The 473,624-nt window shown below is 32.3% G+C and overlaps 9 protein-coding genes and 1 long non-coding RNA gene across 11 annotated transcripts; 6 read left to right on the top strand and 4 right to left on the bottom strand.

The window, feature by feature from the left end:
- Positions 1 to 2,383: 2,383 nt before the first annotated feature.
- On the bottom strand, positions 2,384 to 22,007 carry LOC143062604 (uncharacterized). The gene is made up of 12 exons (XM_076234269.1): positions 21,964 to 22,007; positions 17,685 to 17,850; positions 10,505 to 10,743; positions 9,626 to 9,889; positions 8,312 to 8,374; positions 7,997 to 8,023; positions 7,252 to 7,275; positions 6,990 to 7,016; positions 6,143 to 6,166; positions 5,831 to 5,857; positions 5,150 to 5,173; positions 2,384 to 2,700 (listed from the first exon to the last, which is right to left on the bottom strand). The coding sequence occupies exons 1-12, from the start codon at positions 21,983 to 21,985 to the stop codon at positions 2,384 to 2,386; spliced, it is 1,224 nt and encodes a 407-aa protein (XP_076090384.1). The 5' UTR covers positions 21,986 to 22,007.
- An 11,205-nt stretch (positions 22,008 to 33,212) lies between these two features.
- On the bottom strand, positions 33,213 to 141,696 carry LOC143065348 (uncharacterized). Its single transcript, XM_076238877.1, has 79 exons — positions 141,449 to 141,696; positions 135,665 to 135,828; positions 133,611 to 133,787; positions 132,554 to 132,806; positions 131,580 to 131,743; positions 130,599 to 130,769; positions 129,756 to 130,011; positions 129,021 to 129,190; positions 128,160 to 128,327; positions 127,565 to 127,768; positions 127,093 to 127,135; positions 126,376 to 126,539; positions 125,247 to 125,423; positions 124,520 to 124,726; positions 124,062 to 124,104; positions 123,233 to 123,393; positions 121,566 to 121,628; positions 121,087 to 121,293; positions 120,634 to 120,844; positions 120,310 to 120,412; positions 119,494 to 119,647; positions 118,745 to 118,971; positions 117,343 to 117,499; positions 113,912 to 114,140; positions 109,677 to 109,902; positions 108,976 to 109,173; positions 108,221 to 108,530; positions 107,443 to 107,859; positions 105,600 to 105,726; positions 104,179 to 104,273; positions 103,365 to 103,550; positions 100,135 to 100,315; positions 97,621 to 97,787; positions 96,984 to 97,111; positions 96,218 to 96,470; positions 95,797 to 95,968; positions 94,173 to 94,416; positions 90,969 to 91,086; positions 90,528 to 90,706; positions 87,186 to 87,345; positions 86,696 to 86,893; positions 86,166 to 86,405; positions 84,661 to 84,820; positions 84,085 to 84,326; positions 83,645 to 83,775; positions 83,126 to 83,279; positions 80,557 to 80,778; positions 80,253 to 80,346; positions 78,744 to 78,861; positions 78,232 to 78,380; positions 77,989 to 78,122; positions 77,533 to 77,805; positions 76,528 to 76,818; positions 75,290 to 75,438; positions 73,585 to 73,726; positions 72,865 to 72,968; positions 72,376 to 72,579; positions 68,285 to 68,459; positions 66,766 to 67,040; positions 65,097 to 65,252; positions 62,921 to 63,098; positions 61,440 to 61,588; positions 59,082 to 59,574; positions 58,471 to 58,679; positions 57,898 to 58,084; positions 56,195 to 56,365; positions 54,911 to 55,309; positions 54,391 to 54,541; positions 53,729 to 53,862; positions 49,958 to 50,046; positions 49,403 to 49,586; positions 47,586 to 47,697; positions 43,384 to 43,591; positions 42,758 to 42,952; positions 42,349 to 42,571; positions 40,413 to 40,716; positions 38,224 to 38,261; positions 34,327 to 34,391; positions 33,213 to 33,998 (listed from the first exon to the last, which is right to left on the bottom strand). Exons 1-79 carry the CDS (start codon positions 141,688 to 141,690, stop codon positions 33,525 to 33,527), a joined length of 14,850 nt encoding a protein of 4,949 aa, XP_076094992.1. The 5' UTR covers positions 141,691 to 141,696; the 3' UTR covers positions 33,213 to 33,524.
- Positions 141,697 to 142,621: 925 nt separating this feature from the next.
- LOC143062603 (uncharacterized) lies at positions 142,622 to 285,117 on the bottom strand. Its single transcript, XM_076234267.1, has 95 exons — positions 284,983 to 285,117; positions 283,879 to 283,975; positions 282,359 to 282,392; positions 280,971 to 281,103; positions 273,566 to 273,620; positions 272,950 to 273,056; positions 270,501 to 270,583; positions 269,622 to 269,680; positions 268,753 to 268,874; positions 266,505 to 266,598; positions 265,992 to 266,103; positions 264,975 to 265,149; positions 263,978 to 264,167; positions 262,703 to 262,911; positions 261,526 to 261,644; positions 259,213 to 259,418; positions 257,513 to 257,658; positions 257,071 to 257,250; positions 256,143 to 256,301; positions 255,400 to 255,542; positions 254,970 to 255,040; positions 254,100 to 254,257; positions 252,040 to 252,206; positions 250,912 to 251,098; positions 249,960 to 250,124; positions 248,850 to 249,023; positions 247,985 to 248,132; positions 245,725 to 245,796; positions 237,971 to 238,122; positions 237,447 to 237,585; positions 235,364 to 235,573; positions 234,786 to 234,852; positions 232,958 to 233,121; positions 231,620 to 232,204; positions 230,900 to 231,036; positions 225,684 to 225,825; positions 222,229 to 222,480; positions 221,789 to 221,831; positions 221,373 to 221,524; positions 218,905 to 218,993; positions 217,747 to 217,792; positions 217,322 to 217,570; positions 205,436 to 205,490; positions 204,963 to 205,132; positions 204,007 to 204,582; positions 203,052 to 203,231; positions 202,317 to 202,529; positions 201,494 to 201,539; positions 200,820 to 200,977; positions 192,177 to 192,350; positions 190,893 to 191,099; positions 189,178 to 189,220; positions 188,791 to 188,951; positions 188,100 to 188,270; positions 187,540 to 187,749; positions 187,203 to 187,245; positions 186,466 to 186,632; positions 185,931 to 186,101; positions 184,926 to 185,184; positions 183,224 to 183,387; positions 182,718 to 182,891; positions 179,180 to 179,251; positions 177,938 to 178,075; positions 177,714 to 177,756; positions 176,953 to 177,104; positions 176,393 to 176,560; positions 175,813 to 176,022; positions 175,144 to 175,186; positions 174,290 to 174,444; positions 172,548 to 172,721; positions 171,896 to 172,108; positions 171,065 to 171,107; positions 169,845 to 170,008; positions 168,917 to 169,087; positions 168,421 to 168,630; positions 167,845 to 167,887; positions 167,368 to 167,531; positions 164,614 to 164,778; positions 164,039 to 164,291; positions 163,721 to 163,890; positions 163,161 to 163,340; positions 162,571 to 162,829; positions 162,121 to 162,284; positions 160,942 to 161,112; positions 160,074 to 160,326; positions 154,961 to 155,124; positions 154,137 to 154,319; positions 153,685 to 153,937; positions 151,202 to 151,365; positions 149,675 to 149,854; positions 148,881 to 149,136; positions 146,112 to 146,275; positions 144,383 to 144,958; positions 143,472 to 143,710; positions 142,622 to 142,666 (listed from the first exon to the last, which is right to left on the bottom strand). The coding sequence occupies exons 4-95, from the start codon at positions 281,067 to 281,069 to the stop codon at positions 142,622 to 142,624; spliced, it is 15,171 nt and encodes a 5,056-aa protein (XP_076090382.1). The 5' UTR covers positions 281,070 to 281,103; positions 282,359 to 282,392; positions 283,879 to 283,975; positions 284,983 to 285,117.
- Positions 206,256 to 213,123, top strand: LOC143061960 (uncharacterized). The gene is made up of 10 exons (XM_076233817.1): positions 206,256 to 206,976; positions 207,846 to 208,283; positions 208,713 to 208,872; positions 209,354 to 209,446; positions 209,808 to 209,945; positions 210,228 to 210,661; positions 210,970 to 211,221; positions 211,643 to 211,741; positions 212,208 to 212,264; positions 213,100 to 213,123. The coding sequence occupies exons 1-10, from the start codon at positions 206,437 to 206,439 to the stop codon at positions 213,121 to 213,123; spliced, it is 2,235 nt and encodes a 744-aa protein (XP_076089932.1). The 5' UTR covers positions 206,256 to 206,436.
- On the bottom strand, positions 212,900 to 216,211 carry LOC143065347 (ATP-dependent DNA helicase RecQ-like). Its single transcript, XM_076238875.1, has 2 exons — positions 215,622 to 216,211; positions 212,900 to 214,361 (listed from the first exon to the last, which is right to left on the bottom strand). The coding sequence occupies exons 1-2, from the start codon at positions 216,140 to 216,142 to the stop codon at positions 213,248 to 213,250; spliced, it is 1,635 nt and encodes a 544-aa protein (XP_076094990.1). The 5' UTR covers positions 216,143 to 216,211; the 3' UTR covers positions 212,900 to 213,247.
- A 23,354-nt stretch (positions 285,118 to 308,471) lies between the features above and the next one.
- Positions 308,472 to 353,182, top strand: LOC143065345 (uncharacterized). The gene is made up of 6 exons (XM_076238874.1): positions 308,472 to 308,559; positions 313,017 to 313,087; positions 316,329 to 316,397; positions 330,058 to 330,119; positions 331,159 to 331,332; positions 352,939 to 353,182. Exons 2-6 carry the CDS (start codon positions 313,026 to 313,028, stop codon positions 353,094 to 353,096), a joined length of 525 nt encoding a protein of 174 aa, XP_076094989.1. The 5' UTR covers positions 308,472 to 308,559; positions 313,017 to 313,025; the 3' UTR covers positions 353,097 to 353,182.
- Positions 341,948 to 352,050, top strand: LOC143065346 (uncharacterized). Its single transcript, XR_012975451.1, has 4 exons — positions 341,948 to 342,017; positions 344,161 to 344,222; positions 345,631 to 345,804; positions 351,457 to 352,050. It is a non-coding gene; the product is annotated as an uncharacterized LOC143065346 (long non-coding RNA).
- Positions 353,183 to 354,816: 1,634 nt separating the features above from the next.
- On the top strand, positions 354,817 to 408,863 carry LOC143062602 (uncharacterized). Its single transcript, XM_076234266.1, has 51 exons — positions 354,817 to 354,930; positions 355,325 to 355,438; positions 356,073 to 356,363; positions 356,851 to 356,992; positions 357,669 to 357,882; positions 358,424 to 358,579; positions 362,842 to 363,021; positions 363,993 to 364,161; positions 365,385 to 365,679; positions 365,896 to 366,022; positions 366,609 to 366,833; positions 367,134 to 367,334; positions 367,816 to 368,090; positions 369,835 to 369,958; positions 370,420 to 370,638; positions 370,966 to 371,122; positions 372,363 to 372,640; positions 374,608 to 374,808; positions 375,099 to 375,228; positions 375,730 to 375,764; positions 376,641 to 376,782; positions 376,932 to 377,146; positions 379,283 to 379,447; positions 380,088 to 380,289; positions 381,375 to 381,614; positions 383,331 to 383,551; positions 384,136 to 384,241; positions 384,715 to 384,831; positions 385,490 to 385,625; positions 386,944 to 387,039; positions 388,445 to 388,625; positions 389,509 to 389,776; positions 390,426 to 390,612; positions 392,078 to 392,283; positions 392,638 to 392,870; positions 393,949 to 394,102; positions 395,091 to 395,269; positions 395,543 to 395,686; positions 396,668 to 396,836; positions 397,484 to 397,619; positions 398,225 to 398,346; positions 399,290 to 399,429; positions 399,785 to 399,932; positions 400,247 to 400,450; positions 402,587 to 402,790; positions 403,122 to 403,883; positions 404,413 to 404,625; positions 405,538 to 405,633; positions 406,704 to 407,032; positions 407,237 to 407,438; positions 408,362 to 408,863. Exons 1-51 carry the CDS (start codon positions 354,915 to 354,917, stop codon positions 408,634 to 408,636), a joined length of 9,741 nt encoding a protein of 3,246 aa, XP_076090381.1. The 5' UTR covers positions 354,817 to 354,914; the 3' UTR covers positions 408,637 to 408,863.
- Positions 408,864 to 422,672: 13,809 nt separating this feature from the next.
- On the top strand, positions 422,673 to 454,195 carry LOC143065351 (uncharacterized). 2 transcript variants are annotated; one of them, XM_076238879.1, is made up of 22 exons: positions 422,673 to 422,808; positions 429,323 to 429,391; positions 430,215 to 430,312; positions 431,697 to 431,792; positions 433,434 to 433,625; positions 434,396 to 434,692; positions 436,310 to 436,433; positions 439,861 to 440,086; positions 440,994 to 441,862; positions 442,410 to 442,527; positions 444,949 to 445,143; positions 445,965 to 446,001; positions 446,918 to 447,208; positions 447,628 to 447,669; positions 447,946 to 448,109; positions 448,575 to 448,779; positions 449,146 to 449,262; positions 449,810 to 449,964; positions 451,167 to 451,283; positions 451,607 to 451,721; positions 452,207 to 452,300; positions 452,786 to 454,194. In XM_076238879.1, exons 1-22 carry the CDS (start codon positions 422,726 to 422,728, stop codon positions 452,913 to 452,915), a joined length of 3,834 nt encoding a protein of 1,277 aa, XP_076094994.1. In that variant the 5' UTR covers positions 422,673 to 422,725; the 3' UTR covers positions 452,916 to 454,194. The 2 variants fall into 2 exon arrangements, with proteins under 2 accessions (XP_076094994.1, XP_076094995.1); XM_076238880.1 differs by lacking the exon at positions 447,628 to 447,669 and having other exon boundaries at positions 452,786 to 454,195.
- Positions 454,196 to 455,736: 1,541 nt separating this feature from the next.
- LOC143065344 (uncharacterized) lies at positions 455,737 to 472,793 on the top strand. Its single transcript, XM_076238873.1, has 5 exons — positions 455,737 to 455,865; positions 457,461 to 457,561; positions 458,952 to 459,177; positions 471,143 to 471,331; positions 472,323 to 472,793. The coding sequence occupies exons 1-5, from the start codon at positions 455,824 to 455,826 to the stop codon at positions 472,467 to 472,469; spliced, it is 705 nt and encodes a 234-aa protein (XP_076094988.1). The 5' UTR covers positions 455,737 to 455,823; the 3' UTR covers positions 472,470 to 472,793.
- Positions 472,794 to 473,624: the final 831 nt, after the last annotated feature.

Genomic DNA, 473,624 nt, shown 5'->3' with positions numbered 1-473,624 from the left:
AATCATTATGTATCCTGAGCATTGAGCTGATTTTATGTTTGCTATATGGAAAAAAAAAAACAAACAATATTTCTAGATCATGCAGAGTGAATTATACATACAGAATAAATGACCAGACTTCAATCATCATGCCTGTTTCTTCAACCATTGCTGGAAATTTTCATTGTAATTGTAAAGTTTATAGGAGTTTAAGGAAGCACAATACAAAGATTTTTTACTCCTGAAATTTCAAGACAACACTATTTAAAGTTATTAACAAACAAAGAATTAGAAGATGGAAATAAAGCTGTTATATTTTATTCGCGTTCATTTGATATTCTCAATGAAACAGAAAGAAACATATTAATAGAATGATTTGTCAAAATGAACAATTTATAAACTTGTCCCTTTTGTATACTTGTATGTGTGAATGAGTTTTGTGTATGTGAGCTTACTCTATTCAGGTTCTTTTATTCATCATTACATGCTGAATCTTGAATTAATTTAGTATGTTTGTGTGTGAAGGAGTGTTGTGTAGTCGAGCTTTCCTTTTTTTATCATTACATGCTGAAACTTGAACTTACTAGTGTAGTTTTGCAATTGTTTTATTTCTATGACTTTTTATGATTTGTTATTAAACCTTAAAAGTCTTCTTATTTTCAAAAATGTGAAAAATAAACGATGATAAAAATCAATGATGTTTTGTAATTACAAAAATTGTGAGGCTATTAAATTGTATATATGAACAGGATGAAACACTTGATCAGGCAACTGAGAAGTAATATTGCAGTCTATGTATGAAAGGTGCTATTTCATTTTGTTTCATTTCAATGTAATTCTGTGTACGTAGTAAACTTTTTTTTGTTCAACATAATTCTATACCATCTGTTTAAGGATAAATACATCTTATTACATTTTGTTTAATAAATATTATTTTTTATGTTTTCTTACTACCTTCTATAAAATAAGGAGATTTAGAGTTAGATACACGTAAAGCAAATAAAAGTTTTAATACCATTAAGTGTTTTGTCATAAAATGTTTAAGGCTTGTACAACAAGACAAAACGAATGATTGATAAAAGCATCACCTCACTGGGTCGATACCTCTGCTGGTGGACTATCAGTCCCCGAGGGTATCATCAGCTCAGTAGTCAGTGCTTCGGTACTGACATGATTTAACAAACTTTACTAAAATTGTCTGTTTATAAATTTTGAAATTATTACGAAACTAAGGTTTCAACTCCCTCAGGCAAAGTTGGCTTTAGATGAATTTGGCTATTTATTTTAGGTATTTTTGACATAAAGCTCTTCAACGATTTTCGGTACTTATACATCTTCGGATTTCAAATGTTTGGCTTTGAGCGTTCCTGATGAAGGTAAATCCAGAAAAGCGCTTCGGACGCAATAAATTATAAAACGTGTTGTTTTCCATTTTTTACATCACTGGGTCGATACCTCTGCTGGTGGACTATCAGTCCCCGAGGGTATCATCAGCTCAGTAGTCAGTGATTCGGTACTGACATGATTTAACAAACTTTACTAAAATTGTCTGTTTATAAATTTTGAAATTATTACGAAACTAGGGTTCCAACTCCCTCAGGCAAAGTTGGCTTTAGATGAATTTGGCTATTTATTTTAAGTATTTTTGACATAAAGCTCTTCAACGATTTTCGGTACTTATACATCTTCGGATTTCAAATGTTTGGCTTTGAGCGTTCCTGATGAAGTTAAATCCAGAAAAGCGCTTCGGACGCAATAAATTATAAAACGTGTTGTTTTCCATTTTTTGAAACATAGACATATATCATGTATATAACAGATAAACAGCCTATACATAAGCCACCATGAAAAGAATTATGAGAGACTGATTAAAAGCACATATACATTAAACCTAATATATAGAAAAGCCAATGATGGCTATTATATCTGTGATTAAACTAATATGTAAATAAGCCTTTAACTTATGTGTTGCCTAGACATATATATATATATTAAAGGTAAACAAATTAGTACAACAAAAATTTGAACTCAAAAGGAAGTCCATAAAAACTGACATAATCAAACATTAGATTTTATCAACCAATGAACCAAATAGAATAAAACTGTCATATTATATAACTTGGTACAGGTATTTTTTCAGAAGAAAGTGGTGGGTTAAATCTGGTTTTATAGTTAGCTGAACCTATAGACAAAAAAATTTAGTGAGCAACCTGAACAGAACTTGATAAGGTTAATGTATCAATAAATGGGGTCCGGGCAAAACTGTTTTAAAATATATCACAGACAAACAAATAGAACCAATGTTCCATAGAAAAGTAGGTCGCGGTGTATTCATCATTCATGTAATTCATTGACATTTGAAAATTCATCATGTAAATTGCTTCATTTGTCTTCTACATTTATTTTAAGTCATTTTGTCTGACTTCCTTTTGAAGGCAAGCTTTTTAAAATAAGATACAAGAGTGTACATGTCGCCAGCTGTTACCGATATGACTAAGATTGCTAACACAATTCCACCAACCGCACCCATTGCTCTGGATGACGATCTAGAATCATTGGCACTGATTAACCGTCTAGTGAATGAGGAAAGCTGTTTCTTATCTAAAGTCAATGTGTTTGTTATGTTTTTAATCCATTCATTAATATCACTTCTATTCAATGGTGTATGTTCACTTAATGTATTGCTGCATGGACATTCACACGATGTCTGATTACTGAACACTACAATGAAAAAAATAAACATAGTAAATTAGTTCATCGAAAGAACGTTTTTGCAAAATATCATTTTATTGATGAACTGATGTTTCACGCCGATAAACTAATATTACTCTCATTAGTGACACTAACGTGCTCATCTGATAGTTCTAGTTTACATGGCTTAGGGCAAGATCAACTTGCTAGGCGAACCAGAAACATGAGTACGAGCCGATTAGCATGTTGTTACCCCTATTTAATGCTAATTAAAAGAGGAGCAGCAAATACTAATTTAAAAGTTTTTGGCTAGTTTAACCTGGTATCGAGCACTTGTCCTGTCGCAACTGAAGCAAATAAGATACCACGAAACAACCAAGGCAATACCGAACTCCAAGGAAACATCAAAACGGAAACTTGTCGAAAGGCAAAATCAAAGCACGAAAACATCAACGATGGAAAACAACTGTCATTTTCCTAACTTCGTACATGCATTTACTTGTGTAGAAAATGGAGGGTTATAACCTGGTGTTGTAGCTGTTAAATTATTGATGGGTAGATCTTGTTTTATACTGGCTTTTTATGAGTATATCTTGCGATAACTATATTATATTGACAACAATGTGTGAAAAAAACAAGAATTTTTATTAACGAATGTTGAATGTTGAAAACGAAAGTTAAATGTTGTATGACAGACGTATAACATTTCATTATATTGCCAACAATTTGTAAAGAAAAACATTTGTGAACAAAACAATCGGACATAATAGGTCAAAATTTTCAATTCTAGGGGTGCAGTGGTAAACATTGAGAATTAAACTCAATTACTATAAAAACAAACAAATTGAAAAGAAAAACAAAATGGCATATAGACAAAGCACATAAGTAAAAATGAGATACAATACTTTAAAAATAGACCATAGCATAATAAGACAATGACAGGATGTATAAGCAGCGAGCCACGCCCTCAAAGGGATATTACCAAAAATGGACTAAATGGGCAGTAAATGCAATAATTCACAAAGACAAAAAGAAACACTATAACACGTAATTAAGAGGTTAAACAACATCAGTCCATATAGTCTTATTTATACTTCAAGACCATTATGTATTATTTGTGAAGTTGATGTTCGAAATATCTATCAATAAAGTATTCCGATAGAAAAAGAAAACAAAAGTTCTTTGACATAACTCTCGTTCATCATTTTTTTTAAATGTCCTGTACCAAGTCGTTTCTATGTATGTTGCATTGACGTTTGTTACACTTCAGTGTTCTGTTGTTTTCCTCTTATAGTTGACGTGTTTCCCTCGGTTTTATTTTTTAAACCGAATTTGTTTTCTCTAAATCGATTTATGGCTTCTGAACAGCGGTATACTACTGTTGCATTTATTCATCAACTTTTGCTAAGATTTTTTTGGTGACGTTTTCTAAAGTATGAGTCGCAGATGCAATCCCTTGAATACGGAACGAGTTGGGAAATGTAAATCCCATATGCAGGTGAAGTTGGTATATTGCTACTAAGGTGAATGTGATGTAAACAGTGCGAATGTGGTTCTTTGATTTTGATAATATAAATATGAATTATTAATCAAACACGTCAATTTAAAAGTTAGACCATGTGTTTTTTTTTACGATTGCTTGTTTTTTTTAAAACTTCAACGTAAGAAATTTATATTACTTGCAATAGAGAAACCAGGCTTATAATTTTGTTATGTCAGACTGGCGTTTCGTCTTGACGAGAATCACAAGTGACACTCGAATAAAAATAGGTTGAGGTCAAAGCAACTACAAAGTTGAAGAGCATCGAGGACCTAATTATTCTATCATTTGTTAGAAGGCAATCAATGCTTAGGGTACAACATTCTATAATATTTCGAATAATTATAAACAGTTTAATAGAAAAAAATAAACAATCAATGATGTATGACAACACAGAAGCTCTGACTACTGGGATGGTGATATTGAGAAAGTGGTTAGGTCATGTAGTTAGTTTAAACATATTTTATTGTTCAAAACAAATAGTCTTGTAGTTTAATCATTAGTTTACAGTGTAATGTTGTGGGGTAAATGTTTGCCCTTTCCTCATTTTTCATCATGGCGTCACCTACTTTCAATCCATCATTTATTTGTCGCTCTGGTAATGTGATATTTTCTACATTCCAAAGCACTGGCTATATCGGTTAGATGGTTCATCCGACGAATGTTAGCTTGTCATCAACTGTACTTGCCAAGTGATAGTCATGTAAACAAATAATACTTAATTGGGAATAGGACAGGTGATTTTCGGAGGATAACTTTAATACCACCTAGGTCTACTTATTCCCGGGAAATTGCAACTTTAATGTAAGTATAAGTACATTACTCATAATTACCAGTATATACTAATATACACTACTGGACGTGCGATGCCGATGAAACTGACCGTAAACGTTTTTTGGAATTCATAGCCGCTAATATCTAGTTCATTGACATACTTACTTTCGGTTGTTACTGTAGTTACACCTGAAAATATTGTATTTAAGTTAAAATATAAGTATTTTTATATTTACAGACTTATGCGTTATGTAGACGAAACGCGCGTCTGGCGTACTAAATTATAATCCTGGTACCTTTGATAACTATTTACACCACTGGGTCGATGCCACTGCTGGTGGACGTTTCGTCCCCGAGGGTATCACCAGCCCAGTAGTCAACATTTCGGTGTTGTACATGGATATCAATAATTTGGTCATTTTTATAAATTTCCTGTTAACAAAACTTTGAATTTTTCGTAAAACTAAGGATTTTCTTATCCCAGGCATAGATTACCTTAGTCGTATTTGGCACAACTTTTTGGAATTTTGGATCCTCAATGCTCTTCAACTTTGTACTCGTTTGGCTGTATAAATATTTTGATATGAGCGTCACTGATGAGTCTTATGTAAACCTGTTCATATATATCTCTGTACTAACTGAAGTATTTCTTTACCTGTGTGCCTCCGCGTATGTAAAAGTCGTCATGAGCATTTTATGTTCACTTACATGGGTGTGTAAATCGTCCTACGTTCATTATATGTTCACGATACATGTGTTAATGAATCGTCATATATTTATTATGTTTATCATACCTATGTGTTAAAATAACTGAACTTAAAATATGTTTTAAGTCACAATACGTACCATCTGTTGTTGTTTCTGTTGGTAAACCTACAAGAATTTAATTTGTATTTATTACTTGTTTTCTTATTTTTGTAAAAATTGATTACATGTATATTTTTTCTTGCAATGATGTCTTAATGTAAACTCATAGTGTATGCTTATTACTTGACATGCGAAGTCGGGAAATTGCAACTTTAATGTAAGTATAAGTACATTACTCATAATTACCAGTATATACTAATATACACTACTGGACGTGCGATGCCGATGAAACTAACCGTAAACGTTTTTTGAACTCATAGTCGATAATATCTAGTTCATTGATATACTCACTTTTGGTTGTTGCTGTAGTTACTCCTGAAAATATTGTTATTAAGAAGTTAATGTTAAAATTACTTTGGAAATACTATTCAAATAGTTGTTAATGTTAAATAATTACACAAATATACCGAATTAGACTATTTACCGGATTTGGTATCTCATAAGCAACACGACAGGTGCCACATGTGAAGCAGGATCTGCATACCCTTCCGGAGCACCTGATATCACCCTTAGTTTTTGGTATGTTCGTGTTGACGATATTCTGTAGTTTTCTATGTTGTGTCGTGTTTGCTATTGCTTGTCTGTTTGTCCTTTTCAGTTTTAGCCATGGCGTTGTCAGTTTATTTTAGATTTACGAGTTTGACTGTCCCTCTGGTATCTTTCGTCCCTCTTTTAGTACCTTTTGCTGTTGGGAACATATGTACTCGTAAGTATAAGTGTTTATAACTTTACAGACTTAATGAGCGTAGCCTTAACCTGTTTGTGTATATCTCCAAACTCACTGAAGTATGTCTTAACATGTCTGTGTGCCTCTGTGCACGTGTATGTATTATTAGTCGTCATGAGCGTTTCTTGTTCACTGTACTTGTGTGTATAAATTTTCATACGCACATACTTGTTCATTGTGTCTGTTTGTATTTAAATATATCGTCATACGCATTACAGGTTCAATATATTGGTGCATAAATCAGCATACGAAGTATATGTTCACCATACATGGCCGAATAAATCGTCATATGCATCATATTTTCACCATACATGTGTTCATCAATCGTCGTACGTATATTATAGGTTCATACGTATATTATGTTTACCATACTTATGTGTCTTAATATACGTGTTCTTTCATTATACTTACCGTCTGTTGTTATATCTGTTGGTAAACCTACAAGAATTTAAGTTGTATTTATTAAATGTTTTCTTTTTTGTAAAAATTGATTACATGTATATTTTAGAACCGTTTACTTTTTTTCTTGCATTGATTTGTTAACGTAAACTCACAGTGTATATTTACTCTTAGACATGCAATGTCGATGAAAGAGGGACGAAAAGATATGAAACTGACCGTAAACGTTTTAGGAATTCATAGCCGATAATATCTAGTTCATTGATATACTTACTTTTGGTTGTAACTGTAGTTACTCCTGAAAATGTTGTAATTAAGAAGTAAATGTTTAAATTAATTTGGTAGTACTATTCAAATAGTTGATTTTGTTGAATAATTACGCAAATGTACATATTAGTACCTGTTACTATTGTAAACATATGTACTTTAAAGCATAAGTATTTATAAATTTACAGACTTACTGAGCTTTGCTTCAACCTGTTTGTGCATATCTCCGTACTTGCTGTAGTACATTTGTATGTCATAAACTGTCTGTGTACCTCCGTGCACGTGTATGTATAAGTCGTCATGAGCATATTATGTTCACTGTTCGCGAACTTCTGTGTATAAATCGTCATTCGCATCATACGTTCTCAATATCAGAGTGTATAAATACATACATACTTGTTCATTGTGCCTGTTTGTATTTATATATATCGTTATACGCATTATAGGTTCAATCCACCGTACTGATTTTCTACATTCGAAGATGTCTGTGTCAAGTCAGGAATGAGGGATCATTACAACTAATGTACACAAAAATCTTTAAATTCAGTTCTTCGATGTGTTTTATCATTTGACTTTGCAATTTGATAAGGGACTTTCCGTTTTGAATTTTCCTCAGAGTTCAGTATTTTTGTGATTTTACTTTTCACCATACATGTGTTCATCAATCGTCATTCGTTTATTGTATGTTCATACGTATATTATGTTTACCATACTTATGTATCTAAATGTATGTGTTCTTTCATAACACTAACCGTCCGTTGTTGTCTCTGTTGGTATACCTACAATAAGTTAAGTTGTATTTATCAAATGTTTTCTTTTTTTGTTGTAAAAATTGATTATAAATACATTTTAGAACCATTCACTTTTTTTTGCATTGATTTGATCTCGTGCAAGCTTGTTATCATATATAGATACAATGTATCGTACGCATACTTCCAATGTGAGGAGAAGTAAGTGGATTTAAGAGTAAAACTCAACTGAAAATAATGATGAGTATTGAAACCTAGACATTAAGACTTAATTTTATGCTTTCTCAGAAGTTACATGATATAAATAAGAACTCTTACAGCTAAACACTGTTGATGTCTCGTTCGATCTACTGTTTGCTATCTGTAATATCTCCAGAAATGCTACAAATAAATAAAAAATATTTTAGAATGCGTTTCTGTATAAATGTCGTTCGAAGCACTTTTTTGCATATACCTTCATCGGGAACGCATGCGCATAAAAGCGAACATTTTAAAGCCAGGGATTTATAAGAATCTAAGCAAATTAAGAGCTCTGTAAAAAAAAACATAAAAAAATTGCCAAGTTCAAATATCAACTTTTATGTTGAAGCCTTAGTTAATTTTATTTCTTAATTTGTTAACGAACAATTTTTGAAGATTTATTATAAATCCAGTCAGTCTACTCTGAACCAAGAATACTGACATGACTTGATTACGGGAATAGGATTTGGAAGTAATTGGTCAGCAATGAGACGACAAACCATTGACCAAAATATAACAAAATACATCTTAAGGGCAAATATTTATACAGTATCCAACAACAGTCAAATGTTCCTTATAATATTTATCAACCATTAAATCTCTCCGTTTGTCTATAGTAGTGAATACATTAAACAGAAATCAAAGATATGTCGCAAACAATGACCAAAAAACATAGAAAAGGCAAAATTTGTCATCAACATCAACCGAATAGCCATACAAAATCAGTTTCCAGATTTGATTACTCAGGCATAAAATAATATAATTGTTTCATTTCTATTATTTTCATTTTTAATATAAAACATTCTCCGTTGTAACATTCTGCTCAAATAATTCATGTGCGTTTTGTCATCGTAAGACATTTTAAAATGTCAATTTTTTTTAAGATTGGAGAGCACAATTACAAAGACCCATACCATATAGTTGGCAATAAAAGACCGCGACATAACAAAATATATAAAACAATAGAATTGAGAAAACCAAAGGCCTAGTTTTTGACAAAACAATTTACTACAACTTAATATGACAGACATGAACAAACGACAATCACTGTACTATAGGTACCTAACATATCCGCAGACGACTGTTGTAAGTATTACACCGAATTCAAAAATTGAAGATGTTACTTGAACAATGGCTACTTGTAAGAGTTATAACAGGTAAACTTCCAGTTTTTGTTACTCTGCAAGCGGAGCAAATATGCTAAGAAAATGTATTTATGATTCAACTAAATTAAACGTTGATATTTAGATTACTTTTTGTTTGGATTACTGATATTAAGTAATATTCAAACATATAAACTATATCCATAGCTATATATATAGGTATATAATGTGTTTAACTAATTTACTTCTCTGTGAAATGTTTAAAAAAAATCAAAATAGACATACATACCTCGCTTGCCAGATTTGACTTCAAAGAAATTGAATGAATCTGGATCGTCATATACGTTAAAAACTGGTAGGGCATCAAAGTTTTCCGAACTATCTATTATTTTTTGACAGCTATTGTTCTGTAAGTTAAACAAGAAACCTACACATCGGTACCAATATTGACATTGCTTGTCACACTCTGTTTCGTCAGGTAAATCAACAGTCTCAAAATAGGTGGCGCTGTTAAACAACAACGAAACATTGTTATATCTCACAGCTGAACTGACTACAAAACAAAATACATGTTTTCGTTAAGTTTACACGGATTGTATCTAAGTTTAAGGCCTTGGTAAACCACATCTTCGTAAAAATTATAAGATTGATATAGTTCACCTCGGTTATTGCATCTTAACTGTAGATTAATTCTTAAAAACTAAATTGTAAAGAGGAAAATGAGCACAGTTAAGTCAAACAATAACAATGTACCTGGTTCTCTCATAATATCAGAAAGTGTAAGAATACGAATGTACCTATTTCCTTTGATAACATATCTAAGAATAAATATGTACCCTTTTCTCTTTGATAACATACGTAAGAATAAGAATGTACCTATTTTTCTTTGATAACATACGTAAGAATAAGACTGTACCTATTTTTCTTTGATAACATACGTAAGAATAAGTATTACCTGTTTTCTTTGATAACATAAATAAGATTAAGAAAAAAGATTACTTAGTTCTCTTTGATAACATAAGAAAGAGTAAGAATAAAAATGTACCTGATTCTCTTTGTATAATAAAAGTAAGAATAACAATGTTTCTGATTCTCTTTGATATCAGAAAGTGTCAGATAAGAATGTACCTGTTTCTCCTTGATAACATAAGTAATAATAAGAATTTACCTGATTTTTTGTGATAACATAAGTACGGATGTTTGTTGTGACAATCATCGATTCCAAACACTCCAGAGGAATACGTGGGAAATGATGTGTTAAGTACAATACATTTTGTCTGACCCTCTATTCCTGCTATCTGATTAACAATAGACGTCAGAGACAGGTCTTCCTTACATTTATTAGATTTATATACTTTATCGTCTCTTTCCTTTATACGACCTATCCATACAAGCTGGTCTGTTAGCCTTTAAAACACCAATAATTTGATTAAAACCTTTACACGTCCTTATCGGTAAGCTTATAAATCACAAAAAAAAAATAACAAAACTTTACAAGTCATATCCATATTAAAAAAGAGGGACGAAAGATATTAGAGAGACAGTCTAACTCTCAGACTGAAAATAAAAAGACAAACAGACAAATGAAAGTACAGAAGGCAAAACTTAGAAAACTAAAGACTAAGCAACACGAACCCAACCAAAAACTGGGGGATTTCAGGTGCTCCGGAAGGGTAAAGCAGATCCTGCTTCATATGTGGCACCCGCCTAATAGTCTTACTCGGTAGGTCATAATAGTAACGAGAACTATCTTTAAAAAAGATATCCGACGTATTTAAATTTGAGTATATGTTTAAAACTATCATTTCGATAACATCAGAAGCACAAAGATACCATTTAAATAACGTTTTCTCTGTTTCTGTTCAGTATTCTCGGTCCTCGTATCTTTCTTCTTACATTCACCAAAACCCCGCGGAAATCTCACATGCGTAGGTGCGTTCTAAAAGTCATGTACGTTCGTACAACAAAGTTTACATTAAAAATTATATAATTGTCCCGAACAAATAGCTGTCACGGATGCAAAGAGCTATTAGAGAAACAATTATTTTAATAAAAATATAAATCTTTGTAAGATCTAGTTCAAATATTTATAGTTTTTCACTTGATTTCCATCACGATATAATTAACAAGACGTTTTTTTCAAACACAACCAAATCACCCACCATGACAGCGTTTTGTCCAATCACAGAAAGGATTTTCGAGCATGCGTATTCTGTTGCCATAGTTAAGCGTCCTTAAGTTCAAAGGGCACAAACCGAAACTTTACCGACTACGTCGGAAAAAGGGAAGAGTGTTGTTGTAACGACATAAGGAACATATCCGATATCTCTGTGAAACGGTTATTCCAAAAATTATCGTTTAACCTATGAAACACCAATACATTAGTATGAAGTCAGAACTTCACACGTCCTATTCATATTAAATTATCACTAAGCCTATGAAATACCAATAATTTTATGTTACCTTAATACGCCCGACTCATATAAGTTCATCGACAGGTCTATAAGACATCAAAAATTCAATAACCTTTACACGTCCTATCCATATTTAATCATTAGTTAACCTATACTACACCAAACATTTTATATATCCTCTTCACGTCCTATCCATTTTTAATAATCGGTTAACCTATACTTCACCAATAATTTTATATAACCTTTTCACTTCCTATCCATATTTAAAGTCATATGAAACCTCAAATTAAAATAAATATGCATAAGTTTTTTATAACAAAATGGATAGTTGTAATTAATAAATTTATGTACATATACTTGTTTTCTGAAGAATTTTCTTTAATTTGTCCACATTTAGAGGACGTTTACCAAGAAGCAATTTCACTGACATATTTTCCGTATTCAAATTGACCTTAGCTTGACCCTTCTCGTAAAAATCCAGTGATCGCAATACGCATGGATCTGTCATTTAAATAAACTATTATCTGATTATTTATGGTATACACGTGCTAAATATCCATGCTTCTTTGTTGATTATTTGAAAAAAAGTTAGCAATCGATAAACTACGACTTCAAAACACGACAAATAAGAGCGGCCATATTTTTTAATTCATAACAGACACAGAGAGAAAAAAATTACGATTAATCGATTTTTTTGCGTAAAAAAATGATAAAATCGTGCACAGAAGACAAAGTTTATGATATATACATGCATTGGTTCAAAAATTAAATAAACATTGTTTTTCACCATTCATTCGTTTTATATGACTTCAATCATCGGTAAACTTATACTACACCAATTATTTTATATAACCTTTGCACGTCCTATCCATATTTAATCATCGGTTAATCTATGATTTTACAGCAATGATTAAACCTTTACATGTCCGATCAATATCAAATTATCTTAACACCTATAATACACCAATAATTTAATATAACATTCCCAAATAGTATCCGTATTAAATCATCGTTTATTCTATAATACACCAATAATTTATTATAACCGTTACAAATCCTATCCAAATTAAATCATCGGTTAATAAAGGCAACAGTAGTTTACCACTGTTCGAAAGTCATAAATCGTTTGAGAGAAAACTAATCTGGGTTACAAACTAACACTGAGGTAAACACATCACCTATAAGAAGAAAACTACGAAACAACAGAAACAACAGAAACATTGAAGTGCAACAAAAAAAAACGACAATGCAACACACACAGGAACGAACTATATGATAACTGCCATTTTCCTGACTTGGTACAGGACATTTAAAGAAAAAATGGTGGGTTGATATAAAAAGGAAGATGTGGTATGATTGCCAATGAGACAACTCTCCATAAGAGATGCACCTGGTTTTGTGGCTACCCTATAATACACTAATGATTTATAACCTTTACACGTTCTATCTATACTTAAACAATGCTGGAGTTAATATAGTTAGCTCTTGTACATTGTACCACTACTGGCAAACACCATGTTTATTACTAGCAAATTAAAACTGCGTATGCAAATTTTAAATAGAGAAGAAAAGAGTTGGACGGAGGAACACAACTGAGTCAGCAAAAAAAACGAAAAGAAAGATGGAGGATGGTGTCTACAAATTATAAAGAGTAAAGAATTATATAGAGTATGGAGGAACATCAATTATTTTGCTTTTTAAAAAGTCTCAGTCTGTCACTAGTCGAATGTTGATCCGAATCTTTATTTGATACCAGTCGATTTGTGCAGAATTTCAGCAAAATTGCTTAGATTGTGGTTAAAGCATGAGTTTGGTCATAATAGTACTATAGGTCATGGATATCATTGTGAAGCCATGAACCCACTTTGAAAGTAGAAATTTGCAGGAAGGATTGCGGACAAAATGATTTGATTTCTATAGTAGACTTTTAAAATTCATGAACATTATTTAAGTAAAAATATTGACACGAAACCTGATAAAAAGAGTGACTATATTTGAAACGTTTCCCTCAGTTATAGTTTGTAACCCGGATTTGTTTTTTTCTCTATAGATTTATGAATTTTGAAAAGCTGTATACTACTGTTGCCTTTATTTATGTTTATACCAATTGGCATAATGAACAGCATTTTGAAAAACTGTTAACCATATTGAAAGGCAACCATATTGAAAAAACCTTGAAGTTCAAAGTAAGCCAAAATAGTTAGATCTCCAAATTCAGGAATAACAATAAATTAAACCATTAGTTGATATTGTTTATCTGAAAACAACTTTTAAAAGATCTCCATGGCAGACATGATAAAGTAAATTATTTCAAATGTTCTCAATTGACATTAACATAATGAATGAGTTGTACAACTTGTCAAACCACATGATAGCAGTCTTTCTTTATTGTATCCTCTCTGATCTGCCTCCAAATTTACACAGAGTTGTAAAACTTAGTACTACCTTTACACGTTTGCATCGTCATCTGCAACGGTTTAACATCTTACATTCACATTTATTAATTTAGCACAGGACTATAACGCTCTCTGCAGCAATTTCCAGAACGAATCCCATATAGCCAAATCGTGTTGTGAACCAATCATTGAGATGGTGGTTAAAGTCGTAAATTTGCAGAGCTTCGGTTAGTGAGTCAAAGAAACAATTTAAAGTTATGAACACACTGAAAAGATGTCAGAAAATCATAAATGTTCTACATTTGGCGGCATTTAGAATTGGCGCCTGATAAAAGAGATTTAAAAAATGTGAAAAATTAATGGCATTATCAATTTTGTTAACACATGGTATATGCCTCCAAATTAGCAAGGACTATCATTTACACACTTCGTGTATTGAAATACGAATCACCATCCTGAATGCGGATCATTTTGAAAACAAGAAATTTTCAATAAATCATTATTCGTTATTTTATTAATTTGGAATTTTCATTTATACTTATGTTTGTATTGATTTAAAACTATTTTTTTTCAAACTCATTGTTTAATGACTACAGCTATGTGTATTAGATATTCACTGCGTGTATTCACAGATGTGGTCTTATGTGAAAAAAATAGAGATATCTGATTCAAATCTTATTTTACTTTCAGGTTTACCAAAGCAACTCTTTACCACGGACATGGATATTTAATATAATTTAATTGTCGAAAAGGATCAAAACTGAAGATATCAAAAATACTGGAGCTTAAAAGCATAATGAACAAAATGACTGGAAGGAATGTGTGAAACGTGAAGAGAGGACACGTGCACGTTAACAATGCCAAGCAGATACAAAAAGAACAGACATACACATTAAAGCTGGTTGTCAGTCCTATGATCCTAGCATACAAAGATGTTGCTGATTGAATTGGTTCCTCCCATTGCTCAATTTGGAAAAGTTTAATGAAGGCTGTGGTACTGCATGCAGAAACACTCCAGAATCACCAAGCAAAATGGCACAAATCAGGTCGAAACTTATTTTATATTATCTTAATATATTACATCAGGCAAACGATAACATACTTCTGAAGTAGAAACACTCCAGAATCACCAAGCAAAATGGCACAAATCAGGTCGAAACTTATTTTATATTATCTTAATATATTACATCAGGAAAACGATAACATACTTCTGAAGTTAGAGATTACTCCCTGAATAATAAAAACAACAGTAAAATAACCAGATACAGTAAAGTTATGCAGTATTAACAATAACGATGACTGCAGTGTATTTTTTTCTGTGATGATGTTTTAGACAATGCATCGTCATTTATAATTGACAAAAAAAATCCATGACTATGCACTTGCACCACAAAACACTGTGCTCCTAACCAAACGTAGTACTGGACATGTAAAATCACAGGAGGCCAAGTATCCTGTTTAAATTTTTATAAAACTTGACAACATGGCAAATTCCAGGAATCCAAAGACACAAGAAAGGGGGATCTGTTATCAAGAAATTCATGGGTCAAAGTTCAAGATTAAAACATTGATAGTACTAGTAGATATAATTTTTTGAAGTGCTTCATAAAGATATTTTTAATTCTATTTAATACGTGTAGACATGACAATACTACTTATAGACTTTCCCAAATATAATAGAATACTTCGACGGCACACGGTCCAGAACAGATATTGTTTTTAAATTTCAAGATCGCTTGCTGCGCTGAATTGTAGAGTTAACGCCTTAAATAACTTGGACTTATCATGGAAGGAAGAGTTGATAAAATGCATCTCAAAAATTTAAAACTAGCTACTATTCAAGATCCGAAAGCACACATGCTTGATAGACGTTCTCCTGATTTTGAACGTCGGTGTTGGTGAAGCCCGGGAACGGGCTTTATCCTAAATTCGAGGAAATGAAGACATCATCATAGCCAAAGAAGTTGAAATAGTTGATGAGAACATGAATCAGTTCCGCAGATATTAGTTTCCTTTGTAAGAATGATTCTGCAAGTTCTAGGTGGGTCAAACGACCAATGATATCATAGGAGGCAGGGAGAACTAACAATTTAGCAGTTATAACAGTTCAATTTAGTAGCTGTTCGTCCAAAGGATCTGATTCATGTCGAAAGCCTTCATCAAGTGTGACTTTAAACCTATTCTTAGTCTCATGCATGTCTGTTCGAAATATTCTAACTATGTGATGGCTATGATATGGCTTTCATCGGATAGACTGTACGATATGGTTGGTTTCAGAACGTCCCCAATATATTTGTTGAAAATCAGGAGTCCGACGCTACCCTTCAAATGTTCTTTCATATCTTCTATGACAACTAGTATCCAATTTTTCAGAAGCACTGTATGTTTCATTCCTTCCATGACAACTCCAATTTGCTCAAGCGTTTACTGTACAATTAAGCTATATCAGCAAGTACAAATATTGGGACAATTATAGTTCCAGACTGTGAGCCGTCATTATATTCAATAATTGCGGCAAGCACAGTTCAATGGATAACCTAGTCCTTTCTTTCTGTGTCCTCGGATTCTGTCGTATTGCCTTGTTGCGCAGTCTTAAAACAATTTAGGATAATATCGCGGTTCCGTTGATTTGAAATCTCCAGCACTTAGTTTGAGTCAGAGAACAATGGCTTGTAGTTCAAGTGCTCAGTCATGCACATACTCTTTTGTCGATCATAATTATAAATGTCGATAATTCGTGACGATCGTCGGATACATCACCGCAAAAATATCTTGCAGTTATTGTTCTTGTTGATTCACCACAACTATGTCTATGTTTATTTTACTGGTATTTTCCAGCGGTGACTCATCTTCAACTTTAGAAATATGTTTTTTTTTTTTAATTTATAGAAATACTGTAAGGTCTAAAAACTTATCTTTGCAGGAGTTGTATCATTTTACCATGTGATACTGGAGTGTTTCTGTAATTCCATGGTTTTCATTCAATTGTTCTTAGTGGAGTGATGCAAGAAAGTGATTCAATGCGCAACAGCATTATATGATTGCATCAAAGGACTGATAACAAGTTTCAATGTTTTTGTCTTTTATTTCAGTATCTGCCGGGAATAGGTTAAACTCCTCACGTTTCCTCTATTGGCGTTTCGCATATTTTTGTCTTTATATTTTTTTAGGTCAAGTGACTTCAATATTTATAAATTTTATCCTGTTTGATATAGGGTGGTCAAATTTCTATTTATTTTATGACTGCTATTTAAAAATGTCTGCATATATCAGCCATTTTGGTTTTCTGAATTGGGTCCAAAGCTATGAATGTTAACTATGACATTAACTAAAACTCGTCAAAGTATGATGCCTTTACCACAATCTAATCAATTGTTTCACATATCGACTGGTCTCCATTGAGGGAATTTGCATGATTGTCCTAAAGTATAATCTTCATGAGATAATGTCCTTTTAGGTTTTTTTGTTAAACTTGGTATTTTGATTGATTGCCGTCCTAATCAGTTTTGATAATATTTTGAGATGTATTTGCACTTACCAATTCAAACGATCAAGTTTCAGGGCTGTGTATACAGAACAATCGTATCCACACATGGAAAAATCACTCCCGGATATCTCGCTCTGACATGCTTCCTTCGCTGTATACCACGTGACACTGTCATCGACAATGTGCAAAGTTAAATTATGGCCAAAGCCTACGCCAGCTATAAAGTAAATAGTAGAATCAGGATTCCACTGTAAAACATCTTAAGACATAGGAAAAGAGGTTCTAAAAATGATTGAGCCAATGTTTACTAAAATAAGTCTTCTTGATTTTCCAGATAAATTGATGTAGATATTAAAAGCGGATAAATTGTACGGCGAATATATTTTTACTATACTGGAATTAGTCAGTAGTGTTTGCTATCAAGGTTTCTTTGCTTCGAGGGTACCGATATATATCCGGTGTTGATGCTACTCAATCATAAAGGAGTCATGTATCATAGTCAAATGATAGCCATGTAATACCGATGATGAATTTAACATTTTTTTCATACGTTTCTACTTACTCATCAAAATTTGTCTAACAGTTAAATGATTTGGTGTATTTATTTTTTCTTTGAAATCAATTAACACTATTAACCTTTCCGTTCATTTACATTTTTCTGAGAATATCATAATATTTTAGCTTTTTTCAATATCACTACTGTATTAACCCGAAACACCAATATAATGCCGAGAGCTCTGACTTTTAAGGAATGTTATAAGCCAACGCTTTAATTTCAATTATAAATAATACTTTGTTTACGTATATCAGCTGTGATTACGAAGTATTTGTAATGGAAATAACTAATCAGTAAATCTCATATTTGTCTCTTTATACTGGACTGACATTAGAATTAACTTTTAAATATTCAATTCCCAATCCTGTCTTTTAATAATTAACTACTATCAATTATAAATGACAAAGTGAATGAACTTGTAACGTCAACAAATAAATATTCGGAATCAAAGTGCTATGGTTATACTATATCGGATATTTTAGTAGAAAGTGATAGAATTTTCTTGAAAATCAATTAATGAAAATGACAAAAAAATATTGTTAAGATACCAAGGGGGAATACTATATCTGATATATAAGTAGAAGTTGATAGACTTTTCTTGAAAATGCATTATTGAAAATGTAAAAAAGAGATTGTAAAGATACTAAGGGGGAATACAAACATAATGGCAGGTAAAACAAACAATACAATTGACAAAAGAACAAATAGAAAAGCTGAGGAGAACACTGTCACCAAAAATACTTTAAAGAAAACTTAAGATGCGCAGATTGCGCAAACATAATGGCGGGTAAAACAAACAATACAATTGACAGAAGAACAAATAGAAAAGCTGAGGAGAACACTGTCACCAAAAATACTTTAAAGAAAACTTAAGATACGCAAATTGCTAATGAGCTCAATGTAAATGGTTAAATTACGTCAATATTGATGATTAATGAGGTCAATATAGATCGTTAATAAGGTCAATGTTGATGGTTAATTTGGTAAATGATAGATGTTGAACGGGATACATTAAGATGGTTATAAAGGTTCTTGTAGATGGATAAGGAGGTACGTGAAGAAAATTAATATGGTTTATTATATGGTAAACTGCATGAATAGAGCCATCAGGCTTACATTACTCGGAGAAATTGATAAAAAGTGTTAAAGAACTAAACACAAATATTCTAGTTATTGCCCATGAAAGGATGAAGCATAAATGCAGGGAAATTGGAACAATGTTCTTTATCTAAATGTGAAGTTATGGCTACCGTGCGTGTATCTTTGCTAATTTTGAAACTTTATATATCTCTCCTACCTCATCATAATTTGAATCATTAGTGATAACTATAAATAAAAAAATGCACAAAGAACACATTTTACTTTATAGAACGTTCCTGTTAGTTTTCTTGCAGTATCTGAAATACCGATACAAGTTATGACTAGGATAGAAATTTGTTTCATTGGCACTCATACCTCTTCTTATATCTATGTTCATTTACATTCATTTTATTAATAGTTAAGTGTTGTTTTATATCGACTCTGCGCTAATTCACAACTTGTCCAGACTATGAACTTGGAATTCGATGGGTGCTCGTTTGTCATTTGTCATTAAAGATGACACATTACATACGATCCAAATTTCAGATAACATCCTCTTTTCCAAATCCTGGATCTGAATTGCCTGTTTTTTTTTTTTTTACTTTAACTCAGCACATCCTTTTGTTCCTAACTTACAGTAATAAGATACTCTTTCAAAGCAACGGAAGATTTTATGCAAAATCAATATCCCATTATTTGTTATATATACCTGGCAAAGGAAATTGCTTTTACAAAGATTCTGTAATGTTTTCAAGTACTAGTACATCATTGATTTTAACTTTAACAAACACTTTAAACGATGAACTAAATGATCACACAGACTATACAGTAGATCATCAAACGAACATTCAAAACTGCAAACAAAACTAAATTAAGGGTTAAACTATCTTTGTAATGCGTTACTGAGTGAATAAGAATGTGAGGGTCGTACTTGTGTTGCACAAGATGCTGGTACGAGTATTTTGCTGTAAATGAACATTAAAAGCAATGCATAAAATGGTGAGCTCAATAAAGTACATTGTAATGTGATATTGGTTGAATTAGGCGTCTAAGGTTTAAAAATAAAGAAACACTAGAATTTAAATTTAAAATACCAAACATTATAACACTTGTTTACCACATTTTCACACAGAAAATTCATGTCCAACGTTTCAATTGTGTGTGCAAATGATCGGAATGTTATGTCTTGATGTCGTATTTTTCTCAGATTATTGTACAATTCGATAAGACTTTCGCTTTTGTTTGACTAGTAGTTGTTGGCATGTTGCAGCAAAAAAGGATTGTTTGGAAACGATCTGAGACATGTCCAAGTATAAGCAAAGTAAGCTTACATCGGGCTTGTGCATTATATCGTGAAATCGGTAAGGCTAAGAGTGAAAGGGATAACATTTATACTACATAAATTACATTTCCTGTATCCCGTTGAAAAATGATGGAAATAAAAATGAGAGAAAACTGGGAGAAATTCTTTAAAAAAAATACAGAACTGAAGTAGGAAACAATCCGAAATCCTATAAATGTAATCATTCATTAAAGATTATCAAATATAAGCTACTACACACTTTAAACGATCTTTAGAACAACTTTAAAATCATCTTTTTAATAGGGAACGTCGTGTAAGATAACTCTGTGTAAGCAACAGAATCAAATACACAAGCTAGATTTAGTCTTCCTTGATAACGTAGTGGGAGGAAAACATATTAGTTTTGATAGCACGGCGTAAAAGACAAAGACAAATAAAACCATGCTAATTAACACTGCACACAAAAAAAAACTTGTAGATCATGAAAGAAAGTTCGTTACCTACTGGTATAGTATGTCAATAATTTGTTCTTATATCGAATGCACTAAGTCTTTGAGCTTTACCCTATATCGCAACTTTTTGAAATTTTGTAATGGGACATGACCGAGACTAAGTGTTATGAACAAAGCCTGGAAACACAAAATATAAATTAAAAAATGTAAATCAATGAACATTTTAATCTTGTTTCAAACTATGAAAAACCCGGTTGACACCAATCACCAAAAAATTTTTCATCAACAATAGTTTGAAATAAGAGAGTCGGAAGACACATTGAGGTCATTCAAACTAACCGTGCACGTCATGGCAAGAAAAACAAAAGACGACGAAAATAACTAAAAAATACTTCATAGAAAAATACAAGCAACCACCTTTACGAATCAGTTTCTTAAGTTAAAATAGAAGAAATATTGGTTCATTTAATGAATTTATTTCTCAGATTATATTATACGTCAATTTTTCGACAATCGTCCGGGTTTTCTGGCTGTTTCCTTGTGTTACCCCCTTCGTGTTATAATTATAATTGAGGTCTTTAATTATAATAGCACATACATTTCATTAGCTATGTACAGAAAAATGAATATAACCTTATGTAAACGTGACGGATGATCCACAGATTCTTTTTATTACAAAATGGTAGATGGGTTTTTACAAAAAAACCCAGCATGAATGCTTTTAAATGTCAATGACCATGGCACATTGTCTTTTCTCCAACGAGTTGTGCGCCGACGAGTGTTTGCAAATGAACATTATAAGGTAGAGCTAAATCTAATGTATCAACAACTGAAATTTAAACTAAAGATAACACGTGCGGATCATTCTTTTTAGGAGGTGATGATATTGCCGTAGACCTGCAGTGTAACTGTGCAATTACTAACACGTGAAGTTCTTACCTGTTATATTTATAATTTCCATTTGTTGACTTGTTTTCAATTGCAGCGCTAGAAACGAAAACAATATTGAGTTAACAGAAAGTAATTTTTAAAGCCGTCTACATCAATTTTCTTTAAAACACATTTGTTAGGAGAAAAAGAAGGCAAAAAGTTCAAACCTTTAAAGTAAAAAAAATTAAAGAACAGGATGCATCTCCCTATATTCGTACTTCATCAAAACACAAAGATATTCTCTGAATACACTAGATATAATCAACACTCCGATAGAACATTCGTTTTGTGTTTCGTGTTAATCTGATGAATCAAGCAATTCACAACTGAATTTTATAGTTTGTTAGAGGCAGGTTAAGCCCATTAGCATGTAAAACCACAGCCCATGCTATATATGCATGTCCAAAGTCAGGAGCCTGTAGTTCAGTCGTTGTCGTTGTTTCAGGTCTGTCATACTTGTTTTCAGTTTATTAGTTTGTTATAAATAAGAAAGGTTTTATTGTGACATTTTTTTTTTAAATATATTTGTATTCTTAATATCCATTTTAGTTTTTTCAACTTGAAATATATTTTAAGAATAATTAATTTTCTGCTTTCTGACGCCACAGTTAATATAATATTCTAACATGACGTCCTTCAAACGCTTTTAGTACACACCCGTGGTAAAATATGAATATATTGTGAGGGCTGTTCCGATTGTTCTCCCACGTCATATGTTTTTTTTTATTTTTTTTTATGAATGAGCTATCCGACGTCATAATACAATGACGTCAGAATATAAGCAATTTACGGGAAAATACACGCTTGGGAAACGGAAAATCATCACAACAAGGAAACGTAAACAAATGATGCTAAAATGAGTTATATTTGCCATTTTTGTATACATATGAGACAAATAAGTACAATAATCATTAGATTCATCTAAACTTATCTAAATATGTTATTGTAAATAGTTTAAGCATCATCATTTATTCAGTTTGCTCCGTTATTTTATGTCAATTTAATAGTGCGTTTAGTTACGGGAACGGCAACAAAAGCCATCACCTAGAGCGCTTCGATCCAAAATAATTGCCGTATTTGTCCTATTAGAATCGAAATAATTCATGGGGGCTTGAATATATCTAGATTTTACCACGGGTTGTCCCTTTATGCCGATATTTTACCCCTCGCTATCGCTCAGGGTAAAATATTTGTCATAAAGGGCCAACCCGTGGTAAAATCACGATATATTCAAGCCCCCATGAATTATTTCTTAAGTATAAAGAAGCGTTGCGAAAATTGTCTCTTTTGAATTTTGGCTACGAGTGTATATTTACTTTCTCCTCTATTTAGTCTGACACAACAACTTATTAATTAAGAAATAATTCATGGGGGCTTGAATATATCGTGATTTTACCACGGGTTGGCCCTTTATGACAAATATTTTACCCTGAGCGATAGCGAGGGGTAAAATATCGGCATAAAGGGACAACCCGTGGTAAAATCTAGATATATTCAAGCCCCCATGAATTATTTCGATTCTAATAGGACAAATACGGCAATTATTTTGGATCGAAGCGCTCTAGGTGATGGCTTTTGTTGCCGTTCCCGTAACTAAACGCACTATTAAATTGACATAAAATAACGGAGCAAACTGAATAAATGATGATGCTTAAACTATTTACAATAACATATTTAGATAAGTTTAGATGAATCTAATGATTATTGTACTTATTTGTCTCATATGTATACAAAAATGGCAAATATAACTCATTTTAGCATCATTTGTTTACGTTTCCTTGTTGTGATGATTTTCCGTTTCACAAGCGTGTATTTTCCCGTAAATTGCTTATATTCTGACGTCATTGTATTATGACGTCGGATAGCTCATTCATAAAAAAAAATTAAAAAAAACATATGACGTGGGAGAACAATCGGAACAGCCCTCACAATATATTCATATTTTACCACGGGTGTGTACTAAAAGCGTTTGAAGGACGTCATGTTAGAATGTCTAAATCTGTACTCACCTGAATGAAATAAAATATAAAAAGACAATTTTATCTGACATTCCATTAGACACTCTTCCTGTAATGTTACATAACAAAACAATTCTCGGGAAAAGAAATTTTAATGAACAAAATAATCCCAACAATATAAAACGAAGTGTTTTAATGTCATTTGCGTAATCGCTCTTTTGTCATATTATTGAATTTAAACATTTATCAAATGATGAAAGCTTTATTCCTTAACGATAGATAAATGAACCAATCTATCTCGTCCAATCCAATAAAAGACAAAGTATCTTTTGTCGTTTAAAGCCTCATCATTAACAGATTTCAAAGCAAATCGTTATTCGATATAGATTTTTTTTCGTTACATATATTCCCTTTAGCGCGTTTTAACATCCGTTCTTTTCAGCTTGACATCAGATTTAAAGTTTTTTCAAAAGTCGGACATTTATATCTCATGTTACAAATATAAATGCGGCTATTTTATTTGTAATTTGGAATTGTATTAGATTATGATAAAGTCATCCTCATTATTAAACTAACAGTATTAAATTGACAAATACCTCAGAGATTTCACGTTATTGTTTGATATTGATATCATGTGTATATATAAAATGTCGGTCATCAAATTTTTAGTTTAAAACCTTTAATCAAACTGTTAAAACAAGATGGGTAGAACCGAAACCAGATATGCTGTCGTTTTTCTTATTGCTTCAAACTTGACCGATGACCTCTTGAAAGTAAAGCTATATAAGGTCTGCGAAGACTAATGGAACTAAACTGATTGTAAAAGATCTAATGAATGAACCACAAGAAGACTAAAGAAAATGAGGCCAGGCTCTTCGAAAACTTTTTAAAAAGGAACCAATATAAAAGTTCTGTGAAAACTGTAAAGGAACTAGGCAACAGTCAATTTTTACCCTAAAGCAATCAGAAAAGAGGCTCGATGAAAACTGTTCAGAAATTAACTTTGAATAAATACACAGCAATAATTGTCTTTTAAAACAGTATAAATAAAAGATAGAACTCTGGTTTCGTTATACTCCATACATAAGAGTATAACAAAATCAGAGTTTTATATTTCAATTAGACTGCTATTTAAACATTTTGATACAAACTCATGAAGATACTAGGATTAAAAAAAAAAAAACCCGCCATACGCGTGTCACATGTACAAAAGTTACAAGTGAAAATAAAAAGTAAAAAAGCCCAAAATATCGTTCAAAGACATTTCAGTTCTCCACGATAATCTCAATTTAAATCAAAGGAGGCGTCTTTTCCTTTCTTATTGGTATTCTTATCTGACAATTATGATCATTTGGCCCCTTCCGAACCAACAATATCTAAACTAAAAAGCTAAAGACCTCAAAAAAGGTTGCAATGCTACCCCCCCCCCCAAAAAAAAGCCCCATGAAGACAGCATAAAAGGAAAAGAAAAAGACCTTATGAAGACAGTAAAGAAGCTCTAGTTATTCCTCCCCAAGAATGTTATGTAACTAGAGAAAATGCTCTGAATAAGTATAGAAAAGGATGTTTTATAAAAACTGTACAGGGACTAGGTAAGGCTCCATGAATAATGTAAAGGAACCAAAGAAAATGCTCTGTATAGACCGTAAAAAACTAGAAAAAAGGTTAAATGAAGACAGCAAGTGCATTAGATATGCGGTTCACTGTAGGAATGACACGAACTTGAGAAAAAGAATATATGAGCAATATCAGGGGTCTAGATAAAATGTATGGAAAAACTGTTAAGTTACTACCTGAGAGGCTCCGTTGATTACGTAAATGCATCGAAGAAGAGGTCCCAATATATGAGATAAAGGAGCTGGCGAAAAAGTGCCAATCAATAATATAGAACTAGAGAAAAAAAACTCATTGATGACCGTAAAGGAGGAACCACTGAAGATACCAAATTGTATTGTGTAGCGGAACTAGAAAAGAAGCCCCATGACAGATCTAAAAAGAGAGAGAAAATGCTTCAGCTAATAAACCTTAAAGGAACGTGAGAAGAGTTGCCATTAAGACTGTCAATGATCTAGAGAAGATGCTCTATAAAATGTCCAAAACTAGTGAAGAGGTCACATTAAGACTGTTAAAAAATAAAAAAAAAAAAAGACCTTAAAAAGATTGTAAAAGGATTCGTAATATAAAAAGCCAATATTTTCTTTTATAAGAGTTGAGTATTAACTAATCATAGATGCCAGGATAACAAAAAATACGCGAGATGCGCATTTCGTCTACAAAAGACTCATCAGTCATTAGAACAAAATTAAAGACTCCATGAAAACTGCAAAGGAACTACCGAAAAAGACGGCATGAAATCTGTAAATGAACAAGAGAAAGGGCTACAGGAAAACTGCAAATGAACTATCGACAAAAGCCGCATTATGACTGTAAATGATGAATATCAATACTAAATGGGCCTAAACATACTCAAAACCATCGGAAAAATCTAGATTGAAGGAATTGTAATCTGCGTTAGTAACTAAATTATATATCATTTGCAATTTAAATCATACTTTCATGATGGCAATTGGGAAGCACTAGCTACTAGAAGGAAATGTGGGGCCGGGTTGTACCTTCCCTGTGATAGTATGTACCAAGATATAAAAGCCATGATAGCTATCTATTATAAATATGGTATTTATGATAGCAATTTCAATGTGAACAACATAGGTCTATGGATAATATCTCATTACATCCGCTGGTAAACGGTTGCAAGAAAGTAAAATAGTAAATATAAAATGATGGTAAGCAATAAGCACAAATAGGTCTAAACAGAACATTCGACAATCTATATGGAGTTGCATCCGTGCGTAATTTTAGAAACGGACAATTAACTGTAAAAAGTAGTGATGGCAACATGTTACAAGCTTTTTGTCAAAACAATTAGCAATACGCAAATTCGATTCTATCTTATCATATATCATCATATTGTCCCTTTCTTGTTCACAGATTACAATGGGTATTTCCAATTGTCTGTTTTTCTTTTTTAGCCATGTCGTTGTCACTTTATTTTCGACTTGTGAGTTTGAATGTTCCTTTAGTATCTTTTGTCTCTCGTTTATATAGTTTATAACGAAAACAATTGGATATGACTGTACTTTAAGACTTGTGTTTGTTCAGACGGAGTTTATAACTAAACATCATGTTAATTCAAAGGGACTGGCAGCAAGTGGATTTTAGCTCTTAGAACTGAGTCAACAAATAGCGGTTCGGACCTTGTAATAGCAAGAGAGACAAGATACCAAGGGGGGACATTCAAAAGTCGAAAGAAAATTGCATAGCAAAATTAAAATCAAAATGTACAAATGTATAAACAAATACCGTCTACAAACGGATTACTGAGCACCTATACCTATATATACCGACCACTTCACATTATACATTTTGGGAAGGACATTTTACGAACAATGTTTTTCTTTTAATAAAATGTCCTGTACCAAGTCAGGAATATAGCAGTTGTAATCAAATAATTAGTTTCTATGTATGTTGCGTTAGCGTTTGTTTTGTTGCACTTCAGTGGGTTTTTTTTTGTGTTCCTTTGTTTTCCTCGGTTTAAGTTTGTAACCTGGATTTATTTTATCTCAATCGATTTATGACTTTTTAACAGCGGTATACTATTGTTGCCTTTATATGATCAATTAGTATTGATACTTAAGGATTAAACACATTTGTACACAGATTAAAATTGATGTGTAAATTGGGCCAATAAACTCAAACTGAATAAAAGTCCGCAGGGCGAGAACTTTTTTATGTACAGTTTATGAGTCAGTGTCCCAGTTTACACTCTAATTACATCCAGAAGATTTGGTCAAATCTTTGTAATTATCAACCGAAACACTTCTATTTTTTGTCGTACAATTTCAGCTTTTTTGTCTCAAACAACAAAGGGCTTCACTCTCCGTAATTTTTATTTAGAAAACGACTTTCCACTCGAACCTGATTTAAATCTGGGGCAACAACCGAAAAACCTTAAAACGTGATAAAAACTAGAGGCTCTCAAGAGCCTGTGTCGCTCACCTGTTACTGTATTTACTGATGTCGGTCATCTTGGTTGGTAGGCGGGGTCATTAGACACTTTTTTAAATAGATACTCTAGTAATTATTGTGGCCAAGTTTGGTTAAATTTGGCCCATAGTTATAGAAAAGAAGATTTTTGTACAAGTTACAAAAATGACAAAAAGTTGTTCAATATTGACTATAAAGGGCAATAACTCCTTAAGGGGTCCTCTAACAATTTTGATCATTGTGACTTATTTGTAGATCTTACTTTGCTGAACATTATTGCTGTTTACAGTTTATCTCTATCTATAATAGTATTCAAGATAATAAACAAAAACTGCAAAATTTCCTTAAAATTACCAATTTTAGGGCAGCAACCCAACAACGGGTTGTCGGATTCCTCTGAAATTTTGAGAGGGGATAGATCTTATTCTGATGGACATTTAAGATTTGCCCTAAATGTCTTAGTTTCAAAGATATAAAGCAAAAACTGCATTTTACCACTATGTTCTAATTTTAGCCATGTCGGCCATTTTGTTTGGAAGACGGGGTCATGGGACACATTTTTAAACAATATACCACAATGATAATTGTGGCCAAGTTTGGTTAAATTTGGCCCAGTAGTTTCAGAGGAGAAGATTTTTGTACATGTTACAAAAAATGACGAAAAGTTGTTAAAAATTGACTATAAAGGGCAATAACTCCTGAAGGGGTTGACTGACTATTTTGGTCATGTTGACTTATTTGTAGGTCTTACTTTGCTGAACATTATTGCTGTTTACAGTTTATCTCTATCTATAATAGTATTCAAGATAATAAACAAAAACTGCAAAATTTCCTTAAAATTACCAATTTTAGGGCAGCAACCCAACAACGGGTTGTCGAATTCATCTAAAATTTTGAGAGGGGATAGATCTTATTCTGATGGACATTTAAGATTTGCCCTAAATGTCTTAGTTTCAAAGATATAAAGCAAAAACTGCATTTTACCACTATGTTCTAATTTTAGCCATGTCGGCCATTTTGTTTGGAAGACGGGGTCATGGGACACATTTTTTAAACAATATACCACAATGATAATTGTGGCCAAGTTTGGTTAAATTTGGCCCAGTAGTTTTAGAGGAGAAGATTTTTTTACATGTTACAAAAAATGACGAAAAGTTGTTAAAAATTGACTATAAAGGGCAATAACTCCTGAAGGGGTTGACTGACTATTTTGGTCATGTTGACTTATTTGTAGGTCTTACTTTGCTGAACATTATTGCTGTTTACAGTTTATCTCTATCTATAATAGTATTCAAGATAATAAACAAAAACTGCAAAATTTCCTTAAAATAACCAATTCAGGGGCAGCAACCCCACAACAGGTTGTCCGATTCGTTTGAAAATTTCAGGGCAGATAGATCTTGACCTGATCAACAATTTTACCCCATGTCAGATTTGCTCTAAATGCTTTGGTTTCAAAGATATAAGCCAAAATATACATTTTACCCCTGTGTTCTATTTTTAGCCATGGCGGCCATCTTGGTTGGATGGCCAGGTCATCGGACACATTCTTTAAACAAAATACCCCAAGGATGATTGTGGCCAAATTTGGTTAAATTTTGCCCCGTAGTTTCAGAGGAGAAGATTTTTGTAAAAGTTTACCGGACGACGGACGCCAAGTGATGAGAAAAGCTCACTTGACCTTTCAGGTCAGGTGAGCTAACTAGAAAGGAAATATAGTTATCTACCTCTGGTCTGGGACACGCTCTCCGATTACAAAAGAAGGACAAAACATCCGATTAAAATTCCACTATGGCATGGCAATACAAATTATAGAAGATCAGTGTAAAAGAGATATAAATATTGTTAACCAAAAGCAGCATGCTGAAATAAAATTTAGAGATTGTCCATTACTAACTTTATCAAACTATAACAAATATAGACATAAGAAACCAGACAAACAAAGTAAAGGATTCCATAGGAGTTCAATTATAAAAGATGTATTTCAAACTGAACAGTAAAATCTACAAACCAATTAGTAAAATAAGTAAATATTATATTAAAAATAAATAAATACTGAACTCCGAGGAAATTTCAAAACGGAAAGTCCCTAATGAAATGGCAAAATCTAAGGATAAACAAATCAAACGAATAGACAACTGTCATATTCCTGACTTATTACATGCATTTTTAAATGTAGAAAATGGTGGACACAGATACGTAAATCAGTTAACCTGTCAATTATAGCAAGGTAATTTTACGTTATGTTCGCCTACTAAGCCTTGGCATTCCTAAAAGCTAAAATCACAAAAATATTGAACTCCGAGGAAAATTCAAAACGGAAAATGGTGGATTAAACCTGATTTTAAAGCTGGTTAAACTTCTCTTTTGTATGACAGTCGCATCAAACTCAATATATTGACAACAATGTGTGAACAAAACAAACAGAATAATAGGTAACAAGAGTGTACATGCAGAAATGTCTCGCCTTCTTTCCTAATCATTGATATTATGTTGATAGTCCTAAATATAAAGCTTTATTACAACTGTCACATAAACTCAACATTAACCAAGAAAACTAAACATTGATCAATGAACCATGAAAAAGAGGTCAAAGTCAGATGAACCATGCCAGGCAGACATGTACAGCTAACAATTCTTCCATACAACAAATATAGCGGACCTATTGCTTATAAATTAAGAAAAACAGACCAAAACACAAATACCTAACACTAAGCAATAAAACATGAACATGAGGTCAAGGTCAAATAAAACCTGCGCGACTGTCATATAGGTCATAACATATTTCCATACACCAAATATAGTTGACCTATTGCATATAGTAATAGAAAAATAGACCAAAACTCAAAAACTTAACTTTGACCACTGAACCGTGAAAATGAGGTCAAGGTCTCATGACACCTGTCAGCTAGACATGTACACCTTACAATCATTCCATACACTAAATATAGTAGACCTATTGCATATAGTATAAGAAAAACAGACCAAAACACAAAAACTTAACTATAACTGCTGAACCATGAAAATGAGGTCAAGGTCAGATGACATCTGCTAGTTGGACTAAACACCTTACAATCCTTCAACACACCAAATATACTAACCCTATTGCTTGTAGTATCTGAGATATGGACTTTTATTACCACCAAAACTTAACCTTTTTCACTGATCCATGAAATGAGGTCAAGGTGAAGTGAAAACTGTCTGACGGGCAAGAGGACCTTGCAAGGTACGCACATACCAAATATAGTTATCCCATTATTCATAATAAGAGTTAACATTACAAATAATCTAAACTGAAGTAGTCACTTAACCATGAAAATGAGGTCAAGGACATTGGACACGTGATTGATGGAAAGTTCGTAGCATGAGGCATCTATATACAAGGTATGAAGCATCCAGGTCTTCCACCTTCTAATAGTTATCAAAGGTACCAGGATTATAATTTAATACGCCTACGCGCGTTTCGTCTACATAAGACTCATCAGTGACGTTCAGATCAAAATAAGTTATAAGCCAAACAAGTTCAAAGTTGAAGAGCATTGAGGACCTAAAACTCTAAAATATAAAGATGGTAGTTAACGCCGCCGCCGCCACTACAAATATAGTCCCTAGTGTTGACAGTGGGTTACTTGCCAATACTTTTCATACCCCTTCCAAATTTATTTCTCCATGTTTTATGCCTCAAATGGCAAGCTGGGGGATAAAATTACACTAAAAAAATGTGGGTCCAGAATTTTAAAGGAAAGTAGTGATTTGGTCCAGTTGAAATAGGTTAAAAACTAGCACTTCGGAAGCTGTCAAAAGATTCAAGACGCCCTAAACATAAAATTGTCCATATTTTGAGTTAGAGCCGATGAGGTTTTCTATAATTTTGATATAATTTGTCCCAAAAGTAGTACAACACACTTAAAATTTCATTGCGAAAGCACAGGTGGGAATTTTTTAATTTTCATTTATGTTCTAAAAGAAATGCACTACGAAATAATTGTGGTCTCGGACCAAAACATTGTTTCAAAAATTCAAGTATGGAACATATATTACATTATTGCAAGCTTCGACATTACGAATTTTAACCAATTCAATAATGGCAGGCGCAGTATAGTAGAAGCATCAATCCCTAGATCAAGCATTAAAACCCCATTACTTAACTCAATGCCTTCAAGTACAAACTTACAAATCACGACACCATCAACACTCCAACGAAACTACATGTAAGCCAACCAGCAAAATAAAAGAAGTTTAAAAAATGGAACATTCATTTTCAAAGTCTAAGAAAAAAGGATAAAACGATTGCAGTAATTATTGATAAAACTGAATTAGTTACAATGGGCACAACATATATAGAATCCAACATTACAGCTATAAACTGCTAACTGCCAGACTTAAAAATGTCTTCATGATCAACTCAGAAGCAAAAAAAAATGAAGGTGTTTTCTAACGACAACAGACGACTCTTAACCAGAAAAAAATTAAAGACGAAATAAATAACATCAGAGTAAACATCAAAATGATTTATTCCTTAATAGTGGTGACTCCAACAAACAACCCATTACCTGGATCGAAAAGCCATCCTTTATACTGAAAAGCAGCAGTACACCAACTTGCTCCTATACAAAAATATTTTTATGATTCTTCTCCTTTTCATGCCAAGGAAAATGTCTCAGTGGATTGTACACCTCTTTAGTGAGGTTATTGAGAGTTCACTTTAATAATTAATTTACAATAAAAAGTCATTCATGTATAGCATTTTACAGTGAATTGAAAGCCATGTACTATGAAAATTAGAAGGGGAAAAAACTGACTTTTCACTGGACGAGAAGTTGGGAGTATGTTCTTATCCAACTTTCTTCTTGAAAGGTCAACAGAGGTTTTAACTACCATGTCATTTTTACTTTTATACAAAGAAGAATATTGACAAATTTGAACATTTATCTCTAAATATGCAATTTTCTAAATTTCATATTTGAGATATCTGGGTCAATTTACATTTATTTTTCATCCACTGGACTATAAAACTTATTTGACTTAACTGAAGTAGTCTCATCAGAGCCAGAGGTTTGAATGCTTTGATAAAACATGATTTTTGCCTTGACCAAGCAATTACTTTGACTCGTCACATTCTCCGACAGAGTTCCACTGTATGCCTCTTCCATGTACAAATTAAGTAGAGGGACTTTTCTACAATTTATTTTTATTTGTATTTACATTAGGATGCTGAAATTTACTCACTATGATAGGCTTTCAATGAAAAATCAGTCAATGCAAGTAAATTTTATTATAAATTAAAGAGATAAGTAATTATAAGATACATATATAGTTTTCCTACAGACAGTCAGATCCTGATGACTAAGTATTATGTATAATCATTCATTATTAATATTAATTGACTTTAGTTTAGCAATTCAGTTATGAACTCCTAACAGAACTCTTAAATGCTATGGATTGATTTGATCAATTTTGGAAACAGAAGTAGGTTATATAATAGAATATAGAACAAAAGATTGAAAGAAAAATAGAAAAATAATCTTGTAATCACAGTTCTTTTTCATTTTACAAATGTCCTTCCTCTCAAGCAGATGTTTCTTCATTCAAACTATCCACTACAAATGAGATTAGGTTCTCATCCAGACTAGTTGTCTGTGTAACTGCTGGGGCCTCCTGTTTACACACATCTGATGGGAACATGTTGGACTCTATGGACAGCAAAGAAGACTCTCTGAAGCATCCACCCTCATCAACTATAGGCAGTTCCACTTTATCGCCTACTGAAGAAACTGTTCTGGAAACGTCAGGATCATTCATCAACTCAAGATTGAAGACAGGCTTCTTTTGACCTAATGTACTGGTAACAGGCATCTCTTTGACATGTGGTAATGGTTTCCATGGTGTAACATGACTTGGTTGGCTTGTTAATTTTCCAGGACACTTGTTCAATTGTCTTGGAGGTGGGACATGATTTTCAAATTGAAATTTATTTTTTGTTTTCATTTGGAATGACACTGTTTGTCTTTGATACCTTGGTACCTCTGGTAATACTGGCTTCTGTCAAAATAAAAGTATACTAGAATGTATTCATTATCACATACAATGTCTGCTGCAAGTAATATTGTGTTCACACTATGAAATCTAACCTAGGATAATTATTCAAAATAAATCACAATTCACACTTATCAGTTTTAATCTTCACATCACCCTTACTTTGAAGAAAGTCATACATTGAAATCTACATTAAACAAGTTCAAATTTCAGTTAAAAATTAGGCAAAAAAAAGGGCACCCTGTCCTGGTATTTCTTATCGTGCAGAAAAATATTCATCTCCAGTTACAAATTATCAAAGTTTGTTAATGAACTTGAATAAACAAAAACTTACCTCATTTTCACTTTCACTAGACAGCTCCTCTTCATCAATGTCATCATCAAAAAGTGATTTTCCAGCTGCAATTAAATGAAAATATAGCAAGAATAAATAAGCAAAAGAAAGATACTTTCAATGCTTTTATACAATTTTCTTTTTTTGATGCATTGTATTTGATGAAATCTTTCAAGCATGGAAATATTGGTCTGAAGATTTTTAGTATTAATTTAAGGGGTGTATACAGGTGATGCTCCAAGAATTTATTCTCATAAATAGAGACATCAAGCTACTTTTTATAATACAGGTAAAGATGGGTAACAACAGTACTTACAAAAAGATTAAACAAACATTTTACCACTGTGTTTTAATAAAGAAGGATGTAAAGAGGGTAGTTAAGGGCATACGATACAGTTACAGGGAATGTAAGGACGTTGCTAACGTAAAATGTTATTTTCGCGACGTCAAACTCTGACATATCGGGAAAAGATGCATTTTCGACTGATTTTTAATCATTCAAACTGATTTAATTTGAAAACGAGTGCATGGACCCCTATTTTTTAAAACAGCAATTTGTTTCATTTTGCAAGGAGATTATGTGACCCAAATTTAAAAAAAACTGTAAATAGCGCAATTTTTAAAATTTTGATAAACATGCAGCAAAAAATGACGTTTTTTCCTCTATTCATGAACATTTGATAAATATAGAGTTATTTCGGAATAAAAATTGCATAATTTTTAATGATACTTATAAAATACAGAAATTACCGATTATTTAACAAAAACCATTTTGTGTTTATCTTTTAAAACAAAAAAGTTATGTCTTTCTTTCGAAAAAGAAAATACGGACACAAATCTGAGTTTTGAGCAAATATACAAAATTTCGAACTCATTTTACTCAAAAAGTAGCACATGAAGGTATATTTTTTATTACATATTTGATTTAATGAGGTAAAAAATAGCCTATATGCAAATTTTCATCAACTTGTAAATACAGGTTCAATACTGTATCGTATGCCCTTAAGGCCAGGAAGGAGATTTAATGAACTGTATTACATGCATTAAAGATGTAATCAAAGAGCAGAATGCTCTGAGGGATACGATTGCCATATAGTTTTTATTGACACATGTATAGCAGTTTTGCCAAATTTTCATTAAGCAAATTGGTGAGATTTGGCCAAAATTGAAAAGATCAAAGAGGAAAAAATAGATCCAAGGATACTGCTGCAAAAAAAACATGAACATGCGTGAGTCTCACTGCCCGTCGTAACAGTAACGCATTTTTGGCAGCCCTGGCCTTGAAGGCATAAAATTTTGCTCAGTGCTTGGAGCACAAACATCATGCTCGAAAAACAATAAAGCTTTCATTGGTTGATTTTCGAGTATGAGTACAAAAAACTGACTCGAAAGTTTTCTGACCGCAAGTCCTGGTACAGCTGGATAGTATTATTTCAGTCAAAACTAATTCAACTGCACATGCAAATGCATAGGCGGATCCAAGGGGCCTGGCGGCCCCCCCTTTCGTGGGAAAAAATTGGTTGATTATATAGGGAATCATTGATGCATGACTGGAGCGGGCCCCTTAGGCAAAGTTCTGGATCCGCCACTGAAATGTAATAATCTGAATAGTCACTCAACTTTAAAAATAGCCAATCTCGTATACAAGTGTGTGAGCAATGTACTTATTGTGTTTTATTTGTGTACTATCAATTCCAAGTTTACTTTCCACAGCAGTCACTGAGAGCTCAGACTGAGAGTTAGTCCGAGATTACTCTGACGTCCAACGGCTGTTTTGCCGGGACGGCCCCAGCTTGTCTGGCAAAACAGCCGTTGGACGTCAGAGTAATCTCGGACTAACTGAGAGTGAGAGAAGGTATTTCACTTCGTATCTTATCACCGTTAATTCTAGGAGGAACCCCATTTCTGAGGGGGGATAGGACCTTTATCGGGATTCCGGGATCGGTTGTTTTTAAGCTCGGGATTTCGGGATTGACCCTCTCAGGATCCGGGAATTCTTTATTCGAATTTCGGAACCTCGGGATTTTGTTATTTTAAGCCCGGGATTTCGGGATTTCGTGTTTTTAAGCCCGAGATTTCGGGATCAGGACCCCTCCTATCCCCCCTCATTTCTAAGTCTTTAAATATTAATTTCCTTTGGGTCAGTGGGCATGACTCCTTTCAGTACACACTCCTCTGTTAAAATTGAGATCGCTCTTAATATAATACGACGTTTATCGACATCCAACGAGTTAATTTTTCTTGACGAGTCACATTGTATTTTGATTTTGACGGGAAATATTTCCGGAAGGGAGACAACTCGAAACGATAATATGGAAGATTTCATTTCGGCTGAAGGGGTGTTATAGGTAAAACTACATTGATTTTAATTTAAATGATGCATATGATTTTAAATTATGCAACAACAATATTAAACCCTCAATAGCAGACAGACATAGAAAGAATCCCATGAGTTTCAAATTAATTTATAAGCGGGGAATCCAGAGCAACCACTCAATCTGATACCCCTTGAGATTTAGAACAAGAACGTTTATTAAATGATATGATGAATGGGTCTCCATTTCTTTATGAGAGTACAGTATCAGTTTCATAACGGTAAAATATAGAAAAACTCCACTTCAGTTCTTATATCACAGAAATAGAATTATCGGAATTCAGAGAACTCTCGCATTTATCAAAACTGAGGAATTCCCTCTGACGTGTTTCTAAATTTATAAAAACACTAAATATAAATACTGATTAATTCTGATTTTCCGTGTTGTTAAAAACACGCATATAAGTCAAGGGAAATATCAAACATGAAGGTTATGAGAAGAACATTACAGGAAAGTTGTTTATGCTCAATCCGTTTGCTTGTTTTTACCTTTTAAAGCAAGACAATCCTAAGAATCTGAGATGTTGCTGAAGTTTAGAATAAAATGGCTGACGTGAGGGAATGAGCCCTGAGTCAATGGTAAAAGTCTACAGATTGCTTGAAAGCAATCGTATCCCCAAAACTGACTTACAGGTTTTGGAGAATATTACTAATAGTAATATTAATGAATGATTGGAAATGTTATTAAAATTTTCTTTGAATATTTTTTTACGTGACAAAATAAAAGGAAAAACATTTCTTGAACATTTCCAAGATATCTTAAACCAATAACTATCTATGTTAATTATTTTTTGTCAAACAAATGAATTAGTAGTGGGATGTAAAGTTCCCATCCTGCATTTGATTAAGATGGCTCAGGTCTCTTCCTTCATCTTGGATTTTGAAGAAGCAGATACCTTTGGTCTAGACATTTGATGAAATGTGCAAATTTTGAGAGTTGTATGTAATTTATGTAAAAGACATTTGATATAAATATGGAAAATTGTGTGTTTTATCATAATTACAGCTGTAATTTCTCAAAAAACACCTTGTTTGTGTTTGATTAGATTGTTTGCCAAATAAGGGGAGATAACTAAGATAAGTAATTTTTATAATAGAAAGTGTTATGAATTTACCTATTTTGATATGTAGCAAGAAAACAAGTTCGGTGACCCCATTTTTTTTAATTTTAATTTTTTTTTATCTGAAAGCATGTTATAAGTGCAATCTTCTCACATTTTATCTTCAAGTTCTGATTGTAAGTTTTCTTTTTATCACACAAAACATTTTCCATGCATAATCTATACAAAATCTGACAATTTTGCACAACCTGTAGTGTGAAAAAAAGTCCAATGACCCATTCTTTTAATATATTTTTGTAAAAAGCATTAAGAAAACTTCATTTTGACAAGTTATCAAAAAATTCTATAAATTTTAATTAAGACTCCCTAGCTACCTTAAGCAGAGTAGTTTTTAGGCTAAACAATTTCAAGAATTGTTTTGAAAAGCTGATTGATAACAGGTATCATCATTATTATACTTACAGTGACCTCCATGTGATGGATACACCCATCTGTTATGTCTGCAATAAAATAAAAAACAATTAAAACTATATATATTATAATGTCTAAAGCTGGGGTCACACATTCACGAATTTTACTGCCGTCCTTGACAGGACCATTCCCGATTAAAATTTGTCAAAAGTCTGATCAAGATCCTGTGAATCGTGGATGGAAATTTAAACTTTAATTAAAAGTTGTAAAACAAATAATTTAATCATGACAACAATCAGATATTGTTCAGGAAGCGATGATATTCAACCGTTTCAAAGCGAACTTATCCCGATAATCCCGTTCTCAATCCGCTTCTAATCCAATTTGTATCTTTCGCCAGGTAAATTTTGACAAAGTCTGTTACGACTGCGTCCCGATTCTACCGAATGTAATCTGACAGAGATCAGACAGTGAACCGACGCTGATGGAAGTTATCCGGTCGAAAACTGTTGGCATAATCGGGATCAGCAGGTACTGTCGGAACATAATCCTATCACGTTCCGCTCTATCGCATAGCAAACGGCTTTGTCTGGTCTCAGTCGTATTGTATTCTGTAATGGTCGGGACTCTGTCGTGTGTATTATTGACGACTTTCGTATTAATAACGGGACTGTTCCGGAACGGTTTCGGCAAAAATGGTTCGCAATCGACAAGATCTGGATGCAATCTGGACTCAAACGGCAGAAAAACAGCAATGACAAATTTCTCCAGATCATTCCCGTTCCACAGGACACCGTCCAGAATACACAGAACATTGTTAGGATTGTGATCCGATACAGCAGAATCTGTCACGACATAGGCACGATTGTAATCCGACTATACTAAATCGGCTGAGTTTCCCCGAATGTTACGGGACGCACCTAACTGTCAGGGTCCTTCGCCGAACTATTCGAACCCTTCCTGATCCGTAGGAATCTGATACAAACTTAAACGACTGCGATCAGACAATAATAGGACATTCCAGATAATTGAGGATAGTAATCCGACTTTTTCACTTTTCTTTTCGTATCGCTGTCTGATCTCAAACGGGAGCAATAATCGGCAATGAGTGAACCCCGCATTAGTGTAAGTTATTTCAGCACTTGTGTAGGGAACACTTTTGATTGAAAACTTTACATTAAGAATTCATTTAATTTATATGTTACAACTAAACCTACTTTAATACTATGTTAATATGAGGCTTGCTCATTGTAGAAAGCCTGAAATTAAGCCCACCAATAAAAGATATGTAAACCAGCATTAAATTTCTTTTTTTGTACTTCCCTCAGTGAGACTGGAACACCTTTTTAAAAGTGTGGAATCATGTCAATAAAGCATAAGTGTTAAGTTTGTCTGATGAAATGCAAGATTTCAGATAAAACCTGAATGGTGTAAAACCTGTACAATGAGCCAATTTTACCCATGATTTCCTATTGTATTTCTATTGATAGCAAACGTTCACAATGAAGGAGGTTTTTTGTAGAACCACAATATTTGTCTAGTATTCAATTTAATCAGTGGCACATCTAGCGGGTGTACAAGGGGTTTGACCTTTTTTTGTTTGACAACTAATTAATGGCGACATAAATGTATGGTTGAAACCCCCTTTCGAAAAAGTCTTCATCAACACATATGTATCACATCTTAAGTATTTGAAAAAAGACTTTAACATTTTTTTTCTCATCTGTGTAGTATTGCCTATTCTAGATGATACCAATAAAATTGGCTTGTTCATTGTTTTTATATATTTCTGGAATGCATTTAAAGCAAAAATATTAGTAAGTTGGAGTCAACTATAGTTTTTCTGGTTATTTAACTTGTATATGAAATAAAGAAATATTATTATTATTATGTACACAGTAATTTGAAAAGGAAAAGATGATTGACATTGATGATACATGGTGACAGTTTTTGGTGGGGTTTGTGATGCTTAGTCTTTGGTTTTCTATGTTGTGTCTTGTGTTTTTTTATTTGTCTGTTTGTCTATTTCCTTGTTAGCCATGGTGTTGTCAGTTTATTTTCAACCTATGAGTTTGACTGTCTCTCTGTATCTTTCGTCCCTCTCTGAAGATAAAACAGACAAACCAGGTATCATATCTACCATTTTGGTAGCACAATAAATTTTATTGACAAAGTCATTACAGTAATACAAGGTTTATTCAAATTATGTTTAAATAAACTCTAAAGTAAAATATCATTACCTTAGTTTCTTCCTCAGACAGAAAACTGCAATGGCAGCGGAGATGAGGATAACAATGATACAGATTACAATGACGGCTATCATCCACGGCTGTATTCCACAGTCAGGACAGGTACAGATGTAACTACCAATGGTATTGATACAGGTGTAAGATTCTGGACACGGTGATGGAGTCTGTAGACATTCATTTACATCCTCCTCACAATGCTGACCGGTGTAACCTGAGCTACATACACAGTCATAATACTGGTCAAAACTCTCAGCTCTATGTGTATCCTCACAGGGATAGTTACTTGTGTTCTTGGCTAAAATTAAACAACAGAATAAAATGATTCAGCTAAAATAATAATGTTATTCGGAAAAGAGACACTACTATGAGTTGGTCTCCTGCTTAAAATGGCAGTACCATAATGTCAAAACTACATTCATGTGAACCAGTTTTCAAGACTACAAACTATATTTTTCAAATTTTTTAAAAGAAACCTTGAAAAAAAGATCCTAAACCACAGGACATACAAACAGGATCAAATAACATATGAAAGAATGTTTATATATAGTTACTGAAATAAACCAATGTTTATTGAACTTATTCTACAGATGTTTTCAGTGAAGAAACATAAGTTGCTGCATTAGTTCTTTTAAATATTTCAACTTACAATATTAAACATACATGTCAAGTGACATGATATTCGCGTGTAATACACGCTTTTTCAACGATTTACACGCGAGGATTTTGTCACATGGCGTGTACACGCTTTTCACCACTTTACACGCAATTACACACTTTTTCGTTCTTTTCATTTTTTGGTCGTTAGTGATATCGCTATTCTCGGGTTTTTTCCTTATTCGGCGATAAATACCGAAAAATTCGAAGTAATTAGCTGCCATATTGTTTATTTTTCTATATGGACAAACAGTAAAAAGTAAGTAGTTTGTGATTAGTTTTAACGATTTTGTGACTTTCTTTCAAATTCACTTTATAGGGGAAATGTGCACAGAAAGAGGTCACTTTCAGGGCCTGTACTGTCGTCTAAAGTGCCGATTGTTGATGTGTACGGCAAGGTTCAAGATTTATAAATTATATTTTGGAGTTGAGTTTAAATGATCGAGTGACAAGTAACGCATAATTTGTGCATTCTATGTTGCAATGATAAAAACAATACATGTGAGAGGAGAAATACAATGTAGCTATTTGAATAAGCATTTAACACGTTTATCTAATGGAAATCAAATTTATAAAACATTTTTCTTTTTCAATTTCAGTTTCAAATTTAGCCAACACGGCAACAGATTTCTACAGGCCATGGGGATAAAAATATCACAGAACTGTTGGATCAGCTCTCATAGTACCAGCTTTCTTCTGATGAACTACCCAGTTTTAACCAGACAATAGCTATGGGATCAATGGCAGAGATAATAGATGACATTTTACATTACCAAAAAAACCAAAACATTATGACATTCTTTCAAATCTTGAAGAAGCTAATTCAGTCAAATATTAATTCCTACTGTGGGAGAGCCTTTTCAATTATAAAGAAATTGACACTAAATCTTGATCAGAACTTGACTATGTTACATTTGTATTGTGTGCTGTTATCAAATAAATGTAACTAAACTTGAAACTGGCAGTTGTTTTGAATATGTGCCCAGTGGTGGTGCTTTAAAAGCAACATAACAAACCACTGTTTAATACAATAAAAGTTCACAGTAGAATATATATTGTTTTTTTATATTCATAAATTTGTATGAATTTATGAACATTACTACATTTATATTAACAAGTCCTAATCTACATCACGCGTTTTCACACGCTTTTTGACATGTCATGACATGTCATGACATGATTTCCCATTGTCAGAGGTTGACATGTATGATATTAAACCCATGATCACTATTCTGTTGGTGTCTCAAATGTAAACTTTACTCTTAAAACTCACCTTGACATTGGCCATTGTTCTGACAAGGGGACTCCATTATAGCAAACTCTACTGTTAAAATTTCAGATGAAGAATTGTTGTTGTCCATGACATACATCTTCAACCTATCATATCCAAAGTAACCAACAGGTTGAATATAGGTCACAGTGACATAGATCCAGGACATCTTTGTTTCATTGTATGGTAAAAGCTGACTGAAGTTTCCACATGGAATTGTATCCATCTGAAATAAATACAAAAGTTATAGTTTTAATCTTCTGATAAATTTTTTGATTTTATTATTTTCCTTTTGAAAAAAAATGTTTCAACTAAATCAAGTTTTACAGCAAGAACATATGGATGTCTTCCATTTCTGTAGAAAGAGCAGTCATTATTTTAATAATGCAGTTCTGTATCCATGATAACTTACCAACAACTGATCGTTGCATGTATCTATCCTTAGTAATATTGTTTCTTCACTAGATACTGTTAAGTTTCCATGGTTTGGATATGATATAAACATAGACAGGTTATCTTCTTTCTCCACATCATAACCGCCAATCACTGCTGTAAACTGATCTGACCAGATGTTCTCATTATAATCCTGCATCTGCTCTAAATAAACCTATAAAATATTGTATAAAAGTAAAATATAAAGGCTGTACTCATTATAACCCTGCATTTGCTCTAAATACACCTCGAAAACATTATATTGGAAAAAAATATAAAGGCTTAATTACCCTTATCTTTGATAAAAACAAGCAAAAAGGTTTAAAACCATTAAAAACACTAATATTTGCTATCAATAGAATAAAAACCATTATTCTGATCATCCATGGGAAAACTGACTTAGTTTGGGGTTTTGAAAACATTAGCAATTACCCACCAAACATGTGTGTTGCCAAACAGAATTATCAGACACATTGTTGAAACTAGATAATCCCAAGAATGATTGTGGCAAAGTTTGGTTCCACTTGGCCTGCAATCTAGCCCCCCCCCCCCCCCCCCAAAAAAAAAATAATGTCTGTATCCATATATCAAAGGTGTAATACTTACAATAACAGGTTCAGATGGGTCTTGGTGTAACATGGATTGCCCATATTGTGTAATGAATATTTCCGGGTGATCATTTTGACTGGTAATTGTGATGGTCAGTGTTACAGGTAGACTTGCCACAGGTATGTCAGGGTCTGTTTGATTTTCTGATAATATGATTCTAATCGTCTCTGTTCCTGAACAATCAACACATGGTGTATATAATAATCTGAAATAAAAAGAAGGCATCATCAGAAAAGTATTTTGCATGTAGTTATATATGTATGATATGATATATGGTGGTTTAATTTGAAGCTGAGACATTTATACAGATTGGCTTAAATTATATGGTACTAAAAAGAGAAGTTAAATTGTTAAAACATTGGGAAACCTTGAAAGATCCATGTGATACTACTTCAGCCAGTAAAAAGTCCTTATTTTACACACAGATAAGTTCTCAGTAAACTCAGTTCTTTACAAATGTTTAACCAGGTGCTCCGCAGGGCGCAGCTTTATACGACCGCAGAGGTCGAACCCTGAACAGTTGGGGCAAGTATGGACAAAACATTCAAGCGTGATACAGCTCTGAATTTGGATTGTGATCAAATTTTTGACATTACATGGGTTTTTTAACACAAAACAAATGTCAAGATTTTACAAATCAATTAAAGATTTCTTCTTATTTAAATCTAAAATTAAATAGTTGACACAGCATAGGTTTCTGACACAGAATGAATGTGGTCTAATGAACTTAAAAGTTTTTTTTTGCCTTTGAGCAATTCACTATGCTGTTGAATATTAATCCTCTCAAAAAAATGTTTGAAGAAATTTTCTTTTTATTTATGAAATCTGAAATGAGAAAAATTTAACCCCCCCCCCCCTTTTTTCACATCCCCGTTTCCCTTTTTCCAAAACTGATATCAATTCAAATTTCTAATGGAGTTTGCAACAATAACTACTCTTTTAAATACATCATAAAATATTAAAATGTAAAATAAAGTGCTTGTTATCACTGAATGGTAAAGATTGGTTGGTAGTAAAAGTGAATATACATTGTTTATTGTATAAAACAATAAAAAAAACTTCATCAGCAACATTTTATATTGGCAAATTTCCAATGAAGTTATTTACATAAAGTTATTGGCAAATAAAAATAGAAAATGACATCATAGTCATGTCTGGCAAATTTCCAACATACATTATCTAAAACATTTTAGATAAGATAAGGAAAAAAAGCTTCATCAGCAACATTTTATATTGGCAAATTTCCAATGAAGTTATTTACATAAAGTTATTGGCAAATAAAAATAGAAAATGACATCATAGTCATGTCTGGCAAATTTCCAACATATATTATCAACTACTATTCTATACAAAGAAAGATAACTCCAATTGAAAATTAATTGCTATTGCACAATATTGTGCAATTAGATATTTCTTGCTATTGTGCAATACTGTGCAATTGAAAATTTCTTGCTATTGCACAATACTTGATATGGAATCCTGATTTGGACCAACTTGAAAACTGGGCCCATAATCAAAAATCAAAGTACATATTTAGATAAAGCATATCAAATAAGCCCAAGAATTTAATTTTTGTTAAAATCAAACTTAGTTTAATTTTGGACCCTTTGGACCTTAATGTAGACCAATTTGAAAACTGGACGAAAAATTAAGAATCTACATACACAGTTAGATTTGGCATATCAAAGAACCCATTTATTCAATTTTTGAAGAAATCAAACAAAGTTTAATTTTGGATCCCCATTTGGACCAACTTGAAAACTAGGCCAATAATTAAAAATCTAAGTACATTTTTAAATTCAGCATATCAAAGAACCCCAAGGATTCAATTTTTGTTCAAATCAAACTAAGTTTAATTTTGGACCCTTTGGACCTTAATGTAGACCAATTTGAAAACGGGACCAAAAATTAAGAATCTACATACATAGTTAGATTCGGCATATCAAAGAACCCCAATTATTCAATTTTTGATGAAATCACACAAAGTTCAATTTTGGACCCTTTGGGCCCCTTATTCCTAAACTGTTAGGACCAAAACTCCCAAAATCAAACCCAACCTTCCTTTTATGGTCATAAACCTTGTGTTTAAATTTCATAGATTTCTATTTACTTATACTAAAGTTATGGTGCAAAAACCAAAAATAATGCTTAATAGGGCCCCTTTTTGGCCCCTAATTCATAAACTGTTGTGACCTCAACTCCAAAAATCAATCCCAACCTTCCTTTTGTGGTCATAAACCTTGTGCTAAAATTTCATTGATTTCTATTTACTTATACTAAAGTTATTGTGCGAAAACCAAGAATAATGCTTATTTGGGCCCTTTTTTGGCCCTTAATTCCTAAACTGTTGGAACCAAAACCCCCAAAATCAATCCCAACCTTCCTTTTGTGGTCATAAACCTTGTGTCAAAATTTCATAGATTTCTATTCACTTAAACTAAAGTTATAGTGCGAAAACCAAGAAAATGCTTATTTGGGCCCTTTTTGGCCCCTAATTCCTAAAATGTTGGGACCAAAACTCCCAAAATCAATACCAACCTTCCTTTTGTGGTCATAAACCTTGTGTTAAAATTTCATAGATTTCCATTCACTTTTACTAAAGTTAGAGTGCGAAAACTAAAAGTATTCGCACGCCGGACGACGACGACGACGACGACGACGACGCCAACGTGATAGCAATATACGACGAAAAATTTTTCAAATTTTGCGGTCGTATAATAACTCCGACATTTTTACATCTTTATTGTAGTGTTCTGCTCTAGATCTTCAAAAAAGAACAAAAGCTCAATTAATAAAAGTACTGGGTACCTTTATGTCCAATATCATTGCATACAGTTTTTTAAATTTCTATTTATAGTTTGAGTTCCACAATGTAAGGCACATTATATAGGAATATTGACCCAAATATTAAATATTATAATTACTGAACAGACAAAGAAGCTTTGTGCACAAGTAAAACTGTAACCCCACCCTTTTTTGTGCCTTTACCAAGTCATGTTATTGTTGGTATTTGATTGTACATGTCTATATTCTAGGATGAGTCAGGTTTTGGTGTGAACCTTTTAATGTATTATTTCTTCTTTTTATGAAAATGCAGCATCATAAGCTTTCTCTATTATGACCAGATTCATAGTAAGGAGAGGGGAAGTAACTTACATTAACTACACAGACAATACTCTCCCCTCTATATAAAGTTACTAACTTGTGATATATCAAATAATCATAATAATGACTTTACATTGTTTAAAGTTAATTTAACAAAATAAACAATACTTTCCCCTCTATATAAAGTTAATAACTTGTGATATATTAAATAATCATAATAATGACTTTACATTGTTTAAAGTTAATTTAACAAAATAAACAATACTTTCCCCTCTATATAAAGTTAATAACTTGTGATATATTAAATAATCATAATAATGACTTTTCACTGTTTAAAGTTAATTTAACAAAATAAACAATACTTTCCCCTCTATATAAAGTTAATAACTTGTGATATATTAAATAATCATAATAATGACTTTACATTGTTTAAAGTTAATTTAACAAAATAAACAATACTTTCCCCTCTATATAAAGTTAATAACTTGTGATATATTAAATAATCATAATAATGACTTTTCACTGTTTAAAGTTAATTTAACAAAATAAACAATACTTTCCCCTCTATATAAAGTTAATAACTTGTGATATATTAAATAATCATAATAATGACTTTACATTGTTTAAAGTTAATTTAACAAAATAAACAATACTTTCCCCTCTATATAAAGTTAATAACTTGTGATATATTAAATAATCATAATAATGACTTTACATTGTTTAAAGTTAATTTAACAAAATAAACAATACTTTCCCCTCTATATAAAGTTAATAACTTGTGATATATTAAATAATCATAATAATGACTTTACATTGTTTAAAGTTAATTTAACAAAATAAACAATACTTTCCCCTCTATATAAAGTTAATAACTTGTGATATATTAAATAATCATAATAATGACTTTACATTGTTTAAAGTTAATTTAACAAAATAAACAATACTTTCCCCTCTATATAAAGTTAATAACTTGTGATATATTAAATAATCATAATAATGACTTTACATTGTTTCAAGTTAATTTAACAAAATAAACAATACTTTTACCTCTATATAAAGATACTTATTTGTCATATATATATAAAATATCTTACAGTCCATTTGTATGCAGTATGGGTTCTCCCATTATACATGTAGTATTGTCCAGGTAAAATACAATGGAATCTCCTTCATCATCAACAGCCTCTAATAAATACTGTAGTGTTCCTAAAACATAAAAAGTCATTTTGGAATAAAATGTTGTAGCTTTAAACCTTGAAACAAATTTTCGATAAAAGCATTATAATTTTGCAGTAAGAGTATATTAAAGAATTGGCCAAATGTTTACTAGCCTGACCACTAGGACATAATTATAATTGATATATTTGATGTAAAATAGAACATGAATAAAAGTCTCTTTATAAATAATTCAAGTTGTCAGCTGAAGAGGTTCACAAATTTTTATCAAGATGAATCAAGCAAGGGAAACTAATAGAAAAGTAAGGATATGGGTATCCATCAATGACACAAAATAAGTACATGCACACCAAAAATACACAAAAATACTGTTCTTCATATCAAATATCAAATTCTCAACAGGGAAACTCAGGCTACAAACCAGAAATCAATTCCCAATTTTTAGAAATAGTGACCTTGGCCTTTAAACTTAAAATCATTTTGCTTCTTTGTTTCTTATCTCTCTATCTGTACAAATATAAAAAAGAAGATGTGGTATGATTGCCAATGAGACAACTATCCACAAAAGACCAAAATGACACAGACATTAACAACTATAGGTCACCATACGGCCTTCAACAATGAGCAAAAGTTCATTTCAATAAAACATTTGAAAGTCAAGTAACCAGTCAGAAAATCATTTAAGGTGCCATGGATCATCTGTATAATTTTCCTTAGATAAAATTTTCTCATACTTTGCCAAAATGAAGATTTTACTATGCTTTTTCAAAAATATAATAAAAAGTATGGGTCACCGTGCTATTTTTCAAGCTACAAGGTTAGATTGTTGATGAAAAAACAAGTTTTTTGTGAATAAAAAGAAATCTATGAGATAGAATTTAAAATAAAATATGAGATAATAGGTTTTATTAAATGCTTTAGGCAAACAAAAGAAACTAGATGTGTCAAAGCTACACGAATGGCCCTGTCTCAAAAATTTGAAAAATCTGCTACTTCAATAACACATATGGACACAAACATGATGGTAGTCTCACATATCAAAAATCAGCTCAAAATCTGGAGGCGTATAGAAAAAAAGTCTGTATAACTGTGATTTCCAACAATTTTTAAAGTTGTAAACCCTTAATTTTGGTAAAAATTAGCAGAGCGGAACAAAACTTAATCTTAATCAGTATCTCATCATGGTTAGCTCACATACCAAAAATCAGCCCAATATCTAAAAGAGTTTAGAAAAAAGGTCTGTATAACTGTGATTTTCAAATATTTATAAAAGTCCAAAGCCCCAAATTACAGCAAAATTTAGCCAAGCGGAATAAAACTTAAACTTGATCTGTAACTCATCATGGATAACTCACATACCAAATATCAGCCCAATATCTGAAGGCATTTAGAAAAAAAGTCTGTATAACTGTGATTTTCAACATTTTATCAAAGTCCAAAGCAAAGTTCACTATAATTCCAGAAAAAAAATTGAATTTTGAGAGTTATCTCCCAATAAAAGGGCAAGTTGCAATATTGATTATAAAAAGACAAATGTGGGGTTTTGTTTTAAACATTTATAAAGAATACAATAAATCTATTATTTTTCTTTAAATAAATAAACATTTTTATACATACATTGCAAATCTGTCTCAAAATTTGCAGATTTGAGCAAAGAACTAGACCAATTAAGTACTGCAATCCAAGATGGGGGTATACAATGAATCTATCTTTAAGAAAGTGTTTAGATATTTACCTTCATCCTCAACCATAGTAACAGTATTCGGACTGACCAATCTAGGAGGTGTATTGTACACTGAAGTTGTGACTGCAGACAACGAGAACTGGGATTCTGATGACAAGTAGTTAGGATCTGCTGTAGACCTCTTCCTTCGACGGTCATCATTTTGGTTCCTATTAGAACTACTAGTACTGCAAACCTAAATAGAGAATGTGATTAATGAGCTACCTTAAAGAACAAACTTAAATAATCTCAATAACATATTTTTTTTACTGTACATTCATAATTGTAAGATAGAAAATACAACTTCACAAGGCCGCCCTGGTAATAATTGCATTGATTTTGTTCCATTAACCATATTTGTTAGCCATGTATATTTATAAAAAAAAATCCTGTTCTACACACCATAACTGTTACAGTTCTATTTCCTTTGTAATATTATATTCTACTATAAACCATAATTATAACTGTCCTATTGGAAAGTTCAATTTCACTGATCATAACTGTAACTGTAACTATTATCTAAATGTTAACAGTACAATTAGAATTTGGTAATTATGTAACACTTACCATAACTGTTACTGTTCCATTTGCATTGGTAACCTCTGTTCCATCTTGGTCACCACAGGTTTTACCTGACAATTCCCACTGCTGCAGCTCTGAATTAAATAAAAAAAAAAATGTTCCAAAGGCAGTAAGTAACCTATTGGCATGTCTTTATAAATAAGTTATTCCTGTTTACTGTTTTATTCAAAACTAAAGTCACAACTAAAGTCATCAGCCCATCCAGTGAGTTACAATGGTGTGTTGTCTCTATCAGTAACTGAATCTACCTGAATTCCAGTGAGTTAACACCAGGGTGTTGTCTCTATCAGTAACTGAATCTTTACCTGGATTTAAGTGAGTTAACACCAGTGTGTTGTTTCTATCAGTAAATGAATCTTTACCTAGATTTCAGTGAGTTAACACCAGAGTGCTATCTCTATCAGTCACTGAATCTTTACCTGGATTCCAGTGAGTTAACACCAGTGTGTTGTCTCTATCAGTAACTGAATCTTTACCTGGATCCCAGTGGGTTAACACCAGTGAGTTGTCTATCAGTAACTGAATCTTTACCGGGATTTCAGTAAGGTAACACAGGTGTTTGTCTCTATCAGTAACTGAATCTACCTGGATTCCAGTGAGTTTACACCTGTGTTTTGTCTATATCAGTAACTGAATCTTTACCTGGATTCCAGTGAGTTAACACCAGTGTGTTGTCTCTATCAGTGACTGAATCCATACCTGAATTCCAGTGGGTTAACACCCTTGTGTTGTCTCTATCAGTAACTGAATCTTTACCTGGATTCCAGTGGGTTAACACCAGTGAGTTGTCTTTTAGTAACTGAATCTTTATCTGGATTCCAGTGAGTTAACACCAGTGTTTTGTCTCTATTAGTAACTAAATCTTTACCTGGATTCCAGTGAGTTAAAATTAGAGTTTTGTCTCTATCAGTAATTGAATCTTTACCTGAATTCCAGTGAGTCTACACCTGTGTTTTGTCTATTTCAGTAACTGAATCTACCTGGATTCCAGTGAGTTTACACCCGTTTGTTGTCTCTATCAGTCACTGAATCTTTACCTAGATTCCAGTGAGTTAACACCAGAGTTTTGTCTCTATCAGTCACTGAATCTTTACTTGGATTCCAGTGGGTTTACACCAGAGTTTTGTCTCTATCAGTAACTGAATCTTTACATGGATTCCAGTGAGTTTACACCTGTGTTTTGTCTATATCAGTAACTGAATCTTTACCTGGATTTCAGTGAGTTAACACCAGTGTGTTGTCTCTATCAGTAACTGAATCTTTACCTGGATTCCAATGAGTTAACACAAGTGTGTTTTCTCTATCAGTAACTGAATCTTTACCTGAATTCCAGTGGGTTAACACCCGTGTGTTGTCTCTATCAGTAAATGAATCTTTACCTGGATTCCAGTGGGTTAACACCAGTGAGTTGTCTATCAGTAACTGAATCTTTACCTGAATTCCAGTGAGTTAATACCAGTGTTTTGTCTCTATCAGTAACTAAATCTTTACCTGGATTCCAGTGAGTTAACACCAGTTAGTTGTCTATCAGTAACTGAATCTTAACCTGGATTCCAGTGAGTGAACACCAGTGTAATGTCTCCATCAGTAACTGAATCTTTACCTGAATTCCAGTGAGTTAACACCAGTTAGTTGTCTATCAGTAACTGAATCTTTATCTGGATTCCAGTGAGTTAACACCAGAGTTTTGTCTTGATCCTTAAATGAATCTTTACCTGGATTCCAGTGAGTTTACACCAGTGTTTTGTCTCTATAAGAAATGCATCTTTATCTGGATTCCAGTGAGTTAAAACCAGAGTTTTGTCTCTATTGGTAACTGAATCTTTACCTGGATTCCAGTGGGTTAACACCAGTGAGTTGTCTATCAGTAACTGAAACTATACCTAGATTCCAGTGCTTTAACACTCGAGTTTTGTCTCTATCAGTAACTGAATCTTTACCTGAATTCCAGTGGGTTTACACCTGTGTGTTGTCTCAATCAGTCACTGAATCTTTACCCGGATTCCAGTGAGTTAAAACTCGAAATTTTGTCTCTATCAGTAACTGAATCTTTACCTGAATTCCAGTGAGTTTACACCTGTGTGTTGTTTCAATCAGTCACTGAATCTTTACCCGGATTCCAGTGAGTTAAAACTCGAAATTTTGTCTCTGTCAGTAACTGAATCTTTACCTGAATTCCAGTGAGTTAACAACTGTGTGTTGTCTCTATCAGTCACTGAATCTTTATCTGAATTTCAGTGAGTTAACACTCGAGTTTTGTCTCTATCAGTCACTTAATCTTTATCTGAATTCCAGTGAGTTAACACTCGAGTTTTGTCTCTATCAGTCACTGCATCTTTACCTGGACTCCTACCAGAGTTTTGTCTCTATCAGTAAATATATCTTTACCTGGATTCCAGTGAGTTAACACCAGAGTTTTGTCTCTATCAGTCACTGAATCCTTACCTGAATTCCAGTGAGTTAACACCATAGTTTTGTCTCTATCAGTCACTGAATCTTCACCTTGATTCCAGTGAGTTAACACCAGAGTTTTGTCTCTATCAGTCAATGAATCCTTACCTGGATTCCAGTGAGTTAACACCATAGTTTTGTCTCTATCAGTCACTGAATCTTTTCCTGGATTTCAGTGAGTTAACACCAGAGTTTTGTCTCTATCAGTCACTGAATCCTTACCTGGATTCCAGTGGGTTAACACCAGAGTTTTGTCTCTATCAATAACTGAATCTTTACCTGGATTCCAGTGAGTTAACACTCGAGTTTTGTCTCTATCAGTCACTGAATCCTTACCTGGATTCCAGTGGGTTAACACCAGAGTTTTGTCTCTATCAGTAACTGAATCTTTACCTGGATTCCAGTGAGTTAACACTCGAGTTTTGTCTCTATCAGTCACTGAATCTTTTCCTGGATTTCAGTGAGTTAACACCAGAGTTTTGTCTCTATCAGTCACTGAATCCTTACCTGGATTCCAGTGGGTTTACACCAGAGTTTTGTCTCTATCAGTCACTGAATCTTTACCTGGATTCCAGTGAGTTAACATCAGAGTTTTGTCTCTATCAGTCACTGAATCTTTACCTGGATTCCAGTGAGTTAACACAAGAGTTTTGTCTCTATCAGTCACTGAATCTTTACCTGGAGTCCAGTGGGTTAACACCAGAGTTTTGTCTCTATCAGTCACTGAATCTTTACCTGGATTCCAGTGAGTTAACACCATAGTTTTGTCTCTATCAGTCACTGAATCCTTACCTGGATTCCAGTGGGTTAACACCAGAGTTTTGTCTCTATCAGTAACTGAATCTTTACCTGGATTCCAGTGAGTTAACACCAGAGTTTTGTCTCTATCAGTCACTGAATCTTTACCTGGATTCCAGTGAGTTAACACCAGAGTTTTGTCTCTATCAGTAACTGAATCTTTACCTGGATTCCAGTGAGTTAACACCAGAGTTTTGTCTCTATCAGTCACTGAATCCTTACCTGGATTCCAGTGGGTTAACACCAGAGTTTTGTCTCTATCAGTAACCGAATCTTTACCTGGATTCCAGTGAGTTAACACCAGAGTTTTGTCTCTATCAGTAACTGAATCTTTACCTGGATTCCAGTGAGTTAACACCAGAGTTTTGTCTCTATCAGTCACTGAATCCTTACCTGGATTCCAGTGGGTTAACACCAGAGTTTTGTCTCTATCAGTAACTGAATCTTTACCTGGATTCCAGTGAGTTAACACCAGAGTTTTGTCTCTATCAGTAACTGAATCTTTACCTGGATTCCAGTGAGTTAACACCAGAGTTTTGTCTCTATCAGTAACAGTATCCTGGTATGTGATCTGTAATGGTCCAGGCATTGACAGATGGCCAACAGGAATCACAGCAAAAGAAAACTGACTTTCATGTAACCTATAACATTTATACATATATTAGGTTTTGTGTTGAATTTTTATCTTATAACAGATTTTATATATTGAAAAGTTTTAGTTGATGTGCTATGACAGAGGGCTAAGGACTTATTACTTTTCTTGGAAATGATATGGGCTATCTCATATAAATTCCTACCTAACATCATTGACCTGATCAAATTTTGGTAGTTCCTCCTTAAACTGTTCTATTAATAACTTTAACAAGTATTGATGCAAAGTTACCTTGGAATGAACCTGAATATATATCTTCACTGTAAAAGATGAAGACACATGGAATGACAGTTATAGTGTATGACTCTTTCACTTTTGTGGTATGAGCATAAAAAATGCATAAATTCTAAAAATACATGAAACCAATTTCCTAGAATGATTATTTTACTTGAAAACTTATAAATACCTGCTGATGAGAATCAAGAAGAGGTTAAAACTTTTGTTTCATTTATACTAAAAAATAAAAACTGTCCGAGAATGACAATATTGAGTCAAACATTAATAAATATAAACCAACCTTTTATAGAGTATTCTATCCACCATATCTGATGTGTCATCAGGGTTAACTATGTAGGATCGGAACTGAGGAGACGAGTCTGAAGAATAACTAGTTGTCAGATCTGTGCCATCTAAAGGTTGTAGTACTATACTCTGTCCAGCTTCAAGTCCTTTGGTAAAGAATAAAGTTATGTATTTAGCTATTATAATTCAATATTAAACTGATAATTACCATAAATGAAGAGTTGCTATTATATTAAATCCTAAAGTTAAAACCATAATATCCCTGATCGGATATTTTGTAGCCAAATACTCTACGTTTTACTGATATCTTGTATCTAAAATAGAGTTTTGATGGCCAAAGATTATATTCCTTTATGATTTACTAACAGGATAATTCCTAGATCTGTGGGGAGGTTATAACATTTTTCTCTTTTTTCATTAGAAATTATTTTTATATTTTCAGGCATGTATCATCAATAACAATTAACACTTGCTTCTTTTTCAAATGTTTTCAAATAAATAAATAAGCATATTACCATCTGGTGATGTGATGAAAAGACTGTCCGCCACATTAACATTTCTCTTCTTTCTCTTAGATTTTATATCATGCTCCATCTCTATAGGTTCTCCACTGACTGAGGTCTTTAGTACTGCTTTATCATCCATCATGGTTACTGATCCCAATGATTTATTGTTACACAGGAAGGCATCATTACACGCACGTAGTGTAACAAACAATGTCCTTCCTGGTTCCATATGGAAAGCATTAGTAGTAATGTTAACCTGGTCCCTCCTCAATTCAGACAGCTTGTATAGTTCGTACTGGTTCATATACAAGGAACCATTTTTAATGACCACAGTACCAGATATATTAATGCTGACCCAGGTGCAGGGGAATATGTCATCGTTGTCCACTGATGATCCCATACATATATCTGATGAATATAAATTATAAAAGCATCGCTAATAATGTATAGTCTAACAGAAAAATCAAAAACATTTATCTGTTGAATAAAAATTATTAAAGCATTAATATACTGGTGTATGGTCAAGTAAAAAGTTCACAAACATACATCTGTTGAATGTAAAAACTTGATTTACTACATACTAATGTATGTCTAAGTATGATATCCCAAAATATACTTGTTGAATACACTATATTTGATGAAATATTAAATATTCTGGGGTGAGGTCAAATACCATTTCTTAAATTTTTACCAAATTCCCATTAAATATCAGTTCTTTCTTTATTGGTCAAAATTCTATTATGAGGTTAAGTTTTCTTACTTTAATTTCCTCTAATTTTTTTATTGTGACGTCACTAAAAAGGTGACCATACCTGATGACATCACATAGAAAGAACACATCTTTTTGCAGATCATTTGCAAATAAGGATTGAAATTGTTTATGTATCATGGTCTATAAATCATTAAAGAAACAAATTTCAATCACAAATATCATGGAATACAATATTTCTCAACTCTCAGTAGTTATATTTCAACTATGTAAAGAGCTTAGCAAGCTTGCGTTTTTAATATTTAAAAGTTTAACTGTCTGGTATGGAACAATTAAAGCAATTCCTCATTGATATGGTATACTATAATATAAACCTACCATATTTTGTAACAGACTCATCCTCACTCAGGGTAAATGTAAACCCGACACTAGTTGTATCAGTGCCACGTTTAGTGTACTGGATTCTATAATATAAAACTACCATATTTTGTAACAGACTCATCCTCACTCAAGGTAAATGTAAACCCGACACTAGTTGTATCAGTGCCACGTTTAGTGTACTGGATTCTATAATATAAACCTACCATATTTTGTAACAGACTCGTCCTCACTCAGGGTAAATGTAAACCCTACACTCGTTGGATCAGTGCCACGTTTAGCATCAGCTGGTGCAACAGGATGGTCGAAATCTTCTGCTCCAATAACGGTTGTGTTGATCAAATTAACATTGGGAGGTACTAACAAAGCAACCACACCTGTGGAAATAATCAATTTTACATAAAAAGGTACAAAGTTAGCAATTATGCCGGTATAAATAATCAAATTTACATAGACAGGTACTAAATTAGAAACCACTAGAAGTTCTGCAACTTCAACATTGGCCGCTCACTAACATTGGAGTCTAAAATTAATTCATGACTTCAATGGTTTTTTTTCTTTATTCACCAAAAGCTTTTTACAAAAAATGCAAAAATAAAAATCTTGAAGTCCATTAAAGGTTGCATTTCGGTAAATATAGACAATGCAATTTCCCATAGGAACTCCCTTTGAGGTTAAAACTGTGACACGTTTACTATGAATGTTGTGGAAATTATATCCTAGAATAGAAAGTTGATTTGCACTACTATTTTATTCAAAGGTCAAAAGATAGGGCTGTGCAGCATATTTTCAACATTTATATGCCCTGAACTTGTTAGAGTTTAAACTAATGCTTAATTTGTGTACTACCCATACCTTTACTTTTTTGCATACTTCAGAATTCATTTTTCACCGCAATAGGATGTTTTTTAATACTGGTTACAGTTTCAAGTTATGTTTCTATGAGATGAAACATAGAGATCATATTTGAGAACCAGTATGTCAACAAATCAAATTATCTATTAATATTATATATCTCCCCAAAAGAGGTGTGGTTTGGGAAACAGCTGTATTTTCAAAGTGCAACCTGTAGGGCAATAACATCTATAAAGAGTTGATTGACAATTTTGGTAACATTGAAATATAGTAGATTTTGGCCTGTTGATCAATCATAGCTTTCAAGAGAAAACTAAAATGCAAACAATTTGTATATACAGCTGTAATGTCATATAAGGGCAATAACTCCAATAAGGAGTTGACTAACTATTTGGCCCACATTGACATATATGTATATCTTATCTTGCTGATCAATTTTTCTGTTTAATTACTATCTATGTATTATGGAATTGGATTTCAAGATAAAACACAAACTATTAAGGTGGTACCCAACACTTTCACTAAAATTAATTTGGCTCGTTTAATTTTCATAAAATTTTGACAATGTATTTACTTTGACCCTTTAATAAAAATTTCAAAAATTTTGAACCAACCGTTTTGTTAGAAAAATTACACTGGTTATATAGCAGTTCGACAAACACCAATTTTGATCATTGAGAAGCTTAATATTCCCTTTACAAAACAACGTAATCAAAACATTTAGCTGACTTTACAGAGTTATCTCCCTGTAGCGTTAGGTACCACCTTAAGTATAGTTTTAAAAGTATTTGCAAGTTATCCAATTTTTTTTTTTTTTTTTTTTTTAGAAAAATTGACATCAAAGGGCAATTTATTTTAAAAATCTTATAAGGAATCAACTAAAATTTTTTAATGTACAAAATAATAGGTAGATATTATCATTTTAAAAATTTCTCCTCCAGTCAGATTTTCTCTATCCAAAGTGATTTTTAAATTAAATTATTCTTGTTCTTGTCAAAACTACTTAATTTTGGTGATAAACAATATTAGCGTGACAAGACTTTGTTTTATATACCTATATGGTCATTCCATTCAGCCATTTGTCCCCCACCATTCACACACCTGATGGATGCATAGTATGTATGGTTAGTCTTCAGAACACCTTCCAATGAACTGTTTATACCTAACTGTTTAATACCAACAGATATATATGGCTGGATATCTTCACCTCCAATTGATGTTCCTATAGCCCACATATTCTCCTTCAAATAATATCGTATGATTATTTTAATCATTGAGTTTAATTTTTCTTTGTATCAAATTTGACTAGCTAACTTAATAGATTATTTTATTTATTTATCAATAAAACAATTTCAATATTTTACCAATGTAAGGTCCAACCATTTCCTTTTATCATATGTCCAGTCTTCACCAAAATCTATACCAATAACTAGTCCAAAGATCCATATTACAACATTTTTCTTATGTGTCTTAACAAAGTTTTGCAAATATTGTCCAGGATAATAATTCTTTATTTAAAGAGGGTTACACAGTTAGCTATGAAGCAAATCTTCCCTGAGGCCCTCATGAAATACATGAGGATAGCCTCAAATTATCATTAAAGTTCCCTATAAGTTTACTACTGTACCTTAATCATACTCTGTTCATCATAACAATACCAAAAAGCTTTAATGGTGTCATTAGAGGCCTGATATTTGACAGGAGTGAACTCCCCTTGGGTGACATCAATGTAGATCTGGTTCATAATGTCTGAATCAAACTGTGGAGGGGTTAGATCTACATAGAAACCATCAGATGAAGCTCCAGCTGTTAGTCCTGATCCAAGGACAGCTCTCACTGTAATTCAAATAAAAAAAAATTCCAAACCAAAACCATAATATACAATATAAAATACAATTTATCAATAGAATAGATCATAACAGAAATTAATTCCTGATTAAACCTTAAAAAACTATTTTTTTCATGGCTCATATATTTGGTAAGACCCATTGTGGACTTCTGCTGTTTTCTGCTCTTTGATTGGGTTATTGTCTGTCTGACACATTCCCCATTTCAGTTCTCAATTTGAGTATAATCATTACCTTTGACAATATAGATGAATATGTTTGAAGAATTTTAAAACTATCTTTGAGAATCAAATACTGGTTCAACACACTGTACAAGCCTTATATTGTATAAGTAATTAACAGTATCCTTAGTATAGTTTTTAATTACATTTGCACTTATAGTAACAATTACCTGTTAGATAATAAGCTGCAGTCTTATTATACTCATGACCTGTATTGTTTTGATCCACTATATAGGGTTGTAGGTAAAGGTTGGTCAAGTTAAAGGTCACTTTTAAATGTTCCTCTGGATCACAATTAGAGTCACAGTTATATTTAGAACATTGATTATAACATGGTATACAAGGTCTATAGACCTCACTGAAGTCAGATATATCTGTGGTCAGTTGGTCTGTTCCTATTGCAGCCTCATATTTTATAACTGGGTTTGTACCTCCTCTAAATGGGTTTCCATAACGACACAATGATCCAACCTTAGGAGGCATGACCAAGTTTTTAAAGTATGCCTTAGTGGAGAAGACATTAAATAAGTCTGTTATTTCTGGAACATAGTTGTTACGGTTCCAAACGTGTAGTACAAGTTTAGTAGATATACTTGGTGGTTCTATACCACATATCTCTGTTAATTCACCATCATCCACAAACACAGTTATACACCAGTTAATCTATAATTATATAATGCAGTTACTGTAATTTCTATCTGTACAAAAGTATATAAAAAGTAACAAGCATTTTTCAAAACTTTGACAACCTTATTCTGTAACAGATCTTACTTGAACATGATCAATGTATGCTCTTAAGGGAATGATAATTGAATGATCTGTATGATTGACTTTTGTATTCTGAAATATTTCAATGGATTAAAGTAAACTAGAGGCTCTAAAGAGCATGTGTCGCTCACCTTGGTCTATGTGAATATTAAACAAAGGACACAGATGGATTCAAGACAAAATTGTGTTTAGGTGATGGTGATGTGTTTGTAGATCTTACTTTACAGAACATTTTTGCTGCTTACAATTATCTCTATCTATAATGAACTTGGCCCAGTAGTTACAGTGGAAAATGATAGTAAAATTTACAAATTTTATAAAAATTGTTAAAAATTTACTATAAAGGGCAATAACTCCTTAGGGGGTAAATTGACCACTTTGGTCATGTTGACTTATTTTTGGGTCTTACTTTGTTGTACATTATTGCAGTATACAGTTTATCTCTATCTATAATAATATTCAAGATAATAACCAAAAAAGTCAAAATTTCCTTAAAATGACCAATTCAGGGGCAGCAACCTAACAACTGTTGCCCGATTGGTCTGAAAATTTCAGGGTAGATAGATCTTGACCTGATAAACAATTTAATCTATGTCAGATTTGCTCTAACTGCTTTTTTTTGGAGATAGAAGCCAAAAACTGCATTTCATCCCTATGTTCTATTTTTAGCCATGGCAGCCATCTTGGTTGGTTGGCTGGGTCACTGGAGCATTTTTAAACTAGATACCCCAATGATGATTGAGGCCAAGTTTGGTAAAATTTGGCCTAGTAGTTTCAGAGGACAAGATTTTTGTAAAAGATAACAACGACGGACGATACCGATGCCGGACGCCAAGTGATGGGAAAAGCTAAAAGCAAAATTGATACTTACAATTACTTGTAGATTTATTCCATTTCACTGTTAATCCGTAAGTATAAACTATGAATGTGTAATTTACATTTAAACAAATTCACACTTACGACTGGTCATGTATACTAACATATTTTATTTTACACAGTATTTATTTCTTCTTAAAATAGGCGCATTCGATTGGTTTTATTGAGTGGTAAATATCCATTGATTTGATTCTTAAAATTTATATGTAATTTATTTTTATATCTTCATGCTAAAATAATATTTGGTTAAAGTCAGATTTATGTAATGTTCATACATGTGTATATTTATGTATATATACTAAATTGAAAAACTTGTGTCTAATCTATTTGTCATTGTTGAACAATAAAATATGTTTAAACTAAATTCAGAAATGATTGCATGCATTCATTATTGCGATTTTGTCATTTTAGCCTTAAACCCTATTCTAATTTTTACAATTTTGAGAAAAATCCCGTTTAATTTATATAAAATATTTCAAAATGTGAATTTAAATTATTGTGTTTACAACTCTGTTGCATTTTTCGCAATAATTTCTGAATTTACAGTATAGTGATTATATAATTTATACAATTTTGCATAATCATATAAAAATTTAAACATGGACATTTTCATTTAAACTCTATATATTTTGCCTTATTCTTTTAATTTGTATACTGTAAAAAAGAAAATTGACAAGAATCATTTCTATGGCTAAAAGTTCTTTTTTATGTTTAAAAAGCAAGCATCTTGAATGGTGGTGAATGTCATATATGAAAATTAATTTTTTTTTTTATAGATGTAGGAAGATCTGGTGTGAGTGCAAATGAGACAACTATCCATCCAAATGTTATGTCCGCATGATGAGAGAATTATTATATTGATAAAATGATGATTAAAAACATACACTGATCTCATCATATTTCTGGGGAGTAACCATAAATTTGTAGTTGTGATATTCTGTAGTAGGGTCAAAGTTCAAGTCCATCTTTGTTTTCATCAATCTTTGGGTGTCATTATAAGATCTACACCATGTTACAATATGAGGGGTTGAACCTAAAAACAATAAATACAATTAATTCATCAACTCACAATTTAAAACACTGTTAGAACTGATTTGATTTGATCTAAGCACTAGTACTGTATACAAGGATGCTCTTTGGTTGATAGTTTTTTAAGCCTCAATTATACCAAATCCAAAACTGGTCAATCAAGTCATATCCTTTGGTGTGAGTGAGCTAGCTTTTCTGATTTCTAGTGGAAGGGGTGTGCTAGGATGTAAAATTTTGCCCTGCATTATTATTTTTTAGCTGTTATCTCTGGCCTGCCTTTTTATTTTTCACTCTATTCAGTTCTGCCTTTTTTTGTTAATCCTGACTTTTTGTTCATAAAATGTCATCCAGCCTTTTTTGCCAAATTGCTTATTGTCCTTTTTTTTTATTGAACACATTTCATCCTATCCCCCTCCCCCCACCTGTTGTAGATATTAAAGGACCTTCCAGTGTATATGATAAAGGTTTGTCATAATATTGAAACTAAAACATGACTCTGTTTACAAAGCAAAACTTTTAAAAGCATCATATCAATATACAGGGTGGTTCCCCTCTTATCTTATGTTCTAATTACTCCAAAGCAAAAATAATATTCAATTAAGGAACCTTAGTAGGCAGGCTCACATACCCCACGTCACTACATTGTCACTGGACAAATAAAATAACTGTAAGAAAGAAATAATTGAATCATAATTTGTCGATATGCACATCTACATAGTATGTCCTTTATTATCTACAAAGTTTCATGAAATTCTGTTGTGTGGTTTGAGAGGAGTTGTGATGACAAACTGTTTGAGTAGTATATTGAGGCTCATAAGTTTAAAGGGGCATAACTCCTAGAAAAAAAATGAATTTCCTGTCGATATGCACATCTACATATTATGTCCTTATTATCTAAAAAGGTTTCATGAAATTCTGATGTGTGGTTTCAGAGGAGTTGTAATGACAAGAACAGGACTGACAGATGTACTGACGGACGGCCTAACAGACTGAAAGATGGGTCAAAAACATTATACCCTCCGCAACTTTGTTGTGTGGGGTCTATATATAGGAAAGAATCTTGATATCAATAAATGAAAAATATTCTTTTCTGTTAAAAACAAGAAAAAGGCCTGCACACATCATATGCCTTTCCATATATATAGAATCGAAAAGAAGGAGCATGTTACCTCAAATAACTGTTTTATAATTTACTACACAAGGTAAAATTGTTGGTTTATCCTTATTTAGTTTCTAAGAAATAAGCTTACATATAACCCCTTATAACATCACAAAGAGAAACATGCATATTATGACCTACTAACTTGTGACAGATTCATAGATAAGACATAATTACCAGAATAGATCTGTATTCCACAGGATGTCTGCGCTGTAGGACGTGTGGTGTCTATAGGAGAGGTGACCTCAGACCCATCGGCATTGTTTACTATATCATATGGTGGTTGTGTTACAAGAGAGGTAATTGTTGTTGATTCTGTATTGTTGTACTCTGAACAGTTACACATCGAACAACCCTGTAATTATTTCAAACTTGCTATACAACCATTGCAACATATTCTTGCAAATCTTGTGACAAAAATATATTTCTTTATGCATGACAAAATCATATTGATTAATTTCAACTCACATGAAAATTAAAAGAATTAAAATCTGGATGATGTCATTATTATTATTCAGTCAAAACTGTTCTAAAGGTCACCAACTTCTTTCATGAAAATCATAAATACTGCCATTATATTGCACACTTAACTTTAGGATAAAATTTCCACAAAGAAATATGAAACACAGTTGAAATGTTTTTACTGTAAATATAAAAAAACCAACCTACAAGATTATCTTTGTACAGCCAAATTTTTAGAAAAATAAAGGTTATTCAAGAGGGCAACTGAATAAAAACAAATATTGGTTCTTCAAAAAATAATAATTTTTGTCCATAAACAAATTCATTTCCATGTACTTGAAGAAGCTTTTATATACTGAGCGACAAAAGAAAGGATACACTTTTATTTTGTTAATATTTTTAGAAAAAAGTAAAGATATAAAAATGAAACTTGATACACGCATTAATTAGGTAAATTTACATCCCATACATATTGATTTTTTACCTGTACAACAATTGAGTTCTTCACAGTTTTTAAATTCTAATTTTGGGAAATTTGCACGTGCAGGGAAATCTGTTAGTAAAATTCGACTTAATTTGATGTTGTTCAACACCTGTTTCTGTATCCAGTCGTAAGTTCACAAAATTTCAAGAAAATATTTCAAAATGACCCGTCTTACAGGAACGTGCAATTGGCATGATTCAAGCTGGCATGGGTATGACTGAAGTGTCAAGAGCAATTGGCTGTAAACGTTTGACATTTATAATATCAGCTACAGCAGAGATTCCAAGGGACTGGATCTACGGCGGATCAACCTCGGTCTGGGCGGCCATGGGTAACAACAGTTATTGACTACAGATTTATTTGTATACGGCATTTGTGGGATAGGTTTATGCCTCCTCGGGGATGGACTGGTGATGTACAGGGCAGACGTATCAGTGCACAAACAGTCTATAGAAGACTCTTGTCTTTAAATCTTCGTCCTAGACATGCTTTTAGGGGACACAACGACACAGACAAGAGCGTTAAGATGGTGTCAAGCTCATTTACGATGGAGACTCAATAATGAATGGAGCAATATTTGTTTTCTGATGAGTTCAGATTCACTCTCCAGCATTCAGATGGTCGAGCAAGAGTTTATAGACGATCAGGTGAACGATTTGCAAATTGTTGTGTCCAACAGCATGACAGATTTGGTGGTGGTAGTGTCATGGTTTGGGGTGGCATATCTACACGCAACCGGACTAATCTCGTGATAGTCAATGGAACACTTAAAATGTCCAACACTATAGAGATGAAATTCTGTCAACGGAAGTGGTTAATTTCATTAACAGATATGGACCTGGAATAATATTGCAGCACGACAATGGCCGTACCAACACTGCTTGTGTTTCAAATGCCTACTTGCAGCAACAAAACATTAATGTGTTGCCATGGCCATCACATCTCCTGACATGAATCTCATCGAGCAAATATGGGATGAACTGAACCGCAGAGTTAGCTCAAGGCAACGCCAACCTGTTACACTACAAGAATTGTCTCAAGCATTACAACAGGAGTGGAACAACATGCCTCAGGCTACAATTTCCAAAATTGTCTCGTCTATGCGACGAAGGCTTCAAGGCTTCAAGCAGTAATAAATGCCAATGGTGGACACACGAGATATTGACTTTTCAAACTGTAAGCATCGGATGAAACATACTGTTATTTGAGATTTTTGATCTCATCTGTTGTTTTTGGAATTGTGCCAAAACTGTTACTCCACTGTACTTTATTTTTTAGTATGCATAATTCATTGTCAGTTATTCATACATTTGATATTGTTAATTTTATTGTAAAACCTATTTCTTGAAAAATTGATAATAAATAAGTGTATCTTTTCTTTTGTCACTCAGTATATAATAATCAAACCTGAGGTACAGGATTCTGTAAACAGCAGTCACATATACTTTGTGTCCAGTCCTCCTCCTCCAGGTAGTCATATGTAGCTATTTCTTCCTCTGGACCATCCCATAACATTATACCTGTTACTGCAATACCTTCCCCGTCAGCAGCCTTCACTGATATCTGTAATAAACAGTCAGAGCTATCATCTAAGTGATTTTTTTTAAATTTTACAGTTTGTTCTTATGTAATATGTGTTGTTACATCACTGTTCCAGGTTAGCCTAGGAGAAGGGGAGAGCTCAAACATGTTAAACCCTGAACCCTTCTTTACGTACATGTCCCAAGCCAGGATCCAGCAATCCATTGGTTGTTGTTGGTTGCTGTCTATTATTTGAAGTCTATTTTCTTTGTATAGAACTTCAATAACTTATGGTAGACCAACTGACACTAAGCGTTATTACAAGGGATGGCAACAAGTAATCCAGTACTTGGGTACTCACTTGGAAGGCTGAGTACTCGAGTTTAATTTAGGTACTCGGATACAAGTTCGTTTGTCATTTATAAATATTGAGATATATCTCCTTACATTTCCCCACACATTTGTTCTCTATGAAATATCCGTTGTAATACTAGTAAAAATAATATATTTATAGATACGTTTATCCTCAGACTTCTATGTGTTATAACTTAGTCACTGACTCAGGTTTATCTATAATAGCAAAACATGTTTTAGCAGTACTAGCATAGTCTGTTCTTTCTGAGAATTTTTTTTTGTGTGAATGACTTGTATCAAAATTTAGAAACAGACTTTCATCGGCAGTCATGGCAGTTGTGCGTCAGATCATATTTCTGAATAAGTAAAAAATCAAAGTACCCTGTGGTGAACCCTACGCAACTAATTAGAGACATATGTAATTTGACCCAAAGTTGGTCATCAGGAGCAAAAAGCGTCAATTTTTCTGATTTTTCGTCCTTTCTCTTGACCCAGAAGACCCAGGGATGCTGGTAAAGGTATCCAGCTGTAGCCTGCGTGTAGAGTGGACCCTAGTTAATGAATTGACCCCAACAGTTGTTAGGTCAGAGTGAATCTGATCTTGGTTCTGCAGTCTACAGAAGGTCATTTGGACCCAAAATACTGAATTTCACGATTTTTGCTGATTTCTGACTGGACCCAAAACCGGAAGTAGTTGTTTCCTATGCGTATTTCAATAATAATAATGATCAGTAGTTATATGGCCGTGGGTTTGCACTATTTTTGCAAGTTGTGTGCCTCTGAACTTCCTGTGTAAGATACAGATGTGAAGCCGACCCCTCCAGAAAAACGAGTTTTAGCCAATTTTAATTTTCCAAGTCCGTATTTGCGCTCAAAATGCTACTTATACATGAGAAACGTGAATATGGATAGTCTCAGGTTGACTGAACATGCATAACTTTTAAAATAAGTATCATAAAGTGGACTTCTAAAAGTATGGAACGCCATTGGAGCCAAATAACGGCTTTAAAGATTTATCCGAGTACCCGAGTATCAAATTACCGATCCTTTGAAATCCCTACTTATTAAAAAACTTCAAAAGCTTGTCTTAAATAATAACATATTTGTTTGCCATTAGCCAAATCATTTGGATTAAGTAAATATATAATTGATTTGACATCATCAACTATAATTCATCTATAATCAAATATTGCGTGATTACCTGGTAAGTACCACCATTCTCAAAATCAGCTGTTCTATAATAAGATCCAGAAAACATCCGTTCTTTCTTTACATCTCGTGCTAACTTTATAGACACTGCATCATCATATACTAAACTTCTTACATTCTCCTCTCTGTGTAGGAGTGACCAGGGCTGACCATTAGGATCTTTTAAACCAATCTGCTTTAGTATTTTCCATCCTGGATCATTGACCATTGATATTGACTGAGTTGGACATGGTAGACCCTTTGGTGTAGCAAGATGAATAATTGATCCTAGAAAATGATAAATAGTACTGTAAAGGTAGTACTTACTACTTTTACATAGGTCCCTGGTTTTAATATATGTGATAACATTCCCTGAAATGAACTTAATGAACACTGTACAACCAGTGGCGTAGTTAGACTTATAATGATCTGCAAGCAGAAGTTGGTGAGGGTAGCAAGGCCAAAAAATGTTTTTTGGACCTTTTTTTTCAATATAAGAAGTGAAGTATGACACAATTGAGTGTTTTGCTATATATAAAATCAAAGATCTAAAACTGACTAGAAAAAATCTAAAATATTTGCAATGCTGAGACGCCAATTTATTATGTTTCAGAGAAAGAAAGGGCTAGAGAACTGGATATCTCATGACATATATGTTAACATACGAAAACAAAGCAATTCCAGCAATCATTTTTTAATTTTGTAATTTATGAATATGACGTTCGTATGTAAGCCTGAAGTTAACAACAGAGGTCCTTTATTAGAGTAACATTTTCGTTTGTCTAGCATTCATTTTTAAACATGTCAATAACTACTTTACTCTGTAATTATCACTCATGAATTTCAGTTGGATAATCAAGATATATAATACCAAAAACTCCTAGAATGTAAATGCTTGCTCTAACATTTAGACTTATTTACAAATAAAATTTTCAGACTATTAAGGTGGCTCGGGCCTATTCATATAGTTTCTATCTGAATTGTCGTATTTTTTGTTATTTTATTCTTTACAAAAAGTGAATCAAATTGGTCGAATAAAAATAGGGGGTCACGTACCATTTAAGCTAAAAATTTTACTTTAAAACAGGTATAAAAAAGGGACTATCAGTTTTCAATGAAATGATAGGGAAAATAGAGGTGTTGACATATTTTTATCGGAATATCAAAGAAACGTTCTATGACACTTGGTCCAAAGCTGTAATATAAAAATAAAAAACCTAGGTCACCGATAAGGAAAAAAAATATTTTGCTTAAAACCCAAATTTTGGCGGGAAAATGGTGAAAATAGGAGAAATGTCATTTTGAGCCTTTGCACAGATACACATAATAACGATAATATTCTTTTAGTGACATAACTACAATGATTTAACATTTCTAATCAATCAAAATATTAAAAAAAATAATATCAAATTTACAACACATACTTTTCATGTGCATTGTAATTTGTGTGTGAAATTATGCGCAGTCTATTCCCTTTTTTTCACTTGTAATATGACTTCTGCCAGTTTCATAATAATTGTCTGCTAATTTACCTGTTATAGTTGTTGATGAACTAAACCATACTCTATCTTTTAAAAAGTCAGATCCATCAACAACTTTTCCTGCTGTGGGGGTTGACAAATCATATAAAATTGGTGAAGATTCTTCATTAATAGACAGTCCAGCAAGGTTACTCACTCTGAATTTTACAATGTATGGGATATTTTGCTGCAATAAGAAAAAAAGTTAAATGATTTACAAAAGAATGAATGGAGGTGTGGAATATGCCTCAATGGCACAACAACTGAAAGTGGTCCACATACAAATAAGCCAACTTACTAGGTAATTTATTTGACTAACAGAAAAAGTGAAAATAAGCCAAGTCAGGATGATATATATTGATTGTGACATAAAATTGTAAGGTATTGTCATTTGGGAGATATATTCTAGATTTTTAACAAAAATTCCCAAATATTTAAGGATCAATGCACAAGTGGAACTTAATCAATTTTTCTTTGCCAGTGAACAAATTAAATAAAATACATTTCCTCTGTGAATATCTTTTGGGTGATAGTTGTGTTCTACATATTTTATAATCATGCACAAGTCAAAAAGTAAAGATTGTTAAGTTTTGTAATTTTACTGAATTCACTATAGTACTAAGGCTGCAGTAATCAGTATAAACAAGAACTGTAATGTTTTATTGCGAACCCTATGATGGTTTTCCATAGATTCACCTGCAAGTTACATGTCGATTTAAACTTTTGGCAGTTCTATTGTCCCATCTAACAAATACAACAGGTATTGTTCTCTGTGTAGTTTTTTTGATGGGACCTTTAAATTTCTTCTAGGAGAAATATATCACTCATTGATTAATTTACCTGACCAAAAAATTATCTTCTTTTTTATTGAAATACTTCTATAAACTCACATAAACTGTATGCAATATTATATTTGTTCAATATATCATTAATATATTTTCAATCTGTTCAATATATAAAATCTGGTTTAATAATAAAAAGTTTATTTCAGACACATTTTTTAGTATTTTCCAATGAATTTGCATGTTTTTGTTGTTTTTCATTTAAAGACTTATGTTTATGAAGACCTTAATTTAAAAATAATAATATTGAAATTTTAATTTTTCAAACACACAAAAAAAGTGAATATTTGATCAGAAATCAACTTTTAATTTTTGAATCAGTATTAATATTGAACACATTAAAAACGAGTTATTGGTATTGAATAAATACAACACCACATGCAGTTTTGTGAGTCCTTACTTAGTATTGGTTAAAGTATTTTTTCAGCATTGACAGTTCAATTTTTTGTTCAGGTAAATTAATCAATGAGTGATATATTTCGGTGTGTTCCCATTTCGCCTTAGTTGTGAATTCCAGGTAAAAAAGGTAAAAAAAATACTAAGGCGAGATGGGAATTGTACTAAGGCGAAATGTGAATTTAGATGAAAAAATTAAATAAACAAATTAAAGCTCTATGTTTTTATAACAATATAAACATTAAGTAATTAGGGATTTGTGTCTCTTGGATTATTATTTTAACATTTATTTATAAAAAGACACTTTATGATTTAAAAAAAATGTGATTTTAGAAGGGAAAAAAATCTATAATTAAACATTCAAAAGTATCAATTGTATGAATTTCCCACTGTCTTATTTAAATATATTACAGAAATTTTAAATAAAATAAATAAAATAATATATATTGTTTTTAAAATTGTTTTAATTATATATAATAAAGATAATGCATGGTACTCTTTGACTTCTTTAAGCTTGGTCCAAATATTAATTTACCAATGATCAATTCATTAGTTAGCTTTGTCTACATAATTACTGAATCAAACTCAGCAATTGGCTTGGGATAACTCTCATTTGTCACTTCACAATCTATGGCTTGCACATTTCTTTATTATTAATAATGATAATTGAGAACTATTCACATTCTTCCATTAAGTATAAAAAAGTGAGTGTACCCACTTAAGGTATATCTGCTTAATTAACACTACTCACTTTTTGGACAAATCATCATGGAAATACCCGATGACTTGAGCGCTTTGTTAGCTGCCATGAAGTTGACTGGAAAAGAACCTGCCTGGAAGTTCTCGGCAAGTTCTGACCAGGTGTCAGTACAACTGACGTGGACCAAGGCTAAGGAACCAGAGGCATCCTCTAGTAAATCCAAGCCGGCCCTGAAGAGCAAGCCACCCTCCACCAGGAGAAGAGACGCAAAGCGCTTTGACCAGTGGAAGGCAACAAAAACAGCCGTGATACCTGCTGAGCAAGTCCAACAAACTACCAACACACAAACAGAGGCAAGAGACAGCGTAGTTGGACACGTACTAACACCAACTAAGTACAAAGGGGAACCAGTTGGGGTTGAAGTCAATAGGGATATTGTCACCAGTCCCTACAACCCCAACAAGGCCTGCCACCGCCTTGTGTATTACACCTCCACCAATGACAGAGGCAAGCGCACTAGGATCGACTATGAAGATGGGTTTGACATCGACCACCCAGACCTACTGCGCACACCACCGCACACATCGCCAGTCTACAACGAACAATCCAAAGAGGCAATACAATCAGCCATAAAAGCATCACGTCCTGATACTCCGTACCAGCAAGACCAACGCAATCGGAGTAAAATGAAGGCAAAAAGACCGACAGACTCCAGTCTATAGAATAGGTAGATACAGTCCGCGATATCCAGACAGGATAGTCGGACTCTAAACACCCACACATCATCTTAAGGTATATCAGTTTTCAATTGACCATGGCAGGAGCAATGCTACATGTGCATGTAAAGAAAAAAAAGAAAAAAAAAAAAAAAAAAAAAAAAAAAAAAAAAGGAGCAATGCTACATGTTGAGTTCCTAGAGACCATAAAGATGTCCCAGATGTCAACAAACTCGTCCGTCGTGCAGCAGCTTTACCATTACTGCCCTTAGATCGTGTGGAAGACTACTGGTTACATGCCTTGGAAAATGCACCACAGTCAGATGCTTGCACCAAATTAACAGACTATATAGTTCTGACATGGCTAGAGGGCAGATACCCACAACCAACCTGGAACCACCACCAAACAGAAGGACCCAGAACAAATAACCATTTAGAGGGCTGGCATAACAAGTTAAAAAAGAGAGTAAAAACTGCACATCCAAATATATTCGAAATCATCAATGTGTTAAAGAAAGAGCAAACTTTGAAGGAATCACTACACAATGGTACGAAAGACTATATTCAGTATGGTGATGCAGCATCATACATCCTCAAACTTGGAAATTAGATGAACTTTGAACATTCAAATGTGTAAATTTGTGTCTTGTATTTCACAATATGAACTTTATGGAAATACTCATGTTTTATGTATTAGTGCTATTTCTTATGCTATTATAATAACATAGTGCTTTGAATTCAGTGCTGATTGAAATAAAATATTTGTTATGATAGTTTGATATTTGTCTTTATTTTTTCATTAAAATATGAAATATCCTTATCCAATTTGTCATCTTTTTGTTTAAAAATATTATACATGAGTAAAAAAAAATACAATTTCAGAAAAAGAAGACCAACTAAAAATAACACATTTTTAAAAAGTGGGACACAAAATAGTAAACAAAAAAAAAAAAAAATATATCTTCTTTTAAATAGTATTTCATGGTAATATTTGACATCAAAATAACAAATATCAACTAATTGCAATACAAACAAAACATAACTTAATTACAATGTTTACAGAAGCTCCCATTTCGCCTTAGTTAATTCTTGTTTACCTGAAAATTTGTACTAAGGCAAACTGGGATTAATTTTATATATAAATTTTGACAGCTAAGGCGAAATGAGAATAAGCCATATATTTCTCTTGGAAGAAATTTAAAGGTCCCAGTGAATAAACTACACAGAGAACAATACCTGTTGTATTTGTTAGATGGGACAATAGAACTGCCAAAAGTTTAAATGGACAGGTAACTTGCAGGTGAATCTATGTAAAACTATCATAGGGTTCGCAATAAATAAAAGTACATATTTTCAACAATTGATCTGGAAATCAGTGACAATTTAAAACACCTTAGATTTTACATTGTATTTCTTACTTGGTTATACCTTCCCTTTTGAGAAACTAACCTTTAATTCCAGCTCTGTAAAAGTAAACTGTGAATAATTAGATGACAGTTCTATCCAGTCTACCAGTAAGGACTGTGAATTATCATCAGAACAGGAAGAGTTAAACCACAGCGATATGTCATAGGATTTAATGTCAGATTCTGGATCCCTGTAATTCTCCCAAGATACAGTTAGACTGGTACTCTCTGGTGTGTAAGTAACTGCCTACAAATCAAATATGTTCTTATACATAAAAAATCTCTACAAAATAAGGAATTTTCAAGCCATACATGTAATGTAGCCACAGAGTGTGTGTTATATCTGTTAAGACCGTCTTTAATAATCTTCTTACCCCTATTCAAAATTACTATAAATTGTTAGATCTCATGCCTTGTCTTTTGCTCACCATAATTAATAACTGTTAGCAAGCTAGCTGTAGCTCCAAATAATTTTTCGAGACAACTCCTTATTCTAACATTGAAAGATGCTCGACTATTTTAAATGACATACCATGTTATAGTCAGGACCACAAGCTAGTTCTCCAGATACAGGATAAGTGGTATCCACGATGATTTCACGACTGGTCATACTACATTCCCCAGACTTGTCTGTACCTAAAAAACAAAAGAAGGTATGTAGTTTTAATTGCAGAATTTAATCAGTTGTCTTTTTATTTACAAGTGATATAAATCATTTACCGTTAAATTTCAAAATATTTTAGACTTTCTCAACTCAAAAGGAGGTCAAGACTGACTATATTACTTGCAAGAAAAAATTCCCTCAATTAGGGTTTTTTTTCCAATGCAGTAGTAATGACATTTTATTTACTTGTTTTAAAATCAATATAGATCTTTAACTTAAATGCAAATAGTAATTGAAGGTACAAATCAAAATTGCAAGCTTATATGGGAGTTCCTTGATAGTAGATGTTTCAAGGTTAAAGTTTAAAAGATATTTTTCTTGACTAAAATCACCTAACTGGTATGTGTAAAAAAGAATATCCTATCTCAGAAGTTCTGCATAATGAAACTGTGACCTCAACTGTTTGAAAGAAACCTGTTAATGTTTGTAAAGGTCTGACTTAATGGTTCGAAATTTTTTTTAGAAAATGAAAGATGATACCTAACTTCACAAACAATATTTACCATGTTGTTATAAGGTGAACTAAACAAAAATCATACCTGGAAGAAATAGTTTGACATAAGGCAGATGTAGAATAGATTTACTTACCCATTACCCATATGAAATAGTTGTTAGCCAGTTGTAGGTTGAGAGGTTGTATTCTGTAGAATGTATTCTGGTTTATATTTGTTACAGGGTAGACATTAAACATGGCTGCCTTCTCTTCATCTGTTGCTTTACCACCATCAATCTACAATTATAAAATATATAATAGACTTCAAATAAGTAAGATGTGCATTTATGTTCTTTCTTTTAATGGAGGGTTCTCTCTACTTTACAGGCATAAATACAGACTAGTGTTAGGATCTGTCTTCTCCACATTTAGTTAATTAATACTGCACCATCTAGTGACAAATAAAAGTCACGCCAATCTGACCACATCATTCCTAACTAGTGAGGGTATTTGTACTATTTTTATTTCAGATTTGTAAATTATGGCAGTTTCCATTGATTACAAGTTTTGTAACACAAAAACTCCAAATATACATCCCATCAGACTTTAAAGTGTATAATGGACTGACAAAAGTAAACCAGTATAATCCTTCCTTTAGTAGAAAGGATGGTTAATGTCCAGAGGCAAATTATTTTGCATATTCAGGATAAGAAAATGTTAATGTAACATGAATATTAACCCAGATTTGTACTAGTTGACATGCAGAGTCAGATCTCATACTTGTCAACTGACCCGTATTCTGCGGGTGTGACCCGAGAGTTCACAATTCTGAGGGATCACCCGGAACAGCCGCCGGGTCATTGAAATAACCCGGGACTTCCGAAAATGACCGGATTTCACCCGTATTTCTTAGCCTTGAGATTGATTTCTTAAGTAATATTCCTTTGAAATACCGGAAAATTCGTAATTCTTCCATGAACAGGAAGTTAATCTAGCTATGTAAACTGTCAAATTAAGTGACCCATTAAGTGCATGGCTTCACTTGACAGCTTTGGTGTCAAACACACTGTTAATTACCTTAGCTTTAGGTCGTAAATAAATTGCACCATAGGTTTACAAACTGAATTAGAGTTACTTCCCCTTATTTGTCACCATTCAAAATTATTCCTTATATTTACGTTTTATGGGTGAAAAAGATTAAATCATAAAAATATAAAATTCAAATACATATTGAAAAATAACTTTTCATTATTTTTATAAATTTATACAATTTTTTTTTAAAAGTTGAAAATTATTTTTTACATTTATACTACCTTTAACTGTATTACTATATTTTATCATAGTCTAATTTCCTTGATAAATGAAAAATATTATAGTTAAAGGCTACATCGTCAATAGTCTCAAACAGTTCAGAATTACATTAAAATCTAGTGTAGTATTTTTTCTCAAAAAGTAAAGCACATAAGACTGAGTTACACAAATATATAAAAATCTTTAAAAAGTGCAATGAAATAATATTTAATAAGATTTAAAATGACTTAACAAAGTGAACATGCGTTGATGTTTTGGTATCTTTGATCATGTTGATATACGTTATAAGAAAATGTACCATAAATACTGAAATTCAGCTCGAAAAAGTTCGTACGCGTTATGACCTGAGATTTGATTCTTCAATGCAGGTCATGACCTGCATTTTCATTGTCACAGGTTGACAGGTATGAGATCTTAACGTGTTTGTTCACAATGCTCCACAAGAAAGACATGTCACCTTACCCGAACACATTATTCTGACTGCCAGCCGACCAGTCTTTGCTATTACTCCTTAATGAATAAAACACAGAGTATGAAAAGAAAACTTACATATTGTTTACAGTCAGAACCAGTAAAATTTCTATAATCAGACACAGCTACATAGTACATCAGTATGTCTAGCTTTGAGTAGAACCCTTCAAACTGTACATCAACATATTTATCTGTATTGATATAGTCCTCTACGTTGATCATCCCCACTGAAATATAATCACACTGTAATTACTACATAGTCCTCTACACTCAGTTATAACCATCAGAAATAAAATAGCTAATTACTAGGCTTATTCCTGTTGATCAAGATGACTTTTTAACTTACGGAGACCATTTTAGAGCATTGATAAGACATTTTAGCAAAACAAATTGGACATGTTAAAGCCAAGTATAATACATTATAGCACAAGATTTTTCACCAATTTTACTAAAAAGTTAAAGGAGAAAGGGCAATAAGGCCCAAATGTTACTTCAAATTAAAAAGTCATTATAGATAACTCAACTAAGGTACCAGGTATTCAGAAAATTAAAAAAAATGTCACGTTTAACAAGTTATCATGGCAACAAACCATGATGAAATTTGTATATTGTGAAAACTTCTTGATTTTCCTTGTTCTTCATCAAATTTTAAGTACATTTTAGATTGGCAAAGTATGTGCGCATACAAGTTACTACTTTATATTTGGTATGATTATGTCAGTAGTTATATTAAAGCTTCTCTGAAATTATTTTGTTGTTTCTTGGCTGCACACAATGTTTCTATAATGGAAAGAAGATGGAAAACTGCACAAATTCTGTATTTTTCATCGTTTTCATGAAAACGGTGCATATTATGACGTAGTTGTGACATCATCAGATATCTTATATTTTTCATTTATATTTCTTGATATTGCCCCTACTCCTTTCTAATGCCCAATTAAGCCAAGATTTTGTACCCATTTCAACAAAAAATAAAATTATCAATGACAATTAAATTTAGCAACAAAAAATCTAAATATTGAAAAATGAATTTCAATAGAATCAAGACTGCACAATATAAATAATAAGATGTTCATTAAAATATCTAAAGCTAATCTCATCTGTGTATGTATTGAGATGTAAAACTCTCTCTTCCAAATGTATAATGCCAACAAAGTGCAAAACAATGTATTGTGGTATACAATGTAAAACTAAGTGTAAAACAAGGGAAAAAAGGAAATTAAAGAAAATTGATATGACTTATAAAACAATGGTAAATATCTGATTCCATTTATGAAGTATGAATTATGTTGGTAAAAATAGTAATTGTTACTCACCACTAACTCCACCATCATATCCAACACGGAATCCATTTGATGTGACCATGGCAACAGAATAAGAGGCACTGTATGCTTTAACGGTAAAGTAATACATTCCCCTACTGGGAACCAGTTCTAGGTCGTAGAAGGTGACAGATGTATTTTTAGCCACATTAGTGAATGGTACAATATTGTCTCTGGTTTTAGGGAACCTTCTGTCAGTACCTAATGCTACTTCATAATAGACAACATCTTGATTTTTATCTTGATAATCAATGTTCTCTTGATTCACATGGACACCTGGGTTACCTGTTATAAAGGAAAATATGCTGAACTGATAAATAATGTAATGTTAAAATGTCCACCCTTATAGCTGCTGTCTGAGAGGATAAATTTCTGTTTTAGTACCAGACCATTATGAACAACTATTTAGTATTCTGTCTAGAACAAAATGTCCTTAGATGAAATACAAGTGGAGCACACGTCCCAAACACCTATGGGTTAGGGGACTATCATAATCTTGCGGATATTATATGAGATGTATTTACTCAAAAGTTCATTAGAATTTCGGTGGTAATAACATTTTGGCTGACAGGATACTCTAGATTCTACTTATTCTTTAACTTCACTGTGGTGAACTCAGAATGACTATGATGACTTCAATACTATAAAAGAAAATACACAATACATTCAAAAATATGAATATTTATAGACTATATCATGATAAAATAATAAAATTGAGAATGGAAATGGGGAATGTGTCAAAGAGACAACAACCGGACTATGGAACAGACAACAGCAGAAGGTCACCAACAGGTTTTCAATGTAGCTAGAAATTCCTTCACTCCGACGCATCCTTCAGCTGGCCCCTAAACAAATATATACAAGTTCAAAGATAATGAACGCCATACTAAACTCCAAATTGTACACAAGAAACTAAAAAAGGCCAGAGGCTCCTGACTTGGGACAGGCGCATGAAATATCATGAGCATGTTAAAGACACCACAAATATGACAGACTTACCAGATATGACGTCTACTTGTACTTGTGTGTTGACAGGTAAACCAAATCCATCCCAGTTAGCCGTCACCATAGCTTTAGATCTGAGGAAGTTCAGATCGTACCCATCGACATCCCCATCAAATACTTTACCAGGCATTAGTGGATCTTGTTTGATGGTCACACCGTTAGATCTCAGTATATAGGTATAGTCTAAAGCATTTGTCACTCTTAACAAGGAGTAATACAATTCTCCATTCAACATTTGTAATTCATCATTCATCCCAGAGGTTTTAACTGAAAGTGTAGAAGCGAAGTATGACAAGGATTGAAGGCTGATCAAAAATAAAATTCCCCAAAATACAATTTATTTTAATTCTACCCAATTTTTATCCAAGTTTCATTATTTAAAAGACCTTAAAATTTGTCTCAATATAAGAAACTTCTATTTTTACATAAATGTATACAAGCAAAACGTACTTCCCATATCTAGCCATGGCATGACAACTTTCCCATCCAGCCTCTGTATCTGCCATTCATATTTAACAACAGGACATGGATCACCTGACATATCCCATGATGCTCTGTACGTGTCATAGCTTTCCTGGAAGTCCCTGTCAAATATAATAAATCATAAACGTTTCCTCTTTTACTTGTTCTATTATATTCTTTCATACTGCAGATTGTATATAAAATGATAATATAAATAAATACTATACTTACACGTCTCCATGTGAGTTCTGTAGAACATCATATACTCCAACATGTGACAATGGTGGCAGTCCTTGACTAAGATATGACATGTAAACACCATTAGATGTACCCACACTGGATAAACCTGCTCCATTAGTCCCTCTCACTGACACATAGATCTACAAAAGGGTCAAATGTTTTTTAATATAAACCTAAGAAACCAAATTCATTAATCACCTTCACAATAGATTTATTAAGACACATTTAATAATAAGAACTTACCCATATACTTTTTAACTAAACATGTTTTAACTGATCGAAATTAATAATCATGGAAATGTAATTTTGTTTAAATGACAGTACACTGGTAGCAAGTTAGCAACCTCTGTAAGATTAAGCTTTGATAAAGGGCATTGGTGGCAATCTCTAAAAACACTTAGTTCTAAAAATAAATGAGTTTTGCAAAAAAATAATATATATGAACTGAAAATGGCTTTTTTTTTGTATATCTTTTTGTATATTTGAAACCAAATATTTCCTACCTTTTTGAGTCCATGTAAGTTGAGACCATTAACTGTGTACTGTAATGTATCTACTGGTACCCTAACGAATGGCTTGATCTGTCCTCCACCAGGGGTTATACCAATGGCTACTTCATATCTATCAAGTAAGTAAAACATTTAAAACAAGAATGTGTCCACAGTACACGGATGCCCCACTCGCACTATCATTTTCTATGTTTAAAGGACTGTGAAATTGGAATAAATTCTCTAATTTGGCATTAAAATTAGAATGATCTTATCAAAGGGAACATGTATACTAAGTTTCAAGTTGATTGGACTTCTACTTTATCAAAAACTACCTTGACCAAAAACTTTAACCTGAAATTTGCACTATCATTTTCTATGTTCAGTGAACCGTAAAATTGGGGTCAAAACTCTAATTTGGCATTTAAATTAGAAAGATCATATCATAGGGCACATGTATACTAAGTTTCAAGTTGATTGGACTTCAACTTCATCAAAAACTACCTTGACCAAAAACTTTAACCTGAAATTTGCACTATCATTTTCTATGTTCAGTGAACCGTAAAATTGGGGTCAAAACTCTAATTTGGCATTTTAATTAGAAAGATCATATCATAGGGCACATGTATACTAAGTTTCAAGTTGATTGGACTTCAACTTCATCAAAAACTACCTTGACCAAAAACTTTAACCTGAAGCCAAAAACTTTAACCTGAAATTTGCACTATCATTTTCTATGTTCAGTGAACCGTAAAATTGGGGTCAAAACTCTAATTTGGCATTTAAATTAGAAAGATCATATCATAGGGCACATGTATACAAAGTTTCAAGTTGATTGGACTTCAACTTCATCAAAAACTACCTTGACCAAAAACTTTAACCTGAAGCCAAAAACTTTAACCTGAAATTTGCACTATCATTTTCTATGTTCAGTGAACCGTAAAATTGGGGTCAAAACTCTAATTTGGCATTTAAATTAGAAAGATCATATCATAGGGCACATGTATACACAGTTTCAAGTTGATTGGACTTCAACTTCATCAAAAACTACCTTGACCAAAAACTTTAACCTGAAGCGGGACAGACGGATGGACGGACGGACGGACGGACGGACGAACGAACGGACGCACAGACCAGAAAACATAATGCCCCTCTACTATCGTAGGTGGGGCATAACAACTGTTAACAATATAGTAATTAACGTTATTTGGGAGGAACTAATTAAAGTGTTAAGTAGTCCACTCTCTCACCAACTGAATAATGATACAACAGTCCTTAAAGAATGCAACTGAATACCAAATATCAGGAATGTCCAGTTAGTACTTATACACCTAAACAATAAATTTAAGGAGTTGGCAATACAGTCTGTGCCATATCTCTAGTGTAACATATCACCCTAACATGTCTTGGTTTGTTTCAGGTAGGTTACTCAACACTAAAAATATTCTACAACTATAGGCAGCTTCAAAGAACCATTTGGATTTTTTAATGTAATAGTAAGTGAGAAGTAAACTGCCAACTTACTGTTTAATTCCTGACTGTTCATCAGTAAATGGTTGCCATGCCAATGACACAGAGGTCAAAGATTCTGAACAAGTGGCATCTAAAGCATCACATTCTGTAATGAAAAAAAATGATACATGGATATGAATCTGAAAAAAAACATATTCTTCCATTCCTCCCGTTCCCCATTCCTAACTTTTTTTACTTGTAAAAGAAAAGAAGTTTTAATATACATCATTAATATTGTGCTGCATTCATTGTCCTTTCCTCCTTTAAAATAATCAAAGTGATAAATGTTATAACTTTTTAAAACTGTCATACATACCTTGGTCAGTTGAACAAGTTCTGGAGTTCATTAAAACTGTTGCAGTATTATTACTGACATCCATTCTGTAGGTCGTATGAAGGTCAATAACTTTACCATTCTGTGGAGGGGTAGTGTCTATGGCTATAGGACCAGAGAAAGCATATGACATTAGATGGACAGAGTTGACAGCAGTTACTGTTAAATAATAGGTTTGTCCATGGGTCATCAGGGAACCAGCATCTGCAATATATTATATGAGACTTAACCATGCATTTTAAAGTTAGAACCTTGATTACATATTTCCCAAGGTTATAACCACTTTTAAAGGAGCTACAAAGAGGCTTTGTTTCCTGACTAACCAGGAAATAAAACTAGAGGCTCTAAAGAGCCTGTGTCGCTCACCTTGGTCTATGTGCATATTAAACAAAGGACACAAATGGATTCATGAAAAAATTGTATTTTGGTGATGGTGATGTGTTTGAAGTTCTTACTTTATTGAACGATTTTGCTTCTTACAATTATATCTATAATGAACTTTGCCCATTAGTAACAGAGAACTATATTTGGTAAAAATTTACATAAATTTACCAAATTAATGAAAATTGTTAAAAATTGACTATAAAGGGCAATAACTCCTTAAGGGGTCAATTGACCATTTAGGTCATGTTTACTTATTTGTAGATCTTACTTTGCTGAACATTATTGCTGTTTACAGTTTATCGCTATCTATAATAGTATTCAAGATAACAAAAAACGGCAAAATTTCTTTAAAAATTACCAATTGGAGGGCAGCAAACCAACAACCAGTTGTCTAATTTATCTGAAAAATTCAGGGCAGATAGATATTGACTTGATTAACAATTTAACTCCTTGTCAGATTTGCTCTAAATGCTTTGGTTTCATAGTTATAAGCCAAAAACTGCATTTTACCCCTATGTTCTATTTTTAGCCATGGCGGCCATCTTGGTTGAATGGCCAGGTCATCAGACACATTTTTCAAACTAGATACCCCAAAGATGATTGTGGCCTAGTAGTTTCAGTGGAGATTTTTGTAAAAGATTACTTAGATTTATGAAAAATGGTTAAAAATTGACTATAAAGGGCAATAACTCCTAAAGGGGTCAACTGACCATTTCGGTCATGTTGACTTATTTGTTGATCTTACTTTGCTGAACATTATTGATGTTTACAGTTTATCTTTATCTATAATAATATTCAAGATAATAACCAAAAACAGCAAAATTTCCTCAAAATTACCAATTCAGGGGCAGCAACCCAACAACAGATAGACCTGATAAACATTTTTATCCCATGTCAGATTTCCTCAAAATGCTTTGGTTTTTGAGGTATAAGCCAAAAACTGCATTTTACCCCTATGTTCTATTTTTAGCGGTGGCGGCCATCTTGGTTGGTTGACCAGGTCACACCACACATTTAAAAAAAAACTAGGTACCCCAAAGATGATTGTGGCCAAGTTTGGATTAATTTGGCCCAGTAGTTTCAGAGGAGAAGATTTTTGTAAAAGATTACTTTAATTTATGAAAAATGGTTAAAAATTGACTATAAAGGGCAATAACTCCTAAACAGGTCAACTGATCATTTTGGTCATGTAAACTTATTTGTTGATCTTACTTTGCTGAACATTATTGCTGTTTACAGTTTATCTCTATCTATAATAATATTCAAGATAATAACCAAAAACAGAAAAATTTCCTCAAAATTACCAATTCAGGGGCAGCAACCCAACAACCGATTGGCCAATTCATCTGAAAATTTCAGGGCAGATAGATCTTGACCTGATAAACATTTTTACCTCTGTCAGATTTGCTCTAAATGCTTTGGTTTTTGAGTTATAAGCCAAAAACTGCATTTTACCCCTATGTTCTATTTTTAGCCGTGGCGGCCATCTTGGTTGGTTGACCGGATCACGCCACACATTTTTTAAACTAAATACCCCAATGATGATTTTGGCCAAGTTTGGTTAAATTTGGCCCAGTAGTTTCAGAGGAGAAAATTTTTGTAAAAGTTAACGACGACGGACGACGACGACGGACGACGCTGGACGCCAAGTGATGAGAAAAGCTCACTTGGCCCTTTGGGCCAGGTGAGCTAAAAACAGAAACTATACTGGATACTCTATAACTCATTCAGTCCAAGTTTGGCTGAAATTGATTCAGCAGTTTCAAAGAAGATTTTTTACAGTAAGCAAACTAGATAAACTTATTGTGAAAAATTGTCTTTAAAGGGCAATAACTCATTAAGGGATAAAAAAACTACCTCGACCAAAAACTTTAAAATGAAGCAGGACAGAGGAACGAACAGACGAATGGACGCACAGACCAGAAAACATGATGCCCATAAATGGTGCATAAAAAACTGAAAAATGCCCTTATAATTACCAATTTATAGGCAGCAACCACACAATAGGTTGTTAAATTCATCTGACAACTTTATTTATTTGTCACATGTCTGTACAAAAGTTCCTGGGTGTCTCCCACTAGCAAAATACATGTAAAACTAAAGTTGTATGCAAATAATTTTACTCTTATATTTGTTTGCTTTAGGGATTATAATAGTTTATACTCACCATCAATAGAGAAGCTGGATGTGAACCCACTAACTTCTTTGTCTACAAATATATCAGTAAGTCCTTCTTCTGATCCAAGAGAGATAAGAAACCTTTGTATTGGACTTTCTCTGTCCTGAAATCCTGACCAGGAACATTTAACTGGTACCTTGGCCTGTAAGATAAATACATGTATTAATTAAAAAGAGAAACTTAAAATTGATTCATAGTAAAGACCACATTTTACATAAAATCATAAACACATTCTCAATAGTTTTAATGAACCTTAATTTGTCTTAACAGCCATCCAAATGGTATTAACATTATCTATACACATTCTAAAATAGTTGTAAAGGTGTCAAAACTTGTTTCAATAGTCTCCACATTTCTCTTTTTTGTCTCAACACTTTTACAAGTTTACTTACTTAATTTTACAAAGGTCTTACAGTACAGTTTAAAACCAAATAATCCCACACATCTTAATACTGCTCCATAAAGAGTACAAAAACTTGACATCAATGTGGCCTTGTTTATACTTACACCAACAAATTTAGGACATGTAACAACACCTTGACTTGGAGGAGTTGTGTCAATGATTACAGAACCAGATGTCAATTTATTGATGGTACCAGCATTGTTCTCTGCCCAGATAGATATTATGTTTGGTTTGCCTAAAAATATATTTTGATAAAAATTAGATGATTAGAAAAAGTTTTCCAATTTCTTGATGATTTATACTTCTCTTGAAACAGTTGATACATTTTTTAATTTAATGTTTGGTTCAAATGAAGCCTTTATATCATTTGCATGAATTTAAGAACAAAGAACACTTTATTCATCTACAAATTAAATCGGATGGTATTTTTTTACAAATAGAATGATAAATAATAAAGTTTAGAACAAAAAAGAGACACACAGAGGTGCTCATAGCTTATTGTTGTGGACTTTTGGGCAGATGAGATAACAATAAAGAATTATACCTGTAGTATCCGGTATTACAGATGCTAATGGTAATACACTGTGAAGGCCAGATGACACCTCTACCTCAGTAATAGGTGAAACATCCTCAGCAAAGGGGTAGGTTCCAACAGAATACCAGGCTCTCCTGATACTACTCTCTGTATCATTGTAATGCCAGGAGGCAAACAAAGTGTCTGCAGATTTCTCATATAAAGTGGATCCTGCTCCAATATTAGTATCAGTGGAACTTTTGTCTGTTAATCTAAACAGTAAATATTTCAATTATAAAAAAATCATCTCAAATCTTTGTTGTAATTAATTAAATTCAGAAAATAACATATGTACCTAAACTAGTATAAATGCCTTAAAATTAAACATACTGTGTGTCCTGCAATCTTTTATGATAAGTCTTTTTTTTTTACACTACAGAGAAATATTTTAACATGTGAAGTTTTTGAATATCAATTAGTTGCATCAACTCAAATGCAAATAAGATACCTTTCTCATAGATAAAACTATTTTAAAATATGCCTTGTCAGATCTGAGTTTACAGTAAAACCATCTGACATATAACATGTTCTACATAAAGAATTTACCTGTCTAGTGATATGGTAGGTGGTGATGTATCTACAGTAAAACCATCTGACACTGATTCCAGGACACTGCCAACATTAGTAATAGCTCTCACAGTGGAATAGTATGTAACACCAGACTTAAGATCTAGATTAGCTTGGGCATACCCTGAACTTGTTATACCTATCAAAATATATTAGTTCCAATTTTATCTTATTCAATCTCTTACAGTAGTGTCATCATTTAATTTATATGAGCTGAAATAAACGATAAACAAACCAATCCCTACATAATATATTCTATAAAAGTAAATCACAATGCTTTGTTCAAATCACAAGAATAATGTATGTACTATAATATTACAAGAAAAGGTTTTAAGCAATGACATCAAAGTTATTATAAATGGTAAGGGTTCTGCAGAACCTGGTATCTCGCCTACTTTTGCTGTTAATCAAAGGCTCACCAAAAATAAGGTTAAAAAATTATAAAAAGTTTGGTAAAAATCCCGGATATTTTATGAATCTAATAAATGTTTAGAAAACTTCAACTTCAGACTGTAAGTAATGTAGCTGGAAGAAAATCTAAGTCCATTTGTAAATTAAATATGGAAAAAAAGAACAAAACTTTAACTAAATTTCTTTCTATATACTAGCTTTTGGTCATAAACAAGCTTCTGTCCAAGTTTGGTACAAATCAAGGATAGTTTAAGAAAGTTGTTAAAATTTCAAAACTTTAACCCCAGAGTGAATGTAATGTTTCCTAGCATAAAAACTAAGTTCATCTTTAAGTAAAATACTGAATAAATGGATTTTTTTTTACAAAATTTTCTTCTGGATACTATCTTATGATCATAAACAAGTGTCTGTCCAAGTTTGGTACAAATCTAGGATATTTTAAGAAAGTGATTAAAATTTAAAAAAAACTTTAACCACAGAGAGAATGTCATTCTTCCTGGCAGAAAAACTAAGTCCAATTATAAGTGAAATTCTGAAAAAGCAGACTTTTTTTTTACAAAATTTTCTTTTGGATACAATTTTTTTATCATAAACAAGCATCTGTCCAAGTTTGGTAGAAATTCAGGATAGTTTAAGAAAGATATTAAAATTTCAAAAACTTTAACCAGAGTGAATATTTGTGGACGTCTCCGATACCAGAATGTAGGATCGCTATGTCTAACTTTTTCGACAAAAGTCAAAGGCTCGACAAAAATATATATGATAATAAGACAGGATTTCAGAACTGTGTGGTTCATTGTTATCATATGAATAAAATTCTGCGGTTTGTGAGTTCAAACTCCGCTCTTACAGGTGCTCTCGACTCCAATCTTACTCGACTGGGATTGTCTGTTTTGCTAGTGTAGGTCAGTGGTTATCTTCAGGCACTTCGGCTTCCTCCCCCCATCAATACAAGCCGCCACAAAATAGCCCAAAAAGCTGTGCTTAATAGTGGCGTTAACACAGGATAAATAAAATAAAATCTTCCATTTCTGGTGCAATCCTACAGCCTATTTCTACAAAGATAGACTTACCATTTCCCTTGACACTGACTTCCTCACTATGAATAAGACCATATGGTATGAAGGACATGACATCCTCCCCTCCTGGTGTGGTACCTACAGCCCATTTATACTCCATAACGCCATGTAAATGGCTCTCAAACCCATCAAACTGTACAGTGACTACAGTTGGATGTAACTGATAATCTGTATCATCATCAAGGATCAGTAGGGCAAGGTTATCTGTTCCTTCAGCTCCATCAATCACAATTCCTGTTTATAGAAATCGAACAAGTCATTAGCTTACTCCTTCATGCTTGCATGGACACAAACTTTTAAAGAAGAAATTATAATCAGATTCATTATTTGTTCCCTCAACTAAAATCTTTTTCTAATATTAAAATAGCAAAATATATATCCATCCTTCCCTTTTTCTACTTTTTCTAATAATCAAAGGAATCAAAGAATTAGTATTTTGATCACTGAAAACCTCATCCATATTTTAACAGAATTCCTGGAATATGAGGGAGCAATAAAAACTTTATCTTTTCTATGAAGTTTACCTGGTTTGTCTTCATTTACTACAACTATAGGAGTGGATGTTATGATAGCACTCTCTTGTCCTGCACCATTATCTCCAATCAGACTGACATAATATACGGGAGACTTTGTCACAATATCAGTCAGAGGCAGGGACAGATCAGATATGTAAACATCAGTATCAGATTTATACTGGGTCCAGTCCATGACATCACTGCCACCTACAAGTTGTTAATAGGAGGTAATAAAAGTATTGTTTGATCTTAAACACAAATGAGGTTTTGAAAATAAATGAGAATTGTTTATCTAGATTGTAATTTAATTCAAAATTTGGAACTCATATAATAAACTGTGGATTCATTATTTTCCCTGGATTTCCTGGATATAAGTCAATGTTCAACGAAGTGTAAATTTTCTAAAGGCTTGTTGGCAAAATTAAGCAAAACTATTGGGTTACTGTCTTGCTGATGTTGCTCTCACGTTTTTCTCACAATTTATATTTTTTGTTAATACCTTTTGTCGTCCCTACTGCTAATCTATAGCCCACAATTCCTGATTGGTGATCATCAGCATCCCAAGCTACTTTGATCCCTGATGTATCAGCTTGCCACACAAATCCATCTACTTTCTTCTCCATTCCAGATGCTAGGGTCCCAACATGTAACCAATGGATCTACAGCATAAAAATAAATCAATCATTCAAATGGCTGAGTTGTGCAAAATTTTCCTTACAATGCAAGAGTGCTCAATACTGAACATTTAAATGTACAGAGTTATAAAATGGTAAATTGTTATTATTTTTTCAGAATTGTACTAAAGAAATGTCAAAGTTCCAAAGTTTGGAAAAAATGGAAAAATTTCCAAATCAATTCCATAAAAGCAGTGCATTAATGTAGCACCTGTCGACCCAATGTCAATAAATGTAGATGATGTCATTTATCAATCAGCTGTTACTATGATGAAACAAGAATGTGTCCAAAGTACACGGATGCCCCACTCACAATATCATTTTCTATGATCAATGGACCTTGAATGGGGGTAAAAAGTCTAATTTGGATTTAAAATTAGAAAGATCATATCATAGGAAACATGTGTAAAAAGTTTCAAGTTGATTGGACTTCAACTTCATCAAATAAAATTGAGAATGGAAATGGGGAATGTGTCAAAGAGACAACAACCCGACCAAATGAAAAACAACAGCAGAGGGTCACCAACAGGTCTTCAATGTAGCGAGAAATTCCCGCACCCGGAGGCGTCCTTCAGCTGGCCCCTAAACAAATATATACTAGTCCAGTGATAATGAGGGTGGTAAAGGGTTATTTTCGTGCAACCTGATTGCCGTTTTATATTTGACGTTCAACGTGTTTTTACTTTTTTATTTGACGTTCAGTCGTGCAAGACGGGTGCCTCGTTCAATGTGTTCTGCTTATTTAATTTAACGTGCATCGTGATTTTCAAAGTCTTATTTTGCGTGCTCGGTATTTTCAAATAAAATTCAAACACTTGGCAGGGATCGTCAAGAAATACTTTTTTAAAAGCTATAAACCAATTAAATCATAAATGTGTATACTAAATCGGGAATATCAAGTAAAACAAAGAGTTAATATATACAAAAAGACAGCGATTCAGTCACAAAAGGTTCACAGAAAAGTATTTATTTTTCGTGCAACGTTCATTACAGAAATTATTTCACGTTCAACGTGAAATTATGTCTTATTTCACGTTTTTTTCGTGCAAGCACCCCCCCTTTACCACCCTCGATAATGAACGCCATACTAATTTCCAAATTGTACACAAGAAACTAAAATTAAAATAATACAAGACTAACAAAGGCCAGAGGCTCCTGACTTAAGACAGGCGCAAAAATGCGGCGGGGTTAAACATGTTTGTGAGATCTCAACCCTCCCCCTATACCTCTAACCAATGTAGAAAAGTAAACGCATAACAATACGCACATTAAAATTCAGTTCAAGAAGAGTCCGAGTCTGATGTCAGAAGATGTAACCAAAGAAAATAAATAAAATGACAATAATACATAAATAACAACAGACTACTAGCAGTTAACTGACATGCCAGCTCCAGACTTCAATTAAACTGACTGAAAGATTATGATTTCATCATATGAACATCAGGCACAATCCTTCCCGTTAGGGGTTTAGTATCATACCATCATAACATATATGAGAAGAACATAACCCGTGTCATGCCAACAACTGTTTTTAGAATAAATGTGTTTAGTTCCAATGCAAAGACCTTATCAGTGACTCAATATTAACGCCAAAATATGCAATCTTTAATGACTTGACAACAGTATCGTAATTATATCCCTTCTTAATAAGTCTATTCAAAGGTTTTGTAAGTTTCTGAGGTGAATACTGACACCTTTGTGCTTTATAAAGAATATTTCCATAAAAAATTGGATGTGAAATACCTGAACGTGATAGAAGTCTGCATGTTGAGCTATATTTACGAATGATGTCTTTATACCGATGATAAAATTTAGTAAATGTTTTGACTAGTTTGTGATATCGAAAACCCTGGTGTAATAATTTTTCAGTAATACATAAATTTCTCTCGTTAAAATCTAAAACATTGTTACATACACGAGCGAATCGTACAAGTTGAGATATATAAACACCGTAAGATGGTGACAAGGGAACGTCACCATCTAAAAACGGATAATTAACGATAGGAAATGAAAAATCATCCCTTTTATCATAAATTTTAGTATTCAGCTTTCCATTAGTGATATAGATATCAAGATCGAGAAAAGGGCAGTGGTCATTGTTAGTATTAGCTTTATTTAAAGTAAGTTCAACAGGATAAATTTCATTAATATACATACTGAAGTCGTCATTATTGAGAGCCAAAATATCATCCAAATATCTAAAAGTATTATTAAATTTGTTTATCAGATGTTGTTTCGATGGGTCTTTGCTTATTTTTGTCATAAATTGTAACTCATAACAATACAAAAACAGGTCCGCAATAAGTGGTGCACAGTTAGTCCCCATTGGAATTCCGATAATCTGACGATATACGGAATCCCCAAAGCGAACAAAAATGTTATCTAGTAAAAATTCAAGCGCATATATAGTATCAAAGCATGTCCAATTAACATAGTTTTTTTGTTTATTGCTACTTAAAAATGACCTAAAAGAGTTTGAACATATATATTCACATTCTGATTTTTTGAATGCCCATTTAATTAGGTGTGTGAATTTTTTCTTAATGAGAATGTGAGGCAATGTGGTATACAGGGTAGAAAAATCAAAACTTTGAACAGATTCAAAATCACCAATATAAGCATGCAATTCATCAAGTACTTCCAACTTCATCAAAATCTACATTGACCAAAAACTTTAACCTGAAACTCACACTATCATTTCCTAAGTGCAGTGGACCATGAAATTTGGGTCAAAAGTCTAATTTGGCTTTAAATAAGAACGATCATATCATAAGGAACATGTGTACTAAGTTTCAAGTTGATTGGATTTCAACTTCATCAAAAACTACCTTGACCAAAAACTTTAACCTAAATCGGGACAGATGGACGAATGAATGGACAAACGAACGGTACAATGAACCAACGGAAACACAGACCAGAAAACATAATGCCCCTCTACTATCGTATCTGAATGTAGTATATTACTTTATTCTCAAGTTCCAAAAATTTGGAATTTTTTTTGTAAGGTCTAATAAAACTCGGATGTCTTCTTTTGCAACTTTGGTTACTTTCCATACTTAATCTAACCCAACAAACAAGATATTTCTCAATCTTTACATTTAGATCAAGCACCATAAGATTCCTGCTGAAGGAATAATAGATCTGCCATGTAACATAAATATATTTACAATTGGTGGTGTGGTGTCTACTATAACACCATCCGTCTCAAATGCTGCAACAAATCCTGCTTTATTAACAGCTCCTACTCTGGTACTGTAGAGCGCCCCCTGGTGTAATGTTAGTCCTTCTAGTGTGTAACTTGTCATAGTTATATTATTACCAATATCCATCCAGTCACCATGTATATCTAAGATTAGAAAATTATGTGTGGTTAAAATGACTGATGCTGGTCAACATTGTCTGTTTACACATTAGAAAGTGCACAACATATCTGACATTGGAAATTTTCAAACTTTAAGAAATTGTGAATATTGCCATGTCTTGACAAGATGATGTCTTTAAATCATAAAAGAGATGTTTCAGCTACTTCAACAAGTTCTGTATTTATCTAACAAGCCTATTTAAGATAATACACTATTCACTTTAATAGAAATAAAATGTACTCTCACCTGGTATAATTTGTGACCTGATTCCATCTCGAAGTTGATAAATTTGTATCTTAAAATGATCTAATCCAGATTCTTCATCAATGAACTGGAAAGCACTGGACAGGGAGGAAACACTAGACTACAAAAACAAACACATGGCTTGAGTATAAAAGTCAGTCTATGTTTATATCTAAAAACATATGTTAAAATATATGTTTAATAACAAGCATAATGAAACACCTAAGATTTTTTATATGAGAGTCTGAGTACTGTTATTAGCATTGGCACTCATACCACATCTTCTTATTTATATATTCTTACTTACAATATGAGAACGTTTTCAGGAGTTTATTACTTTGATTAATTGACGATGTATAGTTCCAGCCAAATTCAAAGTATAGGTTACAATATACAAGTACTGTAAAGCAAACCAAAGAAAAGTGATAAATTAATACCACATTTGACAACTTACTGGTTGTTTTGACATCACTCTTACATTACCAGCAGTTAATAAAGAGCTATGCCAAGAGCTCATAATTAGCACATTGCTTTTCCAATGAATGAAGTTTTATGAGGCCTCAATGTCATATCAGAAAGGAGTAGGGGCATTTTCCTTGTTTTTCTTCAAATTTTTAAGTGTATTTTAGATTGAAAAAGTATGTGCGCACCCAAGAAACAACTTCATATTTGGTTAAATTTTGTCAATAGTTATAATAAAGCTTCTGTTATATTATTTAGTTGTTTCTTGGCTGCGCTCGATGTTTCCACAACAGAAATAAAGTTATATCTAACTGCATAAATTCTGTATTTTTCATTGTTTTAGTGAAAACAGTACATATAATGACGTAATTGTGACGTCATCAAATCAAAATCTTAATGTTTTTAATTTATATTTCTTGACCCTATGCATTTCTAAACATTATGTGCCAACTTGAAAAATTTATTAAATATTTTATTATCTTTGGCCAAAACCAAGCCTTATTAAATTATGCCCCTATTCCTTTGAAAAAAAAATAAAGGGAGGTAATTCTAATAGAAATAAATAATTCAGCATAGTTTCATGAAAACTGCTGAAAGCATTTTTAATTATTGTCTGATTCCCCCTTTTTTTAATGAATAAAACTTCATATAATTTGGAAACAAAAAATCTACAATTCAAAAAATAGAATGGGAGATTAGGTCAATAGATTTAAATCAAAGTGCTTGTAAGCACTGAATGGTAAAGATGGCTTTAATTGATATTTGGGAAGTAAAGTTAAATATTTTATACTGCAACTAGTTGTGTATATTTCCAAAATATAGTAAAATTGCTGTATTTTGTATAATGTTAATTTCATCATGGAACACTTTCTCCACAATCAGAGGTCCATTAAGGGATGAAAATAAATTTAACATTTGTGTTACGATTTAAAAAGCTTTCAGTGTATTAATTTAAGTTGCAGTATAAAAATAATATTAGGTCAATGTCATAAAAATATAAACATTTTTGTACTCGGCGCAAAACTGGGGAAGGGCTAGGTAGATTCTCGCCCTTACCCAGTTTCTCAGCCTCATACATAAAAGCTTATATTTTCCTGACATTGACCTAATATTGAATATGTATTGTATAAAGCATTGCAACTACATTTCTGGGCTAAGAGAGATAACTCCAATTTTTAAAGATGACTTTATCAATGACATCATTTATATTTTCATACCAACAGATATTAGATTCTTGCAACTTGCAAAAGTTCTGTAATTTTCTTGACAGGTGTAACATCATTTTGTGACTTGAATATCTGAGCATACAATACATTGATAAATTTCGGGAAATGTTCATGGATGGGATGTATAGAATTTTATGATCAATGCACTTTATTTTGTGTATCAAAAAGGTACTGATAATATAAAAAAGAAGATGTGGTATGATTTCCAATGAGACAACTGTCCACAAGAGACCAAAATGACACAGACATTAACAACTATATGTACGACCTACAACAATGAGCAAAGCCCATACCGCATAGTCAGCTATAAAAGGCCCCAATAAGACAATGTAAAACAATTCAAACAAGAAAACTAACGGCCTTATTTATATAAAAAAAATGAAGGAAAAAACAAATATGTAGCACTAACACATAAACAAACAACAACCACTGAATTACAGGCTCCTGACTTGGGACAGGCACATACATAAATAATGTGGCGGGGTTAAACATGTTAGCGGGATCCCAACCCTTCCCCTAACCTGGGACAGTGGTATAACAGTACAACATAAGAACGAACTATAACAAGAGGCTGTCACAACGACAGCAAACCGGATTTATTAACATTTATTTGTGTCCTGGCAATATCACAAGAACCATTACTGATGAATGGTGAAAGTGAAAATCGTCAATATCAAATTTGACCTCCATTTCGTCATCAGTATCAACATATTAAAATTTGAAAAGCTTAGATTAAATGGTTCATGAGTAAATGCAATAAAGTGAATGGAAACGCCATTTTACGATCTTTCAAGAACCATAACTCCTGAACGGTAAAAGTCAAAATCGTCATTATTAAACTTGACCTCCATTTTGTCATCAGTAACAACATATTAAAATTTGGGAAGCTTTGGTAGAACAGTTCATGTGTAAATACACAGACACGACTGGAAACTCCATTTTTCAATCTTTCAAGAACCATAACTCCTGAACGGTAAAAGTCAAAATCGTCATTATTGAACTTGACCTCCATTTTGTCATCAGTAACAACATATTAAAATTTGGGAAGCTTTGGTTGAACGGTTCATGAGTTAATGCATGGACAACATTTGATTGCCGCCCGGCCGCCCGCCGTACATCCCCAAATCAATAACCGACATTTTTGTCACAAAAATCCGGTTAAAAATCAGTTGAAAAAGGCTTAACTCATCAGATGGACAAACATACAAGTGGACGTGGCCGGGTACTTCATCCCGACACAAAAAGACACAATGAACAGATCTGAGAGTTAACTCGCAGTTATCTGACAGCTAGTTCAAAGCCACTAACAACTAATAAAAAAATCATGCATCATGTCAAGCCTTAAAGAATTAGACATTAATTCAGTAACATAGGGTTTTGTTTGCATTTCATGCAAGCATTACCCAAATATCCCTGTTGTTTCATACAAATTTGATTTTTTTTCTGACATGTTGATGAATGACAATGGTATACCATAATACGTCCTGTAAACCACCTAGTTTGAGCACATCTAATTTACCTGGTAAGTTTGGTCCTGATGTAGCATAGTGCCATCTCCCAGACTGAGTAAAACAGGTGGTGTTAGATCAACAACAAATCCATCAGTATCAGATGTAATAGAGTTTAGAGCACCATTGGTTGTTTTCAGCTGTATCTTGACGTGATCTTTGTGGTGTAGATGAAAATTCACCCATTCTACCTCCTGTGTGTCATTAGAGAATGCTACCCAGTCCCTTATAACCTCAAAATCATTTGTATTATTACTGAAAAGGGAAACAATAACATTGTTTTTTAAGATGTGAATACCTATTGAAAAAGGCCTGCTGCTTTGTTGTTTACCCAGTTTGAACTATATTGGTGCAAAACATTACAGTAGAAAGTTTTACTTATCATTTGATAGGACCTTTTTACCAGAAATTAGCTGTTATTTATCAAATTGTGCTTTTATGGTATGTGCTCCTCTGACATACTCCCACATCTCTGTTTCCTCTTATAAAAAAAAAGAAATGCAATTATTTGGATGATTTCTTGTTTAAACGATTAACATAATCATATCTTAGTAAGGGCAGCCAATTTTTTTTCACAAAAATAAAATTCACTGATTCCAAAATTTTATTGATGATGGGAGATAACTATATCTAATATGGTGTACAGTCAAACCTGTATTACACATTTACTTGTGGGAAGTATAAAAAAAAATCTGATTAAGAGAGGTGCAATTTAAAAGAGGTCCAGAAAACATCTGATTTGCATAAAAATTACATTAATGACCCTAACATAATGTAACATGGATGTTAAGCTAGGTTCACACTGCTGATCAGATCAACTCAATGATCCTGATTGTCCAAATTTTCACGACCAAGCATACAAAATTTTTGATTGGGCCTGTTTACGTTTTCTACCCAACTGCTATGCAACTGTACACGAACTTAACTCGACCATTCACAACTCCTTTATGTCTCCATCAGGACTCCAATCCAACCACTAATTGAATACATATTCGATAATTCTGACCAATCCACGATCTCTTCGCGATCTTAACTTGACTAGCTAGACCAAATCAACTATACTCGATCTCAGCCTGATCTCTGCCAGACCTGATCGACTTGATCGTATAGGGGGTCATAGGGATAGTTGGGCATTGGTAGGGTATGTGCAATTTCAGTATAAAAACGTCTGAATTTTTTTATATTACCTGCTGCAGCATCCGTAATATGTATACCTATGTCCCAACAGTCAGTTTCCGTTCTCTCATTTTATTTTGCCTCAACCAAATTTAGGAAACATGTACACAATGCTTAAAACACTGCTACTCAACTAATTCTCAGTCTCTTCTGGAGGAACTGGCTTCTTGATCCTTACTTAAATGTTTTTGACTTGTCAAAAGCTCTAAGGTAGAATGTCAGATCGATGACAACCACAGTATAGACCACCTTGAACATTCTTGTCGATTGAGTCAGACCAGTCTCTCAATGGCTTAATTAGTCTTGATTGAGATTGATCCAGTTGTCTAATCAGCAGTGTGAACCTAGCTTTAACAACATTAAAATCTCTGAAAAAAAATATTTTAGTTCATCTTTTTTATTTAAATGTATTCTTAGAAAGTCAAGGACATGCTTTCAAAAACTTAAATAATTACTGACCTTGCAACCTGAACCTGGATTTCATACTGATTTATATCAGATTCTGGGTCTGAGTAATCTTTCCACTGAGCTCCTAATTTAGCAGGGTTAGGAGAAAACTGTAGGTCACTAAAGTTCTCTTCTACTCCATCAATTACCTCCCCTGAAACTGGTTCTGTCAAATCTACTGTAACTGTATCAAAGATAAAACATAGTAGTCATTTTAGTTATTTTTAGCTACTTTAAAAGTTATTTTAAAGACTGGTTAAGGAATATGTTTGTCAAGTTTGGTTTATTTTACTCAGTAAAAAACAAAGATAATAATCTAGAACATTTACTAATTAATTGAAATAACGCATATGATCTTCTTCAAGATAGGGGACAGAAAAGTGTATCTGTTCATTTGATTAACAGATTGATTTTAAATGTTTTAAACCCATACCTCCATTAGATATACTGACAACTTTCTGTTGTTTAATAGCTCCATTATAAGCCCAGACGATAGTGTAATATGTTTTCTGATGTTCCAATGCATGCTCAGGATCTATATCTACACATGTTTTGTGCTGTTTACTACTGATCTCTGTCAGGTTAGCCATGTCAGTGATGTTGACATTATATTCTGAGGTCACTCCTAACATGTATGTAGATATCCCAGACTCAGGATCATAGAAGTGTTGCCAATTAGAACACAGCTGAAATAAAAGCCAATCAGAAATATGATAATAGAGGTACAAAAATGTATATGTCTCACATTCTAATACACAATAAAATATAAAATCTTAAAAGGAAGATTAAACCATTGTAAAGAGCAAGATAAGATATTTCTCCACTGGAAAATGGTAAATGTTAACCAATCTCATTTTTTTTTTTAAATAATGTAAATTCAGAAATTATAGCATGCATTTAAAAATTATTGTGATTTTAATAATTCCCTTTTGGTCATATGGCACCTGAATACTTGAAAATTCTCAGCTTTCAAATTATTGGTTTTCAACTTTACTGATTGAGGTTAATTAAATCCAAAAAAGAGTTTATACAAAAATTAGTTTGAATCTATTTCTTCTTATTTTTTTGGTTCGTGTATGTATGTAAATGCTTCTGATTAAATTTGATAAGTATTTTGTACTCTTGGTATGGAACAGATTAATGTGTTATTATGGAAGATTTGTTTATACCTTCTATATTCTAACTTGTAATTAACTTACAGAATCAAAGTGTTTAGTGTACATGAGATCAACACCTCCCAATGGTCCATCTAATACCTCTCCAGCTATTGGAGGAGATTTGTCTACAATAATAGGCTGGTCAGCTACACCAATACTTCTCAAATCAACTACAAATTAACAAAGCTTAATATTATTACTTTATTTCAAATCTTCTGTGCTATTTCTCATAATCAACATGTATACTCACTGTGGAGAGTTGTCTCATTGGCAATCATACCACATCTCGTTATTTACATTGTAACCGGAGAGCATGATTCTTCTTGCAAAATCGCATGTCTCCACCGGGACCTCTATGTAACAAGGCAGTGTGTTACCCGTCTGACTAAGTATCCACTAAATATTCAAAGGGAAGTGATCCCGTCACAACATATTAACTTTTAAAATTTTTGTGACAACAACTTCATAGAAAGCTACCTTCATCAAAAACTTTAAACTGATAATGTACTTATTCTACACTATCACAACTCTATGTTTGGATCAAAACCATAATTTGAACAAAACAATTATAAAGAATCCCTATTATCTCTTTTTCATTATAAAAATGTTACTTCTGTTAACAACTTTGATTTTGTCTGAATATACTTCTCTAAATAATTCTAATTTTGTCTGACTTTACCTCTGTTAACAACTTTAATTTTAATCCATACAGGAATACCATCAGTTAACTCTATGACATATTCTATACTGAGATTATGATCCAGTCTCGTCCAATCCATCTCATCACAATCTCTCCTTGAATGTCCTAGACAAAGGTCATTATACTCTATTCCAGAGTCAGGGTCACTGTAAAGAAAGTAGAACAAAACTTTCATCATTAATAATAACATATACTTTTAATCTGTGTGTTTTTGACTTATAATTAGTGGTTCACTTTAAACTGACTGAATCACAACCTTTAACATGTTAACTTAGCAAAAGTTTCAAAGTCAATTAACTACGATGAGGCCAAATAATCATGAATTGCTGGTTTTGGAAACAAGCAAAATCTTATGTCATGATCTGCAACTTGGTAGAGAGGTGATTAAACTGTACTGTTAATTGCCAAAAAAAACCAAACAATCCAACTTTGTCAATTCATGCATAAAAAAAGAAAATTAACAAGAAATTAACAAGTTGCCCAAGAAACTATTCAATATTTGAACATAAAATTTTGTATTCTTCCAAACTTTTTATTTCAAACTTCGACACATTTATTATTTATTTATTTATGTTCATTTCCTTTGAAGGAACAAAATAATATATAAAAGTTAACTGAGATTTCATATCATCCATGTTTGACTCATGACAGTTATAAATGCATTGAAACAACAAGAGGCTCTCAAGAGCCTGAATCACTCACCTGTATTTGAGAAGAAGATTTTTAAATGTTAGCAAACTTGATGAACAAATTATGTAAAATTGTCTTTAAAGGGCAATAACTCATTAAGGGGTCAATTGACAATTTTAGTCATATTAACTTTTTTGTAGATCTTATTTTGCTGAACATTATTGCTGCTTACAGTTTATTTCTATCTATAATAGTATTCAAGATAATAACAAACCAGATGCTCCGCAGGGCGCAGCTTTATACGACCTCAGAGGTTGAACCCTGAACAGTTGGGGCAAGTATGGACACAACATTCAAGCTTGATACAGCTCTGAATTTGGATTGTGATTAAATAGTTGACACAACATAGGTTTCTGACACAGAATGAATGTGGTCTAAGAACTTAAACTTAAAAACTTAAAAATTTTAAATTGAACATTTACCTATTATGGTCCAATATCCAAAATCTAAATACATGGTTAGATTCAGCATATCATAGAACTTCAAGAATTCAATTTTTAAAGAAACCAAATAATGTTCAATTTTAGACCCTTTAGACCTCAATGTGGACCAATTTGATAACCAGGCCCAAATATTAAAGATCTAAATACATGGTTAGATTCAGAATATTGAAGAATCCCATATATTCAATTTTTGACCCCGATTTGGACCAACTTGAAAACTGGGCCCATAATCAAAAATCTAAGTACATGTTTAGATTCAGCATATCAATTTTTGACCCTTTGGACCTTAATGTAAAACAATTTGAAAACAGGACCAAAAATTAAGACTCTAAATACACGGTGAGATTTGGCATATCAAAGAACCCCAATAATTCATTTTATGATGAAATCAAACAAAGTTTAATTTTGGACCCTTTTGGACAAAAAAAATCAATCCCAACCTTCCTTTTGTGGTCATAAACCTTGTGTTAAAATTTCACAGATTTCTGTTGACTTATACTAAAGTTATTGTGTGCGATGCTTATTTGGGCCCTTTTTAGTCCCTTATTCCTAAACTGTTAGGACCAAAACTCCCAAAATCAGTCCCAACCTTCCTTTTATGGTCATGAACCTTATGTTTAAATTTTATAGATTTATATTTACTTATATTAAAGTTATAGTGCGAAAAAGCAAATGTGTTTGGACGACAACGACGCTGACGCAGCCAACGTCATACCAATATACGACCAAAAAATGTTCAATTTTTGCAGTCGTATAAAAACTGCAAAATTTCCTTAAAACTACCAGTTAATTGGCAGCAACCCAGCAATGGGTTGTTCGACTCATCTGAAAATTTAAGGGCTGATAGATCTTGACCAATTGAACAATTTAAGCCCATGTCAGATTTGCTCTAAAAGCTTTTGTTTTTGAGGTTTAAGCCAAAAACTGCATTTGACCCCTGTTCTATTTTTAGCCATGGGGGCCATGTTTGTCGATGATTCAAAACTTCGGATACAATTTATAAACTAGATACCCTAAGGAACATTTAGTTAAAGTTTGAATGTATTTTGCCAAGTAGTTTCAGAGGAGAAAATTTTTAAATAGTTTACCAAGACAGATGACGACGATGGACGTCAAGAGATGGCATAAGCTCACATGGGGCCCTTTATCATAGATTTTGACAGAAACCAGCTTGACACATATAGGTTTAACTGCATATAGTACTATATAGTACATATATAGAGTTGTGTATTGCCTTTAGTAGATATAAGTCTTCATCATATGATACACCATAAATACCTGTCATTATTGGTCTAGAATTGTCTACAGTATAAGGCACTGTATGACACATAGAGGTTTAACTGTATATAGTGGTACATACCTAGAGTTGTGTATTGCCTTTAGTAGATACAAGTCTTCATCATATGATACACCATAGATATCTGTCATTATTGGTCTAGAATTGTCTACAGTATAAGGGACTGTATGACAGACTGTTGCTGCTAATGGTCCTCCATACTTTACATCATTCAATGCTCTTACAGTAATAAAGTACTCGTCATCTACAAAAATATATATATTTTTCTGTCTTCCATAGTTCACATAATTTAATGAACTGTTTTATTTACTGATTATCTTCAAATACTACTAAAAAAAATATGTTAATGCTAATAGTTTCAAAACCTTTATATTAATCAGTGATTGATTGATTTTTGGTTGCTAAACCTCCAGTGGCAAATGTTTCATGCATGTTAATAGGACAATATAAATCAGTGAAGTACTGATAATCTGTCAAATGAAGAACAAATAATAACACTTGATTCTTAGAAATTGTTGTTGCTATTTGCCTGCCATACTTTATATCAATCATTCAGCACTCTAACATTGATCAACTGAGATCTGTCACAAAGTCAAAACTCATATGTACTATGTACAATAAAGGTATACATTTGAAATCTTTGATTTTATTGTCACAAATTCAAGGATGTAAATTTTAAGATCAACAACAGCAATGCGATTGGAGAAAAATCCTTGTTAAATGAATTATGACAAAGGGAAATGGGATATGTGTTTTGTGAAACATCCAGCACCTAAATTGAATTTTATGAACCCAATAAAATATATAATGTAAAAGATTTGTTGTTGTTTGACTTTCAACATTTTATGTGTTTTATCATAACGACCCTGCATACCCGAGGTACTGTACTACAGATTTACCAGGTGTTGATTCACTTTTGTTTATAATCAATAAAATGTCAAAATTAAAGAACCTTAGTGAGCACACTCACATACCCCATGTCCCCACATTGTCATTGGAGAAATTAAATAAGTATAAGAAAAAAAATTGTATAAGAAAAAATATTGAATAATAATTTCCTGTCAATAAACATAGTATGTCCTTATTATCTACAAAATTTCATGAAATTCTGTTGTGTGTTTTCAGAGGAAATGAGATGACAAACTGTTGCAGAAGTACATTGAAGCAAATAAGTTCAAAGGGGCATAACTCCTAGAAAAAAAATTGAACCGTAATTTCCTGTCGATATGCACATCTACATAGTATGTCCTTATTATCTGAAAAGGTTTCGTGAAATTCTGTTGTGTGGTTTGAGAGGAGTTGCGATGACAAACTGTTGCAGTAGTACATTAAAGTAAATAAGTTCAAAGGGGCGTAACTCCTAGAAAAAAAATTGAATCACAATTTCCCGTCGATATGCACAACTACATAGTATGTCCTTATTATCTGAAAAGGTTTCGTGAAATTCTGTTGTGTGGTTTGAGAGGAGTTGCGATGACAAACTGTTGCAGTAGTACATTAAAGTAAATAAGTTCAAAGGGGCGTAACTCCTAGAAAAAAAATTGAATCGCAATTTCCCGTCGATATGAACAACTACATAGTATGTCCTTATTATCTGAAAAGGTTTCGTGAAATTCTGTTGTGTGGTTTGAGAGGAGTTGCGATGACAAACTGTTGCAGTAGTACATTAAAGTAAATAAGTTCAAAGGGGCGTAACTCCTAGAAAAAAAATTGAATCGCAATTTCCAGTCGATATGCACAACTACATAGTATGTCCTTATTATCTGAAAAGGTTTCGTGAAATTCTGTTGTGTTGTTTGAGAGGAGTTGCGATGACAAACTGTTGCAGTAGTACATTAAAGTAAATAAGTTCAAAGGGGCGTAACTCCTAGAAAAAAAATTGAATCACAATTTCCCGTCGATATGCACAACTACATAGTATGTCCTTATTATTTGAAAAGGTTTCGTGAAATTCTGTTGTGTGGTTAGAGAGGAGTTGCGATGACAAACTGTTGCAGAAGTACATTAAAGTAAATAAGTTCAAAGGGGCGTAACTCCTAGAAAAAAAATTGAATCCCAATTTCCTGTCGATATGCACAACTACATAGTATGTCCTTATTATCTGAAAAGGTTTCGTGAAATTATGTTGTGTGGTTTGAGAGGAGTTGCGATGACAAACTGTTGCAGTAGTACATTAAAGTAAATAAGTTCAAAGTGGCGTTACTCCTAGAAAAAAAATTGAATCGCAATTTCCCGTTGATATGCACAACTACATAGTATGTCCTTATTATCTGAAAAGGTTTCGTGAAATTCTGTTGTGTGGTTTGAGAGGAGTTGCGATGACAAGAAACAGGACTGACGGACTGACGGACGGATGGACTGACGGACGGACTGACGGACGGACGGACGGGTCAAAAACATTATACCCTCCGCAACTTCGTTGCATGGGGTATAAAAATATGAAGTCAAAAAGGCAAATTGCACCAGAATACTAATTAAGAATATATATATGCTTCTCTACATTTGATTATGATTGATATTTCTACACATTCAAGCCAAGGTTGTCTCATTATGTTGTAACACAGCTGGTTACTCAGTTCTTACTATACACATTCAAGCCAAGGTTGTCTCATTATGTTGTAACACAGCTGGTTACTCAGTTCTTACTATACACATTCAAGCCAAGGTTGTCTCATTATGTTGTAACACAGCTGGTTACTCAGTTCTTACTATACACAATCAAGCCAAGGTTGTCTCATTATGTTGTAACACAGCTGGTTACTCAGTTCTTACTATACACATTCAAGCCAAGGTTGTCTCATTATGTTGTAACACAGCTGGTTACTCAGTTCTTACTATACACATTCAAGCCAAGGTTGTCTCATTATGTTGTAACACAGCTGGTTACTCAGTTCTTTCTACCAAACTATCTTTTTGATCACTTGTGTGTTAATATCATGTTGTTGTTTGTTGCTGTGTTACATTTTTTTTTTTTTCATTATTTTGTACTTTAGGCTGTAAGTTATCTCGTTAGAATTGTTTTACATTTGTCATTTTAGGCACTTTTATAGCTGACTATGCGGTATGACTATGGGGTATGAGCTCTGCTCATTGTTGAAGGCTATAGAGTGACCTATATAAATTTTGGTGTCATTTGGTCTCTTATGGGGAGTTATCTAAATGGCAAATGGCCATATCTTCATATTAATATTGTATTATGGAAGATATATATAATCTTTAATGAATTTGATTAGATAAATAATTCATTCTAAAAACTTTTCAAACATTCAGCTGCAACTAAGAATACCTCGTACCTGGAAGAATATTATATGGTGCCTGTATTGGGCTGATCATAGCACTGTGTGTCCACTGAGATTTATCAAACAAATGTTTTTGTGGATCATGGTGTATATGTATCAAATCTTCACACTCCTGATGACCAACCCAGATTGTGTATCCCAACATACCAGCCTCTCTGTCCACAAAACCATCCCAGTTAGCTGAAAGTATTTCAATATAATAGTAGAGGAATTGTGGTGATTAACAGTAACGTAGTAACTTTGGTTGATACTATTTGATATAAGTATAAGTTTGTATGGTAAAGGTTGTTTCTGAAAATAAGGGGATGAAATATTCTTGAAATTGGGACAATTACATTGGGGAAATAAAACAGCTCCATAGTTTCTTCCGAGTCCAAAGCCCATGTATCTTGAGCAAGGGTTTTTAAGAGGGAGCAGGGAGCTCTTAAAATGGAGCCGAATGCTTACTTGATTTTTAAAGTATTATTCAGTAATTTGATGCAATGAGCAAATGTTAATCAATTAGAAACAAGGTAATCAAATGTAACCAACAAAAAAATCTTTTTTTTATGAAACAAAGTTCAGTCAAATGTATCATCACCACATAGTGCACTGTAACAAGACCTGAAGTTAGGCGTAAACTAGGAAAAGGACAATCATACTTTTTACCTGTTAGCTCTTGTGTACTGTGAATTGTAAATTGAAACTGTGCCATACATATATATTTATAACCTTTTATGCACCACAAATTATACTTTTGAACAGGAATATATCTAAACATTTATTAGCTCTAGTGCACTGCATATTGTAAATTAGAGCAGGACTGTACCTGATATATATCTATTAGCTCTGGTGTACCGCACATTGGACATTGGAACAGGACCATTAAACACTGCGTCTGACCCGTCACCATCTACTATAAGTCTGCAAGTAACAAATTTATCATATTAATAGTTATCTTTCTCTTATCGTTGTGGCCTGTTATCATGGTTATCTATTTCTTGCATGAATAGATATTGCTTGTATCATGCTGCAATGAGTGCGATAAGAAAAATGTGATATGAAAATCTGCGTTTATTTGATTTGCTTATCCAGCATCACAAGACAAAGTTACATCAATTCCAAAGGGCTAAGTCAACATTTCTCAGAATTTTTAATAAAAGAAATATGTTTTACAACTTGTGAGAATTGAATATCTCGTTATTTAATTTTTAAAATAATAACTCGCCAAAGGTTTGTTTGTTATTATATTGAAATTAAATAACTCAAGTTGATATCAAGCAATATCCCATTCTCACAAATTATGAAACCTTATAATTTCCTTTAATTGTGGATGTAACATGTCTTCTGAGTGGCTGACATTGTTTTGTTTATTAGCTCATAGACATAATTTTGTCATGTGACCCTGATGTCATCAACATTTTTTCATGGTTTACTATGGTTTAAAATGGATTTTAGAACTAAATTATAAAAAATGACTAATATTTTTTCTGACTATTCGAAATCACATACAAAATATGGTGCACACATTAAAAAAAACGCTTCACAGTTTATTCAGTGAGCACTTCATTTTTGATGTTATTTCTTCATACACAGAAAAAATATTATGGTCATTCCTTAAATAACTTACATAATTATTTAAAAAACAACATGATAATTTAAAATATTATTATAAAAAGACATAGATATATTAATCATTCACTTTAAAGAGGGTGGTAAAGGGGGGGTGCTTGCACGAAAAAAACGTGAAATAAGACATAATTTCACGTTGAACGTGAAATAATTTCTGTAATGAACGTTTCACGAAAAATAAATACTTTTATTTGAACCTTTTGTGACTGAGTCACTGTCTTCTTGTATATATTAACTCTTTGTTTTACTTGATATTCCCGATTTAGTACACACATTTATGATATAATTGGTTTACGGCTTTTAAAAAAGTATTTCTTGACGATCCCTGTCAATTGTTTGAATTTTATTTGAAAAATACCGAGCACGCAAAATAAGACTTTGAAAATCACGATGCACCTAAAATTAAATAAGCAGAACACGTTGAACGAGGCACCTGTCTTGCACGACTGAACGTCAAATAAAAAAGTAAAAACACGTTGAACGTGAAATAAAAAACGGCGATCACGTTGCACGAAAATAACCCTTTACCACCCTCTTTAAACAAACTTTTACATAGATAATTTATATGGGAGAGGACAAGGTCTGTTACCATTGATGACTTATTTCATTGGAACAAACCTGTGATTCTGTATTTTAGGATTTACACCTCTACACCATATCTGCCAGTCTGGTCTGTCATGTTCAGGAATCAAATCCATACAAGGAATTATTTCATGATAATCTGTAGTTTTATTTCTAATAATTCCTACAAAAACATAATATTGTATAGAAATGAAAATTTTTAAAAAAATATACCAAACGAGCAAAAAGAAAAAAACTGTATGTTTGAAATGTCAACTTAAACATATAAAATTTGAGGAATTATTTTTTATAACTGCATTGCACTTATGTAATATTTCCACAAGGCATATTAAGCCAGGTGAGCTAAAAAGTCCATCAACCCCTATTTTAGAACTTGGCCATGATATTGTTGATATCAACCTATAGTATCCTCGTCTCATGGGTTTTCGTACGATTAAGAATGTACTGTGACATCACATTTCCATTAAAAAAGCACGAATTGTACAAATTCATATGATGTACTTAAATATTTGATCTGACCATATAAGTTTTATAAAAATCTGGCAAGAATTGAACTCTTAAGAGAGTTAACACGACCACACAAATGGACGGACGGAATTTACATGTCCCCACCAATGTGTTGTGCGGGGGACAACAATACAAACTTCTTTAAACTTTTTATCTCTGATTTATAGAGTGAATATTATTGCTATATACATATGCATGTTCATGGCTCTACAACCTGTCGATCCTGTATCTTTCCATTGGACAAGGTCATGTTTTTCTCTGTTTATGACTTCTTTGTAAGAAATACATTGGATGTTGGATGTGTACTGATTGATAATTTAGTCTAAGATGAATGATTTTTATTTTATTAGTTGTTATTGGCTTTGAACTAGCTGTATTTCTATTTGTATCCATCTGATGAGTTTAGCCTTCTTCAACTGATTTTTAAAGTTTGTTCTTATGTTGTACATGTACTGTTAAGCCACTGTCCCAGGTTAAGGGAGGGTAGGGCGCCCAATTACATGTTTAACCATGCCACATTCTGTATGCCCTGTCAAAAGTCAGGAGACTAATTCAGTGGTTGTCGTTTCTTGCTGGGTTACATATTTGCTTTTAATTCAATCTTTTGTAGATTGTATGTTTAAATTGTTTTACATTTGTCATTTTAGGTCCTCTCATAGTTAACTATGTGGTATTGGCTTTGGTCATTGTTGAAGGCTGCCTTATCTATATTTATTAGTTTTTGTGTCATTAGGTCTCTTGATAAGAGTTGTCTCATTTACAATCTACAATCATACCACATCTTTGTATATCCTCATTTTTAACCTTTATACATTTGAATAACATATCTTATAGAAATAGGACACTTCATTTTGATAAATACCATTTCACTAAGTCAATTAAAATTTACATAATAATAATTAAAATATAACATTTGACATAACTTGTCTTAACTAACCATATTAACTTTGGTTTTCTTTGTCTATTAATATATAGTCCCTAGTGTGAACAGTGTATAACTTCCAATTTTCATTCACTTTCTCAATTTACTTTGTGATTTCTCATGCTTAAAATATTAAGAAAGGGGATGAAATTACATGCTTTAATACAAAATTTGGGTGCTGAATCTTCATGTTTTAAAAGTAGTGATTTGGTCCAGTTTAAAAAGGTCAAGAATTAGTATGTCTGTAGCTGTTAACAAAGAATTGTCAATATTTCTATATTATTTTCCAATAGTATTACACTATATTTTAAAATTCTTATTGAGACAGAGCAGGTGCAATTTTTTTAATATGAATTTATTGTCTAAAAGAAATGCACTATGAAATAACTGTGTTCCCAGACCATAAGCACTGTGGTAGTTTATTTTTAATTTTCTTAATCACCAACAAACCTGTTTCTGGTGTAGTAATATCAACAAGAACTCCTTCACTAGTTAATATACTTTCATATCCTAAAACATTTACAATCCTGAAGTTGAAATAATGCACTTTGTTATGGAGGAGATTCATATTTTCATATATGAATCGTTTGGACTTTCCGATTCCAAGTCTTTCATAGTGTTCAAACAATCTGGACCTAGACTTTGTATAGTGATGTCCCTCTATGGCTTCCATAAGTTCACATTCAGCCGTGCCAAAGTCATAATTAAAGCTCATACATTTACTGAGTGGGAGGTCTGCACAAGCTCTGGCACAATCTCCAGGAGAATATTTAATGGTGTTCTTTGCAGCTTTAGGTCCAATCAGTCTGCCAGTAACTGGTCCAGTAAACATTTCTGTCAACACCTTTCGATTGAAGGGATCATCACCTGTAATCAATTACAACCTACAATTTAACTATCGGAAAAAAATCAGTGCTGAAAATGTGCAGGATTTGGTACATTTAAAACTTAAAAAGTGACACAATTAAATATCCTTGCCTGAAATTGGAAAGAAGTTGGCTTTTTAGCATGAACCTTTTGTTTTTTGTGCTCTAGCATTTGTTATTTTTTAGGTTTTCAAATTGAAGAATTTATTACTGTTAGACCACTTTTTGAGCAGACAAAAAACCATATCAATATGAAACAATACTTAAAGACTTATTTCAACCCGATGATATTAACACCTTAATATATTGTTAAAGGTGAGAAACCTGCCATGAATTGAGATAATTTAGTAGCTGATACATACCTAAGTTGTCATTAATATCATGATCATCTAAATCAACATCATTCCACGCTACAGTCTGGTCTCCATAAATATCTTTTCCATAGCCAACTCCAACTAGAGCTTGTGTTACCTCTGAATCTTCATAAACAGTAACATAAGCTCGTAGTTCATCAGGGTTACTGGTTGACATGAATTCCTCCAGGAATCTTCCACCGGGAACAGTTACATCGTATGTAGACAGGGAACAGTAGGCCTCAGATTTCTGACCAGAGTTATTCTCAGCAATCATTGTAAAATATATAGGAACTCCAGTACCTTCATTCTTCAATTTCTAAACAAATTTTCAATTAGTTGACTTTAAAATGTCAGAACCACTTAATAATTAAAAAGAAGATTTTGAGTTTTTCTAAATTTAAATTCAGATAAGATAGCATCCCTAAAATAGATGTCTTCAAAACAGCCCTAAAATAGATGTCTCCAAAACAGCTTGATGCTTTTAACTCAATAAGAATTCAGCAGAAACTAAAATAACGCAAAAAGTACTGCATCAGTAAATGTTTTTCCTAGTTTATTTTTCGCAAATAGTATTTATTATCTAATAATTGCAAATAACAATAGAATAGTTTTAGAAGGCTTCAGCATTTTCCTGTCTCTTATTTTTTTTTTCCAAACGTCCAGTAATATGAGTAGTTAAAATGTTGATAGGAAAAGAAGACTTGGTACATTTATTTACAATTAGGCAAATCTGTATGTGTTTCTTATTATTATAAACTGACCTCTTTTACAATAGTAGATGGACCTCCAAGCTCAAATCTGTGTAATACATCTGATGTCCAGAGAACTGTCCCTATATTGAGATAGAGACGAACTTGACATCTATCATCCTCAGCCCGTATAGAGATCTGGAACTCTGATTCTGTGTAGTCTAGGAATGGTGTTTGTGACACTGTACAGGATGGTGTTGATCTCTTGGCCTGTAAATAAAAGATGAAAGTTGTTGACATTCTTTAGTTATAAAATTTCCTAGACTAATATCTGATACAAAGTAAATGAATGAATTTTTCAATGTTTTTTTTTCAATTAATACAGCTGCATTTAAATATTATTATCTTCATAGCAAGAACTTTTCGTAGATTCCTAGCAGAGAAAGAGCAGTTTAGCACACATAAACACTTATAAGAAAAGATCTTTTTTTTTCGGCAAGAGTATACATCATTTCATATAGCTATCAGTATACACACACACACACACACATGTAAGATTTAAAAGTTTCTCCCAAACTGGACTAATTATAAAACATAACTGGAACCTGCTTCAATCAATGATACACCATAATATAAACTTAAATCATGAGTGGCTCCACTTTAATGCGCTGTTCTTGCTTATGTCAGAATTTTTTTTATAAAAGAAAACAAAAAAAGTCTTTACTTCTTACTTACTATAATGTGAATGAATCTCTACATAAATGTAAACTAACCATGTTATCAGGATCATCTGTGAAAGATGAGACTTCTGGTGCTGTGGCATCTGGTTGACCAGAACGATTATCAAATATCTTTTTACGTATCATAGCAGATCTATATCTCCAAAGTACTGCTCTAAACAGTGTCTTGGTAAAACTAGTAAACTTTAAATCAATCTCCAAGGTGACCCTGCCAGACAGCTGAAGTTGAAGTGGTATAAGTTCCAAATACATGGATAACCTACACAATAAAATATATTAATACAGCATTAATTGGGAAGGGTTTGTCAATTCACAATACCACATCAGTTTGAAGATAGGTATTGAAAATGGGTTTTTCTCATTATTGAAAGACATTTTATGGGCTATAATTGCTTACTACCACTTCATATTAACTCAAATGCATAGTTGTCTCATTGGCAACCAAGCTCACCTACTCATTCTTATGTTGTAATTGTGAACTAGATATGTCGAAACAACACGAATGGCCCGTCTCAAAAAGTTGAATAATCTTCAATTTCAATAACACATGTGGACACAAACTTGATGGTAGTCTCACATATCAAAAACAAGAGGCTGTCACAACAACAGCAAACCGGATTTATTAATATTTATTTGTGTCCTGGCAATATCACAAGAGCATTACTGATGAATGGTGAAAGTGAAAATTGTCAATATCAAATTTGACCTCCATTTTGTCATCAGTATCAACATATTAAAATTTGAAAAGTTTAGATTGAATGGTTCATGAGTAAATGCAACAACGTGAATGGAAACGCCATTTTACAATCTTTCAAGAACCATAACGCCTGAACGGTAAAAGTCAAAATCGTCATTATTGAACTTGACCTCTATTTTGTCATCAGTAACAACATATAAAAATTTCAAAAGCTTTGGTTGAATGGTTCATGAGAAAATGCACGGACACGACTGGAAACACCATTTTTCAATCTTTCAAGAACCATAACTCCTGAACGGTAAAAGTCAAAATCGTCATTATTTAACTTGACCTCTATTTTGTCATCAGTTACAACATATTAAAATTTGGGAAGCTTTGGTAGAACAGTTCATGCGTAAATGCACGGACACAACTGGAAACTCCATTTTTCAATCTTTCAAGAACCATAACTCCTGAACGGTACAGGTCAAAATCGTCATTATTTAATTTGACCTCCATTTTGTCATCAGTAACAACATATTAAAATTTGGGAAGCTTTGATAGAACAGTTCATGCGTAAATGCACGGACACGACTGAAAACTCCATTTTTCAATCTTTCAAGAACCATAACTCCTGAACGGTAAAAGTCAAAATCGCCATTATTGAAATTGACCTTCATTTAGTTGTCAGTAACAACATATTAAAATTTTAAAAGCTTTGGCTGAACGGTTCATGAGTTAATGCACGGACATCATTTGATTGCCGCCCGCCCGGCCCCCCGACTGCCCGGCCGCCCGACCGCCGTACATCCCCAAATCAATAACCGACATTTTGGTCATCACAACTGGAAACTCCATTTTTCAATCTTTCAAGAACCATAACTCCTGAACGGTAAAGGTCAAAATCGTCATTATTTAACTTGACCTCCATTTTGTCATCAGTAACAACATATTAAAATTTGGGAAGCTTTGATAGAACAGTTCATGCGTAAATGCACGGACACGACTGAAAACTCCATTTTTCAATCTTTCAAGAACCATAACTCCTGAACGGTAAAAGTCAAAATCGCCATTATTGAACTTGACCTTCATTTAGTTGTCAGTAACAACATATTAAAATTTTAAAAGCTTTGGCTGAACGGTTCATGAGTTAATGCACGGACAACATTTGATTGCCGCCCTCCCGACCGCCGGACTGCCCCGCCCCCGACTGCCATACATCCCCAAATCAATAACCGACATTTTTGTCACAAAAATCTGGTTAACCAGCTCAAAATCTGAAGGCGTATAGAAAAAAGTCTGCATAACTGTGATTTTAAACAATTTGCAAAGTAGTAAACCTTTAATTTTGGCAAAAAACAGCGGAGCCGAATTTAACTTAAACTTGATCTGTAACTTATCGTGATTAACTCACATACCAAAAACCAGCTCAAATCTGAAGGCGTATAGAATAAAGTCTGTATAACTGTGATTTTCAACAATTTGCAAAAACCTTTAATTTTGGCAAAAAACAGCAGAGCCGAATTAAACTTAAACTTGATCTGTAACTTATCGTGGTTAACTTACATACCAAAAATCAGCCCAATATCTAAAGGTGTTTAGAAAGAAAGTCCGTATAACTGTGACTTCCAACAATTTATCAAAGTCCAAAGCCAGTAATTTCGGTATAAAATTAGCCAAGCAGAACAAAGCTTGAACTTGATCTGTAACTCATTATGGGTAACCGACATACCAAAAAATCAGTCCAATATCTGAAGGCGTTTAGAAAAAAAACTCTGTTTCATTGCGGGGCCATAAATAAAAAATCATTTTCAGAAAATTCAAAACCTAGATGAATTCATTTTTTTAATAGATTTTCAGTTGAAGTTCAATGTGTCAAAGTTGTATGCAAAATTTAATTAAAATTTTGTGGCATCTTTATTTACTGTTCCTTAACCTTAATTGAATTTCAAAAGTAACTTGAGGCTCTCAAGAGCCTGTTTCACTCACCATTGTCTATGGACATTTCAAACAAAGGACACTCTCCAACATTGAAGACGAGAAGAGACCATGACAAAACTCTTTATTTTGCTGAAGATTACAAAAATTGTCAAAATAATTGTCAAAAACTGGCTACAATTGGCAATTACTCCTAAAGGGGTCAATTGACCATTTTGGTCATGTTTGACTTATTTGTAGATCTTACTTTGCTGAACAATTTTGCTGTTTACGGTTTATCTCTATCTATTGTAATATTCAAGATAATAACCAAAAACTGTAAAATTTCAATTAAATTACCAATTTTGGGGCAGCAACCCATCAACAGGTTGTCTGATGCATCTAAAAATTTCAGGGCTGTTAGGTTTTGAAAAATGAACATTTGCCCTAAATGCTTTAGATTTAGAGCTATAAGCCAAAAACTGCATTTTACCCCCATGTTCTACTTTTTGTTCTATTTTTAGCCATGGTAGTCATCTTGGTTGATGGGTGGGTCATTTTTTAAACTAGATACCCTAAGGATGATTTAGGCCAAGTTTGGTTTCATTTGGCCCAGTAGTTTCAGAGGAGAATATTTTTGTAAAAGTTAACGGACCAAGACGACGACGATTGACAATGGATGCCAAATGATGAGAAAAGCTCACTTGGCCCGTTTTGGGTCAGGTGAGCTAAAAAGCCAGATCATTATGTATTGTAATATACAGGAAAATGTTCGACAAAATAGGGGCTTGACAAGAAAACCTGCACATTTAGAAATCAAATGTAAAATGGACAGTAAAATGCCTGTTCTTTAATTATTAGGTGAATGGGCCATAATCCTAACTTTTCCTTTATTAAAATTTATAGATAAAAGCTAAAAACTTTGTAACTAGATTTGTTTTTAAATTTTAGTAGTGCATAGTACTAGCAGACGCCGGGTGTACTTATATTAAATTCCAGCGGTAAACAGGTTTACAATATAATTCCTATAAACTATTCTTTTACAGGTATAAACAATGAAGCATTAATAAAATTATTAATGCAATGACTTATTTCTTACTCTTAAAGACTACTTTAGAGATTTAGGTATATAACGACAACAACAAAAATATTTCCTTCTGCGGTCATGTGATCAGACTTAAATATTTCCTTACTTAGCCACTTTCAGGACATATAATAGGTTGAAATATAATTTCAGGTATATGCATATTTGTGCCAGACACCTGACAACTTTCTTCTGTTGGCATAGTAAATTCCAGGTTGTAAAAATTATTAAATGGTATTTGTTCCAGTTATTACAATATGTATAAACAAGTAGAAAGGGATTTTAACTTCGTTACGTGGGGTATAATTAATAGAAAATTAAGAAGATGTGATATGATGGCAAGAGACCAATAGACATGGCTGTAAGCAACTATAGGTTACTGTATGGTTTTCTGCAATAAGGTAAAAATAAAGCTGCAAAATGGACAGATGTATTTTGTTTGCTGTCTTATAGATTAATGCAGTTCTAAGCTATAGAGTCAAGCTTGTTGTTTTCTATATGTTGCATTGGAAATCATACCACAAGTCCTTATTTAAATATCTTTATATTAAAAAACAATACTGTTAACTTTTATAATTCATACATACTAACCCAACATCTAATGGAAATTTGCTGAATCCTACTTCAGCTGTTGTAGGGAACCTAAGTTCCATCACATAACCATCTAGTCTAAGCTCTCCACATAAAGGACCAAAACAGATACCAATTGACCCCCAAGCATGCACACCACCATATGGTGTTATACCAGCAAATGCTTTCATTGCCATAATCTTGGCACCAACTTCAAATTTCATCCCATAGTATGCACCACATCCAAATTCTGTAAATTAATTACCAGATAACTCATTGAAATACATTGTAAAAATAAAATAAAAGAAATGTTGCAAAAAGAAAAAAACAATATGTTTTTAGGATGTTTTCACTTTGTAGTCTCAAATATATTAAATCATCATGGAATTCACAGAAATAACATATCATTTTTCATAGTACTTTAAATGATTTCCAAATTTCAACATTGACCCAAATAACCTCTGTTAGCACTCGTATTAACATTTATCTAATATCATGTTGATCAATTTTGAAGAGATGACTTCAAACTGCACCTTGAAACAAAATTCAATCTCCAGTCTTTCGCATAAATACAGTAACAATGACCAGATTAAGTTTCTGTAATTTACCATAGGCTGCATCATGTATTAGATAAGATACATGGTCTGTATTTTGATATGTGCCATAGCTACAAAATTTGTAAATCAAAGCGCTGTAAGCGCTGAGGGCAGTTAACCAAAAACCAAGGCAAACATAATTATGAAAACTCTGGCAATGTTGCTTCAATTTTTTTTCAAATTTAAAAGAACAAACATTAAACATTCATATATTGTACAATTAATTATTAAGGCAAATAATTTATATGTTATCAAGGTTTCCAAAGCAACGCATATATCAATGTAAATTTTTAATGGTGAGTCTGCAGTGGTACAAGTTCGCAATGATTGCAGTTGTTCTAGTTGGTAGTTAACTTTGGTATTAGTTGACTGTTAGTAGTACAAGTTGACTTAGTACGAGCTTGTAATAGTATGAATGGACTTGCTTCCCTGGCAAGAAAACTGAGTTTGTGTTCTATAGTACAAAAGTTATGAGACACAAATCAGACAAATGTTCACTACCACAGGGATTTTTCATCAGATTTATTATATTGTCCCATACTTGAATATATATGGTTTAGGGGAGGGAATTCATCTGTTTCCAAGTTATCAAACAGGAGGGGGTAGGGTGACCACAGGGACTCTCCCTATATTTCATTTGATTTGTTATATAGTCCCATACATGAGTATGTATGGTTTAGGGGTGGGGTTTACGACCATTTCCAAGTTCTCAAACAGGAGGAGGTGGTGTGACCCCAGGGACTCCCCCTATATCTCGTTTGATTAGTTATATTGTCCCATACATGAATAAATATATTTAAGGGGTTGGGATCTCATCCATTTTCAAATTATCAAACAGGAGGGGTAGGGTGACCACAGGGACTTCCCCTATATTTCATTTGATTTGTTACATAGTTCCATACAGGAGTATATATGGTTTAGGGGTGGGGATCCCGACCGTTTCAAAGTTCTCAAACAGGACAATGTACAGTGACACCAGAAACTCCCCCTATATTTCATTTGATTTGTTATATTGTCCCATACATGAATATATATGGTTTAGGGGTGGGATGTCAACCATTTTCACATTCTCAAACAGGAGTGGTGGGGTGACCCCCAGGGACTCCCCCTGTATTTCATTTGATTAGTTATATTGTCCCATACATGTATAAATATGGTTTAGGGTTGGGGATCTTAACTGTTTCCAAGTTCTCAAACAGGAGGGGTGGGGTGACCCTAGGGAGTTCCCCTATATTTCATTTGATTAGTTATATAGTCCCATACATGAATATATATGGTTTAGGGGTGGGGATATCATCCGTTTCAAAGTTATCAAACAGGAGGGGGTAGAGTGACCCAAAGGACTCCATCTATATATCATATGATTTGCTTACATTCAGGTATCATATAATCTAGTTGCACTATTTGTGAAAATAAAGTAAGAAACTTCCAGCTATTCTAACTGACCCTTCAAAATTGAGGGAAAAAAACCCTTGAAATTGCAGTAATTTGTTTACATCTTACATGCATTATCAACATTCATCACTAATAAAGAAAATTTATACTGTCACCAGGAACATATATATTGTTAAATATACTGTTACCAGCTGTCACATTGTATTGGATTTTGACATTAAAACTTGTCAAAAAGTTATTTTGAGTTTCTGTAAAAAATATTTTCTGTTTTTTTTTCTTTTACATATATCTTTTGGTTTACAATTCTAGTGTTTATATTTATTTACCATGCCAGGGACTTTCTATACTAACAGAAAGTCCCTGACCATGCATAGATGTATTTTGTCACCTGTCTGAATTTTTTTTTGTAGCTGATCGCCAAAACCCGGAATTACCCTTATCCGCTTCCAGAATCGGACCTGATATAGTAATTGTCTTCACAGCATCCATTGTTTTCCAATGTTGTTTTTGTCAGTCAGATAAGATTTATCAAAATTTACACATTACTTGTTGGTGATTTTCTGTATAAAGCTAGTGGTTGAACAAAATGAACATCGGCTGTCATGAATAATAAAGATGAAAATAAGTTTTATTTGGAGACTTCAGATGGTGAAAAGGTTTGCAAAGTTATTTCTTATTTTCTTTCAAGTGGAAGATCCGTTAGGCGTAGCCAGTAACCAAGTAAAAAGTCTGATTGCAAAAGTGGAAGGTCGCGGACCTCAGACCACCGCTAATTTGAACCCCTGCCTGAGCCTCCAAATTGAAATGATACGAAAATTTCGTCAAGTTCTAATTTGAAATTGCCACCAACACGGCAACAGCATGAACAGTTGAGCTTATTAATAGACTATTGACAAAGTTTACTACGTATTGATGACAAACAATATTCCTACGACTTTTGCCATTTTGGAAATCTAAACTACTTGTCTTTGGAGATTTTCAGCGATTAAATATTTTCTACAATTGTCCTTTGACATCTTAGCCATAAGCACAGGGGATAATAAACTACATAAGGATTCCTAATGTGCTCTACTTCCTATGTGCAACTTCAAAACTTTTGGGTGATTCGACGATCATTTAAGGTTTTTCTGGTCATATTTTTTGTATTCTAGAATAAAAAGTATGATAAAAGTGTTCAATTAGTTATAAATAACATAATAGCCAGCCAGATAATAACAGTGGCACATTTTTCAGCATTTATTGGGTAGAACCTAAATCTAGGGTGCTCGCATAAAGCAGCTTAACTGCTTAACAAAGTTGATGGATGGGTAAATAGTTTTTCAACACTAACCATGCTTTTAATTAAATTTGCAATACTCCTAAAGATTATCATTCTTACTTTAACTGTTCACAATTTATCAATCGTGAAATTTGTCCACTTTTCCTCAGTTACATTTTTAAGGTTACATATATCTAACTTACTAAGCACAAGGACCAATGGTCCAACAGGAATTGGTACAATATACTGGAAGAATTTAACATTCATTCTTGGGAATGATACATCTCCTTTTACTACAAAGTCTTCAGATTTAAACATATTACTTGGATCAGATAAAACCTTGCTGACAAATTCAGACAACTGAAAAATAAAAACAGCATGAAGTATAGAACATTAATTAATAAAAAATAAGTAGTTGGATTTAATTTCCAACAAGTTCTAGTTTTAGAGTTTAAAACTTGAAAGCAAACTCTGATTGGGTTGATATAACAACTTGACCTAAGAGCAGAAAACAGCCAAAGGCTACCAATGGGTCTTCAACACAGGGAGAAAAGCCAATCTAATTTAGGTTATGAAAGATAAACCTTAGTTGTCTAATTAATAAGCTATCTAATTGAGATTGCTAAGTAGCTTATTACAGTATATGATCCATTTCCATGCCTGATGTATTTCATAGTTCTTTGATATCTTCTGCTTGCTGATTACTTCAACGAACAGATGTTGGTTCATGCAAAATATTCCACTTAGATGATGAAAGAATAAAATTGAGGATGGAAATGGGGAATGTGCCAAAGAGACAACAACCCGACCATAGAAAAAAACAACAGCAGAAGGTCACCAACAGGTCTTCAATGTAGCGAGAAATTCCCGCACCCAGAGGCGTCCTTCAGCTGGCCCCTAAACAAATATATACTATCCTTGTTTTCAAAATTCCAATAGGGAACATACCTTTTATAATTGTATAAATAAACCAATTGTTCAAGACGTTTCGGCCATTGGCCTTCTTCAGTTGTTTATTATTCCTCTAAACTACATGGCTGACATTTCTTTTTTCAATCATTGAAAAGATGTTATATATCTATAACATCTTTTCAATGATTGAAAAAAGAAATGTCAGCCATGTAGTTTAGAGGAATAATAAACAACTGAAGAAGGCCAATGGCCGAAACGTCTTGAACAATTGGTTTATTTATACAATTATAAAATATATACTAGTTTAGTGATAATGAACGCCATACTAATTTCCAAATTGTACACAAGAAACTAAAATTAAAATAATACAAGACTAACAAAGGCCAGAGGCTCCTGACTTGGGACAGGCGCAAAAATGCGACGGGTTAAACATGTTTGTGAGATCTCAACCCTCCCCCTATACCTCTAGCCAATGCAAAGCTGTCTTAAACTTACATTAAGACTAGATTTTTTACTCCATGTTGAAAACCTCAGTTACTTTGAGATGGAGAACAGCAATGAAAGCATTGTTCTTTCACTTGTTTATGTTTATTTAATATGTGTGTAGAGGTTTTGTGTCATTAATTGATACACCATGCCCTTTTCTTGGATTATATATATGCAATGACATAAATCGACAGGTTATATGCTCACCAAAGCTATTGCCAAATCTTTTATCTGTCCAATAAGTTTAGCTACAACCAGAGGGTCCATATTTTTCAAATCTAGCATGGCTTTGATGTCTCCTATTGTCATGTTTGCCAGCTTCTGTCCAAGTAATTCTACGCCAGCATTAGAAAGTCCTTTACCAACAACAAATGCCTGGTCAGCACGTCCTACGATATCTGTTGCTGTGGACAGCATACTAACAACACCTTTACCTACAATGTTTTCAATTTATGTAGTTGATGTTACAGCATTCTTCAGGGAATTCAGTACAACAGGTAAAATTTCCACAATGAAGGGTAGCAACAAAAACCTCACATCAAGGTAAAATAATCTGGTCTTTTCTGACCATTGATAACGATATGTCTAAATAAAATTTCCGACATTAAATTATGCTCTGAACTCACATGAAATAAATGTTTTCATCCTAACCTCTGTAACTAATATTTCAGTAATTCTCCCTTCTGTCCATCAATTTCAGAGAATTGGGGTAAAATCAACAACAATTTAGGTCCATCATTCAAATTTTTTAATGAAAAAAAGATATGTCCACATATGGGAGAAAAGATATCCCAGTGAAATATTCAATTGATTATGTTTTCCATCATGATTTACAATGGCTCTTTTAAATTGGGAAGTTGAAATCAACATTACCACTTATCATAATGATTATTGTTAGACTATAGCATAGCCAATGTGGTAGGATTACCTTGATCTTTATATATAGCAATAATTACCTCCCTTCACCTCGACCCCTTTGTCATTAGACCACAGTACAGACAGTGTAGAAGGATTATCTTGTCCCAAGGCTTTCATAGTAGACTGTATTCCGGTAGTGGTATCTTTAACATCTAGGTTCTTTACTTGGAGGTTTTTCATTATTTCTTCAGTCTACAAGGAATTAAATCAAATTAATCATTCTATCAAAGTTTCATAATGCCTTAACATGACTTCATCTTGTCTAGGGGCTAGCAAGAATATAATGAACAGAACACAAAAAAATTTGTCCATAGTACACGGATACCCCACTTGCACTATCATTTTTCATGTTCAGTGGACCGTGAAGTTGGGGTAAAAAACCTAAATTTGGCATTAAAATAAGAAAGATCATATCACAGGGAACATGTGTACTCAGTTTCAAGTTGATTGGACTTCAACTTCATCAAAAACCACCTAGAGCAAAAACTATAACCAAAAACTTTGACCTGAACTTTGCATTATCATTTTCTATGTTCAGTGGACCGTGAAATTGGGGTCAAAACTTTAATTTGGTAATAAAATTAAAAAGATCATATCATGGAGAACATGTGTACAAAGTTTCAAGTTGATTGGATTTCTTAAATACTCTATTCTTAACAAACAACATTTAAAAATTTTGACAACTTGACATCATTTTATAAATTGGACCATTTTTAAAATCAGGAAACTTTCAAAAGCATGTACACAGAAAGTACAATTTTATAATCATCATAAAAATGTTAATTCACAGCTAATTTCATAGTTTCACACTTTTCCTAATGAAACATCATCTATAATTTATCTTAAGAACTTACTTCCAAATTTTTAACATCTGACATGTAGTCTTTGATTTCAGCTGATGATGCTCCTCTTTCCATTAGATTTCTTAGTCCAGTCTTTAGATCAGCAATATTTACTCTAATGCAAAAGACATGATGATTATTACATGTTCTCTTTACCAAACTCTGTTAATTTAAATTGTATGATGCCTACTACTTGGATCTAAATGTAGCACTTGAATTGAACTGGCCAACTTATAATGTAAATCAAGATGGTCACATGTTTAAAAGAAATATTTTCATCTGGTACTGTTTATTTTCTTTGATATAACTACACATTGTGATATAAACTGATCTTACCCATCAGCACTCCTCCTCTTCCTCCTCTTACCACTAGTACATGTAGGTCTAACTAAGGTTACTTCCTCTGCTAGAGTTAAGGTCTGACAGCCAATGTCCTTTATATAACAAGTCTTCAAGGACATAGTGACCTTGTACAGAGATGATGAGGATTCTATGACATCAACCATTAAATCAAATACATCATTTACTTTCTCTGATACAGAAGATCCTGAAGAAAAGAATATTTGTAGTTACAAACTGGGATTTATACACTGAATACTTAAAAAATTACTTTCAAATATTCAATGTCATTTTTATGTCTAGAAATTTGAAAGAGATTTTTCCTTTAAAGCTTATTTTTTACTTACCGGTATAATTTATGCTCTTTGTGAGTTTTCTTGAATAAATAATTTGAATTTGAATATATAGTCATGTCTTTACTATTAAAACATGTTTTTGGTATATAAATACCTGTTAAAGAATCAAGTCCACTTTTTGTCCATGACTTTCGTTCTATGTTCCCATCTATCACATCACACTGGGATATTTTCAGCATTGTTTCTACATTCCTGGCCCCTGAGATGAAGTTTGTGTCTACACAACACTCAATCCCTTGGCAATCACTGCTCATATGACATCCTGACAATGAAGTGATTGGTGACGGTACACTGCTACAACCTGATGTAAGATAAAAAGTAACGATCATAAAATCATATTGTAATATAAAACTAGAAGTCCTGCCAGAAAAGCTCACACCAAGTCATTGCAAAGTCCATGGATTTTACTGAAAGAAAACCACAAAAATTATTCTGAGCACTTTGGCAATCATACAAAACATCTAAATTTCATATATGCAGGTTTTAGACTTCCAATCCAGCTCAAAACCTGCAAGCTTACCGAGATATAGAATTTTCCTTACACATGTTTATTTAAATAATTAAGGTACTTACCATTCAGAAAGTCTCCAGTGTAAGGGGTACAATAAGATGGTTTCCAGAAATCAAATGCAAGACCTGTAAGCAAAAATTTAGTCATGTGCTAAGACTAAAGATATTAATTTACATGTTGAAACTCATAAGTTCAAATGGGCAATTGGGAACAGTATTTAGCTCTTCAGATATGTGAGACCCAAATTATAAAACTTAATATATGAAAATGAGACATTATAACAACCAATTAAATATTTTAAAATGGTTATGCCAGAATGACCAAAGTTATCTCCCTTTTATATCAAAGTTTTACAAATCTACTCAACACTTTGATGAAAACTTGTACATTTTAACTGATCTCTCTGATTCAGTGTAATCACATATATACAGTAAAGTTGTCCAGTACAGTTGTTTATGATTGTTGTGAACATAAGACAGGAGGTCTATATACAAATAAGTGAAGGATTAGACAATTTTTGAGAATGCCAGTGAATTTTTCACTGAATCAAATAGCCATAGCCTTCTCATTCACATACTGAAGCATTATGGGATAACCGATAAAACAAATCAGTGGATAGACAACTTCCTCAGTGATAGAATACAGTCAGTAGTTGTGGAGGGTGAAACATCGACCTACATACCTGTAGAGTCTGGCGTACCACAAGGATCCGTCCTTGGAACTAGCCTATTTTTGTTTTATATAAATGAAAATGCCCAAGGGGATTCAATCAACCGTATGACTGTTTGCTTATCTCATAATCTCATCCAGATGCCGCAAACTTACAAAAGGACCTTGACTGACTGGCTGTATGGGAAACAACATGGCTTATGAAGTTCCATCCAGACAAATGTAATCATAATGTAATCACCATCTCCAAGAAGCAAACTCCATCAAAGTACAATTACACACTTCATGGCCATAACCTTGAACATGTAACATCAGCAAAATACCTGGAATGCACTACTTCATCAGATCTTAAATGGAAAAAACCTATAAGCTCCATCTGCTCCAAAGCCAACAACACCATTAGCTTCTTAAAAAGGAATGTTAACATCTCAAACAAGTCAATTAAAGAAAAAGCATATATGTCCCTTGTCAGGCCTACTTTATAATATGCTAGTGCAGTATGGGACCCATACCAACAAAACGACATCCACAGATTGGACATGGTGCAAAGAATGGCAGCAAGGTATGTTACTAACATATATCACAACACCTCATCTGTTAGTAGCATGCTTAAATGGTCTACCCTACAAGAACGAAGGAAACATAGCCACTTAATAATGATGTATAAGCTACAAAACAACTTTGTCAAAGTCGATACATCCAGTAAGCTAATATCGAATGAACGCCCTTCCAGAAATAACAACGAACAGGCATTAAGAATACCATCATGTAAAACAACTGAACGGAAGGAGTCGTTCTATCCAAGAACAATCAGAGAGTGGAACACCTTGCCCAACTCTACTGTCTCGGCTCGGAGTCCTGAATCTTTCAAGGCTCAGCTTCGTCATTAGATTTAAATGACATGTTTTTAAATTGCACCCATTCTTTTTGTTTATTAAATTTCAAAATTATTGTATGTGCTCACTCCTAAATGTGGCAGAATAGTCAACCAGTTGACGATGGCCGCTTAACTGAAGAAGAAGAACACCATATGAATGTAGACATCATTTTAAGTACTTACCACCCAGAGGTTGAGTCTGATTGCAGACCTCATACTTCAGATGAACATTATTTAATATAGAGTATTCTGTAAGACATGTATTGTTGTTTGCCTCAAAACATAGTTTTATCTCAGCATCAACAGAGAATTTACTCTCAGATGGGATGTTGTAGATAGTAAAACTGAAATAAAAGCACAGAACATTTATTAAAATCTCCTTCCAAAATGCTGATCATCATGAATATTGAAATTGTTGATTAATATTTTTATTATATTTTTTTACTCAAACATATCCAGCTTCTGCACAATGATGCAATTACCTCCTGATTTATTCTCAAAGGGTCTTCTGGTAAGACTTTTGGGAACCACTATGTCAACTATAATGTCAGTAGCTATCATCATATGTATTACCTTGTATACATTATTATACAGCAAGGTTTAATTTTGTTTGTCATAAAGAAAGCTTGAAAAAATATCAAAGATAAAACAAGAACTATAAGTGAAACCATGGCATGGCAAATTTGACTATCTTCAATTTAAAATGTTAGATCATGATTGTAATTCTGTATGCTCATTCAATGGTAGTAATTCATAATAATTCATTTTAGATCAACTCAAGACTACACCTTTTAAATATACCTGGAAAGGGAAAAAAACTCCCTAATCTTCACTCTACAAAGTTACTTTATAAAAAAAGAAAAAGAGTGAGATGCATAAAACTTCCCAGAAACTGACAGTGTAAAGAACAAGAATACTTGTGACAAGTACATCAGCCTAAATTTCTCTTGATTCAAAGGCATTATTGTCATATGATAGTTTTAAAGTTCCAATGTATTTTTTTACAATTTACCTTAATGAGAACACACCATGAAGTCTTACATTCTGTATTTTTCCTGTAAAGAAAATAATTACTTCAATTTGAATGTAATCAAATACCAACATATAAGTTAAGTCATTTGGTTAAGAGGTTTATAGTAAATGCACTCCTACATGTATATATAGCTTAGAGTATCTTGTTTGCTAGCACCATTTAAATTTCTGAGTCAACGTGTTATTCTAGAGTTAAGCAGATCTAGAGTACATTCCTATCTCATTAACATTTTATTGTCTTAGCTATACATGAAATATCACCCATAACACATTTTGAACAATGAAAAAGTGATTAAAATTTGAATCTAACATTTAAATACTTCATTCTTAAATCTATCATGATTCAGGTGAGATTTAATTCTGATCGGTTTCTAATGATACTTTTTAAATTCTTTGTGGATGGTGGTTAAAATTCCTTCAATACTATATATATCTTACCCCACTGATAGTTAAGCATTTGGAATTCGTAATGCCAATCTTCTATAGACACCTTGAGCATGTATGAGCAAGTATCCAGATGTATGGTTGATTTTAACGATCGACGGAGAATATTGTTATATACACAGCAGGAGAACTGTGAACAGGATGACATGTGACATGCAATATCTCCTGATAAAGATGGTAAGGTGATCACACTAGGACATTCTGAAAATAAATATTGAAACATCACTAGCAATGTATTTTACTCTATACTTTATGTGAGCTGTAGCCATAAAGCAAAATCAGTACTTTAAGTATTAATTAGGATCTATCCCTCTTTTTTCCCTCTAGATTTTGTAAGAGTTAATTCCCTTTAAAAAACACAATTGTTTTCTCAAATGAATAGCTGAAGTTAAAATTTCATAACACAAATCAAAATTTCAAAAAAATAGCCATAAATAATAATTCAATAGTTACAATTTGCAACTTGCAACAAATTATAATTGGTATATTCTGATAAACGCACAAACAATAGTTCATCACTTGAAGCATTGGCATTGTTTTTGCAATCACCATCAGGCCCGTAGCAAGGAATTTCCAAGGGGGGGGGGGGGGGGGGGGGGGGGGGAGGGGGGGGGGTTCGTTGGACTCACAAACTCGACAGGTATGACCAGTTCATTACAATAAAGAGTTAGTGGATTTCTTATTCCTTATATGTGAACAATTGCCAATTTATATAATTTACCATTAATCCAACCATTTACTGCATCTTTGTAAGGTGACACTGTAAGACTACAGCTATCAGAATATCCCATATAGTCTGACAAACCAAGCTCTGTAATCAATCTATCTGATGTGATATCTGTTATAACCGAGTTTACAGTCAAACCTCTATCACTTAACCAGTTAGTCAGTGAGAAATCTGAAAAAAAAAGTTTACAGTCAAACCTCTATTACTCAATCATTTAGGTCAGAGGGAAATCTGAAAATACAATGCCATCAGTTATAATTGAGTTTACAGTCAAATCTCTATCACTCAACCAGTAAGTCAAAGTGAAATCTAAAAATACAATGCCATCACTCAACACACGATGGGAAAGGGGGAGTTTGTTTTTTTTATCTCTGCCTATATGAAGGTATATAAATATGTGCCACTGAAATGGGTCCCTTTTTTGACATATCAAATATATCAATGGGTTATAATTTCACCAAGGTAATATGTTAAAGGGTCAATAATTTTCATCTTTCGATTAGATTTTTGTATAAATCATTTGTAAATGCTGTTTTATCGTTTTTTAAAAACCAAGTCAAGATGTAAAAAGATTAATATGGTTTAACTAAGAAATATATGAATGGGTTGTGATTTTGCCATGAAATATGTTTATGGGTCAGGATTTCACAAGACTACAATATATGAATTGGGGTGTTTTTGAAATCCCAGCTGCACATCTGTAACCAAAAAAAAAACATATTGAGACCACCAGTGACTCAACCATTTAGTCAGTAAAAAATCCTAAAATACAATGCCATCTGTCATTACTGAAATAATCGTGAAAAACCTCTATAACAAAACCAGTTAGTGATTGCTAAATCTAAAAGTACAGTGCAGTGATATCACTACTATATCAAATGGATTTTCAACTGTGGAATAAGCAATTGTTTTGACTTTAATTTGCATGTGGGATTTACTTTGAATTGAATAATTGTGGGATTCGAACCTTAGCTTTTAGATTATTTGATTATACAATAACTTATAAAGTATCAATGGTTCACTGACATTATAATGATGCAGGAGTCCAGGACTATGAGGTAAAACTTAACATGACCAGTTCTCATACTAGTTACACCATACTGAAGACAAACAGTTTACTTACCAGGATTCAAGAAACCAGCAGATATGTCACATGATCCAAAGCTGATCATGTTACTGGTCAGTAATGAGACTTGATAATCACATGGGGTTTTATCAGTGTAACAGACAGACAGACTCAAATCTACTAGATAGTGGTGATCATCTTCTACTTTTTGTACTGAATACCTATCAATTAAAGCATAAAAATGTTACTTTCATATAAAAAAATATTTGAAGAAACCTTTTTGACATATTAAAACATATTAAGGCACAAAACTAGTTGGTAAGCCACATGTGGTGTACAATTAGAAAATACAACAATCTTACATTGTAGACATATGAGTATCATTTTCAAATTTATTAATCAGTCAATAACCTTTTCTGCAACATTTAAAAACAAAATTTAAAAAAATATGTTTTTATGACCTGTTATTTCTTTTTTGCTTTTATGAAATGTCAAAATGTTAACTTTAAAATATAAAACTGTATTGTATTTCTATAACATTAAGTAACCTAAAATAAAAGAGTACCTGAAAGATATCTCATTTTTTACAGGTTTTTGATTCTTTCTGACTGAAATGATTTCTAAATGTTTGTGGAGTATGGTTTGTGTTTTCTTATATACACAGAAAAGTGGAATGAAATCAAACTAGGTTGGTAAGAAAAAAACAGCCACTACTTCAGAAAAACATGAGTGTATAACTATATATCAAACATCAATTCTAACTGTAGTACTTACATCATATTTATTATCCCAGAAAGTGAGAAAGTATCTCTGTTTCCTGAAAAAGAACACAATTCTACAGTTAGTTAAACTGTCCTAAACTTGCAGTGAGGTGAGAGTTTTTTGTTTGCTCAATGTTGAAGGCCTCAATGTGACTTTGAGATGAGGAACAGTGATACAAACACTGTTCCATCCCTTTTGTGGTTTTTTTTTTTTTTTTAAATAAAATCTTAACCTGACACTGAACTAACAAAAGGAAACACAGACCAGAAAACATAATGGCCATACATTATTGTAAGGTGTCATAAAAATTCTGAGTCAAAGAAAAAGAAAACTAAAAACTGTAAAATCTAATCATTACACATAAAATTACTAAGATATTTATTTCTTTTTTAGGAGTTTTGACGATTTGAACAGTTCTTAAAACCTACAAATAACTGATCATTTCACAAACAAATGGTAATTTATATATTCTAACAAATACTACCATAATTGAGATCTGTTAGTTTTGTTTTTGTTTGGAGATTTCCTATCTGTAGATGCATTGTATTCCTACAGTCTTCTATCTGTAATGCCACTGGTATTGTTTTATTGACCTTTGGTAAAGTAACACAACATATCACACCATCACAAGCTGAAGTCACAGAACAAATCATCCAGCTTGGTAAAACTGGCAGAACCAAACTACAACCTACAAAAAATATTATCTCAAGGATACACATACAAACAATTATTAAATTCATTTGTTAAACATGCAATTTTTGGCAGCCAAAGGTTTTGATAATCACAATGAACAAAGGGGTTGAAAACAACAGTAGGAACAAAGTCTGTCAAAAAAATATTGACACTTTTCTTCTTTTCAAGGTGTTTTAAGAAACTTTATCACAACTTGTCCTAAAAAAATTATTTGTTTGACTGACATAGAACATGAAATAGCTCTACTTGAAAGTATAGCCCTGGATTACCTTAACACAATGCACTGTCCTATTCTAAGGTGTATGTCATGAAGGTATTACCTTAAACAACTGATGTACAACAACAAAAAACTTGAATCAACCAGCCAAATCATAAAATAGTTTTACCTGCTTTGTGGTCAATATCAAAATCTGAGAAAATTTCAGAACAAGTTTGGTCTGTGACAAATTTTCTAATTCCCCACTCCTGCAATAAATATTCAACAGACCACTGTGGTAGTAGGTCCATGTTCACTGGTAGACTGTTGCTAGATAGCCATGATTCAAACTCAAATCCTGTAAGGTAAAAAAAATATCATTCTAGATGTACAGGATCCATACATGTACAGTAGTTGTTGTTTGTTTATGTGGTTCATAAGTGTTTCTCGTTTCTCATTTTTTATATAGATAAGAACGTTGGTTTTCACATTTGAATGGTTTTACACTAGTAATTTTTGGGACCCTTTATAGCTTGCCTATGCTCTGTGTTGAAGACTGTACATTGACCTATAAGGGTTTACTTTTATAAATTGTGGCTTGGATGGAGAGTTGTCTAATTGGTACTCATACCACTTCTTCCTATATCTATATGAAATGCACAATATCAAATATACAATATAAACATCAGTTTGTATATTTACAATTTAACACTGAAGATTTTTTTTTTTATCTAATTAGGGATCAGGAATAGAGTAACTTAGCTGTATTTGGCAAACTTTAATGAATTGTTGGTCCTCAATGCTCTTCAACTTGATTCTTAATTATTTGACCTTTTAAACATTTTTTTATCTAACATTCCTGATGTCTTTTGTAGATGAAATACTCCTCTGGCACAAATATATAATATCAATCCTGGTATCTAAGATGAGTTTATTCAGAATATTTTTTATAAGGAGAAAACCATTACCACCCCCTTTTGAAGTTGGTCATTCCATTATTCATGTTAATTATATTACTAAAAGTTAAGCTATCCTTGTGTGCATTAATTACCTGGAACTGGGAAATCACGTTTCCATTCACATGCAGATTTTGGAAGTTTATGACCTTTGAAAATCTGTACCGAATGATAACATGGTACAGAAACATCAGCATCTAAACAAACACTCATTGTCATATCTATCATGATGTTACCCTCTGTCTCTAGATCATACAAGGTCAATCTGAAATAGATACAATGTAAACACTATCTATCATGATGTTACCCTCTGTCTCTAGATCATACAAGGTCAATCTGAAATAGATACAATGTAAACACTATCTATCATGATGTTACCCTCTGTCTCTAGATCATACAATGTCAATCTGAAATAGATACAATGTAAACACTATCTATCATGATGTTACCCTCTGTCTCTAGATCATACAAGGTCAATCTGAAATAGATACAATGTAAACACTATCTATCATGACGTTACCCTCTGTCTCTAGATCATCCAATGTCAATCTGAAAAAATTACAATGTAAACACTATCTATCATGATGCTACCCTCTGTCTCTAGATCATACAATGTCAATTTAAAATAAACAAAAATTACTGTTGACACATAAATATGTTTTGTTCTTTTTTTTTTTTTTTTTTAGTTTTATGCAAAAAATACCCTCATTTTTGTTTTGGCATAAAGAGAAACTAAAGTATCTGTTCAATTATCTCACCGGACTCTACTGGTACCCCTGACTTTTGTTTTGGTAAAAAGAGTAATTATAATATCAAAGTAATAATCTTACCCGACTCTAACTAGTCCAAACAGCCACATCTCTACTGGTGTGTCCCACTGGATGTTTAACAGGTCTTTGTTTAACTCAAGTTTTTCTATCCTGACATTTAGCTTGAACAAGCACAGATCAATACTGACTCCTGCTTCATACGACTGACCTATCTTGTCCACGCTCGTACAACATTGTACTGTGTTACAGTTGTCAGTTATATAACATGCTGTGTTACCAGGTAGTGAGGGAAGGCTGGTAGTCATTGGGTTACAACCTTCAAAATAGGATAGTAGCTTTAAAAATTGAATAACTAGGTGCACTTTCAATTCTGTAGAAAATCTATGCAATGTTATAGGAATTCTGCCTAGCTGTTTCTCAGGTAGAAATCATAGCAGATTATCCCCTGGTAGAGTGCTTATAAATAAAAATAATTACCAGGCTTCATTATCTTTATTGCTTCTATTATTCTTATTAATTCTAATACATCAAAATTGGTTTAAATTTAACCATTCAGTTGTATCATTCATTCATACATACAGAATATTAACAGTGGCGGATCCAGAACTTTACCTAAGGGGGGCCCGCTGAGTGACCTAAGGAGGGGGGGGCCCGCTCCAGTCATGTTTCCTTTCCTATATAATCAACCAAATTTGTCCCAACAAGGGGGCCTGGCTCCCCCTCCCCCAGTGCCCCCTGGATCCCCCTATTATTAATGATCTGAAGGTGGGATCACCTTTTTGCATAAAAAATGTTTTCTTTCATCTGATTTTAATTGAAAAAAATAATACAACTTTTATATTTCTACATAATAAATGCAATTGCAATATGATCATTGTCAAATCATATAAAGCATATATATACCATTATTCCAGCCTGTTCCAGTGTATGGTAGGTCAGACATTAAACACTTTTTATCCATTAAGAATTCAGTTATGCCTAAAACATCGCCTAATTTCTTCCTCTGGTAATCACTTAAGACAGCTCCATTACTGAGTCCAAAGGAATCTTTTATGTATTTATTAAATGAAAATTCTGGAAAGAAATAATTAGAAACGAATATACAAATGTTCTTTTTTTTCTTCATTTAAGCTACTTAATAAAATGCAAGTTTGCCTCTTCGGAAGTCAGTTAGTTACCCAACAATAGGTTGATAACTCCCGAGAAACCGGAAGCATTACATTGGCGTTTCCTAAATACTGGACCAGGACGGAAAAGTAATGATAAAAATCCGCGTTTTACAAAATTGAACGTCGATGATTGGGAATCCGTAACTATTCGACTTTGACCGTAATAGCGTAGTTTTTATCGCAAAATCGGAAAAACTACGGAAAAATCGTAATGGTTGGCATCTATGAGTACCACAGCATTGACAAATAGGTTCACAATGGCATTTTATCATGAAGATTTTGAAATAGTTTCAATATATGATTAGGGGTTTAGAAGAAGCAGACACAAATCATAATGTATACTACAGTGTGAGGATATGACAAAGTTAACACCAAAAATCATTTTACAAAAGAATTGAAAATAATTCACAAAAGTCTGTTTGGCAGTTCAGAATATTTAGCAAATACAAAAGTTGGATAAAGAGTAATTATTTCATCAATTTGTATTACCCACTAAAAACATACCATGGTTACTACATACTATAAGAATATATTAAAACAATGACTTTATAAAAGTCAGGAATATGACAGTTGTTATATATTCATTTGATGTGTTTGAGCTTTTGATTTTGCCATATGATTAGTGACTTTCCATTTTATATTTTCCTCAGAGTTCAGTATTTTTTGTGATTTTACTTTTAAAATGTGTGATAAGTAAATGAATTAATGCCTTTACCTGGATCAATGAAGTTGTTTTCCCATTCGCATACAGATTTAGGTAGTATGGCATTCTCTAGAACAGGAACAGTTATCATACAGGGTCCACTGGACTCCAAACAAATACTCAACTCAAGGTTAACTAAGAACTGTCTTTTATACTTCAAGTCTTCTATGTCATAACTGAAGAAATAAGCCATAAACTTCAACAATCAAATGTGTTGTCCAATAGATTAATTGTATTTTACTATAGAAAATGAACATCTATTCAAATTATTTGTCAACATTAAAAAGAAGTCAGGGAATTTTAGATGGCTGTGTAAATGAGGATTACAGAAAATCCCTAGTCAGGTTGACCTGATGGAGTAATGTGTACTCAATCTTGAACTTAAACTTCATACTTTATTTGACCTTTTTAACCTTTTTTATTCAAGCATCACTGATGAGTCTTTTGTAGACAACATGCATGTCTGGCGTAAATACAAAATTTTAATTCTGATATCTATGATGAGTTTATTGAATGTTCCAATTAGATTACTGTAATACACTTATTTTCACTCTGGGTGTAATTGTCACCAAATCATGGTACGTCACTTCCGGTTGTATATGCGGTAAAACATTTCTGTTTCATCAACATATGTCTTGGTATTTCAAATCACTATTATTTTTTTATTTGGGGTTTCTGTAGAATATTTTGTAAACTTGAGGTTACATGGTTCCTAAACCTTGTACACAGGTTAAATAAGGGGAGAAATTTGATTGGTTAACTCCTAGTGATGATTATTTTCTTGTATGTAATGAAATATTATTTGAAATTTTTTTCTATAGTACATTACTCATGCCAAGTATTTCTTTATTTAAAACAAAGATAAATTCTGCACATTTTTTTTAAAAGTGCAAATTTAACAAAGACTAATAGGGGAAAATCAATGGTGGTATAACTCCTCAAATAGTTCAAGTGATTGTCCTTTAACGTGTTTACTTATTACTTACTCAAGACGAATAACTCCAAAGAGATAGACGTGATCTTTCTTTCCAAATTGATAATCCACCAGACTAATGTTGACTATTAGTTTCTCTATTTGTACCTCTAGTGTATACTGACAAGGGTCAATCCTGACAGAGGTTGTAATAGATCTACCAATCAGATCTACATCAGTACAACATGTTACACCAGTACAATAGTCTCCAACATGACATCTGGTTGAGGCAGGGAGACTGGGAAGGACAATCTCATGTGGACAGTCTATGAAGGAAAAGAACATTGACAGCAATTATCCATATATATATGACTTACCCAAAATTTCTATAATATCTTTGTCCTTATAATGGAAATGAATTTAAAAAGTTTGCATTTGTATTTTAAAAACCAGGAGTTGGTTTCACAAAAAAAAACCTTATGACTAAGATTGATCTTAAATCATGAACGATTCAGTATACTTACGACCAAAGTTTTTTTGTGAAACTGACTCCAGGTCCTTTAAGTTATACTGCCTACTGGGATTATAAACATCACAAATTACGAATGATCTTCTTTACATTACAAAAATAAAAGAGTTGTAGAAACAAAATAATATACAAAAGGGATGAAATATTGGTACAAATATTCCTCTCGATACTATCTTTTGATTTTAAGAGGCTTCTGTCAAAGCTTGGTAAAAATCCAGGATAGTTTATGAATCTAATAAATGTTTTAAAAACTTTTAACTTCAGACTGTATGTAATGTTAACTGGAAGAAAAACTAAGTCTATTTATATGTTAAATACAGATAAACAGGTACAAAATTTTAACAAAATTTCCTTCTAGATACTAGCTTTAAATCATAAACAAGCTTCAGTCCAAGTTTAGTACAAATCCAGGATAGTATAAGATTTAAAAACTTTAACCTCAGAGTGAATATTTGTGGATGCCTACAACGACGGATTGTAGGATCGGTGTGTCTTGCTTTTTCAACTAAAGTCAAAGGCTCAACAATAATATGAAACCTTTTTGACATAGATGAATTCTGCTTTTTTTGTTTTTTTAAGATATCTATCATGATGGTCTTACCATTATTCCATCCATTAATATTAGGTAGGAATGATGAATCTTGTAGGTCACACTGATTCTCTAATAGGAACGGTGATAATCCAAGAGTTTCTAACAATTTCTTGGTGATTTCTGATGACAAAGAACTCACAGAAGTACTCAACCCACTGTTCACAAGAAAGTTTTCAAGGGAAAAACCTATAAGATAAAATATTCAATATCATTCCAAATAAACTGCTTATTAATAATATTAACCTTTCATTTATACTTTTAACTGTGTAAAAATTTTGTCAAGTGTTTCGAAAGTGTTGTTCATTAAAGATTCAAAATGGCAATCTACTGGTTTTCTGGCAATGACTTTCATAATCTTGAACCATCTTTACAATTAATTGCTTTCAATCATGCAAATTCTTTTCATGTCAAATGTTGATTGATTTAACCCTTTCCTCCATGGATTTTTTTTTAAATACTTGACTTGCATAGGATATTTCAATAAATAAAAATCATCAGGTTTAAAGTATTAAAATGCATTGTGAAAACGAATATTTCATCAATAAAATTCCAGTCAGATAATCTCATGAATATCCTTTTTATATTAGATAAAATTCTTATCAAGTCTAATAAAAAAGTTTTTTCGTAGGCAAGACGTTTCAACTGAAGTACTACACAGACATCAAGAGGCGTCATTATGGAGTAAAGGGGGTGGCATCAAAAGGCATCATTATGAAGGAAAGGGTTCAAGATCAACATATTAGAGGAATTCATCTAACCTTTTTCCCATACATTATCACAAAATTAAGCATAAATTTAGAACAAATTTAGCATATCCATAACGAATGTGTTTCAATGCAATGCGACTCCAACTTAATGTTAAATTACCCTTGTCCATATCTGAAGATTTATATAAAGGCTCAAGACCATAATTAATGATCCTGCTTTTTTTGTCCACGAATATAGTTTGTTTTAATTAGAGTATATTTTTTCTTAATTTTGTTTCTTTCCCTTCCTCCTTCATTTCTTAGTTTTTTTTGGGGTGGAAATGATAGAAGACAGGTGAAATAAACTTTTGGATGTTGTATCTTAACTGATTTTGATATGGAATGAGTGATTAGACCAGGTACAAAAAGGTAATATTTACAGTTTTCTGAACATCTCTTGACTTGGCAATAGGGGTATGGATGTGTATTGGCTAACTTTGTAAGAGTGATTGCTTCAATCTTTCCAAAGGAGAAGGTCCAGTAAGACCCCTTTTTAGCCCTAAAATATAGCAGTTTTACAAAATTTTGAAAATGTAATCTTTTAGCTATTTTCTTGAAAGTAGAATGGTTCTGCTAAATAAATATGGGCAGTTTTTTACAATACAATGCACATATATCGGGTACTAGCATCATTAAGTCATGCTAAATTACTAAAATCTTCACAATTATAGCACTTTAGTTGAATTTTAGACGGTTTCCATCTTAAATGAAAGTGGCCGCATTCGTGTTCATTCAAAATATTGAAACATAAGTTGTATTTGATGATAATACATAATATATATAAAGGTTGAGGATGAACAAGGATGCAGCCACTTTCATTTTTGACAAAAAACATTCGAAAAGTGATGTTTTTTTGCATATTTCAGCTTGAATCGGAGCGTGTTTAAGGACTAAATCAGTTAAAATCTTTCACATAAACTAATTGGATCAATTGAAATAGACACTTAAGTGTTTAAAAAGTGTCCAAAATCTTTCGTTAGATGAACCGGAAATTTGAGGCCAAAATCTGCCCTTACCGGACCTACTCCTTTTGAATATATATTTGGACTAGTACTATACATGATTATTCACTTAGAATGGTTTGACAAAAAGGTATGGTGCAATTGTTTTAATGAAACAAAACGTTATAAAGAACTAATAGAGGAACTTAATTTTTGTCTGTGGCCTAAGACATCAAATAGCTGAGTTTTATTTTTTAGAGTCCCTTAAATTTTTCAGCTAATCACCATTGCTTATAACAGCCTTGAAATGAAAGTTTATGAACAATAATTCATTTTTTCTTTAAGCCAAAAATGTTCCTAGATATACAAATTTTACCTTTAACAATGAAATCACTTGTCCAATTACACGCAGGTTTAGGAAGTGTAGTATTCTGTAAGAGTTGAACTAGTACTTCACAAGGTCCTGACCTTTCCATACATACAGATACATCCATATTAACCAATAAAACACCATCATCAGCCAAGTTCTCTATTGTAAACCTTAGAAATAAAATAAAACATCATCATCAGCCAAGTTCTCTATTGTAAACCTTTCAAATAAAATAAAACATCATCATCAGCCAAGTTCTCTATTGTAAACCTTTCAAATAAAATAAAACACCATCATCAGCCAAGTTCTCTATTGTAAACCTTTCAAATAAAATAAAACATCATCATCAGCCAAGTTCTCTATTGTAAACCTTAGAAATAAAATAAAACATCATCATCAGCCAAGTTCTCTATTGTAAACCTTTCAAATAAAATAAAACACCATCATCAGCCAAGTTCTCTATTGTAAACCTTTCAAATAAAATAAAACATCATCATCAGCCAAGTTCTCTATTGTAAACCTTTCAAATAAAATAAAACATCATCATCAGCCAAGTTCTCTATGTAAACCTTTCAAATAAAATAAAACATCATCATCAGCCAAGTTCTCTATTGTAAACCTTAGAAATAAAATAAAACATCATCATCAGCCAAGTTCTCTATTGTAAACCTTAGAAATAAAATAAAACACCATCATCAGCCAAGTTCTCTATGTAAACCTTTCAAATAAAATAAAACATCATCATCAGCCAAGTTCTCTATTGTAAACCTTTCAAATAAAATAAAACATCATCATCAGCCAAGTTCTCTATTGTAAACCTTAGAAATAAAATAAAACATCATCATCAGCCAAGTTCTCTATTGTAAACCTTAGAAATAAAATAAAACACTGTCATCAGCCAAGTTCTCTATTGTAAACCTTTCAAATAAAATAAAACACCATCATCAGCCAAGTTCTCTATTGTAAACCTTAGAAATAAAATAAAACACCATCATCAGCCAAGTTCTCTATTGTAAACCTTTCAAATAAAATAAAACATCATCATCAGCCAAGTTCTCTATTGTAAACCTTAGAAATAAAATAAAACACCATCATCAGTCAAGTTCTCTATTGTAAACCTTAGAAATAAAATAAAACATCATCATCAGCCAAGTTCTCTATTGTAAACCTTTCAAATAAAATAAAACACCATCATCAGCCAAGTTCTCTATTGTAAACCTTTCAAATAAAATAAAACACCATCATCAGCCAAGTTCTCTATTGTAAACCTTAGAAATAAAATAAAACATCATCATCAGCCAAGTTCTCTATTGTAAACCTTTCAAATAAAATAAAACACCATCATCAGCCAAGTTCTCTATTGTAAACCTTTCAAATAAAATAAAACACCATCATCAGCCAAGTTCTCTATTGTAAACCTTAGAAATAAAATAAAACACCATCATCAGCCAAGTTCTCTATTGTAAACCTTTCAAATAAAATAAAACACCATCATCAGCCAAGTTCTCTATTGTAAACCTTAGAAATAAAATAAAACATCATCATCAGCCAAGTTCTCTATTGTAAACCTTTCAAATAAAATAAAACACCATCATCAGCCAAGTTCTCTATTGTAAACCTTTCAAATAAAATAAAACACCATCATCAGCCAAGTTCTCTATTGTAAACCTTAGAAATAAAATAAAACACCATCATCAGCCAAGTTCTCTATTGTAAACCTTAGAAATAAAATAAAACACCATCATCAGCCAAGTTCTCTATTGTAAACCTTTCAAATAAAATAAAACACCATCATCAGCCAAGTTCTTCATCAGCCAAGTTCTCTATTGTAAACCTTTCAAATAAAATAAAACACCATCATCAGCCAAGTTCTCTATTGTAAACCTTAGAAATAAAATAAAACACCATCATCAGCCAAGTTCTCTATTGTAAACCTTTCAAATAAAATAAAACATCATCATCAGCCAAGTTCTCTATTGTAAACCTTTCAAATAAAATAAAACACCATCATCAGCCAAGTTCTCTATTGTAAACCTTAGAAATAAAATAAAACACCATCATCAGCCAAGTTCTCTATTGCAAACCTTAGAAATAAAATAAAACATCATCATCAGTCAAGTTCTCTATTGTTAACCTTTCAAATAAAATAAAACACCATCATCAGCCAAGTTCTCTATTGTAAACCTTAGAAATAAAATAAAACATCATCATCAGCCAAGTTCTCTATTGTAAACCTTAGAAATAAAATAAAACACCATCATCAGCTAAGTTCTCTATTGTAAATCTTAGAAATAAAATAAAACACCATCATCAGCCAAGTTCTCTATTGTAAACCTTTCAAATAAAATAAAACACCATCATCAGCCAAGTTCTCTATTGTAAACCTTAGAAATAAAATAAAACATCATCATCAGCCAAGTTCTCTATTGTAACGTGACGGTACCCAAATTGCACCTATTTTGACAGGTTTTTTATCTACGTTTTTTTATGATGAAGACAAAAATGTCCATTCTGTGTTTATTTTGTAGCCGTATCCTTCTTTATTATAAAGGTACACTAGTTTGATTTTTATTCCATATGGAATCATAGAAAAATTGGTCTAAACTGACCTCCAAACCATCAATGATTCTGAAATGAGGAGTACCCAAATTGCATCCATGCTTAAATTCACATCGTCAAAAGTCTAATAACAGAGCTTTTGTTTAATTTCTTCAAATATTTTGAACAATTGGATATTAGTCCATGCTTACTCTTCATTATTTTTTAAATGGATACTTGTAACATATTGTATTTGCTCATTTTAAAAAGATGACGTTTTGATGACGTCGCATGGCGACGTTTCAGTACATTTTGCTTTTTCAGTAAATATTTCATCTGTTGATAAATACTGTGAACGTTTTGTACATATCTAAATAGTTTTACCTATGTTGACAGATGTGCTTAGTATCAAATCATAAAAATACAAATTGTTTAGTCTCTATGAAATCTTGTAAGATTTTCGCTGCTAGTTTTGCTAAATAGGTGCAATTTGGGTACTCGGTGCAATTTGGGTATTGTTACGTTAAACCTTAGAAATAAAATAAAACACCATCATCAGCCAAGTTCTCTATTGTAAACCTTAGAAATAAAATAAAACATCATCATCAGCCAAGTTCTCTATGTAAACCTTTCAAATAAAATAAAACACCATCATCAGCCAAGTTCTCTATTGTAAACCTTAGAAATAAAATAAAACACCATCATCAGCCAAGTTCTCTATTGTAAACCTTAGAAATAAAATAAAACACCATCATCAGCCAAGTTCTCTATGTAAACCTTTCAAATAAAATAAAACATCATCATCAGCCAAGTTCTCTATTGTAAACCTTAGAAATAAAATAAAACACCATCATCAGCCAAGTTCTCTATTGTAAATCTTAGAAATAAAATAAAACACTATCATCAGCCAAGTTCTCTATTGTAAACCTTTCAAATAAAATAAAACACCATCATCAGCCAAGTTCTCTATTGTAAACCTTAGAAATAAAATAAAACATCATCATCAGCCAAGTTCTCTATTGTAAACCTTAGAAATAAAATAAAACACCATCATCAGCCAAGTTCTCTATTGTAAACCTTAGAAATAAAATAAAACATCATCATCAGCCAAGTTCTCTATTGTAAACCTTAGAAATAAAATAAAACACCATCATCAGCCAAGTTCTCTATTGTAAACCTTAGAAATAAAATAAAACATCATCATCAGCCAAGTTCTCTATTGTAAACCTTTCAAATAAAATAAAACACCATCATCAGCCAAGTTCTCTATTGTAAACCTTAGAAATAAAATAAAACACCATCATCAGCCAAGTTCTCTATTGCAAACCTTAGAAATAAAATAAAACACCATCATCAGCCAAGTTCTCTATTGTAAACCTTTCAAATAAAATAAAACATCATCATCAGCCAAGTTCTCTATTGTAAACCTTTGAAATAAAATAAAACATCATCATCAGCCAAGTTCTCTATTGTTAACCTTTCAAATAAAATATAACACCATCAACTTCCAAGTTCTCTATTGTAAACCTTAGAAATAAAATAAAACACCATCATCAGTCAAGTTTTCTATTGTAAACCTTAGAAATAAAATAAAACACCATCATCAGCCAAGTTGTCTATTGTAAACCTTTCAAATAAAATAAAACATCATCATCAGCCAAGTTCTCTATTGTAAACCTTAGAAATAAAATAAAACACCATCATCAGCCAAGTTCTCTATTGTAAACCTTTCAAATAAAATAAAACATCATCATCAGCCAAGTTCTCTATTGTAAACCTTAGAAATAAAATAAAACACCATCATCAGCCAAGTTCTCTATTGTAAACCTTTCAAATAAAATAAAACATCATCATCAGCCAAGTTCTCTATTGTAAACCTTTCAAATAAAATAAAACACCATCATCAGCCAAGTTCTCTATTGTAAACCTTAGAAATAAAATAAAACATCATCATCAGTCAAGTTCTCTATTGTAAACCTTTCAAATAAAATATAACACCATCAACTTCCAAGTTCTCTATTGTAAACCTTAGAAATAAAATAAAACACCATCATCAGTCAAGTTCTCTATTGTAAACCTTAGAAATAAAATAAAACATCATCATCAGTCAAGTTCTCTATTGTAAACCTTTCAAATAAAATATAACACCATCAACTTCCAAGTTCTCTATTGTAAACCTTAGAAATAAAATAAAACATCATCATCAGCCAAGTTCTCTATTGTAAACCTTTCAAATAAAATATAACACCATCAACTTCCAAGTTCTCTATTGTAAACCTTAGAAATAAAATAAAACACCATCATCAGTCAAGTTCTCTATTGTAAACCTTTCAAATAAAATAAAACACCATCATCAGCCAAGTTCTCTATTGTAAACCTTAGAAATAAAATAAAACACCATCATCAGCCAAGTTCTCTATTGTAAACCTTAGAAATAAAATAAAACACCATCATCAGCCAAGTTCTCTATTGTAAACCTTTCAAATAAAATAAAACACCATCATCAGCCAAGTTCTCTATTGTAAACCTTAGAAATAAAATAAAACACCATCATCAGTCAAGTTCTCTATTGTAAACCTTTCAAATAAAATAAAACATCATCATCAGTCAAGTTCTCTATTGTAAACCTTTCAAATAAAATAAAACACCATCATCAGCCAAGTTCTCTATTGTAAACCTTAGAAATAAAATAAAACACCATCATCAGCCAAGTTCTCTATTGTAAACCTTTCAAATAAAATAAAACATCATCATCAGCCAAGTTCTCTATTGTAAACCTTAGAAATAAAATAAAACACCATCATCAGCCAAGTTCTCTATTGTAAACCTTTCAAATAAAATAAAACACCATCAACTTCCAAGTTCTCTATTGTAAACCTTTCAAATAAAATAAAACATCATCACCATTTCCATAGTTCTATACTGTAAACTTAAAATAAAATATACATTTAAAGACACCTGTTTATCATTGAAGTCAGAAAGTTGACCCCTTAGATTTTATGTGTCATTGGGTATCTGTCTCATTGACTTATATTTTGGTCTCTTGTGGACAGTTGTCTCATTGGCAATCATACCACATCTTCTTTTTAATATTATACCATAAATCACACTGTCCTCATATTGAAAGACAAAGTTTCTGCTGCTATCCAACATTTATACCTTATTTTTCAGTGGCAATACAAATTCCTCCCCTTTTTTCCCTTCATTTGTTTTAACGCCATGACCAAAAAGCCATAAGAGAATTTAACTTACTGTAAATTGAGCAATCCAAACAGTGAGTATTTTTCTTTCTTTCCCCATTGATAGTCAACCAAGGAGTATTCCAGATATAGTTTCTCTATCATCACGGTCAGTTTATAATTACATGTATCTATATCTACGTAGGTATGAAATTGTCTCTTTATTCTGTTTACTTCAATACAGCAGTCTAGAGCTGTACATGTGTCTGGTATATAGCATGATGCATGAGAAGATATATCATTAAATGCAGGCATTGATGGGCATGCTGAAATAAATAACACATTCATTAATTATTACTTGTAATGAAGAACATTTATATAAGATCTAAGTTGTTAATCTCTTATGTGTTTCAGTTCCAAAAACAATTAATACATTTTGTGGCAAATTTGAAAATAAAAAGACTAACTAGTTTAGAGCCTGTGTCGCTCACCTTGGTCTATGTGAATATTAAACAAAGGAAGCAGATGGATTCATGACAAAATTGTGTTTTGGTGATGGTGATGTGTTTGTACATCTTACTTTGCTGAACATTCTTGCTGCTTACAATTATCTCTATCTATAATGAACTTGGCTCAGTAGTTTCAGCGGAAAATGTTAGTTAAAATTTACAAATTTTATGAAAATTGTTAAAAACTGACTATAAAGGACAATAACTCCTTAGAGGGTCAATTGACCATTTTGCTCATGTTGACTTAATTTTAGGTCTTACTTTGCTGTACATTATTGCTGATTACAGTTTATCTCTATCTATAAAAATATTCAAGATAATAACAAAAACAGCAAAATTTCCTTAAAATTACCAATTCAGGGGCAGCAACCCAACAACAGGTTGTCCGATTCATTTGAAAATTTCAGGGCAGATAGATGTTGACCTGATAAACAATTTACAATTATCCCAGTCAAATTTGCTCTAAATGCTTTGGTTTTTGAGTTATAAGCCAAAAACTGCCTTTTACCCCTATGTTCTATTTTTAGCCATGGCGGCCATCTTGGTTGGTTGGCCGGGTCACCGGACACATTTTTTAAACTAGATACCCCAATAATGAATTTGGCCAAGTTTGGTTTAATTTGGCCCAGTAGTTTCAGAGGAGAAGATTTTTGTAAAAGTTAATAGACGACGAAGACGACGACGGACGCAAAGTGATGAGAAAAGCTAAAAAGGAGAGATTTATCCTTTTTTTCATTTCAAGAATCCAAGATTCCAAGACTAGCAGCAATGTCTCTCACATTCTGTAATTCAAATGATTATACAACAAGTATGAGGTCAATATCTTCATCTGTTATATTGAAAACATAAAACACATAAATTTAATATATTTGTACAATTACAGGACTATACATTTCATAAGAGCTTGACAAATTGTGAACTTGTTCCCAAACTATTACCCATCATAATAATTGATTGATGTCAAGTGGCAAATATATTTAATGCACATTCCAGATCAGAACCATTAAACAATGAATCAGCAATGTTGGTACAGTAGAGCTTGTTGGCGTAGAATAAGGACCAGAAATTGGAAAGAAGTTGGAATGATGGGTAGTTGCAACAATTTTGCATACCAGTGGGTTCTCTGCCTAATTATTGAAAGGCCTTTTTTTCATATGCAGAAAGAAAAACAAGATATCATTCTGACCAGATGTGGTTGCATTTTTATACGTCCTTATTTGTGAAAAGGATCTTTCAACTCTGGAGGCATGTATATTACCAGGAAATAAACAACTTTCCATTATTCCAGCCGGTCTCTAAGGTGCCTGTGTCCTGTCACAATCTTGTAGGTATTCAGATACAACTTACATTTATGCCAGCCATTTGTAGCTGGTACGTATGGAGTCTGTGTACTGTCACAACCTTGTAGGTATTCAGATACAACTTACCATTATTTCAGCCATTTGTAGCTGGTACTTATGGAGTCTGTGTCTTGTCACAACCTTGTAGGTATTCAGATATAACTTACCATTGTTCCAGCCATTTGTAGCTGGTACGTATGGAGTCTGTGTCCTGTCACAACCTTGTAGGTATTCAGATACAACTTACCATTATTCCAGCCATTTGTAGCTGGTATGTATGGAGTCTGTGTCCTGTCACAACCTTGTAGGTATTCAGATACAACTTACCATTATTCCAGCCATTTGTAGCTGGTATGTATGGAGTCTGTGTCCTGTCACAACCCTGTAGGTATTCAGATACACCAAGATGTTCCAGTAGCTGAGATATACTGAACTCTGCAAGACCAAGCAATCCACTGTCATCTAAAAACTTGTCCAGGGAAAAATCTGTATTAAAAAAAAAATAGTATACATGAGTGTATCCAAGACTTATATAAGACAATACAAAAACTGCTTTGTCGTGGATAATCAAAATTAGATTTCAAACATCATACATTTTAGCATGTGGTCTCACAAAATTTAATACCAAACTTCAGGAATCTATCACTCCTCAGAGAAGAATGCCACACGATTTCAGTCATAGCCATCACAGGTAAATAAATACAGCCTATAACAGGTATTCAGTTGAGAGGAAGTTGATAATTAATGGATGTGAAAAAATTATACAGGTAAGGCATGGTGTCACATTAAGGCTGACACCAAATTTCAGAAACCTCTAGAGTGTATAAAATGTGTATTGCATGAAAAAGAGATGTTGAATTTGTTATATACAAGATATTTATGTAAACTTTATTGAAGAACCTCTGCATGTATTTATTTGTGTCATTGGGTTACTGCATAATTACATAAACAGACAAAAGCAAGAATAACTGTCATTATAATAGAGGTTTGAATAATGTAGAGCTGAGATCAAGTGAACAACATGTTGATTGAACAAAGAATGAATTAAACAAAGAATGAACATCTTGTAGAAAATATGACTCTAAAAACCATCCATTTCCTCAACAGAAGTAGAAATAATCACTTTTGACTTTAATCAGTTATGTAAAGACTGTATACCTGCACTACAGTCTACTGAGTGTGAAACCAGAGTAGGTAAGGTGGTATTCAGTTCACTGTATGCAGTATTAATGAAATACTCTGGTTTATAGGCCACCTTCTCCAATAGATCTACATCAATGCCTGTGCCTATCCCTACAGATATAATTCTGACACCTTTACTGCTGCATAATTCTGCTTGTTGTACAGCCTTGATGGAGTCTGACTTCCCATCAGTCAATAGAACTAAGTAATTCACAGCCTCTGACCGATCTCCTTGACTAGTTACAAACATCTGATTACATGTGTAACTAAAGGCATCAGCAATATCAGTATACATTCCATTCTTGTATACAGTTTTGGACAAGATCTCTTTAATTTGTGTCTTATCTTGCCCATCTTTTATGTTTAATATTGTTCTTGATGTTCCCTGACCTTCAAACAAGGTCATTCCTACATTGATAAGGTCATCACGGATCACTAGACTGTTTACGGTATCAATAATGGCCTCCACAGTATCGTCAAAATGTTTCTGTCCTACACTGCCAGATTCATCAACGACAAATACAATGTCAGCTGGCATCACAGATTTACATCCTTAAATGAAATAAATTCATATTATATATGATATATTAAATCATTTGAGTTACTATAATAAATATAATGTCAGCAGACAGAACAGATTTACATCGATATCCTTAAAATAAAATAAATGTACATTATATGATATATTAAATCATTTCAATTACCATAATACATACAATCGGATACTGATACACCAAGGTGATAATGAGAAGTAAAACTCCAAGATATTCCTGAACAATTTACAAACAAGTGAAACTGCGAGCTACTGCTCACTGATGATACCCCCGCCGCAAGTGGATAATATTAATAGTGTAAAAATATGCAAGTGTTCGGTAAACAGGAAGTTGTCGAGTGATGAATCTGAAAACGCATCACACGGTATAGCTGACTTATAAAAATCCTGAAACCAAATTTCAGAAATCCTTGTATTGTAGTTCCTGAGAAAAATGTGACGAAAATTTTTAACTTGGTTATCATGTGTAAAATCATACAAGTGTTCGGTAAACAGGAAGTAGTCGAGTGATGAATCTGAAAACGCGTCACACAGTATAGCTGACTTATACAAATCCTGAAACCAAATTTCAGAAATCCTTGTATTGTAGTTTCTGAGAAAAATGTGACGAAAATTTTCAACTTGGCTATCATGTGTAAAATCATACAAGTGTTCGGTAAACAGGAAGTTGTCGATTGATGAATCTGAAAACGCATCACACGGTATAGCTGACTTATATAAATCCTTAAACCAAATTTCAGAAATCCTTGTATTGTAGTTCCTGAGAAAAATGTGACGAAAATTTTCAACTTGGCTATCATGTGTAAAATCAGACAAGTGTTCGGTAAACAGGAAGTTGTCAAGTGATGAATCTGAAAACGCATCACACGGTATGGCTGACATATATAAATGTTGATACCAAATTACAGAAAGGGTGGATGTGTAGTTCCTGAGAAAAATGTGACGAAAGTTTCATGGGACGGACTGACTGACGGACTGACGGACGGACTGACAGACAGAGGTAAAACAGTATATCCCCCCCATTTTTAAAGCGGGGGTATAATTATACAGCAAACTTTTAATATATTCCTTAACATTTATCCAAATATACAGTAAGCCTACCAATGTACTAGGTATTTCGTATTGTTTATTCTGATTACACAGTAAACTTACCTGGTATGTTGTATGGTTTATTCCAGTTACACAAGGGTTTAGGTAACAAAGCATTATTAAGTATAACATGTTGTTGACAGTTTGATCCATCGGATTCCCAGCATACTCCCAGTGTCAATGATACAAGATACAAACCATCCTCTTGTAAGTTATCTATCATATACCTGAAAAATATACATTTGTATTTACTATTAAGATAGATATATAAATATATATATAGGAACTGGTAAGTATACAAAAAACTGAGAATTTAAATGATTTGAAAAAGAAAATGTGTAATCAAAGAAGAAAGCAATATATCAGATTTAGTTTTCTTACCAGATAGTGACATATCATAAAGGATAATCATACTTGACAGTGACATATCAAATACACTAATCCTACTTAACAGTGACATATCATATACAGTAAGCATATCTGACAATGACATATCATATACAGTAAGACTACCTGACAGTGACATATCAAATGCAATATTCATACCTGACATAGACCTATCAAATGCACTAATCCTACTTAACAGTGACATATCATAAACAGTATTGTTATTTGGACTGAGAGTTGTCTCATTGGCACTCACACCACAGCTTCCTATATCTATCTACTGACAGTGACACATATGCAGTATTCATACTTAGCAGTAAAATATGAAAATAGTATTCATATTTGACAATAACTGATCATATGCAGTATTCATACCTGATAGTGACACATCAAATACAGTTTTCATACCTGACATTGGCATATCATAGGCAGTATTCATACATGACAGTGAAACATCATTTAGAGTACCCGACAGTGAAATATCAAATGCAGTATTCATACCCAACAGTGACATATCAATTGCAGTATTCATACCCGACAGTGACATATAAAATGCAGTATTCATACCCAACAGTGACATATCAAATGCAGTATTCATACCCGACAGTGACATATCAAATGCAGTATTCATACCCGACAGTGACATATCAAATGCAGTATTCATACCTGACAGTGACATATCAAATGCAGTATTCATAGCTGATAGTGACACATCAAATGCAGTATTCATACCTGATAGTGACGTATCAAATGCAGTATTCATACCCGACAGTGACACATCAAATGCAGTATTCATACCCGACTGACATATCAAATGCAGTATTCATAGCTGATAGTGACATATCAAATGCAGTATTCATACCTGAAAGTGTGATGCATCAAATGCAGTATTCATACCTGGTAGTGACACATCAAATGCAGTATGCATACCTGGTAGTGACGCATCAAATGCAGTATTCATACCTGATAGTGACGCATCAAATGCAGTATTCATACCCGACAGTGACGTATCAAATGCAGTATTCATACCCGACAGTGACGTATCAAATGCAGTATTCATACCCGACAGTGACGTATCAAATGCAGTATTCATACCCGACAGTGACGTATCAAATGCAGTATTCATACCCGACAGTGATGTATCAAATGCAGTATTCATACCCGACAGTGACGTATCAAATGCAGTATTCATACCCGACAGTGACGTATCAAATGCTGTATTCATACCCGACAGTGACGTATCAAATGCTGTATTCATAGCTGATAGTGACGTATCAAATGCAGTATTCATACGTGATAGTGACATATCAAATGCAGTATTCATACCCGACAGTGACATATCAAATGCAGTATTCATACCCGACAGTGACGTATCAAATGCAGTATTCATACCCGACAGTGACGTATCAAATGCTGTATTCATACCCGACAGTGACGTATCAAATGCTGTATTCATAGCTGATAGTGACGTATCAAATGCAGTATTCATACCTGATAGTGACATATCAAATGCAGTATTCATACCCAACAGTGACATATCAAATACAGTTCTCATACCCGACAGTGACATAACATATGCAGTGTTCATAACTGAGTGACATATCAAATTCAGTATTCATACCTGATAGTGACACATCAAATGCAGTATTCATACATGACAGAGTCATATTATCAGTAGTATTCATACCTGTCAATGACAGCAGTTACTGTATTCTTAACTAAAAATGACATATCATGCAATACCTGACAGCGACATAGCTTTGCAGTATGCATACCTGACAGTGACATATCATATACAATTACTAATAGTGACATATCAAATGCAGTATGCATACCTGGTAGTGACATATCATATAAAATTACTAATAGTGACATATCAAATGCAGTATTCATACCTGATAGTGGCATATCAAATGCAGTATTCATACCTGATAGTGACGTATCAAATGCAGTATTCATACCTGATAGTGACACATCAAATGCAGTATTCATACCTGATAGTGACATATCAAATGCAGTATTCATACCTGATAGTGACACATCAAATGCAGTATTCATACCTGATAGTGACGTATCAAATGCAGTATGCATACCTGATAGTGACACATTAAATGCAGTATTCATACCTGATAGTGACACATCAAATGCAGTATTCATACCTGATAGTGACATATCAAATGCAGTATTCATACCTGATAGTGACACATCAAATGCAGTATTCATACCTGATAGTGACGTATCAAATGCAGTATTCATACCCGACAGTGACACATCAAATGCAGTATTCATACCTGATAGTGACATATCAAATGCAGTATTCATTCCTGACAGTGACACATCAAATACAGTATTCATACCCGTCATTGAAATATCATATGCAATTACTGACAGTGACTTGTCAAAAACAGTAATCCTACCAGACAGTGACATATACAGTAATCATACCTGACAGAGATAACCCCAAAGAGGTCAAACTGATTCCATTCACCATATGTTACATCGTCCAAAGTAACATCAAATTTGAGTTTCTCTATACCAAAACTAATCACATAGTTACAGGTATCAACTGTGAAGAAACTGTGGAAACTTCTTTTGATAAAACCAACATTTACACAACACTGTATCCCTGTACAGGATTCATCAAGGTAACAGTTCAGATCTTCCATTAGGGGAGGTAATCTAACAACGCTATCTTGGCAACCTACAAAGAAAAAAAATAAAGGCTTTGGCAAAATCTATAAAGAAAATATATGCAACTACAAACATTTGGTAATCTTTTTGAATACTTTTCAAATTAAAGTTGCTATGGAATATGTACTGAACTTATAATCTACTTGGTAAAACATTAGGTTGGATTTGTCTCAAATATGGTGGCATCTAATCTTGTAACATATTGATTGTTCTAACACTAACACATCTACCCCGAAAGCTTTTAATTCACAGATTCTAAGCTCTGTGTTTGAAGCTTAAATTTGGTTGAAAGATAAGGATATTTTTAAATTTCACCAAAATCCTTATTTTGGGCCTAATTGGATGAAACTGTCAACATTTAAATAGATAAGTTAGACCTATTCTATCACCATCTCACATATTTACTTATCTACTTTTCGTCTGCAAATAATTGGTTTGACATTGGAGACAATTAGGCCCTTTTTGCACCTATTGCTTTGTAAATTGTAGTCAATAAATTATACAAAAACATTTTTCTATAAAAGCATAATGAAGAAGCAACTGCTTACCTAAACTCCAACCTTGATAAGATGTAGCAAACACAGAGCCTGGATCAGACGAGTCACATGGTTTGTCCAGTAAAAACGAAGTCAGTGCTAAATCCTTCATCAGCTGTAGTATACCTTCATCTGGCAGTGTTAGGTTTGGACTGAAATTCTTCAAGGAAAACCAGTCAGACAATGACCAATCTATAAAAAAAAAAAACAGTAACACTAAAACATCAGTAAGGTGGCTATCAAACTGGAACAAATTAACTGCTTTAGATTATCAATGGAACAATGTTCAAAACTTTATTTTAGAGCTAAAACCAGTCAAAAATATAATAAAACTGTAATGCAAATATTGAGACATTAAAGATCAAAGTATGATAGTTCAATAATCTTCTAATACAATTTATGTTATTCATTGCTTTTGTTAAGACAAAAGTGAGGTATAAACTAGGGATGACAACAAGTACTCGAGTACTCGGGTACTTGATCGGAAGACAGAGTACTCGAGTACAGTTTTAGTACTCATATTCGTTTGCCTGTTATACATCTTGAGATATGTTCTCTTCACATTTCCACTCACTTTAGTTCCGTTGAAATATCACATTCGAAATACTAAATAAAACCAATAAAGAGCATAAATATGTTTATCATGAGGCTTCTGTTTGTTATAGTACATGTAGTACCAGCAAAGTTCTTTTCTTCCAAGGGAATGTTTTCATGTTCACTACTTGTAACAACAAAAGGAAATCAAACAGTCTTTCGTCTGAAATTGTTGACCATATCATATTTCTAAACAAGAACAAAATCAGAGTGACAAGCGGTAAACCATACACAACTGATTGGAGACATTTTTAATGGTGTTTGTACACAGATCAACACTTTCATGGATTAATAATTAACTCATTACACAAGCCGTAAAACTTATCTTTGTTTGTTAATCAAGACTTCTATGTAAACATGATTGGTATGAGATGTACATTTAAATTAATTTAAATACACAGTAGTTAAAATTTAACTATAATTGTTTAATTTACAATTAAAAGATAGGCAAAATTAGGAGAGCGACATTCAAACTCAAAAGTTGAAAATAAACTGACAACGTCATTGCTAAAAAAAAAAAACAATCAGACAAACGATGGTGCCAAATAAAACCAAACAACACATAACAAGTAAGACTGAGCAGCACGAAAAAGCACAAGTAATTTGAAGTCCAATATTCTTGTTGACAAATTAATGGACGTATCATAAAAAATACCAACTTCTCAGGAACAGATGATACATATATTGTCTACTGTATCAGACTTTAAGTAGTACGTTTGACTTATGTTTATGAAAGGTAATAACAAAAACACTGCATTCCACCTTAAATCTAAACTTTTCAATAGAAGTTTAAGATTCATCCGAGTACTCACGAATACTCGAGTATCTTGACCGAGTATTCGAGTATTAAATTTCAGATCTTTTGACATCCCTAGTATGAAGTAATGAAATATATACATGATATAATTGAGTAAAACTGTAGGTAAAACTGTAGGTAAAACTTACCTGACTTTAAGAATCCTTTCTGCCAGCTACACTGAAGTTTGGGGAGTTTAGTGTTAGAAAATATAGTTGCTTCAATTGTACAAGGTCCCCTATCATTAAAACACACCTTGACATCAAGGTCAAGGTAATATACATTTTCTCCTGGTATATCTGTTATCTTGTAGCTATAATAAGGAAGTAAATCATTAAAACACACCTTGACATCAAGGTCAAGGTAATATACATTTTCTCCTGGTATATCTGTTATCTTGTAACTATAAGAAAGAAGTCAATCATTCACTGAATTATATATATCTATGTTTATAATAATATGCAGATTTCAAGAGAAAGATTGAGGTATTAAACCAAGTAACAGAACTGTTTGAACTAAAGTGCGTGGAAAAAACAGACGCAGTAACAATGTTGGATATACATTTAAACATTATCTAAAAACATTTCTCCAAGGAGTATCTGTGTGTGGTTTTTATAGATACTGGACTAATCTTTTACTTTCCATGATCAATTAGATGAGTGCCACAATAGAAGAAAGAACTTCTTACTCTTTCAAAGCATCTAATTTTAACACTGTTTTATACTGTTTATTCAATCTGCAGTTTTAAGTGTAGTATCAAAAATTTCAGCAAAAAAATAAACATTTGTTTTTTCATTATAAATTTTATCTATTTTATTATTAGTTATTACTTTATGAAATGGTATAAAAATCAACCCAAAAAATTGGATTTGGTTTGGCCCCAGAAGACTTTTTAAATGTTTAAATCATTGAAAAAGCTCCAAATTATCTCCCTTTGGTTCAAAAATGTCATTTTTTGGCATTAAGGAGGCTCGCGGGCATAAGATTTTCCTCAAAAAATCAAACTTTAATTTTTCATTACAAATTTTATTTATTACCTTTAGTAGTTGTTACTTTATCATATGATCCAAAAAATCATTCCAAAAATCAATTCGTGTTGGCCCCAGGTGACTTTTAAAATGTTGATATCATTGCAAAAGCTCCAAATTATCTCCCTTTGGTACAAAAATGCCATTTTTTGGCATTAAAATTGAAATATCTTTTTTAACTCATCTGTGACCTATATTTTTTATTGTTGTTTTCGAATAAGCTGTACATAAACTAAATAATTTTAAAATTTAAGCGATTTCTGTAATTTAGTTCTTTTTTTATTTCGATATTAGATATTTCTCCTATTAGTTCAACAGAAAACAAGGACATCAACAAAAATGTACGCTTCTTTCGAAGGAAGATTGTGAGCGTAAATGAATGGTGACCCCATTTTTTTATTTCATTTTTCTATTAAGTATAAGATAAAGTTCGTTTATAAAAAAATAAAGAGAAACCCTATATTAAATAAAAAATTTGATTTAAACCCGCGAGCCCCCTTAAAATTGAAATAGAATGAAATTCAAAACAGTGTGGCTGTGGCCATTGATTGACACATTAAATTCATCCATTGACTGGGACAATTTACATGAACGTTTGTCTGTAACGACCACTGTTCACGACGTACCTACGATAGACATTTAAACTGTGGGGTCACCAAAGGTTTCTTAACGCCTTTAATTATAAAATAATTCAAAAATTAATCAGGAATAACCTTTATGTTTTTGAATTATATAATTGATATAAATCAAAACATCGTGTTATTTCTGATTAGTTTTTCGAATTACTTTATTAAGGTGTTGAGAACCTTTGGTGACCCCATAGTTTAAGTGTCTTTAAAAAGTACATAGTGAGCAGTGGTCGTTACATACAAACGTTCACCTAAATTGTCCCAGTCAATGGATGAATTTAATGTGTCAATCAATGGCGACAGCCACACTGTTTTGAAATTTCATTCTATCTTTTTAAACTCATAGGTGACCTATATTTTTTTATTAATGTTCAAATAAGCTGTACATAAACTAACAATTGTAAAATTTAAGCAATTCCTGCAATTTAGTTCTTTTTGTATTTCGATATTACCTCTATTTCTCCTATTAGTTCAACAGAAAAAAAAGACATTAACAAAAATGTATGCTTTTTTTCGGAGACAGATTCTCACCCTAAATGAAGGGTGACTCCATTTTTTTATTTCATTTTTCTATTAAGTATATGATAAAATTCATTTATAAAAAAATATAGCGAAATCCTATATTAAACAAAAAAATGATTTAGACCCGCGAGCCCCCTTAAGCAATGTTGTTTCTGTCTTTCTTTTATCATGGTTTTGATTAGAATCTTGATGTCTTTTCCATTTATTATCATCCCTTAACCTTCAACCTCTGGATATCATTACCTAGATGTAATTCACATAAGAGCCAGATACATGGCTCACAGAAATTGTATTAAGGGTCCCAAGTTGTCCAGTACGTTATTAACACATGCACAAAGTGGTAATTTCAAAGGACGTGACATTGTATATAATCAAGATCAAGATTTGAATTTGAAATAAAACCACTAATTCTACTCTCTTTCTTCGTAAATCTTTAAACAATGTTTAACTCACTTAATATTTATTATTCTTTCCACATTGAATTGTTTCTGTACGTTGAAATCTGTTTCATATAAAGAGAACTCAAACTGATATTCCTCTATTCCAAGTTTGAAGACTGAATTACATGGATCAATGGTCAGGTAGAAGTTGATGTTTCTGTTAATCAGTCCAACAGGTGTGCAACAGGTAACAGAGGTACAGGTAGAATCCAGGTGACAAATCATACCACCAGGTAAGTCTGGTAACATTAGGATTCCATCACATTCTACAAAAATAACAAAACAGACCTTAACTACAGTGTTGTCTTGTTGCATTTCAAAAAGATTGATATCAATTTATAATCCCTATTTAGAAATTTTAGTTTAAGTATTAAATAAAAAAAACAAAGGCATACTGTACCCAATAAAAAGAAGCTAAGTTTCAGCAATATCCTATTTTTTTAAAAATCATAATAATAAACATACCTGTGTTCCACCCATGACTATTAGCAGTACTGTATAGAGGATTAGATGTCAGATCACATCCTGGCTGCTGTAAATATTCGGCTATACCTAAATGTTCTAACAATTTGGATGTCATCAATTCTGACAGCTGTGTAACATTTGAAGGTAACTGCTGCTCTGTCAACCAGTCACTTAACTTGAAATCTAAAAGTAAACAATTTCATCATGCTTTAAAGACTCTTTTCTTTTTTATATATGAAACTCTCTCAAACATGTTCATCCTCTAACCTAGGCTGCTTTGCCTTCATGGGTCCATTTCGATCAAATGTGTCATTTAAATCCCATATGACATAAACAACCATATCCAACCTCATTTCCTTTAAATATCTTCATTTATATAAATATGTGTGTGTTAAAGTTACCTCCCTTTAAAAATTCATAAAGTCAATAACTGTAGCATATTTCTTTATAAATAAATACTCTAATCAGTGGTGGATCCTAGGGGAGGGTTCAGAATTTTTTTCGGCAGTCAATGCATTTGAATGGGGACATATAGTTGGAACACCCCTCTGTTGAAAAATGATTGATCCTCCCCTGCTTATAGAAAAAAATAAAATGCTATTATAAGCAAGTGAATTTATAGGATAATAATTCATATTTTTTTCTTAATAATTCAATTTTGGATGTGACGTTATATAAAGCATATAAAATTTACAATCATCCAAAACAATGACCTCCAAAAATACTTATTTCAACAATGAAATAGTTCTTGAAATCAAAATAGCTTAGAAAATAACAGATAAACACAAGTATGAGCAATGCTGTAAAATACTCAGATTCCTTACTTGGAATAGGAAATCCTTCATTCCAGTCACAAGGTTGTTTGGAAATCTTTGTATCTTTGAACACATCATAGCTGTATATACAGTCTCCTTTGGTCTCAAAACATATCTCAAGCTTTAAACTGAATAAAATCTTCTCTTCAGCTTGTAAATCCACTATCTTGTAACTGTAGAAAGAAAAACTTTTGTAATCAACATTGGGTGAGTGAGCACAGACAAGATTATTTTTACACAGAACTCAATAATCAGCTAGTCTTGTACATAAATCAGGCTGTTAGTTTTCTTGTATAAAGTGTATTACATTTGTCATTTTGAGACCTTTTATAGCTGACTCTGCAGTATGTGCCTTGCTCATTGTTGAAGGCCATGACTTATAGTTCTTAATTTCGTGTCATTTAGTCTCTTGTGAAGAGTTGTCTCAATGGCAGTCATATCACATCTTCTTTTTTTATAATTAGATAAAAGAGAAAAATTTATGAATATATGATAAAAACAAATATTTCTTACATTAATCTTAAGTAAGTTTGTCTTCAACATGTCAGTTTCTAGTCGTATCAGTTTTAGAAAATGTACCAATATTCTTTTGAACTTAAAACCAGAAATAAACTGCTAGCGTGCCTTATTACCTGCATGAAGTTTTTCTAGGTCATTGTGACTTCACCCGTTTACCCAAAAGAGAGAAGAATAAGTATGGGACCACTATTAAAAAAATGTTTGTTGGTAATTTGCCTACCCTACCCTTTAAGAGATGGGTAGGTAGGCATTTTTTAAATTTTTTTTTTGATAAACTTCTATTCATGTAATAATGTATTTGTGCTATATTTGTCGGCAGGTATGTGTCTTATTCTTTCTTTTATATAGGATCTTGTATATTTTCTGCTGTTTAATGTTTGCTTACCGGTATATATTTCATATAATTTAATACAGTATTTTCCCCAGGATTTTTTTTATAGTACTGTGGTAAGCAAAAAGTAAAATCACAAAAATACTGAACTTAGAGGAAAATCAATTCGGAAAGTCCATAATAACATGGCAAAATCAAAAAACAAAACGCATCAAAAACGATTGGACAAGAACTGTCATATTCCTGACTTGGTACAGGCATTTTCAAATGTAGAAAATGGTGGATATTAGAATTATTCACCTTTCGTGTTTGTGACATAATCATACATTTACTTACAAGTCATGTTGGTTATATTATATTAAATAGAAAAAGACATGCATTTTAATATACAGGACATATGCATTATTACAAATGAAAATAAGTTACATTTTTATTAAATTAAGCTTTGAATTAAAATGCCTAGATACTTTTAATAATTTGAATTCATTACTATCCTTCTCCATCTTTTCTGATAAGAGTGATTATGTACAATGTTATACAGTAGGTTTACCTTTTCTCTTCCTTTTAGTTGTTTAACTTAAGTTATGTATTTTTATTAACAGGTTCATAATTAACTGACACTAGTTTAAAAAGTTCCCAATGGTTAAATTGGAATTTTCATCAGCATTTACATTTTTCAAATTAAAAATTCACAACTAAAATAAGTTTTTTTATTTCATATCAAAGAAAAAGTGGATTACCCTTTGTATAAGTTATTAAATATTAATGCAGACATGTTTAAATAAAAGCTAACATATTCCCAAGATGCATCTAAACCTAATTTTTGTTTTATGACTTTTGTTTGTTTTTCAAAGGTGGGTTAGAACGAAATATTATATTTGCTAATTCAAACATAAATACCAACTTTAAATGTTGTGTTTGATAAGTTTTTTTAATGTTTGAATCATTGCACCAAAAATTATTTGAAAAGATTTGACAGTACATGTACTTGTTTTAGTACTTTTCCCGCCTAAATTGTCTCTCTTCTACAACTCTCACTTTGTGTTTACACTTTGACCGAATAGATGTTTCTATTTTATCATTAAATGCCATTTCATATCCAAGTAATCCCCTGTTAATTTCAATTCTAAAATAACATTAAATTGACATTCATTGATAATTGGAAGGCATAACACAATAATCTATAATCATTTACAAGATTTTGTTTCGTTTTGTCCTCTATTTGATTTGGGGGGAAAATGATGCAAGGACAAGAAATCTTAAAAATACGGAATTCTAATGAATCCCTTGACAATGGGAATACCTCCTGTAAAGCCATTAAGGTTCACCAGTTTAGTTGAAACCACTAAACAGTAATAAAATATCCGTAAATGATTGAAAAATAGAAAAGGACCATGCATGTTGTCAGAGAAAGGGTAAACCTTTCCTTAAATGCTTTAGGAATGATTTATTGAGCACTATCCACCAATCTCAGAAAGTGTATGCACCTTTTTATTCTTAAAAGTGAAAACACTGGGAAATAACTAGGTCTTTTTGACAGTTCGAGATCTACCAAAGACGCCATAATGTTCTTTCATTGAACTGATCCCTCCCATATTTGACTCTTAAAGGTTAATCATTGATCTCAGGCAAATCAACCAGTTAATCATGTGATCGAAATTGTACAGTTAAAACCCTGAAGTTTGAAATTGCTGATATTTCATCGGATAAATCAATGTAGTATCAAAGCTTTTATTTAAACTACAATGGGGGCAAACGTTTTAAAGACACAGATTTTTAAACTGCTGAATTACAGAGGTCGGAAACCTGGACACGCGATGTCAGACTCGAAAATAAAAAAATAAAAAAAATAAACTAGAGGCTCTCAAGAGCCTGTATCGCTCACCTGATTCTACTTGGGTTTTTGAAATCATATAAAAAAATATAAAATTTGGCTAAAAGTGACAACACAACCTCATTTATAAGAAAAGGAACATGTTTAATTTCATTCAAAAGTCCCCCACTGGCGGCCATCTTGGATGACGGATCGGCTACAAAGTAACAACACTTGGTCAGCACCTCATAAGGAACATTCATGCCATGTTTGGTTTTATTCCATTCAGTGGTTCTCTAAAAGAAGTCATTTGTATGCATTTCCCATAGGGTCCTATGTTAAACTAAGTCCCCTGCTGGCGGCCATCTTGGATGATGGATCGGCTACAAAGTAACAACACTTGGTCAGCACCTCATAAGGAACATTCATGCAATGTTTGGTTTTATTCCATTCAGTGGTTCTCTAAAAGAAGTCATTTGTATGCATTTCCCATAGGGTCCTATGTTAAACTAAGTCCCCTGCTGGCGGCAATCTTGGATAATGGATCGGCTACAAAGTAACAACACTTGGTCAGCACCACATTAGGAACATTCATGCCATGTTTGATTTCATTCCATTCAGTGGTTCTCTAAAAGAAGTCATTTGTATGCATTTCCCATAGGGTCCTATGTTAAACTAAGTCCCACGCTGGCGGCCATCTTGGATGATGGATCGGCTACAAAGTAACAACACTTGGTCAGCACCACATAAGGAACATTCATGCCATGTTTGGTTTCATTCCATTCAGTGGTTCACTGGAAGAAGTGATTTGTATGCATTTCCCATATGGTCCTATGTTTAACTAAGTCCCCCGCTGGTGGCCATCTTGGATAATGGATCAGCTACAAAGTAACAACACTTGGTCAGCACCCCATAAGGAACATTCATGCTATGTTTGGTTTAATTCCATTTAGTGGTTCTCTAGAAGAAGTCATTTGTATGCATTTCCCATAGGGTCCTATGTTAAACTAAGTCCCCCGTTGGCGGCCATCTTGGATGATGGATCGGCTACAAAGTAACAACACTTGGTCAGCACCCCATAAGGAACATTCATGCTATGTTTGGTTTTATTCCATTCAGTGGTTCTCTAAAAGAAGTCATTTGTATGCATTTCCCATAGGGTCCTATGTTAAACTAAGTCCCCTGCTGGTGGCCATCTTGGATGATGGATCAGCAACAAAGTAACAACAATTGGTCAGCACCTCATAAGGAACATTCATGCCATGTTTGGTTTCATTCCATTCAGTGGTTCTCTAAAAGAAGTCATTTGTATGCATTTCCCATAGGGTCCTATGTTAAACTAAGTCCCCTGCTGGGGGCCATCTTTGATGATGGATCTGCTACAAAGTAACAACACTTGGTCAGCACCACATAAGGAACATTCATGCCATGTTTGGTTTCATTCCATTCAGTGGTTCACTAGAAGAAGTCATTTGTATGCATTTCCCATAGGGTCCTATGTTAAACTAAGTCCCCGCTGGCGGCCATCTTGGATAATGGATCGGCTACAAAGTAACAACAATTAGTCAGCACTCCATAAGGAACATTCATGCAATGTTTGGTTTCATTCCATTTAGTGGTTCTCTAGAAAAAGTCATTTGTATGCATTTCCCATAGGGTCCTATGTTAAACTAAGTCCCCCGCTGGCGGCCATCTTGGATGATGGATCGGCTACAAAGTAACAACACTTGGTCAGCACCCCATAAGGATAATTCATGCTATGTTTGGTTTTATTCCATTCAGTGGTTCTCTAAAAGAAGTCATTTGTATGCATTTCCCATAGGGTCCTATGTTAAACTAAGTCCCCGGCTGGCGGCCATCTTGGATGATGGATCGGCAACAAAGTAACAACACTTGGTCAGCACCTCATAAGGAACATTCATGCCATGTTTGGTTTCATTCCATTCAGTGGTTCTCTAAAAGAAGTCATGTGTATGCATTTCCCATAGCGTCCTATGTTAAACTAAGTCCCCCGCTGGCGGCCATCTTGGATGATGGATTGGCTACAAAGTAACAACACTTGGTCAGCACCTCATAAGGAACATTCATGCCATGTTTGGTTTCATTCCATTCAGTGGTTCTCTAGAAGAAGTTCAAAATGTAAAAAGTTAACGACGACGACGACGACGGACGACGACGGACGACGACGACGGACGACGGACGACGGACGCCAAGTGGTGAGAAAAGCTCACTTGGCCCTTCGGGCCAGGTGAGCTAAAAATTGGTTGAAAATAATTATTGAGTTGGCACCACTTTTAGTGGGTCGATCGGCAAACGCCCAACAAGCTATATTTTTATTTTGGCCTAGTCAGTGCAGGTTTTCTTTTACCTTCAATCAATTAAAGTCTATTAGTAAATCTGATGATAACATAAGGCTTTTAATTCCTTACTGAACAAACAAGACAGATATCTATACTTACTTTAATCTCACCATATTTCCAAGGGAGACAATTTTCTCTGTATTAAAATTGTAATCAGTCAAGGATTCATTGATGACCATATTCTCCAATCCAATACTGAGTCTTAGATCACATATATCCAGCAGAAGATGTGCTTCTACATACATATCTAGGACAGGGATATACACACAGCACTGTATCCCAGTACAATAATCTGGTAACCTACAGGCAAGATTCTTAGGGAGGGTAGGTAATGACAAGTCGACTCCACACACTATAAAATGTCAAACAATTCACTTATTTAAGTAACAGAGCTTCACATTTAAACTTCTAAAAACAAGAATGTGTCCCCAGTACACGGATGCCCCACTCGCACTATCATTTTCTATGTTCAGTGGACCGTGAAATTGGGGTCAGAACTCTAATTTGACATTAAAATTAGAAAGATCATATAATAAGGAACATATATACTAAGTTTCAAGTTGATTGGACTTCAACTTCATCAAAAACTACCTCGACCAAAAATTTAACCTGAAGCGGGACGAACGAACGAACGAACGAACGAACGAACGGAGCCACAGACCAGAAAACATAATGCCCCTCTACTATCGTAGGTGGGGCATAAAAATATTTTACAAAAAATGTTTTATTTAAATCTGTTTGAGCAAAATATCAATTTATTTTTTTTAATTGATAGAAAAAATTCCTCTGTCATAAAATATCACAGATGTGCTAGTAGGCATTATTGAGATTAAGTTTTTTGCACTCTCATTTGTCCTGGGCCTTGAGAAGAAAAATACATATGAAATAATAAAAAAAAAAAAAAAACAGGTATCTTATAGAGATGATTGTTATTAGGCCACACAGATATAAAAATGTCTGTACTTACGACCTAGGTCCCATCTGTCTGTATTTAACTGGTAGTCTGAGAATTGACATTGAGTACTCTGTAAATACCCAGCTATTCCTAGTTCTTCCATCAGTAAGTCTCTGGCATACGATTGTAACTGTACTGTCATATCTATCTTATTCTTATCTAACCAAGAAGACAGGGAAAAATCTACAGGAAAAAAGTTAAAACTTTTAACTTATATATTTTCAATTTTGTTGTTTTTTTTGGAAAAAAATAGGCAGATGAGTTTTTTTTATACAAAAACATTCAAATCATAGCATGTGTATGTCTATTGTATATATACTTCTCATATTTTTCTTATTTTTTTCTATTTAGTGGATAAATCACTAGCAAAAATGCCACACCTGTGACACATGCGTTTTTAGGTACATGCGTGACACTGTTGCAGCATTTTTGCCCTAGTATGACACAGTGACATCACATATGAAATTATTTAGTTAAGTTATACATCAAATATTTAAGATAAACAATAGATTCTCCCAAAAAAGATATTTTAAAGGCTTAAAGATGGTTCTTTTCATAGGTTCTTATTGTTACAAATTCTCTTGATAAACATTGAAACTATCTTTAAATAGACTTATACCTGGTATAGTGAATCCTTGATTGAAGTAAACTATCTTTAAATAGACCTATACCTGGTATAGTGAATCCTTGATTGAAGTAAACTATCTTTAAATAGACTTATACCTGGTATAGTGAATCCTTGATTGAAGTAAACTATCTTTAAATAGACCTATACCTGGTATAGCGAATCCTTGATTGAAGTAAACTATCTTTAAATAGACTTATACCTGGTATAGTGAATCCTTGATTGAAGGAAACTATCTTTAAATAGACTTATACCTGGTATAGTGAATCCTTGATTGAAGTAAACTATCTTTAAATAGACTTATACCTGGTATAGCGAATCCTTGATTGAAGTAAACTATCTTTAAATAGACTTATACCTGGTATAGTGAATCCTTGATTGAAGTAAACTATCTTTAAATAGACTTATACCTGGTATAGCGAATCCTTGATTGAAGTAAACTATCTTTAAATAGACTTATACCTGGTATAGTGAATCCTTGATTGAAGTAAACTATCTTTAAATAGACTTATACCTGGTATAGCGAATCCTTGATTGAAGTAAACTATCTTTAAATAGACTTATACCTGGTATAGTGAATCCTTGATTGAAGTTACATAAAGGTTTTGGAAGTTTGACATTATCCAGCACTTGTATATCCAGTTCACAAGGACCATTAGATTCTAAACATACACTAGCTGTCATACTAACTATGAACATCCCCTCGTTGTATAACTCTTCTATCTTATAACTGGAAAACAAAAACAATTCAAATCCTTTTTTTCCCTGTTTAATTGAAAAAAATAATAGATCACCTTGGAGAATGACACATAATTAAACCATAAACTTGTATGAAAGTAAGATTTACTTTGGATTAAAAATTTCCTAATAAAAAGATATTTCTTTGTTTCTATTTGTAAAGTTAAACTGGCTCAAACATTGATAAGGCATCATTTGATAAACATTGTCACTCAATATCACTACTAGCTTTCAATCTATAAAACTAAAAAAAAACAATTATAATAAAAAAAGCTTACTTTATGTTTACAAATCCAAACATGGAGAAAGAGTGTATAGTACCATACTCTATTTCCAGAATAGATATCTTGTGGATGAATTTCTCTATTCCAATGGTAAATGTATAATGACATGTATCCAGGTCTAAGTACACAGTAATTGCTCGTCCTAGCAGGGGTATCTGTATACAGCAGTGTATACCTGTACAGGTGTCCGACAAATAACAGGACGTATCAGACGGGAGCTTCCCTAACATCACTGGTTTATCAGACATACATTCTGGAGACAAAATATTTAAGTTTTGACTATTGATTGTTTTACATATTTAAGTTTTACTTCTTAATAAGAGTATATATACCCTTACTGCAATGAAAACACAATATGCAGCTAATGTGAATTCCATAAACCTTAAAAAAAAAAAAAAAAAAAACAACTGCAAAAACCATGAAAACAAATGATAAGTTTCAAATCTACTTTCTATATAACAAAACAAAATTTAAAAAAACGAACTGTACACATTTGTTTATATTTGTAATACAGTTAATAAAGGATTTACATTCTATAAGAAGATTTTCAACACAACATAATATGCCTGATCAGAAATACATACTATCTGAATTCCATCCCTGACTGTCTGTAGGTATATATGGTGTAGATTGTACATCACAGGGAGATGGCATCATATACTGGTCTACACCAAGTTCTCTCAGAAGTTGTACCACAAAGATATCCTTTAAAGTCCCCGTGTTCACTATACTGTTCTCTGTTAGCCAGTTGGTAAAGGAGAAATCTAAAACAAAATACCAAAAATTCAGTAAATCATTTAAAGATAGGCATAAAAGAAAACATTATGTTGATGTTTATGAATTGTTAACCTACTTGTATTTATCCTTGGTTAAAGAGTTCAAAATTAACATTGTGACTGGGATATGCAACATTTTTCTGTTATAGGACAGTTATTGTCAAAGTTAATAATTCTGAAAGTTTACATGTTTTGTGTACATTTTATTTTTTTACAATAAAGTAACTTGAATAGTTGCTTGATTAGTTTAACAATTTCAAAACAAAAACTCCTCTATAGTCAAGACAGTGTTATATTTGTAAAGTATAACAGATCTTCCACACAAACTTACAAGACAGTGTTATTACAGTTCTTCAGTAGAAACTTACCGTCCTGTATGAATCCCATGTCCAAGTTACATAGAGGTTTGGGAAGTTTAGCATTCTTCAGAATAGTAACATTGAAAACACAGCTATTGGGATCACTCTGTTCCAAACAGATATGTAAACTCAGATCTATCATAAACATCTTCTCACTTTGTAAGTTGTATATAGTATACCTACATGAAAAGAAGATTTAAATTTACATAAAAAGCACTGAAATAAGAAAATAAAAACCTGAAGGACATAATATTTTAAGTTTATCTTTATGACAATTAATACAATTCAACTTTTTAACCTAATTTGAGGAATATTTTATAAACTTACTTGAGAACTATTCCACCTTGTAGTGAAAATTGTTCTTCCTTTCCCCATGTGTATTTCAGTAGAGATAGTTGTACTTGTAGCTTTTCTATACTTATACTGATGGTGTAATTACAGGGATCTATTGCTATGTTTGTACTGAGAGTACGGCTGATTAACTTTATGTGTGCACAACAGGTTAAGGCTGAACAGTCAGTTGTCACTACACAGGATACTGATGATGGTAAAGTTAGTGACAAATCACTACTTGGGCAATCTAAAAAAAGATCAAATCAATGATTAATTCCAAATGTGTACATTAAGAAAAAGTCTTTAATCACATCAAAATCCAAAAGAGACAAAGAATAAAGTCATTTACAAATATAGGGGTTCAACAAAATTTTATATCTCTGTAAGAAAGTATTCTAAAGCTAGAAATAACTATAAAATTGAAACAATGTTCTGTAAAGTTTGGATTACAAAAGCTTGGTACAATTAAGAAGCTGTAATTTTTTTATTTAATATGAACATGAACATTTTCACATACCATTTTAAATAAATATTGACTTTTTGACTTACATATTGACTCTTTGACTTACCATTTCTCCAGCCAGTAAGGAAAGGATCCTTAGTTCTGTCACACTGGTTATCCAGGAAGAATTCAGTTAAACCAAGTTTATCCAATAAAGTCTGGGTTACAGATGCTGATAACTGGTCTGATAGTTCTTCTTTCTGTTCCTCTAAGAACTTTGTAAGTGAAAACTCTGAAAGGAAAATTGATATCAAGTTAAGTTTTCTGACTAGCAGTATACTAGTAATGAGTTTTTAAACAATATTAGGCTTGTTCTTCTTAAAAAAAAACTTACACTGTCTGCTCCATAAGATATACATAAGACCAAGGGTCCGGAAACGGTCATATATGCCAGACATGACTGATTCGGAAACTCAAAAGTCCTAAATCATTTATTGGGATTTAGGTCAAATTTTATTATTCAACAGAAATAACTTCAGTCATTTTGTTGAGATCGAGTTTTAAAACTGCCATTATGAATATATTTTTGTTTGGTTATCGATTTTATGGAATTAAACTGCCACTCCAGTAAAGTGTAATAATCCTGAGGGCCCTCCTAATAACTATATTAATGCCTCATGGAGCTATTGGCTAATGATCGCTAATCTCTTTACCTGGCTTCTAATCACAAGCTCTAAACTAATATTATAAAAAAATTAAAATTCCATACCAACTGTCATTATTTAATTACTTTTCAGTTAAGACAATTGTCAGTCTATAATTATGATGCAAATTGAATTAAAACTTGATTTAATTAAAACTTGATTTAATTTACGTAGAAAAAAGATTTTTTTCACTACTTACACACGTGCTGTGTTAACTATGTAAAAGAGGGATGAAAGATACCAAAGGGAAAGTCAAACTCATAAATCGAAAATAAACTGACAACGCCATGGCTTAAAATAAAAAAGGCAAACAGACAAACAATAGTACACATGACACAACATAGAAAACTAAAGAATAAACAACACGAACCCCACTCAAAACTAGGGGTGATCTCAGGTGCTCCGGAAGGGTAAGCAGATCCTGCTCCACATTTGGCACCCGTCGTGTTGCTTATGTGATAACAAATCCGATAAATATTCTAATTTTGTAGGTCACATTCATAAAAGGGAAGGGGATTGTAGTTACGACGTAAGGAACATATCCGATATCATTTGTGAAATGGTTATTCCATAACGGTCAACAAACTCGTGATGGCATCCGTAAAATTTACGAAGAGATGATTTCAACTTCACCATTTGGAACTCTTGTTGTAATAGCTTCCTTGTGAGCAGCAACCCTCTATCAAGAAAATCATGATAGGAAATGCAAGCACTGGAATATTGTATCAATTGGGAGATATATACCCCTTATGCAGGTGCTGCTGGAATACACATGCCTGAAATTCTCTTCAGCAGATTTGACACTAAATCGTAAATTTAAAATGATTTCATGCTAAATAAAACAAGTGCAACTATTTTCATTAATATTCTTACACTAATAAAGGTAAAATATTAAAAAGCCGATGTTTTCCTGTGAATTTGATAAACAAAACTAATCCCAGAAATGAGTCTGGAATTGTTCTTTTTAGTAGTGGCGCATTACATCCAGATTGAATTTTGACTTCAGAATTTAAAGAAACGTAAGCGATGACTGAGAAAATTACCATTTTGAGTTATTAAAATCATTTATTTTTAAACTGTTGCCTTCCTTTAATTGCTCTTGATTGATTTTAGGAAAATGGTAGGATAAATCATGAAGTAAATGTGATGCAACAGTGAAACAAGTTTGTTGATGCTACGAGTATGAGCATACTCATGAAGTAATGAGATTTTGACAATCTTTTTTTGAAAAGGGTCACCAACTTTTAAGTTATATGAAAATGACCGAAATTAGGTGAAAAATTTCCGGATCCTTGCATAAGACCTTGTGAAGGTACATCAATCTCAAGTATGGGTCAGTGTTTTTGGACAGTGGGAGTATTTATTTTCTCAAATTTTTGTGCTATTTTCACATTTCCTGACCGGTGTGAGAAAAATATTTCTCCACTAGTGAAAAATCTGTTCTCGACAAATGATTGGTTGAAATTTAATTGTGACGTTAAATTTTCTTCTTTTCTTTTGAATTTTCTTATTGTAACGTCATGAAAAAAGGCGACCATGTCTGATGCCATCACATCACAAGTACACAACTTTCCTCAAATCTTTGAAAAGGAAGGATAAAAATCATTAGAGAAACAGATTCCACCACTGTAACTTGTGTATTACCATATATCTCCACTCTCAACAGTCAAAGTTGTTAAAATTGTTCAAAAAGCTTGGCAAGCCTCACGCTTTAAATATTAAAATTTAACTCTCTCGAGTGGAGAAATATCGTAATACACTTGTTGCAGTTGTGGAATCTATATGTTAAGAATCATTACAAATGTAAATTCTTACAAAAACAAAATAACATATCATTTATTGAAATCAAGCAATTGAAAATATATGTTTCCATAACAATTTACACAGACTTTTACAAATTTTCATTATACTTGACTTTTAGAACTATAATGCATGAAATGTATGCCATGTTGCATATTTGTCTTAAACATAAAGTATTGTTGTTGTTGTTTAAGAGAAATCTTCAAATTTCCTCTTTAGATGGTTTTCAAAGTGCTTTCTCAGGGTATGGTGTATTTTCAAATATGGAACTTTACTGATGTAAAGAAAACATGTATTGTAATCTTGTGTCGTAGAATTTCAAGTGACATTACTGAAAATTCTCCTTCTTTTTTGGTAACTAGTATTATTGGACTTACCAGGAATTTCAAATCCTGTTCCCCAATTACAGAAAACTTTTGGAAGTTTATAATGATCAAACACCTTCATACTTAAATAGCAGGTCTTCTTTGATTCAAAACAGATACTTATATTAAGGCTTATCTGGTATTCAGATGTAACTGTCAAATCATCTATAACATATCTGTAACAAACAATAACAAACATGTACAGCTAACAGTTGATTCTAAAACAGCACAATAATTGAAAACTATAATTAAATGTTTATTATTAAAAAGTGTTTGAACACTTATATTTTATGTGAAAACAGCAAAATGTGAATTATCCTGTAGAATAATAGATTTAATCATTTTCAGTCTATTACAGGAGTATAATAATCTAAATCAAACTTAAAATGCATTAAACAGTATCATTGTATCGTAGCACCTGGATCTCAAATATATCAAAAGCAGACTTAAGAGCACTCAAGAATCCTACAACAAAATGTCAATACTCACTCAAGTCTGACAACATTCATAAGATATCTTTTCTCAATTGTACCTGGATAAGAAGAAAAACAAACACAATGATAAATGATTGTTCTTAGATATTGTCATATTGAAAAGCTCTATGTTGCAAACAAACTTTTCTGCAACTACAATAATTCTTTAATGTTTCAGTAGTTTGATTATTTCTTAACCTAATAAAATCTTATCACTTTTTGCACATGTGAATCACTGTGTTAAATTCTGACATAAGACTCCTTATAGTAATTGTCTGTCATTGATTGCTTTATATTCAGAGGTAAGGAATGTTAATTTGAATATGCAATGCATGTTCTGTCATAAGTTTACACATCTACATATGCGGCGATATGCCATTTGATTCTTTTTGGACTTAGTAATTCATATCTGAATACTTCGTAACATTTATTTTGGTATTCAAAAGATTTGTGTCTCAGTAGTCTAAAACCATTGTCAAAGAATCTCTTGAAAACTTACACCTTGACTACATACATTATACCAAAAGGATTTTACTTGACAAAAAAACAACTTATGCAACAAACTGTAAACAACATATTTCTAAGATCTCACCCCACTTGTAGTCTAGAATATTTATTTCCTGTTTTAACTTTTCAATACTGAATCTTATTTTCTGTTGACAAGCATCCATTTCAATATTGGTAAAAAACGATCTTTTCAGGAAATCCACATTGACACAACAGCTGATATTAGTGCAAGTGTCATGCAGACTACAAACTGTAGAACTGGGTAAAGCTGGCAGAGATAAATCCTGTCTACATTCTGAAAAAACATAATTTTGATTGTCAAAAACTTCCTAATCAACAAACTTCAAACAAGTTTCTTGTTTAAATGTATAATTTTTAATACCACTGGCAACTGCAACATTATAAAAAATGTTCAATCAATGAATATAAAAAAAAAAGAAGTATTGTTTAAATTCTGCAATAAACTTGCAGAAACAATAATGTTGATTTACCTTCCAAATCCCAAAGTTCCAAAAATATTAAGTACATAATTGATAACTGATTTTTAAGATATAGCTGTACATAAGGCAACACAACCTTACCAGATTTCCAACCATTTAGATTAGGTGTAAAGGCATCTGATGTAAGGGAGCACGAATCTTCTCTTAGGTAACCAGCTATTCCAAGATCTTCATATAACTTCTCCTTGAATGAATCTGTCAAGTTACTCACTAATTCTCCAGCCATGGCAGTGTACTTCTCCAAAGAAAAGTCTACAAAGGTTAAATATAGAATTAACATAGTAGCCAATTATCTAAATAAGCGCAACATTTCAACGCAAATTTTCTTTAAAACCTGTTTCACAAATTTTTGCTTTTAATATTCTCTTTTTTTCTTTTCATTTGTCACTAATGTCTTTTACCAAGCTTTTACCCAAGAATTTTCATAATTGTTAATATATTTTTTTTAAACATAAATAAATTGCATCTAGCGTGTTATAATTCAATTCTTTCTGGGTAACAGTTCATTTTAGGGTCCTCTTCGCGGTCCGAGTTTCAACTGTGTCAATTTCTTTAATAAATCAGAGGCAATGATTTGGATTTAAACAACTAATGCTCAAGTAATGCACATAAATTTGCTTTGTTGGAAATATAAAATGTATCTGAACTCCCTGAAAAACAGGAGAAAAGCTCAGCCAGTCTTGCTTTTCTTCTTGTTTCTAAAGCTTGTACCAATAAATTTATATTTTCCAATAATGTACACATATTTTATGCTTATTCTACATGGTTTTTATTTCATTTCCTGTCTATGAAAATTCTAGAGGCACTTTTGTCAACTGAAAAGTTTTAAATACAAATGCCTATGAAGAAAAGGAGATATGTGTCAATGAGACCAGAAATAACCAAAATATACCTAGCAGTCAAGGTCCTTAATAAGACAGTGGTAATTACATCCTAAACATGTGCCTCTCCACTATTGTAGACAAGCAAGGCAAACAGATCTCAAGCAGATTATAAATCATATCCTTACCTGGTATAGAAAAACCTGCTTCCCAGTCACACATAATCTTTGGAATTATGGTATCTTTGAACAATACTGCATCGTATAAACAAGGTCCAACAGATTCAATACAAATGCTGAGGTTCACATTGACCTTATACTTTCTCTGGGACTGTAAATCTTCTATATTGTAACTGAGAAAAAAGATAAATATGTCTTATTATAAAAACACTCTATAACTTTGTAACATACACAACAATGTATAAGAAACAATGTCAATATAACTTGGCTGCATCTTTATAAAAAGTAAAATCACAAAAATACTGAACTCAGAGGAAAATCAATTCTGAAAGTCCATAATCACATGGCAAAATCAAATAACAAAACGCATCAAAAATGAATGGACAAGAACTGTCATATTCCTGACTTGGTACAGGCATTTTCAAATGTAGAAAATGGTGGATTGAACCTGGTTTTATAGCTAGCTAAACCTCTCACTTGTATGACAGTCGCATCAAATTCCATTATATTGTAACCGATGCGTGAACAAAACAAACAGACACAATAGGTAAAAATGTCAAAAATAGGGGTACAGCAGTCAACATTGTGTTATCATCTTAATCACTATAAAAACAACAAATGTAACGAAGCACAAAAAGGCATACATCAAATTAACATCCTCATTTTGATTATATTATACGATTTTATATGTCTATGTAAAATGCACCCATCAAGGAAGGAGGGTTTTGAGTACTGGTGAAAATTGCGCGTTTGAAATTCGCACAGGTAGACATGAAATAATTTTGTCATTCAAAGTATGACGGGATGCATAAATACAGTCACGCAAAATAGATATAACAAAAACTGGCTTAACAGTTAAAGTAATAATAATAAACCTTTGAAACAACTTTTTTTACAAATGGACCTAACTATAAAACCAATCAATAAACCATAAATTTCCAAGTCATTTGAGTTTGATTCAAAGGTCCTAATGTTTGCTTGAATACAAGATGCATGTTTGGTAATATAACAGCACACTAAATATAAATGATGAACTGTGTTGTATTTATTAGACTTACCTTAACAAAAGCATTTCACGTAACAAAAAAACATGTTTGAACATAACACTTTAGGCTTTACAAAGCAAAAATTTTATTCGTTATTGTCATCAATTTATCAGGATAATATTTCCTTCTTTAATTATAAAAAAATTTTAAAGTGAAATTTTCTGACATAATTCTCAAACTCACCCTACTCTTACAAATCCCTTTAGATTAAAGTTCTTTGTAGTACCTGTCAAGTGAAAATAAAATGCAACAAGTAATACATGTGATATATGTACAAGGAATGTTAAAGATGTTTATGTATTCGCTTGTTGCAATTGCCAAAATAGTAATGCACAGCACAAAGTCTGGTGGGACATTTCAAGTGACAATTTTCCAGTGCAGCTTTACTGTAAATTAAGCATGTATGACGACGAAATCCTTTCAAATGTTACTCAGTCGAAAACCACTGACAATTTTTTCAAGCATAGATGAATCGGTTCAATTTCTGAAGCTGTGTCAAGCACATGTCATCCAGTGTGCAGCAGAATATAGTCGATCTCTTAGACAGTGTTATTAGATGTGACAATACATGATGTGTCACTGCATCAGTATTTTAAATATTGCTTTATCTTTTGTGTATTTACTTTATATCTTGCTCTTATACTAATATTTTGTGTGTAATTATGTTGTGTGATGTTTACTTATATTCATGTATTGTATGTTCATTGAATCTCATTTATGAGGAATTAAAGATATGAATGAATGAATGAATGAATGAATGAATGAATGTACTTTTTATTTTGTAAACCACACACTTAAACAAATAAAAAATTCTCATTAAGAAATATCTTTAAATTTAATTGCACCATTGTCATACTAATATGCAATACATGAGGAATTGTAAGAAACTGGAATAGTATGAAATACTGGAAAATTGATAAAAAATATATGATGTCCCAATATTGGTGGTTTCATTGATATTTCAGTATAAATTAACAAACCTCTCCTTATCATGGAGATTAAGATTATGCTTACCAAATTCATAGTTAATAAGACTGACAGGATCTATTTTTAGCTTCTCTATTCCAACAGTAAACATATTGTCACATGTGTTTATGTCAATATAGGCATGGAATGATCTGTGAAGAAAGTCTACCTCTATACAGCAATCAATGCCAGTACAATGGTCTGGTATTCTACAGGTCGCTGGTATAGACAGTGGTTTTAATGGTACACCAAGCGGACAGTCTACAATATACAACAATATGTGTTAGCAGCAAACATGCAAATCAACACCACAAGTAATGAGTACAGTGGTAAAGTATAATGGTAAATCTATAGGACATTCAACAATACAATAACTTACTAAACCATTACAGTACCATGGGGTTATAGAAGATTATATATAGCATGGTGTTGTCAGTTTGTTTTTGATTTATGAGTTTGATTTTCTTTTTGGTAGCTTCTGTCTCTCTTTTACACTATATAGTGCTATATCATAGAATATTGAGTGCTAACTTTTTGATATATTCTGTGGGAAATATTTCTATCTAGAAAAAAAACAACAGTTTTTAATCTAATTCATGGATTCAACATGCTTGTAAGGAAAGCAGAAACTATCCCTTTTTCATGCATTCAATTTGAGGGAAGGATAAATCATCATCAAAAGTTAAGATCAATAACATACCTTTCTTCCAGCCTTTCACAGATGGACTATATATAGAACTAGACCTCTCACATGGATTCTCTTCCAGTAAATGTCCTATACCCATTTCCTCTAACAATTTCTGCCCCATTAGTTTTGTTATGTCCTCTTTTGATGGGAGAGATACTGTCTGAAGGAATGACTGCAGAGAAAAATCTGAAAGATGACAGAAAAATGATAAATCCTCATTTCATACAGGTTTTTTTGGTCCAAGACTGCATAATTCAAGTTTTATATACCGCGGATTCAATTTTATTCCATGGATACCTATTTTTGTAGTTTTTTCTTAAGTACAAGTAAACAAAATGTTCAAATGTTTAATGAATCACAAGTGCTCTCTAGGCAGGGTTTCCGCTGGCGGTCGCCATTTTCGCAATTTGGGAAAAAATAATAATTGTGGCAATTAAAATTCGTCATTGGTGAAAGAATTTGGCAAAAGAAATATATAACGATTTATTTTCAGTCATCCTGTTTATTTACTTTTTTTGGGTTTCTCTGACTTTATCTGATCAGACAATACTCCGAATTCACCTTGAACTCGTTTAGATTTTGACAGAAAATCAATAATCAGCTGATTGAATAGGTATCGACATCAAAGGACTAATTAATAAAGGTGTTGATTGTATTGTATCATATGACAAAATGATATGGATAAATGGCGTCTGTCACATGTCACAAAAGGGAATTACTAACCACTTTGCGATGCACGTGTTTGAAAAGAAAACTGTTGTTATGACGAAAAATGTTGAAAAGCAAGAAAGGTCTCTGATTTAAAACTTTACCATTTAACTTTGATATAGATAATTGATTAGAGTGGGTACTTTCAAGTCGTTTCATTGACACACGTGTTTCAAGTATTATCATAGTTTTACTTATTTACGATGGTCTAGACTAGAAAAGAAAACTGTTGTTATGAAGAAATCTATTCAAAAGGTTGGCATGAGAGTAACCCTTCAATGTAATGACTACACCTTACACGAGTGATCAATTTCAAGTGATAAAATGTTTTGTTTTGTTGTAAAAACCGGCTTCATATTTAGGAGGAGGGGGCTGAAAAAAAGACAAATTTTAAAAGAAAAATATATTTGTGTTACTTGGCGAAAAAAATAATGAAGTGGCGAAAAATATATTGTTTTGCGAAAGAGGTGGCAAAAAAAATAATTGACCCAGGGGAAACCCTGTCTATAGGCTTTGTTAGCCTTCTTACCACATAGGTTAATTAAAAAATTCTTTAAACTATAATTTTCTATCCTGCCTTCATTTATACTAATAACAATCATTCACCTACAAGTATGGATTTATTCACCAGTTGAAAGGATTGAAGTCACTTTATGGAGCAGGATCATCTGACCCTTCTCAACTACCTGCCATCACCCCAGACTTTTAGTCTTTCTTATGAAGAGTTTTGTAGACTGTTTCTTTTGTTTCTTATCATTATTTGCATCTCTATCTTAAACTAATGAGTTTTATTTCTCCCTTTGGTGTCTGCATTTATTTTTCAAATTTTTTTTATTGGTGACCAATTTATAATATAAATGGGCAAGCCTTTTAGATATTCAAAAGAAACAACTATTTCAATATATATACTAACTAGATGTGTAAAGATGAGATTAAAACCTTTGCTGGCAGACAGCCAACTATGAACTTAAGAATTCTGTGAAAATTAAGTTATCTGGATTGAGTTTACAGGCCAAAATAGAAGCTACAACCACAATAATTGTTACCTGGTATATAGAATCCAGTATTCCAATCACATGGTATTTTTAGAATCATTGTGTCGTGTAATAGTTGAGAATGGTATAGAATGGTATCATCGTCCAGTTTGACTGTCAAGTTCAGGTTTACTCTGACTTCATCTTCAGTACTATCTATTGTGTAGCTGATAAAGAGGAAACAAGATACTCAAAAACTCTAGCATTTTTTTAATACAACCCACTGCATATGGACATATTGCACCAAATTTTCTTTGTTAATAAGATATTCAAAGTTATTGCAAAATTTACAAACAACATCAAATTTAGCTGAGTGAATTTGAGAGCAGATTTCAAGCTACGCATACATTCTATTTAAGTAAGCAGATAAAATTCATCCCATAGTATATAGCTAGAGGCAGATGATGACTTCAATAATTTTTTTAATTTTTTTTTTAACTTTTAATTTTTTTTATTTTCAACAATTACAACATATACATGAAATTCATATAATATAATACATATAAGATATACATAATGTCATTATTATAATATATGACTTTGATATTGTTATTATCATCAATAAGTTGAAATCAAAGGCAGATTTTATGAATATATTTAGATTGAAAATCAAAAATGATATTGCCATTATTGGACCAAAATATCAGGCCAAAATAAATGTGAAATAGGTAATACCCTTAAATTTAAATGAATTGGTGTCTTTTAACTGAAAATAAAAATGACGAATGAAAATGAATAACTGATGGAGTGAAAAAGCATTGTTCGCTGAGGTATATTTATACATATCATTAACAATAAAAAAAAATCTGGTACTTATAATAGAAATAAAGAAAAAATATCTAGTTTTGCTTCCTGTTATAACTTACTCTAGTGTAACAAAACTCAGAAGTTTCAGCTGTCCATCAAAATCTGAAAAGACAATAAACATGTGAATGCTTGAAATCTAAACAGTTCACCAAAATGATTTCTGAGACCAATTTCCTTTAATATCAATGGATATATAATATTTGTTGTAATCTTTCAAAATTTATTGAAGAACAAGAATGTGTCCCAAGTACAGGGATGCCCCATCCGCACTATCATTTTTTATGTTCAGTGGACCGTGAAAATGGGATAAAATCTCTTACTTGGCATTAAAATTACAAAGATCATATCATAGGAAAAATGTTTACTAAATTTCAAGTTGATCAGACTTCAATTTCATCCCAAACTACCTCAACCAAAAACTTTAACCAAAACTTAAACCTGAAACGGGACAAACGGACGAACTGACGGACAAACAGAGGAACGAACGAACAGACAGACGTTCACATAGACCAGAAAACATAATGCACATAAATGGGGCATAAAATGTAAAAGAAAATTGATTATGTTGGTCAGTAGATGATAAACATGAGGTCCACTTTCATAATGATCATAGGCCAGTGTGACCTGTAATTGTCACCAGTTAATCTCTTAACAATATAGTTAACTACCCTTCTACTTCCAACTAACAGTAACAAAGACACAACAAAGATTTATATAATAATAGTTACCCAGTTTGCTGTCAAAGACTAATGCTTTCTTTAGTTTCTCTACAGTATAAGAAATCTTTCTGGAGCAAATATCTAAATCCATGGATAAATGAACATTCCTTCTAAGAAATTTGACATATACACAGCATTGAACAGACGAACAGTTTGGATACATAACACAGTTAAAGTCAGGTGGTAGGTCTGGTAGTGTCATATTAGGATTGCCACACTCTGAAATAAAAAAAATATTACCTCCATGATGAAGTCCATATGCTTTTAATTTCTAGCGATCCATATCAAATAGTTTGCCTAGCACTGAGTTTTAACAAAATTTAATTGTGTGAAAAGTTTGTTTTTTTTTCACCTATTAAAAAAGTAAAATGAGATTTCACTTATTTGCATAAGACTTTATCTCATGGTACCTTTAGATTGAACTGCAGCTTCAGTACAAGCCATCATACCAACTTTTTTTTATGGACAAGGGAATTAAAGAAAATGTTATTATTACCACCAAAATGAAATGTTGTAAGCAAAATGACACAGTTGTGCATTAAGATCTATAAAATAGATCTTTATTTTGAGTATAATAATGAGAACATACGATTGTTCCATCCACTACTGTCCGTATTATAGGTTTGTCTGTCACATTGAGGATCCTGTAGGTAGTCTGTGATTCCCATCTTTTCCATCACCTGTGATAGGAGCACCTCTGGTAAGTTGTCAGCTATTGTCACTCCACTGTCTTGTAATAACTTAGATGGGGAAAACTCTGAAATATATTAACATTAAAATACATTTTTTTCTATTACACTAAAAAGTTATTACTACCACACATTAATATAGGAATAACTGTCACATAGACTCATATACCAATCTTTTGATGACAAAAACATTAAGCAGGCTTCAATTGCCTCAAATTGTATGCCCTTGCAGTAGATCTTGATTGTTTAATCATATATTGTCTTTTTTCCTTTGCAAATACCATCAAATCCATGTAATCATTTTAATAATGATGTTAGCTATTTTTCAGTGAGCTATCACTATAGATATATTTTTGTGATTTTACTTTTTATATTCCTATAGATCTTTAAGGTATTTACTATCTATTCATGTGTTTTCTTTAGATGTAAGACAATTAACCCCAATGGACAAACTATTTACCTGAAAAGTCCATATTCCAGTTACAACCCAACTTGGGTAGGTATGAGTTCCTCAGAATTTCCAATGACATGATACATGGTCCTGAAGGTTCTAAACAAACTTTTATACTCATGTTCACTACATATTTCTTCTCTAAGTCACTGATTGAGTACCTACAAATACCAGGAGAAAAACAAATATGATACAATTATCTCCCCTTGAAATGCTCATATTTACTACACATCTCTTCTCAAAGTCACTAATGAAACACCAGGAGAGAAAAAAATCTAATACAATTATCTCCCCTTGAAACATCAAAGTGTTAATTACACAAGAGCGCAAACGTCCTTTGTAACATATATTGTAACATATATTGTAACAATTGTGGCAAAATTGTCTGAATGTGACATTATATTCTAATGAAATAATTTAAGCATGAAAAACAATGTAAACAAAATAAACTGGGAAATATTTGATATCAAGATACATGTATAACCAATGCAATCTACAGTTAAATTATGTGGGAAATCAGAAAACCTCAAATTTGTCTAGAAATCTACCAATTAAATCTATAACTCATTATAATCCAAAAGACAAAATGTTTTCATAAAAATGTTTCAAGTTTATTGTATAATATACAGTGTAATGCAATAAGTATTCTTAACCTGCATTACAAACTATGCGTTGAAAGACTCAGAATCACCATTGGGTATTTTTTTAGGGCTCATAATTTTACTGAAAAGGGAAACAAAGACTTATTCTTATATTTTAAAGCTACTTACTTTAATGTAAGGAGTTTACTAAGCTGAACTGTCTGTTCTGTATCTAGAAATACAAATGAATGTTAATATGTCTAAAAGCAGGTTTTAATCAAAAACCTTAATATGATACAACTTTTCCCATTCTTTGAAAAACGACTAAGTTTAGCAATTAAGAGAATTAAATAAAAGTAACTTACATGTAATTGTAAGTAAAGCATCACCTTAAAAACATTAATAATACATACCAAACTCAAAATCGAAGTATGCCTTATGTACAGCTAAATTTTCTATACCAATATCCATCCTGTGGTTACAACCATCCAGTAAAACATATACATGGAATGTCTGTCTGATCTGTGATATCTCTACACAACAATCTATACCTGTACAGTAGTCTGTGAGGTAACAATTCATATTATCACCCAGGTCAGGCAGAGGTATGTTGCCTGGGCAAGCTGAAAGTAAAACATAAACATGGAATTTCTGTCTGATCTGTGGTATCTCTACACAACAATTTTTACCTATACAGTAGTTTGTGAGGTAACAATTCATATTATCACCCAAGTCAGGCAGGGGTATGTTGCCTGGGCAAGCTGAAAGTAAAACATAAACATGGAATGTCTGTCTGATCTGTGATATCTCTACACAACAATTTATACCTGTACAATAGTCTGTGAGGTAACAATTCATATTACCACCCAGGTCAGGCAGAGGTATGTTGCCTGGGCAAGCTGAAAGTAAAACATAAACATGGAATGTCTGTCTGATCTGTGGTATCTCTACACAACAATCTATACCTGTACAGTAGTTTGTGAGGTAACAATTCATATTACCACCCAGGTCAGGCAGAGGTATGTTGCCTGGGCAAGCTGAAAGTAAAACATAAACATGGAATGTCTGTCTGATCTGTGGTATCTCTACACAACAATCTATACCTGTACAATAGTCTGTGAGGTAACAATTCATATTATCACCCAGGTCAGGCAGAGGTATGTTGCCTGGGCAAGCTGAAAGTAAAACATAAACATGGAATGTCTGTCTGATCTGTGGTATCTCTACACAACAATTTATACCTGTACAGTAGTTTGTGAGGTAACAATTCATATTATCACCCAGGTCAGGCAGGAGTATGTTGCCTGGGCAAGCTGAAAGTAAAACATAAACACGGAATGTCTGTCTGATCTGTGATATCTCTACACAACAATTTATACCTGTACAATAGTCTTTGAGGTAACAATTCATATTATCACCCAGGTCAGGCAGAGGTATGTTGCCTGGGCAAGCTGAAAGTAAAACATAAACATGGAATGTCTGTCTGATCTGTGGTATCTCTACACAACAATATATACCTGTACAGTAGTTTGTGAGGTAACAATTCATATTACCACCCAGGTCAGGCAGAGGTATGTTGCCTGGGCAAGCTGAAAGTAAAACATAAACATGGAATGTCTGTCTGATCTGTGATATCTCTACACAACAATCTATACCTGTACAGTAGTTTGTGAGGTAACAATTCATATTATCACCCAGGTCAGGTAAAGATATGTTGCCTGGCCAAGCTGAAAGTAAAACATAAACATGGAATGTTTGTTGGATCTGTGGTATCTCTACACAACAATCTATACCTGTACAGTAGTCTGTGAGGTAACAATTCATATTATCACCCAGGTCAGGCAGATGTATGTTGCCTGGGCAAGCTGAAAGTAAAAAATATACATGGAATGTCTGTCTGATCTGTGATATCTCTACACAATAATCTATACCTGTACAGTAGTTTGTGAGGTAACAATTCATATTATCACTTAGGTCAGGCAAAGGTGTGTTGCCTGGGCAAGCTGAAAGTAAAACATATACATGAAATGTCTGTCGGATCTGTGGTATATCTACACAAACAATCTATACCTGTACAGTAGTTTGTGAGGTAACAATTCATATTATCACCAAGGTCAGGTAAAGGTATGTTGCCTGGGCAAGCTGAAAGTAAAACATATACATGGAATGTCTGTCTGATCTGTGGTATCTCTACACAACAATCTATACCTGTACAGTAGTCTGTGAGGTAACAATTCATATTATCACCCAGGTCAGGTAGATGTATGTTGCCTGGGCAAGCTGAAACTAATTTTAAATGATACAGTACAAAAAGTGTAAAAATGTCAGACAATTTTATTATAAAGGCAAAATTCTAAAGTGCATTGGATTAATTCATTTTCCTGGGTACACATTTTTGTAGTTTGAGAACAAGTCATATTTTATGGATCTCTCATTTCAAGGTTTTACCAAAGTCTATAACAGCCTGTTGAAGAATAGATCTTCATCATAAATTAAAATATGTGGTTCATCTTTACCCAAAAAATCCACCAAAAATTGCATTCAACAAATAATAATACCATAGAAAGACTTGTATAGTCTGTGGTTTTATTCTCCAAAATCGGAACTTCCAGAGGGGGTGCGGACTATAGAGTACAATAAGCAAGAAATAAGAGAACAAGTTTAATTTAGCGAGCGAGGTGGTTTGTTTATGTTCCGCCATCTTTGTTATTGATATTGTAGAGGGCGCTCTCAGCATTTTTCAAACTACATGTAATAATTTTAACTCATTCATATTAATAAGTTATTTCTATTCAATATCAAATTAATACTGATAAATATAAAAACTAAACCTTTCATTACAAATTTCTCGTTTCTTTTCAATGCATTGGTTGAAATAAACTGGTATCTGCTTGATTGAAACGATCCAAACATAGTAAAAAAGACAACCGTAAACCAGCTTAGAATTTGTAAACTACAAAACGTAATCGGTTATTGTTCATTCCGTTTTGGTGTTTCATACTGACTAATATGGTTTGTATTAGCTTAAGACCCTTCAAACATTAATGCAATAGGTATATCAAATATAAAAAAGAAGATGTGGTATGATTGCCAATGAGACAACTATCCACAATAGACCAAAATGACACAGACATTAACAACTATAGGTCACCGTACGGCCTTCAAAAATGAGCAAAGCCCATACTACATAGTCAGCTATAATAGGCCCCGATAAGACAATGTAAAACAATTCAAACGAGAAAAACTCAAAGACTGTTTTACAAAAGGATGGAAAGACTTTTTTATAAAAGGATGGAACTGTTTTACTTTCAAAGTCGTATTATAGTGATGTCTGTCATGTACAGATTTCGACTCTCACCGGTTAATTTCTTCTTTTACACATGCTTTTAAGGTGGCACGATAGTATTTCCCGGCCCATAAGGGATAATGGTAGCCTTTTTAGAATTTTCACCACTTTCTAACACTGCAAAAAATTCTACATTCACAGTTAACTGAAGTACTTTCATTTTACTATTCAGAAATGAATTTGAATGTGTATCATGACCGTTTACTTATTTTGCTATTTTTAAAAACCTAAGGCCACTAGTGCTTTTAGGTCTTTTATCATGCAGTGAATACAAAATTTCAAAAAATTCCCAAAAATTCATTTTCACCTGTATGTAATATTACTTCATATTTTTCTACACCTGATTCATCCCTCAGTTTGGGAAAGTATGTTCAGTTGATACTGTATTTTTAGTCCAATCACACTGTTCAGATACATTGACTTAGGTAGGGTACACAAAAGAGCAACCTAAATTCTGAAATGTAAATACTAACGTGCCACCTTAAAACTTCCTTTTTAAACTGTAGAGAGTCTTATAACAACAACACTTTAGGGACTGCTGCAGAAATTTATTGATCGACATGTTTTGGTGCCTAGGGCACCGTCATCAGGATAAAAACAATACATAAAATCATGCTGAAGTACAAAATAAGGTTGTTAAAATTTAAACGTCACAATGTTACAATGGTAAGTAACGTTATTAATAGCAACTGAAAGTGAAAGTGAAAGTTTATTGTAAGTATGGAAGTAAACTATAAAAAGAAATTCAAATAAAATGTTTTTGTTGTGAAAATGTTTGTTAAAATTATTCTGCCAACATGTGTTTGTCCTCTTGCATCGTGGAAAGAATAATACAATAAGTTGTCAGGCTGTGTATAGACTGTATATAGGTTGTGTGGTCTGAATGTTTATAGACTGTATATAGGTTGTGTGGTCTGAAAGTTAACAGAACATTCAGACCACACAACCTATATACAGTCTATACATAGCCTGACAACTTATTGTATTATTCTTTCCACGATGCAAGATCCTAGAGGACAAACACATGTTGGCAGAATAATTTTAACAAACATTTTCACAACAAAAACATTTTGTTTGAATTTCTTTTTATAGTTTATTTGCATACTTACAATAAACTTTCACTTTCACTTTCAGTTGCTATTAATAACGTTACCTACCATTGTAACATTGTGACGTTTAAATTTTAACAACCTGATTTTGTACTTCAGCATGATTTTATGTATTGTTTTTATCCAGAAGACGGCACGGAAACATGTCGATCAATAAATTTCTGCAGCAGTCCCTAAAGTGTTGTTGTTATAAGACTCTCTACATTTTATGTTTTTTATCATAACGACCCTGCATACCCTCGGGTATCCACTTTATGGACTCTACCGTACTACAGACTCACCAGGCATTGGTTCACTTTCGTATGTAATTGATTCCTTTTTAAACATACACAAGTTTCTAAATTGTTTTTTAAGTGATTGAAACTTATTTTAACAATCATAAAGCGTTCTAGAATCATTTACAAGCAGTTTCAGCTTCTGTTTGATGATGGAAAATAGGTTTTTCCCAAGAAAATACCTCAAACGATTGCACAGGATTTGAAATTACTGGAGTTTCATTAGACTTTTTCTGACAGTTACAAAAAGTTTTTTTCCCTTAAATTTTGTGGGGAGAAGGGGGTGTGGACTATGTACCAGTGTGAACTATACAAGCCTTTCTACGGTAAATCAACAGTATCAACAATTTTGCTTTGACAGCATGAAATGGTTCAATTTCTTCTCATTTCAGGTTATCTGGTTGTTCAATATATTTTGTTCTCAAGTTAACTAGTGATACAGTTTATTTGTAAGAGTACAAACCATTTTTCCATCCACTGTGACTAGGGGTATACAATGATGAAGATCTATTACATGATGGAGTCTGTAAGTATTCTGATATACCAAGTTTTTCCAGTAATAAATCTTTGGCAAATGATGGAAGTTGCTCTGATATGTCCAACTTCAAGTTTTCTGCCAACTCTTTCAGGGAAATATCTGAAAGGCAAGTACAATATATATTTACAAGTGTAGGAATGTTAGAAATAAGATAATGTGAAATTAATGGATTGACCTTAAAAAGGCAATATCCACAGTTATAGTACAAATGTCATGTATTTCAATTTTTTATTTCTTTTCACAATAAATTTTTTTGTCAATATTTGTTTTTTCATTGGTACAACAAAAACTTCTCTGAAACCCCACTCATATTTATAAGACTTAATAAATAAATGTGCAGACATACACAGTTCTGATAAATAATAATATGTTTTTACCATAATAGCATTGAAGGACTATGTGTATAAAAGAAACAAAATAGTAGTTCATACCTCCAAATGTCAAAGTAGAGCTAAGATCACACACAGGTTTTGGTAACCTAGCATTCCTTAAGATATTAGATGTAAACACACAGGGACCTTTAGCTTCAAAACAAACACTTAAGTCCATGTTAATAAGGAACTGCTTTTCCATGGACAAGTCTTGAATCACAAATCTGTAAAAGAAAGGACCATCTTAAAATATCCTAATTGTACATTATATTTTCTTATCAAAAATTAGTGTCAAATAATTTATACATTTTTTAATGTTAAATAGAAAATTTTGTAAGTTTTCTATTTCTTTTCTGAAGGCCTGTATTTGCATTCTTGGGTGCTATCCCTTACCTTAGATCTGACTACTTCCAATGTATCATACTTCATACTTGCTGATATAGAAATAAACTATTAAAGACTATTCAAGAAATAAATGTATGGGGTGGTCGTAAGACACATTTTAACCCCATCATGCATAAAATTTGAAATAACAAGTGAAACTGCGAGCTACTGCTCACTGATGATACCCCCGCCGCAAGTGGATAATATTAATAGTGTAAAAATATGCAAGTGTTCGGTAAACAGGAAGTTGTCGAGTGATGAATCTGAAAACGCATCACACGGTATAGCTGACTTATTAAAATCCTGAAACCAAATTTCAGAAATCCTTGTATTGTAGTTCCTGAGAAAAATGTGACGAAAATTTTTAACTTGGTTATCATGTGTAAAATCATACAAGTGTTCGGTAAACAGGAAGTTGTCGAGTGATGAATCTGAAAACGCATCACACGGTATAGCTGACTTATATAAATCCTGAAACCAAATTTCAGAAATCCTTGTATTGTAGTTCCTGAGAAAAATGTGACGAAAATTTTTAACTTGGTTATCATGTGTAAAATCATACAAGTGTTCGATAAACAGGAAGTTGTCGAGTGATGAATCTGAAAACGCATCACACGGTATAGCTGACTTATATAAATCCTGAAACCAAATTTCAGAAATCCTTGTATTGTAGTTCCTGAGAAAAATGTGACGAAAATTTTCAACTTGGTTATCATGTGTAAAATCATACAAGTGTTCGGTAAACAGGAAGTTGTCGAGTGATGAATCTGAAAATGCATCACACGGTATAGCTGACTTATATAAATCCTGAAACCAAATTTCAGAAATCCTTGTATTGTAGTTCCTGAGAAAAATGTGACGAAAATTTTCAACTTGGCTATCATGTGTAAAATCAGACAAGTGTTCGGTAAACAGGAAGTTGTCAAGTGATGAATCTGAAAACGCATCACACGGTATGGCTGACATATATAAATGTTGATACCAAATTACAGAAAGGGTGGATGTGTAGTTCCTGAGAAAAATGTGACGAAAGTTTCATGGGACGGACTGCCTGACTGACGGACGGACTGATGGACGGACGGACGGACTGACAGACAGAGGTAAAACAGTATACCCCCCTTTTTTAAAGCGGGGGTATAATTATTTTATACAATTGTTTTTGAAAGGCTAACTGTCTAAAACAACTAAAACCCATTAAATTGGAATATGAGTTGCATTCTGACACCCTGTCTTCTTTCAATTGTTTCTTGAAAAGCCCCATGATCAATGGAGAAAAAACAAGTCAAATTACATGGAGAAGGAAAGAGCTATTTTATTAAAACAACACCAATCTATATAAAATGATTATATTTTTCTCTTTATATATATAACAACTTACTCTATTCTGATAACATTCTTCAATGTAAACATTTCTTTCTGACCAAACTTGTAATTGATGAGAGATTTGTTGAAGGTCAGTTTTTCTATTCCCCCAGACAGGTGATAATTACAGGTATCCAGATTGAGGAACAGATTGAGTGACCTGCTGATTTCCTTCACGTCTATACAACAGTCCATACCTGTACAGGTATCATATACATGGCAGCTCACTGAGCTAGGTAAAGATGGCAATGAAAAAGGTAATCCATTTTTACATCCTGAATAAAAAAAACACACTCACAAATATATCATCACATCACTTTTAACTATTGTAGACACTTGAAGTCTGCAGAACCCTGTTTCTTTGTGTATTATGTCAATAGATATAGGAAGATGTGGTGTGAGTGCCAATGAGACAACTCTCCATCCAAATAACAATTTAAAAAAGTAAACCATTATAGTTCAATGTACAGCCTTCAACACGGAGCCTTGGCTCATACCGAACAACAAGCTATAAAGGGCCCCAAAATTACTAGTGTAAAACCATTCAAACGGGAAAACCAACGGTCTAATTACTTCAAATAGCATTAACAACTGGCTTGTTCAGAGCTTGTTTACTAAAAGGAACATATCTATCCAAGTGTAAAGACCTGATTGAGTTTTTATTTTTTTTTATTTCTTTTATGTTACATCATTCAGCAAGTAGGATGACCTCATACAATAAGTTCAGATGTCCAACTAATTCACATATTAAAGCCAATTCAGAAAATGAAAAGTTAATAAACAGGCTCATTCTCAAATAGTTTCTTAAACTTCTTGTTTCAAAACTGAATTACAGCAACCGTCAAGATGAAGAACAGTATTAAATTACTGTCTTTGTGCCATATACATGATTTCCTATCATTTTATTGGTTTTTTTTCATGTAAATCAAACCTATAACAAGGTAAAGGGAAACTGATAAAAGTTACATAACAAAATTCACATAGAAGTAAAATATGGATACTTGAACTACGTTAAGATTACCATTATTCCAACCAGTAGATAGGACTGGACTATACGGTGCTGTTCTTCTGTCACATGGTACATCCTTTAGATCCAGTGAGATCCCTAACATATCCAGTAACTTGTACAAAACTAGTCCTTTAGCTAAACCTACAGCATTATTATCTACTAGGAACTGCTTCAAAGAAAAGTCTGAAAGACAATTATACATTAACTTATTATCTATCTCAGTTATTTACCAGAAAATCAGAAATAATCTTTTCACTTGTTTCCCTGCATGATCTAAATTTTCTTTTATTTGTTTCCTGCTTTACAACTTTTAAATAACCTCCTGTTTAATCAAGATCAAAATAATTTAAAAACTATTGATTTTGTGGCAGAAAAAAAGAATGCCCATCTTCAAAGACTTTAAAAGATTTCATAAGTCACACTGTATTGCCTTTTTTTTTTTAATCTTTACTGAAATATCAAACTGAATCATTGAAACTTTTAAACATGCAATATTTTAAAATATCAATAGTTTTCAACTTTTCTGTTAACCAACAAGGTCACTTACCATTAACATTAAAAGTATTATCCGACCAGTCACAACCTATCTTTGGAAGTTTGGTGTTGTGGAAGACAGTCTTGGTAAATATACATTGTGCTTGTTTTTGTAGGCAGACATTTATCTTCAGATTTAACATGAATTTCTTTTCTCCTTTTAGGTCATGAATTGAATATCTAAAATAAATAAAAATAATAAATAAAAAAAATCCCTAAAAAATCATAAAAATAGGATACCTGTCAAAATGGCTGCTTTTCAATATATTCCGATGATACAAACACAGCTAGAAATTTGAAAAGACACCTATTTATAAATAAACAGGGAGCTATGCAGTTAAAATGTTGACTGCCATTGTAATAGCACCTAAAATATATAACTATAACAACTACTAATATTTAATTGCATGAATGCATTATTTCCCCCTAATGCTTGAACATATTTTTTTTTACCAAAAGTACTGTTTGAATGGATTTGCTATCAACATGGCTTTTTTTAAATAAAATATCTTCATTGTTTAGATCTCGTATACACAACATTGTATTTTCATACTGGTTTTACTTGTTTTTTATCATGTGACCAAATATTCAATTTTTGTTTATGCAAACAGGTTTTTACCTATAATAAGAAACTACTATTTGCTAAAAAGTTGATAAGTTTACATACAGTATTCAGAAAATAAATGTTGATTAAAATTGTTCATGGAAATATGCATGTTTTTTATGTACTGTAGGAGAGTATATACTTACTCTATCTGAACTGCTTCCATCAATGTCAACATTTTTGTTTCACCTAGAGAAAAAGAAAACAAGAAACATATATTTATTTAGTATACAACGTATTTGCAACAAGGACACATAAAAGAACTTTTTTACATAGGCATTTAGCATGGTTTAAATAAAGTTTGTCTTATGAATCAGGTGGCAACAAGAGGCATCACTTTCACAGTTGACAAACACAGTTACTGTTTTTGAAATATATCTATTGACTAATGCAATAAAAGTCCTCTACAAATATATCTGAGTCCATTGTTTACAAACCTGATGATAGTGCTGTGAGTTAATTCTACCTCATTAATTGACCTACCCCATGTATATTCTCTGAGAGATATCTCTATTTTTCGCCTTTCTATACCAACAGTTAACCTCCAGTTACAACCATCTAACAATGCATAGGCATTAAAAGTTTTGCCTATTTGGTCTATCTCTATACAACAGTTGATTCCAGTACAGTAATCAGGTATATAACAGCTGACTGAGGAGTCAATTGGGGGGAGATCTAACTCTACTGGACAATCTGAAAACACAAATCCTTCACTATCAACATAAAATAAAAGTGAGGCTTCAAAACAATTCAACTTGTAATTTCAAAGATTTCAATCTACCAAAATCAAAGTATGCACCTGGTAGCCATTAAAAATTTGATTACAACCAAAAGAAACACCTTCAAAGCATCATTCCTACAAAGTTGTTTTTTCTTAATTGGCCCTTTATTTTGCATGTAATTTTTATTATCTAGATTCTATAATGAATGTATACAAATGTAGTTGATGTACTCCTAAAATAAATGTAGTTGTAGTACATAATCTGAGAAGGATAAATTACAAGATAAAATATGAGCATAACATAGAAGCATGTTTATATCACCTTTTGTATTCCATCCTTTTTCTGTAAACATTCCACTGTATCTGTCACATGGCTCTGAACTCATGAAGTTTGTTAACCCAAGATCATCTAACAGTTTATTTGCTACTGCAGTCGATAAGGTGTTACCGATTTCCTCTCCATTTGCTGTTAGCCAGGCATCCAAAGATATATCTATAAAAAGAACAGTGTGTGTATGCAATGTTCCTTATAAATCCCTACATTACATCTGCATGAATATCTAATGTTTAAAAAAGAAATCAATAACAAATTATGACCCTCAAGTCCATTTTATACATCAGCATCATATTACACTCAATTCAAGTCAAAACACTTGTCAGCAACAAGGATTTAAAATTGCATTCATTATGGAATTGGAATATTTAGTTTAAACAAAATTTAATTCAAATAAATTGAATTGGATTGGGCAACAGGCCAAGTCTACGTTTGTCCTCTACTCTATTTCTGCAACTTATGTAAAAGTATGGTAATACACATCTTTTTGTTTCTTAAAAATCTGAATCTGAAGACCTGGGCTTCACACATGTACAAGACCCTTTGAATGTGTATCTAATGTTTATATATAAATTACCCTCGTATTTATAATATGCATTAAACTTATTTGTGAATCTGAGGTTAATAGCAAGTCATTTATATCAAAATTTTACCAGAAAAGTTTGAAGGTTAAACTTACTTAACAGTTGACCTTTCATCTCCATATCACAAAGAGGTTGAGGGATCAGTTGTTTATCAAACAACTTAAATGAAGTTCCACATACACTGCCCTCTAAACAAATCTTAAACTCCACATCTACAATGAGTTTTTTCTGTTCCTCCAATCTGTCAATCTTGTATCTGAACAATAAAAAGTCATGTTTTATTTTCAGAGTCAATAAATAGTATTTACAGGTAAATTAATTTACACATTTTTTTAACAACTACCATATAATTTGCAAAAAATAACATGTACTCGCCAAATCCTGATAACTTCTGTGTGACATTACTTGCCAAATATCAATAATTTCTGTATTCGATACATGTACTCTTCAAATCCTTATAATTTCTGTTTAATAATACTCACCGAATCCTAATAACTTCAACTAATCTTTCTTCTTTCACTTCACCTGTAGAAATATATATATATCCTTTATTCATTTTCTACCCAGGATTTTTAACCCTTTGTCATGTTGTGTCGACGAATTATTCTATTTATTTTCTCCCTCTGATCTATTTTTCTAATTCTATGATTTCACTATTTTTTGTTTTCTTTTTTGAACAAACATCTATATAAAAAAAGTCAACTAAACTAGAGGCCCCCAGTAGCCTAACTGAATGGTGCACATAATGCAACTGGCACATTTGGCCATGTGAGTTTTTCAGAAATCAAATCCCAACAAAAGGTTATTAAATAAAAAAGTTAGGAAAACAAAAAAGAATTTATGTTTCGAGAAACAACCAGATGCTCCGCGGGGCGTAGCTTTATACGACCGCAGAGTTCGAACCATGAACAGTTGGGGCAAGTATGGACACAACATTCAAGCTTGATACAGCTCTGAATTTGGATTGTGATTAAATAGTTGACACAACATAGGTTTCTGACACAGAATGAATTTGGTCTAAGAACTTAAACTTAAAAACTTAAAAATTTTAAATTGGACATTTACCTATTATGGTCCAGTATCCAAAATCTAAATACATGGTTAGATTTTACATATCAAAGAACCCCAAGAATTCAATTTTTGATGAAATCAAATAAAGTTCAATTTTGGACCCTTTAGACCTCAATGTGGACCAATTTGATAACCGGACAATATATCAAAAATCTAAATACATGGTTAGATTCAGCATATATATCAAAGGATCCCATATATTCAATTTTTGTTGAAATCAAACAAAGTTTAATTTTGGACCCTGATTTGGACCAACTTGAAAACTGGATCCATAATCAAAAATCTAAGTACATGTTTAGATTCATCATATCAAAGAACCCCAAGAATTCCATTTTTGTTAAAATCAAACAAAGTTTAATTTTGGACACTTTGGACATTAATGTAGACCAATTTGAAAACGGGACCAAAAATTAAGAATGTACATACACAGTTAGAATCTGCATATCAAAGAACCCCAATAGAACCCCAATTATTCAATTTTTGATGAAATCAAACAAAGTTTAATTTTGGAAACTGTTAAGACCAAAACTCCCAAAATCAATCTCAACCTTCCTTTTATGGTCATAAACCTTGTGTTTAAATTTCATAGATTTCTATTTACTTATACTAAAGTTATGGTGTGAAAACCAAGAAAAATGCTTATTTGGGCCCCTTTTTGGCCCCTAATTCCTAAACTGTTGGGACCAAAATTCCCAAAATAAATCCCAACCTTTCTTTTGTGTTCATAAACCTTGTGTTTAAATTTCATAGATTTCTATTTACTTATACTAAAGTTATTGTACGAAAACCAAGAAAAATGCTTATTTGGACCCTTTTTGGCCCCTAATTCCTAAACTGTCTGGACCCAAACTCCCAAAATCAATCCTTACCTTCCTTTTGTGGTCATAAACCTGGTGTTAAAATTTCATAGATTTCTATTTACTTCAACTAAAGTTATAGTGCGAAAACCAATGTGTCTTGGGACGACAATGAGGACGACGACGACGACAACGACAACGACTTCATATCAATATACGAAATTTTTGCGGTTGTATAAAAAAAAAAACATAATTTTCCATACAATACTTTGGAGATCAAACTTGCAACTTATTTTTCCTGTCTTGTAAATATATTATATAATTCTTACCCCAGTTGTAATCAAACAGAGATATTTCAAATGTTAGGGATTCTATTCCAGCTCTGATGACATAATTACAGGTATCAATATACAGGTAAAAGTTCAGGTGTAAATCCAGGTAATCAAAGTCAAAACAGCAATCTACACCTGTACAATAATCAGGTATGTAACAGGAAGCTGGTACTGTGATGGGGGAAGGTGTCATGATTGGACAATCTGAAACATAAGAATTGACACCTGTACAATATTCATCTAGGTTAAAATGGATATATTCATTTTTTGGTAATTTACATGTACCACACCTGAAAAGCCATTTGTTCACCAGCCCAGTAGTCAGCACTTCAGTGTTGACATGAACATCAATTATGTGGTCATTTTTATAAATTTACTGTTTACAAAACTTTGAATTTTTCGAAAAACTAAGGATTTTCTTATCCTAGGAATAGATTACCTTTGCCGTATTTGGCTCAACTTTTTAGAATTTTGGATCCTCAATGCTCTTCAACCTAGTACTTGTTTGGCTTTATAAATAATTTGATATGAGCGTCACTGATGAGTCTTATGTAGACGAAACGCGCGTCTGGCGTACTAAATTATAATCCTGGTACCTTTGATAACTATTTACACCACTGGGTCGATGCCACTGCTGGTGGACGTTTCGTTCGAGGGTATCACCAGCCCAGTAGTCAGCACATCGGTGTTGACATGAATATCAATTATGTGGTCATTTTTATAAATTTACAGTTTACAAAACTTTGAATTTTTCGAAAAACTAAGGATTTTCTTATCCAAGGAATAGATTACCTTAGCCGTTTTTGGCACAACTTTTTTGAATTTTTGATCCTCAATGCTCTTCAACTTCGCACTTGTTTGGCTTTATAAATATTTTGATATGAGCGTCACTGATGAGTCTTATGTAGACGAAACACGTGTCTGGCGTACTAAATTATAATCCTGGTACCTTTGATAACTATTGAGATATGAAATTTTGAGCAAAATATCCCTTTTCCCACAAAATATCCCTTTTCCCACAAAATCACTTTTTTGAGAATTAAGGCCTTTGCATACATCTAATAATTCCATAGTTTTTCCACCTTTTTACTATGATCCTCTGCTCGCTATATTGATACAAATGCTCAGTTACTTTCCAAAAATTGAAAAATGTCCAATATCACTGCACAGAGATTTTTTAAGTTGCCGCCTATTCTTGGATACCTTAATTTGAGGTGCATTAGGATATTGACCCATATGTAAACTTTGAAATATGTGTTACTGTCAGACTACTAGACTTACCATTTTTCCATCCATTTGTTGCTGGACTGTAAGTTGTGTTGCTTCTGTTACAACTTGGTTTCTTCAGTAATATATCCAACCCCAGCTGTTCTATCAATAGTTGTTTGAACTGTGAATTAAGCTGTTGTCCAATGTCTGTTCCAACTCTATCAGCCCAATCAGTCAAAGAAAAATCTGAATAAAAAAGAATGTGTCCATAGTACACGGATGCCCCACTCGCACTAAAATTTTCCATGTTCAGTGGACCGTGAAATTGGGGTCAAAACTTTAATTTGGAATTAAAATTAGAAAGATCATATCATAGGGAACATGTGTACTAAGTTTCAAGTAGATGTGACTTTAACTTCATCAAAAACTACCTTGACCAAAAACTTTAACCTGAACTTCGCACTTTCATTTTCTATGTTCAGTTGACCATGAAATTGGGGTCAAAACTATAATTTGGCATTAAAATTAGAAAGATCATATCATGGGGAACATGTGTACTAAGTTTCAAGTGAATTGGACTTCAACTTCATCAAAAACTACCTTGACCAAAAACTTTAACCTGAAGTGGGACGAACGAACAGACGAACGAACGGACGGACGAACGAACGGACGAACGAACGGAGGCACAGACCAGAAAACATAATGCCCCTCTACTATCGTAGGTGGGGCATAAAAATGAAGAATATTTACTCTACATTCAGACTTGGATCATGGCAAATTCTTTAATGTTTTCAATTGTTATCTTTTGCCAGGAGCAAAATAAACTAGAGGCTCTCAAGAGCCTGTGTCGCTCACCTGTTACTGTATTTACTGATGTCGGCCATATTGGTTGGTAGGCGGGGTCATTAGACACTTTTTTTAAATAGATACCCTAGTAATGATTGTGGCCAAGTTTGGTTAAATTTTGCCCATAGTTTTAGAAAAGAAGATTTTTGTACAAGTTACAAAAATGACGAAAAGTTGTTCAATATTGACTATAAAGGACAATAACTCCTTAAGGGGTTCTCTGATAATTTTGGTTATGTTGACTTATTTGTAGATCTTACTATGCTGAACATTATTGCTGTTACAGTTTATCCCTATCTATTATAGTATTCAAGATAATAACCAAAAACTGCAAAATTTCTTTAAAATTACAAATTTTAGGGCAGCAACCCAACATTGGGTTGTAGGATTCATCTGAAAATTTGTGAGGGGATAGATCTTGTTCTGATGGACATTTAAATTTGAAAGATTTGCCCTAAATGTCTTAGTTTCAAAGATATAAAGCAAAAACTGCGTTTTACCACAATGTTCTAATTTTAGCCATGTCGGCCATTTTGTTTGGTAGGTGGGGTCATCAGACACATTTTTTAAACTATTTACCACAATTATGATTGTGGCCAAGTTAATTTAAATTTGGCCCAGTAGTTTTAGAGAAGAAGATTTTTGTACAAGTTACAAAAAATGACGAAAAAGTTGTTAAAATTGACTATAAAGGGCAATAACTCCTTAAGGGGTTGACTGACAATTTTGGTCATGTTAACTTATTTGTAGGTCTTATTTTGCTGAAAATTATTGCTGTTTACAGTTTATCTCTGCAATAGTATTCAAGATAATAACCAAAAACTGCAAAATTTTCTTAAAATTACCAATTCAGGGGCAGCAACCCAAAAAAAGGTTGTCCGATTCGTCTGAAAATTTCAGGGCAGATAGATCTTGACCTGATCAACAGTTTTACTCCATGTCAGATTTGCTCTAAATGCTTTGGTTTTAAAGATATAAGCCAAAATATACATTTTACCCCTGTGTTCTATTTTTAGCCATAGCGGTCATCTTGATTTGATGGCCAGGTCGTCGGACACATTTTATAAACTAGATACTCCAAGAATGATTGTGGCCAAGGTTTGGTTAAATTTGGCTCAGTAGTTTCAGAGGAGAAGATTTTTGTAAAAGTTTACGGACGACAGACGACGGACGCAGGACGCCGGATGACGGAAGATGGACGCCAAGTGATGAGAAAAGCTCACTTGACCTTTCAGGTCAGGTGAGCTAAAAATGGCAGATTCTGACGCTGTCAATTTGAAGAAATCATTCAAAATATGTTAAAATTTATGGAGATATATTAAAGTTGTTGATACAGTTTTCAATGGAAACTGAAAGGAGTTGAACACTTCTCCTATAGGTGTAATACCACTAAATCATGGTACGTCACATCAGGTTGCATATGAAAGTAGGCCTAAAAAAATATTCCCTTGAATTTGACAGTTGTATAAAATTAACCCTGCATTTCAATGCACTTAAATTTTTCTGAGTCGTAAATATGTATGTTGGATGTCTGAAAGCATCATTCTTTTTTTATTTGATGGTCTTATAAAATATTTTGGAACGTTAAGGTTACATAGTTACCAAAACAGGTAACCAGTAAATAACAGTGTAAAAATGTTCCTTCATCCAAGCATATCTTGGATGTGCAGGATGAAGGTCATTCTTAGAATATGAGCCTGAGGCTCGAAAGTAATGAATTAGCTTTACTTCTCTATGAGGGGTGAAGCTTACATATAATATCTCTGTTTAAAGAAACAAACTATATAACCACCTATAGCTGGCCAGTGACCTTGACCCTAGTATATAAGCACCTGTTCCATAATAACTTGTCATAATTTAAAGCAAGTTTGTGTCGACCAAATATAAAACCCAGTGGAAAAGGGTGGGTCTGACTGATAATCCCTAGGGTGGGAATTAATTACTTTCGAGCCTCAGGCTCATATTCTAAGAATGACCTTCATCCTGCACATCCAAGATATGCTTGGATGAAGGAACATTCTTATTCATATTTCGCCTTCGGTCTCAAGTAATGAATTAGCTTGTTTAAAGTGTAGACACAAACTAAAAACAATTTTTATATAAATGCCAACATTTAATAAAGGATAAAAATCACAAGATCATCCAGTAACTACAACTGAAGAAAAGTGTTTTAGTACTGATATTATTTACTTTCCTGTTATAGAACTTGTAAAAAGTTTTACCATATGTCCAGACAAAACTGTTGCCATAATGTCCTTAATAGAACATCCTGAAGCTAAATGCACTTATGAAGAGGTTCCTCCAAATGAGTTAACCTTAAAACCTCGGATAAAATTAGAACTCTCTCTAACTATCTAAACTTTACGAAAAGACTTAGATGAATTCTCTCACCTATTTTGTACACAAAACATGATAAATCATTGTCTTAATCAACACAAAGTTTTGGTTTATCAAAACCTTTGATCACCTCATTAGGTAAACTAACTAACAGATCTAGTATTTTTCAAAAACTCATGTATATGAAAAAATAAAGTGCCATGTCTCTGAATGAAAGACATAGAATGTAAATCTACAGCTGATAAAGATAGTACTTCAAGGCAGATGTAGTCAAGGCAAATAAAGACACAAGTATAAAAGACAGTTTCAATGTTAAATACTCCAATGAATATTAAGAACTTAAAAAAGATAGCGCTAAATTCATCTCCCAAGTGAAAGAGTATCTAACTCTTCAATTGCAGATTCAGGTTTAAGCAACCTTCCACAAATACATGTAGTAAACAAACAAATTCAGTAAAATCTATTTCTTAAAGGATAAAGTCTGTTTCAACATAGACCAAGAAAAATTCACATTAAACATGCTGAATATGAAAAGCTTGTGTTTTACAAAAATTTCAATAATCCGTGACTAACATCCTTTTTAGATGGTGATAAGGAATTGGTTCTCTAATTGAACACACCAAATAATGAAATTTCTCAAAAAAATATTGATAATGCTTGATTATAGATGCATGGTCTCCAAGATGAAGTGTAAATATATTTTACAAATGATTCTGAAATCTCCTGTTTATATTAAAGTGATTTCTGAGTATAATACACACGTTTTTACCCTACTGCACAATCAACCCTTCAGGTGTTGGTTCACTTTAATTTTTTACAATATACAGTTAAATTAAGTCTCTTCCTGACGGAAAGACATTATCTTCAGTATGTAACATTGTTACTAATTTTTATGCTTAACAGTTTAACTGGCAAATAAATTAAAATTGGTCTTAGCAAAGAAAACCAACTCTGAGCAAGCCAAAAAGGATAATCAAAAGAGCCTTCTGAACTTTATCACTAATAATTTTCTTTATAAATATCCCCAACAATGAAAAAGATGGGAAAATATAAGGTCATAATTCTGATCATGAAAATAAAAACATCTCTGAAAGGAGCTTGTTGGTCAAAAGACAACGAAGTAATTATCTACAGATTGAAAATGAAAACGTAATAACAACAAAACAAATATATCTTCTTTCAATTGACATCCTTTTGAATCTGTAAATTTTTTAGACATATGATAAGCATCAAAAATTTTCTTACCAGGAATATAAAGAGCTGTGATAAAAATGTTCTTTCTTGAACACCAAGCCCAAATAATGAAATATTTGTAGTAAGCATGTTAAGTGACAAAGAGGTTACACCTCCTATTGCATAATAAAAGCTACTGAAATTGTATCTTCTGATTGTATAACTCTCTGTGACTAAAACTTTTTCTCCAGAAGAATATTATAGCCAACAATACTATGAAATCTATATGAAATGAGTGCATACTCTTAAAGAAGCTCCGTCTACCAACAGAAACATTTTCTTCAAATTTGGATCCCAAATCCTTATGTCAAAGGAATCTGGTACAACCCAAAAACTTATTTGGATGGGTCTATAAATCAAATTTTTAATTTCTGATTTTAAATTGTTAAAAAATTTCACCTATTGATGATAATAAACACTGTAACAACTATACAGTGTTTCAACATTATTTCTCGCCATGTTTCTGCAATGTAACATTCCCATGCATGCCACAGATACTGCATTAAAAGCATTCATCACAAGACCAATAAATAATGTAAAACACCTATAATACCGTTACACAATTCTATTTAAAAAGAATTTCCCAAGGGAGATAATTTTACCATTTCTCATCTGTCAGAAAAAACTTAAATAGCTCAGTATCAATAATGAGACAAAGGAAAACAATGTGCTTCCAAGGAATGAGTACCAACTTCTCAAAATTTTTCTGAAGCACAGCTTATCAAGCATTTGCACCACTTCTTCTGTATTCACAATACAATCATCTAAACTCTGATCCATAATAAAATAATCATCAATGTATAAACTATAGCATGTATATACTTCAAGTGACATTATTTCATAAATACATAGACAGGTTTTAAAACCTTAGTAAAAACTCTTGATGCAGAAGCCAATCCAAAACAAAAAAAAAAAAAAAAAACATAAATATCATATCAATGTCTTTTCCACATAAATCAGGAAATTGTGATATAAACATAAATGATACTTAAATATGCATCTGTGAGATCTATAGATGTTAGCTCTATATATATATATATATATATATATATAGATAATTATTCTAAAGAATTACATCTAAACAAAAGATAAATGGTCCTGCTCCAAATGCTGATAAGCCACAAACTTAGTTTGTTTTAATTTTTCAAATAGATACAGGCCTTGAAGACCAATCTTTCTTAGGAACCAAGAAAATATAGGAAATAAACTGATTTTCCATTGATCGATCAACCTTTTAAATAGCTCTCTTAGCTATCAATTTTTGGACTTCTGAAATTAATTCATCCTTATGAAAGGTGAAATGTATTTAATTCAAAAAGGATAAACCTTGTGGTACATCATTAAAAATAATTTTATAACCATTTCTTAATAAATCTAATATCAATAGATCATTAGTAACATTTTCCAAATCATAATATTTAAGTTATCTACTGTATATATAGCAACTGGTTGAGAAATGTGACCTCTTTGAGATTCTCTGTTCCCTTTTTGGAAACGTCTCCCTCTCAATGAAGGGAATTGCCTACTACATGTAGTATAGTCGCCCTGTTGACCAACAGAGCCTCTGCAGTTAAAAAACTGATATTGCCTTTCCCATAACAGCTGGTAGTAAATTAATTGCTAGACCTGGAACCTCTTCCAAGGAATCTATAATTTGCTAAGAATCTTTGTATAAACACTAAGTTTGCTTTTTGCAATCATAACTAGAAATGTGATAAAGCAACTATCACAACAGAATTACAAATAAGTTTTATCATCTAAATATTTCTGAGCATCTCCTATGGGTTTAACCAGAAAACCATGGTAAAACAAACAAATATAATTTTACAATAAAATCCTTGTATTATCAAGATCCAATGGCTCATTCCTACAACAAGAAATAGCAAACTCAACAATAGGGGTGATGATCAACCCCTTAATAAAGTATCTCTGGGTTTCCTGCATCTTTGAAACCACAGAGTGGGCCTGTCTAGGCATTGCCATTTCGATTTTTTAATTATCCTAGACACACTAGGATTGTCACAGTTCTCACAGTGTGATAGTATTGATCAGTATTTCCTCTAAGAACTTTATATATTCCTGATTTTATCAAAATCATGATTAAACTGTTCAACAAACAGGATGAGATAATGGACCATTAATCTCACTAAAAGAAGCCTTAAAGGCTTCTGAAAACCTTAATGCAGGATCAAAAGACGTATCAAATTCAACTCCGGCTGGACTATCATCAGCCATGGCACATACTCCAAAAGGAGGTACATACACCGTATCAATTCAGTAGATAAGATCAAAATTTAGAACTAAATCTTCATTAAAGTAAGCCTCTAATGGCAAAAATTCAAATATAGCAGCAGGTTTCTCTACAAACTCTGCTAGAGTTGAAGGCAGTGAAACTGTCTCAAACCTCATGATTCATACAGGTTCTTTAATACATTAATAATAAATAGTAAATGTATCAATATACATGCCTATCTAAATCTCAACAGCACTTTCGTTAGAAACAATCACAAATCAAGTAGATTTTGAAGTTATACAAGTAACACTAGATTTTAAAACTTACTTTTTACAGGTTCTGTTGCTTTGTCAATTATTTCCAATTGCCATGCCATTATGATCTATTATAAAACTACTAGGTTTATAACTATTTAAGAAGAGGATTTATTCAAAATACCTCTTGTATTCCTATTAAATTTATCATTCTAAACATCTTGCAAAAACAATACATTTGCATAAACAAATTCAGCCATTGTAATACAAAAATGTGTACCTGTGCAGGTAAAACACGTGTAAATTGTGAAAAGTACTCACGACCTTCAGATGAATAGAAATACTTTTAAATATCTACCTGTTTAACAAACAGGAGTATGAATTAAGTAACAAATGTGCTATTAGGCAAAAACTTAATGAATATATAAAATTGTCATACATCGTAGACAATAAAATATTTAATTAATTTCCATGAACACTTGTCATACATCGTAGACAAGAAATTTTTAAATTCATTTCCATCAACAATTGTCATACATCGTAGACAATTGAGGAATTATTATTTGTAAATAACAAAATAACATTAGAACTTGTCGTACATCGTAGACAAGTTAATGTAACTTTAATAACTTTCTGCCAAATTTAAGATAAAAATAAAATAACTAAAAAGAACTTATGTGAAGTGTTCACTTCAACCCTCTAGAAAAATAATGACAAGTTATTATGGAACAGGTGCTTATATACTAGGGTCAAGGTCACTGGCCAGCTATAGGTGGTTATATAGTTTGTTTCTTTAAACAGAGATATTATATGTAAGCTTCACCCCTCATAGAGAAGTAAAGCTAATTCATTACTTGAGACCGAAGGCGAAATATGAATAAGAATTGGGTTGTTTACTTCCGGCGGTGGTTACTTTCTTATATGCAATGAAATGTAGTGTGAAATTTTCACTGTATCACTGGAAAGGATTGAACTTTACACATGCAAAGTATTTCTTTGGTTGAAATAAAGGTAAATACTGTACAATTTTTTTAAAAGTGCCAATTTAACAAAGACTAATAGGGAAAAATCAATGGTGGTATTACACCTATAGCATGATCTCGGTTGGAAGTTCTGATTCACATTACGAATCTGATACAGAAATCATATATTATAAATTTTTCATCATACTTATATTGGTAGTAAAAACATTATAATGGTGCCCTCCAAAAAGAGTTGAATTATATATACAGTCAAAGATTTTGGAGGGTCTGAAAGAGACTGTTTGAGGCAAGTAACTGCTGAAACGAGGTGATCATTGAAGTAGGTTTGACTGTAAATTAAACATCTTGAATGCTAATAACAGAAAATTACTTTTCTTAAAGATTTCAACTTGACCCTTGTCTTGATGACCTTATTATCTTTAATTTATGCCATATATGTTTTTGGCACATAATCAATTAAAAACTTAATCAATTCCATGTAAAATTTGTTACACAGTGCTTTTTTCTGCCTTTTAGTAGCTTATAGATATTCTGTGTACTGCTTTGAAAAGTGACATAAGAAGCTATGCAATTGTAAATACTGTAAATTCAGAAATTATTGCGTGCATTAATTATTGCGATTTTGTCAGTTTAGACTAAAACCTGATTTTGATTTTAAGATTTTGAGAAAAATCCTGTTAAATTCATATAAAATATTTCAAAATGCGAGCTTAAATTATTGCGTTTACATCTTTGTCGCATTTTTTGCAATAATAAAAACCTCGCAATAGTTTTTGAATTTACATGAATAAATTTGTCACACAAAATAGTATACATCAAATATACTTACTTTTCAAGTTAAAGTTTGCATTCATGTCACAAACAGGCTGAGGTATTTCTGTGCCATCAAAAATCTTCACATTAGGTATACAAGATGATTTGAAGCAAGCCTTTGCTGTCATATCTACAATAAATTTCTTCATCTCTGCTGGTTTCTTTATTGTAAGTCTACAAAACAATTACAATCTTACTTTAAGTTAACAAGTCCAAATAAGTATTGTTTTTTAATAACAACTAGAGATACTGTTAGCAAAGCTAGCTTAATGAGACTGTCTCCCCTTGTCTGTGTCTCAATATACAAATTATTGACCTTGACCTTGCACACACCCAATTCCAACCTTAATTCAAGCATCTTTTACTACATTACAGACATTCAAAATTCTAAATTAGACATAACAATGTATATTTCACTATTGAAATGTAAAATTGAAATATGGCAAAGGTTTCATACTATTTTTTATTTGAAATGAGTTTACATCTTCAACCATAGTGCCATATGGCAAATGAATCAATTTTGTCTGTTACTTCAAAGCTATGCATTATATTATCATTATCAAATACATAAATAAGGTCTAATCAATATTTTGCTTCATTTTGAAAAATCACTTTTGCTATTCTCAAGAATACCACATGAACAAGTTTACCCTGAACCATTTTCATGGAAAAATAATTAAAATTGCTTACTCCAACTGGATAATGCCATTGGCAAGAGATATCTTTTCTGTCTTTCCTGTAAAAATAAATAAATAATTCACATGGTGTTTTATGTCTTGGACAAGCAACTTGTTTATGATTGGTTTATGTAGTTTTATGTAAAAATATATCAATAACAGCTGTTACAAATCTTTTATTTACTAATTATTCACATCTTTTCACAAATATTTTAAAGTTGTAATACAAAACTGATTCAAAAATATCCGGGGCCCCATGCTTCTTTTCATTCATGAACAAGTTATGCTATCAATTGCTGTCACATCTACATTTACAGTATGGGCTTTGCTCATTGTTGAATGCTTTGGGTGGCCTATAGTTGTCTCATTGCCAATCATACCACATCTTCTTTTTTATATTTCACAACAGAAGTTTTACTTTAGATATATATTATACTTACCCCATTCATAATTAATAAGTTTGATAGTTTTGTTGATGGTTTACTTTAGATATATATTATACTTACCCCATTCATAATTAATAAGTTTGATAGTTTTGTTGATGGTTTACTTTAGATATATATTATACTTACCCCATTCATAATTAATAAGTTTGATAGTTTTGTTGATGGTTTACTTTAGATATATATTATACTTACCCCATTCATAATTAATAAGTTTGATAGTTTTGTTGATGGTTTACTTTAGATATATATTATACTTACCCCATTCATAATTAATAAGTTTGATAGTTTTGTTGATGGTTTACTTTAGATATATATTATACTTACCCCATTCATAATTAATAAGTTTGATAGTTTTGTTGATGGTTTACTTTAGATATATATTATACTTACCCCATTCATAATTAATAAGTTTGATAGATTTGTTGATGGTGTTGATGCCATAATTAATAGTGTATTCACAAGGGTCGATAAAGATGAATGGGTGTAAGGTCAGGTCAAGATCTGGAATGGTTACACAACATTCTATACCAGTACATGTGCTTGTGTAATGACATGACATCTGATCAGGTAAAGCAGGCATACCTAGACTACCTTTTGGACATTCTGAAAACAAAACAAAACAAATTTAACTTAAAAGAAACTACTTCACATGTTACTTATTAACACAAAGGGATTAAAAACAAGTGTTGAAATGAGGCAAGGAAATTGCAAAGTTGTAAAGCAAAGACAGAATTACAGTATGACTCCTTGAAACTTTTCAGTGAAACAGCCAGCTTAGAAATAGGCATAGTTGCAAAATTAGGATTACTCATAACACAATATGTGTCTTTAGCATGATTGATTGATTATTTGTTGGTGTTTTAACAACCACTTTTCAGCACCACCTTTTGGGCTATTTTCTAGGCTGCCAATTTTTTTGGTAGTGGAAGCCTGAGTGCCTGGAGAAAACCACTGACCTTCGAACTCCTATTCTGTGTTGACTTAGCTTACTAGTGATTACAGTAATAGAACTACTTAGACTACTTGGTCACTGAGGCCATGTCTTTCACATGAAATATTTGCCACTGGACATAAGGCAAACAAAAAATTCATTGCATATCTTTAAGTACAGTATTAATAACATACCATTATTCCATCCCTGGACATTTGGACTGTATGGTTTTTTAAGATGATCACATTTAGGACCATTGAAAAATTCCTCCAGTCCTAGCCTCTTCAATATTAATAGTTTTCCTCCTTCTTTTATCTCTTCAAGTACACTAAGGCCTGTGTCTTTCAACCAACCAGAAATAAATGATGGTAAATCTGAAAATACATTTTTAAAAGATTACTGTTAAAATTCATTGTAACTGCAATTTACGTGTTACCATGTTTGCAAATGACCATCGGTTTATTATTGTTTATACAGTAAGATTTTTTTCAATATGCACCTTTATAAGAATATGTGTCATGTGAATATCGATAAAAATTACCACAATTATATATTTGTACACTTTAATTTAAACTGTAATTGTACTGCTCCTTTTGGCGTCTTGATTAACAAATAATTATATTAGATGTATGTTTCATTATAATATTTTATTCTGATTGGCTAACTGCACATCACGTGTTATTCCATAAGCAGTTGCATTGCTCAATACAACTTTTCACTCATGATAACACGTGCTCCAACAATAAAGTGCACAGGTGAATTAAATAATAAAATATATAAAATTTGTGTTTTCATGATGATTGCTAAAAAATGTAATTATAAGTATTGAATGCTTCTTTTTGTAACTTTATAGGGTTGTAAAAGCGTTGACCGTGTGTACATTTTTAGAATGAAGCGCTTCTGCGCTTCATACAAAATGTTCTTTGGTCAACGCTTTTACACCCCAATAAATTTACAAAAAGAAGCATTCAATTCTTAAATAAAAATTGTTGTTGTTGTTGTTGTGAATAAATAACAAATCCACAGTAGTTATAACCGAAATGTAAGACCAGTTCTGATCATCCTCCTCAGACATTTTCTCTTGTTCATGAAGATGTTAAAATAGCAAACATCCTATAATAGTTTATAGTTTTCTACAAATTATATTACCAGCACTGCAGTCAATAGAAGTAGACACCAGGTCTGGTAAAGCCTCTGATAGTTTTGTGTAGGTAGTATTGAAGTAGTATTTCTGTTTAGAGACTATATCTCTTAATTCTGTCTCACTGATACCATCTCCTATCCCTACAGCTATAATTGTTATGTTCCTGTCACTACATGTAGCTGCTCCTGCTGCTGTATCTCCTCGATTTGATTTCCCATCAGTCAACAGTACAACATAATCTCGAGCATCGTGCCGATCACCTTTCCCAGAAACAAACATTTCCTCACAGGCATACCTCAGTGCATCACCTATGTTTGTATAGCTTCTTTTAATGTAAGATGTTTTCATTATAACAGTAGATATTTCTGTTTTATTGTAACTAAAATTCAGGTCAAAGCGAGTCCTTGATGTATCAGTTCCACCAAACAAGGACATTCCAACACGGATCATATCTTTCCTGATGGCAAGTTTATCAATGGTCTTAGACAAAGCTACCATGGTATCATCAAAATGTTCCTGACCAACACTCCCAGACTCGTCCACCACAAATATTACATCTGATGGCAACACTGATTTACAATCTGTAAAATACAAACATCTTATAAGTTATTAAAGCTTTTCAGCATTTTAGGAGATAATATAAAACTCCATTTACATATTTTAATAGGGTATAACCCTTTCTTGCTTTCTAAAAGAATGGAATCTGTTCTAATACTTCTGAAATAGTACTGTCCAATTTTCCCTTTCTATTCTTTTTTATTTTATATTCTAAATTTACACGTAAAATAAGTCCTGTATAACTGTTCTAAATTTACTTTCTGGATTCTCATATGTAATACATTTGTAAAATTTACATGGTCTCAAATAAAATAAACATTAGAACTTTTTAATTCATTAAAATAAAACCTTTCCTACATAAATTATATATATTCCCAACATTACTTTAATTAACTCAATTTACCTTTCATCCAGTCTAAAAAGTCATCAGAACAAAGGGGAACTTTTTGCTGTTGTAGAAGATGAATTCCATTTTGTGGTATACAGTGCTGATCACTGTCAATTGGTAGACAAATCTTGATCAAAACATCCACAATGAATCCTTTACCATCCGTCATCTTGTCTATAGAATACCTGTAAGCAATATATGAAAACATAAAGGATCTATTCTGTATTTTGTCTAATAAGAGCTTTTCTACGCTGGAGTCATGTTAACCAAACACCATTCAATCAATCAATTTAAAAAGACTTAAGGGGCATCGCAGGTCTAAATCAAGAAAGCAAGAAAGGGTTATACCCTAGTAAAATATGTAAATGGAGTTTTATATTATCTCCTAAAATGCTGAAAAGGTTTAATAACTTATAAGATGTTTGTATTTTACAGATTGTAAATCAGTAAACCGTCAGTGAAGGTTTATATCAGCTTTAACAGCTTACTCAATTTGAACTGGTGCACTTGCTCCTTTCCCAATAGAGATCACATTCTTTTCACCTGTAATAATAAAATAAATTGTTTATAACTATTCTGAGTGAAAAGATTTCAGCAAATAACTATGATTAGAGTAAATATTCCTTCAAACAAGAATGGAATAATAAGACAAGAAATGAGGCTTAGGTACAAGGAGACGCAATGCATTTGTTCTCAGTCTATAAGATTTCCGATATACATGTGCATGTCAAAAGATAAAATCAAAATATTAGGCAATATTAATTATAAACATTAATGTGTCCATAGTACATGGATGCCCCAATCCCTCTTTCATTTTCTATGATCAGTGGACTGTGAAACTGGGGTCAAAAATCTAATTTGGCATTGAAATTAGAAAGATCATATCATAAGAAACATGTGTACTAAGTTCAAGTTGATTAGACTACAACTTCATCAAAACCTACCTTCACCAAAAACTTTTAACATGAAGCTGGACAGACGAACAGACGAACGGAAAAATGGACCCATAGACCAGAAACCATAATGCCCCTCTACTATGAGGGCGGGTTGGAGGGGTCCTGATCCCAAAATACCAGGGTGAAACATGAAATCCCGAGGTCCCTTATTTAAAGAAAGGAGTAGTGGTAATAAGGCCCTTACTTGGCCCAAAAATTACTGCAAATTACAAAGTTATCATACATACCCTTAAATTAATGAAAACTTGACTAAGGTTTTCAGAAAAACAAAACAAATTTGGCATTGAACAAGTTACCATGGCAACAAATCATGACTTAATTTGCATATTTTGTAAAATTCTTAAATTTCCTTAACCCGAATAATCCAGTCGTTATATTACGATCACTTCGATCACTCCATTAACGCCTGAATGCATCCACGATAAAAATGCGTCAACCGGAAATTTAAAAAACGAACTGCATCATGGGATCAATATATTTTGACATATGGCGCGAAATAGAGGAGGAGTTAAAATTGTTTGTAAACATGTACAATGGAGCAAGAGACGTGTTTTCATTGTACACACGTGTTTGATCCGAAAAATTTATCAAAGGAATGTAGAAGGAATATTCATAAAATTCACGGTGAGATCAATATATTAGAAACTTTAAAGTCAGTTTACGGTGGTGTTGAACTGCATGATTTTAGTGATTTTGAACAAGACTGTTTTGTTTGCAGTAAGTGCTATAATGTTATACAGGGTATATATAGGAGTCAGAGGAAACTTTCTACTTTGACAGACTCTTTGAAAAGTGTAGCATCTACAAAATTTTCATCGCTGAATCCAGAAAACACAACTGTAGTTTATACGCCATGCCCACTTGCAGAGGAAAAACGATCTCCGACCAAGAAAAGATCGAGGGAATGTTTGACTCCAGTGAAGTCGGGATACACACCTCATGGAAAGAAACCATTGCCAGCATCATGTCAAACTCCAAAAGCAAGAAGGAAGAAATTAAATTTCAACAAAACTCCACGTCAGACCCCTAAATCTACTACAAAATCTCCTGTCAGTCCAGGTCCAAAAGTGAAGGTTAGTCATTTATAATAATTCTATATGGTATTAAAGTTAATGTGTTATAAAATGTGTACTTTTTAAGTTTAATACAGTGCTAATTTTTTTTGGCACATGTATGTAATATAGACATAATGATACAGACTGAGAAATATATATATGTATACTCAAGGATTTGTTTAGTGAGACAATTTTGTAACATAATTATATTGCTACTGAATCATTTTATCCATTTGTCAACTGAACATGAAACTAATCACAGCTGGAATTGTCTTCTTTAACCAACTGTTAATTAATCCCATCTTCTTTATCTGTGATTTTGTCAACTTATCTGTGAGTGTTTAAATATTGACACCTACATGTATGTGTAATATGTCTCTTTGATCCATTAATGTAAACTGCATGTACAAATGTATGTTAATAGGAATAGTATGATTATTTTATTGTTTTTAAATTTGAAAAAATCAAAAAATTATAAAATGTTAAATCTTTTGACCAGGAAAATAATAACCATCTAAATCTGTTTTTTAATTAAGAAAATATATTTTTATATATAAATATAAATTGTTACGAGTCAAGACTGTTTGTATTAATTTATGAAATCTTTTATGTGTCTTCATTCAACTTTTTTTTATCATAACCAACAACATTTATTTTTACTTGATTAATGTTGGAATGTATGTATCTCTTTTCCATTTTATTATTTATTACCACTAACACTTGCATATATACATTTGTATATTTAAAGAAACATATAATTTTGGCTTCATGGTCAGGTGCCCCAAATTCATCAAGCTTCTGGATTTGTCCCTGTGCAGGTACAAATGTACATGCAAATTACTCCCTTGTTTGTTCTCATGTTGGTACATTGTATATTGTCTTCACAGGTACATCTGGGATTTAAAGGAAGTTCAAGACAAACTACATTGAAAGGTTCAAGTAAACTGGCTTGCAGAGCAATTGTGCTGAAGCAGTACAAAACAGCAAATAACCATTTACTCCAGATTGAGGATTTAAAGAAGGACATTTTTCAAATAACCAAAAAAAAGATGAGCCAGGAGCTGCAACAAATATGTCAAGCAAAGGATAGCGTGTTAAGAACAAAGAATCTAGAGAAATTTTCATGGAAGAAAGCTTACGATGAACTGAAACAAACATGTCCATTGGTAACAGAGTTGATGTTGTTGATTGCTGGAAATAAGAATAAACATATACCAAGAATTGTTTCCAGCATAGCCATATTGCTTTTCAACAGAAACTCACAGATGGGTGCAATACAAGCTATTAATAGTATTCTGATGTTCAGAGGTCACATTCGCACCAAGGTAACTATATCTTTTCATGGTAGCATATATCATGCATGTACAAAAAATATACAATCTGCAATGTAGAAAGTGTTGAACAGCTAACGTTTTGTGTTTAACAGATCTGGCTGAGGTTTGTCAAACAAAAAAATATTTTCAAAAGGAACATGTTGATTAATTAAAAAGTTGTGGTATGGTTGCTAATGAGACAGCTTCTCCACAAGACCAAATGTCATAGGAGTTAAAAACTATATATGTCATGATATAAGTTACCCTATGAGCTTCAACAATAAGCAAATTCAAACTTCAAAGTTTTTTAAAAGAGAAACTTGTATATATACATGTAATATACATGTATATGTAAAGTTAAATGAGTTTCTATCAATCAGTATTTGTACTGCTATCGTTGAATTGTTTCAATTTGAATATTTTATATGTTTTGTTTTTCAGGTTTACACTACATTTAACCATGCAGGTTTGAGCAGCTCATACAAATCATCCATCAGACATGTAGACCAGATATGCCAAAACTTTGACCAGCCGGTTCGGAATTGGGCTAATAGAGTAGCCAGTCATTACACCAAGAAATTAAGAGAAAGTGCTCATTCAGGTAATTAAAACTTCTTTAAATTCTTGAACTTTATATAATTAGTTGAAATGCACTATTTATTTAATAGAAATTCATTTATGTATATAAAAAGGTAGATGTGGTATGATTGCCAATGAGATGTACATTTTAACTCATCACAAGAGAAAAAATGGCACAGAGCAGCACTCTGATATTAATATTCTTTGATGATTTAAACTTATTTTTGAGTACTGTCAAATCAGAATATATTACATGCATTTATTATTGCAATTTAATCAATTTAGAATATTTAGCGATATTGATACAATTTAAATCCTATTTAATTCATATTAAAAATTCCAAAATGAGGTTTTTAACTTTGAATTATAATTGTGATAATAACCCTGTTGCAATTTTCACAATAATAAAAACATCTTAATAATTTCTGAATTTAGTAAGAAATGCATGTTGATGGATTCATATTTAAGACTCAAGATGAACATCTTATTTTTATTTTCTGCAGATGAACATAACTATGCATTGTCATCAGTGGAAGAACTCACTTCATGTAATACTACATTGCCAGTGTTGGAAACACCAGCAAAAGGACATACAGGTAATTTCACTTCAATAATGTATATTTCATGATTGAAAACTTAGTAATTAATACATGTACATGTATATGTTATTGCAAGCAGATTGAATATAATGTTAAATGTACTTTGCTGTTTGGAATTTCTTGACAAGTCTAAATCCATGGTTGCACATGTACAGTAATATGAATAAACAGAAAAAAGTGTAAAAGTGCTATATTTTGACATTAAACTATTAATTAGCTAGCTTTGACATTATCAGTACAAATACCTTCCACTGAGAGTTGTGAGAATTTGTAATTAATTATTCATTCTACTTAAATGTTTCAATATATTTTACACCAGTACATAAATATATTTATATGGTTCATATTTATTTTATAGGTACCAATCCAGTCAAATTATTCTGTGAGTCACCATTTGAATGTTCAACTCCCGAAAGTGAATCACCTACATACATGTATACAGCAGTACCAGTTTCACCCCTATCAGAGACACCTAGGACTTCACATTCATCTAATGGTATGTTGATTTTATTTTGGTTTTGTGTCTGGCAAACAATTTATAAGTAAATTGTGATATACATGTATATGCTTACTGAATATTTTTTTCCTTACCCGTACATGTATGTATGGTAAGAGCATGAATTGGTTGTCATAAAATTATGGTAAATGAAATTATTTTTTTATTTATCAATCATAACAAAAAAAGTAAAATTGAAAGGTCATTTATTTTTATTGATTCAACCACGAGTCTAGATATGAAATAAAAGTAATTTATTTGTTTACATTTTGATTTTAACAGATCTAGATACACCTGATCGTACATCAGCAGAAGTCTTTACAGAGTCTCCTTACACCACCATTATGGCGACAGAAACAGATGAAATACCTTCCTTCCAAATCGTTATGGACAACTTAAACATGATGACTAAAGCTAGACACAAAACAGAAGACACGTCTAACAAAATGCATAATCTTGTCCATGCTTTAGCTGTTCAAGACAGAGTTTCGGCAGATGACCTGGAGGACTGTGTACCTCAGGCTGATATACTAACTATACCAAATGAAGCTTTCCTACCCAGCAAAGAAGACTTCACTCAACTGAACCAGGAGTACAACATTTTAATTCAAAGGGTTCTTGTTGAGAACATAATACAGTTGAAAGAATGCAAGGAATTTGTAATTTATCATATACCACATCAATTTTCAAAAGAATCCAGGAAAAAAAGTTGTGTGGTAAGTTCCAAGTGTAAAGTACTTTAAACCAATTTTAATTCGAACAGATGTTCAGTTTATCAGCATTAGAAAACTGAGCTACTACTTAGAATTTTCCATATTTAACAGGGAAAATTAAAGTTGTTGCTGCTTATGCGTGTTATATTTAATATTATATAAGATGATTTAAAGATAAATAAGCTAAATGGTTACAATCAATTCAAATTTAATTTAAACACATGTATTAAACAGGACAAACATTAAAAAAAGTTCAACACATGCTGTTATTATGTGTACTTTTATTGATAATCAATGATAATATTTTTCAGATACCACTTGGCATTTTGGAGAAAGATGAAAATAAAACAGAAGAAATGATAGAAATTATAGAACATCTACAACAGTATACACCTAAAGCACACGATAAGATGATGCCACTTTTGATGGGAGGGGATGGACTCTCTGTTGAAAGAGGAGAAGGAGCACAGAGAGCCAGAGCTGATGGGATTTCACAAGAAGATCGCCTAGAAGGTTTTATTTGGAAAAGCGAAGACTGGCATGCCCATGTCATATCATTGCAGGTGTGAATTAGTATTGAGGTTTTATTTTTATAAAAGCATTTAAACTTATAGCAACTTGCACTTATTTTAACAATCCAATTCAAAGTATTTCATTGTTCAAATATCAGAACTATTATTTTTCATTATATAGATACAGATTGTCATGTTGTTTATATGACTACCAAAGTATAAATAAACAGTTTTTTTCCCATATAAACTTTAACCATCTGAGTACCTGTAAAGTGTTGTACATTTCTTGTTTAACTTGTTCAATAGTATTTGTTATCACCTGACCAATACATTGGAAAATTAATTTATAAATGGTACCCAAAAAAAAAATGTGCCGGACCCTCCATCATTCTGATTTAATTAAAGTTATATTGTTATAAATCTTTTCAAAGATACTTTTTATTCCACTAACTGTTCACATTTTTATCTGTAGGACACATTCAACCAGCTGTTTAAAGGAACTTCCTCACCAGAAAAGGGAACATTATTTCAGTTACGAAACCTTTTTGAACATAGAGGTGTTAAGTCTGAGGTATGTATTAGTATTTGTATATAGATAAGGATACATCACAGACACTTCATATGTCAGCACTTCCAACTTTAAATTTGACAATTAAAAGTATCAAACTAGAGTTCACTTTTGATCGTTCTGAAAGTTTGAAGCCACATTGAAAACAAGAGTTGGGATTACCAAACATAATTATACTGTTTTTGCACAGAAATAAACATTTTTTGTGAGAAAAAAATATGAAAAATTTAAAGAATTGAACTACATGTATACTTGATATAAAGGTTAAGGGAATCCATCTGTGATACAAAATTAGAACATGCACAGCCCAGAAAACACTTTTATTGCTGTTCTTAATCTCAAAATTATATATATATTTCTAACTTTGACCCCAGTTGATGAGCGAAGGACTAGTATTGTGTACATCGCACTGTTATGGGATTTAGATTTTTTTTTCTTGATTTTCATATGTACCATTATTGTATTGCAGGTAAAAGATGCTGTAAATAGTTGTCGGGACTTCCTGCGTTTTGTGACACAAGGATATGTCAAAACCAAAAACCTTGTTATCCAATTCCTGAGCTTGTCTTTTAGTGGTTGCTTTCTCTCATATCATTCATGTCATTTGTTGTTGTTTCTTATAATTGATGAATCAACTTTTACGCATTAATTTAACTAATTGTTGGAGGCTGTACAGCAGGCCATAACATTGGCTTATGGTTGCATATATTCATGCCCAGAGACAAGACTGAGACATTAGAAACAAGAGATAAAAAAATCGCAATAGGACAGAATAAAATAATGTATATATATATATATGAACCTGTTAAACCATGACACGTGTATGCCTTACATGTACATGTATGTACTTGTAACTTGTACCAAGTCAGGAGCTTGAAAAATCAGAGTGGTTTGTAGTTACATGTATTTCTTGTTTGGATTGTTTTACAATGTTACATATGCCTCTGAATGTCTTTATAAGTCTGCTTGTTTTGCTCATTGTGGAAGGCCTAGCAGTTGCTAATTACTTTTGTGTCATGTTCTCTGGTACCCGAAAGAATGTATTCTCATTGGCAATCATACAACATCAGATTTGTAAACAAGCATACAACAAAAAGAATTTAAGATACTGGACAAGTCAAAGCTTGGTGTACTTTGAAATGGAAAAATTGTAGAAATACTAGAACAAAAATTGGTTGATCAGAAAAGTTAGTCTGCATTTTTAATTGCAATTATGAAGTTTCGGAAAATTGAAGGACTACATGTATTCAATAATTTGGATCAAGGAAAATCTTTTACAAACTGTGCTTTACAAAATTTATAAATGATATTTGTTATTGTTACAAAACTGAAACTATTGCAATTACCAAATTTATATTTAGAAGTTACTGTACTACATGTACTAGTATGCAGTTAAATTTACATGTCTATATAGAACAAGGCATCAATTTGTCAAAGAGTTTACTGGTATATATTTCAGTCTTGTGTATCATATACATGTAACAACTTTAATCTAAAATTATAGTAAAGTTAATCTTTAACTTCTGCAATGAGTTCAAGAATATCTCCTGCCAGGTTATGATCTATAAGTCCAAGAGACACAATGTCGTCTTCGCTGAATATGAAGTCTGCATTTTCTACAATGGTTTCAATCATAGAACTATTAAAAAGAAGATGACGTCCTTTTTGTTCTTCATCAAGGAACTCGTAAAAATCAAGTAAGTTTTCCCTCACTGCTTCATTAAGAAAACCACAAAATTGTCCAAGCAAGAAGTCGTCTTCTCTTGAGAATAAGTCATTGGAACTGTTTTCATCATGAAAGCTGAAGCAGTTTCCACATTCACAATTGACTTTACAGTTACTGCAGCAGCGACACAATGATGTTGGTTGGCTTGATCTTGTCCCTGATGATGGTGATGCAATGTCGTCTAATTTAAAATGAGATGTCAGCTGCATACGCAAGCATTTTGTGGTTGTACAGAAGTCACGCACTGATTCCTTGCAGCGATTTTTAGCTATGTCATAACCGGAATAATATACACACGAGACTGATTCTCTACCGTCTCTACCAGCTCTCCCACTTTCCTGAGAATATTGTTCCAGACCTCGAGGTGCACCCCAGTGTATAACACGTTCAATATCAGGAATGTCCACACCCATACCAAATGCGATTGTAGCAAATATAACTCGCAAATTAGTGTCATAACTTGGGAATTGGGACAAAACATGGGTCTTGTTTGTGTCTGCGGTTGAGCGGTGAAACATTGCAACCATTCTTTTCTCAAGATCATTGCCTTGTTCTATTTCATTACAGAAATGTTCATATAAATCAGCACAAGACATTATGTTTCTGCAGTAAACAATTGTTTTTTTGGAACTTTTACCATTTGTCTTTAAATCATTAAGAAGCCAATTTAGTTCTTCTTTCTTCTTGTTGGATTTCTGCATATGATATATCACATTTGGTCTGTCAGGGAGAAGTGATACTGTGCGTGTGTCATTTCGTATCATTTGGAGTTTTTTCATTATTTCTGTTCTCATAGTTTGTGTTGCTGTTGCAGTAAGCGCCACAAAAGCTGTTTTTTCAGGAAAAACTGATCTCAGTTCATTTAGTCGGTCATATTCTTTTCTAAATTCACCACCCCTGAAATAAAGAGTACATCTAAACTTAAAATATGTCAAGTTAATAAACTACTGGTAATGTTATCTATTTTAAAATAATCAATTCAACATAATTTAAAACTCAGGATATTGTTTTTTTAAGCAACTGACATGTGGCATGGGCTTTGCTCATTGTTGAAGGCTGTACGGTGACCTATAGTTGTAACTTGTTAATGTCTGTGTCATTTTGGTCTCTTGTGGACAGTTGTCTTATTGGCTATCATACCACATCTCCTTTTTTATAAATACATGTACATGTATGGCATTATATCTTTTAACTTTTATTAATTTTATTCAATAGCCAAAAGCATATTGATTATAGTTAATTTATACATTTTATCAAGGAATTGTATATACAAATATTATTCCTTGATTTTATGCTGGAAAAAATCAATCTTTTTGAATGAAATAAATCAATTAATGATTATACATTTATATAAGGTCTATAAAATCATTGTGTACATCTTTAAATTCAGAAATTCTTGCAAGATTTTTATTATTTATTGGCATAATGTGACTACATGCATGTACTCCATACTTAAGACTGAAATATAAATAAGCACTTTCATTCTGAAACCCAAATCATATATATTTACTGCAGCTTTCCTCCAAATCGCATTAATTAAACTATTTAAATTTAACAGTTCTTCAAAATTACAGTAATGAATACATGTAAAAATAAATTTACAGTATAGTATTATCATGTGCATATTCGATATTATAATTTATATATAAAACAATAACTATTAGTTTAAAATTAATTAAAAGAAAAATAATTATTTTTGAAAAGATATTTTTTCATAATGTCACTGTATTTATAGGACTGATCCTATCATGTCCAAAAGTTTAAAGAGGAACCCAACAATATGTCCTCATAGTCACATTTGTAATAAAAAAAAAAGGGGGTTCAACTAACAAGACCCCCCCCCCCTTTTTACCCTTGAGGCGATGATAATAGTGAATGTACAGAAACTTATAACCTAGTCCTAGTAGCAGCTAGCTATAAACAACATGATACATCGTAAATATTCGGTCAAATTGTAGACCGACTTCAACACATTCAATTATATACACACAACGCAACACTTATACTAAAAAATAAAACCAGGGCGAACGGACTCGGGGCGAACAGAAACTAGGGCGAACCAGAATCAGGGCGGACGGACCCGGATTCCCCCTTTTACCCTTGAGGCGATGATAACTTCTATAAAACAATTAATAAGAGATTGTATATAAGACTTACCATTCAGTTATACAATGTGCTTCATCAATGATAACTGCCTTTACACGATCATGGAAAACACCTGAGGTCAGACTCTTCCTCCACATACCAGATGTCAATGCAGCCTCTGGCGAGGAAAATACGATTGAGAATTGTCCTTCAGATATTTTCTGACCAACACCTTTATCTTTCTGAATTTCACCAACCACAACAGATGTTATTGACAGTTTTTCCAGCTTTTGAACTTGATCCAGCATCAATGCTTGTAGTGGTGAAATGACAACAATAGACGATTTCTCTCCAGTCAAGGCCTCAAATATCTCGGGCAGATAAAAATAAACACTGGACTTTCCGTAACCCGTCGGCAGAGTAACGAATGTATCATTCAATTGGACAATTGCTTTTATAGATTCTTCCTGTTTATCTTTAAACTTGAAGTCATATTTATCTTCAATCATTCGAAGGCTTTGGTCGACGTCCATTTTGAAATTTGTAAACAAGCGGTATTTACTACGGAAGTGATCATTGCGCATACTCGCCATGGGATAGACTCTGATTGGTCTGTACAATTTGTGCAGGGCTGACGCGACCAATGATCAATCTGCCTTCAAGCCCTCGAGAAAAGTAGTGGATAGAGGGCGCTGAATTATTCGAGTTAAAATTTCCTTGTTTTTTCATCAAATTTTAAGTATATTTTAGATTGAAAAAGTATGTACACACCAGAGAAACAACTTTATATTTTAGGTGATAATGTCAATAGTTATAATAAAACTTCAGTTAAATTATTTTGTTGTTTCTTGGCTGCGCACCATGTTTCCACAACCAAATTAAAGATAGAAAACTGCATAAGTTCTGTATTTTTTATCGTTTTTGTGAAAACAGTATATGACGTAATTGTGACGTCATCAGATAAAAATCTTGATGATTTTCATTTATATTTCTTGACCCTATGCATTTCTCAACATTATGTGCCAATTTGAAACATTTATCAAACATTTAATTTTCTTGGGCCAAAACCTACTCCTTTAAATCCCGACATCCCAAAATTCGAAAAAAAAATTCTCTGATCCCGAAAGGGTCAATACCAAAATCCTGAGCTTAAACACACACAATCCCGAAAGGTCCTCCCCCTTCTACTATCAAAGGTGGGGCATAAATAGAAGAGGATGTATGATTGTCAATGAGACAACTCTTCACAGTCACTGTATGGCCTTGAACAATGAGCAAAGCCTATACTGCATGTTCTATACCTAAATCGATGAGACACTTATCAAAATGAAGCACTCTGTCCCAAAAAATGCAGACTAATAATATATCTAGAAAGAGAGAGAGAGAGAGGACAGATAAGTTAAATACAATTTATATGTAACCTAAAATATTCTTAGTGTTAAAAATTAATTAGTCAGAGATACATTTTTTATATTGCTTTTTTTTTCTTTCTTCTGTATTTACCCTTTGTTACCATTGTCAGGTGGTAGTGTAATTGGTTGTGTAAAATCCTGACTATTGAAAAACAAATAAAAGATAAAAAAAAATCTTATATATATATATATATATATATATATATATATACTTTTATCATATGTTCAATAAATAAGAACGTATTCATATCCTTATTTCTTTTCAATTTTGAATATGAGAAATTCTTATAAAAATAATTGTCTCAACCTATCAGATTTGTAATCATTGTGACAAAATCATGAAAAATAGATTTAACCTACCCCAATCATAGTTTAAGATATATCTCTTGTATCTAAATCCTCCAAACGCAATATCCACTTCAAATTGGCAAGGATCAAACTTAACCCAGAATGGTATATTGAAGGTCACCATTCTATCTCCTAGTGGAAGTTTGAAGGTCAGATCCAAACAACAATGTAGACCTAGACAATTGTCTGTCATCTGACACTGGACCATGGTTCTGATACTGGCTGGCAAGTATTTCTGGGGGTTAATCATCACTGGACAATCTGATAAATATACAATGTTATTTGTTACACAAGTACATTCCTTAATTCAAATCAAAAACAGCAGAGAATATTGTTTATAAATTAAGAGGCTTTGCATGTAATGTTCTACCAAATAATACAGTATATAAATTATAAAGTATATACCGGGTAAAAAGAAATAATAAATAATTTCCTACCTACAGGTCCTTTTGGTACATCACATGATCCAGAGGTAAAATATTTCTGAAACAATAAATTATAAACTTTATGTTAATATCCTAAAAACAATACAGAAAGCAATTGCAGCTAAATGATGGACTAAAGTGATCCAAATCAATCAGAATAAATTCATAAAATCAGTGCTGTTGCTTTGATGTCACACCTAAATCTCCAAAGAAGACCCTATTATATCAGGGCATGGAAGTATTATATTGGCATTATACTTTTGTACTGTTTTTTGTTCTTAGGTTCTGCTGTTAATGTTAAAATTGCTCCAGTTAGATCGTTTCAATCATCCACAAATTAAAAAAAAAATTTCAGCGCATTAAAGGAATAGGTTCAGTAAGACCCCTTTTTGGCCCCAAAATATAGCAGTTTTACAAAGTTGTTAAAATGTAAACTTTTAGTTATCTATTGGACAGTAGAATGCTTCTGCTACATAAATATGGGCTGTTTTTGACATAACAATGCACATATATCGGGTACTAGCACCATAAAGTCATGCTAATTTACTGAAATCTTCACAATTCTAGCATTTTAGTTAAATTTTAGACAGTTTTCAGGTAAAACGAAAGTGGCCGCATTCGTTTTCATCCTTAATATTGAAATGTAAGTTGTATTTTATGATAATACATAATATATATAAAGTTTGAGGATGAACACGGATGCGGCCACTTTCGTTTTTGACAAAAACCATCTGAAAAGTGACATTTTTCGGCATATTTGGTAGATTTTTTATATATGAGCTTGAATCGGATCGTTTTTAATTACTAAATCAGTTAAAATCTTTCACATAAACTAATTGATTCAAATGAAATAGACACTTAAGTGTTTAAAAATTGGTCAAAATCTTTCGTCAGATGAACCTGAAATTTGAGGCCAAAATCGGTCCTTACCGGACCTACTCCTTTGTAGAAATGGAGTTCAATTTGAATAAGATTGCCCAATGATATAAATTTGATTCACTATCTGAAACTCACCATTTTATTAAAAAAAGATTCATGTTAGTTTTGAGCTTGAAATATATTATACACACTTGGATGACTTTCTTGTTTAATGTGTTCATGGATAAGCTGTTCAATTGACTCATCATCTCCTCTTATTTTTATATCTCTTTCCCTTTTAAAACTACTTACATCTAAACCCAAATGTCGTAAGACAATGTCAAATGCTTCCTCTGTCATTTTACCACCAATAGCTGTGATCAGATCAGATATGGAATCTCCTGAAAAATGTGTATTATAAAGATAAACTGCTCATAATATACACCATAATATACAAATTACTGCACATAATATAAACCATAATATACAAATTAAATTACTATACATAATATAGACTACTGCAAAAAATATACATATAACTGCAGGAGAGTAGTTGCAAGTTTTACAAATTCTGTTGCTTTCAGCAGTTTATATTTTGTTAGAAGTTTTTAATCTCTTTTACAATAATTTAACATGATAGGAAAGAAAGGAACTTATAAGTTGCCAAATTAGATCATAAAGATTGAGTGTGTTTTTCAATAATAAAAAATAAATAAAATCTAGCTTGTTATCGATCTACAAGTACTATATATACCATGGTTCTTACGAGTTAACATATTTAAACAAACGAATACGAAGGATGAGTTTGTTTAATTATGTTAATGAGTAAGACACATGGTATATAAAATTTGCAATATAAATAAAATGATTGACAGCTTCAAGACCTTGAACTAATATTGGAAATTGATCACGTTACAGTTTTATCCAATGAAATGGAAGCTTGAGCAAGTCACTTTTGCGTCTTGGGTATGATCTTCTGTGTATTTCATGTAATAAAAACCCCGATTTTTAAGAAAGTCAAGAAAATGTCGGATTTTCCCTATTTTAGTTTTGTGCCCCGTGTATGATCGTATGGTCAGGTAATTTTATTATGTCATCAGAAAGTAAATAAAAATGTCGGATTCCAGCGACAAGGATTAAATTATTATTCTAATGACGGTAAGATTATTATTTTTTGTTGGGTTTCAAGGTATCATAAAATTAATCATATTTTACAGGTTGTTCATCTAATTGAAAAATGCATATTTATACATGTATAGTTTTTGTACAAACTGCTTTTCTTCCGTTATTTTATTAATTCGATTATTAGATTATTTATTAAAACACAATTTTAATGATAAAACACTGTATTTAAACAGTGTCGGATCAAGGGAGCGTAGTTAGTGTACATCCCCCTAATTGACCGCCCAAAAAAAATCATGTTCTTCACAGATTTTTGTTGCCGATATTTATTCCTTTTTCTATAGTTACCCCCTTTTTGAATCGTAATTTAATTGAATTTTCGCAAAGGAAATGATAGTATTAAATTTAGATTTTTTTTCAAAAGTGAAAGAAGAAACATTTAGTAATTTTTCCAAAATTAAAGTCATATGAAACGAGTGAGTGGTGAAAAATAATGTTTGTCCAATTCTTGAACCAATGCATGTATACATCATAAACTTAGTCATCTGTGCACGATTTTATCATTATTTTCGCAAATATATCATATAATCGTCAATTTTTTTTCTCTCTGTTTGTTATGATTTAACAAATATGGCTGCTCATTAAATGCCGTGTTTTGAAGCCGAGTTTTACCGATTGTCACCTTATAGTAAACAAATCACAAAAAGCATGGGTATTGAGCACGTGTTTAACATGTATAATCAGATATTTGTTTATTTCAATGACAGATCCATGCGTATTGTGGTCACCGGATTTTTACGAGGAGGGTTACGCTCGGGTCACTATGCATACGGAAAATATGTCGGCGAATTGCTTGCTGGAAGCAAGCAATTAAATATAAGTAAACTTCTTCTAAATGTGGACTAATTAAAGAATTTTCATCAGAAAAAAGTATATGTACATAAGTTGTATAATGAAAACTATCCATTTAGTTATAAAAAACATATGCATATTTTTTTTTAATTTGAGGTTTCTTATGACTTTAAGGGAACTCGTAACAATTCTATATAGTTTGAAAAAAGTTTCTTGAGATGTGGTACACATGATTTATTGCTTTTTGTTATAAAGTGAAAACAAATGAAGATCTTGACCTTTTAGTACATTTTTCAGTTTCCTAAATATTTCAGAGGCGGACACCTTTCAAAAAAAGGTGGAGCTTCAGCCATGGAATAACATGGAAATGAATATGTTGTACCATAGCTAAGCTCTGCCTCCTTTCCTTTGGATTCTAGTTGAGTTGCATATTTAATTAGCAAAGTATGGTACAACATCAATTGGCATATAATATACCATGGTTTTCCCTCACCACACTTTTTAGGCAAATTATTTCATTAAAACATCAAAGGAAAAAATCCAATTTATGTTACAAGTTGTGAAATATTAAGAATTACCTGAGGAAGTGAAGTTTTCATTACATATTGGTATAGGTATTTCATGGTTCTCCTTACCTGAGAAAGTGAAGTTTTCATTACATATTGGTAAAGGTATTTCATAGTTCTCCTTACCTGAGAAAGTGAAGTTTTCATTACATATTGGTATAGGTATTTCATGGTACTCCTTACCTGAGAAAGTGAAGTTTTCATTACATATTGGTATAGGTATTTTATGGTTCTCCTTACCTGAGAAAGTGAAGTTTTCATTACATATTGGTATAGGTATTTCATGGTTCTCCAAGAACATCTGATCTATAATACAACTACCCTGGAAACACAGCTTTAGACCAAAGTCAATCTCAAACACTTTCTTGTCATCATTTTTGTCAATAACAAAGCTGAAAGGATGAATAAATCAGTAAGTGACTCCAAACACATTATGTGCCTGTACCAAGACAGGCCCTATGAACCATGTGTTGTTTGTTGTGTTTGATTTTGTTTTTACATTTATTTTCTTGTGGGAGTCCAGAGTTGGTGGTTTTTGTGATTTGTTGTACGTTCTAATGTGTTCAGTAATTAATTATTGTATTTCTTACAAAATAGACTGTATAATTCTCATATGACATTTAACTAAATAACAAATATAGATATCAGTGACTTACATTACTTGCACATCCTTTGTTATAGTTAGAGTCTCTGTCTTTCCTAGAAAATAAATAACCACATTTGTCACATTTGTGCTGTTAACATATTCATCATTACTAGAGCAGACAGCTATATCTTAGATTCAATTATTATCTTATATCCTATTAACAGTAAATGGAAGTTTATTTAAAAAGTTATACAGACACATCTACATGTTTTTTTTTTTATCTTAAAGATTTGAAAAAAAGATAATCAAATGAAAAGTGCAAATAATTAATAATATTTCTGTTTCTACTTCTCATAACAATGTTTACATATTCATATTTTCAACAATATTGAGGTGAAAAAAAATAATTTCAACAAAATTATTATCCACATCAATTAAAATTGACATGAATATAAGGTGACTTCCCATAAGTATAATATTTGAGTCAATGTAACATCCAATTAATTTTACCCCATTGATAACTGATCAGGATCAAGGATCTTATTCTTCCTTCAAATCCAAACTTCAGAATATATTTACAGAAGTCCAGCTCTACAAACGCCCTGAACGATTTGGCATGATTAAAATCAGCAATGCTCAGTGATATATCTGTACAGGCATCTAACCGTAGACAGTCATTGGATACATAGTAATACAGATGGTCGTTAAGCCAACTATTAGAGATATCTGGCAATGATAGTTCTCTCCCCATTGTTTCACATCCTACAATTTATAACATATTTATATTAAACGAAACAGTAAACATATATTACGCCTTTGAGGTAGATGCATTTGGCACATAGGATATGAAATGGTTTAGATTGTGGGTACAAAATGGTAATTTTGGGTACAAAAAGGCAGAGGTACCTAAAGGTCAAAGTAAATCAAAGTGATGGAAATCACTCATGGAAAGATTAGAAGAGTAGTTTGAATAATTTCATATTATATTAAGGTATGGTGGGGGAAAATGAAATTGGTATGGTGGGGGAAAATGAAATTGTTATTTGGATGGAGAGTTGTCTCATTGGCACTCACACCACATCTTCCTATATCTATTAATAAAGCACTTTTGCTGAAAATTGCATTAACAGCAGGTATTTAGAAGGAAAAGTGCTTTTCCAGTATGAGGAAAAAATGAGCTCAATTAAATAATATGGGTCTCTTAATTTGCGCAATTTTATTTAAACTGCAGTTTATATCTTATCCAAATAATGTTGCCTGTTCTGTACATGTTGCAAAAAAAACCAAAAAATTGCAAATCAAAAATTCTTCTACTACAATGTAAGTAAATGTTACCAACTATCCTTGTAAGACATAAAATCTAGACCAACAGCTTAGAACGTTAAAGTGTCAACAAAAATAATCTAAAAATGTTGTTTTGGGCATTTTGTAAGTTGAAACATAGGTTATATGACATTGAAGATTAAAAGTTGTAGAGTGCATTTTGATCAATTTTTTAAGTATTTTTCAACACAGGGTATTGAAAATGTACTTTTTCAACGTAAACAAATTAAAAAACTTATTTTATTGAAATGTGGATTCTTTCTTGATTGCAAAAATATATATTCACTTCTAATAAAAATTCAAATGACTAAAATAGCATTTTAATTGATTGGGAATAAACTAATGAACAATGGTTTGTTATAATTAAAAGTTTTAAAATTTTAAAACTGTTTCAAGCCAAATCCTGATAAAAAAGTGAACTAATCTAAATTGTTGATTAATTACAAATGATTATTGGAAATTAATTAAGTAAATTATAGGCCTTACTTGAATACCTTTTATATATTCATATTTATATTCATATTTCATTTTTTTTTAAAGATCTTGCAATTGTTAATCCATTAATCATTTATCTTTCAGACATAATTTACAGAATCACTTTATGTAATGTAGATCAAAAGAAACAGGCAATAAATAAATCTATCACCCTTATATATATCAAACATCTAATATATATATTTGTGCATTCAATTATGAGGTCAAATATTTGTATATTGAATTGTATATTGAAGGATCTATATAATTATGTTAGACAGAGGTTGAAAGGTAATGTGGTCAATTTGATTGACAGTTTAGGAGGTGGGGCATTGTAGTTAAAGGTCTACCTTGTCTCTGATTGTTTGTTGATAATGACAGTTGTCAATCATACTATTGTATCAATACTCAATTATCTAATGGCTAATCAAAATGTTTTAAAAAAAGCCTGCACATCAACGCACCTTAATGACATACATTCTTAAATGAACTGCTCCAAAAATATACCCATTTTTTTCAGTTTATATGTGTATTATGTGCACATACATGAGAACTATAGGGAACTATATTTCAGTGTGAATACATTTAGTAATAGTAGCTAACCTGTCGTGTAGTTAGGGAGGCCAGTGCCTAAGTAAAGATTTAGAACAAGTTCTAATCTTTCCAAAAATGACTTGCTTCCAAATATGCAATGTTTTGTTTTATTTGCAATTGAATGGAGATAAACAAATTGTATTTTACATTAATCCTACATGAAACTTTTTTTGTTTAAAATTACTCATTTGGAAAAATGGCTTCAAACAATGCTTATTTGTAAGTTCACCTCATATGAAGGTAATAATTGTATATTGTCTAAAGTTACATGAGGTATTGGATAAAAGAAGATGTGGTACTGTTTAGGGTAACGGGCAGAATCAATTTGCGCCAATTGCAGTTTTGAAAAGGTATTAATTGCGCCACTCTCTTTTATTTTGATGGTATTAATTGCGCCAATAAATGAAATGAAATTGCGCCACATTTACCTGTTAATATGTTTTACCTATATCATACCTGTACATGTTTTACCTATATCAAGACAAGACTAATACTTTATTAAAGTCTCGCCACTTGTTACATATAAAATATACAGCTTTTTAAAACACAAGTTAACAACAAGAGCCACTCTATAAAGAGTTTTGAGAGACTATAAAACAATTTTTCTTAAAATTATAATGCAAATACAAGTCAACTGTCACGAGTATAAAATACATTTTCGCATTATTAAAATTTCATAGCAGATTTTGGCAGTATAAAATACCATATTTTCATTTGTAAAAAGAAATATAATTTTTTCATTATCAGTGTCCAGAATTAGAACGTCAAATTTTGAGAACTGCGTGTAAAAGAAAAGCAACCAATGTGTTGTCAGAGCGACCTTCAAAAATAATAAATTCAGAGATCTTCAAAATTGAAGAAGAAAATTTAGAAAAGAAAGATTTAAAATATGTGTGTCAGTCTATGTATAGGGAGAGAAGAAAACTGCGTCCGGCTTAATCTAAAAATCGAGCAGACAGAATTTCACAGAATATTGGATGATATTGGTGTTGTTACAAACAAAGATGATGACTTTGTATTGTGTAACGATCCAGAAAGCGGTATAATTTTATTAGGATGCGAGGCTAATTTGAAATTTCAGTGTACAATGTCAGAGGAATTTTTTGCTGTTGGTACCTAGTCAATCATTAAGTTGTTATATATAAATAAAAATATATAAAATTGGCGCAATTAGATAATTATTTTATTGGCGCAAATGATACCTATAGTTTTGAAAATTAGGTGGCGCAAAAGAGGTATTGGCGCAATTAAGTTGTGGCGCAAATGAGTTACTTTTTGGCGCAAAAAGATATCGCCCAGGGTAATAACGTAACAACTAGTACTTGCAAAGGACTTGATGATAAAACTGGATAGCTGTCTTTCCATAATCATGAATATTATGAACATTTTCAGACAACATACAACAAAATAAGGCTGGTTTTCCAAAAAATTTCAAATTTATGTAAAAATACAAAAAAGTAAATTTTAAATACAGAAAACATTGGCCCAATATTTTCACATGAAATGTGTTTTCTTAAGAATGTTGAAAAGATATAATAAAACCTAAGCTTCAATAGACAGATAGTTATACATACTTCTATCATCAGCCTTCAACCTTTCAGCAAGTTCCTGATTGGAGCCAGTGGTATTTAGACCTCTATCAGTTAAAGTGTTTGTAAGTTGAAATGATGACATCTTATCTGGTCGTAAACATGGTCCTGTTGACTGCAAGATATCCTAAAATAATAGTTGAATAATGAGTTATAGGAAGTTGGAATCACTTTATCAAAACATAGCACTCAAAATAAACAATCTCAACAAATCTCTTTATCAAAACATAGCAAGGCACTCAAAATAAACAATCTCAACAAATCTCTTTATCAAAACATAGCAAGGCACTCAAAATAAACAATCTCAACAAATCTCTTTATCAAAACATAGCAAGGCACTCAAAATAAACAATCTCAACAAATCACTTTATCAAAACATAGCAAGGCACTCAAAATAAACAATCTCAACAAATTTCTTTATCAAAACTTAGCAAGGCACTCAAAATAAACAATCTCAACAAATCACTTTATCAAAACATAGCAAGCACTCAAAATAATCAATCTGAACAAATCACTTTATCAAAACATAGCAAGGCACTCAAAATAAACAATCTCAACAAATCTCTTTATCAAAACATAGCAAGGCACTCAAAATAAACAATCTCAACAAATCACTTTATCAAAACATAGCAAGGCACTCAAAATAAACAATCTCAACAAATTTCTTTATCAAAACTTAGCAAGGCACTCAAAATAAACAATCTCAACAAATCACTTTATCAAAACATAGCAAGCACTCAAAATAATCAATCTGAACAAATCACTTTATCAAAACATAGCAAGGCACTCAAAATAAACAATCTCAACAAATCACTTTATCAAAACATAGCAAGGCACTCAAAATAAACAATCTCAACAAATCTCTTTATCAAAACATAGCAAGGCACTCAAAATAAACAATCTCAACAAATCACTTTATCAAAACTTAGCAAGGCACTCAAAATAAACAATCTCAACAAATCAATTTATCAAAACATAGCAAGGCACTCAAAATAAACAATCTCAACGAATCACTTTATCAAAACATAGCAAGGCACTCAAAATAAACAATCTCAACAAATCACTTTATCAAAACATAGCAAGGCACTCAAAATAAACAATCTCAACAAATCACTTTATCAAAACATAGCAAGGCACTCAAAATAAACAATCTCAACAAATCTCTTTATCAAAACATAGCAAGGCACTCAAAATAAACAATCTCAACAAATCTCTTTATCAAAACATAGCAAGGCACTCAAAATAAACAATCTCAACAAATCACTTTATCAAAACATAGCAAGGTACTCAAAATAAACAATCTCAACCAATCACTTTATCAAAACATAGCAAGGCACTCAACATAATCAATCTCAACAAATCACTTTATCAAAACATAGCAAGGCACTCAAAATAATCAATCTCAACAAATCTCTTTATCAAAACATAGCAAGGCACTCAAAATAAACAATCTCAACAAATCACTTTATCAAAACATAGCAAGGCACTCAAAATAAACAATCTCAACAAATCACTTTATCAAAACATAGCAAGGCACTCAAAATAAACAATCTCAACAAATCACTTTATCAAAACATAGCAAGGAACAATCTCAACAAATCACTTTATCAAAACATAGCAAGGCACTCAAAATAAACAATCTCAACAAATCACTTTATCAAAACATAGCAAGGCACTCAAAATAAACAATCTCAACAAATCACTTTATCAAAACATAGCAAGGCACTCAAAATAAACAATCTCAACAAATCACTTTATCAAAACATAGCAAGGCACTCAACATAATCAATCTCAACCAATCACTTTATCAAAACATAGCAAGGCACTCAAAATAATCAATCTCAACAAATCTCTTTATCAAAACATAGCAAGGCACTCAAAATAAACAATCTCAACAAATCACTTTATCAAAACATAGCAAGGCACTCAAAATAAACAATCTCAACAAATCACTTTATCAAAACATAGCAAGGCACTCAAAACATAGCAAGGCACTCAAAATAAACAATCTCAACAAATCACTTTATCAAAACATAGCAAGGCACTCAAAATAAACAATCTCAACAAATCACTGTATCAAAACATAGCAAGGCACTCAAATAAACAATCTCAACAAATCACTTTATCAAAACATAGCAAGGCACTCAAAATAAACAATCTCAACAAATCTCTTTATCAAAACATAGCAAGGCACTCAAAATAAACAATCTCAACAAATCACTTTATCAAAACATAGCAAGGCACTCAAAATAAACAATCTCAACGAATCTCTTTATCAAAACATAGCAAGGCACTCAAAATAAACAATCTCAACAAATCACTTGATCAAAACATAGCAAGGCACTCAAAATAATCAATCTCAACAAATCTCTTTATCAAAACATAGCAAGGCACTCAAAATAAACAATCTCAACAAATCACTTTATCAAAACATAGCAAGGCACTCAAAATAAACAATCTTAACAAATCTCTTGATCAAAACATAGCAAGGCACTCAAAATAAACAATCTCAACAAATCACTTGATCAAAACATAGCAAGGCACTCAAAATAAACAATCTCAACAAATCACTTTATCAAAACATAGCAAGGCACTCAAAATAAACAATCTCAACAAATCTCTTTATCAAAACATAGCAAGGCACTCAAAATAAACAATCTCAACAAATCACTTTATCAAAACATAGCAAGGTACTCAAAATAAACAATCTCAACAAATCTCTTTATCAAAACATAGCAAGGCACTCAAAATAAACAATCTCAACAAATCACTTTATCAAAACATAGCAAGGCACTCAAAATAAACAATCTCAACAAATCTCTTTATCAAAACATAGCAAGGCACTCAAAATAAACAATCTCAACAAATCACTTTATCAAAACATAGCAAGGCACTCAAAATAATCAATCTCAACAAATCTCTTTATCAAAACATAGCAAGGCACTCAAAATAAACAATCTCAACAAATCACTTTATCAAAACATAGCAAGGCACTCAAAATAAACAATCTCAACAAATCACTTTATTAAACATAGCAAGGCACTCAGAACATAGCAAGGCACTCAAAATAAACAATCTCAACAAATCACTTTATCAAAACATAGCAAGGCACTCAAAATAAACAATCTCAACAAATCACTTTATCAAAACATAGCAAGGCACTCAAAACATAGCAAGGCACTCAAAATAAACAATCTCAACAAATCACTTTATCAAAACATAGCAAGGCACTCAAAATAAACAATCTCAACAAATCACTTTATCAAAACATAGCAAGGCACTCAAAATAAACAATCTCAACAAATCACTTTATCAAAACATAGCAAGGCACTCAAAATAAACAATCTCAACAAATCACTTTATCAAAACATAGCAAGGCACTCAAAACATAGCAAGGCACTCAAAATAAACAATCTCAACAAATCTCTGTATCAAAACATAGCAAGGCACTCAAAATAAACAATCTCAACAAATCACTTTATCAAAACATAGCAAGGCACTCAAAATAAACAATCTCAACAAATCACTTTATCAAAACATAGCAAGGCACTCAAAATAAACAATCTCAACAAATCACTTTATCAAAACATAGCAAGGCACTCAAAATAAACAATCTCAACAAATCACTTTATCAAAACATAGCAAGGCACTCAAAATAAACAATCTCAACAAATCTCTGTATCAAAACATAGCAAGGCACTCAAAATAAACAATCTCAACAAATCTCTTTATCAAAACATAGCAAGGCACTCAAAATAAACAATCTCAACAAATCACTTTATCAAAACATAGCAAGGCACTCAAAATAAACATTCTCAACAAATCTCTTTATCAAAACATAGCAAGACACTCAAAATAAACAATCTCAACAAATCACTTTATCAAAACATAGCAAGGCACTCAAAATAAACAATCTTAACAAATCACTTTATCAAAACATAGCAAGGCACTCAAAATAAACAATATCAACATAATTTATCATTTAATTATCTAGATTAAAAAGTAAAATAAGGTATTTTTTCTCAAAGGAAGATCATTGAGAGCACTGGTATCATGTAGGAGGTGAATTGTTAAATCAAAATCTTAATGTAACTATAACCAGAATTGTCAAATAATGATAACAATGATATATTGTGATATTGTTTTAGGAGGGTATAAGTACATGGACGTACCTATACTCATACAGAAATGATGGGAAAGTGACTGCAACCAAACTACCCTAATTTTCCATTGATCACCACAATAGAGCTTTTAATAAACAGCTGCGCTATGAGCGCATAATACGCCCGACGTCTTGTGTGGAAGCAATAACCATATATTGTTTTTGAGACACGGCGGGATATGTGAAACCCCCAACCCTGTTTTTTTTTTTTACAAAAAACTAAATATCACTAAAATAAAATTTTGAATCAAAACCAAAAAGTATACAGATCTTAAGATTAATATAACAAAGAAGTGTGTAAAGTTTAAAGCAATAATCATAAATTATTTTTGAGATACGGCGCGACATGTAAAAAAAACCTCCCCTGTTTAACAAAATACTCAATAACTCCAAAATAAAGTTTTGAATCATCACCAAAAAGTATACAGATCATTAGATTAATATAACAAAGAAGTGTGTAAAGTTTTAAGCAATAATCATAAATTGTTTTTGAGATACGGCACAACATGTAAAAAAAACCTCCCCCTTTTTTACAAAATACTCAATAACTCAAAAATGAAATTTTGAATCATCACCAAAAAGTATACAGATCTTAAGATTAATATAACAAAGAAGTGTTTAAAGTTTTAAGCCATAATCAAGAATTGTTTTTGAGATACAGTGCGACATGTGAAAAAAAACACACCCCTGTTTTAGTTACAAAGTGCCGTAACTCAAAAAGTTTTAATCTTATTTTCACCAAAAAGTATACAGATCATTTGACCATCATAAGAAACAACTATGTTAAGTTTCATGAAATTTGGATAAGTTGTTCTCAAGTTACAGTACGACATGTTTACGCCGGACAGATGGACAGACAGACGGACGGACGGACGGACGGACGGACGGACGGACAGACGGACGGACACAGGACATTTGTATACCATAATACGTCCCGTCAAAATTTTGACGGGCGTATAAAAATTGGCAAGTGTTCAAATAAGAAGATAAAGATACATCCAGTTTAGTACATTCTGACATATTTTCTCAAGCAAAATACCTCAGGTAATCCAAGAGCTTCTAACAGTTTCCCCTTTAGTAGCTGTTTTCCTTCTTCTAGTTTCTTTATTGCTGCTTCTTTAATTGTACTTTTTATTGAGTCAAGGCTTAGATATGCCTTATAATCAATGTTCCAAGCTGAAATCAAATACTATAATTAAATCCAGTGAATGGGATTATACAATAAAATCATTTCCATATCAGCAGCCATTACATAAAAACCCACAAGTACATTTCTCAATCCTACCTAACTGTTCATCAAAACTATCAAATACTGCAAGCATTTTTTATTTACCTTCATAAGAAGACTTAAAGAAAACATTTGTTTATGGAAAGTATTGTTATAACATTTCTATAATAAATGTTACATTCAGTCACAAGTTCTTCATAGAACTTTTGCATTTATATGATCAAGAGACTTATACAAATTCAGGTACCTGTTGTTCAGTGGTTGTCATTTGTTAATGTGCTGCATAAGTGTTCTTCATTTTTTACATAGATTAGATCATTGGTTTTCCTGTTTGAATAGATTTACACTAGTCACTGTGGGGCCCTTTATAGCTTGCTGTTTGGTGTGAGCCAAGTCTCTGAGTTGAAGGCCAGACTTTGACATATAATGGTTTACTTTTACAACTTGTGACTTGGATGGAGAGTTGTCTTATTGGCACTCAAACCACACCTTCTTATTTCTATATAAAACTATATTTCAATGAGAACTTACAAAAACTACAATCCAATGTCTGTATAACAAGCTGTGGTAAAGTTTTATGTAGATCATCATATATTGTATGTAGGTAATAGTTTGGTAGAGAGTATGATATATCCTTCAGTAACTGTTCATCTATGCCAGATCCAATACCTACAGTAACTATTCTTATGTTGGCATTTTTACACTTTGCAGCTTCTGTCACTACTGGATTAGCTCCCTTGTTATTTTTACCATCTGTTAAGAGTACAAGGTAATTCTGTGCATCGAAGCGATCACCCTTATTACTAACAAACATCTCCTCACATGCATATCTGAAAGCATCAGCTATATCTGTATAGGAGCCTTTCTTGTAAACAGCACTGGAAAATGTCTCCTTAATTGATGTACTGCTGTACTGGGTGTTTAGATCTAATAGTGATCTGGAAGTACCTGTCCCAGCAAAAAGCGTGACACCAATCCGGACTAAATCTTCACCAATAGCAAGTTTATCCACAGTGTTTGATAAAGCTGTCATGGTGGACTTGAAATTACTTTCTCCAACACTTCCAGATTCATCAACTACAAATACCACATCTACAGGGACAACTGTCTTGCAGTCTGAAATACATCAAAATTTATACAACAGAGGAGAAATTTACAGAATAAAAAAGATTTGAAGATGTGTCAATGAGTGATTCCTTCAAATTTAGCATTTTCTATATTCAAAAAGTGTAAGGGGTTTATATAATTTGAGGAAAATAACTATAAGGCCTGTTTAGATAGCAATAACAAAGAGTTGAAAACTTGACAGTGTTTTACCAGGTATTTTGAGTAATAAATAGTTTACATACATGGACTTAAAATATGAAATTAAGCTCTGCAATGCAAGCCCATACATGACATAGTCTAAATTGAGGCCCTTACTTTTCTGTAGCTCTTGAAATATTTTCATTAAAAGTTTACTTTACACAATTGGTTTTTGAACCAAACCTGTATCCTTTACAAAAACAAGTAAAATATGACCTGACTATGACCTTTATAAACATGAGTGCCGCACTGATCTATAGCTTTTTACCTTTTTCTTTTAAGCTAGAGAATACATTTTTTGCGATGCATTTTCTATGAGGTAACTAAGCATTATTGCACAGTTGATTACAGCAATACATCAGTGTTAAAAATTCCATGGCAGATTTCACTACGTGTGTGTTGTTTTATTCTGGCATATAGTGCCCGTGACACTAAAAGTATTAGGTAATTGCAGGCAAATTCTAATATTTATCTTTGGTAAGTTTTATTTTAAATATAAACAAAACAATTGTGTATTGTATATGGTACATTATAGAAGAGCAATGAGGTTAATGATTGTTCTACCTTGTGGCCATGTAATAGATCCATCAGTTTTACATATAGGCAGAGGTAATACAGCATTGGCTAACAAACTAAATTCTGCCAAACAATTACTAGCATCCTCACGCTGACATAATCCCAGTGTAACAGATGCCAATAATCCAGTATCTGTCTTCTGTATATCATATCTACGTAAATAACAAGAGAATAACATATGTAGTTTTCTCCTTCATGCTATATTATAAGCATATAAATCAGAGTGCTTTAAAAATGATTCTGCATTCAATAATAAAATAAATTACTATTTTTCTATTCCAAACAGTACTTCAATCTTTAAAACATATTTATAAAATCAAAAAATGTCCCCCATATTTCATGGGTCATTCATTCTCCGGTCAAGTGTTTTAAAATTATAGTTTAAATAATTGGAGAATTATGTCCTTGCTTGCATATAACAATATAAATGGGACATTTCTCCAGAACAGTAAAGGTGGCACCACCAAAATTTGAACTTGATCTTTCTTGTGGTACAATGTATAAATAAACATTCTGTTTAATTTCACAACATTTTGGATGAGGCAAACTTAAGATAGAGAACAAAAACAAAAAATTCAGCTATTCTTCCATCTGTAAAGGAGCATAGCTCTTAAACGGTGGATTTCAACTATGATCTGGGTTTTTCTTTTGTGATTTTAACTTATTCCAACCTTTGTGGAGTGTTCTAGAATTATTAACAAACTATTTCAACTTCTATCTGACAATGGAAAAAAAAATTTCCATAAAAAATACCGCAAACGTTTACCAACGATTTGAAATTACAGGAGTATAATTAGATGTTTTTGAACAGTTACAAAAAATTTTACTTGATTTCTTATGGTGAAAAAGGGATGAGGAATGTACCAATGTGAACTATATACAAGGCTGATAATGATATGTATTTCTAATTTAATAATTAACTTTTCAATATTAACTTGAAACAGATGTACTTTAATAAATTATTCCAAAACAAGAATGTGTCCAAAGTACACGGATGCCCCACTCGCAGTATCCTTTTCCATGTTCCATGGACCATGAAATTGGGTAATAATCTAATTTTGCATTAAAATTAGAAAGATTATACTATAGAGAACATATGTAATAAGTTTCAAGTTGATTGGACTTCAATTTCATCAAAAACTACCTTGACCAAAAACTTTAACCAGAAACTCCCATTTTCATTTTCTATGTTCAGTGGACCGTGAAATTGGGGTCAAAAGTCTAATTTGGCTTTAAAATTAGAAAGATCATATCATAAGCAACAAGTGTAGTAAGTTTCAAGTTGATTGGACTTCAGCCTCATCAAAAACTACCTTGACTAAAAACTTTAACCTGAACAGACACACAGATGGACGAACGGTACGACTGACGAATGGATGGATGGATGGACAGACATACGAACAGAAGCACAGACCAGAAAACATAATGCCCCTCTACTATTGTAGGTGGGGCATAAAAATAAATAGTCATTCTAATGCAACATTGCTTGTAAGGTTCAATTTGATTGGATAACATCATGAATTTTCATGGCATCAATAGAAAATTGATGCTATCAAAATGTACGCACAAGCGCAGACACCTTATAGCAGATTTTAAATGTATGATTTGAGGTTGTTTTCTATCAGTTTCATAAGAATGGAGATAACAATATTGTATTTTAATCTAAAACAGCATCAATTGATGATTTGAGGGTCACAAATACCTATTTACTTGCTCTGCTAACATGCCCCAGTAAACTTAATTTTCGACCATCAAATCACCTATTGGACAATAAAATATTACAGTTATCTATTAATTATAATACTACTTTACTTACTTTAATACTCCATCTATTCCTCCCATGATGTCAAATTTTAAACCTGTATGTATTTCATCTGACAAACCTGTATAATATAGAAATTTGTATGTATTTAATCTTACAAACCTGTATAAAATAGAAACCTGTATGTATTTAATTTGACAAACCTGTATAAAATAAATAAGTTATTACATTCAAGTTTATTGTTTTATATTTTTGTTCAACACATGATAAAATGACCATCATTACAATACTAGGAAAAATTCTTTTTATTAAATGAGAATTATTCAAAATTTGCATATTTAACATTAAACTTTATCTAAAATATTTATAAACTCTTTACTTCTTTTCAGGGGAGATAAATCAGAGATAAAAAAATGAAATATTTTTTAAATCATATTTTACTTTTCATGGGAGATAAGTGAGGTACAAAAAAAAAAGAATATTTCCAGACAATCTGGTTGCAGTCTTTTAATGGACAACTCCAGCATACATGAAATGTAATGAAACAATGACAATGTCATCTAGGATCTTTATTGTATTGTCAGCTTCAAACTATATATTCCTAGGTGTAGTAAATTAAGATATACAATTACCATCATATCCCATATCAAACTTGAGTGTGTAGTTATGCTCTCCTATCCCAAAACTAAACTGGTAATGACAAGGATCATATCTGGCGTAGGCTTTAATGGTGTACAGGAACATAAGAAACTTAACATTCATACAACACTCCAGACCTAGACACATGGAGTCATAGGTACAGTACATATTATCTGGTGTAGTAATATACATCCATGGACACCCTGTAATATACAATACATACATGGTTTTAGATGGTACAGTGAATTTTCTGGATATTTGCATAATCAGATGAAATTATGCTATTTAGGGTATGCTTATATCTGAATAGAAAAATTACAAGGTTGAACAAGATAGATATTAACAAGAATGTGTCCATAGTACACGGATGCCCCACCAGGCGCGTAGCTCCCTATACGCTAACATGCAGTTGCATGCACATCGATTCGGCATGCAAAAACAATAATGGCAAAATAAAAATTTATAAATTGAATGTTAAAGGAAACACCTATGTTGTCACTTTTTTAATTGATGAAATATCATTAAATAACGGCATTTGGTTTCAAAATTAGTTTTATTGGAGATGATGGCAAAATTGGACAGTAACTTGTATCTTTTACAAGATTTGAATGTGTAATACTCAGTCTAAGAAATGTAGTTTTGGAGCACATATTACAGTGTACAGTTCATCAGTTTGGAATGAGATGTACCAATCCGCATTAGATTTATCAGAACCCTTCGATATCATTGAAAATATGCCGAGGCGATGTGGTTGACAAACTACCGGAGTCAATCACCCTGCCAACACGTCAAAACAGTATTGGAAAGTCTCATTATTTTTTGCGTTCATAGACCATATGATAAGGGAACTGGAAAATCGCTTCTTTGCGCTGTATCTGCTTCATCGTGTTGTAGGAAATATAACAAACGAACAAATCTCAACATTGTCTGAGACATACGAAACTGACCTGGCAAGTAATTTTGACGAATTAAATTGGGAGGTCGCTCGATGCCGAACAGGTACGCTGGTTTATAACATCTCGCGAGTGCTACCATGGAGATCTATCAGTGTACTACGTATGTTGAAAACAAATGTATGATCAACAATGAACAATGAGATGCAGTTACTAGCATTACTGCATATTCATTGATATTTCAGTGTGAATATTGACAAAGTAATAGAGAAGATTGTTTCTGCCTAGACCCAAAGAGCAGATTTTGGACAATTTTGAGTAAATTCTGTATCACAAATATGGGTTGTTATGTATTACTCTGTTCAGAAGATTTATTAATAGTTTTATAATCATAATTTTTTTATAAGTCCTGACTACATATAGCTCCTCTTTAAACTGTCCTATGTCCGAAAATTGAAAAAAAAACATTTTCTGCATAAAAGGGTCCCACAAAATTGTTTGCACATCATTTTATTCTAGCTACACCCCTGTCCACTCCCACTATCATTTTCTGTGTTTAGTGGACCGTGAAATTTGGGTAAAAACTCTAATTTGGCATTTAAATTAGAAAGATCATATCACAGGGAACATGTATACTTAGTTTCAAGTTGATTGGACTTCAACTTCATCAAAAACTACCTTGACCAAAAACTTTAACCTGAAATTTGCACTATCATTTTCTATGTTCAGTGAACTGTGAAATTGGGGTCAAAACACTAATTTGGCATTAAAATTTGAAAGATCATATCATAGGCACATGTGTACTGAGTTTCAAGTTGATTGGACTTCAACTTCATCAAAATCGAACTTGACCAAAAACTTTAACCTAAAGCGGGACGAACAGACAGAAGGATAGACAGAAGTACAGACGGAAGGACAAACAGACGTACAAACCAGAAAACATAATGCCCCTCTACTATCATAGTTGGGGCATAATAAAAAAAATCCCCTAAAAAAGAAAAAGAGCTATGATCCATACACTGTTTCATTGACCTTGATAGTTTCATTTTCTGCAAAGATTAAATGAATATTGTCATGAAGTATCAATTGGAGGGTAAATAAACAGTTTTTTATGCATAATAATATTTGATACCATATGTAAGTCAAATTTTGAAGAAGAAAAAAGTTTTGAGAATGATATTACTTTTGTCAGGTGTTGTGAGTCTGGTGATCATCTGTTCTCTCGATCCATCACTTGATTTTCCACGCTCCAACAGTTCTTGTTTAAGCTGATCATCTGTTGCCTGTGCTGGATTTAGACATGGTTTGTTATCTATCAGTTTCTGAAAGTAATCAAGTATCTTTGAAATATACTCTTAACCAACTTCAAATCGTGAGAGATTTATTTTCACACATGGAAAAATAATGTAAATATAAATCGTCGTGAACATGCAAAAGTTAGATATTTCCATATCAAGTAAATTTTGAAATCATGAAATGGGCTATAAAGGACTCAAAGAGAAAGAAAGAATCTGTGAAAATAAGTTGTCCTTCATATATAAAGCTGATGGTAAAACAAATACTTATTTCAATATTAGTATTTGAAATAATTTCATCATGAAATCATAGAGTTTAAGAGCAAATTTTATTGAAAAACAATTTTTCATATAAGAATATACATTTTCTATGCTTTAAGCATGGTAAGCTAATTTTACTTTGAAAATTTACCTTTATAGACTTGAGAACATCAGCTAACTTTTGTTTACTGTCTGTCATGCCAAGTTTATCCAGAAATTCTATAATATCTCCTAACTTTAATTTTTTCAATGAAAATCTTTTCATGAAACTGTCAGCTTTCTTTAGAAGTGTAGAAAACATATCTATAAAAAAATAACAATATTTTATTTTGAAATAAACAATAACTTGATCTTCTCTAGAGCAATGTTATCTTGCAAGAACAATCTTCCTATTTTTTAATCATCTTCTTTAAATTTTGGGTTCAAATGAAAGTACTGTTACATCTTTATTATTAAGCTAATTATGACCAGGGGTCGAAATTAGCGCTAGTCCAGTAGTCTGGGACTAGTAAAATTTGCATCGGACCAGTAGATTTTGTCAGCTGGTGGTCAGGCGGACCAGTAGAAATTTGTCGATAAAAATCACTGATTGCATCGCAATCTCCGTTTGTTTACAAAACAATTTACCTGTGAAATCAATTACACGGTACTGGGGGGTATTACAATATTATTGATCAAGTTAATTAATATCTCGGTGAGCGTCCTTCACAACAATATAAAATGTGTAAATTTTTGGAAGGAGTTAAACCGTCGGACAAAAAAATTAAGATAACTGAAAATCAAAAGGAAGATCGAAATAAAGTATACGAAAGTGACAAAAGGAAACGCAAATACCAAAAATCATGAGAAAAAGATCGTGAATGGTTGCATTATATAGTAGATCGGAATTTAATGAACTGTACAATATGTGAAAATTTGCAGTGACAGACCTAGATAGGAAATGTATTTTCGTAACTGGATCATCAAATTTCAGATTGGATTCTGTACATGCTCATGAGCAATCAGAACAGCACAAAAAATCTACGGCAATAAAAGACAGAATAAAGACTATTCCTTTGTCTAACTTATGTAAACGAAAGCAGCAAAATAAAATTAAACATCTATCATTTATATTAGTGTTTGTCAAATGAATGTCATTTTTGCAGGACCAGTAGATTTGGAGCCGGACTAGTAGAGTTTTCAGGTCACTGGTCCGGCTGGCCAGTACACAAAAAAGCTTAAATTCCACCCCTGATTATGACATACACTTAATGCAAAAATAAATACCTCAGATAGTGTAAACAGAACAAAGTATGAACATATATCATACTAATGAAACTTATATACTAGTTTTGTAGTATAATGTATTGTAAGTTATTGCTCAATAATGACCACTACAAGTGTTAGTTTAACTGGCAGTTGATGAGCAAAAGATGTATATAAGTTATAAATGGCAAAGCATTCTCACATAAAGCTTGAAACTTAAATTCAGGATGCTCTGATTTTAAGTTACTGACAGAAGGAAGGAGGGATAAAAAACACATGGGGTAAAACAGTTTACTTCTTACTTAGAAAGTCAGGTACACTAATTTCGCAATTACCGGTACTTATAATGATTTTTTTTAATTGTATCTTTAGTTAAATTAATGTTCCGGATCATATGAGTATTTGGACCACATGCGTATGGTCATGACCGTATGGGTATATACTCATATGGTCTGACCGTACGCGTATGGTCGGGGTAATAATTATTAATAAATTTACAGTTAATAAAACTCTTCATAAAGTATGGCTCTTCCAGTTGTCACGTCATTAAAAAGATGATACCAAAGGTAATTTTATTATATTATGAATATAAAAAGATTTTAACTAAATAAAATAAGCAGTATCACATATTATTAGTTACATAGTGTGCTAGTGACCTAATACGGTATATATGGGGTCAGTAAATTCCATATGCAGTAAGTCTACCTACTATCTTAACGTGTGAAATTTAGACCTAACAATGAGCTTGTCTTCAATACTGTTAGCAATAAGAAACTACTCCATTGATCTTACAAAAACAGATACCAACAATAACAACTTGTTAGGTTGAAATGTGTTGTATGAATTTATTTCAATCTTAAACATCAATTTTTTCGTCTGTTGAAACCTTTACGATTTTTTCTGAGTACCGTTTTGTTTTTATAAAGGGACGTAACACCACTACTAACTGTGTATGAAATAAGTTGGAGTAGTTTCTTAATGCAAACAGTATTGAAGACAAGCTCATTGTTAGGTCTAAATTTCACACGTTAAGATAGTAGGTAAGATAAATTTGTTACATAGTGTGCTAGTGACCTAATACGGTATATATGGGGTCAGTTAATTCCATATGCAGTGAGTGCGAATGAAATAAGCCCTGCCTCCCTACTACCTTATATGGAATATAAAGGGACGTAACACCACTACTAACCGTGGATGAGATAAGCCCCGCCTCCCTACTAACCTAATATGAACTTTACACGGTCTCCACGAGGGCGCTTTTAATCAATCACATTCCTAGAAATGTATAGAAGGTAAGATAATTGATTTTACACATTTTATACCTATTATCGATTTGTAATTACCCTTTTAATCAAAGCCTTAAAGGCTGTAAAAGCAATTGCTGTCATGTTAATGTTTGGGGACTTTTATTTTTCATCCACATATATATAATAATTAAACCTGACATGAGTGTTGTCTAGTTAGAAGTAAGAAGGTTTTAACTTTATATAAATAAAAGACTTTAGCAGAAAGTCATTTTTAATATGTTTTATATTTCACAAGGAGACAACACGTTTACCAGGCTAAAGTTGGGGTCAAATATACATGTGCTGAAACATATAACTCAAAAAGAAATCATCATGGATTATCCCCTGGTAGTGTTTGTAACTGGGCAATAATTTCCTTTATTGATTTAATTTTCACAATTTTCATTATTAATTTATATTTAACCATTAACACAAATGATTAAGTTAAAACATTTCAACTTTCCAGACGCAAATGTTAAAAAACGGGAAAGAAATAAAATATCTTACAAGACATAAACATGTAAAGAATAAATATATATTTCAGCTTAATAAAAATATTTTCATAATGGTACTTTGGGCCAACTAAAATTAATTAGTAGATTTTCATCCAAATTTTTGAAAAAAATGGGGCGGGTGGGAGGATTTTATTTTTTAAATTTTATTTCATATGAAACCTTCTTTTCACGTGTTATTCGATCATATATGCAAGTGTAATAATAAGATTATATCATGTAACTACATCATTAGGTATCGTGTATAAGACAATAACAATCAAAACCAAGGAGTAACCAAAGACTCATAAAACAAAAAAACATTTGCACCAACAGTTACAAATAATAAGTAGGAAACAACACAAACTCCACAAAAAACCAGGAATGAAATCAGGTGCTCCGGAAAGGTACGCATTTCCTGTACCGTATACGGCACCTGTCATGTTATTTGTTTGTTCTGTTCAGTAATGATGGAAGGTTGTTATGACTGAGCAAGAATATCACTGAGATATAATTTCTGACACACTTTTGTCATAATGGCCAATCAGCTCATGATGGCAACCATACTTGAGTGATGACCTTAATTTGATGATTCATAGCCCTGTCTTAGCAACTTTTGAGAAAGCAGTATTCCTCGTTCAACAAAATCAGCGTACATGTACTTTGAGCTAGCTCTAGAGTAACGTATCAATATTGAGACACATTTACTCCATATGCTGGTGCCGCTTTTTCTAATTCGTATTCAAGTATATATCTCTGATTGGCCACCACTGTTCTACATGTAATTGCCGCTTTAGAAACCTATTTTATAGTAAACAGCAGAAATGTGAGGAAATGCTCTCTTCAGTTGGACTACCTACATGAAATATATTTTGCTTTCTAAGCTATGTTTTGTTGTCCGAATAAAAATCCATTGGTATGCAACACGAGTACGATAAGTACAGAATAAAATGAAAACTCAAACAGTGTTGAAATAATAGGGTTGGTCCTTAATATGCAAGATGCAAATATAATTACAATGTAGAACATAGTTGTTTAATGACTCTATCGTGGGTATTGGGACAGAGGATGTTTGCTGGGTTTTTTTTTTTACAAAAAAACGAAAGGCATGGATAAATTTATTTCTAAGAGCTTGCTGTAAATTAATAAATTAAAAATGCGTATGTTTGTCGATTTTTTGAACTCAATATACGGTCATTAATCTAAAAAGTTCATGCTTGTGTCAATTTCTTTATTCCAGTCAAATGTGTTTCACGATTCTGACGCTTTTGGGTTTCCTTCACAGTCCAAATTTCTTGACACAAAGTCATTGTATAAATAAAATAAATCCAAGGTGTTTTACTCGCAAACATTTGTCATTTGTGACATAGTGTACGGCGATTTGCGTTCTTGGACACAGCGAATATTTCACGCCCTTCTCATAATCAATCTTTTAATTTATTCTCGGTAAATGATGTTGTCATCATAGATCAGCAGAATATATCGACTTAATCATCCAGTTAGAATATTTTAAGCAATACGAAAACCGAAATTTAAAACAGGAAGTTTTACACGAAACGAAATATCGACGGTTACCGGTAACGGAAATGAACAAAATCCGGAAATCGCAATTTTTTCAAAAATAAAAAAAATCGGGGCGGGCGGGGATGAAAATCTATCAATTAATTTTAATTGGCCTTGTCATCATTTTTAAAACTAAGTTCCAAACATTATTGCTCAGTTGATATACATGTATGTCCTTCTGATGCGGTACGAGCACAGGCACTTGTTTCTATCCAAAATAGTTTTATATGGATAGCCGACCTTCCTATGGATAGAAACAAGTGCATGTGGGTACGAGATAACTATAATTCTCATGCAATCCCGAAAAGGGGGGGGGGGGGGGGGGGGTCATCACAGACAAACATGACATTAAATCGTTATCACTGATGTATTGTTTAGGGCCAGTTGAAGGACGCCTCCGGGTGCGGGAATTTTTCACTGCATTGAAGACCTGTTGGTGACCTTCTGCTGTTGTATGTTTTTCTATGGTCGGGTTGTTGTCTCTTTGACACATTCCCCATTTCCATTCTCAATTTTATTATACGAACAAGAACAAACAGCTCTACGTTGCTTTGACATTTATCAATTTTCAGGAAACATTGCGAAAAACATGTAAAATAAAATTGCTAACACGGTGGACCGTCGAGTGTCAACAAACGTAGTAGACTTGTTCACTGAAAAGACGAGGATAATGGTTTCATCTGACATTTGTTATGCATTCCCAGTTTTGATCATGATATTTAAAAAGACGTACTTTTTTTCAATCTATGTAACTAGAAAATTCCAAATATTGAAATATCTCTTCATCTGGACCGGCTTGGCATCTGCTACGTTTGGACGGGTCCATTTCATTAGTAAGGTGATCGATAAATATTACGGAGTTTGACAGAAAAGGAAAATGAACTTATTGTTATGTGTTTTCAACAAGGGTTTCGCTCCGCTAAATTATTTGCGCAAACAAAGTTTGTCTATTTTTAGATTACAGGTAATCATTTGACACTACGCATTAACCTGTGTAGTGATTTTGATTTTACGATAAATGTATGAATGAACAATAATTTTATGAATGAACAAGAGCACCTGACCTCTTAAAGAAACACAAATTAAACATATAAAACCGTATTTAATAGGAGATAATTCAGTTAAATTTTCAATACTAAATCAACAACTGAAATGAATCCATATTTTGTTGAAACATCGTACGAACGGCTGAAAACGGAATCGCAGTTATAAAAATGTACTTTTTTTCACTCGGACTTCTATGTTATTTGATAGTCAAACGGTTGACCCTTTAAATACAAAAATACATCTACAAGAACATATTCTGAAACTTCTTAAATCCACTAACGTTTTTTTAAAGTTTCAAGCTATGTTTTGCATTAGAAAACATACATAGGTGTTAAAGAATGACAGACCAGGAGCCTGTTTAACAAAATACTATGGCTTGATATGGGCGGAGTCTCTGATCTGGGTCACAAAGATGGCCATACGCGATAGCATAAAAGCAATTGCTTTAAAAATGGCAACATGTCGACCTTGGAAGATATTTTCCAAAATTTCTTAAAAGAACCGTTATGGAATTATCAAGACCTCGTCATCACTGCACGAAGCTGCTAAGAAGGTTTACTTTTCACTCGAAAGCAAAAAGTGTAACTACAGAGGATTGTGCACAACCAAGACGAGCTCATGCAGAACAGTTATGGTACAGTGACTAGTACCATGTAGAAATAAATTCCACCCTACGCATAAATACAAGAATACAAGTAGCGATGAAAACTAACTACGGCATCAATATTTAATGTTTATGTAGCCTTTGCATTATAAAGTTTATTTTATCATTGAAACGGTTCTAATGCATATTTGAAAAAATACCTATATGGTCCAAAATACTCATATGGTCCGGCCCGATAATAACCAAATGAGTATACGCATATGGTCATTGGCATAGGCATAGGCATATGGTCCAAATACTGGAACATTAAATTAACATTTTGTTATTTTATAATCCTGCACACAAAATATTTTAATATTATCAGCAAATTGAAAAACTAGAGGCTCTAAAGAGCCTGTGTCGCTCACCTTGGTTTATGTGAATATTAAAGGAAGCAGATGGATTCATGACAAAATTGTGTTTTGGTGATGGTGATGTGTTTGTACATCTAACTTTACTGAACATTCTTGCTGCTTAAAATTATCTCTATCTATAATGAACTTGGCCCATTAGTTTCAGTGGAAAATGTTAGTAAAAATTTACAAATTTTATGAAAATTGTTAAAAATTGACTATAAAGAACAATAACTCCTAAGGGGGTCAATTGACCATTTCAGTCATGTTGACTTATTTGTAAATCTTACTTTGCTGAACATTATTGTTGTTTACAGTTTATCTCTATCAATAATAATATTCAAGATAATGACCAAAAACAGCAAAATTTCCTTAAAACTAACAATTCAGGGTCAGGAACCCAACAACGGGTTGTCCGATTCATCTAAAAATTTCAGAGCAGAAAAATGTTGACCTGATAAACAATTTTACCCCATGTCAGATTTGCTCTAAATGCTTTGGGTTTTGAGTTATAAGCCAAAAACTGCATTTTACCCCATGTTCTATTTTTAGCCATGGCGGCCATCTTGGTTTGATGGCCGGGTCACCGGACACATTTTTCAAACTACTAACCCAAAAGATGATTGTGGCCAAGTTTGGATTAAATTGGCCTAGTAGTTTCAGAGGAGAAGATTTTTGTAAAATATTACTAAGATTTACGAAAAATGGTTAAAAATTGACTATAAAGGGCAATAACTCCTAAAGGGGTCAACTGACCATTTCAGTCATGTTGACTTATTTGTAAATCTTACTTTGCTGAACATTATTGCTTTTTACTGTTTATCTCTATCTATAATAATATTCAAGATAATAACCAAAAACAGCAAAATTTCCTTAAAATTACTAATTCAGGGGCAGCAACCCAACAACGGGTTATTCGATTCATCTGAAAATTTCAGGGCAGATAGATCTTCACCTGTTTAACAATTCAACTCCATGTCAGATTTGCTCTAAATGCTTTGGTTTTTGAGTTATGTCTGCATTTTACCCCTATGTTCTATTTTTAGCCATGGCGGCCATCTTGGATGGTTGGCCGGGTCACCGGACACATTTTTTAAACTAGATACCCCAATGATGATTGTGGCCAAGTTTGGTTTAATTTGGCCCAGTAGTTTCAGAGGAGAACATTTTTGTAAAAGTTAACGACGACGACGGACGACGGACGCCGAACGCCAAGTCATGAGAAAAGCTCACTTGGCCTTTTAGGCCAGGTGAGCTAAAAATGAAATTTAAAATACCTTTTGCTCCAGACATTGATCCCGACAACGATCCTGAGTTTTGAAATTTGGAAAACATGCCACTGGGGTTATCTAAAAATTAAAATTATCATCTATAACACCAATAGACTAAATTTCATTTACACATAATTTTTTTTTCTGTCCAAGTAAATCTAATTGCTTTATCACTTGCTTGTAATAGCATTGCTTTAGCATTTGTTTTGCTTTTTTGTATTAAAACATCATTGTTCTAGCACTCGTTTGTAATAGCAGTTATTTAGTATTGTCTTCTGCCTTTGTATTGCTCTAGTACTTATCTGTTTTCTTATACTGCAACCTTATTACTTAAGTATTTATTTGTTTTCTAACTTATTAAATTTTTTTTTCTTAAAACTGCATCCATACCTGTCAACTCACCCGTTTTTTGCGGGTGACACCCGTTATTTTCACCTCTCACCCGGGAGTTTTTCTTTACCCGGCGGGTCCCGGGAATTTCTAACATTACCCGTTTCACCCGGATTTCTGACCGGAATTGTTTCCGGTATTTAGAAGTAATACGACCTTCGGTTTTATCGGTCTTTTTCAATGTAACCAAAAGTCAAAACGATATTTTCAAGGTAAGATTAGTTTTTTAGTGAGTATTATTCAGTTAATTAAATTAAAAAATAGTTTTTCATTTCAAAATTATGTCGGAAAGAAAGTGGTCCCTGTCTGGGCCAGCTTGTTCCACACCAAGTAAAAGGAAAAAGTATTCATGTTCATACAGTAAATGTTGGGAATCGGAATTTAAATGGGTTAAACCAAGTGAAAGGAGCCAGAATGATGCTTATTGCACACTTTGTAATTCACATATCAATGTTAGCGCAGGGGCAAGAAATGATCTTGTCAGACATTCTAAAACAATGACTCATTCAAAGTTGGAAAAATCTCAGGCAGAATCTAAGGGCATGGCATCTTTCTTCACAAAGACCAAAAGTGTTTTGGCTGATAAAGTAACTAATGCAGAAACTTTATTTTCGTACTTTGTGGCTGAGCACAACCTTTCCTTTGCAGTAACTGACCATTTCACAAAATTGTGTAAATTAATGTTCTCTGACAGTGAAATAGCTTCAGGTTATTCCTGTGGAAAAACTAAAACCACCCAAATAGTAAAGAGGGCCCTTTCAGTTGAAAATAACAAAGTGGTAGTTGAAAACAAGCCAAGATTTTTTGTTTTGTCAAAACTTGCTAAAACATTACTGGTTTTGCCAAACAGCAATGCAGACAGTGAGAGGGCATTTTCTTTAGTAAAGAAAATAGCTACAGAGTTTAGGGCTGATCTTAATAAGGATACACTGTGTGCTCTTCTTTCTTTTAAAATGAATACACATTTGCATTGCTATGAACTGAAACCAAGTGCAGTTCTTTTAAAGAATGCCAAGTCTGCTACTATGGAATATACAATCTCTATGGAAATGAGATGTGCCAATGCTAGTACATCTTCATACCAAATACCATTGACCTATCATAAATCCTTTCCTTTAAAAAAAATTAAACACAAACATAAACTTGTAAACTATGAAAAAGTTTCAAAATCAATGAACATTATGAGGGGATGGGGCTATATAATCTCCATGGAGACGAGACATGCAAATGGCAATACATTTGCATACCAAATATCATGGACTTAATATAAGCATTTCATCTTAAACTGATCTAATCACAAACTAATACATGTCAACTAAGTCAAAGTTTCAAAATCAAGACCATGACTGAGAAGGCAGGGCCAAATAATCTCCATGGAAATGAGATCCTTATACAACTGCATACCAATATACATTGGCCTACCACTAATGGTTCCCCTTAAACAAACCTAATCACAAACTAATACATGTAAACTAAGCAAAAAGATTCAAAATCAATAGACCTTGACTGAGAAGGCAGGGCCAAATTATTTCCATGGACATGAGATGTGCCAATGCTGATACAATTGCATACCAAATATGACTGACCTACCACAAGTTGATCACCATAAACTAGATTAAATAACAAACTAATACATTGTTGACTCCACCAACGATGGAAACAGCATACCTATGTCTCACTTTTTGACTCCATCAAGGGGAGACAAAATCAATTAAAGAAAGTTTTATATTAAATAATCTGTATTGTATTACTATAGCAGATGCATAATTTGAACAGTGACAGAGCAAACAAACAATTCTTTGCAAAACATGTATTATTGTTTAATCATTTTCATGAATAATGTTTAAATAATCAAACTAATTGACTGATTACAAACTTTTTGCCGCCTGTATGTCTTCTCCTGGGTCAGCTGACATTGGGGGAGGGTCCACAGGAGCTACATCACTGTTGGGCATATCTGGTGTAGTGTCTTCCTCATTCTTTCCCTCTTTCTTCACTACTAAACCAACAGCTTTCACCTCAAACTAACAAAAAAATAATAAAAAAATGGTGACATAAATTATTCCATTGAATGCCTTTATCAGCTGCAGATTTATTGAATCAATTCTCAAGAAAAAAAATTCACCACATCACTTTTAGACTCAATTTTAACATTCAGTCACCTAACGGAAGGTCATTCAACATTGAGCATTGCTGATCTCAAACTCAATTAGTATTTTCTCATATTCAAAATTACCATACACATTCAAAATTTTGTAACAAAGATGTAACCTAAAAAATGTATATCAACAAATTTGATTGGTTAATAAGCTGAGATAAACAAGATTTATGATAACCCAGGATAATTTTGATGATGAAAAATTAAATGGGACAATGAAGGTGACACTGTGAGTATATAATCCCGGAGAGGGAAGAAAAAAAATTTTGTGAAAGCAAATTTACATATCTAACATTGTTGGGTTGATGTTCAGACGAGTTGTATATATATTATTACATACACAGGCAGATAAGTATTAAATAAATTATGTATCTGTAAAATGCAGAATAAGTAATACTACTAATCAATTTTTGTCACACAAACCAAAATAGTAAAAATTAAAATGTTCTAAAAAACATTTTTTGAATCATGTATTTTTTTGTAAGAAACTCAACTCTCTAATTTTCTACTATTCAAAATTACTTTTTTTTCTGCACATTTTTTTCAAAATCCACATCTAAAATGACTTATTATTTGAACCTACTTTCCACACTAGTTTATAATCATTACAGGATTCATAGTAAGGTTCAAAAACAAACATTCTGTCTTCCAGAAATCTTGTGGGATCTATATAACCTCCTCCTTTCTTCATTGTTAGATGAATGTGATTTGTACAGGGTGAGTTGGTAGCTGTTCCTATATCTACACCTGAAGAAATCTGTAATACAAAATACATAAATATCTAATAATCAAATAGGAGTGTTATTACAATTTTATAGCATCAAATAACTTGTTTTACATCTTGTATTTGAACTGTGTAGACTAATAAAACTTTACAAAGAACAGGACTTAAGACTACAAATTAACTTTCACACAAATATCAAATAGAGACGAAGAAAGTACAAATTTGACCAAAGAGGTCTTACTGTCCCAGGTTAGGGGGACGGTTGGGATCCAGCTTACATGTTTAACCCAGCCACATTATTTATGTATGTGCCTGTCCCTAGTCAGGAGCCTGTAATTCAGTGGTTGTCATTTGTTTATGTGTTACATATTTGTTTTTCGTTCTTTTTTTTTTTTTTTTTTTTTTATATAAATAAGGCCGTTAGTTTTCTTGTTTGAATTGTTTTACATTGTCATATTGGGGCCTTTTATAGCTGACTATGCGGTATGGGCTTTGCACATTGTTGTAGGCTGTATGGTGACCTATAGTTGTTAAATTTCTGTGTCATTTTAGTCTCTTGTGGACAGTTGTCTCATTGGCAATCATACCACATCTGCTTTTTTATATTTACAGTTACTCAAACCTTTTTCGAAGTCAAAAAATCTTGAACAAATTACATTCTTATAAACTAATATATAAGCCAGTACACTTCTGAACAGATTTAATGTAAAAACAACATTAACAGGCCAGTGAACTGCAACTTTGTGCATAAATTGTAAGGACAGTGAAACCTGCCCAGTCCCACACACTGGGGGACCCCAAAAAAATGTCGGATTAAGCAGGGTGTAAGAATAGACGTATTTTGGGACCATGAAAATTCGTCGGTTAAAGCAGGGTGTTAGAATACTTAGTTGCAGGATTAGACAGGTTATACTGTTTCTGTTTGAAACAGTTTTGTAATATCTATAACTAGAATTATTGTATACAAACTGAGTTTTCTATGTAGTTCTCATCATTTGGATGAAGAATTGTTGACATTGGAGAGATGTTTGTTATATAAACTTCCATATCCTTCAGTGATCCACCAGTCGTCTTTATCAGGATTTCATTAGGTCTGTCAGTCAGCATCATATAGCCAGCAAAAGGGGCTACAATCTGAAAGAGAAAGATGTTCTATCTTACATCATATAACCAGCAAAAGGGGCTACAATCTGAAAGAGAAAGGCGTTATATCTTATATCATATAACCAGCAAAAGGGACTACAATCTGAAAGAGAAAGGTGTTATATCTTACATCATATTACCAGCAAAAGGGGCTACAATCTGAAAGAGAAAGGTGTCATATCTTACATCATATAACCAGCAAAAGGGGCTTCAATCTGAAAGAGAAAGATGTTTTTTCTTACATTTATATGCCATTGCAAACTGATTGGGACCATTTTTAACCTTACTTATTGAAACATTAAGTTGCTAATACCTATATAATCACTTTATTATTAATCTTTACAACTCACTTACAATAGTAACATTTACTTCAATTACTAATACAATGCTGTTTAGCCTTAATATTGCCACTAAGGTTCTTGATTATGCTTTTAAACAATGGTTAAGTGTATCCTAATTTCGTTATGTCAAATAGAAAGTATAAAAAAATTGTGAGATGATTTATTCTAGAGTATAGAACACCAATACCCTGACCAATTCATCTATTTCCAAGTCTACACCGTCATGCCATTACTCCTGTTGGGTTTTGAGTGTGTTAGTACTTCGCGTTGTGTTCGATTAGGACTCTCAATAAATACAAGCAAGTGTATGTTTAATATTCATTCAAACAAGCAAGAATCATAAGTATAATATACATGGTAACGCAACGTCACATCTTTAGTGGCGACTGCACACATACGAACGCATAACGTTCCCACAATCCTTGACAACTCCTTACCGTGTTTCCAGCTGCTATTTCCAAGTCCACACCCTCAGACCAATACTCCTCAGCCCCACTTAACAATCTTGCTGGATAAAATCCTGTCCCTCTACAGCCATCCTTATCTAGCCTTGTCTTCCTGGGAAACTCTGGAGGAACTTTACTACCAAAAATACTGTCTAGTAATGATTTTCCTGTCTCATATCTGAAACATGTAAAATAATCAGATGTTGTTTGGGAATTACCAGTCTTAAACCTGAGACATGTACACTAACCAGATACCATATAGCTTGTTATTTTTGCAGGTGTAAAATTTCATTGAATAAGGTATACGAAATATTTTGGCAGTTATCATTTTGGCAGATTTCAAAAATTTTATCATTACCATTGCATGTGCACTTTTAAATTGGTGAGATTTATTTTGAAGATTTTGATTTATCTGTGAAAATTTACAACGCAGGAAAAAAATTACCTGTCTTATACCTGAAACATGAACAATAACCAGATATTGTTTGAGAATTACCTGTCTTAAACCTCAAACATGTACTGTGGATTCATTTTTTTATTGGTGTGTTCCAATTTTTGTGGATATTTAATTTAGAGGTTTTGAGAAATTCTGCATACCGGCCATAGGAAATTTTGTAGTTTGTTGAAATTTTAAATTCTTGATTGACACCTGTACCCACAAAATCAACTAAAACCAGTATCCAACCAATAATAATGAAAAAATAGTAAACTAACCAGATATTTTTTGGGAATTATTAACTGCATGTTTTGACTGATGCCTGATTTCTTATTATAAAGTTCCTGGTAATTTCTTACTAGAAATATTGATGTGGATAATAAATAACATCCTAACTCTATCCACTGACAAACATTGTGTTGTGTATCGGTATTCATAAATAAACTAATCTTTACCCAAAGAATTTATATTGGTGTATACAGATTTCACAAGTTAAATAATACTTTTTGTTTTGTCTGTTAATCTGCAGAAATGCAGAGACATTGCATGTAATCAAGGTTTAAAGTAAATATTTGACAGACAGCATTTTATATAAAAACTATCTTCTATAAAAAATATTATAGCTTCTTTAAAGACTTTTGAGGGAAATTTGCACAGTAAAGGTTTTCAATGGTATATCATACCCATCTTTAAGTATTGTGTGAGCTTCCTTTATAGACTTGATCACACCAAATGTTGCCTCATATGCATGAATAAATGGATCTGCTAAGCCGTCTAGATAGGAAAAAGGATTAAGGAGATCATCTATCAGGGTGGTCAATTCTTCAACTATGTCTTTTCTGACCTTACTCTGAAATAAATATAACATAAATATAATCTATACATATTTAACAAGAGATATATTCAAGCCACATAATTTCTTCCTTAATTCTTGGTTTAATAATATATCTCAGTAAGAATGTTCATTTTATCATCCCTTTAGTAACACAAGAGTGCACACGCTAAAATGTCTCGCCTTCTATACTAATCATTGATATTATGTTGATAGTCCTAAGTATAAAGCTTAGTTTTATTACAACTGTCTCATAAACTTAACATTAACCAAGATAACTAAACAAAGACCAATGTACCTTGAAAATGAGGTCAAGGTCAGATGAACCATGCCAGGCAGACATGTACAGCTAACAATGCTTCTATACAACATATATAGTTGACACATTACTAATAGTTTAAGAAAAATAGACCAAAACACAAAAACTTAACACTGTGCAATGAACCGTGAAAATGAGGTCACTGTCAAATAAAACCTGCACGACTGACATAAAGATCATAAAATATTTCCATACATTAAATATAGTTGACCTATGGCATACAGTATTAGATAAAAAGACCAAAACTCAAAAACTTAACTTTGACCACTGAACCATGAAAATGAGGTCAAGGTCAGATGACATCTGCCCGCTAGACATGAACACCTTACCATCATTCCATACAACAAATATAGTAGACCTATTGCATATAGTATGAGAAAAACAGACCAAAACACAAAAATTTAACTATAACCACTGAACCATGAAAATGAGGTCAAGGTCAGATGACACCTGCCAGTTGGACATGTACACCTTACAGTCCTTCCATACAACGAATATACTAGCCCTATTGCTTATAGTATCTGAGATATGGACTTGACCACCAAAACTTAACCTTGATCACTGATCCATGAAATGAGGTCGAGGTCAAGTGAAAACTGTCTGACAGACATGAGGACCTTGCAAGGTTTACTTAAAATAAGAGAGAATTCAACATTACAAAATATTTGAACTTTTATTTCAAGTGGTCACTGAACCATGAAAATGAGGTCAAGGACATTGGACATGTGACAGACGGAAACTTCATAACATAAAGCATCTATATACAAAGTATGAAGCATCCAGGTCTTCCACCTTCTGAAATATAAAGCTTTTAAGAAGTGAGCTAACACCGCCGCCGCCGCCGCCGCCGGATCACTATCCCTATGTCGAGCTTTCTGCAACAAAGTTGCAGGCTCGACAATAAAGCATAAAACACATATCAGTGTATTTCCCTTTAGTAACATAAAGCACAAAACACATACCATAGTGTATTTCCCTTTAGTAACACAAAGCAAAAAACGCATACCATAGTGTATTTCCCTTAAGTAACATAAAGCATAAAAAACATACCATAGTGTATTTCCCTTTAGTAACATAAAGCATAAAACACATACCAGTGTATTTCATTAGATGAAGCATAAAACACATACCAGTGTATTTCCCTTTAGTAACATAAAGCATAAAACACATACCAGTGTAATTTCCCTTTAGTAACACAAAGCATAAAACACATACCATAGTGTATTTCCCTTAAGTAACATAAAGCATAAAACACATACCATAGTGTATTTCCCTTTAGTAACATAAAGCATAAAACACATACCATAGTGTATTTCCCTTTAGTAACATAAAGCATAAAACACATACCAGTGTATTTCATTAGATGAAGCATAAAACACATACCAGTGTAATTTCCCTTTAGTAACACAAAGCATAAAACACATACCATAGTGTATTTCCCTTTAGTAACATAAAGCATAAAACACATACCAGTGTATTTCCCTTTAGTAACATAAAGCATAAAACACATACCATAGTGTATTTCATAACATGAAGCATAAAACACATACCAGTGTATTTCCCTTTAGTAACATAAAGCATAAAACACATACCATAGTGTATTTCCCTTTGGTAAACTCAGCAACAACATCTTCTTTTACATCATCAACCCACTGGTTTCCTGAATTTTTTAATTGGTCTTTAACTATTATCACCAAGTTCTCTAGTTTCACATATTCCTTTTTGATATCCCACCAATAAGGTTTCTCATCTGTAAAGTGAACATTGTAATACATTCATAATGAACTCATCATAAATACCAGTATTGAAATTTTGTATTTGCGCCAGAAGCAAGTTTTGTCTACAAAATAATGTTCTTCAAGTTTAGGCAGATAAGTTGTTGAAGATTTCTATCAACAGATCACAATTGAGTCAATAAAGTTATCAAAGGGGCATTAGCTACAAGATACATAAAAAAAAATTAATGGTGAATTATTCACTTGCAAGTGAATAATTTGACCTCATTGAAGCCTTATTCATGTGAACTTCAATTTAACCACTTAGCTAAAGATAGATTATGCATGATTGATGCGTGTTAGACTATTTATGTTAATTTTTATTGTTGTTTAAAGTCCCATAACTCTTGGAGACAAAAGAGAAATATGTCAATGTGTTGAAAAATCAGTAGACCAACATTGCTGTACACCATAAAGATTTATCCTCTGATAATCATTCAATTTAATACATTGATCAAGTTTTTTAAACAAGGCATATATGGGTAGGTCCAGATTTGGGACACCTTAGTATTTAAATGAATGTTCCATTACTCTAGATTGCCTAAAGTGAAAAACTGATAGTTTGGTAAAGTTTTAAGGGCATATTTGAGATAGTGTGCAGCATGTGGTTTTTTTTAATCTAACATATTTGGTAAAAACTAATTCCCTAATTTTTAACAATAATTGAATAAATAGATAAATGTTTACCTTTCAAGAAAAAACAAGCCTCCTGTGTCTTGTTTTTTAATTGCAGAGCTTCTTTATATGATGTATATATTCTGTAAAATATAGAAGTTTTTGCATTTCACCTAATTTTCTCACACAACATAAAACGAGAAATGTTTAAACAAAATCATAGGTTGTAGGTTATTATCAATATATATCTAACATCAAAATGAAGTAAAACTAAAGAAATTATTTCTCTTATCCCACTGCACAACAGAGAGCTATCCAAAAATGTTCTAATTTGAATACTATTGCAACATTACCATTGGATATTCACAAGATCAAAAGGATGCACATTTCCTCCATGGCAATGGCCATATTTCATTTCTTCAATACTATGCATAACTTTTCTAGTTTTTTTTGTCAACTTATTACATTTTTAAGCGTACAAAACATTGATAACAATACTTACTGGAACACACCCACACCAATCTTTATAAGTGCTGACTTTGGATTCTTTCCAATCATTCCAAACCCTTCAATTACATCCACTACTGACTTGTAAAGACGGTCAGCTAGCACAGGTAACTGTACCTCTATAATCTCTTCCAATGTCTGCAAGAAAGCAAAGTTATATCAAAGCTGGATAGAATAAATCCTTTCATCCAGTGAGCCTTCAGAGTTATGACTATACAAAAGTCAAATATGTTTTATTATTAAAGTATAGAATGTTGTTATCTATCAACAAGAAAATTGTCAAATTAACTAACCTTGATAATGTTTCTTTGACTTTCAACCGAGCCAGGAGCCTCTATATGTTCGTTAATTTTAGTTCATTTATATTTTTTCACTGAACTAGTACACATTATTTAGGGGCCAGCTGAGGTCCACCTAAAGATGCTGGATTTTCTCACTGTGTTCAAGACCAATTGGTGCCCTTGGCTGTTTTTCTGCTCTTTGGTTGGGTTGTTGTCTCTTTGACATGTTCCCCATTTCCATTCTCAATCTTATTTTTATCACTGGTCTTTCAATCTCTTGAATGTTTTTCTGCTATTGCCTTTTATAAAATAGTAGCTGAGTACTCAAAGTTTTCATCTACTCTTGTAATGTTATGTAAAATAAACAGAACTTCATAGAAACTTCTATAAAATATATTTATAACCGAGAGGAAAGTAATGGTTAGGAGATAAATCACATAGATGTAATGGTACTTACATTGTAAAAGTTCATCACATCAGTTTTAATATCATTAAATAGCTTCTGTACTTTATTGATTAAATTTTTCACTGGTTTGATGAAGGGAGGTAACTGGAGTTCATCAAATTGTCCAATTGTCTTTATTGCTTTACTTGCCCTAGATCTGAGGTCAGCAACCTGTTGAAAATACAACATTTCAATTATCAATTTATAAGTTACATGTCTGAAAACATTAAATATCCACACTATAATACTGAATTATGTGTCTTGAAGAACTTCATGACTCTCTGTCAACAGCATACATGGATTTCAACAAGACTAATATTGTGTAAGGACCTGTGTGGCATTGTGTTGTTTGGAAGAACAGCTTTTAATGCCATTGACTGGAAAACTACTACAAGTGTAAGATTTTTCAATCAGCTTAAACATTTATTGGAATAAGTTGTACAGATGGACTTTCCTTATTTATATAATTACCTTGACAGGCAGACCTTTTATATTATTACCTTGGCAGGCAGACCTTTTATATTATTACCTTGGCAGGCAGATCTTTTATATGATTACCTTAGCAGGCAGACCTTTTATATTATTACCTTGGCAGGCAGATCTTTTATATTATTACCTAGGAAGGCAGACCTTTTATATTATTACCTTGGCAGGCAGATCTTTTATATTACTACCTTGGCAGGCAGACCTTTTATACTATTACCTTGGCAGGCAGACCTTTTATACTATTACCTTGGCAGGCAGACCTTTTAAAGCTTTTACCTTTCATTATTTGTATAATCACCTTGGCAGACAGACCTTTCAAAGCTTTCACCTTTCATTATTTATATTATTACCTTGGCAGGCAGACCTTTCAAAGCTATTACCTTTCATTATTTGTATAATTACCTTGGCAGGCAGACCTTTTAAAGCTTTCACCTTTCATTATTTGTATAATTACCTTGGCAGGCAGACCTTTTAAAGCTTTCACCAAATTCTGGACGATAGTTTTGATTGAAAGTCTGCCACTGATTATATCCATAAATAAATCAATTCCTTTCTTTATACCACCAACAATGTTCTTCACAACTTTATCAAATCTCAATGCCATGTTCAGAATTTTCTTAATATCTGCCCCTTCCTAAAAAATATCAAAGATCTGCATATTGATTTGTGTTTGCTTAAGGCCAATTCATCACAAACTGCATAACCAATCAAGTTATGCCATATATGTGTTTGTTACAGCTAAAACTGGTATAATACTTATATTCAAATTATATTAATACTGTCAAAAAGATATTTTTTTTAACTGTAAAATAATAATGCAGTTACACCAAATGATATAGATTAACAGTCAAGATATGTATCTAATGTCTTTAAACACTGCTATGATATGTATTTACCTGAAATATATTAACACTGTAAGATGTTTGTCCTTTGTAACATATTCTGGCCAGGAAAAACTCCAGGTTTATACCAACTAATCCAACATGAACCATGGCATACACCTCATCATGGACACTCACTTTAAAGTGACCCCTAAGTGGTGCTGGCAAAATAGAAAATAGAGTCCAGTTGTAATCAATTTAGGCCCAAAAATATATAAAATAGTGTTATTCCTGTTTTTTTGTAATCAAAAAATAATTTATCTACTGTAATCAATACTCTTTCCATCTTTTAGTATTCAGTTATATTTGTCTTCTTGACAGTACAGAGAATATAATTACTACTTTAAGGGTGTAAAACTTCATCAACGACCCATAATAGCCTTAATTGTGTTAGAAAGTAAGATTACCAGTATCTTTGCAAACACTTATATAAATACACTTATAGTATACCAGCCTGCCTCTAAAAAAACAGATACTCTGCAGGGTGCACCTTTTACGACCGCAGTGGTCGAACCCTGAACAGTTAGGGCAAGTATGGACACAACATGCAAGCTTGATACAGCGCTGAATTTGAATTGTAATTAAGTAGTTGACACATCATAGGTTTCTGACACAGAATGAATGTTGTCTAATGAACTTAATTTTTTTTTTGCTATTGAACAATACACTATGCTGTTGAATATTAATCCCCTCAAACAAAATTTGTAAAAAAAATCTTTTTTATTTCTGAAATCTGAAATGAGAAAAATTTTACACCACTTCCCCTCACCCATATTTTTTTCACCTCCCCCATTTCCTTATCAAAAAAATAATCTCAATTCAAATTTCTAATGGATGGAATTGGCAACAAAAAATACTCATTTAGATACATCATAAAATAACAAAATATAAAATGACATACAGTCATGGTTAAAATTAATATTAATAAACAGTAACTTCTAAAAATAAATTTACAGCTACACATCTCAAGACAATCATCATTTCTTAATACATAATTTTCAAGCAATGTAAGGGAGGTAATCAAGTAATCAAACATATATGTAATTTTTAATTGGATTACCTCCCCTTCAGTGCTTTAAAATTTTCTAAATTGTCCTTTTACCAGAAAAACCCTTGTTTTCCCCCTTGTTTGTCCCTAATTGCTTAATGATTTAACCCATAACTCCCCCCCTTATAACCATCCCTTTTTAGTATGGAAACTTGTGGTATAATTTCAGAGAGATTTATACACTTAAACACAAGTTTTGGACTGAAAACTAAAAATATGCTTATTTTGGCCCCTTTTTGGCCCAAAATTCCCACACTTGGGACCAAAACCCCCATAATGAATTCAAACCTTCTACCTGTGGTATTAAACATTGTGGTACAATTTCAGAGCAATTGAAATGCTTATACACAAGTTGATATCCTGAAAGTAGAAAATTCTTGTTTTGGGGCCCCTTTTGGGCAGATAATTCCAAAACAGTAGGGACCATCATCCTCAAAATCAATCCCAACCTTCCTTTTGAGGAGTTGAACCTTTTTATAAAATTTCAAAGAGATCCATTCACTTAAACTAAAGTTATTGTCTGGAGACCAAATGTGTCTTTGGACGACGACACAGACGACGACATCATACTTTTATATGAATGCAAAAATTTTCTGCGGTCGTATAAAAACCACAGGTTAAAAGTAACAAGTTCTTTCTCTATTATACTAGTGTTAAGAAGACTTACAAATTAACAAATCCAAATAGTTCTCCATAATGACTCCAAAAGAAGCTCCAAGTGCTGCAGTCCCAATTCTCTTCTGCCAGTTAACAGCTGGGGCAGCTAATTTAAATTTCAGACCTTCCCAGAATCCCCTACGACTTCTGTGATGGGCTTGTACATCAATATCTGAGGCATAGGGATCTGTTACAGCTATACTGTTATCTGCAGATCTATAAAGAAACAAAGATGGTTTTTCAAACAGATAAATGTCTAACTTCAAGTATCACATAGATTGCACAGTATGAAAATGAGGATAATCTATCCATTCTCATAATTAGTTCAAAATATAAACAATAGCTTATGAGAAAATGACTTATCGCTGATGAAAAAATCATAAAAAATATGTTTTTAAGAAGTCTTTTAACCATGAAAACAGGGATAAGGATACCCGATGTACAAGATATATAAACTTCAGGCCATAAACCATCTGTATACCAGACAAAAGATTATGCAGTTCCTATAACTTCTGAACTATGAATCTTTAACAAAAACCTACCCATTGCATTTGCAACACCTTTGTCAGCCGAGGATTTTTATGTTATAGATTCAAGGACATTCATTCAACACATCAAATTATAGCTTCAGAATATTTTTATGTCATAAAGCATTATCCATCTGTCTAGTTGACATAAAGATAAAACTAGATGTGTCAAAGGGACAAGAATGGCCCCGTCCCAAAAAGTTGAAAAATCTGCAATTTCAATATAAACACATGTGGACACAAACATGATGGTAGTCTCACATATCAAAAATCAGCTTAAAATCTGGAGAGGAATAGAGAAAAAATCTGTATAACTGTAATTTTCAATAATTTATCAAAGTCCAAAGCCCGTAATTTCAGGGAAAATAAGCGGAGCAGAACGAAACTTAAGCTCGACCTATAACTCATCATGGTTAACTCACATACCAAAAATTATGTGATTTTCAACAATTTCTCAAAGTCAAAAGCCCGTAATTTCTGCAAAAATTTGTGGAGCGGAACGAAACTTAAACTTGATCTGTAACTTATAATGGTTAACTCACATACTAAAAATCAGCCCAATATCTGAAGGCGTTTAGAAAAAAAAAATCTGTATAATGGTTTGTTGCGGAATGACGGAATGACGGAATTTCGGACAAGGGTAAAACTATATGGCACCGACAACTTCGTTGCGGGGCCATAAAAACCTTACAAAAATCACGTGTGACTTTTTTTTTCTACACAAATATTCTACAGACTAAGCCATTGACATTTTACACATCTTTTACTAAAACAATTCACCTACAAATGTGTAACTTACTGTTTGAACTTTGTATGAATCTAATTATCTTTTATTGTCAAGAGAAATGGCTCCATGCTATGGATGTGCTTGGTACAACAGTAGAACCATGTCTGATTCTAAAATCTTGTAAACAAGGAGAATCAACCTTAGACTTTAGGTGTGCCTTATACAACAGTAGAACCTTGTTTGAATTAAATACTTAAGAAATAATTCCTTCATGTTATGCTCTATGCTCATTTTAACATGGGTCGGCATTATATTTGTTGATATTTTACACTGAGCGTTAGGCATTATATTTGTCAATATTTTACACTGAGCATTAGCGAGGTGTAAAATATATCGACAAATATAATGCCTACCCCTGTTAAAATGAGCATAGAGCATGACATGAACGAATTATTTTGATTCTAATAGGACAAATAAGGTATTTTTAGAGGTCGAGGCATACAAGAATACTTCAGGAATGTTTGGCTGTACCAATTTACTCCAAAATAAATGTGTACAAAAAATACCAGAAAAAGGGTTGCGCAATAGAATTATGAAAGAAACAGATTTAAAAAAACTTTTGATCAACAATTTTAACATTCAATATTCTAAAATAGAACAATTAGATGTCAAACAACAAGTTTTTGTTTCTGTTCAGAGATTTCTTTACGTTCTTTAAATGTGCCTAGAATATTAGTAGAGCTCTGTCAGAAACTAATTTCTTTTATTAAGAGAGATGATCAACAACTCTCAAATATGAATGTTCCTAGCATATAAATAGATTTGTCTGATACTCATACTTGTTGTTAAGAGGAGTTACAACTCTGAACTGTAGATGTGTATATAGTATATAAATACAGCTTTGTGTATACTAATACCTTTTATCGAGAGGAGTAACAATCCTGGACTTTGGATGTGTTTGGTATATAAATAGAGCCTGGTCTATACTAATACCTTTTATTGAGAGGTATGACAACCCTGGACTTTGGATGTGCTTAGTACATCAATAGAGCCTGGTCTATACTAATACCTTTTATTGAGAGGAGTAACAACCCTGGACTTTGGATGTGCTTGGTACATCAGTAAAGCTTCATATCGGACATTTTCATCTTCATCATATAAAGCTGACTGTAACATGGCATCCGCAGCCTATTGACAAAAAAAGTCTATATGTGTTAAAGAAGACGTCATTATTTATACTGAAATATAAGGCTTACATTTTTAAATGAAGAGACGTTGTGAGCAAGTTGATTTACCCAACACACCCTATATATAGGTGAAAATGTTATAAGGATTTAAAAATCAGTAGGGATCTTCATCTCATTCTATATGTGACCATATATCCAAGTAAAGTTGCAATTGCATACTGTGGATACATTTATTTTCTGATACCAAATTTCATGGATTAGGGAAACCTATGTGTGGATGATTAATTTTGTGACAAAGTCTAATACAAACCTATGGAAACTTTGTTATTCATTGAACATTTCCTGGTTCACCTGTGCCAACATTAAAGATACAAGCAAGGCCTAAAAAATGTTTTCAGAACACCAATTTAAGAACAAACAAAAACTTATGAAGCACATGAGAAAATGAACAACAGTCTTTAAATGCAACAATAGTATGGAAATAAACTACCACACATTTTTTTAAGAAAAGCAAAAAAAGTACAAATGCATAAAATCATAATATAAAAGACAAAAGTGAGATCCCACACAAAAAAATGTCCTATTATTTACCTTAAAATTGATATTTGTCTTAAAAAATATCACCAAGTTACTACATGACCCATTATATTAAAAAAAAATTACCATAACTGGCATAACTGTCATAAGATGCAGAAATATATGAAGCTTTATTATTTACTTGGCAATAACTTAATTTTTTTTTCAAATTGTTTTCATTTTCTGTTTGGTTGAACACAAAGGCTAATTTTTACAATTTTACTTTGGATAGAGAGCATATAGCAAGCTTTTCCAGTAATATATTGGGTGTATTCTTATCAGAAATTAAAAATGAGACTGAAAAATATTATAGGCAAATAGGCAAATAAATTTCAAACATTTATACATCTTATTATATATATTTTATCAAACTTGCTAATAAAGTGACTTGGAAATATTTTTTGGGAAAAATAATGATTTTAGTTGAAATGATAGGACATTTTTTAAGTGGGAATCAACTTTTGTCCACCAACTGTAGCTTACCATTTGATGCTGGTATTTTCTCAGAGCATGCACACCAGCTCTTTTAATCCATGGTGAATTAGTAGAGTTAATATGAGAGAATATTACATCATATGAAGCATCCATTCGAGCATTTCCTAATGTCTCTAGTAGAACGACATGTGTGTGATCATACTGCTCCTTCTCTATATCAGTTTGAATGGAACGCTTAGTTTTGTAAGTCCATGGATCTGAAACATTTTAAGGAGCATCTTATTTTGCCATTTTTGAAAACCCGCTACTGATGGATGATAGATGCTCTTAGAGGAAATATGTCTCTTTTGTGCTTGTACAAAATTTTGAGATGTTAATAAACATACAACTTACCCTGTTTACCCTATCTGTCCTGTTTGTTCAACATTAGCTAAGATGTTTCAAATGAGACAAATCAAATGTGAAAAAAGTCAAATTCTCTAATTTTGGGGCTATTTTCATATTTCTTGATCAGTGTGAGAAAAATATTCTCCTCACTGGTGAAATATCTGTTCTCGGCAAACGATTAGTAAAGTTTTCTTCTGAATTTTCCTTTTGTGACGTCATGAAAAAAGAGGACCATGCCTGATGAATTCACATAAAAAGAACATGACTTTCTTCAAATCTTTGAAAATGAAGGATAAAAATCATTAGAGAAATATAGATTCCTACACTGCAACAAGTGTATTACGATATTTCTCCACTCGAGACAGTTAAATTTTATTATTTAAAGCGCGAGGCTTGCCGAGCTCTTTAAATAACTAAAATTTAACTGTCGAGAGTGGAGAAATATCGTAATACACGAGTTATAGTGTAGGAATCTGTTTCTCTAATGATTTTTATCCTTCTTTTTCAAAGATTTTCAGAAACTTGTGTTCTTTATATGCGACGTCATCAGGCATGGTCGCCTTTTTTCATGACGTCACAATAGGAAAATTCAAGAGAAAACAAAACATTTAGACGTCATAATCAAATTTCGACTAATCATTTGCCGAGAACAGATTTTTCACTAGTGAGGAGAAATATTTTTCTCACACCGGTCAGGAAATGTGAAAATAGCACAAAAATTAGAGAAACAGATTTCACCACTATAAGTCGTGTATTATGATATTTAAAAATATAGTTATATTTTCATTATTTAAAAAGCTCGGCAAGCCTCATGCTTTAAAATTAAAATTTAACTGTGTCAAGTGGAGTGATATCAGTACACACTTCTTGCATTGGTGGGATCTATATGTCTCTTTGTAAAATTGTTTATACTTTTATAATAAAGGAAAATTTTACCATGCAGTCCTATCAAACTATGAACTTTGTCTATAATATCTGTTGCCCTTTCTATCTGTCCACCTCTGGCCAGTTTGTGCACAACGGAACCAAGTGCCAATAGTACCCTGTTATAGAGATCTCCAGTATAAAGATACTGAGGAAACTTCTCTTGGTGGAAACACAGGTCAACCATACCATTTATTATACTCTGAAATTAAAAATTACATATTGTTTTAATATAACAGACTGAAATAAAATTGAGAATGAAAATAGGGAATATGTCAAAGAAACAACCAGACCAAAGAGCAGACAACAGCTGAAGGCTACCAATGGGTCTTCAACTCAGTGTGAAAATCCCTCGCCCAGAGGTGGTCCTCAGCTAATCCCTAATTAAAATTGTGTATTCGTTTAGTGAGAATGGACGTCATACTAAACTCCAAAACAAATAAATGAACTAAAATTTAAAAACATACAAGACCAACAAAGGCCAGAGTCACCTGACTTTGGATAGGCACACAATATGGCTGGGTTAAGCATGTTTTGTGAGATCTCAACCCTCCCTCATACCTCTAGCCAATGTAGAATAATGAACACATAGCAATATGCAAAGTTCAACTCATTATGAACACTTCAAATAATTCTACAAATAATATTTCTTTTTTATGAATATTTAGTTGCAGTGGAGGAAAGTATATGATACAAATTTATTTATGAAAATATTTTTTATGAGGGGGATAGTCATGCAATACAAGCCTCATTATCAAAAATTACCTCATCAGAAGAATCATCATATCCTGAAACATGTGACACAAGCCTCATTATCAATAATTACCTCATCAGAAGAATCATCATATCCTGAAACATGTGACACAAGCCTTATTATCAATAATTACCTCATCAGGAGAATCGTCATATCCTGAAACATGTGACACAAGCCTCATTATCAATAATTACCTCATCAGCAGAATCATCATATCCTGAAACATGTGACACAAGCCTCATTATCAATAATTACCTCATCAGGAGAATCGTCATATCCTGAAACATGTGACACAAGCCTCATTATGAAACTCTCCTGTGGTTTAGGATTTCTGATAATCATGTTTGTCAGAAGTCCCTGCACATGGTTGTTCGACAGAACTGCAAAGGCATCTATCATTATCTCTATACTTTCCTTGGCTTTCTTGGAGCTAAAGCAAAAGTACAAAAGCAATATTAAACTACTATTTTTACTATTCAATGGTAAATATTTGCATAATGTGTATGAGAATGAATGACTTACACGATTTTTAGTACAACTAAAGTATCCCTTAACTATGTTTGAATTACTTATACAGGTCTGGATTATAAAAACTACCCCTTAGTTATGTTTGAATGATTAATTCAAGTTTGAGTACATTGAAGTATCCCTTAGCTATATTTGAATGACATATACAGGTTTGGGTAAAATAAAGTATCCCTTAGTTATGTTTGAATGACTTACACAGGTTTATAAGTATAATAAAATATCCCTTAGCTACATTTTAATGACTTGCACAGGTTTGAGTACAATAAAGTATCCCTTAGCTATGTTTGAATGACTTACACAGGTTTAAGTATAATAAAGTATCCCTTAGCTATGTTTGAATGACTTACACAGGTTTAAGTATAATAAAGTATCCCTTAGCCTCATTTTAATGACTTACACAGGTTTGAGTACAATAAAGTATCCCTAGCTAAGTTTAAATGACTTACACAGGTTTGATATAATAAAGTATCCCTTAGCTATGTTTAAATGACTTACACAGGTTTAAGTATAATAAAGTATCCCTTAGCTATGTTTGAATGACTTACACAGGTTTAAGTATAATAAAGTATCCCTTAGCCTCATTTTAATGACTTACACAGGTTTGAGTACAATAAAGTATCCCTAGCTAAGTTTAAATGACTTACACAGGTTTGATATAATAAAGTATCCCTAAGCTATGTTTAAATGACTTACACAGGTTTAAGTATAATAAAAGTATCCCTAAGCTCTGTTTAAATGACTTACACAGGTTTAAGTATAATAAAGTATCCCTTAGCTATGTTATCAAGTTCTTCATCAGAAAGACTTCCTGTAGCTTCCACCAATTCATGAAAACATGTTAGAACTTTTCTTGATCCTGAAAATAAAATGCATTTAATTAAGCTCTCATAGTGTTATAGCTCGTGCCATTCAACAGTTGTTTCATTGTTTGATTTTTCTCTCAATCAGATAAATTGTTTAAAAATACATAAAGCATAACATTTTAGCAAAAAGGAAAGAATAGACAAGAAATTTAACAAAATTTGAACTGGCATTTCTTATAAAACTATGAAAAATATATCTTTGCATTAATTGACATTAAATAAAACATCCTGGAATTACTGTACATCAGTGAACCCATATAACTAACCTTGCCCTGGTTCATGATCTCATATAACTAACTTTGCTCTGGTTCATGATCCTATATAACTAACTTTGCTCTGGTTCATGATCCTATGTAACTAACCTTGCTCCGGTTCATGAACCCATGTAACTAACCTTGTTCAGGTTCATCTCTAATACAATCCACACTGTCTTTGATGATTTCTTTTAACTCCTTAATAGTCTTATCAGAATGAGCTGCCTTGTCATACTGGTAAAAAAGACATAAGATTATACAAGAAATGTACTTGTAAACTAGGTCGCTCACCTTGGTCTATGTGAATATAAAACAAAGGACGCAGATGGATTCATGACAAAATTGTGTTTTGGTGATGGTGATGTGTTTGTAAATCTTACTTTACTGAACATTCTTGCTGCTTACAATTATCTCTATCTATAATGAACTTGGCCCAGTAGTTTCAGAGGAGAAGATTTTTGTAAAAGATAACTAAGATTTACGAAAAATGGTTCAAAATTGACTATAAAGGGCAATAACTCCTAAAGGGGTCAACTGACCATTTCAGTCATGTTGACTTACGTGTAAATCTTACTTTGCTGAACATTATTGCTGTTTACAGTTTATCTCTATCTATAATAATATTCAAGATAAATAACCAAAAACAGCAAAATTTCCTTAAAATTACCAATTCAGGGGCAGCAACCCAACAACAGGTTGTTCGATTCATCTGATGATTTCACAGCAGATAGATCTTGACCTGATAATCAATTTTACTTCATGTCAGATTTGCTCTAAATGCTTTGGTTTTTGAGTTATAAGCCAAAAACTGAATTTTACCCCTATGTTCTATTTTTAGCTGTGGTGGCCATCTTGGTTGGTTGGCCGGGTCACGTCACACATTTTTTAAACTAGATACCCCAATGATGATTGTGGCCAAGTTTGGTTTAATTTGGCCCAGTGGTTTCAGAGGAGAAGATTTTTGTAAGAGATAACTAAGATTTACGAAAAATGGTTAAAAATTTACTATAAAGGGCAATAACTCCTAAAGGGGTCAACTGACCATTTCAGTCATGTTGACTTATTTGTAAATCTTACTTTGCTGAACATTATTGCTGTTTACAGTTTATCTCTATCTATAATAATATTTAAGATAAATAACCAAAAACAGCAAAATTTCCTTAAAATTACCAATTCAGGGGCAGCAACCCAACAACAGGTAGTCCGATTCATCTGTAAATTTCAGGGCAGATAGATCTTGACCTGATAATCAATTTTACCCCCATTTCAGATTTGCTCTAAATGCTTTGGTTTTTGAGTTATAAGCCAAAAAACTAAATTTTACCCCTATGTTCTATTTTTAGCTGTGGCGGCCATCTTGGTTGGTTGGCCGGGTCACGCCACACATTTTTTAAACTTGATACCCCAATTGTGATTGTGGCCAAGTTTGGTTTAATTTGGCCCAGTAGTTTCAGAGGAGAAGATTTTTGTAAAAGATTACTAAGATTTACGAAAAATGGTTAAAAATTGACTATAAAGATCAATAACTCCTAAAGGGGTCAACTGACCATTTCGGTCATGTTGACTTATTTGTAAATCTTACTTTGCTGAACATTATTGCTGTTTACAGTTTATCTCTATCTATAATAATATTCAAGATAATAACCAAAAACAGCAAAATTTCCTTAAAATTACCAATTCAGGGGCAGCAAACCAACAACGGGTTGTCCCATTCATCTGAAAATTCCAGGGCAGATTGATCTTGACCTGATAAACAATTTTACCTCATGTCAGAAATGCTCTAAATGCTTTGGTTTTTGAGTTGTAAGCCAAAAACTGCATTTTACCCCTATGTTCTATTTTTAGCCATGGCGGCCATCTTGGTTGGTTGGTCAGGTCACGCCACACATTTTTTAAACTAGATACCCCAAGTTTGGTTTAATTTGGCCCAGTAGTTTCAGAGGAGAAGATTTTTGTAAAAGTTAACGGAGACGGACGACGATGGACGCAGGACGACGACGGACGACGCAGGACGCCGGACGCAAAGTGATGGGAAAAGCTCACTTGGCCCTTCGGGCCAGGTGAGCTAAAAAAGACATAAGGACATAAACTATTTACACTTTGAGTATTTAGCTGAATTTTGTCTCCTAATGTCTTTAGATCTGCTCTAAATGTTCTCTACAATCATTCCATACACCAGATATTGTTGCCTTTTTGCTCTGACAAACCAACCTAACCACAAAAACTTTATAATGCCAAAAGTGTACACCTTATCAATATTTTCTTAAAAGTTCATCTTTTGAGGTTAAAAATTCATAGGAAGAAATGTTTATTGTTCAAAATGATACATACAGTGGTTGCATGTATTCCGTCAATAAAAAAATGTTAATTGTTCAAAAAAATACATACAGTAGTTGCATGTAGACTGGCATTCACAACTTTATATACTGGTCTGAATTGAACTTCTTTCACAGTCTGTCTTGTAAGAAATTTTAATTCACCATGATTTGTAGCATTCATTGTTGGATAATCTGAAAATGAAGGTAGACATGAGTGGTTTTCTTTCACTTCTGTAAAGGTACATATTTTCACTAGCTATTTATTTAAAATGAATGTAAATCTTTGCAAAATCATCAAATCCGGATTCTCTCTTATAGATACAAATATGCACACAAAAATCGAAAAATAATTCATTATAATTTACTGAAATTTACTGAAAAATCGTAAATGACTCATATTATGTAATGAGGGTGGGGTTCTGAAATTCAGAGCTTAAAAACACCTGATCCCAACGTCCCGTAAAAGGTCCTGTCCCCCCATGTTATGTATCAGCCAATTGTCCTGAAAATGTGTGAAGTATTGGATGTTAACCAAATCAATCAATCAATCAAATAACTTATAAAATTGACAACTATTACTTGAAGATATTTTAGTTTAAACTTATTTATTTATTAATAGTGGATTGGGAAACAAGTTTTCCAACTTATATTACCCCCGTAATCCCTTTTCACTTGCGGGTGCCAGTGCTGCCTTGTAGCAGCATTAGCCTGCTCTTTTTCGAAATCTACAAGGGTGTCTTTTATGTGCAAGAGATATGGCTCTCTCTTAACACAGGTCAGCCATTTATCGTCCCCTTCCGATAGACTATCATCGTTTCCTCAAGACATGATACTTGCAAATGGTGTCAAGGGAGAGCCAAAAATTCAGTCCCTGAAATTTTTATCCCGGAACGGGAATCGAACCAGGAACCTTTCGATTACTTGAAGATGTTGACTTACTAATAGAACTGAAGTCATTAACAGCCTTAAACTTTCTCATGTTGTGGTATGGATCAAAGCTGGAAAATATATTTGGCATATCAGAATATAGACATACAATCACTTATTCACAAAGTTTTCTAGACAAGTATTTTTTATTTCTTAAATTGTTTGAGATGTAAAATATTCAAAAATTTGTAATTTTAATTATCTACAAATCGTTATGCATCATTTGATTCTTTTAGAAATTAATTCATGTTATACATATGGTGCTTGAAATATGAAGTCACTGCCTCAGTATTTTGAGTATTACATCCTGTCTAGTTAAAAAAAAAAGGACAAACATCGATCCAAAAAGCATTTCATAAAATCATAAGGTTAAGAAACACTATCTTTGATTTTTCTCAACATAGAATTCAGAATAAAAAAGATAATGACTGAACAGGCGAGTAAAATTTTACCAAAATTTCCATGACAACTTTACACTAATTACAACAAATCTAACGAAATTATCTTGTAGTTTCTTTGGTATTTTTTATGGTTCATAAAAACAGAAACATCTTGGGTTTTTTATGTTTTGTTATGTAATCAAGCTGTTAGTTTTCATTTGTGAATTGTGTCATATTTTGTCATGTCATGGTCTTTTATGGCTGACTATACGTCATGGTATTCCCTCATGGTTGAAGGTCATATGGTAGTGACCTTTAGTTGCTTACATACAAGTCATTAGGACTCTGCAGGTGGATAGTTGTCTCATTAACATTGACCATCATAGCATATCTCCTAATTATTGTATACATATATGGTATATATGATAATTTTGGTTTGGTTTAAAAAATTGAAATATATAGAACAAACAAGTGTTCTAAATATTGGCTATAATATCAAATATATACATACTCTGGTGAAATTTTAGGGGATAAAAAATCCTCTTCAACAAGTACTCTATGAATGGTTCCTAGGTCATGATCAAAATGCAAAGTCTAAAACCAAAACAATTAACTTGTTACTTGATAACATAATTATAACATTAATATAAATATAAACATTTTTAAGTTACAAGAATCAACAAGAATTCAAACCATGGCCATCATACCTAATCAATATGACCCATCTTAGCTTTAAATAATTTTTGAATCCTCAAAAAGAAGTCTCAACCTGTCATGCCTGTTAGCTGCTTTAAAATAACCAACAGATTAATGATTGAAAAAATTAACCAATAAATGGTGTTTAATGCCATTTTTTATCATTCTAGGCTATAACATGATGGCAAGCAGAAGCCCCTGGAGCATGTGGAGAGAACCACAAAACTAGATGCTCTAAAGAGCCTGTGTCTCTCACCTTGGTATATGTGAATATTAAACAAAGGACGCAGATAGATTCATGACAAAATTGTGTTTTGGTGATGGTGATGTGTTTGAACATCTTACTTTACTGAACATTCTTGCTGCTTACAATTATCTCTATCTATAATGAACTTGGCCAAGTAGTTTCAGTGGAAAATGTAAGTAAAAATTTACAAATTTTATGAAAATTTTTAAAAATTGACTATAAAGGACAATAACTTCTTAGGGGGTCTATTGACCATTTCAGTCATGTTGACTTATTTGTAAATCTTACTTTTCTGAACGATAATTGCTGTTTACAGGTTATCTCTATCTACAACAGTATTCAAGATAACCAAAAACAGCAAAATTTCCTTAAAATTACCAATTCAGGGGCAGCAACCTAATAACCAGTTGTCTAATTCATCTGAAAATTTTAGAGCAGATAGATCTGGACTTGATAAACAATTTCTCCCACTGTCAGATTTGCTCTAAATGCTTTGGTTTTTAAGTTATAAGCCCAAAACTGCATTTTACCCCTATGTTCTATTTTTAGCCATGGCGGCCATCTTGGTTGGTTGGCCAGGTCACTGGACACAATTTTTAAACTAGATACCCCAATGATGATTGTGGCCAAGTTTGATTTTATTTGGTCCAGTAGTTTCAGGAGAAGATTTTTGTAAAAGATAACTAAGATTTACGAAAAATGGTAAAAAATTGACTATAAAGGGCAATAACTCCAAAAGGGGTCAACTGACCATTTTGGACCTGTTGACTTATTTGTAAATCTTTCTTTGCTGAAAAATTTTTCTATTTACAGTTTATCTCTATCTATAATAATATTCAAGAAAATAACCAAAAATAGCAAAGATTTCCTTAAAATTACCAATTCAGGGGCAGCAACCTAACAACGGGTTGTCCGATTCATCTGAAAATTTCAGGGCAGTTAGATCTTGACCTAATAAACAATTTTACCTCATGTCAGATTTGCTCTTATTGCTTTGGTTTTTGAGTTATAAGCCAAAAACTGCATTTTACCTCTATGTTCTATTTTTAGCCATGGCAGCCATCTTGGTTGGTTGGCCGGGTCACCAGACACAATTTTTAAACTAGATACCCTTATGATTTTGGCCTTATTTGGTTAAATTTGGCCAAGTACTTTCAGAGGAGAAGATTTTTGTAAAAGATAACTAAGATTTACGAAATATGGTTAAAAATTGACTATAAAGGGCAATAACTCCTAAAGGGGTCAACTGACCATTTTGGACCTGTTGACTTATTTGTAAATCTTACTTTGCTGAACATTTTTTCTATTTACAGTTTATCTCTATCTATAATAATATTCAAGAAAATAACCAAAAATAGCAAAAATTTCCTTAAAATTACCAATTCAGGGGCAGCAACCTAACAACGGGTTGTCCGATTCATCTGAAAATTTCAGGGCAGTTAGATCTTGACCTGATAAACAATTTCACCCCTGTCATATTTGCTCTAAATGCTTTGGTTTTTGAGTTATAAGCCAAAAACTGCATTTTACCCCTTTGTTCTATTTTTAGCCATGGCGGCCATGTTTTTTGTGAAATGGGAATTAAAACACAAACTTTATTCTAGATACCCTAGGAATCAATCAGATGAAGTTTGGTTTAAATTGGTTCAGTAGTTTCAGAGAAGAAGACCTTTGAAATAGTTTACGACAACGACGACGGACGACGACGGACGCCAAGTGATGGCAAAAGCTCACTTTTCCTTTTAGGAAAGGTGAGCTAAAAAACACATGATATACCCTTGTAACCTTTGTAATATAAGTAAACGTAACAGGAATCAAGATTTCCTTGTTCATTGCTATCTAATATCTCTATAAAACAATCACAAAACAATGGAAAATAAGGTTTCAAAACTGGTTGACAACCGGATCGTTAAGTAAATTGTAAGTCCTATCTAAAAGCTATATATCTATACCGGTGAATGTACTGTGATGTATGATCCTCTGATATAAAAATACAACAATACGAGGGGTAATTTACCTTCATGTGACGTCCTTTGGCATTTGGTATTGGAGTACTTTGTCTTGTCTTTTTAAATTCAATACCAGTAGGTGTCCTGATAACTGAATATGTAGCATTATGATGCCCTGAAAAAGCAAGACATATTTAGCTTGACATTTTAATTCAGTTTCTACTGAACTAGCCTGGAAAAAAGGTTTACTCCAATAAGTAAGATAAAAAGAAGAGAATGTATGTTGTTCAAGGCTTATACATTTAGCTGGTGGTGTTACATCTTAAACATGTTACAAAGTATGTCGAACTCTTTGCCCAGCAAAGTTAGCTAACAAATATCAATAAAAGATTTGTTCCTCTGCCTTTTTTGTTTTTGCTGTGCATGTATTGATACTGTGTTATGGATGGATGCCCCACTTTGATTTCTTATCTATTATATGTACTATCAAGTAAACTAAATTCATAAAGTCTTGAAATGTGTTAGGATTATTTCAAACATATATATCCTTAGTTTTTATCAAAGTTTATAACATGTTTAACTCAATAGCTAACACAGCATAACCTCAAAGGGAAAATATTTTAATGACACTACCTATTTGGTGTAGTTTCAACCAACTTAGATATCATAATTGTTCAGAATTACCTTCATTTCCAAACTCTTCTGTTTTGTAACTCCATTTAGTGCTGGATTGTTCATTCTTAAAAATAAAATGTATAAAAATTTATTTCAATCTTATACTTTTAAAAGCTAAGTATTTTCATTTTTAGTGATAGGCCAAGGATATGTCATTTTTGGAATCATGTTTTTCACAGGAAAAGATCGTCAAGTTTGCACGCCTTTATGATGTCATTTACCATATAGAAGGTGCATGTGTTTGTGATACTCTGTATCCCCACTCTATTAAGTTTCCAGCACTTTCAGAATCATCATTCTGTAGGGTTGTGAAGAATTAATGTATTACATTTTTATGGCATCAACATTGTTAGTTAAATTTCCCAAATTTTTCTTTCATTTTGGATGTTTTTTTTCACATGAAAATTGCTCAAAGACATAAGATGCTTGTCATTTTGAAATTCTATAAATTATAATTTGCTTGGCCTGTTTGGTCTGCCATTAAGATTAATGGCGCTTAAAGGAATGTAAACAAAGCAATGGAGACTGGAAGAGGGATTTTCTTAAGTTCTTGAATGTTTTTGGGCATTCAGAAGTCAGGTTAGAAATAGCCATTAGAAAATCTGCATTTTTTTACAATACTTACAAATAACAATGAAAACATACCTATAGAATTTTGTTTTTTTTTATTTAGAAGAGTAGAAAAAACTTATTTTGCACTTATTTTGCACTTATTTTGTACGCTGGTATTAGTGGGTGACATCATTGCTGAGTTTTCCTGTGTGACAACTACAATAACAAAGTATGAACGAACCGACATGATGACCAATTATAGACTAAGGTAGGATATAGATACAGAAAGCAGTGTCTATTCAAAACAGGAGATTTACATTTAATTTGTTTGCACTCAATTTTCGCTGATTTTATACATTTTTCAGCCATCAGTGAACCAAAATACACTTATATCCTGATAAATGATTTTTCTATATTTTCATGTGCCTAAATACTTGTAAAATACAATTCTCTAGTTCAGGGAAACAATGTGCATGTGAAAGATCGATCATGATTTTGCGTTATCTACTAATTAGATACAAGATTTGATGAACTGGGGGCATTATCAGTTTATTGTTTTATCAGATTGGCATCGTTATTACTGTAGTCAGATTAATGAATACTTTATTTGCAAGAAGCATATGTATATACATGCTATGGCAAACAAAAATATATACAATATATGACAAACAAAAGACAGCAGAGAACAGTAGTTACAGAGTATACAATAATATTATGACAATATATGTGATATAATTTTCCAAGCTGCATTTAAATATTTACATAGTTTTACTGTCAGAGATTTAGAATGATTTTGCAATAAATTATCTAACTTGTGCCGATTTGGCCAAGAACAGTAGAATAAAGGTAAACATTTTATATGCACACCACAGATCTATACTCTGGACATGATAAAACAAAATGGTATTCATCCTCCAAAACATTCATATAGCAATATATACAAATTATATTTTCTCTTTGAGTATTTAGATAACGACCAACTTCAACATTTAATCTAATTGTGCAGCTAAGCAATTTTGTTAATATAGATACATTACAATGAAAATCTAAGTATATTTCAATATCAAATACTAGTTTATATCGCGATCGTTTATAAATACAAAGTTTGTTACATTTTTCTAAAGCTGAAGATTACACTGACATATTAAAATAGACTATTTTGACCGTTATGTTAATTAATCTTAATTACAAAAGGAACAATTTGATATGTCACCTGACTTTGAGTGTCACCTTCAATCAAAAAATGTACCGATTCATGCTGTGATGTTCACTTATCAGATCGTCTATATATTCAAGAAGGCACGGTGCTATTTCATTACCATATCTTAGGCACTGATCTTAAGTCATAAAAATAAAAGTCAATCAACACCTAGGCCATATGGCATGTATGGTATCATAAAGTTTTACCTTAAACTATTAATCTCACCAGGCGACAGTTGGACACAATTAATATACCCTTAATAATTATAATCATGTTCTGATAGTTAGGTACCGTTAAAATATATGTTCAAAATGCTAGCCCTGGTTGCATGCATGTATTAAATTTACATAAAGTTATATAGTGCTTACCAATTCAAATGCATCAGATATCGACAATTTTTGAAAGGAGGGGGATCAGGGTCGTTCAGCATTTTATTTTGACATATTGTGAAGAATACATAATATTGTATACATAATATCTAATTAATTTCAATGAGATTTTAAACAGAATAAAAGATATTTTTTTTTTGTATCTTCATAAAGTAAATTTTCACACATATATATATATATAATGTAGAGAGTCTTATAACAACAACACTTTAGGGACTGCTGCAGAAATTTATTGATCGACATGTTTCGGTGCCGTCATCAGGATAAAAACAATACATAAAATCATGCTGAAGTACAAAATCGGGTTGTTAAAATTTAAACCTCACAATGTTACAATGGTAAGTAATGTTATTAATAGCAACTGAAAGTGAAAGTGAAAGTTCATTGTAAGTATGTAAATAAACTATAAAAAGAAATTAAAATAAAATGTTTTTGTTGTGAAAATGTTTGTTAAAATTATTCTGCCAACATGTGTTTGTCCTCTTGCATGTGGAAAGAATAATACAATAAGTTGTCAGGCTGTGTATAGACTGTATAGGTTGTGTGTTCTGTTAACTTTCTTCCCCAAAATAGACGACATTTTATCAGCAATTCCGTACCATTTCGACTGGCTTCCCTTGGCCAGAGGTACTGCTTCCAATCGCGTCAGGAATGCTGTAAAATGTTTCGGTTGCCAAGAGTAAAGGACAAAGTATAAATATCACTAGTCTATGTTGAATTTTAACTATATGCTTGTTCATCAAACTATCGGGAATGGCCAGTAATCTGTAAAAGGGGTTGTATCTCGAGGGTTGTATGTTTGATTAACATATTTTCGGGAGCATCAGATTGAATTTGAAGAATACGAAATCGGGTGCATTTAATTTCAAATGAATTCTGTTAGACAGAAATAATTTCCTATCACTGTTCTTTTCCTCCTTAAGGCTCGTTTTGGGTTAAGATGGTCCGTTATTATCTATTTCTTTTCTTGTGGTTGATGGCAGCATTCTCGGAAGGTTCCTGTGGGTGCCTCAATAAAATATAACTTGGCATTTTATTACATACTTATAATGAACAGTTCTGTCGTATATTTATTTTTGTGTCAGAAAATACACATTAATAGGTAGATGAATGATACTAAATGTGAAAAAAATATTGTTATATTACAATTAATTTAGAAAAAAAGACCCCCCCCCAGACAAAAGTAAATAACACAACAACACTGAATGTCGTCTTGTCCAAAGCAAGGAGGTCTTTACAATTTATGAGTGAAATAACTGCCTATTGAAGAACCCCATATATTCAATTTTTGTTGAAATCAAACAAAGTTTAATTTTGGACCCTGATTTGGACCAACTTGAAAACTGGGCCCATAATCAAAAATCTTAGAACATGTTTAGATTCAGCATATATATCAAAGAACCCCAAGAATTCAATTTTTGTTAAAATCAAACTAACTTTAATTTTGGACCCTTTGGACCTTAATGTAGACTAATTTGAAAACAGGACCAAAAATTAAGAATCTAAATACACGGTTAGATTTGGCATATCAAAGAACCCCAATAATTCATTTTTTGATGAAATCAAACAAAGTTTTATTTTGGACCCTTTTGGACCCTAATTCCTAAACTGTTGGGACCAAACTCCCAAAATGAATCCCAGCCTTTCTATTGTGGTCATAAACCTTGTGTTAAAATTTCATAGATTTCTATTTACTTATACTAAAGTAGTTGTGCGAAAACCAAGAAAAATGCTTATTTGGACCCTTTTTGGCCCTAGTTCCTAAACTGTTGGGACCAAAACTCCCAAAATCAATCCAAACCTTCCTTTTGTGGTCATAAACCTTATGTTAAAATTTCATAGATTTCTGTTTACTTATACTTAAGTAATTGTGCGAAAATCAAGAAAAATGTTTATTTGGGCCCTTTTTGGCCCCTAGTTCCTAAACTGTTGGGATCAAAACTCCCAAAATCAATCCCAACCTTACTTTTATGTTCATAAACCTTATGTTAAAATTTCATAGATTTCTATTCACTTAGACTAAAGTCATAGTGCGAAAACCAAATGTCTTTGGACGCCGACAACGACGCCAACGCCAACGTCATACCAATATAGAGGGGGGATAGGACTTTTATCGGGACTCCCGGATCGGGTGTTTTTAAGTTCAGGATTTAGGGATTAACCCCTTTGAGGTTCCGGGAATTCTTTTTTTCAAATTTTCGTATTCGGGATTTAACTTTATTTAAATCGTGACCTCGGGATTTCGAGTTTTTAAGCCCCTAAACCCCCCCCCCCCCCCAATATACGGCAAAATAATTTTCAATTTTTGCGTTTGTATTAAAATAACATTTATAAAGCCATGACGGTTATTTTTTATTGAATACATCACATATCATTCATGATATCGACTATGTGTTATGACCAGCAACAACTTTTCAAAAAACTCTGTTTTACGTGACAATCATATGGTTTAAATTGTTTATCTATATCCGCCCGACACAAGCTAAAGAGAATAATTTATGTAGTGTCACCGTTGTATGATTATGATAAACTATTTTGGCAATTTATAATAATGCCATTACAGCAGCATGTTTCTGGAAATTATTCTCAATGGCAAAAGATGATATTTCTGCACTTAAACTTCCTCAAAGTTCTTAACGCTTCCAGGGACTTGAAGGCCCTTGTTCCTTCTTTATCAAACATTTCGTTTTTCGTTATTTGCAAGCTGTAATTTTCAAGTTTCTTTAAAATTTCTTTACTATTTTCTCCCGTAATTTTCAAACACTGTGTCTCAAAATTTTTCACAATATTTTTTATTTTACTTTTATATTAAACATAAACATGAACAAAAACAAAACAGGTTACACTCAATGACTTCACAGGTAAACGGGAAAGCCGCGGGCATCCTAATAAACATCAAATATTGATGTGTACCATATTATATGACTTTGCCCCCAGTTCATCCAAATCTCGCATATTCTCGCATGAATTTTAATTAAACGCTTGACCCACTCAGAATTCTAGGTCGCGAACAAGCTTTCCCTGAACTAGAGTACTATCATGATTATCAACGATCACAACCTTTTCTTTATAATTGTAATTCTTGGTCTAGATATTCCACTTTTTTTATCATTTATTACATTCTACTTTCATTCTCGGCAAGCTAAAATAAAAAACAATGATTTTCTAGACTCAGACTCAGGTCGTTGTTGTATGCAAATCTCCTGTTTTTAATATATAATGGACACTGCGTTCTGTCTCTATTTTGCACCAAAAAAAGCCAAATAGCAAAATCAACAAGCAGGCACGGATCCAGAGGGGGGTTTCCGGGGTTGGAACCCCCCCCCCCCATTTTTTTGGACGATCAATGTATTTGAATGGGGACATGTAATTGGAACCCCCCTTTGTCCTGGGTTAGGAACCCCCCCTTTTTAAAATGGCTGGATCCGCCCCTGACAAGGAAATGGAAATTAGGAAATATTGAGTATTATCACAGGTGTTTGAAATCATATCAATAACGGGGTAAAAATATACCAAACTCGACTATCACAGTAAAGCTTCTCTCGAAGAGAGGGACAATCTACTTTTTGTCCTATCAAATTTATGACTCTGTGGTCTGTGAGTTTTGGCTATGACTTTCTGTCCGTTTCTCGGGGGGGCCACTTCCTATGTAATGACTGGTAGGGATGAGCCGCTGGAATAGGTCACTATTTCATGCTTCATGATATATGAAAAGGGTGAGAAATTCAGATTAAATATATCAATAGGTTGATATTATCACTTGCTGGATTATATCATAAGTATCTGAAACTAATCAAATGTTCGTATTTATTTTTGATGCGGTTAAACCACAGTCGTAAATGCATCAGCTATTTGTCAAACCAATTAAACTCTATTTATTCAATCTGAGGTTAGTTATAGATGCAATAAATCCAATCATTTTGACATTTCCACCTAATTAACATTGAAAGGTTTGTATACATAAAACATTTTAAAAAAAATTCCATAGCATAGTGTCAGCGTCCTTCAAGAGGGAACGGCAAATCAGTTTTTAATTAATGTTAAACTCAGTAAAAGTGATACTATCTGAAGTATTACTACATTTATCTGACAAAACATATGTTATTGTCTTTTGAAATTGAAATTTCTTCATAATTAAAGATATAAAAGGGGCAAATAGCATTGGCAAATAGAGGAGTGAAGAATTTATTGGAAAAGCAAGGTGTGATTATTGCGACTGCGTTGCTTCTAAACAAGAACGTAAAATGAGCGGGACCGCAAAATTTTTTGTAAATACTAATGTACAAGAAGATGAAAAATGTCCAAATATATCTATAGGTCTGTTTTTTGTTCATTAATATATGACAAGGTATATATTTTTGATAAACAAAATATATGAAAAGGGTGGGGTACTTGATGTCTCAGCTGCTCACCCCTACCAAAAAAAGTTTGAAGTGGCCCCCCCGAGGTCCGTTTATCCGCGGATACAGACGGGCCGGTCCCGTAGCCTAGGCCTCGGCCCGGTATTCTATTGTATTGATCGAAAATCGTGCACCATATGCTTATGTTGAATCTTTTGAATATATGAAAGTATACGAACAGGATCAACCTTTTTCAAAAGTACAAAGTTTCCCTATGGAAATATTCCCTTTTTTCCCAAATTCAGTTGGATTTTTCTGTCGGCTGCAACTGGGGCCGATATGTGGAGGGAAGAGAAACACGTGTGCATCATACAGAATATAATAACTCGTAACTAACTAACTAATCTTATTCAGTATAAAATCCAGTACAAAAGGATCATCACTAAAAACATGAAAACATAGAACTTTTTTTAGAACAAGACAAAATTATATTATAAAAATAGAATGTTTATTCACCAAATCGGTCATATAGTGGGGTCTATAGTGGGTCTCAACCTGAAACAATGGTGTAACATCACAACTTAGAAAGGCAAACTATAAAATATCACTTTAACTCAATCAACAGACATATTAAAACAACCAAACGAACGGATACATTTGATCTATATTCCTATATGACACAATGTAAATACAAATCAATAAAATAAAGGGTGACATCACACAGACAACCACTGGCAACCTCGAATAAAATGCCGCCAATTACAATAATGTATACTTTCAATTGACCAGAAAATTTTAAACACAAAAAAATATTCAGAAAAAAGGAAGTTAACAAAATTGTAGTTAAATCACTGTATACAATAAAGTATTTATTATTATTATCATTATATTATACTCCTATATGGATACCGTTTATTTCTCTTCCTTCTTACCTCTTTTTCATAATGAAGTTTAGCTGCTAAAAGTGAAACAAAACCCTTCTTTGCAGTTAGTACATCAGTATGTTCATTAGCTGGATGGTACACTCGCATTATCTCTCCATGTGGTGTTATGTCGAAAGAAAACCTAGTTAAATGGAAATATAGCAAACACAATTTCCAATACATTAAGCTTTACGTTGCAACACATTGGTTGAAACCGTGTTTTTTAAGTTCTTCATACATTTTGGAAGGCATCAATTAATGTCGGGCATGGGCACGGGAATCAAATGAGTCAATGGCCATTTTAATGTTTTGTGATTTCAAACGGGTGTCTCATGTGGAGCAGGATCTGCTTATTCTTCCGGAGCACCTGTTTTTGGTGGGTTTGTGTTGCTTAGCAGTGGCGGATCCAGAAATTTTCATAAGTGGGGCCCACTGACTGACCTAAAAAGGGCCCGCTCCAGTCACGCTTCAGTGATTCCCTATATAAGCAACCAAATTTTTTCCCAAAAAGGGGGACCCTGGCCCCCTCCCTAAATCCGCCTCTGCTTAGTCTTTTCGTTTTTAGTTTTCTATGTTGTGTATAGTGTTCTATTATTTGTCTGTTTGTCTTTTTTTTTTAGCCATAGCGTCTACTGCGTTTCACTGTCCCTCTGGTATCTTTCACGCCTCTTTAATAGCTTTTCTTCAATATTGTCCTCAATCAAAAGCATCTTGATTAGTGGGAAAAGACGTAAATATAGTTAGTTTGCATCATTAACCATATAATTATTAATCATGCTTCTTGCACTTCACTTGTATGTTTATGTTTTAAAATTATCTGTTCAATTAATATTCCAAATCTATTGTAATGTGTTGAACCGCGCCATATTTGTTTGCCTGTTCTAAATAAGTCTAGAGCATTTAAATCATGGATTATCGGTGGTTGCTGTCTGTCATACTTGGATGCCATGGGTTATTTCATTTCTTTTAAGTCAATAATCGGTTGTCATGTTGGGACCTTTTATAGCTGCATTACTATACGATATCGATGGCGTTCATAGTTCATGGTCATATGCTGGTCTACATCGTTTTTAGGATCCACGTCATCTAAGAACTCTTATGTGTATGTGAATCTCATTGACAATCATAGTACATCTCCTTATTTCTAAACTGTGAATATATACATTTTAAACAGTTTAAGATTCCAATGTTTTCTGCAATACTGATGAAAAAAATCTTCCGGAAATTGTGCAGATATCGAATCTAATGACCGTCGGTAAATTTCTTTAGGATTTACAATGAAATGTGTCTATACTCGACAAACATTGCATATCAACATAAGAAAGGAAACAATTCTTATCACCATTTCCCCCTGAAAAAGGTTTATTAAATATAAACAGAACATAATCATGACTTACCATTTAGAAAAATCAAGGTCACCATTGTTATTACCTGCGAAAAAAGTGTGTTTTATGATCAGTTCATCTTTTTCTATGTACAAATGTACTTGCATTTTTTTAGTAAGAACTTGTTTTAATTGTATACAACTAAAGCAATAGTGTGATATAATTTTTACTTGAATTGAACAGATGGCTGAAAAATGTCACAGTTTAACGCAGATTGTCACAAAAACGTACGTTTTGTTACTACCATGTAATATAAGGTCAAGGGTTAATATTATAAAAAAAAAAAACGCATTCAAGTCAGAGAAACAACTCTTAGCGTGCAAAACATAAAATATTGTTAAAAGTCGCGTAATTGTTTAATGTCTTACATTCATTTGTATTCAAATTTGAAATAAAAAAAACACATGAATAAATTCAATAGCCAATGGAATTAAAATGCGCCTTGGAATGTTACCCGACAATATAAGAACATTCTCATTGCGTACCATTGCAAAGGCGGAAAGGTATTGAAGATAATTGGTTGTATTGACAAGTAATAGAGGCTTATACATTCAGTGTACATATGATGATACATACTACTAGAGCAGGAATTACACAAAAAGACAGAGTTATATATTCCTCGGCTAGACACGTAAATGGCTCTACAACTTTTTTACAAATCCCACGAGCCTGCTTTATGTGTTTATACTACTTTGCCGTTATTTACAGTGATAACTTGATTACCAGACAAAATATTTATTTGATAAGATAGGACTGTATTTTTGTTTATTTGATTATCTTGTTAAAACAAATTATTAATGGTTATGCTATTATATTGGTCAAAAATTTGTGCTTATGTGATTACTTGGATACCCCCAATAATACCGAATGCAAAATAAGTTTTAATTCATACAATTGAAGAATAAAGATGTTTTAATATAATAATAGTAAATATTGATATCCTGACTGAGGACATAAGAAGATATTCAACGGAAAACTATTTCCTTGGAGTTTGGCTATACCTTTGGTAACTTCCACCTCGATCAACAATATACAACTCTTTCAAGTACGTTATAAAAACACTTAATGTTGAACTTTATCTGGTAAAATCGTGTATATCTGTCACTCTCAAAGTAAATATATACATGTTATAAATAAATTCTGATATTTATGTATTGGTCCATCAATTAAAAATCCAGTCTTGTAAGGGGAATTTAATTTTCTGGGGAGGAGTTTTTTTTTGCGGATTGACTATATAAACACAGAGCATTTTCATAACAAGTTTCTATGCATGCTTATTTATTTCGCGAATTTTTTCTTTACTCCTGAGTTGCAGAATATTCATTTGCTAACTGTCTTATTCAAGATTATTTATTTTTAGCTCTCATCTGTCCAGGATATTCATTTTCAAAATACACTCACCTAAGAAAATGAAATGATCGTCCCCTAATGATTTTTGAGTTAAACAGCCAATTTAATATTTTCTGTCATTATGGTTAACTCAAAATCTGCAACAAATCTATTTTTATCTTCTATATACACGGCAAACTTACGAGCTGACTTGTGTTCTCCTGGCTTGAAAGAGAATGAATAAATCTTCAGAAGAATTTCCTGAAATTCATGTCCGTCTTGTATTGCTGTAAAACTGATCTGTAAGAAATAGGAGTGCATATATATAGGTCTATTACAGATGTCACGAACCTTCGATTTTAAATTAAAGCTTTCCACAATTTCAAAGTAATTATTGTCTGATTAAAAAAAAATGCAATGGAATAAATGAAAAGAATAATTGATGATTGATTGTTAGTGTTTTTTGCCACTTCAGCACTATGGGCCATATCATAGCGGGCAGTTTTTACAGGGGAAGGAAGCCGGATGGCCCGTGGAGAATCACCGACATATGCAAAAGTTAATCAAACTTGTACAGTCTTCTCCCAATTTCGGCTGGAAACTCAAAGAAAACAAATCAATCTTTTGAGTTTGGCAAATTGCAACTGATTATTACAGTGCGTTTTGTAGTGAGCTTTAACACCGCAGTCACAAGTTACGGAGAGGATTGAGCGCTCACAAACATATTTTACCTAGCCACATTTGTTATGTGCCTATCCAAAAAACAGGAAGCTTGTAGTTCAGTGAATGTATGGTTGTCGTTTTCGTAAATTGTTTTGAACTTCGGTAAATTTCATTGGAAATCATACCACATCTTCTTATTTTTATAATATTTACATTTCAGTGATGAAGGTAGGCAACGGTCACAGGAAAGATGTCCATTTTTTTCTCCGAGTGTTATGAAGACATTTGAAAATTAACGTAACTTTAAAAAATTGCCCCCCCCCAAACCCCCTCCACCCCAAAAATAAAAGTGCAAAAATATTAAATTGACATGAAGCTCCTGAGTCAGTGATATAAAACTTAATTGCAAAGCTTGACCCAAAACAGAAATATTTAAGATTTGAGATTTTTCCTTCATTGTTTGATGATCGACCATCCTTCTACTGAATGAACAGTGGATTGACATACTATATTACAACAACTTGGCACGAGGTAGAGGGAAAATACAGGCAAAGTACTCATCAATAAAATAAAACTTAAGTAGATAGAAAATAAGTTTAAGCTTCAAGATGAGCAAAAAAAACATATTAAACTATTGTACGTACCTTTGCATTTGTTCGAAAAGTATCTAGTTCTTCAATAACGGAATCCGAATTATAATGATAAAGGTATTCATAACCGCTTCGAAATTTTATAAAATTTCCGAAAGTCTGAGTAACAAATAAACAGAGGAAAATGGACCGAAAACGATCCATCGTCTCCTCTACAAATGTCTCTGAATGATTTTGTACGGTTCCGAGAAACGACTTATTAAGTTTAATATAAGTAACAGGAAGGTCACTTTTAAAGTAAATGAACCATTATAAATCTATGTACTGTACCCAGACATTTAAATATCTACCCACCATATATATGCAACTAAATATTTTGTACCTTTAATGAAATTATCAAAATTATTTACTGAAAGTTTTAGACTGGAGTTTAAATCTCAATTGTATATTTGTAGCAGTTAGACATTAAAATATATGTTATGAGAAATCATACAAGTTTGCAATGTTTAAGATAATTGTGTTTACATTTATATTAAATTATCATTTTTCGTGAGCAAATAACATTTTTTTATGTCCTGCGATGGGAAAACATATCGCTTCGTTTATGGGATTCGCTAATTCGTTGAATCTTATTAAATTTTTTTTCGCCGGAACTAACATTAAAACTTTTTTTTATATAGAATAAGTGAAAAAATGAAATTGAGAAATAAAAAAATATTCTCATTTTCACAACGGTCCTTTTAATTTTCACTATTTCTTTTTTAAAACTTTTTTTTTTAAAGTTTTCTTCAATTATGTGATGTACGTGAAACTTATTCAGGTCTCAAATTTTAAAATGCACACATGTACCTCAAATACAAAAATAAAAGGTTTTTTTTTTTTATTAAATTTTCTTGATGGACAAGCAGAAAATACCATGAAATCATTTGTTATATTACATAAAAAAATCTTACTTGGTATTACCAAATCTAAGACACACACATAATGTACAACTTGCCAAAAAGTCAACAATGCTGTCAGAGTTATGCTTGAAAGGAGAATTTACGTATACTTAAACCTTCTTTCTGATTTAAACAATTCAGAACGGTATATTATTTTTTTTTCTATTCTTTATAATGATGATTTTTACAGATTCAAGGTAAGCCTTAACTTTATATTCGAACGCGATTTTTAACTTAATAAAGTATTAAAAAAGTGGGGATTACGATCGAGATTGAAAGGGTGGAGATTTCATATTATAGTGGTACCAATTCATGTGCCTGTCCAAAGTCGTTGAACTCGTAAGTGATAGTCTTATGTTATATCTTGATGATCGTCTGGCTATCATTTTGTGTTTTTTTCCCCTCGATATAGCTCGTTGATAGTTGCTGTAGTTTATTTATTCATTTTATTTTTTAGCACACCAGGTCGTCGGTTAGTATGTTTTTTCCCTATCATATGACGTCCGCCTTCCGTTAAATTTTAGACATCTGTTACACCACAGTCCTTAGTACTATATTATTTGAAACAAATGTTGACATATTAAGTTAGGGAGAACATCATATATTCGAATCTGAATCAGAAGTTCGAATTGGGCTTTGTATACACTCGTTTTCCTTTGCTACTTCACTATAATGGAATTCTAGTCGACTGTCATACAGGTGAGAGGTTAAGCTAGCTGTTTAATCCACCATTTTCTATATGAATAAATGCCTGTATCAAGTGAGGAATATGACACAGTTTGTTACATGAATTGGCTCATCTGATGGGGACGAAACACAAAAAATAACTAACAGAGGACAAAAGACATGTAATGAAAACTACCAAGTTTAGAATACTAACAGTTACTAAAAGGTAGATAAAAGCAAATTACAACTAATAAATTAATAAATAGTGTTTTCAAAGATTCAAAACCTATCAGTATACATCCAACAGATTTAGTTAAAAGAAAACTGACCATGGACAATGCCACAGTAACAAGTGTAGACAGATTGGGTGATATTTTAATTTTCGTTTTTATAACCTATATCGGAGTTAACATAAGTTGAGAGCCTAAGATTGGACCCTTTCATTTGAAAAGGGGTAGATTTTAAATATTTTTTTATCTTTAATTCCAAAATCATAAACTCAATATTTTTTCTAAATGTGTCATTAAGGCTTATTACAGCCCCTGAGTTAGACTCGGGACGATAAAAGGTTTGGTATATGTTGGTCTACTATTGATATGTTGCCCTAAGATTATGTTGGTTGCGTATGTCGCGTTTTTTCATTGACATACATGTATTCTCCACAATTCCTTTATTCGTAATTATTGTAACTGAATGTGATTACCAAGAGGATTTAAATGTTACAAGAGCGACAGGGTACCAAAGGTGTTCCGATTTTTTTTCAACAAGCCGCTACATAAACTAGCGAAAACGGGTAGCAATTCCTGTAACTAGAAACGCCAGTGTTGCATTACAATCACAATTTTTTTTCGCTTTATAAAAAGGGTATATTTTTAATTGCTCCTACGTGCAGAAATGGAAGATATTTTCTATACTTTGTGAAATGTTAAATTGATTTTCTGGGTGTTTTAAACCTTATTTGATAAGTCTTCGATAAAAGTAATTCCAACCATGTATCTTCTAATCAGAAGCCGTACATGATTCTATCCTAAACACCATCTTTGGTTGGTTGTGGTTTTGGTAGGGGGAGTGGCGTAAATGTAAACTATTAAGGGTAAAATGAAAACAAATATTTGCGCTCTTGTAATCTTAAGTATCGTTGATGAAACGGCAGGAGTTATTACATATTAGATGTAATACAAAATATGAATAAACCATGTGTCCTATATACAAATATTTCTGTTTTCATGAATAGGGTTAATTAACACTATGATTGGTTAATAAAATTATCTATCTATCTATCTATCTACAACTAACAAACCATTATTGCCTTATTAGTTTATAATTGTTTATTTTGTTTATAATGTTATAAATAATTAAAAACCAATTCTTCAGAGAACAATTGAAGGTCTTTCCACCTCGATAATAAGAATGAAATTTAAAAAACGATGTTAGAAAATGTCACTCCTTGTTGATGTTATTTGGTTCTTCAAATTGATATAAAAAATAAGACTAATAGGTATATGCAGAAGACTTGAAATTATTTTTAGCAAAGGTAAAAATCTAGAATGTCAAATTGACCTTTGACCTTGACCTCAATTTCAAGGTCATAGGTCAGGGATCTCAAATCAAAAGACCCCAGGTCAATCATTTGTATGGTTGTGAAGAAATACTGATTTCAAATACATAAGGGGAGAAAACTCCTATAAGGGTTAACCAAAACACTTCGACTGAAATAGATTGAAGTTGCGCCTTTTTGTAAACAGCAATTTGGCAAACAAATCATATAATTTACTGTAACAGTTTCTTTTGAATAACGATAACAAGCAAAATTCAAAATTTATAACATGACCTTGACCTTTGACCTTGATCTCAATTTCAAGGTCATAGGTCAGTGAACACAAAACGGAAGACCGGAGGTCAATCACTTGTATGGTTGTGGAGAAAAACTGATTTGAAATACATAAGGGGAGAAAACTCCTATAAGGGTTAACCAAAACACTTTGACTGAAATAGGTTGAAGTTGCGCCTTATTGTAAACAGTTATTTAGCAAACACATCATATCATTTACTGTCACAGTTTCTGTGGTATAACGATAACAAGCAAAATTCAAAATTTAGAACATGACCTTGACCTTTGACCTTGACCTCAATTAACTTCAAATGGACCAAGGACTTCATATCAAAAGACTGTAGGCCTCTACGACTTATAACGTATGAATTGATCCAACAAATCGCCTATCTTATATTTTCAAAGGGAAATAACTCCCTTAAAATGTCTTCCGATCACTAAAGTCAAAATAATTCAAATCATTCTCAAGAGTAGACGACCAATTTGGTGAAAACAGTTTGCTAAAATCTTTTACGGTTTTAGAGATATAGCGATAACAAGAAAAAGGGGACGCAGGGAGATAACTCCTATAAGAATAAGTGTTCGGTCACACAGGGTGAGTTTCGAAACCGCCATTACTGTACAACATCATTGGCCAAAAAATCCATTCTATATGTTGTAAGACAAAAAAGCATCTCAGACGGCAGAAGAAAAAAAAAAAAAAAAAAAAAATAATCAGAAGAAAAACAAAAGGTCTTTCCACGAAAAGTGGAAAGACCTAATAACAATGTAATTAATCTGCACTGCTCAAAGGTACCTTGATTTGTCAATACAGTTATCAGTTTCAGGTTATCGCTTATTTGTCATTCCAGAGCATTGTTTCATAGCCAATTACATATAATGTATTGGGTTATGTTCATTGTTAAAGGCTGCACGATGACCTACAATCTGTGAGCCTACAATTCAAATGTTCGTCCTATAATCTCTGGTGATTAATTGTTCTCATATTACATCTTATTTTTACATTTTGTTTAATGATCTCTGATGTAAAAACAAATATTAGTTTGTTTCAATGATTACCAACAGATAATGTTAATTGATTTTTATAAAAGATATATGACATTAAATTGAATGATTATATAGGATGGCATAGGGTAAAATCATTTCCATAACCATAATATAAAGTTGTTATTATTTATATACAAAGTTAAATGATTATTCCTTTTTTCAGACAACGTTTTCAAATAGTATGCAGATTATTATTAAATTAAAATTATTATAGTTATTTTAAATCTCCCCTTTTGCCTAAATAAATCATTGATGATTTTATTAAGTTCAGATCAGAAAATAGATTCCAGTTGCTGCGAGAAGTACTACTCTTAGACCAGTATACATAGATGTGTATGTTAGCGTTTTGTTGACTTAATAAGACAATAGACAATATTTATTAGCACAAACACATTTCCATTAAATGGTTATGGCATACAAAATTAAGACAATAAACTGACAATAGTTAAATTGATTATAATTATATTAAGAGTGACAGTGGTATTCAAGCAATCGCCATCCATCTTTACACTTTGTTTTTATGTTTTGCTGTTTCACCACTCTCATTGGTTAGGGGAATGGTTGAGCTCATAAAAATATCTGTCAACGCCAGATTAAATATGCGCCTGCCCCCGTCAGCAGCCTGTAGTTCTGTGGTTGTCGTTAGTACATTTCTGTCATATTTAATTGTTTTTCATATGTCATTGAGGGGTACGATATAGATGGTATGCGGTCTGGGTTTTGTTCATTGTTCAAGGACGTACAGTGACCTATACTGCTAACTTCTACTTCAATTTTTAATGGCCGTAGAGAGTTGTATACGATATCCTCTTTTTATATAAGTGATATGAGAAGGAAGACACAAATTGGACAATAAATGATAAAGGTCGCTTAAAGCAAGGAACAGGCACATGTACACTTTTATTTTTGTGAACTCTAGATGAATTGTAAACTTAAATGATGCAACACACCAGTAGTTTCGATATAACACACTGGTCCAAAGTTTAACTTTTAAATTGAATCATCGGTACAAGGACATTATACCTCATTTATCCCTTGATATAGATTGCCGTAGCTGTGTTTTGCACAATTTTGAGTATAAATGCCCTTCAACTATGTATTTGATTTGGCTTTACCAATGTTTTGATTCGAACTTAAGTTTCTTTCATGTGCAACTTTATTAAAAAAATATCTTATAATGATTCTGGTACTCTATTTTTGCATTCGTACGTGTGTTATTCTCCTAAAATGTGTCTATTGCTACAAAGTGTATTGTAACAATTATATATGGTCAAAGTTACGCTGGCATCTTCATGATACTATTTTACTAATATATATATGACGAGTTTTTATTCGATTCGTCGTGTTGTAGAAAAAAAGACTAGACCCATTGGTGGCCTTCGGCTGTTGTCTGCTCTATGGTCGGGTTGTTGTCGCTTTGACACATTCACCATTTCCTTTCTCAATTTTATATATTATCTTCACAAACTAACCCTCAACGAAACGTAGTTATCATGACAAAATTCATCACAATGTTGACATTTTCTCTACATAGCAATCATACCAAATATCATTATTCATATTGAAATTATACCAACAGTTTTCATTATATTTTATTTCTTTTAAGATGAGCTCAGATTTTTGTCTTTCTTTATTAATTTTAGATGCTTATGATTGTATTGGCTTTTTAAGTCCTGTGCATATCAAGTAAGTAAACATAGCTTATTTATTTTCATTATGTTTCCCTTTTCCATCTTTAGATGCGATGTATTCAACCTTAAAGTTTGTTTGACACTCAGTATCTATACTACTAAAATAACGAGGTCCTATTTGTTAGCCGGAGTGTCTTAAAAACGACGAATCAAAGAATTCAACTTTATATATATGTACAACTCATATAGGACAAAGTTGTTGTTGAATAATTACACCATTGCAGGCCCTTTTGTTTTCCACTCAATTAAATAAAGTATACAGGGGTTGACCCTTAAAGAGGGGCGAAAGATACCAGAGGAACAGTCAAACTCATAGATCGAAAATAAACTTACAACGCTATGGCAAAATTAAAAGAAAATGACAAACAGAGAAATAGAATTACACAAGACATAACATAGAAGATAAAAGAGTAAGCTACAAGAACCCCACCAAAACTGGTTGTGATCTGAGGTGCTCCAGGAGGGTAAGCAGATCCTGCTCCACATGTGGCATCCGTCGTGTTGCTCATGATGTTACAAACCTGGTAAAAAGTCTGATTCGGTAGGTCACATAAGTGAAATTATTTTTTGAATGATTTCGTGAGAGAACATCATCTATATGGCGGACAGAAAAGTTAAGGATATTGCTAACTTCTTATCTGTCTTAAGAAGTTCCTACATGTATTAAGTCAGTCTAATTAAAATAAAGAAACAAGTCGTCAAAAATATGCTTATGTAATAACATGAGCAACACGACGGGTGCCAGATGTGAGCAGGATCTGCTTGCCCTTCCAGAGCACCTGAGATCACCCCCAGTTTTTGGTGGGGTTCGTGTTGCTCAGTCTTTAGTTTTCTATTTTATGTCTTGTGTACTATTATTTGTCTGCTTGTCTATTTCATTTTTAGCCATGTCGTTGTCAGTTTATTTCCGATTTATGAGTTTGACTGTTCCTCTGATATCCTTCGACCCTCTTTTATGTAAAGTGTAGAACAGTCCAATGTTTTTTTTTATACTATTGCAAGATGAAATAGTATTAGATTGTATGTACTCTAAAAGATCTTTGGAATTTTTAGTATCCACATCTGATTCACGTCACCTCCAGAATAAACAGTTTCACAATAACTTTGAAGCCCGGCTTTGATTGCTGATAAACTAGATGTTAATTATATAGAAAGATGTTTTGTGCAGCACTTGGAAGACCCAGCAATATACCGTAGTTTGTAAGGACACTTATGTAGTTGTGGTATCAAATACAGTGATGGAAGATCCAGTTCTTCATCTTTGGTTGAAATTCCAAAGGAACATAGATCAGACCTATGATTATCCAGGATAAGTGTCGTAATTCATTTATCAAGCAGTGCATGTAATGAAATTCACACACAAAAACGAAGTTGTTTGGGGCTTATCTGCGGGGACAACCACACATTTGTCATTGAGGTAGGACTTATTTCAATCATTACTGAATTTCTGTGTCAGAGATGAAAACGTATAAACTAATTGTTGTAGCCATTCTATCGTTGTATTGTGTCTGTACTTCCAATAAGCAACACAACGACAACAGCAACAAGATATGCCTACCATTTCTAAGCACCAACTATGACTCCTGATTTTGTATTGGTTTCGTGTTGCTTAGCCTTTAGATTTCATTTGTTGGTTGGTAGACTTGTTTGTTTTATCGTAGTTTTTGGTTTTTGCCCTGATTTCGCCGGTCTATTTTGGTATCTTCCGCCTCTATTTTTAAGGATGTACTTAGGTCAGGTTTTGGAATTTGTGTCAAATATTCGGACTCCTTAGTGTTTTTCCATACAATACAATGTAAAATATTTTGCCCCATAACACCCATTTATTTTTTCATATAAGATTTAATAGCTCATGAAAGGTCATTTACCAAAATTTTAGAAGATTCTTAAGGATGTACTTAGGTGAGGTTTAGGAAATTGTTGTCAAATGTTCGAACTCCTTGGTATTTTCCCATCAATACAGGGTAAAATATTTTGCCCCATAACACCCATTGGTCTTTGTATAAAAGACTTCAATAGCTCATAAAAGGCAATTTTCCAAAATTTAAGCAATTTCTTAATTTTTGTTCTTTCGATTTGAGACCCAAATAATACCAATGCAAATGTAAGGTAAAAGTCCGAGTTAGCCTTTTCCATCTTTTTGAAAAAAACTCAAATATCTCGAAAAGGAGGTCCATGACCTATCAATATTTTTAGCTTATTTTGTTCCTTAACTGGTGCTCTTTCAAAATGAAGTATCAATTTTGATTTCTTGATTTTTTAAATTTCACCTAAGTACATCCTCAATCTAAATTTACAGCTATTTGTGACGGGCTGACTGTCAAAGATAGAGCGTGCAGGGTTATATTGAAAAATGATGCTGTTTACTACAGAGGAGGTTTTAGAAAAAATCATGGCGGAGGTACATGTGAATCACCAGAACACTGTATCAATTGTCAGGATGGATTTTATGCCAATAAGGGCTCTTGCACAAGTAGGTCATTTGTCAAATAGAAAGTTACCATTAGTTTTCTCGTCTTAACTTTATTCCTATAATGTTGTTTCTAGTACATCTTTGAGAAGGTAGTGTATTCATTTTGTGTCGTATTCCTGTGCATGGAAGCGGCTAATATTGTATGGGGAAAAATAAGGTTTTTAGCTCACCTGGCCTAAAAGGCCAAGTGAGCTTTTCTCATCACTTGGCGTCCGGCGTCCGTCGTCCGTCGTCCGTCGTCCGTCGTCCGTCGTCCGTCGTCCGTCGTCCGCCGTCCGTCGTCGTCGTCCGTCGTCGTCGTTAACTTTTACAAAAATCTTCTCCTCTGAAACTACTGGGCCAAATTAAACCAAACTTGGCCACAATCATCATTGGGGTATATAGTTTAAAAATGTGTCCGGTGACCCGGCCAACCATCCAAGATGGCCGCCATGGCTAAAAATAGAACATAGGGGTAAAATGCAGTTTTTGGCTTATAACTCAAAAACCAAAGCATTTAGAGCAAATCTGACATGGGGTAGAAATGTTAAACAGGTGAAGATCTATCTGCCCTGAAATTTTCAGATGAATCGGATAACCGGTTGTTGGGTTGCTGCCCCTGAATTAGTAATTTTAAGGAATTTTTGCTGTTTTTGGTTATTATCTTGAATATTATTATAGATAGAGATAAACTATAAACAGCAATAATGTTCAGCAAAGTAAGATTTACAAATAAGTCAACATGACTGAAATGGTCAGTTGACCCCTTTAGGAGTTATTGCCCTTTATAGTCAATTTTTAACCATTTTTCGTAAATCTTAGTAATCTTTTACAAAAAACTTCTCCTCTGAAACTACTTGGCCAAATTAATCCAAACTTGGCCACAATCATCATTTGGGTTAGTAGTTTGAAAAATGTGTCCGGTGACCCGGCCATCTAACCAAGATGGTCGCCATGGCTAAAAATAGAACATGGGGTAAAATGCAGTTTTTGGCTTATAACTCAAAACCCAATGCATTTAGAGCAAATCTGACATGGGGTAAAATTGTTTATCAGGTCAACATTTATCTGCTCTGAAATTTTTAGATGAATCGGACAACCCGTTGTTGGGTTGCTGACCCTGAATTGTTAGTTTTAAGGAAATTTTGCTGTTTTTGGTCATTATCTTGAATATTATTATTGATAGAGATAAACTGTAAACAACAATAATGTTCAGCAAAGTAAGATTTACAAATAAGTCAACATGACCGAAATGGTCAATTGACCCCCTTAGGAGTTATTGTTCTTTACAGTCAATTTTTAACAATTTTCATAAAATTTGTAAATTTTTACTAACATTTTCCACTGAAACTAATGGGCCAAGTTTATTATAGATAGAGATAGTTTTAAGCAGCAAGAATGTTCAGTAAAGTAAGATGTACAAACACATCACCATCACCAAAACACAATTTTGTCATGAATCCATCTGCTTCCTTTAATATTCACATAGACCAAGGTGAGCGACACAGGCTCTTTAGAGCCTCTAGTTTTAAAGAACAAAGTGTAAATATACATATTTCATTAAAATATAATTTTTTTCATTTATTCTACAGTGGAATTAATAATGTTCCGCTCAATAAGTGAGTCCCTTATTGTACAGCTTCGATAAACGGGTTCGTGATTTTGTCGAGGCGTTGAAGATCCATTGCTGGCGTTTGGCTATTTTCTATTTTGAAGGGTTGTTGTTTATATTTGACAAATTCCCTGTTTCCATAATCAATTATATAAGCCAGGTGAACTCAAGTTGTTAATTTCTGTGTCAGTTTGGTCTCTTGTGGAGAGTTGTCTCATTGGCAATCATACCACATTTTCTGTTTTATATTTTCACATCACTTGGCGTCTGTCGTCTGTTAACTTATGCAAAAATCTCCTCCTCTAAAATTACAAATCCAAATTTGACCAAACTTGGACACAATCATAATCTGGGTATTTAGCTTACAAATGTGTCCGATAACCCCGCTTGTTTATCAAAATGAAAAAAAAAAACTATAAATAATAGAACATATGGGTAAAATGCAACTTTTGTCGATAACTTGAAAAGCGCTTTGAATAGATAAAATGTGATAGGGGTATAAATGTTAAGAATGTGAGCTCAACCAACTGTCCATTTACGACAAAACTGCCAGACAACGTCTTATAGGAGTTATTGCACTTCTACGGAAGCGTATTAGCGCCACACATTTTTTTTTATTTTTCTTTCTATGTTTGCGTTATAGCGCAAACCTTTGAAACCTTTGCGTTTAACGCAAACATTTGCGTTATAACGCAAACATTTGTTTTATCTTATTTCCTATTCAAGATCCAAAGGAAACCGTAGTTATTAAAGGAGGAGGCTGTATATATTAAAATTTATCACCTTTGTAGTAATTGCAAAGTAAAATGCTTGAATAATTAGATCAAATCAATGACTAATAATGAGCAGAATAATATAAGAAGATGTGGTATGAGCGCCAATAAGAAAACTCTCCATCTAAGTCACTATTCGTAAAAGTAAACCATCATAGGCCGAATTACGGTCTTCAACACGGAGCATTGGCTCACACTGAACAACAAACTATAAAGGTCCCCAAAAACGATATCCCTGTTTCTACTAGTATATATATTACAAAGAAAATTGAGTAAATTGAGGTTATACATGTACCTAAGAAAAAAATCAACCCTGGTAATATAGCTATAACCGAATATAAATATACTTCCAAAGTAAGCTCTCGTTTGAGAACTGTGTAAAGTAGGTTAGATTCAAACAAGCTACCCTTTGGCAATAAATGTATAGAATGAAGATGTTTTATTAATAAAATTATGTTCTCTCTATTCAAATTGCTACCCAAGCATCTTAAAAATACTTCATTATATTGAAATGTAATTCAAAGACTTTCTATCAAAGAATCTTGATCATATTCTGAGATTTAAAAAAAATGTTTCCTTATTAATAATTCATTTTAAACATAAGATCATTTTGTCTATTTGACTTGGAGGTTGGTTTCACAATTGTATGACATTATTTTTGATCTTTCAATTTTAATATGACTATATACTAAACTATATATATTTTCTTGTTAAATTATATACTTTTTTGATGCACAAATCAGTCTTAATTTATGTATAATTGCACTTCAATTATTCCATTATTCCTATGCATATTTATTATAATGATTTAGCCTTGTTTGTATGTTTCTTTTTTTATCTACTAGTAAATCACATCCGAAATGAATGACAGACGGACATATATACAAAACTTAATGAATAATTGAAATCAAGATATTTGCGTTATAACGCAAAGGTTTGCGTTATAACAAAGGTTTGCGTTATAACAAAGGTTTGCGTTATAACAAAGGTTTGAACGCAAACATAGGAAGAAAAATAAACAAAAAATGTGTGGCGCTAATACGCTTCCGTCCACTTCAATGTAAACTTATATCATTTTTTTTTATGTCTGTCTATTATTTCTAAAAAAATATGATAGATACAGAAATTTTGTTAAAGTGACAAGATCTATAAATAAGTCAACATGGGTAAAATCAACTCCTTATTTGAGTTATTGCTTTTTAATGACGATTTTAACCAATGGTTTGCATTTTTTAGTTTTATTTTGATACATATAATAGGTAGATAAAAATTCTATTGAGAAAAAATTACCAGAAAGAAAAGATTGACAAATAAGCCATCATGGCTGAAATCTTTCTATTTATAAATGGAGTTATATATCTTTTTGACATCAACTTATAATTTCTTTCTATAATTGGTAAAACTAGGAAAAATGAAATAATGAATTGGAAACTTTACTTTTTTGCCCCAACTACAAGGTTACAATTAAAGTTGCAGTTAACTAAATATATGATGAAAACGTATGGTGACATATGTCATGAAGTAAAAGAATATTTTGTTTGATGAAAAGAATCATATAGCTGAGTAATAGTGTCCAAGCTTACCGGAATTGAAAAAAAAATGTATTCAATTGAACTTACTTAACTTTGTAAAGAACAGAACTACAACGATGTTCAAAATTAAAGGTAAATTGTAACAATTTTTCAAAAGTTGTTTGCTTTATATTAGTGTTGTATAATAGAAAAATGCAATTATAAAAAAAAACATATTGCTTTTACCTTATTTCATGAACGATTGAGAAGTATTGCAGAATCAGATTCAGATTCAATATTTTGTTAAAGTCTCACCACTTGTATAACATTATTCATTTCTATACACCTATATTGCAAAACATCTTAGTAACAAACTCGATAGACAGATTATTGCTGTATCTACATAAATAAGAAGATGTCGAATATTTGCCATGGAGACAACCTTCCACCAGAGACCAAAATACATAGACATTGACAACTAAAGGTCACTGCTGCACATTCAACATTGAGAAAATCATTACCGCATAGTCAGCTGTATATAAAACACGCCGAAATGATTAATGTAAAACAATTCAAACGAGAAAAATAATGAGCGAAAAACAAACGTGTTATGCAGCTTCCGACTTTGGACAGGTACATACAGAATATGGCGGGTATAATCTAGTTTGATGACGCTAAACTATCCCTGCATAAAATTTCGTATAACTTTCCTAATTTGATTCGTAAATATAAAAGTTTAATGATGTTTTAGAACTGTCATATTTCAAATATTTCATTGTGAATTTCATTTGTTGTTGTTGTTTTCTTTTTATCTAACTCGTTAAACTGCAATTTTTTTTTCTTAAATACAAAGTTTCTATTTTGAAAACAAACTTTCCAACTGTCGGAAAAGCCAATGGTTAAACGTTTACACTGCCAATTTTTCTATTTTTAATTTTGATGCAAAATAAAAAAGTAACAATCCAAAAATATTTGTTCTTTTCATTGTTCAACTACAGGTTAAAATGTCATTCTGGAAAAAAATCCGTCATGTCTCTTTGGATCCATTATAATGCTTGATCGGAAAATGTTAATGTGGTCCTTGTACTTTGGAGATGACAAGATATAACATCTGGCATTAAAAAGCAATGCCACATCATCGTCTTTATATAATGCTGCTTGAGGAAAAAACGATACGAACATAAAAGGTTTGATTTATAATTACTTTTTAAGTCTACTTTGAATTTAAGAAACTTGCTCAATAAAGTAGCCTCAAACATGGATGACATGACGATCGAAACTGCACCAACGATGATACAGCGTTTAGTCTAAAGGATATTTGTATGTAATATTCCAATGTATTATCAAACGAATGTACAGCATTTCCACGATTAATATTAGGCAACAGTAAGTTCACGACTTTCAACCTTGTGAAGCCATTATAAAATGCAAATATAATAAAAATAAAAACAACATAGGGAATGAACATCAAATGAAGCTAGACCGAGGTCTCTGAATGAGCATACCGTGATAGGTATTCATCGCCTATCCATACAAATTTAGATGTAATTATAAATGCCGTGTAAGAAAACGGAAATTTTTAATTTACGTTTCGTGCTACCACTCGTGAGTCGCAAGATTCTATACAGCGACGTGGCACATATATTTCGTATCAATTATCCAATGTGTGACAGAGACCGTACGCGTTGTGTAAATTTTGTAAACGGACGAAAAATGAAGAATGGTTCGTTTTCGTTTATTTTTATCTTACCAATTATTTTGTATGCAGCATTTTTCAATTTAAAACAATTGCTTGATCAAAAGGATATATGATTCTATGTTGGACATTCTATATCTTTTTAATTTTGAGCCTTGTATTTAAAAATGTTTAAAAATGCCTTTATTTATTCCTACTCCATCGTTATTTGTTACACGTTTAGACAGATAAATATTTTGTTAGAACACTTTCAAAAAATAATCAAATTTTTACAAAATGCAGATTTTAATTTTTGACATTTGTATAATAAATAATTACAAAGTTATTTCAATATACGTATAAGTATACATATTTTCCGTAATAGTTTTCTATGTATCATATAATAATACTTTATCCTTCATACTCTATTTGCCACGAGGTCTCTACAATTAACGTATATGTGATTTTCAAAGCTTATTAAGGTGTATGGACCATACAATTCTTAAATATGACCATCGAGTGGACTTCCGTGTCTTGATCGATTTCTCGGTATTGAAATAAAATTCAGTGAAATTGGAGTGTGTCTATTATTAACTACAAAACTTGCTTCTACACGTACATGCACTATAGGTATGAAATCACACAATTATTAAATGTTATAATTTATGGGATTAAATATTTTTTACCTATCCTGACTTAAATAACACATTTCATTTCTCCTTTAAATAGTGTGGCTAATTTGAATTTTAAAAAAAAGGCTAAGAAACTTGCTCAATAAAGTAGCCTCAAACATGGATGACATGACGATCGAAACTGCACCAACGATGATACAGCGTTTAGTCTAAAGGATATTAATATGTAATATTCCAATGTATTATCAAACAAATATACAGCATTTCCACGATTAATATAAGGCAGCAGTAAGTTCACGACTTTCAACCTTGTGAAGCCATTATAAAATGCAAATATAATAAAAATAAAAACAACATAGGGAATGAACACCAAATGAAGCTAGACCGAGGTCTCTGAATGAGCATACCGTGATAGGTATTCATCGCCTATCCATACAAATTTAGATGTAATAAGAAATGCCGTGTAAGATAACGGAACTTTTTAATTTACGTTTCGTGCTACCACTCGTGAGTCGCAAGATTCTATACAGCGATGTGGCACATATATTTCGTATCAATTATCCAATGTGTGACAGAGACCGTAAGCGTTGTGTAAATTTTGTAAACGGACGAAAAATGAAGAATGGTTCGTTTATGTTTATTTTTATCTTACCAATTATTTAGTATGCAGCATTTTTCAATTTAAAACAATTGCTTGATCAAAAGGATATATGATTCTATGATGGACATTCTATATCTTTTTAATTTTGAGACTTGTATTTAAAAATGTTTAAAAATTCCTTTATTTATTCCTACTCCATCGTTATTTGTTACACGTTTTCGTCCATTTAGAACTTTTTTTGGGACAGCTAAATATTTTGTTAGAACACTTTAACAAAAATCGAATTTTAACAAAATGCAGATTTTAACTTTTGACATTTGTATAATAAATAATTAATAAGTAATTTCAATATACGTATATGTGATTTTCAAAGCTTATTTTAAAAGGTTTATGGACCATGCCATTATTAAATATGACCATCAAATGAACTTCCGTGTCTTAATCGATTTCTCGGTATTGAAATAAAATTCAGTGAAATTAAAGTGTGTTTATTATTAACATCAAAACATGCTTCTACACGTACATGCACTATAGGTATGAAATCACACAATTATTAAATGTTATAATTTATTGGATTAAATATTTTTTACCTATCCTGACTTAAATAACACATTTCATTTCTCCTTTGTTCAGTGTGGCAAAAGAAATAACGAAAAAAAAGACCTTTAACAAGGTTCAAAAATCATAAAAGTGCGAACAACTGCACTTATATTTGTTTATCTTTACACAAAGATAAAGCATACAATTTCTCGCATATCTTTGACATTTTCACCAAAAAAAATAGCAAATGTGTATGTCACATTACCGAAAGGTAACACATATGCAAAATATACTGGTGTAAAAGTAATCATTGAGCTATCGGAAGCTAATCAAATTGCACCTGCTTCATATTCGAAAATAATTTTCTGGAACTGGTAAACGAATATTTCGATGTTTGTTTTAAAAACTGAGCCTAAAAGAGATGGTTGAACTTAATAATCGTAATTGGATTTCAGTATTCTTTCGCTTTCAAAATGTTAACATGGTCTCATTTTATAGAACACAAGTAAAATAGCCTCTCTGTTTCATGAAGGAATACTTTAAACTAACGAATTTTCGCAAGAAATTTAATTTGCGACTTTCGCTAGTAGAAAAATATGTAAAACTTGAAAAAAAATAAAATTCTTTACTCAACTACATCATGTTGATTTGAGAATTGCAAAATTAAATCGCGAAATGGACTAAAAAGGGCTAATATTCAAAGAGATAATATATGATGGATTGTAATAGTGAATCAGTTACTGTAACAATGCCTTTATATTTTTACCAGGCTTCTACATTTGTACGTCGAGATACCGATGCAAAGTTGATTGGGTGAAAGTTGCTTCTATATATTCAAATAAAATGCAAATCTATGATTGAAGTATTATATAGTCAACCAAATGTGATGAAACTTTGACATAATACTTATTACCACAAAACTCAGATCAAGTACAAATTTGGATAGCGTCACAATTACAATTCATGAGTTATAGCCTTTTAAAACTTTAAATGGAAGCGGGGGCATCATCAGTGTCCCATGGACACATTTCCCATTTATATGTTTAGACGAAGCGAAGCGAAGAAATTAGTAGAATATCTCCGTCCCAATATTTCTTTTCTCAAAATTATGAATATATTTGAGATTGATAATCTCCTTACACAGATTTGTTCTACGTGTCAACTTAAATGGTGTATCATGGGAACAAATAATTTATTTTGTAGTTACCTGTTCGAGTTTGTAGTATAAGCATAGTTTTTTTTCCATAATTTACAATTTGTATGTGAATAGTAGACTTGAACCTCCACTTGTATTTTTGTCCATCTGATGAGTTAAGCCTTTTTCAACTGATTTTTATAGTTCGTTCTTATGTTGTACTGTTATACTACTGTCCCAGGTTAGGGGGAGGGTTGGGATCCCGCTAACATGTTTAACCCCGCCACATTATTCATGTATGTGCCTGTCCCAAGTCAGGAGCCTGTAATTCAGTGGTTGTCGTTTGTTTATGTGTTACATATTTGTTTTTCGTTCATTTTTTTTTTACATAAATAAGGCCATTAGTTTTCTCGTTTGAATTGTTTTACATTATTTTATCGGGGCCTTTTATAGCTCACTATGCGGTATGGGCTTTGCTCATTGTCGAAGGCCGTACGGTGACCTACAGTTGTTAATGTCTGTGTCATTTTGGTCTTTTGTGGATAGTTGTCACATTGGCAATCATACCACATCTTCTTTTTTATATTGAAATATACCAACTATTTTTTCACCTTTTTCATTCAAATATTTATGTTTTGCGACTTCAATAGATCAGATTCCTTGTTAACCAATAATTGACACTACGGCTTTCCAATCTTAATAAAACAAACACTAGCTTCACAGTGTATGGTCTATGGATCGTAAATTAATACTGTTTACATTTTAAATTACTGAAATCAATGTGGTGCCATAACGTATTAACGGTAAATAAGTATGTATTTTAATTAGATACTGAACCCATACAAAACTTGAAGTTGACGAACTAGTAAACTTCCTGGTTGAAATTGGTTTCTCAGTTCCGAAATTAAATTCAGCGAAATTAATTTAAGGTTTGCCATTGTTAACAACCCTATGCATTTTGTACATGTATTATTACTATAGGTAAGAAATCATGCAATTGCGAAATGCTTTTTAAATACAGAATAATAAACTCCAATCAAATATCATATTTTTCATATTCTAAGGTATGCATATTAAAATTGTGAGAAAGTGTAAGAATTGTAAAATAAAAGGAGTCATAGTCGATTAAATTCTTTCAAATTATCAAAAAAATGTTATAAAGATTTTATTTATGATGGATATCAAAACATATTTAACAAGAAAACGTCACTAATTGGTGTTATATCATAACGACCCCTAGATATTCAAATAACTTGATTCACTGTATATTTAATATCACAGAACAAATTAAACAGAAGTAAATATGATGATCAACATAAGTGACAGAAAGTCAGTTACTCTCGTGAAAAAAGTTTAAATGACATTTATTAAAATTTATTTTAGGACAAGGTGGGATGAGAGCCATGTATGGTCCTAATCATGCTTTTGACATCCTATTGCTTAAAACATTACCTTAAACCCCTTCTAGATTTTGATCAGCTATTGCTGAAAACATTACCGTAAACCCCTTCTAGATTTTGATCTTTCTGACTTGTTAAATAAAGGCAACAGTAGTATACCGCTGTTCAAAACTCATAAATATATGAACAAAAAACAAAATCGGGGTAACAAACTAAAACTGAGGGAACCGCATTAAATATTAGAGGAGAACAACGACACAACATTAAAATGTAACACACACAGCAACGGACTAATCATTAGACAACATCCGATGAGAATAACCAATATAACATCAAAACCAAATACATGAATTTGGGATAGAAAAGTACCGTGACACGTCTTATAGTAATGTGAATTCACACTAAGCCGTGGATGGTACTTCCAACAAAAAGACGTCGAGCGTTTCATTTTAATAAACACAAATCAACTGTTAGAAAGCTACATCGAAATAATTCTTATTTTTTATTAGAATCTAATCTCATATCGCCAAACATCAAAAGATACTTTCCTTTTCTTCTCACCTAAAAAAAGGTTGGAATGGAATTCTTGGACGTAAATAAACAGTGTTATTTCAAGGATAAGATTAATGATGTCTGAAATAATCATGTTACAGCACTAACGTTTAGTCTTGCTCCATGACAGGAGTTTAGAAAATCCTGTTTTTGATTGGGGTAGGTGGTCGAGATGGTTCGAACTCTTGCTTAACAGAGAGCCTTGATGCACCGCAGATTGCAATTCTTCGCAGCTGGAAGCATGCATACATGTACCTTCTAGTGCATATAAATGATTTTTGTTCAAACTTAATTGTTAAAACGTTTTATTTATTGTTTTAAGTAAATTTTCATAAAGAGAGGCATATAGAAAAGAACGTATGCATATGTGATGTATATTAATTGTTAATTGTGCAATGTTTATACGGAAAAATTAATACATATCGAAAACTAGCTTACTCAATGATCTTCAACCTCGTACTTTATTTGACCTTTTTAACACTTTTTTATTCGAGCGTCACTGATGAGTCTTTTGTAGACGAAACACGCGTCTGGCGTAAATATGAAATTTCAATCCTGGTATCTATGATGAGTTTATTTACCCATTTAACGATAGGAAATTTAATAAATTCAAGAACTACTATGACTTTTAAATTTAAACTTAGATTTTGACCCTACTCAAAGAACATTACCATATTTAGAAATAATACGCTGACAAATAAAGTCATCTAGTTATAACAAAACAGTTCCTATATAAGCTAATATTTTGTCTGTTTGAACACAATTCTTCAAATTCGACTTCGGCCTGCTCCTATATTGATAGCAATGCAGCACCATCGGCATTATTCTCAGCTAGTATCCCCCATTATGTAAAGATCTAGTGGCAACTCACACACAAGTAGTATTTCTGTCGAGAGCAAGAGTAGCTAGTATAACAGCATCTCTCTATTACAATACACATCTGCTTAAAAGAACCAAAGTATATATTTAAGAATTAAACTGATTCCAACCGAAATACCATCCACGCAAACGTACGTACGATACAGGGTACAGGTCAGGAATATGACAGTTGTTATCCATTTGCTTGATGATTTTGAGCTTTTGATGTTGCCATTTATTAGGGACTGTCCGTTTTGAATTCCTCGGAGTTCTAAATTTTTGTGATTTAACTTTTTACACATTAAATTTTCTACCACCGGGTCAGTACCGCTTCTAAGAAAATGTCAGTTTTCGAAGGTACCATTAACCAAATAGCCATTGCCTTTGTACTGTTGGGCATAAAAGTAGCGAAAAGAGCCCTCCCGTTTCGATTTTTCGATTTTTTTATTACTTTTTTCGATTCGAAACTTCTTTTGTTTATGTACTTCTTACAATTATCGAAGCCATTGTATTGACAATTAAACCTATAACACTCAGTAAAGTACATGGTATATGATAAATCCTTGAGTCACAATTTAACTTTGATTATTAGTTCGTGGAAATATATTCTATTCTTTAGTTGCAGATGGATCTTTCATTAACAGTAGGAACTCTTCATGTCTAATCTTTTCGTCATTTTAATTTGAACTTTGTTTTATTCGGACAAATCACTCAACTGTAAACAGATTTGTAAAATTTGTAATAAATTAAGGCAACAGTAGTATACCGATGTTAAACAGTCATACATCGATCGAGGGAAAACAAATCTTGGTTACAAACCAACCCGAGAGAAACACATCAAATATAAAAAAGGAACAACAGAAATACCGAAATGTAACAAAAACGAACACCAACACACATAGAAACGAACTGTTTTTCTTGCACTCAACCGCTTGAAAACATGTTTAACCTGCACAAATTGTATATGCACATTCCTAGTCAGGTGTCTGTAATGCGACAATCATCGTCGATGTGTCTGCCATATATTATATAGATTATTGATTCGTATAAACATCAGGCGGTTTGTTATCTAGTGTAAATTGTTTTAATTTTGATATACTTGGGGTCTTTTACAGCTTAATATATGGTATTGGTACACTTGTAGAGTAGACAAATGACAATTGTCTCTACAATATATTAACTATAAATCTTCCCGAACCTATGAAACTTAGGTAGACACTGTCAAAGATTTAACATCAAAACTAAGTAATCAGTTATACTCCTCTTAAATCTCACACAGTGTATTTAGTAAATACTTTTTTTTTGTTTCAAGTTGTGCACGTGAAAACATTCCCTTGGTAGGAAGGGACGTTACTGACACTACTATAACAAATAGTAGCCTCAGATAAACATAATTATGTTGTTAATTGATTTTATTTAGTATAACGAGGGGGAAATTTCAACTATTTCAACGGAACTAAAGAGAGTGGAAATGTGAAGAGAAATATCTCAAGATGTATAACAAGCAAACGAGTACCCGAGTACTAAAACTGTACTCGAGTACTCGACCTTCCGACCCAGTACCCGAGTACTCGAGTACTTGTTGCCATCCCTACTATTTACTGTTAAAACTGACAATGCAAGGCCCTCTTGTGTAGCGACTGTCATAAAACACCTGGGTAGCAGTGCTTTAATCTATATCCATGTGATTAACTTCCTCATTTACTTGGTTTTCTTTGTATAATCATTTGCTGAAGATTATTCGCCTTTTTTCCTATAAACCAAATAAGTTGTAGAAAACACTTCGAACCAGACTACTTGTTGGATGTATACAGTTAAGCAATACATGGGTATTTTTCAGGAGGGAGGAAGATGAAATAATATTAATTTGCCTATAATTAACAATTTGAAATAAGTAACTTAGACATACTTAATTTTTTTAGGGGCCCACTGAAGCACGCCTCCAGGTGCGGGATTTTTTTCGCTGTATTGAAGACCTATTGGTGGCCTTCAGCTGTTAAATTTTTTGGTCAGGTTGTTGTCTCTTTGACACATACCCCATTTCCATTCTCATTAAAATGTCTATATTAACTTTCTATACTATATCATATCTGCGGCGTTAATTATAAAATAATGTCTGCTGATTATGATCTGAACCGACCCTTTTAAAATAATACTAGTGTCTAATGTATTTCAAATTTTCCAATTTCTTTCATATATAAATAAACTCATCATAGATACCTGGACTAAATTTTGTATATACGCCAGACGCGCGTTTCGTCTACAAAAGACTCATCAGTGACGCTCGAATCCAAAAAAGTTAAAAAGTCCAAATAAAGTACGAAGTTGAAGAGAATTGAGGACCAAAATTCCTTACAGTTTAGCCAAATACAGCTAAGGCAATATATGCCTGAGGTAGAAAAGCCTTAGTATTTCAAAAAATTCAAAATTTTGTAATCAGCAACTGAAAATAATTAATAAAATAATTTTTACTAATTATCATTTTACTAATAATTTTTAGTTGCCGATTGTAATACTAGTATATGAAGGAAAATTTAACTAACATTATTATTTATATATTATCATTGTGTATTCTAAATAAGTAACTAACAATGATAGGAAATTAAACGACTTCATGTTTGGTTTTTTAATATCCTGAAAACAATCTCTGATGTCAGCAATTTCTGGAACGCTCACCTATATTTGTCAGTGGTCTCTTTCACTCCCAAGCGACAAAGATGTAAAGGGAAATATAAAATAGTTTACAAGTTCAATAAATATATTTTGAACTTTAAATGAATTGTAGATAATCTGTGTATACCAGACATATATATATATAAACTATAGACAATTGAGCTGATCTGTAACAATATCATCTCCATGCCTTATATATCATGTACTTTAGTACGACGCTAGATTAAAACTGACGAGGAAAGGTAACACACGACCACCGGAAGCTTTATTATTGTGGAGCCCAGGTGGTCGTGTGGTCTAGCGGGACGGCTACAGTGCAGGCGATTTGGTGTCACGATATCTCAGAAGCATGGTTTCGAATCCCGGCGAGGGAAGAACAAAAAATTTGTGAAAGCAAATTTACAGATCTAACATTGTTGGGTTGATGTTTAGACGAGTTATATATATATATATATATATATAATAAAACATAATTATATCAGTATAAGAAATAGCAAGAAATTATTTTTTAAGTTATCTCAGCTTGATGTATTGCAAACTGTATTTAAATGTAATGATAATGTTATTTTCAGTAAATAAACAATTTAGCATTTACATTGAAGAATGATTTGAAATATTAAGACCTTGATCGCAGAACTTCCTGATCACTTACATATCACTTATCTAGATAAACGGAAAGTTTAGTCTAAAACTACTCACTTAGACATATTTTACTTGACGTATGGGTTTAAATGAATAATTGGCAGTCCTTATAAACTGATTTTTTTCTACTGTTTTAAGTCAATTACATTTATTATGTTTAAGAATAAGTAACAAGGCTTTATATGATTTTGTATTTTAAATCTTCAAACAAATAAATAAGTCAAAATAGTTTTGGTATGTATACTTAAAGTTAACGTTATTTGAGACTTATCATCATTTCCTTTAAATTGTTAAACCTTTCTCCGAATTGATTCGAATTAGACCAATGACAGTTATTGTTAAAGTTCACGATAGTTTGAAAAAGATACTTTAAATATTAGTAAGAGGTTTCTTAAACAGGTAAGTCTATATTTATTGTATACATTAATATTTTTGTCTTAGACAAGAAAGTAAAGTATTCTGACAATAATTAACTCATCAAAGATACAATTAGCCCCATGAAAGTGTGTTATTTTTTTTGGCCTTTTATATAAATTTGTAAGTAAACGTTTATCAATTAATTCTTGCGACTTTGAAAAAAAACCTCATATGTGATTCTACCAGTTGATAAAAGACTTTCCGTTTTGAATTTTCCACGAAGTTCGACATTTTGCAATTTAAAAGAGAAATCGTAGGTTTTTGTGTTCTTAACGTCAGATGGAAACACGTTAAACATAAAGCAGCAGTTTTAATCTGATCTGTTTGATAATGCTAAATACTTTGTGCGAAAATTCTTTATCAAATGTGCCATGAATAAAAGTCGACAGACTAACGACATCATGCGCAAAAAGTGGAAGGATGAAAAACAACTGTAGGAAACATTGAATACTAAACTTAACAGACTTTTCGAGAAATTTCAGTTTGAAAGTCGCATATTTGAAACAAGTATAAATTACAAATTCCATTTTTTTCCTAGAAAACACATAGAGTGCTATATTAGCAATACACAGTTATGAAATAACTGTTTACAAAACTTACAATTGGCTTTTTACCTCAGGCTGTATTTGACAACATTTTTAGGAATTTTGGTCCTCAATGCTATTCAACTGCGAAAGTGTTTGTACAATAAAATGAATTTTTAGATAGTTGAAGAATATTATAACATTCGAAGTGGGTTTATACGAGCAAGATTGTTTTAGCATGGTATAGAGGCCATTTTCTGTTAGACAGCCTGAATTTTCAAATCCTTACCACCAAGAAATTATCGTAGTGTTTTCAACAAAGATTTGACCCTCGAACTTTTCAATTCCATTTTATTGAAAATTAAGCTGTAATGTATATGATTTTTTTTACCTGTTGATGTCTATGGTTTTAAGGAAAGGTATCATCCTAATGAATTGAAATTCTTCTTTGGTCCAAACCTTACGGATTTGTGTAACATTTTCAACTTACCTCCTATTCAATATTTTGTTTCAAATAAATGCAGATTGTAGCTATTGTTACACCAAAGAAAGATTATAGTTGATCATTATATCTATCAAAAATCAAATCAAAGGAAGATGAGTTTCCATTTATATGCACATTCATAACACAAACACAAAGCCTTCATTACTAACTGTGTATTTACTTTGTAAAGAGTTTTCAAATTTGATTGGTTGACCGTTATAGGATATCTCTTTCACAGATGTTAACAGAAATGTTCATAATGCCGTAACTACAATCACGGCCCCTTTTCCCGAATGTGACCTACAAGATTAGACTTATTAGCGGGTTTGTACTAACATGAGAAACACGACGGGTGCCACGTGTAGAAAAAGGATCTGCTTTTCTTTACGGGCACCTGAGATTTTCAAAAGTTTTTGGTGGGGTTTGTGATGTTCAGTCTTTAAATTACTTTGTTGTGTTTTTTTTGCGTTGGTGTTTGTCTGTTTGTCTTTGTCTTTTTCCATTTATTTTCAACTAGTGAGCTTGATTGTCCATCTAGTATCTTTTGCTCTTAATTATAAAAAAATAAGATAAGGTTTGATTTCCAATGAGACAACTATCCAAAAAGAGAGCAAATGACACATAAATTTACAACTATTGGTCACTGTACGGCCTTCAAGAATGAGCAAAGCTCACATTGCATAGTCAGCTATAAACGGTCAGAACATATGATTATTCGGACCATATCCGTATGGTCTGTCAATATACAATTTGATTACTAGTAATATATAACGGACCGGAACATATGATAGAGGGGCGAAAGATACCAGAGGGACATTCAAACTCATAGATCGAAAAATAAACTGATAACGCCATGGCTACAAAAGAAAAAGAAAAACAGACAAATACCTGTACACAAGACACACTATAGAAAACTAAAGACTAGGCAGCACGAACCCCACCAATACCTGGGGTTGATCCCAGGTGCTCCAAAAGGGTAAACAGATCATGCTGTACATGTGACACCCGATGCGTTGCTCTATTTGTTACAAACCCGGTAAATAGTCAAATTCGCTAGATCACATTTGTGAAAATGAAACGGGATTGTAGTATAAAATGACTGAATAAATCGTCAACGATAAATCTTACGGGGCGATCAATTCAAGATTTTGATAGAGTCTTAATTTGAATTGACATGATTCATTTGTCATCGTGCAATTACCGAGGAAGTATATCTGTTATCCGAAATATCTAAAATATTGTTCGTTTTAATGTGTTTTTGGTGATGTTGTACCCTTTTAGACTTGTTATATATATATACAACTCCCCAACAATGTTAGATCTGTAGTGATGGTGATACATGGCTGTGTACATTATGTATTTACAACTCGTTTAAACATCAACCAAACAATGTTAGATCTGTAAATTTGCTTTCGAAAATTTTTTGTTCTTCCCTCGCCGGGATTCGAACCCATGCTACTGAGATATCGTGACACCGAATCGCCTGCACTGTAGCCGTCCCGCTAGACCACACGACAACCTGGGCCACCTGGGCTTCATAAAAATGAAGATATATATATATAAACAGTTTCGTAAAAAGTATCAATCCATTGGATTGAAATTCTACTTTTTGCCAAATTTTTAGGAAATATGTGACACCTTTTCCCCCTTTTTGCAATATGTTAAAGCAAATAAATGCAGGTAGTTGCTATGGATACACAACAAATAAGTTGTCAAACGACCCTCATTGACAATTTTGAGATGTGAGTCGAGATATGAGGCAGACTTTACTGTATCTGTTGTATCATTTATCTCTAGTTTGATTAATCAAATACGTTCAAAATAGTCACCAAATTTAAGTTATTAAGTGAGATAACATCATCTATATAGCGGAAAGTAAAGATACAGGTTAACTTTTCGTCTTTCTGCCTGAGAAGTTCCTGTATATAGTCAGACTCATAAGAATAAAGGAACAAGTCGACAAGAAGAGGGGCACAATTGGTTCCCATGGATGCAGATAGTTTGTTGAAAACAATTTCTCCAAACAAACAAATATGTTGTCGATCCAGAAATCAAGCATCTTGATAATGTCAGTTTCAGAGTATTTTTTGTTTGAATCAGTGATTATACAAATAAAATGAGACAAGTCTACACCAGACACGAAAAGATATAGAGGTCAACAAATTTTTTAACAATAAACAAAATCCATAACGTAAATTCAGCTATAAACGTCCCCGAAAGAACACACGTAAAACAATTCGAACGAGAAAAATAACGAACGAGATTCAAATATAATAGACAGCAACTAACGACAACCGCTGAATTTCAAGCTGCTTACTCAGTAGAAGCAAATACAGAATGTGGTGGGACTTAACGTGATAGTTGACCACCATCCCCTAACATGGGACCGTGATGTAGCAGTACTAATTATAAACAATCACTTAAAAGGGCGAACCTCATCAGAAAAATAAAGCAGAAAATCAAGTTACAAAAACAGACCGGACGTGACAGAGAACTTTTACAGTCCTTCAACATAAAAAATATACTAAGTTCAGATCTTAGAGTATTCGAAGTTACTGACAGCTAGCTCAACGCCACTAATAACTACTCAAAAATCATGTATCTGGAACTAAAGACCGAATATACATATTTTGCTAAGATATTTTGATTATCTTCGCAGGAAAACCAAAAATCAAGTTACTTGCTGAAATTATAAATCTTTGACATGCTATCTGGTTTTTTGCTTAGATGTATCTATGTATCTGCTATATTGCCTTCGTTAGAGTCAATGGAAAGTTCTGTCAGCTGTCAACGTTTTGTCCGTAACTGAAGCCACCGGCGTTTAAGGAACGGATATAAAAAAAAATCCCGTTGTTTAGATTATACTATTGTTTTATTTCGTCTAAATTCTACAATTTTTCACTTATTTGATTTTTGCCCCCAAATAAGAATATACTGGCTACACATGTAAACTATTTTGATTGAGAATGCACACATTAAATAACTAAAAATAATTAGAAATTTTTTAAAAAGAAATAAGCTTACTTCAATTTTTCCATATGTAGCCCTTAGAAAAAAGTAAAATCACAAAAATACTGAACTTAGAGGAAAATCCATTCGGAAAGCCCATAATCACATGGCAAAATCAAATAACAAAACGCATCAAAAAAGAATGGACAAGAACTGTCATATTCCGGAAGTGCGGTGGTATAAAAGAAATAAAAAAAAATAAAAAATCTGCTCATTAATTATGATAAAATTGCATTACTGTAAAGGGGGAAATGCACCAACCTTTTTCAGAAGAGTTGTAAAGTTTGTCGTATAAATGATAAAATATTTTGAACTGAAGTCCTCAACATCCTTACAGATCAAAAACATATTTAAAAAAATGCTATGATAAGTATAATTTTCTGAAAACAAATACATACATACATGTGTATTGTCTATTGCAGTAACTATTGATGGAGAATAAAGTGTATTACCTGCTTTTTTTGCTGCTGTACATTACTTTTGTCCTATGTGGGTGAGTTAATTCTTTTCTGAAATATAAAACAATAACAGAGAGAAAAAGCGAATAGAAAGTTTAAAAAAAAAATTTAAAGTGCACTATGATAGATAACGCTGAAATGAATGTGCAAAGAGCTTTTTAATTGCTATACACCTGTTTTGTTAACACCATAGTTACCAAGAATAACCTGTTGGTGCTTTTATTGCACTGTTTGTTCCTTTAATTTAATCTAGTATATTGTATTGTTTGAGTTTCTGGTTAATTGAATCATTTTTTTTTGTATCTTGTATTTAATAATGAAACTCTGAAAAATTGAAAAGTTGATATATTTTCATATAACCGGAAAGCACACAAATGAATGCAACAGTAGAATACCGCTGTTCAATATTCATAAATTGATTCATTGAAAAGAAACCCGGATCAGAAACATAAATCAGAAGGAAACACGTCTACTATAATAGAAAAAAACAACGGAAAACAAAATAATTGAACTGCTACGAAAATAAACGCCAACATACCTGGAAACGAATAGACAACTTTCGAGTTCGATGCATTTTCGTCAAAAACTCTGGTTTTAGTGAACATAATTAGTGCATTTAGAGGCATCGTCACTTCCGTTCCAATGTTGAACGAGTGGTTGGAAAATTATAATACTATATTGCACGAATTATTCGGCAAATTACACTCTCATTATTGACAATTAACACTGCTGACGTTAGATAATTGTGATTAAGTACTTACAAAACAAACATTATTCGTAGTTCATCCTGCACAATGACGATTGCTGAACGTTATTAGTGCGTGGATACAGGCGACCCCACATAGCTGGTAAATGACGTCATAAAGGCGCGCATAATTGAAGAGTTTTTTCCGGCGATGGAAACTCGAAATTGGTCTATTATTTGATAATAGTTGCTTTATTCCTGACTTGGTACAGGACGTTTTAAGAAAAAACGGATGGGTTGAACCTGGTTTAATGGCTAGCTAAACCCGTCGCTTTATGACAATAGTGCAGTAAAACATTTAAATAATAGAATAACAATGATTACCTCCCACACACAGTACACAACAATATAGTTACGAAATGTGCACCACAAAAAAGTGACGTCACATATAAATTAACCAAACAATCTAACAAAATCGTTCAAAAATATAGACCTGATTGAGTCATAATCCTTAATTTATTTTATTCCCTTGTATACAGAAAAATGTAACTCATTAATTAGGATTTAAAGACACAGTCACACTAGACCAAGATCGCAAAACACTCACCACTTTAAAAATAAGTTCAGATCATGGTGAGGTCGTGGTATGAGTGGCATGCAAACATATTTTTTTTATGATGCTACTACGTCCTCAATATGCTTCTACAACGATCTGGGTACCATAAATCACGTTCTCATCACGCTTATTCTGGGACCTCACTACGATAATCACTATTGTACTACGCTCATCACGTTCTCTCTACGACCATACCACGATTTATCCGATTGCAGCAATATCTTACTACGCTTCCACTGCGACCATAGACCGCTCGTACCACGATCATACTACGATCATACCATTTTCAAAGCTCAAACTTACTGTGCTCTCAGTAATAACGCCAACATCGTGTTCAAGAAAAACATTCCATTCCTTCTATTTTTTATAAATACGTAGATTCCTTGGAGACATAATAGTCATGCCAGCATAAAAAACATGTAGTAAGTATCAACCAAGGCAAGAGAAACAGTGAGGAAGAAACCTTGTGGTATAGAGGCCCAGTTTTAGATGGGCATTTAATAACAACATGTTTCAATCTAATGTACCACACGCATATAGAACGTTCTATATCTTCTGTAATTTGTCTGCTATAGACCTCAAATAATTTGGGAAAGGTGGACATGAAATCACTTCATCGTTATGTTCTTCAACTATGGCTCGGGAAACCTCGGGTAAAAATGTGCTTATAGTATAGTAAAGTACCTGTCTTCTTGAATCTTTGACCAACTCTGTTAAGCAGTTCATCAAACATCTGTGGTGGCATTCTGAAAAAAATAAAGGAGGAAGTTTCCTCTTCGATTCGTAACTAGTTTATTAACTGATCCTAATGTTTAAACTGGAGTCTCATATCAATTGATAACCAAGGTCAAACCAAACAGACCTCCGCCGTCTAAAATTGCTGCTTATTCTTCTTCTTCGGTATCTCAATAACAATGTCATTGCCTGGTCAAAAAGGTTTTGTATCTGTATTAATGATTGTAGAAACATTACTACATGTACTTGGTATTGTGTTTCCATGGTTCGATTGAAATTGACGTTTGAAACAAAACCTGGAGAGCAATTATATATTTTAAGTGACAATGGACATGACTAGAACTCGAAATGGTTGTATTATGAACGTAGTCAGGTAGTAAGAAGAACGTGATGAGGATGGCATGAACGTGCTAGAATCGTACTATGATCTTAAACATCGAGGTATAAACGTGGCATACTCGTAGTAGAAGTGTGGTTAGTTCGCAGTAAGAACTTGATGGTCGTAGTAAGGTCCTAGTAACGTCGCTGGGAGATCGTAGCGTAGTCTCTACAACTAGGATTGCGCTTTCTCTACACTCTCGCTACGAATGTACAGCAATCTTTGTTATCTCACCTCGACCTTACTATGCTTTCACTGCGCTTATACTACGGTCTGATGATTTCACCATGACCGCACCATGAATTTAAAGGTTGGTCCACGTTTATTGCGATCATGAAGACCTCACCTGGACCATACCCCGTCTATACTGCTCTCCACATGATTGCTCTACGGTCGTCAGAATTTGCATTTTTCAAGGATCGTAGTGCGATCACGGCCTAGTGTTACTAGGATTTATATTGTATATGTTGAGATGTTGGCGTTCTTTAGTCGTTACTAACATAGACCTTCAATTATAGTACAATATATAACCATGCACTTATTAAACTAACACTTTGTATCAAACAGTACAAATTTTACCAGGACTAATTTAACGGTTACTCAGCACTGCTCACTTGTTTTCCAGAATTAAAATCAAATAAGGTCACACAATTAGTACATCATGCCTTATTCACATGTTTATTTTGTTTTGCGTTCTGTTCATTCTTATAATTCACATGAAAATGCTTTAAAAACGTATAAAACCAAACCATTCCAAATATAGAATAAAGTATAAATATTAATTTTACTCTTTTCCAGACAAATTGATTCGGTGAAATATATAATTCATTTTAAAATTAAATGTACAACACTTTTTTTTAGAATATGCTATTACTCCAGTACATACAGATATAAATGTGGGAGAAGGATCAGTCGAAGAAGATGCACAGGGTATTGTTAAAATTTTATTATTTGTATTTAAAACAACTTGTCAAATTCATTATTATATAGTTTAAACATATTAATTGATAGTGGATTGGGAAACAAGTTATTCAACCTATATTAATCCTTTTCCACTTTGCGGGTGCGAGTGCTGCCTTTTAGCGGCATTAGCCTGCTCTTTTTTCGAAATCTACTAGGGTGTATTTCACGTACAAGAGATAATCTCTTAACACAGGTCAGCCATTTTTCGTCCCTTTCAGACGGACTATCATCGTTTGCTTAAAACCACTTTCGCAACTGGTGTCAAGGGAGAGCCGGAAATTCAGTTCCTGAAATGTTCATTCCGACCGGGAATCGAACCAGGAACCTTTATGATAGTAGTCATTATTATATGGTAAGGTTTAATGTAAAATTTATGGATCTGGATTGATGAATTCGATTAAACGCATCTATCCCATCGAACTTTCAATACAAGATTTATCAGATCAATACTAAACGACTAAAACTATTATATCAAATTTCTCTATATTCACCTTCCGTGGCAAGGTAACACTACCACTATTGAAGTTATATTTTTATATAGCAGATGTGGTCGAGTGGTCTAGAGAGCTGGACATGAGGCTAAGCGATAGGTGCTTTAATGTATTAAAGGTGTGAGTTCGAATCCCGCTGATGGACGGACAAAATATTGTCAGTAGAAAATCTAACTCTAACACTGTTAGGTGTAATTTTCAGACTTACATAATAATTTGTATTAACTATGTATTTATATCACTCTGAGATCCAGTGGACATACATATTGTATGGTTTGTCACTTGTTTAGACTTGTTTGTATTATATAAAATTGAAAATGCAAATGGGAAATGGGAAATGTGTCAAAGAGACAACAACCCTTCCGTAGAACAGACAACATCAGAAGGTCAACAATAGGTCTTCAATGCATTCACGCACCAGTCCTTCAGCTGGCCCCTAAACAAATATATATACTAGTGATAATGAATATAAGATATATATATATATATATATATATATTATTGTTGGGTTGATGTTTAGACGAGTTGTATATATATATATATATATATATACAACTCGTATTGTTGGGTTGATTTTTAGACGAGTTGTATATATACAACTCGTCTAAACATCAACCCAACAATGTTAGATCTGTAAATTTGCTTTCGCAAATTTTTGGTTCTTACCTCGCCGGGATTCGAACCCATGTTACTGTGATATCGTGACACCAAATCGCCTGCACCCGTCCCGCTAGACCACACGACCACCTGGGCTCTACTTTCAAAATGCTCTTAAAGTCCTTATTTATGTTTCTACTAGTGTGGACACAGAATTCAATTTTTAGAATATAAAATGAATGAATAAATAGTCAACGATTAATCTTATAGGGCGATGTATCATGTAATATGATTCTGTACACTACAAAATATAATTTATAACAAGTCAAAAAGGGTACAACATCACCATTAAATAACTATAAAAGGAACAAATATTAGATATTTCGGATAACAGATATCCTTCTTCGGTAATAGCACAATGTCAAATGAATCATGTCAAGATATTCAAATTGAGACTCTATCAAAATCTTGAAAGTTTATACAATTTAAGCGGACATCACAGACGCTATTACAATTTTTAAATTTCCAAACACGGCGCAAAGATTACAAAGATTCTTTAATTTTACTTTCCGATATATTGATGATGTTCTATCATTGAATAACCCATATTTCAGCCAATACTTACATCTCATATATCCCAGTGAACTTGAAATTAAGGATACTTCTGATACTAGAAGGACTGCTTCATACCTTGATATTTTCCTCTATATTGACGAAGATGGACGACTTCACGCGAAAATCTATGATAAACGGGACGATTTCAACTTCCCAATTATCAATTTCCCATTTCTCAGCATATTTCTTTAACATACCCCCTGCCCCTTCGTATGGTGTTTACATATCACAATTGATACGTTATTCTCGTTCTTGTTAACACAATAACAAGACTTCATATACAGGAGTGTGATCCTTACGCAGAAACTGCCCCAACAAAGTTATGAGGAGGACAGATTAAAATTGACACTCCGTAAATTTTTTGGACACCATCACCAATTGGTGGATCCATATGATGTGTCTTTGACCAAACTAGCTAAGGACATTTTTACTACATGGTAGATTGTGGTTTGTCATTACGTCGTCTAATCTTTTAATTACCAAACGTGACTTATTCCCGATTGTGACTGTTTTGCTGTTTTGCTGAGTGTGAATTCGCATTACCATAAGACGTGTTACGGTACTTATCTATCCCAAATTCATGTAAAATGTTTAATGTTATATTTGTAATTCTCATCGGATTTTGTCGAATGTGTTGACGTCTTTTCTATTATATTCATGTGTTATGGTAAAGAAAATTAATCACCACCTTCATTTATTAGATTTGATTTGTTCAACGTATTCTCTACGATGTTTTACGTTTGACGTCATAACAAATCGGATAATATAGTTAATTGTTACCTTAGTTTGCTATTAATCAGTTTTGAAATGTGCATTGTTATTAAATGTAATATCAGTATTTAGTTCAAATATAATCTTAAACCAATCTTAATTCTATCTTATTCATTCAAGTGTGACGTCATTTTTCATTTTTTGATGATCTCTTTTACAAATTCAAATGTGACGTCATTTTTTTGTCATTTTTTACAATTTCTAATATGACGTCACTTGGCGTTGAGGTTTAAACTTATTCGGATGTGTTGCATTTTGTCGGGTTATACAATGTATTTCGGTTGTTTCCTGTAATTAGCTAATACTTCAGTTTTATCATGTACATCTTTTGTATAGTCATTATATAAAATTTACTGTTTGCAAAAGTATAAATTATTCTAAATAATAGGGATGTTCTGGTACCTAACAGAAAACCCTGGCCGTTTTTGGCACAACTTTTTTGAACTTTTGGTCCTCGATGCTTTTCAACTTTGTACTTGTTTCGGCTTTCAAACTTTTTTTATCTGGGCGTCACTAGTAAGTCTTGTGTGGACAAAATGCACTTCTGGCGTATTAAATTTTTTAAACTTGTTGCCTTTTGTTAGCTATTATTTGTGTGTTTATTTGTCAATTGTGTTCTCCTATTTATTTATATTGTAGTCCTGTAATGTTGTGTTGTCATTTTAATGTTATATTTCACATGGCCGTAAAAGAGGGAGGTTTGGCATGCCACAAAACCAGATTCAACCCACCATTTTTTCCTTTAAAAATGTCCTGTACCAAGTCAGGAATATGGCCATTGTTATATTTAAGTACGTTTATGTATGTGTTACATTTTAATGTTGTGTTTCCGTTGTGTCGTTTGTTTACTATAAGACGTGTCACGGTACTTATCTATCCCAAATTCATGTAATTGGTGTTGATGTTATATTTGTTATTCTCATAGGATTTTGTCTAATGCTTAGTCCGTTTCTGGGTGTGTGTTACATTTTAATGTTGTGTCGTTGTTCTCCTCTTATATTTAATGCGTTTCCCTCAGTTTTAGTTTGTTACCCCGATTTTGTTTTTTTGTTTATGAATTTATGAGTTTTGAACAGCGGTATACTACTGTTGCCTTTATTTACAAAGATATTCCAAATAAATATAGTTATTTGCGATGTGAACTGGCACAACTCTAAATTTCCAAAGGTTTTGACAGTTGAGATGTTATAACTGCATGGAGAGCAGTTCCCAAATAAAAAAAATGCCCTTAACGGATCGAAGTTGGTATAATATATCAAATGTGACAACGGTAGGGCAATTGCAACAGAAACTACATATTTAAGCCTCCCAAACGAATAGCAGTTTAATAATGATTAGAAGTGATTATAAGTTTTATTTAATAAGGTAGAATAATTGAACGTGGCTACGTACTTGTACATCTATCCCAAATGAATGGAGCCCTGTAATTTAAACTGGTATGTAAAAAAATAAAAACTGTCGAGCCAGTACGAAAGCCGGAGTTACTGGAAACAAGTGATGACAGGAATATGAGTGACTCATTCTATGTTTTTTTCCATTGATGCCCTCTGTGGAAACTGTCCTTAACTTTCTTATCCAAAATCTTTCCCGAGCGACTCTGTCGACCTTCGACCAACCCTCGTTGTGGTCTATATATATATATATATATATATATATATATATATATATATACAACTCGTCTAAACATCAACCCAACAATGTTAGATCTGTAAATTAGCTGCTTTCGCAAATTTTTTGTTCTATATATAACGAAATACCTAAAAGGGTTTAAACATATGTATTCGCATTCTGACTTTTTGAATGGCCATTTAATTAGGTGTGATAATATGAGGCAAAGTGGTATAGGGTAGAAAAAATCAAAACTTTGAACAGATTCAAAATCACCAATAAAAATAATGGAATTTATCAAGTACTTCCAACTAGTTTTTAACACTTCAAAAGTAATTTTTTCCTCTATTTTCTTACTTGACCAATTTATTATCAGGTTTTTGATTGTACCAAGTGTACTGGTAAGAAGATGAGACAATTTAGAAGTGGAAAAATGGCTTGAAGATGAAATAAATCTATAGTTGTAAGGTGTTTTGTGTAATTTCGGAAGCCAGTACATAGTTGGGACTTTCATTGTATTTGGTTATGTTTGTAATGAGGTAGCTAAAAGTTTATGTTTGTTAAAGATGTCGTTTTCTGAAAATGGAATCAGTTGGAATGTTGGTGAATTGGTGATTTCTATTTTCGGAACCTCAATGTAAAATTTACGTCAAACAATAATGATGTTATAAGCAGCTTTATCGGCCGAGACAAAAGCAAATTCCTTGGCTAGTTCTTTTAGTTGATGTTTGATACGAGCAATAAGGGTTTTATGGTTGTATTTTTAAAGTACCGGTCTTTGTAAAAATCATGCAGAAGGTGATTCATGACATGTCACAGAAGTAATTGTTTTTGCCCTATATCATAAGAACTTTGGTAGATGAGTAAAATTCTGTCTTTATTTTCCCTGTATTATGCCCGTTGCCATGGTAACCATCAAATCAACATTTTGCCTGAATATGTGAAAAAAGACCCTTTTGAAAATATAAAATAAGGGAATTTACAGTCCGATAGAAATAAAGTTAATCAATTCAAACAATATGAATATTTACAGTATTGACAAACTAAACCCCAAACTATACAAAAACGTTAAAATTTTGAATTTACTAAATAGTTTGTTTCCATAGCAACCATTTAAAAATGTGTTAAAATTCGAAAATGAAAAATTTCAAAAAAACCTAAATTTTAAATCTGTTTATCTTCCAAGACCAACAATATTATGACATGTCATTGACAAATTTTGAAAGACCACTTTCTATATATTAATAAAATAAAAAGAAAGTCGTGTGTTTTTTTTTCTTTAAAAAAATAATTTTTGTCAAAAATTGTCAATTTTCACCAAAATTTAGATTACCAAACAGATGAATACTGAAACATTTTGAACTTAAAAAGCTAAAACTTTCCATTTATACGTTCATTTCTGACACAAATATGGTAATTTTAAACGAAAATATATGATAAATGAAGATATACTTGTACAAAATGAAAAATCATTACTCTGGGTATTGTGCATCCCACTTTTTTTCGATTTTTTTTTTTTTCAAAATTATAAAATTTGTTGTGAAGAAATTGTGGTATCTCATAGTGTTTACTTGTGAACTAAGTATTTTAAGAATTTAAGCATAACACAACTTCTAAAGTTGAGGGCAGCATATGTACCCCTCCCTTCAATCTTATATGTAAGATTTGTCATAAGTTTTTTAAAAATGGTAATACGCAAAACCCGTTATCTTGCCTTAGACTGATGCTGTCAGTGAAAAAAAATAATGTTGAATCCAAAACTTAATTACTGGTAAGTCTATGTATAAAAATAAGAGGATGTGTTTTAATTGTCAATGAAACAATTAACTCTCCACCAGAGAGCAAAGACATAGAAATAAGCAACCACAGGTCACCGTATAGCCTTCAACAATGAGCATAGCATGATTATCTATAAAACAAATATTAATGAACATTTAAAAAAAAATAGCTCACGATACTTTCTCTTTCAAAATGGTTATAAAGAAGTTACAGTAACAATTTAATGCAACTCATTGTTGGTTTTTGAAACAGATTGATTCTTTAAAAACTTTAACTCTAGACTAAACAAGAAGGCTCACCCTGAAATGTCTAGTTGGTTTTATTTATCATTGAATTACTTTTACAACTCTGTAAGTGTTATGTAAAGATTATAATACACTTATCATTATAACTTAACATTATCAATGTTCTAAGAAAATGAGGTCAGGGTAAGATTGACAGATGAAAAAGAGAGAACGGAAACGGAAAATTCAGCACCTTTTCCATTTTTAAAGGGGCATAACTTATTGACAGTACAAATAACACCAATAACATTCTTACTCTTCTGCATTTTATGGAAATAAGCATTGTGTATAAGTTTGAAAACATTTGGTTGTGGCAAACTTAAGTTAGAGAACGGAAATAAAAAAATCAGGATTTTTTTCCATTTGTATAAGGGTATAACTCTGGAACGGACGTACTTATGGACAAAGGTACAACGTAATGCCCCTTTGCAACGGTGGGGGCATACACATTCTATATGTTCTATCTGAGGAAATATACACCAACGATTTACATTAAATTGTGCAAGAATTTGTCAATGTTTCTATTGTACATGGTGGAAAAGGACAGCTTGTCTATTATTTTTTTTAATAACCTAACTGAATTATTATTGGTATACGGCAGAATAATCGCATCTTTTATGGTCCTAACTATTATATACTGTTTTGATTCTAAAACCTTCATGACAACCATGTGCAATGACCATTCATTGAATTTTGCCTAATTTAATCAATTGTTATATTTACACATTTTTATGCCCCGTTGTGGGCCGGCGGAGGGGTATTAAGGTTTATCCTTGTCAGTATGTCCCAAAGTTGGTTTCTGTTCTCTATCTTTATAAAAAAGAAGATGTGGTATGATTGCAAATGAGACAACTGTCCACAAGAGACCACAATTACACAGACATTAACAACTATAGGTCACCGTGCCTCAAACAAATGTTATGAAACTTGATCACATTGCTTATTACCATAAAACACAGACTAAGGTTGAATTTTGGTGGTGTCACTTAAACCGTCCAAGAGTTATGCCCCTTACAAATAGAAATATTACTGAATTTCCCGTTTCTGTTCTCTAAATTTAGTTTGTCTTTACCAAATGCTATTAAAATTATACACAATGCTTAAAACCAACAGATCAAGTTTGAATTTTGGTGGTGTCACTTTTACTGCTCTATGCCATGCCTCTTTATAGAGGGAAAAGTTGCTGAATTTCTTGTTTTGTATTTATTTCTTTAGTTTGCCTCAACCAAATGTTATGAAACTTTTATACAATACTCATCACCATAAACGTTAGTACACAATTGGTGAGTGTCACTTTTACCGTACTTTAGTTATGTCCGTTTATAACTTTTATGATATGCAAGCGGGAACATCATCTGTGTCCAATGGAAACATTCCGCATTTATTTCAAATCTTTTGCATAAGTTAAGATTATTATATATTATAATAGAAAGAAAGGGTTTGTAGTTCTTGTCAGATTTTTACGAAACTAATACTTTTGGTATAAGCAATATCTCAAACAAGTTATACATTGGTGGCCAATCGACTTTTATAAAAGCAGTTATAACCCTTGAAAATAATAAATTTATGGAAAATAGCCCCTAGCGCTCCCACAGGTACAATTCTTGCTAGATTTTTAATAAAACTTATAAACTAGTTTAACATCAACAATATCGCGGATAAGTTTTATAATGATGGACAATGGACTTTTTTAAAAGAGTTATAATCCTTAAAAATATTTAAATTTATGGAAAGTGGCCTCGTTAGCGCTCTCAATGGTACAAGTTTTTTATTTTTTATTTTCAGTTTATTTCTGATAGAACGGACATATTTTTGTTTAGATCACCGTTTCAAAGGAACTGTGAATTTTGCCATCACTTGGCGTCCGTCGTCTGTACGGTGTTAAATATTTGAAACATTTCCTCTGAAACTACTTAACCAATTCCAATGAAACTTAAACTGAATGATCCTTAGAATATCTATAATAAAGTGTGTGTTTTATTTTCTATTTTGTAAAAAAAACAAGGCCGCTATGGGTAAAAATAGAACATAGGGGTAAAATGCAGTGTGTGGCTTATATCTCAACCACTAAAGCCTTAACAGCAAATTTTCAGATGAATCTAACAACCAATTGTTGGGTTGCTGTCACTAAATTGTTAAGTGTACAGAAATTTAGCAGTTTTTGGTTATTATCTTGAATATCATTAATGACAAAGATAAACTGTAAACAGCAAACAATTCATCCTCTGCCATTAAAGCGGGAGGTTTGGCATGCCACAAAACCAGGTTCAACCCACCATTTTTTCATAAAATGCCCTGTACCAAGTCAGGATAATGGCCATTGTTACATTATTATAGTTCGTTTCTGTGTGTGTTACATTTCGGTATTGTGTCTCTGTTATATCGTAGTTCTCTTATATTTGATATCTCTCCCTCAGTTTTAGTTTGTAACCCGGATTTGTTTTTTCTCTATCAATTATGAATTTTGAACAGCGGTATACTACTGTTGCCTTTATTATTCAGCAAAGTAAATACTTATCAAAGGTACCAGGATTATAATTTAGTACGCCAGACGCGCGTTTCGTCTACATAAGACTCATCAGTGACGCTCATATCAAAATATTTATAAAGCCAAACAAGTACAAAGTTGAAGAGCATTGAGGATCCAAAATTCCAAAAAGTTGTGCCAAATATGTGCCAAAGTAATATCTACAAATAAGTTTATATGACCAAAATTGTCAATTGAATCCATATGGAGTTATTGCCCTCTAAAGAAATTTTTCACAATTTGTTCTAGTTTGCTTACTGTGAAAAAAATCTTCTTAATCTGAATATGCTAAATCAATGTCAGCCCAACTTGGGAGTATCTTGTATAAATTTTGTATTTTATTTCCTTGTACTTCAAGAAACTTAGCCACTATGGCTAAAATGGAACATCGGGGTAAAATGCATTTTTTGCTTTTGAAGAAAAAACGACAGATACAAAGAACATTTAAATTGAATTTTTAAGCCACTCATTGATATATATTGAAAAGCACAGATAATCATTGATACAAGATTTAACCAAAAAATTACAGGAGATCGATTCAGGCTCTTTAAAGCCTGTTGTTTAGAATAAAAATTTAAAGACAGTCTGAGACTAAGTTTTTTTTTACATAGATTGAAATGTAACTTGGACAGAGTCTAATTTAAAAAACCATGAAATAGCATATAAAAGTTTTTAATTTCAATTTGCACAAAACAAGTGTATTTAGGGACGCAGCTATCCTTCATTCAGTCATCAGCTTTTCATTTTTTTTTCTGTTGTTTTTTTGGGTTGTTGTCTCTTTGACACATTCCCAATTTCTAAAAAAAATCTTAATATATAAAAATTGTGTGGGGGTTCTATTGTTGCCCTCACCCTTTGAAGAAATTTCATGTTTTAAATTTTTAATATTTTTTTTAATTTTGAAAAAAAATATTTTTTTTTCAAAAAAAAGGGGGCCCCATGCCCAGAGAGAAACATTTTCCTTCTACACCAAAATTTCTCTATCAATCATATATTTTCATTTATTTATTACCAAATTTGTGTCAGAAATACACGTATAAATGGAATGATTTAGCTTTTTAAGTTCAGAATGTTTCAGTATTCATCTGTTTGGTAATCTGAATTTTGGTGAAAATTGACAATTTTTGACTAAAATTATTTTTTTAAAGAAAATAAAACACACGACTTTCTTTTTTTTTTTTTATCAATATATAGAATGTGGTCTTTCAAAATTTGTGAATGACATGTCATAGTATTGTTGGTCTTGGGAGATAAACAGATTTAAATTTAGGTTTTTTTGAAATTTTTCATTTTCGAATTTTTACACATTTTCAAATGGTTGCTATGGAAACAAACTATTTAGTAAATTAAAAATTTTAACGTTTTTGTATAGTTTGGTGTTTAGTTTGTCAATACTGTAAATATTCATATTGTTTGTATTGATTAACTTTATTTCTATGGTTCTTTAAAATCCCTTATATTTCATTTTTTAAAGGCCACTTATTTACATATTTAGGCAAAATTTTGTAAGGATGGTTTCCATGGCAACCAAGGTTCAAAGGAAAAAAAATAATACATAAAACTAATTTGCATACCTTACCTTCTTCATAAACAAGATATAAAGACATTTCAAGAGGGGTCATGAATCGCCTATCAACAAGAACATGCATCATTCTTACAAAAGACCGGTACTTTAAAAGAGTAAAATGTTCCTTCATATGTTGAACACGTATATCAACTATGTTTATTACTGAATTAAAAAAAGAGTCCAAAGATTTTTTGTCAGCTTTACCCGTTTTATCCATTTCAGACAGTAAGTACGGAGTGAGTCGTGGATGATAATACGACACTCATTCCAATTAATAATTGACGGGGAACGATATTTAGGTCCTTTACAGAGGAATACTTTTAATGGGTCCATAAATGTATTCGGAATTACTACAATAACATGAAGTAGGCGTATTTTCATTGATAATAATATCTTTACACAATAGGCTATCATTAAACACATATTTCCTGGTAGATATCTTGTAGATATAACAAATAAGAGGGAGCTCAGTATTATCAAACTATCTTTTAACAGAATGGTCGTTTAAAATACCGGAAATATTTACAAAATCAAAGCCTTTATTAGGATTGCAATATGCAATTTTATTTAATTTATTAACCGGCAAAGAACAGACCTTTGTTAACAGATAATGTCTGCCGTTGCTTTTTAAAATAGAAATTAGGTGCGAAATATTTGTATGATTGGTTCGAAATTTTCTTTGATTGCGATTTATTCTACGAACATGAGGAACTACTTAGCCAATTCAAACCAAACTTAAATATTCATTAGGTCGAGTTCTAGCAGCCCCGAAATTTTGAGATGAATCTAACAACCAAATTCAGTTGTTTCCACTTATATATCATTTTATTTTTGTATCACCTTTGTTGAAAAAGGTATACAGAAAATCATAACACTTTACATAACATTGCGTTGTTCATTTGTTGAGGAAGCATTAAATGTTATATTACAACGGTATGATCAATATAGCCCACAGCTTAACAGATTATCATTTATAATTTCTAATACATTGGCACAATTTTTGAAGTTTAGATTTCTGTTTTTGGTTCATAATTTTGATACCTTACAGTTCTATAGGTATTTCTTGTCAAAAAGAAGTGCTCTATCTGCATGCCAGTAGGCTGTCGCATTCCATTAAATAGTGGTATTCGTCAACGATAGCAACTCTGCAAATAGGACACTTTTTCTGTTCTAGTGGAATGTTTTACCATCTACCGTTTTTAATCGCTAGCTCATGATTCATTGTTCTTAACCGCGACATTATTATTTCGTCTTTATCATCGAGTATGTTAGAGCAGTTTTCAAAATTGTGTGATGTCTTGTATAGGCGATAATTCAGAGTTTTAGGTGAATAATTTACCTTTCTGACCATGACTTGTAAACTGATCTTCTAGTCTTTGTTTAATTACTGATTTAATGTTAGGTGTTGTCTTTTGACATGAACATAGGTAACAGAACCCCCAATTATCTAGAATACTTTTCATCTTGTCTAATGTTGTTTCTTGTGCCAACTTGAAAAGGTATCTAAACATTACAGCAGCGAGCTTCCTTTTTCGTTTCGAGTATATGGTTTAAGATGTAAAAAAAGACTTATAAATTTGATTTGAACTTTTTCTAGTATGTCAATGTTTTCGTAACCCAATATTTCGCATCCATAAAGCAGGATAGATTTTACCAGTAAGTCAAATAACTCTACGTGGCATTTTATTGATAAATTGTGAATTATTCCCTTCCTTAAAACTTCGTACAATGCACTTATTACTTTGTCCTTTACATATTATTGTTTGCATTGTTTACAGGTTCCTGTATTGCTTAAAATAATTCCTAAGTAGTTACAGTCATTTAAAGTTTCAATATGAAGATTGTTGTATCGGAAGTTTGTCGTTCTTCCTTTTGAAAAAGTAAAATCTTTGTTTTAGTGGCATTTACTCGCATCTTCCAGGTTTTGCAATATTGTAATAAATCTTATTACATTTTCCGAGATGAGTTAGTCCTCTATTTAAAATCTCATGTTTACGCCAGACGCGCGTTTCGTCTACACAAGACTCGAATAGAAAAATGTTTGAATGGCCAAATAAAGTACGAAGTTGAAGAGCATTGAGGACCAAAATTTCCTAAAAGTTTTGCCAACTACAGCTAAGTCATTCAAGTGTAATGAAAAATAAAAAATGGCGACAGATTTTTTCTTGCCTGACACCGATTTCACAAGCTGATGGTTCACATATTTGTCCATTTTAGCTCAAGCTGGATTTTATATTCTGGTACATGCTCAGAATAGTATGAAACATTTTCCCCTTTATACTGTTGTTCGGCATTTTAAAGTACAAGAAATTACGATTAACCGTATCGAAGGCTTTTTTTAAAGTCTACAAATGCGCAAAATAGTGTCTTTTTCAGTGTTGTAGAATTTAAATTCGAGAGTTCAGGAGAAATATGCTATCAATTGTTGAGTATTTTTCTCGGAAACCATTTTGATTTTCGTATAGAAGATACGTTTGTTCTACCACTAGATTGGTACATTTTAAGGAGATTTTGCAGGTGTTTTTTTTTTTATATATCATCTTGAATATTATTATTGATAACGATAACAATAAGCAGCAAAATGTTCGGCAAAGAATGATCATCAAATTATTTATATTATGAAAATTGTTAATTGACCCCTTAAGGAGTTATTGTCCTTTACAGACAAATTTTCACCTGGTATCTTTGATAACTATCTACACCACTGGGTCGATGCCACTGCTGATGGACGTGTTTTCCCCGAGGCTTAGCAAGCCCAGTAGTCAGCACTGTGGTGTTGACATAAATAACAATTATATGGTCATTTTTATAAATTTTCCTGTTACAAAACTTTAAAATTTTCGGAAAACTAAGATGCTCTTCAACTTTGTACCTGTTTAGCTTTACAACTATTTTGATCTGAGCGTCACGGATGAGTCTTGTGTAGACAAAACCTGATACCTTTGATAACTACTGTCACAATTTGTTCATCTAGTTTGCTTATTTAAAAAAAAATCTTCTCCTTTGAAACTGCTAAATGAATTTAAGCCAAACTTTGGCTGAATGAGTTTCAGAGTACCTAGTACATATTTTGTATTTTACGTCAAGAAACATAGCCAGTTTGACTAAAAAAGAACATAGGGGTCAAAGGCATATTTTGCTTTTAAAGAAAATATGACAGATACAAAGAACATTTAAATCGAATTTTTAAGTCACCCATTAATTTATATTGAAAAGCAAAAGTATTCAGTTAGGAAAGATTTAGGCAAAAATTTACAAGTGAGCGATTTAGGCTCTTGAAAGCCTCTTGCTTTTGTAAACTGTATATATTTGTGTAAGTTTTTCATGATCATGTATATGTTTCTTTTGATAACTCATAAAAACATTATTTCTACTACTGCTATTACAGTACAACAACGCATAGCAAATGTTGTGCTGGATATTCGGACTATACAAGTGACTGCAGATATCGTAAGTGTCCTTTTACATTTAAGTTTTACTACATTGAACCATATATCATTGTTTGCTGATAACTTATGTACACGAGACACGTCTATTTTGTTCTGCCGTTTACCTTTTCAATGATAGCGGATATGAGTTAGAAAAAGTGTGACATATGTATTTCATACTAAACTGTTTTCATAAATTCTAAATGTACCAAATACGACCCTAGGTTTAATCTTTCTCTTATTTTCGGTATTTATATCCTTGATTGCATATTTCTACGTACAATGTACAATGACTGTCCTAATTGAGAGGTCACATTAGCTTTAATCATAAACTAACGAATAATGATTATCTGATATCATGTTTTGGAAATGATTTGACATTAAAGTATGTGTCTCCAAAATATAGAGCGCGGGTTTGACCAAACGTTTCCTCCTTTATGATTATGTGATCTTCTTTTACATTCCCCTTTGTTAAATGAATAATTTAAGTTAACTTACCACATTTTGCCATACAAATATATAACTCGGACAAAATTAGATTTCAACACAAATTGTGGATCTCTAAAGAAGAATTTTGGAAAATGATTTCAGCTGTTATTCTTCCTCAGTCATAATAACCTTCCATCATTACCGGACTGAACAAAGAAATAACACGACGGATGCCGTATACGGTGAGGAAATGCTTACCCTTCCGGAGCACATGATTTTACTACCGGTTTTTAGTGGAGTTCGTGTTGTTTCTTATTTATTATTTGTAACTGTTGATGTAAATGTCTTTTGGTTTTGTGAGTCTTTTTTTTAACTCCTTAGTTTTGATTGTTAAATCGATAGAAAAAACAAATCCGGGTTACAAACTAAAACTGAGAGAAACGCATCAAATATAAGAGGTGTACAACGACACAACAGAAACACAACATTAAAATGTAACACACACAGAAACGAACTAAGCATTAGACAACATCCGACGAGAATAACAAATAAAACATCAAAACTAAGTACATGAATTTAGGATAGAAAATAACCGTGAAAGGTCTTTTACAATATATTTTTTTCTACTCAAGCTCTTTGTAATGGAAAACCTACTCCGCTTGGAGGATGTTCTGAGGTTAATCCTACAGATGCAATAAAATATAGAGGAGGCGGAAGTAGAAATCAAGGAGAAGGAACGTGTGTATCACCTGGTCTATGTGCAAACTGTAAAGACGGATTTTACGCAGATTTTGCACTATGTACAAGTAAGAAGACATAAACCATATGGATACTAACATTGAACCGGGTTCTTTATACTGCATATTTAATTAAATATATGATAGCTTGTCATACAGCTATATATTTTAAATTATATTTTAATATGTTGTACAAAAATGTAGAGATAATTATGATGTTGTATCCATGAGGCATTTTTAATTTGCCTAAATCTTCATCACATGAAGTAAATTTGCATATTCCATATTATGTTTATTTTAAATCTATCAAGGTTTTTTGAAAAACGTTCTTAGCTCTTAAAATATTCCGTCATTATACAGTAAAAAAACACAGGTGCAATACACAGTTGTATGGTATTTATAAGAATGATATCTTTGATGAGTTTTTCAATTTAGTAGGCGAGGCTTTGTGGAATTTTTTTTTCATAGTGCTTTGGTGAAGGAAAAAATTATCTTCTGTGATAGCACAAAATATCATTGTTATTGTCAAAGTTTTAAATCAACTATTAATTTACAAAGTATGAATTATCTTCTTCTCTAGAAAAAGAACATCCGAGCTGTATTTGGAAAAGTTTTTCGGAAATTTTAGTTCTAAATGCTCTATAAGTGCATTTTGAAATTTGGCCTTGTTATTTCTGTATTCGAGTCTAATTGTTAGGTCTTTTGTAGACTTACTCGCGTCCGGCATACAATTGTTGAAATAATGTTGTTAGGTCTAGATAGGGTCAGAGCGAAAACAGCCGAATTTGGATTCAGTAGAATGGATGTAAAGTCGTATTTCATTTCAGATGTGTTTTTTTTTCTTCTTCACGCTGTAAGATTATATATCCTCTGCATATGTAAACAATTTTATATACAGTTTGTATATCATAGTAAGACTATAACAGAGAGTGACCTTTTATTTGGTTGCGTATGATAGGCAAATTAATCAATTGAAAAAAGTATTTTTTTTCGAATAAAAATATGATATATTTTTCAACTGTCCCATTATAATAAATAACTCGTGTTAGGAGGCTTATACCTTTTAATATACTAATAAATCAATGATCGAAATTGCAATTTCTAGTATATCTTAAATTGTAGTGTTGACTATTTATATAGAAGCCCAAATAAAAGGACTAACCATCGAATTTTATATGTACCAGATCGTCTAGAATAGACAATACTGCTCAGATAAGGAAAACATCTTTAAACTCATACATAAAGATCATTAGTAGTAACGATACTTGTTCAACAGTCACAAATAAATAAATCATATGAACAGATAAAAAATGTACAAAACAACACAAATATTAAGAAAAATAAACATTAAATGTAAGTATCTATAAATATTTCCTTCTTCAGTGTGATTATGATGTAAAATGAATCATTTCAGTCTATTATGATTTAACCAGAACAATCTTTAAATTTTGTACACTTCAAAAATTTCAAAATTAACGTAGATTAGGTATAACAATTTATCACATATTTGTTATGAATACCTTAGGTTTTGCATATACAATAACCTCAAAATTGCCCGGGGCAAAAAAGGGTATATTGATATTGTGCCCTCCAAATGACGTGACGTCATTGCGTTCTTAACGACAATGGTGGTGCAAAACTCTCGCGCTGTTTGTGTATTGCCATATTCCAAATTTCTCGCGTTTGTGTATTGCCATATTCTAAAATAAATGGAAATGTGACAAACAAATTTCTATGGAGTAAATGATAAAAACTAAATTTGAAAATGTGACAAAAACTTTTGTGTTTTTTTTTAAAGATTTACCTGTTTTGTTTTATTAAATTGTTATAAATGAACTTTTTTTCCTTCTTTCCTGCAAAACTTGAATATGTGATAAATAGATTATAACATGTCTTTTCCATATTGGCCCTGGTATCATCCCTCGACCCATATCGGCCCTCGGCTAAAGCCTCAAGGCCGATATGGGAGTCTCGGGATGATACCAGGGCCAATATGGAAAAGGGCATGTTATAATCTATACACATTCTAAATAATTATCCTTTTAACAAAAATAATAATATGTGATAAGAACTGGTTAATTGTAATGTCTGTCATAAAGTTATCACATGTTTATATGTGTATAATACAATTATGATATGGCGGTATGGTTATTAATATTATATATTAAGACTAAATAACAAATGTTTTTTACTGTATGATAATAACATTGAATTAACGTTAACTTCATATTTTTTTTCAAATTGGTGCTTATAATTAGCGGGCTGATATGAAAAGTTTATCACATGCTTCGATTGTTATCGCATGGCATTCCGGTAATACTCGGCAAATCCCGGATAATACACCTCAATGCTACGTTTTCAGTGAAAAACATTACAAAGTAGTGTACAAAACAATTATTTGTATACTGGAAAGTATATTGTGTAAAATAAAAAAAAAAAAAAAAAAAAAAAAAATATTCATTTAAATAACGCATTTTTTAAAAAGTTTCAAACATAATTTAGAAAGTTACTTACAAAAAAGTTGACTTTTCCAAACAGTGTTCGATATGGATATTGTTGAATTATTTTATTTTGTCGATTCGTCCATATCAAAATATTTTTCTTCTCTGTTGAGGCATATGATAGAAAGATTTCATACCGAATGTACTAAATCTGGGGTCCGACGTCCGTGAACTTTTCAATCTTTGAACTTCTATTTTGGAACCACGTAAAAGGGTCAATTGATGAATCTGTTATTTTTCTCCATTGTTGAAGCATATGATAAAAAGATCATAACATGTCATTTTTCACATCTCATTCGGCTCTTTGGCTGATATTGAACCTTGGGCTGATAATACATGCGATATGAAAAATGCCATGTAATAATATGATATTGTCATCCTTTACGACTGACTAAATAGCTGATTTTAAAGGTACACTATCTACTTTTCAATACAGCATGCACTGTGCTACAAATCTATATAAAGTCGACGAGCAAATGCATCAAAAGGACCACCGTAAGCTGTATTTTATGTAGCCTAGGTTGTCCAGCAATCAAGGGCACTGGACACGGCGCAGGCAGAGTTGCTTTTATACCACAAAGCATAGGTTCTAATACAACTAAGGGAAGAAGAAAAATGGGGAAATTTTCATATCTAACATTGTCGGGCTCCTTTTGAGACGAATCTTACTCTAACACTGTTTGGAGTAATTTTCAGACTTATATATATATATATATATATATATATGCAGTGCAGGCGATTTGGTGTCACGATATCACAGTAGCATGGGTTCGAATCCCGGCGAGGGAAGAACCAAAAATTTGCGAAAGCAAATTTACAGATCTAACATTGTTGGGTTGATGTTTAGACGAGTTGTATATACATTATGTACACAGCCATGTATCACCATCATTGATGGCGATGCGATGGATACATCTGTTGTAGAGTTGTCACTGACTCAGACGTACTTATAAATATAATTATTTTCTGTGACTGTATCTTACATTAATTTGTAGGATCCTTTACTATAGACAATTAAGCTGATCTGTAACAATAACATCTCCATGCCTCATATATCATGTACTGTCGTACGACGCTAGATTAAAACTGAAGAAGAAAGGTAACACACGACCACCGAAAGCTTTATTTTTGTGAAGCCCAGGTGGTCGTGTGGTTTAACGGGACGGCTACAGTGCAGGCGATTTGGTGTCACGATATCTCAGTAGCATGGGTTCGAATCCCGGCGAGGGAAGAACAAAAATTTTGCGAAAGCAAATTTACAGATCTAACATTGTTGGGTGGATGTTTAGACGAGTTGTATACATGTATATACAAAAAAATTATTTAAAAGTGGTACAATATTTATATATAAAATGGAGAATGGAAATGGGGAATGTGTCAAAGAGACAACAACCCGACCATAGAACAGACAACAGCAGAATGTCACCAACAGGTCTTCAATGCAGCGAGAAATTCCCGCACCCGGCGGCGTCCTTCAGCTGGCCCCTTAACAAATATATATACTTGTTCAGTGATAATGAACGCCATACTAAACTCAAATTGTACAAAAGAAACAAAAACTAAAAATAATACAAGCCTAACAAAGGCCAGAGGCTCCTGACATGGGACAGGCGCAAAAATGCGACAGGGTTGAACATGTTTATGAGATTCCCCCCTCCCCCTATACATCTAGACAATGTAGAAAAGTAAATGCATAACAATACCCACATTAAAATTCAGTTCAAGAGAAGTCCGAGTCTGATGTCAGAAGATGTAACCAAAGAAAATAAACAAAATGATAATAATACATAAATAACAACAGACTACTAGAAGTTAACTGACAAGCCAGCTGAAGACTTCAATTAAACTGATTGAAAGATTATGTCTTCATCATATGAATATCAGGCACAATCCTTCCCGTAAGGGGTTTAGTATCATACCATCATAACATATATGAGGAGAGCATAACCCCTGTCATGCCAACAACTGGTTTTTAAATAGTTCCGATGCAAAGACCCTACAAGTGAATCAATATATATATTTACTCTAAATATCAACACAGAAATGTTAAATTTGCAAATTTGCGAAAGCAAAGTTAATTCGTCGCTTGCCGGAATTGATTGCATAATAGCTAAATTATCTGACGTAAGGAATCGTAAGACGCAATCACCGTAAGGTACAAGTGACATTTCTACAACAAATAAATCCATTGCATCACCAGTGGATATGATACACGGCTGAAGACAAATATGTTATTCATAACTTTTCTTAATATCCTCACAACAATATCAAATCTGCTATTTTAAGGAAGCAGTTAATTGTACTTCCCTCGACGGGATTCGAGCTCCTGCAGTTATGATATTGAGGCAACACCGCCTGCCCTGTGTCCAGCGCTCTAGTCCACTCGGCCAACTAGTCTGAACTAAAAAAATAGCTTTCGGTGGGCTAGTGTTACATTTCCTCGTCAGTAACATCTAGAGTTGTAACACAGCATATGTGTATTATAAATGAAGAAATATATGGCTTAAGAAAAGTCATTAGTCGTATATGTAATGTATTGTTTTCCGTTTGCACAAAATTTGACATAGATTTGAGAAAAACCAAAATTCGCCATAGCTTAGGACTTACAAATCTTTCCAAAGATAAGGATTCTACAAATTCGGCCATAGATTTGGGATGGCATGACGTCATATTTGCCAAATATTAGGAATCTGTCATAGATATGGAATCCACCATAGATTAAAGTCCTACATAATATGTTTGCACCTGTCCTAAGTCAGGAATCTGATGTACAGTAGTTGTCGTTTATTTATTTAATTTTTACGTGTTTCTCGTTTCTCGTTTTTTTATAGAATAGACCGTTGGTTTTCCTGTTTGAATGGTTTTACACTCGTAATTTTGGGGCCCTTTATAGCTTGTTATTCGGTGTGAGCCAAGGCTCCGTGTTGAAGGCCGTACATTGACCTATAATGGTTTACTTTTATAAATTGTTATTTGGATGGAGAGTTGTCGCATTGGCACACACACCACATCTTCCTATATCTATGTAAAGATTTTCTCCATGGTTATCTAAATATTTGGATTATTTCTGTACGATTGTCAGGTTATTTATGGTAGTGTCTGTTTTTAATGGTTTAGAACAAAGATTTAATAATCATTTTGAATACATAGTTCCCTAGATCATGCATTGTTTATAGTTTTTACAACCGGGATACTTATATAATTCATATAAGTTACACCGTTGTTACATAATAGTTCTTACTGTTAAAATGTTCCCAAATATTTTATTTGTTTAGCCTTTATGAATTGGTATTAAAGAGAATAAACTACCAAGTGTCAAATATATGATTCGAACCCATGTATATTATTTCTGATTCTATTATCAAATCTGGTATTACATACGTTGTATAACTAGTACGTGCATATACATGACTTTGCATTTTTTGGGTGAAAATCGCTGTGTGATGTTTTCATATGCTCTTCGAAACTAAGCGAGAAGACGGTACTATTGCTTTTTTGTGAAAACGAGATATTTTCAGAAAGAAAGAAATATAAAGTTTCAAAGACACAATATATTCAAAGTTTCATTGAACATGTAAGTATATCTTATGATCATCTAAATTGTTTTTATATAGAAACATAATAGTTCCAAAGACTCGTTTTATACTATGGCTGGCTACGAACTACTAGGTTCTTTAATTTTATGCATTAAGAAACAAACCCTAAAAACGCAGTGTAATGTATCAAATTTCTGGTATTACAAAAAACATGTTTTTCTTCGCTTGAATCTTTTACAACACCGATAAGCGTCATTAAACATTATATATATATATATATATACATTTTGAATATGGATGTAGATTTCTCATCGATCAATCACTCATATGTTTTGCGTTTATATCAAATACATTTCAATGATATAGACATATATAAAGGCTTACTAAAACTTTAAACAGACTTCTTCAAAAGGATATAATTACCATACTTTTGTTAGGTTATTCAAGATGGAATATTTTGGTATTGATATTGATTCAATCATAATTTCTTTGCATCGGCAATAAACACATGATTCTAAAACCAGTTGTTGACATGATACGGGGTTATTTTGTCCATGGATTTATGAGTTTGAACAGCGGTATACTACTGTTGCCTTTATTTATGTTCTTCTCATATATTTGATGATGGTATGATACTATATCCCAAACAGGAAGGATTTTGTCTGATATTCATATGATTAAGACATAATCTTACGATCAGTTTAAAATATTTCTGGATCTGGCATGTTAGTAACTGAGCAGAGCCAATACCGCATAGTCAGCTTTAAAAGACTTCTTAATGACAAATGTAAAACCATTTGAATTAGAAAACTCACGGCCTAATGTATGTCCAAAATAATAAACGAAAAAAAAAAATGTAACGACAACCATTAATTACAGTTTCCTGACTTAGGACATGCCAATACATATGTGGCAGGGTTAAACATGTTAGTAGGCGTTCAGCCCTCCCCTAACCTGAGACATTAGTGTATGCAACATAAGAACAGACCATAAAAATCAGTTGAAAAAGGCTTAACTCATCAGATGGATACAAATAGAAATACATCTAACAACAATAAATCGCAAATACTAACAGCTAATTTAAATGCGTTGAAATGCATTATCATTTATATGATTATGTAAAAAGATTAACTGATTCCGACCGTGCGATATTTTCATGGATAGCCAAGGGCCATTAACACCCTTAGTAACTGTTGAAAAACTAAATATTTTCTATTTCAGAAATAGATTATCTTGCTGTATTCGTCAAATCCATCCGAAAATTGTGGTCCTAATTGAGTGTCAGCTTCGTACTTCATGTGAACCCTTAACTTTCGTGATTTGAGCGTCCAGGAGTCTTTTGAAGACAAAAAGTGCGTCTGTTGTACTAAGTTATAAGCCAGGTATCTTGGTTTTCGTTTTTGCAAATGCGATTTGACTGACTATATATTTTATATTGTACAAGTGATTACCCTATAATGAACCAGTATTCTTATTAAAATAAAGAATTTTGGTTCTGTTTCTCACTTTGATGATGCAACATTTACACGATTAAAGGTTTTTTATATTCTAAATATCAAGTATTGAATATTTCATTAACGGTTTAACAGAGAGGAATATGTTTGATGATATATAAAAGTTTTTTTAAATGAGAGAATGTTCAATGAGTTTTCCAACAGGAACATATAATTTTTGGTCTACCTATCTCCTATCTTTAAATTTTATCAATTGACGATCTATCAAATATATGAAATAATTTTTAATTATCAAATCTTGAAACTGTTATACCGTGAGCGGAAGTCTTCCTCCTATATTTGAATCAATTCCACGAATCTGACTAAATGTTCCTCCTATATTTGAATCAATTCCACGAATCTGACTAAATGTTCCTCCTATATTTGAATGAATTCCACGAATCTGACTAAAGGAACATAAGAAAACATGTATCAAAATTAAAAGGAAAAAAATATTTTTGAAATCGTCTTACTGTAGCCTTACCTCAGACATATTTTGCCAAAAGGTAAATTTCTTTTACTTAAACGTAAAATTATGTAGATTGGTAGTATTTCAAAATTTAATATTAGACCACTTAAGATATTTTAATATAGTCTTTCTTTAAAAAAGATTTACTCTTCACTGGAAGGCTGGACATGAAGTACTTTTTTAATAACAGAAACTGCAATTTATTGTTGAAAAAAATAAAGTACAATTCGTTGTTGAATAAAAATGAAAAGATCTAAGTCGACTTTTTGGTTAAAAAATCAACCAATAATTAGAAGACTTTTTGTTCAGATAATATGTAAATGTTTTGTTACTTCATAACACTGTTTTATTTTTAGTTAAAATGTTTGAGTCTTATTTGCTTTTAAATTAAAAAATAATTTCAATTTATGCAAATGCCTTGATCTCGATTGTACAAAATCAAGTTATAAGTGTTTCGAAATTTGATATTCGAAATTTTATTCATTTTAACTATAAATAAACTCTTCATAGATACCAGGACTAAATTTTGTATATACGCCAAACCAGCCTTTTTTTTTTAACAAAATGTTGGTTTTTAGTATAACATCAGTAAAAAAACAACAACATTGACTTGTATTCTCTTCATATGTTGAGGATTTGAAAATTGTAGATGTAGATGTTGTAAATTACGTCGGTAAACATGAATATGTCAAGCGTTTTGTACGATCTCCATAGATTATGAGTAAAGAACATATTATGGTTCAAATACAAAGACTTAGGCGGCATAAGCTAATCATGGCGCAATTTTTAGTTTTAAGCTTTTCAGTAATATAATTGATTTTGTATTGTGAGCCTTAGCCTCAGGTAGACGAATATTACATTTTGCGTATCGAATAATATGCATGACATCATTGAAGATTTTTTTAAACCACTTGGTTACGGTCACAGACGGTAAATGTTAAACAATCATCACATTTATCATACCAACACTTCCTCCTCTACAAGACAGTGGTGTAACAGCTTAAAATAATAACAAAGTACCTTCAAAACACATCAATCGATAGAAACCGACAACGCTGTGGTAAAAGTAAAGACGATAAAAAGATCGTTATGGGACATGCGTGTCACATATGACGTCGATATGTGACCTTATCACAATCCCGTCATATTTGCATGAACAGCACGACGGGTGCCACATGCACAGCAGAATCTGCTTCCCCTTCTATAGAACCTAATATCACTCCAACTTTCCGTGTTGTGTATTGTGAACTTATTTTGTCTGTTTATCTTTTTTCTTTTAAAATAATGGCGTTGTCATTTTATTTTTGACTTCTGAGTTTGATAGTGCTTTTGGTGTCTTTTGCCGCTCTTATGTAATACAAAAACCACTGTAATGATTTATTAAGTTGAAAGTAGTTTGTTTTTTATTGATGTATCAATATTTATATTACAGCAGCATAATGATGAAAAAGAACGTATATTATTTGCTGTTATGGCTCCTGTACATAACAATAGTTTTCTGTGGATAAGTTACATATTTTTTTATCAGTATGTATCAGTTTCGGTGTTTGAAAAATGATGAGAAAAAATGAAAATTTTAATATAACCATTAACCACTTGTTAGTATTTCTGCTAATCTAAGTCAGCTCTCTTCCTTTCTGTAGGTTCAGATTTTAAAATATTCCGAAACAATTATCATTATATTTATCACATGTTTGCATTTCGTAGTGACATTCAATAAATAACTACAAGAAGGGTGTAAACCAAGGACATCTTCTGTATTTTAAGCAAAATGGTATTTTATAAAATAGATAAAGGAAGATGTGGTATGAGTGCCAATGAGACAACTCTCCATCCAAGTAACAATTTATAAAAGTAAAACATTATAGGTCATCAACCATATTATTATAAAGGAGAATGTAAATGCACGAATAACTCAAATGTCTGCAACTGAAAACAACAATGTTTATGATTTTTTATGGTCAGTCATATTGTCCTATTTATTTGTCTTTGAATATTTTTTAACCATTACTGTATATATAAAAATGAAAGTTTTTTAAAGCTCACTTAGACTTTAAGATCAAGTGAACTTTTCTCGTCACTTTGCGTTCGTCGTCCGTAGTCTTCGTCGTTATCTTTTACAAAAATCTTCTCCATTTATTCTACTGGAACAAATTGAATTAAATTACAGAAGAAAGAAGATACATTTGAGCGACACAGGCTCTTCGCAGTCTCTAGTTAAAGGATTTTATTTGCAAATAAAGAACATTACAACACGTAATTAGGATGATAAACAAAGTCAGTACTTAGAATCTTAACTTCATGTACTATTTGTAAAGTTTATACGGAATTGTTATCAACGAGGTCTTTATATCTACTGATGATTTATTTAAGAAAAATGACGAGACGTGTTTTGCCATAAACCTGTTAAAATGAACTTCTCTCCCTTTTTCCAGATATGTCTATGAACTAATTACTGTAATTCTTACATATGATGATACATGTATTTTTGCAAATAAAAAAATTACGAAAAAATACTTAGAAATGATCGAGTCTTTGTTTTAACATTATATTTTGTTTGGATGGTTTGAAATTTAAAAAAAACACAGTCTTTCAAGGAATTGAGGTGTTGAGTTATCACCCGTTACTTTTTGTTGTTTAATCTCTCTATGTATAACGATAATAGTGTCATATTTTTATATTTCAGATTGTGTACATATTATCGTTCAACATCATATAAAAGTAGGTGTGGCTGGAGAAGATGTACCAAGTATAGGTATGTTAATCATCACTAATTCAAATTTACGTTCATTAATTTGTGTCCGTTGTCATAAATATTAATTAATATATGTTTGGTTATATAAAGCATGTACAACTGGGGAAAAACAAAACGATAAAAATATTAAACAGAAAATCGACATAAAAATATGGAACACAATGAAACATGAACATATGCGCTCCTTAAATTATGTCGTTATTCAGTTTAAATTCAAAATAAGATGAAATAGGCGTGATTGACAAAGACACATCTCTACGAAAGAACCAAATTACATAGAATTTAACATTTATATGATAGGTTACGTTACGACCTTTAACAATGAGCAAAACCCATACCGCATAGTCAGCTCTAAAAGGCCCCGAAATGACAAAATTTAAACAATTAAGACAAGAAAACTTAGGGCCTAATTCATTTAGAAAACAATGAACGATAACCAAATATGATATATATATATAAAAAAACGACAGCAACTGAATTACAGGCTCTTTACGGAAAGGGACATACAGTTTGTGTAGGGGTCAAACCATTTTGACTGCGCCAAACTCATTTCTAACATTGGACAGTGGTGAAACACCCCAACATAAGAAAAAACTATTAAAATCAGTGGAAAACGGTTTATCTAACCAGATCGATACAAAAAAGAAAAACAACTTATAAAAACAAAGATCAGACGTGGTAGGGAGTTTTTACATACCCACAACAAAAAAGACATTGAGTATAGACCTGAGAGTACTATTCAAAGTATGATCTCATCTATGTATAAAAAAAAAATGAAAAACAAATATGATATACAGAAACAAACGAAAACCAATAATTACAGTCTCCTGACTTGTGACATGCACATACATAATGTGATAAAGTTAAATTAGATTTAAGACGCTAACCCCCCTAATCTGGGAATGTGGTGTTACAATACAACATAAGAACAAACTATGAAAATCAGATGAAAAGGACTTTACTTGTCATATTGATACAAAGAGGAAAAATGTATTACAAAATACGGACCGAACGTGGCAGGTTACTTATACATCTCACAACAAAAAGACAATGAATACATATTCGAGATTACTCGCAGTTACTGAGAGCTAGTTCCAAGCAAATAACAGTTACTCAAAATAAGTTATGCATCTAAGACTAAAAAATCGAGCAATACACACCTTATGAACGTATTGTAAAGTAGTCATTAACAGCCAGAGAAAAATATGATCCATCGCAATGCCAATAAGTATCGGCAGATTGTAGGGCCATGAATGTACATTTGTTTATAAATATATGCATTTTACAATTAGGAGGAAGAATGTAATATTTAAAAAAAAAGTAAAATAACAAAAATACCGAACTCCGACGAAAAATCGGAGTATTCCTAATCATATTCCTGACTTGGTACAGACAATTTCTTGCGTAGAAAATAGTCGAGTAAATCTGGATTTATAGCTAGCTAAACCTATTCCCCGAGGGTATCACAAGCCCAGTATTCAGCACTTCTGTGTTGACATGAGTTATCATTGATATGATCATAATTATAAATTAACTGTTTGTTAAACTCTAAAATGTCTAAATACTAAGGCTCTTCTGCTTCAAAAATTAATTAATCTAGCTGTATTTGGCCATTTTTTAGGAGTTTTTGGTCTTCCAATACTCTTCAACTTCGTCTTTTGGCCTTTTTAACTTTTTATTCTAGCGTCACTGATGCTTTTTTTTTGTAAACGCAACATGCGTCTGGCGGAAATACAAAATTTCATTCCTGATATCTATGATGAGTTTATTTTACGACATTCCCATAAAATTCCATAAACATGACAACAATGTGTGAACATGATAGGTAAAATGTAAAAAATAAGGGTACAGTAGTCAGCATTGTGTTATAATCTTATATATAATCAGCGCTCTCATCAATCCTGATTGATATAATTTGGAACCCGTATATCCATAATGTTATCTTGAAAGAATTATTTTAAGAATCACCCGCAACATCAAAGCTTCAAATAAATACAGCTAATTTATTTCCAGTTTGGTTTTACCTTTTTTATTTCATTTTATCTTTTATATATAAAACTGGTATACAAATGTAACGAAGAATTTTTTTTTTTGGTTATTATACAAATAATAAATGTTTAATAATTATATATTTTATTCACAGACACACAAGTTATGCCGGCTGTTGTGCTGGGTATTCAGACATAACTCCAGATTGTAGATATCGTAAGTGTTCAATACGAATCATGTTTAACAATACTTTCTGATATGCTCTTATATCGAAGCCACCAAACAAAGTGTTCCTAGTAAAAGTAAAGGCGTCGTCATCCCTCTATAAGTTTTACGGACACCATCATAATTTTGCTCACAGTTAACGAATAGCTGTGTCAAATAATGACTATGTTTATACACCAATTGATGTGGCAACAATCCTCTCCTCGCGTTAAGGATTTTGATTTCACAAATTTTAAGCTGTTATAGCAATGGTTTATAACCTTGAGCTACACAACAATAAACTAATTCGTTTGTTGGTTGCATCAAGTAATTTTCGTGTACAATAAGATAATGAAGACCAAGAACACCATATGAAATGACTGAAGTCACGAATTACTAGTCTTTGTGAACAAATAATCGTGTTATAAATAACTTTATATTACTTTTGTCAATTTGAATGTAAACTAGATTCGAATAAGAATTATAATGAACAGTTAACAATTGGTCAAATCTTAAACTACTCGTTTCATAAAAACCATTTATCAACATTCATTATTCATAAGTGTATAAATAAAGGCAACAGTAGTATACCGCTTTTCAAAAGTAATAAATCGATTGAGAGAAATGAATCCGGGTTAAAGACTAAAACCGAGGGAAACATATCAACTAAAAGAGGAAAACAACGAAATAACAGTACATAGAAGTGCAACAAAAAACAAACAACAATGCACCATTCATACAAACTAACTATTAGATAACAACTGCAGTATTCCTGACTTGGTACAGGACATTTTAAGACTCACAAGTACGTCCTCCCACATAGCAGTTGAAAACAAAAGATTAAACTCTCATTTTCTGATATAATCTGATAGCCAGTCCTTCCTTAGGAGACATTTGTTAACAGAATTGTTATATTACCAATGTGATTTCAACTCATCGGGAGGGGTTTACTTTTTAATTTGCATAAGAACAGTATACATGTATTTAAAATTGTGTGTGATAAGATAGATTGCCGTTATAATTACAATATAACTCTAATCACCTATCAGTGTCACAAAATGAATTTACTTATAGGTTACTTGGTTATGTCAAATCCTAAGGTGAAGCCAATGTTTTGAGTATGTTCTAAAAAAGAATGAGTGTATGCTAGGGGAGGAATAGGATAATTTAGAATAAAACGGATTGATATGTGCTACAGCTTCATCATTTTAAAATATCGGCTATTGTATTTATTCTGATTAACCAAATATATAATTGTGAGATTAATATTAATATTTGTTACATTTAATATACATAAAGAAATATCTTTAAGGAAATTGCTGTTTAATAAGGGAAACTAATAAGGTCGAATTATTGTTTTCTAATGTCCAAAATAAGTTTTCGTGATTATTTATCACTAGAAATATATATTCATTTTAAGCTCTTTGTAATGGACAACCTACTCCCCGTGGTGGATGTACTGAGATAAACCCTACAGATACAATATATTATAGAGGAGGAGGAAGTAGAAATCAAGGAGGAGGAACGTGTGTATCTCCTGGTGTTTGTGCAGACTGCCAGAACGGTTTTTACGTCGATGCAGCACAATGTACAAGTAAGATATCTGTATACCTAATCCGTGGAAAGTTGTTGATGGAACCTAAAATGATTGATTTGACTTTTTGATTCCAGAACTATTTGACATATCTTCTACACGAAATTAGAAGAGTTGTCGTGTATTTTACTTTATAAAAAAAGGACAACACAAATTAAAGTTGGAAATGTAAGTTATAGTAAATGCATATATACTAAATTACAATTGTTCAGTAGTAGATTTATTTCCCCGAGGGTATCACCAGCCCAGTTGTCACCACTTCTGTGCTGACATGAATTATCATTGATATGGTCATATTTATAAATTAACTGTTTACCAAACTTTGAATTTTTTGAAATAATTAGGCTTTTTTACTTCAGGAATAGATTACCTTAGCTGTATTTGGCAAAACCTTTAGGGATTGTTGGTCATCAATGCTCTTCAACTTCGTACTTGATTTGGCCTTTATAATTTTTTTTATTCGAGCGTCACTGATGAGTCTTATGTAGACGAAACACGCGCCTAGTGTAAATACAAAATTTAATCCTGGTATCTATGATGAGTTTATTTAGTTGTTTCGTTGATTTTTTTGTACTTTGTCACAATACATTGACCTCTCATTTCCATTTATTCTTAAACATACATAACATAAATCGTAAGAATTTGGAGTACAAATAATTGCAAATATGCCCCAGTCTGGACATGAAATGAACAAACATTCAATTTGATGAGTTCGATAACGGTACTACTTTAAATTCAGAAATTAATGCAAGGTTTTTTATTATTTCGAACAATGTGACCGAGTTTTAAACGAAATGATTTAAACTCGCATTTTGATATATTTTATATGAATTAAACAGGTTTTTTTTTCTCAAAATCGTAAAAATTAAAATAGTAGTTAAGTCTAAAATGATAATATCGCAATAATAAATGCACGTAATAATTTCTGAATTGATAGTATCTTAATTTAATTATACTATATTGCAAATTAAGGATTAAAAGTTCAGCATTTTTACATATAAACATTGCTAAACATCTGAAATAAAACAATCATGACTGAGACCAAGGGGTAAACCTTTTACATGGAAATGAGACAAATATTTACTTCTTATCATCAGTTTATATGGTTTTGTTTGGTTTGTGTTGTGTTGTTTGTTTTCTTTGATAGTTTTGTAAACTGGTGTTTGTCTCTTTAATGTTTTGCTATAGCGTTGGCCGTTCTTTATTGAAGAGTTTGAATGCCCCTTTTGTATCGAATGTCCTTTGTTTTACGCTAAAACTCAAATACTTAAATACTTAAACATTTAAGCCACAGTATACAAACGCTTAAGTTCATTATATTATGCCCGACTAGGTGGACTGTAGCAACTTTGTAGAAACGAGACAAATACGATGGTATTAAAAATAAGAATTGTAGAAAAACACAGAAAATAAACAAATAAATAGGATTAACATTTCTAGTCATGAAAAAGAGAAATAAAATTGAGAATGGAAATGGGGAATCCGACCATATACCAGACAACAGCAGAAGATCACCAACAGGTCTTTAAAAGTCAATTAATACTGTGAAAATTAACCTTTCTATCAAATAGCGGAACGTATGGAAAACAACTGTCATATCCTGAATTTGGTTCAGGACCTTTCTTAAGAGAATTATTGTTAAACTTATAGCTAGAGACACTCTTATGACATGTTTATGAAGTTCATTTATATTGACAAGATGTGATTAACAACCAAAAAACTATAAAAAGAATCCTGTATTCAGAAATATGTAAACATACATCACTGACATACAAAATCAAACAGTTAGGTATGGATTTGTTTTAAAATTTTGTCTATCGACAGTTCGTGTACGTGTAATATAAAAGAGAGGCACAAGAAACTTGCGAAACATTCAAACTCAGAAGTCGAAATAAACTAGAATGTCATGCCTAAAACAGAAAAAAAGACTAACAGACAAACAAAATTACATAAAGCACAACATATAAAAAAAACTGAGCAACAGTAACCCATTTAAAAAAAAACACCAAATGATCATACATTATTCCCCTCCATATTGTACATAATGTTGCATTTTTAGCTCCACGGGTCCCAAAGGGCTAAATGAGCTTTTCTCATCACTTGGCGTCCGTCGATTGTCGTCTTCGTCGCCTTCGTCATCCGAAGACTTTTATAAAAATCTTCTCCTCTTAATCTGATAAGCTGAATTAAAACAAACTTAGCCTAAATCATTCTTTGGGTATCTAGTAAAAATATATTCGATGATCCCGGTCATCAACCAAGATGGCCACCATGGCCAAAATAGAACATGGGGGTAAAATGTAGTTTTTGGCTTACATCTCTGAAACTAAAGGATTAAGAACAAATCTGACCAGGAATAAAATGGTTTATTAGGTCAATATCTATCTGTCCTGAAATTTATAGACCCATCAAACAACCCTTTGTTTTGGTGCTGTACCTGATTTGGTGCATTACAGGAAATTTTGAAGTTTTTTTGTTATTATCATGACAATTATAATAGATAGAAATAAACTGTTAATGACAAAATTGTTAAGAGAAGTAAGATCTACATCAAAATCAAATGATCAAAATTGTCAATTGACCCTTATAAAGAGTTATACCCTTTAATGTCAATTTTTAACAATTTTTCGTTTTTTTTTGTAATTTTTACAAAAATCTTCCATAAAACTACAGAGCCAAATTGAACCATACTTGGCCTATATCATTCTTAAGGCATTTAGTTTGTAAAATGTATCCGATAACTCTGATCATTAACCCAGATGGCTGCTATGGCTAAAATTTTAACATGGGGATAAAAAGCAGTTGTTTGGCTAATATCTCTGAAAGGAAAATATTTAGAGTACATCTCACCTGAAGTAAAATGGTTTATAAGATCAAGATCCTTCTACCCTTGTTTGGGTGCTGCACCTGAATACATTCAAGAATATTTTGCATGTTTATGCCCCACCTATGATAGTAGAAAATAATAGTGCGAGTGGGGCATCCGTGTACTTGGGACACATTCTTGCTTTTTATTATCTTTAATATTATATTAGATAGAGATAGATTCTAAATGGCAAAGTTATTGCTCTACATTTAAGTTGACTTGACTAAATTAATCAATTGACCTCTTCCGGAATTATTTTCCTCGAAGTTAATTTTTCACACGTTTCGTATATTTTTGTTACAAATAATTTTCTTCTGAAACTTCTTGGCGAAGTTCATTATAGATATAGATAATTGTAAACAGCAAGAATTTTCAGTAAAGTAAGATCTACAAAAAGTTCACTACACCATAACAGTGTTTTAACGTGAATTCTATTATACACAAATACAAAGATTATCAACACAAGTTCTTTAGAGCCTCTAGTTTGAAGACTGTGCTTGGGGTTAAGAAGTCGAAGATCTATATTTAATTCTTATTTATAACTATCTATGGTAAATTAAAGATATGGAAATTTTTCAACAGCTTTAGAACAATTAAAAATTTTTATTGAAAAATAGTTAATATTTATAATTATATCCATTGGTATTTTATAATTATACTTACTTTGTTAACCTAAGTACTTATTTATTTTGTTGAAACTCCTTGTAATGACTTTTATTATGAAGGATTTTCAAATAAATAAAAATGGTTGTAAACAATAATTTATATTAAATGCGTTATTAGCGACAATTTATTAATTTATTATTTATGCCTTACATAACAGTTTTCGAGATCTTTTTATTAAAGACATGTTTAAATCAGCATTGAGTAATAAGTAGAGCTGTGCAGGTATTTATCAAATCAAATACTTCAAGGCAAACTATGGCGTGATCTGTACATTTGAACTAATAGTTAACAGAAATAAATGCAGTTAATGTAAAAACAACTTAAGTATATCAACAGTCTGATTTATGAACAAAACTATAAACGACAAACAAATATGGTGGACAATCATTGAATTACATGCACATGTTAATTAATGTGAGTCTGTAACTTATGTTTACGAGCGATCAATCCTACATGTACCTTCACCTTGCAATGTTATGTAACAGCACAGCAAAAAGGCAAACAGTAAAGTTCATTGGCATTGGTCAAAATAATACCTTTAACAATAAGCAAGTACCAAGAGTAAGCTATAAAAGGCACAAAAAATGTAAACATTAAAAAAGGTACGATAAAAGTCTTAGTTTTTGCTATGTATGTCCATTATAGTGTGAGATGAATTTTAAAAATAATTTTTTTTTAAAGTGATGTAAAAATTCATTGACATATATTGCACCATTAAAAGTTATAGATCAATTGACATGTTTTTTTGAATGTCGAAGTGTACTCTTTATTTTCTCTGTCTCTTTCTGTTTTATACCATATATGCGTTACATTTTATATTCCTATATTTAATTATAAGTGATTCTTGTATTGCGAGGAACTGATGGTCTGTTAACACATCTTTTACAACTCCGCTTTGTAGTTTATGCGACTCTCCAAGTATTATCATTAAGTCTTTTGTTTATTTTAAATTGTTTTATAAGATGTGTGCCTCAGTAAAGTACAGTTGCTCTTATTTGAATTATAAAGAAATAACCAGATAAAAATAATTAAGCATCGAAATATAAAAAAAAAAAAAATAGAAGATGCAAATATTCAATATGTTAGAAAAATTAAGACAAGAAAAAAAAAAGCGTGTCGTATATTAAAAAATTGTTGAAGGAAAATAATCGTTTTTTAAAAGATCTTTTAAAACTGTTAAAATGGTGAATCAGAAATTGGACCGTTACTGCTATCAAATATATTCTTGCTTTTCTTCTGTTCACTTTCTGATAAAGTATTTCGTTTTGACAACTGTTTTAAGCTTGTTTCATTTTAAGTTTTGAAAAATTCAATAATTCTGCAGAGATATATTAATAATAATGCGTAATATTGCAATTATTTTATTCATTTATTAAAGGCTTTTGTAACGGATTCCTCTACCCAAGGAAGGAAGCAATTTTGTAATTCCAAAAAAACACATATTCTTAACAAATGCATAAACAGCAGCAATACAACATGCAATATGCGCTGACCTAATAAAGATACTGTTATAGGAGAAGATTCAAACAAGATCTAACCAATTATTATGTAGATTATTTTAATATTAGACCAAAATTCTAAAAAATACATCAACATTAATACAGTTAATGTTATTTCATGAATATCTTAAAATAAAACTTATGATGCGTTTTTATTTCTGAATATTTTTATTTTTGATTCACATGGAGTGGTATTTGTATAAATTTGTGTTGCTTCATTAAATTCCAAATCCTACTCAATGGAGATTTCTAAAGAAAATGTTTTTATAAAGGTTACTCGGGAACACGTGTATTTGTTTACTTTTAGCACGTGTGTTTAAATCAAAACATGTTTATGTTTAATTTGATTTGACAATCAGTAAGTTATTACCGGTTTAAGTAATATCAATCAAGATAACTTCATGCTAGAATTTTAGCGCTAAAATTATAATAAGAAAGTCTAGAATTGTCATTCGAGGTTCGCCTATCCGACAGTAAAGTTTCGTTTCCCACCCACCCATCCTTTTTTCAGACTTAATAAAAATGTAAATAGTATGTTATGTAGAAAATAGTTAATTAGATACATGTATGTATTACTGTAAAGATTTTTTCTTCAACTTATAGAACATTTTTCTATTGTAGATTGTGTTTATATGTGATGGCAGCGGTCGATGACAGCAAATTTGACATTTGTTTATAGTTTATAATAAAATAAACTTTCTGTGCTGTCGGGACGAGCTGATAACCAAATAATGGTGTTGAGTTTTACTTTATAAATGCTTTATGTTCGTTTGAAGTATTGAATAAGAACATAACGATTTTTCATCACTCCTTTTTCTATGTAGTCCATGTGCATAAGGTGCATTTGTAAAGGAGAATGAATACATCCGAAAGTTTATCGCGTAGACATGAGAAAATGTGTTTATTACTATGAATGTTGTACTATTAGGTGTATATTGTACATCACTTTTTTTTTAATATTATCACACTAATTGTATTACTCATCTTACAATTTGTCAAATTATACAATTTATGTTATATTATAGTATAGATATAAAAAAAAGTTGAAAAAAATCTTTGTCATGAGACATGGACAACACCATATTTTTATTATGAATAAAATGTTTATTTTGATACCTGTGTTATAAATGCTTAAATACTTGAAAACGGTTATGGTAGTGCTAGCTTAAAACAATCTGCATATAGCTTTACTTTATCATCATAACTAAAGATGTGAGGAAACAAGTATGGTTGTAGTGCGTGCATCTAAAAGTACCATAGCACAATAGAGAACGAGGAAACTGAAAGAATCGTTTTTTTGTGTAGCGCAATCCCATGTTTACACCACTGTATTATTCACGATAAAAACCGAGATATCTTGCACAAGTATTCCGTTTAAAATCTCTTACGCACTCTTAGACACAACTTAATAGGACCTAGGTCAAGTTGTTAAGCTCTTTCATGTTAGTATGGCATATGATATATTGTTATGAAAATTTGAAAAATCATACTTGATAGTGATGTCTCTACCGTACGGTTCAGCCATTTCGCAGAAGCTGTTTAAATACAGTCTATTCTCATTACATGTTAAACAATAGATGTTCTGCAAAGTTTAATAGCAGAACATATTCTAAAAATAGACAAATGTTATCGATTGTAATCGAAGGGACAGCATAGTGCTGAAAATACTCAAGTGAATATTCAACATCTGTTATACTTGATGTTTTAAAGATTAAAAACAGGAATAGGTATTTTGAAGAAAACACGCTTAGTTTTTTGCCGGAAAGAAACCATTGTAAAAGGTATGATTGTCTGCCTGAATATAAAATAGAAGAATTGGTATGATTGCCAATGCAACAATGCACAAAGCTCATACCGCATAATATTCTTTAAAAGGCCCCGAAATGACAGTTTAAAACAGTTTAAAACAATTCAAACGAAAAACTATGAATGTATAGTCATGCACATATAAAAAAAGATAGTGTGTGTATCTTGTAACTATCTACTATTCCTATAGAGTAAATGTTTATATTTAATTTACCATACATTTGACATTTGACAAAAAATACCAATATGTATTCACATTATTCTACATTATTCATATTCTTAAAAAATTCGTTTCAGTTTGTCCTCAGATAGCTAACTGTAACCACAGAAGATGTAGCAATCCTGGAGATAATTACTGTGAATGGTGTCAATACGAGATAGTTGATAAACAGTACTGGAGGGCATATACTCGACACAAAGATGGTCATATGAAGGAGTGTAGAAGTAAGTTATAATTACTGTGAATGGTGTCAATACGAGATAGTTGATAAACAGTACTGGAGGGCATATACACGACACAAGGATGGTCATATGAAGGAGTGTAGAAGTAAGTTATAATTACTGTGAATGGTGTCAATACGAGATAGTTGATAAACAGTACCGGAGGGCATATACACGACACAAGGATGGTCATATGAAGGAGTGTAGAAGTAAGTCATAATAGAGCTTTCTAGATCTGAAAAGAGTCTTGGTTTATCGGTAAAACAGCATTCTTTTCTAAATCAAATGTATCTTGCAAAAATAAGCATATCGCAAATAATACACGCTTTAATTTCAGAAAATAAGAAAAATAGTGTCAATACACTTCCGTACATCACGTTACCTACGTAAACCACGATTTCATACATTTTCGCGGGAATTGTTCAAGCACGAGTTTCACGATTAATATGTTAATGGTATTATTGTAGTGCGTTAATCGTTTAACTACAAGTATAAAAAGATGTGGTATTATTGCCAATGAGACAACTGTTCACAAGAGACCAAAATAACACAGACATTAACAACTATAGGTCACCGTACGGCCCTCAACAATGAGCAAAGCTCATACCGTTCACATTTATTTTTATTTTTTATGAGTACCGTTTCAGCAAATGTTCGTCATGGATTATCGATATTTGCAGACAAGGATGCTACAATGTTTTGAAAAATCAAAGGGAAATAAATGTAGGAAAACAGATTTTGTGATAAAGTTTTTTTTTCAATTAATGTTATGGTGAATGACGAAAAGTAATGTAAATATTGTGATCGCAGTCAACAAATGTGAAACTGATACTTGTAAAACGTACTTATGAACGTAACAAAGTTCCCACTGTTAAGCGATCATTAAATTACTAAAAAAAAAGAGAGGAAAACCAAACAACAAGTTATGGGGCAGTCATTTAACTTCAAAAGGGGAAGGAGGTTACGGTTGTGGATTTCATAATGACGTTTAAACACACAACATGCTTTGGAGATAGACGCATAGACGTCTAGTGGCTAATGTTTCATGAATGTTAAGTACAAAAAATGTACCAAAAAGCAATCATACGCTATAAAAACGGTTCCATAAAAAGAGACTTACTCCGGTGTATAGATACATTTAAAGGTGACAATGAATAAGCCCAGGGAGAGGCGGTGATTCACACGTTTTTAAATTACGTAGCATCTGTATATGACAGAGTATAAAGGTCATGTTATTTTCATTTTATTATTATGGGCGTTGCAAATTTTGAATTAAGGAAATATTTTTTTTTTTTTTTTTTTTTTTCTGATTTTTTTCTCAGGGAAGTGGACAATGTATTTGCATTGGTATTTTCTTTGGTTAAATATTGCAAATTGAATATTGCATTTTTTCTTTTTGAAAATTGGGGGGGGGGGGGAGGATGTGGAATGGGCGCCTTTTTTGTTTTGATTTTAGAAGTATGTTTTTCTTCTGTTTTCCTTATATTTAGTTTATTTTGTAGAGTTATCTCCTTTCACCTAGTGATATTTTACCTATCGTACGTCCCTAAATCCTATATCTCACGAAAAATCTAATTTAATAAGTGTCGTTGTATGTAGGATAAAAGTCCTTAGAAGGCTAACATTAAGGGGTGAAATGCCATCGAAGTTCCATGACGATAATGTGATTATGTCAAAATAAAGGATCCCTAAAACGAGTCTTACGTATGATTCGTCAAGCATACGTACCTTTCGTCAATTTGTAAGAAAGCTCTAATAACTGTGAATGGTGTCAATACGAGATCGTTGATAAACAGTACTGGAGGGCATATACACGACACAAGGATGGTCATATGAAGGAGTGTAGAAGTAAGTTATACCTTCTGTTTATTAGAGACAATACGAGATTGTGGATAAACAGTACTGGGGTAAATATACACGATACAAGGAAGACAAACTCAAAAGCTCAAACACATGAAATGAATGGATTTTGAACTGTGAAATTGCTGATAGTGTACAGTCATTTTTCTTATGTAGAAATGGGGGAATTAAACTTAGTTTTAAAGCTAGCTTAACCTCTCATTTGTTTGACAGAATGAAATAATTTAGCAGTCACTTATGATTTGTACATAACATTTTTATTGAATTGTTTTATAATGCATATCCACATAACCATTCATCAACGGTTAGTTTGTGATAACATAGACGAATGATATCCAAAGTAACTTAATAATTTGTTTTCAACCATTATGTTCTATTACAGAAACATGTTCATGGAGATCAGATAGTACACGTTGTTACCCAGGTAACTGTACGGATGAAGTCGCACAGTCATGTGTCTGTACTGATGGTTTTGGGGGTAACCATTGCGACACAAGTAAGTGTTTTATAAAACACAACTAAATAAACAATCAAAATCAGTAAAAAGATCACTTAATTTCAAATTGTTTTTTTACAACAAAATAAAGTGAGGAAATGCGTTATGATTGTGATTGACAATGGTACCTCTAGCAGGCAGTGGTTTTGTCGTTTCAATTGTTTTCTATCGTATCATGCCGGGATCTCCATTTCTTACTACATAATATGAATTTGTTCATTGTAAAAGGTCGTAAGGTGCGATGATTTATATTCTATCACGTCAGTCGGTCTGATATTTATATATGTAGTTATCTATAGCTAGTTAATAAAAATACCAAACTCCTATCAAAAATTCAAAACGGAAAGCCCCATAACAAATGGCAAATCTAATGATAAAAGATATCAAACGAATGGTAAAAACTGTTATATTCCTTACTTTGTAGAGGCATTTCCTTTTTTTAAAACAACGATGAATTAAACCTGGTTTATATATTGCGTTAGGTACAACTTGTTTTCACTTGTGTTCACTGTCGTCAACATTCATTTACGTGCAATACACATCGTTAAACAAATTCAATTTATTTTTGACATATGACAAACTTATAATACAACACATATATTTCATCGTTTTTGGTATATAATTTATGCTACAGTAACAGAGGAGACATCAGTGCTTTATGCAGAAATAAAACTTCATACTTCAACGAACGAAATTTTAACCACGCCCAAAGACCCAAATGATCCGGGCAGTGAACCAACTAAATGGACAAATAACAAACATTTTGGGGAAGCCGAGATAGAAATCCGCGCCAAGTATGTCGCCTCGGGATATTCAACTACCGGTACACCACCACCACCACCTGACCCAATTGGAGACGATCATTATGTCACAGACTTTAATCATGGGATAATTTATGGGTTGATTACAGTTGACTATATCAGAGGTAAATTGTTTGAATGCATCTTATTTCTATTGAATAGTTCTACTCCGCGAATCTGACGGCATCGAAACTGACACATTTCAACTTACTGTTGTGAAAATGTGCATTTAAAAATCAGTAATTGGACATTAGACAACACCAAAACCGATAAGCAAAATTGGAGAATCATTTGAATAAAATATGATTTTAAATATTATGTATTTTACCGGAAAAAAATAGATAGAAAGAGAGACTTGCAGGAAAACAATATTTCTTCAATTACAAATAGAAGTCACAGCGTGTGGTAAACTGAATAGTAAGCTTCCTCTGAAGTTAAGAACTAAAATATTGAAGTCTCATCGTAGAAAGAAAATATTTAAGAACATTAAATCTTTAAATCCTTCAAAAACAGTGAGAATCACAATGACGGTCAAATATAAACGTACTTCTTGTGACTTGACTGATATCATAAAACAACATAAATCAGGAGAAAAATGTTTTTTTTCCCCAGGAAATCCAGACGCAAACAATACCTTTTTACAATTTAGTTGTCCAGGCAATGAAGATTCTCCAATAAATGTCAACTATGATTGCTCAAGACTGAGACACAACAACAGTCAGGTTATATTGCCAACGTTTCATCACAGTGACCAGTACGTATTTTGGATATTTTTGTAGACATGAAGTTTGTATTCAAACATATTGTAAAGTAAGGCTTGGAATATGACAGTTGTTTCCAAAGGTTTGATCTGTTTGAGCTTGTGATTTTCCCATTTGAAAAGTGACTTCCAGTTTTGAATTTTACTTGGAGTTTTGTGAATTAATTTACCTCTCTATACAGGACAAGACATGTAGGATACAAAACTTCACATGAATGCAAAAAACATTAATTTCAAGAAGGTGTTAAGCTTTACATTTTTAATATACATAACATTTTTATCTATAAACTTATTATTTAAACACTAGAATATAACAGATAGACGTGTCACATGTTGTACGAAATTTCAAACGCTATCATCTCTTTATAATATAAAACAGAAGATGTGGTGTGATTGCCAGTGAGATAACTATTCACAAGATACCAAATGACACAGAAATTAAGAACTATAGGTCACTAGACGGCCTTCAACAATGAGCAAATCCATACCGCATAAACTGCATTTAAAACAAACAATTAACTCTGAATTCCTATCAATTTTGTTCTATACATAATTACGCATAACAGTTATAGTCAAATAGCACAGTACCACTATATAAAGAAAAAACCGTTCCAAGTAACACTATACATCAAGGTTATTATGAACTAAATCTAAAACATCTATATTTCAGATTAGTATTCTCTTTAGTGGTGACAAACGGCGGGTTCTTAAAATACATGAATAGGGAGACGAGTACAAAAATAAGATCATCTTTAAATGGTCTCACATCGAGAAGAAGTTACATTATACAATGGGACTATATTCAACCATACCATACTTGCTTAAATACGTTTGGTGTCAACTGTACCATACCTCCTCTAGAATTACAAGATGCTACTAATGCAGTAAGTACTGATACAGAATTGTACCAGAGAAAATATGTAACAGAATACATTTGTAACAGAATAAATATGTAATTCAAAATCAACATCAAATGCTAGATCTTTAACTCTGAATACAAATATCAAACACCTACTTGACTGCACGAAACATTGTTTGATCATATAAAACCCGTAGTCAAATATAATACAGCCCAAACGAAAACATATATACAAGTGCATGCAAAACAAATGTCTTGGTAGAGAGGTCTAACTACAGCACAAAAAGCATTTTCCAAAAGACCGAAAAAGTGAAAAGTATATTTTAACAATTATAAATTTCTAAAAGTCTGGGAAAACCAACAATAGGTATTATTGCAATTGTTTAGTTGTGCTTGATTTAAAAAGCCGGTAACTTTAGATTTCTACATTAGGGCTTTTTGTTACGAGTGTATCAATCTAAAGACACCAATTTGAAATATTCCTTTATAGGTTAAACCTCATAGATCAAATGTTTATTCCTTTTTAAAATAAATGTTGAATTAAGAGATGTATTTACATATTTCAGTCAACAATATCACTTACATGGAGACAATGGTCTGATGATTTAGCTGGGATAGAATTCTATCAGTATGAGCTTTACGAATTACAGTATGATGGTAGTTCATTGAAAGAAAATAACTTCATCTCCGCGTCTGATAAAATACCTCATACTCATTCACAGGTGAATATCAAATAATATCAACTACACGTCAGATAGAATACATTATACTAATTCATGGGTGAATATCAAATAATATCAACTACGCGTCAGATAGATTACATTATACTGATTCACAGGTGAATTTAAAATGATATCCTCTTCACGTCAGATATAATACATCATACTCATTCATAGGTGAATATCAAATAATATCAACTAGACTTCTCATAGAAAACCTCATACTCATTCACAGGTGAATTTAACATAATATCCTCTTCACGTCAGATATCACTACAAAAGTCCAAAAGTCTGAAAAGACCAGTTTTTGTCTGAATTTGCATGAATTTTTACTCAACATTCTTGATTTGTCTTAATAACTTTAAAAAATCTTGACATTGTATGAATTTGTCTCATAAGGTTCTTGATTTTTCTTGACAAGTGTCTTGACAGTATGAACATTGTCTTAAAATTTCTCGACACTTCCTGTATCATCTGATAAGAGTCTGGATTAGTCTCGACCAATTCTTGACTGTCTTAAATGTGTCTTGATCTGTCTTGACATATTCTTGACATTCTTAATAAGGTCTCGATCTGTCTTGACACATTCTTGACATTCTTAATAATGTCTAAATATGTCTTGACATATTCTTGACATTCTAAATAATGTCTGAATATGTCTGGACACATTCTTGACAGTCTTAAATATGTCTTGACACTATTTCAACAGTATAAATTTCGCCTAAAAATGTGAACAGACTTATTCTGCACTGTTTGTGACATTCTTTTGCTGTTATATACTTATTATGGCTAAACTAAACTTTGAAGAATCAAGGATTAATTTTGTGTAGTAAGATACCCTTTTGGTGCAACTTAGTTGGAATACCCTGAATAATCCCCCATGTACTTTGATTTTGATTAATTTTTATTAAACGTTTAATTAATTGTTTTCACTTGGAATATATTAAGTTGAAGTTGCTGACAAACAGCATTTAGATTTTTGCCATTCGCAAAACTGCCAGTCAAATTTGCTTTACTAAAATAGGTGTCTATAAGGCAGTTTTTAAATGTGACCATGCGTCTCTTTTGGACCCCAAAATTCATCTTTTGGGTTTGTGTGGCTGAAATAAGAGGGGGGGGGCTTTCATGAAGGTCCAAGACTTAGTTCCCATCTTGATTCAAAAACCTTGTTAATTTTTTAGGACAACCAAAAAAACATTTTTTATTTCAATTTGAGTGTTGAATTTTATAAATTTTTAACAAAAATAAATATTTTTGATAACTGACCTTCCGAAAAAGAAATAAATGTTAAGATCTATATCATGCATGTTTGTTTGGGATCCATTTCATAAGACCAATGATTTCTATAGAAAATGGACCCATTATAAATACATTTTTTATCTCCTGGGGTAGATAATACTTTTCTTTTAATCTTTGGGAAATATTCAATTTTCAATTCATTTTTTTTTTCATCGAAATGATAATTTTCATTTTCGTCTATGAACAAACTTTTTAAATTGTAGTGGCATGGTCGGTCAATTGATTATTTGTATGGCTTATTACAGGTAAAGCAGTAATTTCTATTTGACAGTTGCGGGTATTCTGGGGGTGTGGAATATCTTAATTTTATGGGGAACATCCTGTCCATGTGTAATACTTAAAATATATTCCAACAGATGACATTACACAATTTTTCTTCTGTTAAATGAATGATTTGTATATTATCATAATTTGCTATTAATATACAAATAAACCACATTTTGGTACAATAATTTTTTGCCATATAAACATTTAATATTATGAATGTAGAATGAAATACAATGTATGTCTACAGTGTGATTGGTTTTAATCATTTAATTTATAAAATTTAGGAATCAAAATTTGTAATTATTTAAAAACTCAATTTTAAATTGTTTTATATCAACACATCCAAATTTAAATTATTTTAAACATTAGATTTAAACTTAGAACTGTCAAGTAAATTTAAGACACAATTCAAAATGTTCAGAATATGTCAAGACATACTGAGAAAAAATAAGAATGTTGAGAACATGTTGAGAAATTTCAAGACAGTATTTAAATGTCAAGAATTTGTCAAGAAATTTTAGACCATATTCAGAATGTCAAGAATATGTCAAGTTATTTTCATACAAACTTGATATAAATGAGAATTTGTCAAGAAAAATTAAGACACAAGTCATACTTTTGGTGAATGTCGAGAAAAAGTTCATGCAAATCAAGACAAAAACTGGTCTTTTCAGACTTTTAGACTTTTGTAGTGTATAATACCTCATACTCACATACAGATAAAAAAAATCAGTAATATCAACTAAACTTCTGATAGAAAACCTCATACTCATTTACAGATGAACTTAAATTAATATAAACTTCACGTCAGATATAAAGCCTCAAAAACACTTACAAATGAATATAAAATAATATCATCTTCGTGTCAGATAGGCTACTAGTACCTTATGCACATTTACAGGTGAATATCAACTGGACATCTGATAGAAAACCTCATACTCATTCACGGGTGAATTTAAAATAATATCCTCTTCTTGTCAGATATAATACCTCACAAGCACTTAAAAATTAATATAAAATATTATCTTTCCTCCTATACATTTCTATGAATATGATTGGTTAAAAGCGTCCACGTGCAGACCGTGTATATTTGATATTAGGTTAGTAGGGAGGCGGGGCTTATTTCATACACGGTTAGTAGTGGTGTTACGTCCCTTTATATTCAATATTAGGTAAGAAGGGAGGTGGGGCCTATTTCATACACGGTTAGTAGTGGTGTTACGTCCCTATACAAAAACAAAACGGTACTGAGAAAAACTCTTAAAGGTTTCAACAGAGGAAGAAATTGATGATTAAGATTGAAATAAATTCATAAAACATATTTAAATCTAACAAGTTGTTTTTGTTGGCATCTGTTTTTGGTAGGGTCAATGGAAGTAGCTTCTTAATGCTAAAATTTTGAAGACTTGCTAATTTTGATAGGTCTCTAGTCTAAATTTTACAAGTTAAGATAGTCGGTAAGATAATTCGTTACATAGTGTGCTAGTGACGTAATATGGTATATATGGTGTCAGTAAATTCCTTATTGGGATTCGAGCTTCGTTCTCACCCCATATGGAAGTTACTGAACCCATATATACCGTATTAGGTCACTAGCACACTATCTAACTAATAATATCCTCTTTACGTCAAATATGATACCTCGTACTAATTCACAGGTAAATATCAAATAATATCAACTAGACTTCTGATGGAAAAGCTCATACTCATTCACAGATGAATTTAAAATTATATCAACTTCACGTTAGATATTATACCTTACAAACACTTACAAATGAATATAAAATAATATCGTCTTCGTGTCAGATATGATACAAGAACCTTATGGTGAATATAGAACAATATATATCCTCTTCACGTCAGATAGAATACCTCATAACCATTTACATGTGAATATACAGACATCAAAGATAAATAGTGCTTTTTTATTTATTAAAAACATTACACTCAATTAAACACATTTGATTACCAAGGTCGTATTTGGCACAACTGTTTGAAATTTCGGATGCTTGATGCTCTTTAACTTTGAATTTGTTTGGCTTTATAACTGTTTTACCCTGGGCGTCACTAGGAGTCTTATGTAGACGAAACGCGGGTCTGGTGTATTAAATTATAACTCTGGTACCTTTGATAACTATTGAATAATGTAACTATTTTTTTAATAAAATGTTTTTTTAATGTCTCAATAAAACGAAACGTCCACCAAAGGCAAAAAATAAAAATTATGTTTGCTTTCAATCAAGTCTCGAATGAATATCAATATTTCAAAAAACTTTTTATTAAGTTGAAATGATAATAGCACAATTTAAAATCGAACAAACTGTGCGTTGACACTTTTGAGTGAAATATATTGGTGTCGAAACTTTTAGAATTATCAATACTGCAAACATAGCGGAAATTATTGAAATCTAGACTTATGTTAGATTATTGATAACATGTAATACATGTTATACTATACTATGTCATCTTACAGCCATATCAACATTTTGTTTATGAGTATAATGTAAACAACAGAATTGACGGAAAACACAATCGTCTTGAAGTATCTCCGGGTAATCAAAATATTTCACCCAATATCTAGTGTTAAATTAGTATTTTGTATGTAAATTATTCAAAAATAATCTATTTAACGTATTATACTGATGTTTGTTTTCTTTTTCTAATTCTTAATTTCAATATTCATTTTTCATTTTCTCCAGTCTGAGTTTAATGTGACAACACCTGGAATGTATTCCATTATCTTTACGGTATTTGACAAAGCTGGCAACCACAAATCCACCAGATCTGTGTTCTTGTTTGACGACGAATCAGTGGTAGAAACAACACTAGGGACACGCATCATAGTGACAGAAAGTACAGCTAATACTAATTATACATGGGTAAGTCAATATCCATATATATAATACTAAAACAAAACCATGGACACGAATCATGGTGACAGAAAGTACGGCTAATATCAAACATACAAGGGTAAGTCAATATATATATCTATAATACTAAAACAACACCATGGACACGCATCATAGTAACAGAAAGTACAGCTAATACCAAAAATACAAGGGTAGTCAATATATATATCTATAATACTAAAACAACACCATGGACTCGCATCATGGTGACAGAAAGTACGGCTAATACCAAACATACAGGGGTAAGTCAATATCTATATCTATTATACTGAAGCAACACCATGGGCACGCATCATAGTGACAGAAAGTACAGCTAATACCAAAAATACAAGGGTAAGTCAATATATATATATCTATAATACTAAACCCCCACCATGGACAAGCATCATGTTGACAAAAAGTACGGCTTATACCCATCATACATGGGTAAGTCATTGTCCATATATATCAAAATACATTATAAATACAGGCATTTTATAACGGTTAATGGTACAATATTAAAACAAATTTTTTCACTTATAAATTAAAAAAAAAATGTGTTTGAGAGATGTGAAATAAAATTTTACCCAAATACAAACTTTCAGATTGTTAAATGAATATATCCAGTACAAATCTTTAAACGATGTTTTCTGACAGGTGCTCTAATTCCATTTCTGAATTTATGTTCATTTTATTGTTTGGGCGAAAGGTATCAGAGGTACAGTCAAACTCATAAATCGAAAATAACCTGACAACGCCATGGCTAAAAAAAAACAAAAAAAACAACTAATAGTACAAAAACCACAACATGAAAACTAAAGACTAAGCAACACGAAACCCACCAAAAACTGGAGGTGATCTCAGGTGCTTCTTGGAATTGACCTCTCCTAATGAAAGCAGATCCAGAAAAGACCGTTGGAGGCAGCACAAAATTAATAAAGTTTGTTTTTCATTCATTATAGGTAGTTCAAAACATGACACATTTACACGTTAGCTGGACAGGAAGATTTACGAATGAAAGGCACCATGTTCGACATTGGCTTGAACAACTGGCACCAAACAAACATGTAGATAAATTGTATGACGATAATTTCGGTGTTAGGAAGATTGATTGGTTCACGAATGTGCTAGGTATTTGCTTTGTTATTTAATTCCATAGCACATCAGACTATCAGCAGCAATATAAGTGTGAAATTTAATAATGATATTCTTGCATTTTCTCTTGACATATATCATTATTATTATTATTATTATTATTATTCATTATTATTATTATTATTATAATTATTATTATTATTATTATTATTATTATTATTATTATTATTATTATTATTATTATTATTATTATTATTATTATTATTATTATTATTATTATACAGTATTTTTAATAGCGCATTATATAATACAAAAATTACCCTAAGCGCTTTACAAGATATATCCATTTACATATATAAGTTTTATCAATAAAACATAAAAGGCCTTGTTATAAAATGCTGAAATAAATAGAATTTTAAAATATTGCTTATAAAACTATACTATTAAATTCACTGATGAACAATACAATTTATATAAAATGGGCTTGGTAAAATTAAGGAGATATAACAAATTTCAAAAAATTACAATGGTATAGAAATATTTTAAGAACATTAAAAAGCATGTCTGAATAAATAAGTTTTTACGGTTTTTCAGAATGGATGTTTCGTAGATCATTTTGTAAATCATTCCACAGAACGTCTGCTGTTTTGTCGAATCTTCTTTTCCCATATGTTTATGTCTTACACGTAGCGTTGTTAAAATCATGGCATTTTCAGACCATAAAAAATCACATGTTTTTTTTCAATTATGGCTTATCATAATAATATGACAAAATTTAAATACATTTTTTCTTATTGTTTTATATATTGTAATTAATACTTTTTGTATATTCATTTCTGTTTTTGTAACTTATTTAAGCGGACCGTATTTGGCCTTTATTGGATTATTTAACAGCAATTGTCTCCGCGATTTACTTTTTCAATTGTGTAGTCAAGATAAGACCTAATTTTAAAACAAATCGACTACTTTTATTAAAATATCTGTATTATTGTTCTACTCGCAAAATACAATTTCCTCAAATGCTTTTCCAACCAACCGTGCATACAAACATATATATAACAGAATTGATAATAAATTACAGATAAACGGTCCATTAACGTGTTGAGTTATAACTGAACAGGTAACGACGTCTGTAACGTTGGAACGACATTGAAAATAACAATTTATGGAATAAAACAATACCAAGATAATATTAAAGTATTTCATGTGTTTTTGTCTTAATTAGCATGACTTTTATAGAAGTATACTGTCAATTTAAGGTGTTGTGAAGTTTGACGTTAATTATACTGTAACCGGACCAGACGTTACATCTTTTCTTGAATACAAAAATGTTGATGAAATTTTACAAGAGTTAGAAGTACTGGAAGTTTCCTGGGAGGATGGACAGAAACTTGATATTTCTGTGAAAGCCACTGACATAGTGTGGGAGTTTATAGAGGAAAGTATTACTGTTTATAAGGATACATCCCAACCAATGATAGAAAACCTATGGTTGTCACGTGATAGTAAAGAAGAACTGTATGTACATCACATTGAAGACTTTTCCAAAATGACGTAAGTTTTTCTTTTCATTTTTTCTCAAAGAAAAGGAAAACAATTGAACAAATATTGGTTTGATAAACACTTATCAGTTACACAAAGAAAACAATGATTCGGTCTTTCCAAGGTACCATGCAATATACAATGTTAAATAATATAAAAATTTAGTTTTCTTCATAAACGAATGAAATGAATATAACATAGATCATTACCATCAACTTATCGTTTAAGGATTGAGTGGGATACATTCGACTACCACAGTGGTATTGATAGCGTTCACTGGAGGCTGTATGACAATTTTACAGGATCAGACACATTACATGGACAATCGCATTTGATTGCACAAGGACAAACCGAGGTAATGTGTTGTTTATATAGTATCTTAAATGGCGTGCACTCTAATACAAAAATAATAAAATCACAAAAATACTGAACTCCGAGGAAAATTCTAAACGGAAAGTCCCTAATCATGACGAAATAAAAAGATAAAACACATCAAACAAATGGACAACAACTGTCATATTCCTGACTTGATACAGGCATTTTAATAAGAAATGGTAGATTGAACCTGGTTTTATAAAATACAAATGATATCAATTACCAACATAATTATTATACATTATCCCATTAATGTTTTGCTCTCTGTAATATAAATCAACTTGACCCGACCGATCGATGCTAAACATTTACATATCTAACTCCGTAGATCAGTAAACTTAGTACCGTTTACAGTAACATCCAAATATGGAATACTAGTTTGTGGTTTAGTTTATCAGACCATCTATACGGGCACAATATCATTCATAAGGCTATTCGACACGGGATAATTAAAACGGTATTGGAAAGTAGTTTCGTTTTTTTTTCTTTAACTAAAAATAGTAATAATTCTCGGTAGCACGGTTGTTATTTCGGATTCACAAAATTATACTTTTCTTTTTCACTAGAATATAACAGCATGTGATTTGAAGTATCGAGATTCTCCACGTGGTTCTGATTGTTATTGTACACTCTATCACGGATGCTTCCATCGACATTTTCATGTTCAACCAAAGATCGTGAATGGTTCTGGACTAACGCCTGGAAAGGACAATGGTGTCCATGATTCGGACTATTTCATTACAGTCACAGTAATCAACAAAGCAAGGCTGAAAACAGTTTTAACCAAAAAGGTTTGGAATCTCTAAATATTTCACTCTTAGATTTTACATACTTGTGATAGCTACATATATTTTAAAAGCAATTATTTACCTATATTTCGTAATGTTTCATATCCAATGGTTTATTTGGAAAACTCAGCATGTATTAGCAGTGTATTATTTCTATTCATTTGCCGTTTCTTTCGATTTCACTCCCAACAATTATGGTCTCCAGGTGTTTCAAAGAAAGCCATAGTTTTGATTCGTTAGAACTGATGTATAATATCTGTAAGTAAGTATACAGTTATTTACTTACATTCCTTATTACTACAGATAACGATAGACACATCAGCTCCACAACCAGGAATTGTTCATGACGGTCTGCCTGATAACCCAGAGATTGACTATCAACAAAATCTTCAACTACATGTATATTGGAACGGATTCTTTGATCCTGAAAGTGGTGTCAAATACTACAAATATGTCTTCTCTGATCACTGTTGGGAACGGAAGAACTTAATTAATGTATCACTTGTAAGTTAAAAAAAATCGACATAATGAAAATACGGTTTTGAGACTCGTTGCTAAAATCATGATATTTAATTTATGGTTTTAATCATTTCGTATTTTTACTTTTTTCTCTTTTACAAAGGTAAATCATCCATGTTATTGATATTTTTTGTGTAAACTGGAATAAATGCTTTTATAAACAAGTTAATTTTTATTAAAGATAAACAAAGATAAATACCTTACACAATATAACTCTGGATTGTTAAGTTAAAATAAAGCCAAGTCTAAACCACAATTTATTTTCAAAAATGCCTGTAACACGTCAAAAATATAAATCGGTTGATATAGTCTTAATGTGATTTGACTGTTTTCATATACTTTACCTTATTTTAATTTACTTAGGGGTTTGGTACTTTTATCAACTCTTTTTGACTAGCAATATTCAGAGTAGTTTAGACACTTAAATGTATTCATAAGCAGTTTAAAACATATTGTTTCTTTTTAGGGAAGTGAAACCTTCAACACATTTGCTAGTTTCACTGCTTCAAATGAGGGTAAATATTACGTGAGTGTTGTTGCTTTCAATCGAGCAAACGAGGCATCTTCACTGGTGTGTTCCGATGGTGTTACAATTTCTTCGTCAGTACCATATGTTGTAGATATAGCTGTAAAAGATTTAAGAACAGTACCTAGACTTATTGAAGATAAAAACAATAATATTTGGTACCTAGATGAATCGTTAACAAGACATCCATTCAACAATAGCAAAAATTCATGCAGGTATACATAATTTATTCTATACAGTAGATCTTATTTATAAGGATAAAACTTTGTTCATGATTGAAATTCTATCACAGTTTTCCACTAAAAAAACAACAAATATTTTCAATTTTAAGACGAATTTGATTGTGTTTAATAAAATATGTGTTTTTTTAGATAAAATAAGACGATATCAACTTTTTTATTCCAATTTTCGTTTTTAATGAAACAAATCCTTTTGTTGCATCAAATGCTGTGGAACAACTTGTAATGTATACCAATTGTTTTAAATCTAAGTAAAATACACAATACTTTATATTAAAAAAAACACACGAGACCTAACTAATGATAGTTATATATAAGAAGATGTGGTATAAGTGTCAATGGGACAATTCTCCATCTAAGTCACAATCTGCTAAAGTAAACCGTTTTAAGTCAAAGTACGACCGTTTTGGCTTTCACCGAACAGCAAACTATAATGGACCCAAAAATTAATAGTGTAAAACAATTCCGGAAAACCAACGGTCTAATCTATATAAAAAACGAGTAACAAAAAACTCTTATGAACCACATCAACACACGACAACCACTGAACACCAGCTTTCTTAAGTAGGACAGGTACAAACAAATGCAGCGGGTTTAAACGTTTTAATAGATACCAATCTTCACATTACACTGAAACAAAAGTTTAAATCAAAACATAGAAAGACATACTGCAATGTATACGTGTGATAAGCATCCGAATACAATGCATTTGTAACGATGGTCAAAGTAGATTTTCTCCAAATGTCATAAGCATCATAGGAAGGTCAAATTGGATTATTTCACATTGTTAAGTGTAAAAGTAAACTGTCTTCCCTTTTAATGATGGCCAATGTGGATTAACTCTCTTTGTAATGATAATCAAATTGGAATATGTTCAAACTGTATTATCTCACGTTTACCTCACTATTTTAAATTAATTTTACAAATATATTAGATTTACTCAATTTAAACTTAATATTACACATGTTTTAATGTATGCGAGTTACTTCGTACAAATAAGTTAAGTTTAAATATGTAGCTTACATGTATGTAAATTTGAAAATGATAACATTAAAGTAGTTATCTGCAGCTCAAACCTTTTTATTAATATAATATTTCATGTAAAAATATATATTAGACGGTACTTTCTAATCACAGCAACTAATTGAGTCACAATTTGGTTTTTTATCTGACGTTTAGAACATTTATTCATTAAATACACCCAACCTTAATGAAATTAACTGAAAATTTCATAAACCCTTAATAAGTTTATGTTGATATTAGTGTGTTTGGTAATTTGTCTTAGCGACACTATTCTACCAACAATTGCGAATTTTGTAGTTACCTTCAAGAATTAGTCGACACAACTTACAGATATCATACTGTCTTTTCTTTCCTTTTTCACTTCAAGTAATATATCATAGTTTGCCGGCTATCCTATGAAGGTTTCGTAATGTGGTATACCTCCAATGTATAAGTAAACTAAGAGATGGATGATTGCACGTAGAACTGGTACAGCGCAAATATTTCTATGTCAAATCAGGCTTTCTGGACCATGCGTTTTTCTTCCTTTCACAGAGAAGTGAATTGTTGTCGGTTGGCTGGTCGTGTACCGGTCAAAATGTTTGGTTACTCCAGTTATGATTTTTGTTTGTCGTCTATAAAATGAATATGTACAACAGTTAACGTTACCTTTTGTGATAATACGATACTCATTGACGTATATATTTTTGTCTGGCAGTTCCACTTCTAGTCTTGTTGATGACATTGATATTTATCCAAAGTCCATGATTGTTGTACTCGATTGTGAATCCTTGGCAGACCAGTCATCTTCATTTTTATCTATATTGCCGAGGACATCACAGGTTAGAACTATAATTTACATGAGTGTCGTAACTACAAGGTCTTCAAAATGTCTGTTATTTGTTTGCTAGTGGTATTGACTGTATATTTAACTTTTGATATAATTACAAATGTACTGATACAATAGTTTTTTGAATATTGTATGATGTATTCTACACACATATATTACTGTATTATTCAAATAGATAAGGAATATCAAGCAAAAGCAGTTGGACAAGCAATTCGTGAAGGCAAACGAAAAGTCTTTATACCATCTTTCTAAAGCCAACAAAAGGGCGCATTTTCACACAAAGATAAACAACCAACAACAGCAATCTAAAAAGATGGATAAATTGTTCCTGCAAAAATCTTTAGAGGTTTCGATAATTCTTATTTCCACACGAACTTATAAATTGCTGGTAGAAAATTTAAAGGTTTTTTTTTTCTCCAATAAGTGATATTCCATTCTTTTAAAACTTTGTAGCTACTTATGAGTTGGCAGTCTGGTACTGGTGATGATCTTGTATATGATTATGAAGCCGGCCTCTCAACAACAAAGAGCAGTGCCGCTCCAGATATAGTACCGTTCCGTTCTACAAAACACCACAACCATTTCAGATTAAATAATCCTGATCTTGATGAAGGGAAATTGTTTTATGTTATTATAAAGTCTATAAGTAAGGCTGGCGTTGAGGGAATTCAGGTAAGTCGGCTTATTGTATTGGTTTGATCAAAAGCAAAGTTACTGAGGTTTTAATTTAGTTAAGTTTATTTTAAGAAAAAAACAATACTATCATTTTTTGTCGTCAATTTCAATGTTATTTTCATAATCGATTCACTGACTAACAACTTTGACAATGAAGAAAATATATAAATTTTATCGTTAAATTCTCCTTACACAAGTGACAATTTATAGGTAAACAGATATTAATTTACTATCTGATTATAATTCATCAAAATGTCATAAATTTTATTTTGTAAGATCGTTCTTTGTACTTAGAGACATACAATACGTAAACTCATATTACAGAATATAGGACCGATCATCATTGATGCATCATCTCCAAGATTTTACAACGGTCGAATAGACGTTAAGTTAGAAACTGACGTGTTGGTTGCTAACTGGTCCGGAACACTTTTTGTGGATGAAGAAGATCCATATCCAATGACATATGAATATGCAATAGGTATAATTCTGAATAGTCTTAATAGTTAACATGATGAAACGGATATACTCAATGTGTATATTTCTATAGACTCTATAGTATGAACATGAATACTGTAAACCAACTTATTTTCGCGGATACTTTATTTCGCGTTTAGCCCTGAGAAGTCCATTTCGCGGCGATTTAATTTCGCGATTTTCAAATTTGCTTGATGTATTTAATTTAGAATACTCCAATTTTAACATATTCGCGACGATTAATATTCGCGTTATTTTTCAACTCGCGAAAGACGCGAAAATAAATCGCTCGCGAAAATTAGTTGGTTTACAGTATACAATACAGATACTCTTTTAAAGATGATATGGGAATTGATATCGATTTACATTTGTATTATTAAACAATGATATTTTTCTTTTCCATTTGTAGTCAAGTTATAAACATATGAATGAATAAGGAATAAATTCATAATTCCTGCAAATGAACTGCCTTTTGTTTCTAAAGATTACAAATCGTCTTTTTTTGTTAAAGCAAAGATGATTTTAAATTTTTATCTTTCATGATTTCTTGAAATCTTTAGTCCAATATGTGAACAGTTATTTTATACGTTTAACGAATATTTCACTACCATCATTTTATAGCATTTTTATATGTAAATTGTTTTTATATGTTTATTCAAATCAATCAATTGAGCATCATGTACATATATAACCAGGATTCCTTATTTGTATTTTTAAAAATATACTCCTTCCATTTTTAGATGTTTTCAATGTAAATGAGCATTTCGTTAATTTAAATCCCAGTAATTTGTAGCAGTATGATCGTTTAAAGCATACATATTAGTGGAGAATAATTAGCAATGTGTTTTACTATCACGATAAGGCTTTCATAAAAAATCAAACGAATTAATTTATTCAAAACTAGCACCACACTGTAAATTTAAAAGAGTAACGGTTCACATTTTTTTTGTACATTTTTTGCTTCCACAAAGTTTCATACCCAGAGTTTATAAGTAGAATGGTTAAACATTTTATCATCCGAAGGAACAAAATTGTTAAAAAAGGCTGAAGTAACCAAAGGATATACAAAAACCAAATTTTTAAATGAAAACTCTAAACGCCATAGAATAAAGCAAATAATAACTATCAACGAATTCAAACAAAAACTAAAAATGCGACAACAGTAGGTATATTTCACCTGTTAATAGGAACCAACGTGTTATTGGTAATGCGATACAAGGTAGATTGTTGATATTTCGTTTCAGGTAGCTTCAAATATGGAACGGATATCTTAGATTTTAGTCCACTCTCGTTCATGAATACCTGTCACCAAACAAAACCACCGATATGTACGGCTATTGAAACTAAAGACCTACATTGGTCCCTACATGCTGACGAGGAATATTATATCACAATAAAAGTAACAAATCTAGCAGGATTGACAGCTACCCACACATCAGAGCCTTACAAGCATTATACGCAGCTGCCAGAGCCAGGTGTTGTGTTTGATGTTGATAAAGCATCTATAACAGATAAGCTTAAAGTGAGTTTAAAAAATCAATTAATAATAATAATAATATAAATTGACGTTCCCAATAACGCGTAAAACACATAATGATATATAAGGCAAATTGCTACGAAAAAGACTGATGCACGATTTGAAATACACATGATTTGAAAAAGCATTACTAAAAGCACGATCTCCAAGGAGAATAAGAATGGCTAAACAGAGAATAAGAAAGGGAAAGTTCATTAAAACAAACAAAATCAAACACTACCTATCAATTTACATCCTAGCTCCTTTGTTCTAACAGGGGTGATCTGAGCCGGATCACCCCTACCAGATCACCTCAGCTTGAGTTTCTTTGTTTTGCATGCTTTCCTTTGTTCTGTGACATTTTGTCGGGAATGACAAATCCACTATAAAAATTATCATTAATTATACGGAAAAGACTTGCTATCAAAATTTGCGTAGAAAAAATCCAGTGTCTATGCTGGGATTCGAACTAAAGACCTTTAGCATATCAGACCACAACACATACCACTACACCAGGTCGACTGGATACCAACTATCAGTAATTTAACATACGTAAAGGAAGCAAGATGTTTTTATAAGTGGGGCGAGTTGGCAGACCTTGATTCAGTGGGTATTAAACCCTTTTTGTCAATAAGTGAGTTGTCAGACTGATTTTTCAATTTGATTTAACACTTTTTCAAAAGCGGGTCGAGTCGGTAAACAAGAGGGGGGCGATTTTTGTATAAAGTGGCTATCTTGTGTGGGCCGATTGGCCAGTGGGGTGATTTAACATGGTCTCATATCTATTCACCGTGTTCGGGGGTAATAAAGGGGAAACATTATATAATATGATATAAAGTATATTAATAAAATTGAGAATTGAAATGGGGAATGTGTCAAAGAGACAACAACCCGACCAAATAAAAAAACAACAGCAGAAGGTCACCAACAGGTCTTCAATGTAGCGAGAAATTCCCGCACCCGGAGGCGTCCTTCAGCTGGTCCCTAAACAAATATATACTAGTCCAGTGATAATGAACGCCATACTAATTTCCAAATTGTACACAAGAAACTAAAATTAAAATAATACAATGGTTGTGTGGCGTTCTAAACTATATTTTATGAATTGTAAATAGGTTTTCGTCTAATCTGAAACAGCTGGGATTTAAATAGTTATCCCATTCGGACTTGGTGTGTCAGTGTCAGATCACACTCTGGCCTCCGGCCATCGGGGTGATCTGACACTGACACACCGGATCCTCGTGGGATAACTATAACGTAACAAATGAATTAGTCTTGGTTACCTCTTGAACTCCGACGGATATCAGTTGGAAATTGAATTTTATCAATGACGGTATCGGTGTAACTGGTCTATCAAAATTGACGTGAATATAGAAAATTAATTTTGCATATTCGTGATCGTGACATTTACTAATACATTTCATCACCCAATTCTTATTTCGTTTTATTTAAAATGATAATCCGGACCAAAGGGCAAAGTGAGATTTTTCATTGGTGTCTGTCGTTTGTGGTTATCTTTTGACTTTTACACAATTCATCTCCTCTTAAACTTCTGGTCCAAATTTGACCACAATTGTTCAACAATCATTGTGAGGGTATCTTTTTTTTAAAAAAATGTGATCGATGACTCATCCTTTGAACAGAAAATGGCTGAAATGACTAAAAATAAAATATAGTGGTAAAATGGGATGGCTAGCAACAAGATTTGCATATGTAGTATTTTACCTGTCAACATTGAGGATGTTCAAATCCCGCACGTGGAAGATGCATCCAACTCTGATCTTATTGTACTAGGCTTGCAACTTTTTTTCCGAAGGAAAGTGGGGTTAAATTCAAATAATCAATCAATCGATTATCCATCTAAAATATTTTTGAATTTTTTTTTCCAAAGCATGTATTCTAATACCCGAAGAAACTAAGGAAACAACGTATTGTACGATAAATACGAAAATAACATGCTGATATCTTTTTAGGAGACACGTGATGTAGACTTTACAGATGTTGTAGATTCATTTTCACTTGCATGGAGAGGATTTTATCATCCCCATCTACTTTTACAATATAAACTGTGTGTCGGAACAATACCAGAAGGCTGTGATATTGCCGAGACAATTACTGTAGATGCATCGTCAACAAGTTACACATTTAACAATCTATTGTTGAAAAAATCTGAGGTAATATTTTTATATTTCTACCCTTTCATATTTATACAAGTTCATTGATCGAGTACTACAATGTAACCATGATTCAGTTGAAATACCAATTAGTAATAACGGTTGGAAATAGGTTTGATTCCGAAATATTTTTCGGACTTACTTAAGTTCTTGAAAAGGTTTCTATTAAACTCGGAAGTGAAGACCTAAATGGTACGATTTTAATTGAAAAGAAAAGATATTGTGTACTATTTCAAACGACAGAATCTTTTCACTTTAACAGTATTTATAACTTATTCTATTTATTACAGACGTACTATGCAAGTGTTGAAGCAATATCAATAAAGGGATCTGTAGTCGTATCATCAGATGGAGTTACTGTTCTTGATACATCAACACCGTTAATAGGAATTATCGTTAGTGATGGAGTCAATTGTTCAGGTAGTTTTAATATACAGAAAACATGTCTTGATTTATAAATAGAGGGAAGACACCAAGGGTGTAATTGGGGAAAAAACATACCAAAAGATGAACAGCAATAACAAAACGACACAAACAACTTATTGTTGCTGATGTACGTAGTGTAAGTGATTTTACGTTCCATTCATTTGGTAATGTCCTAGTCGAGGAAGAGAGAAATGTAAGAGATTGGAAGATACCAAGATGGAATAATCAACATTCATAAAGGAAAAATGATCAAAAGAGAAACACGACAACTGAAAAAAGACTAAGACAAAACAAATGAATTCAAACAAACAAAACTTACAGAATTTATATACACACTGACTTAACTATTTTTATAAACTTTAAGCAATGTCAAACATAAGTATACTTATATTTTTTGGCTTCAAATTCATTAAGTCTATTAAAATGGCATTTGCTGTGTACCTTTTTGGATATGTTGTGTAACTAGATTATAATGATAGTCACTTTTCGTTTTAGACAAATTAACTCTTCAAAGCAGTCATCACATAATGGTAAGTTTTACATTCTATGGTCAGTTTTCACATTTGTTTGTGGCAAAGCAATTATTCCCACTGCAGATTATTTACATCTAACTGAAAGAAAAAAAATGATACTGTCCTGAAATTTTGTGTATGATCTATTCGGGTCGCATATCGTTTGTAAATCTGAACAATACATATATGGTTTTTCAAAAACACATTTAATTTACTTTTTAACCGGATTTTTGTGACAAAAATGTCGGTTATTGATTTGGGGATGTACGGCGGGCGGGCGGGCGGCAATCAAATGTTGTCCGTGCATTAACTCATGAACCGTTCAACCAAAGCTTTTAAAATTTCAATATGTTATTACTGACAACTATACAAAGGTCAAGTTAAATAATGGCGATTTTGACTTTTACTGTTCAGGAGTTATGGTTCTTGAAAGATTGAAAAATGGTGTTTCCCGTCGTGTTCGTGCATTTTCTCATGAACCATTCAACCAAAGCTTTTGAAATTTTAATATGTTGTTACTGATGACAAAATAGAGGTCAAGTTCAATAATGACGATTTTGACTTTTACTGTTCAGGAGTTATGGTTCTTGAAAGATCGTAAAATGGCGTTTCCATTCACGTTGTTGCATTTACTCATGAACCATTCAATCTAAGCTTTTCAAATTTTAATATGTTGATACTGTACTGATGACAAAATGGAGGTCAAATTTGATATTGACGATTTTCACTTTCACCATTCATCAGTAATGGTTCTTGTGATATTGCCAGGAAACAAATAAATGTTAATAAATCCGGTTTGCTGTCGTTGTGACAGCCTCTTGTTAACGAATAAATTGTTATGACAAATTACTTCTTAGATATTTTATAAAATCTGTTTTGAAATTATAATTTTAGAATCCAGTTCCTCAATGTGATGAAGATATCAACTTCCAATCTTCGACAACAATGCTGAAAGCGTATTGGAGTACTCAATCGACATCAAATACGTTTTTACAAAACGCATACTGGGGTGTGGATGAGAAGTCTCCAGTCGGAGGTAAGAATAATAATCAGGAATTTCTGTGATTTTAGGTAACTGTCTTTTTTTTCTATTCCGCCTTCTTACTTAGTACCAAGAATATTATTACTTCGTATCTGTTTATCTCTTCAATTATAACGCATTATTGCACTACTTATATTTTTTAGATTACTGGACTGAATATCTAGATTTTAATTACATTGGAAACCATCATAGAATGACAATCGGAAATTTAAATCTAGAACCAGGTCTGACTTACAGAATAAAAGTGAAGCTTTGTGGTGATGATATATGTTTTCCAGTCATATATAGCAATGGAGTAACTGTCTTAAATAATAAACCAGTAGCAGGTGGACTATCAGTAACGCTAGAGACACATAAGGTAATACAATACTTCTTCCTTTTTAGAAGAATATTAACTAAAAATAAGAAGATGTTGTATATAAAGACAACAGTAGTATACTGGTGTACCAAAGTCATAAATCGAATGAAGTGAAACAAATCGAGGTATACACATAAACTATGGAAAGAAAACAACGGAGCACAAGAAACACTGAAGAGCAACAAAACGAACGACAACAAACAAAAACTAAATATCTAATAACAATTGCAATACTCTAGACTTGGTACATGATATATTGAAAAGAAAACGGTGGTTTAGACCTGGTTTTCTGGATTGCCAACCTTCCAACTATGTGGCAATGTTAAAATATATCGCTAAAATGACAACACTACATGACAGAAATACAGCTAAGAGAAACGCACAAATAAATAACGTATCCGCAGAAAAACAATGAACATCTTCCATTAACGACAGCACAGGACAAAACAAATAGTGTAGTATTTTTTTGACGAATATATAATCTTTAAATACATATGATATAAGTCAAAAGAATTCCATGATTCTGACGGTATTGAATGGCTATTTTAGATAAACACTGTGACGACGTCATACTTATTTAGACAAACATAATAATTTCTTGATGGAAAATATACATAACCTCGAGCTCGCCTATATAGAAAAATAAGGCATATGTGAAATGTACCAACAATACAGGTATAAGTGCCAAGGAGACAACTCTCCATCCTAGTCTAAATGTTTAAAACGTTTACAATTTTAGGTCCAAGTATGGATTTTACCACGTAGCCTTGTCTTATTTCTTTCTTTCAAATGCTACAAAATAAATTTTTATATAAATATTAAGCCATTGAAATTCGAACGTTCATACAAATCCATTGCCTGTGAACAATCAGCGAAAGTCAATAGATAGATAAAGTCCATAGAACATATTGCACAGTAGAATAATCGTACAGATCTATTAATTATCGGTCAGTCAGTAATACTGGACGGTGTTATTAAACTACATGGTTTCTCTATCGACATGTTTTAATTTTCATCTCAACTCAACTCAAGACAAAAAATAGACTACTTAAAAAATTCGAATTTGATCTTTCACATTGCATATTTTAAAATTGTCACATGTGTATTTTGTAAATATATATATCAGTTAATACGATATTCAAATATGTGTTTTGAATCCATAAACAATAGAAATACAGATTGGAAGTTCAGTTTCCCGATGATGTCACCAGCTTCGGTACTGGCATGAAGATACGGATATTGTACTGATGTTACAAAATTTTGAAATTGTTTTTAAAATCATGCTCATGCAAAGTTTTAACTCCTTGTCCAGCTTTGACTACAGTTATTTTCCGTTAAGGTTCATAAGCTATATAAAAAGAAAGCTTTTTAATAAGTTTTTGATTTTCAAATATTTTGGCTTCGAGTATCATTGAAAAGACAGGCGGATAACCCTGGCCTCACAACTTTTTGGAACTTTTGGTCCTCGACGATCTTCAACTTTGTAGTTGTTATGGCTTTCAAACTTTTTAAATCTGAGCATAGTTTTTAGTGGACGTAGCATGTGTCTGGCCTATAATAATATTTGTTAACCTGTTACCTTTTGATGGCTATTATTCGTTTATTTCTCTGTCCTATATTTTCTTCCATTTATCTGTTTGTTTATTGTAACCCTGTCGTGTAAAGTTGTCATTTTAATTTTATAGTTAACACTGCCATTAAAGCGGGAGGTTTGGCATGCCACAAAACCAGGTTCAACCTATCATTTATTCATAAAATGCCCTGTACCAAGTCAGGAAAATGGTCATTGTTACATGATAGGTCGTTTCTGTGTATGTTGCATTTCGGTGTTGTATCTCTGTTGTTTCGTAGTTCTCTTATATTTGATACGTTTCCCTCAGTTTAAGTTTGTAACCCGGAATTGTTTTTTCTCTATCGATTTATGAATTTTGAACAACGGTATACTACTGTCGAAATGCGCATCGGGTGCAGAACAATTTGTTCTATTATTGTTATCACATGATTATCTTGTTGATGTTCAATTTCCGTTTTTCAGGGCTAGTAAAATCACAACGAACCTCGATTTTTTGTACAATCCAAAAATAAAACGGTCTTTTCTTTTTTATTTTTTCTATGTACTTTTCCCTATGCATACAGCTGAGTGTTACATGTGAAAGAATGTACGATCCTGATCTTGAAGATACACAAGAGGCTTTTGATGCAATTGAAAAATACGAATGGACTTTGATAGATGGCAATTCTGGTGGACTGTATATTAAATGGCAGAACGTCAATAACAGCAAAATTACCAATGCCACTCATGTAAGTTTTTTGTCTTATGATTTCTGAAATGAAATTAAGAAGTAGGAGCACAAAACATGTCAAATATAAATAACTCTTGATCAATTGCATGTTTCCGATGGGTTTTTATAGATAAACGGTCACTACACTAAGAACGATTAAACCTAAACATTTTGAATCCAAGGAATTGATACATAAATTATGAGTCATGTGAGCATACTATTATAATTAGGAGTGTGATTGTTATTTGGATCAGTGTAAACAACAGAATAAACAACGAGTATGCATTTAAATATTATCAGGTAACTGCATTGAAAACGATGAAATTACAGAAATGTTTGTTTATTAGTTAAGTTAAGCTAATAAGAACGAAAAACAATTGTAGCAGTCGACAACTAACTCACTAGAAGCTGAATTTCGGTATTCATAAAAATGATATTAAGCCTGTCAATGAGTGATCATGTGAAGTTTATAGATTTTGATTGTTATAAAAAGCTTCCGTCCACCAGTTTCTATTTCTGTTCATTTGCATGTTGTAATTTCTAATCTGACGCTGAATAATAGGTTACATGTTTCTTTTCTTTAACATCGACTCTTTGTTTGTCTTTTATTATATTTTTAAAAACTTATCCTTGATGAGAATATGTGAATAACTTTACAGTTCAGTTTTGACATTCAACTATCAGATGACATTAGTTTGTATAAATGTAAAAGGATATCTGTGAAAGGTACAAACAAGGTTGGAATAGCATCAGAAGTGTCTACAGATATCAAACTGTGTGATGTTGATGATGGACCACGACAAATTCACCCAAAAGTTGTTATAGATGCTCGTGGCGAAAAAGATACATCTTCAGAAGCAGGTATCATATTGAAGTAGTTGAAACCTTTCACAATTAGATAACACTATTTATTTTAGATATAATCACTCACATTCATTAGAACTTGTTTCTTGAATAACATAATTATATTGCTATCTTAAAAGAGCCAAACCTGCGTTTTTTATGATGAGCATAATTTCAACTTTTATCATGTGTTTCGATGGGATGGTTATAACAGAGAATATTTTCTAACTCTAACATCACAATTTATGATAATTTTGACATATAAGGCAAATAAAAATGCAGAGAGTTCCGTGCATTTCTATAATTGTATCTAACTAGAATTCATTTCACATTTGCAGTACGACGAGTAACTAGTGTAAAATTATTATAAAAGATGTTATGTGAAAAGTCCAGGTTCGAACCACCGTTTCCTTTTTCTTTAAATGTCCTGTACAAAGTTAGTAGAATTATAGTTTTTATCCTAATATCACGTGTCTATGTATGTTGGTGTTTGCTTGTGTAGCAGTTCAATGTATATGTTGTACCGTTGTTTCCTCTAATAATTGGTGTGTTTCGTCGATTTTAGTTTGTCACTCGGATTTGTTTCAGTTTAATCTATTAATGACTATTGAACATTGGTATACCATTCAGGAGATAACTGTATTGTATTTTAAGCTCCGATGGCATCAATGGGGGATTTGATGGTCGCAAATTAAGTTTACTGGCGACGCGTTAGCGGAGACAGTAAACGGGTATTTGCGACCATCAAATCCCCAATTGATGCCGTCGGAGCTTAAAATACAATATTGTTATCTTCATTCTAATGAAACTGACTGAAAACAAAGTTAAAACATATACTTAAAGTTTGCCATATGCCGTCTGCGCTTGCGCGTACGTCCCATAGCATCAATTGTCAATTGATGCCATGTAAATATGTGACGTTATCCAATCAAAATGAACGTTACAAATTTGTTGCATTAGAATGATGCATTTATTTTGTGTCATGCCGACTTACAAATTTGACGTCCTTATTGTAGTTTATATAAACCTGAAAACTGCGCGTTGTCTTTTAAATAGACATAATTTTCTTCTGCCTTTAATGTCGTATAATATATTCTTTACAGAAACACAAGGAATGAGTATTCATCTGGAGACAAATACAGAATGGGACTTTCCTGATATAGATTATACACCTTATAACAATATCATATCTGCTGTGTGGCCCATACTTCGTCATGGACTGTATACATGGGGTTTAATACAAGTGAAGAACAATTATGCTGACCGATATTATAAATCTTTCACTGATATGTCTATCAAAGATCCTTGTTCACATCCTGATGTTTTATCGTGTGGAATAACAGGTGATTATAATAATAGAATTATGTTGATTTTGCATTGATAATGATACAGTTTCTCAGGATTTTTCCAAGTAACCTATAATACAACAAATACTAGTTTTAATCGTTCCGCTGTTATGTCCATTCCCAATTATTCAACTGTTCTATAAGATATTGCTGATGTCAGGACAGCGTCAATAAAAACTCTAATTAACACAATAATTGTTTTCCAACAAGCAATCTATCCATTATTCGTTATTCTTCTGCGCAGTATATGTTTCCAGAGACTAATATGTGTAACTTGTTCTTTTGTTGGCAATTTTTACTTAAAATCAAGTGTTATGTTTCACATTCTTATTCCAAATGAAGGTACCACTCTATAAAAATAGTATGTGGTTCAAATATTTTTGATTGATATCAGATAGGTATACTGTGGTAGTGTACCTTCCTCATTACTCTCCGTGAGCATGAACAAAAATGTATATTGTACTGGTCAGCACGACGTGGAAGAATAAAAATAAAGAATGTAAAGCTCATAATTAGAATGAAATGTTTTGTTGCAAGCTTGGTTTTTATACGCCCGTCAAAATTTTGACGGGACGTATTATGGTATACAAATGTCCGGTGTCTGTCCGTCCGTCTGTCTGTCCGTCCGTCCGTCTGTCCGTCTGTCTGTCCGGCGTAAACATGTCGCAACGTAACTTGAGAACGACTTATCCAAATTTTATGAAACTTAACATAGTTGTTTCTTATGATGGTCAAATGATCTGTATACTTTTTGGTGAAAATAAGATTAAAACTTTTTGAGTTACGGCACTTTGTAACTAAAACAGGGGTGTGTTTTTTCACATGTCGCACCGTATCTCAAAAACGATTCTTGATTATGGCTTAAAACTTAAAACACTTCTTAGTTATATTAATCTTAATATCTGTATACTTTTTGGTGATGATTCAAAATTTTATTTTTGAGTTTTTTAGTATTTTGTAAAAAGGGGGAGGTTTTTTTTACATGTCGCACCATATCTCCAAAACGATTTATGATTATTGCTGAAAACTTTACACATGTCTTTGTTATATTAATCTTAAGATCTGTATACTTTTTGATGATGATTCAAAATTTCATTTTTGAGTTATTGAGTATTTTGTAAAAAAGGGGGAGTTTTTTTTTACATGTTGTGCCGTATCTCAAAAACAATTTATGATTATTGCTTAAAACTTTACACACTTCTTTGTTATATTAATCTAAAGATCTGTATACTTTTTGGTGATGATTCAAAACTTTATTTTGGAGTTATTGAGTATTTTGTTAAACAGAGGAGGTTTTTTTTACATGTCGCGCCGTACCTCAAAAATAATTTATGATTATTGCTTAAAACTTTACACTCTTCTTTGTTATATTAATCTAAAGATCTGTATACTTTTTGGTTTTGATTCAAAATTTTATTTTAGTGATATTTAGTTTTTTGTAAAAAAAAAAACAGGGTTGGGGTTTTCACATGTCCCACCGTGTCTCAAAAACAATATATGGTTATTGCTTAAAATTTTCTCAGAAACTATTGATGATTATTGCATAAAACACAAGACGTCGGGCGTATCATGCGCTCATGGCGCAGCTGTTTATTGTTTCATTTTGTACATTGAAAACATGGCGAACATGCATGTAGCATTTTAAACTGAACGTTAAGAGGCCATCTCCTAAAAAATCGTTCAATAATAGCAGTTTTGGTTATTTTCTTGTAGATGAGCAGTATGTAAATGTTGTTTTCAACAAAACAAATAGTTTACGCCATGGTCATCGTTATATTGTGTGTATTCATGCCAACAAGTCTGAAATTAAGTATGAAAAATGGACAGAAACACTCGAGGAGGTTTATGAATGTAGTGATGGAGTTACAGTTGACCTTACACTACCATCTTCCGGACAAGTATGGGTCGGAAACAATCCAAACTCAAATTACCAGGTACGTGTTATAACTAATGATTCAAATTCTTACCGTGAGGTTGAATTCCGGACTACAAAACATTATCATAATCTGAAGGTCATATTCCTAAAATGCTACTATAATTCTGAAGGTTGAACTCTAATACACTATTTCCAAAAATTTACAATAATGTGAAACGTTGGAATTATAAACACGGCTAATCATATCTTTTATTATCCTAAACACTATTCTTATAAGGTCGGATTACAAATAACTGCTATTTCATCCACGGTATGATATATGTTTGATTCGTCACATTGAGTTAAATAAGGTTAAGAAATCATATCGTCTTTGGACTACTACCGTCTATCTAGACCTTACATCAACTGCACCTGTTTGTTTATCTGTTGTATCGTCTGATCATAATTGTGATTCCAATCTGCACGATAAAGAGCCGCTGCAATAAGTCATTAGAACATCTCTATGTTAATTTTATTATTACAAATGTGTACCTTCAATCGAACATACGCTAATTTTCCGATTTCTTGTGAAATAGTTGCCACTCGACGTTAAGCACATAACAATCAATCAATCAATGTTACGCATAGATATTTTATTTACAGACATCATCGTCAGACATATCTATCACTTGGGATTCTTTTATAGATGTTGAGGAACATGATAAAGCAATGCACTCAACCGGTATATCAAAATACGTTGTATCTGTTGGTAAGTTTAATTGTTCTTCAATTGCTAAACACTAAGGCGACATATGCATTCTTTTAATTGATGAAACCTCATTAGTTTGTTGATTTAATATGATTTAATAGGGGACATCGCTTTATTGATCCGTGTCATGGACAAATGTAGTCATTTATGTTTTTTTTTGTTTTTTCTTGTGATACAAAGAGAGGCGACAAGGACACAACGCACGAACGTCACTGATGAGTCTTTTGTAGACGAAACGTGCATCTGGCGTATATGCTAAATTTAGTCCTTGTATCTATGATGAGTTTATTTGCATGGTATTCTTGGGTAGCAAAATGTTCAGATTTTGATGAAAAAACCACTGTTTTAATGTTGGTTTAAGATTAAAGTTTCATAAAAAAAGAAGGAACAGAAAACATATAAATAAGAACAAATAATTGAATTTGTTTCAAATTGGTATTCCTATGTCAAGAAACAATTGGTTTTGCTTACAGGTTCAACAGAAAATGGAAAAGATGTGATTGACAGTGTAAATGTAGGAATAACAAACCATGTTTCATTCCATGGACTTAACTTACAAAATGGACACCAATACTTTGTGAAACTAACGGGTAATTGTATTTAAATATCAAATTAACGTTATCTGCTAATAATTTCATGTCTAGGAACATACTTAAAATTTTGTTAAGGTGTATTAAAAAGGAAAACAATGATTCTGATATAGAACAGATATGACACTATATAATACATTGAAGTAACAAAGATAAGTATATGACATGGCACCCGTAGCCTAGAAGCTTTAAAATGTCGTCTTGATACAATACTTTAAAAATTATATTCTTACATATATTGATAATGTACGAAGTTTCTATATTTTTTCTTAGAAACTTAGAAACGCATTAGAGCATCCTGGAATTACGTGTCAGTATTTTTGGGGACATGCTATACCGTGTAATGCAGATAAACATCTATATCCAGCAATATAAAATCAATCCTAAAAAACGACCTAAAATGCCGGAAGTGTACTAAAAGAAACAAATAAAGATGCAGAAAAAGCTGCCAATGAAATGCATCTTTATATGTGTTATTTATCTTAATAAAAATTTATTTTATGGAGAGAGAGAAAAAACAACCATCTACCTCAGTGTTTGCTATTTGAATCACAGTTTGATTATCTAAACAGTAAACAAACTATAATTTTGTAATGTTTACAATTTTCTTGCTTCAAAGTTAAAAATCCACATTAAAATTAACTCTTTTTATTATGAGGTTTTGACTTATTGAATAGAAGTACAACAGTTTATGGAAGTCCTATAACAGTGGATATAACACCACCTGACACTACTGGTAAATCTATAACAGTTGACGGGAGACATATGACAAATGCAAGTGAGATAAATGCCTGGTAAGTCCTATAACAGTTGATATAACACCACCTGACACTACTGGTAAATCTATAACAGTTGACGGTAGACATATGACAAATGCAAGTGAGATAAATGCCTGGTAAGTCCTATAACAGTTGATATAACACCACCTGACACTACTGGTAAATCTATAACAGTTGACGGTAGACATATGACAAATGCAAGTGAGATAAATGCCTGGTAAGTCCTATAACAGTGGATATAACACCACCTGACACTACTGGTAAATCTATAACAGTTGACGGGAGACATATGACAATTGCAAGTGAGATAAATGCCTGGTAAGTCCTATAGCAGTGGATATAACACCACCTGACACTACTGGTAAATCTATAACAGTTGACGGGAGACATATGACAAATGCAAGTGAGATAAATGCCTGGTAAGTCCTATAACAGTGGATATAACACCACCTGACACTACTGGTAAATCTATAACAGTTGACGGGAGACATATGACAAATGCAAGTGAGATAAATGCCTGGTAAGTCCTATAGCAGTGGATATAACACCACCTGACACTACTGGTAAATCTATAACAGTTGACGGAAGACATGTGACAAATGCAAGTGAGATAAATGCCTGGTAAGTCCTATAACAGTTGATATAACACCACCTGACACTACTGGTAAATCTATAACAGTTGACGGGAGACATGTGACAAATGCAAGTGAGATAAATGCCTGGTAAGTCCTATAACAGTGGATATAACACCACCTGACACTATTGGTAAATCTATAACAGTTGACGGGAGACATATGACAAATGCAAGTGAGATAAATGCCTGGTAAGTCCTATAGCAGTGGATATAACACCACCTGACACTACTGGTAAATCTATAACAGTTGACGGAAGACATATGACAAATGAAAGTGAGATAAATGCCTGGTAAGTCCTATAACAGTGGATATAACACCACCTGACACTACTGGTAAATCTATAACAGTTGACGGGAGACATATGACAAATGCAAGTGAGATAAATGCCTGGTAAGTCCTATAGCAGTGGATATAACACCACCTGACACTACTGGTAAATCTATAACAGTTGACGGAAGACATGTGGCAAATGCAAGTGAGATAAATGCCTGGTAAGTCCTATAACAGTTGATATAACACCACCTGACACTACTGGTAAATCTATAACAGTTGACGGGAGACATATGACAAATGCAAGTGAGATAAATGCCTGGTAAGTCCTATAACAGTGGATATAACACCACCTGACACTATTGGTAAATCTATAACAGTTGACGGGAGACATATGACAAATGCAAGTGAGATAAATGCCTGGTAAGTCCTATAACAGTGGATATAACACCACCTGAAACTACTGGTAAATCTATAACATTTGACGGAAGACATGTGACAAATGCAAGTGAGATAAATGCCTGGTAAGTCCTATAACAGTGGATATAACACCACCTGAAACTACTGGTAAATCTATAACAGTTGACGGAAGACATGTGACAAATGAAAGTGAGATAAATGCCTGGTAAGTCCTATAACAGTGGATATAACACCACCTGAAACTACTGGTAAATCTATAACAGTTGACCGGATACATATGACAAATGCTAGTGAGATAAATGCCTGTTAAGTTAATGTGACCTACCATGTTATGATTATTACAAGGTTACAAGGTTTGTAATTTCATTAGTATGACGACAGGTGCCCCATTTAAAGCAGGAACTGCTTGCAATTCTGGAGCACATGTGATAACCCTCGGTATTTGGTGGGGGTTGTGTTGCTATCGTTAGTAGTCTATGTTGTTTTTTTTTATTTTTTCTTTGTTTACTTTTTTATCTTCACTGGCGTTGTCAGCTTGTTTTCGACATAAAATACTTGGAACTTTTTGGGTTCGAATCTTTATGGTATATGTCGCCTCTCTTTGTCACATTTCTTTCTAATATTAACCAAAATGGTACATGTAGTAAATTGAAATACATTTACCTGAACAGAAAGCTTCGTACTCTTCAATATAACAAAAAAAGGACTTATATCTTCGCTTTCGTCAAAACGGGCTTCTCTGAAGTTATGAACAGAAGACAACCTTATTTATGACTTCTCGTTCTCCTATGTCAATGCTGTCCTTTCATTAAGTAATTCAAAATTTGGTGAATTTGTTAAACATATTTATAACATTGAGCTTAAAATAAGTAATATCATGAATACAGCTATGAAATTGATAATTTGGGTCGGTTGAGAACAAAACTTTACGACAAAAGGGATAATATCAGCTTCCCAGTTGTGTCCTATAAATTTCTAAGTAGCAACATTTCATAAGTACTTGTATACAGATTATCTATATCTGCCAACTTATACAACATTTCAGAGCTTGTATTCCCTGTAATGATTTTCTCGATAGAGGATTAAACCCTTAAATGAAGCATTATGTATTGAGAGTTCCGAATGGTAAAAAAAAGGTAACCCACAATCCCGTTATTTTCCCCAAATTTTGACATCACTACATTGTACGTGAGACTTATTTCTGAATATGTATTTATCATTGACAATGTAACTTATTAAGCAGGATTTCGTAACCCGGCTGAAGTAACTGATATTGTTAAAAAATTTAGTTGCGGTACGTGTTGCTCAGTCTTGAGTTTTGTATGAAATATAAACTTGTCTATTATATCGTCTTTTTCAATTGTCAGTTTTCCCGATTCACAAGTTTTGAATGTCTCCTTCGAATATTCCGATTCTTTTTATGAAAATTATACTAGATATTTTCACTGTGAAGAGCTTGACAGTTTTGTTTTGGGAAAATCATTGGTTAAATAACTTCTCCTTGTATAGTTGGACTGGTGTATTTGAGGATCCTGAAAGTGGAATAGATAACTATGAATGGGGTGTTGGATCAAAAGCTGGACAAGATGACGTCATTCCATTTCACATTTCTTCACAAGATTGCGCATCATCTGCAGAAGACAACACGCTTGAATTTGATAATGGTCATTCTTATTTTATATCTGTTAAGGTACGTGTTCATTATTTATAAGTTTCATATGAAGCATTTCTTGTGGCGCTATAATTCGCAAGAAAACATTCTAAAATTTGAAAAAGTGAGACTTATTACTTTGTGTATAAAAAAAAACCATAACTATATTTCGAAATTAGATTAGAATATATTTTGATAAGGCACAACAAATAACACAATATTTCAAAAAAACGACGTTACCAAGAGGACTCAAAACAGCTCACAAGAGAGTCACACTTATCTACTTTAAATTAAACATCATTATACTGTGACAAAGTGGTCTTAGTAGTTAACCTTCTGTATCTCTAGCCTGCCAACACTGACGTGAGTAGTTCAAACCCCACACGTGGTATGTGCATTCGACTTCAAACTTCATTCACTAAAATTGCCAGTTTTTCTATCAACATGTTGGTGATTCTCTCCGGGCAATCTAGCTTTCTCTACAAAAATAATGATCGCTGCAAAATAGTCAAGTGTCGTGAAATGCAAAAAAAACAAATACTTATCAATCAACCAATCAATCAATCCGGTAATAACAATGGGACAAACTTAACGTGCATATTAAGTTTAACAAGTTCTATATATGATAAGATAATTGCGTTTGACGTGGACTTTAAGCCAAATTGGAAAGACAGTTGTTGAGATTTGAAGCAAAGAAAAGATCTGAAAAGGCCGATTATTTCACGTTTGAAAGCGTCCACTTTTATATACGAAATTACCTTACTTTTAAAATATTGGCGATTTCATAATGGGCTACTTTTATCAAAAGTTGCCAGGGTCGTTCGAAAATAGCTTTTGTTGAAGACATATAAGAACCTCATTCTATGTTGGAATTATAACATCGCTATTATTGTTATTTATATATAAGTTTGTTATATTTTAGAGTTTCAATAAAGCTGGTTTGATGACTCTAGCGTCCTCTTGGGCGTACATATTTGATATGTCAGCTCCTGCAAATGGATACGTTTACGACGGCATTAAAGATACCAGTCCCTCAGATATCGATTATCAAACAGATATGTCTTCAATTAGCGTACACTGGGAAGGTTTTCATGATCCCCACACAGTCATCAAGAACTTCTTTGTACACATAGGAACGTGTTCTGGATGTAGCAATGTAATGGAGCAACAGTATATTGGAGCTGATAGTGGTATACTATACAATATATTAATCTTATCATTTATAAAGCGTTTTATCAAAGACTCTGATATTTTGTTTTATGTTGGCATGATGTACAAGTTATAAAACCAGATTAAATTCACCTTTTTTCTACATAAGTAAATGCTTGTACCAAGTCAGGAATATAACAGTAGTTATCCATTCGTTTGCTGTGTTTGAGGGTTTGATTTTTGCCAGTGGATTATGGACTTTCCGTTTTAAATTTTCCTCAGACTTCAGTATGTTTGTGATTTTCCTTTTTTATATATTGATCCTATCACTTTTAAGGCATTTTGATTAAGCCATGATATAAATCACCACTAACAATAGACTAGTTCGTCAAGTTCTTAATCCTTCTAAGTGTAGAACAATTTTCAAGAAATTTAAGAGGACTAATTACAGATGTGCCATCCCCGTCTGTCTACTGTTACGATAACAATGATACGAATGTTTCTTTGTCACACAATACAAGACAATGACACAATATTTACTGACATTTTTCAGTTATCGGAATTTAAGCTTTATAGGAACTTATGATTTAAAAACATAAACGATAACGTATACAAAGTAAATCTTATCATTCCTAGTCTATTGTATGTTTATTCTGTTTCTTATAGGATACTGTTCTGTTTTACTTGTAGAGTTCACGTTATCACATATCCATCTTATATCCGGGGAAACATATTTTTCAACTGTAACTGCATGTAATACAGCTAATTTATGCTCATCTGTGACGTCAGACGGTGTCGTTATTGACAATAGTCCCCCAGCAGTTGGTATAGTACAGGATGGAACAACAGACGATGATATAGAATATCAATCAGTCCGGTTGGTAACGCTACTTCTTTTAGGATTAGGGTCTACATTTGGTTTAAAGAGCAGTTATGCTTAATAGGCATCTACAGAAAATAAACAAGAACGAATACCTCATTTGTTACTTCAATTTACGACGAAAGTTTTGAAAACATTTAAAGTTTCCTAAATACTCGAATGCTGTCTTCCAATAGCATTTTATTATAATGATATGTTATTCATCTTCATATGTATTCTTAGAATGAAGATCAGTTTTTGTAAATTATGTAGCATGAAAACGAGGTTTCATTCTGAAATATAGAGGCACTAATGGCTTGTCTTGAGTTTTTGAAATTGAAAATTTCGGTATATTTTTTTTTAAGATTTCATTTTCAGTCAGTTCCGATTCGCCATTTCAATGAGTAAACAACACTTTCAAATCTAAAACAGAATATGTTAACGTGTGTTTCAGTTTGTTAAAACTGGTAACGATTGAGAGAGCTTTATAAATCAATTATCTGAACAGAAGGCATTTCACAAACTAGTCAAAACATTTAATAAATTTTATCATCGGTAAAAAGACATCATTCGTAAATATAGCTCAACATGCAGACTTCTAATACGTTCAGGTATTTCACATCCATTTTTTTTATGGAAATATTCTTTATAAAGTACAAAGGTGTCAGTATTCACCTCAGAAACTTACAAAACCTTTGAATAGACTTATTAAGAAGGGATATAATTACGATACTGTTGTCAAGTCATTAAAGATTGCATATTTTGGCGTTAATATTGAGTCACTGATAAGGTCTTTGCATCGGAACTAAACACATTTATTCTAAAAACAGTTGTTGGCATGACACGGGTTATGTTCTTCTCATATATGTTATGATGGTATGATACTAAACCCCTAATGGGAAGGATTGTGCCTGATGTTCATATGATGAAATCATAATCTTTCAGTCAGTTTAATTGAAGTCTGGAGCTGGAATGTCAGTTAACTGCTAGTAGTCTGTTGTTATTTATGTATTATTGTCATTTTGTTTATTTTCTTTGGTTACATCTTCTGACATCAGACTCGGACTTCTCTTGAACTGAATTTTAATGTGCGTATTGTTATGCGTTTACTTTTCTACATTGGTCAGAGGTATAGGGGGAGGGTTGAGATCTCACAAACATGTTTTAACCCGCCGCATTTTTGCGCCTGTCCCAAGTCAGGAGCCTTTGGCCTTTGTTAGTCTTGTATTATTTTAATTTTAGTTTCTTGTGTACAATTTGGAAATTAGTATGGCGTTCATTATCACTGGGCTAGTATATATTTGTTTAGGGGCCAGCTGAAGGACGCCTCCGGGTGCGGGAATTTCTCGCTACATTGAAGACCTGTTGGTGACCCTCTGCTGTTGTTTTTTATTTGGTCGGGTTGTTGTCTCTTTGACACATTCCCCATTTCCATTCTCAATTTTATTTAAACACAATGTTATCTCAGTAGTATTTTTTACAGAAATGTTATAAGTGCAAAATGGTTTGGCTTCACAGATGCTCAATCTGGTATAGATCATTTTGTGGTCAGAGCTGGGTCAAGTCCTGGTACAAGCGATATCATCACACCAGCAAAGTTACCACTAACAGACATATTTCTTATGACGGACATTCAATTGCCCTTGGAAAAAAGAATTTATATAACTATCAGAGCATATAACAAAGTCGGTAAGAAATAGTATGTGTACATTGTTGTAATTTATGATAGAGAGTTTCTCTCCTTGTTCGGAATTAAAAATGTTGCTGATGAATTCAGAATATATAAAACCTGACCAGTGTCTGAATAGAAAGTTGATAAACAAGGGTTAGATTATGGTGGAGTGTTGTCTCATTGGCAATCATACATCTTCTTATTTTATATATAATGTCAAAAACAGTCCCGTCTTTTAAAAAAAAAAGTTCATTTGAAGATACCAAGAGCACAAATACAACATGATGGTCTTGAAGTATAGATGCCAGTTTTTGTTTGGGTGTCAATAGTAAGTGCCTCTTTTTCATAAAGTTGTCGTTGCTTATCTGCAGGACTGTTTTCCGAAGCAACTTCAAATGGTTTCCAGATAGACTTGTCAGGTCCAGTGATTAAACAACGTCCGTCTCTGTCACACGATCTAGGATCAGCAATAGATGGTTCTGTTCAAGTTCGGTCAACATTGAGAATAAAATGGAACGTAGAAGATGAGCAATCATTTATTGAACGACAGTATTTGTCAATGGATACCCATATTGGTGGGGAATTCAACATGACATCAACTCAGGTAAACAACATTATTAAACTTTCACTCTGAATTGAAAAAAAAGAAGTTTCTTGAATAAAAAAAATGAACTAGTAAATCCCAATGTTGCCTTAAATATTAATGACACATTGGATAGTAACTTTTCTATTCTGAAGACAAAACACCAATAGTAAACACAAAAAAGGAAGACAATGTAACGTTTAATATACAACTATGTGAATTTATACAAAACATTCGCAAAATTGGAAACTTTGATATGATTATCTTATGACCATGCATATTTATATATACGGATTCAATAAAAAATAAAAGGAATGTGCTCCTAATGCAAACGCTCTTCATACATGATAATAATATAACAAACGCTCCTCATACATGATAATAATATAACAAACGCTCCTCATACATGATAATAATATAACAAACGCTCCTCATACATGATAATAATATAACAAACGAAAGAAATCAAGACTATAACATTTTCACTGTCATAACTGTTTGTACAATAACATGTTCCTATACACCCAATCGCAAGAGACATGTTTCTGTAGACACAACATTTTCACTGTCATAACTGTTTAAATAATAACATATTCCTATACACCCAATCGCAAGGAGATGTTTCAGTAACTTGAAGACACAAGAAGAACTGTGACTATAACATTTTCACTGTCATAACTGTTTGAACAATAACATATTCCTATACACCCAATCGCAAGAGACATGTTTCAGTAACTTGAAGACACAAGAAGAACTGTGACTATAACATTTTCACTGTCATAACTGTTTGAACAATAACATATTCCTATACACCCAATCGCAAGAGACATGTTTCTGTAACTTGAAGACACAAGAAGAACTGTGTGAGCTGCGAATTAACAAATGTTTACCCTTCCTTATGATGATAATATTTACCAAGACATTGCGAGTTATGCATGCATATCACTTTTTATGTTAGTGAAATATATCTTTAATTTATAGATATGTATACAAATAAAATTGGAGAATTAATGCACCAGTTGTATGGCTAAATGACAGTCAGTCATACTGAATAAGCAATGAACTCAAAATGCATTGTGTATTCTTAAACTTATTTCAGTTGAATGGTATTACAACTGAATATACATTGACTGGTTTAGAATTGCATGATGGTGGCATATATATTATTAAACTCATTGTATGCAATGGTGCAAAAATATGTGTTGAAACAGATTCGGACAATATATTGGTAGATACATCGCCACCAGTAGCTGGTATGTAAAAGAGAGCTATGTGTTTAAATGATTCTATTATGTGTCTTGTTATAACTATTGTCATTTTATATTAAGTATATGATGTATTGTATTGCTTAGTAGATCAACCATGGCACTGCATCATTCGAGTAAACATTTCAATTTATTTGATTCAACTTTGATACAGAATACAAAAGTTAAATGTATTCCAGTCGATTGTTGTAATAAAAAAGAAGATTTTTTTCAATTCACATATAATGAATTTATTTTAAGGACGTCATAAACTGATTGAAGTTCTTAAAATAAATTCATTATATGTGAATTAATTGGTATTTTAGTCCTTAAAAGAAGACTTTTTTATATGTTATTAGGTGTGAACAACTAGCTTTCAGTAAATGTAAGTCTTTGTAGATCGGTCTTTTGTGTAATTAGTTGTGTTTCTGTTTGTGTCGATCTGATGAGTCAATAGTTATCAAAGGTACCAGGATTATAATTTAGTACGCCAGACGCGCGTTTCGTCTACATAAGACTCATCATATCAAAATATTAAAGCCAAACAAGTACAAAGTTGAAGAGCATTGAGGATCCAAAATTCCAAAAAGTTGTGCCAAATACTGCTAAGGTAATCTATGCCTGGGATGAGAAAATCCTTAGTTTTTCGAAAAATTCAGTTTTGAAAACAGGAAATTTATCCTTTTTAACTGATCTTTATAGTTTGTGCTTATATTAAACTGTTAGACCATTGTTCTAGGTGGAACGATCGCCATCAAACGTGTTTTACGTATCAGCATTTGCATGTACCTGTATATGATACCCCCCCCCCCTTTTCAGCATTTCAGTGACCGGTGACAATAATACAACAAATATATATCAAAATTGCACAAAAGAAGATATATACATGTTCATTGATTGTCAAAATGTGATTTATGCAGTTAAACTGGTACTATTATTTTTATCATTTATTTATTGATTTAATATTTGTTATTAATAAAAACATACTGTTTTATAGGCATGTTTGCTATTAGTACTTACCATGCAGCTGAATTAGAGCGACACACGGCTGACTGGATGACTTGGTCTGATTACAGACTTAATATGTCGTGGCTAGGGTTTTCGGATATCCACTCAGAAATAGGTAGTTACCATGTTTCTGTTGGCAGTGAATTTATGGCCAATGATTTAAACAAGGTATGCAGTATGACAATGTTTACTATTTGAATCATGATAAAACTAAAATATTCCTTTTAACAAGGGATCATAAATAAGTGTTTGATACACTTTGTATAAAAGAAATTATCAAAGTGTAAAACAGACGGCAAGTGGATATCCAAATAATGCCAATTGACTTTTATTATGTTTACAAACAAAGCAGGTAAAAGAATTATCAAAAAACAATTCTGCCCTCTGAAAAAACTATTAACAGTAGATGTGTACTTTAATATAAGAATAAAATTATTTCAGGTACCAGGAATTCCGATTATGTTTACACATAATGCATCTGGTATTCAGTATAAAGATGAAGGTCCACTACAGTACATCACTGTTCCAACGCAAAAACTTACAAACTTTGCGGATATTTTTGTTAGCGTTTGGGCTGTAAACCAGGTACAAGAAAATTACGTTTATATAAGATACTTAGACAAAAGAAGATGTGGTATGAGTGCCAATAAGACAACTCTCAATCCAAGTCACAATTAGTAGACGTAAGTCATTAAAGGTCAAAGTACGGTCTTCACCACTGAGCTTTGGCTCACACCAAACGTTTTACTTATCGAAGGCCTAATTTCGGTTTCGTTTATGTGAACTGTTAAATTGTGGAATTATTATGTATTGTATAGCTTCTTGTGAAATACGACTTTTTTAGAAACGCACAAGCAATGCTAATAAAAGAAAGAATGTATACTTCCTGAACCATAAAACAAAAGAGTACTAAAAAGAAATACGTTATTGTAAGGGTGGCATTAAAGTCGATGAGTTTTTACAGAAACAAATTAGGAATGCACTTTTTACTAAATGTAAAAATGGCAATGCAAATACATTACATACATATCTGAGATTTAGTTAAATGAAAAATAAGTATTCGAAATAGTTGTATTGATTAAAGTATTTAACACGATTGTATAGGTATTTTCTTATGTTTACTTAATCCACTTTTGCTCCATTCTTAAAAATAATAAAAAAATCAATCTTTTACCTCCATTGGGTCGATACGAAACACGGTGTACGTTTTGTTTCTAGGGTTATACCAGTCAAATGCTAAACAGGCCTGTGTTGACAAGCAATTTCATCGATACGCCATTTTAGTAATTTAATTGAACATAAATGAAAAATCGTCTCAATTTTTACAGTTATTTCTTTTACTTTAGTGCTTTTTCAGTTACAAAATTGTAATACTTTTGACTTATTTTGATTAGAGTTTAACTGATTTTTCTGGTGCAGAGAATGCGAACATTTAGCGTACAAACTCAGTTTTTATTATGCATTTTCACATTGTCTCATTCTGAGGTTGTGTTGGTCATCGTTTAAGACTTGTTTAAATGTTGAGCAATAAAAACATATTGATTCCTTTTAAAATGTATTTCATAGGTTGGTTTATGGAGTAGAATGATTCACAGTCAGTTTCAGTTAATACCAGGCGGGTTTTTAGATCTAATCAGGCGATGTTCGGCGCATTCATGCATTGGACATTGTGTCTGTTCTCCGAGAAACTCCCACTGTGCATTAAACGGAGACGCATGTAATGATATATCAAAAGGTAAACATCGTCTGTTACTATAGAACAATACTCAATCTGATATATAAATAAAGACAAAACATATAGCATAACATAGACCATTTAACTTCTTAATCTCTACATTGTTTAGTTAAATTGGAAAAGATTACCAGTTGAGACATCAGATCAGTTGTATTTTTTTCTTTCAAACAATTAGAACAAAATCCTACTTTGCACATTCACTTATTTTTTGTATGATATTGTTTATAATAGATTCTTATATGTACTGTTTAAATTCATATTTGTTTTAATTTTTAACACGAAAAAGGTATGCAAAACCACAACAAATATTGAGCAATAAAAACCTTGTGAAGATAATTAACTCTTGAATGCTTTAAAAAAAGAAGATGGTGTATGGTTGCCAATGAGACATCTGTCCACAAGAGACCGAAATGACACAGAAACTAACAACTATAGGTCCCCGTACGGCCTTCAACATTGAGCAAAGTCCATAACGCATAGTCAGCTAAATGACGATGTTAAACAATTCAAACGAAAGAACTAACGGCCTTATTTATATAAAAAAAAATGAACGAAAAACAAACCTATAATCACTTATAATAAGCAATCCCACTAAAATATTTTCTAATTGTTTGTGTTGAGCTTTATGTTATATACTTTCTTATCAGTTAACACTAACACTCTGCTAGAGGTGGTTGATATAACTGATTTAACATCGACTACACAGACCAAGTTTACACCAAGTAATACCAATCTTGCTGCTAAATGGAAAATATCTAAAAATCAAGGATTACAACCACAGTGGTAAGATTGATATACAAGCCACTTTAGTAAATAAGATGCGGATTTAAGTTAAAAAAGAAATAACATAAATTATTGATAATTTGTGTGGTTTTAAATCTAATTTCAGGTTACAAGTTGATGTATACTTATGAATATTATTATTTTTTATCAACATGTAGTAAACCATGATAAAATGATATAATCAAAATATAATTCTGGTAACGTATAAACAGATATCTATAGAGATCAAAATATAGCCTTTTAATATAGTCGATGATATTTTGAAATGAAGATATATTTCATGTATCACCAGTATGGTAGTCAGAACTTCGGTGTTGACATGCATAGCAATGATATGGAAATTTTTTTTATTAAACTAAATGTTCACAAAAGTATGAAATTATTCGAAATACTAAGGATTTTTTTTATCGTAGGCTTATATCACCTTAGATCACCTAAGCCGTATTTGGCACAACTTTTTGGGGACCTCAAAGCTCTTAAGCTTTATACTTTATGTAGACGAAACACGCGTATCAAATTATAAGCCTGGTACCTTTGAGAACTATATATGACATTCTTGTAAAACATCAGATTAGCAACTTAAGAAAATCTCCATGAATATTTAGGTATGAATGGAGTGTTGGTTTAGCTTCAATGGAAATTCCAGAAGGTGTTATCAATAGCTTCACTGATCCCGTATGGCATCATGTTGGACGTAGTATGGAAGCTGTTTACTCTCTACCAAGAGGTATAATCAAATATATTTTACTACAACGTTAAGATAAACGAAACATAAAAGGAACTATCACAAAGAGTGTGTTCATCCTTTATTCGGTTGGTTATTGAACAATTTCTGTACAAATTATCAAATAAACAAGAATGATTTGAAAATAGACGTTTCTGTTCCTTAAATACAGCAACATTTAGAGAGAATGTGACTTTGCAATAGAATGGCTTTTAACGCGGCTTCAAGAGTCAAGGATCTATTGAAATATACAAATAATGTCTTCTTTTTTTATGTTGTTTGAGTCTTAAATTGAAAAGTCTCTGTTAAATGCTTTAATTGGCAATTGACTGCATGTATTAATAATCTACGTTTCCTTATGCCCTATTCAATAGAAATAAAACATTTATTTATACTTAATTCTTTCTAAAATTACCAAACGTTTGTTGGCATGATTTTATGCAAGAAGGTTCGGGACATTTTGACTGATTTCCACTATTAGTAAACATTCTTTGATATTGTATTATATTGTTTATCAATTGTTTGTAATTGTTTTCATGTCCCTTTTATGGGCATTATGTTTTCTGGTCTGTGCGTCCGTCTGTCCATCCGTTCGTTCGTTCCTCTGTCCGTCCGTTTGTAAGTAGTCCCGCTCAAGGTTAAAGTTTTTAATCGAAGTAGTTTTTGATGAAGTTGAGGTCCAATCAACTTGAGAAACTTATTACACATGTTCCCTATGACATGATCTTTCTAATTTTTTTCTTAGAGATTTTACCCCATTTTCACGGTCCACTGAACATAGAAAATGATAATTCGGACGGGGCATCCGTGTACTGTGGATACATTCTTGTTTTCAGTTGATAACAATATGGCGTATGGTTTGAATTATTATTATCATAAAAGATATTGTAGGGACTTAAATCTGTCAGTCTTGTTTAAAGATATAAGAATTTAAGCGTTATTGCAGGCAAAAATCTAAAAGAAACAGTATCCTACTCAGTATTTGTTCGGGTCTGGTATGATAAAAACACATATGCAATATTCAAGTCTCCAGGAATTACTGTGTTATCAAAACGAGTTCCAGTAAATGACCTCCAAGGAGCAGCAGTAAGTGATTATTTGCTTATTTATTGTCAAAAAGGTTAAATAGAAATTTTTACGAATATTGATTAATTTGTAATGATCTCAAATTGATCATTCCTTACTCTTTTTCTGAAAAGACATTAAATTTATTATTACATGAATGCAATACAGTTTGATTAGGTCGTCTAATGATAACACGTTAAGTTATTTAATTTCATATTACCTAAGTACATTGTATGGACATTTCTTTTATTCAGAAATCATAGTTTTATGTAATAATAAAAATAAAAAAACTAATAATGAGATAGAATTAATGACTCATGACAGTTTAAATAAGCAACACATAATGGAAAATTTAGATAAGACATTTATCTTTTAGGTTGTGGAGAAAGTACCAGGATTTTGGAAGAATGATGTAGATTTTATCAAAGCAGGGACACTATTTACGGTTTCCTGGGAAAACGTATTTCTCTCCATTCCGAATAGCATTGAACAGTTTAATCTTTATCTCAGCAGTTTTCCTGGAGGTAATTTTATATATGAAATGTTATTTTGAATGGTACCTTTATACATTTAATTTATTTTGACTCTCGAAACAGTGCATTCCATTCGCGTTCAGTTAGGAGGGAAGTATGTACCATTTGCAAATTACATATTGTTTTAGTCAGCAATGAAGTAAACCCGTTGTAAAAACTTTATTCATTACTATTTCTCTTAACATTTCGATGCTAACTATGTTTATACGACCAACGTACACCATATACAGAAAATTGATAAGGATTTCATGGTATACTGCAGGAAAATATTTTGTTAATTTTTTATTTGTAATTCATTTCTACAGGAAGTGACCTGCATATTGTGGATGTAAATATACCATCGTCTTCATTTGGCTTCAATATAAGTCGATTAACGATGAAACCGGGAGTACGTTACTACAGCAATATTGTTGTGTCCACTTTGTCTGGCCTAAGAACTACAGTATCATCTGATGGTATAACAGTAGACATGGCTGCACCTGTAACCGGTCTAGTGTATGATGGGATAGGTATGATATATATTGGGGTTAATACAAAGTAATAATTTGATTTTTATCATCTACATCCTTACTGGAAAAAAGTAAAATCACAAAAATACTGAACTAAGAGGAAAATCCAATCGGAAAGTCCATAATCACATGGCAAAATCAAATAACAAAACACATAAAAAACGAATGAACAAGAACTGTCATATTCTGTCATATTTTGAATTCTGGAAAGTCTGCAAGAAGATAGTGGTACTAATTTTAATCTGGGTTTACTGAACTCTTCATTCTCCATGGTCCCTATTTTTTTTTTAAATATCTAATTACAAGTGTCATTGAAATCCAAAGCATGGCAATATCGGTGTTAAAGATCAGATAAGTATAAAAAAAGAAGATGTATGTGGTATTTTAATGAGACAGCTCTCAACAAGAGACCAAAATGACACAGAAATTAACATTTATAGGTCACCATATTGCCTTCAACAATGAGCAAAGCCCATACCGCATAGTCAGCTAAAAAAAGGCCCCGACATTACAATGTAAAACAATTCAAACGAGAAAACTAACGGCCTTATTTATATAAAAAAAATTAATGAAAAACAAATATGTAACACATAAACAAACGACAACCACGATATTACAGGCTCCTGACTCGAGACAGAAATATACATAAAAACTGTTGCGGGGTTAAACATGTTAGCGGGATCCCACCTTCCCCCCTAACCTAAGACAGTGGTATAACAGAACAACATAAGAACGAACTATAAAAATCAGTGTAAAAAGCCCAACTCATCAAATGGACAAAAATACACAAAAAAACATGACCTTGTGCAAAGCCAAGATACAGGTATCGACAGGTATCGACAGATTGTAGTTCCATGAATGTGTATATGTATATAACATACTAGTTGTATTGTCTTTGCTTTTAATTTATTGACAAAAGCAATATGTATACCAATAAAACAATATTCAATTTTAATACAGTGTTGAATTGGTAACCTTTTAGAATAAGTTTATTTATGATAACCCCGCCAGCGAACAAAGATGGCCGACACTGCTAAAAATTGTTTATAGAGTAAAATGCAGTTTTTGGCGCATATCTCTAAAACCGAAGCATTTAGAGTAAATCTGATGATGATAAAATTATTCATTAGATGAATATTTATCTGAAATTTTCAGACCAATTAGGCATCCCGTTGTTGGTTTTGCTGCCCATGAATTTGTAATATTTTAAGAAAATTTTGCAGCTTTTGGTTATTATCTTCAATATTATCATAGATAGAGATAAACTGTAAACAACAATGTCCAGCCAATGTTATGTTGGATCTATGACACGACAATCTTATCACTATTGACTTAAAGAACTGAAACACAATTCTAATTTGTGATGGCAGAAATTGTGAAAAAAATATTATTAGTCCTTGGCTAAAAATAGAACCAAGTGGTAAAATGTAGATTTTGGCTTATATATCTGACACACAAGCATTTAGAGCAAATCTGACACCATGAAAATTCTTTGTCAGGTGAAGATCTATAAGCACTGAAATTTTTTTGACGAATCGGACAACCCGTTATTGGGTTGCTGCCTCTGAATTGGTAGTTTTAATGATTTTTTTGTCGTTTTTTTGGTTATTATCTTGAATATTATTATAGATAAAGATAAACTGTAAAGAACAATAATGTACAGCAAAAAAAGACTTACAAATAAGTCAACATGACTAAAATGGTCAATTTCCCCGTTAAGGAATTATTACCCTTTACAGTCAATTTTTAACAATTTCATAAATTTTGTAAATTTTTGTAAATTTTTACCAAATATTTTCCTCTGTAACTAGACCAAGTTCATTATAGATAGAGATTATTGTAATCAGCAAGAATATTCAATAAAATAAGATCTACAAACACATTTCCCGTCTCCAAAACAAATTTTTTGTCATGAATCCATCTGTGTCCTTTGTTTAATATGCACATAGACCAAGGTAAGCGACAGAGGCTCTTAAGAGCCTCTAGTTTTTATCGTTTTGACAATTATATTTTTTTAAGGTGTGATGAAATTTTGTTATAGGTTTATTATTTACGATTCATTATACAAATGAGTGTTATTGAATTAAAGACAACTCATTTAAATATGTTTACTTGACCTATATTATTTTTTAACAGGTCTACATGATAACGCCTACCAAAACAAGTCTGACATTGTGTCTGCTAACTGGCATGACTTCCTTGATATAGAAAGTGGATTAAGCAAATACCATTGGTGTGTTGGAACAAAACAATCAGATGAGCTTTGCAACGTACTATCATGGACAAATGTTGGCATGCATACATATGTGTCTAAACAACTAACAACAGAAATTGAAAATGGTAAATATACATATTATTTTTTTTAAATTATTATTGTAAACAATCTAATGTGTCCAGTGAATAAGTAATTGGTACCACTCAATTGTTGTATTAATGTTGAATTTGTAAATTGCGAATACATAGCATTTCAAGAAAGGGAATTATTTTTCTTAATTCGTTTTATTTTTAACTTTACTAAAAAAATATATAAAAAAATGAAAAAATCTGACCAAAGAAATGGACAGCAAAATTCAATACATTTTTTAAATCGGCTAAAGTTATGTGTTTTTGATTAAGTAAAGCATTATTCGATACTAATTGATAATACACTGTTAAATATTAACTTATTTAGGTAATACAGTCTACAGTAAGGTTTATGCAGTCGACAGTGTGGGTCACATGTCACCTATTATTGTATCAAGTGGGGTTACCGTAGATACAACACCTCCGATACCTGTCTCATTCTTTCATTCATCGAAAAATCTAGTACAAAATCCATCCTTCGAAGAGACAAATGGGTGTTTTCTTGATTTTTCAAACATTTCATCCAAGCTGCTATGTACAACTGATGCTTGTATAAAACCTACATCATGGCAAGGCAACAAAGAAGACTGTACAGTAATTATCCGATCTGATTTAGACACAGCTTATGATGGTCGATCATTTTGCTTCGTGCACGACAATATAAAACAGAACATATCCGCTTTAATACAAGGAGAAATATATAGATTAACTTTTGTGGCTGGTCATTCTCCACTGTCAGATTCTTCAGTTCAAAACATAGAGGGGGTAGTCAAATTCGGAGATATTGAACATATATTTCTAATCTTCACTAAAGACCAAACACATGGCGTCATATCTCCAGGAGTGATTTGGCACAAACATTCATTTTATTTCAAAGCCAAATCAGAGATTGTTGAAGTTGTTTTAGGGAGTTTAGATAGAAACACTGGTCTCCTTATAGATGATGTAGTTATAGAACAAGTTCTTCCTCTGTATACTGATAATAAGATTCATGTTACTACTGTTGCCTTACATCAGTGGTCTTCTATCCATGCTTCTTGGTTATTCGAAGATACAGAGAGTCCAATAATACAATACTTATGGGCAGTTGGTAAGTGTTTAACATGTATGTACCATATTTTACAAAGAATCACCAAGGGCGGTCAACAATTATTCCTTTTTTTAATAATTGATAACCAGTTAATGTTTGATATAAGTTATTGATAAAACTGTTTTGTCAGCAATGTATTTGCAAATATATAATGGTCGAAAACATGAAATTACCGATATATGTAACACAGTACTTTAATATCAGATCCACTATCCGTCCGCCGTCGGTCGAATATAGTTATGAGATTTCATGTTTCAATTAAAATGTTATGATCATTGTAGAGTTGCCAACACACAAAAATATGCAATGATTCGGACTTGAATGTTTCGCCAAAGATGATGAACTAGTTATAACACGATAATTTATTGTACTCAATATTTTTTGCAAATTTTTATAGCATTTGTCCTGCTAATTTTTTTTGTTATTTTCATTTTGCTCTATTCTAAGGAACTCAAAACGTAGCATTAAATATAAGATAAGGGCATGTTTTATGATTGCTAAAGAATGATATGTAATTATTTCTGATTAGGTTATACAGAGGGGAGTACAGAAATACAGGGTTTTACAAGCGTTGGTGTGAACACTTTTGGGTTTAACTACAACGTTGCCCTCGTACACTCCACAACGATTTATGTAACCGTGATTGCAGTTAATGCTGCGGGACTTTCAACAAAACTACACTCCATTGATTTCCTGGTTGATCTTACCCCACCAGAAATAGCTTACGTAAACGATGGCACAGGTATATGAAACTATTTAATTCTAAACTTACGATCATTTGCAATACGTTTATTATAGCAAAACCTTGGAAAACATATTGACATATATTGGAAGTTGTATTTTGAACAATTTGATTCTTTGTATTTGCCATGTCATGAAATTCTATCAATTCTGAAGTAACTTAAAGTTCTTATTTTTTATCATCTGAGTGCCCTCTTCATGATTTGTTGGTTGGTTCTTTCATTGGTTTACATAATGTACTTACAAGTACATTTTTAAATGAAATGTTACTGCAGACATTTTCGTTTCATCAAAATCAACATGACTTTATGTCTAATGTATCGTTCTACTCCTTTGAAATGAAAGGTGTGGTAAGTCCCTTTAGAATAGAATTAGTTAATGAAACTATAGCTGATTTGAGATTTGAATACTTATGATGCTTTATTTCGGATGTTCAATTTTACGCAAAAATTGTAACCCAACCAAATTATTTTTCTTGCCATTCTATACACTCTTGAGTTGGGAAATACATGCACACTTATATTGCTATAAAATGTAGGATAAGGCATATTTTCATACATCTGTGGTTTGTTTTTTATAAATCTAATGAAATAAAATTCAGAATGGAAATGGTGAATATGTCAAAGAGACAACAATCCGACCAAGGAGAAAATAACAGCCAGAGGCCACCAATGGGTCTTCAAGACAACAACAAAATCCCGGACCGCAGCTTACCCCTAAATAAAAAGTGATTTTGATCAGTGAAGATGGATGTCAAAGTAAACTCCAAAACATTGGCACTCACACCACATCTTCCTATATCTATAAAATTAAATAAAAAAACATACAAGACTAATAAAGGCTTTTTATTTAATTTTTGACTTTAGCTGAACCATTACTTGGCATGTATAGCTATGATCTTTTATTTCATTAGGGTCCGATATTGATGGGCAGGTTTCACATACAATATCAGCTAATTGGAATGTTGTTGACGAAGAATCCGGTATTGCATATTGTGAATGGGCTGCTGGTACGTACATTAATATATCAATACAATCTCATATCTTGTGGAGATTTGTCTCATTGGCAATCATACCACAGCTTCTTTTTCATATTATAATTGTGTACGCTAGACGCGCTTTTCGTCGTCTACAATAGACTCATCAGTGACGCGCGAATCAAAACAATTAAGACGCCAAAAAAAGTACGAAGCTGAAGATCATTGAGGTCCAATAATTCCGAAAGTTGTCAAATATACCATTGATTATCTTTTGCAGGGGGTGTGAAACTCCCTATCATTTCTACCAACTGCTGTAGATCGATTAATTTGTCATAACAGCAAAGAAAAGTGCACTTAAGATATTATTTTAGGGAAAAAAATCATTTCGACCAATTTAGAGTTTTATGAACAGTTTATTCATATATCTATATATATATATGACAATATCACTAATGATAAATACAGAAGCTGACTACTGGGCTGGTTCTATCCTCGGGTATTAGGGGGAGGATATGATATATCAGTAGTGGCATCGAACCAGTGGTTTTAAAAAAACATAACAAATACCAAGCTTAACATTCGAAGAACTGAGGCAATATCTCTTATCGCACATCTTTTTTTATAGATGACCTCGAATATGCTTTATTTGATCTTCTAGGAATCTTTTGAAGGAATAGTAGTACTCGAAACTTTTCTGTGTTGTGTTTTATGGACTGCTGGTGTATACTGAACAGCGGTATACTACTGTACTTTAATTGTGGTAGACTGAACGGACTTTGTGTATTCACTACCGTTTTTCATTATTTTGAAGCTTTTAATGATTTTTTTGTCAGTAAAACAATCATGTCGGTAAAAAATTCTATATCTAATAATCGAAATCGACTTATCACTGAAATTAAACAACTATCAAAGGGATAATTTCGTTTACAAAGCAGGAACAGCCTGAGATTTTATCGGATGATTCTGGTGGGAATCATATAACTCGGCTATATTTTGTTTTGATATTTTTTACACTATTGTGTCAATTTGAGTTTTTAACAACAAAATTGGTCTTCAATTCCAACTGAGAATAAATAATATATAACTACTACTGTTTCCAGGTTTACAACTATTTGGAAATGAGGTATTCGAATTTACAAAGACTGTTGAAGTGATGAAAGCAACATTAACAGTGAACAGAGACAAAGTTTTTAATAAAAAGATCTACCTTACCATTCGCTGTCGAAATATGGCAGGATTATATACTACAGCTTGTTCTGATGGAATTGTTATTTCTGATCAATCTCCGTCGGCTCTCAATGCTGAGCTGGAGATTCTGCCTCAGTCTCTTACTGAATATCAACCTAGCAATGTTCATCAAGCCAGTAAAACATCTGTTAAAATGAAATGGTCGGGATTTTCTGATCCGTTTGGAATTATGTCGTTTATTGTAAGTATATTGTTCTAAACAGTTATTGATGATCGTATTTGATTACATCTCTAAATCCCCTTATTTGGAAAGTCAAGTACAAAGCTGTAATAAAAATTCGTTCATTAAACTAATAATGAAAGAGATGTGCATTAAAGTCAATAAGACATCATACAAAATATACTTAGTTAGTTAAGTTTAGGTAACAATGTTGTTCTGTTGCAGGTGAAATTTGACGGAATGGAAACCGATATAACCACCACTATTATAAACGTTAACAAAGGTATATCATATCTTTCACTGTTTGGACTAAAACTATCAAATGATAGGTACACGACAACTGTAAATGCTGTTAACGCTATGTACCTGCGCAGTATAGATGTAACAACGAACCTGACCATTCAGAACTCTGCTCCAGGACTCACTGGTAAGGTGTTTAATTTTGTAAATAAGTAATGTGTTTTCCTTTTTAACCCAGTTATTTTTCTATGAGTAAAAGTATAAATTATTCCAATAATAAGGATGTTCTTATCCCAGGCAGAAAACGCAAGCCGTACTAGGCACAACGTTTGGGAACTTTTGGTCCTCAGTGCTCTTCAACTTTGTACTTGTTTTGGCTTTTCAACTTTTTTCATCTGAGCGTCACTTGTTAGTCTTGTGAAGACGAAACCCACATCTGGCGTATTAAATTTTAAACCTGGTACCTTCTGTTAGCTATTATTCGTGTGTTTCTTTGTCTTTTATGTTCTCCAATTTATTTTTATTGTAGTCCAGTCGTGCAATGTTGTCATTTTAATGTTATATTTAACATTAAAATGCGGGATGATTGGCATGCCACAAAACTAGGTTCAACCTACCATTGTTTTCTTAAAATGAAAAAGACCATTGTTATATTATAGTTCGTTTTTGCGCGTGTTACATTTTCATGTTGTGTTTCAGTTGTGTCGTTGTTCTGCTCTAATATTTGATGCGAATTTTTTATAGCACGCTTGTTTGAAATTATATATATAAATAACAGAAGTTGTTGGGTGGACGTTTATGAGGGCGAAAATAATAAATAATTTAAAGACATATCTTGTCAACATATAGTTGTCCCTTTAAAAAGATATCTACTAGCATCTAAAAGTGGGACAACAGATACCAGAGGGACAGTCAAACTCATAAATCGAAAATAAACTGTCAACGCCATGGCTAAAAATTAAAAAGACAAACACAAACAATAGTACACATGACACAACATAGAAAACTAAAGAATAAACAACACGAACCCCACTAAAAACTGGGGGTGATCGCAGGTGCTAAAATGTTTGATGACTATATGGTTTAAGCTAAACTGTGTTTGTCTTTTAGGTGCTGACGCTTCCGTAACAAGAAAAGAGAACAAAATTACAGTTAACTGGAAGGATTGCTTTTCATATCAAGGACGTATGGTTTTTGAAATTTCAATAGGAACAACTATGGGAGGAGCTGATATTATCCAATGGCAAGAAACTTTGAATGATTTTATAGAAGTGGAAGTTCCAGAAAAATTTAAAGATGACAGTGATGTCAAATTATTCTTTTACATCCGTGCAATTGGAGAGAGTGGAGAAAACACTTCACTTAATGCAAACACTGTATTATAAAATGGTTCATAAGTTTTATATTATGATACAAAAAAATACAAATCCTCAAAATCAATATTTCTTTAAAATACTTTAATGCGCAAATCTGAAACTAAATATTTATTTTTTGGTGAGTTTTACGCTTTGATAATACGTGAAGTTCATCTTTTTATTTTTTATTTTTTAAAACTAAATTATATAGAATATGGACCTAATATATATCTTGAATAAATTCTTTACTTTACTTATTTTGCAAGTCACTATTTTTCGCTGAGAATTTCAAAGAAAGTTGCATAGTAAACAAGACAACTTCAATTTGATCTATCTTATGTTCATACATTTTCATTCACACAAATATCAAAAGGAATCTGACAAAAATTTCAGCTGTATGTCCGTTGTTTCGTCTGTTTGTTCTCTCGTATTTCCGTCCGCTCTTGTGGGTTCTGTTTCGTTACCACAAAACTAGATGACTCTAAAAGGTCTTTAAAAACAGAATATTGAAAAGAAATTGCATTTCCTTATTAGAAGAGTGTCAATATACTGGAGTCTGTTAAGGGCAAACGATACAGTAACAGGGGAAGTAATAACGTTGCTAACGAAAATTGTTATTTTCGCTACGTCAAACTATGACTTATCGGGAAAAGATTCAGTTTTCAAATGATTTTTATCATTCAAACTTACAGAACTTGAAAACGAATTCATGGGCCCCTCTGTTTTAAAATGCAATTTGGTTTGATTTTGTAAGAAGATTATGTGTGCCAGTTATCATGAAAGAGTAAATAGTGCATTTTTTTTAAATTTGATAAATATGCAGCAAAAAATTACGTTTTTTTTTACAACATACGTGTAGGTTTCATAAATATGAGTTATTTGAAAAACAAATTGCACAAATTTAAAGGACATTTATATAGAACAGAATCTACAAATAATTTAACAAAAAACTACGGAAGCCGATAAGGGCCATTCAAAAAAAAAATATGTCGTAATTTCGACATAACATGTCGTTATAACGACATTGCTATGTCGCAATTTCGACATAACATGTCGTAATAACGACATCACTATGTCGTTTTAACGACATAGCTCTGTCGTAATAACGACATCGCTATATGTATAAAAGAATATGTATTATGATTGCCAAGATACTAAATGACACAGAAATGAACAACTATAGGTCATCATAATGCCCCCCCCCCCCCCATAATTAGAAAAAGACCCCGCATAGTCAGCTATAAAAGAGGGACGAAAGATACCTGAGGGAGAGTCCCCGAAATGCTCTGTGACAGACTGTGTTATTAATTAATTATTAGCTCTCTTGGTAAAACTCCAAATTTCATATTCAATGTATTTCATTGTTCAATAATTTACATGAAGCTTAATAAGTATATATATTTGTTAATTGCATAGCTTTTGCTATTTGAATTCATTGGTAAAAGATATTTATTTATATTGTAAAGTTTAATATTTGCATCGTCGCAAAATCTTTGATTACCTTCTTTGGTTATCTTCTGTGAGAAACTTATATATTTTAAAGATCCCATTTAAGGTTATTACCGATCGTGCAAGGGCCAGTTAAGATATTGAAATGTGATTGTTATTGTAAGGTTAATATGATAATAACGACAAGATGCTACAAGGTCGATATTAGCATGTCAATAATGGAAAAGTAATATGTGGAATTATATGAGGTCTGACATTCAGTCCTACCAAGGCTAGCCAAGCTTACTACCTCCCTGTAAATGAGCGCAAACTACATGCCTTCTTATACTAAGGGTGATTTGAAGTATTAATTGCTCTATTTTTACTTTCCAACGTTGGGCACGATGTTCCTACAACCCCTAGAATTTAAACAGAATCTTCGACATTTCATACGCAAAACAATATAAAAATGTTAGAAAACACGAACCAATATTAAAACAAATTCAACATATGTTTTAAATTATGTTTTACAGCCCTTGATCATATACTAAGTAATATCTAGTATATTTGAGGATTAAAATAACAAAGTTATGTGAAAAAAAAACGGATGTCCAACGTTACATTTATGAAAAACTGTTTTAACTCTTATGTATAGTGATCCTATTTCTTATTCTCTGATCTTCTTAATTCTTGGCAGAAACAACGACATGTGTCGGTTCCTTGTGTCGTTAAAGCCGTTATTTTACCAAATTCCATTTGACTCGGTGGCTGCATATTAAGCTGGAATAAAAAAAATGTCCAACGACTAAAAGTGAATTTTATAAGTAGATATAGCAGAAAATGAATAAAAAGAGTAAGACAATAATAATATCTAACAAAAGTACAAATATTTGCCTCATTGTTCGTGAGTTCAAATATTGCTGATTCAATAAAATCTTCTCTATACACAGTCGTTTTTTTCAAACGGTAGCCATTTTGTCCAAGTTGATATTTCATTTTTCAAAGCAGTTAACGCGTATTTTTTATAATTGATCAAAACAAAAGTTAGATACACGAAGAGTAAAAAATGTCAAGATTCTTTTCTTATTAGCTACATATTTGGGTCTTAAAGAAATAAAATGCTTCCACACATTACAAAACGGTAGCCAATTTGTCCAAACGTCTGAAAACGTCTAAAATCCGAAAGACGCTAATTTCTGACGTTACATGTGCTAAAGTTTCAATTAAATGTTCATGACAAATCGTGTGGTGAAATTTGGAAAAAGAGGTTGATGGTTGCTGTCGAAAAAAAAAGGAATAGTGCATGTTGCTATAGACTCCGCCCGGGGACATTATCATAGGTTCGGCACAGGTTTTTTTTTGCAATTTTTATCAATCGTTTATAGCTTTTAACGATTTATTTAAAAGAATGGTGAAATGGGGAAAATCTCATTACATGAACTTCGTCCAACTTTTGCAAAAACAAATTGGAGACACCAAGACAGTCCTCTAAATGTAAAATGCGAATTGAAATTGCGGAAGTACTCCAAAATAGATCACTTAAAGTCGTCACTTCAGTAAAGTGCAATCACCAATATTAAAAGACTTAATACCAGTTCACGGAATGTTTTACTTCGCGATTTATCCTGCTGTTCATGCTATAACTGTCGTGATGAAAGTAATTCTTGTACTAGCGAAGCCGGAACTTTTCGTTAATATAGACTTGTGCATGAAATGGAGGTAATTGAAAGACGAATCCCAAACAGCGACGAAAACCGTTTCATCGAATTGATAAAAAGCCGGGATTATATTAGCCGTTTTCGCGGACGATCCAGGAGTAGATTACTATATTTTAAAATGTATATCAGAAGTAAAACACTATAGATGACTTTGGAAATAATTCTCTAGCCAAGGTTCAAGTAATTGAAGGGTTGTATTTCGACAACTTACAATGTATGCGCAGGGAAAATACAATTCTATTCAAATTTAACCAAGAGTAAAAATGTTGGATTTACTTGCAGAGTATCAGAAATATTTGTATTTGGGTTGAATTAAGATATAGAAATTTTACAATGACAGATGATATGCACCTTGAAAGTTAAACATCCTATGATAAAAGTTTTGTACAATTTTTATGGAAAACCGTATACATGTACTTCCGTTCCATCTTTCCTTCCTACATTACTTGCGACAGTACTGCATTTTTAGTTGAAATAACTAAAAGGGTAAATATTATTAAATGGATTTCCACAACTTGAGGTAATTTATGATAAAATGACATCACAAAACGAACACAATCAACTAATATCTGAAAAAAAAACTAATAAAACTTGCGAATATTAATCGTCATTATATATTATAATCATATTATTCTTCCACCTATTAGAAGTTTATATATCGACCTTGACTGGCTCTGCAACCCTTCTACGGTCGGCAACTCATTAACCTTAAGTGAGATCTATAAAATATATAAGTTTCTCACAGAAGGTAACCAAAAGATGTAACCAAACATTTTGCGACGATGCAAATATTAAACTTTACAATATAAATAAATATCTTTAACCAATGAATTCAAATAGTAAAACTATGCAACTAACAAATATATACTTATTAAGCTTCATGTAAATTATTTTAACAATGAAATACATTGAATATGAAATTTGGAGTTTTCCCAAGGGAGCTAATAATTAATTAATAATACTGTCTGTCACACAGCATTTCGGGACTCTCCCTCTGGTATCTTTCGTCCCTCTGTTAAAGCTGACTATGCGGGGGCTTTTTTAATTATTGGGGACATTATGATGACCTATAGTTGTTAGTCTCTTGGCAATCATAATATATATTCTATTATATATATATATATAGCGATGTCGTTGTAACGACATGGTGATGTCGTTATTACGACATAGCGATGTCGTTACAACGACTTGTTATGTCGAAATTACGACATGCTATGTCGTAATTTCGACATAAATTTTTTTTTTTTGAATGGCCCTTATCGGCTTCCGTAAAAAACAGCTTGTTTATCTTTTAAATAAAAAAGTTATGTGTTTCTGTCGAAAGCAAAAATACGTCAACAAATGCGAATTTTGAGCAAACATATAAAATTTGGACCTCATTTTACTCTAAAACGTAGCACATGCAGTTATATTTTTTATTACATACATGATTTAATCAGACAAAAAATAGCCTACATGCAAATAGTCAGCAAAATTTCAATTCAGTATGATAATCAAAGTAAATCGACTGTATTCCCTTTGAAATGTTATAACATAGACAATTATGTTTCAAGCGCTCGAACGAAAAATAAAAAAAAACGCGAATAAACATTATGATAGTTGATATAGTTGTGATAGTCTCGACACAGGTCATAGTTATAATAGTCTCGACACAGAGAACCAAGTCTATGATAAACAGAAAAAAATATGTCATGAAAAAATGAAAACTTTGACGTTCATGGTCAAGTACGTTTCGTAGTACATCAAGTCTCTATGTATTAAAAGGCAAGATATATATCCCCATGCAAAAAAAAAGAAAATAGTAAGCTGATGACAAAATATGAAGTCATCATGTTCATTAAGACCTGGAAAAAGTGTGACGATTTGTTTTATGTTCATTAAAAATATCGAAGATATTCAAAGTATCATAAACATGAAGTACGTATCTGATTTATCTAAAAGGTGCTCACATCTTATAACTTATAACTGCCAATGTGTAAACTAAAGGCGGTTACTACCTACAATGTTGACTGCTGTTCGCCTGTTTTTGACATTTTTACCTGATGTGTCTGTTTGTTTTGTTCACGCATCGTTGTCAATATAATGAAACATGATGCGGTTGTCATACTAATGAGCGGTTTAGCTAACTATAAAACCATGTTCAATCCACTATTTTCTTCATAAGACAATGCTTGTACCGAGTCAGGAATATAGTCAATAGATGTAGCACGCGTATGGCGTATAAAAATATTTTTTAACCTGTTACCTTTTGATGGCTATTATTCGTTTGTTTCTCTGTCCTATATTTTCTCCCATTTATTTATTTATTGTAACCCTGTCGTGTAATGTTGTCATTGTAATGTTATGATTAACACTGTTATTAAAGCGGGATGTTTGGCATGCCAAAAAAACAGGTTCAACCCACCATTTGTTTCATAAAATGCCCTGTACCAACTCAGGAAAATGGCTATTGTTACATTATAATTCGTTTCTGTGTGTTTTACATTTCGGTGTTGTGTCTCTGTTGTGTCGTAGTTCTCTTATAATTGATACGTTTCTCTCAGTTTTAGTTTGTTACCCGGATTTGGTTTTTTCTCTATCGATATATGAATTTTAAACAGCAGTATACTACTGTTGCCTTTTTATACGACCGCAAAACTTTTTGCGGTCTTATATTGGTATCACGTCGTCGTCGTCGTCGTCGTCAGCGTCGTCCGAAGACGGATGGTTTCCGGATAATAACTTTAGTATAAATAAATAGAAATCAATAAAATTCATAACTACAAAAACTAGCTTGGGATTGATTTTGGGGTTATGGTCTCTAAGGTTTAGGAATTATGGGCCCAAAGGGGCCCAAAACAAGCATTTATCTAGTGTCAGGACAAAATGTTGTGTATAAGTATTTCAATTGTTCTGAAATTGTACCACAATGTTTAATATCAGTTGAAGGTTGGGATATATTTTAAGGGTTATGGAGCAAACAGTCTAGGAATAAAGGGCCAAAAAGGGGCAAAAAACAAGCATTTTTTGTAGTTTCAAGACAATAAAATGGAGTTATCTTTCTTTGTACAGAATCGTTGTTGAATCACCTAAAACCAATGCTTTATGAAATATTCTTTGAAAATTGGAGTTATCTTTCTTTGTTCTGAATAGTAGTTGAATCAACTTAAATCAATGCTACATAGAATATACAATGCAATTTTTAATTTACCACCAACTGATTATTTTTAGCAATCTTTACCTTTCAGTGATTACAGGCACTTTGATTACAATTCTAGGGTTATGTCCCTTTACAAGTGGAAAAATTGAAGATTTTTTTAGTTTCTGTTCTCTTAACTTAAGTTTGCCTTAACTAAATTTAATAAGATGTGTGTATAATGCTTTTTACCTCTAAACTCAGTTTAAGTTCAGTTTTTGGCATCTTCACTTTCATAGTTCTTGAGTTATGTATCTTCATAACGTTATATGCTAGCGGGGGCATAATCTGTGTCCTTTTGGACACATTCCCCATTTATTTTGTTAGAAGTTACTATTAATTTATATTAATTTCAACCATGACTGTATAACATTTTATGTTTTAATATATTATGATGTATTTAAATGAGTAGTTATTGTTGCAAACTCAATTAGAAATTTTAATTGAGAAAGTGGGAGATGAAAAAAAAATTGGGGCGCGGGGTCAATTTTTCCTATTTCAGATTTCAGAAATTAAAAAGAAAATTTCTTCAAATATATATTTTTTAGAAGATTAATATTCAACAGCATAGTAATTGTTCAAAAGCAAAAAACAAATTTTTAGTTCAATAGACCACATTCATTCTGTGTCCGAAACCTATGCTGTGTCAACTATTTAATCACAATCCAAATGCAAAAGTGTATTCAGCTTGAATGTTGTCTCTATACTTGCCCCAACCGTTCGGGGTTCGACCTCTGCGGTCGTATAAAGCTGCGCCCTGCGAAGCATCTGGTTTTATATATGACAGTTGTTATCCATTCGTGAGATGTGTTTGAAATTTTAATTTTGACATTTGATTGGGGACTTTCCGTTTTAGAGTTTTCCTCAGAGTTCAGTTCTGTGATTTTACTTTTTACATTATGTTATTACTGCGTGTTCATTTTAAATCAGATAATTAAATAAACAAATTTTTGAGAAATTTACGCCCTTAGATGTAAATTGGCTAAAAAAGTATTTGTTATGTTGTCGGGAAATGCAGAAAAAAAAACGAAAAAGTTTTCTCGCACTCACAGTTCTCGGAACATAAAATGCGTTGTTGCATCCTAACTAAATTATGTTTACTGGATACTTTCTCATGGTAAATTCTGTCAACGGACATAATGATATCATGAAATATAATTTAGACGATATTTACCTATGAAATCATGTCCTCAGATGTGGAAATGTGTCCTTCAAAGTAAAAGGCAATATTATATATGAGCAAGTGTCCTTCATAAAAAAGACAGTATATCAACTGAAAAATTGTACACTCTGTTAGTTGATTTATTTAACTTGACTGAGCGGAGTAAAATCCGTTCGCTCAATATAGACAAGTCCATCTATAGGCAGGTGTTTTGGGACAAATCCATTCATGAAGTGTCAAGTTATGGTCATTGATCCGGTAAAATATGTAAACATTAGATATGTATTCGCAAAATAAATAATGAGATACACACGTTGATTTCTTGTAAAGCCGAGTTTGAATACATGTAAAAAAAGTCACATACTGACTGGAATTGTTAATAATGTATGAAAGTAAAACAGTTGCAAAATCTGCATAGGTCGCTATTCAATAATGTTATTGTGACACTGATATGTGGTTATAAATCATTAATAATTAAAACGGCATTCATCCTTATCACAAACATCTACATATAAACTGTCCTTATGCAAATTGAAAAGTAAGCTCCGCCCGATCAGTTGAAAACACGTTGGTAATAAATAAATAAAGGCATCAATAGTATGCCGCTGTTCAAAACTCGTAAATCGATGGACAAAAAAAAACAAATTCGGGGTAACCAACTAAAACTGAGGAAAACGCATTAAATTAAAGAGGAGAACAACGACACATTAAAATGTTAAACACACAGAAACTGACATAGCATTAGACAAAATCCGATGAGAATAACAAATATAACATCAAAACCAAATACATGAATTTGGTAAAGAAAAGTACCGTGACACGTCTTATAGTAATGTGAATTCACACTCAAATATAAGAAAAACAAACGACACAACGTTAAAATGTAACACACACAGAAACGAACTATAATACAACAATGGTCATATTCCTGACTTGGTACAGGACATTTTTTAAAGAAAAAAATGGTGGGTTGAACCTGGTTTTGTGGCATGCCAAACCTCCCGCTTTAATGGCAATGTTAGATATAACATTAAAATGACAACATAACATTACAGGACTACAATACAAAGAAATAGGAGAAAATATTAGACAAAGAAACACATGAATAATAGCTAACAAAAGGCACCAGGTTTAAAACTCAATACGACCGAAGCGCGCCTCGTCCACACAACTAAATACATTTAAAATGGATACGCAGCTGTTTATCTACATTAAAGTGTTTAAATGAACACGAGGATTTTGTCGCTCATGTGTATTCGAACATAAAATATACGATAAAACCACAGGCTTTTGTCTAATATAAAGGTATATAGGAATTTTTTTCTGAGACAAGTGCCTGTGGATAAAACATGTACTAATATACAAACAAAACAGATATCAGTATAACTAACTTGCCCCCTTAGCCATGCATGCATAGGTAGTTGTGTTAGTTTTCATCAAACATTTGTTATCAAAAAGTAAAATTACAAAAATAAACTCTGAGAAAACAGGAAAGTGCCTAATCAAATGGCAAAATGAAAAACCCAAACATATTACCTTGGATCAAAATTGTGGTAAAAATATGGTTTTGTAAACAGGATCCGATCGATTTATGACCTGTGAACACCGGTATTCTTCTGTTGCCTTTATTTGCTAGGGTTACAAACACAAATTGATGTGAGATATAGTATGTTATTCTAAAATTATTCTGTTTCAAAAATTATTGCTAAATCACACTTTTAAATTCCCACCAAAATAGTATTTGGATTTTAACTACACGTAAACTTATCAACTAAAGAACATATACTGAAATAATTGCTGATGTTAAAATTCGTAAAAACGGACACTTGCATTGCTTAGTGTGCATAAGTCCTCATATGACAATGTATAAGCGGGGCCTTTGCTGACATGTCAGTTTTATAGTTATTATTTGTATCTTATACAAAAACAATTCTTAGTTGTTCCCATATTTATAATTCCTGATTTCTGACATCACTTTCTTGATTGTACCACTTTATTTCTTACTGTATTCAAAGTGTTTGACATTTGGTATGACACCTTCAAAGAAAAATGAAGTAAATAATCCACATCGTGCATTGTTATATTGAGATATTTCACATCTACCAACGTTCAGTAAAGTGAACCTTGTCATGATACCACTGAACTCACAAGGATTAATGTACATTGTTTTTTTTTATATAAATAAGGCCGTTAGTTTTCTCGTTTGAATTGATTTACATTGTCATTTAGGGCCTTTTATAGCTGACTATGCGGTATGGGCTTTGCTCATTGTTGAGGCCGTATGGTGACCTATAATTGTTAATTTCTGTGTAATTTTGGTCTCTTGTGGAGAGTTTGTCTCATTGGCAATCATACCACATCTTTTTTTTTATATTGTACATGTTTTTCAAAAAATTATAGATTTTTCAATGATCTTACTTATTTTAGTTTACATGTATGCCTTGCCAATGTAGATGTATGATAAAAATATATAAAGTATACCATCCATCTAAATGCTTTCTTTACAATTTAAATGTGAAATTTCAAAAAGGAATTGTTCTCTTTTTATATACTGTGTACTTACTAATCATTTGGAGTATCTATATCACGCATGTCTAAATGATAAGGAAGTATTGCAGGTAAAAAGTCTTCCCTTTTTTTTTTTGCTGTTCATTAAAAGTGTAGACAGCAAACTATAAGACGTATTATCCCAGGAAAGAACACAAGATGGAGAAAAAATATCATTTCAGATTTATGTACTTCTTTTCATTTTTGATGTGCACAATTGTGTCAATTTCAGCATGGGACGGGTAAGCATCTAAACATTCTTTCTTTTGTCTTATGATATTTACGATAAATTTGGCTGTTATTGTTAAGGCTTATAGATGATTTTAAGTTCTTCACATTTCTAGTTATTTGTTAATTAATATCTTGGATCAATGATGATCAAACTCTCTTTTAATAATTCCACCAAAGCTTGGAGCATAAAAAAGAGTAACTGAAATACTTTTCCAGGAATTTTTATTTTCACGATTTTCTATCGATTTTTAGTATGTCTACGTAATGACATAAACGATTTATATCAAATAATAGCAAAGTTTTGTTATTAATCGCGAAATTCTACTTGTTGTCATTTAGACCTTGTTCATTAGCAGTAATGAAATGTAGTTATTCAGACTTTGTCTTCTGGTATTTAAAAAAAATAAGTTGTTCTTTCTTTTTTTGTTAGAATTTCAAAATTTAAGTCTGCCCTTCTTTGTCTAAGTATTAAGAAATTGTAGTACCCCATTATTTGTCTATTGGTATTTATAGATTAAAGACATTCCCTCTTTGTCTAAGTATTATAGTCGTTCTCTTATTGTCTTTCTATTATTAATTATAACAAATTTTCGAGAAATTTACGCCCTTAGATGTAAATAGACTGAAAAAGCATTTGTAATGTTGTCGGGAAAATGCAGAAAAAAAAACGAAAATTTTTTCTCGCACTCGCAGATAAGTTCTCGGAACAAAAAAAAATGCTTTGTTGCATCCTTTATTATAGCAAAATTGACCCAAAAATTTATACTTCTAATGTTTCCTTTACAAGCATATAAAGACATTCTGTTCAGTAGGACTTAAACCATGAAGGTTTTGATATTTCCGCAATTAAATTATGTTTTTTGGTATAAACTCATTAATGTAGTGTCAAGTTATGGTCATTCATCCGGTTAAATATGTAAACATTATATATGTATTCGCGGCATATTTTCAACGTGTAGATGCTCTGAAATTCTCACAGTTTATACTAACACTAACTTTCTTAACTACACCTACCTCGAATCAAAGGTTACCACATATTTCAATATAAACAAATTGCACATGTATACTTACTGGTAACATTCCCAAGTTATGTCTCTATGAGATCATAACTGGGAACCAGTATGTAAACAAAATTAATTTTCTATGAATATTCTATTCTGGTTTGAGAAACAGCTGTATTTACAAAGTGCAACCTATAAACATGTAAAATTATCCCATACTGACTGGAATTAGTGGATATAAAACAGTTGCAAAATCTGCATGTGTCGCTATTCTATAATGTTATTGTGACACTGATAGGTGATTATAAATTAGTAATAATTATAACGGCAACCATCCTTATCACACACATCTTCAAACAGGCTGTCCTTATGAAAATGTGAAAAGTAAGCTCCGCTCGATCAGGTGAAAACACGTTGGTAATAAATACCTATAAAAAGGATACACAGCTCTTATTCTACATTAAAGTTTTATAATGAACACGATGATTGTTTCGCTCATGTGTATTCAAACATAAATTATACGATAAAACATGTACTAATATACAAATAAAACCGATATCAGTATGAACTAACTTGCCCCCATAGCCATGAATGCATGGCTAATCCTATGTAGTTGTGTTAGTTTTCATCAATTATTTGTTTTCAAAAAGTAAAATAACAAAAATACTAAACTCCGAGAAAACAGGAAAGTCCCTTATCAAATGGCAAAATGAAAAGCCCAAACACATCAAACGAATGGATAACAACTGTCATATTACTAACTTGAAACCGGGATTTTTTATGTAGAAAATGGTGGATTAAACCTGGTTTGAAGCTACCTAAACCTCTCACTTTTATGACAGTTGCATCACATTTCATTATATTGAAATGGAAGGGTGAAAAAATTGAACTATGGAAAAGTGTCCTCTTATTGAAAATCAACCTTTACAGGATATAATTTAATACTAGTATTTCAACATAAAATTATGTCCGATTTGATAGATACTATTTTTCACAACTTCGAACACATCTAAACATATCTTAAATGTGAAAAAAAAGACTCTTTTTTATAGAACACTACCGAATTAATATATTTACCGGATTTGTTATCATATAAGCAATACGACGGGTGCCACATGTGGAGCAGGATCTGTTTACCCTTCCGGATAATCTGAGATTACCCTACTTTTTAGTGGGGTTCGTGTTGTTTATTCTTTAGTTTTCTATGTTACGTCATGTGTACTATTGTTTGTCTGTTCGTCTTTTTCATTTTTAGCCATGGCGTTGTCAGTTATTTTCGATTTATGAGTATGACTATCCCCCTGGTATCTTTCGTCCCTCTTTTAATGGATCATACTCCTTTGTTCAATCATGAAGGTTTTTTTAGCAATCGCCGTGTTGTTCATATTTGGTATGATTCTGGAAAATGAGGATACATTGGGTAGTGACAGAAATTATGACTTGAAACTGGCCACCTACGGAACCTTTTAAAGATTTTGAACAGATTCTTAAGATGCTTGGAAGGTGGAACTCTCTCTACACGACAAATCGGATTTAACGTTCACATTTTTAGTAGACGTACATGTATTTGTTTAGATCCAACGGATGTCCCAATTTGGCAAGGACTTTACTGTTAGTTAGAGGTAGTCAAATGTGACCACTAATGATAGGATTTCAACAAAAATATTCGGGATATAATATTTTTTCAAATGTTTACCTTGGGTCAAAATTGTGGTAAAATATAGCTTGTGAAACAGGATCTGTTCAATTTATGACCTGTTAACACCGGTATTATTCTGTTGCCTTTATTTTCTAGGATTACAAATACAAATTGATGTGAGTTATAGTATGCTTTACTAAAATTATTCTGTTTCAAAAATTATTGCTAAATCACACTTTTAAAATCCAACTAAAATAGTATTTTTATTTTAGTTAAACGTAAACTTAGCAACTGAAGAACATATACTGAAATAATTGCTGATGTTAAATTCGTAAAAATGGACACTTGAATTGCTTAGTGTGCATAAGTCCTCATATGACAATGTATAAGCGGGGCCCTTGCTGACATGTCAGTTTTATAGTTATTATTTGTATCTTAAACAATTCCCAGTTGTTTCCATATTTATAAATCCTGATTCCTGACATCACTTTCTTGATTGTTCCACTTTATTTCTTACTGTATTCAAAGTGTTTAACATTTGGGATGACACCTTTAAAGAAAAATAAAGTAAATAATCCATATCGTACATTGTTATATTGAGATATTTCACATCTACCAACGTTCAGTAAAGTGAACCTTGTCATGATACCACTGAACTCACAAGGATTAATGTACATTGTGTTTTTTATATAAATAAGGCCGTTAGTTTTCTCGTTTGAATTTATTTACATTGTCATTTAGGGCCTTTTATAGCTGACTATGCGGTATGGGCTTTGCTCATTGTTGAGGCCGTATGGTGACCTATAATTGTTAATTTCTGTGTGATTTTGGTCTCTTGTGGAGAGTTTGTCTCATTGGCAATCATACCACATCTTTTCTTTTTATATTGTACATATTTTTTAAAAAATTATAGATTTTTCAATGATCTTACTTATTTTAGTTTACATGTATGCCTTGCCAATGTAGATGTATGATAAAAAAAATATATAAAGTATACCATCCATCTAAATGCTTTCTTTACAATTTAAATGTGAAATTTCAAAAAGGAATTGTTCTCTTTTTATATACTGTGTACTTACTAATCATTTGGAGTATTTATACACGCATGTCTAAATGATAAGGAAGTATTGCAGGTAAAAAGTCTTCCCTTTTTTTTGGTGTTCATTAAAAGTGTAGACAGCAAACTATAAGACGTATTATCCCAGGAAAGAACACAAGATGGAGAAAAAATATCATTTCAGATTTATGTTCTTCTTTTCATTTTTGATGTGCACAATTGTGTCAATTTCAGCATGGGACGGGTAAGCATCTAAACATTCTTTCTTTTGTCTTATGATATTTACGATAAATTTGGCTGTTATTGTTAAGGCTTATTTTAAGTTCTTCACATTTCTAGTTATTTGTTAATTAATATATTGGATCAATGATGATTAAACTCTCTTTTAATTCCACCAAAGCTTGGAGCATAAAAAAGAGTAACTGAAATACTTTTCCAGGAATTTTTATTTTCACGATTTTCTATCGATTTTAAGTATGTCTACGTAATGACATAAACGATTTATATCAAATAATAGCAAAGTTTTGTTATTAATCGCGAAATTCTACTTGTTGTAATTTAGACCTTGTTCATTAGTAGTAATGAAATGTAGATATTCAGACTTTGTCTTCTGGTATTTAAAAAAAATAAGTTGTTCTTTCTTTTTTTTGTTAGAATTTCGAAATTAAAGTCTGCCCTTCTTTGTCTAAGTATTAAGAAATTGTAGTACCCCATTATTTGTCTATTGGTATTTATAGATTAAAGACATTCCCTCTTTGTCTAAGTATTATAGTCGTTCTCTTATTGTCTTTCTATTATTAATTATAAATTATTGTCGTTTCCTCTTTGTCTATTATTTTTTTGAAATTGTAATTGTTTATCCTTCACCTACTACTACTTGAGAATTAACGATGATTTGTCATACACACCCCTGTTATTGTATATTTTCTTCCTGTGTTTTGTGTACTCTTTTCTGACCTTTTTGTTTTCCTCTTGGTATCGGTGTTGTGTGTCAACGTCCTAATTATGATTTTAGACTCTCCTTAATGTTTCTTCTATTATAGATAAGATTTAGAGCAGGAAGGTCATATTTTGAACTATAGATTTCTTTTTGTTTAAGTCTATAAAAAAAACATGACAAGTTCACAAAATGACGATAGATAATATGCTTATTCGATAAAACTTTGAATCAAAATATACCTTAGCTAAAGTTTAGCTGGATTATATAACTCATTCCATGGCCCCGTAAAATCGCAATTGTTTAAGTTTGTTATAAGGGTTAACATTAACACCAACCTAACTTAAAGGAGTATCTTGTATAATATAACTAGTGGCATATCCTATTGTTGAGCTCGGTTGCTGCTTGTATTTAAGATTTTTGTATTTAGGTAAATACAATAAATTTCTATTAAAAAAATGTTTTTTGGCTGCCTACGCTGTTTCTTCCGCTGTTTCTGCAAAAGGAGGCCACATAGTGCCTTCTCATAATTACTTTTTTATTTGCCAAAAATGTGTGTGATGTTATGTTTATTTCAGTTCTCTGTTTTAAAAAAAGCCACCAAACCCCGCACTCTTCCCCCTCCCCCCCCCCCACACACACCTTTTCGGTAATATTTCGTCATTTGTTTATGCATGTGTGGAACGCATATTTATTTCACAATAACGTGCTATTGCATATTCATAATAAACATATCATCCTGATACTTGTATGTTTTTTTTATTTATGTATTATATTCGTATTAAGGTTACTATTTGAAAGGACATAAACATTTCAATACAAACGAGTTTTGTCATTCAGCAATGATTCTTTATAAAACAAAATTATTATTTTTTTGTGTAATTGTCATCATTTCAATACTAACAATTAGTTTAAATGATTACATACATACATTACCTTATAAAATTGAAAAGTAACTACCAAATCATAGAACATTCACCTTTTTAAACTATTTACAATTTCTCCTGCAGTAAGTGTTGACATATTTATAAGAATTCCAAGATTAAAGTTCCAACTGAGATCAAATAGCAAACGTTGAAAAGGGGAAAAAATGGGTTAGAAAGGCAGTGGTTATGCGACGATTTAAGAGCTCTCGTCTTTGTGAACTCTTAAAGAATTTAGAGTTTCTTTTTGTAGAGTGGACCCTCAGACAAAAATAGTCTACTGATTTTTCCGAGTTTTGAATAATAGACTTATTTTATAGTCTGTATAATATATTATTGTCATATTTGTCATCGAGATTACAATCAGAAACAGATTGAGCCGCTCACAGTTATGATTTCTTTGTTGGTTTTATTTTCGGAGGGTAGAGGCGGATGAGGATAAAATGAACTGATTGAATAAGACTGATTGTGAGTGATCACTCTTGAGGTTGGTCACATAACGGTTCGCCATTCAATATACGACTGTTTCCACTTAATATTCCGTTTTAGTTTTGTATTTTGAATTTTTATTAATAGTAGTGAAATGACAATATGCCAATAATAAATTTCACATATCGATATTTTACAAACATTATTCGTTCAACGTTACGGCGGACTCTGATTATGGAATAGACATGCAGTGTAGACATTTTTTTTTATCGAGATTAACCATTTCTTATATATTTAGATTATCTAAATCAGAGAATACATTTAAAAAAATAACTTTGATCTCAGCGTTTATTTAATTTTATATGAAGATAAATACAAAAGAGGTATGAAAAATTATAAATATATCTTCAACTTGTCGGCGTTCCGCGTGAACAAAGAAGTACATTTTTGTGTAATACCGTTAAGTGAACCTTCCCGTATAATAAGTTATTCAATATCAAGAAATATTCTAGTACGTCTATTGTTGACCAAATTATCATTAAAAACATAGTTTTGGAACTATGGTGTATTTCCATACATTTAAATAGATCACGGGAGATAGATACAAGGTCATTTTATTTTTATATTTGTATCGTAATTCTGTGTTTAAGTTACCTTGTTGGTATTGTAACACTATTTTCTATTATCCTTTTATGACAGTTTATCACCGTGAGACGTTTTACTTAATTAAATGATGATGATAACTCTGTGTACTAGGTATCACGAAAAGTTACACAAACAAAATATGAAATGAAAAATGCATCTGATGTAAAAACTGCCCAAACAGGGTTAGGTGGAGGAAGGATTACAAGTTACAAGGATACTCTGTCAAATGTTTGTACACCATCACGAATTTGTTGATCCATACAATGTGGATGTGTCTTAACTAACTAACGTCTTAGATTGTGGTTTTCCATCTACGTCGTCTGCACTACTAAGTACCAAACTGTTTTGGTCAGTGTGAATTCGTATTTCTAAATAACTTGTCTCTAGTAGTATATTAAACATTCATGTATTTAGCTATGATGGTTCTTTTGTAAGTCGGATTAGATATTGTGTAATGTTTAATCGTATGTGGTATAAATTCTCTGATTTCGTTACATTTCAGTATTATTTGTCAGTTTAGTCGAGTGACTCAAGGTTCGTCTATGTTTTGATTCGTCTATATTTTGTTTAATTTGTTTGTTTCAAGTGTATAGAAAAGAAGATGTGGTATGATTGCCAATGAGACTATCCACAAAAGACCAAAATGACACAGACATTAACAACTTTATTTATTGTTTATTGTTTGGTCTTATATCATATTGCGTTGTATATTGAAATTGTTGTATTTTTATTTTCTATATGTATGTACAAATTAACATCATAAATTAGCTATTTCGTTTTATGATATTAAGTTTCAAGCTTCTTTAAAATAAAAAGCTATTTTTATACGCTAAAAAAATCAAATAATAACACCATTACAAACAATTAGAAAATACATAAATTAACACCCTTAAAAATCAATTCCAATTTATATTCTTGTACGTGTCTACAATAAAACAAATCTATCCTTTTTTAGATATTTACCTGCGTTTAAAAATACGTCACTTTTTGAAGCGTTGCTAAATTTGTGTGACGTGCAGTTTTTTCTATCGGTGTGCTGGTGTCAACCGATATTCATGGGAGGCGTCGTTGTTATAATGTGCTATTTTATATTTTCATTTATATTTTCCCCAGTCCTTAGTGTTATTCTGTTCTTTAGTACTGTAACGTAATGTTGTCATTTTAGCAATATTCTTAACATTAAAATTGCCGTAAAAGTAGGATGTCTGACTAGCCACAAAATCAGGTCCAACATACCGATTCTTCTTAAAATGTCTTGTACTAAGTTAGGAATATGGCAGTTGTTATCTTTTGATTTTGTGTCACTTCGGTGTTTCTGTTGTTCCGTTGATTTCATCTTATATTTCATTAGTGAGGGGGGGGATTAGTTTCCCTCGATTTTAGTTTGTTACCCGGATTTGTTTTCGCTCAACGAATGTTTACTTTTGAACAGCAGTATAACTCTTTTGCCTTTATATCTATAATCACGATAGTCGCTGAAAAACTTTAAACAACTAAATCTTACTTTATAATTTCAAACCAAAGATTAAACTAAGGCGTTTATGATTTTCAACACCAGTAATTCAGGACACGTATCACAAATGTCTAAACAATTTGATTATTTGAATTTCCGAAATTTTTGTCTTTTTTTCTTGATTAAGTATCTCTAGTGTATCATTCAGTTTTGTTTATACTGGTTTTTTTCTGCTAAAATATATGTATACCGAGCGCATTTTTTTTTTTTTTTTTTAAGAACATCAAAGTATTTATTCATCTTGCTTGTTACTTTCACCACGACTCCAAGCTTTTCTTGATTTGCCCTGTTACATTTCACTGATATCCAGGGAAGTAAACAGCTGCTCCAACTAAATGAATTATAAAAAAAATAGATAAAAATGCATAATTGTCCTATACAGAGACTAATTATTTTTAATTCACAATAACATTGGATATCTCGATTTAAATCTAAACGTGTCTTCTCTATTATCAATTTCAATTTCAAAAATACTAAAGACATCAACAATTTATTTAAAGAGTTGCAAAGGAATTCAAATTTTGGGAAATGAAAACTGGAAATATTAATTTACGGTTAATTTCCCTGTTGAGAAAATTTTCAGTTTGTTTCTAAAAAAAAACGAATCGTGCCTTTTAATACTATTGTACTTGGACAATGTGTCATAAATAGTTGTACTTACTTAAAACTTATTTGAGGAAGTATTCCTTTTCTTTTTAGTTTCAAACGAATCTATGAATAACGAGTGTTAGAAGAAGGTGTCAGCAAGTTTACACCTATAGAAATTAAATCTTAGTCTAAGGTTACAAGTGGAAAATAACAATGAAATTGTATCATCAGAATTTGGATTATGACAAGAATACATTAATAAAATAATTGAATTCATTACTGACCTAACCCAGATTTCGTAAACCTAGTAGATAAGGAAGTACATAAGAATGAATGTGTTATTCAACTGTTTTTGAATTGATCTTTGATACCTAAATGCAAATACATAAAACTACAAAAGTCATTTTTTCATTTGCCTGTATATATTATAAAAAACGTTTTTTTTTTTCAAAAGTGATTATTTTAGAAGGGTTGTTAAATATTTCGCGGTGGTGTCTTGCCATGGCTTTGTTTGCTTTTTGCCTTGAATATTTGTCCCTAATATTTTATTAACTATGTTTTTGCATTGAGGTATCTCAGATCACATTTATTCTTTCATAGTGTGTTAAGGTCCTTTCTAGGCCTTATGTTTGTGCTATGTATAAAATATTACCATAAATATCAGATGTGATATACCTGAACGTATAAAATGTCTGCACGCTGATTTATACTAACAGTAATACATGTGTGATATATATGCAGTTCTCATATCGACTTCATTTTTTTTATATATATATATATATAAGGCCGTTAGTTTTCTCGTTTGAATTGTTTTACATTGTCTTATCGGGGCCTTTTATAGCTGACTTTGCGATATGGGCTTTGCTCATTGTTGAAGGCCGTTGTTAATGTCTGTGTCATTTTGGTATCTTGTGGACAGTATTTCATTGGCAATCGTACCACATCTTCTTTTTTATATTATATACATGTGTGATACAATTCTCATGTCATCTTATAAACAAGTACGTCTGAACCAGTGACGACTTTACAATATATTTATCTATCGGATCACCAGCAGTGATGCTGATACAAGACTGAAAATACATTCTGTATATATAAACCGTCTAAATGTCAGCCAATCTAACATAGTTTGGCTGAAATTTAGACAAATTATATATATATATATATATATATATATATGTGTGTGTGTGTGTGTGTGTGTTACACATGTCAAGTTGTCATATTGGCTTAAGTACATTTGTGACAAATATGTTGTTGTCTTTCCAGACTATAAATATGAGTGATATATATTCAGTTGTCGTTTCAGTCAATATATATGTGTGGCACATATCCAATTCTCATAAACATGTAGAATACATGTCAAGTTGTCATATCGGCCTATGTACATGTGTGACACACATCAATTAGTCTTTGCAGCCTATATACATGTGTACCACATATCCAGGTGTCATCTTAGGCTGTTTATACGTGTGACAAATATCCAGTTGTAATATCAGCTTATATAGCTGTGTGACACATATCAAAGTTTCATATCAGCTTATATATACACACATGTATGCAAAATATCCAGTTGTGATATCAGCCTATAAAAATCTGTGACATATTGTGAAATACACCATCATCAGTAATACTATCTGATTTTCATTTCTTTTATAATCTCCTGTTATTTCTCCATTTCACATCGGTTTGGTTCTCTCTATACTATATTACTTGTTCGTTTTAGACATGTCTGCACCAGGAAAAAACTACAATACAGAACAAGTTATTACTGTAGCTGTAAACGACTTTGGTGGTAAGAATAGTATGTCAGTAAAATTCCGGGAATGAATTACAACATAAATTCAAAAAGCATTGTCGAAGATACAAATGTTAGATTATCTGAACTCAAACACACAAGATATTATTTAAATTTATGACACTTTATAATGTTTAAACCCCCGCAATATATATATATCAGTCTAAAAATTTTGCACAACGGTACTGATATAAGATGTTTTATATATATGTACATGTACATAGGCCTATATATATATACGTGTATTCATTTTAATGTCATTCATTTACTCACATGTTCAACATTTTCGATATATGAGTTTGAATGAACCTCTTGTATCTTTTGCACCTCTTTTACAAGTAGGGTAAGCATAATTAATCTTAGTCATTAGTCATCACTCGGATTTACATAGAGTAATAAATGACTATTTGATCTTTTCTATTGTTCTAATGATTTGATATTACAAAAAGAGTGCAGTTATTTCAAATTTAATAGATGCAGTAACACTTTCAGAAGATTTTTGAGATTGTGAATGAATTCTTAATTGCATTTACCTTTCTGTCATCAAAATGATACCTTATCACTGCTTTTGTATGGCAATAGTTATCTCTGACTATCTTTTACTTTTCTGGTTTTATTGACAAAATTCGAACTTTGTACTGTGATAACACTTCTAGGTGAATAGTACCATATCAGTCAAATTGGTTTTAAGTGAACTATTTTGTTACTTGACATAAGTGAGAAAATTATCAAAGCTGAATAACAGATGGTTTGTATTTTAATGTTCCACAAACTAACATTTTAGTTAACTGTATATGCGATTGTTTTAAAATATATACAGGTGTTGTGGACGAGCAGCTAAACACACTCCATATTATACATCAGAACAAATTTGTTGTCCAGGATGGGAACATAACGGTGATAAGAACTGCAATATTCGTAAGTTTGAGAACGTATTTCGGTAATATTGGTAGGTTTGATATCTTTCTTCGGCAATATCTGTAAGTAAAGATCTGTTAGTTCAAACAGATCTTTGGTAACATCCGCAGGTTTGAGACAGATCTTCAATTATATCCGTTAGTTTGAAATAGATCTTCGGAAACATTTACACATTAAGATGTATCTTCTGAAACATTCGTAAGTTTGAGACGGTTCTAAGGTAATACCCATAAGTTTGAGACAGTTCTTCTGTAACACCCATAAGTTTGAGATAGATCCTTGGTTATATGTGTAAGTTTGAGATATATCTTTGGTAATACATGTAAGTTTGAGATAAATCGTTGGTAAAATCTGTTAGTTTGAGATAGATCCTTGGTTATATCTGTAATTTTGAAATAGAACGTCGGTAACATTTGTCAGTGTGAGAGAGATTTTCGATAACATTCGTACAATGGAGACAGATCTCCGGTAACATCCGTAAGTAATGTATCCATTTTTCTAGATGATTGAAGTTTTATGTAAAGTTCTTTGTTATTTTGTAAAATGAATCAATTGAGTTGTTGGATATACAGTAAAATATGCAATCGATTATAACAAGTTATATATTATGACGATGAAAATAATAACAAAAAGTAAAATCTCAAAAATACTGAACGAGGAAAATTCAAACCGTAAAGTCCCTAATCAAAATCTCAATCAAATCAATCGAATGGATAACAACTGTCATAGTACTGACCCGGGACAGGCGTTTTCTTATGTAGAAAATGGTAGATTGACCTGATTTTATAGCTAGTAGAACCTCTCACGTATATGACAGTCGAAAATGACAAGTGTACAAAATAAAACATAATATTTGTAACTGCTCAAGTACCTACATTGTGCTCTTCTAATAGTCTACATAGATATAGGCAGACGTGCTATGTCAATAGGACAACTCTCCATCAAAGTAACAATTTTTAAAAGTAAACCATTGTAAGTCAAGATACGGCCTTCAACACGGAGAGCCTTGGCTCACACCGAACAGCAAGCTGTACAAGGCCACAAAAATTACTAGTGTAAAACCATTCAAACGGGAAAACCAACGTTCTTATCTATATAAAAACGAAAAATGAGAAACAAGAAAAACGTATGAACTACATAAAGAGACGACAACCACTGTACATCATATTCCAGACTTAGGACATGTGTAAACATTTGCAGCGGAATTAAATATTTTTATGGTACCAAACCTTCTCCCTTTTCTGAAACAATAGTTTAACATCCCAACATAGAAAGACACACTATAAAATATCAATTGGAAAGCTTAATTCTATCAAAAACATGTATATTAAATATTATATTAATACTATATTATGATGTATGTTTATTAAATATCCCATTTTAGCAATCTGTATCCCACCTTGTCAAAACGGAGGAACATGTGTGAATCCTAATGAATGCGAGTGTGCTGCTGGTTTTGAGGGTGACTTTTGTGATGGAAGTAAGTAAACATCAAATATATTAACCCTGTTTCTCTATAGACAATCTTCTGTTCTATCATAAAACATATTCATCCTTTTTCTCCTTACTCACTCTACTGGTCTGTCCATGAATAAGTAAACATGAAATACTTAAATAAAATTGAGAATGGAAATGGGGAATGTGTCAAGGAGACAACAACCCGACCATAGAAAAACAACAGCAGAAGGTCACCAACAGGTCTTCAATGTAGCGAGAAATTCCCGCACCCGAAGGCGTCCTTCAGCTGGCCCCTAAACAATTTTATACTAGTTCAGTGTTTAACCCTGTTTCTCTATACACACTCTCCAACATAAAATATATTAACCCTGTTTCTCTATATACAATCTACTGTTCTATCATAAAATATATTAACCCCTTTTCTCCTTAGACACTCTACTGTTTTATCATAGCTGTCAGTAAGTAAGTAGACATGAAATATATTAACCCTGTTTCTCTATACACACTGTACTGTTCTATTATAATTGTTGTTAGAAATGTGCTCGGTGTATTTTTTTCATATTTCTTGTTTCAATGATTCAAACTGTAAATTCATGTTCACTGATATAAATGTTTTTACTATCTTCAAAAAATTTTCAAAATAGTAAGGAAGCAATCGGAAACTATTAATGACAAAAAGATATCGTATATGGCTATGTAAAATACACAAAATACAAAGGAAAGATAAAAAAAAACCAGTCAGAGCATAAACAACACATGAAAGGTAAACAATCGTCCTTACTCTTAAAAATTTAAAAAGATTTGATTTAATAGGTCTTTTACATGAAATCTATTTTTTTCTAATGACACACTGTGTGAACTTACAGTATCTTTTTCTGTATTTAATTATAATCCTAGTACCTTTGATAACTATTCATAAATAATACTTGGTCGGTGCCACTGCTGGTGGACGTTTGGTCCCCGAGGGGATCACCAGCCCAGTAGTCAGCACTTCGGTGAATATCAATGATATGGTCATTTTTATAAATATCCTGTTACAAAACTTTGAACTTTTATAAAAACTAAGGATTTTCTTAACCTAGGAATAGATTACCTTAGCCATATTTGGCACAACCTTTTCGGAATTTTGGGTCCTCAATATTCTTCAACGTTTTTTTTTTTTTTTTTTTTTTTGGCTTTATGACTATTTTGATCTGAGCGTCACTAATGAGTCTTATGTAGAGGAAACGCGTGTCTGGCGTATTTAATTTTAATCCTGATACCTTTGATAACTATTTCCTTAATTTAAGCTCCACTGTATGCTTTAAAAAATATGATGAACGTTATTTACATTATAATCCATTTATATTTACTTATCCTAAATGAAAAATTATGAAGTGCTTTTTTGACGTTATGCTGACGCTGCTAAATCAATGTCAATGATAGGATCAAATAATGTTGAATAGTTAAAATAATACATCATTTTACCATCACTACATTCCTTCGACACAAGCAATAGAAGGGGTTGGGAAAATTTTATATACAATTAATATACCAGAAAAAGACTTTACCTGTCGAATTGAAATAAATGTTGCGAATAAAGCCTCCTATTAATTGATTTTAATCAATTCCTATATGCAACTTTGTAAAGTCGAATGTTTTCTAAATTCCTGTTATATTACAGCTGCATCCTGTTCCCATCTGGATCCCTGTTACCCTGGAAGATGTGTTGGCTCCAGTATTAATAATATGACTGATACGACGACTGTTCCCACTGTTATCACCACCACTGATGGCTCTATGAATAGAACTAACAGAACAGAACCAGATAATTGCCACTGTTATGATGGGTTTGGTGGAGAAACATGCTTATTATGTATGATTTTGTTAAGTGTTTCTGTAATATGCAAAACATCAAGTCCTTGTTTTTATTGTCATGTAATAAATATTTTTACGATACAGTTTTGTACCGATGCCAATGATAATAGTTGCCATTTAACAGTTTTTACTCTTGATATTCATTTGGTTTTATTGCTCATATAAACTTCTGTTTTCCAATTTTTTTTTATCGTTTCTAATCAAATAAAGTTGAGAATGAAAATTGGGAATGTGTCAAAGAGACAATCCGAACAAAGAGTAGAAAATTGCAGAAGGCCACCAGTGGGTCTTCAACATAGCGAGAAAATCCCGCACCTGGAGGCGTGCTTCAACTGGGCCCTTAACAAACCTTTGTACTAGTTCAGAGCTAATGGACGTCATACTAAACTCCGAAATATATAAATGAACTAAAAATAAATGATACAAGACGAACAACGGCCAGAGGCTCAAAGTTTGTCAAGAATTCACAGCAACTTAGATCCGGTACACAATTTAAATCCAGTTGACGCACATTCAAAATGTATTGAGGAAGATTTTCTGATTATTCAAAGATATTACTGTGTACGATCATTTGCAGAGACACGTCTGATTCAATTTATTGTCTTCTGTGATCTGTGAAATCAAAATTGAAATATGTGAAAAGGGAAAAAAATGGATATTTGTTTATTCAACCTATGCAATCAAGAAATGTTTCATTCTTAATTTTAATATTGCAGAGATATGTTGTAGGTTTAAAAATCAACTTTAACAACAAAAATGAATTTATAGTTTCAGCAAACTTCACATCTATGATCGAACAGAGTAATGCAACATTCACAAGTAGAAAGGCAACTACACAAGAACTTATTTTTGAGTATAAAATTGACGCTACTGACAAGACAGGAATTGATATCACGTGGACAAATAATCCTCAATTTAATCTTCTACAATGTAATATAATAGCAACATTTGATGCTGATGAATTATTTGGATATATGCCAAACATCCCAGATTATATCCGAAATACAAGTTATGGGATAGTCAATGCTCATTTTGAGATCAAGCACACAAAAATTTATCTAAATGGTATGTAACATTTTTTCAATATATTAATTCATAATGAAACTGTTTATAAATGATGGGATATCGAATATTTAATGAATATTACCATTTTAAGAACAGACATGCGATGCATAAATGACAGTTTTTTCTAAAAATTCTTGCTTTTTTCTCAAAAAGGCAAGAAGATACCGGCAAACAACTGACATTATCCCCTTTTTTGTTTTATCTATTCTGTAAGATTTTTCAGTGATGATTTAAGCAATGGTCCTGTTTTTTAATGTATTTCATGTGTGCTTATTCTAATTTTCTGATTTGCTTTTCATTTGAGTAGGTAATATCCATCGTACTGATAATATATCATTGATACAGACTTTTGTTTTGTAACTCATATTGTTTTTGGTGAAAAATATGTTTTTTAAGGTATTTTCAGTAAGCTTCCGATCACCAAATTAAATAAACAGCTGCGCCATGAGCGCATGATACGCCATTCGTCTTGTGTGAGAAGTTTTATGCAATAATCATAAATAGTTTCTGAGATACCGCACGACATGTGAAAAAAACAACATTTTTTTACAAAAAACTCAATAACTCTAAAATCGAATTTTGAATCATCAACAAAAACGATACAGATCTTTAGATAAATATAACTAAGGAGTGTGTAAAGTTTTAAGCAATAGTCATAAATCGTTTATGAGATATGGCGCGACATGTGAAAACCCATCCCCCTTTTTTACAAAAAAACTCAATAATTCTAAAATAAAATTTTGAATCATCACCAAAAAGAAACAGATCTGTGTATTAATACAATTAAGAAGTGTATAAAGTTTTAAGTAATAATCATAAATCGTTTATGAGATATGGCGCGACATATGAAAACCCATCCCCCTTTTTTTACAAAAAACTCAATAATTCTAAAATAAAATTTCGTATCATCACCAAAAAGTAAACAGATCTTTGGATTAATATAATTAAGAAGTGTGTGAGGTTTAAAGCCATTATCAGAAATCGCTTTTGAGATCCAGCGCGACATGTGAAAAATACACACCTCTGTTTTAGTTATAAAGTCCCGTAACTCAAAAAGTTTAAATCCTATTTTCACCAAAAAGTATACAGAGAATGATAATCATTAAGCGAACAAAACCTAAAGGTGATCTCAGGTGCTTCTGGAGGGTAAGCAAATCAAGCTACAAACATTCGTAAATTTATTTGTTGTTCGGTTAATCGTTGAATAGTTGTCAGTGTTTGCATCCTTTGATTAAATATGCATTAATTGGCAGTTGGATAGGTGTAATCAATTTATAATCAATAGTTTCTATTTGAAATATCATAGCATGACATTCTGCTCTCGGTTGTAATTAAACCCATGTTCTATTTCTAATAAAGCATGAAATGAACTTGCTTGAAGTCGCAACGAAAGGTGTATTTCAACAACTCTGGAATATAAATGGACATTTGAACCCTTTTAATCCTTGTTCTTTATATCTCTTATTTTTTTCTTCAAATGGTATTGCATGCTTTAAAGAGTTTCTTGATAACAAATGTATTGCTGACACATTTTAAAATGAGCGCAGACTGGTCATACATAGACTGATTAGATCATTTTTTAATCAATAATCATAAAGATTTTGTTTTATATTTTAGGTAGTACATATGTAGCAAACAGTAACAATTTAACATGTATAGAACCAACTCATGATAATCCTGTAGAAGATTTAAAGTGTTTTAAAGAAACGAAGAACGACTTTTCTCTGTCATCTGGTGACGTGTGAGATTCTTTTTTTTATATGGTTGTGTTTTACATGTACAGTCAGATGAAACGACTTGCTTAAAATAATAATGTTATCGAAATTTTTGAACCAAAGCATACACATGCACTAAAACACGTCCTGTATGCACAATTGTTTTATATTTATTACTCATCTATAACGTATAACAAAAGACATGCACACCTCAAAATTTGAAACTATGGAACGTTAGGAAACAAAAATATCATGGCTCTATCAACTCACTTAGTTTTTACATGCTCTATATGTGCTATGTGTTGATGTCATGGTCCGTACACTTCGGCAACACTAAACAAATAATTAGCTTTCGATCAACAATCACTTAATGAATTCGATGTGTCATGTACTGTAAACGTTGTTTGTCTTTCTGTCTTTTTTTTTCTTCTTTTTTTAACCATGCCGTAGTTAGTTTATTTTCGAATTATGAGTTTGAGAGCCCCTTTGTACCTTTAAATATAATGACATATGAACACTAAAATGAGCATTCCATGGCGGATGACGAGAACTGTCATTTCATATATATCTATGTCATCCAAACATATTTTGCGAGTATTATCTCACACACTTATTGTGAAAACATGCAGCTGTTTGTTTTGCAAGTTATTTCGAATCAGTTGTTTTCTTTTAACTTTTCCTTATTGAAATTGTTTTTTGTTTATTTTTTGCCGGGAAAGGGGGATTTGACACAATGTTATTGGTCTGTGCTGACGATGTAGATCTTTAAAATCCTGTAGATCCGTTATCCATTCAGATATCAGGTTTTTGTTAAACTTACTTTGATCAGACAATCAGACTTTTTTTAAAGATGACAAACAAAAACTCCATTAGTTAATAGCACCATCGCTTATGTGGCAAATTCATCAATTTAAAGCATTCACAGCTCTTTTGACTTGTGTGGAAAAAGAGGTATTGTACTGAAAAAAGCAACTGCATTTACAGGACGATTGGTTCCGGGAATTCGGAAAGTACCAAAACACGCACTTCAGGTCTGCGATTGAGGGAGAAAGAACGTTCTTTTTTAAATTTCATACAATATTTTTTGGTCAAAATTATGAAGTCAAAAAGGATTCTTTAATATTCACCAGTCATCTAGCTTTTATTTGATAACAATACTTTAAATATATCATAAATATTTTTGAAAGAGAAACCTATGCATTAAAATTTTGTTGTTTTAAATATGTTCTACTTTCCTGTATGTTCTTTCAAACTAATCTCGAATCAGCGTATTAAAACCAATGTACATGAAATATTGGGAAAAGTACATAACAACAAATATCGAACTCCAAGGAAGATTCAAAACGAAAAGTTCGTGATCGAAAGACAAAATAAAAAGCTTAAACATATCAAACGAATAGATGATAACTGTAATTTTCCTGACTTTTTACTGGCATTTTCTAATGTAGAAAATGATGGCTTAAACATTGTTTTACATGTGTTTGTATTGTCTTTCATTTTTTGCTGGTGTGTTTTGCATATGCGACTTATTGTATTTCTATGGTTCTTATAACGTGACTCTGTACATTAGAAAGATCCCGTCAGTATGATATTGTTTTATTTTATGTAATTATGATATGAATTACAAAATACGTTGAACCACACACGTCAAAAGTATTCAATCGCGTAGTGGAATTAACCATTTGTTGATTCTTATAAATTCTATATAACTTTTGGACTATTTTAAATCTTGGTCGTTTCTGAAATTGATTCTTAAATTCTTTTGATTTTTTAACCCTGTATGCTAACATTGCCTATGTGAAATTTTAAAATTGTTTGTATATACATTGAACGACAAATATATGTGACGTATAAAATGTTCTGACGTCAGACACGCGAATCAATGAATGTGTTTGTAGATAGATGTTTTTGTGTTCTGTTAAATTGTTCCTTTTAAAATTGTTACACGATGATGACTGTTGTACCCATATTTTGACTATTTTATTTATTTTGTCTGTTTAGTTCACGCATCATTGTAAATATAACGGAATTTGGTGAGACTGTCATCAAAGTGAGAGGGTTAGCGCTATAAAACCAGGTTTAATCCACCATTTTCTACATTATACCAAGTCAGGAATATGACAGTTCTTGTCCATTCGTTTTTTATGTGTTTTGTTAATTGATTTTGCCATGCGATTATGGACTTTCCGATTAGATTTTCCTCTAAGTTCAGTAATTTTGTGATTTTACTTTTTTCAATAGCTAGCTAAACCTCTCACTTGCATGACAGTCTAATAAAAATCAATCAATCGAAGCTATAAAAAGATGAAAGCATCAGAACACAATCGCCTAGCTGTGGTCAATATCCTATTGTAGTTGCAACCTTGACACGCACTTCTTGGGTATCAAATTTTATACCTGGTGCCTTTTGTTGCAATGTAGCTATTATTCGTATGTTTCTTTGTCCAATATGTTCTCCTATTTATTTATAATGTAGTCTTGTAATGTTGTGTTGTCATTTTAATGTTATATTTAACATTGCCATTAAAGCGGGAGGTTGGCATGCCACAAAACCAGGTTCAACCCACTATTTTTTCATAAAATGCCCTGTATCAAGTCAGGAAAATGGCCATTGTTACATTATAGTTCGTTTTTATGTGTTACATTTCGGTGTTGTGTATCTGATGTGTCGTAGTTCTCTTATATTTGATACGTTTTCCTCAGTTTTAGTTTGTAAACCGGATTTGTTTTTTCTCTATCGATTTATGAATTTTGAACAGTGGTATACTACTGTTGCCTTTATTTGAAGCAATTACAAAATATTCTAATTAATCGAAACCTTAAGAAGAAACAAACTGCATGTAGCAAATTCTCTTTACCAGTTTTTTTTTTTAATTTATCATGTAAAAGTGGATGGATTTCCGGACGACGCCACGTCAGGAACCAGTTTCTGTCATTTTTCGTCGCATTATTGCGAAAATACATCAAACTGATAGTAACAATCGAACATATGATAATCTTATTACCATTTCAAAATGCACCTATCTTGAGCCTTTATACTATGATTGAAAGTACTTTTGTTATATTCAACTGGATTTCAGCCTAATACATGTTAACAATTACGACGCAGTCAGTACAATACTTATTAAAGAAGTTATGGTTAAAGGAATTTAAGATTATCATTTGTCTGCTAAACACGTCCAAACAGTTCTTTCAAGGAGTATGTGTTATCTGTTCTTAACGGCATATAGTACGTGATCGGTTCATGATAAATTGTAAATATTGGAATGATGTAACAATATCCTCTATTAGATTCTATTGCTGATTATGTTTTGTTCTAACTGCTTCTTGAGAGGCAGGTATGTGAGTGTGTGAATGATTATTTTAATTAATGAATCGATATAACATTTAATCAATTTTTATTTTTTTTAACTAGGTATTCCCTTAGATTTATTGTTATATTTATGTTTCTAGGTATTCCCTTAGATTTATTGTGATATCTGGAGGATACAGAGTTTTGATAAACACAGACTACGGTAACGTGACAGATACTCAATATTACATTGGTCCAATGTCGCAAAATGTCATCGAGTTTCGTTTCGATTATGATGTACCAATTCATTGTTCCAAAAATAAAACAACTGGTGATTCAGCATGCAATGTTGATTCTGCAATGACATTAAACAGAGATATAACTCAGGTTTGTGTTTGTTTGTGGGTTTTTTTCTAAACAAATTATGATCACACACTGTTTTCAATGTCCATTGAGTTTTTAATATCCTATATGAACAGAATAACATAAGTAAAATAAAGATTAAAAAAGCAGCTCATGTTATTTTAAAATTATTAGAACTATCTGTGTTGCTTTAATTAAGAATCTTAGTTTTATTTGTCTGATTTGATTTGTGATTTTTTTTTAATTTGGTTTCAATGTTTTGATTTTGAGAGTCGTTTTGCCCAATTGACGTTAATTGTCTTTTATTGGGATATATAGTAAGTCCTGGCTTTTCTGGTATAATACGTAGTTCATCGATAGAGGATTTCTGGTTGACATTTGTTGTTATTTGTCTTCAAGTTTTTATCTATAGTTTCTGATTGCCTTTTTAGACTTTAAAGCTTAATTTGAATATGTTTCGCCACCGTGGACAGTTTCCAGATGAGAATTTAACACATTTCAACTATGTTGATCGTAAAAGACATAATCTAGACCGTAATGTCCCCTTTTTAAAAAAAGAACTTATACTTATTTAGTATATACATCTTCATATTTTTAACTAAATGCAATGTTTAGAATAACACTTTTTACATTTCGTGCTTGAAGAGCATTTTTTCTGGATTTGTCTTCATCAGAAATGCTTAAACATAGCAAAATGAGAAGTTATAAGAACAAAAGGGTCCCAAGAAAGAATAGCCGAATTCATTTGAGGTAAAGATTGGCTGAGGAAGTTTGACATTTAGATTCTTTAGAATTTCTTAATTACCAAAACAGAATTTTTGAAAATATATTACAGGTCTTGTTTATACCGAAACATTGGCTACTGCCAGATTCTCTATATATTTTTTATTGTGAATATTGAAATAGGTAATGTCTTGTACTACTGTTTTAGGATATAATAACAGGAACTTGGAGTGGATGGATAGATACCCTATCTGGTGTTCTAAGATATGTTTTTGAAGTGTGGAAACTGGAATTTAGTATTGACGAAAATGGACTTTTAGAACCGAAAATAAAATCTGAAAATAATCCAAAGCCATTGTACATAACTGAAATAATGGCCGATAACATATCAGTTCCAATGTACGAGCCTAATGGTCCCGGTGTATATTCAGTCATTCTCGAAATCAACGATAGGGCTAACAACTCTGAATACGTGAGACGTATAGCTATATATGACAAAACTTCGCAAATAAATACAAGTTCAACAGACCAGTTGCTTGTATCATCAGCTCTAAGTGCTACCGATTACATATGGCAGATACTATATGCCAAAGATAATATTACGCAGATAAAGGTTAACTGGACAGGCCATTTTTTCAATGAAATACACGAGAAGGGACATTTTCTAGATAAAGTTCTTAAGTATGAAGCCAGACTAAGCGATCCAGAAAACCCACATCGGCACGAATACAAAAGGATCCTCGCTGAATTTGATGACAATGAGGGTGCTAGAACAAAGTCTGCAATACCGAACGTCCATGCTATTGTCAAATTTGAAATAATACACGAAAAAATTACAAGACAAAAATACGAACCCTCGGAATCAAACTGGAGAATTGTTAGTCCTCTGCAAGAACATGATACGATTGACATATCACCTCATACAATAGACGATGGATACGCAGTACAGGTCTGGGTGAAAGCCTTTGACATCATGAACCATACAAAGGTAGACACTACTGTTGTTCGCTTTGATCAATCACCACCAGATCTCTATCAGCCTGATATCACTTTCAACGTAGAAATGTTAACCTCAAGGTATATTACCCTATTATAAGTAGTTACTGATATCAATTTTCACATAAAAAACGATTATTTCAGGGCAATGATTCTGATTAATTGATTTTTATTTATTAGATAAGTTGTAGTTTTGTACAGATCTTTTTACAAGTTTTCAGAATTTTGATAATCACTTCTTGTACTTGGCAATACAGGTCACTCTTTAAAAAGTCAAAAGCGTTATGGGTTGTATTGACAAATCATATACGTCAACCTTACATGTAGCACAGTCCTATTGTCATCTAACAGAAAATTAGGTCACCAGATTGTAATTTGTTGGTATATTTTCGATGTAATGCGTATATCTGTTATAGTGAATATATAAAATCTGTTATTTGGTTAAGGAGTTTTTTTAAAATCACATATTTCCTGATTTTAGCAATTAACGGAGACTTTTGTAAAATCTACGAGTGTGTATAGTTCTGTGTCCCTGTATATCTATCTATGAAAAAAAATAAAATAACGTTTTCGTCTTTTTGTTTATAATGATAGCCCATATTGGATAGTAATATTATTTTCTTTTAAGATTAACCATCACATCAAAGGATGCCCATAGTGGACTTAAATCATTGTCAATGAAGTTCGTTCTAAACAGTACTGGCGAGGTTAAGACACCAATACAAGATATACTTGTCCCATTACAGGTAATGATCTTAATGCTTTAAGTAAAAATTACACGCTTTTAGACCAGCGTGTAGATGAAAATCACTCTTTATCAATGTAAATGAGAAGTAAGGACGTTAAACAATCAAGCATTTTTTAAATATTAAGCATTGTCGCTATTTTACGAAATTTTCTTTTGATCTTGCTGGCTGATAATTTCCTTTCTTAGCGGAGTCGAGTGGTATGAAAATGATCACTAGAAACTAAGGGAGCACGTTGCGTTGCTAATGAAATTAACATGAAATTTACAACGTTGTCATAGGTAAAATAGTGATAAACAGATTATCCTTGGTCATCTCAACTCGTTTGCTTTTCTCACTTTCGCCGTACCGGATCAAGCGAGAAAATCAATCTCGTTGAGATGATCAACGATAATCTATAATTATATATTTATTCAAAGGCAAGACTAGAAGTTAAGAAAAAATGATGACGAAAAGCCATAGATATCATACAAAACATTTGACTACTTTTCATTCATTGTTCAAATCCAAATGAAACGTTATCGTCAAGAGAGTCTGAAAGAAGGTTGATAAATCCTACTTTGTAAAGAATCACTCTAACTCAAACTTAAAATTCTCTGAAACTGACATTTTTAAGATGCTTGATTTCTTGATTGACAACATATTTGTTACGTTTGGAGGACGTGCTTTTCAACAGACTGTCGGAATTTCAATGTGAACCAATTGTGTCCCTCTTCTTACCGACTTGTTTCTTTATCATTATGAGGCTGACTTCCTACAGGAACTTCTTAGGAATAAAGATAAGAAGTTAGCAATATCCTATAACTTTACGTTCCGCTATATATGGGCTGTTCTCTCACTAAATAATACAACATTTGGTGACTATAATGAACGAATCTATTCCATGGAACTAGATATAAAGCATTCTACAGATACAGTTATGTCTGCCTCATATTTGAATTTTTGCTACTCTTAAAAATAACATCTTGTACAATATTACCCGACACACAAATCCGTTTTTCTTCGAAATTGACAATAAGGGTCGGTTGAAAACAAAACTTTACGACAAAAGAGATGATTTCAGCTTCCCAATTGTGAACTTTCCATTTCTATGTAGCAACATTCCAGCAGCGCCTGCATACGGAGTATATTTCTCCCAATTGATACGATATTCCCGGGCTTGTAATTCCTAACATGATTTCCTTGATAGAGGATTGCTACTTACAAGGAAGCTATTCAACCCAGAGTTCCAAATGGTGAAGTTGAAATCATCCGTACGTAAATTTTACGGACGCCATCACGAGTTGGTTGACCGTTATGGAATAACCGTTTTACAGATGATAGTGGATATGTTCCTTGTTTCGTAACTACAATACCCTTCCGTTTTCACAAATGTGACCTATTTGACTATCTAGATTATTTACCGGATTTGTAATAACATAGGCAACACGACGGGTGCCACATGTCGGGAGGAATCTGCTTACCCTTCAGGAGCATCTGCTATCACCTCAGTTTTTTGTGGGCTTTGTGTTGCTTAGTCTTTAGTTGTCTATGTTGTGTGTTCTGTTTTGTTTGTCTGTTTGTCTTTTTATTTTTAACCATGGCGTTGTCAGTTTATTTTCTATCTATGAGTTTGACTCTCCCTCTGGTATCTTTCGTCCCTCGTTTAAGAGTGTCAGTTTATTGTTTGTCTGACTTCTCATTTGCATAATTTTGCGTGTATTGGATTGATATTTTAGCAGACTGTTGGTATTAAAATGGTAACTAATTGTCAAAAAGTATAACAAAAATAACGAACTCCAAGGAAATTTCAAAGAAGGGAATTCCATAAAAACTGAATAAATTAAACGCTCTCAATTATTTGATCAAGTAAAAATCTAGTACCATATTCCTTTCTTGGTACAGGCATCACTTCTACTCGACTTTGTTTTGTACTCAGTAGAATTCATACAGAACGTCCTCAAAGACAAAAATAAAACGCATCATTCAAAGTTCTTCTTTCAAATTAACTAATGATGTTCTGTCACCCAAAAACCAACATGAGTGCTGACATCTTACATATCTCAGTGATCTTGAAATTAGGAATACTACCGAAAATAAAATGTCTGCTTTATATTTTTAACTTTTTCTCAATATTGACACTAAACAACGACTTCTTAAAATAAAACACAATGGAAGGTTTCAATTTTCCAATTGTCAACTTCTAATTTCTCAACCGTAGCATACCTTCTGCTCCATAATGTGGCGTGAACATATTGAGTTAAAGCGTTTTGCTCCTACATAATCACACAATTGCTATACATACGTCACCTAGATTTTAACTTTACTAAATATTCATAATAATATTGAGGCTCCTTTGTTTTTTAGGGTATGAACTTATTAAATAACAAATATGTTCTAACAACTTTGTAATACATTTGCTGTATGTATTTATTACCGCAGAAACAGAGTGAATGTCCGGTGAATGTCGATCCTGATTGTTACTGTATACAAGATGAATGTTTTAATCAGAAGTTTGAAATAGATTTTGACAACTGTAAATTGACTATTCCTGTAGACACCATTGAATATGAAACATACTCTCTACATATTACCACTGTTAACCGTGCTATGTTAACTACTTCTATTGTTAAAGAGGTAAGTCGAAAATGAAAATCTTAAACAATCAAGTCTGTTGTGTCTTCTAAATGAATGTCAATCAAATATAACTCAGCTACGTAAGTTTTCTTAGACAAATAAACATAGATTCTTCAAAAATTATGGCAAAAATAGATAAAAAGATACAAAATGTACATTGAAGTTAAAACGTTAAAGCTGTAATAATAAAAGATAAAAATATGCTGATATAAAGGTCTTTTCCAACGTTAATTTAACTGAGAATCTGGTGTTAGGTGTTTTTTACTTATTGTTTTTGATTTATAAATTAGTCGTTTTTGTCATGATACTATCCGTGTTTCTTTGATTTATTATTGTTTTAGTTTAAATGTCTCTGTTTGATTCTTATAACGACTAACTACTAACCAGGAAGGTATTTTGTTTTAGCAATAATATATAATAAAAAAAAAGAAAAACATCTAATGGCAAAGAAATGAATCACGATACGACAAAGTTATATTAGCATCACCTTAATAAATAATGAAAAAAACGAATAATACTGAATAATAGTTTTAAGATTTGATCCAGGATACGTGCTAATAAGTTACAAATCTACACCAGATCCATCACAAGTGAATTACTCTTAATATTAGCACAACAATGCTAAATCTGAACACTTGCAGATGCAAAGTTTTATTCTTTCCTCGCCGGGATTCGGACCAATGCTATTTGGATATCACCGCCTGTACTGTGTCCAGCGCTCTAGACCACTGTAGCCCTCTTGTTAATTCAAATCGTAAACTCTTGTAGAGTGCATTTATTGGAAACTTTTTCGCTCAATTTGTATAACACTTTAATTTCAGATAGGAAGAGTGACTCAGTTTACTGGGATACAACAATGTAAGTATCAATAGTTATCAAATGTACCAGGCTTATAATTTACCACACCATACGCGCGTTTTATTTTCATAAGACTCATCAGCGACGCTAGGATCAAAATTGTATAAAGCCAAACAAATTGAAGAGCTTTGAAAACCCAAAATTCCAGACAGTTGTGCCAAATACAGTTACGGTACTCTATGCTAGCTAGCTTAACCTCTCACTTGTACGACAGCTGCATGAAATTATTAAAAGTTTTTAAACTAATGATTCAACACAACCATTTCTCTCTCTCTCTCTCTTTCTCATTTGGGCATGCGTGTGAATCTGATAATGAATTCATTTAGATGTAACACACCTTGCATTGTTTATTTATCTTTAGAATTGCAAGAAATAGAGAGAACATTGCGTCAGAAAATGTATCAGTAGACCAGACAACGCCATGTCATCAATAAAAGCGAAAAAGCAAATAACATTCCATTTGACGATTTTAACTTTTGATGGCATGTTTTATTTGAAACATTTTCAATGTAATAAATAATCAAACGACACCATCATAGCGTTTAATTACAAAAATACAGAACAGCAAAACCCTTATGTAAATCCACACTAAATAAAAAAAACTAAAAATATGATAATGAATTAGAAAAACTTAACGACTCTCAAGAGTTCTGACTTGAAACAATTAAATGACCAAGTGTTTTAGTGCATTCAAAAAGAGAGTTGGTTTGAATGAGTCATGTTACCTTAATGGTTTATTAATCAGTTAAGTCATATTTATCTTCATGACAAACATGGACAAATATATTCATATCCCTGCTGACATTCTGTGAGGCACGGTTTTAATGATTCCGAGCCTTGTGTAAAGATTATTTGAAATAGCATATATCTTGAATTTGTTGTTTGCCCTAATAGTCATCTTTTTTCTGTGATTTAGATTCGAGTCCATTTAATATTTCCATTGTGAAGACTACTGACAGGACAATAACAATTCAATGGAAGCTATTACCCACCTGTTACGATAGAGTTCGAAATGTTGTTGTGGTCAAATCAGATAATACAACAAAGGAGTTCAAAGTTGACAAGGATGCCACGGAGTTTACTATACCAGATCTTCAAGCATCATCAAGTCATGACATAAAAATGTACTCAGACTATGGGAACGTGTCTTCCTATATACAAAGCTTAGCAACACCACTAGCATCTGCTGCCTTTACAGCTGATAAACGTATAGTATAATTACTATGTTTTATAATGATTACTCTGTTTATTTTTATCATTCTATTTTAATTCTTAGACATATTAGTAGAAAAGAAAATGTAAAAAATAATTACAGGCTAATTTATCCTCTGAATTTCTTTAACATTATATCAAAATAAAGAAGATGCATGTTAATATCATCAAAAACCGATACAATGAAGCTGCTTATCATAATCACAACAAAAATCTGATTTATGTTTTAAATATCACCAGCCCGACATGCTACATGTCTTTGTAGATAACAACACAAAAAGAGTGATGCTAAAATAATATCGCATCTTTTGCTATTGTTTAACAAGTTAACTTTAAAAAAAAAATAGACCTGACATTAAGTCATTTGTTTATGTTGCTGATTTATTATACTTACATGGTGGGGATATTTTTCAGCCTTTGAATTCCCTCAGTACGGTTTCTACGCCATTGGAGGCGGTGAGTTTATTTTATTGGCATACGTTTTGATACTTTTCCGTTGTTTACAAAGTTTTACTTATTATAAGATAAAAACTTAATTTTGTTTTCATTTAATTAAATATCTTTTAGTTCAAGAGATAGAAATAAAGTAAATACATTCAATATATTTAGTCATTAAAAGAAATATGCGAAGATTGTTACTAAATTACTGTATAATGCATTCGTTGTTTTCTTCTTTTTTTTAAATGATAATATTCTTTAAGAACTTAACATCGAATCGTCTTTTTATTTCAGGATTTGTTTTTATTTTGGTTGTTGTTGTCTTGGTGTTGGTTGCTTTAGGCAGAATGGGAAAATTGAATAAAGTTAAAAGACGTATGACCAAACGTATGAGTCAACTTAGGAATACGTGGTATGATCTCCGGCGTATGGATCACACACCACCAAAAAGCAGAAATGTAGGTCATTTTTTTATTTTAAATGTCCCTCTACTATCTTTCGCTTCTCTTGTAAAAAGCAGAAGAGTAACCAATATGCCTTCAAAGCCACGCGTCTGTGAAAAACATACAACATAATGATCAACAGAAAAGGGTGAAAAGACAATCAACAGTTCATTATATATTGAACAAACGAACTTGCAACATGAAGAGATTGATGCTATTACAAGTGGCACATATTCGTCGTCATCTGTTAACCCGATATTCCATAGCGAGTTTATTATCGACAAAAACAAACATATGGCATACCGCATTAGATGTTTATTATTCATGTACTGTAATATGTTTTAAAGAGTATATCTTGTGAAGAGATGTCTCATTGGCAATCATACCACATCTTCTTTTTCATATCTTTTATGTTTGTTATGGTTTTCAACGGAGTTGTATATGAATCGTTTGATTACTACGAAATTCATTTATTTGTAGAATCGTGCCATCTCCACCGTCTTTGATAGAGATGTTCGTTTCCATGGTGATGTGCAGTTTGAAGGGGAACAACATTGGTACATCAGACGTAACAAGTTGTCTTTAGAGGAAGAAATTGCACGAGGGAAATTTGCAATCATATTCAGAGCTAAACTATATACCAATAAAAACTTGGAGGAATCTGTTGTGGCTAAAACTGTTCATGGTAAAACTAAAATCGCTGACAAAATACGATAATAGTGTGGCACATTGAAAAGAGATAGGGAAACATTTCAAACTTCTATCACAGAATGAACAATTTTCAAACATCAGGTTCTTAATAAATTTTCGTGTTGCCTAACCAAATTTAAATATTAAGATATTGATATAATAGAGGTTATCAAAATACACAAAGTATTTTACAATACCTCTGATGGGGGGAGGGGAATAGTTAACTGTTATTTCTGTATTAGTAGTGTGATAGTTATTATTATTATAAATTGATTGTCATTTCTGTGTAGATTGCTTTAAATAATAATTCTGATTTACGGTAAACACTATGTGCGGTTTAACCAAATGTTATTTTTTTAAGAGGACTGCACTGATATACAAAGAACAGAGATGAAAGCTAAAATAAATTTCTACGCAACCAAGGTTGGACATCATGTAAATGTGTTGGAGTTTAAGGGATCTTGTGAGGATGACGCACGTAGGTGTTTTTTATGCTCTGTAGTTTATATTCCAAACGCATTCTGTTTCAATTTGAAATACATATTCGCACGATCAAGAATTAAATTGCTCATTATAATGACATAGAACATGGACATGATTGCACATTGCTGATCCAGATAAAGATATAATATCTGTCAAATATTTTCAAGATATGAAGTCATGAACATAATTTTTTTACTTAAAAACGTAACAGAGAAAGATTAAGACTTCAGCAACACGAATCTCACCGAAAACTGGGGTTAATATCAGATGATCCGGCAGGTCCTGCTCCACATATTGCTATCATCGTGTTGCAAGTGCAAGTCATGTGATAAGTCTAATTCGGTAGGTCACATTTCTAACTGTGAATGCTGCAGTAATATAGAAAATACATTAACATGATGCGTAGAATCATATATAGCTGTATTTCCATTTCCTAAGTAATCCTTTAATATAGGATTTACATTCTTATTATTTGTTTTTCGCCTTTTCTTTGTCATTTTCCTTTCTTCATTTATTATAATTGACATCAAATTTGATTCTAGGAGGTGATATTATGGTTTTGGAGTATTGTGACAATGGGACATTAAAACAATACCTGGATTCTGTGCGAGAGTGTTTTACAGCGGAGATTTCAGATAAATTAGCAAGATTAGCATATGGTATATGCTTAGGAATGGATTACTTGGCTTCTAAAGAGGTATCTTTATATTTATATATTTATATTTTTATATATTCAGTCTTTCACCTAACGGACGGGCATTGCTGTTCTCTCTCAGTAATGGTACTTGTTCAGCAGAGAAACGTCCGATTGACTCAATTTGTGACAGGCTAATATCTTAATGCAATATACAGTGAGCTCTGAAATACTTTAAATTAAACAGGCTATGGGATGATCTTATGATCTCTTCAGTAACTGAAACGACTCAGCTAATATGTTAACACCCACCTTAAAAAGCCATCCACTTATAAAACATAAAATGATATCACTTTGATAGTGCGTACCTGATGTGTGACTTTGTCGAGTTCACACAAAGACAAGCTACAGCTGATTTCAAGTGAAATATTTAATCCATCAGTTTTCGCTAGCACAAAGCACCGTTGTGTGGTAAAAATGCAAAATCAAATATGGTTAATGAAACCCAAATCAAACACAATAGGAAAATAATAATTTCAAAAATTTTGTACTTATTTCAGTCACGGACTTGTAAGCGTTGTCATCAGTGTGCTCTATATATTATTTATTATGATTAAGATTATTACAATATTGACTGCTGTTCCCGAAATTTTGACATTTTAACTATTAGTTCTGTTTGTTTTGGTCACATGTTGTTGTCGGTATAATGGATATATAGTATTATTACGTAATTGTCGGACAAGTGAGAGGTGTATCTATCTAGACACCCAGGTTTAATCCACCATTTTATACATCCATTTGTTTAATGAAATTTTAGCTTTTGATTTTGCATTTGATTATGGTCTTTCTGTTTTGAATTGAGGTATTTTTGTTATTTTACTTTTTTCAGTAAAAGTAATCTTTTATTTTGTTTAAGCTGTTTGCGAAACATATATTCCATGCCATAATTGGTGTAAAAAAGTATTACACAAAATACCGCACTCGAAGGTAAATTTAAAAAGAATTAGTCCATGATAACTGACAAAACCAAACGTTATTAACCACCAGGTTGAGTACAAAACAACTGGCATATTGCTGACTTACAGATAATTGCTGTTTTACAGGTACAGGCATTTTCTGGGGGGGAAAATGGTTGGTTATTCCTGATTTTATATCTATCTAACCCTCCCACTTCTTTGCCAATGGTTTATAGTTCTTCCATAATTTTTGTCTTTGGTGAGTTTTTTCATGATATATAAAGCCTGGTGTTTTTGATACTTATTTAGATTGTTCATCGAAAACTTGCAGCAAGAAATATTTTACTGAATAAACTGTTTGAACCTAAAATTGCTGGATTTGGTCCAAGTCATGAAGAAATAGGACAAAATGTAAATAACATACACGTAAGTTACCTAATGAGATTGCATGTTCGTTTAACTGCTGTAGATTGATTTATATTGCCACATAAAAGCAAAAATGTTTTGACAATTTGATTGCAGAAAAATAGAACCAATCAAGATGTCATACTTTTTTTTCAAAATAAGACAAAATTTAAGATGATTGTCAATTTCTTATGTGTAAAATTACATACAGTCATCTCATTTTGTTCAGCCATGAGGAGACTATTACCTATATATATTTGTTGAATTACTAATAACACCAATCTGTACGTCAACATACATAATATATAGCTGTTAAAGATTATCAACCCATTTTTTAATGACAGGAAAATATACCAGTAAAATGGGTGGCACCTGAATGTGTCACATCCAGTGACAAAGCCACGGAATTGAGTGATGCCTGGTCGTATGGGGTTGTATTATGGGAGATTTTCTCGTTAGGTATGTTATAATTCAACTAAAACGAGACATGTATGCGTGTAATGCAATATAAAAAAAGTGAACGGAAGTAGGACACTATGGAAATAATTAGCTCTAAATTAATGTTTTATCTGAACAAAATGCAAGCTTCATTGTTTATTAATACCAAGTACAGAATTGACATTGAACACAAATCTATTATCCTAATGATAAGTGCTGTCGTTAAAATAGAAAGAGAGTTGAAAGCGTACATCATTTATTTGCGAAACTCCTAGTTTTGGTTTAGTTTGCTATCTCAAATAAAGATCAATGACAAATTCAGAAATATAATCATTTCAAATTAAGAGGAAAAGAAAACAGCGGAAAAGGAGGTCAATCTTTCGCGGCCTAACGCTTATTAGTAATAACCCCCTTACAATATTGCTTTCATATTGTGAAAGATGTTGTGTTCTACAATGAATGTATGTTATAATACAAAAAATAACCATCTCTCACTTTTCGACTAGGTGAAACTCCTTACCCGTCAATGATGAGTAGTGAAGTATTTCAGTACCTAAAAGCAGGAAACAGAATGAACCGACCAGAGTATTGTGAAGTTGTGTAAGTGACAGATCTTATTAAAGAAATATACATTTGGTTTCAGACAAATATTTTCTAATTCATGTTTAAGTAAAAATATCATGTTTACGAAGCATAGCTGCTTTAATATGTTTTTACAATAGAACTTATTTTAGCTAATATTTTAAATGATGGTAAAAATGGGCCATAAAACTTTGACTCTTCCATCTAAGCTTGTTTTGAGTTTAGTTCTTTTACTCATCTTTGGATTTCTGAGATTCTGGTTTCGTCGACTTAATGTTATCGCTTGCCGTATTATTATCTTCATACTTATTCAAATACTCGAGATAACGCATTTAGAAAGAGTATAACTTGAAAGGCGAACAATCAAAAACATGTAATACTCAGCTTAGAAATTGAAGCATCAATTGGCAATGCAAATCGTTTGATGATATCATAATAGATCTTCACTTATATTTTTTTAATTCTTTGTCTCGTTAATTATGTATGTATTGATTTATTTCTAGATTTCACAACATAATGAAGAAATGTTGGAAGTATGATCCAAACCAAAGGTCTGGCTTCTCAAGAATCAAGGAACAACTGCGACCTCTATTTCACGAAGGAGAAGGAGATGACATTTATATGACATCCTAAAAATGATATTTCAAATCAGAAAAAACTCTCTTATTATAATATTTGAATAGAATTTACAATGAAAAGATTATTATACAGAAGATTATTTTCCCCTTTCGTGAATGAAATCAATCTAACCAAACATATATAATATTATAATTGTAAAATTTTATCTATCAAACCTGTATATATGTATAATGTTTGTTCTATTATGTACTTTTTAAATCATTTTTGGAAAGGGGGAATTTTGAATTATTTACATTTGTAAAAGCTAATTTACCCCGTCACTTATTAATCAACATGTCCTCAGTCCGGAACATTGCAAGAGGTTGTCTTTCAAGTTAGTCATTTCGCTATATGTACATATTTTTATTCTAGCAACATCTTCCAATGTATGATGCGATTATTTGATTATATATTTTTTACTTTATCAACACCTTTCATATTACCTTCGACTATTTTACTTTTTTTTTTAAATGCGAGGTGTTATTCCGCTCACTTTTATATGTCTGCTTGTTTCGGGTCAGAGTAAACCAGTGGTTTGTGCAACAGAAATAATTATTTGATTATATGGATGTTAGCTATAAAAACCGAATAGCGAATTCGGTACACTGTTTTTATTCAGGATTTTTTTATTCTTGAAAAAAATATAATTAACAGTATATTCATACTAAAGAGATGTTTAAGTTATTATTTAAGATTTTATTCTTTTTGTTCTTATATTTCCTTGGAATAACACAATCTTGTCATACATCATGGTATACCAAATCATTGGAATAACACAATCTTGTTATACATCATGGTATACCAAATCTAACCTTTTCTCAATACATGTGTAATGTCCTCTAAAACAAGTAATAGAACAATAGAGTATAAATATTTATGTTACAACAGTATGCATGTGGCATCGCATCTTGTTGATAGGTACATTTATCGCTATTTTGTACATTTTTCCTTTGTTCTTTTTTGTGATAATTTTTCATATCATTCTACTCGCTTGAGATGGAAAATTATTGCTAGAAACTAAGCAGGCACGTGGCGTTGCTAACGAAATTGACATGAAATTGACAACGTCGTCATAGGTTAAATAACGATAATCTATAAGTATAATAAACTGTAATTAGATATAAGAAGATGTGACTTGAGTGCCAATGAGACTGAAAAGCATCAAACCTGAAATAATACATTACAAAGCATAGTTGCATATTCCGTTATTGGATCTTATAGTTGTTTCGTTGGCAATCATACAACATCTGCTTTTTGAATGTATATGTATCTATATTAGCTATCAAATTCAAATAAAGTTATATCATACCTTATAAATGCATTTTTATTATCAGATGCTATAGTATAACTAAGTGAAATAAGTAAAAATAATGTTTACGATGTGGTAAGACTGACAGTCTCTGAGTTTTCATTCTATCCATTGTTTTCATTTTCAATCTATCGGCTGGTACTATTCAATATTGATGCTTATAGACGTACGATATGGTTTTAACAACGCACTATTCAACATCTGATGAATTGTCTTAAATCAAATATTGATGGGTAGTATTTACTTTCGATTCGCTTCAATATTCTTCTACATGAAAGAGAAAAGAAAAGAAAAAAAAAGGTAAATAAAACTCATAATTTGGAAAAAATCTGACAACAAATGCCATGGAACAAAAATGACCAAAATACAGAAACTTTTGATTGATGCTTTTTGTGCTTCTCTGTTAAATATTTGTTTGTTTTGAGATAGCGACACAGTGATCACTACTGTACCCATATTTTGAAACTTTTTACCTATTATGTCTGTTTTGTTCACGCTGCCGCATCATTCTAAATATAATGGAATTGCGACTGTCATACAAGTGAGAGGTTAAGCGCTATAAAACCAGGTTCAGTCCACCATTTTCGACATTTGAAAATGCCTGTACCAAGTCAGAAATATGACAGTCGCTGTCCATTCGTTTGACACGAAGGAACAAGACATATATACAGCATTCTTGGGTATTGAAAAAGACAGATATAACGATATACCAAAACCGTGAATGATGAGATAATTACAGATGGCAGTTGAGAAAAATGTTTAACAACACTATACAAATCAATTGAGTAACACGAAGACTACTAATATCAATTTTAACAACACCAAACAAATCAATTAAGTAACACGAAGACTACCAATAACATATTGGGTGAAACTATGAAACTAAGAAGATGTGGTATGGTCGACAATGAGACAAATCTCAAACAGTGACTAAATGGTGTAATATTTTTGCAACTATAGGGCTGCACAATTCCTCAACAATGAGCAAATCCAATTCCACATATCAAACAATAAGAGGCCAATATTTGGCAAATATAGAATAATTCACTTTTAATAACTAACGGTCTGATGTATGTACAAAACAATAAACAAAACATAAATATGATATACAGCAACAAAAATATGCACATACATGTACATAGTACGGCGGGGTTATATATATATATATATTTAGAGCGACAGTGATATAACAGCACAACATAAGAACAAACTATTAAATTAGGACTAGATTGCATAACATATAGCGGATCTAGCCTGACACCAAGACATTAGCAATTTTAGCAAACAGATTTAAAAGAACAAAAGTCCATATTTGAGACGAACATTTAAACTTTAATCGCAGAACACTTCAAGAAAACTAAAACAATAGTAAAAAAGAACTATCTCATCCAAAACTGGGGTTGAACTCGGGATGACCTTAGGAATGAATTTTGACAATACTGAACTCTAATCTTTCCACACATACTTTGTTAAAGTTTATTCAGTGCCACTGAACTACGTAATTTGTGTACATTCGAGTTATCTTTAGATTTAACAGCTGAAACAATTACTCATCACTGACTGTAATGTATCGCAGATTCAAAAATACATAAAATAGGTAAACAACCTGTTCTCATGGTCAAAATGGAGTCTTACATATTTCTTGTGTCTATTCTGGTAAGTTTAAGAAGTTAGTTTACACTATTGTAGCACATTTAACATGTTTGAATAAATCTTTTTATCATTTTATTTTTTACGTAAGTATTTCCCATATAATTTGAAAATTATTAAAAGTCTGCTGCAAATAATGCATTTCTTTAAATAGAGATTTTTAGTAAAACGTAAAACATTGGTATTTGAATACGTAATTATTGTTAAGTATGTTTATTATTTTCTGTCAAATGAAGATATTTCCCTTATATGACCCTTTTCCATAAACTATATATGTTATAATCATTGCATGATACTCGTCTACACGTAACAATATGTTTCCTAAGAACACATCAAATTACAACCATCTATTAACGCTTTTACGTTCTAGAATTCGTATTTAATATTGTGCTAACAGCTGAGGCTAACAAAAAAAATATTTCATCGGAATATGAAGATTAACACACAAATAAGTTGATTTTCCCGTGCAATCGACAGAGAAAAGTAAGTTGTGATAACATTCAAATGGCTCTATGGTCGGGTTGTTGTCGCTTTGACACATTGGAATATTACATTTGAGTTCCAATTATTCAAGTGATATCGTACATGAAATCACGATACATTACTTTTGAAATACGCCATTTACAGTAGATCCTGTCAAAGCGTTAAATCAATAGTTAACTAGGAGTCATGCTCCGCTGTATACATCTCTTCGTTTATTTCGCTGATCACCGAACCTAAAATTACCTTCATTATAATGGGACTGGACACAACACGAACAGCCTTTTTGGTATTACTTGAATTCTTTTGACATGTCTTTTGACACAGCATTATTTGGATTCTGTTGACATGTCTTTTCATACAGCATTTTGGATTATCTTGACATGTTTTTTGACACAGTATTATTTGGATTCTGTTGATATGTCATTTGACACATCATTATTTGGATTCTGTTGACTTGTCATTTGATAAAGCATTATTTAGATTCTATTGGCAAGTCGTTTGACACAGCATTATTTCGATTCTGTTGACATGTCTTTTGACACAGCATTTTTTTTGGATTCTGTTGACATTTCATTTGACACAGCATTATTTTGATACTGTTGACATGTCTTTTGATACAGTATTATGAATTCTGTTGACATATCTTTTGACACAGATTTATTTGGATTCTGTTGACATGTCATTTGATACAGCATTATTTTGATTCTGTTGACATGTCATTAACGTGAAATATCTAATTTGAGATTCATCGGCATATGGTACACGACAAATTATTTTTGTCAATTTTAGTTTCAAATATGAATAGAAACTAATGTAAGAAACACGAAAAGAAGACAGCAACCCAACAAATGAAATTAAAAAAAAATATACCTAGATATAGCATTGTCTGATTGTATACATGAAGCAATTATACTATCAAATGGACATTAAGACCCGATTTTTGAATTGTGGACTGTTTCGTTTACTTATACCCCAGTAGTTTCTTTTATTCATATCAAGGACATAGCAGTTAAAATATTAGTTTAACTTGTTTAGAAGGAGTAAGCACGTGATACATAATATATAACTAAACGAAATTATTTTTTATTAAAAATGTTTGCATAATGATATCTTTTCAGTGTTTATTGGTAGTAAAAGTACACTGTAGATGTTACAAACTAGAGGAGTCTCAAAATCAGTATCTGACTTATGAAAGTTCCGGCATCGATTTCACTGAAAGGTAATAGAACCATATTTGTATGCGAGAACATGTTGGGTATCAGTCAGTGAAACAGCAAAAAACTGTTAAGGAATCTAGAGGACAAAATACAGTGTTTGACAATATAGACAGGTGTATAATGTTTCAATATCTAAATATTTCCGAGTCTACAAAAGTTAAAAAATATATATCAAAAAATATCTAAGCTATTCCGTTTCAACCAAACTCTTAAAATACGAAAAACATTAAAATATCGTAGCTGCGCTTCCAAAATGTTGTATATGACTTTTTTTGGCTAAAACTACTTTTTGACACAAATCGTCTTGGCGGAAGAAAATCTATGATATTCCATTTAGTTAGACAAATCAAAACATTTGAAATACTACATGTTACAAAATTGCCAATCTCAGTTGTTTGCAAATTTTACTTCTCAAATGTTGTATGTAAACTTGAAAATTAAATGACTTTGGGCATCTGGAATCAAATACTTGTACATTTCTTTATTTCTGTGAAAAATAAATCAAGTTTTTGGGTAATCCAGAAATGTCATAATTTTAATGTCACTGCCATGTACAAAAATGTTTAAGTATACATACAACATTTTGGAATCATGCATTACAACCAAATTTTTAAAGCCTGTTTGTGAATTTCTTTTTTATTTAGTAGTAATTTACGACACTTTGGAAGCCCGGCGACGATATGGCATATTACTTTTACTGACGGACATAAAACAAACAATAAAACCAGTACAAAAAATACACAACTGATATGATGCAAACCCAAAACCAAAAGTAGAATGCATGCGAGCCCCAAAGTCTTATATAACCTGCTAATAAGAAATAATTTCTGACTGTATACTGGTTACTGCGTAGGGAATAACTAGCACAGCCCTGGCCTCAGTGACAAAAACAATCTTGAAAACTAGTCACTAAGGTCAGGGCTGAAGTTATGGAACAACATACAGCATTAAAAAGATAGTATATTAAGACGACATGTTATTGTACGATGTCAAAGTATACAAATAGTAAACGAAATAGAAAAACAAAGGTACAGTGAAACATGTTTAAACCAAACCTCTCTGGGACTTAATAGTGTGTTTGGTTTTGGTCAATGTTCAGTTTTATCAGGTCTACAACACATACAATTTGATATGACGGTGTTTAAAACATGTTTGATTTAGATAGGTTTTCGGTTTGTGTAGGATTCGATTTGGTCAGTTTTCACTGTATATGTTTTGGTGCTGCCAGGAAACGCTTGAGGAATACCAAAAATAAAATAAAAGATGGAGTTAACCTCATTCATTAAGCAACCGTCAAAAATTTAATTAGCAAACACAGAAAATCATTCTAACAAAGACGCAAGTCCAATTAAACCTCTTTGATACAAATACTATATTTGTTTCTGTTTGTAGCTCTAACTTTCAGTTATCTTTCAAAACAACTAAAGCGAATAGCTTGTTGTACTACTCTGAAAGCGAGTATCGAGACGATGATGCACCTTTAGATTATGAAGGGTTGTACATATATGAAGGGATCCTACATTACTTTATATTCAACCCAACTATATATGGTGGAGGATTTTCTAGAGGGGCTCATGTCAAAACTGATAAAGAAGTTAATAACGGAACATGGATCACAGTAAGATAATGCTTTACCAACTTTTACACAATTTAAAAGAAAAAGGATCATAACCATTTAAGCAAAACATTTCATAGAAATAAATGCATACATGATTTATTCATATCAAACTAAATACATTGAAAATCTTTCTGATTTATATCTTGAACAAACAGATATGAAGTGTATCCAAATTTAATCACTGATCGATAAAGTCGATATGACTACCGTAATATATATTATGAATAAAACTTGTTATATATGTCGTATGAATAACAGTTTCCTTTTTACTAATATAATAATAATTAATGCATTTCGCGTGCAAATGTTCAAATTATGCAGGCGTTAGAACAAGAGTGTACAAAAATGCTCAAATAGTTTTCTAGCAGGTTATGATGAAATCGCCTAATTCGACAATACTGTTAATACTCAAGTTTCACTGTCATATTTACGAATTCGTTGACCAGTACGATGTGTCTGTGTCTCCAATTACAAAATTAATGTTTTCGCGGCCTTTTAGTCTAAATTGGAAATTAATCGTTCTTGTCCCATCGTACTGAGTCCTGATTTGCATGGCGGTAAATACATGCATAGCCCTGAACTTTTTTAGTTGTTGGGTTGGTAATTTTAAGGAAATTTTTCAGTTTTTTTGTTATTATCTTGAATATCATAATAGATAGAGATAAACTGTAAACAGCAAAACTGTCCAGCAAAGTAAGATCTACAAATGAGTCCACCTGATCAATATTGTCAATTGACCCCTTCAGGGGAAATTACCCTTTTCGAATTGTTCCGTGAATTTTGCAATCTTTTTCAAAAATATTTTTCCTCTGAAAATACTGGGCCAAGATCATTACAGCAAGAATGTTCAGTAAATTAATATCTACAAACAAGTCTCCATCACAAAAACAGAGAATTTTGTCATGAATTTCTTGTCTATAATGCGGTATATTTTTTAAAACGAGTTATGACCCTTGGAACTATTAAATATAACGGCAATTGCATTGCATTTGCTGTGAATCCTTCATTTCTCTTAAATATTATAAAAAAGTTTGGAAAGAACAAGCTATTGTTATTGTACTTTGGATATAGAAAATATGTGCAACGCGGGGGACATTGGAACTCTTTTCTTTTATGTATTGTAATCATCATTATGTATGATTTAAATGATTGGTGTGTATAAAACGAAAAATCACAAAAATACTCAAAGGAATAAAGATAAAAAAAAAATCCAACGAAAATTCAAAAAGGAAAGTAACTAATCAAATGGCAAAATCAAAAGCTAAAACACATCAAACGAATTAATAACAACTGTCATATTCCTGACTTGGTACATGCATTTTCTGATGTAGAAAATGGTGGATCAAACCTGGTTTTATAGCTAGCTAAACCTCTCACTTGAATGACAGTCGCATACAATTCCATTATATTGACAACAATGTGTGAACAAAACAAACAGACACAATAGGTGAACATGTCAATAATAGGAGTACAGCAGTCAACATTGTGTTATCATGTAAATCAGTGTAAAAAATTTTTTTACAAACATTACCCATGGCAACTTAACACAATGACGGGATGTAAAAGTACAAATCGACGTCATGTGCAAGAAAGAAACACAAAAAGGCATGTGAATAAAACATATTACCAAAAAAATGAAAGACAAGAATACAGAAGTTATAATAGAACAATGACACAATGACGAGATGTACAAAGTAACGAAATATATATGTAAGAAAGAATCACTAAAAGACATATAGACCAAACATATTAGCAAAAATGAAAGACTAGATGATGCGTTTCCCTCAGTTTTGTTTTGTTACCCGGATTTTGTTTTTTGTCCATAGATTTACGAGTTTTGAACAGCAGTATACTACTGTTGCCTTTATTTACAAAAGTTACCATAGAACAATAACGGAATGTATAAGTACAGAGCCACGTCAAATCGCTACCATTAAAAGCAGATTAAACGGTAAACGTAATATCTATAAGGATATATAAAAGAATACTGAAATATACAACGTTTGAAGTTGATACCGATGAGCTTTTTAAGAAAAAAGGGCGAGATGTTCTTTGACATTCCTCTGGTTCATCAACTTTCTAGACACTGGTGACGTTATACAAAGTATGAATAGTTGCTGCATGCTCTTGCATACTGATTAAATCGGGAAATGTAATTATATATTTCCCATATGAAGGTAAAGTTGGTATATTGCTACTGAAGTACAAAATATAAATCGTCTCATTTGTCATAGATTCTGGTACATAGATGACCATGCATGTCAAATTCGAGGTATAGGTCAAAAGATATGGGCGTCAAGTTGGTTACCTATTCCCTATTCCCTATTCGTTACCTATTCCCTATTCCCTATTCGTTGCCTATTCGTTACCTATTCCCTATTCCCTATTCGTTACCTATTAATATTCCCTATTCGTTGCCTATTCGTTACCTATTCCCTATTCCCTATTCGTTACCTATTCGTTACATATTCCCTATTCCCTATTCGTTGCCTATTCGTTACCTATTCCCTATTCCCTATTTGTTACCTATTCGTTACCTATTCCCTATTCCCTATTCGTTGCCTATTCGTTACCTATTCCCTATTCCATATTCGTTACCTATTCGTTACTTATTTGATTTTTAATATCCTTCCCCCTTTTTAATTATGGCATGGAATAGTTTAATATGGCTGCCGTTACCATGGAAACCGCACAATTGTGAAAAAAAATCAGTTTTTGGTTTTTGGTAAACTGTTTGGATATGCTTCAACTCAGAATCATCATATTTTAAAACAATGTTGATGCCCACTATATACAGGTGTTGGATGATTTTGGCGATCATTGGAACTACTATGTTGCCATGGAAACTAAACCAAAATTTTCAAAATTCTCAAAATGCTCAAAACTTCATGAAACTTCACAGTAATGATGAGCAAAATTGGTAGATGTGGCATTTGGAGTTGGAATTTCCAAAATAGGTTTTGTTACCATGGAAACAATGCAAAAAGGTCAAAAATTTCAAAAATAAGAATTTTGAGTTAACTGGATGAAACTTTACAGGAATGGTAACTGGCATAGGCAGAGTTGGATTTTGAAGTTAGAATTTTCAAAATGGCCGCCGTAACCATGGAAACAGCAAAAATATCCAAAATTCAAAATGTTCAAACTTAATGAAACTTTGCAAAAATGTTACTAGACATCTGTAGATGCTCTCTTTGACTTTGGAATTGTCAAAATGGCTGCCGCTCACCTGGTAATAGGGGGAAGGGGTGCCATCCGTTATTGCTAGCAATTACAAATCTAGTTGTTAATACTCTTACATATGGTAATAGTTCTAAATTTGTTGAGGTAAAATGATCTTTTTATGACCTATTTATATGTGTTTGTGCTCAACCGATCCTTTTACTTCATGTTCGATACGCATTTGTTCCTTACTTGTTTTTTATACGTTCTACCTTTTAACTGCTTTATGTCCGTATGTTTGAAGATGGATCTTGGTTCGACGGGATGAAATCACCGTGTTAGCGCTTGCATAAAAAAGAAGATGTGGTATGATTGGCAATGAGACAACACTCCACATTAGACCAAAATGACACAGAAATTATCAACTATAGTTCACTGTACGGCCTTCAACAATGAGCATAGCCCAAACCGTGTAGTCACCTATAAAAGGCCCAGACATGACAACCTCATACAATTCAAACAACAAAACTGACGGCCGTATTTCATATACAAAAAAATAAACGGAAATATGTAACACAAAAACAAACGATAACTACTTAATTTCAGGCTCTTGTCTAGGGACAGGCACATACTAACATAATGTGGTGGAGTTAAACATGTAAGCAGGGTGTACATCGTTTCGGATCATGCTATTACCTTGTTTAATTCGTTCCATCACTCGCTTATAATTCGCTTATAATACGTGTATCTTACGTTGCACCTTTTAAAACATGATTTTCAATTGTTTTGTTGTCTCTGGTGGAAGATTTGGGCTCTTAGAGGTGATATAACTCTATAAGTGCATTTGTATCCGTTCCAGCGCTCGGATAATACCCTGTTAAATATTCGTTACTTATTCGCTTTTAAAAAGTTCGTTGTACGTTGCACCTTTTAGAAAAGGATTTCCAATTGTGTTCATATCTCTGGTGGTAATAATGTGTTCTTATAGATGAAATACCCCTATAAGCGCATATGTACTCGTTCCAGCGCTCGGTTAATACCCTGTTACCTATTCGTTACCTATTCGTTACCTATTCACTTATAGTACGTTTGTTGTACGTTGCACCTTTTAGAAAAGGATTTTCAATTAAATTCATATCTCTGGTGGTAATGATGTGTTCTTATAGATGAAATACCCCTATTAGCGCATATGTACCCGTTCCAGCGCTCAGTTAATACGCTGCTACTTATTCGTTCCTTATTTGCTTTTAATGCACGAGGTATACGTTGCACCTTGAAATAAATCGTTTTTTATTTGTGTTCATGTCTCTGGTGGTAACAATATGTTCTTAGAGATGAAATGACCCTATTAGAGCGCACGAACCCGTTCCAGCGCTCGGTTAATACCCTGTTACCTATTTGTTACCTATTCGTTACCTATTCACTTAAAATACGTTTGTTGTACGTTGCACCCTTTAGAAAAGGATTTTCAATTGTGTCCACGTCTCTGGTGGTAACAATGTGTTCTTAGAGATGAAATAACCCTATTAGCGCGCATGTACCCGTTCCAGCGCTCGGTTGACACCCTGTTACCTATTCGTTACCTATTCACTTATAATACGTTTGTTGTACGTTGCACCTTTTAGAAAAGGATTTTTAATTGTCTCCATGTCTCTTGTGGTAACAATGTGTTCTTAGAGATGAAATTACCCTATTAGCGCTCATGTACCCGTTCCAGTGCTCGGTAAGTAATCTTGTTACCTATTCGTTACCTATTCGCTTTTAATGCGCGGGGTATACGCTGCAACTTGAAATAAATCGTGTTTTAATTGTGTTCATGTCTGGTGGTAACAATGTGTTCTTAGAGATGAAATGACCCTATTAGAGCGCATGTACCCGTTCCAGCGCTCGGTAAATAACCTGTTACCTATTCGTTACTTATTCGCTTTTAATGCGCGGGGTATACGGTGCACCTTGAAATAAATCGTTTTTTAATTGTGTTCATGTCTCTGGTGGTAAGAATGTGTTCTTAGAGATAAAATGACCCTATTAGCGCGCATGTACCCGTTCCAGCGCTCGGTTAATACCCTGTTACCTATTCGTTACCTATTCACTTATAATACGTTTTTTGTACATTGCACCTTTTAGAAAAGGATTTTCAATTGTGTCCACGTCTCTGGTGGTAACAATGTGTTCTTAGAGACGAAATTATCCTATTAGCGCACATATACCCGTTCGAGCGCTCGGTTAATACCCTGTTACCTATTCGTAACCTTTTCGTTACCTATTCGCTTATAATACATTTTTTTATACGTTGCACCTGTTAGAAAAGGATTTTCAATTGTGTTTATGTCTCTGGTGGTAACAATGTGTTCTTAGATATGAAATAACCCTATAAGCGCGCATGTACCCGTTCCAGCGCTCGGTTGACACCCTGTTACCTATTCGTTACCTATTCACTTATAATACGTTTGTGGTACGTTGCACCTTTTAGAAAAGGATTTTCAATTGTGTCCGTGTCTCTGGTGGTAACAATGTGTTCTTGGAGATGAAATGACCCGATAAGCACGCATGTACCCGTTCCAGCGCTCGGTTTATACCCTGTTACCTATTCGTTACCTATTCGCTTTTAATGCACGGGGTATACGGTGCAACTTGAAATAAATCGTTTTTTAATTGTGTTCATGTCTCTGGTGGTAGGAATGTGTTCTTAGAGATGAAATAACCCTATTAGCACGCATGTACCCGTTCCAGCGCTCGGTTAATACCCTGTTACCTATTCGTTACCTATTCGTTACCTATTCACTGAACTAGAGATAAAGGATACTACAGATACAGTTAAGTCGGCTTTATATCTTGACTTACATCTAGAAATTGACAATGAGGGTCGGTTGAAAACAAAACTTTACGACAAAAGAGATGATTTCAGCTTTCCAATTGTGAACTTTCCATTTCTAAGTAGCAACATTCCAGCAGCACCTGCATACGGGGTATATATCTCCCAATTGATACGATATTCCCGTGCTTGTATTTCCTATCATGATTTTCTTGATAGAGGGTTGCTGCTTACAAGGAAGCTATTAAACCAATAGTTCCAAATGGTGAAGTTGAAATCATCCCTTCGTAAATTTTACGGACGCCATCACGAGTTGGTTGACCGTTATGGAATAACCATTTCACAAATGATATCGGATATGTTCCTTACGTCGTAACTACAATCCCCTTCCCTTTCATGAATGTGACCTACCGAATTAGACTATTTACCGGATTTGTAATCACATAAGCAACACGACGGGTGCCACATGTGGAGCAGGATCTGCTTACCCTTCCGGAGCACCTGAGATCACCCCTAGTTTTTGGAGGGGTTCGTGTTGTTTATTCTTAAGTTTTCTATGTTGTGTCATGTGTACTATTGTTTTTCTGTTTGTCTTTTTCATTTTTAGCCATGGCGTTGTCAGTTTGTTTTAGATTTATGAGTTTGACTATCCCTTTGGTATCTTCCGTCCCTCTTTTATAATACGTTTGTTGTACAATGCAACTTTAAGCAAAGGATTTTCAATTGTGTTCATGTCTCTGGTGGTAACAATGTGTTCTTAGAGATGAAATAACCCTATTAGCGCATATGCACCCGTTCCAGCGCTCGGTTAATACCCTGTTACCTATTCGTTACTTATTCGCATATAATACGTTTGTAATACGTTGCACCTTTAAGAAAAGGATTTTCAATTGTGTTCATGTTTCTGGTGGTAACAATGTGTTCTTAAAGATGAAATAACCCTATTAGCGCGTATGAACCCGTTCCAGCGCTCAACTAATACCCTGTTACCTATTCGTTACTTATTCGCTTATTATACGTTTGGTGTATTTTGTACCTTTAATAAAAGGATTTTCATTTGTGTTCATGTCTCTGGTGGTTACAATGTGTTCTTAGAGATGAAATAACCCTATTAGCGCGTATGTACCCGTTCCAGCGCTAGGCTAATACCCTGTTACCTATTCGTTACGTACGGGTACATGCGCGCTAATAGGGTCATTTCATCTCTAAGAACACATTATTACCACCAGAGACATGTAAACAATTAAAAATCCTTTTCTAAAAGGTGCAACGTACAAGAAACGTATTATAAGTGAATAGGTAACGAATAGGTAACAGGGTATTAACCGAGCGCTGGAACGGGTGCATACGAGCTAATAGGGTTATTTCGTCTCTAAGAACACATTGTTACCACCAGAGACATGAACACAATTAAAAATCCTTTTCTAAAAGGTGCAACGTACAAGAAACGTATTATAAGTGAATAGGTAACGAATAGGTAACAGGGTATTAACTGAGCGCTGGAACGGGTACATGCGTGCTAATAGGGTTATTTCATCTCTAAGAACACATTGTTACCACCAGAGACATGAACACAATTAAAAAACGATTTATTTCAAGGTGCAACGTATACCCCGCGCTAAAAAAGGGAATAAGGAACGAAAAGTAACAGGGTATTATCTGAGCGCTGGAACGAGTACATACGCACTAATAGGGGTATTTCATCTATAAGAACACATTATTACCACCAGAGATATGAACTTAATTGAAAATCCTTTTCTAAAAGGTGCAACGTACAACAAACGTATTAAAAGCGAATAAGTAACGAACAAGGTAACGAATAGGTTACAGGGTATTAACCGAGCGCTTGAACGGGTACATGCGCGCTAATAGGGTAATTTCATCTCTAAGAACACATTGTTACCACAAGAGACATGGAAACAATTAAAAATCCTTTTCTAAAAGGTGTAACGTACAACAAACGCATTATAAGTGAATAGGTAACGAATAGGTAACAGGGTATTAATCGAGCGCTGGAACGGGTACATGCGCGCTAAAAGGGTCATTTCGTCTCTAAGAACACAGTGTTATCACCACAGACATGAATACAATTAAAAAAACGATTTATTTCAAGGTGCAACGTTTACCCCGCGCATTAAAAGCGAATAAGAAACGAATAGGTAACAGGGTATTATCCGAGCGCTGGAACGAGTACATACGCGCTAATAGGGGTATTTCATCTATAAGAACACATTATTACCACCAGAGATATGAACTTAATTGAAAATCCTTTTCTTAAAGGTGCAACGTACAACAAACGTATTAAAAGCGAATAAGTAACGAATAGGTAACGAACATGTAACAGAGTATTAACCGAGCGCTTGAACGGGTACATGCGCGCTAATAGAGTCATTTCATCTCTAAGAACGCATTGTTACCACCAGAGACACGGACACAATTGAAAATTCTTTTCTAAAAGGTGCAACGTACAACAAACGTATTATAAGTGAATAGGTAACGAATAGGTAACGAATAGGTAACAGGGTATTAACCGAGCGCTGAAACGGGTACATGCGTGCTAATAGGGTTATTTCATCTCTAAGAACACATTCTTACCACCAGAGACATGAACACTATTAAAAAACGATTTATTTCATGGTGCAACGTATACCCCGCGCATTAAAAGCGAATAAGGAACGAATAAGTAACAGGGTATTATCCGAGCGCTGGAACGAGTACATACGCGCTAATAGGGGTATTTCATCTATAAGAACACAATATAACCACCAGAGATATGAATTTAATTGAAAATCCTTTTCTATAAGGTGCAACGTACAACAAACGTATTATATTTGAATAAGTAACGAATAGGTAACAGGGTATTAACTGAGCGCTGGAACGGGTACATGCGCGCTAATAGGGTCATTTCATCTCTAAGAAAACAGTGTTACCACCAGAGACATGAACACAATTAAAAAAACTATTCATTTCAAGGTGCAACGTTTACCCCGCGCATTAAAAGCGAATAAGGAACGAATAAGTAACAGGGTATTATCCGAGCGCTGGAACGAGTTCATACGCGCTAATAGGGTAATTTCATCTCTAAGAACACATTGTTACCACAAGAGACATAGAGACAATTAAAAATCATTTCTAAAAGGTACAACGTACAACAAACGTATTATAAGTGAAAAGGTAACGAATAGGTAACGAATAGGTAACGAATAGGTAACGAATATTAACCGAGCACTGGAACGGGTACATGCGCTCTAATAGGGTCATGTCATCTCAAAGAACACATTTTTACCACCAGAGACATGAACACAAATAAAAAACGATTTATTTCAAGGTGCAACGTATACCCCGCGCATTAAAAGCGAATCAGGAACGAATAAGTAACAGGGTATTATCTGAGCGCTGGGACGGGTACATACGCGCTAATAGGGGTATTTCATCTATAAGAACACATTATTACCACCAGAGATATGAACACAATTGAAAATCCTTTTCTAAAATGTGCAACGTACAACAAACGTTTTAAAAGCGAATAAGTAACGAATATTTAACAGAACCCAGAAAGGTGCAACGTATGATACACGTATTATAAGCGAATTATAAGCGAGTGATTGAACGAATTAAACAAGGTTATAGCATGCTCCGAAACGATGTACACCCTGCTTACATCTTTAACTCCACCACATTATGTTAGTATGTGCCTGTCCCTAAACAAGAGCCTGAAATAAAGTAGTTATCGTTTGTTTTTGTGTTACATATTTCCGTTTATTTTTTTGTATGTGAAATACGGCCGTCAGTTTTGTTGTTTGAATTGTGTGAGGTTGTCATGTCTGGGCCTTTTATAGGTGACTACACGGTTTGGGCTATGCTCATTGTTGAAGGCCGTACAGTGAACTATAGTTGATAATTTCTGTGTCATTTTGGTCTAATGTGGAGTGTTGTCTCATTGCCAATCATACCACATCTTCTTTTTTATGCAAGCGCTAACACGGTGATTTCATCCCGTCGAACCAAGATCCATCTTCAAACATACGGACATAAAGCATTTAAAAGGTAGAACGTATAAAAAAACACGTAAGGAACAAATGCGTATCGAACATGAAGTAAAAGGATCGGTTGAGCACAAACACATATAAATAGGTCATAAAAAGATCATTTTACCTCAACAAATTTAGAACTATTACCAGATATAAGAGTATTAACAACTAGATTTGTAATTGCTAGCAATAACGGATGGCACCCTTCCCCCTATTGCCAGGTGAGTGGCAGCCATTTTGACAATTCCAAAGTCAAAGAGAGCATCTACAGATGTCTAGTAATATTTTTGCAAAGTTTCATTAAGTTTGAACATTTTGAAATTTTGGATATTTTTGCTGTTTCCATGGTTACGGCGGCCATTTTGAAAATTCTAACTTCAAAATCCAACTCTGCCTATGCCAGTTACCATTCCTGTAAAGTTTCATCCAGTTTGCTCAAAATTCTTATTTTTGAAATTTTTGACCTTTTTGCATTGTTTCCATGGTAACAAGACCTATTTTGGAAATTCCAACTCCAAATGCCACATCTACCAATTTTGCTCATCATTACTGTGAAGTTTCATGAAGTTTTGAGCATTTTGAGAATTTTGAAAATTTTGGTGTAGTTTCCATGGCAACATAGTACATGTAGTTCCAATGATCGCCAAAATCATCCAACACCTGTATATAGTGGGCACCTACATTGTTTTAAAATATGATGATTCTGAGTTGAAGCATATCCAAACAGTTCACCAAAAACCAAAAACTGGTTTTTTTCACAATTGTGCCGTTTACATGGTAACGGCAGCCATATTAAACCATTCTATGCAATGATTAAAAAGGGGGAAGGATATTAAAAGTCAAATAAGTAACGAATAGGTAACGAATAGGGAATAGGGAATAGGTAACGAATAGGTAACGAATAGGGAATAGGGAATAGGTAACGAATAGGTAACGAATAGGGAATAGGGAATAGGTAACGAATAGGTAACGAATAGGGAATAGGGAATAGGTAACGAATAGGGAATAGGGAATAAGTAACCAACTTGACGCCCATTCACCAGATGAGGCGGGAGAAGCCTATATAATCTGAATGTGAAATTAAATGACCTGGCTCCTTGTTTTTGAAAAAAAAGATAGGAAGGCGATATAAAAAAATCATTATTGAAAAGAAAAACTAAGACACTAACAATTATAGACCACAAATCTAAGCAAATGATTTAACGAAACGAACTTCAACCTCTTCACAAAATCAAGGACAACCTCGTACTTGTATTTTTTTTTTTCTGCACCACTAATGGTGCGCGTCGTGTTCCTTTTGAACAGTTGATATCCAAAATAAACATGGTATAAACGAGGGGGGTTGGTGGTGCTGATATAGTGTAATAAATGAAACGTAACCTTCGACATATGTGACACATACTTAATAAAACATCATGTCGTCCAGTAAACATTATAAAAATAACTTCAATTTTACAATAGATTTGGTTGTAAAGCCTCTTTGTCAGCAGCTATCAAACAAAAATACAGAATGGAAACACAAGCTTTGTAATATGGCACAAACACTGTACAATTATCACATTTGCGTGGCCCGCTGATAGGTTGCTTAAAAGGAATTTTCAATAATGGTAAAACTCATCATAGATACCAGGATTAAATTTTGTATTCAAACCAGACGCGCGTTTCGTCTACAAAATACTCATCAGTGACGCTCGAATCCAAAAAAGTTAAAAAGGCCAAATAATATACGAAGTTGAAGAGCATTGAGGACAAAAATTCCTAAAAGTTTTGCCAAATACAGCTTAGATAATCTATTATTGATACGACAGTCTCGGTTTCGATTTGAACAATATCGAGTATTAAATTACCATTTGAATTCTGTTTATCAGCCTCATTATATGAACCGTACATGCAGTTTCATTTAGAAAATTATAAATCGAAGTTGGCATTGTAAGAAGTATTTGTTTTTATGTTTCAGGTTGAATTCTTTAGAAACAAAGAAGGACAAGTGCCAGGTGCATTTTCTGATAGTGACCCCATAACAATGAACCAAACTGGTATCATTATAAATGGCGACAAGTTTGCATTTGATGGAACCATTGACAAAATGGATGTAGCTGATCAGAAATTATATGTTGGTGGTCATTCAGAGTTGGCTGTCCGGATTGTAAGTATGATACCAGTCCAAGTCCAGTAGAAGTGTTGACATGAATATCAATAATGTGGTCATTTTTATAAATTTCCTGTTTACAAAACTTCAAGTTTTCTTATCCAAGGCATAGATCACCTTAGCCGTATTTGACACATCTTTTTGGAATTTTGGATCCTCAATGCTCTTCAACTATGTACCTGTTTGACTTTATACATATTTTGATATGAGCGTCACTGATGAGTATTATGTAGACGAAACGCGCGTCTGGCGTACTAAATTATAATCCTTAAGTTTGATAACTATGATAAGTGTATTGTTATGGTTACGAAGACAATGTTTTCAGAATATCGCACAAACACTTCACATTTACATCATTTGCATGGCACGCTGATAGGCTGCTTATGAAAAAGAAAATTTCAATAATGGGAATTAACTCATCATAGATACCAGTATTATAACCAAAGTAAGATACCATCCGCTGGGGTCAAGGTAATAATTAATTTTGCTTTGACAGACATTATAATTTATGAATTTGGCTATCAGAATGGTTATTATGACAGAGATTATAAATTGTGGGTTTGGTTTTCAGAATAGTTATTATGACAGAGATTATAAATTGTGGGTTTGGTTGTCAGAATAGTTATTATGACAGAGATTATAAGTTGTGGGTTTGGTTATTTTCAATGTATGGCTTTCGGAATTGTAGTTTTTCCGAACGACTGTTCATAAGTTGTCACGTAGACATCACAGACCGTCAGAACTAAATAAACAAGTGTATACATAAGGAAAGAGAAGATTATGTAAAAGTCCTTTATCTTCAATCCTGATTTCCTATTTATTGCTAATTGAAAAGATTACTTTTACGTTTTATAATATGTATTTTCTTAATTATATAAACATTAAAATGTATAAGTTCAATATCTGATAGTTTGAATCCTTATACTTTTGAGTTTCCATTAGTAACCAGGTGCAGTTTTTGATTGAACAATTGATATTTATATTGTAGGATAAACAGGGCAAACTTGGAGGTTTCGATGGCTACATAGACATGTTTAAAGACTTGAAGTCCAACACAGAACTGGATCCTATGGAACCAGGAAAACTGTTCGAATCGAAAGAATGTGATCGAAATTCACTACTTCCATTGGCTTAAGATATACCTGTTTAATTATTGTAACATCCGGTAATAGGACATCTCAAAAGTTGAGGTGGATATAGACGCTGGTATCATAATTAATACAGATTTCAGTCACAGAGATGGATGAATATAGATTCACAATTCAGTTTATGAAGTAAATTTTACATGTATATATTAACTGTGAGATATATGGTTAAATATCAACATTGTAAAGATTGTGTAGGGAAAGCAAAACTTTGACAAAGGAAACAAAACCTGCCTAAAAAATTTAATTGATAAACTACTTGGATTATTGTATTTAAATAAACGTGTTAACAAAAAGAAAATTAGTGGTACCCATACTTGGTTTGTGTTGAATTTTCAGAAAAAAAAGAAAGGTGAATTGCAGTAAGATGCAAATTAATACAAAACAGATATGTGTTACACACCAATGAGACAGAACTTCAAGAAAGAAATATCTAAGGGTTAAAATGAGGATTTAGACAATGAAATCTGTCATATTATGAAAGAGAAAAGAAAAACTACAAGAAAACAACAGCAACCCTAGAGGTTCCTGGAATGGAAAAGACATATCTGTGCATATTAAAACATGGCATGGTTAAATAAATGGTTCTACATATTGGTATAACAAAAAATCATTTGACAATTAAATGACAGCACATGTAGTATTTTGTAAAGAATAAAATACTTATAGAAAAACAAACCCAAGGACAAACAAATCGACAATAAAGAATAACAATAACAATTCAAATAAAAATTTAGAATTGAAATGAGGTAATATGTGAAAGAGACAACAACAACAATCAAAACAGAGAGAAATGCTAGAAGTTAACGATAGCAAACTCAAAGAACTTAACCTTCTTTTATGAAATTATGCTACTCTATATTCTATCGACAACTACATACATACTACAACGCCATACTTAGTGCAGACAGACACGATTTTTACCAATGCTCACAGATATTTGTGCAGAAAAATTTAAGAAACATAATTGTCTTGTTTTTCGAAATTAGCCCTTAAAAGGAAGCTCAAGATATATAAATTACTTTTCATAAATGCATTTTACATATTTAAATCTTAATTAAATACCTTAAAGGTAAAACAAACAAAAATACCAAACTCAAAGAAAATTCAAAACGGAAAATCTGTTATCAAATGGCAAAATCTCT

This window comes from Mytilus galloprovincialis, chromosome 2, assembly GCF_965363235.1.
Source record: "Mytilus galloprovincialis chromosome 2, xbMytGall1.hap1.1, whole genome shotgun sequence".
Taxonomy (NCBI): Eukaryota; Metazoa; Mollusca; class Bivalvia; order Mytilida; family Mytilidae; genus Mytilus; species Mytilus galloprovincialis.
The sequence above is the reverse complement of the archived record's forward strand: the minus strand, read 5'-3'. Positions and strand labels throughout refer to the sequence as shown.

Coding starts and splice junctions, on each gene's coding strand:
- LOC143062604 (XM_076234269.1), bottom strand. CDS start 21,985: ATGGAAATTATAAATATAACAG. Junction 17,851..21,963: donor GGAAATTATAAATATAACAG/GTAAGAACTTCA, acceptor TTTACTTTATAG/CTGGCGTAGGCTTTGGCCAT. Junction 8,024..8,311: donor GACATCAACAGTGTTTAGCT/GTAAGAGTTCTT, acceptor AACTTATTGTAG/GTATACCAACAGAGACAACA.
- LOC143061960 (XM_076233817.1), top strand. CDS start 206,437: ATGGAGCAAGAGACGTGTTTTCATTGTACACACGTGTTTGATCCGAAA. Junction 209,946..210,227: donor GACTTCACATTCATCTAATG/GTATGTTGATTT, acceptor TGATTTTAACAG/ATCTAGATACACCTGATCGT. Junction 211,222..211,642: donor CCCATGTCATATCATTGCAG/GTGTGAATTAGT, acceptor TTTTATCTGTAG/GACACATTCAACCAGCTGTT.
- LOC143065344 (XM_076238873.1), top strand. CDS start 455,824: ATGGTCAAAATGGAGTCTTACATATTTCTTGTGTCTATTCTG. Junction 455,866..457,460: donor TATTTCTTGTGTCTATTCTG/GTAAGTTTAAGA, acceptor ATATCTTTTCAG/TGTTTATTGGTAGTAAAAGT. Junction 457,562..458,951: donor GGCATCGATTTCACTGAAAG/GTAATAGAACCA, acceptor TTCTGTTTGTAG/CTCTAACTTTCAGTTATCTT.
- LOC143065351 (XM_076238879.1), top strand. CDS start 422,726: ATGGAGAAAAAATATCATTTCAGATTTATGTTCTTCTTTTCATTTTTG. Junction 447,670..447,945: donor TTTCTACGCCATTGGAGGCG/GTGAGTTTATTT, acceptor TTTTTATTTCAG/GATTTGTTTTTATTTTGGTT. Junction 449,263..449,809: donor ATCTTGTGAGGATGACGCAC/GTAGGTGTTTTT, acceptor ATTTGATTCTAG/GAGGTGATATTATGGTTTTG.
- LOC143065345 (XM_076238874.1), top strand. CDS start 313,026: ATGGAGAATAAAGTGTATTACCTGCTTTTTTTGCTGCTGTACATTACT. Junction 313,088..316,328: donor ATTACTTTTGTCCTATGTGG/GTGAGTTAATTC, acceptor ACTTTTTTTTAG/AATATGCTATTACTCCAGTA. Junction 330,120..331,158: donor TACAAGTGACTGCAGATATC/GTAAGTGTCCTT, acceptor TTTCTACTCAAG/CTCTTTGTAATGGAAAACCT.
- LOC143065348 (XM_076238877.1), bottom strand. CDS start 141,690: ATGCCTGCATTTAATGATATATCTTCTCATGCATCATGCTATATACCA. Junction 73,727..75,289: donor GTTCTGACTGTAAACAATAT/GTAAGTTTTCTT, acceptor TTATAATTGTAG/ATTGATGGTGGTAAAGCAAC. Junction 33,999..34,326: donor CTAGTGAAAGTGAAAATGAG/GTAAGTTTTTGT, acceptor TTATTTTGACAG/AAGCCAGTATTACCAGAGGT.
- LOC143065347 (XM_076238875.1), bottom strand. CDS start 216,142: ATGGCGAGTATGCGCAATGATCACTTCCGTAGTAAATACCGCTTGTTT. Junction 214,362..215,621: donor GCACATTGTATAACTGAATG/GTAAGTCTTATA, acceptor TCTTTATTTCAG/GGGTGGTGAATTTAGAAAAG.
- LOC143062602 (XM_076234266.1), top strand. Junction 384,242..384,714: donor AAAATACGTTGTATCTGTTG/GTAAGTTTAATT, acceptor TTTTGCTTACAG/GTTCAACAGAAAATGGAAAA. Junction 399,430..399,784: donor ATGACCTCCAAGGAGCAGCA/GTAAGTGATTAT, acceptor TTTATCTTTTAG/GTTGTGGAGAAAGTACCAGG.
- LOC143062603 (XM_076234267.1), bottom strand. CDS start 281,069: ATGCGAGTGTACCATCCAGCTAATGAACATACTGATGTACTAACTGCA. Junction 266,104..266,504: donor TAGAGATGAACCTGAACAAG/GTTAGTTACATG, acceptor TTTTATTTTCAG/GATCAAGAAAAGTTCTAACA. Junction 233,122..234,785: donor GGAATAGATGGAGTATTAAA/GTAAGTAAAGTA, acceptor TTATTTACGTAG/ATATGATATACAGAAGACAG.